General features: G+C 42.4%; 4 protein-coding genes and 1 long non-coding RNA gene across 10 annotated transcripts; 2 read left to right on the top strand and 3 right to left on the bottom strand.

The window, feature by feature from the left end:
• Window positions 1-18,572: 18,572 nt before the first annotated feature.
• On the bottom strand, window positions 18,573-42,471 carry LOC114686744. Its single transcript, XR_005090214.1, has 4 exons — window positions 42,124-42,471; window positions 22,732-22,971; window positions 19,981-20,191; window positions 18,573-18,611 (listed from the first exon to the last, which is right to left on the bottom strand). It is a non-coding gene; the product is annotated as an uncharacterized LOC114686744 (long non-coding RNA).
• A 36,927-nt stretch (window positions 42,472-79,398) lies between these two features.
• On the bottom strand, window positions 79,399-100,266 carry Adat2 (adenosine deaminase tRNA specific 2). Its single transcript, XM_028861404.2, has 6 exons — window positions 100,089-100,266; window positions 94,655-94,759; window positions 86,735-86,885; window positions 84,913-85,019; window positions 80,842-80,914; window positions 79,399-80,730 (listed from the first exon to the last, which is right to left on the bottom strand). Exons 1-6 carry the CDS (start codon window positions 100,182-100,184, stop codon window positions 80,687-80,689), a joined length of 576 nt encoding a protein of 191 aa, XP_028717237.1. The 5' UTR covers window positions 100,185-100,266; the 3' UTR covers window positions 79,399-80,686.
• A 44-nt stretch (window positions 100,267-100,310) lies between these two features.
• On the top strand, window positions 100,311-130,695 carry Pex3 (peroxisomal biogenesis factor 3). The gene is made up of 12 exons (XM_028861395.2): window positions 100,311-100,645; window positions 107,872-108,003; window positions 111,134-111,215; window positions 116,345-116,388; window positions 117,928-118,052; window positions 118,293-118,359; window positions 118,442-118,496; window positions 119,242-119,410; window positions 122,335-122,405; window positions 123,475-123,597; window positions 126,863-126,959; window positions 129,675-130,695. Exons 1-12 carry the CDS (start codon window positions 100,573-100,575, stop codon window positions 129,756-129,758), a joined length of 1,122 nt encoding a protein of 373 aa, XP_028717228.1. The 5' UTR covers window positions 100,311-100,572; the 3' UTR covers window positions 129,759-130,695.
• A 1,961-nt stretch (window positions 130,696-132,656) lies between these two features.
• Fuca2 (alpha-L-fucosidase 2) lies at window positions 132,657-148,940 on the bottom strand. Its single transcript, XM_028861386.2, has 7 exons — window positions 148,535-148,940; window positions 146,795-146,982; window positions 143,882-144,221; window positions 142,859-143,069; window positions 142,315-142,505; window positions 134,743-134,851; window positions 132,657-133,556 (listed from the first exon to the last, which is right to left on the bottom strand). Exons 1-7 carry the CDS (start codon window positions 148,765-148,767, stop codon window positions 133,416-133,418), a joined length of 1,413 nt encoding a protein of 470 aa, XP_028717219.1. The 5' UTR covers window positions 148,768-148,940; the 3' UTR covers window positions 132,657-133,415.
• Window positions 148,941-180,424: 31,484 nt separating this feature from the next.
• On the top strand, window positions 180,425-445,757 carry Phactr2 (phosphatase and actin regulator 2). 6 transcript variants are annotated; one of them, XM_037200469.1, is made up of 13 exons: window positions 180,425-180,775; window positions 359,549-359,716; window positions 385,280-385,360; window positions 390,863-391,021; window positions 396,648-396,893; window positions 400,580-401,099; window positions 407,150-407,340; window positions 408,797-408,953; window positions 413,980-414,035; window positions 419,811-419,872; window positions 421,362-421,499; window positions 431,824-431,900; window positions 443,720-445,757. In XM_037200469.1, exons 1-13 carry the CDS (start codon window positions 180,553-180,555, stop codon window positions 443,733-443,735), a joined length of 2,094 nt encoding a protein of 697 aa, XP_037056364.1. In that variant the 5' UTR covers window positions 180,425-180,552; the 3' UTR covers window positions 443,736-445,757. The 6 variants fall into 6 exon arrangements, with proteins under 6 accessions (XP_037056364.1, XP_037056360.1, XP_037056362.1 ...); XM_037200465.1 differs by lacking the exon at window positions 396,648-396,893 and having other exon boundaries at window positions 180,427-180,775; window positions 413,959-414,035; XM_037200466.1 differs by lacking the exon at window positions 396,648-396,893 and having other exon boundaries at window positions 180,444-180,775.
• Window positions 445,758-446,779: the final 1,022 nt, after the last annotated feature.

Genomic DNA, 446,779 nt, shown 5'->3' with positions numbered 1-446,779 from the left:
TCTATCTACAACCACCACTTCATAAAGGACCCTGATGATCCTCATTGACTACTGACTACAAAGGGCTCAGGACTCCCTAAAGAGAGGATTTTTACGAGGCTTCCAGTAATTAATTTATAGATAATTCAAAGATGTATGCTTTAGTAATAAATGTATTCATACATCACAGAATATATACCCAATTTTAAACACCATTTTATTAAAAATTCCAACCAGAAGAAAAACTCAGTTAATAACTATGCTTACCAAAAAAAAATTAACAAGTACCATAAAATATTTTAGAAAAACTCCATACGTATCAATATCAATGACCATAAAATAGTTTGGTTTATGTACTGAAAGAACTAGATTCCAGAACAGTTTTCAAAGGAAAACACAATTCTATCCTGGACATTGCAAAATGGACACAAAATGGCTGCATCCTGAAAGACTGCAAAAAGAACATCTGGAAGAAGAGGAAACAAAATGAAACAAGGCTTTCTGAGACCCAGACCCACTTCCTTGATGGTGAATGCACTCATTTATAAGCCCCTTCTCTAGAAGTATGCTTCAGAGAAATATGGATAGCCCAAGAAGCATCACCATATTGGTTCCCTACCTCAGAGGAAATATCATGCAAAGATCTGCTGAAACAGAAAAGCAAAGCAATACCACATCCTTGGAGTAGCTTCTATAAATTAATAGTGCCATGGTCAAAGATAGAAGGATCCTGAGTTGGTAGTTACCATCGAACTGCCTTTAACTCACCCATTTGAACAAAGAACAAACTTAAAGTATAAATTGAGTTGTATTCCCTAAAATCCAAATGTTGAAGCCTTAATGTCCAGTAAGTCAGAGTGTGACTGTCTTTGGAGATAACACCCTTTAAAGAGTGGTTAAGTCAAAACGGGGTTATTGAGAGGCCCCTAATTCAACCTTACTGATACCTTTATAAGAAAAAATTTGAACATGTTGGAGACTTGCACAGGAAAAACCATAGGAGGGCTAACTGCAAGCCATGGAGAGAATCCAATCCTGCTAAGTCTAGGCCTTGGACTTCAGCCTCCAGAACTAAGGGAGCTGAATTTCTTTTGTTGAAGCCATGACTGCATTTTCTTATGCAAATCCTAGTAAACTAACTCTGCCTATGTACAAAGTACCAATGGGTTTAGAAGAGGAGGAGGAGAAGAAAAAGGAGGAGAGGAGAGGAGGAAGAAGGAAAAAGAAGGAGGAGGAGGAGGAGGAGAAGAAGAAGAAGAAGAAGAAGAAGAAATTATAAACTTATATAGATGATGACTCCACTTATTGGGAATTATTCCAGAAGATTGGTTTTGCCAGAGTAATCCAATACAAATCCTGGTATGTGGTATGAAGCTATTAAAATTTTCTTTTGTTTTGCAATGCCAACAGTATTTTAAAGGTGATTACAATTGTGTCTCAATATCAGTGACCTTGATAGTTTAACCCTCCATGGGGCATCAAGCTTCCATTACACTGATGATGTCATACTCATTGTAGGATACAGCAAGTACCATGTGCATGCAAATGGATATTAGATAAATTGTCCCTTCAAAATTAAAGAAAATGATGAGAGCATTCATATTTATGAAATATCTAGGCCTCTAGTCATTGAACGATATGTCTTAGTATATACCTTTTAAAGTGAAATGAAATGGTTTCATTGTACAGGCATTATCACTAGGAAAAAAGCATGTGGATTGATGTGTATTCCTAGATTTCGAAGGAAACACTGGGTGTGGGTTTCTTACCTGTTAATACAGTTGAAGGAAATGTAAGAGCCTGTAAACTAAAATGTAGAGAGTCATGATGATGATTTTTCTGATTTATGACTTTAAACACACATACACAAATGCTGGAGCAGTCATTTCTTACTGCTAACAGCAGCAACAACAGCAATAAAAGCCACCCCTACAACTAAGTTCAAGTTGTATTTACTTGGCTAGCAAACATACAGGATTCGGTAAATGCACTTGTCTATGGGCCACTGATATCTGATAGTGTGACTTAACAGCTGGTGGCTACAGTCACTCAAAGACTGACTCACTTGCATGTCCACTGACTGCTGCTGGCTATGAACTGTGACCTCCTGAGGCTATGATTTTCCAAGTGACTGCTCAGTTTCATCCTATTACCTGTCATTTTCTTAAATAATGTGTGTGACTGTTTTGCCTGCATGTATATCCACACATCCTGTTTGTGACTTGTGTCTGCAGGGACCAGAAGGTGTCAGATCCCCTAGAATGGGAGTTACAGACACTATAAGCTTCTGTGTGTGAGCTAGGAATAAGACTGGGGGACTTTTTGTTGTTGTTGTTGGTTTGTTTTGTTTTTCGAGACAGGGTTTCTCTGTGTAGCTTTGTGCCTTTCCTGGAACTCACTCTGTAGCCCAGGCTGGCCTTGACCTCACAGAGATCTGCCTGGCTCTGCCTCCCTAGTGCTGGGATCAAAAGCATGTGCTACCACCGCCTGGCTGCACCATATCCTTTTTAAAAATTGGAATATTCATTTTAGAAATCTTTTACTCACCCATATGATATAATTAGAAGAATTTTTCTAATGTTTGTTTCTACTTTGCTTTATATTAACTTACAGTTAACATACAAAATAATAGGTTTCATTGTGACATTTTTCTAAATACATAGCATGCACTCTGTTCATATCTGCCCACCCTGTTTACACTCCTTTGTCCCTGCTCCCTTCATGCCTGACATTTTTATATTGGCTTTGTAACAACATGACAGCTGGATCCCTGCAGACCCAAGCTAAAAATACATCTCTTAGTATGACATAGCAGAAATCACATATCCTTGCATAGATACAAGTGGTGGGAACATAGAATCCACATCTTGATGGACAAGCATCAATGTGACATGATAAAAACAATATATGGGATCAGGACATAATAGTAGCTAGATTTAGAAATGACCACACAAATCCAAAACAATAAGCTGGAAGATAAATTGAAATTTAATAGAATAGATAGTTGTGGGTGGAGGGGGGCTGGAACAGGAGGATCAAGTGGAGATGGTAAAGGAAAAGGGACATGGGGACAGGGACTACCAGGAGAGACAGCTAAAATTAAGGTCCATTTAAGGGTAGTATGAAAACCTAATACAGTGGAAGCTTCCTAAAATATATACATATATGAAGATGAACTAAATGAAATCACCAAATAACAGAAGCAGAGCCCCAACTGTCCATCTCTTTCCATCAGATGAAGCTTCCAGTATCAGGACTGGGTTATATCTAACTGAGTTGTTGGCCAAAGGGGCCCTGTGGGAATCCCCAAACAACCCAGGCTGTCACCAAGACTACAGGTTGTTCTCTGCAAATTGAAGGCAAGGCCGCGTTGCAAAAGACAACGCCCTCACAACTTAATGAACATGGATAAGTTGAGTTCATGTCTACATAGAACCTTTACCCCCACATTCTAGCATCTTTGGTATAGGACATTACTCTGCTCACTACTAAAGGCAAAACATAAACACCAACACCCAGCCTCAGATCAAGAATGGTATCTTGCCTACAAGATATGCTAGGACAATGATGACACAAGCTTGTGAGAGTAACCAGCTAATACCTGCTTTGGCTTAAAGTCCACTCCATGAGATGGCATCCTTGCTTGACACTCCTTGGGTGACCATGAACCTAAGACTAGATAGCCAGGGTCCTAGGGTAAAACCAAATACTACTGGTCTAAAAACAAAAAAACATAGCAATAAAATGACTCCTAATGACATTCTGCTATAGTCGTAGATCAGTGCCTTGGTCAGCCATCATCAGAGAAGCTTCTTCCTGCAGCAGACAGAAACAAATATAGAGACCCACAGCCAGACATTATGTACAGAGTGAGAAACATTGGAACACTCTGTCTTAAACAGGATATGTCTATCAAATCCCTCCTCTTAGGGCTCAGGAAACCTGATGAAGAGGAGTATCCTTTGCATATCTATTACAGCTTCCAGTTTAGTGATTTTATGGAATTCCTGAGTGTGCAAATAAGTGGGTGTCTGTTTCTTGTGCCTTCTCTTGGGCTCTTTTCCTTCTGTTTGTTTTGTCCAATTCTGATGTGTTAGTTTTTGTTTTATAATATTATATTTATTATATTATTATATTATATTATATTATACTTTGTTATTATCCCATAGAAGCCTATTGATTTTATAATGAAAGACAGAAAGGGAGTGGATCCAGATGGGAGGAGAGATGGAGCTGGGAGGAGTAGAGGGAGGAAAAATCCATAATTAGGATATATTATGTGAGAGAAAAATATTTTCAATAAAAAGAAATAACAAAAATAAAAAATGAAAAAATAAGGCATTCAAGATAACTTTAAAAAGCATTAAACATTAAATTAACATAAGATAATTAGCATTTTCTTACATACAAGATGTAATAGGAAATAGTGGAAGAAAAGGCCCTGTTTTCAATAGTAGTAACTTTATAATGAAAATTATGAAACAAATCATGCAAAATAGGATTTTAACAAGGGGAAACATCTGAGAAATCACAAATATGCCAAGCCTTGAGTTACTTTATAAATTCAGCATGAACTCAATAAAGTATGAACCATGTTATTTGTTTATTAGTGAAATATATACATTCGTATTAAGAAATGGCTCAGTGATTAGGTGCACTGGTTGCTTTTCCAGAGGACCTGGGTTTGATTCCTGGCATCTGCATGGGGACTCGAAACAGTCTGAAACAGTCCAGGCTCCATCACACTCTCTCGCCTCTATGAGCACTGTGTGTACATCATGCACAGGCATACATGCAAGCAACACATCCATGAATATGAAATACAAATAAAGGTTAAAACATTTACAAACAAGACTTGTAAGCCAACTTCTGGGGAGAAAAATCAGCCATGAAACAAGAGAAGACTAACCCAACCAAATAGTAAGATCATGGTAACAAAGCATAATGGTACTGTCTATAAATACACCAGCTAACAGGGAAGCAAAATAGAAATATTAATAATAAAAACAAATACGTGAAGAAACTTGAAATATAATAAAAACTGTACCTCAAACCAGTGAGAAAAACATGGATTATTTGACAAGTATCATCAGGCCAACTGGAAAGCCATCTGGGTAAAGATAAGTTGGATCCGCAAATATTCCTTTTATTCTGACAAGTTTTGAATGGATCAAAAACTTAAAGTTTAAGATAATATGGCAAAACAAATTTCAAAATTTTTTTTCTGAAGTGGGAAAGCCCTTCTTAATTAGGACAATACTTGTAAAATAAAATGAACAAATTCTGTTATATAAAAATAAATGAAGACACCCCGGTGCTGTGCCTAACCTATATCAGAGAGGTTTCCTACTGTACAGGGTGGCGATTAATATGGAAACATGTGAGTTGCCAAGAGCTGAGTAATACTTCATTGTGTAAATGTACCACATTTTCTTTATGTGGTACATTTACACAGCCTCAAAAAGGAGAACTGGCTACGATCTTATTCAGTAAATAGCATTTTCTAGTTCAGTGCCTAAAATGACACCTACAAACCCAGAGCCCTGTGGACTTTTATGTGTGGGCTGGTCGAACTTACAGCAGGACTCTCACATTTATGCATCATGGTTGCACTGGAAATACAGCATGTCCTAAGACGTAGATGTGATTTGGTGTGTCCTGTTTTCTCTCAGTGGCTTATTTTAGCTTTGAGAACCAGAGCCCCTGAACCTTAAGGACACTTTCTGTGGGATACACAACCTGTCTCTGCAGGTGCTCAAGATGCACCGAAACACGCCCACCCAGCAGGTGCTGCCCGGTAGCAGAGCCCTAAGAAAGAATCCACCTGCTGTGCTGTGATGGCTGAGGAGAAAACACAGCCAGCCATCTCTCCCTTTGCCTGGGAAACGTGCTTCCTTCAGGCTATTTGGAAGAATGTTCATACCTTTTGTGTGTGAAGACTAGGCAAGAAGCTGCAGTTCAGGGGAGAAAGGGCTTCTAGCTCTTCTCCTGGAAAATAAAAATTAATTATGGATTAACAAGAATTAATTTTGGAAGAAATCATACCAAAGATGCAGAGCAACTTTGTTCTATAAATGGTACCATTGACTTAACATACCCCTAAAACAAAACACAGTATACAATACGAGGAACACAAAACTGATTCTATAATAAAATTCATTTTTCACAACCAAATAGCCTTTTCTTGAGAAACTTTTTAAAGATTTGAATAAAATGAAATGACACACAGAATTCTAGAAGAGTCCATTTCTTGACGATGTCATTTTTGCTTGTTTGTTTTCAGATACAAGCATGTGTCATGAAGGATATAGGTTTTAAGAAATGCCTCCTTTAACAATTTATTCACTGTGTATACATCAAAGTGTGCTTTTGCACAAAGCTACATGATGGTGGTCAATCACTAGGCATGGTATCCTGATCAATAAAGCTATACTAGAAACAGATATCTGAGGCTCCTGCTGACCTGACATGGTAGACTGTTTTCTAGGTTTATGGGTAAGTAGAAAGTGTTTACTCTCTAATAATAGTAATAAAATATGTACAAAATACATAAACTAGTGGTGGCCACTTATCAGTGTCAAGTGACATGGATGGACTACATTACGCTCAGTTATGTTTATAGAAGCTTTATTTTTAATAGCCAGAACCTGGAAACAACCCAGATGTCCCTCTACAAAATAATGGATAAAGAAAATGTGGTACATTTACACAATGAAGTATTACTCAGCGATTAAAAACAAGGACATCAGGAAATTTTAAGGCAAATGGGTGGAACTAGGAAAAAAAATCATCCTGAGCGAGGTAACCCAGACCAATAAAGACAGACATGGTATGTACTCAATCATAAGTGGATATAAGCTGTAAAGTGAGGATAACTATGCTACAATTCACAGATCCAGAGAGATTAGGATCTGTGAATTGTACAAGGAGAGTTCATGGGGGAGCACCCAGATCTCCCTGGGAAGGGGAAATAGAAGAGATTTCATGAATAGACTGAGGACAGGTAAGGGTGAGAACATGAGCAATCAGGTTGGGAGGAGACATGGAGGGGAAGAGTGCTGAGGACTGCTGAGGGGTGGGCATTTTGGGGTCAGGCAGAAGCCTGGCGCAGGGGAATCTCCCAGGAGTCTATGGGGAGGACCCCAGCTTAGACTCCTAGCAAAGAGTGGGTAAGTAACCTGAACTAGCCATCTCCTGTGACCAGATTGGTGCCTGGCCCAACTGTCATCCAAGAGGCATCATCCAGCAACAGATGGAGGCAGATTCAGAGACCCACAGCCAAACATTAGGCAGGGTTCTGGAATCCTGCAGAGGAGGAAAAGGGAGTTTAAAAGCAGAGTAGTCAAAGACACCGCAGGAAGGCTCACATAATCAACTAACCTAGGCTCATAGGGACTCACGGAGACTGAACCCACAACCAGGGAGCCTACATGAGACTGTCCTAGGCACTCTGCATACGGGTTACAGGTGTGTTGCTTGGTCCTCTTATGGAACTCCTAACAGTGGGAACAGAGGATGTCTCTGACTCTTTTACTGGCTTTTGGGACCCTACTTCTCATACTGGTCACCTTGCCCGGCCTTAATACATGGGGAGGTGCTCAGTCTTACTGCAAGTTGATATACCATGTTTTACTGATACTCATAGGAGACCTGCCTTTTCCTGAGTGGAGTTGGAGTAGGGAGAGGAGGGGTTTGGAGTGGGAGTGGGGATGGGAGACAGGGAGTGGGAGGAGAAGATGGGGGAGCAGAGCTGCGGCCGGGATATAAAATAAATAGTTGAATGAGAAAAATGATTATAAAAAAGAAGGAACATAATAATAAAGAATACTAGAAATATTAGGAAAGATGAGTAATGGTCTGCTGCTATAATAGATTTCATATGCTAATATGTATCTGAGGAATTGTATTGTGCAGATCTAGTGACACACGATAAGGTCATTGGAAGAAACGAGTCTGGAATGTACCTATGTTCAAGAGCACGACAGTGCCATTTCCTTACAGAAACCTGGAGGACCGGTCTGGGTGGAGTTTGCTGGTAAACTCCCCTTTGGGACTTTCTGTATGGAGCCCAGAGCTGTTTTCATAAAGTTATAGGAATAGAATTTAGATTCTAGGCAATTAAGGACTCAGTGGCTTTGCCAGGTGGTAAAGAAGCTGAGGTGGCCATCACAGAATCTTATTTCAGAGACAGAACTTATATAGACCCCACAAAGGCTGAGAGAATAGAAGCCCAGCATGAACATCCTCACTCAGCCAATCTTCTTGGCTCACCATAGGAGAAAACACCTCTCTTGCTGGCTGGGCGTTGATGGCTCACGCCTTTAATCCCAGTACTCAGTAGGCAGAGCCAGGTGCATCTCTGTGAGTCCGAGGACAGCCTGGTCTACACAGCAAGATCCAGGACAGGCACCAAAACTACACAGAGAAAACCTGTCTTGAAAAACCAAAGAGAGAGAGAGAAAGAGAGAGAGAGAGAGAGGGAGGGAGGGAGGGAGGGAGGGAGGGAGGGAGGGAGGGAGAGAGAGAGAGAGAGAGAGAGAGAGAGAGAGAGAGAGAGAGAGAGAGAGAGAAGAAAACAACTCTCCCATGGGCACAGTAAAAAGATGGTCAGGACAGTTAAAATGAGTTTATAGGTCAAAGGGTAAAAGTTTCTAGTCTATGTCTCAGATAGCTGAAATTTCCTCCTCTAAGAATTGGCTGAAGAGGGAGAAGAGAGGTGATGGGTTTCATGTTTGTTATGGACACTACAAACAGCAGCATGGGTTGCAGAAACAATAGGAACTAAACTTGGGACCCAGGACAAGACCATTTGGGGTTCAACTCCAAGCGATCTCAATAGGATAAGCAAGAAAAAACTTTAAAAGGGAAATAGGAGAGGGGTTTAAGTAGGATAGGAATGGAAGCTTAGGGCATAGGAGTAGATGGAAAAGGATAACCAACACACAACATGCTTGAAAAGGCCAACTGGAAACCTACTACTTCATAAGCTTCCTAAACATAACATATATATATATATATATACATATATACATATATATATACATACATACATACATACATACATACATACATACATACACACATACACATACCACATTCTGCACAGTTTGGTCCTAGAAACTTGACTGGGCAACATGAGAATGAAAAAAAAAAAACAAAAACCACAGGCACACTCAGAAGAGGGATTGAGTGGGCTGTGCTAGCTCTGATGGAGGACATCTACTATGCAGCTTGGAAACTTAGCATGTTGATTATGTCCAGCACAAGGAGGAGGGTTTCTGGTAGTCTCAGGAGGAGGTCTTTGTAGGAGAGAAGTCTCAAGCTATAGACATCCAGGAGAATGAAACTGCTTCTTGCACAGGGAAGGCTTTGTCATTTTCCAGAGTCTGATCTAGCGAAGGCTTTGATGTTCCCATGTGTCTAAGGCACTGGAGTCCTTGGCCTGGCTGTGCTCATGTCAAAACACACATTCACTCAGGACTTCATCGCTACACACACACACACACACACACACACACACAAAAGAGTTTTATTGGAGTTACCCTATACAGATTATCTGTCTGCCTCCTTTCATGAGCCTTGGGGGTGGATGGGTAAAACAGGTGTCCCAACTGTAACTGAGTACTCCACTGATAACTTGTCTCTGCATTTTGAGCAGTTGTGAGTTTCTGCATTAACCACCATCCAATATATATATACTTCTCTGATGAGGTCTGAGAGCTGCACTAATTTGGAGATATAGAGATAAGAATTTAGAAGTCAGTTTGATACAATGCCCACAACAGAGTAATAGTAATAGTAATAGGTTCATCCCTGGGATCTGTGAGCTACAACCATAGGTTCTTAGCTAGTATTACAGTACAAAGCATGCATTTATTCCTGTGAAACAGGCCTTAAACCTAATCAGAAAGTGTGTGGTTGTCTTTGTAACATCCACACCATTATTGCATCTATGGGCATATCTTGCCACATCAGTCATTTTTGTAGATCACAGGGTTCACTACTGGGAAAGACTGTTGATGACCACCCCACACCCTAGCATACAGCCTGCATAGCACCTTCCGGCACTATGAAAGCTATCCACCAGGAAATAATCTTCCTAGTCGATACCAGCTTGATTTCTGTGTCCTGTGACCAAAGTGTATGGTGTCTTCAGCAATGGGATCTTACCTTCCAGTTCTGGTGGGTGACCTAAAGCAGTGGCCATGGCTTGTGTTGCTTTAGACACTCCTGACCAACGATTAAACTGTACACATTTCACACCTGGCATTATGGCTTCTCAGAAAATTATCATCTGTGTAGGGCAACCCCAGTTATATTCTTTTATATGAATATATGCAGAAGGGAGCAAAAGTAATTCTGTGTGACTGAGCTAGACAGAGTCTTCTGAATATGACAGGCTTCTGCATTGTGAACTCACAGCCATTGTGGTTGGCTGCAACAGAGCTGAATAAGATAAAGCCAGTCAATGCTCAGACCCCTAACTGAGGAGCTCTAACAGTTAATTAAACCCCTAACTGAGGAGCTATTAACAGTTGATGGCCTATGAGGGTGGGCAAGTGAGTTTTCTTTCAGTGTATAGACCCTAATAGGTCAACCATGCTCCAGGGGATGACCCTATACCCAAAAATGTGTGTGCAGTACAAATTGGACTTGGTGGTTTTTATTTTTAAGGACAAAAAGTTTAGAGAGGTGGGGGAATGGAGAGGGTAGATGTGGGAGGAATTACAGGCAAGGGTGCAGGGTGAAAATAACCAAAATACTTCATATGATTTCAAAGAATTGATAGAAATGTATTTTTAAAGAATTTTAATTTAGAAGAATGCCACGAGACAAGAATGCTGAGTAAGGACTATTTGAATTTCAGTGCTTGGAAGAAGGAAATCAGGAAATGCAGAAGGGACTTAGCAAGCAGTAAATACTGAGACACAACAGAAGTGGTCTAGAAGTTGGGGGGGGGCTCAAAAAAGTTGAAAGCCAAAGCCAGACGTGGTGGTGCGCACCAACAATCCCAGCAGCTGTAAGAATGAGGCAGGAGGAGTACAAATTCAAGGAAAACCCGACTACGTAAGATGATGTCTCAAAAAAAAAAAAATAAGCAAAAAAAAAGGGGCACAGACATAAAGGTCAGTCAACAGAATGGGAAAAGATCTTCACCAACTCCACATCTGACAGAGGATTGATCTCCACAATATATAAAGAACTCAAGAAACTAGACATCAAAATACTGAACAGTCCAATTAAAAAATGGGCTAAAGAGCTAAACAGAGAATTCACAAAACAAGAACTACAAATGGCTGAAAGACAAATGCTCAACATCCTTAATCATCAGAGAAATGCAAATCAAAACGACTCGGAGATACCACCTTACACCTGTCAGAATGGCTACGATCAGAAACACCAATGACAGTCAATGTTGGAGAGGATGTGGAGCAAAGGGAACACTCCTCCACTGTTGGTGGGAATGTAAACTTGTACAACCACTGTGGAAATCAGTATGGTGGTTTCTCAGAAAATTAGGAATTGAACTACCTCAAGACCCAGCCATCCCACTCTTGGGTATATACCCAAGGAATGCTGATTCATACCATAAAGATACATGCTCAGCTATGTTCATAGCAGCACTATTTGTAATAGCCAGAACCTGGAAACAACCTAGATGCCCATCAATGGAAGAATGGATGAAAAAAAATGTGGTACATATACACAATGGAGTACTACTCAGCAGAGAAAAACAATGAAAGCATGAAATTTGCAGGCAAATGGATGGAACTAGAAAAAATCATTCTGAGTGAGGTAACCCAAACCCAGAAAGACAGTCATGGTATGTACTCACTCATAAGTGGATTCTAGATATAAAATAAAGAACAATCAGACTACAACCCATAGAACCATGGAGGCTATATATATAGCATGGAGGTCCCTAGGACGACTGTGGCTTATAATAAATTTCGGTTTTACTCAATTATTGAAAAAAAATAGCCAAATGAATGGAAACACATGAACTATGAACAAAAGGCTGAGGGGCCCCCAGCTGGATCAGGCCCTCTGAATATGTGAGACAGTTGATTGGCTTGATCAGTTTGGGAGGCAACTAGGCAGTGGGACCAAGTCCTATGCTCATTGCATGAGTTGGCTGTTTGAAACCTGGAGCTTATGCAGGGACACTTGGCTCAGTCTGGGAGGAGGGGACTGGACCTGCCTGGACTGAGTCTACCAGGTTGATCGCAGTCCTTGGGGGAGGCATTGCCCTGGAGGAGGTGGGAATGGGGGTTGGGCTGGGGATAAGGGGAGGGGGTGGGATGGGGGAGAACAGGGGAACTCGTGGCTGATATGTAGAACTGAATGGTATTATAAAATAAAATAAAAGGAAAAAAAGAGAGAGAGAGAAGAAAAACATAAACAAAATAAAATAAAAAGGAAAAGCCCTGAAGTAGCATTGTGAGACAAGGAACCCCCAAAAGTGCCACTGAGTTCATTTTCCGTTCATCATCATCTATGGATGGACATGAAGCTTGCCCCCAAAAATAGTTTGTTTCCCCAGCAAGACTCCCTCAAAGGAAACTAAATTTTCATTTGCCAATGTCTCTTGATTGGCGATTGCTTCTGGGTTAAGTTTGTCTTTTTGGCCCAAAATGGCCTACTGGGCAAAGAACTGCCCTTGCCTTGATGGCTAACAGTACAAATATAATGCTGTCCTTTCTGGACAAGCAGGACACAAGGAAAGCGACCACTGTACTCTGCCAAGACAGGGTAAGATGGTCTTTAAGAATTCCTGCTTCTGAAAATGGTTTGTCAGATACTCTAGGCCTGTAGCTAATTTGAATGCACCAACAATGCTGAGAAACATTAGGTGACTGTCCAGGCTGCCAGCTGTCTTGGTCGACTCTTGCAAGATTCCTGAAAGTTGCTTGCATCTATCTACCATTTCTCAGGTACCATTATGTTCCTTCTCAGGTCTTTGATGGGATTGAAGACTAGCAGTTATAGTTACAACTTAGTATGTATAATATCTTAGATAGAACATATTAAGTATTAGATTCAGGTTCTTTAGGATAGGACACTTTTTGGAATGATCTTTATAACATGCCATTTACCTATGCTCTATACTTCTCTGGATTTTAGTATGTGTTTCTTGCTTGATATTGTTTGCATTGGTTGTAGCTCCATCTTATCTAGGTCATTATCCCTCATTATTCCTGGACAATATTTGATAACCATTCCTTTGTATATAGTCTTGTATTAGTTTAGAACCTTCTTATTTAGACAAAAAGGGGGAGATGTAGTGGGTAGCCATTCCAGCTTGGATCTGGAAGTTCCAACCCCCATTGAGACTCTGGCAACTGTCACGCCTATGAGGTGGGGCCAAGAGAGGCGCCTGGAGACCCAAGAGCTGGATGGGCAAGTGCTCTCTCTGTGCCAGGGCCCTGAACGGTGGAGGTGGACCGAGCAGAGCTCCAGAGAACACCGCTGGACTGCGATACATCTTCCCAAGACCCTGCGACCTACCTTTCCCTTTTTGTAAGTTGCCCACTAAATAAATCTTCCTTTTAACTAAGTGGAGTGGCCTTAATAATTTCACCAATAGGATGGGGCATGTGTCTACTCCTTTTAGCTCTAGGATCCCATCTGGTGCAAACCTGTGCAGGCTCTGTGCATGCTGCCTTCAGTGTCTGAGTTCATATGTATGTTGATCATGTCGTTGTAGACTCTAACATGGTTCTCCACCTGTGGGTTGCAATTCCTCTGGTGGTCGAATAACCCTCTCACAGAGGTTGCCTAAGACCATTGGAAAACATAGGTATTTATATTACAATTCATAACTAGCAAAATTATAGTTATGAAGCAGCAATGAAAATAAATTTATGGTTGGGGGTCACCACAACACGAGGAACTGTGTTTAAGGGCCATGGTGTTAAGAAGGTTGAGAACCACTGATTTACAGGGCCTTGTTTCCTTGGCATCCCCCCATCCCCTCTGGTTCTTATACTCTTTCTGCCTCCTCTTCTGCAGGATTCCCTGAACTCCGAGGGGAAGGAATTGATGGAGTTCTCCTGTTTGGAATTCAAGGGTCGCTCACACATAATTTGGGTCTCTGTATTTGGTCCCATCTGCTTCAGGAGGAAGCTTTTCAGATGATAACTGAGCAAGGCACTGATGTATGAGTTTAGGAGAATGTCACTAGAAGGCATTTTATTGATATGTATTTTTCTTTAGAACAGTAGCGTTTTGTTTTACCCTGGGTCCCTGGGCTATCTAGTCTCAGGTTCTTGGTCACCCAAGTAGTGCTGGGTATGGGTTCCATCTCATGGAGTGAGCCTTCAGTCAAGTCAGATATAAGTTGGTTACTCTCACAAACTTTGTGCCACCATTGCCCTCGCATATCTTAAAGGCAAGACACCATTGATCAAAGGTTTTGTGGCTGGGTTGGTGTTTACATTTCTCCTCTGGTAGAATACAGAGTATCCTCCTGTACCAACACTCTAGAACATAGAGGTAGATGGGAATCCATCTACAGCAAGATCTAGCTATGCCACTCTTGGGCATATACCCAAAGTATGCTTCATCCTATCATAGGGACACTTGCCCAACCATGTTCATTGCTGCTCTATTCATAATAGCCAAAAATTGTAAACAACCTAGATGTCCCACAACAAAAGAATAGATGAAGAAAATGTGTTGCATTTACACAACGGAGTATTACTCCACCATTAAAAGATGAAATTTGCAGGCTAAAGGATGGAGCTAGAAAAAAAAAAATCATCCCGAGTTAGGTAACCCAGAGCCAGAAAGACAAATATGTAGGCATCAGCTCGACTTTTCCGTGTTCAGTTAGTTGTGGACGTGTTGTCTTCAGCAGTGGGGCCTTGCCATCGGTTTGTGGAGGGCAACCTATAGTCTTGACAACAGCCTGGGTGATTTGGAGGTTCCCGCACCCCTTTGGCCAACAACTCAGTTAGATATAATCCAATCCTAGGGCAGGATGCTTCATTTGGCAACAAGAGATGGCCAACTGGGGCTCTGTCTTGCCCATTATTTGGTGATTTCATTTAGATGGCCTTCAGATATGTATGTCTTTTAAGTCATTTTTACTGTATTAGGTAGTACTACCCCTCAAATGGCCCTCAATTTCAGCTATCTCTCCCCATATTCCCTCCCTCATACACCTCTCCTCTCCTCTCCTTCTCCCTACTTGATTCTCCCATTCCCCAATCTATCCTTATCTGTCTATTCTAATTCCACTTCCTATGAAGACCTATGTTTTCCCCCTAGTCCATTACTCTACACCCAACCTTTGTGGTTCTATAGACTGTAGCTAGGTTATCACTGATTTAACAACTAATATTCATATGTAAGTGAATAGATACCATATTTGTCTTTCTGGCTCTGGGTTACCTAAGTTGGGATGACTTTTTTTTTCTAGTTCCATCCTTTTGCCTGCAAATTTCACAATTTCATTTTTTAATGGCTGATAATACTCCATTGTGTAAATGTAACACATTTTCTTCTATTCTTTTGTTGTGGGACCTCTAGGTTGTTTCAAATTTCTTGCTATTATGAATAGAGCAGCAATGAACATGGTTGAGCAAGTGTCCCTATGATAGGATGAAGCATACTTTGGTATATGCCCAAGAGTGGCATAGTTAGATCTTGCCATAGATGGATTCCTATCCTGCCACACTGATTTCCCACAGAGGCTGTATAAGTTCGCATTATCACCATCAACAGATGGGTGTTTCCCCTTACTCCACATCCTTGTCAACATGAGCTTTCATTTGTTTTCTTGATCTTAGCCATTCAGACAGGTGCAAGATGAAATCTCAAAGTAGCTTTGATTTGCATTTTCCTGATGGCTAAGGATCTTGAATATTTCTTTAAGTGTTTCTCAACTATTTGAGTTTCTTCTTTTGAGCATTCTCTGTTTAGATCTGTATTCCAGTTTAAAATTGGGTTATTTGTTTTATTGATATCAAGTTTTTTGAGTTCTTTATATACTTTGGATATTAGCTTTCTATTAAATGTGTAGTTGGTAAAAATATTTTTCCATTCTTTAGGCGGCTGCTGTGTCTAAATGATAATGTCCTTTGCTGTGCAGAAGCTTTTCTGTTTCAGGAGGTCCAACTGTAATTTTTAACAGCAGCAATGGGGAAGGAATGTGTTCTTATGATTAAAAATGTTTAGTTTTGTGCTATATTTAAAATTGTAAGAGCTGCCACATGATTAAGATCTAAAAACCTGTGTTTGTGGACTTCCTACTCATTCAGTGACTGGTGCTGTTAGCCTTCCTTAGCCCAAACTGATTATGTCATCATTGAGAATCATCCCGGAAAGGAAGTTCTGAGATGACTGAAGAATTCCTCACCGGGCAGCCTTTGCCATTCAAGGACACAAGAGTGCTTTCCTATCCAACCCCCTCCCTCCAGCAGAGCAATGCAAATTTTTGAGACCGATGACCCTAATTTTGAGAACAATTCAAAGCATTTTAGAGTGACGGCAAATGTCTAGGAGTGTTAGAAGGAGGTTTGCAAGAGGAGACAGAGGGAGGCATCCTATGGCCAGGTCAAGCTTTAGTCAAGAAATGTACCTTTAAAGTCCTAGCCAAAACAATAATTCAATGGACTTCTCTCGAGGGAGTTTTGAAAGTATGTAACACTAACCACAGTAGAAGTAGCTTTCAGTGCTGTGTTTGGTTTTACATATTTGCACAAGCACATTGTTTGATTAAACAGGCTCAACATAAATATATGTAAGAACTTTATCCACTTTCAAACATCATAAAAATTTGGAGTTTCAACTATGCATTTTGACTAGGCCAGAAATATTTCTTCATACCACTCAGGTTCAGGATTAAATCCAATGCCTTTTGAAAGTCAAACTATCAAAACTTCCTACCCTCCCACTATTCCCTCTGCCCAAGAAAGAGGAAGAACGATCTAAGCTTTCACAGAACAGAAGACCAATGGTGATGAGTCCCTTCTCTAACTCTCCATCCATTACTAAGACTGTGATGGCTTCTGAGAAGAGATGAGATTGTGACTCCACAAGGGCTCACATGTACACAGCCCTGTTCCCTCATTACCATGGCAACCAGCAACCCTCTCAGAAATCTCCACTTAGGCAAATCCCAGCTACCTTCCCAGATAAGCCTTCATCATGCCTTGTCAAACCAAGGAACACAGCCAGCCTGGGGTCCTTTCTCTCCCACATCAGTATCACCGAATGCTCTGTCAGCAACATCCGCACCCCCCCCCCTTTGCAGGCTTTCCCACAGCTCTTTCTGGAAGTCAAGGAGACAGAGTCCAAGAAGAGAGAGTAGAACAAAGGGAAACTCCTTTGAGCCCTGACTCCCAGACCCTCCACTGAAAGAATAGAAGGGAGGGCAAGACAAAAGGCCTTGAGAATGCTTCATAAATTCTTTATTTAAAAAAATTACATCATTGTCCCTTATTACAATTTACTCTGTAAAGGAATAATGCAAAGAATTAGGGTTTAGGAAACTAGCTCTGCCATGTGTTTCCTGTTCGTAATTTCACAGTGTACAACCAGCTTCAAGTAGACTTTCTCTGAATTGAAAAGGTGAGGCAAATGGCAAGTTTTATCCTCATATACATATTTTGGGTGGCAGCCGTGGTGGTTTAAATGAGAAATGTCTTCTATAGGTTCTGATATTTGAGCACTCAGTGCCTAGATGATGGCACCGTTTGGGCAAATCTGGGTGGTGCAGCCTTGCTGGAGGAAATGCTTCACTGAACATGGGCTCTGACATTATATAGCCTGGCTCTACTTCCAGATCTCTCTTCGCTTCCTCGTGGTGAGATGTGATTTCTCACCTTTCTACTAATGCCACCATGCCGCCTGCCACTTGCTGCCATTTCCCCACCCCCTGCCCCCCATCATGACTGACTCTTACCCCTCTGGAACTCCTAAAATTTGTCATGGTCATGGAATTTAATCAATGCAACAGACATTAACTAATGCAGCAACTATAGAGAATAATGTCTTTATAATTTTCTTAAATAAATATTATCATTGACAATCATTCATATTGCCCACTGTCACTCTTGACAGCATTGGGAACTCTCATTCATATGGCCCACTGTCACTATGGGCAGCATTGGGTACTCTCATTCATATGGCCCACCATCACTATTGACAGCATATTTCTTTTTACCAATCTATGCTATCACTTTACCTTGTATAAAGTTACCTTGCTGCTTTGGAAACAAAGAAACAAACAGGAAAACAACACAAAGAATAGAAGAGAGGAAATGAAAGTGCACTTTTGTTTTAACCCCATACAAGACAAACTTCACAACAAAGGATTTGTGTCTTCATTCAAGATGAAAAATTCATCCCTTAAAGAAGATAATGATCATAAATGTGCCAACACATTTCAAAATGTGAAAATGAAGAACGGAAGTCTCCATGGTCCAAGAAACATTACAGACATTAAACACACAATAAGAATATTATGAACAGGGGGCTGGAGAGATGGCTCAGAGGTTAAGAGCACTGGTTGCTCTTCCAGAGGTCCTGAATTCAATTCCCAGTAACTGCATGGTGGCTCACGACCATCTGTAATGAGATCTGGTGCCCTCTTCTAGCGTGCAGGCATAAATGCAGGCAGAACACTGTATATATAATAAATAAATGAATATTTTAAAGAAAATAATATTATGAACAACTTTATGTCAGTAATTTCAATTTTGACTCTAGCCTCATATGAACACAGGGAACAAAGCAGGAGTGATAATGTCTTCCCTCGTTCTGTAATGTTGCAAAATAGGCCCTATCCCTGAGCCTGTAAGTCTAGGAACCCCATTTGATACAATCTTAACATTTTAAAACCTCTTTGGTACCTAGAAGTCAGTAAGGCCAGCAGAGCTCTCAGAGTGAAGTGCATTGAGTTTGTGCTAGCACCTTCACGGTCCCTTGCTCCAGACTCTCGTGTCTTTGAATGTAGACCTTGTATACTGGGTTAACCAAATGCCCTAACAAGCCCATGAGCTCACCCTTCTGGTGTGGTGAGAGAACCTCATGGTTAGGTTCTTATTCCAGGAGGGAGGCCTGGGAAGGCAAATTTCTTACTAAGAACCTTAAGATGATGTGCAGTACTCACATTTGGAAGCACAACATCGGCTCGCCAAGATGGTGCTGAAATACAGGTAATAAGTGGCCCTTTTAAGTCAACACAAGGCAAGTTAAAGACTCTTAACTAGCCAAACTTCATTGCCAGCCTTGGTTTTGAGCCACACATTTGTTCCCACGTCCTGACTCTCTACATTCTATATTCTGACTGCAGTGCTACACTGAAGCATGTTTGACCCTGTAAATTCTTGCATCTGAAAGCTAGTTTGGTCCCAGTCCCTTCCACTAGCTCCACACTTCACTTGAAGTGGTTGTCCCCACTCCTGCAGTCTTTGAGGTCCTTGCTCTCTTTTGCCTCTGATTTATGTGTTTGTGCTCTCGGAGCATAGCTTTAAATCTTGTAGGGGAGATACAGACATCCCTGTAAAAATGCAACTGCCTTCTTGCTCTATTTATGGCTCATCCCTCTCTCCTGTGTTAGGGGAGGATTTGGGCAAGGCAAGGGCGACAATATAGGTCTACAAATACACTGTTACAGTCTGAAGAGTTCCACACAGGGCTGGAGATATGACTTAGCAGCTAAGGCCAATGGCTGCTCTTCCAGAGGACCTTCCTAAGCACACAGGTCAGGAGTCCTACACCCACCTATAACTGTAGCTCCGAAGAATTCTATGCCCTCTTCTGGCCTCCACTGGCACCAGCATACACTTGATATGCACTCACTCAGATATACACACATACATATAAATAAGTAAATATTTTTAAAGACAAAGCAAGTTCCATATGGAGGCTAGAGAATTCTAATTGGCAAGTTCAACATGAACAAAAGCCAAATTATCATTCATGTTTCCTGCAGATTCTGGAAATGCCTACCTATGTAGCCATCATCACAGAGCCCAGTCGTAGCCTTACCTGTGCCTCCTTGGAACCCAGTGCTCCTGGACAGCAGACAAGGGGTGCCTCATGAGGACCAATGTGACTGGCGGTAGGGAACTGCAGAGGTAGGAAGATCTCCACGGCTTCAGTGCAAATAAATCCTGATGCTGTGAATCAATCAGCATTGCTGAGGTTTCTCAAGATGTGAGACTTGACGATCAAGACCTGGAAGCGATGGTTCCTGGACCTAACCAGGAAGAGATGATAAAGAGGCTTTATGTCCACACATTAGATAATAAACAAACAAGAAGTTCCTTCCCCCTACCTGCTTTCCAAATCTTCATTATGTCCTGCATAAGACTTTGAATTTCATAGTATGTGTTTGTGAGATGGAATCTCCATGTAGCCCAAGCTAGTCTCAAACTTGCAGTTCTCCTGCCTGATGCTTTCAGTGCTGATATTACAGATGAGGTGTCACCATACTCTGATCATAATGTTTTTCATCAAATATATAAATATATTTTCTATAGTTCATATACTCTAAAGACAACTCTGATAATACTCAAAATAAATGCATCATATGAAAAAGAAGCCTACATGCTAGCAACCCTCAAGAGCATCCTCCCAGAATTCTTCACAAAGCGTGAGCAAGTTGGAGCCAGCAGCTCCTAAGAAGGATCATATCCTACAAAGAGTCATTCATCTCCATAGTACAAGGTTGAATAAAGTGAGTCAGTTTATCATATTAGTTTAATGAAAGAATGAAGCATATGAATCTCAACTATAGAGAAAAATAATTTGACAGATGGTAGTATCCATTTGTGTCTAGCAGATGGGTCCTCTGAACAGAGAGGCCTGATTAATATCATCCACCATCCAGAAGAGAGGACCAGTAACATCTTTCAGGACCCACCGCTGGTCCCTGGTGTCTCTAGGATTCAACCGTTTTCCTATTTGTCTCTGTAGCATGCATTTTTTTCTCCATGGAACAGTGTTTCTACATGCAAAAGTGTTGGTTTCATTCTGTGGAACTGTGCTCATGTCTGTTTAAAAGTTGTTTTTGAAATGCTACTTGCACTATCAACAAAGGAATATTTATTTTGTATATTGGGATGTTCATGAATATATTTTTGAGACATGAATTCAATATGCAGAGATTATTGTTTTCTTCTTCCTGTTAGTGATTTGGGAGTAGGTACAGTGTAATAGCACAGAACATTAATCTCTTTGGGGGCCCTCTGTTGAAATGAAAAGGATGTAATAAAAATTACAAACTCAAACAAATAGGCACTGACTCTAACATTTGGTCAGCACAAATCAGTAGTTTTGAAAGCCAAGAACTACCAAAGCCATAAAAATCTAGGAGAAAAACAAATATTCTTATTCATAAGACGAAAATCAATCTCGCCACCTCTTGTACCACTTTTTCATGTTTTTGTTTTTATATGTGACTTTCAATAGAGAAAATACAAAAGACAAGTAATTTTTCTCTAGCATAATCCAATTTTTTCCTCTGTGTTTAGCCTTAATTTTGATATGTATTCACATAGATTTTTTTGGTTTCATACATCAATTGTATTATCTACCCAACTGATAATTGTTTTATCTATATATTTGTTTACATAATTTTAGGTATTGCTGTAGTCCACCTTATCCATAGGAGAGTAGGTTCTGAGAACCTCGGTAGATGTCCAAACTGGATGGTACATACATATACATATATATGTATCACTATATATAACATTTTGTATACATATCCAACAATGATAAAATTTCGTTTATATATTAGGCCCAGTAAAAGGTTAACAGCAGTAATTAGTAAAGAAGTAATTCAATTATTACAACACACTATCAAAAGTTATGTGAGTGAGGGCTCTCAGTCTTGATTGAATCTAGGGGAATACTGATATGGCCGGGCAATGGTTGGCTGCATTATAATTCAGACTAGAGTACATGAAAGTCTATTTGGGACTAGTCTCAGGATAGATTCTGAATTGTTGGGGGTTGTACACAATTCACTTCCTTAGATGGGGCTTTCTTCTTTCTTTTGTCTTCTCCCATTCTCCACAGGGATCCCCTTCCATCCTCTCAAAAATATTCCAGCATGCCAGTCTCTGAACTCACTATGTTTGCGCTTTTATCACCCTTCGTCCTCTGCTTTTTGGTTCTGTCTACAACACCACTTCCAGAACAATTTTTAGTTATCCTCCTTTGAGAGAGTGAGGTTCCCAGGAGGCACTGGGAGGAGTGGGTGTTCCCTGCTGCTGAGAACCTTGACCTCTTTCCTGTAGATAAATGACAGGCAAGAGTGCCAATGACAAGGATGTGGGTGTGCAGACAGGGTGGTCTTGGGATTCTGCCAGGCCTCTAACCAGCCTTGCCGACATCCTATCATGCTGCCTGCCATGTGAGAATTGAAGTGGAAATGATTTTTACTGCTGCACACATCACCGCTAAATTTCCCGAGGATTGTTAGGGAATAAGCACATTAACTGTTACTGGAGACCTCAGCGCTCCGCAGCATCCTCCAGAGTTCCCTCCCTTCTCTCCCTGTCACAGCCAGGATCTTCTGAGATTGTGAGAAGGGACAGTCACAGTTAAGTGCAGGAACAAGAAAAGGCTGAAATGCCAGAAAATGAACAAACAAACAAAAAAACATTCATTGATGAATGCTCAAGCTCGCCTTGATAAGCCTGACAGGAAACTACTATGTCTGAAAGCAAATGAAAACCACCAAAGTTCAGAGAGAGCGGGGTGTATGGTCCGGCAGGTGCAGTTTTGACACACCTGTCATTCACTGACGAGAGGATTCCAGTGTCAACCCCACTACGCCTCGGTTTTCCCATCTGGAAATGAGATCTCTTCTCTCCAGGGATCATTTCATGAGTGAGGTCTTGAGTGCTCGGGCCGTCCAACAGTAAGCATCCAAAGGGTGTAGATGACACTCCATTCTCAGTGGAGTGTGGCACAGAGCACAAATTAGAAGTGTCTAAGTTATCTGCTGCCCTCTAGGATCACACAATTTAACTGAAAAATAAACATAAATGTTAAATTGTATATAATTCAGGGAAAGATTAGTGTTATAGGTATACACATACACTTATGTGCATTGTGTATAATTTTAGATAAATATGAAATGATATGATTCCTTGAAGCTTTACTGAGCAACCTAGGTGTGATTTGTCTCTGTTCCTTCTCCCTCTTACTGTATTGACCTCCAACCCTCCTCTTCATTTGGAACCCACTCCTCTTTATTCCATTTTCTACTTCATATCACCTCTACTCTACTCTGTTTCCTTCCCAAACCCCACCCCCCACTCCCACTTATGGTCCCTTTATAGCTTTTCCAGTTTCTGTGGTTTCTCCACATTGGATATTCACATCTGAGGATTAGGAGCTAGGCACTGCAGATGATGAAGAACATGTGGAGTTTGTCTTTCTGGATCTGGGTTACCTCAAGGAAGTTAAGTCACCTGGGCTGACAATGCTCCCCACAAAAACCAGACTAGCAAAAACCCCAGTACCAGGCACAAGAAACCTCTTTGGAATGATAGGTTATCCAAGTGTCTCCCAAAACAATACAGATTATCAATGTGGGCCCTCGCTGCCTCTCCATGGTACAGGGTAGGCTCCTATTGCTGAAGACACCATATGCTTAGGACACTGGGCTTTGATGATTCAAGCAGGATCTGATCTGAACGCCTCTTCCCTGAGGTCTAGCTTCCATGGTTCCAGAAAATACTATGCAAGATGCCAAGGGAGGGAAGCAATTAAATGGCCCTATCCAGCCTCAACACCTATTAACAACCTATGAACTCAGCTGAACAACTATGAATTGTGGCAAGATATGCATAAAGGGGCAAAAATGGTACTTATGAGCCTGAGGCAACCAATCCCTGTCTAATTGTACTTTAGGCCCATTCAACAAGAGGGAAATCATGCTTGGGACCGGAAACCTAGCCAGCTTCCTAGAGCTGGTGAGGTTATGGACCTTGGAAAAGAATCTACTACTGCTGCTGTGCTAGACCAGCCTAAGTCAAGACGACATTCTAAATCTTATCCTTGTACCCACGGGTAAGTGTAACTACTGTCCCTCATCAAGGAAGCTTCCCTTTACAGCAAATGGAGAGCAGCACAGAAAGATCACAACTAGAGACAATACTGAGATCAATGGTTTGGGCGGTAATGCATCTACATCACAACTCCTACATCCATGGCTCAGAGGACATCAGGGAAGAGGGGTTGGAATGCTTGTAAGACACAGAATATCAGGATGTTTGCTGTGAAACAATCTCTCCTAGAAATGGTCACATAAACAGGACAAGAACATGGCAATATCAATGGACATGTTAAAATAAAGGGAGAGGATTTCAAGGGAGCCCACCCCTCACCAAGAAACTACAGACAACTGATGACAGGCAGAAGGAGGAGGATTAACCTTTCCCAGAGATATACCTGCCTGTTGGTTGTCCAATGCAGGGTACTCAGCCCTGAAACCATAAACAAACTTACAACAAAAAACAGACTCAGTAAGCTGTTGTTTCCATATTGTGTTACAGCAAAAGGAGGATTTACAATACTGTTGTGAATAGAGCTGTGATGTCATCTAATCTGTACTTTTTCATGGCTCTTTCTGAGGTCGCTATGGTAAAAGTAAACTCAACAGAGTAGGCTAGAATAATATCCTGGTCCTAACCCTTTGTTTTGCTTGATTTTCTCATCTCTATAACCAGGTATCTGACAGACACAGTGTAAGGGGGGAAATCACTGAATTTGGCTCATGGTTTCAGAGTTTAACCTGTCCTGGTGGATTTCAATGTTTCTGGGCATATGATGTGATGGGACATCTGGTGACATGAGAAACAACTTGGAGGCACTCCTTTGTCGTAGACAAGAAGCAACCAGGGTAAAGATGAGGGCTGGGCAGAGTCTGCCCTTCAGACTAGACACACCTCTAGTGAGCCGTTACCTCCAACCAGATCCTACCTTCCACAGGTTTCCAAGCGTATAAAATAGTGCCACCAGCTGTGGGCCAATCATTCTAAACATGAGCCTTTTATACATATTTCAGATGCAAACCATAACATCCCCCAAACTTCTGAATTTGTTGTCACGTGAAGGAGAATTACAATTGCAGATAGGTTAGCTAGATATGGAGAGATGGGACGCTTTTGCTGGACCAGCCTGTTGGCACCCATATTACTACCAGGAGTTTTATGGCAAGAGGGGACAGCAAGAAAACAAAGCAAAATTTGGGCAATATAATTAATTGACCAAGCTATCTCAACCACAAGCAGTAAGTGTTGAATGGACAAATTAGCAAAAGTAAACTTCTTTTTATCATTCACATGTCTCCAAAGAAATCTGTTTAATCATTAAATCGTTCAGATGTTATCATATAGCAAAGCTTCAATTTTCTATCTTCATATGCTTGTGTTTTTTTAAAAAAATATATGGCTTTATCTGAAAAAGAAAAATATCAGTATTTTCCAGGTCACATCTTTTACACCCCTGGAGTAGAAATTTTTTACTAGATTGAGACAAAAAAGCATGCTCATTATTTTGTATTTTATATGCCTATGCACATTTTGAATTCTTTCATATTTCTTTTCCCAGGCATCCAGATGGGGTCTAAGAAAAGCTGAACAAGGATTACATTCCATCTGCTGCTTTTAAAGAATGAATATTGTCATCCTCCAAATTTAGTTGGTGCTTTTCAACCCAAATTCCAGATTAGAGGGTTTAAGAGTTCTGAAGTCACAGACCTGGAAAACACATCAGTGAATCTTCATAGATTTACCTTCAGTAAACATCGTGTGACTGCAAAGATGACAGGAACTGACATCTCTAACAAGTCCTTGTGCAGCCCCATCCCCTGACAGCCATGCAGATCTTCACCTGAATTCTAACACATCTAATCCATTCAAGGCAGCATGGAGAAAGCCAAATGATCAGATCCCAAGGTAATTTGAACTGATACCCTGCTCATTAATTACTATTTCCATGGGCCTATAGAGCTTGTTCTGGTTAATGGCCGATCCCCTCTTGTGCTCTGTAGAACACGCGGCAAACTCAAACACATCAGAATTCTACAAGGGCTCATGTGAGGCAGAGCACTTCAATTTTCCTCCAGGAAGAAGCACTGGGGAAACGTGAGGTACTATCATATTTCTGAAGACATTCAAAAAAGGTAGATTCTAAGACATAAAGGAAAAAAGCTTTTACCAAGAAAAAAAAATCTGTGTATCAACCCTCATTGTCATTATTCAAATATTTTAAATCCTCCAGCCTTGAACATAGGGGCATGATATAGGTGATCTCCTGATGTCAACACATCTGCCAATTGCACAGGATGCCTGCCCTTGGATGTCTGTGAACTTAGACAAGCACTAGGAGAGGTCAGTCCTCATCACCACTGGATGGTAACTTCACCCATTACCTGCCCCGTTTCCTTTTCTTTTTCGTAGATTTATTTTATTTTATGTTTATGAGTATTCTGCCTACATGTATGTCTATGCACCATGTATGCACAGGATACCTAGATGTCAGAAGGAGGCATTGGATGCTCGGGAACTGGAATTATGAACGGTTGTGAACTGTCAATGTGGATGCTGAGACAAATCAGGGTCATCTGCAAGAGTCGCAAATGCTCTTAGTGGCTGAGTCATCTCTTCAGTCCCTGTCCCACTTCTATTTAGCAGATAGTTAAGACTGGAAGTTTTCAATTTTCATTATTTTGTTTCTTCTCCTCGTGGAAATTGAAACATAAATGTGAATATGTGCGTTAAGGACTTAAAAGGAAACATACTCTTGAAATGCTAAGCATGCCTATAATTATTTAGCATCTGCTGAAATAACGGCAAGAGTTGTGCCAAACAGAAAGTGTTATATATTTTTTTTACTATCTTAGAAACTGGAGAAAGCAGAATTTTGTCAAGGAGAAAAAAATAAGTGTCCCAAGGGGAACTAGCTAAACACTGTGACTTTTATATTGCTGTGAGAAGGCCCTGTGACCAAGGTAACTTACAGAAGAGTTTATTTGGAGCTTGCAGTTATAGACTTAAATTCTAAGATCATCATGGCAGGGAGTGTAGCACCAGGAAGGCAGGCAAGATGAGAGCTTACATGTTGATCCACAGACACATAGGAAAGAGCACTAGCTGGTATGAAGCAGGCTTTTGAAACCTTGAACCCCACCCCCATGATGGATCTCCTTCAACAAGGCCACACCTTCTAATCCTTCCCAAACAGTTCCTTGAACTGGGAACCAATTATTCAACTTTATAAGCCTATGGGGGGCAGTTTCATTCAAGGCACCACACAAGTTTCTCTTCCTGTAGCTTTCTTTTAATCTCCTCTCTCACAAGTGTGTGTGTGTGTGTGTGTGTGTGTGTGTGTGTGTGTGTAGGCATGGATCCATCTGTGTGTTTCAATGCACATGCAAGTGTGTTCACATGCAGTGGTGGCCCAAGCTTGATTACTGAGGAGTTTTCTTGGCTGCTCTCCTTCTTATTCATCGAAGCAGGGTCTCTCGGTTGAACCCACTGTTCACCAATATGACTAATCCAGCAACACAGTTTGTTCTAGGAAACCTATGTCCCTGTGTCTGAGTCCTGGAACTTCAGGTGGGCCAGCATGGAAATTTACATAGGTTCTAGAGAGCCTAAGGTCTGTCCTCTCCTTGCATGGCAAGCACTTTACCCATCCAGCAATCTCCCTAGCCTTAATCTCTGTTTTATGGCAGTCCTATTGGATTAAGGCTCATCCTAACGATTCCATTAATACCTCACTACCCAGCACTTGGAGAGGCCGAGGCAGGCAGATCTCTGTGAGTTCGAGGCCAGATAGGTCTATAGAGTGAGTTCCAGGACAGCTAGAGTTACACAGAGAAAACCTGTCTCAGAAAAAAACAAATAAATAATAACAATAAATAATAATAATACCTTATTAAATAGCATATCTGCAAACTCAGTCATATTTCGAGATACTGGGTTAAATTTTCAACATGTGAGTTTGGGGGAAACAATGCAGTGTTTCCCTAGAACTTAGAACAGTATTTCGTCTTAAAACATGCTGTGATCTTTTCAAGGTTCCTTTTTGGCAAACAAAACTTATAAAGAGAAGTAACTCAAAGTTTTATTGAAATGTTTAAGTGGGCAAACGTGTTTCAAAAAAATGAGATTCCCATCAGCAAGAAATTGCCAAATTGCATTTATATGACTGAATATTTGGCAAAAACCCAGAAAGGTTTTAATCACATAAGAAAATGCCTATGATGTAGTAAAAGAACTATATTTTTTCAATATGTAGATAAGCATATACAAATATATTCACTTTGTGACAAAAACCTACATTGGGACAAAACACACCAAATGTTAATTATAGCTAAATGTGAGTGATGGCTCAAAGATAATCTTTATTTTTCTTATAGTAACTGTCATTTAAATAAATAGTTTCGATCTATATGCACTTGTTTATTTTGTTTTTGCATCAAAATTGTGTTCATGTTCCATCATTGTGACAAAACACCTAAGACAATCAAATAAAGGGAAGAATTCAATTTCAAAAGTTCTGGTCCATGGTCACTTGAGTCTTTGGCAGAATAGTACATCATAGTCTATGGTTAGTCACCTCATGGTGAAGGAAGCAGAGAGAACAGAGGGACATCAGTGCCAATACCTCCTCCTTCGAGGTCACATTGGACTCACTTGTTTTTCCTGGGTGTTACTTCAGGAAGGTTCTGCCACCTCCCACGAGCATCCCAGGCTAGGAATGCGGCTTCCAACACCTGGTTTTTTGGGGAACACTTCAGACCCAAAGTCAAGCAAGGATGTCTTAATTAGGATTTTATTGTTGTGAAGAGCCCCGCAACTCTTACCAAGGAAAACATTTAATTGGGACTGGCCTACAGCTCTTAAGTTTAGTCCATTATGGTCACAGCAGGAAGCATAGTGGCACAGTGACAGACAGGGTGCTGGAGAGGAAGCTGAGAGTTCTATATCTTGATTCACAGGCAGCAGGAAGGGAGACACACTTCCTCCAACAGAGCCACACCTACTCCAACATGGCCACACTTCCTAATAGTGCCACTCCCTATGGACCTGTGGGGGCCATTTTTATTCAAACCATCACAAAGGATAATGTTACATTTTAATTTTAAAAATCAAGTACGCTGTAAGGCTCCAGCCCTCCTATTCTCGAAGCTTTGCTGTGTGAGCAATGGTCTTCACTTCTTCACCCTTTCTTCTGACACTGAACACGGTGCTTCTAACACAGGCTCAAACTCTAGTTTTTTTATATTCCCACTTTCTGCTTTTCTCTATGGTCAATGAGAACCTATGCCTAGTTTCTCCCTCATTTCTAGTTTCTACCATCTTACTATAGTATTATCAATTGTTATTAAATATTCAGTGATTGCATTTTAATGACCACTCTCACGCTTTTCATTGTTGAACATGGTGGTATCTGTGATGACTTTCTTAGATAATTCTTTGAAGTCAATAGCAGCTGGGTTGACTCTCTCTCTCTCTCTCTTTCTCTCTCTCTCTCTCTCTCTCTCTCTCTCTCTCTCTCTCCTCTCTCTCTGTCTTTGCATCATTATTACTAACTCACCATCAGAAGACACACTCAGTCTTCAACAAGGACATACAAATAGATGTACTCATCTGCTGTGGGATGTTCTGTATGTTAAATGTGTTGCTCTGATTGGTTAATAAATAAAACACTGATTGGCCAGTAGCCAGGTAAGAAGTGTAGGCGGGACAAGGAGAGAGGAGAATTCTGGAAAGTAGAAGGCTAAGTCAGAGAGACACTGCCAACCACTGCCATGACAAGTGAGATATAAGGTACTGGCAAGCCATGAGCCACATGGCAAAGTATAGACTAATAGAAATGAGTTAACTTAAGATAGAAGAACTAGATAACAAGAAGCCTGCCATGGCCATACAGTTTGTAAGCGATACAAGTTTTTTCATTTCAATGTCTTTCTTGACAGTCCACTCTGAAAGCCCCAACTTTCTTCTCTTTTACCTGGATACTTGCGTGTACCTCAGGTGACACCCTGGGTGTCTCATCTCCATTGATCTGGGAATTGTATTTTCTAGGAATTGTATTTTCTCCTCTCCCAAAACAGAGCTCACGTTTTGTGGACTCTGTCTTCCTTATCAATTTAATTTCTTTTTAATATGAGAAAAGTTTCTCTAAGTTTCCTTAGAAAGAATGAATGAGGAACTGGCTTTATTTCATTTTACTCCTCACATGTCGAATCATAGCAATGAGGGTTCATATTGACAGTATTTCTATTATCATCATCTCAATGAGGAGAAAATTTGTTCTCATATCTATACAAGGATACATGGATCCTTTTTTTATCCTACATATTGATGGGTAGTTGGAAGTACAGCAACAACCAGGTCAACTGAATGGGATTTAAAACAAAACATGGAGTCTGAATAGCCAGTAAAGTGACTTAGAGGTTAAAAGCACTTGCTAGCAAGCCTGATGACCTGAGAAGGTCCTCGGGTCCCACATGGCAGAAGGAAAGAACTTCTAACTCTCACAGGTTTTCATATGACTTCCTCACATGCACCATGATACCCATTTATATAACACACACACACACACACACACAGAGAGAGAGAGAGAGAGAGAGAGAGAGAGAGAGAGAGAGAGAGAGAGAGAGAGAGAGAGAGTAAATAAATAAAGTTAGTGGTGTTTTGGTCCATTTGACATACTGTAACAGAATAACACAGTCTAGGTGGCTTATAAACCACTAGAATTTCTTAGGTTCTAGCTACTAGAAGTCTGGGACAGAGTCACCCACACAGCTGAATTCTGGTGAGGGCTCTCTTTGTGTTGCAGATTGATGTCTTGTGATATCTTCATAGCCTCTCTGGCCTTGGCTTGTAAATGTACTCAGTTCATTCACAGAGGTGTGGAGTACTGAAATACATGGAGCAGACAGACTCAAGGGCAGAGATGAAAATGTGGTCCTGAGCTGGGTCTCAGAAGAGCAGCAAAGGAAGGCATCAACAATTGAGAGCAACTCAGAAAACTTAACTGTTCTGTACATGTTGGTTATGCCTGTATTAGAGAAAATCTGTGTGTGATAAAGCAATGTCAGAGCCTATAAAATTCACTAAGTGAAATTTTATTTAGAAATTAGAAATAAATGAGGATGTCCTGATGAAACACATTGCATTGTATGCTAACCCAAAAACTTAGTGTATATATATATATATATATATATATATATATATATATATATATATATATATATTGTGTGTGTGTGTAGTCAATTTTCAACTGGATGTCTGCTCATTACAATAGAGTAAATGACACAATTCTGTCTTTTGCTCTAAAGCACAATGGAGCAAGTGGTTTCTCAAGATTTGTTATGTGAGGTTTGATCTACATGTATTTTACACAACATATAACAGTAAGAACGATATACTATGATATTTATGGACCTGTCCCTTTTATAGTCAGTTGCTATATTTGGAGTTAGTATGACAAGTAGAGAGTATGAGCTTTGAAGACAGGCAACCCTGGCTTCTGGTCTTGGTGTTGTCACTTCTTGAATGACCTTGGGTGAATTCTACAATCCGTCTACAATCTGTTTCCTCTCCTATCAAAGGACATTACAGTTTAGAAGATAGTTGTGAAATACTGGAGGTAATGTACTGAAATATACAGTGAGCAATACTTAACAGAATGAAAGGTTTAGCTACTTACAACGGATTGAATGTTAGTGTCCCCCAAAACTCAGTCACTCCCAGAATCCCCCACCCTGCCCTGCTCTCTCTCTCTTCCCTTTATACAAACAACTTCAACTTCAGAGAAATTAACTTACTTGGAGATTGAGAAGGGGAGCAGAATGCACTTTGCCCATGCTGACAAACTGGAGGTGGACCAGCTGAATGGCTCTGGGTTTGGTATCCCAGCAACGTTCCTGTACAGCTCAGTGTTAGAGTAACATTCTCCAGGTAAATATTCTTGCTTTGGTGTCTATAGACTATGAAGCTGCTCACATGCTAGCAAGTACCAGGTAACAGAACCGGAACATAAAATCCAGAAGGAACCTTAAGATTCCCCATGATAAATAGATTAAAACAAACAAACAAAAAATCTCTTGTTAAAGGGTGATGAAATCACCAGGAAGTGAAATAAAACTAACATGGAGCCCAGGTCTCTACAACTCCAGGGAAAATTCTCTCTCAATCCACTATGAGTTCAAAAGCATAAAAACTCTGCCTCCTGTTGAGATTTGAATAAGATAAAAACATCTGTATGAAAATCCTGTCCTTTGATAGCTACAGTCTGTGATTTCCCTGGATGAAGATCATTTCTCTCTCCCCATCTTCCCAGTCCAGTGATTCTAACTTCTTCTTTCCCTGAAATACCTCATTGCTCATGAATACTTAGCTGTAGGGACTTCAGAATGCAGAACAAATACTTCCTAAGCAGGAAGAGAGGTGGTGGGAACATTGCCCCTTCCTGTAAAGAACGTAATGTCATTCTCTCGTGTGTGCAATGAGTGTGTGCTTGTAATATCTCCTGGAACCTTTATGGCAGCACTTTGTTCTCCTCTGTCTTTATGGAGGGGCAGCTCCCCATATTTTTCTGTGATTTTATTTTTAAATATTAAATGGTGGTTATGAAGAGACTCTTGGTCCCAAGATTGCATTCATATATCCATTTTCTTCTGGCTTATATAGAAGCAACGCACACATCCGAGGTTCAGCCCTTTGCCCATAATTTGCAAGTATCAAATCAAAGCCTCATATTGACTGAAAATCATAATACTTTGGGAACAGCATTACTTTTGCACAGTTACATAAAGAGAATAAATTTAAATAATAGGCCAAATAAGAGAATGTTCTCAGGTCTCTGGAGAAGAATTCATCACCATTCTAAGGGTGTGCCTGTTTTACTTGGAGAAGAGAAGGGAAAGGGTGGTTGATTCCACCTTGGAGGGAGTTCACCTTCAGATGCTATCCTGGGAGTGATGGGTTGGACTGATTTATTTCCTTTCATCCTCTCACCTAAGTGTGAAATGATTAACCAGCCATTGAACCTCGGTGGATGTGTGGACTCAAATGTGAAACAGGCTGAATGAGGGAGAAGAGTATTCCAGGGGAAGCAGCAGAGTGAACTGAGATGCCAGGACAGGAAGGCCTGTGGAAGGGAGGCAAAGTCCAACTGTGCCACCGCTGTGGCGGGACAGGGCTCTGAGCCATTCCCATCTTGTTTTATCTGTGAGTGTAGCCATAAGTTTTCTCAGGTCCTGCCCTGCAGCTGTCTGGTCACAATCTGATATGAAGACAGAAAAGCCACTCCGATGTGGAAGAGGATCTGCCAGATGTTCCTTGGCCCATGCAGGTACATATTGCCCAGGTAGATGAAGGCCAGCATCATATGAGCGTAACTAGAGCTTTTCATTAAGTTCCCTGAGAGCCTCTAAGTGGTTTCCTCATATCCAGCATGTTCTTCTCAACCCACCTTCTTTTTTATTTATGTATTTATTTTTAATGTGCATATTTTATTTATTATGTGCATTGGTGTTTTGCCATGGGTGTCGCCCCCCCCCAAACTGGAGTTACAGACAGTTGTGAGCTGCCATGTGGATGCTGGGAATTGAACCTGGGTCCTCTGGAAAAGCAGTCAGTGCTCTTAACTGCTGAGCCATCTCTCCTGCCCCCTCAACCCACTTTCTGCTCTGTTTCTCCAACTTACCACCCTTTAGATGGGTGCTTCCCTTGGACCCCAGTCAATGTTGAAATTAAATTCTGGTATTCTGCTGAAACAGCCCAGCCGAGAGGAGGCTTCCCCAGTCACACAAAGGCAAAGTTCCTGAAAACTCATACTGAAGGGAAGAAAGTAAAATCTAGAATTCTTCAGTTTGACTCATATCTCCCCAGTGTATTACAAAATATAAGAGTGAACATAGGAATTTCTTCCCCAAATCATTTGGAAATGGAGAAGAAATAAGTCGCCTTGGAGAAGCATTGGTTAAATTAAGTTCATTTTTTAAAGTAATTAAATAACTACTAAGCACAGCTAAACGTGGAGTAAGAAGAGCACATAGCACAGTGTCCCTCCACCCAAGTGTCTTTGATAAACCAAAGATGGCAGGATAGACAATATCCATAAAATACAGCAAAAGGTAGAGAAAAGTGAATGAAATCACAGAATATAGGGGAAAGACACTGTAGGGAGGTTAGCTTTTAATTAAAGACTTGTAGGGTTTTTTTTATTTTTTAATTGTGTGTGGAGGCACATGTATGTGCACATGTGCCCACACAAGCCAAAGGTATCAGATGGGTCATCCTGGAGTTACAAGCCATCGCAAACCACCTGAGATGGGCACTCACTACCAAACTCAGGGCCTCTGAAAGAGCAGTATCTTAGATAGGGTTTCCAGTGCTGTGAAGAGAGACCGTGACCACAGTGACTCTTATAAAGGAAAACATTTAACTGGGGCTGGCTTACAGTTCAGAGGTTTCGTCCATTATCATCATGGCCAGACGCATGGTGGCACACAGGCAGACATGGCTGGTGCTGGAGAAGGAGCTGCAAGTCCTACGTCTGGATCAGCAGGCATTTGGAAAAGAGGGAGACACTGGCTAGGCTTGAGCACCTGAAACCTCAAAGCCCACCCCCAGTGACACCCTTCCTCCAACAAGGCCACACCTCCTCCAACAAGGCCACACCTCCTCCAACAAGGCCACACCTGCTCCAACAAGGCCACACCTCCTCCAACAAGGCCACGCCTCCTCCAACAAGGCCACGCCTACTCCAACAAAGCCACACCTACTCCAACAAAGCCACACCTACTCCAACAAGGCCACACCTCCTATAGTGCCACTCCCTCTGAGCCTATGGGGGCCATCTTCATTCAAACCACCACAAGCAGCACGTGCTTTTAGCTGCTGAGCCATCTCTGTAGCTCAGGGGCTATTTTTAAAATAAGGTAACAGTCATAGGTTCCAACAAATTAAGATGTAGAGGTATTTAAAAGGCTATAATATAAAGAATGGCTGGAAGTGAGTTTTATGAAAAAACAAACAGATCCAGAAAAAGTGGGCCCTGTAAGTTATAGTAAGGAGCTTGGACACAACCACTAGAGTGTCCTAGGTGAGGAGATATAGCAGAGTAGAAGGTGAACTGAAAGGAACAGAAACAGAGAAACCACTTAGGATGCTACCACAGAACTTAATGAAAAGCACTATTCATCTGTGACTCCACCATTCCCACATCATCCAACAAAAAAAGATGGTGTCACCTTGTGTTTGACTTCTTACAGATTCCTTTTAGGGCAGTCCTCTTAGGTAAGCAACAGGCTTAATTAATGGGTGGTACGATCAATTATCTAAACTAGGCACAAACTATGACAGCAGTGTTCCCAGCGAACTAGATGAGTGCTTGGGAAAGGCACATTTGCCTGAATGACTTGAATCAGTGCTAGTGGACGTATTTACAAAGGTCGCCAGGAGCTGGGCATGGTGGCATACATCTATAAATCCCAGGACTAGGGAGGCTGAAGCCTCCTTGGGGAATATTGAAAGTTCTAGGCTAGTCTAAGCTATATAGCAAGATCCTGCTTCAAGAATAAATATGCAAAACAAAACTGAAGGTCTTGGGTGGGGGTGGGGGTAGGGGCAAGACAGGCAAAGCCAATGCAATCTTTCTCATTTGCTCTGGGATGACATTTCCCCAAGTGTTGGACAGTGTTATATACAAGCATTTGGAAGGCTGTGTTAAGATGTGATTACACAGTGAGGATTGTAATTTATAGTTAAAAAGCCAGCTGTTCCATGTGACTTTAGGAAATATTTCTGGACACAGAATCACATCTGGACTCTAAAACTGCTGTGTCTTAAACACCACAGAACTGACTGTGATTTGCTCTAGAAAAAAAAAAAAAAGATGAATACAGCAGGAGGTCCTGAGGCAGACAAAACTCCCGATGTCAAAATTACAAGTCATGATTTTCAATACAATTGTCTTGTGAAATGTGAGTGACCCATCTTTAAATATTTTTAAATTTTAGATATTATAAAAAATATTTAGATATTTTTATCTCCCATATACTATATGGAACTTAAATGTGCATGCGTTGCTAAATTAATAATTTAAAAATAGGTAGATATTTGAGTTTTGACAAAATTACCCACCCCACCCCCCAAATAGTTGGATCCTGGGCAAAGGATCTACTCTCAGTGCTGGGTTCTTTTCTTTTCTATGCAGCAAACCAGCGTGAGCACTGCAGGGCTTTGTGGGGAGGCGGGATGTTGGGTAAAAGTCAAGCCATTGGCATTGGGATTACTAATAGAACTAGTCAATGGAAAAGATGGAGGTTATGAGGTAGGATGGGCCAAGGGATAGTACACATTTATTGTTAATCATGCTGACTTTGAGGTGCCTATGGGGTTGCCCAGTGTAATTTTGGATATAGACTTGGTGAAAGAGTACATAGCGAATTCAGGGATAGCCTGGGCCATGTAAGACTCTGACTAAAACAAACAAATCGAACAAAAAAAGATCTGGTGGAGGAAAATAGGCAGAAGAAAGGCAGCAGGAGCAGATCAGCGTAGCAAAAAGAAGCACAGAGCCAAGTGATGCAGGAAGTTAGCTGACTGCTGCAGACAAAGCTGGATGTTTAACAAACAAGTAACAAAGTGGCTTTGAGGTTCTTAATGCCAGTGGACAGGCACTCACTGGTGACATCATCGGAGACCCCAGCAGTCAAAGTCCAGCCCTGCAAGCATTGGGCTCAGAGGAAGCATGGTGGCCTGGGCAATCTGGGGCATGAGGTCTCAAGGGCTCAGGGTTTCCATCTGTAGGGAACGAAGTCAGCTTAGCTATTACTTTCTTGACTCAAGCCTGCAGAAGAAGGTAAGAGTGAATGGCAGAGACACACGCGTTTACAGAGCAAATCTAATCAGTGTTCTATTCGGAACTCAATGTTTCCCTAAATTCGTATCTTGAAGACCTAATCCCTGGTATGAGGGATTAGGAAGTGGGGTCTTTGGGCAGGCTTTAGGTTTGAATTAGGTCATGAGGCTAGCATTTCCGTGATGGGAGAGGCACCACTGTGTGAGAGCCTAGCATGAAAATAAAGGCGGTAGCCTGTAAGTCAGGAAGTGGGCCCTCACCAAGAGCCCAATCTGTCAACACTTGATCTTATTTTTCCCAGTCTCGAGGACAGGAAGGTGTAGATTTCTACTGCAGAGCACCCAGCCCATAGCTCTTTGTGCACACTAGGCATGCTACGTTTCAGAGGAATTGTTGCATATAAATGTTTCCATTCTGCCTTCTCAGTGGGTGTTGGTGTCTTCATTTCTGGAGAACAGGGCCAAGTGCTTGGTGCTACTAAGAGTCAATGATGGTCCATGCCCAGGGTCGTCTTCCTTCATTTCACCACCTATAAGATAAACACTAGGACTCATCCTGCTCTTCCCCTTTCCAGGCACCAGCATGGAGGAAAAACCCATGTCTTCACCTTCCTCGTTGGTAGAGATCATAATGGTCCTTGACAGGGTCGTGGAAGTTGCTTTCCCTGGCTCTGTCCCCAGGATCACTGGCCCTCCAGACAGACATAACATCTTCTCTTCCGTCCAACATCTGTTCTGTTGGGCCTCCAAGTGAGAGGGTGGGCACTTGGTGGCTGCCTGGCTCGGAAACTGTCCATTATGAGCAGCGGATCATCTTGCCTTCCATTAAGTGTGTGATTACAGCCAGATGCTCTGGTGATGGGCACACCATTCCCTATAATAACCATAATTATGAGCCTGGTGTGTCTTCAGCTCAACACACTCTGAACTTCTGAAGTCGGAAGAAATGTGGAAGAATGGTTTATTAGAGGCCCGCAATCGAATGGAGGAGGAGGAGAACTTTTTTAAGAAGGGGGAAATTCCTGCCTGACAGATTGGCTTCTGTGCAGCCTGCTCTGACATCCTGTGCGGTGGCCCTGGAATCCAGAACAAGCATGGCTCTGGCTCCACATTCTTGCACTCCTTCCTCTTCCTCCCCTGCTCTTCACTCGGCCCCACCTCCGCTGCTCCTGCGTCCTTCTCAGCTGGGAGAAGAAAATCAGCACCTGCTTGCCCACCAACTCGCTCCTCCCTGCTGGGAGGGCTTGCCAAGAGGGGCGCCTCTCCTGCCCGTTTGGGTGAAGTTCTTGGAATATCCAGGGAGGAGGGGGGTTGTAGGAAGCTACACTTGGCTGCTTGCCACAGTGACTAACAGCCACCTGGCCTGCTGTTCTGGTGGGTCCGTCTATTTGTGGAATACGGAGCTGTTTGGGGTGTATTTGCGTACAAGCTAAGTCTTTACACAGAGGAATGCATTGAAAAGTGCTGGAAACCCAGCATTTGAAGACATGCTCTCTGAGATTGCTCGGCCGGCTGTTACAAAGTCCCACGCCTTAGGGGGCTTCACGAGAGAAGTTTGCTGTTAATCTTTCACAGTTCCGGATGAAGGTTGGACGTTCAAGATCCAAGCACCAAGGGGCTAGTTTCTTCTGTAAGGTGTGAGGGGAGGCCCTGGGCCTGGATGTGTCCTTCATATCATTGTCCCTCTCCCCGTGTGTTTCTCTCCATGGTGTCTTTCTGTAAGCGCCTCAGTCGTATTGAATTAGGAACTATTCCACTCCAATATGACCTCAAACTCACCAATTACCTCTGCCACAGTCACTCGGTGTTTGAAGAAGTGTAGATGAATTTCTCAACAGTCTTATTAAATAAGAAACACAGAGCCAAATACAGGGGTGAGAGCCAGAGAGATCAGAGAAATAGTGAGAGCCACCAGCCAACCTTAGCTCACCACGCCGCCATAGCTTCCCAATTGAGAGCTTCTTCCTGTCTAACCTGCACCTTTATTGCCTTGCTGTTCTGCCCTCTCATTGGCTCTTAACCCAGACACCTCACTTCCTTGTCACTGCCTGTCTATACAGACCTCCAGGTCTCTGTGGTTGGCCCTGAGAGGAAAAGGCATGTGTCACCACACTTTGTTGTTCCCTAGCGTGTCCTTGAACCCAGAGACTCTGCCTGCCATGTGATCGGATTAAAGGTGTGCTACCACTGCCTGACTCTTGTTTATGGCTGGCCATGTCCTCTGATCTTCAGGCAAACTGTATTTATTAAGAAAGAAGATCGTATTCTGAGGTGCTGGGATCAAGTCTACATACAAATGTGAGGGGTTGGGGAACACAGTTTGATGTTCTTAATGTATTGTTTGTAAGCCTGCCATGGGTCAGGCACCGTCTGAATTCCAAAGATGAACTCATGACCAAAGAAGAGCACTGAGAGGTATGTAGAATACAAAGAAAAATTATAGGATCAATAAGCTGATGGTTGTGACAATAGATTCCTGGGAGGGCTGTAGGTAAACACAGGCAGGGAAAGGTCTCCTTGTCCACCCAGAGGAGGCTGCCCTGGGGGAGTAAGGTCTAGAGGATAATAGGGATCCACAAGGGAAAGGGTAGGTGGAAGAGACAGGAAGTGACAGAAAACACAGCAAGCAGAGGGGTAAGAAATTGTGGCGCACACAGAGAAATGCAGAAAGTTCTGAAGAAGCCAGTGAAAGGTTAGGAGTTGGAGTTGGGGGGTGGGTGTTAGACATAACTTCTGGGCCAGACTACAGTTGGTGTCTGTGTGTTCCAGGTGTATAGGTGAGGATGAAGAGGAATGAGATACTGCTGGAGGGAAAATAATGCAGGCCTGAGAAGCCACTGAGGGGTTAGGACAGAAGCCCGGGCTGGCCTCAGGGGGCACCAAAGAATGGCGCTTAGGAAATAAAGTCAAACTAACTCATTAGGGAAACCTCGCTGGCTATGGTCTTGGCGGAGAGCAGGGAAGGAAGACAATTCGAGGTTGTTTCTGAGGTCTTAGCAAGAGAGGGCTGAGCAAGGGGAGCTCTGGAGAGCTTTGGCCTTCAGACCCCATCTCGGGCTTCCCAGGGCTCACACGGTTTTTCTCCTCAGACAGCCATGTCCCCAGTCTGTGTAAAGTCTGTCCGCTTTCTCCCCCTTGTTATTTTATTGTTTACATACTTATGGCCTTTATCAGATGCCAAGCACTACTGTATTTAAAATGTTAAGTCATTTATGTGTCAAAAGGAACCTGCAACATTGCACAGAGGAAGACAAGCAGATCTCGCCCCGACTCACACATCTCCTGGGTGGTAGCAGTGAGATGCGATGCAGCCCATTTAGCTTTGGATATTGCATTCTTTTTTTTTTTTTTTTTCCAGTGCTATAGATTAGACTGAGAACCCCACACATCCTAGGAAACTGTGCTACCATGGCACCACACCCAAGACCCCAGAGTTCACAGCCTTAACTGTGACTCTCTCCACACCGTCTCTTACGAGCAAGCTAGTGTTTTTATCATTATGCATAACAGAATAATTATTGAATGAGTGTGTAAATGATATATAGTGAAAATGATAGGGAATTGGAGTCGGGGAGGGTGTTAAACATAATTTCTAAAACTTTTAACATGGATAGGAGGTGAGGCTATTCTCAGAGTTGGGAACCACAGAAGAGGTAGCTTCCTCTTGAGGTTGAAGACAGAGAGACATGTCGATAGAACAGTGACCTGAAGCAGCCTGGCGGGCCACAGCAGGTGTGCTGGTGTCTGTCACTTCAGCCTCCCCTCACCAGGTTCATGTCACCCGACTCCATGGAGAGGAAAAAGAGTGTCAACACCAAGTGCTTAGTCTTTATCCCATAACAGATGAATAACTGCTATTAGCTTTGGACTCTAGGCATTTTTATGAGATCTTAGTTCCAAGGCTTTGAGGTTTGGCAGAAGAAACATATTATTCACACACAAAACAACTGCATTAAAATAGCATTAAGCATCTGGCTTACAGCGACAAGACCTAGGAAACCGAGAGCGATGGTGAGAAGCCTGTCCTGAGTTCACCCCAACACCGGGCTTGGTACTCTTCCTCCTCCGAGACACAAGGGTCTCTGCTGTGCAGAAGTCACGTGGGGGACCAGGGCAAGGTCAGAAGAAGGAAGGGGGATTCAGGGACAAGCCACTGCAGTGGCTCTGTTTCCTTGACCAAGGCCTGAGTGGTGTTTGTAGTGACATAAGCCCACAGCACTGGACCAGACGCCATGCCCCGAGTCAGGATTATCTTGGTTTAAGAAATACTTCCCTCTCTTCACTAGCGAAGCAACAGGAAAAGCAACTGCGTTCATTTCTAAATAGACCCAAATCACTCCAAAATACCATCTATTCTTGGAAATAAATTGGAGATCCGTTTCATTTACCCCCTCTTCTTAACTTGGAAAATGAAAGAAGGCTCTAAGCTACAGGTCAAGAGCGGAGCTGACGAAGAAGAGCAAGAAGACCCAGGCTTTAGAAAATGACCTGGCCGTCACTTTCCCAATGTGCTATAAAATAATAACGCAGCGGAGTCTGGCTGGAAATGCATTAAAGGACAGACTGCTCGCTGGAAGCTGAAAGTAATTGGGGCTCTCCCTCTGACCCATCACTTGGCGGAGCTGAGACAACCTTGGCTCTACCATGCTGCTATTTGTGTGTCCCAGCTGCAAGTGGATCGGTGACATTCCACCAGAGGCCACTGGTGACGATGGTGACATCTCGCCAACACTCCCCCCCACCCCTTTTCTTTAGGAAGACATGAGATACCCGTTAAATAAAACAGTTAGGGGCAGGGAGGGGACAGGCAAGAGCAAGCTCAGAGTTGCCAGGGACCATTACGCTGCCATCAGAACAAGGCAAGGCACCACAAAGCCAGGGACAGACCACACCAGCAGATTTTTTTTTTTTTTTTTAGAGCTCCACATAGTTCTGTTCTGACTAGAATCTTATTTAGCAGTCTTAATGAGCGCATTAGCTGCGACTTAACGCTAAGTTTGAATGAAAAGCACAAGGCTTTGACATGTTTCTCGGCAACAGCTTTTGACAAAAACGACATGTTTGTCTCTAGTTTTGTGCTGGGGTTCTTCAGTGGGAAGTCTCTTGAATTAAAACATCCTCTTTGGAGGTTGAATTTTTCAGCTTTTTTTTTTTTTTTTTTTTTTTTTTTTTTTTTTTAAATTTCACATGCTCCTTACTGCATGCCGCCCCCTCCTCGGCCACACACACAAATAAATCCACCAACCCAGGTGTGGGCTTGCTCGGCCCAGATGCAGTCACTGACCTGTGTACAGGGGTGTCCACAGGAGAGCAGCAGTGAGGCCTCGTCATTCTGTGGGGCAGGCACAGGCGATCTGAGCCAGTCTAGCATCCCACATCCCAGACAGCATGGCCCCCGTGGTTGGCCTTCATGTTTTCTCCATGAGCTATGGAAACGCCATGAGGAAAAGGCAGAGAGAAGTACTGAGACAGATAGATATGAGGGCAGCAGGGGGAAAGGACAATCTAGAGCAGCAGTTCTCAACCTGTGGGTCAAGACCCTTTGGGTGATCTAACGACCTTTCCACAGGGTTCACCTAAGACCAACAGAAAACACAGATATTTATGATTCATAACGGCAGTAAAATGATAGTTATGAAGTAGCAACAAAAACGATTTTATGGCTGGGGGGGTCACACACGAGGAATTTTATTAAAGGGTCTCAGCATTAGAAAGGTTGAGAACCACTGACTTGGAGAGTTTCACTGGCCTCTATTCCATCTCCTTTCCTGTGTTGTGCAGCTCAGCGCCCCACAAGTGCGGACACAGCAGACTCTAAATCCCTGTTTGATTATGTAATCAAGTAGCATGGGTCACAGAGTCAGGTTGATTGTGAAACCTCCAGGTTCAGAGCATCAGGAGATGGGGAGCAGCATGCTCTGAGAGTTCACTGGGTGCGTTCTCCTGGCACCAGGTGAGGGAGACCTGCACCTCAGTGTGAGCTGCAGCTGGGGATTACTGAACCCACACAAAGGTTTGGTCTCCATGGAAACAGCAGGAATGCAGGCAGCTCTCGTCACCTGGTCTGGGGCACTGAGCACCCTGGCTGGGCTGGCCCAACCACTGAGATACCTCAACACCACGATAAAGGCCAGACACCTTCCGTCTGTCTGTAGATATCTTGTCAAAGCTTTTGGGGCTGTTAAGTTTTGCTCCTGCTGAGACAGGAGAAAGGATGGGATGACAAACTCTTGTAGTCAATTGGCTACTGTGTTGAAAGGTTCTGCAGATTCATCCTAGGGTAGCAGACTGGTAGACAACACCAGGATGTTCATCCAACCCTGGAGTTCACAGTAGCATGGGACTTCATGCAGAGCCATGGAACTGAGTGTCATCTGCTGTAGCAGCAGATCATTCCAAGTGGGCATATTCATTGGGTATTTTAGACTTAAGGCCACAGGCAAATATGACTTCATTGCTTTCCTCAGCCATTGTTAGCTCCCTAAATCTGATGGCAAGCATATTTCATGGAAGACCTGGGTGACTTCCCATATCAGTTAATAAAGTGAGAAAAAAATTAAAGGAAAATAAACTCATAAAGTTTTATTCTTAAATACCCAGAAACACATACTCACCTGCCACACTTTCCCTATCAACACACTAAAAAAAGGAAGAACTATCTTTTCTTGGGAAAGCTATTGCAGATGTGAGTTCAGAAACTGGGCTGAATCTGAATGCTTACTGGTGTGGAAGGCAGCTAGAAGAAGAGCCCAGGGAAGCAGGGAGGAGAGGACTGCGGAGGGGCTTTGTAGGGCACGTGAGATCTGAATCAGGCTGAGGGTGGGACCCAAAGGACTGAGCAGAGGGACTGAGAAGATGAGTTGATATAGAAAATTCTGTGAGATTAAAATGATTTTGCTGCTGTGGGATGTTCTGTATGGCAAATGTGTTGCTCTGATTGGTTAGTAAATAAAACACTGATTGGCCAGTAGCCAGACAGGAAGCATAGGCAAGACTAACAGAGAGAAAAATGGAGGGAAGAGGAAGGCAGGGATAGAGACTGGAGCCTCCGCCAGGACAAGGAAGATGTAAGGTACCAGTAAGCCACAAGCCACGTGGCAAAGTACAGATTGATAGAAATGGGCTGAATATAAGAGTAAGAGCTAGACAATGATAGGCCTGAGCTAATGGCCAAGCAGTTTAAATAATATAAGCATCTGTATGTTTATTTTGTAAGTGGGCTGTCGGATTGCCAGGGCTTGGCGGAACCTGGAGAGAAAACGCTCAAGCTACATTTTGCTTTCTCATCTTTTCAGAAAACAAGTGATCCAGAGGAAGCAGATTCATGACTTGGTGGGAGACCCTTGTTCAGCAGAACATTTTTGTAGTTTAGTTGTTCTGTTGATCTGACTCTCAAGACATACACTGGGACTTGCAGCCCACACCTAAGTAGCCCTTGGGTCTACAAATGTGAACCTGGCTGGTATGGGGTCTTGAGTAGTACCAACCATATCTCTGTAGCCATGAGGTTTTCATGTTTGCTGAGATGAGGAAAAAACAATTTGCTGGGCTATCAAATGACCCAAAAGTGATTGGAAAAAAAAGAAATGGAAAACCCAAATGGTGAGGCAATGGGAGAGAGTAAGACACAATGGAGAATTGGAAAAGACCTCTCGGGAGTTGTGAACACAAACAGAGGCGTCCTAAAGAATAAGAAACAGCCAGTCTTGGAATGGGAGGTGCACACTCCATGCAGAAGGAACAGGAAATGCAAAGGCCCTGGGGGATTGATATTGACACATACTAGGGACAGAGAGAAAAGCTAAGAAAGAGAGTAACACAGCCAACTATAGACAACTGAAGAAAGCTGGGGGTGGGAGGGGTGTGGTCTTCCCCAGGAAAGAGCGCACCAACTGGTTGTCCGGTGCCAAATGGTCAGTCCTAAAAACATACATACAGATAACATCATACAGACCGAGCCGGTTATATTTATGAGTACATGTGTGTATATACATCTATGCATGCAATAACAATTCATGTTAAAAAAAAAAAAAAAAGAGCCATGAATTGAAAGGAGTGTAGAGAGAGGTATATGGAAGGCTTGTCGGGAGAAAATGGAAGGGAGAAATGTGGGACTTATAATCTCAAAAGTATAAAATAAAAAAAAAAGACAACAAAAATTTTTCTGTTGTAACCTTTCTGACGAAGTTGTTTAAATGAGACACATGTGAAGCGCACCTGACAATAAATATGTCCTTTGTGTACAAAAAGAGAATGAATGAAAGAAAGCACAAAGGAAGGAAGGAAAGAAAGAAAATAGTGATGATTCAGGGGAGAAATATTAGAAAGAGGGGATCTAGAGTTGTAGAATAACCTGGTAATAAGGAGCCTTATAATTCACAGTGAGGTATTTGAACTTTATTGATGTATTTAATAGGAAAGCAAGACAGGAATTTGGATGGAATAAACTTTAAACGTGGTATAAATTAAATCCTGCTGGGAATCACAGGTCTCAGAACACCTGTGATACTAGTTAATGGATAAGGTCTGGTCAAAATGCGGTCTGTAGCTGGTATTTCTGAAACAGACACACCCAGCTGAGAATTTGGGGGTCTTCCCTTAATTCTACTGCCTTTTATTTTATTTCCCCAAGCATAATGCTGTACCATGACTATCCAAATCGTGTATGTATATTCCATTTCCTAAGCATGTGTGTGGTCACGAATGATGGCCAAGTTTAAGATGCAATGCATTCTCCATATGGCATACAACATTCTCGGTGGTTCTCCTGAAATACCACGTCTGGTGTGTGTGCTGCAGACGATCTGAAAAGGAGACAGGGGGATCTCAATTTTTATTCCAATCCAGCCGTACTGAGAGGCCCTGGAACTCTGGTAAGAAACAGCCCTCCTTTTCCGTCCCTGTGACAGAACAGAAACTTGGGTACTAAGTCATTATTTCACAGCCAAGATTTTTATCTCCAGTCTGTGTCTCACTCATTTCTGATGAAATGTTGAAAGTGGAAATGTGCGCTTGCCCACCCCACCCTTCTTCCCCTTAAAATGCATGGATTTGTCAGTTTTGTTAACAACAAAATCTGTTGGAGATTTTGACGATGCACTAACTACCCCTTCACACCTCGACGTGCAGATGGCAGAGTCTAAAGGGGCAGAGAGCGTGCTGAATGGGATTGGACTTATTTAATGTGTTCGGACCAGGACGAGGACTGTGAGACCCAGACCGCACAAGGCCAACCAGAGCCTGACTGGCCAAGACTGCCCTGTAATTATTCTCTTCAAGGGTCAGTCTGGAGGGGTTCTGAGCTGCAGCGGAGGACCCCACCCCCAACTTCTGTTGTCTCATAGCTAGACACCCCCTCATAGGGGCCGGAAAGGTGGTGCTTATCAAGAATTTGACTTGTCTTGCTCTGTCACGTGGGGGACTGATGAGAAAGGTCCAGGTAATTTGCATTGCTGCTCTGGTCCTGACGTCCGATCTTAGAGCACACGAGGTCTGGCCTCTACCAGTTGGCCGTCTATCACAGATTCTGCATTTTAAAGTGTTTTAAATAGAAACTCACAGCTCAAAGTGTTAAACCAGAAGAATATGGGTTTTTGTTTATTGTTATTTTGAGACAGGGTCTCACCCGTGTAGCCCTGGCTGGCCTACAACTCACTATGTAGACCAAACAGGCTTCCAGATCACAGAGACCTGCCTGCCTCTGCCTAAGTGCTGAAATTAAGGCATGTGTCACGCTACCTTGCTAAACTAGAGAAATATTAGTCTCTGTTCCAAACCTTACAAATTATTCAAAATAGCATGAAGAAAACTCAAGTAAGTAGACAATTCTTTTTGAGGTCACAATAGAACCAGGAGAGGAAGTTATCTTTCTTTTGCTAAATCCACCCAATCCAGAGTCACTCAAGTAAGTCAGTTTCATGGTCACACCTCCCCTCAAGACCGAACCACAAATTTCCCCCTGCTCAGTTACCTAAAACAAAAGCAGAGGCCATTCCCCCTCACTATGCTCATAGTGTATTGGGATCCCCAGTGCAAATGACAATAAGGTCATCCTATTTGTATTCATCCTCTGGTTTAAAGTATACTATCTCAAACCCCCCTAAAGCTGCACACAATGCAGCTAGACATCAGGAAGCTAGCACAAAAGGCACCAGTTACACACACACACACACACACACACACACACACACACACACACACACACACACACACGGCTCCCACTCCACATGACAGATTACAGCAATCCCTGCCAGTGTTCACACTAAGTCTCTGATTCCTGTTTAATAACCTTTGAAAGCTTGTTTGAAGAGTTTTCCAGCTCCGAAGGGACTGAGAGTTACAAAGAAATAAAGGGAATCAACGTTCTTATGGGCTGGGAACCACTGGCCAGAGCTAGCCTTAGTTACTCTTTTTTTTATTTTTTTATATATATATTTTATTTTACAATACCGTTCAGTTCTACATATCAGCCATGGGTTCCCCTATTCTCCCCCCTCCCACTCCCTCCCCTTACCCCAGCCTACCCTCCATTCCCACCTCCTCCAGGACAAGTCCTCCCCCGAGCACTGCGATCAACCTGGTAGACTCAGTCCAGGGAGTCTACCTCCTCCCTTCCTCCCAGACTGAGCCAAGTGTCCCTGCATAAGCTCCAGGTTTTAAACAGCCACTTAGTTACTCTTTGATTGCTATGAAGAGACCCCACGACCGAGTCAAAGGCAACTCTTATGAAAGAAAGCATTTCATTGAGGGCTTGCTTACAGTTTCAGAGGTTAGTCGTGATCATCATGGCAGAAAGCAGACAGGCATGGTGCTGGAGCAATTGCTGAGAACGTTACATCCTGATATCTAGGCTGCAGGCAGAGACTGAGACCACACCTGGGCTTCTGAAACCCCAGAACCCACTCGGCAGTGACACACTTCCTCAATGAGGTCACCCTACTCCAACAAGGCCACGCCTCCTAAATCCTTATAATCCTGTCAAAGAGTTGCACTCTCTGGTGACCATGCATTCAAAGACATGAGCCCATGGGGGCCATTCTCATGGATACCACCACAGACCTAAAGAAACCACTGAAACAACCAGAAAACATACAGCTCGAACAGAGGTATGTAATAGAAGGGCTTCCAGGTTGATGTACAAGGCTCCATGACTTGGCAAACTGTCAAAAACTTAATACCACAACTGAGGTTAAAGGCATCCCTGATTTGACAAGAAGTGCCTTTATCTTGCCCATCTGATTTGAACAAACTGTGTGTCACATGTTATCAAGAAGGGCAAGGGTTATTCATTAACAAGGCCATAGCTGCTAAGACTGCACTGCTCAAGATTGTCACAAGCAAATAAAAATGCACCTGTCCTCAGTAAAATCCAAGGAGCGGTTGGGTTACATGTGCACAGTGTTCCCTGAGCATCCATCCCCAGACAGTCCCCCCAGTGCTGGCTCCTCACTTTCATTCGAGGGCTGTTAAGCCCTTGGGGACCATCTCAGTTTCAGTTTTACTTCAATACAGTTCTGAGGCTATCGACACATCTTAACTAATGCTCACTTCAACTACGGCTTTATTGAGACACGCAGCAAATCTTTCCTGTCAAGACTGATTCTTTCCCATGTCCTTCCAAAACTCGGCACCCTGAGCCACCCTCTCAACTGCCTCTCCTTGCAGAATTGTTTGTTTGCTACCAGGAATTTCTTATCATCCAATGTCACTGACCATACTGGGCCTTTCATCGGTGTTCTTGTTAATGTGTGTGTTGTGTTTCTATGGCTTCTCCTCATAAAAAGTAGTTTTCACTAAAAGAAAAAGAAAAAGAAAAGTGTCTGAAGTTCTGTGTGGATGAAAAAGTAACTTAGAAACAGTCCATTTTGTTTCTATAGTGAAACACCTGAAATACAGTAATGGATGAAGAATAGTACTGAGGTCATGGTTCTGGAGACTGCGGATTCGAGACCACTGTGTTGACATTTGCATGGTGTTTGTGCAGGGCTTTGGTGCTGCACCTTACGCTACCAACCAGGTTGGGTGAGAGTGAAATCCCGTTAGCTCAGGTTATCTTCTTCTAGTAAAGCCACTAGTGCTATGATGGGGTCCTACCCTATCGTCTCTAATCTTAATTCCTCCCAGTATCCCCATCTCCAAATGCTGTCTACATATGACTACATGGGTCAGGGACAACACATGGCCTTTTGGAGGATATTCAAACCCTAGTAGAAGCCGAGGGTATTACTTTTTCCTTCTTGTTACTTTTTCCTAGTTTTTTTAGTTAGCATGCAGTGTGGCTGGCTTCACCACAGCACTGTCATACCCATGTGTCGTTATACTCTGTTCTTCCTCATCTCCCTTCCCACCCTCCCAAGTCTCCACCAGCCAGCCCTTCCCTTCATTTTGGGTGTGTGAGTGTATACATATTTGTATCTGGGAGGACTTGTTTGGAGACCAGAGGTCAATGCTGAATGTCTTCCTTGACCATTCCTCACCTTACTTTTGAGGCAGGGTCTCTCACTGAAGACTATCCAGTCAGAAAGTCTCAAAGATCGTCCTGACTCAGCCTCTCCTTTGCAGGTATTGCAGGTATGTGTCTCCATGCTAGCCTTTTAAATGGTTGCTGGGGATCCAAATGCAGGCCTCATGCTTCCAAGGTAAGCATCTCCTTCTTACCAACTGAGTGATCTCCCCAGCTGCTATTCTCTCTTTAAATTCTCTTTCTCTCTTCTCATGGTCCCCTTTTTACTTTTGTGACCCATGAATACACTCATGTAACAGATACATATAAAAGTATATGACTCAGAAGTACAGATATCATGTTTTCTTTTATATGCAGAATGTAAACTTAAATAAGTACACATGTATGCCAACATACAAAAATTGGTAGCCTTTCTACAAACCAATAATAATCTTGGTGAGAAAGAAACCAGGAAAAATAAGTCTCACATATGACAGCTTTAGAAATACCTAGGAGTCAATATAACCAAAGAGGTGACCTCTATGATAAAAACTTGGAGACTGAAGAAACATTTGATGAAGATTCTAGAAGATAGAGAGAACAATTATGCTTATGAATTTGCAGAATTATAAAAGCAGATATTACTAAAGGTATCTGTAAAATCAACATATTTAACATCAAAATTACTATTACATTTTTCACAGATCTGGGAGAAATCTTAAAATTCATATGGAAACACAGAAAATCTTGAACAGTCAGAACGATTCTAAGCAGTAAGAGCAATGTTGTATGCATTACTACACCTGATCTCAAATTCTACTAAAGGCCATAGTTACAAAAACCACATGACTTTCGGATCAGTGAAAGAGAACAGAGGACTCTGAAATACACCCCTGCTAAAAGCACCTAATTTTGACAAAGATATCAAAAACATACATTGGACACACACACACACACACACACACACACACACAAAGCCTTTTCAGCAAACGGTGTTAGAAAAACAGATATCCACATGAAGAAGAATGAAGTTAGATCCTTCTCTGTAGCCCTGCACGAAAATCAATTCAAAATGGATCAAAAACCTTAATGGAAGACCTGACAGCCTGAAACATTACAGTACAACATAGGGGAAATACTTGAAGACATAGGCATAGTCGTAGGCTTCCTGAAAAAGACTCTCATCACACAGGAAGCAATTTCTAATAATTGACAAATGAAATTAAAAAGCGTTCACACAGAAAAGGAACAATTCATCTAAGTTAAGAGATGAAGACGATCTACAGAATGAGAAAAAAAATTGTTGCCAACTAGAACAAGACTGTGTGGGGGGGTTAATATCTGGACTATAAAATGAGTTGCAGAATGAAATAGCATAAAACAAGTCTTCCAAATGGACTAATGAACAGACTTGGCAGTTCTCCAAAGAAGAAATACAAATGGGCAATAAGCTTGCATAAGTGTTCAACATCTTCAGCCAGCAGAGAAACGCAAACTAAAGCTACTGAGAAATTACATCACCCTGGTCAGTATAGTCATGCAAAACAAGAACAGACAAAACAAAAACAAAACTAAACAAAAACCAGTGGCAACAAATGCTGATCAAGATGTGGGAAAGAAGGAATCTCTATTCACTACAGGTAGACACATAAACTGGTGCAAGCCCGTGACCTCACTACCCACTCCTGTCACACTCAAAGGATGCAGCCAGCGCACCACAGAAATAAATGTGCACCCATGTTCACTGTCACACTGTTGTGGAGTAGCCTTTTTGTACCCTGTGAAGATGTGTCACTCTGATTGGTTTAATAAAAAGCTGAATGGCCAATAACCAGGCAGGATTTCGGGGGCAGAGAGAACGCTGGGAAAAAGGAGGAGGAGATGCCAGGGGACACAGAGCAAGCAGCATGGGCATTACCAAGTAAAGGTAACCGAGCCACATAAAAGAACGCAGATTAAGAGATATGGGTTAATTTATATTATAAGAGCTAGCTATTGGCTGAGCTTTCATAATTAATAGTAAGTCTCTGTGTCATTACTGGGGAGCTAAATGTCCCAACGAGAAAGATGCACAATACTGCATTATTCACAGTAACTAAGAAATAAAAGGTGACTACATGCCCATCAACAGATGAATAGATAAAGAAATGTGGCACACATATGCAATGGAATTTTGTTCAGCCATAAAGGAAAATGAAATTATGATATTTATAGGGAAATATACAGGATTAGAGATCATTGTGTTTTTCTCCTTTATTGGCAATAGACTTTGCATGGATAGCCTTAATAAAGGATAGCCTTAACAGTATTGAGATGTGTGCCTTCTATTCCTAGTTTCCTTAGACTTTTATTGTGAAAGGATGCTGATCTTTGTTCAAAGGTCTTTTCTGTTTTTAATGAGATAATCATGTGATTTCAGTCCTTATATCTATTTTTGTGTCACATTAATTAGTTTACAGATGCTGGACTAACTCTGAATCCTGAGATGAAACTAACTTGGTCATGGGTTATGATTCTAATATGTTCTTAAATTCAATCTTCAAGTATTTTATTGAGAATATTTTAAACACTTATTATTATAATTATTTATATTTATGTTTATTGGTTATTTGACAGTTTCATACAATGTGTTTTGATAACATTCACCACCCCCATCTCTTTCCAGATTGACCCCTTCTTTTCAATCCATATAACTTTGTATCCTTTTATAAAGTCTTAACCCATCAGGACTGCCCAAACCATTGGAGCATAGCTACCTCCCAAGGACCACACACTTAGATAAAACTATCACTCCTTCTTCCAGAAGCCAGCAATTGCCAATAGCTCCATGAGTATAGATGGGATTCACTCTCCCACTCCCATGTTTTTGCTGGGATTTGGTCTGTCTTGAATTTTCACAGGTTCTGTGCATACTGTGGCAGCCACATTCCTATGTGGAGCTGCGCTATTGTGCCCAAAGGACACTATTTCCTTATAATTATCCATTGCCTCTAGCTCTTGAAATGCCTCTTCCACAATGATCCCAGAGCCTTGGGAGGAGGAGGTGCAGAGTATTAGTTCCCTTTAGAGCTGAGCATTCTGCAGATTGTCTGCATTTTGGCCAGTTGTGAGTCTTTGTATTAATCACAATCTATTGGAAATACAAGCTTCTCAGATGAGGGCTGAGAGATGCATTCATCTTTGAGTATAATGATAAATCATTGTGAGTCATTTTAATACTATATCCATTTGGCAGCCTAGAGCCTGTGACATGTTTACCCATGTATTCTTGGCCTGATAATGGTACCAGGTATGGGTTTCATCTTGTGGAGTAGGACTTCAATCCAATCCAAAAGTGATTGTTTACTTCCCTGGTATATGTGCCTCAATTGCATTAGTTGGAATGTCTTGGTAGGCAGTTATTGTTGTAGCTTGGAGTGTTCATAGCTGGGCAAGATTTCTGATATTATATTGTTCCTTCAATAGCATGCATTGCACCTTGGACAACTATGAAAGCCAGCCAGTAGGGATGAAGCTTCTGGGTCAATACCAGCTTGATTTCTCTATGTTCTAGGATTTGAATATGTGTTATCTTCAGCAATATATACTTTTATTTATTTATTTATTTGGTCTTATACATCTTGAATTTTATCTGTTCCTTCTAGATTTTCGAGATTTGCAAACAAAAATTTTCAGATTATTTTTCAGAGATCCTTTACGTTTTACCAGAATATGTTACAACACCTTTTTCTCATCTCCAGGTTTACCGGTTTTCATTTTCTCACTCTTTCAATAGGTTAGTTTGGATAAGAGGTCGTCAATATTGTATATCTTTTCAAATACCCCTCTTCTGTTTGATTGATTTTATATACTGCTCTTTTAGCTCCCATTTCATTAATTTCTGTCCTATCTTGCTGGCAATTGCTTTTGCACTTGGAACAATGATCTCAGAGAAGACACAGACAACCAGAGGAATTCAAACCTAGACTTTCAGAGGAAAAATCAGCAACACAGGGAAAAAGGCAAAATGGCTGAGAAAATCAACAATATGAATGGAAAAGTCGGCTGCATAAAAGAAAAATCCAGAAAGAAAATTGAGATTGTGAAAAAAAATAACACACACACCAGAAATGTTATAAATAAAAATTCAATAAATCAAATGGAAAATATCATCAATAGACTCAGCTAAGCAAAAGAAGGAATATCCAGATGAAATATGAATGTAAAGAAATGATATATTCAAACATCAATCCAGGAAATAAAAGGAGTATGACCACAACACCCAATATCTCTGGATGTGTGTGTGTGTGTGTGTGTGTGTGTGTGTGTGTGTGTGTGTGTGTATTCATAGTCTAAGGCTTGCTGATGCCCATGGGCGTCCACCCCTTTCTGAACAAATAGGGAGGAAGGGTGGATTGAGGAAGAGAGATGGGTGAAGGGACTGGGAGGAGAGGGGGAAGAGGAGGCTTTGGTATGGATATAAAACAAATAATGAAAAAAAATCCAAGTCTAGAGAGATGGCTCAGTGGTTAAAAGCACTTGCTGCTCTTTCAAAGGACCCAGGTTCAGTTCCCAGCACCATGTCAGGCAGCTCACAACCGAGCGTGACACAGGTGTTGAGTCTGAAACTCTAGCTCCAGGGTGTCTGACCTCTGGCCTCCTTGGGCACCTGCACTCATGTGCACATACCCACATACACACAAAGGTGCACATAATTAAAAGTAATTAAAAAATTTTTTAAAGACTCCATAGGCTAGAAGAAACAGCTGAGGTTAAAACTAAAGGGACAGAGAATCTATTCAATGAAACCATAGCATATTTTTTTTTAATTTAGAGAAAGAAATGGACATCCAAACATAAGAGACATTTAGAATCTCAAATAGAGATGAGCAGAGCATATCCTCTCTATGGTATTATAGTTTAAAAAAAGATCTCAATTATGTAAATTAGAAAACAATACTAAAAGTTGTAAGGGAAAAACACTACCTCACTGCAAAAGGCAAACATATCAAAAATAATGTAAGATCTTTCATCAGAAGCCTTAAAGCTAGAAAAGCAGAGAATAATATATTTTGATCCCTGAAATTATTACTACCAGCCAAGATTATTATATTCATCATAGATATCTCCTAAATTTTATAGAGAAATAGGAACATTTCAAGGCAAGTATAAACCAAGGGAGTTCATGGACACCATTCCTGAATTGTGTAAGATACTTAAAGAATTGCTACACAGAGGAGAAAGCACAACAGACTCCATCATAAGAACCTAGGAAAAGTACATTTCATGAGAGATGTGCACAGAGAGGATAGGGAGGAGTACATCATGTCCAGGACAGCAAACCAGAAAGCTCCCAATACTACTAGGGAGTGGAAGACAAGTACCAGCAATCCAACCAATCAGAACAACACCCAGCAAAACCACATGACACAGCAAGCCTTTCTTGATAATAGCTTTAGGTGCAAATAGTCTCAATTCATCAATCAAAAGGCACAGATTTACTGACTGGATTGAAAAAAATCCAACTATTGTCTCCAAGAAACATACTTCACAGGTTAAAAAATCATAAACTGAAAGTCAAAGGATGGAAGTCCCACAACTAAGTAAATAAATAGATGCCCCAAAAAACCTTAGATAGCTCTTTTCATATCTGATAGACTCCAAACAAAACCTTGTCAAAAGAGTTGAAGAAGACTGCTACATATTAATAAGGAAGCAAATGAATCAGGAAGCTATAACAACGAGTCAGGAAGCAGTAACAATTGTAAATTTACACATACACATTCTGAATGTTGGGCTCCCAAATTCATAAAATAAACACTAATGAGCATAAAAGATCACAAAGGTACTAGTACAATAATTCAGCAGGTGACTTATATCCCATTCTCATGTCTAGATAGGTCATCCAAACTATCTTCAATAAAGAAACTTCAGAGTTAAACTACACTAGAGAGCCAACAGACTCAATAGCTATCTAAAGAATATTCTACTCAACAAACACAAGATATAAACTCTTCTCAGAAGCTCATGGAACATTCTTTAAAATATATCACATTCAAGTCCATGAAGCAAGTCTTAACAAATACAAAAGAACAGGAATGTCTTAATGCCTTATTAGATCATATTAGAATAAAACTAGAAATCAGAAACAAGAGAAACTTTACACATGACACAAATGCTAAAGATAGAACAATGTATCACATTTTTTCTTTTCTTCTTTTTTACTTTTTATTTTTTAGGAAAGAGTTAGGTATCCAGGCTGGCCTCACACTTACTATGTAGCCCAAGATGGCCCTAAACTACCCATCCCCTGTTCCTAAGCACTGAGAATACAGATGTATGCTATCACACCCAACTTGAACAATACATTGTTGAATGACTAATGGATCATTATGAAATTGTGGGTGAAATTTTAAAATTCCTAGAATCAAATGAAATGAAAGTACAATTTACAAAAGCCATTGAGGAATAGCTAACATGGTTCTAAGAACAAAGTTTATAGCTAAGTGCTTGCACTGAAAACTCAAAATATCTCAAATAAATGACTTAATGATGTACCCAGAGGTCTTCAAGAACAAGAACAGGGATATAATTTTTTTTTAAAAAAAGATGATGTCTATTAAGGAGTAAGTTGTTTGTCTCACCAAAGTTACAAAATGCTATCTAATCCTGGGCACACTCCAGTCTCATTTTGGAAGCTGTTTATGAAGAAAAAACAGAAAGCTCAAAACCAAAATGGAGTCTGTAAGAGCAGCTGCTTCAAAGAAGACAAGGAGCTGTGTCCTGTTGTGCTACAAAACCCTACAGGAGATCAAGAGCAAGGCAGTACCTGAGCCTGCCATGGGGTCGAGAGTATGCCTTTGGGAAAGAAATAGACTCCGTAACTCTTCATTTATGCCTGTCTGCGAACAAAAGCATCTATCCAGAACAGCACTCTTGACATTCTGAAGAAAGCAGAAAAATATTAAATGATTAAATGGCACCAAATGATTTGTAGCCCACACTCAACTTTTATTTCTGTAGCCAAGGCTGTTGGAATGAACCACCAAGTGAAGTGACAATTCAAAACAATTAAAAATCCTCCAACAGAACTTGCCTTTCTCTATCAAGTACTGTGGTTGTTTTTCACCAACCTTTGTGTAACGTGGATACACAGGTCGCCCGCACACCTGACTCTCACCATGTCATCAATCCTGCCATCAGGTGGACGTGTAGCTAGGAAGGTTGTCTTCATCACTGACAGGCTGAAAATAAGTAATAAAGAGTTGATTGCTGCTTGATGGAATGTGTGACTTACTCCCTGGTGTCAACATGGAACCTTGTCATTTGTGGAGCCAGACAGTTGTGTTCCTATTGAAGAACACTAAAGAGAGTACAGAATCAAGAATGAATGGGAACATTGCTGAAATAAAAAAAAGAAAGAAAGAAAGAAAAAGAAAAAAAACCTAATTTTCAATGATATTTAGCAATCTAAGTATATGTTTGCTCTGGGGTGTCTATGACTAACCAAGCCAGTGATGAGCAAGCAAACATTGAAGGAAGTATAAACACAAGACAATTTCAAATAAGTTACAATGTTGTGTTTACAATTTCAAATGAGTTACAATGTTTTGTTTCCAAATTAAACTTCCAATTAAACATAGTAAAAGAAGCAGGGGTTTTGTTTTACTTACATTCCTCTCTCAAGACTCATGGAACAAGTGTCTATCTTCAGTGAAATAAAGAAATAGCCACACACCCCAAGAAAGCTGAATTTTCTAGAAGTTCTAAGGCCTTGGCTTAGTTAGTTGAGTAAGGAGGCTTTCGATCACATCATAGCTAGGTAAGGTGAGATTCCTGGATCTTCAGTTCAAGAGAAGAGGTCCAGGTACCAGAGAGTGGGGGAATGAAGACCTGCCTCTCCAGAGGCCCAGCTCCACAACCCAAGAACTGCAGAGCCAGACTGCTTGAGGCTCTCATTGGTGCTGCTAATTCCTTTCCCTTCAAATATATCTCCCCTTTATTTGGTGGTAAGAATAAATGAACTTTCAGGAAAATTCCTTTAAGTTGAAAAGGACAACTTGTTTCCAGGTACTTTCTGTTGCTGAAAAAGCAAGAATAAAAGAAACAGATGGTAGCAGGTGGGGGGCATTGTATCACTAGGCTCACCAAGAGAAGCAGGCTGCTGCTATGAAGACTTCCCAAGGGTGACAACCAAGAAATGATGATGCTGAAGATGAACAGAGGGAGTAGAAAAGAGGAAGAAGAGAAGGAAGGAAAAATGGGGAAAGGAAGGAAGGAAAGAAGGGAGAAAGGAAGAAAGGGAGAGAAAGATTTAAATAGTATGCAAGAGAAAGCAAAAGTTACAGTTAGTAAATTAAACTAAAAAGTTACAACTAGTAAATGCCTATAGTTGAAATACTGACTGGCTCTATTGACTGAACATCTAACAATGTTTATTATTATTCCAATGAAAGTATGGCTTTTCACACATCTGTGTTGATTTTAGATGACATTAATCTTTTATATGTGAGATATTCTGGCAATGGCTCACCTTAATTTCTATCAGCACGTCTCAATGGTTTTGTAGTATAAGTGTGAGTCACATGTATGTGGCTCCATTGAGAAGTCTCCTCTTGAGGTTGGGGAAGGATCCTTAAAAGAAATGTGAGTGATGTTTTCAGTTGACATTAGGCTTTGCTAGAATTTTTAAGAGAGTATGCTTACTCTTCAGGGACAGGGTGACTTTTGAAAAGATCTACAGGACCAAGTTCTGCTAATGAGGATTCCTAAACATGGGATCAGCCAAAGACATAGACAAGGGAAGAAACAAAATCTGAGAAATCACAAAAATATAACTCAGGGTCAGACATTGCATGCATGATGGGAAATTTTTTTAAAGAAAATATCCTTGTTCTAAGAAACTTTGAAGATAATTATTTAGGGGTCAGACTTTGAGTCTTACATGGTTGAGCATCATATAAGCAAAATGATTCTTGGGCATCTACTAGTTCACTGTTCTGGTTGCTGAGTACATTTTTAAAAAGCACCTGAATTTATCATGAGCTCAGAGACAGACAGAAGTGAATTGCTCCTAAGTGCTAGCCTAGAGTCATTACCTGAAGCAAGGGCTAATCATCATGCCTGCCAGCTAAGAGCCAGAGCTCTGCAGACAGGAATCCCTTCCCTTTCTTTCCCCTTCTCTCTACAATTAACTGGCCAGTATCAATATCAATCCTTGTTAACCAACCAAGCACATGACCTGGAATGCATCACTTACAACCTAGCTGCTTTGGGCTCCGAGCAAGACGGGAGTCTGCCTAGGGTTCAGAAGTGATGGCTTTCCTTCACAGTAGACCTATTTACGACCACATGCTATGCCGGATTCTGGACTAAGTCAGCACATGTCATTCCTATGATTTTTGTTATAGTAGGCTGGAGAGGAACATCTGAGGCTGCTTTTCCTGTGTGGGGGGAAGAGGCGTGGACAAGTGCAATGCGTCTGAGTGAAGGGTGGGAATGATGGAGCCTCACAAGCCAGGAGTTGGGTGGGAGTGAGGCAGAAGCCACAGCTGATGCTAAACTACAAGTCCTCACTTTCCACTCAGGACTAGGGTGTTATTGTAAAAAAAAAAAAAAAAAAAAAAAGAATCAAAGCTGAAACTGTCTCCCCAATTTTTAAAGTCAGGATTGTAATTCCTCTGATATCTTCACTTAACAGCCACGGAGCTTTAGGGAGATCTCTGTCAGGGACATCATGCCAAAGGGTATTTGAGGAAAGGAACCCTGCATCATCTCCCCAAGGGCTGAAATAACCCGAGAATGTGAGGATTTGCATCACTCTAGCTGCTATGCAAATCGGAGAGAAGCCTGCTGGGTACCCTTGTTTATTTTGGTAAATGTGTGGGCAGTGATAGGAAAGGGGCTGTTTAAAATGTATGTGAAACTTTCAGTTTCAAGTTGTTAAACTCTCCAAGAAGGAACTTAGATTCCCCAGGAATAAAATCAAACCTTACTTAAGAAATATGTAAGGCATGAACATATTTAAACTCTTTATTGAAAGTTTTATTTTATGTATATAGGGTGTTTTGCCAGCACATGTGTGCCACATGTATGCCTGGTGCCCAGAGAAGCGAAAAGAGTGTATCTAATCCTCTGGAACCAGAGTTACAGGCAGTTGTGAGCCACCCTGTGTGTGCTGGGAATCGAGCCTGGATTCTCTGGGAAAGCAGTCAGTTCTCTTCACTGCTGAACCATCTCTCTGGCCCCCTATTTAAATTCTTTAAGGTCAGGTTGCTGGCAGTTTGAACAAAGGATTGGGAACTTCTTCTCCAAATGTATAAGATAATGTATCTCACCGGAAGGGAGACTATGTGTGCTCCTACATAAAGCATGCTTGCATTCGAGTATCATAATCCTTGTCCTTCTAGGTCTGGCTATGGCTTCTGTTAATCTAATCTTGATGCTCCAACTAAACAGGAATTCAGGATATCGAACTTATCTGGGGTTTGCCTCCTATCTCTGAGACTGCCCTCATTGTATCTGGGCTTCTGATGTTTGGTCCTCAAGTTTTCCCTTGTCTCTAACACTGAACTCCCATTGGTTGAAATACTCAGGATTAATACAAATGTGTTTTTGACTCCCAACAGCTGCTTCCCTTAAATTTAGCATCACATAATTGAATTATGTGAACTTTCAATATCAAGTTCTTATCAACACTAGTGGGTATATTAGTTACTCTTCTGTGCTGTGATAAAATACCATGACATGCCAGGCAGTGGTGATGCAGGCCTTTAATCTCAGCACTTGGGAGGCAGAGCCAGGTGGATCTCTGTGAGTTGGAGGCCAGCCTGGTCTACAGAGTGAGTTCCAGGATAGCCAGGGCTACAAAGAGAAACCCTGTCTCGAAAAACAAAACAAAAAAAAAAAAAAAAGAAAGAAAAAAAGAAAGAAAAAAAATTAAAACCTACCATAAACAGAAGGAAATTTACAGAAGGAAGAATCTATTTGGGCGTACAGTTCCAGAGGGATAAGTGTCTACCATGCCTGGAGCATGGTGGCTAGAGCAGAAGGCTTACATCTTCAGATGAGAGAGAGCAACTGGAAATGATGGAAGTCTTTACACTCCCAAAGCTTGCCTCAGACCAGACATCCTCCAACAAAGCCACACCTCCTAAATCTTCCCAAACAGCGTCAGAGGACTCAGTGTTCAAAGACTTGGGGCACATGCCTATCCAAAGCACCACGGTAGGGGAAAACAAACAGAAAAGAACAGATAATGCGCCTGTTTAAAGAAACAAAGGGGGCAGGAGAGATGGCTAGGCACTTGAGAGCACTGGCTTCTCTTCCAGAGGACTCATACTAAATTCCTGACAGCCACATGGTGGCTCAAACTGTCTGTAACTCCAATTCTAGGGCATTGGATGCACTCTTTGGGCCCCCACAGATACCAAGCATACATATGGTGCATAGACATACATGTCTATGAGGCCACCCACTCATACACATAAACTGCAATAACATATACTTTAATTAAAAAAAAAAAAACACATATGAAAAGAGACTGATTCAACCAGACCTACAGCTATTGGCAGGCTTCTGCGCTTCAAGCATCTGGCATTGACCATATGACGAGATGAACAAAGCTATGGGATAAAATAAAAATTCTCCTAGGAAATCCGAGTACATATGGAAATTTAGTGTGTGTGCAATAGACGAGTCATATTAAATTGCCAAGACAAAATGAGGGAGACTGTGTAGCCACTGGGAAAAAGATAAAATAGGCATCTCACACCAAATACAACAATCAACTCCGAGAAGATAAAAATCTGTACACAACCATTTAGTGTATATAACTACCAGAAGAAAATAAGGGTGAATCCCTCTTTAAGTTTCATACGGAAAGCCAAAAAAAAAAAAAAATAAATAAATAAATAAATAAATAAATAAATAAATAAATAAATGTAGAAAAAATTAAAAGACTGAAAACTGAAAACTAGGGTTCCATAAACCCAAAAAGACCATGTACAAAAATCAAAAGACAATTGACACATAAGGAAAAATACTTGTAACACATACCACAGGCAAAGGACTATACTATAAGCTTTAATACTCAAAGAATTCATGAACTACCAGAGACCAAAGCAGCAAGCACAGGGCCTACACAGGCCTGCACCAGGTCCTCTGTACATATAGTGGAGTCTTTAGCTTAGCATTTTTATGGGACTCCATAGTGTGAGAGCAAGTAGGTCTCTGACTCTTGTGCCTGCTCTTGGGACTCTTTTCCTTATGTTGGGTTGCCTTGTCCAACTTCAATATGATGGTTTTTGCTTTATCTTATTATATTTTATTCTGTCGTATTTGCTTGTTATCTCTTAGAAGTCTGTTCTTTTCTAATGAGAGATGAAAGGGAGTAAATCTGGTGAGGAGGAACCGGGAGGAGTAGAGGGAGGGAAAACTATAATCAGGATATATTGTATGAGAAAGGAATCTATTTTCAATAAAAGGAAAAATGAAAAAAGAATTCATGAGCTATCGAAATAAGTGGAAAAATAAGAAAACATTATGCAAAGACAATTTCGATATATGTTAGAGTATGCATGACATTTAGTGCAATAAATACAAGCTAAAACTGCAACTTTTCTCACCTCTTTGAAGTATGAGAGCACATTCTATTGGCAAAGCCAAAGATAGGCAGGTGTGCTCACGCATGGCTGGTAGAGACAGATGCAGGCTGGCACAGTCCCTTCTGAGGGGAATTTGGTAGTGACTAACAAAGTGATTCACAGACTCACCTTCAAAATGAGCAGTCCCACCTCTAGGAATCTCCTTTGAAGATACATTTCCAAAAATACATACTCAATTTATTCTTTGCAGTATTGGTGGGAAACAGCTCAGATATTCGTGACAGTCGGTAAATAAACTCTACCTCATACAGACATACAGTCAACAAAAAAACAATGATGAGTATTCTATGACTTATGCTGTGCTTAGTAGGATATAATGCTTGTGGAAAAGGGAAAAGGCTGAAGAAATTAACAAAATGTACATAATCTCTTTGCAACCGATGGAGACCACTACAGAAAACCACAACCAATCAAAACGCAGAGTTGTGACGCCTATTCCTAATGGATATATCTTCAAAACACTCATGTGCTCAAGGCTCAGGAAACGCTGCTGAAGAGGGAGTAGTGGAAAAATTGTAAGACTCAGAGGATCAAGGAGTTTTTTTTCTTTTCTTTTCTTTTTTTTTTTTTTTTTTTTTTTTCCGAGACAGGGTTTCTCTGTGTCATTTTGGTGCCTGTCCTGGATCTCACTCTGTAGACCAGCGTGGCCTCGAACTCACAGAGATCCGCCTGGCTCTACCTCCCGAGTACTGGGATCAAAGGTGTGCGCCACCGCTGTCTAGCCTCAAGGAGTTTTCTGTGAGACTTTGTCCACTAGTGATATCAGAAGCTACACCCATGAAGTCTCACCAACATGACCGCTCAAACACGAACTGAACAAGGATGACACCAATGGACATACCAAACTGGACAGAGAAAAGCCCATGAGGCTTCAACCCTACATAAATAACTACAGGCAGCTGAGGAAAGCTAGGGGTGGAAGAAGTGGTCTTCCCCAGTGCCAAAGAGTCATCCCTGAAAACATACACACAAGTGACATTATGTGGACTCAGCAGGTTGTATTTAGGAATATTTATGTATATACATATATGCATGCAATAATAATTAGTGAAAAAAGAGTCCATAAATTTGAAAGAGAGCAGGGAGGGGGGTGTAGGAGGGTTTAGAGGGAGGAAAAGGAAAAATGCTTTAATTAGATTATAATCTCAAAAACTACTTAAGTAATGGAGGAATTATCAAAAAGATACAGGGATCACTTGAAGGAGTTATTTTATCCTGAATATGAGGGAGTTTAAACAAAATAATGTCAGAAATAGGCTGTTAAAAACATCCATGATTTTTGCCAGGCATGGTAGTACATGCCTTAAGCCCAGCAGCACTCTGGAGGCAGAGGCAAGCAGATCGCTGTGAGTTGGAGGCCAGTCTGGTTCACATAAAAAGTTCCAGGTCAGCCAAGAGCACCATAGTGAGACCCTGTCTCAAATATATGAATCTAGATTTTTTTTCTGAGTTAAATAACTACAAAAGGCAATAAATAAGAGGAGAAAGCTTTCCATCACAACAGAGTTCCAATAAGTGATAATGAGGGTGAAGGCCAGTATCTTCAAATACTCCACAGCAATCATGACGCTAGGAAAGAATCATCGATGGAGGGTAAAATTAGAAGGGAGGATAGTCACATGGTCTCAATAGGTATTCCCAACAAAAACTTGCCAGTTACAGGAAAAACGCTTTACTGTCGAGAAATTTGGCTGACGTCACTTTAACCAAAAGATCCAAGTCAATGTCAGTCGAGGCCAGACAAGTTAACACTGGGCGCGTCTTGCTATGAAACAGTAAGAAACTCACAACGTAACTTCGAGAGCAGTTCACAAAGGCACGACCCAAATTTCACGAAGAAACCTTAGAGGAACCCAAATTTTAAAGACTTTTTTTAAAAAAAAATCTGGCTGGGTGGTGGTGGCGGCGGCGCATGCCTTAAATCGCAGCACTGGGGAGGCAGAGGCAGGCGGACCTCTGTGAGTTCGAGGCCAGCCTGGTCTACAAAGCGAGTTCCAGGAAAGGCGCAAAGCTACACAGAGAAACCCTGTCTTGAAAAACCGAAACCAAAACAAAACAAAACAAACAAAAACCTGGCCAGTATTTTTTTTTAAGGGCCATGGATGACAGAGGAAGATAGAGGAAGCGTTCTGGACTTCAGCGACAGACACCGGGCAAGCAAAGCAGCCGTGATGAAGACGGGAGGAGGCCTTCGTGCTCCAGGTCATGCACTACAGGACTGGTCTTGGGAGAGACATGACAAGAGCGTGTCACCCTGGCTGAGACCCGGGAATTCAGCGGAAGAAGTGGTAAAATCTGCATCAAGCTTGTTGGCCACGAATAGAATCGTGTCGATATTAATTTCCTGGTTTTGATCACTGGAGTTATGTAAGACGTTAACATTTGAGAATCTGCTGCACTGTTTGGATGACTTCTTTATACCGGTAAAACCCATTTAAAAATGAAAGTTTACATTTCTATTTTAAAAGACAGCAGCAAGGAAAAATGAATTAGTGTTGAAAATCTAGCATAATATATGGGGCTGTTTAGTAAGCAAGAGAGTAATAGCTTGCATGGTGACGGGATGGGCTTTGAAACCATACAGATGTGGGCTCAACTCTGACCTTGTGTAATCCAGACTACTTAATCTCTATAAGCCTCAGTTTCCTTGCCTGTGAAATGGGTGGTCATAATAACACCTACTTTATATGATTTATTATTACTGCCAATATTTATATCTATATGATGATTACTTCTATATTCATAAGGAACTTATTATAAGCTTAGCCAACAGAATTTTTAGCAGTTGTTATTGTTATTGTGATGATTGGCCACATCAATGACTAACTGACTCCTTGTAAAAAAAACTACCTACTGTGCACTGACAGGTCTCTTAAAAGCCAGAGAGGTACCCCATAAATTATGCTTCTAATATTTTTGAGGTACATCCCTGTAACTAAATACCACACATGGGCATTTGAACTTACCAAACTCACAAACATCAATTATGTTTTTTAAAACCTGCTTTATAGGTCTCTCTTGAGGTTTGCTTTCAATTTTTGGCATGGCGGGTCTATGCCACAGGACAATGGTTTCTGTATTGACCTAGGCAGACTTAGAAGGACCAGCACTGGGCGACTTGAGTCTGTGGAGAAGCTGGCTTAATACTAAGTCTTAACAACATCGACTCTTCCAGAGGGGCAAAGAGAAGCCAGACTCCCTGGCTTGTCTTTTTAAAGCACACTCTGAACTACTCAGATGTGATGACATAGACCAAATATTTGAGGTTAAGGATTGCTTGTAGGTTCATGCCTTCTCCTTTAATCCATTTCTTGAGATAAGTCCAGGATAAATAATGAGCAAGCACAGAAGGGTGAGTGTGGCTAAACATGATCCCATTCCAGTGCTAAGTCAAACACTGAGATGTCTGGTGTTTCTAACAATGCATGCGTTTTCAGGGAAGGATGTAAGATCAAGGGTCTTCCATGGCAAATATTCCATTTATAAATAAAGAGTACAAACCATCACAAACAAAACATGCCACTCTGCTGTCTTGTAAATATTTCCAATAACAATTTAAGGCTAAGAACAAAGGCTAAATTCCTGAATAAATCCTCTTATCTTCCAAATCTGGTCTCAGGTTTTAGAAACCCTCACTTCTGGATATTAACCAAAGAGAGTTTCCATCCAGCCATTGAGGAGGGCAGGTCAAATTCATGCTAATTTTAACCTAAGCAGAGACATTTTCTAATCCTTGAGTCCTTGTTGATCTCTGTGCACTCTGAGGGTGGATTCCAAAGCACCTTCATGTGCTTGGAATGGACTGTAGCTACGATCCAGAGTATCAAGCCAGTATTATCTAAGTCATTGTCGCCATCCCCATGGTCATCCAGCCTCCCAATTCTACACTCCAGCCTCCGAAGCAGCAAACTACATTCTTTAAGATTCCTCTTCATCTTGTCTTTTAAATTTCATGACTAGAAGCTTCTTACAATGGGTCCTTTGTTTTTCTGATTATTCCTTTCGTTCCATTTTATTCTATTGCTTTGTTTGCTTGTTTCAGAGCAGGTCTTGTTATGTATCCCAGGTAGGCCAGGAACTCATTTTTCAGCCAGGTTAGGCTCCAATTTGTGGCAATCCTCCTGGATTTTATAATCTATAAATTATTTAGACTCCCAATTGGACTCTCTAATTGTCTGTTAGTACTGTTTTTGCTCGTTGCTCAGTTTCATTTGAGGGAGAAAAGGTTGATTGTGCCTTGTGAACCGCTAAGGTAAGTTTTATAAGTAGAAGAACTCTGCCTCATCTAAAGTATATGTGTCATAATTAGGGTATAAATTTTCACTGAATCAGCAAATAGTACTAGATTCATTATTACTTCAGTTAAAGTACATCTTGAGCAACTCAACACTTTATGTAGTTCCTATAAATTGCATAATATGAAAAATCTTCATTTATAAAACAAGAGGACTAATTACCTCAGATTGTTTTCATAATTCTCTTGCTGTTGAGGATCACTCCTTAATTTCATCAAAGTATTAGCCACGCCTTTGGATGGGCTGGAGTTGTTTACATGATGGAAAAATCCACCCCCTGCTCTGGCTTGAGTCTAATTTCCTTGAGTTTTCTGGTGTTACTTCCTACAGTTTGTTTCTTACATAATCATAACACCTGGACTTAATTTGGAACTTTTATTTCTGAGGCATTTTCAGATATATCATATCATTTGTTATGCTGATTATACACTCAGAGAAACTACGGGTGAGTCACGTGACCAAGATCAAAACCAGAACTACAATAAGAAAAGTCCTTGGATTTAATAGTCATGTTCTTTCTTCATCGCCATAATTAGTAAGCTTTCCTTTGGGATGCAATTAACTGTTGGAATTGTATTTTACTTACTTCCCACACTGTTCAACTTGGGGGCACTCCTGTTGCATAAGGTAGAGGGTGTCTCTGAATTTCCGCAAGCGGAAAACAGCAGAAGCCGTAGCTGGTTACTGTACGTGTGGCCAACAGACATTCAGTGAGTGCCAAGTACAACACATTGAGCCACCTTCAGACAGTAGGGCAGTCAAGCTTACACAGCTCATGCCCTCATTGTGCAGGGAGTCCTGTGCAAGCGCGGGTCAGTGTTACACAATCTGGGAAGTTCCGATGAGCAGGCACAGCAACATACTCGGGTTCTTCCAATGATTATGTCCATGAGGACACAGAATTTAATTTCTCAGATTGCCTCGATCGTTGTACACTGGCTGAAATTTATCAGTCTTGTTTTTCCTCCTCATTCTGCAGGCAGCATCCCTTCATTTTTGGAAGTGATAAGTTATCACTTCCAAATAACTGCATTTCAGAGGAGATCCCAACACTGCCTTAGGCACAGACCACTCTCAAAGATCTGATGGATCCTCATCGGTCCACTAAGCTCGATAAATTTGTCCTCCCCTAAGAAGTAGACAGTTGTCCCTATTATATTGTCAATGGTGCAGGACAGGACCAGACAAACAAGTACCACATGGTGGATTTCTTCTTTAGAAATACACGCCTTTAATCCCAGCACTCAGGAGGCAGAGCCAGGAGATCTCTGTGAGTTCGAGGCCAGCCTGGTCTATAGAGCAAGATCCGGGACAGGCACAAAAACACTGAGAAACTGTGTCTTGAAAAAAACAAAGAAGAAGGAGGAGGAGGAGAGGGAGGAGGAGGAAGGAAGAAAGGAGGGAGGGAGGGAGGGAGGGAAGGAGGGAGGGAGGGAGGGAGAAAGGAAGAAAGGAAGGAAGGAAGGGAAGGAAGGAACAAACTTTGGGCAAGCGGTATATCTTAATATGCCCAAGCTTACGCTATTTTGCCTCTAGGGTCAACAGAAGTATAAAAAGATTTCCAATGTTCTTCAGAATATGTACCAGAAGATTGGCTTAATAAAAAAGAATAACAATGTAGCAAGTAAGTTATATAGAAAAACTAGATTAAGACACTCACAGACAGGGTGTTTGAAAGACAAATATAATAACATATGCCCACAGTAACAGCTCTTGGGAGGTAGAAGTAAGATCAAATGATCAAGGACAACCTGAAGAAAAGAAAGAGTATTTGATAAAGAGATTGGACTTCCAATCAGCTCAGAATCCCACCTTTATCAAGTGATAAAATGCACATCCTTGTAGACTGCCTTAAGGATGCTGCTATCTTTTTTTTTTTTTCTCCAAAGAGCAAATTCTTCAGGGTATCTTTTTCATGGATAGATACTGCTAATATGGATGGACTGGGGAACTGCTGGGATGATAGGAGAAAGGAAAAAGAAAAGTCATCAGATTTCATACAAACTACATTTCTGAACTACCACAGGTGAGAGGGAGCTGAAAGAATCCAAAATGAAGAAGGGCAGTGATTAAAAGTCTGTGCACATCTATCATCATCATGTCTTTTCAGAGACATTGCTAAGAGCTCCTTGTAGCGTTCATATCACGGACTATCAAGAGGCAGATGTTGTATTCATTTGTAAAGGTACAAAAGGGAATGAAAGGACTGTTGATACCTGCCAAGGAGTTGGAGGCAAAGTCAGTTTCTAAAACCTTCACCTACTGAGCATAACTAAGAGCATCTGACCTGAGGAAGGCAAACCTATCCTTTCAAATCCAGCCCTGCAACTTAATACCTCTGTCTTGAGGACACCTAACTATGGAAGTCTCAGTTTTTCTATCTGCAAAGCGAGAATATGCTACAGATTGAAAGAAAAAAAATGGCTGAATTGTTCATCATTCTTGGTAGTCCTTCTTTTTAATTAATGATTTACTTTTATACTTTTTAATGATATATGGGCTTATGAATGCAGGTAACCAGCGGAGTTCAAGAGGATGTCAGACCCCTTGGAAATGGAGTTACAGATCCAATGTGGGTACTGAGACTTGAACTCACATCCTTTGCAAGAGCAGTACCTACTCTTAACTGCTGATCCATCTCTCCAGCCTTGCTAGTACCCATTCTTTTGCCATGCTATCTCTCAGCTCTTCTCCAAAGAAATTAATGGCAGGGGTGTATTAAACAACTAAGCTACATGCACGCTAAGCCTTAGCCATGTGGCTTGGTTTAGCTAATGAGATATTAACAGGCCTGTGACAGGCAAAAGGTTGGAAGGGACTTAACTGGATTATCCAAAGCTTGTGGGCAGAGTTTATACCTTTGCAGCAGCCTACTGAACATAACCAACCAGCCCAGCACATTGGAGGGTAACGGATGTGGAGGAACCGACCTGCCCCAGTCACCCTGCCTGAGACCAGGCTAGACCATACTCAAGTGAGTCGAGCTCTACATAGTGTAGCCAAGATCAGTAGATCTGTTTAGCCCTATATGCCAATGTGTTATGTGGCCACAAGGTTCTATGAGCTTTTTGTTACGCAGTATTGGTGTTATGGTAAATCACCGACACCCAACACTAGTGCCTATTAACTCTGCATCTACCCCATAATAACAGTCATATTGATGTGCTATTCCTTTCAATGGACAATTACAGAATATGCAAATGTGTGGGAAATTCGTCTGCGAATCTAAAACACTATCTTTCACTGACAAGTATTCCAAAACCATGTCATTTACCAGTTTTTGTGAAGGACTAAGATGATTCAGGTATATTTTAAAGCTAATAAATATCCTGAGCTCTGTTCTACAAGGTAAGCAGTTCATTTCTTTCTACAAGATTTATACTGTTCAATATTTTCAAAATACCCCCAACCAACCCTCCTCCCCAACACACACACACACACACACACACACACACACACACACACACACACACCACAAAGACATTCAAATCCACAGTCTACTGAGAGAAGCGGAGCCTGGTGGCTTCATGACTAAACCTGAGTTATATTGCCGCAGGGGAGGGATGGGTAGGAACCAGTGTTTACCACCCTCCCTCTCCTCTCTTCCTATTTGGGCAGTCCTCTCGAGGTGGTTTAATAGGATGGGAAATGGGAGCTTCGGAACCTAAAGTCTGGCCCTGCCCCTCTGTGATCTCGAGCAGATTAAACTTTGGAGACCTGGGTTGCCTCACTCCGTGAAGGAGAGGAACCGGAGCCGCCTCAGGTTGCTGCGAGGGTCGGTCCTATAAAGTTGCAGCTGTAAAAGCCTCTCCCAGCTGTGGCTGGGACACAGTAAACACTCAGTAAATCCTTGCCGCCGCCACCACCCGCTACCCCTCAGCTGAGTCTGAGGGCTTGAAGCCCCATTTCTACCTGTGCTAGATTCTGTGGGCTCCACGGCTGTCTACGGCGGCCGAGCCAAAAAATGACTTGATTCAAAACAGGTACTGGCACTGTACCTGCCAAGGGGCTCCCTTCAGACTCCACAGTCCAGTGGAGGAAGAGCCACACTCAATGACATAAAAGGAGAAGGGGGGCCAAGGAGAATGTGGATAAATGCCGAGAATTATGTTTTTCATGAATTCTAAGCCATCTCACCCAGCCTCTTAGAAGAAAGGGGAATTCAAAGAGACTTTCAACTTCAGGCAATAACTCTGCCCATTACCACTCAGATAAACCAAATGACCTTCCCCTAGCCAGCCAGGCAAGCAGGTAGACTGTGCTTCCTGGACACACCAGTGTCCTTGCTGTTTGAACTATTTCTCTCATTGGTTTAGGGAAACTGATAACTGGAACTATATAGTATGCTCTCACTGTTGTCGTACTTCTCAAGTAGGGATCAACGGGAGAAGCCACCACATTATTCTCTCTTCTTCATGGAACCACGTCCTGGTCTTTGCATCTCTTCCCCACTCCCCGTGATATCGAGGAGATGGCTGTTCGACCTCTCGGGGCTTTTGCAAGTTCTCTTGCTGTGGTCCCCGGATGCTCAAACAAGTCAAGACATCCATGCCAACGCCACAGACCTTCCCAATTCTCATCTTGAGTCCCGCTCAGCTAATGCTACCTAATCCAGCAGGATGAACAATGAGTACCAGATGAAAGTGAGGCCCACATCACATGCCAACGCTATAAAATTCCTGAAATCACTGCCACCTTATAAAAGTTAGCAATACAAAATTTCTCCCATTATCAATTCAGTCTGCTGCTTCCACAGGCAAACCTCGGTCCAGAGTTCGGCTCTACTTTTTCCCCTTCCCTGGCTCTGTCACAGGCAAAGGGGACGGCGTTTGGGGATCTGGTGGAATCTAGGGGCCTCTGACAGCTGTGCCCTGGGCTGCCTGCCAGTATAATTAGACTAGAGACTTAACACCGTCAATCACTGATTATTTATTTCATCCCCACATCTTTTCTCTTTTCTCTACAATACCTAAGGGTCAAAAGTACACACGAGACTATCACAGCATCAGCCTTCACCCCCCAGAATTCAGACGCGCAAACCAATTTCTAGTTCATAATATAACATTGATTTCCTTCTGATGACAGTTCCTAAGCAGAACAGGCTTTCCCAGAGCCCAGCACAGGTCATATACCAGCCCTCTACTTGAGTGCCAGGAGCAGACCATTGTAAAGACTTGGGGCTGTCCAGGTCTTCAGGGAAACAAATGAAGAGGACATCTATTTCCTTCCACTGAATCAAGCCATGGAGATGGTGCCAACTGTTTGAATTCAAGACTTTGGAAGTCAAGTTGGTGAAAGAGAGAGTATCCTCATCAAGACATGAATTGTGCCATGTGTTCCTTGCTGAGCTTTGCCCACATAACTGGACCCCTATGCGCTATGAAAATGGCAGCTTAAAAGCAAAGACTGGAGCTGCCGGGCGGTGGTGGCACACGCCTTTAATCCCAGCACTCGGGAGGCAGAGGCAGGCGGATCTCTGTGAGTTCGAGGCCAGCCTGGGCTACCAAGTGAGTTCCAGGAAAGGCGCAAAGCTACACAGAGAAACCCTGTCTCAAAAAAAAAAAAAACCAAAAAAAAAAAAAAAAAAAAAAGCAAAGACTCGAGATGATCAGTCACATCAACTGCCTGCTCCGCTGTTGCCAGAAGTAATCACCACAAAGAGATAACGCCATTGGTATTCGAATTTAAATGTTACAATAATAATAAAGCCTACGGTTGCCTTCAGGTTAGTTTATAATAAAAATAATTTCTCAATCCTGGAAAACTTATCCAGTTTCTTTCTCCTTCTCCTTCTCCACTTAATGACTGAAGTTATTATTTCCATGGTGGTCTCCAAAACCACATTTGGTTTCTATGTAGATTGGCATGTCACCTCCAGCAATTTTCCCGGCTGAATTTCCCTCTCAAGAGACTATGATTAAAATATCAATCCAGTTTCTGAACTAATTTAGCGAAAGAGTTATATAAATACCTAACACAGGAATTCTTCACTAGTATCCCCTCTTCTCTTTTAATGTCTCACAGGAAAGTTACCAAAGTGGAAACAACACATCTGTCCCCATCCTGATGGTCCTCCCGGTGTCTCAAACGTGAAAATGAGAGCATGTAAGCCCAAGTCCCACATGTACGCTTCCAAGGAGCAGAAATGAACTGGAGAACATCTGGAATCTAAGCCACCGTGCTACCTTGGCTGCCCAGCTGTCTGGCAGTGGTGGCCTCTGCAAAAAGGGGGGCATTAGACAGCGGGCTTGCTCAGTAATCCAAAAGGACAGCACCCTCTGGTAGTGTTAATTCACTTGTTTGTCCTGCTGCCTGGAAACCATCCAGAAATGCAAATCCATCACTCAGCAAGCATTTACTGAAGCTGCCTCTGGGCCTAGTATTGGGCTAAATCCTCGCTTTTGAGCAGCTTACACTCTAATTACTGTAATTAGAGACCAATTGAGTATTAAACTCTGTGACAGTAAGTAGGAGTTGGAAGCAAGCGATCACTGTGGGCTGGGGTATTTGGGAGAGATCTCATAGAGATTGCAGGCCTTTGAGAAAAATAACACAGTAATGTGGAGGTTTCCACCGCTGATACGGGAGCTTAGACTAAAACGATCACTGATGGGGTGTTGGGTAATGTGGAAGGGACACATTGGGGAAGGTAGACGTTGGCTCTCCTGGTGTCCTGCCAGAGTCCCTCATCACAAAGAAAATGGAATTTCTGTCAGGTCAAAAGGAAATTCAGAGAGAGGAGTCAGAGAGATGGCTCAGCAGTTAAGATCATGTACTGCTCTTGCACTGGGTGACTCCCGACTGCCTGCAACTCAGTTTCCAAGAGAACCCAATCCCTGAGCACCCGCATGCAGATGCACATGCCTATATACAGATAAACACGGACAGACATGCAACTAAACGTTTTTAAGAAGGAAATAGCAATCCCTCCTGAAACCATTTATCATTTGAATCATGATGGTAATATTGCTGATATTAAAAAAAAAAATCAGAAATCCTTAATTTACTTTGGTCTCCAATATAGAAGTATCACTGAAGAAAATAACTTCCTACAGGTGCCAGCAGAGGCCACACGCCGAGATGAAGGCATGATGCTGCAAAGTCAGGATGCATCGTTCCCCAAAGGCCAAAGCAGGAAGAGGGAGATGACTGGTGAGACCCCCGATAAGGATCAACATGACAGAGCAGTCATAGTCCATCTGTTCATCTGCTCCAAGAATGGTCCAGAGCTAACTTGTGAGTTTCAATCTAAGTTATTATGGAAACAGCAATGGTTTATTTTCCTTTCATTATTAACTTTGCATTCATCTGAATGTTTCTGATAAACAATGAGCATTATGCGACAGAAACTCCATATGATGAGTGCTTCGTGGAATGGTTTCTATGTGCTTTTAACTTGTCTAGAGAGAGAGAGAGAGAGAGAGAGAGAGAGAGAGAGAGAGAGAGAGAGAGAGAGAGAAAGAAAAAAGGCCGAAAAGATTTGACACTATAGTAACTGTCGTTAAAGAGGACAAATACTTGAAAACCTTTCTGACATAATCCTAAGTAAACTGCATCTATTCTAAATCCAAATAAAATAGTACATTATCTTTTCTCCTTGCTACTCTTAAAATTAGTATATAAAGAAATAACACAGTTGAAGCCAAAATAAATATCTCAGTGTCTCCAATCTCACTTCCATATTTATAAACAAAGTTTTAGATCGTCATGGCAACGAGGTAAAGCTGCGCTGGGAGCCACATTACCCAGCTGCAAAGTCCTGGAACTTGAATGAGCATTGTGGAGATCCAGTCTCGTCACCTTTCCCACCCTCCATCAGGAGACAGGAAATGCTTTCCAAAGGGCCAGACAGGATTAGACACCATGTGAGCCAGAGTAGTCCTACTGCTCATATGTGTCCCTGCAGCACCCAAGCTGGTACAGACAGAAACAAACGTGATTGCCCAGGAAGATTTAGTGAAATGTTATATTCATCTTAGGTTCACAAGTCCCTAAATATTATTCAATTGTTTTTTTTCTTTTCAATCACTTAGAAATGTAAAAATCTGTTCAACTGAAGAGTATACGAAAAAAGGCAGTCGGGGATGGGGGGGATTTGGTCCAGGGGCCATCTTTGTGGGTCCCTTCTGTAGATCTTAGATCACGCTCTCAACTTGTTAAAATATATAGATAGATAGATAGATAGATAGATAGATAGATAGATAGATAGATAGATATAGATCCTGACACTTGTGAAAATAGGAGAGACAACCTGATTCAGGATTAGAGCGGTATCGACACTATCGAATTTGTGGTATGAGGGTGCCCTCAAGCCCGGACATAAAAACAATCAGGGCTTTATAACCAGTGAGCAGGATAGAGGGGTGGGAAGGTGGAAAGAGGAACCAGTCTTGGCCCACTGAGTCCTACTGAAGTTAAGACAAGGTCATTTATATCAGTTGGGGGTGGGGATGGGGGGGAATTTAGCTTCCTATTGAAATTTAGCTCTTCCTAAAGAGAGCTAATTGGTACTCTTGTAAAAAGCTGTGCAGACCCGAAGGTAACAGGGCTGGTGTTGTGGCCTGGTTAAGTGGCCTTGGAACCAGACCAAAGCTTGGCCAAGGACAGCCTTTGTCAAATCCAAGTTTCCTTACTAGTTGTCATTGATATGTGGGGTCCAGTGTGTAAAAGTCCCCTTGAAAAATCAGGTGAGAAATGATCCCATAAGCCTGTTTTTATGAGCTCAACATACAAAAATGTAGGATCCTAAAAATGTCAAACTTTCACCACAACTCATGCCCGTCTGACCCATAAAAATAACATCACCCAGTGGGCCTTTCCTCACTCCACACAATTAGCGCCCTGTGAAGTAAGGAAATGGCTGGCTGGCAGTTGTCTGCACCAATGAAGTCAATGCAGTCTCATTCCTTTGCCAAAAGGCAGGGAAATCAATTGCTCATGTCTCTGCTCGTCAGGCCTACTCGAGGTCAGCTGATGTGGAACAACCAGGCAAGACAGGCTTTGGCTTCCCTGGGGAGAGAGAGAGAGAGAGGAGAGAGAGAGAGAGAGAGAGAGAGAGAGAGGAGAGAGAGAGAGAGAGAGAGAGAGAGAGAGAGAGAGAGAGAGAGAGAGAGAGAAGAAGAAGAAGAAGAAGAAGAAGAAGAAGAAAAGAAGAAGAAGAAGAGAAGAGAGAAGAGAGAATATACACTGCTTTTAAAAGAAATGAAAAAAAATTTAGAGTCTTAGCTTTTGTTTTTACCTACCCTCAAGATGTCTCTATGGAAACATACACACACACACACACACACACACACACACACACACACACACACAAAACAAAACCTTATATTTTATGGCCAGGTGATTACCAGCCTAGAATTCAATGTCCTATTGCATTACCACGGGCCCTCTGTGATGTCAGAAATACCTTGGACCATTTTCCCACAACCCTATTAGTTATAGCGGAATTTACGTAATTATTTCTTTTACTGAGGAGGGAGTCTAGAGTGGAAGTATTTAGTCCTGAGGCTTCCTTTTAATTTTTTATTGACAGTGTGCTGTTTAAAATATTCTTACTAAAAAAAAAAATTTTTTTTTACGAATTTTGGGACACACACTAAAGAGGAAAAAAATGAAATCAAATAATTCAACAGCTGCTTTTGAATTTACATAATTAATTTTCCTTCCCTCCCTTCTATCTGTGTCAAACATACTTTCTTATTATAAAACACGCTACAATTCCTTTCCCCCACAGACTGCTCATTCACTGCAGCCAAGAGGGGAAAAAACTGAGTATATAGTGAATAAATCAAACATCTTAACCAAGTGGCCAAAAGGAATGTCGGTTCCAGTCAGTCTCTGCTGGCCTTTGTGTGCCTCCAGATGAGAAAGCTCCCAATAAAAAGACCAGTCTGTTGTCCGGAAGAGGGCAGTAAGGACAAAGCAGCAGATGCGGAGACGGTGACGAGGAAGATGGACAGGTATGAAAAAATGTCACTTGAGGGAGGTGGGGTTCATCGGGAGAGCAGCACACCTGCAGCCTGGGCTAGACCCTGGGAGTGGGGTTCATCGGGAGAGCAGTGCACCCGCAGCCTGGGCTAGACCCTGGGGGTGGGGTTCATCGGGAGAGCAGCGCACCCACAGCCTGGGCTAGACCCTGGAGGTATGGTTCATCGGGAGAGCAGCGCACCCACAGCCTGGGCTAGACCTTGGAGGTGTGGTTCAGTGGGAGGGCAGTGCAGCCTCAGCCTGGCCTAGACCCTGGGGATTTGGTTCATCGGGAGAGCAGTGCACCTGAAGCCTGGGCTAGACCCTGGAGGTGTCGTTCAGCCGAAGAGCAGCCCACCTGCAGGCTGGGCTAGACCCTGGAGGTATGGTTCATCGGGAGAGCAGTGCACCGCAGCCTGGGCTAGACCCTGGAGCCCACGCTGAGCACTCGGAAAGGAAACAGTCGCAATGTGAGCGGCAAAGGAAATATTCTAGGCTGGAAGGAGATGAAAATACGAGAGCTAAGCGTAAGAGAGCCCTAGGGCGGACCCGGGTTTAGGAGGCTGAAGGAAATTCTCTCCAGGGCTTAGCGGAGCCAACTGAGAGGACCGGAACACCCAAGCTAGAGTAAAGCACGTGAGCATTTAACTCGATGGATCATTAATTACAGAGTGATGACGGCACCCGAGAGCACTTTATGCTTAAGTACTGAAGTGCTTCAGGGTAAAGGGCAGGCATGTGGATGTATGATGTAAAACCTTCAAAAAACAAACAAACAAAACAAAACTGAAGGAAGGGCTATGGATGTAGCCCAGTTGCTGGCCTGCTTGTCTAGCATTCATTCATGAAGCCCTGAGATTGATTCCCCTGCACTCATAACCCGGCACAGGGTCAATCACCTGCAATCCCAGCACTCTAGTAGAGGCAGGGAGATTCAGGGTCACCCTCAGCTGTACAGTGAGTTTGAGGCCAGCCTGGGCTACATGAGAAACAAAGCACAAAGAGGGGTGTCTGTGTAAGGGGAGGGGGAGGTCGTAGAAAAACAATCTTGCCTACATTTGGATCACTGGCTCTGTTCTCCGTATTTGAATGCCTAACACAGGAAGAAAAGTGCAGATATTTTGACATGACCTTTCATCAGTGACAGACGGAAGCAGCCTGTGAAGGCTTGACATACCACCCACTCTCAAAATTTGCTACCAAACCCCAGCAAACACTGGGTCCTGGAACCATTTCTCCCTAATTTCTCTTAACAGGGCGGCGCCTTCCTATCTCAAGCACAAAGAACGACTCTTGGTCTCTTCCGCCAGCACAACCAGTATGGTTCCGTTGGATGTGAGCTTTTGAGCTGGACTCTTTTAACATTTTAAGCTATGGAGAAAACAGCACTCTAGACTGTTTCACTGAATATGTATCTGCAGTTCCTCAGCACCACGTGGACATCGTGTTTGAATTCTGCAGATTCGGTGGCTATGACATCACATCCACAGTAACCTGCCCCAGCAGGGGCAGTGCTGGTCCCTAATCTACAACAATCGATCTACAGCGACTTTCCCAGAGGAAACTATGCCTGTGTCCAAAAGCTCTGTCAGTGACTGGGAAGAGAATATAAAAGGTGGTAAAGGGAAATTAAACCGTTCAGCCCTGCTTAGGAATCAGTAAATGTCACTTAGCCATCTGCTAAAACCGAAAAGGGAAAACACGCTCCCTGCTTTATTTTCTGGTGTTATCTCTTTGCTTCCTAAGTAGTGCTCGTGTCTCTGGGATAGAATGCCCACACACTATTTCTGGCTCTATGCTTTTACCTCAGTCTTTTTATTCATTTCTCCCTAAATTCAAGCTAATCACTTTATCAAAAGTTCACCATGAACCCACAGCCAGAATGACCCGGTGGTACTCTACAGAGGAGAGATCCTAGGTTGCTCTGCCTACAGATTATACCAGAAGATGATATGAAGTCAATAAACGTAATGATGATGTCTGCTTGCAAGAAAGCACGGGAGCCAGAAGTGAATTATGACCAACCGCAATGAGGAACACACTAGTCAAGGCACTAAAATTTAATGAGAAGACAATTTTTAAAGTAGATAAAAAACCGAAGAGAAGGTGCACAGACCATTATTGTAAATTTAAAATCGTGCGTATTCTTCGCCCATAAAACTTCTGAAATGCCGTTAAAAACACACACGCACAAAACCACGCAATTATAAATCCTCTGAAGCATGTAACTGTGATTAGCGGCTCCCCCCCGGCAATATAAAAATACTACCGCCACAATCACATTCCAGCCGGTAATGTAATTCAAAACAAACAAGTCGGAGACAGCGCTCAAATGGCAGAGTCAACAAACACAGCCGCTTTGCATCAAGGACTTGAATGCGCCTAAGAAACTCCACTGCGGCGGCGCTGGCGCTGGCCCTGCGGTGGAACGGCGACGCCCCCTGTTGGGCAGAGACGCGCACTGCGCCCAGGGAGGCCCAGAAAAGCCCTACCTGGCATCCGTGCCCCTTCGGGGAGATGTTGTTGTGAGGTCAAATTTTTAGCTACTGAATTTAAATTTTATCAGCTGTGTTTGAAAGAGTGATGGCCTTGTCATTTCGGATTGAGTGGATCGTTCTATTCAATCCTGTAGCCGCCATTCCTGCATTCTTAGTCCAAGGATCGACTGGCTGTAATTTTGGGGGGGGTGTTTTCTTACGCAGCTCAGGCTGGCCTTGAATTCATGGTCCTCTTGCTCTGACCTCCCCAGTGCTGGAGTTACAGTGTGCACCATTACGCCCCGCAGCACCTATCATTCTCCAGCAAGCTATATAAGTTTTCAATGATCTCTCGTGAGAATACAAGGTCTTTGTTTTGAGAGCATAACGTCTTCATTTTGTTCCAGGGAAGATATGGACGTTAACAGAATAGTTGCTCTATTATAAGGAACTACTTCACTTTCATCTTTTAAAAATGTTTTAATTGTGTGTGTGTGTGTGTGTGTGTGTGTGTGTGTGTGTGTGTGTGTGTATTGTGGAAATGTGTGCACAGGGAGGTGTAGGTGCCCATGGAGTCCAGAAGAGGGTACTGGTACCCCTGGTACTAGAATTACAGGAGGTTGTGAGTTGTCCAATGTAGGTACTGGGAACTGAACATGTACCCTCTGGTTGAGCAGTATATATTCTTAGCCCCTGAGCCATCTCTCTAGCACCCATTATTTAAGACAACTCCTCTTCAAAGAAGGCATAAATAAAATTTTATTGTACCAATATGCTATGATTTAAAAATGACCCTTAAGCACTTACTTTAAAAAGCATCCATTTTCTCTGAGTACTTTAAAAAGGAATGTTTTCAGGTTGGAGAGATATCTGACAGTATACAGTGGCAAAAGGACCTGAGTTCAATCTCCAAAACTCACGTTTAAAAGAAAGAAGGGAGGGAGGGAGGGAGAGCGTGGTGGGTGGTGCCCACCTGTAATTCCTGCACTAGAGGACACTGGTGGAACCCCGGGCATTCCTGGCCAGCCTGCCTAGCTGAACGGTAAATTTCAGGCCAATAAGAAACTTAGCCTTAAAAATAAACAAACATGAACATCAGGAAGAGGAGGGGACTACATCTAAGGAGAGGGACCTGAGATTGTCCATTGCCTCCACACCCACACATGAATCCCCAACATGCTCGGTCATAGACATATTACAAATTAGCACGAGCCCAGGCGGAGTCCTGTGCGGGACTGAGTCTGAACGCACTCAGTAAAAGCCCAAGGCTTTCTTTCCTTCTTCTACTTCCTGTTGGGTTCTTAATTAATCTTCCAAAGACTTGTCTTTCTTTCTTTCTTTTTTTTGCTTGCATGTGTACGTGTGTGGTGTTAATGTGTGATGTATGTATTTGCATCTTGTGTGTGCACTCGTGTCTGGGGGGGGGGATGCATGTGTGAGGTCTAAGGTTGAACCCTGGGGGTCCCCCTAGGTCACTCTTCACTTTACTCATGGAGGCAGCATCTTTCCCTTGAACACAGACCCCACCAATGAGGGCTAACCTAACTAGTTAGCCTGCTTTGGGATCTCGGAAGCCCAACTCTGCCTTCTAAGCGCTGGAATTACAGGCAGGCCCCCCAGCCCAGGTGGCATTTATGGGTGCTGGGGATGGAGGCGTCTTGCTTGTAATAGCAAGCACTTTATCACTTAGCCATCTCCCCAGGCCACAAAGATGCTCCCTAAGACATTGGGGCTAAAGCTGTGGCTGAAGGTCGGGCACTAGCTTGCTGATCTCTGTGACCTCAAACCTTAATTCTTCCCATTGCCGAAACACTCTTGAAGCTTGGGAAGAGCTAATCGCTGTTTACATCTGTCAGGCTTTAGAAACGGCTCACTTGGTCCCTTAACAGAGCAAATGACATGACAAAAGACACCATTTTCCCCCACAGTAACAACGACATATAAACATGACCAGCAATGCCAACGGCTCTCAGTCGGGAGTTCTGTCCAGGTCTCCAAAGGGCACCGGTCTTTCATCAGAACATCAGGATTTTTGACAGTCCTTTTTCCGTACTTTGGATTTGGGTGCTGGAAAGAAAAAAAAAAAAAAGGGCAGAGAAGCAGAAAATGAATAATGCCAAACTTTGCTCACGCCGAGTTGTTTTAAGGTGCGACACTGTGCTCCAGAAGAAAACTGACCATTTGGGTTTTCTTGTTTGTAGAAGGTCTTTAGGAGCTCCACGGCTTCTTCAGCACGATATCCGGGGATGCACTGAGGGAGGGAGGGACATGAGGTGAGCATCGGCAGGGACCGTGTGGGGGTTATACCTCAACAGCAATGTATACACAATTACAACGATATGAACCGGCTGCACACAATGTTCATTACTCGGGACAAATATTAGCGTGGTTAAAAAATGTACATGTCCAAAAGAATGGGCTCCCAGCCTTAGCCCACTGTCTCTCCCAATCAGTCACTCTTGTTGGTACTTAAACTCTCCATGGTACATAACAGGACCACAAAAGGACGCTGTACTGATTAAAGATGCTAAGATGCTAAAGATTCATGAGATGCTAAGCAGGCATTCATGAAGCATGAGCTTTTTTTCTTTTCTTTTCTTTTTTTCTTTTTTTTTGAGATAGGGTTTCTCTGTGTAGTTTTGGTACCTGTCCTGGATCTCGCTCTGTAGACCAGGTTGGCCTCGAACTCACAGAGATCCGCCTGGCTCTGCCTCCTAAGTGCTGGGATTAAAGGCGTGTGCTACCACTGCCCGGCCAGCATGAGCTATTTTGACCTGCTATTATTTCCTAGTGTTTCATCAAGCATGGGATGCTGCTATTCACCTAAAGCAGGTAAACTATCCTTGGCAGAACAAATCCAGTCCACAGCTAAGAATGACAAGCTGACAATCGTTTTTATACTTTTAGGAGATTATTATTATTATTATTATTATTATTATTATTATTATTATTATTAAAGAAAACACTATGTGACTGTCACTATGTGACTATGTTTCTCACAAGAGCTAAAAATATTACTATCCGGTCCTCTACAGGAAACATTTTTTCAAAATTTTTTACGGAGGATTTAAGAAAACAGTTGAGTTTGTTTTTACTTTGGGATCTGGGCAGGAGAGATGAAAATATGTGAAAGAACAAATAAGAAGTGAGAACTGTCAGGAAGAATGAGTGAAATACGGGATAAAGACGAAACTGAACATGGACAGAAGCAAGGAAGCGCACTTTTCGGAGAGTGGGGGGGAAGTGTGGGGTGTGTGTGTGTGGAAGCAGGCTGAAGGGCTGGGTAGGGAGGGAGAAGAAATTAAAAACATACGAGACGGGGCCAAACGCTTGGCTGGAGGGCAGCCTCTCTGGGGCTCTGCTGAGAACGATCGTCCCTTCCCCGAGTACTGCCTCAGAACATTCCAGACTTCACTTTCCGCCTCATTTCCCCCTCTCATCCTCACGGTCTTGGGCTCTCAAGACTCTACCGCAGCTGCCTCAGGCATCGCACAGCACTCACGATGGAAACGTGGTCTCCTCTCCTGCACAGCTCTGTGGTCACGTGATGACCGGACACACACACACACACACACACACACACACACGCACGCACGCACGCACGCACGCACGCGTGCCTCTTCATTTCGAATCCTCTCCTCCCTTGGTTTCTCAGCCCACCATCCTAACCGCTGTCGGTCAGGGTGTGCAGGGACTGGAGCCTTCCAGTACCTCTACCTGCACTCTGTAAATGTCCATCTGAAGCCACCAGACCCTCTTCTCCAGGGGCTGGCAAAGCAGCGCTTCTCCATCACTGCTATTCAGGCTAATCACATGGGCAACCTCCACAAGCACAGAGGCTCGCCCCTGCCTTTTTATTGGTCCGACCCAGGGTCTGAGAACAGAGAAACGCAAAAGCCCTCCAGGAGATTCTAGCTTGTGGTCCAAGGAGAGACATGGAGAAACACGGAGGTGGGGAAAAAAATAATAAAAACTATGTATGGGTCTATTCATCACGATGGCATTCTAAAGTACCAACTAGAGCTACACATGTATAGCTTTTAACAAAAATATTCTTACAAGAATAAATATTTTAGCCGGGCGGTGGTGGCGCACGCCTTTAATCCCAGCACTCGGGAGGCAGAGCCGGGCGGATCTCTGTGAGTTCGAGGCCAGCCTGGGCTACCAAGTGAGCTCCAGGAAAGGTGCAAAGCTACGCAGAGAAACCCTGTCTCGAAAAACAAAAAAATAAATAAATATTTTAAACAGAAGCGATATTAAAAATGAATAACCATTTTTTTTTAAAAAAAACAGTAGATCCACAGGTTTCTCTGAATTTTATATTGCTTATAACACAGTATTATATAAGAAGAACCTATAATTCTGATGTGAGACCCCACCTCCCTTTGTCCATTGTCCCATTGAGCCCAGCCAAAGAAAAGGAAGAAAACACAGCATCCAGAAGCCTGGAATACCAAGGCGTTAGCACTTCAAAAGACCTCCTTAGAGCATCATTTGGCATTAAACCTCGATCTATGCTTTCAAACTATAGGCGTCCATTTTCCATTGAGCCAACATGGCCGTATAGATGAACTGTAAATTAACCTTTCAGGTTGAGAAAGAACTGTTCAAGACTTCATGACATCAACATTCTTTTTATTTGTGTGTGTGTGTGTGTGTGTGTGTGTGTGTGTGTGTGTGTGTGAGATGTGTATATGTACGTGTACAGGCTAGCAGGCAAGTGGAGCCCAGAACGGAAGTTCAAGTGTCTGCCCTCACATTCCACCTTGCTGAGACAGAGTCTCTTGTTTGACCCGAAGTGCAGCAGGCTAGCAGGCCAGGACTCTCCTTGTGTCTGTATCCCATCTCACCACAGGACCCCTGGATTCCATTCCAGATACCCGCTTCTGCATCTGGCCCTTCAGGGGGATCTGGGGACCCAAACTCGGGTCCTCACGCTGCTTGGCAAACACGTTCCCCACTGACCGAGCTGCCTCCTCACCTACATCTTAGAGATGTAAAGTTCCACCCATCTCCGACCCCCAGGGACACATCGTAGTTTTGTCCAGAAACTCTGAGAAATTACTTAGGTTGTTCTCATAAAGGAAGTACCGTACGCACAGAGCCAGCAATTCCTGTGCAGAGAGTTATATAAGCAATGTTTGGGCGGCTCCTGGAAATGACTGGAAAAATGAAGTCACTTTGCAGACATCTTTAATAATCAACCTCATTTGCCCCCATCACTCTGCTGCAGTTTCTTTCTGATGTGATGTGAAAGGCATCTGTTCTTAAATACAACAGTGGCTCGGAGAGTTTGGACTCAGCTGGGAAATTCAAGGCAGAATGCTTTCCAAAACTTGCTCTGTACAGGATTAGGGCTCTGTAAGTCCTCACCACAGCCTACAAACATGTGAGGTTTACAAGGGAAACTCCAGCATTTATCGATTCTTTTTCCGAGTATAATGCCTTCAGATTAATCCTCCATCTTGGAGAATGAATCGGTATAGAAAAATGGGTATGCATCCCGACATATAGATTCCTAATGTTTACAGTTTCAACAGAACTTCCAAGAGTGTGACAGAAGTTCAGAGGCAAGTGGAATCTCTAGCAGCTGAAGGACATGCAGGTTCTCTGGTCTAGGGGAAGTATCAACATTAAGAGGCATCTAAAATAATGAATTTGCAATGGCAACCAGATACTATTAATGGGATGTAACAAAGTGATGGAATTTGTGCCTAAATACTGTTGGCTGTGAATAGCATCCCAGTCACCGAGGCAGGCAAGTTCCATCATCACATGACAGAGCTGGCATTTGCTCCAACAGAAAGACAGTCTCTAAGCCCACACAAGGTGCCAGTGAACCCTGTTAGAAGCTAACAGTTCAGAGAAGTTGCAGGCTCCCCTGCAGGACAGATTCTGGTAGTGAAGAGAAGGAATACACATTTTCCTTCAGTAAGGGGTAAAGAACTCAACCCAGGGGGCCCCGAGATACTGTCGGATTCTGCCATGGGTTTTTAGAACACTGACCACAGACAATGGGCAAGTCCACCAAGAGATGGATAAACAGAAGGGGAGTGGAGATAGGAACAGAGAGAGGGATGGAGGGGGGAAAGGGAGAGAGGGAAGGAAGGAGGGAGGAAGGGAGGAAGAGAGGGAGGGAAGAAGGGAAGGAGGGAGGGAGGGAGGGAGGGAGGGAGGGAGGGAGGGAGGGAGGGAGGGAGGGAGGGAGGAAAGGAGGAAGGGAGGGAGGGTATAAGCAGATTATATTACCTGAAATGGTCTCCCGGTATTGGGTAGGTCAGCAGAGGCAATGTTTAGGACGGAACCACAACCACCAAACCGTTCATTCTGGCAGCCATAGACGACCAGCGGGATTTATAGTATAGAATTAAAGTCTGTCACTGGGTGTGTAGAATCATGGCAAGAGGAGGCTGATGCCAACTACCTTAGAGAGCTCAGTCTAGACTTCAAAACATAGTTCATGGAAGATAATACAATTCAATTATACAAATGAAGAGAAAGAGGCTTTAAGTATTTAGAGATCAAAATCTAGCAATCATGTGGGTCATCAGCAAGATGGCCCGGCTGGTAAAAGCCATCGTCGCGCAAGCATGACAAGCTAAGCCTGATGATCCCTGGAACCCATGTAATGGTGGAAGGAGAGAACCAGCCCCTCAAATTGTTCTCTGACCTTCACATGTATGCCAGGGCATGTGCTTGCCCACATAATAATAACCTATAAATTTTTTTAAAAGATGGAAACCTGACTATTGTAAACAGAACAGAGATTGGGTATTTTTACTCAATATTCACTTTAGTCAATTCTCTGCTCTTTCCAAAATCACTTTTCCGGAATCACTGCAGAGTTAGAAATTTAGTTCAACAATTTCACCTCTTAAAAAAATATGTTCCATCCCTGGAACCCACTGTAGAAGAAGAGAATGGACTTCTGAAAGTTGTCCTCCGACTGCCACACAGACATGTCCATGCCCCTCACAATAAATAAATAAACTTAAAATGTAAAAATGTGGGTGGTGGCCTGGCGTGGTGGCATGTGCCCATAGTCCAAGCCTTTCGAGGGAGGAGATCAAGATCTTAAGGCCAACCATACTGTGAGCACCATGCCAGTCTGGGCTACATGAGAGCCAGTAAAAAAAAAAAAAGTAAGAAACCAAACCAAAATAATCACCCAAACAAAAGCCAAAAACCCAGCCACGCTGTTCCCTGTTCTCTCTGCAAGGCAGGGTGAGGAAAACGGCTTAATAACTCCTCTAATAACGGTGTCAAGAACTCCGCTTACAAGGAGATGGCATGCTTTATTGTACCCAAAGGCCCTCTGCTTTAAGTGCTAAAGCTGCACATTATTTTGAAAGCAAGTGAAAATGTAAGAATGAAGAAGTGCTTGCCTGGCATCCACAAGGCTCTCACTGCTGTAAAATAAATAAACATTAGAGACTGACTGCACCCAGCAAATATGTTGCTCACTCTACACAAGACACAATCAACTACAGAACACTATCTTACTAATTTCCATGCATGTACAATGATAATATCTGGTGACATTTTCACTTCTTCGTTACCTTGAACTTCATTTTTTTTGTACTTTGTGATGGGTATTCATGACAAAAACAGATTAAGAGAAAATATTTAAATTACCCATAATCTGTCATCCAAGGGCAAAGCATATTCCTCAGAATGTGTCTATGCTCTAACTTAATTTGGACTCATTCTTACACAGGAGTTTAAGTTAGTTCCAAGCTTTTTCTTCTGTAGCTTATGGGTTCAATAGTTTCGTGGCTATTGATACCGAGAAAGAATAGGTAACTTTACTGTGTAAAAGAATCATCTTTCCTGCTTCTTTCTAAATTTTACAATGTGTTTCATAACTGTCTCCACACATGAAGAAACCGAAAGCTGGGGAAGGGTATAGCTCCATGATAAGAGCATACTGGCATGTGCAAAAGCCTGGCTTCAATCCTCAACATCGAAAAGAAAAACAAACGGTAAAAAGAGAAGAAAATGAGTTAAGTATCTGGCCATTGTCTTGCTCGCAGGCAAGGTGCAGACAGGAAACCCAGAAGCCAAAGGATACTCATGAGGCGGAGGGCAGCGGCACACATGACACACGGCTCCACGGTGACGTACAGCACGGTGTGTTCAAACACTTCGGCAGGACTGTGGCTGTGTTGATGGCACCAGTCTAGGACCTGATCAATGGCCACCATTTCGGCATGCCGAGTAGCCTTGAAAGAGAGAGATGTGCATCGATACCGTTCATTTCATACAACTGACGTCTTTAAAATATGCAAAACATTCAAATTCAAAAAGCATTCCTCTCATGGCTGCCTGCATTGGAGCATTAGGTTTCAGGATGCCCTTGGTAGTTTCCCAGTTCAAATACCATAACCTCATCAATGGGGAAGCCTAATCTAAGATATTATATAAACTTTCCTATGGTTTTAGTGAAATTCACATGTACCTTGGGGGAAAGTTCTCATTAAAATATTTTAGAGAAAATAAGTCTAAAAAAAGAGATGTCTATGGGTTCTGAATATTTTAAGGGAGGGCTGGAATTTTCACAAGCTTGTGCTCTAGTTTCAGATAGATTTTCAACTGACTTCACTCGAAGGCAGATCTTCATTGAACCCACTAGAATATCATTCTGTGCACTGCAGGAGATGAGATTTTATAACCAACCAACTCTAAAACAGCATAGACTTAAGATTTCAGATAGTTCATGGGAGAGAGCAGGAGAAATCACCCAGCATGTGGAATCGATCACACTGGAATCTGAATCCTGACAGTGAGGCACTGTTGGTCTCAAGCAAGCTTTGGATCCTGCATCCAAACTGGAGTTTACTGTTACCTCCTCTCCAGCTCCCAGAGCAACCTGAGTCTCACCAAGCACAGCGTGGCATGATGCTATTTAGGTACCTGTCATCTCCTTTCCCCTTATTGAAACAGCATTGGTGCAGGGGTAAAAAGAAAGCTCAAAGATTAAGAGCACTTGCTGCTCTTGCAGAAGTTCAGTTTCTAGCACCCATACCGGGTGGCTCACAACTGCCTGTAACTCCAGTGAACTTCAACACCCTTTTCCTGCCTCTGAAGGCACCTGCACACATATACATATACTCAGGTGCACTCATACACACACACACACACACACACACACACACACACACACACACTGTTTTGTACCAGTTTCCTCTGAGATAAAGCTTCTACTTTAAACATAGTTCTTTAAGACACAGGATGTTCTAGGACAGTGGTTCTCAACCTTCCTAATGCTGTGAGTGACCCTTTAATACGGTTTCTCATGTTGTGGTGACCCCCACCCATAAAATTATTTTCTTCCTACTTCATAACTGTAATTTCGCTACTGTTATAAATCATAATGTAAATACCTGTGTTTTCTGATGATCTTAGGTAACCCCTGTGAATGGGTCATTTGACCCCTCAAAGGGGTTGTGACTCGTAAGTTCAAAACTACTGTTCTATGGGGAGGTAAAACATTCCATCCTTCAGGGAGTCTCCTTAAGCACAGGAAGTAAACAACTCAAAGGCTTCAGGAAGTCACTGAAACTGACTAGATATACTAGATACCCCCTCCCTCCCCAATTACATATAAGCAGTAAGGGCTTACAAGAGACACTCTTAAAGCCCGGCAGTGGTGGCAAATGTCCTTAATCCCAGCACTCGGGAGGCAGAGGTAGGCGGATCTCTGTGAATTCGAGGCCAGCCTGGTCTACAGAGTGAGTTCCAGGACAGCCAGAGCTACACAGGGAAACCCTGTCTCAAGGAGAGAGACAGACAGAGACAGAGATTCAAGAGAACACTGTGCTTGAAAGAAATGCTCTCCAACCTGACAAGCTGCCTGCAACTTGTGCAGTGAGCTTCCGGTTTCCAGCTTTCATGAGCCATCACACAGGCTGGGGCGAGCTTTTGTGGTGTAGCTGTGGTGAAGTCATTTCGGCTCTTAGAAGTAACCCAAGTGAAATGAATTGGTTCAGCAAGCTTTGGTGATACCCTTACTTCTGGTCTATGGTTGGTTCCTTATCTGAGGTGAGTCGACATTTGTTCACATCTCCACAGAGTAGTGTCACACCAACACACACACACGCACAAAAGAAAATAAACCTTCAAAATGACTTCAGGCAAACTCCTAAACACATGCAATGTATCAATAATTAAGTCAAGGAGATGTAGATAAATTAGACAGATGGTAAGTAATGAAATTGAAACAGTAATCAAAAGTCTCCCACAAAGAAAAGCCAGGACTGTATGGATCCATGGCCAAATTCTACTAAATTTTTAAGGAAGACCTAACACCAATATTCCTCAGGCTGTTCCACAAAATAAAAAGGGAAAGAAGATTACTGAAGTCCTACAATGCAAGACTTACCCTGATAACAAAACCAGATGAAGGTACAGAAAAGAAAGAAAACTGTAGAGTATCTTTCTTGATGAATATAGATGCAAATTTTCTCAATATTCTGATGAACCTAATGCAAGAATGTAGTAGTTCAGACATCACAATCAAGCTGGTTTCATTCCAGAGGTACAAGGTTGGTTCAACATATACAAATTAGTAAGTACAATATACTATACAAATCATCTTAAAGACATACATAGCATGATCATCTCAACAGATGCAGAAAAGGAATTAGACAGAGTTCATATACATTCATGATAAAAAAGTCCGGAAGCAACTAAGAATAGAAGTACTAAATCTTAATACAATAACTGCCATTTATGGCAAGCCTACAGCCAACAAACTAAATGAGGAAAAAACTTAAAACCTTTCCTCAAAATCACACCACCATGAGACAAGAGTGACCACTTTCTCTCCTCTTATTCAAAATAGTATTCAAAGTCTTAACTAGAGCAGTAGAACCAGAGAAGGAAATAAAAGGCATGTACATCAGAAGGGAAGAAGTGAACCTATCTCATTTTTGGATGACATGATCATGTATTTATGGAGCCTTGTGGATTCCACTAAGAAACCTTTACATCTGACACTTTCAGCAAAGTGGCAGGATAAAAAAATCAGCATAGATGAAAACAGTAGATTGTTTATATATCAATAACAAATTATCCAAGAAAGAAATTAGGAAAAAAACTCACCTTCATAATAGTTTTTAAAAATATCTAGAAGTAAGTCGTATTGATGAGGTCAAAGACCTTTATTCTACAATAAAAACTTCAAGACATTCAATAAAGAAATTGAAGAAAATAGAAAACAGAAAGCCTGCCCATGAGCATGGATTAATAGAATTAATATTGTGAAAATGGCTATATTACCAAAAACAATCTACAAAGTCAATGCAATCCCCATCAAAGTTTTAATGGCATTCTTTGCAAAACTATAAGAAAACAATTCTAACCTTAATATGAAATCACAAAAGACTCTGAATAGCTAAAGCAATTCTAAGCAAAAAGAACAATTCTGGAGGAATATATTATAATACCTGACCTCAAATTACTCTACAGAGCCATAGTGACAAAACAGTAGGTATTAGATCAGTGAAATAGAAGACCCAAAATTAATCCACATAGCTATAACCACCTGATCTTTGACACATATAAAAACATACATTGGAAAAAAAGATAGCCTCTTCAACAAATGGTGCTGAGAAAAATGGATTTCCACATCCATGAATAAAATTAACCTCCTTTTTTTCACCCCACACAAAAATCAATGTCAAATGGCTCAAAGATATTAATATAAAGCTTGAAATGTTTTCGCCCCTGGAAGAAAACTGGGAACCACTTCAAGAGATAGGTATGAGCAAAAACTTGCTGAAAAAAAATTCCAACAGCACAGGTAATTGACAGGTTGAGGAGCTGCTACACAGCTAGGAAAACTAAACGCAGAATGAAGAAAGGGACTACAGAATGGGAGAGGATCTTTGCCAACTACACCTTGCTGTGAAGAGACACCATGATCAAGGCAACTTACAGAAGAGAGCATTTAACTGGGGGCTCCTCATAGTTTCAGAAGTTCAGTCCATGATCATCATGGCAGGGAGCATGGCAGCAGGCAGGCAGACATGGTGCTGGAGCAGCAGCTGAAAGCTACATCCTGATCCACAAGCACAAGGCAGAGAGACAGACAGACAGATAGACAGACAGACAGACAGACAAGATCTGGCCTGGGCTTTTGAAGCCTCAAAGTCCAACCCCACTGACACACTTCCTCCAACCAGGCAACAAACACCTCCTAATCCTTCCTAAACAGTCCCCAACTGGGAACCAAGTCTTCAAATGTTTGACCCTACTAGGGTCACTCTTATCCAAAGCACCACAAAGTGCTTGCGTACATGTGTGTGCCGGTATGTGCACCCATTTGCATGCATATAGAAGTTAGAGGAGGATGTCAGGTGCCCCATCCCATGACTCTCTGTCTTGTTCCTTTAAGAGAGAGTCTCTCACTGAACATGGGGTGCTGTGGGATGGTCTGTATATCAAATCTGTTGCTCTGATTGGTCAATAAATAAAACACTGATTGGCCAGTGGCCAGGCAGGAAGTAGGTGGGACAAGGAGAGAGGAGAATTCTGGGAAGCGGAAGGCTGAGGCGGAGAGACACTGCAGCCGCCGCCATGACCAGCAGCATGTGAAGACGTTGGTAAGCCACCAGCCACGTGGCAAGGTATAGATTTATGGAAATGGATTAATTTAAGCTATAAGAACAGTTAGAAAGAAGCCTGCCACGGCCATACAGTTTGTAAGCAATATAAGTCTCTGTGTTTATTTGGTTGGGTCTGAGCGACTGTGGGACTGGCAGGTGACAAAGATTTGTCCTGACTGTGGGCAAGGCAGGAAAACTCTAGCTACAATGGGGCATGGCTGCAGCAATCCTAGATACCTTCCGATCTAGCCCTCCCACAGCTCTGGGGCTGCAGGCACTGGCATGGCTACACCTAGCTTTTTATGTGGAGGCTGGGGATTGAATTCAGAGATCTTGTGCTTGCAGAGCAAGCAATCTGACCACATTTTCCCAACCCCCAAAGTATTATCTTACACAAAGCATCTCAGACTCAGAAGAAATATTGCATATTTTCTCTCAAAGATGGAACAAAGATTTAAAATTTCATATATGTATTCATGTAAGGGTACAGACCATAAAACTATGAAAAGGGAATAAGAGTTGTTAAAGGAGAGTGAACTGGGGAAGAGGAAAAAGAGTTAAAAAAGAAAAAAGAAAAAGAGGGCTGCCGGGCAGTAGTGGTGGCACATGCCTTTAATCTCAGCACTTGGGAGGCAGAGGCAGGCAGATCTCTGAGCTTGAGGCCAGCCTGGTCTACAGAGTGAGCTCAGGACAGTCAGGGCTACACAGAGAAACCCTGTCTTGAAAAACCAAAACAAGAACAAAAAAAAAAAAAAAAAAGAAAAAGAGAAAAAAAAAAACCCAGCTGGGCAGTGGTAGCACATGCCTTTAATCCCAGCACTTGAGAGGCAGAGGCAGATGGATCTCTGAGACTTTGAGGCCAACCTGGTCTACAGAGCGAGATCCAGGACAGGCACCAAAACAACAGAGAAACCCTGTCTCGAAAAACCAAAAACCAAAAAACCAAACAAAAAAACCCAGAGAGCAACGGACTAGACTCCACGTGACAAGAAAACAGAAGGGGCTAGCTAGCTGTGGCAGAGAGGGACTGGAACAAAGGACCAGGAGAAGGCCACCAAAGAGCAAGGGTAAAAATCTCACAGAGAAACATACTACTTTGCACACTAATTTTAAAAGAAAACTAACAAAACACTCCAAAATGAAAATAGCTTATTGTAAAGCACAGATTTTCTAAGCAACAATTTATAATATCTGTGACAATAACATTTATTGACAATTGATACTGAGCACTTAACTCTACACAAGTTTACTAAATTCTATACGTAATTTAAAAAAAAAATCTGTCCTCAACAAGCACACCACTGGGCGAGGCTGACAGGACGGCATTCATTTTCCCACGCCCTGGAGCACAGTGAGAAAAGAGCTGGCATTGGCCCACAATGCTGTGATAGCCAATGGCAGAGAGGAGCAAGTCTGGGTGATCACAGAATCAGAAACTGGGGACAGAAAGCCTTTATAGAAGAAGGTATGGTTCTGGCTGCATACCAAGACAACAAGAGATCTTAACATCAAAGACTCCTCCAACTGGAGACTTTAAAGCTCAAATTCAGGATTCCTGAGAGATGGCGTCCTCACAACTCTTATAAACACCAGTTGAACTAAAACACCTTGGCCAAATCACTCTTTTACCGCTAAAGAAACACAAGCCACGCTGTCTTATCATGCATTGAAAACACATAGGGAAAGGGGGCAGTGAGTGACAGCAGTGTTGATATCACAGCCCAAAGCAGAACTCTGGGCTCCTCCCATTGCAGCCTTTCTATGCTGGATTCAAAGGGTGAGTCTATGTGAGACATGGCAGTGGAATAACCCTGATTAACTCCAAAGTGTCTAAGAAATCAAAGTGAGTGGGGATTCGGTCATGGTTCTCATGTAAAACACATTATAAAAAACCATGCAATACAAATTTGGCCCTGTGGCAATTCTGTAAAACAGAACTTCGGTAAGCATCAACATAGCCTCTAACGGCGGGGTGTGTATTATCTGCCTTGAATGCTTTTATGCCGTCACAACTGTTGTGGATCTGGGTTCCTAATTGAGTTTTGCTACACACCTTGGGGTTGTGATGGATGAATTTTCAAGGCCTCCGAGCCCTGGTGCTGACAGTAGACTGTTCTATGCTTTCAAAGCATGTAAGATCAAAGCCCACGTCAATGGCACTATAGTTACATTATCCTTCAGTCCATCTGGTACTTTATAATCATGAAATGTAGCATGGCACTTTCACCTACTTCCACTTCCCAAACAAGGCCACAGTGACACACTGTTGTGCCACCATGTTTAAGAAGCACTGCTCTAAACCATGAACTTTCCAACCGGGCCACCATACATCAAGTTATTAAAGCTGAAACACATGTAGTTGAAGACAGCTTGAAGACCTCACTCCACTGACTATCCAAACATGTTTTCTCCAATACAATCCTTTATGTTTTCCTCCAGTTTGTACATTGAAGGCCTTTCCTCCCTGCCCCACCCCCAGGAGAAAAAAAATTTAAAGAAGCTAAAAGGATTGCATTACAAGTTAAATGGATCTTCTTTGCAAAGGTCAATTTTCAGGTTGAATTTGTTACAAGCAGACATGGACTCCGTTCTTCTGAACTGACATTCTGATGTAACAAAATTCCTTCTTGGGTTTCACTCCAGTGTTAAAAGGGAAACACAATAAAATAAAAAAAACAAACAAGCTGGGTGGTGGTGGCCCACGCCTTTAACCTGGATCTCTGTGAGTTCCAGGCCAGCCTGGTCTACAGAGTGAGATCCAGGACAGGCTCCAAAAACAACACAGAGAAACCCTATCTCAAAACCAAAACAAAACAAAAACAAAAACAAACAAAAAAACCCCAAAAAACATTTCTTACTTTTTGGCTAAGATCACAAATGTAGAAATAGAAAATCATCTACAAGAATTTTATAGCTTCATTGAATTTTTCTGAATTCTTGACATCTAAAAAAATAAGCATTGTATCACTGTTATAATCAGGTAAAAAAAAAAAAAGACATTTACAAAGAAGAAAAAAAAAAAGATCTAGGGCTGAGGAGATGGGTCCAAAGGTAAAGTGCTTTCTGGGAAATAAGAAGGACCTGAATTCAGACCCCCGGCATCCATGCACACACCCAGATATACATTCATAGACAACCCCAATGTAGAAGAAAGGAAATGTGGGTGAAGGGGAGTCCTAGGGTTCTCTGGCTGGTCACCCTAACTGAACGGATGAGCTCCAGGTGCAGGGAGAGATCCTGTCTCAAAAAGGAAGTTGTGGCAGAGGAAGGCATCTTGACCTCCAGCTGCAGCCTGCACAAGCGAGCACACACACACACACACACACATACACACACTGACCCACAGGACACACTCGGTCTTGTATTTATACCGCCCAACTCACGTTTTTTGTTTGATTCACCTCATTTCTTCCCTTCCCCACAACTTCATTGTTGTAGACCATAAGGCAGCCAACAGGAACTTCTGTGTTTTCAAGGGCTTCTTTGGCCTGCAACACAAAGCGGAAAGTCTCAGAGGCGAGGCTCAGTGCTTGAAAGGCTCTGCAAAAGGACAGATGAGAGCCGGGCAGCAGTGACGCACACCTTTAATCCCAGCACTCGAGAGGCAGAGGCAGGCGGATCTCTGTGAGTTCGAGGCCAGCCTGGTCTACAGAGTGAGATCCAGGAAAGGCACAAAACTACACAGAGAAACCCTGTCTCAAAAAATGGAAAAAAAAAAAAAAAAAAAAAAAAAAACCAGATGAAATGAGAACAGATGTGTGGATAATGGCCAAGACAAACACGGCTGCACTTTCCCCTTCTGAAATCTGGTCTCTTTGTGCTATGCAGTGCTGTATTCTCTGCTGGGTGTCTATGTTGAGAAGGACTCAGAATGTCTCCCTTCACAGGTCCTGAGCCTCTCTTTCCCTCACTGGAAGCACATGTAATAAATGGCATTTGACCAGTGTTCTTAAAATGCCAAAGCCACCCCTTTTCAGAGATGCTATGCATATTTACAAAGAGCTGGGAGGATACATAAATAGGTAAATATTTTGTTACAATACTTTCCCTTGATAAACTTCTACTTGAATTTTTTTTTCTTCTCTAAGAAGATAGAAATGATTCCATGAGCCAGGTGGCGGTGGTGCATGCCTTTAATCCCAGCACTCGGTAGGTAGAGCCAGGCGGATCTCTGTGAGTTCAAGGCCAGCCTGGGCTACAGAGTGAGTTCCAGGAAAGGCTCCAAAGCTACACAGAGAAACCCTGTCTCTCAAAAAAAAAAAAAAAAAAAAAAAAAAAAAAGAAAAGAAAAGAAAAGAAAGAAATGATCGCATGGAGTATCAATACCATAAAAATGATCAGACTGGATGTCACTACATCTCACAACTTCTAAGAGATACATGTAAGTTTAGGGATATTTTATGTAAAAACGGCACAAACTTGGAAAATATTTTGTAAGTTTCTTTTAAAAACAAATATGCATAAAAATCTATGATCTACATTGCACAGAAACGCACACACACAAAGACATACACGGTGAGCTGACGAAACTTTAAGAAGCTCTTCATGGGGCTGGAGAGATGGCTCAGTGGTTAAGAGCATTGGTTGCTCTTCCAGAGGACCTGGGTTCAATTCCCGGTGCGCACATGGCAGCTCACCCCTGTCTATAACTTCAGTTCCAGAGCTTGACACCCTCACACAGACACACATGCAGGCAAAACCCCAGTGAATAGAAAATAAAATAAAAAAGAAGCTCTTCAGAGTATACCAATGAGATTTCCCTGGCTCTGACAGTGTACTACAGTTGGGTAGCTGAAGAAAACTGCATGAATGGATCCTCTCTCTCTCCATACACTTTTACTGTGTGCAGGTTCCTGAGGTTGATAATTCTTTCAAAGGGAAAAGTTAGTAACTAAAGTAAATAAGGATCTAGCAAGCCCGCTGAGGGAGAGAGTAAGGCAGGACTGTTGACTGGTATAAAAGAGCATAGAAAAATACAGACCAAGAAGGAAAGGGGATATCCACTGGGCCAGATCAGTGACAGAAGTCATTTAGGTGGAATGATGGGAAAGAAAAGTATTGTCTTGAAAAATGACTTCCTGTGGGTCAAATTTTCAGCTTTCAACTGAACATCTCCCAGTAGACCTCTGAAGGGGGGGGGGACACACTACATCTACATCTCAAGCATTCTTATCCTGAGAGGTTGAAAATATGCGTAGGTAAGATATTCTTTTGTTTTTTAAGTGTGGTTTGGTCTGGGACTATTTAAGCACTTTGTAACTACAAATTCATTTTGTTTATAATCCTAAAGTGAAAGGGACACTAATCTCCATTGTACAGATGAGGAGACTGAGGCACGGGGAAGCCGTCTTGACCACGTGAGAGATTTGTAGCGAAAGTCTAGGAAGTTTGCCTTTCCTCATTACTCACTTCACCAATTAATGGAGCAACTATTAATGAGTATCAGGTGCTGTGTCCTCTGCATCCTTCTCCCTCTGGTCTCTCTTTAGTCACCAGTGACTTCGCTCCTCAGACACTTCATCCGGTGTTGGGTTTAGAGTGGGTCAAGGGACAAAAGGAGAAGGGGGAGTTAAGAGGGAGAGACATGGAGAGTTTGAGACGAAAACCAGAAGGCACGTGACAAGGCTTTCTGTAAGCCTATTTCCTGAAGAACTTGGTGTGACATGAGCAGCTTCAAACACACAGAACAGAATCAAAGACTGGACCAGTAATGTGGTTCAGCAGGGGAAAGTCTTGCTATGAAAGCCTGATGACCTGAGTTCGATCCCCAGATCCCACAATGGAAGGAGAAAAATCCCTGTCCTCTCAAAAGCTGTCCTCTCATCTTTATATATATGTGTACCCTACGTGCATGTGCAAGCACACACACACACACACACACACACACACACACACACACACACACACACATTATATTTTACACTCCCCAACCAAGAAGGAAGCACCTAGGTAGAAGGGAAAGAGAGAGGGAGTACCAAGAGCCCTGTCCACTGGGCACCTGACATGGTACAAAGCACGGCTGTCCTGCCAGCCTTTCTCTGCTCCCAGGTCAACAGACGACTGTGTGTCTTCGTACCTGGTTCCCTTGGCTCCTCTCTTTTCCTTCAAGTAAATTTATCTCACTAGAAATGATAAGACTACCTTAAACAAACAAACAACATTACTGATAAGGAATGGCCTTGTAGGCCATGCCGAGAGTGAGTGTAATAGCAGTCCAGAGAAAGGGAGGTGAGAAGAATACAAAGTCTGTGGGAGTCGATTTAGAGGCACCATTTTCCAATACATAGACATCAAAATGTGCAGACATTTCCTCTCCTGACAAGTTCAAAACATGTATGAAAGCGGGAAATCCACGTCGCCCCATCCTATCTCAGACTTTCCGATGCCCCTCCCACCTCTGCTAGCCAGTCCCTTCCTTCTGTCACCAGGGCAAAAGAGTTCAAGCGGAACATGCCTAATGGTGTGGATGGCTTTGAACTTGAGAAGCGGGCCTTCTCTGGAAGAGGCCAAAGCTCTGCCACCAAAATGGCGACTTGGTCTTCCACAAACTAGCAAATTCTCAACTTCAAAACGGAAGAACGAAGGCTCTTTTCTTCCCACCCCAGGCTCTGAGAAAGACGACAAGCCAAAATAAAAAAGTGTTCATAACAATAAAAAGGAGGACACATTATTCCATTTATGACCAAATGTGTTTCTGTTTTCACAAGGACAGAAATATATGAAGGATGCTCACAAAATGTCAGCAATGCTACCTCTGAGGTCAGGGTTTTAGGTCATTTTTTACATAATTTGTTAAATGTTCTAGACTTTAGTTTCTTATGAATGTGAACTTTTGTAAGCATTAGAATAAAAAGTTGAAACTTTTGTAAAAGAATAAGCAAAAAGAACATTCCTACATCAATGGCTGAACTCAATGTGAAGGCCTTTATAAGGATGTAAATAAATTGTTATGTAGATGGTTATACCACCTAGATTCCTGTTAAGTACATTCCATAATGTTCACAGGATGAAAACCTAGCATCAGAAAGAGTAGAGATGTGTGTATATGTACACACACACATACACACACACACATAAACTTCTATCCCTGGTACACATCAGTATGGATAAAGCACACATCAGTATGGATAAAGCTTGGAACAACATGTAAATACCACCAGAGCCCTCCATAATCAGCAATCCCTACAGGGAATGAAGAAAGAGCAAGTGAATGATAGGTGTTTCTCTACCAGAAACATCTTCAGCCCACAAGGACACATGGTCAACTATGTTCATAGCAGCATTATTTGTAATAGCCACAACCTAGATGCAACTGAAGAATGGATTAAGAAAATGTGGTACATATACACAATGGAGTACTACTCAGCAGAGAAAAATAATGGCATCATGAAATTTGCAGGCAAATGGATGGAACTAGAAAATATCATCCTGAGTGAGGTAACCGAGACTCAGAAGGACAAACAAGGTATGTACTCACTCATAAGTGGATACTAGTTATAAAGCAAAGAACAATCAGACTGCAACCCACAGATCCAGGGAGGCTACCTAGCAGGGGGGACCCTAGAATGACTGAGGCTTATAATAAGTTTTGGTTTTACCCAATCACTGGGCAAGCTTTAATTAAACATTTCACTATTAGGATAAGAATTTGTACTGTATCAAGCTGATGAAAAAAAATGCTGGCCGTACTTTCAGGAGGGGAGGCTAAAATCTTTTTAGACTATGGATTAGCCTATAGAAAAATGTCTGCCGTAAATCAAACAGCGAAGGGGAAGATGATTAGGAATCTCACTTACACAACTTAAGTAAAACATAACTCTCTAAGCAGATGAAGATAGGTCTCTTCTGTATCCCAGAACCTAGTCAATATTTATATGTATAATTCAGCTATCATTTGGCTTTAAAAAGCTTATTGGGAAATGTTATCATTTATACTATTTTCTACAGAGAACATATTTTTACTGTTTAAAATAACCCTGGACTTTTAAATTATAACCTGTTTTTATGTTCAGGCTATCTGAGTATTATTTCTCCTGCAGTTGTACATAAAATGTTTTTACATTCAAAAAAAGGGAAAAATACTATAGAATTGTATTACATGAAATATATAGAATATACAAATTCATACAGACAGAAAGATTAGACATTATCTCAAGACAGAGAAGAAGGGAATATAGGGCAATGATTTCCCAAGTACAGAATCTCTGTTTTGTGTGATGGAAAACCCCCACAAATGAACAGTAAGTAGTATCATGACATAATATCATGAATGTAATAAATCAATGCAATTAATGTAATTAATAAATATCATAAATATAATTATTGAATGAGTACTGTGAATGTAATCAATGAATATCACAAATGTAATTAATATCATGAGTGTAATTAATGAATATGAGTGTAATTAAAAAATAAAAATATATCTAAAGAAAAAAAGAAACATCTTCAGCTTCCTTCCATAATATGTTCATATTGAACATATAATGTTCAAGGGTGTCAGAGAAAACCACAAAATCATGTGGCTATGTGGCTTTGAAAGCATGTGTCTATGGAAAGGAAGGTAGTAGGCAGGTAGGGCAACATGTGATAGATACATGCTGCACACCAGTTTCTGTATTTTCCCTCCACTCAAATTACTGTGGACAAAGTTCAAGAAAACGTCCCGAGAATAATACAAGCTATTGATTTAGATATTATGAGAGCTGATAGATAATGGTGATGAGAAAGCGCGCCAGACACATGGGCTCAACTACAGGGTGTCACGATGTGGCCGGGAGAAAGTTTGCACTTTCACCGTCCACCTGCCGGGTTTCTCACCATTCGCATGGCCTCCTCCATCCACTTTTCGATCTCCTGTGCCGACACCACGCACGAGCCGTCCGGAGCGGCGGTGGAGTCCACCTTCTCCTCCATCCCCGCCCTCACTCAGAGACCCAGGCCGGGGAGCCGGAGGAGAGAGGGCAGCGGAACGCGGCGGGCGCGGGCCCTTGCTTCCGGGAAGACCGAAAAAGGTGAGGCACCCGGGAGCTATTTGCGGACGTACCCAGGCGTCCCGGACCAGTAAGCGGCGACCGGAGGATCAAAAGCGCTGCTGCTGCTGCGTGGAGTCCACGCCCCCTTCCTCCTCTCCGCCGACAGCCTCTGCGCCGAGGAGCGGAGTCTGTGGTTGCTGGAGAGCACCTAGCACCGCCAACCAGGCTTCTGCTTCTGCCGGAGATCCGGCCCAGGGGGACGAAGACACGGTTTCCTGGTGAGCTAGCCCCCTCTCCCCTAGGCAACCCCACACCCCAAGGGTCTGAAGATGCTGAGATCAATGTGGAATTTTCTGAAACGTCACAAAAAGAAATGCATCTTCCTGGGCACAGTTCTTGGAGGTGAGTGACAACGTGCTTTGGAAGGGGACGTTGGCAGAAGGGAGTGACAGGGGTGACTTCTAAAGCCGGCAGGGCCCACTGATCCTAGTACGGGGTATGTAGACGGGATTGGCTCAACCGTCAGAGAACCTCTGAGGTTCTTTTTATCTCCCCTCTCTGTGCCCTTTGCCCCTTATTCTGCTCCCCCCCCCCCCCCCCCGCTCCTTTCCCCCACGGCCTTCTGGAATCTACTCTAATGAAGTTTCTTTTCAAAGCACTGTTCTTTTTTGGTTTTCCGAGACAGGGTTTCTCTGTGTAGCTTTGGAGCCTGTCCTGGAACTCACTCTGTAGCCCAGGCTGGCCTCGAACTCACAGAGATCCACCTGCCTCTGCCTCCTGAGTGCTGGGATTAAAGGTGTGCGCCACCAACGCCTGGCTCAAAGCACTGTTCTTATATAGATACATTTGCCTTCCAATTCTCTTCTGTTGCTTTCCTGTTAAATTTCTTCATTCTTTTTGGCAGCTCCAGTACTCTGGCTTTCAACCTTTCACAGGAGTTTCGAAATATTCTAGGGCAGTTAGCTTAAGTCTGCACTTTGGGTTAGTGCTTAAAGTTAACTAGAATACAGCTCTAACATGTTGATGTTGCTGTAAGATACACTAGATAAATGGGGGGGGGTGTATTTTCATGTCTCCAATTTTAAAATACAAATTATGCATCAATAAAATGCTCAGGATTGGATATTCTTTAGTGTTGTTAAGGCTGTCAAGATCGTGATTGTTTCACATTTTGCTGACATAGTTGAGTTCACTGGCTGCAAGTTAGAAACACATGGGGGGAAAATCTCGATGGGGACTTGTAGCTTTGTGGTGCGGTGCTTGCTTAAGCTGACAGCATTGTATCACAAGCAACACACACACACACACACACACACACACACACACACCACTTTAAACCCTTTGTCTTTGTAAAACACTCAGTTCATAATTCTGGGATTTTAAGAAGGGAATAGAAAATCTTTTGGATTATACTAAAAGGAAACCTGGGAACTTTAAAAGAGTTTTAAAAACTTAAATCTTAAGAAATATCATCACTATCCTCTTATCCTAAAATAGTAGGTCACTGATAAGTCAATACCCATGTTCTGTGTATCTCTGAGGTGTAGCACAGTTGGATACTGACTGATAATCACCTTTGAGAAATACTTTATAGATACAATGTGTTTTCTGTTACCTTCAGCCTCTAAAATCTAAGGTGTATTTAAATTTTTTATTTTATTGTGCCAATACTATAGAGTACATGTGTGAAAAATAAATATGTATGTGTCATGGAAGACATAATTTTTTTTTGCTCTGCCAAAAGAAAGAAAATTGTCTCTCATAATTTCAGAGGGGAGCACCTACCCCCTTAAGGTTTATGGAACACCTAATGGCAGATCAGAAATAATCACAGGACAAATTAAAGAGTATGTGGATATAGTAACAGATTTTCTTTTGGAACTCTATTGAGAGCTTTATAATTGCAGATTAAGAGGAAGTAAAAAGCTGGGTATGGTGGCGCATGCTTTTAATCCCAGCACTTGGAGGCAGAGGCAGGCAGATTTCCTGAGTTGGAGGCCTGGTCTACATAGTGAGTTCCAGAACAGCCAGAGCTTCATAGTGAAACCCTGTCTCAAAAATAAAATAAAATAAAAAGAGGAAGGAAAAAAGATTCAGAGACATAAGAGAAACACTGCAGTTTTCTAGCAAAATAGAAAGTCTTAAAATAGTTCAACATGGGCCGGGCAGTGGTGGCGCATGCCTTTAATCCCAGCACTCTTTGGGAGGCAGAGTCAGGTGGATCTCTGTGAGTTCAAGGCCAGCCTGATCTACAGAGTGAGTTCCAGGACAGGCTCCAAGACTACACACAGAAACCCTATCTCAAAAGAAGAAGAAGGAGGAGGAGGAGGAGGAGGAGGAGGAGGAGGAGGAGGAGGAGGAGGAAGAAGAAGAAGAAGAAGAAGAAGAAAGAAAAGGAGAAAGAAATATTTGCTAATGGATTGTACTGCTGGAGGTAGTATAATTGAATAGGTACAATTTACAAATTTTTAATCGTTAATATTTATTAGAAACCCAGTGTGTGTTGAACACTCTGCTAAGCTCTTCCCAGCCAATGGAAACAACAGCGGGAGAGTTACGGTTTTTGCCATTTTTTAAAAATGTAGAAACTAGAGCCCATAGAGTTAAGAAGCTTGCCAAGAGTTTGAGTAACCAACAAGGAAATAAGAATTCAACCCCCAGTGTGTTAGATCCCAATGAATATTATCATTCTATACTCTACCACTCTGCCTTGGTGGATTCTTCGATCTTTTAAGAAATAAGTGAAAATACTATTAAAAGACCAGGATAGAGATGAATACAGAACATGTTAATGAGCCTATTGATACATAGCAGTATGGAGTTAGTATAAAATGAGGAAGGATTTCACAACAGGAGTGGCATATTTTGACAGACTTGAAAGCTGGGTAAGGTGTTATTATGCATGAATAAAGGTGTTCACATATTGAGTGCTGGAAAAATACAGGCAAGCAGAACTTTGAGCAGTGTGGCTTCAAAAGTCAAAATTTCAACAACAACAAAAAAAGTCAAAATTTTGCTGGTTGGCGGTGGCACACACCTTTAATCCCAGCAAGTCTAGAGGCAGAGGCAGGCTGATCTCTGTGAGTTTGAGGCCAGCCAGGTCTACAGAGCAAGATCCAGGACAGACATCAGAACTACACAGAGAAACCCTGTCTCGAAAAAGAAAGCAAAAGTCAGAATTTCTATTTCCCAAATTTTGGATAGTAATTGCCTCATGCCCATTTATGCAGTTTGACCATTTGAGGCAGGACAAGAGCAGTGGGTCTCAAACTGTCTGATGGGAAATCTCCTTGACACTCTTAGAAATTAAGACCCCCCCCCAAGCCACCTAAGTTCTGTATCTATTAATAGTTATAATATTTGAAGTTAAAACCCAGAGGTTTTTAAAGTATTTATTAGTCATTTCTGATAACAATAATAAACCTATTAAATATTAGCATAAAACATTTTCAGGGATTAGTGAGAAGAATGGCATTATTTTACAATTGCAAAGCTCTTTAGTTTGGTTTAACTGAAGACAACTAAATTCTCATCCCTTCTGTAGTCAGTCATGTGTGAAACCACTCGTTAACTAGCCTCTAAAATTCTCCCCTGTACACTCAGGAAAGAGTGTAGCATGCCAATGACAACATTTTAGTATGACAAAAATATTGTGGCCCTCACAGATCCCCAAACAGACTCCAGGGATACCCAACCCACATTTTGGAAACCATTGCACACAAGAAAAAGTGTTACAGAGCAAAGGAGCCAGATACGTACTGATTGTCTTGCTGATTTTTTTTTAAAAAAGCACAAAACACTGAGTTGTATCTTAAGCCTTGTAATTTTTAACCTCTTTGGATTTTTCTTTTTGTCATTTATTTACTCAACATTTGAATATGAAAAATGCCTACTCTAACTATACTGGGCTCTGAATATACAAGGAATAAGACACCATTTCTGACTTTGGGGAACTAATGCTATAGTCTGGAAGGTAGAGATAGAAATAAACAAAAGTAATATGAAGTAATATGAAAGCCTTCCTAACTGTGCCACTGCATGTAATGTGGGCAGGATCGTGTGTGTGTGTGTGTGCGCGCGCGCGCGCGCGCGCGCGCGCGCGCGTGCGCACTTCTCAGACTTCACTATGAATGAAAACCATCTAAAGTGCTTCAGAAAAACAGACTCCTGCCCTACAGACTCTAGTTCTTCAGATGTAGTACAACTCAAGGATGCTTCATATTGGTTGGAGACATCCCCAAGTGGTACAGCACTGACCTACCATGAACAAGGTCATTACTGAGCACTGGGGGAAAAACTGAAACTGAATCAAAGCATCAGAACTCGGGGAGATGCCAGATTAGAAGTCTTGGTGATTGATTATTGTCTGATTGTTATAGAAAATAATTGCACTGTAGGAATTTTTGTCCTGGAAGACAAGACTAAGAAGTGGTTTTAAAATGAGTGATGTGTACAAAGACTAGAAGATGTCCTGCTTTACTCGCCATGAAAGGAAATGTCAAAACATTTGCACTTATTTTTTGGTATTTAGTGGATATTTTTATTGCTAATAAAGAAGGTTATGGTTACAGAGGAAATTTGAAACTACTTGGTTTTACATGAAGAAGATGTATGCCTAGAGGGAGTAAGTCACCTGCTCCAGTTCACCTCACCTGTTGTCTGTTTTCTAGCTGAGTCAGGGTGCCTGTGAAGTAGATACAGCCCTGAGTATTATATCTTAACTAATGGTATTTTCTTTCTTTCATTAATATTTCCTAGAGAAACATCTGAAAAAGTCGATTTATGAATTTTATATGTGGGATCCTAAGTGAGGTAGACCTTGAATAGGAATATCAGTGCTAGCTAAAGAAAAACGGTGGGTCTAGAGCTTAAGCCTAATTTCATGTGTGACTTTTCTAGGGCTTCCAAAATGAAGACCTACAAAGTGAGTACCTTGAGAAACTGAAATGTATGTTACAGTTTTGAAAGTTTATAGTCCGTGATCAGGATGTCGGCCGAGTGTGTTCCTTTCGTCACGTGAAGGGGTCTATCTGCACTAGGCTCTGCCCCTTGAAGGCCCTCTTGTTTCCACTGCCTTCTACAGTAGAAGTCTGGCTGCGGGAAAGCCACAGAGCATCTCTGGGAACCTTCCAGTTGTCTTCTCTCTGCGCATATCTATATCTAAATTTCACTTCCTTAACAGGACACCGGTCACGTTGTTTTGGGGTCCATTGTTCTCACTTTGTGTTGAGCTCACATTCTAAGGTGCTCGGCCTTCAGTATATTAATCTGTGGTGTAAAGGGGGAGTGGACACAATTCAACTTGTAACAAAGCATTTCCCTTTTTAGCTTTCGGTAGAATATACTGCACTTCCCAAGTAAATACAGAATTCTTAAGGTTTTATTATTTTTTTTAAACAGATTTATTAAGAATATGATGAGACAGGCCATCTCCCCAAGAAAATACATATAACAATCAAATTTGCCACTTTTCTAAAAAAAAAAAAATTATGATCTATGCAAAGAGTGTCACATCAGTGATTCATTTTACAATATAACTTGAGAGATAATAATCATTGTGTATGTAACTTTCAGCAATATGTTATGGAGATAAGCTACAAGCAATGCGTTCAGAACTAGTTGTACTAGAATTGCTAAATGTAAGTCAGTTTCTTCATTCTCTTGGGATTTTAATGGGGAGGGAAGGGAATAGGTTCTCACAGTATATTCCAGACTGCCCTCAAAATTGGTGATCCTCCTGCCTCAGCTGGGATTATGGGCATGAGCTGCCACCATGTCTCTCTTATTCTAATGGTATTGTGGCTCTACTGCTATGATGTTATAGAAAAGGCAGCCACTGAGCATATTTCATGAATTTCTATTTGCTCTTCAAGCTTAATTATAATTTATGTATTTATACACATAGTAGAAACAATCATATACTGTTCCCATTTAGTATTTAAATTTATGGAACTAACTAAGGATATGCAACATCTTAGATCATCTACAACATCTGTCTTAGTGAAAATAATTTAGGATGTGTTTGTTTTACAGTTTCTGGTTGTGAAAAACACACCAAATCCAGCTACTTAGGTCATACATAATTGTCGAGGCCCTTTTGGTGAATACTGTGAGCTCCATACAGTGGAGATAGATGAGAAATGGTTGGTCCCCTTTACCCTTGCTGCCAGGTTAAAATGACATCAAGTTCGGGCACACAGAGGTGCCTCTTAGCAAACAAAGATGAGACAGTGACCCAGCCTGTTCTATAAGCTTGTTGAATTCTGTTCTTCTTTGGCACTGTCACACAGTCACGTACCTGAAACAAAGGTAACACTGTTGTTACAGTAACCCATTTGACTCAGAAGACCTTTCTGGGTTTGAGGTTAAGCCATCCTTGAGGAGAAAGGCCTTGCTAGAGCTACAGATTCATGTCCATAGACATGGTTATAAAATGCTTCAGCTAATCCAGTGTTTTGAACATTTACTGATTTCTTCCATGAAAATCCAGTTCTGCTATTCATGGTACTACTTAGCAAAACACTTGATGCTCATCAGAGGTGGTTGGTTAAAACAAACCCTCTGGTATGGGGGACTGCTTGGGGACAAGACATGGATCAGCAGGAGGGGAAGGGAAATAAGAGTGGGTAATGGGGTAGTAGTGACTGTGATCTCAATGTGTTTATACCTATGTGGAATTGCTAGTATATCTTGATCAAATGTTATCACTGGGTGTTCGTCATATTCCCAGTTAAGAAAACTGATGACTGCTCATCCTGAATATAGGCAAAAATGTACCCATTTATATTGTATCATCTATGCTTAAGTGTGCTTAGGACTGCAGGGCACTGGCATATGTCTATACTGTTGTGTTCTGACACTGTCCTCCTGCTCTTTTTCAGTTGATTAGTTTTTAGATGACGTCAATTATATCCACTTTTTCCCCTCAGATTTGTTCTGATACATGGGTGGTGGATAAATACATGTCTTCCTGACTATATGCCTTTCTTTGATTCCTTTAAATCATTTATTATAGAGATTTATAAAGTTATGTGTTCATTGAAGAAAGTATGGAAAATATAGAAAAGCAAAGAAAAGTGGGAAATCATAATTATCACAGTTTATTTCACTTTAGAAGTTAAATCCACATACTTTTCTGTTTCTTTTCCATTATAACACAAACTTCCTGGATGTTCTTTTGTTACCTAATAGTATAAGGTAGATATTTCCTTGAGTCATTAACTATTTAGAAATGTGGTTTTTAATAGCTGCATAAGATACCATTATGTGGACAGATCATAATTTATTTAAATAATTCTCTGTTGCTGGACATTAGAATATCTCCAGTTAACTATTAAAGATGCTGCCAGACTTTACAAATTCAATGCCTTTCTGCTTCTTGTCTGCCAATCTCTTCTCTTGTTGCTGGCCATATTAAAATATATTGTATACATGTAAAATAAGTAAGAAAGTAAAATATGCTCTCTCTTTTCTTTTTAAAATTCTTTAAAAAAGATTTTTTTAGAAGCTGTAATTCTCAACTTATCTCTAATATAAACCTCATAATTTAATAAAAAATGCTTTAAATATATTGGTTGAGATTTTTAGTACTCTAATTAATATGCTAGTATGTTTTTTAATAATTTTAGGAGTATATATCCTGGGAAAATATGGGCAGAAAAAAATTAGAGAAATACAAGAAAGAGAAGCTGCAGAATACATTGCCCAAGCTCGGCGACAGTACCATTTTGAAAGTAACCAGAGGACTTGCAACATGACGGGTAAGCAGAGAGATGTATGTATTTGTGTGTAAAAGTGCTTGTTGGTTTGTATTAATTCACATATTTTCAGGCCTCAAGTTATGGAAAAGACAAAGGATGCTAACTCTACCCAATATGCCTATTAACAGAAACATATAATTTCAATGTGGCTTTTTAAAAACAGTATAAATCCTCATTTTATTTATTCTGCAGATATTTTCAGTGCCTACTCCTGAGGAAGTAGGCAATAAACAAAGTGAACTCCCTGACCTCTAAGGTGTATGTTCTGGTGAAAAGGTGATAAGCAGCATATAAATAACCTTAGGTAGTAGTGGGTCTTGTAAGGGAAGGAGAGCTGTGAGGAGTGGACACCCCTCTGGAGAGTGTGGTCAGGGGCTCATGTGCAGAGAAGCCTTGCAGTACAATAGAGAGCAAATGCCCGAGATGAGAACATGCTTGTGACATTGGAGAAACAGAACCCAAGCACTGGAGCTAGAGAGACATGGATGAGCGCTAGGAAACCAAGCTGAAGATGTTGGCCCATATGGTCTTGTAGGCTCCAGCAAAGAGTCAGAAGTCTGTTACATTTGCAGCAGGACACTGCAGGATGTAAGTATTACACAATAGCGTCTGCTCAGTCACTTAATTAATGATAATAATGTAACTACCAGACCCAGAAACCTACTGGGGGAAATGCTACAATAAAGCCAGCCTGCTCATATTTGGAGAAAGTAAGAAGTTAGGTTCTAACTGGTGTAATGCCTTGAAACAGTAGTTTCTCAGTTATATGTCAAGCCTATTCTTTTCGGTGTTTAAAGCTAATTTTTTTTTTTTCTCTAACATTTCCTTCAAGGATAATTAATTTAGAAAGAATTTACAAAGCTAAATGCTTCTTGTTGAGCTTACATGTAGAATTTTTCTGTAGATTTGAACGGCCTTTATTGCTAGCTACTTGCCTCATTTCACAGATAGAGAAGCTAAGACCAAAAAGAAGAGATAAGTTCACAGCCGAGTGTGAGTTTATAGCTGAAGTAATCACATCTAGCCGTGTGCTTCCATTCTGTGAAACCCTAGTCAGAAATACTGTCGGTGATGACAGCTCTCACATGCACAGCGAACACAATCAGAGGCACCAGGGAGAGACTGAGCTGGTCTAGTTTCCAGTTTGCTTTATATTATCTGTGTTCCTTGAGCTAAACATCAGCTCTTTCCTATAAATTAGTAATGATTGTGTGGTTTGGATAAAGGATCACAGAAAACTATGTGGTAGCCAAAATACTGGTCCATTTCTACCCTATCTCTTACATGTTAAGAAAATGGCTAGATTTTGTCACTAGGGCCACAGAAAGAATGGTACCAGTAGCTAAGGCCATTTCCATAACCTGATGAGTACGTTTCTAACTGTTTTGAATGTCTTAGTCCCCACAGCAGTTCCATAGGTAGGTCCTGTGTTACCATCAATTTACAGATGAGAAAACTGAGGTACAGAAAGGTTAAATCATTTGCTCGGATCCACACAGATTCAAGCCTACAGATCTTTCTGTGATTTGTGTGTAGATTAGAAATGTTTAGCATGGTGGAAAGATGGCTCAGTAGTTCAAAGTCCTTACTACTCTTACAGAGTACCTGGATTTGTTTCGCAGCATTCACATGGTGACTCACAACTGCTGGTAACTCAAGTTCCAGGGCATCCAACACCCTCTTCTGATCTCCACTGGCTCCTGCATACACATGATGCACAGATATACAATCAGGCACATGCGTATACATATGAGATAATTTTTTTAATTTTGTGGAGAGCAGATGACTGAAGATACAGAAACATATTTTTTTAATGTTCATGCAGGTGGCTAGAGGAGAATAGGATTATCAAAGAGATTCTTCAAACTAGGTTGTTATATCCCAACCAAACTAGGTTGTTTTTTCTTTGTAAAATAACTTATATTTCCCTTAGTAGTCAGGACAAATTGATTGCAAAATCTGAGGATGTTTAACTATTATATTTAGTAACATAGTATTTCCAGTAACCTGGAATCACCCTTCTATATACTTGGAATCATTTTAGAGTACTTTCATTATGTTATAAAATATAAGCAGTAGTTATTATTTATGGAATAATAACTAGAAAAAAGTAGGTACATGTTCAGTATAGATACAAGTTTTGAATATTTTGACCTGCAGTTGTTTAAATCTATAGAGGCAAAGTCTACAGATAAAGGAGGCAAACTGTTTAGACATATATGCCACATACACAGAGCCAAGATACTCAGATTCTGAGCCAGATGATCTCAACAATTTAAGAAGATATGAACATGCAAGTTGAGGACATTTACTGAAATTACTATAGAGTGTGCAAGATAAAAGTACAATGTTGAGCAGTATAGAGCCTGAAATTTCCTATATAAGTATGGATTTTCTTCTCTCATCACAAAAGAAAAATTGTATGCTCAAGTTTTACCTTCTAAAAGGTGGTATTTACAATCTCTTGATTTTTATTTTATTTTATTTTAGATCATTGCTTCTCTTGTGCTAAAAACTCCTCTTAATTTCTATGTGTACATTTCTTACGCCACATATAGAGGCACAGAGTGGCTCCTGTGACTTTTATGCAAACTTTCCCCCATAGAGTTCTGCATCTCCTTTGGTCTTCTTATTATTCCTGGGAGTGATAGATAAAGCCACAGCCATTAGCAAAACCCAAATTGAAACTCAGTTGTACTTGATGCTTAGATGAATGCACCTTTGTGTATATTATAGTAAATATAGTCTTATGGTATTTAATAAGTAATATTTTTCTAGAATTAGAAATCTAAAACAAAAGATATGGATATAAAAGTATTGACTTTGGTCATTTTCATTAAACAGAAATAAATTTACATTGAAAAATTAGGAGGGTATAGAAAAGAAGGAAAAGGAGCTATCTGTAGACCATCATCCAGACATCCCCACTGCTGACAGTTGCAAAAGTTCTCTCCTTCCTGTTTTCTGCCTGCGTGTTCTTGTTCACATTGCTCTGATTTTGACAAAATGTTGTGGTGGTAACAGAAGTAAATGCATGGTTTATTAGCTTGTAACGGTTTTATATTTAGTGTATGAGTATCTCAGTGTGTTCGTGGGGTTTGTGAGTGTCTGTTTTCTGTGTGTGTTACAGTGCTGTCCATGCTGCCCACGCTGAGAGAGGCCTTAATGCAGCAACTCAATTCCGAGAGTCTGACAGCTTTGTTGAAAAACAGGTAAAAGCAAGTCATGTGCTTTGGCTTAGGGAATGCAATCAAAGTTTATACAATGAACTAAATACTTTTAATAAGTCCTTGTTTCCTTGTTTTTTAATTAAAACTTACACAGGCTCAGTTTAAAAAATAAATGCATATATCACTTAATCAATATTTAGCTTTATTTAAACTCTGCCTCATACAAAATCATATGGACACTAACATGTATTGTCTTCATATGAATATTTTATATCATTTTTACATTATTCAGCAGCTTACTTATTGAGTGTTTATAGAATATATTCCTGCATGAGAAATATAAAGCTAATAAAATTATGCTTAATATTGTGCTTCTAATAGTGTTAGCAATGTACTAGACTGTTTTGGATAAGGTACATAAATTTCTAAGTAACTGACAAAATGATATACAAATATAACATGAATGTGTAATGCTGACGAATTATTATGGCAGTTCAGAAAGCACTACCCACATATATGACCTGGTGTGTGGCATGTGGTATGCACACAGGCATTAGAAGTTAGTGTGATTCTGTATTAGTTTGAGGAGACTTCTGGTAAACAAATGGCTGCTGCTTTTGATGAGCAAACTATGGGCAGTGGTGGTTTCCCTAAGTCAAGTTGATGGCTGGAAGGAGGGGAGGGGAAGAGAGAGACAGAGAAGGGGACACAGGTGAGGAACCAAGCCCAGCAGCCCATGCATGTTAAGTACATGCTCACCACAGAGTTACACCCCAAACCAGGGAAATCTTAGTGATTATACTAAAACACCTGCCTGGCTATAGTGAGGTTCGGAAGACCCAGGGTTGAGGCGGGGCTCTGGGGGGGGGGTACTGTTTCCAGAGTCTGTGGCAACCCTGGTGCTGTGTGCCTCCCACACATACATGCTCTTGTGCAGTTTTCACAATGTGTCTGTAAGGCAGATGTTATCATCTGCACTTTGCAAACAGAAACTTAATACTCGGGTTGAGCAACAAACTTGACAATTTTGTTTCGTTGTTTCTTTTATAATACTGGGGATTGGACCCACAACCTCACCCATATCAGGCAAATACTGAGCTACATTCCCAGTCCTATTTGAAACATTTTCTATTATCCAGAGAACACTTCCCAAAATAACAGTGAACTTGTGCTAAAACTTAATATCTGATTAAAATATAATACCCCGCGTGGCAGGTGATTGTCATTCTCAGAGGTAGACTGAATTTAATCTGCTTTACAGATGTAAAGTGTGGCTTATAAATTACTTTGTGTAATTATTAAGAAGGTATTGGCCGGGTGGTGGTGGCGCACGCCTTTAATCACAGCACTCGGGAGGCAGAGGCAGGCGGATCTCTGTGAGTTCAAGGCCAGCCTGGTCTAGAGAGTGAGTTCCAGGAAAGGTGCAAAGCTACACAGAGAAACCCTGTCTCCAAAAACAAAACAAAACAAAACAAAAAAAAAAAAAGAAGGTTTGTATGAGCAAATTAATCTCAGTCAAATAAGTACCTAATTACTACTTGCATGCGCATAAGTAAATGGCAAAAAATAAATAGACTTTAATTGCCATAAGCTTTAGTCTTATTTAGGAAGCGAAGACAAATTAAGTGAATAGGAGTTTTGTTTTAAAAAAAGGATAAGGGTTATAATAATGTGGTGGCATTGCTCCTTCTTGTTCCCTCTGAAGCCCTCCATTCTAAACGCTTAGAAGGATTCTGGCGTGTGTGGCTCAGTGGTAGAGCCTACGCTTAGCCTGCTCAAGGCCCTCAGCTCAATCTCCAGCACCAATAAATTGTCTGTTTCAGACAATGAAAACCTAGTAAAATACCTTTACATTAAAGGATTGAATTGACAGCCAAAGGGGGGAAATGGGTTAAATATAGCACAATTAAAAATGTTAATTCCATGGTAAAACAAACACTGAAAGAGAATGTGGGGGGTTAGAAAAAGATTGACTTTGCAGTACTGTGAAAAACCTGACTCAACACATAAGACAAAGAATTTCGTCAATTCCAGAGTCCAAGGTGAGCTGTGGTTCTTCTCATTCACTCTTACACTTATGCACCTAAATGTTAGTTTTCTTCCTTGTCGTTTGTATTGTAATTACTGTTTTGCAATTGGTAGATGTGCACTTTGAAAAGCATTTGTCTAAAAAGGACTAACAAGACCTACGACTTGATAATTGTTTTATGTTAGAATCCAGTCAACTCTGGTCTCATATAGACCTGCCAAGCAAGTTGGTTTTCTTTTGAAATTAGTTTGTTCGTGACTGATAAGGGATAAACAAATGATCTGATAGCCTGCTTTCTGCAGGTGCATGATAGCAATAAAGAACCACCACTGGCAGAGACTCTTAAACACCCTTATCACAAGCAACAGATACTTTAGCTGAAAGGCGAGTTGTTTTTAACTTGGACTAGATGTCTACTTGAAGATCCTTTGAACAGAATCTACATAGGAAGTACTTTCTCTGTCCTGTATGATGTGAAATCAGAATTTCTTAAAAAGATAATTACATGTGTGTGCATTTTTGTTTCGTTTGTTTTATGATCCTGGTATCTGAACCAGGACCACATACGTGATAGGCAAGAGTTTTACCACTGAGCTACAGTTCAGAGTGACAGGTGCAGTCTTCTTATGAAGAGGGCCAGTAGAGAGGTGCTCCCTGGTTGCTCTCTCTGTCCTCACCCTCCAAATTCCCCCAAAGGAAATACGCGTTAGCAAGTGTGGTTTCAGTTCCTGTGCTCTAATTTGTCCTTTTACAGATTGCTACTGCTAAGTACGTCCTGTCTTGTAATACTGGCTCAGCTTTATTATAATAATAACTCTACATTTTTGAGGGTTATTATTATTTGTGTGTATGTGCATGCACGCACACACACATACACATGAATACTGGTTCCTGCAGCGCCTGAAGACGTCAGATGTCGCTGGAGTTACAGACAATTGTGAGCCACCCAGTCAGGGTGCCAAGAACCAAACTCAGGTCCTCTAGAACAGGAGTATTTTCTCTGAACCTCTGAGCCATCTCTCCAGCCCCATAACTCAGTTTCTTATTGAAACACAAATTTATGTCCAGTTATAAAAAGGATTATTGGCCTGTGTTTTGTATCTTTGTGTTCTAGTAAATAATATTCGTTATATTTTATAAAAATATTTATGCAAATTGAAAATAGTAAAAACTCTTGTCCTTTGACCCAGGTACTCTGGAAAGCACTGCATTATATATCCATAGTACATTCACACACTCTAGTACTGCACCACACTGAAAATACTTCCTATGATTTTTATTACACTGTATTTATTTATTGTGTATGTGGAAGTAACAGGGTAATTTGCAGGAGTTGGCTCTCTCCTTTTACTGTGTTGGTCCTGGGAACTAATTCAAGATCATCAAACTTGGCAGTGGGCACCTAATACCCACGGAACCATTTTTCTGGCCCATAACTATGTTTTTAAATAAATATACCCTTGTGCTACTGTGGACTAAACTCCTGGATGCATGGCTATCTTATTTTTAAGAAAATAAAAGTTATGTAGTATGTCTGCATTTGTTTAAGGAGCAGTTTTAAATATATTGAATAATATACACGTTTATACAGTACAAGAGGGAGGCATATTTAAATCACCTATGAATAGGGAGAGAAATATGATATTAAACATACAAGGTGTATAAATTTGACTTTATAACCCTGTAAGTATTTTATGTGATTATAAAACTATATTTAATTTTTAAGTAATACCAAATATTTATAATAAACTAATTTGAATGTTTTCTATTAGGTGGTATCACCACAAAGACAGAAACTATGCCATGTGTCTTTAAATCTGAAATTTAATTAAATATCCTTAGTGGAATAAATACTCCTGTTACCTAGAACTTAATAACTCTAACACCTTTTGAATATTGCAGCACTATTTTAAGACTACTATTCTTGAACTGAGGGGTAAAGCAGACTAATAATTACGTTGTTTTCACTGATTTCTAGTGTGGGCCAAATAAAATGTGTATATAAGATCAACAAAATTAAGCTAAAATCCTGTAAAGTCGACTTTGAATTAAACTATCACTATAAGCTTATAGTATAATTTATCTTTAAATGTGTACATGTAAATAATATATACATTTCTAACAGCTTATTCATCAGTTTTTTCTTATAATAAAGTCCCTGCAAAAGGGTTGTTTAGGTTTGTGATTTTGAAAGTTCCAGTCAATGTGGGATGGCAATTGTGAGCCTGGCAAAATGAAGAAAGCTGCCACCTAATGGCCAAGAAGCAAGAAGAAGAATACTAGATGGACCAGGGTCTCCAAATCCCCTGGGGGGCATGTCTTTAATGACCTAGTACCTCCCTGTAGCCTCCAACTCTTAAAGGTTCTCCCACCTCCCAGTTAAGTCAGCCTGATTAGCAGGCCTTTAACATATAGTAATATACAGCTAATATAGAGTAGGCCAAACCATAGCACCAGATTAACACACTGAAAATGATGAGAAATAATACCTGACCCAGAAGCAGTGGACATCCTTAATCGTCAGAAACAGCTGTGGTCTCTAACATTTCCAGCCACCAGGAACCAGGACTCTTAAAGAAATGGATAGTTTCCGATCTGCAGCAAGCTTAGATAGACCAGGATCAACTCAAAACAACTTTCCTTTTCAAAAAGTAAAGAGTAATGGGCTCATGCAAAAAGATTTAAAAGCCAATCTAAATATCCTCCAGTGGTGATTTGAACAGCAAGAGGGAGAATGAGTTGAGTTTGCTGTGCATCAAATATGCGTGTCTATTCATGTGCTTATAATGATACTGCAAAGTAACAAAACAGTATTACTTACCTTTGCAGGATCACAGAATCTGCTTGATTATATGTAAGCTAATAAGCAGAGGGAAGAAAGTTTCCCTGGTTTGCTTTACTGTTTTAGTATGTCCATGCAGATGCAAAGGAAGAGGGAAAAAAAGGATTGGAAGAATGTATACTGGTAAAAGTGATTGTTAGCACTGCTTAAAAGAAATACACTTCTTTACTATCTTGTGGGCTTTGTTTCTTCAGTGTTTGTGTGTTGTTTTAATTTTTAAAAGAATACATCTCTGTGTAGTTCAAAGTTATATTTGCTTATGTAATTATTATTTTCATGTTTTTTGATTTTTTTCTTTAGACCTTCAAACAAACTGGAAATATGGGAGGACCTAAAGATAATAAGTAAGCCTGCATATTCTGTGCACATCCTTAAGATATTTATAACAGGAACATTTTATACCATAGTATATACATGACTCTTCTTTTCCTGCCTCATTGAATAGTCAGGCTTAAATAGAAATATCAATAAAGCAAGGAGATTAATATCTGTTTTTAGACAATATTTATTGGGAGATGGTGATGATGGTGAAATTATTGTGCTTATGTTAGATATTGTATTTTTAATTTTTTTTTTTTTTTTTTTTTTTTTTGGTTTTTTGAGATAGGGTTTCTCTGTGTAGCTTTGCACCTTTCCTGGAACTCACTCTGTAGCCCAGGCTGGCCTCGAACTCACAGAGATCCACCTGCCTCTGCCTCCCGAGTGCTGGGATTAAAGGCATGAGCCACCATCGCCCAGCTTTAACGTTGTGTTTTAAATGAACTTTTTTACCCAATCCAAGTAGCAACTTCACTATTATTTGAAAAATTTCATTAGTGATAAAAATTTGAATCAAAGAACATTCCTAGGACTTGTATATATGTATCAAAACTTCATGCCAGCAAGCTTTCCTGTTTCTTCCTTTCAGCTACCATATCTACTGGATGATGCCTAAGTCTTCACCTGTTGGAAGACAATTAACTTCTTGAGTGTCCTGCATTTCCTTTCAGCTGTTGCCCTTTCTCACATGCCCTATGAGAAGCTATTTCACATTCTCCTTCTTCATTCTTCACTCCTACTCACCTTTTGATACTGCATCCTAATTTCTGCTCTTCTCTCTACCGAAGCAGTCCTCATAGGCATCAGAAGTCACCTCTGTGTGTCCGAATCCACTGGGGCTTTTCCGACCTGCCACACTTCTTGGCACAGTGGACACCTGTGCTCCCTTCTCTGTCCTGAACATGTGAACGCTGTGTCGTGTTTCTAGGGGACGAAGTCTTCCTGTTTCCCTGTCCTCTCTACCTCCTCCAGTTCTCACTGGCCTTCTTTTCCTTTACCTGTCACCGAAAGCAGTTCTTCCATGCTCAGCCCTCCTCCCACTCTAAGCTAGCTCTCTGGACATCTGAGTTCTGAAGACACAGCTCAGTCGGGTCTGACTTTGCCTTGCCCCATCCCCACGCCCATGCCCGCTGGGTCTAGGGCCTCATGAACACTAGGAAGCAGACACCACCAGAGTCACATACCCCGACGCCTTTGCTTTCCTTTCCCAGCTTCTAACATACGATTCCTTTGCCTATTATGCATTTGTTGATTAGTACTTCAACTGAGAAGTCATACCTAGCCAACCTTAATGACACCAGCCTGAAATCCCAGCACTTAGGAGGCTGAGACAAGAGGATCCTGAATTTGAGGTTAACCTGGGGAGAAGGGGGAGGAAATGAGACATAGATTATTCTAAACAGCTTATAAAGAGAAAATATTTTAAATTGATATATTTTTGTGCTTGATCCATTTACAAATGTATTTGCTAAAGTCAGCTTATTAAAAGTAGTCACAGGGATAGGTCATGATTTTAGGTTTGTTGGTAACAGTGCCAAAGGGTTTCTTTTCTCTTCTCTCTGAAGGTTTCACAAGAAGCATTGTAGCTGTGTATAGCACGTGTATGCTGGTGGTTCTTTTGCGAGTCCAGCTAAACATAATTGGTGGATATATTTACCTGGATAATGCAACCGTTGGCAAAAACGGCACTGTAAGTTTAACAGACTTCATGGTACACTGCTTTTTATTCTAAGAGGTTCAAAGTTTAACTGAATTTTAGTATTCTGAGTACAGTTTCAACCGTTAATCAGCTCTGAGAAGCAGACTTTTCTTTCATGACTGAATTTGTAGCGTTAGGATTGTTGTCTTGGGAGAGTAGACTTTTTGGTACATTGAAGATGCTTTTGCTCTAAAAGCTTAACTTCTTTAACTCTGTTTCTGTCCCATACAGACAGTCCTTGCTCCCCCAGATGTACAGCAGCAGTATTTGTCAAGTATTCAACACCTCCTTGGAGATGGTAAGATTCCCGTCGGCGGCATGTATGTTTATACTATTGAGGGAGGCGTTAAGTGAACAAGGCTCTGTGTTTCTTTTAATAGGCCTGACAGAATTGGTCACTGTCATTAAACAAGCTGTACAGAAGATTTTAGGAAGGTAAGTCATTTTTCTTCTGGCTTTTCTGACTTCCTGATTCTGGTGAAGAAAAGAGTTGGTTGTGGTGGCACAATTCTGTCATCCCTTTTACTCAGGGGGCTGAAGCAGAGGATCCCAGGTTCAAGGCTTAGCTGGCAGATGGAGTTAAAGTCCTGCCTAGATGACTTAGTGGTTTCTGTCTCCAAATTTAAAAACAAGGAAAAAAGGGCCGGGCAGGCATATTTAGAGCATTTGCTTTGCATGCAGGCTGGAGGTCTTTCATTTACTCAGTACTGCAGAGTAAAGGGGATAGACGATAGAACTGTCTTAGGGAACTGGGTGACCTGGCCAGTTTGTGAAATCCTTTGTAATCTGATAACCCTATGTATTTGTTACAGATCTGCTTTATCAGTGTCAGCCTTTTCATACTGAGGGATATTATTGTTTATTGATTGATTTCTAAAAGAATTAGAAATGTGTGAGTCATGAGATTAAGAAAAAATACTTTAAAATTGGCCTACCTCCCCCTTACACTAAGAAGATCTATAATTATGGCAGGACTTTTCTTGTGAAATCTGTGCGAAGGCTTGCTGAGGCCCTGTACTAATGGCCTTTATCTGGTGGCTGGCATCCCAACCCATTCCAGTCCAGCAGCTTCAGGTCTGAGCAAATGGACCAGGGTTTCAGATACCAGCTTATTAAGAAAGGGTGCTATGAAGGGCGTTGTGTCCTTTCAATTGATCTGACTCTGTTTTCTCTGCTCTAGTGTTTCTCTTAAACAATCATTGTCCCTTTTGGACTTGGAGCAAAAGCTAAAAGAAATCAGAATTCTTGTGGAGCAGCATAGGTCTCCTTCCTGGATTGATAAAGATGGATCCAAGTCTTCACTGTGCCAATACATGATGCCAGATGAAGAAACACCGTTAGCAGCTCAGGTACTCGATCCATAACCATTTCTGTATTTTCTAACTCATGCTCCATATTTTATAAATCTGGTACTTTTTCCTGAAATACAGATTTCTGAGTCTTGTGTTTCAGCAATTTAAATAAAGCCTTATTCATTAGAAAAACTATAAATATGATTTATCATAGCACTTAGAATATTGAGTATTTAGCAGATTTTTATTGAGTCGTAGTTAGGGTTCAAGCACTGTGATAAGTGCTGTGAATAAAAAGGAGAATACAAGTTCATTACATTTTGGGAACTTAAGAGACTAATTCAGTTAGTATGACTATAGCAATGATTATATGAGATCAAACAGAAACTGGAGGAAGAGCACACTGGAGACAAGATCATGAAGAGCTTTGTCTGTCTAGATAAAAAGACTGCACTTCAGTTTACAGAATTAAGTTTTAATGAAACTAGGACTACATTCAGATTTGCTTAAATTCATGGCCTCTTTTTGTTACCTATTACACACACACAACACACACACACACACACACACACACAGTGTGTTATATAATGACAGAGTTATAGAACAACAAAGGAAAAAAGAGACCCTGAATTTCAATGAGAACAAGGCAGGAGGGATGCATGGGAGGAGTTGGAAGGAAGCAAAGGAAAGAGGAGATGATGTAATTATAATCTAAAACACAATAAGCAAACGAAAAAGAGAAAGAAGAGTTGAGCTAGAGAACTGGCTCCACAAAGAAGACTTGGCAATCTTGTAAAAGATCTGAATCCAGTGTGGATGGTGCACAGCCACTTGGAGCTCCAGCTCCAGGTCTGCCTCCCTCTTCTGGCCTTCTCAGGCACTTGTACTTATGTCGCATGTGCGCGCGCGCACACACACACGCACGCACGCACATACGTGATTAAAAATAAAATATTTTTTAAGAACAATGAACAATGGCTGTGGGACAGCAGCCTGAAGGCAGCTCTGACCACTCACCTGAGACACAAACAAGCCTGGTAGAACACCAGCTCTGGGGTTGTCACAGCCCGGTGTGTCCACGCAGCTATTATAGAAACTCGTTAAGAAAACACAAATGCCAAAGGTTTAGGGTTAGATATTCAGGTTACATAATTCATTTTTAAATTAGTGGGGTTTTTACATTATTTATAGGCTCAACTGAATCCCTTCTTTGCCATTGAAAAAGAATAGCTCTCATACAGCTGAAGAAGCCTGGAGCAGATAGTTCTGTAGCAGGCAGGTCCTGTAGACTAAACTATTCATTTTCATTGCCTGAGTTTTTTCTTCCCCTAGGGACTCAAATGATGATCTATTTGGGTGCTGAGAGACACTAGATTCAAGATTAGGCAAGAAAGAAAAAGAAATGAAGTGGAGGAAGGAGGGAGGGAGGGAGGGAGGGAGGGAGGGAGGGAGGGAGGAAGGAAGGAAGGAAGGAAGGAAGTTATAATTTATAAAGGGAGTCTTAGGAGTTGAAAGATTAAAACTAAACTGAACAAGGACAGATGAGACAGAATTAATGAAAGTGCCAGGCGTGGTGGTACACTCAGGAGGCTGAGGCAGGAGGATCACTTGTTTCAGGGTACCCTAAGTTCCAGGCGAGATTGGGCAACACAGGGAGACCACATCTCAAACTGAAGAGAGAGATTAATGAAAAAAAACTGTAGCCGGGCGGTGGTGGCACACACCTTTAATCCCAGCACTCGGGAGGCAGAGGCAGGCGGATCTCTGTGAGTTCGAGGCCAGCCTGGACTACCAAGTGAGTTCCAGGAAAGGCGCAGAGCTACACAGAGAAACCCTGTCTCGAAAAACCAAAAAAAAAAAAAAAAAAAAAAACAAAACAAAAAAAACCCTGCAAATTGTTATAAAACAGGATCTCATGGAAATGCACAAGAGAATTTTAACAGTCTAAACCCATCGAACAGTTTATAAATTTTAGAGTTCAACAGTGGGACAAAGTAAAAATGAGGTGAAGGACTGAATGGAATGAATGAAGAGAGGAAAGATGACCCAAGTCGGACTGAGTTGGATTAAAGCTTGAAACTTTAGATGAAAGGGACACACAGAGCCTCACAATTGTTTGAATGGAAAGCAGGGGGCTCACACATCCTAATAAAGTTCCTCAATAGTGCGAGAAAAGAAAGAGACTTGTTTGGTGTGTGTCGGTCTGCGCTCTGTCTGTAGTGTAGGTGTGTGATGCACCCATGTAGGTGTGTAGATGAATGTACCAGTGCACGAGCACGTGTAGCACAGGCGTGTCTTCCTCGGTGGCTCTGCACTGTGTTGCCCTGAGATAGACTCTCACTGAACATGGAGTTCGGCATTTTGACTAAGCTAGCTGGCCAGCAGGTTCTGAGATCCACCTGTGTCTGCTCATTAATCCTGGGTTATAGGCATATGTGTCTGTACCTGGATTTTTACATGAGCACCCAGGGGGTCTACACCTGGGTCTTCAGTTTGCAGAGCAAAGACTCTTACCCACTAAGCCAGCACCCCAGCCCTAATAGTCTTAATATCTGTTATTTTTCTTTGTCTGGATGCTAGAAACATCCAAAACAAACCAAATAAATAAGTAAACAAAGCCTTACAAAGTATACTTCAATCTTTGTTTTAAATACAACTTACAAGTTTACATAAACCTTTATAATTTTTTTTCCCTCGAGACAGGGTTTCCCTGAGTAGCTTTGCGCCTTTCCTGGAACTCGCTCTGTAGACCAGGCTGGCCTGGAACTCACAGAGATCTGCCGGGCTCTACATCCTGAGTGCTAGGATTAAAGGTGTGCGCCACCACCACCTGGTGTTATAATCTGTTTTAATTTGAAAGTTTTGGTTGTTGACAAAGCGGAGACATTCAGATTTCCCCAACCCTTGAGTTTTTGCTGTGATTGCTTCATTCATGACTTGGTAGTATTTGAAACCCTGAAGTTAGAATTCTAATTTTACAGGCCTATGGGCTTTCTCCGAGAGATATTACCACTATTAAGCTTCTCAATGAGACAAGAGACATGTTGGAAAGGTATGTAGAGTGGATCTAAATGTATTTGTATTTTCAGTGTAAGTAAAGCCATTTTCTAATGTTTCCTGATCAAATATTCAACATAATATTATGTGAAAATTTAAATTTTAATCTATTCCCCTCCTTCAGGTAGGATTTCCTGTATAAAGTAGAAGGAAACAGAATTGTTTTATTTTTAAGTAGGTTACATGTGGACATTTCCATGCAAGCTTATTGTGTACTTCGATTATATCCCCCCATGCCTCTCTGCCTTCTCTTTTTTCACCCCTTCCTCTGTTCCTCTGTACCGTCTTCTTTATCACCCATCTCCCCAACCAAAATTTTATCTGTTCCCCTGGACAGCTTTGCTGTCTATTATATACATACATGATTTTATGTGTCTACATAAAATGTAAGACCCACAAATGAGAGAAAACAATGTACATGTCTTTCTAAGACTGGCTTAATTTATTTAGCATGATTATCTATGGGTGCATACATTTTCATCCAAACATTACAACTTCCTTCTATGACTGAAATGTATTCCATTGTGTATATATACTACATTTTTTTGTATTCATTCTTCTGTTGATGAACACCTAGGTTTGATTGCATAACTGAGCCATTTTAAATAATGCTGCAGTAAACGCCAGTGTGCAAGTACCTCTGATATGTTGACTTAGAGCCTATCAGATAAAAACTCACGAGTAGCGTAGCTGGATCCCATGATGTGTCTACTTTAGTAGTTTGAGGAACCTCAATACCAATGTCTACAGTGACTGATTTGTTTGTATTCTTGCTACCTGATTTTTTTTAAGGTACAAATTGTATCTTAAGTTGTACAAAATGGATATTAATATGAATAAAAATCTGACAGTTGGTGAATAATCTCATCATGTCATGCTAAACAATACAACTGGCTTTTATGCTGAATTTTGAAAAACTGATCAATTTAGACAGTTTTCGTGCTATGAAAACTAGACTGTAACTAGAAATGTTAATGATTCTGAAAGGTAACCACATAGTTATTAAATTTGTTTTCTTTGTCCACTGGGAATCTAAAAAGTAATATACATCTTATTTTATCTAGTCCAGATTTTAGTACAGTTTTGAATACCTGTTTAAACAGAGGCTTCAGTCGGCTTCTAGACAACATGGCAGAATTCTTTCGGCCCACTGAACAGGACCTGCAACATGGTAACTCCATAAATAGGTAAGATAGTGTATAAGACAGTATAATATGAACAAATGCTCTTAAAATGTGATGATTTAGATATAGTTAAATTTTTGTACCAGATAAAAAGAATCTTAAATGATAAATTGTACCCTGAGTTTTCAGCAAATTAAACTCTTCTAAACCAATGACTTCTTCATTGACAAGAGTTCCTTCTGAATTTAATAATGAAACTTACTTGTTTCTCCCATGCCTTTGCCACTACAATGAAGTGTTTACATGGTGAAACTACCTCTTTATTAAGTCAAAATCCATTTTTGAAAATTCTTTCAAATAAAAAGCTGATAATGTAGTCACTATTGGACTGTATTAATTAAATGGTCTGATGATGGTGATAACCAGGCATTCTTGTAGGTTGTTTGAATTATTTCCAAAAATGCTTAAATATTTTCATTTTACATTATTATGGAATTTGAAATACCTAGTTGATTCAATTATTAGTAATGTTTGTCCATTCTGACTATTGCTACATAATAGATTCATGTTGTTGGAAGTTACCTTGTAGTTTCATTGTGTCTATCACTTTGATACAAGGATTCTTGGTTTCATATCAGGCTCCTCACTTTTTAAGAACCTCTGGTTTTATATCACACTTGAAAACAGTGGATTACTAAATCAGTGCTGATTGATTATAAATGTGCCTGCTAAAATTTAAGGAAACAGTAATTGACGTGTAATGTAGATGTGGGGTTTCTAATGGAATTCTTAGCCTAGGCCTAACAAGGCATTTTTGCCTGGTTCTCAAGGACCCTTCTTTATTGTGCAGAAAAGCATAATTTGTTATTAATGGTGAGCGTTTGGAGTGCTTAGAGCAGTAAGGTTTACTCTTAAAACAATGTAAAAATAAATTTCAGTTGACAACTAATTGTCTATCATATCTGTAGCCAAGGTAATTCAAACTAATGAATTGCCAATGTAACCTGTACTTAGCAAAGAACTAGTTATTTCCCAAGTGGTGATAAAGAATTTCAATAGTTGGGTCTAGAATTGCAGTAGTTCTAGTCCAGCCAGGACTACATAGTAAGACTCTGTCTGAAAAAAAAAAAAAAAAAAGAATCTTCATAATTGTATTCATTTGTTTGTGTGACGGGGGCAGTTTTCAGGAGCTGATTGTCCCCTATAATGTGGGTCCTGGAAATCAGACATGGTTGTTAGGGCTGGCAGCAGGCACCTTTTCTCACTGAGCTCTCGCCCTGGCCTTTAGCTCTTTCTTCTTCAGTGGCTGTGATGGCTTCAACTTCTATACCCTGTTGTAGAACAGCAATGACTGGCGACATGGTGGAAATGTTTCTAAACTGGTGAAGCACACAGAAAGTTGGTTATTGATACGAAGTAGAAAGGCGTAGGTGGGAAACATGAAGTATGTGCTGAGAGAAGTGAGAGGCCACAAGGCCACAAGGGGAGCCTCAGACTGTAAGGAGAGGGGAAGCTGCAGGTCAGTGTAGCCAAGGCTGGTTGTGTAGGAAAGGGCGGATGGTCCCACGGGGTTCAGAAGTTGATGAGGTTGGAGAAGTGTTACAGTTGTTCGAGCATGAGATCAAGTGTTTGTCCAAGTTACAAGTGCTATCGTTCTTTTTTCTTAAGTGATGAGAGTAGGAAAAATTTAAATATTTCAGATCTAAAGGCTTGAAAAGTTCAAGGCTTAATAACTTCTGACTGATGTCAGAACATAGAATTTTATAGTTCAACATCATAGCTAATTAGAAATAATATCAAGAATGAAAGAATGTTAGGAAAGCTATTACAGTAAACTATAACAATAATAAGTTAATAAAACAAGGCCTGCAGGATGGCTCTGTGGGTAGCGGCCCCTGCTGCCAAGTCTGCTGCCCTACTTCAATCCCTGTAACCTCCATGGTGTGAGCAAAGAACTGACCCTCTAGTTGTACCCTGACCTTCCCGTGTGTGCTCACACGAACACACACACGGACACATATACACTAATAAAATATTAATAAAAATATGTTAGCAGGTCACAAATCATCTTTACTGCTGTTGAAAAGGCATAGAATAAGAAACTTATTGCATCTTATTATAATTAAAATTTGATACAATAAAAAAAATTGAAATCAAAAGCAAATATACTCATTGACTAAACAGGTTGACTTTTATTAAATTCAGAAACAGCCTGAAGAACGTCTGTGTTGGGATGCTCAGCATTGCACTTTTGTTTTTTCGTTGACTGTGACAAGGCTGAGGAAAGACCAATTCTGGAGACAAAAATTTAGGAGCACCATTGAAAATTCCTATATTTATCTTTAAGCCAGACAACTAATAAATTGTTAATTGACTCTTAATTTTCTAAGTTACATATATACTTTCATAAGCATATACATACATTATATGCTTACATGAAAATGTAAGATCATTTTTAATGGGAAAAATAATGTGTGACAGTAACAAACCCCGGAAAATTAACTAAAGGGGTTAAATTCTTCTAAAATTAATCTATAAATATAGTCAAAATACTATAGAATCCCCATTGGAGACTGGAAGACAGTTGTTTTGGTGGTATTAAGCCTATCAAGTGATAGTAAAGGTAACCTGGTTAGATATGGACTGAGAAGTCCCGGAAATAACAGGCAGACAGAGATGCACAGCGTGTGATGTGGAGGAGGGGTTAATGGTGTAAAGGCGCAGGAATTCCACACCAGGAAAGGGACTGGAGGTATCTGGCAGTAGATATTGCAGACCTTACATTCCATGTTTAGACAGACACTTAAGTATTAAGAAAACATGGGCAAGAATTTTAGTGCCAGCTCTAAGAAGCTAGGGACATTGTAGGGACAGAGATGTAAAAGTTATGAAAGGCACTTATAACAAAAATATGCTTGATAGAGTTTTAAGTTGTAAAATAATAAAAAATTGCTTAGAAGGAAATATCCATGAAGTCAACAATAGTTGTTATTTTTAGATGAGGAAGTTATGTTTTGTTTTTCTATTAACACTTATGTAAGTATTCTTCAATGATATGTGTATACTTTTTTTTTTTTAAGATTTATTTATTATGTATACAGCATGTATGACTGCAGGCCAGAAGAGGGCACCAGATCTCAATTCAGATGGTTGTGAGCCACCATGTGGTTGCTGGGAATTGAACTCAGGACCTCTGGAAGAGCAGTCAGTGCTCTTAACCTCTGAGCCATCTCTCCAGCCCAGATATGTTTATACTTTTATAATTAAAATGTTAATGCCTATGATACAATTTTAGAAAATAACTGTGGTAATGTTTTGTTTTTTTCAGTCTGTCCAGTGTCAGCCTGCCTTTAGCTAAGATAATTCCCATAGTAAACGGACAGATCCATTCAGTTTGCAGTGAAACGCCTAGTCATTTCGTGCAGGTAAGCAGGAAGCCTGGGAATACTGAAAACAAGCTCTGTTCATGCTGTGCTGTTTCCAACACAAAAGTACATTCCTGCTGTGATAATTTGCTGCAAACAGAAGCTTGCAACCATGTTCAGAGTGGTAGCATGCTCGAAAGAGCAGCAGTGCTTGACAGCAAATCCATAGCAATACCTTTCCCACGCCATCTGACTCTAGTTAGACTGAGCTGTGGTGCAAATGTCCTGAGGGTTGGCCAGATCTGTGTAGCATTGTGCTCTGCACTAACAATGCAGTTCTTCACAGTTTGAAAGAAAGTGAAAAAATGTGGCAGAATAAGGTGTTTTCATCTAACAAACAGCTGCTAATTCAGTAGTCTGTTCACTAAAGCATAATCGCAAGGTATGCAAAGTTTTCGTCCGACTACTTACAGCTCGGTTCCTTTCTTCAAAATTTATTTGGGATAGCATTTTATTAAAAGGATGACTTTGGACCCACGTACTGTTTTCAGTCATTGACAACTTGGAAACTCTGTTGTGAGTTTAAAGTGTTTTACAACATGCCTCAGTGACAAAGTGCCGCAGTGAAGCTCCATGCAGAGTCTAAGGCCTGCCTGCATGCACATGTGACGTCTGTTAGTGTCAGGGTCGGAAAGCGTTGTTTCTATGTAGACTTTGCCCTCGTGGCAGAGTGCAGAGTGCCCCTGCTTCAGCACTGAGCTTTTTCCTGGCCTGCCCAGTCATTAGCCCGCTCCTTACATCCAGGGGGCCCTGGCCTGTTCTCTCTAGTCATGCCTCCACCGCTGAGAGCTGGCCATTCACACTGCGGAGCAAACAGTAAAGGAGGCCCATGGCAGGTCACTGAACCATAAGGCTCACAGTTTTCCCGCTTCTGCCAACGTCTCTAGAATGACCTGTAGACATCCACCCTGACAAATTAATACACCAGAGTATATATAATACAGCAACCACGGCTTCAAGGCTTGAGTGATTCATACTTTACATTTTAATCAGTTATACATATAAGCCTGAGAATCAAAATTAAAAAGTATAAGTTTTTTTGTCTGCATTTGTAGTCATGATTCTGAATAAGGGTCCACAAGCGTCACCAAACTACATATAGATCCATGATGGTGAAGGTTGAAGCTCCTTTGAGCCTGAGGGATGCGGGCTATGAGCCTGACCCATGTTCTCCCGTGACATGCTCAGCTTCAGCTGTTCAGTCCGGCTGCTCAAAGAGACAGGCTTTGAGCTTCAATCAGTGTTGCTTCAGGATTTAGAGATGTGACGCCAGGAGGCCAAGAAGTTGAGGGGGAAGTTTATTTGATTCCTAGGGAACTAGAAAACTCAACCCACACAGCATCAATTGCAAGATAAAAAGGCCCTGAATTTAGGGCACATATCTGTCTTTATGTGCATGTTCTTGTTGAGCCCATGTAGTGTTTAACCGTGCTTTTGAATTAAGGAGAACACTGCAGGGGAAAGGGAAAAAACAACAGGACAATCATTCATAGGAAGGCCAAGTCAGGTAATCACTCCCACATACATGCAAATGGTTCCACAGCAGTTAGAACAGATGTTTTTTTATAGAATACCAAGCCAATCAGGTATAGAAGCCGATTGAATGCATAAAAACATGAATGGTAGCAGGCAGGTAGAAGCATGACACTTTTATCGACACTAAAAGCATGAATTAATAACCATCGACTTTGTTTAGTGAAGGTGTGTTGGGTTTTGTAGGGTAGATTCCATTTAATGGTAAATGTAGTTTTTTTGTTTATTTTTGTGAGTAGTTCAGGATGCATTCAAATGTGTAAGTCTCCTCTGTTAGTCTCCAGAGTCCCTGGAATTTCAGGATGTGTCACTGTGCCCTGCTTATGTGTTGGTTTTTAGTTATGGAAAAGCTCTAAGCTTGAGACATTTATGTACTTTTCATTTACACATTAAAATAATATAAGCATCAGTAAGGTGTAGTGATGCACATCTATAATCCTAGTGCTCAGAGGCTGAGGCAGGAGTGCAAATTCAAGGCCAGTCTGGTCTGTACAGAAAGACCCCGTTTCAAAAACCAAGCAAAAATATCCTAGTACTTGAGTACTGACTTTATTTTACACTTGTAAGAGATCTGTGGATGTTCAGAACAAGCACAGACAGGAAAAGATGCTATCATTTTACTTCCTATCATTTTAAAGGAAAACACTAGAGTTTTCAAAATACACTTAAAATTAAGTTTAGGAGAGAACAATGTTTCTTCTTTCTAAATTAAATGACAAAATGTAATGGAAATCCTAATAACATCCACAACTGTAATAGGAAATTTTGAAAGAGTCTGGTTTATATTGAATACAAATTCCTTTTTTTCATTTCATACTGATATAGTTTGAGGCCTGTGGTCCTTTTTAAAGGAAACACATTTCAGTTGATTAAAATAAAAGGTAACTTCCTCCCACAGCTTTACAGTCACCATCAGGAGAGTGAGAATCTTTGCTATAAAGTGGATGTGCATGGTTCTTGTATATGTGTTTATATAAAATATACATATAGTACATATTTAAGAATCAGTTGCTATATTTTCTAGAAATAAGAAACTAAACAGTATTTCCTACAAATTAGTTAAGAAAAACATCCCTTTCCTTAGTTTCTTCTCATTCTTAAGTACACAAAGCTTCAAGATAGATGCATTGCTTGTAGAAATGTTCATGTCTTACTAACTGTACTGTTAATCATTTTTGCTAGGATCTTTTGATGATGGAGCAAGTAAAAGACTTTGCTGCTAATGTGTACGAAGCTTTTAGTACCCCCCAACAACTGGAGAAATGATTTTTCCTTTTAAGAAGAGCTAAAGCGGGATTCATCTACACTGAAAAAAGTACTCTGAATAAATCACCTATACCAAGAGTGACAATTTGCAACCAAAAATGCCTAATAAAATATATTCTTAAGCAAAGTCTTCATTTCATAATGAAGTAGATTCATTTGGCACCTTATTGTATTTTTAATTTATCAGTAGTGTACTTCATCAGGTGTATCTAATTGGTGCACAAATTATAAATGCCAGGATCATTCATGATCTGTTACAACCTGGATAGCTGATCCAAACCAAGTAGATAGTTTTATGTGTACATGTAATGGAATGTGGTATCCTTTCACACATATAATGAGGGAAAATCTGTTTTGAAAAGTAGATCTAGGATGTATGGACTCTGAAAATATAATGTTTAACTAATCATGAAGTTTCCTGGACTTTGAAGTAAGCGAAAGCCAGATTCTCTCCAGTCACATGATTTGTCCCACACACCTTGACCAGAGGGCTTATCTTCTAGAAATCAGTGGATATTAAAACCTCTGATCAGCTATTTTTTTTCTTTGCTATTTTTTGTTCAATATTTATTTGCAGCGTTTTCTAAAGCTTTCTTAGCAACCCTCAGAAAGTTGCATATAGATTTACAGGCTAATGTTATGTTCATGTTTACTCACAATTATTACAGAGTTTTATCATTTGTGTATAAATAATTTCAATAACTTTGTATTGATTTTTAGTACAATAACTTGTTGCAATAAACTATTTTAATAAAATATAGTTTTGTTCAGTTAATACTTTTCAGCCATTAATTTATTTGTTATTTAGTAATATTTTTGCTGTTTTTTTTAAGAGCATGCTAGTTTTAAGTCTCAACTGGTATATAGTTGGTGCTTTCTTCTAACTTGTTTTTTTTTTCTTTCAGAAAAAAATGTAAATAAAAGTAAATTATTCCTTGTCGCTAGTATATGTGTGGTTCTTCATTTAGAGGGGCATTAAGGTGTCAGCAATGGATTAGCTATATTCAGTAATAGATGGTTTTCAGAGCATAGTTTTATGTCCCTCCCACATAATATAACATAGCTAAGTAGGAGATGGTAGAAAATGAATTGTGCAGAGCATCCTAAAGCTTAGCTGAGCTCTGTAATGAGACACCCATGTGTAAAGATGACAAAGGGGACACATTTTTTAAATTTGATGAAATATACTGATATTGTCATTTCTAATTGAGAAAGAAATTGCACTTTGGAACAACAGGAAATGTGTATGTGGAATAAGACATGCATCGCTTCCAAAAATACCCAGTTTTACATCAGAGAAACTTTGAGATTGTGTAGATACAGCTTTGTCAGAAGAAAATTATCACCTGTAATCATCAGCATCTGAGGAGTCAAGACCATTGAAGAGGTGGCAAGGTTTAAAAGAAATGAAATAAATAACCTATGTATTTAAAGTTAGCTGACATTGCATATTACTAATTTGCTCCTAATAGAGTTAGAACCTCTTCTCTGAAACAGTTTGGTTAACCTAGGAAGTGATTTAAAACGGGCTATCATAAATCCTTAGACATTTTAACTTAAAATCCAAACACTCTTAATTAGCAAATATTTCCCCTAGTATCTCATCTCACTTTTCAGGGTGTGTCCACTGTGTCCCCAGTAGTAATGACACATTTTTCTCTGTAAGTCTACTGATAGGTATTCTCTATTGTCTTTCTGGCACAAATCACATGCAGTACTTATGTAGCTTTTACTACTTTTGCTACTATTTCACATTGAACCAATAGGTTGGGGTTTTTTTTATTATTTTTATCTTTTTGTTTAAAGGCAACACCCTTTCATCTAGTCATTCCACAGTATTCAACTTAGCTGGAAGAAAACTGCAGCTCTCCACTCATTAGCTTACACAATCGAGATTATCAAATATTCCACTGGCATAATTAATTTGTATTAGTCTCCGGGAGCTGCTGTAACAAATTACTGTTAATTGGATTACTTGAAACATCAAAACTCTTTTCTCTCACGTCTGGTGTGAAATCTAACACCAGGTATTAACAGGACTGTGCTACTCTGAAGGCTCTCAGAAAATCCTTCTGTTTGCTTGGCCCCTTCAGCAAGCATTTCTTCCTTCGTTTGTAGAACTATGACCTAATGATGTGTCTGTGTCTTTTTCTAAGGTCTAAGGATAGTCCATCCCCCATCCAATATGAGCTGCTTTCAAAACTTAATTACATTTATAAAGACTTCATTTCCAGGATCACCTTTTGGAGGTTCAAGATGGACATATTCAGCCCATTGTAGCCATGAAACTAAGCTTTGGCGCACACACACCACCCGTGGGAATGGAAGTGGAGGGTGTGCCGCTCTCTGAAAACCTGCTTATCCTCGACATCAGTCAGCAGGAAATGAGCATCAGCTAATTAGTGCATTGGCTAAATGGACATTAAGTGCCTTCTACTTGTTTCTCCTTCAAAACATAATAAATGTAATTACATGTGTAAAATTTTGAAAGGCTGGCAAATTTTTATCTAGTAGTGTTTTTAACTTAACAAAAGTAAAGCGGAGTTTTTCCTAGTGTGGATCCTCACAGTAGCCAGGTCACTTTCTGCCTTGGGCTTGTAGTTGACGACATGACCTCCAGTTACCCTGCCTGCCTGCTGCTATACCTCTCTGCCACTCTTCCCTCTGGCACTGTAAGCCAAAATGAAACTTCAATAAACTTCCTTCTATAAATTGTTTTGGGTCATGGTGTTTCATCACTGCAAAAGAAAGTAACACCTTCCCAATTTTCAACTAGGTTTGCCCCTTAAGTTTTAGCCCTTATTAAAACATTACCCCAGTCCTCCAATCTCATTCTATCTCCAAATTGGGAGAGTATATCTTAATATCTTAATGTATCTTTAATATTAATTTTAAATGTCTACAGCAATTAGTTTTATAAATAAGAGGGAAGTCTTTACAATGGAAAGATAATTACTGAGTTCATGGGAAAAACACATCCAACCAAATTTATTACATACTGCCTGCATTGTATATGAGGATTCATAACTGAGTGGGTGGGGAGAGATCAAACACATCCTGGATGGCTTCAACAACGGGGAGTTACTCTTCTCACAGTCCTGGAGGCCAGAAGTCCAAGATCAGGGTGTTGGGAGATTTGGTTTCTTCTGCATTCTTCTTGGCTTGCAGATGACGGCCTTCTTGCCGTCACTTTACACGGCTTTCCCCTGGACTCCTACATCTTTGTTGTCTCTTTCTCGTATAGGACACCAGATTCTTTCACATCGGGGCTAGCCTTATGATTCAGTTTAATCTTAATCATCTCATCAAGTGTTCTGTTTCCAAATGCAGCCACAGTGGGGTGTTAGGGCTTCTATCTAAGAATAGGACTTAGGAGAGAATTCAGTCCATAACATCATCAGTTTCTACATTCTCTAGAACAGATTGCCACCTGTGATTGACAGGTGAAATGAATTCAGTGAGAAGAGACTTAGTAGGAAAGCATTGAAATATGCTACAGTAACATAAGCAATCTAGGAAAGAAGAAAGGAGGCTACATTGCCTTATCAGTAGCTTTTTCTTACCATTTTTGCCACGATTTCATTAGTGCTCCTTTTAAGAAAACCTGCTATTCCCTGGGGTTAGAGTTACCTGAGGCACACATCTCCCAGCTGCAAGTTAAGTCACATTAGTTAGCGTGAGAGTCCATCCCCATTGACAGGGCATCTGATGAAAGCTTAGGTGTGGCAACTCCACTGTGATGCCATTTGGCTTTGCAGAAGTCCAAGTCAGTGGCTGTCCATGGCCCAGTAGTTGTACCTGTAATTGGAAACACCGACAATGTACAAATGTTCCCCAAGTACATCACTGCAACATCCGCTTTCTAAGGAGTGACTGAGTTTCTAAAAAAAAAGTACAGACAGAGGTCCATTTTTACCTCTGGCACTCACGTGTCATTTTACATCTTCCTCCTGTTGTTCCCACGTTACCCTCAGGAGGTAAACAAACATGGACAGAGATTGGGAAAGGAGAATGGAGTGCCAGAGTTGGGGAAATGCTTGAAGAGGGGATGAGAGACAGGAAATAATTGGGAGCAATTTGCCCAATTCATGCCAGCCCAGTTCTTACACACCGTTTTAAATAAATACTTCTTTCTCCTGGTCAGCCTCGACTGTCAGGTTTTTCCAGTGACCTCCACTGGTCAGTAGCATATGAATTCAACCAATGATCCCTAGGATTGTTTTGCAGTCTTGGTCTTGTTCAGACAAAGTGAATTCACATAAGTAGTTCTGTACATACTCAAGAGTTATTTGAACCATAACACTTTATCACATGGATCAATACTAAATAAAACCCCTCAGTTTTAACTGTACTAATTAATGCCATGCAAGACAAAGACAAAAAAGACAGCTGCTGTCATATCCAGGTGTGGAGGTTGTGCTTTAATAGCGGATTTGAAATCTCTCTTTCAGCCTGGTCAACCCCCAGTGTTGGAAATAAAATGTGGAAAAGTAACACAAGCAAATTCGCATGACACTTCACTCCAAAAAGATTATCAGCGTCTCAAGGACCCCAGGATACATCACAGCACACTCCACTGGGTCTGAGGACAGCCTTAAATTATGATAGACAAATCCTAACATCTTACTTTGATTCAGATATGTTCTTGGTGTGGCGTTTGGGGGAAGCAATTCAAGTTCTACGAAAAACTCATTTTCAATGCATGGAGTGGACACCAGAGAGTAACTATGAAGAATAATGCCTATTTTACGTCACTATGCATGGAGGTATTGTAGTTCATAAATTCAGTTTTCTTAGAATTTCACAAAACGGTGGTTGAACATTAGTTGCCATTGCGACTGTCTGAGCTCATTTTAAAGTCACTTTGTCTTAGGTCCAAGAGGATCACAGGAAAGTTTCCCCTTGAAGTTAAAACAAGTTATGTTCTCCCAGCATGTTTTTGTCAGCAATTTAAAGGAATAGTCAAGATAAAGTTCTTTCTTACCTCTGTCTCCCCCAGACTAGCCACAGGTTCTCCAAGAAACAGCTTTCCTGAGATGGGCCACTTAAGAAAAATAGCATAGACTCTTTGTTTCTCAGGTTTAGATGTGTACCTGGTTAGGAAAAACAAACAGCTTGGTTGTTGTGGGTAGCCCATGTTTCTCCTTATTTATGGATCATGTCTGGAATTGTTTTACAGATATTTGACCATGTCACCTCTAGTAATATAAAAAGACCTAATCCCACCCACCACCTACTCCCCCCCCCACTGACTCCCTGTGGTATAAAAACTGCCATACTTTTCCAGCCCGCCAATATTTAAAAAAAGTTGACTTTTGCTGTTTTGTGACAAGGTCTTTTATTTATTTATTTTTGGTTTTTCAAGACAGGGTTGTTCTGTATAGTCCTGACTGTCCTGGAATTCACTCTGTGGACCAGGCTGGCCTTGAACTCACAGAGATCCGCCTGCCTCTGCCTCCCAAGTGCTAGGATTAAAGGCGTGTGCCACCACTGTCCATAGTGACAGGGTCTTAGTCTGAACTTACAACAGTCCCCTTGCCTTAACCTCTACAGTGTTGGCATTATAGGCATGCTGCCACACCTAGCTAAAATGAAGTTCTGGGAAGGCGGCTTCATGAGCTAAAATCCCACTCCATACTGCTCCCATGGAGGTGAAAACAGAGTGTAGAAAGACGCTAAGTGGAGCTGCATGGCTTTCCACCTGCTGACTCAAAGTCACAGGGATATGTAGTGTGCTCACTATTAGGGATGCAACAGAGAGCCAAACACAATTCTTGTTTATATGCGATATAGGCTTGAATTGAAAATGCAGACAATCACATAAATAACAAATTGTAAGTTTTGAATCTCAATAGAAAAGAAAAGAAAGCATAAAAATTGTAATAAAGGGTACCTTAGGGTTTCTATTGCTGTGAAGAGACACCATGACCATGGCAATTCTTATAAAGGAAAACATTTAATTGGGGCTGGCTTACAGGTTCAGTGGTTTAGTCCATTATTGTCATGGCTGCACATGGTAGAGTCATGCATGTAGACATGGTGCTGGAGAAGGAGCTGAGAGTTCTACATAGACCACACCTAGTCTAACAAGACCACACCTCCTAATAGTACCAGGGAGCCATTTTCTTTCAAACCACCACAAAGGGATTTTTTTTAAAAAGACTGGGACACCAGACAGCTTCATTGCTAAGAAAACCACATTCAACCCGAGAGTCACAGCATAAATGAGAACAGTAGAAACGATAAGAGGAATTCACTCTAGACTCTAAAGACACATTCATGTGCTCACCCAATTTCTCAACAAAATATTTAAAGAAATCTGTAAACAGTCCTCAGTGTTGTATGACTAGAGATACAGCATTGAATACAGTCCCTGACTTCTTGTGCCCACATTCTAGTGGAATAAGCAGGAATGACCACATGAATGAATGAATGAATGAATGAATAAAGTACTGAGTAAACATGAGGACATGGGAGTACAAGGCTTCACTCCCTGTCTTAGCTAGGGTTTCTATTGCTGTGTCAAAACACCATGACAAAAAGCAAGTTGGGGAGGAAAGGGTTTATTTGGCTTACACTTCCACATTGCTGTTTATCACCAAAGGAAGTCAGGACAGGAACTCAAACAGGGCAGGATCCTGGAGACAGGAGCTGCTGCAGAGGCCATGGAGGGGAGCTGCTTACTGGCTTGCTTCCCCTGTCTTGCTCAACCTGCTTTCTTATAGAACCCAGGACCACTAACCCAGTGATAGCACCTTCCACCATGGGCAGCTGGGCCCTCCAGCATTGATCACTAAGTGAGAAAATGCCTTACAGCTGGATCTCAAGGAGGCATTTCCTCAAGTGAGGCTCCTTCCTCTCTGACGATTCTAGCTTGTGTCAAGTTGACACGCAAAACGAGCCAGTTCAATCCCAGCACTCAGGCAGATCTCTGCAAGTTCCAGGCTGGCCAGGACTACCCAGAGAAACAAAAACATGCAGAAAGACAAGGCTTACTAGTGTTAGAAAAGTAGGCCTTGGGTGCAACATTGAGCAGAATAGGCAGGGACAATCTCTCTGAGAAGGCAGCCATGCAACCCAAAGAACAGGAAACTCCATGCAAGCATGTGGGAAAGTCTTCCAGTCTGAGAAACAAGCACAAAAGCCACAGAGCACGAGTGTGCTTGGCTTGCGGATACAGCAGCATAGGGGCAGGAGGAGAGGGAGAGCAGACAGAACAAGGACCAGATTTCATAAGGCCAAGGAGACCTCTGTAAGCCCTTACTTCTCCCTGGAGACTAGAAGCCTTGGAAGAATTTGTGTATGGAAATACTCTAAGCCAGGCATGACATCAGCCTGGGTTACATCATGAAATGCTGACTAAATAAATAAATCATAAATCAATAGTTTTCTCTGATTGCTCTCCAGAGACTATATTAAAAGGAGCAGGGTCAAGGGCTGGGAGGCGGTTCAGCTGGGAGAGTGCTTGCCTCACGAGTATGAGGACTTGAGGCTTTGTTTGGTTTGGTTTTTTGAGACAGGGTTTCTCTGTGTAGCTTTGCGCCTTTCCTGGAACTCACTTGGTAGCCCCAGGCTGGCCTCGAACTCACAGAGATCCACCTGGCTCTGCCTCCCGAGTGCTGGGATTAAAGGCGTGCGCCACCACCGCCCCGGCTGAGGGCTTGAGTTTTAATCGCCAGAACCCACATCAAAATCTGAACTCTAATCTCAACAATGGCAAGATGAATGAATATCTGGAAACTCGTGAGTAGGTCAGCTACCCAGGTCTAGGTGGTGAAGCTCCACGCCAGTAAGAGAAGCTGGCTCAAGCGGAAGGTGGAAAGTGTCTGAGGACTGACACCCAAGTCCTCTGATGGACTCATGCACGTTGTGCATATGCTTGCATTGTACCCACAAGTACATGCACGTACCCCAAATCCCACCCCTCACCAATGGAGTAATAATAGCAAACAAAGGATAGGGCAGAAAGAGGATCAATCGAGAAGGTACTAAAATAATTCATGGGTGCGAAAACGGAGAGCCACATGACAGGAACCTCCACAGAGAGAATGAGAGGCGGCCAGAGTCTATATACATTTCAGAAATAAAAACAATAGATCCCATAATGAATTGGCTGTTGTGGTGGTTCAGATGAAAATGGCCCCCATAGACTCATAGAGCACTGTTAGGAGGCATGACCTCATTGGAGTAGGTGTGTCCTTGTTGGAAGAACTAAGGCATAAGTTGGTACCAGAGACTGGGGTATTGCTGTGATAGACTGGACCATGTTTTGGTTTGGAGGAATGTGGACTTTGGGATTTTGGATTAGAAAAGCAGTTGAACACTTGCCATGGGGCTTAATTCCGTCATACTAGTAGAAGCATGAAAGACAGTGGTGCTAAGGTGATTTGAACTGTAGGGCCAAGCTCAAGGTGTTTCTGAGGAGAAGAATTTTACTATGTGGCCTAAAGACTGTTCTGTGATATTTTGTGAAGAATGTGGCTGCTTTCTGCCCTTGTCAAAAAAAAAAAATCTGTCTGAGGATGAACTCAAGAGTTATGGATTCACAGTTTTGACAGAAGAGATTTCAAAATAGCCTAGCAATGATTGTATCATGGAGTTATCAGTGACCATGCTTATGCAGATCTATAATGAAAAGGAACAAGCTGAGCAAGGAAAAATACAAAATGTACTGTTTGAGGAGAAAAGGGGCCCCAGTAAGTTTAATGGTGCTGATTCCTGTGTTCAAGGAGATAAAAAGATTCAAGAAAAGCCTGATGCTAGATGGAATAAAGGGAGTGGTGACCTCAGGGCAAGACCCCACCCAGCTAAGCCTCCAACTTGTAAAAGAAGAATTGAAGAAGATTTAGAGCCCTGGACAGTGGCACAAGCATTTAATCCCAGCTCTAGGGACGTGAATGCAGGCAGATTTCAGAGTTCAAGACCAGCATGGTCTACAGAGCAAGTTCTAGGGCAGCCAAGCTCAGGCAATGAAGGAAACCCTCTCCAACATCTTGGGGTCTCCAAGACAATCCAGGCTTTACCTTCACAGCTTCACACAATGGCCTCTTTCTAGGTCTGCATACAGGGACACCCCTGACACATGCCTGGCCTCAGCAGCTTTCATTAGTCCCAAAGAGAGATCCCATAACCCCTTTCTTCTGTCCTTAGCTCTAAAGCCAGGACCATGTGCCAAAGCTGCCAAGTCCTACTGCTTGCCGGGGCTGGAGTATGGCCTCCTTGTTCAAATACATTTTCACCAGCTTTCTGTCTCCGCGACTAAGGGAAGCTGCTGAGGACAAGCACATGGCAGGGGTGTCCCTCCATGGAGGCCCAAAGAGGTCATTGTGTGAAGTTGTGAAGGTAAAACCTGGATTGCCTTGAAGAGCACTTTGACATCAGACATAGAGACGCATTGTTTGGAGTCTGCCCTGGTGTTTTTCAGTCTTGTTTCGGTCCAGTAATTCCCCAGGATGCTCCCTTTCCTCCTTTTTGTTTTTCCTTTCCTCCCTTTTAGAACATTAATGTATATCCTCTGCCAGTATGTGTTGGAAGTATGTGATCTGCTTTTTGGACTTTGACTTTACAGGGGCTTACGGTTATGAGATTGCCATGAGTCTTGGGAGAGACTTCGGACTTTCAAACAGGGTTGTGCTGTGATACAATATAGACGGGGACTTTTGAAGTTGGACTGAATGCAGTTTTGCACTTTGATATGGCTACAAGCCAATGGGGGCTGAAAGTAGACTGTGGTGATTTAAATGAAAATGGCCTCCATAGGATCATAGGGAGTGGCACTATTAGGAGGTGTGGCCTTCTTGGAGTGGGTGTGACCTTCATGGAGTAGGTGTGGCCATTTGGAGGAAGTCTGTCACCGGTGGGGGACTTTGAGGTTTCAAATGCTCAAGCCCAAGTCCAGTGTCTCTCTCTTCCTGCTGCCTGCCAATCTGTGTGCAGAACTCTCAGCTACATCTCCAACATCATGTCTGCCTACATGCTGCCATGCTTCCCACCATGATGATAATGGACTAAACCTCTGAACCTGTAGGCCAGCCCCCAATTAAATGTTTTCCTTTATAAGAGTTGCCGTGGTCATGGTGTCTCTTCACAGTAATAGGAACCCTAACTAAGACAGCTGTGGCTATACAAGAAAGGTGGGTTAACAGCAACAAATGTCCGTTGGGGAATTAAGACAGATGAACTTGGAAGTCCAAGTTCAATTGTAGTAATTGGGAAGATCAAGCATAGGAGACTAACAAGGAACAACCAATGAGTCTGATCCTCTGAGGCCAACAGTGCCTGTGGTTCCAGAGAACAGGCACTAGCTACTGGGCTTGTAAGGGAGAGACCATGGTGAGTCTTGATAAAGGCTATTTGGGGAGGTGCAGGATGGAAGCCTAAACCAAGTGAATTAGACGGAAAAGGAATTGGAGCTCCAGCTAGAAACAACAATTAAAAATTGTTCTGCAAGATATCTTTTGCTTTGTTTTGGTTTTTCGAGGCAAGGTATTTTATTATGCATGAAAGGAGAGAATGAATGGGAAGGCAGCCGGAGACGGGGTCAGACTTTTAACGATCAAATAAATAACGTGTCTGTATGTGGGTGAGAAAGGAACTAAGAAAGAGCGGGACTGGCAATGAGGCGTGGAAACAGAAGACTGTGCTACATCCTTGCCTGGAGGATTTGGGCTGTGAGGGAGAAAACAAGGGCTGGGCTTCAAGCCAAGTGTGAGCTAATCTGACATTGTACATATGTGACCGCAGGTCTAGTCACACTTAGCAGTCCAGGGGCAGCCTCAGGAGGTACAGCTGGATTGAACCGAAGGCAATTGTCTGACAAATGAGTACAAGAGAGGGAAGGAAAGCTCAGGAGTTAGGGTACATCTGATGAATGAATTGTAGTGGCAGGCCCCTCTGCACCCTGTAAACAATTCCCCATTCTCTCTCTCCGCCCCCTAGCTCCTGTCTCTATGATTCTGACTACTCTAGGTATCTCATAAATAACATTTGTCTCTTTGAGACTGGGTCCTTGCACTTCACACAAATTCCTGAAAATCCAGCTGCACTGTAGCATTTCCTTCCTTTCCTAAGCTGAACAATAATATACATGTACCACAGTGTGTATGCACACGCCTTTAACTTAATCATCCTTAAGTGGACTCCAATGTTCTCACGTGTGAGTTTCTGGGAATATAGTTCTTCTGGTGTCATTCTTTTGCTCAGAGGTGGAACCGTGGGGTAGGGAAGTAATTCTATTTTTAATATTTTGGGGGACTGACATATTACCTATTAACAGCAGCTGTGATTTTTGGATCCTCTCAAACTGTAGTATACAGGAGGTCCAATCTCTCTAAGATCATCAGCTGTACTTTTAAAAACAGGAGCTATTCTAAGCGGGTGGTAGTGGTACATGCCTTTAATCCCAGGACTTGAGAGGCAGAGGCAGACAGAGATTTGAGTTCGAGACCAGCCTGGTCTACAGAACAAGTTCCAGGATAGCCAGGGCTACACAGAGAAACCTTGTCTCAGAAAACAAAACAAAACAAAAAATAGCTATTCTAAAGGATATGAGATGATTTCTGGTTGTAGTTTCATTTATATTTTACCCAAAGTTCCTTAATATGACATTTAGTATCATTTCTGATGCTCGTCCACCATCATATGAATCTTAAACCATCACAGCTGGTATCTCTACAGGGGCAGTTGGTCCTTCTTATTCTACCATTTTCTCAGACTCCTGCTTTGGCTAGCTTTAATTTTTTTTGTTTGCTTTGCCCTTGGGTGCTGTGGGATGTCTTTCTATACACTGTGAATGTGTTGCTCTGATTGGTTGATAAATAAAGTCATTTGGCCAATGGTGAGGCAGAATAAGGTCAGGTAGGACATTCCTACTGGAATGAAAGAAGAAAGGAGAGCGGAGAGACACTGTGAGCTGCTGCCAAGAGAAGCAAGATGTGAAAGTACTGGTAAGCCAGGAAGCCGCGTGGCAATGCGTAGATGAATAGAAATCGCTGAGTTAAGTTGTAAGAGCTAGCTAGGGAGAAGCCTGAGCCAGTAAGCCATACAGTTTGTAAATAATATAAGCCTCTGTGTGTTTACTTGGGACCAAGCGACTGTGGGACATGGGTGGGAGAGATTCATCCCGACCGCAGGCCAGGCAGGACTGGAGAAACTTCCAGCTACACTTGGATATCTCCTGTTTGCTACTTTGATGGGATTTAATATCTGAAAAACTAGGGATTGACTAGTGACTAAACACTAGTCTGTTTTACATTAGCCACTCAGCATTCTTTACTGATCTAAATGTCTTCCAATTTTTTAAGAGTCAATTTAGCTAAACATTGCCCACCACTAGGGGATAACTAGGTATTATTTAAGCAGAATTTGATAAACATTATGTTCAGTGACACTCTAATTTTTCTTCTGTCTCTTTGCATTTGCATTACATTGGAACATGTGTGGAACAGGTAGCAGCCAATCTGTCTCTCTCCTTTTTTCCTGCTATCTCTCTGTATATAGCTCAGATATTAAGTTCTTTCCTCTATCAGAACTGTACTTGTTAATCAGGAAAACTTACCACACATCTGGAGTGCAAGTGTCATTCTGAGATCTCCAAGGGTGTGTTTCATAAATAGCTTCCCCGTTGACTTTGAGCCACGTTCCCATCTGCCTTAACCGCTCTTCAAAAATCACAGGAATGATGCCATCTAGTGTGGGACCAATATTCATCAAAAGATTTCCTCCACATGCGACGGTTTCCACAAGTTGCTAAAAGAAAAAGGAAAAAAAAAAGAACAAATATAGTTTGAAGTAGAAAAAAAGAATTCATCTCCCATGTGTCGATCTGTGTGTGTGTGTGTGTGTGTGTAACACATAATCACTTCATGGGGAAAAAAAACCACAGAGGATAATGCCCTGAGTTTGTGGCACCACACTATCCTGATGATAAGAAAACAAGGGGTTGGGGATTTAGCTCAGTCGTAGAGCGCTTGCCTAGCAAGTGCAAGGCCCTGGATTCGGTCCTCAGCTCCAGGGAAAAAAAAAAGAAAACAAATCCTTGAAACCACCTCATCATGAAGAACATTCCAGAGTAACAGCCCCCACAACATACTTTACTATACCTTCACCAATTCTTCAATTGTAAGATAATCATTGATTCCAGCTTCCCGCCTGTAACCCCAGGAGAACTGATCGATCGTCATGCAGTTTTCCCATTTATGTGGCAAAAGGTGTCCAGGATTGTAACGGTCGCTGCAGGTATAGAAGCCGCCATGATGGCAGATGGAACCAGCTCCCCAACGATCATTGGTGACCACTGTCTTCCGAACTGGGCTGAAATGAAAGGTGGAGTTTCTCTTCAAGCAAAAGCATTCTTGAAACAAAAGGAAACGTCACGAACAGATGCTCTCCAAATCCACCCCTGACAAATGACCGTAAGAAGCCAGAGAGCCTCTGCGTCTGAGGCCAAGTAGATGTGTGGTGACTGGAGCCTAGACTCTCACATTGCTGTTTCCAGGATTGAAGGGAACTCCTCAGCTTCTCTGAAGAATGAGTTCCTTCACCGTTGTTATAGTGCAGATAACTGGCATATAACCCAGAGTCCAGTTATGAGAACATGTGTGAGAGCACTATATACTATCTGAAGCTCCCATTCTCATGTTATGAATAGTAGACTAAGCTGAATTTATACTCAAGTTTTCCCCCCAGACTAAATAGCCTCATACATCCTAGCCTTTCTCTTATAATTTGTGCCTACTACTGGAAAAATCTCTGAAAAATTGAGCATTGACACACGTGAAATATACTGCCCAAATTTCTTATGTCTGTTGGCTCAAGAAGAGAGAACAAACAGGACACCACTTACAGGGGCAGTTTTGATGCACAAATTGAAGCAGATGGTCCCAATCATTCCTGGACTGTGATTTTTTTTTTAAATTGACTATAAAACCAGTTTGGATTGTATTTGACCCCTGATTTGTTTACTCCTGATTATTTTTACTAAATACTGACTGAGCTAACAAGCATTGTTTATAACGATTTCTTCGTCCCACACCACAAATGAGCACAAAACGACAGAAATGTAAATGCTTAGATACACTTTAGGAGTGTTTCAGGCAAGCAAAGGTGCATAAAAGTGTACAGACCTTTCATTATACAGCCAGGACAAGAAACCAGTACTGTTCCAGTAGTGATCTGGTGCTCCCCCATCTCCATCTGCCCACAGGACGTCGGGCTGGTACTTCTTCACTAACTCATAGAGCTCAGGCAACGTCTTAGAAATGGGAAATCGCTGCTTTTGGAATGAACTGGATTTGTCCTCCAGGAAGAGTGGATGGAACCATTCAAAAAGGGAATAGTACAGTCCAAAGTGCAAGTCAGTGTTGTTCTTGATGGCCACCTCAAGCTCCTTGACAATGTCCCTCTTTGGCCCCTCGTCAACTGCATTCCAATTCCAGGAATAGGGTGAACCCCACAAGGTAAAGCCTAGAAAAATGACAGTAGGAAAACCCTCAAAGCATTATCACCTGGACTTCAGTAAGTTTCCACCCATGAAACAAGTCAAATGGAACCCATAATTCACTGCTTCTCCAAAGAACCGTTTCTAGGCAAACTTTTCAATCTGTCTTGTACTCATCTAAACAAACAGATGAGAACATAAATAATGTGGGATTGGTGTCTTCCAAAGCAATTTTCAGGGTCCACTGTAAGAGCTGTACACTCCGTCTCCGGTTACAGAATCTGAGGTTCTTGGGGTAAAGCATTGTGTCTCGGTGTCTGCAGTGGTTTTGGCTACACCCTTTAGCCAACTGTTAGCACAGCATTTAGTGCAAAATATATAATCAATAATAGTGGATGGTCTCTAAGAGGGGGACACCTTCCACATCATCACACTGAGCAATTCTCTCCACTATTTGGAATAAAGATCCAAGATGTATCGTCTGCGGGATTTGTATGAATCTTCTGAACGATGTTCTAAGCCCTATTGCTCAGATGGGTTTTATTACCGTGTGATTCTCAGAATACTAGTGAGGACCGGAAGCAAACCTCTGGTACTTGCTAATGAATTTAAATGGAAAGGGAGAAGATATGCTATTCCTAGCAGTTCTGTACTTTTTGCCTCCATTTATCTTACTCTAAAGCCATACATTTGGTTATAGTTTTTCGAAAGTAACCCCAAATGAAAACTAACACACGGTGTTACACTCTAAAATAATTCACATTTCAACAGGAATTGGCACATAGACTGGTCATCGTTCTACATAAAATATTAGAAGAGATATATAACCTGAGATGCTAAAGAAACAGTATAAAATCCTCAGAAATTTCAGCCCGTGCCTTAGGCCCATAAGAACTTCGTTTCTGCCTCACTGAAGTCTTAGAGCATCGTGAAGGATAGACATTCGCAAGACACCTTTGCCATTCACTTCACAGTTACATCTGGACAAGCCCGAGAAATGGCTCACTCTTTAAGTTCATTGTAAGAAGTTCCTCCAATAGTTTGCACTCTCTCTAAGGATGTCTGTGCGAAGTTTGAAGGCAGTGTCAATATTTAAGGTCTGCCTCAAAACTTCCAGTCCAATAGGCAGTACAACATCCACATGGGTCTTCATTTCAGCACATCACTCCAAGTACACAATGACCCTCTTCCTAGCTGAAGTCAGCAGCACATTTTCTGGAAGCAGTGTAAGCAATTGGCACACGGATCCTTGAACCCTAACACATACTGTCTGTATCCTGGCCTCAGTCTACAGCAGTGGTTCTTAACCTGTGGGCTGTGACCCCTTTGGGGAATAAAACAACCCTTCTATGGGGTCACCTAAGGCCATCAGAAAACACAGATACTTACATTACGATTCATTACAGTAGCAAAAGTACAGTTCTGAAGTAGCAGTGAAAATAATTTTATGCCTGGGGGTCACCACAACATGAGGAAGTGTATTAAAGGGTCCCAGGATTGGGAAGGTGGAGAAACACTAGTCTAAAGGTATTTGGCCTTTCTTTTCAATGAACTCACTTTGTGGGAGAGAGTTTGAGAAAGTTCCTAGACAGCAGGAGACCGACACACTCCCACCAGGAGAAACATCTAGAGGAGAAAGTTGTGCAGCTACCAGACTGTGGCCAAAGGGGGAAAATATTAAAGGTAACTGCAGACTTTTGGTTTGCGTTCATCTCACCTGCCTCCTTCCCACCCCCGCAGAACATAATAAGGTGAGTTTTCAAGATAAAGAAGATCACGCAAAACAACCTTGTGCATTAACAAGAGTGTGGAACAGCATTAGCCAATGTTCTCTGGTCTTAAGGACACTAGGTGGCTATACCAGAATTGATTCACGACTCCTGTGTTACCTTATATTCTTTTGATATTTCTGGGCACTATTATAAATCTCTAACTCTTTTCCCTTGAAGTCTCTGTCTTTCTTTCCCTTACCAACATTTGCTTATCTAAATGGTGGCCCAAAGTACAGCCAACTCTGTGTGGAGTCAAGACTAAGGCAGTCTAAGGCCTATGATGCTTTTGCAGAATGCATTAAGGAGGAAAAAAGGGAATCCAGCCGTGGTGGCACACGCCTTTAATCCCAGCACTCTGGAGGCAGAGGGAGGTGAATCTCTGAGTCAGAGGTCAGCCTGGTCTACAGAGTGAGTTCCAGGACAGCCAGGGCTACACAGAGGAACCCTGTCTCAGAAAACAAAAAGCAAAGCAAAACAAATGAACAGAAAGGGAAGTGTCACTCTAGTTCTAAACTTTGACTGGCTGCACTCATCCTCTTCAAGCAGCTTTAAATAAATTTGGTTATGTATTTCAATGGTTAAATGTGCACATAAAAATTGTGCTCATCTTTCCTCTCATTCTGTGGCACTAGGTGCCGGGATCCATAATGCTTTCCAACTGAAGCGGACTATGTGATCCTTACTGCAAGCATCTGTGAATATCCACCTGTGATTGTTCTGACAGAAGCCTGCTTTCATGGGATGACTTTGCTTCAATGTCCCCATCCAAAAGAATGACCTTACTTTCCCAAACCATCGTTAGCATATGTTGTGTGTGTTCTGCTTACCTTCGTGATGTTTGGAGGTCAAGACAACATATTTGGCGCCAGAGGCCTGGAGAATATCTGCCCACTGGTAGGCATTAAAAGAGTTGGCTGTAAATAGCACTCCAAAATCTTCATACTTAAAACCAGGGGGGTAATTATCATTCATAAACTCCACAAACTTGGGTCTCTTTTCCTTTTGCCAATACCACCTGTGGGAGGAAAAAGAACGAGCACATGAACGACACAAACATCAATGTAATTGCCTGGGCTCACCCCGTGTCCACCCCCTCCTTACGAAGATTACCATTCGATTCTCTGTCATCTCTCCATCCGAGTGACTTTGCATTAAGGGTATCTTATGCAAACCAATACTCTTCATCTTCTTGTCGTGTCTCCCCCCCCCCCCCCCCCCCGTGAAGCCCTCTGGTAATCCAGCCCCTGGTTCTCCTAATTCTTCTCTAAGTCATGATACAATCTTTGCCTTCACACATGAGCTCACTACGGAACTTAAAGTAGCTAAGATTTCAAGACCACGGGCCTAAAACGTAGCATGCACCTGTCACACTCATTAACAGAAAATTTTTGAGTAGATAGCGGGTAATAGTTTCATAGGTTGAGCAAATCCACACTCAGCATTGCCTCCCTAAAGTGGGATGACAGCTTTGTGTGGCTGAGACTACACTGGAAGACCTCACAGATAGCAAACAAGCAGCATATCCTGTGCCTGATCCAAAGTCACACCTGTACTTCATGAGTATCCATCACAACGACCCATGCTGGCTAGTGGATCAGACAGATTCTGGGATTTCCTTTTTGTTGTTGTTTTGTTTTGTTTTTTAGAGACAGGGTTTCTCTGTGCAACCCTGGCTGTCCTGGAATTTGTTCTATAGACCAGGCTGGCCTCAAACTCAGATATCTGCCTGCCTCTGCCTCCCAAGTGCTGGGACTAAAGTCAAGCGCCACCTGGTGGTTCTGGGGATTTCTAACGAAAGGAGAAACCGGCTTTCTGGTTAGGAGGAAGTGAAAAGTGAAAGAGTTGATGATGCCTGTCTACCATCATGTGACGTTGAAGGTAAGGTGAGGCAATGCACCTTTATTATTACCCCCTTTATTTGCTTTGGGTTTTTTGTTGATTTAGCATGCAAGGATCTTAATTTCATACCTGATCCATGAAGCACTTATTTAAAAGACTTTATCTTATTTTTAATTACCTGTGTGCTGGTGTGGAGGTATGTACAAGTGCCGGAGGAGTTCAGAAGCATGGAATTCCCCTGGGACCAGAGTTACAGATGGCTGTGAGCCTCCCAGCGTGGGTGCTAGGATCCAAACTCAGGTCCTTTACAAGAGCAGTATGTGCCCTTGACCGCTCAGCAATCTCTCTAGCCCCTTTGAAGTACTTTTTTTTTAAAAAAAAATTCTGGGACTGTCACTCCTTTATTTACACAGGTGTTGCCATCGAGCTACACCCTATAGCCAGGTCCACCTACAGTCTGCCTGGGAACTCAGGGAAACACATATATTCAATGTTGATGCAGATGAGACATTCACTCAAGAAACTACTCAACATCTGGAAGTACAAAACCGATCCACGGCCCAAACGTGTGACAAGCAAGTAGCTCTCACGGCAAGTGGGCCAGGTGGGCTGGCTCCTGACTGCCATTGCGGAGGGTGGACACAAAGCCCGGTGTGTGTGTGTGTGTGTGTGTGTGTGTGTGTGTGTGTGTGTGTGTGTGTGTGTGTTGGGCAGGAGTATGCACTTACCAGAACCATTCGCTCCCGAAGCTGGGCACGGAGAACACCCCCCAGTGAATGAAGATGCCGAACTTGGCCTGGTCGAACCAGGAGGGCAGCGGCCGGCTGTCCAGAGACTCCCACGTAGGGTCGTAGGGCTGGGGGTCCGCGGCCCCGCAGCGTGGCAGGAGCGACAGCAGGTGCCATAGCAGCAGGAGCGCCAAGCGCATGCGCACCAGCCTCGGGACCTCTGGGAGCAGCATGTCACCAGGACAGCCCCAGACCTTTTTTGCCAGCTCCAGCCGCTGGCCTGGCGCCCGCCGGCCTTCCGCCTTCTGCGAAGTGCGCCCCGCCGCTGTCACCTGACCAACAACAGATTGGTCAGATGACTGGCCGCTGAGGGAGTTGGGCGTGGCTGGGCTTGGTGAGCCCAGATCGCCTAAGGACCCCAAGAGGGTCGGTCACTCAGGTGCACAAGCGAGGAAGTCGGTTACTCCCCAGCCACGGCACTTTACCAACCCCGGGTTCTGTTTCCCAGCCGGACCTGATCGGCTTAGCCACGACTCCGGGTTTGTCTGCTGGGAGACAAAAACCCGAGGCTGATCTCTGACCTCCCTCCCGAGGGACTCTTTCAGAAACCTCTCAAGAGGCCATCGCGACCACCGGGTCCTGGTGGCTGCGTGTGTCAGAGCTGTGTGCCCCGCCGTGCAATTAGAGCCTGAGACAGCAACCCCGTGGGCTGGCCCTCCCGGTCCAGAACTTTTGAAGCAACCTCCAGGGCTCTCGGCCCCGTGGATCTGCCTCTGCCAGTCTCGAATTTGCAGATGAAATCCCAAGTTTTGGGATTTCAGTCCGTCTGGATTGGGGTCCAAGAACTGGCATTTCTACTCAGGCTCTAGGTGTTTCTGACGTTGCTGGTTGGAGGAACAAACTTTTCTGAGGAACTGCATTAGGAACACAAGGCCATCTGAGTAGAATGGAGGTTTAAGGCATTTGCATATAAGGAGGGGCTGGGGACCTGCTGGGTTGGCTGAGTGCTTGCCTAGCACGCCGGAAGCCCTGGGTTCCGCCCCTGCAGCTAATGAAACTGGAGTGGTAGTGACCATGGCTGAATGGGAAGGGGAGACAGGAGGATCAGGGTTCAAGGTCATCTTTGACTACATAGAGAACTACCTGAGACCCTGTTTCAAAAATGAGGAAGGAAAGAAGAGAGGGAGGAAGGAAGGAAGAAAGGAAGCAAGCAAGCAAGCAAGCAAGCATGTATGTCCTAGGTGGTGGTGGTAGTGTGTGTGTGTGTGTGTGTGTGTGTGTGTGTGTGTGTGTGTGTGTGTGTGTGTAGAAAGACAGAGGGTGGGCGGGGAGAGAGAACCTGCATGTAGACTGAAAGAAAGGCCAGACACTTAGAATAATCATCAAAGCACATCTTAGGGAACTCATATCCTCAAGCTTTTTAATTGCGTCTATATTTTTGGTTGTGAGCCCAGCCTTTAACCGCTGAGCCATCTCTCCAGCCCCTAAAGCCAGACTCTCCACTGCTTCTACTTTGGCAAAACCCATATCCTTCCTTTTGTGACCCATTTTTCCCCCGAGACAGGGTTTCTCTGTGTAGCTTTTGGAGCCTATCCTTGAACTCACTCTGTAGACCAGGCTGCCTCTGCTTCCTGAGTGCTGGGATTAAAGGTGTGCACCACCGGCCAGCTCGTGACCCATTTCTAATGTCCCCTCTTCCAGGATGCTGTTTGCTATCCCTACTACAACATCCTACTTCCTCCTATGTGCCCCACCCCTCCCCATGACACCTTCTCCTAACCACTAACAGGAATGATTCTAACATGGGTGATTCTAGAGCTGGGTGGCTAGAGATCCCATTCCTGTCAGGAAGTGCTCTTCCCAAGGACATCTGCAGTGACTTCTTTGGTGCCGTGCTTTTATGAGCCGCTGAGTCTGGCATTGAGCAACACCTGAAATGTGTTTCCTGGAGTTCTCCTTACTGAATGAACCAAGAAGGAAGTGGCACTAAGTAGCTGTTGCTTGTGGTTCCCTCTTCTGCCCAGCTGGGAGCCACAGATGCCCGAGTGTCCACAAGCATGGAGACTCGGCTCCTTTCCATGCAGTGCAGATGGTTCACCAGGACCCCAGCTCCACCGCAGGCTACCTGACAAAGACAACGTGCAGAAAACAAGCTTCACTTTGACTTCACGTGAAGCGTCTGTTAGGGCAGTTGAAGGCGGGGTGGCGGGGGTGAGGCAGCTGGTGGCATTGCATCCACCACAGTCAGCAAAAGGGACAGCAATGAATGCTGGACGCTCAGCTCGCTTTCCTCCTTTTTATTTTTCTCCCAGACCTCAACCTATGGTATGGTCCCACCTACAGTTACCATAGGTCTCCCACTGTGGTAGTTTGAGTGAGCATAGCCCCCATAGGCTCCTGTATTTGAATGCTTGGTCCACAGTTGGTGAAACTGTTTGTGAAGGATGAGGGGGTAGAGCCTTGTTGGGGGGGGGGCGGCATTGGCCATGCCATTCCTAGTTAGCTTTCTCTTTCTCTGCCTCATGCTTGTGAGTCAGATGTAAGCGCCCAGCTACTGCTCCAGTGCTGTGCCTGCCCGCCTGCCGCCTGCCGCCTGCCGCCATGCTTCCTACCATGGTAGTCATTGTCTTAGTTAGGGTTATTATTAAAGTGATGAAACACCATGACCATGCTGAGGGAGGTCCCATAGATGTTCTTGTGGTGACAATGCAGTACTGGGGCACTAGGTGGACCCCATGTAGCAAAATAGTTCATCTTCTAATAATTATTTTAGCAGGTACAAATTACTTACATTTCCATGTAATACTTCAGTTGAAGGCGGACTATGGGCTCTGAGTTCCTGAAATGCCATTTTAATCGCTTATATCATTTCATAGGAATGCAAAGAAATATTGAGCCAGCACAGACCATCTGATCCTAAAATTATAGTCTACAGGAAATACTGACATCATCACAGCCCCTACTTAGTGCCCTTGATGCAGGGAAGCCCTAGAAGAGCTGGTTGGGATCATAGCCCAAGATCATAAGGAACACCAATTAGTATTGGAAATGAAAACAGAAGAAAAAAACATTCTGGGGGTGGGGTGGGGGGTGGAAGGTGCTAAATGACAGAAAACATGAAATCTATGAGATGTTTGGAACATGGTCCCTGATGGAGTGGCCCACCTGTGCTTTGCCAAGCTAGTCTTTGTGCTTAGAGGCTCTGCTCACTCAACAGTAGAGCCACCTTGCACAAGGGTTTCCCCTCTGCACTTGCAGATGCCAAAGAGGGTCAAGAAATCTAAAAACACCAGATTCTCCAGGTATGCGATATGGATTACCCAGGGTCCGGGGAATACGCTACGTCTGGCGTGGCATATCTGGGGGGAAAAAATCTATATACACTCTGCTCCTATGTCTGTTAACTTTATTCCTCTATGACAAAATTCTATCAATACAGCTCCAGCTCCGTCAGGCATTCAGGGCAGGAATAAATCTAGATACATCAAGCTCCTTGTCTGTCTACTTTATTTCTCTGGGATGAAATCCTGTCTCCATAGCTTCAGCTCCATCCTCACACTCAGTTCCTCTTTGTCCCCTCATTTACTGCCCTCTCATAGTCCTGCTAACCATTAAGCTCTTCTGCTTCCAGCCTCATCTTCGTCCTCTGTGTCTTCGCCTTCTATCTCTACTTGCTCTCTGCTCCTGGCTCCGATGAACTCTACAAGAGTTCTGCCTTACCGTCTACAAAACCTCTGTGTTCTTCCCTTCTCCCTCACCTCTACAGAAAAAGCCCATTCCTTCTTCCCCTGCCACTCAGTTCTCTGCCTCCTCAGGAATGTTGCTCCACCTTCCATCTTGATATGTAAAAACCTCTTTTGTTCTCAGTCAGTTGCTCTGGAGAGCCACAAGGCCTCAGGGCAAGAGGATGGTCTGAGCACAAGAAGCAAAGCTATGCGTCTCCAGCCAGCTTGTCTTTGCCTATGTTACCTTATCCAAGTTCTGGCTGAGAAGTTCACACACACATTCTATGGGAATTGTGAGCACAAGCAATTCATAACAAGGCACAGCTGAATATTAAGCGGTGTAACACCAAATAGTCCATGCTAGATGACTTGCCACTTGACTGACCCTTGGCCTGGTCAAGGTGTAGCTTTAATATACAGCTGGATCTCTATAATATATTCTTGTGGCTCGCCACGATGCATGGCTCATTTAAAAAGTCTTTGGGGAGCCTCGGACCTTAGTGGGGAACACAGCTAAGGCGTCCTGATACGGCCTTGTTTGACCGATGTCACCTTGATGTGCTGGATGAATTAAGAATGAGGTCTTTGTCCCTGTATCCACAGATAGGTCACTCCAGGCAGCAGTTAAGTGTTGACAAGTGTGGGTGAGTAGGAGAGGTTGGAGTCGGGTGAGGGAGGGTAGTTCTTGATAAATCTTGGTTGCTGCCAAGAGGAAGCAGTCCTGAGGTTGCCATCCTTGGGGATGTCACCAGCTGCAGAGGGCAAAACTGATATTAGAGCGCAGCTCTGGACGACCCACTCTGGATTTGCGTGTGCGAGCTGGATGGCAGCCACTGACCAGTATCAGCACTTCCCAGAACCGCTCTGAAGTGGACGGTGGAAGACGTGAGTGGATTGCCTCACAGCTGACATCAGCACACAGCCTCGGTCTCTCTCGAAGTGTGGGAGAGAAGCTCCACGAACCAGCCGAGCCCTGTCACACAGTCTTGATTTGGTCAATAACCCAGGTTGATGATAGGAAGAGCAAGCGATGTGACCGAAAGAGGAGAAAAGGTTTCCTTCCTTTTCCTGGTCCATGAGAAGGGAAACAAAATAAAGGGGAATACAGGGAATGAGCAGAAGGGATACAAAGAAGAAGAGGCACCCAGAACACAGATTGTGAGGGGCCAAACCACTGGGTTAGCAGACCCCCTGATGGAGAGGCCCACCTGATGTAGACTCCATGCCATCTCTTGAGGGCTAATGCTTTGCCAAGCTAGTCTTTGCATTTAGAGGCTCGGCTCACTGAACAGTAGAACCACAGTGCACTAGAACTTCCACTGTGCAGATGCCAAAGAGGCCTAAGACATTGCAGAGCCTAGTGTAAGCATGAGCTAGTGTTATCACAGCTCACAGTGAGCCATGAGGGAGAGACATTCCCATCCTGGTTTAGGATTCCATGGCAGCTTGTGGGCTGATGGGCAAGTTTCATAAGGTTGGAGTCCCAAGCTGGGCGGTGGTGGTGCACACCTCTAATCCCAGCACTGGGGAGGCAGAGACAGGTGGATCTTTGTGAGTTTGAGGCCAGCCTGAGCTACAGAGTGAGTTCCAAGAAAAGGCACAAAGTTACACAGAGAAACCCTGTCTCGAGAGGAAGAAAAAAGGAGTCCCATTAGACACAGTGTGGGTATTGCTTTGTTTTTGTTTTGTTGTTGTTGTTGTTGTTGTTGTTGTTTTGTGTGTGTGTGTGTGTGTGTATGTGTGTGTGTGTGTGTGTGTGTGTGTGTGTGTGTGTGTGTGTGTGTTAGTTTTCCTGGAATCACTTTGATATTTGAGTGACATATACAGGACCTAGAAGTATCTGGAAACATGGCAAGAAATCTGGCCTGAGTGGCTGTCCGGGGCAGGCTCTCTTTGCCCATGACCGGAGGAGTTCACACCCACAAGTCAGAGGATCTTGTTACACTCCAGGCCCTACTCAGGCAAGATTGCACATCCCCCGCAACTTCAGGCAGCCGCAGGTAGAGGGAAGGGCGGTCTCCATCGCATGTCATGTGCCTCTAATGGCCCTGTGGCTTAAAAGGACAACAGCTTCCTCTGTCTGTACCAGTCCGAACAGACAAGGGAGTTTCCGTAGCCCTGGTTGGGAGTGGGAGGGTTGAGGTCCCTTGGTTGAAGGGGTTGAGGGTTGAGGAAAACTATGGGAGAAATGAGACAAGAGGAACAGAGGGAACATATTAATTTCAAAGGAGGGGGGAAGAACTGAACATAGGAAACTAGAGCCATAAAACCATGAAAAGGTAGCAGGAGAGACAATGTGTGCCAGAACTGCTGTCAAAAAGCAACCGTGTAACACGGATTGCTAAACGTTCTTATTAATAAAATCCCCGGAGAAACAGAACAAGCCACCGCCAACCTCACCAACTCCTCAGCCTCCAGAGCGAGACTTCCTGTTTACTCATGCCTTATATACCTTTCTGTGCCCTGCCATCTCCCTTCCTTCCCAGTGCTGGGATTCAAGGCATGCATGCTTCCCAAATACTTAGCAGCAAAGGCATGAGATCTCAAGTGCTGGAATTAAAGGTGTGTGCTACCACACCTGGCTCTGTTCCCAGTGTGGCCTTGAACTCACAGAGAGCCAGACAAACCTCTGCCTCCCAGAGTGAGAGGATTAAAGGTGTGTGCCACCACGCCTGACCTCTATGTCTAATTTGGTGCCTGGTTCTGTTCTCTGATCCCCAGATAAGTTTTACTGGGGTGCACAAATAAAATATCACCACACAACCGGAAATTAAAGAGGAGCAGATCATAGGCAAGAGCCCTACAACTCATGAATACAGTAGAAAGAATAGAAGAAAGGCAGTGTGAGAAACTCAAGGTACAGCCTTATCAACTCAGAGAAGGTTGAAACCGGAGGCTAGACTAGGTGTTCGTCATGGCGGGACAGCCTTGCATGGGTGACATGGGGCACTCTGAGGATGAATGAGGTAGATGTAGGGACCAGGCATGCTGGAGAGCCAGCTGGAAAGAGTAGGTGGATGAGAATGAGACTGAGTGAGAAGGGATCCCCAGAAGGCCCCAGTGACAGCTGAGTGCTTGGGAGGGTGGACTGGACATAGATTCTCTAGTGTTAGGACCAGTGATCAGTTCACCCTGAGCATAAAGCATTGCCCAGGTGACAGTCCTGTGAAGTCATATGGAGAATTTCTCTCCTTCTCCTCTAGAAAAAAAAAAAAAAAAAAACAGAGGGAGATGTCTGAAGCAGAGGGCAGGTTAAGAATCAATCACTGGACCAGGTGGTGGTACATGGCTGTCATCCCAGCACTCAGGAGGCAGAGGCAGGAGGATCTCTGTGAGTTCGAGGCCAGCCTGGGCTACAAAGGCGCAAAGCTATATAGAGAAACCCTGTCTTGAAAAAACAAAAACAAACAAATAAAAAAACCAACCAGCAAACAAAAAAGCAAAAACAAAGAATCAATCGCTGGGCACTATTGTCCTCAACAGGCTACCTCTTCCATAACAACAAAAGAAAAAATAATATTGGAAGGGGCTTATTATAGCTCAATTGGTCAAGCCTTGAGCGTACACAAAGTCCTGGGTTCGATCTTCGGCACCACCTTAACTGAATGTGGTGGCTCTACTCATAATTCAGCACTCAGGAGGTAAAGACAGAAGGAGCAGAAGTTCAAGGTCATTTTCAGCTAACTAGTGAGATTGAGGCTAGCCTGGCCTATACAGGAGCCTGTCTCCAAAAATGTAAACACACACACACACACACACACACACACACACACACACACACACGACTACATTGACAGGTTAAACATATTAATGTTATGTGTTATAACATTCTGTTTGGCATGAAGGTTCTTATTTTTTTTCCATTCTAATTTTAGAACGAATTAAACCATTTCTATGGGTCTCTACAAGTCTTACAGGCACAGAGCCTTTTGTACCTAATCGATAAGACAGTCCTGAGCAACTAAGAGTCACAAAATAATAAGTTCTAAAAATATGCTGATATTAAATTAAATATTTATATTAATGTGAGGCAGGTTAAGTGCATTCAGACGGCAGCAATGGACACAATGATCATAGGAAGTACATAATCCAGAGAGAGAGGTGGTTTATAAGGTGCAGGCTGGCATGTGCTATTTTTGCTTGCAATATGGTAGACACTATTCCATGTGGGTTTTTATTTTTTATTTTTTCATGAAATCTCCATAGGATACCTTCAAGGTTTATAAAGCATCCCAAAAGGTACTTTAACAAAAACATTTACTGGGCCATAGAGATGTCTCAGTGGCCAAGAACACTTACTGCTCTCCTGGACGACTCAGGCTTGGTTCTGAGTCTTCATGGCAGCTCAGAGCCATCTGTCACTCCAATGCCAGGGTGACCCAAGGCTCCCTTCTTGTCTTCAAAGGCACAGGATCACACACATACAAACATTCATACACACATAATTAAATCTTTTCTCAGATCACTTATTGTATGTGTGGGGGTGGGTGTTTCACGCATCGGGGCACACATGTAGAGGTCAGAGGACAGCTTTGAGAACTCAGTCCTCTCCTTCTGCCATGTGCGTTCCAGGGACCCAAAAAGGTTGTCAGCCTCGGTGGCAAGCACATTTACTCGCTAAAGCCTCACGGCCCTCAAAGGATAGAAGCACAGAGACTTAAGTCCTCACCAAATAGCCCAGGGAAAAAGCTATATAAACTCTTGTGTTGTATGAATGAAACCTTGCAGTCATCTGCTCATTCATTTGGCCATTACTTTTTTTATTTTGCTAGGTCAAGATATATGTTTTATTTTGATAGATCAAGATAGCCTTTGCTCTGTACAAGACACTGATCCAGAAAAAGGGAAGAAAGCATTTATAGCTCTATTTTTCATGAGTCAACTCTCTAGTGGACTTGAAATAAATAACCTTCTAAAGATTATGTGGCAAGCTGGAGTTCATATGGTGAAAGGTAGAATGTTCTCGGACCTTATGTCATGGGACCCTGATTGAATCTGTGCATCAGAAAGAATTTCCTGAAAAATTAAAGTTTTGGTTGAGGCCTTAAGGATGGGTAATTAAGTAATGAGTGGGAGTGAGAGAGTTCCAGGTAGGGCCAACAGTCTGGATTAGGTGCCCAGAATGAAAAAAACCACTCCTCACCAACCTTCCAAAATCAAGACAGAAGAAACTCCTGAGGAGGTGCTGGTGTGTAAAAGAGCTGGTGGAGTTTTGAACTGGGGAAGGGGCTAGGAAGAGGAGGAGGGGGGATAGATTCAAGTAATGACATTTCTGTAAACAAGAGTGACATGGAAGACTAAATAAGTCTTTAATAGCTTCCTGGAGAGGCAGACAGAGGAGCTTAATCATTTAGAGCCCCAAGGGGCTCTAAGAGTAAAACAGTCCTATCTTGTGGACATTCTGGGAAGGGAGAAATTATTATGACATTCTCCTCTTATGACCAAAGGCCTTGTAAGACTGAGGCCTCTAGAGCTATCCTGTGGTGACGTGGGGCTAAAAATAAACCATGGATTATAAGTAAGAGATGTCTTGTTCTCCAGAATGGCACCAGGCTGGAGACCCCTCCCCATAATTTTATGAAGAATCTCTTGTGGCAGGAGGACTGTGGCTGCATGTGTGACACACAGGTCTGTAGTCTCTCAAGGTCTGCACCTAGAGACCACCAGTCTTTGTCTTTATCACACATCCCTTTCATCCATGGACACAGATGCATTCAGAACTTACAGAAGGAACCCCATGCAATCTCTCTTGGTGGTGCATGTATGCAATCTCAGCACTTGATCTGGGATCCTGAAGCAGAATGATTGCATGGCAGCCTGGACTACACAGCAAAAAAGCAACACAACCAAACCCACTTCATTCCAGATCAGTAAAGCTCATATTATCATCTTATCCCAGAGCTACTCACGGGTTCACATACTAGAAAGTCGGGCTCCCATGAACATCAGTGGGAAATTTATCCTTGTATATTTCGCTTCCCCAATTTCCTCAAGTAAGTATTACTTTCATTCATGAAAAGTGAAAAACTAAGAACAAAACACATGTGGGTATACATCAACATACGAAGCAAAATGGGATTATTGAAATGTAGTATCTATTACAACTTTTGGAACCTAACATGAAATCATCTTGCTTATTTCAAAAGGCAAGATCCATGCCTTTTTTGATGATAGCCACCAATATAAAGTGTCAGTAGGGGATGATTGCTAGATTTTTGTTACTTTTGTTGAAAATATATAAAAAAAAATTGGACTTATGGTTACCACAAAAGAACACTTAAGATTCCTACAGCTGGTTTATTGATTTCCTAATTGCTCTAGATATGTGGAAAGCAAGAGCCTAGAAAAAGGCTTAGTGGGAAACGCTTGCCATGTAAGCCTGTTGACCTGAGTTTGGGTCCCTGGAATCTTTTTGAAAATCTGGGTGTGGTGGCACAGGTCTGTGACATCAACCTCCCTATGTGAAATGGGAAACAGAGACAGGGGAATCTCCTAGAAACTCTCTGGCTGGCTAGCTCGTGGTATGCAGTGTAACAGTGTAAACAAGGACACTCTGCCTCAACATAGTGGAAGGCGAAAACTGACATCCGAGGTTGTGCCCGAATCTCCACACGTGATGTGCTATTTGTTGCACACGTGTACCCACAGCCACCCCCCTACACACATCATACACTCAGACACAAAAATAGTTTGTAAAGATGTGCTAAGATAGAATAAGGTTTTTCCAACATTTTTGTTTTATTTACTTAAAACCAAAGCTTATTAAATGTACTCATTCAACAAAGACATTTTGAGCATAGGAAAAATAAACAAGTCCAGAAGATTTAAGGCCGAACTAGAGGACGTTCTTGACTTTAAAGAGCTGTCTGTCAGCCTAATAGAGATGAGCTAGCATGGAAAGAAATCAATAAAATATGGAGCAAAGTCACAATTGCAGACGGACATGCAGGGCAGTGAGACGCCGAGCCCCCAGCAGCACAGAGAAAATTAACACCCATTTACTGCATCTATGGGACAGGCACTGGTTTTTGCTTATTTTATTTACATATATTCCGTACCAAGTACCCTGTGCAGTTTCCTTATGATACAGTCACAGGCACTGAATAAATGATAGGCTAAGACATAGAGGTCAAGCAGCTCCCCTAAAGGGGGTCCCAGCTATTTTCTAGGGGATGGATCTCCATGGTTATCAGTGTTGGTCAAATGTGAGGCAGTGTTCCTGAATGCCAACATGCTCCTGTCCCTGAGGTCAGGTCTTTTACTTCATACACATGGCCATCTTCCAGAATTCCAGGGCACTGAATCATTGCTAGGTCTGGAATTGGGTTCATCACTGACTTGGGCATCTGTTTTTTTTCCTTCCCAGGAAGCTAAGGACTCAATTCCAAAAGAAGAATGTTCACCTTTTTTTTTTTTTTTTTTTTTTTTGAAAACCCACAAACACAGATGGTCTTACCAAATCCCCTCTAAACACAGCATTGTAGCTCCTTATTAATTCCCTAAAGGAGGTGATTATCTGTGGAGTATCCATGAGGCCCCGTGGCCCCTCCAGAGGGACACACACCTGCAGCAACCCAGACTCTGACGAACCTCTCAAGGTGCCATACCAACAATTCTAGAAGTGAGTAGAACTAAGAGAAAGAAGCCGAACAACCAAGAGCCCACACAGTGTGGGTCGACGCATGGATCATTTTAGAGGATGCAAGACGGACTGACAAAGAGCAGATCCGGGGTTGCCTGGGGCTGTGGGTCATGGGGCAAGGAAGGGAAGGACTGCAAGACACAGGAAGAATCTTTTGGGGGTGATGGATATTTTCACAGCTGTCACCATGGTAGTTTCAAAGCTGGGTCCATCCACCAAAATTCACCAAATGTATTTTGAGGTAGATAGACTCTATTGAATGGAAATTAGATGAATTTGAGTTTTAAAATGAGAAAAGGAGCTATTACCCAAATGAAAATCAAAGGACTGTTATATATATATATATATATATATATACACACACACACACACACATATATATGTATGTATGTATGTATATATAGCTCACGATACAAAGAAAAATGCTGAAGAGGGTTTTCTTGCTGTCAAGTTGAGTATGTGGGAATGCTATTGTGCTTTCTACATGAGATTGGTCATTTTGCCATCCTTTTTATTTTTTTTTATAAGATCAATTTTTTTAAGATTTATTTATTTATTTATTTATTTATTTATTTATTTATTTATTTATTATGTATACAGCATGTATGACTGCAGGCCAGAAGAGGGCACTAGATGTCATTACAGATGGTTGTGAGCCACCATGTGGTTGCTGGGAATTGAATTCAGGACCTCTGGAAGAGCAGTCAGTGCTCTTAACCTCTGAGCCATCTCTCCAGCCCTTTATTTTTTTATTTTCGTTTTTTTGCCATCCTTTTTATTACCATCGTTGATAGTTAAGAGAATCCAGACATAATGCCTTCTTTAAAAGAAAACACCTTAGAACAGGCTATTCCCAAGGTAGTCAGCAATATTTATATCAAAACAAACCCTAGCTGCATACTTAAGAGTGAAATTCTAGAGGCATACCTACTAGAATAAGGAAAAGCTGTGGTGTTTACTATCAGCGTTTTTTATTTCTGGAGGTGCTGTCTCAAAAATAATAAGAGTTTCATTATTAGGAGGGAGGGGGAAAAAAGAGAGAGAGAGATGATGATGATCCATGTCTGTAATCCCAGCACCAGGAGGTATAAGCAAGAGTATCAAGAGTTCAAGGCCAGCCTTGGCTGCATAGTGAGTTCAAGCCTGGGCTGTTTTTGATTCAATCTCAAGAAGAAATGGAACAGGAGGAGGAGGAAGGAGATGTTGGCATTGAGGCCCACCCCTTGGGGACCCGCCCAGCATCCTGACATCATCTTATGAAAAGCCCCTGGCCAGGCAGTGGTGGCGCACACCTTTAATCCCAGCACTCGGGAGGCAGAGCCAGGCGGATCTCTATGAGTTCGAGGCCAGCCTGGTCTACAAAGCAAGTTCTAGGCAAGGCGCAAAGCTACACAGAGAAACCCTGTCTCGAAAAACCAAAAGAAGAAGAAGAAGAAAAAAAAAAAAAAGGAAAAGCCCCCTGGAAGAGGAAAAAACCCCTCCCCCTCCTCCTTCCTTTTTCCCTCTCTCTTCATGAGGCTGCATGCACCTCCATTCTCCTTTCTCTCTTTCTTTCCCTCTCTTTCTCTCTCTCCCTCCCTCTTTCTCTCTATCACTTGTCCCCTCCCCTTTAATAAAACTTCCCACGTGGATGCCATGCCTGCATGGTGTGAGTGGCTTTTTACCAAGCCGTGCCCCATCGACCCCTGCCCGAATGGCTTGTCTCCTCGGCTCAAACCCGCCAAGGACCCTCAAGGGCTGTTCCACAACATTGGTGCTGCAGGACTCGGCAGGTCCCCCTGGTGTTTCCTCCTACCCTCCCTCCGGCCGTCTGAGAAAGGCTTGGACCCCGTACCTTCCAGTTCCACCTGGAGGATGGCTGGGATCCTTCATCCTATCCGTAAGCCCCTCCCTCCGGGCCATCTTCTGAGTGAGGAATCGTCCATCCCCACCATGGTTTCTTGCCTTTTGGTCTAGTCCTAGCCCCAAAGCGCCGGGACCGGGTGACCACGTGTCTCGGCTCAGCCCTCAGGCATCTGTACCCATGTGACGACATACAGAGGAGCTTGCCCCCAACTCACCCCACGGCCCCTAGATCTTTGGATGACGATCCCCTGGCGACCCTGTGCCATCATCCAGTCCTCCCTGACGCTTTTGGGACGCTGGAGTTCAGTCTGCTGGACCTTCTACCTTCCTCATGGAAAATTAGCCTACCACCAAACCTCTAATACCCCTTATCTTGCTACCTTCTGCCAGAGATCCATGTTCTGTTCACTCTCCTATCCCGGCTCTAGCCTGCTGGATTTCTTCCTTATCACCCAGTCAGTCCCTCATGCTCCTCCAGCCTCTGCCAAAACAGTTACATCATCACCCGTCACCAGGGCATGCGTGTGCACCCTTTCGGATGGCCTGCCAGGCAGAGCTCATTCTCTTGGCCTGTCCCTTGCCTCTGATTCCTCTCCTTGCCTGTAATTTCATCCCTTGCCTCTTCTTTTCTCTCTCTCTCTCTTCACCCTGTTGCCCCGAACCTCATCCATGTGTCCCACCTGTGGCAGATCTGCTCTGAGAAGGAGCCTGGTGCTGCCATGTTCCTTTAGCTGTCGGTCCCTCTTGCCCAACCGGGCTCCAGCTGACCAGGGAAGGGGTGAACTGAGGCTGCGAGCCCCGGGAAGGTTGTGTGTGTGTGTGTGTGTGTGTGTGTGTGTGTGTGTGTGTGTGTGTGCATGTGTGTGTGTGTGTGTGTGTGGTGGGAGCATGCGAGTCAAAATTCTCTGGGCAGGTGGTGGTACGCGCCAGCAGGCAGAAGGTGGCATGTGGCATGCATGCAGGCTCGAGCCCCGCCCCAGGTTAATAGGCACGCTGCAAGCCAGTGACTTGGGGGATGGGAACCCTCGGGTGCTTGGGGGTTCCAGTCCCCACCGGCTGCCAAGCAGAAGAAGTGGCAGATGAGCCGCGAAAGAGTCACTTCCTGTCCATGGTTCAAGCACAGGCAGGGTGCCTGATGCTCAGGCTCTGTGTGGAGACTTGGAGGGAGCATGGGGGGGGGGGGCAGTGGCGCTCTGCATGTCCCTGCTGTCCTGGGCCAGGAAAGCTCCACCATGTGCTTCGAATTGTTTCACAGCCTGAGGACTCAAGCTTTGAAGGCCCTGAGGGCTCCCGGTTGCAGCCTGGGCCTGGTGCTCCTCTACAGCCCTGCACATACTTGCAAGGGTCGGGGGAGGTGGGGGGCGAGGGCAGAGATCCTGGCAGGCCTTGAGAGCTTGCCTCCCAGACACTGCTGTGGGGAGGGTTGCGTGGCCTTGCCAATACCATCCTCTCCTTCCCCCTCAGGCGTCACCAGCTTGCATTTCCCTGTGGGTGGGACAGCGCACCGCTGCTGTGGCTCCCACTGGCCCTAGAGTACCTGCCTTCCTGACTCCACCACCTGAGCCACGCCCTCCCGGGGCTTCTTTTTAAGAACAGTTTTAAAAATATTTAAATTTATAAGGCTATGGCCAACTTGCCAGCTCATTTTATAGATTAAAAAAAAAAATCAAACCTTACTTTTCTAAATCTACTAGGCCTCTTAGTAAAAAAAAAAAAATCTTCTAAGATATTAAAGTCCATGCACACTTTGAGGGTCTCAAGAAGTGATTTAAGGTATAAATACCAGTTACAAAGATATAAATAAATGATTTAAGTACTTCAGAGTACTTTCCCCTTCTATGATATTGTTCCATTTATTAGAATTCCTAGCCACTCCCCCTGCTACATGACTGCCCATGCACTGTCCAGTAGCCAGGGGAGATGCTTAGTCATCCTAGGGCCTTACATCTTACATAATCCATGTGCTGCGTGATCATGTAAGCTGTGCGCAGCGTGGTCACACAATCTATGTGCATGCGTGGCATAGCTACATGAGCCCATATGCACATGTGTGGGCAGGGATGGGGGTAGGATCTATAAAAGCAGGTCCCACCTATTCCTCCCCTCTCTTCCTCCATGGTCATTCCATAGGCCTATGCATACCCTTTCCCTTAATAAACTCTTATAGTGGGTTTTGTTGGGTGGTAAACAGTACCACTTAATAAGTAACAATATTAACATTTCAAAAGTTCAGATTTTAACATTAAGAGAATTCTGATACTGCTTGGTTTACAAGCTCAAGATTTTAAATTGTCTTTGGTTGTCTTCTAAATATAAACTTAAACTTCTCATCAGGCCAAAGACATCTCTGTCTAATCTGTACCTGGCTCTCTCTAAATAAGATTTGTTTAAAATGTTTAAAAATACCTTTTAACCCAAATTTATAATTTTGCTAAGACTCAAAGGTATGAGCCTAGATACTCATTATCTACTTTTCTATAATTTGGATCTCAATATTGATTGGCAATACCAATATATTTAAAACTTTTATATCCTTTTATAAAATAAAAGTATGCCTTGAGTTTTCCCTACCTGTCCAATTACTAGGATGATGGGCCTAAAAGTTCCAAATAAGTTCCTAAGTTTCAACTTCTGTTTAAACTTGTCTCAACAGGTTTCCATTTGGCTGGAGACACAGGATGACTACAACCTGTTCCAAAAGACCACAAGCTCTGTAGGTTAATGTGGACCAGCCTAGCCAACATGATTGTTCCCTGTCTCTAAAACTGGCTCAGATAACCACATGCTTCTGATAAATGCCCCATTGCATAAATTCCCTCCTTACTTTTGACTAGCCTTGTTGGGTTCTGACCACCTATGCCCTTCTTCAGTTTGAAGCAGCTACAGAAGAGAGTACCTTGTCCCTGCCTCTGAAACAGGCTAAGTTAAGGGAAAACTCCCTGGCTTAGAGGACAAAATGGCTACCTATATTGCCCATTGACATACTAGGAAACTGGGCCCAGAGTTGTCAATTAGTAGATTTATTAACTAAAATGGTTCTGCAATAAGATAAGACACTTGACCTTTTTTATACAAAACATAAGAGGTATTATAGGGCTTAAGAAATTATTATTTCTATATAAATCATTCAGGATTATAATCTGGCTGTACTCAAAGATCAGAACTATGGGGTCTTGAAAATGACAATACAAGGATGCATGCCTAGCCTCCCTGTCCTTGCTAACTTTGTTAAGCTGTAACTACTTGGAAAAACTGTATGTCCAGATTTAACTTATATATGCTCTCAAAGTTAAGCCTAAACAACATTTGTCTAATTTAGATATACCAGACGGATTTTGTTCCCTGAGTCCTCAAACACTTTGAGAGATCTGAGAATATGGCATTTAATATAAAATCTTTTTATGATAGAGAGACCTGTCAGCTCCTGGCAGTATCCTGTATCTTCAAGAAGATGGATAGTCACAGAAGAACTTACACCTGGAGGATTGCTCCAGGTGTGACAGGGCCAGCCCCACAGTGAAAAGCTGCCTTACACTGCTGCTGAGATCCTGTCCAGACTGTGACTATCTGAAGCAATAGGGATCGACTGTCCTCTCTGCCAAGACAGGTAGGATGACCTCCCAAATTTCTACTCCACAGAAAAATCTGTCAGATCTTCTGGCCTTGGGCAGCTAGCTAAAGGCAAATACTGCTTCAGGGGCTTTTGTCCCCTGACAACCACAGAGAGACTTGGGATTGCTGCCTAGGTAGCTGGAAATCTGTCTCACTTCTGTTTATTTACTTAACCTTCTCAGATCTGATGGTGTTTGATTACCAGATATTAGTCCACTTGCCAGTTTTACATCTCTCCCCACCCCAAAGGCTACAAGCGCCTTGATAGCTCATTACTAAGTTTTCTGTTAAAAGTACAGATGGATATGTATTGTTCACAGGCTTCATAGTCCAGGATGAACAGGTTTCAGATGTAACTTCAGAGGTTCGAAGTCTTAGCATCGATAAATGCAATTTTGATAAGCTGATAGAGCACTGACTACAGACAGTCTTTACATTTCTGTGGACTTTACTGCTTTTAGCTTTTAGAGGCAGGCTAGCATTGGAGAGGATAGGGAAGCCTCCCTCCTCCTCCTTCACTCACTCAACCACTTCCATTCACTAAATTTCCTCTGGTCATAGATTTAAAGATATGGTTCATTCGACTGAAACCAGGCCCTAAAAATGTTCATGCCATTTAACCAAAAGCTATAGCTTTTGCTATGATATCAAGATATAAATTTATTCCAGTTGTTTTACAGACACTTACAATTCCCTGTACAGAATCACCCCTCCTGTCAGACACCTGCCAAGGCTAGACCCTCAAAGATTCTCCAGATATACCACCAGCTGCTGCACCAGCCAAGGACACCAGCTGGGCGAATACGGTCAGGTTAACTTCACCCATGTGCCCACTCATAAAAACTCTGTTATCTCCTAACTTGTTGACACTTTTCAGAATGAATAAAGGCATTTCCCACCTCCAGAGAAACAGCAGATGTGATGACTGACCCCTGTACTCCTGATTTGGCATGCCACTTTCCCAAGCTCCTAGAACATCACTCCAGACTCAAAGGCACATCTGCTCTTTCCTCTGGCCCATCCACCCTTGCCCCTTCTGTACAACCAGAACATTTCTCCATCCCATTCTTTCTGGCAGTTATCACTCTTCTCCCATGGCTAACCCTACTCACGAGGCCAATGATAACAATCTGGTTGTTTTTTTTTTCCTAGCACCCTGCCTTCTCAGCTCCTTCAAGAGGTCTCCAGGATGACAGCTAACTGAGTGCTTCTTCACTCAGACCTCCCGTGGTGCATGACTCCCAACTTCCCCCTCCCCACTTTGTCCCCAAATCATCAGCAAGCAGTCTCGAGAATTCAGTGCCCTGACCCCCTCCCCCACTTGCTATCCATAACTCACCTTTTTATAATAATCAGAAATGGCGGGATATTGGCATTCAAAGCCCGCCCCTTGGGGACCCACCCAGCATCCTGACGTCATCTTATAAAAAGCCTCCTCCTTCTTCTTCCTTTTTCTCTCTCTCTTCATGAGGCTGTGCACACCTCCACTTTTCTTTCTCTCCTTTTATCTCTCTTTCCCTTTCTTTCTCTCTCTCCCTCCCTCTTTTGCTATATTCCCTCTTTCTCCTCCTTTAATAAAACTTTCCCCATGGGTGCTGTGCCTACATGGTGTGAGTAACTTTCCACTGTGCTGTGCCCCCTTGGCCACTGCCTGAATGGCGCATTTCCTCAGCTCAAACCCCCCAAGGCCTCTTGAGCACTGTTTCACAAACAGGGGAAGACAAGGAGGAAGAAAAAAGATATTTCTTTTATGTTACCACTCTATTTGGTGGCATGAAACTGGGAGAGCAGAGCCTAAAATGAGACAGACTAAAGTCTCATGCAATGGTCAACTTTATTCAGGGCATCATACAATTTATATTCTAAGGGTATTTTGAGGGTTAAGCAGGGCCATGTGACCAAAGTTCACCTGAGTTCAAGTCACAAGGACAAGGTCACATGAGTTTAGGTTTATACAGTCAGGAGGATAACTCATGCTTGGAAACATCATTCTGAATAATAACAGGTGAGATGATGGGTCATCTGAAGTAAAACTCACTCCTATTTATTACACCTGGGGGGAGGGGCGTGAAAACGCATTCCAAGAACAACCCATGTTTTGGAGGAACAGAGATCACAAGAGTCTTGTCTTCTTTAATTAGATTTTTCTTACAAGCACTCAGAAATCTCATTCATGGACTATGTTTTGACACCTCTACCTTTGTGTACTTGTGAGGGCTAAAGTTATATTTTAATTATTGTGCTTAAGAGATCTATAAAACAAAAGTTGCTCCATCCTGTCAGCCCCACTTGCCCCAGGAACAGATAATTTTCTGGAATGCTGGGGGCTGTTGTTCATGTAAGATTAGAAGCCATGTGTTTTCACTTTTCTGAACAAGGTTGATTGCCCCAACTGCACAGGATGTACTCGATTATGCACAGGCAGGAGGTACATAGGCAGGAAGTACATCAGGGTGTGTGCTTGCCCCCTGTTGGATAAAGGCAGAAAATACTTAGCCTTGTGGGTTTTACCTTCATAAGCAGTGGATTAACACAATTCACAACCATTCTCTGGGAGTGGACCTGGCCAGTGTCCATTGCCCTGGCCAGCGTTTAACAAAGCTTGCTTCAAATTTGGCTCACAAGTTGTGGTAGTGCTCTTGTTCCCACCTGGTGGAATGCTATTCCATGAGCAACAGCAGCAAAAAATGCAAAATAGAAACTGAGAGGCAGACAACGGAAAAGCAAAATGCATTTTCTACAAATATGAAACAATTATGGTCTTCTTGATCTCTGAAGTGCTCATACAATCAATAAGGCTAAGATCCCTGCAGACTAATAGGGACAGATTGTGGCTATGCAGGTCACCAAGGGAGACAATGTGCTGCTAGGCCCAGAAGGAAATATTCAGTCATCAGATCTTCTCTTAAACGATAATCTAACAACAAAATTACCATTTTCTTCTCAACTTAATTAAAAAAAAAAAAAAACATGGCAAGCCAGCAAAGCATGGGATGCGTAGCCAATACTGAGCAGGGTGGAAACTGGTAGCCTTGTGACCTACAGTGCACGCTGCATACAGTCCGGGGAATGCAATTTACTTTTCCTGCTGTTCTGAATAAATTTCATAAAAATGAAAGATTATAGAAGGAAGCAATTCAAAGACTTCTTTTTTCTTTGTGTGCTTTCTCATTTCCCAGAAAGTGTTTTTCTATCTATATTTGATTACTTTATGATTTATGGGCTCTTTGCACTGAACTCTTTAATCCATCTTTTTATCAGGGTGTCTTGTTGGTGAGTGTGCCAAAGGAATGTTTAAAGAAACGTTTTCTGAGTACTTTGGAAATAAGACATGTTACAGACTAATTCACATGGAGTTTTGCGGGTGCCATTCATGATGGACTGAGATTTAGACATATCTGGGACGTCTGATCCATATGCTACTCTGCAGGCCTGGCCTCCTGACCTGCAGCCTCTGAATGGGAAAAGATGAGATAGAGCATATCTTACACAGCTCTGGGACCTGGATCTCTGAGACAGCTGCTTGTAAACTTTGTGTCTTGGGACAGCTTCCTCTTCCTGTCCCTTAATTCCTAATCAGCAAACAAGTGCTGTGAGATGTCTGTCTTGTTCAGTCTTACAGCTGTCCATGTAAACGGCCAGAGTGGTACCCCGAGCACTGGTCACATCACATAACGGTTGGTCGTTATTCATGTGCCAGAGCCACATGGCTTTAATAATTAGAGCTATGTCTTGTTCCAAATGGTATTGGAAAAAAAAAAGTTGCTATCGATTCTATTTCCTTAAAAAAATCAAATTTAATGTCAAGTCAAAAAAGTCTTCACATAACACTTGATTCCTTCACGGTCTACCTGCAAAGCCATCAGTATTTGCTGTTGTTGTTGTTTTACATTTATTTACTTATGTGGGGGAGGGGGAGGTGAACACACACATGTATAGAGGCCAGAAGACAACTTGTGGGAATCAAATTCTCTCCTTCTACTGTGTGGCGCCTGGAGATTGAACTCAGGACATCAGTCTTGGTGGGAAGTGCCTTTACCTGCTGAGCCATCCCACTGAACTGGTATTTGTATTTTTTAAAAATCTAGAGCAATAATATTAATTTTTACTTTAAAAAACTTTTTATATGTATGGCTGTTTTGTTTGCATGTATGTCTGTGTACTATTTGTATGCCTGGTGCCATGGGAAACCAGAAGAGGATGTCAGATCCACTGGAACTGGAGTTATACACAGTTGTGGGCCACCATGCGGGTGCTAGGAATCGAACCTAGGTCCTCTGGAGGAGCTGCGAGTACTCTTAAGCACTGAGCCATCTCTCTGGCCCTAGAATGATGATTTAAAATGTGATCTGGCTCATGTCACTCTCCCGTTTCAAATCCCAGATCCACTTCTTACACTTGGACTAGTAAATAAATGCACTGATGCCTCTGTGTCACCTGTACCCCCAATACTCTCTCAGGATACCCCAGCCCTACTGGGCTCCCCTCCTTGGCTCCTTACAGCAAGCTTTTGCTCCTTCAGCCTGTCATGGACTCCTTCCTCTATTGTCCTGATGAGTATGAGGCTTTGCGGTTCCAGTCTTTTCAAAGCTTCTGCCTTTAGACAGGCCTTCCCTTGCTAGTCTGGCCAAGTCCTCCCCTTCTGTATGTTTCCTAGCAGATCATCCTTCTTATTGCCATCTAAGTAGTAACACATGAGAAGCTGCCTTGCTTGTCTGTTGCTATGGTTTGTGTATGATTTGTGTACTTCTCCCTGGGGCTCCACGTTTTGAATCTAATCCCTATTGTCAGGAACTGAGGAGGTGGAAATTCCATCTGACTGTAGTGTTTGCAGATGGAGCCACTGGGAGAGGATTAGGGTTGGGTAAAATTACTAGGGTGGAGCGCCTATGATTGGATTTTGATGGCTTTATACAAACAGGGAGGGAGACCAGAAGAGGCCCACATACACAGGCCGGCTTTCGTGTCTCTCACCATCTCATATCTGCATCATCTCAGGATTCAGATAGCAAGAAGGCCATCTCAGACCCTTTGACCTTGCGCTTCCGAACCATGAGCCAAGAAAGCTTCTCTTCATTACAACTCACTCAATCTATAAATTAATACCTCAGCTGCCTTTCTTCAGCACCCTTCTCTGCCACCCCATATAATCTACTTCCTGCACCCTCAGTTCCCAAAACAGACCTCAACCTGGCAATCAAATCCTGGGGTGGGATGCAGCTCAGAGAGACATTAGGACAGGAAGTTTATCAAGAAGTCATTTTGGCTTGTTTCCCTGGAGGCACAGACTCACTGGGGGCTTGAAGGTCAATTCAGACACTCCTCCTTCTTTGGGAAGTTTGAGCTTAAAAGCAGACAGATCAGATATTGTCAGTACCTAGTGATAAACCCTAGCCCACCGGCTTTGCCATCTTCTGTCTGCTCGCCCTCCAATTCTCAGGCATCTAGAGATGGAGCGAGAATGATCAAGAGAAGGTCTGCCTCCATCCTAGACAGGGAGCCAGACCTTCGCTTCCCGCAAGCCAATCAAGAACACTTTCCCATGCTTAAAGCTTTCTCCTGGGAGTTCAGATTCTCAAGGCAGAGGTGTTTGCAACAACAACAACAACAACAACAACACACACACACACACACACACACACACACACACACACACACACACACACTAGCTGCTTGTCACAATTAACGAAATTGGGCTGAATTTTCCCCAGAGGGAAGAAAAGCCACCTAAGGGGGCTCCCCTCTTCCTTTCCTTTCTTTCCAGGTATAGCTTACATGCAGCAAGCTTCTCTTTTCAGCACACAGTTCCGCGGCTTTTGGCAAACACAGGTAAGTGGTCCCCACAGCAATCATACTTTAGAATCTGTTCTCCTAAAAGGTCATCCTATTCCCTACTTCCAAGCAACTGGCAACTACTAATCTAGTTTTTTAATCTTTTCGTTTTTTCTACATTGTCAATTAAACTGCATGGGTAATATGAAGCCTTTAAATCCTTCGAGTCTGTCCTCCTCTACCAAGTGGAGTGCAAGACTCTCTCCACTATGCAATAAGAGTTCTTATCTTCCTGTTGGTGAGTGGCATATTTCCCTGTATGGTTGTACCTACTGAGGTGACTTCTGCTTTGGTGGGCACTAATAATAGTTCCATAAACACTTCCTTTCACGGGTTTGCATGGATGCAAGCATTTGTTTCATTTGGATCCATCACTCAAAGTAGTATAGTTGGGTCATAGGGTGTGTCCTGATTAGGTTTCCTTCCTTCCTTCCTTTTTTATTTTTATTTTATCATTTATTTTTTATTTTTGTCCATTGGACACAAGCCAGGATAATCTGATAACTTCACTTAGGACAATGCTCCCATTAGATTTGCCCACAGGCAAGTGTGAGGGGGCATTTTCTTCATTAATTTTATGTGTGAGGGCCCAGCCTACTGTGTGTACATGGTGCCACCCAGGGGCAGATGGTTCTGCGTTGGGAGGATGGCAGGCTGAGCAAGCCAGGAGGAACAAGCCAGTATGCAGTACTTCTTCATGGTCTTCCAGCCTCCAGGCTCCTACATTACATTCCTCCCTCCATGATGGACTGTAAGCAGTAAGGTGGAATAAACCCTTGCCTCCCTAAGAGCGTTCGTGGCATGCCAGTCTTTAGACTTGGCACCTGATACACATTTTCTTCAATCTCTAAAGCAATGACACCAACCAGATATACGTACCTCATGTCAAAATCGGGGGGGGGGGGAAAAAAAAGATATTGACGGTCAGTGTAGCTAGAGTTTTCCTGCCTGGCCCATAGTCAGGACAAATCTCTCTCACCTGCCAGTCCCACAGCCGCTCAGACCCAATCAAGTAAACACAGAGACTTATATTGCTTACAAACTGTATGACCGTGGCAGGCTTCTTGCTAACTGTTCTTACAGCTTAAATTAATCCATTCCCATAAATCTATACCTTGCCATGTGGCTCGTGGCTTACTGGTGTCTTCACATGGTGCTTGTCATGGTGGTGGCTGGCAGTGACTCCTTCTGCCTTCCTGTTCTTTCTTTTCTCCTCTCTGTTAGTCCCACCTATACTTCCTGCCTAGCCACTGGCCAATCAGTGTTTTATTTATTGACCAATCAGAGCAACAGATTTGACATACAGACCATCCCACAGCAGATCAGGGTGTCATTGTGCCTAAATCCTTTACAGACATGGTTCTTAACCTTCCTCATGCTTCGACCCTTTACTACAGTTCCTCATGCTGAGGTGACTTCCAACCATAAAATTATTTTTTGCTGCTACTTCATAACTGTAATTTTGCTACTGTTATGGATTGTAATGTAAATATCTGATATTTCAGATGGTCTTAGGCGGCCCCTGTGAAGGTGAAGGGTCGCTTGACCCCACAAAGGGATTCTGACCCAGGATGGTAATTGATGCTTTACAGCCTTTCTCCCAGCATACCCCACACCCCAAACTTTGATAACTGCCATCCTGCTCTACTTCTGTGAATATTTTTTAATTTAGCTTGCTTGTTTTTTTTGAGGCAGAGTGTATCCACTCAGGCTAGACTGGACCTTTCAAAGCCCTCCCGTCCCAGCCTCTGAAGTGCTATGACTAAGGTGTGTGCTACCACCGCGGGCTCTCACGAGTTTGTTTTTATACTGAGAAGAAGGGAAGGGAGGAAGGAAAAGAAAGAAGGATCAGGCTTTTTAGGGTTTCAGGCAAGGGCCATATGAGGGAATGCCACAAAACCCAGATTATCTTTAACCTTAAAATGAACATGAGTGATTTTTATAGTGCTATGATGTCTCAGACCAGAAGAGCATGAGAGGCTGATGTCACCATGTGATGGTGCTTTTTCTTCACTTCCTTTGTGGTATTATGGAACACGGATCTTAAAAGGTCTTATTAAGGACGGGGCAGTGGTGGCACACGCCTTTAATTCCAGCACTCAGGAGGCAGAGACAGGCAGATCCCTGTGAGTTCCTGGTCTACAGAGCAAGATCCTGGACAGGCACCAAAACTACACAGAGAAACCCTGTCTCGGAAAAACAAACAAACAAACACAACAAATAAAAAAGTCTTATTAATAAAAAAAAAAAATCCGGGAGCCAGTTATTGGGGTGAATTCTGAAAGACCAGAGAAGCAGAACAAGCCACAACCAACCTCACCTTGACAACTCCTCATCCAATTCTCTTTCCTCAAACTGGAAGCCTCTGAGTCCTCATCTGAATGGATCTCAGCTGAACAGCTACTAAAAGCCTAATAGCTTAAAAGCCTCTAGTTCCTGGTCCTCATGCCTTATATACCTTTCTGCCTTTTACCATCACTTCCTGGGATTAAAGGCGTGTGTCTTTCCCAAGCAAGACATGAGATCTCAAGTGCTGGTGTGTCCTGGGATTAAAGGTGTGTGTCACCATGCCTGGCTGTTTCCAGTGTGGCCTTGAACTCCTTGAACTCACAGAGATCCGGATGGATCTCTGCCCCCGGAATGCTAAGATTAAAGGCATGTGCTACTACTGCCTAACCTCCATGTTTAACATAGTGGCCGTTCTGTTCTCTGACCCCCAGATAAGTTTATTGGGGTGCACAATATATCAACCACAGCATTATACCATCCCAAGGAGCTCAGTTCCTCAACCATCTGTGTCACTACAGCCTTGTCCTAGGGTGCCTTGGCATCTTAGACATCATTCCTCTAAGAAGCTTCCCCTGACAGTCTAGGTACCTGCTCCTCCTGGGCTTAATGTTATCTTTCATCTACAGGTCAGTGTTGACAGTTACCATGGATTTACCTGTAATTACTTGTTAATGTCTATACCCCCAAAGACCTCACCGCTAGATTCACTGGGGGAACTAAGGCAAGAATCATCCTTTTCGGAGCCGAAGGCTCAGAGGCAGTAGGGGAGACAGATTTGTGGCCCTGCTAAAGGGCACGCTCATGATAAAGTGGCATTCGGAGAACACAGAGGCTTGCGGTACTGTTCAGGAGGGGTACTGCTGATGATCTGAATGCCGGGGACAGGAAAGCTGCTCATATGGGCACACATGTCCTGAGGGTTGAAAGACAGTGGTGACCTGTAGTGGGTAGCCATTCCAGCTTGGATCTGGAAGTTCCAACCCCCATTGAGACTTAGATTATCCAGATTTACAGATACATAGGTCAGATGGACAGGTAATCTTCAAACACTGCATAGACCTAGAGAATATGGCATTTAAATAACTTAGAATTCTGTTGACGTGAGACACAATTGCTCCTGGCTACACCAATTTGATCCTGAGAGAATGTTGGGCTTCTAAGACATTTCCATTTGGAAGTTTGTCTTTTTGGCACAAAATGGCCTACTGGGCAAAGAACTGCCCTTGCCTTGATGGCTGACAGTACAAATGCAATGCTGTCCTTTCTGGACAAGCAGGACGCAAGGAAAGCAACCACTGTACTCTGCCAAGACAGGGTAAGATGGTCTCTCAGAATTCCTGCTTCTGAAAATGGTCTGTCAGATACTCTAGACCTGTAGCCAATTTGAATGCACCAACAATGCTGAGAAACATTAGGTGACTGTCCAGGCTGCCAGCAGTCTTGGTCTACTCTTACAAGATTCCCGAAAGTTGCTTACATCCATCTACCATTTCTCAGGTACCATTATGTTCCTTCTCAGGTCTTTGATGTGGTTGAAAACTAGATAATTGTAATTTTCTCAGTTATAATAAAAGATAAGTTATATATAAAACCTTAAACTCACAAATGTAAGATAGATAGTGTAGCTAGAGTTTTCCTGCTTTGCCCACAGTCAGGACAAATCTTTGTCACCCGCCAGTCCCACAGCCACTCAGACCCAACCAAGTAAACACAGAGACTTATATTGCTTACAGACTGTATGGCCGTGGCAGGCTTCTTGCTAACTGTTCTTATAGCTTAAATTAACCATTTCCATAAATCTATACCTTGCCACATGGCTGGTGGCTTACCGGCATCTTCACATGCTGCTGGTCATGGTGGCAGCTGCAGTGTCTCTCCGCGTCAGCCTTCCACTTCCCAGAATTAACCTCTCTCCTTGTCCCACCTACTTCCTGCCTGGCCACTGGCCAACCAGTGTTTTATTTATTGACCAATCAGAGCAATTTGACATACAGACCATCCCACAGCAAGATAGGACATCTTCTTTAATATTGTAACTATAATTCTTGCTTGATAATTGTTTTATTATATGTAATTTTACCATGTTAAAGTTAAAACCTTCCTTTAAAAAAAAAAAAAAAGAAAAGGGGAAGTGCTGTGGATATCACTCTATATAAATAAAACACTGATGGCCAGTGACCAGACAGGAAGTATAGGCGGGACAAGGAGAGAGGAGAATTGGGGAAACAGGAAGAAGGAGGGAGAGACACTGCAGCCACCGTCAGAACAAGCAACATGTAAAGATGCTGGTAAGCCACCAGCCACGTGGCAAGGTATAGATTTATAGAAATGGGTTAATTTAAGATATAAGAACAGGGGCTGGAGAGATGGCTCAGAGGTTAAGAGCACCGACTGTTCTTCCAGGGGTCCTCAGTTCAATTCCCAGCAACTACACGGTGGCTCACAGCCATCTGTGATGAGATCTGGTGCCCTCTTCTGGCCAGCAATCATACATGCTGTATACATAATAAATAAATAAATCTTTAAAAAAAAAAGATATAAGAACAGTTAGCAAGAAGCCTGTCATGGCCATACAGTTCATAAGTAATATAGGCATCTGAGTGATTATTTTATACGTGGATTGTGGGACTGCGGGGCCTGGTGGAACCTGGAGAGAAGCCCTCTAGCAACAGTGACCAGTTAGGCAAAATTAGGAAGATGGGGATATGGCACTTGGAGGCCAAGAAAACGGGAGTACAAAGGTATTACAACAACAACAAAAAACAAAACAAAACAACAACAACAGCAAAAAAAATGAAACGAAATACCAAGTCACACTCAGCAACTATAGCGGGGGTCTTCATGGCTAGAGAGCAGAGTAGGCAGAAGAGCTTGGAGGAAGGAGTTTAGGGCAGGGATTCAGAACACTTGTTAGCATGTCCAAAAAGAGAAAGAAGTCGCCTGTGTGTCATGGACACTTGTTTTCGAAGAATCCATTTGTTTTGCTTGGTACTGGGTCTTAACGCCTTACATATGCTAAACACATGCTGCATCCCTCGGCTACGCTCAAAGCCTTCTTGAAAGTGTTTACACGGAGGAGCAGAAGGCCTTGTAAGCTACATTAGATCATTCTATGGCTGCGATAAGGGTGGAGGAGAAGAAAGTGACTGCAGAGGCTGAGTGTTTCCGTGAGAGAAAACGGAAGATGGAGGGTCCAGCTACACAGGGGGCAGTATGAGAAATAACGGGAGGAAAATGAGTCTGAAGATTCCTAATGCCCAGAATGGGCTGAGCGATTAACGGCTTGGGAGAGAGAGTTCAGCTTTTGGTGTTTTGATATCGAAGGAAGAAACATCAAGAATGGAGGCTTGGGGCTGAGGATGTAGCTCAGTTGGTAGAGCGCTTGCCAAGCACACAGAAAGTCCTATGTGGTTTAATTCCCAGCACCACATAGAGCAGGTATGGTGGTATATAACTAAGCCCAGCTCCCGGGTTGTGGAGGTCAGTGTATCATCCTTGCCTATGTAGTAAGTTAGAGGTTAACCTAGGCTATGTGAGATTCTGTCTCAAAAGGAGAAGGGGTTGGGAGATGGTTAAGAGGTTAAAACTCTTGCTACACAAGCTTTGATCGCTGGAACCCATGTGAATGCTGGGTGAGCATAGCAGCCCATCCATAGTTCCAGTCTTTGAAGGTGGAGATAGGGATCCCCAGAGCAGGCTGGCTAGAGACCGGCCATATCAGAGTACTCTGGGTGACTGAGAGATCCTACTTCATTAAATGAGGTAGATAGAAGAGTGATCTAGTATGATTTACGGCACTAACCTCTGGCCTGTATAGGCACTTACACCCATGTACATGTGCATTCATACATGTGTGCCCCCAACTTGTAAATATGCACACACACATATTCACACACACACACACACACACACACACACACACACACACACACACCAACACTACCTATGGCCCTAATCCATGAAAAAGAAAAACAAGGAAGAAGAGGAGGAGGAGGAAGAAGAAAAAGAAAAAGAAGAAGAAGAAGAAGAAGAAGAAGAGGAAGAGGAAGAAGAAGAAAGGGAAGAGCAAGAAGGGAAGGAAGGGAGAAAGAGACATATGAATGAAAAGAGAGGTAGAGAGAGAGGAGAAGGAGGGGGGAAGAGGAGGAAAGAACAAAGAGAGAAGGCCAACAGATCACCAAATGTTGAGATCCTGAGGCAAGGGAGGAAGTCTGGGATGGAGGCGGCCACTGCAGACTCATCTCTGCATGGCTCAAAGCCATGGGTGAGATTTCCCAGCAAAGCTTGTCACAGGCGAGGAGAGGGGGACTGACTGATGGCTGCTGGAACTCTGGGCAACTCACCCCCGTGTGCAGGCAGAACAAAGGGAGGCAGGCAAGAGGATGAGAGGGAAGCCGGACTGGAATCACACCAGGGAAGACAAATGTTCTAGAAACCAGGGAAGCAGAGTCCAGAAAGAAGCCTGTGTTCAAGTGTGTTCAAGCCAGATCAGGTAATAGTGGGAAGTCGGCCCCCCCCCCCCGCATGGGCATCAAAGTGCTCTGAATTGATGGCTGCCAATGCCACTCTGTGCAGCAGTGGAGTCAGAAGTCACAATGCAGCTAGCAAAGAATGCACAGAAGCAGAGAGCGTGAAGACACCGGAACAGGGTTGTGGAAATGGTATGGGAGTGAAGGGGAAATTAAGGGAGGAATACAGGGCGAGCGGCGTTAGCACAGTCCTCGGCCCATAAAAGACATTCAATGACATTTGTCAAATAACGGTTAGATGGATTGCTAAACAGATGAATAATGAGTCAGGGAAGACTTCTTGGGTCCTAAAGCATTTAATTAGCTATTTATCTTCACGAGAGACGAGGAAGAGGATTAACCAAAGGATTGAGAGGCAGAGCCTGAAGGACACTCATGGAGCAGGCTATGGGAGAGAGATGTGGTAAGTCCCTGGGGTGGGAAACTGGGGTGCATGTTTCAGAATGAAGATTGGCTTGCAAGTTGGGGACAGAACACCAGAGGAAGACCCCATCAAATAATGGACAATCAGCATCAGGAGCAGCAGGTGTAGGGTACAATGGATGGCATACTGGCAAACTCGGTGACACGCTCCATTGTAGCGTAAGTTTTCAGGGTTAAACTCTCATGGGCTAATCTGTTTAAACTCTCATGAGCTAATCTCAGTACCCCAATGGTGATTACTTGGGGTAAGTACAAAATCTAAGTGCCCAGGCAGCCTGATCATTGCCCTCTCTGAAACCACATACCTTTCCTCTCCTAACCCACACAAGACACCAAGAAAGTGGAGTAAGTTTAGAATACTCTAGATTTAATGTTGTGCATCATTGTGTGTGTGAGAGAGGGGGGGGAGGGAGGGAGAGAGAGAGGTTGAGAGGAGAGGGAGGGAGGGGGAGAGAGAGAGAGAGAGAGAGAGAGAGAGAGAGAGAGAGAGAAAGAGGGAGGGAGGGAGGGAGAGAGAGCTTGAGAGAATATGCGTATGGAGGACACCATGGGGCAGTCAGTTTTTTCTTCCAGTATGTAGTAGATCATAGGAACCTATCTCAGGTCCTCAAGCTTGCCATAGCAACTTTACCTGCCTGGCCATCTCACTGGTTCTGGAGTAGCATAGACTCACAGATGTGGTGAGCAGGAAATACAAGTCCAGATGATGTTGGCTGACTGTGAAAATGGATCTGAATCTGGACAGTTTTCACAGCGAAGCTGGAATAGTCAGATCTCCCCCACCCCCTCCACACACACGTACACAGGAACACACAGAGCTGCAGTGAGAAGAAGCCTTTTTCAATTGTCGAGGATGCACCGTGAACACCATGACCTAGTTGCTGGGCCTTTCGGATGTCTGTATTTGTTTAGCTTTGCTCTCTCAGTTTTTGTTTCTCTTTTTACCTTAATGTCTGGGTTTCTTTTCCTGTTGAATGAAATATTCCGTACGAAGTGCCTGATGAAGCACCCGGTGTGTGTGTGTGTGTGTGTGTGTGTGTGTGTGTGTGTGTGTGGTTGTAATGGCTGACTCTGATCTCTTTTGCTCTCAGTCTCCTACCCTTCCTGCCACTGCCTATGGTCCCTAAGTGAGGCGCAGAAACACTCTTCCACCACCAGTCACTTGCAGAGATGGTCAGCTACCTAGCTCTGGTTTACAGCTTTTCAATTTTGGGCCGGCCACGACTTGGGGACCTAACTGTGAAACTGATAAAGCTGGCATTCCAATGAGCAAAATCACTGCTCCTTTTGCTGTCTACTGAGACACCCATTGCCAGTCATCTGCTCTTCCGTTGGAAAGCCTCGACTCAAACATCACATCTGTGACATTAATTCAGCCCTTAGAAGACCGATCTTTTAAAAAAAAAAAAAAACCACGACCTTTGAGTCTGACCCAGCACAGACGGAAGCCCAGGAATGTGGGGCGCTGAGAGACAGAGATGAGCTTTGACAAGGGCAAGAGGTGCTAGAGGGAGGATCAAAGGACCAGACTTCACAAGCGACTCCAGATCTGCCAGGAATCCTCGGGCAAACCCAGTGCCCTTTGGCGCTGGTATCTCGCACCTGTAAACTACACACGATAGTCTTTGGGTCCTTGTCCTATCTCAAACCCTCAGGTGTGTGCACGCATATCCGAGTATCCCCACCCCGCCCCGACTGAGTGCTGTTAACCCTGATCTTGCATCTCAGCTCCACTGCAGCTTAAACTCCACTTCTCTGAGACCCGGCTGGGTGAGCCTGGCTGGGCCAACAGCTACAGACCCCTGCCTTCCGGTGGAGGGGCCGCGTCTTGGGGGGGGGGGCCGCGGGGGTGGAGCAGCCGGGCAGGTTCCCGGGCATTGAGGGCAGCAGGCTCGGGGCCCGTGGCTGTCACCGGCGGGAGCGAGAGCCGGCTGTAGGCGGCTCCTTCCTGTGCAAACTTTTCTGTGCTCTTCCTCCTCCCGCGCTGCGCACCGCTGCTTGCGGCCGCCTCCCCGCCCTGCCAGCCGGCCGGGGGCTCCACGCGGGGCTGCAGAGGACAGCGCAGCCCTCTGCGCCGGCCCCACCCTGCCTGAGCTCGCTCCCTCCCGGCGCCTAGGGCCGATGGCGGAAGCCGGCAGGAGCCCGGCGATGTCCCCGGACCAGCCAGCCAGCCAGGAGGCGGTGGCAGCGGCGGAGCTGGACCCCGAGCCCGAGGCTCCCAGCCCGCCAGCGCCTGCCCTGCGCTGGCTGCCCGGGGACCCAAGTCCCCGCGGCCGCTCCCAGAGCGACCTGTCGTCCGCCTCGAGCAGGGGCCGCCCGCTCCGGGTCCACATCTCTGGCTCAGGTAAGGGTGGCGCGGGATGGCCTGGGGGTGGCCCAGGGAGGGCTAGCCACGGGCAGGTGGCAGTCGCCCGTGTGGCTATCGTCTCTGGGCGCCCGCGGGCAGCCGTGGGGGGCGGGGGGGGGCGGCTGAGAGCAAGGGCGAAAGCTGCTGTCCCCACATCGCCGCTTCAGCTGGGCTGCAGAAGCTTGGTGTCCCTCGGCTGAGGGGGCAGGCGACCGGCGGGTGCGTCCAAGTGGGTGCGCCTCTCTGCTGCGCGGGTGCAGAGCGGCTGGGTTTCCGCGGGTTCCCCTGGACTCCCTCTCCGCTGTGCGGCGCCAGGCGGCACCCACCGGTGTTGGCTTAGGTTCTTGGGCTAATTTGGTTCTTGGATTAACCGGTCTACGGTGTGACTGTGGTCCCTCCGAAGGGTGTGGTCCCCTCACTTCAGGGGCTAGGGTTAGTACAGGGCTTGGAAGCTCTGGCAACTACTCACTCCTGCTTCTGAAACAGAGATTTCTTAGCGGGCTTGCTGGTGAGAGGACCTGGAATTCGAGTTTCCCTGACTGTGAAAACCCATAGAGGTGTTAATGAGACCTTGGCCTGGCTGGCTGTGTGTGTATTGCTTCACTGTTCTCTGGAAAGCCTGGAGCCTGTCGTGCAAACCTCTACCTTGTGTTCTCCCCGAGGCCAGAACAAAAAACAAAAAAACAAACAAACAAAAAAATCAGGGACTTCACTGAGGCCTGATGCTGCCCAGGTTGTGCTGTGTGATGGAGGACTAATGGGTTAACTTTGTCTCTCGCACCTCAGTGGCTAATATGGAACGATAGTGTGGTATATCATGTGGAGACATTAGGTGGATTGAGTCATTATTTAAATCTCCTAAGAACTGGAGAACTTTTGTCTTTTAGTCCTGCCGGTGTGCCCAGTTTACAAGGGTTGTTTTATAATTTTCAACCTGTGAAGGCTGCACGGAGCTGGGAGACTAGACATGGAAGACATGAGCATGACCAGCTTCAAGAAAGCGCTTGCTGAAGCAAGCTGCACCCCCTACTCCCTACCCCCACCCCCACCCCCCACCGCGGCTCCCTGTGCCTTTTCTGCGCTCCAGGGTCATGCTTTTCTTGACCTCCCACCCTCCGTTTATTTATGTGTGTATGTGCACATGCAGGCACACCTCGGAGTGCATGTAGAAGTCAGAGGACAATTTGCAGGGCCTTGGCGATTAAATCCAAATCCTCAGGCTTGATGTCCAGTACCCTTACCCACTGAGCCTTCTTTCCATGACAACCTCACTTCTAGCTTGAAAAGAGGACATTTCTGTCTCTTCTTCAGCTACCTAACTCTGTTTTGCCACCCAAACTGTTTTCTATTCCTGATACCTGCTACCCAGTGTGTTCAGGAAGCATCCGTGGTGTTTCTGATCTGATATGGAAGCTCACGTTGGATAAAGGCTGTCAGAATCATTAAGCTCAGGTCGCGAGATGTCCACCACAAAGAATCCATCGACAAATTCTTCCTGTGAATGTATTTTGTGAAAAGTGTTGAGTGGAAAACCATCTTGCTGTCTGCTTTGGGGCCAAGCAGAATTGGAGCTGTAGATATTCCTGATTGACTTTTTAAAAGATTAAAGGATTAACCATTCCAGTGACCCAAAGAGACAAGTGAATATTAGTTTAGTTGGTAACTGTGTTCCAAGTTTTTCTTTTTAAAGATAGGAATTAAAGCTGCATGCAGGAGAACAGTAAGAACTTTCAGTGTGCGTGTATGTATGTACACACACCACGTGACAGTTTCAGGATCATCTATTAATCTTCAAGGAATCTGGTTTCCCGTGTCCATATAATTGGATATTAGGAAGTCCCCTGCCTCACAGCTGTATTCCTCTTTCAGAACTGAGCTTTGGGTCTTGTGGTGGTTTGAACAGGTATGGCCTGTTGGCTCATGTGTTTGAATGCTTGGCCAGTAGGAAGTGGCACTATTAGGAGGTGTGGCTTTGTTGGAGTAGGTATGGCCTTGTTGGAGGAAGCATGTGACTCTGAGGGCAGGCTTTGAGGTCTTACATGCTCAAGTTAGACCTGGTGTGACAGTCTCCTGCTGCCTGCAGACCAAGATGTGGAACTCTCAGTTCCTTCTCCCACACCATGCTTGACTGCATGCCACCTTATTCTCCACTACGACAGTAATGGACTAAACCTCTGAAACTGTAACCCAGCCTCCACTAAATGTTTTCCTCTGTAAGAGTTGCTGTGGTCATGGTGTCTCTCTTCACAGCAATAGAAACCCAAACTAAGACAGGTCTCTAAGAGCAGGCTAGATGTAGTTATGACCTCACCTTTCTTTGAACCAGAAGGACAAAGAATGAACCAGTCCCTCATGGATATGACATGCAGAGCATTTCCCATGACAGCCACCACCTCTGAGCAGGCTGGGATGCCCAAGTTAACTCAGGAACACAATGAGAAGATGAATCTCTTTATGACAATGGTCCTTGGCCTGATGCTGAAGTAGCCCAACTTCAAGGCCATGGCCGGAAATTCTGGGCATGCTCAGAGGCAATATCTAGAGATTAGGTCCTATGTAGCTTTCCCAGACCCAACCTCTGCTCCTAATCTCAGTTCCTCCCCAGGCAGACCTACTTAATCTGAGTCTACATGCTGAAAGATGCCCAGGCGCTCGCCCTCTCTCTCTCTCTCTCTCTCTCTCTCTCTCTCTCTCTCTCTCTCTCTCTCTCTCTAAATTCTAAGAAGTCTTTCTTTCAGACACCAAGTTTCAATCTTGGCTATCCATAGGATCATTTGGGGAAATGGAAAACAACAATTAAACAGTTTCTGGATGGGTCCTTCTCAGAGATTCTGCTACGATTGGCATCGGGTGCAGCCTGGGCATCAGGGGACTCTAAGGTGTAGCCAACCATGAAACATGCCTTCTTTTGGCTGTGCAGTATTGGAATACTGTGATCAGAGTTGGCCTGAGCAAGTGGAAGCTTGAAGCACCCATGCCTGCTCCCTTCTCTCTTATCCACCCCTCTACCGCACCCTCCCAAAGCATTTTTCCCCTGGCGTCCAGTCCTGATTCAACTAGTTGTCAAAGAGTTCTTTCTATAGGACCACTTTTTTTTCTTTTTTCTTTTTCTTTTTTTTTTTCTTTTCAAGACAGGGTTTCTTTGTGTAGTTTTGGTGCCTGTCCTGGATCTCACTCTGTAGACCAACCTGGCCTCGAACTCACAGAGATCCACATGGCTCTGCCTCCCGAGTGACTAAAGGCGTGTGCCGCCGCCGCCGCCGCCGCCGCCGCCGCCACCACCACCACCACCACCACCACCTGGCAGAACCATTTCTAATTGCTGTGGAATGATCAATCCTTTTGTACACTGTAAAGAGTTAATTCCCTGGTGTTAGTCCTTGACGTTGGATGAACATCAAGCAAGGAGAGAGATCATCTTTGGCCATACCATAGAGAGGAGAAGAAGAGGGAAAGAGGGACTTTCTTCTTGGGTTACCAGACAATGCCTACTCCAAGACGAACGACCACCCTCTCCGGCTTTCACTCATCTCCTGCCCTAGCTTCCTGTCCATCCTTGAGACTCAGCCCCTAAAATTGCCAACTGCTACAATCAGGGTCATTCAAGGCCAATCATTTTTAAAGGTCTGCTTGGTGCCAGCAGTGTATGGAGACATCCTAAGAGCCCCTGCCCCTCTCATTGCCCTGGGTTATTACCAGCTTTTCTAAAGAAAAATACCTCGTAGTTTAGGGGCTTTTATTTGACTTTTGGATTCAGGAGCTAAGTTTTCCACATAAAACACATGCATTTTTGTCAGCAAGATAATTATGTAGTTATTTATCTATAGTTAATTGAAAATCCATACAAAATGGGTAAAAAACCCCAGTATTTTCAAATAAGTAGTCTTTAAAAATCAAACTGGGGTTGCTTTTGAATCCTAAGAGCTTAGACTGATTTTTGTCTTTTTGTTTATCTGTTTTTTAACTCACAGGGCTTTGGGGATTGATCAAAGCTCTGGACTTCTAAAATCTAATGTTTTGGTAAATAAAACAATCTTCAGAAGTGGGATCTTGAAATGAAGTTCTCATAGTTGGCACTCACGGTTTCTATTAACTTTTATACCAGCCTTGTTCCTCACTCAGAGCTTTTCTGAAGTGGTCTGTTTCTGATATGCTTTTCTTACAGGACTGTTCACTAAACAGAGGATGCCAGGATGCTGTCCAGGTTATATTCCTGTCCTTAGCATCCAGCATGTCTTGGCTAAGCTGTGTGAGGGACAGATATTATTTTGGATGCGTGACTCAGTCTTGTCCAAAACGTGGTGATGGTCTCTGGGCTGGATGGAGGTGCTCTAGGCCAGCAACCAAGGACACCTGCTAGCTTGACATTTGTATAATTCAGAGTGCAGAGGGTTTGTGTTTTTGCCAAGCAGTGGTCATCAAGCCTTACGTTTACTTTCTGTCTTTGCCTGGTCACAGAACAAACAGCAAGGCTAGCTGACTGGCAAAGCTAGGCCAGTTTGGACAATGTAAAAACAGGGTGGGTGCAACAGGTTCTAAAAGACTCAAATCCGGCCCACCTTCTGCCCTTGTCAGTCTAGGTATCTGGTGTAGACATACGTGCCCATCCTATCCTCACAGTAAGAAAGGAAAATGCTCTCATCTTTACAGCTAGGCCAGAAAATGATTGCCCAGATGGAAAATGTGCCTTCCATCTTCTTACACAAGCACTGGGTGAGCTCAGGGAGTCCCAGAAGTAGCATGTTTTAAAAACCTGCTTCATCTGTGAGTAAGGTGGTCCCTCTTCAGTTAGGATGCACTTGACCTGGGTCCAAAACAAGAAAGCTGTCAAGAATTTAAGCAACCGGTTCCTCTTTCTCTGCCACTTTCTTAAGGCTGGCATGACCTCAGCAGGCCCACAGCTTCTGCTTGCCTCTCTGCTGGCAGGCTTTCTTCCTCTCTAGTTTGAGCCCTTTCCCGCCCTCACTTGGGGCTTTCGCTGTAACACACAGCCACAGGCACTCTACCCACTCCTGCGACACCCAGACTCTTCCTTCTGCGAGCTCTTGAGTCTGTGCTTGCTTGAGGAAGAATTCTTTGTTCAAATTCTTTTTTCGAGACACCCGGGGTTCTCTGTGTAGCTTTGCACCTTTCCTGGAACTCGCTTTGTAGACCAGGCTGGCCTTGAACTCACAGAGATCCGCCTGGCTCTGCCTCCCGAGTGCTGGGATTAAAGGCGTGCGCCACCACCGCCCGGCTCAAATTCTTAAGAAAGGTCCTACTTTGTGAAGCTTCGTTTTAAAGCGGGCTATAGATCACAGGTCACTGTGAAGCCTGTGGACTAGCTCCCCTTGTGAGACGCCGCCCATCCAATTCCAAGCTGGTTGCAGAGGGACCAGGACTCATGCTGGCAATGTGTCCACTTAACCGGAACCAAGCACATGTGTTGCCCATCCATTCATTCAGTCTTTCATTCAGCCAGTATTTCCTGGTGCCACTGGGTGCCAGGTACTATTCTAGGCACAGGGCACATGGTAGCAAGCAGATATGATTCTGCAGTCTTGGACGCAGGACTCTTAAACACAAAGGCTCTTCAGAAAGGGTATGGATGGCAGCCAGAGACAGTGTTTCTCTAGGGATCAAATCCATGTATCATGCATTATGGGCGATAGAAATGTTACCTGGTAGTGACTGTCATTTACATGCCAGGTGCCTTCCACCAGGGGGTCTAGCTGCACCAGTTCAGAGACTGGTGTGGAGCTGGACATTCATTCTGGGCCCTACCTGCTGCAAGAGGTGCTTTAGGCATGGGAGCATGCCTTGGTGTCTCATTTATTTATCTAATCAGGTAAAAACTAATGTGCCAAACACAGAGGCAGCAGAGACACCTCTCTAAGGGACCCGTGGTGTAGTGGGGGAAAGAGGACAATAAGCTAAACATGGCACAATTTTAGAAAAGTATGAGCTATGATCAGGGCCCTGTGGCCAGCTGTGAAAATAGCTCCGGGAAGGTCCTCAAGAAGAGCCTCCCTGAGACTGAGATACCACCTGCGCTCGCTCGCTCGCTCGCTCGCACGCACGCACGCACGCACGCACGCACGCACGCTTTCTCTCTCTTCCATTCTGCAGAAAGCAGAACCTAAAGATAGAGCCGGGCACATACAGGAAGGGAGTGTTTAGGAAAAGGAACAGCGCATTAAGGCCTGAAGCAACTGGCATGATGAGACTCTGCTTGGTTTTGCTCGACGCAAACAACACAAATGAACAAACATAAACAAACACCGAAAAAGAAGGATGTAGCAGGGAGGCCAGTGCCAGAGTCTGAGGGGGCTGTGTCTGGCTGCTCATGGGCGCACACTACAAGTGGCCTGCGTATGGTGTGTGTGAGTCGGATGGAAATACATTCTGAACATGTTTCTTCATGTCCCAGGAGGGGCCCTGTCAACAGTGGAAGAGTACAGGTAAAGGAGACATGGGATCGTGGTTATCTTCTCTGTGATCTTGGTCGAGTTACTTCCCTTCCCTGTACTTGACTTCCTTATAGCTGACCTGGAAATGATTAGTAAGACCAACACCTTGCTTACTGGATGATTGTGGGGGTGAAAGGTGAGAACAGAGACCTTGAACTTTAAGGTTCTGGGTAAAGTGTGTCATTTGGCATACTTTTATTGAAAGGTTGCTTAGTGTGCTGAACAGAATACACCGTGAGACCATGACAAACAGAAGTCAGGATTTTCTTATTTTTGTGTTCTTGGTAGGATAGGACCTGGTGCATACAATACATACAAGTGCCTGCTAGATATCTAAGGCATTGATAAATGCATTAACTAGGTCAGTTCTTTTAACATCAAACGTTTGTCAAAAAGCTTAAAGTGCACACACACACACACACACACACACACACACACACACACACACACACACACACGAGGAAGTTGAAGTTTTGAATTCCCAAATGTTCTAAAATGAAAAGACTCAAGCAGAGGATTTCATTTGCTTTTTCAAGAGCTGCTCAGGAACTCACTAGAGCTTCCAGGGGAGGGGCCCATTTCATAAAACTCACTGGGCCACAACCACAGGAGAAAGTTTGTGGAGAGGAAGTAATGACTCTGTCTCACCTGAGGACAGTGGAGATGGAATCCCAGACATAGGGACTCGACCAGCTCCTAGGAATGCTGAGCTGGCACAGATCCAAGAGTGTGCCTCCTCCAGTGCCAGGAGGGTTCAGAAGGCAGCACACTGTGGCTACTGCAGTCCTGATCTGTCTGCACACACCACAGGCTTCATCATCACAGCAACCGCTTTAGATAAGGAACCTTGGTTTTAAAAGGTGGAGGAGGACATTCATGCCCCCATGGGTGGTAGGGGAGTATGGGAGGGACACAGACCCACATCTTCCTGACTCCAAAGTGCATACCCTTTGGCTCGTGTTTGCCTGACTATCTGCTATTCCCTCATAGAAACAGCTCACAGACACCCCCATGAGAAAGGAGAAAACTACATCATACTTTAAAACTCAAAAATATCATGCGAGCAAGCGAGCAAGAGCATGGGGGATGAGCAGCTCTTTTGGACTGAGGCAGTGGTTCAGTGAGTAAAAGTGTTTGGCCTGCAAGGGTGGGGACCCGGGGAAAATTCTAGAATCTGTGCAAGAGCTGGACACATCATGACAACTGCTGGAATGTCATCTCCTACTCGGAGATGGGAGACAGAAACAGGAGATGACCAGAAGTGTGCAGGCCATAGCCTGGCACATGCAGTGCACTACAACAGAACTCTGTCACAAACTCACAAGGATAGCACCGACACCAACAGAGCTTGTTCTCTGATCTCCACTTGTGTCCTTAGCACATGTGCACTCACATTCACACACATGAATACACACACACACACACACACACATTCAAATCAGAAGCTCTTCTGCCAAAAACATCTTTCAAGTCCTCAGTCAACTGGCTGTCCGTTTTAAGGTACATCCAACACGTGAAATTCTAGCAATATTTTCAGGCCCGTACTCCTCCGGGATCACTAATTAGATCCATTCTTTTAACTGAGGACTGCTCAGGCTTGGAGTTATGAGCACAATTCATGTGTAAGAACCATAGCGCGTCTCAAAGTTCAAGTGTACTTTCAGTTACAGCGAGGCTCAGGGGGGAAAAAAAACAACAAAAAACAGAAAACACTGAGGCAGCTTCAGGGGATGAGTCATAATCTTTGATCACACTAGCTGAGATCTGCACGAGGAAGCAGGCTGCGTTGACTTGCCTTAGAACAGTTGCGAGCCTAACTCACTTTGTGACCAGCTAGCTAAATCTTGACATTTATACACCTTACTTTGCAAGTTTCTCAGTGCCTCTGTAAAGCCTTGAAAAAGAACAAAAGAAAAAGAACCCTTGCGTATCTGCCTTAACAGGAAGAATCTTAAGACTTCTGAAAATGACAATGTGCCCTTTAGACCTCTTGACTGTGGGTCAAGAATGTCGAAGGCACTGGCAGGGTTTTGCTTTGGACCAGCGGCTCATATACCTGAAGAGCATGCGTGATACATCATGTATTGTTGTGAACCAAGTGAATGTTGTCCCGATCTTCTTCAGTGTTTGTGTGTATTTTCTCTACCTGAATGTTAGGCTTGTCTTCCTCAAGGGTGTAACATCTCTTGAATAATCATCTAAGTAGCCTAAACATCAATAATCAAGGTGTTCTATGCTCTTCTTCCTCAACCTACTGGACACCATGGATTCTGGATTTCTGCTCCAGAAGACTGGGCTGGCAGAAAGGCATGGGGATGAGGATGCAGAATTCAGCTTGATTTAATATGTAATATGTGAATACTGTCTTTCATAGTTGGTATATCAGAGGGTTCCATGCTTATTGTAATTATAATATTACTGGTCACAATAGTATTTGACATCCAGTACTGTCCAACACACTGCTTTGCCTAAGAAAATTTATGACCGATTAAGTGTGATCTCTCACTTTCTGTGTGTGTGTGTGTCTTTTTTTGGAGAATGTGTGTGTATGTATGTGTGTCTTTTTGGAGAGAGTATGTGTGTTTGTGTGTGTGTGTCTTTTTTGGAGTGTGTGTGTTTGTGTGTGTGTGTGTGTGTGTGTGTGTGTGTGAAGATTGTGGCACATGTATAGAGGCCATAGGACAACTTGTAGGAATTGGCTCTCTCCTTCAACCATGTGGGTCTTGGGGACTGAGCTCAGGTCATCAGGTTCGGCAGCAAGTGCCTTTACCTTCTGAGTTACCTCAATGGCCCTGTCCATCTTATCTTTGAGACAGTCTCTCCTTGGCCTGGATCTCTTCAATTAGGTTAGATTGGCTGGCCAACGAGCCCTAGAGATCCACTCATATTTGCCTACCACAGTGCTGAAATTCTAGGTATACCACCATGCCTAGATGACTTTTTTTTTTTTTAATATAAGTTCTGCCTATAGACCTCAGGTCCCTGTGCTTGCAAGACAGACACTTGACCAACTGAACTATCAGCCCAACCTGACAGCTGTTTTCATTCCCTTACATAGGCTATAATTCACTGTAACTACCTTTGAGAGACATCCATTACTGCCCCCAAGGAAGAGTTAAGGAGGCATTGCAGAAGGGGGCAGGGGTTATGGCCATGCGGTGGGAATATCTTCCTGTGTCTTGGCAGGACTGTTTCATAGTAACAACAGTTATTTGGATAGCCAGGTCTGTCGCATCATTCAGTCTCCTCCCCCTCCTCAGCTGCATATATAAGGATTCAAGAGCAGTTCCTGTGTTGAAGGCCTAGAGGCAGGAATTGCTAAGGAGGACACTCTCCCCATCATCTTGTATTTCTGCATCTCTCTCTCTCTCTCTCTCTCTCTCTCTCTCTCTCTCTCTCTCTCTCTCTCTCTCTCCTCTCCATCCATCTATCCACTCACCAAGTTATTTCAGTGCATATATTTGCTCTAATAAAAATGCCATAGACTATTAAAACAACACAGATTTACTTCTCATAGTTTTGGAGGCCAGCAAGTCCAATATCATTGTCTCAGCAGATTGGGTGTGACTTGGAAGTCATTTCATTTGATATCAAACTATCAGCCAATAACACCTAAAGTGCTTATCGTATGTATATAGGAACAGGTTAAAAACTTGATCCCCAAATGTTCTAAAATGAAAATATAACCAAGTAGAGGTTTATATTTGCTTTTTCTGAGCTGCTCATGAACTCACTAGAGCTTCCAGGGGAGGGGCCCATTACAGAAGGCTCCCTGGGCCACAGTCACAGGGGAAAGTTTGTGGAGAGGAAGAAAGGACTCTCTGTCTCACCTGAGGGCAGTGGAGATGGAATCCCAGGCATAGGGACTCTTCAAGCTCCTGGGAATGCTGAGCTGGTACCAGATCCAAGAGTGTGTGTAGCTGGAGTTTTTCTGGTCCCACCTGACTCGCAGCCGCTCAGACCCAAATAAACACACAGACGCTTATATTAATTAAAACTGTTTGGCCTCATGGCTCAGGCTTCTTGCTAGCTAGATCTTACACTTAAATTAACCCACAATTCTTACTTATGTTTAGCTACGTGGCTTGGTACCTTTTCCCAGTTCTGCCTTCACATCTTGTTTCTCATGGTGGCAGCAGTGGCTGGCAGCATCTCCTGACTCAGCCTTCCACTTCCCAGAATTCTCCTCTCTGCTCATCCTGCCTACACTATACTTCCTGCCTGGCTACTGGCCAATCAGCATTTTATTTATCCATCAATCAGAGCAACACATTCACAGCATACAGAAAGACATCCCCAGCAAGTGTGGGTTAGAAGGCAGCACACGGTGACTACTGTAGTCCTGATCTGTCTGCACACACCACAGGCTGCATCGTCACAGCAACCGCTTTAGATAAGGAGCCTTGGTTTTAAAAGGTGGATCAGGACACCCATATCCCTTGGGTAGCAGGGACGTAGTGGATCCAGACTCACCTCCTCCTGACCTCAAAGTGCACACCTTTGGCTCATGTGTACCTGAGTACATATCTGCCACCCCTCACAGAAACAGCTCCTGGACACCACATCAAAACGACAATGATGCCATAATCGTAAGGTTTTACAAATACCATTGTGTAAGGGCCTGCTTCCTGATTTGTGGATGGCTGCCTTCTTAATATATCCTTACGTGGCAGAGAGATGAAATAAGACTTTCTTTATGGTTGCTTATCCCATTCATTGGCACGACACACTCCTGAGTTCCTCTAATCCCAGTTACCTCTCAAATACCTCACTTCCTGATACCATTGCATGAGAGAGCAGAGTTTCAGCATTTGGATTGTAAGGGATATAGACATTTATCCCATGATACTATCTGTATTATCCATCCATCCATCCATCCATCCATCCATCCATCCATCCATCCCAGAGTTTTCTGCCTCGCTATATACGTGCTACTGTCAAAGCTAAATTTACCTGTCTTCAATTCAAAGTAGCATTGAGACTTACTGGGGATCTTGGATTCCAGTTCTAAAAGCAGCCAGAGCCAGACAGCCCAGCTCTCTTGCCACAACCTGTGTTTCCATGTGGGACATGTGTTGGTGATGTATCCAAGTGGTTACAGAGAGGTCAGCTCTTGGATGGCAGCTGGAAGAACCAAAAGCACATGAGCAACCTTCATTGTCTCATGTCCAGAAGGCTGGGGAAGGGAGGAATCCCTGGCCTCCTGGAGGCGTAGATGTCACTGAGAAAAGCCAGATGTCTGTCAAGGTGAGAAAAAAGAAAAAGAGTAGACTAAGAAAATGGTTAGGATACAAACATGTCTTTATGGCACCGTGGATATTCCTTCACACATTGGGTCCAGTTGGAGGTTTGAGGATGCAAACAAGAATGGAAGTATCCAACGGGACAACGAGATAAGAATAGGAAGGGTGATAGATGTCACTGGCAAAGGTGCAGACCAGAGCCACCCTTTGGGTCATAAGAGTCAAATTTTATGGTTTGAGAAATATCCCAGAGCATCTGTCATGAAGCCCAATATTTTCCCTCCCTGAAGGATATAATGTTCTTCCCAGTAGCCCCATCCTAGCCTGTTTGGTACCTGTTGCCATGGCACCATTTACATTCTATTTCCATTTAGAGTAGCTCTCAAAGGCATTTTTCAAGGCTTCCATATTACTTTAGGGGTATCAGACAGGGGTTCAAGCCTGTGCCTTTCTCCAGATGGAGCCACATGTAAGTAAGGCTGATTAAGACCTTCGCCCTCTGGGGACCACATCCTCCCGATGGTGACGTGACTTCAAGGACCTGTCTAGGCAGTGAAATGACATTCCTCCGGCTTCGTTTGATCAGATACATCTCAACAAGGATTGGAGTTGGCACGAGGTCACACATGGTGACCCAGATCAAGATTTGAGGGCATTCACTGGAAGGGCTGTTCCTTGGGCAGCTGAGGAACCCCCGGAGGGCTGGCAGCTCAGAACACTCTGGGGCCTTGGTCAGTGAGAAACTAGGAACATTTGTCCAAGAACGGGAACATTCCAGAGGGAGCCTGCAACTGCCAAGCAGTTTCAAGAGAAAGAAGTGTTCTGAACCCTCTGGTGCTGAAAAAATCTGCCTTGTCTATCAGGCTGTGCCTGGGAGTGTCTCCACCCCGCCACTCCCTCTCAGGCTACCTGGCTCCTTGTCTTGCTTCTCCTGCTGCAAGAGCCTCCTTGAATAGTAGCTCTTCGAGACTTCTTCCTCCCAAATATCTCTTGATGCTCATGTTTTGGGGCCTGGCTTATGTTAGAGTATTGATGGGGAGGGGGAGGGGGCTTTCTCAGTATGATTCAACTGCCTCTTGTTCCTCCCCAAGACAGCACTTGATACTAAATGAAGGCTTCAGCCGTTGGCGCCTGGCAACTCTGGGCTTTCGTTGTTTACCTCAGTTTGCTGGGTTTGGATTTGGGGTTTAAAAAAAGCCTCGTGTAGTCCCAGTTGGCCTCAAACTCACTGTGTAGTCCTGGGAGCACTTGAATTCCTGATCCTTGTGCCTCTACCTCTGAAATAAGTGGGATTATAGATACAAGTCACCATACCTGGACTTCAGTTTTGTTTCTGAGGTAGGATCTTCTTTTGTATCCCTGGACTTCAACTGGTGATCCTTGTGAGTTGGCCTTCCAAGTTCTCGGATTATAGCTAGGCATCATGATGCCTAGTCAGCTGCTCTGTTAATAGGCAACTGGCTCTAGGCTCACCACAGAGGATGAGAAGTGAGGGTCCTAATTAGCCATGTCAGAAAAACGCCACCACTACCGTAGCGTCTTCTGCTAGATGAGCCCTGGAATGATGCTTCATTGTGTCAGTGGACTATTCCAGTCAACTGTGTTTGTCTACCAGAGGTCCCACCTCAAGTTCACCTGGGAACCAGTGACAGTCATATAAAACAGTCTTTCTGACACATGACCGTGCTTATGAGGCACCTGGAGTCTTGAACTTGGGAAGTTTCTAATGGGCTTCCAAGCTGTCTCCTGCTGTTGGCCCGTGGGTTACACTTTGATGGAAGCAGTACTGTCCAGATGGATTTTCATGAACATGTGAGCCTGTCAGCTACTTTAAAGGAGTCTTAAAAAAAAAAAAAAGCATTAATTCTACTGGGAGAAAAAATAATTCATATTCTTGTGTTGTCATACCACAGCCAACACAGTAGATATCTATGACTCTAAAATATGAGGGATCTGTCCCCTCCAAGAAGTAATCCACCAAGTATGTATCTTCTAGTTCAACTCACTTCTAACACTGCTCACCTGGAGATAAGCCACGAATTAGTCCCCAAGACCAAACCCCCTCAGACCCAGTCATGAAACTAGGTACTTAGCACTTCTGGCTGGCCAGATAGGAGTTGTGGGGGCGGGTCCATGCCATCGTCCTTGGATTCAATTTATGAGCATGACTTGTTGGATTTGGGGAAACACTATAATTACCTCTAGAGTTCTTTACAAAGGATATTTTGAGGGCCACAAATGGATAGCTACGTGAAAGATATGTAGGACAAGGTCTGGAAGAGCCCGGGGCACAGGTCCTTCTGTCTCTGGAGTCAGAGTGTACCACTCTCCTCTGTGGGGATGAGTTTTCACTTGTGTTCCTGCAAGCTGCCATGAGTTACTCCATCAGAAGCCTCTGTACCATGTGATGTTGGGGTCTATGGAGATTGCATTGTGTGTCCAAGGCTGATAGAAGGGGAATCCAAAGAGGTCTGTCTGCTCCAGCATCCTGGCAGTATTGCTCCCTCAAGATATGGAGTAGCACCCCTTTGCAAAGATGAGTGTTTTGTGACCTATTATCAGACAATGGCAGGTTGGAATATTTCTTTATGGTTAGGTCACATGCTCCCTGAACTCCAAGGCCTTTCTTCAAAGTGAACTTTCTAGTACCAGGCTCCCCAGTCCTGAACAGCAGTGTCTGCCTGGAAATACCTGGTGAGGGGCTGACTCTGACTTCAGATGTTTATGACCTGCTCTAGAGAGGGAGGCATAAGCCAGGAACCATGAACAAAAACCCTAATACTAAAATTAGGCAATCCAGAAGGAGGTTGAGGTTAAGGTTATTGATGTTTACAGCTGGGGCTGAGATAATAGAAATGGAGCGGTGGGGCGGGGAGGAGAGGCTTGGGAACCTGTGCCTTGGTGAGTTGGACGTGGGAACTGCTTCTATGGAAGGCAAAACTGGAACACACCTTAGCATCAGAATGTTGGTGGCAGGGAGAATAATGAGGATTTTGACAGATGTACTTTGAGGCTGAAATAATAAGATAGGTTCCTTTGGTTGACTGTGGTTGTGATGGTTTGAAAGAAAATTCTCCCCCCCCCCACACACTATTAGGAGGTATGGCCTTGTTGGAGGAAGTGTGTCCCTGTGGGGGTGGGGTTTGAGGTCTCAGTTGCTCAAGCTTCGCCCAGTGTGGACAGACTCCTTCTGCTGCCCACAGATCAAGATGTAGAGCTCTCAGCTGCTTCTCCATTACCATGCCTGACTGCATGCTATCACGGCCTGCCATGATGACAATGGACTAAGCCTCTGAATCCGTAAGCCAGCCCCAACTAAATGTCTCCTTTATAAGAGTTGCTGTGGTCATGGCGTCTCTGTACAGCAATAAAAACCCCAACTGAGACAGTGGTTGATATTATAACATCACTGGGAATGTCCTGACCCGATGAATATAATAAGGGAACAGGTTAGAACTCCAAGTTGAGCACTTTGGCTTTCTGAGGATATCAATTATGTGGCAGTTTATTAACACATTGAAAAGCTATGTCATCCTAAAGCAGAAGTCTAACTTTTCATGTGAGCATAGGTTCTCTCCCCTCTCTTTCAATGTGCTGTTTGAGAGGAGGGTCTTTGTTATCTCCATGGGCCCCCATTCATAGCATTGTAAAGCATTTCTTAGAAGTGCATGATTATATCTGGAGGTGTTTGTAGTCACCTGAAATGGTGATGCCATAACTAAATGTGTTTGTGCGTGCGTGCATGCGTGTGTGTGTGTGTGTGTGTGTGTGTGTGTGTGTGTGTGTGTGTAAAGGGGAAGAATTTGCAATCGATAGTTAGCAGCCCCATGATCACATAAGAAAACCTATAGAGCTAACAGCAGACACCTTTGGTTTGCATCTGGTGGAATTCCTAGCCAAGTTCTCTACCATGTTTTTAAAGATCCGGTCCCGAGCCTTGAACATGCTAAGTCCATGCATCATGCTTTCCCCCAAGCTAGTCCACCGGGCTGCAAAATAACACCACCAGCTGGGACTCAAGCTCCCAACACATGAGCCAGGGGGTCTTCATTTCACACCCAAACCCTAACCTGCAGTAACACAAGGTTCTGTGTCGCACCCTATAAGCTTACAGGTGGTACTAGACACGTAGCAGGTGTTGGTTTGGAGTAAAAGCAACTGAGCTTTAGGAAGACTTGCATGAGAGCAGTACTGAGCCACAGCACTTGCCAAGTGTTTACGGACTTGGTCACACTATCAATTTTCTCTAGCTAGGGTTCCTTTATTCTTTCTCACAGACTGTTTTAAAAAACTATATGAATACGTCTGTGCAGGTTTGTGTTGAGTGAATGCCGGTTCCCACAAAGGCCAGACAAAGTCACCAGTTTCCCTGAAGCAGGAGTTCCAGGAGGTTGTGAGCTGCCTGACTTGGGTGCTGGAACTGAACTCGGGTCCTTGTAAAACCAATGCATATTCTTAATGGCTGGACCGCCTCTCCAGCCCCTCAGTGGAGCTCTTCATGCAGTGAGGTCTTTTGTTTCTTTTGAAGCTCCTTTTTCTTCAGGGCTTGAGTTCTCTGTCCATCAGAGAGTCTTCTCTACAGCAGGAATCTCCATGGTGTGGGGCATCTACCCCTAATGCTAAGAGTACAATAGTGACCCACTGTACACGGTTTTAATTGCTTTTTGTTTTGTTTGTTTGTTCTCCTGGTACCTATTATAGTCAAGTCATTACCCTTCTGTAGAGCCTGGGATGTGCGACTCTTACTAAAGATTGGGACTCTTCCAGTGTTGGACAAAGTAAATTATTTGAAACCCCAAGCTTCTCAGGGCAGCCATTTTTAAGAGGGTTATGGGTTACCTGAGGGATGTAGCCTTGAGCTGTCAGGTTTTACTCAGTTCTTTACCAGCAGGGGCTGAAGCCTAGCCAAAAAGAGATGTCAAAGTAGGAATAGTAATACACAATTGTAATCCCTGCTCTGGAGGCTAAAGTAGGAGGATCATGAGTTCAAGGCCAGCCTGGGCTACATATAAAGTTCTGAATCTGCACAGGTTGCAAGAGACAATGTCTCAAAAACTAAGAAAACCAAAGGAAGAGAGAGAGAGAGAGAGAGAGAGAGAGAGAGAGAGAGAGAGAGAGAGAGAGAGAGAAGTTGGGCTAGAGTAGAATTTGGTCAGGCAAAGAGTCATTGTCAGGGAAGAGAGATCATAAAGACTATGATATTGTGAAAACAAAAAACCCGTGGAGGAGGACAGTCCATTAGGGTGAAGGTGAAAAGATCACCATTAAGATGAGGAAAGCAGACCCTGCTGAGAGAGTGACATCAGATGAAGTCCCCAGAGAAGTGAGTAACTTCCTGGGGTCCTGGGGTCCTGGGGGTAACTAAGGGGAGAACTTCCCTGCAAAAAGAACAACAGAGCAGGCCCAGAGTCAAGGGCAGATGCATGTTTCCTCAGCAATGAACAAGGAACGAGGTTAACATTGACAACAGGGTCCTGAGGCCATTGCTTTCTTGGAACGAGACAGGAAACCAGTGGCTCTGAGCAAAGAGGTGCCATGTCCTTTGGTGAAAAGCCAAGTCTGAGGGTTGGCTCTTTCGCTCAGGCCCATACCAGCATAATAGTGAATCTCTAAGTATGTAGGGTGTCCCTCCTTAAGCTAACTGATAGGTAGCAATTAGGAAACTAATTGAAAACACCTGTTAACATCATGTAACAGTAGCTAACTCATTTATTACCTAACAACCAACAGTTCACCTTGTATGTGAATAAGACAGCTACTCTCCACTTATCTAGACCAGGTGAGCTCTATACATGTACCTTTGGCCCACCATTAGATACATTGCTAAAATTATAAGTTCAACCAGGACAGATATGTATTAGATAAAAAAGAAAAAAGCGTAATTCTTGCATTTGCTAACCTCATTCCTAGATAACCCAACTCAGGCTTGTCTTGACACATAAATATGAAGAAATACCCCCTTTTTCCTCAAAACTTGGGCATGTGCATGCATTTTCCTTGGAAGCTATATTTTTTTATTTAAAAGTTTCTTCAATGTCCCTTGACATCAGTAGAGATGATGATACTCCATTGATTCTCGGAGGTCGGAGACAATCTGATGGCCTGTGTGTTTTATGTAAGCACCTCCCTATTGCTAAGCACTCACCATTTCCATCAACTTGTAGTATGTTACAGTTGCATTGCTCGTCCTTTTCACGTGACTGTGACAAACACCAGAGAGAATCAAACATAAGGACTTGAGAGGTTTCTGTTCGTAGTTGTCTTGCTCTGTGCTGCCGGGTGGTGGTGAGGGCCAGGTGCTTGTTGAAGGATGCTGCAGGGCAAAGCCACTCACCTCCCAGCAGTCAGGAAGCAGAGAGGATGAAGCATATGTATGCTAGCTTCCTCCTTCTCCTCTTTTGTTCCATCCAACCTCCCTTCCCTAGTAGGATGCTACCATCCACATCAAGAGAACATCTTTCCCCAAAGGTACTGTCCCATAAGCAATGTGTCTCCGGAAACACCCTCACAGATGCTTCCAAAGAGTGCTATATTAGTTTCTCAGGAATATCCTCACTCAGTTGAAATTAACCATCATGACTACAGTGTTCAGTGAGAGTTTGGCATACACATCTTTCTGCCTACATGAGCCTAATTCCTTGAGAAGACTCCCAGTTCACAGGCCACCTCTAGGTCTCTGCATTTGCACTCCCAGCAGAGTGCAAGAAGGTCTGTTTTCTTGTCAGGACTGAATATAATTAACATCTAAAGATTCTGTTGAGTCAGACATCATTCCATAAGATGTGGGTAACCATAAGCATTTACTCAGGACCATTGCTATGGGATTTTGAATCAAAGACGGGTGTGCTGGCCACCCCCACACGAAAACAAAACAACCAGGCTCAACTCGGACTACAATAAATGTCTTCATTACTCTTCTATTTTGTGATAAGACACCATAACCAAGACAGCTTATAGAAGAAAGCTTATTTGGGGCTCATAGTTGTGGAGAATAAGAGTTCATGATGGTGGATGGAGCGGAGGCAGCAGACAGCAGGTAGCGAGAACAGTAGCTGAAAGCTCACATCTTGAACCACAAACAGGAGGAGAAGAATGCATTGGGAATGGTGGGAGGCTTTTGGAACCTCAAAGCACCCCTCCCCTCACCCTGCCTCATGACACACCTCCTCCACCAAGGACACACCTCCTAATCCTTCCCAAACAGTTCCACCAACTGGGGACCAAGTAATCAAACATTCCAGCCTCTGAGAGCCTTTCTGCCACAGCAAGAAAAGAGAATTTGTAGCTAAGAAGAAGGATAGAGTTAGTGGCTGGAAAATCCCTGGGAGGAAATAGGAAGGGTAGGGAACAGGAAGGGGAGGAAACAGGAAGGATACGGAAGAGAGGCTGGTTAAGCCAACCGAGCAGTTCTACTGAACACGGATGAGGTTGACCAGATCCCACGGGGGAAGAGTGGGAAGTTCCTACTGACTGACTTAGCAGGCTTCTTCACTCCAACAGTTTGATGAGACTATGTTAGGTTGCTGCCCAGAGAAAACACAGTAATGGGCAATTTTGAACTGGGCTCAGGCTTGCTAAGACATTATCATCTTTTATTGGAGGTTACAGCCCAGCAAACTGCCACCACCACCACCATCACTTTACCCCTTGGGGGAGTCTTGGCTACTAGCCCTAGGTGGCCCAGTGGGGCACAGCTTTGGGGGAGGACAGCCTCTCTTCACCTCTTGCCTTTCCTGTGCCACTTGAGGAATTTCCTCTGCACTCGGCTTCTCCTTGTCTCTCAAAGCCCGATGCGATCTGAGTATCTACGAGGTGCTCATTCTGAACTGTCTGAATTCGTGGATCCCAAATTGCAATTCTCAGATCCCAACTAAGGAACTTCTACTGCAGTGTCTGTGTTCAAGTTGATTGACAGCTGATGGGTCAAGAGAAGGGTGGGGAGCCTAAATGAAGTTTGATCAAATAAAGGATCTTGGAACCGGCCAGCGAAGGAGGTAAAAAGTTTATTTCTGTTTTGTATTTCTCTGATCACCACGGAAGTTAGGAGTAATTTGATGGTTAGCAATCTATATCCTCAGCCTCGCAGGTCCTTCAGTGGGTATATCTTTTTCATTTCTCTTTTGCATTCTTTCTTAGCCCTTGGTGTCTAGATGGTAATTAATAATCCTTTGGCTGTGATGTGAGTTGGAAGTATTTTCTAAGTTTTCTATTTTGGTTGCTTTCACTTTGTTCTTGGTACTCTTTGTTACTCAGGCAAGAAATGAGTTTTGATGTATGAACATGCATGTTTATACACACACACACACACAGAGGATCTACACACCTGCCATATATGTCTACACTTTGCTTTGAAATGCCCTTCAATTAGAAGAAAAAAAAGTCTGGCTTTGATAATTCTTATCTTCCCTTCCTAGTGTGGGAGGCTTCCTGTCTTGCTTGTCTGCACGCTGAACATGAGCCCGCAGAGCTTAATTGTAACTCAGAAAACAGAGCTTTTCAGTCGGGTCCTATTACTGGGAACACCTGTGAAAACGAGGCGCTTTTCTTGAGGGTGAGTTAAAATGTAGGACATCACCTTGCTGGAAGCAAAATTCTGTCGTTGGAATCCTTGCTGTTGTGCAGATCGGGAGGTATCGCTTACGCGGAAGCCCAAGCCGTATCGTTTTAACACCAGCTGCTTCAAGGTTTCCTTACCTCCCTCGATGCTTAGCGTTAGCTCTGAGACAACTAACGTAACTGACTGTTGAAAAGTTATGGGAAGAAAAACCCCAGAGCTTTCTGGCCCGTTTATTCTTTCCATGATAACAATGACAGGATGACCAGGCAGAGAGAGAGTTTACATCTTATACATCTGTCTGTTTTTTTTTTTTTTCCTTTTTAATTCCAGTCTGCAGCCTTAATTTTGGAGCCCCAACAGAGGGACAAGTGAAATCTACATTCATTCATGTAATGCCAAAGTTGATCAGATAGAGTTGTCCTTATACCCCAACCACTTGAGTGACTTCTGTTTCCTACCTGATCAAGTGAAGTGTCTTGTTGTTTTGGTGAAAGGTTTACGCCCACCACCCACTTCCATCCTCCACCTCCATGCAGAGATAAAATCTAATTATCACCTCAGGATGGTTTCATGACATATACTCTAGTCACAGACACAAAAGATTTTAGGGCACATTGACCTCTCTGGCTTTAAAAAAACTGTTTTCTCAAATTGATGTTCCACAATTAAGTTTTTTTTAAAAATTAACTTAAAAAAGTAAAAAAGAGAAATAAAAAAAAAAAAACCCTGAACTTTTTACTCTTAGTAATTATCTGCTTGCGGCATTTCATTGAAATATTGGGGCAATAGTAGAAAGGAGAGTGAAAACTCATGATATTTAGGAAATTGCTACAGGAAGGGATATACTTTTAGCGCTGTCATCGATAGACAATTACCACACTCCCCTGCTTGCTCCCCAGCCAGCCCTGGCTCCTTCAGGGCTGCAGTCTGAGCATGCTAAGCAAACGCTTCGTCACCCAAGCTGTGCCCCAGCTCTCATTCTCTTGTTTGGATCAAAATTTTGTGGCACCAGTCACAACACAGTCTGATCCCGGCTCACTCTGGGTTTTCTTCCTTTAAACTCACGTACTGATTTCAGGACAGGAGGGTGTGTAGACTTTTGGCCCAGGCATCTCTAGTGCCCCCTGGTGCCAGGCGTGAGAAGTGGTACCGGACAGGGGACGGGGATGAGGGGAGGGGAGGCACACAGGCTACACTAGGCAACAGAACATTCACTAAATGGAAGAAGTCAAGGCAGCCAGATGGAGAGCACAATGAAAGAATGACCATTGAGGAACAAACCCAAACAAACACTCTGAATTCTAGATAGCACATTGGAGAGGGGAAAAGGAAAAAGAGCAAACTATTTTGAGGTAGTGTTGACTGCCCGTTTGTAGGGACCGGGTATAGAAAAATCAATACGGTCCCCTCTCTGGTGTATTAGTTTAGATTTCCCATCTTGGACTCTTCTAGGGGAAAAGCTGAGAACTTTCTAAGTGCTCTAAAATTTGTGCCCCTCAGCTTAAAGGCTAATTAGAGTGGAAACCATGGTTTACCCACACCAGTGATTCACTGTATAACCCTTAGACTGGCTGCCGGGCCATGCTGTGGGGTTCAATCTCTACTATCCAGACAGTGTGTTCTTGAGGGTCAATGTGTGTCATGTAAGGGCAAACAAGGTCCTTTAAATAAGAAATGGCATGTGCCAGTGGATAGCCTTGTACCCATGAGTGTGTGTGTATTATATATATATTACATATTATATATAATATATTATATATATATATTAAAATTTAAAAAAGAAGACACAAAGTTGGACGGGATGAAGATTATAGATCTGGATGGAGTGAGCAGGAGGATTGGGGAGTGAATATGTTCAAAACACATTGTATATGTACATGAAATTCTAAAAAAAAAAATAGAAATAGTACATTAAAAAAGAGAGAAGTAGGTCAGGGACTCATCACAACAAGGCACAAAGACACTGGAAGACCTGACACTGTCCTGTCTTCCTCCCGCCCAGAGACCACATTTCTCTTTGAAATCAAAAGGAGGCCAGAATGAAAGGGCCCTGCCACATCCCAGCCTCAGTTAAAAAGAGCAAGGGGAACTGGCTGAGTTCTCTGAAAGATATTCGTTGAGTTTGACAAGCTTTTACTTTTGCAGGATAAATTTTTTTTTTAAGCTAAAGCAATGAATAGCTGTCTGTGTGTCCATGCATTCAAAATCTGAATTGCTGGTGACTGATGGGGTGGGGACAGGAGTTTGGGCGGTGAGGAGTGAGATGGGTTAATTCCCGTGGCCGTGTTAGCTGTATGGCTGAGAGGAGTGTGGACACCAGGCTGAGAGTCCCAGGAGTGAGTCCGAGCTCAGGGGCTGCCTAACCATCCAGGCACTGCCTCCTCCTTCTAGACATAGTCAACGCTCCACCTGGAGACTCTTGTCACAGGCCCTTATGTTCCCTATCTCACCTGGCTGTCACACTGCCACCTCTGAAGCGAAGAACTCTTTTATGTTTTAACCTGGAGACAGATATCGAAGGTGACATTTTTGAGGGGAAAGAGAAGACTTGAACAGGTGAAGCTTAGGCCCGAGCCCGGTGGATAAGCTGGAGCCATGTTGCTTTTCTTTGTCTTTTTACTTCAGTTTCATCCTCTAGAGACACCCTGGAGGGTGGATGGGATCATTCTGGTTCAGGACCAACTGCTCCTCCTGGGCACCGTATTCAGAGTACTCCTCTTCCCTCTCCACAGCTGGCTGTTCTTTCCTTTTCACCCAGTGTGGGCCCCCTCACCCCCTCTCCACTCCCGTTCCCCTCACCCCACCATCCCTGTGTCTTTGTGTTGACTCTCGAAGTTGAAAGTGAACTAAAGGAAATGGATAGCTTACATGTACTATGGACTATTAGGATTCTTGCTGTAACCAACCTGCAAAATAATTTTTTACTGGACTTTTGGTCATATTAAAAAATAATATACATTACTTTTAGGTGTGAAATGATACTGGGCTCGTTTTTTTTTTTTTTAAATTTTTTAAATTTTATTTTAAAGCTATATCCCCATCTATTTGCATAGAAAATATTATGTAAGGAAAAGCATATCTTCCCCTTTTTTCTCCAAAGTGTTCCAGTCTCCCCTTCACCTACCCCTTTCCTCTAATCCTGGAAATATATCCTACCTGCATTAGAAACATTACACCTGGGGGTACAGAGACGGCTCAATGGTTAAAAGCACTGGCTGCTCTTCCAGGGGACCCAGGTTCGGTTCCTGGCATCCACATGGCAGCTCACAACTGCCTGTAGCTCCAATTCTAGGGGGTCTGGCACCCCCACACAGACATGCACACAAGCAAAACACCAATGCACATCAAATCAGAATGAATCATACATTTTTAAAAAAGAAAAAGAAACACTCCATCCTAAACTCCTGTGAAGCTGTGGTAGGCTTTGAAGGTCAATTCTGATAAAATAATAATAATAATAATAATAATAATAATAATAATAATGTCTAATAAGAACCACATTAAATGTTTTTATATAATTAGGTTGAATTCCACCCTTACAGCATTTGTGATCCATAATGGAGAGACAAGAAACCTACTACCTTGCTAATTCACATCCCTTTTTATCACTTTCCAAGCATTTTTGGAGAGGCAAAGAGGAGAAGGCCAGTTCTGTTGTGGTAAGAGCTCAAGCTGTTTTTCCACTGTGAGGAGTTAGACATCATCCTTAAAAAAAAAAAAAAAAAAAAAATCATTCCACTATCCTTTGTTTCCCTACTGGCCTTTGAGTGCAGGAACATTTATACTCTCAGACCTTGAGTGTAGAAACATTTATACTCTCAGACCCTTGAAGAGAATTAGAGTACCTTGCTGCAAACCATGGCCCAGTGCTGGTGACCAGGTAGCGTGATGATGTATAAACACCTCCCTAATGTTAGAATAGCTGGAAGCCCATTGAGATGACTTAGGCCTTGTCCAGCCCATTCATTCCCTGGGAGGAGGGGAGATCTATGACCAAGGCCAGCAAAGGATCTGGTAGGCAGAAGCAGACAGTAATTTTCAGCTCACTGTGCCCATCCCTGGACTCAACTCCCCATTGTGGTGATGGGGGAGGATACTGTGTGAGGTAAGGAATGACCTCCTCATTGTGTTGTCTGAGGAAGCCTGGAATGGGGTGCGGACATCAACTATAATGTAGGTATGTTTTATAGCCCACAAGAACTAGGCTCATTCCAATTTATATGTGTGAAATTCAGAGTTCAGATCTCCTGGGTCAATTGAGAGGCTGGCCTATATCCGAGCTCTCACAGATCTTCCTGAGAAAATACCAGAAGAAAGGAAGGGGAGAGAGCAGCTGACAGTTTACGGTTATTTATGACTTTGCAATGCTGTGGTCAATGGTAACTCTATCTGACGTCTATCCCTCCCCCACTCCACTTCTAACTCTTGCGGGGTCTGAAATGGGAAGAGACAGTGGAGGGAGGAAATGCACGCGATTCCTTAGAAGGAGGGAACATAATTCATTCATGGGCACGTTAGGTAACTCCCTCTCTTTCCGCTCCTTCCTTTGCTGTGTAACGATCATTGCTAAATATGCCAGTTGTTTTCCATGACTTAAAAACAGCAGAGAAAGTTACAGTGAGGGTTGCTATGAAAATACCAAGATACGGGTTCTTCTCCATATGGGAATTGTCTGTAATAACCAATACTTGATGTGTTTTTACATTCTAACAATGAGTATGCAGTAGTGTTTATTAACATATGATTGATTATATCCTAATAAGTACAGTCTGATGGCCGAGTGTTCGGAGAGAAATGAAACACAACCTTGTTGCAAATCTGCCTTTACACAAATCACCCTAGAGCTCTGGTGAGTCAATTTAATCGGTTGGTTAATTCAGTAGAAAGTGCAGTCATTATTTGATTCTGTATCTGTTATCTCTGAGACAGGGTCTTGCTTTGTAGCTCAGCCTTGAAGTTGCCTAACCTCCTGCTTACTCAGCTTTCCTAGTGTTTAGAATACAGGCTTGTGCCAACAGTATAGGCTTGTCTTTAGCTTTATCCATATCGTTAAATTAGGTTATCTATAAACCATGCGACTGAGAGCCAGTTAGGAATGGCAAGAGGGCTGAGGAGATGGCTGGGGGGGAGGGGAGGTAAAGTACTTGTGACTTCAGCACTCACGTACAGCTAGCTGGGGTACTGCACTTTCATAATACCAGAATTCCTCCGGTACAATGGGAGGCCAAGACAGAAGATGCCTTAGAAGTTCCGGAGCCAGGTAGCTGACTATGAACATCAGCCAACAACAGTTCCTGTCTCAAAAAACAAGGTGGAAGATGAGAACCAACATGTGAAGTTATCCTTGGAGTTCTGCATGTGAGCTATGGTGTGCTGCCCCCTCCCCACACACACACGCGCACATCCACATACACCACGGTTTTTTTTTTTTAAAAATGGAAAGAAGTCAACATAACTTTGTGGCAACTACCATGAACCCTCTCACTTTGTGTCTATCATTTACACATTTATTCATTTAATCAGCTCGAAATAAGACTTCTCCGTCAAAGATGGGGCAGAGGGTGTTGATTTATTCTCTATCTAGGCATTTATTTCTGTCGTATAGAAAGACCGTTCCAATGACTTTGAAACCTCACGCCATGTGGGTCTGATAGGAGAGAGACCTGGACTAAAGTGCAGTTGGCAAAGAGTCACTCAAAGGAGGTGTGAGCTGAGTCAGGGCTGAAGCAGGTAACAGACAGGGGAGGGAGGAGCTGGTCCTGGGGAGGGGAGCAGTACGAGTACACAGATGAGAAGTCAGACAGGCTAGGAGAGGGTAAGAGCCCTGGGTCACTGGAGTACAGAATTCAAGGTGGTGTGTACGAGTGCCTGCATTCATGCAGATTGCTACGCATGGGCAGAAGGGCATGGTGCCAAGAGTTGAACGGCTTCCAGACTCGGAACCAGGAAGGACTCTGGGGATATCTAAGTGACAAACTGGCCAGACTCCTGCGCCTGGCCGTCAGCCCAGTTAATCAGGCTCGGGCCCAGTTAGCCTTAGCTGCTGCTAGCCCAGGCCAGCCCCAGCCCACCTCAAACAGGCAATGACAGAAGACGACCCTGGTCACCTCTCACCGTGGCATAGTGTGTGTGTGTGTGTGTGTGTGTGTGTGTGTGTGTGTGTGTGTGTGTGTGTGTTGGTGACCTCTCCTGTTTCTGTCAGAAGAGTCTAGCCACTGAGCAGTTCCTCACCTCGAGACCACATCACAGGGTCCAGGATGTGGTACCTGCCTCTGTCTTCCAGTGATGTCCCACCACGTCATCCATATGACATTCTCTAACTCTCTGAGGTGGTGGGTGTGAAGACCCTCAGTTTATCAAACATCAACAAAGGGTTCTTGGATATGACAGAGCTGACAATGTACCCTTCTTCGGAGTAACTGCTCTACATCTGTACCTCATCCACAACGACAGTGACCTCATCCCACCCCAGGCACAGTCTCCATAGGAGAATGGAAGTACCTTTTAGAACAGTGACCAACTAGCAGGATTTTTCCCCTCTTCCAAGATTTTTGTGTTGGTGACTTTATTCCATATAGAAAAACCAGAATGTGAAAAATGGTACTATTTAATTTGATCATGGAATACTAGTATTATAGCATGTCTTTTATTAAAATTCTAGTTAAATTCTAAAGCACATTTTGTATTTCCACTCGGAGATGAAGTCTCACAGGCTGTTCATACAGTATCAGGCTGCCCCTCTGTCTGGTCATGGTTTCTTTGGAGGTTCTGGTCAGAAGGCAAAATAAGATACAGGGAGCTAAGCCGTGCGTTGTGGCTCTGAGGGAGGACTGGGAGGAACCTGGGGTTTCTCTCCTCTGATTGTTCTTGCAAAAGGGCCTAGCTGTACCTGCAGATACCCTGAGCCACCCACCCTCCATCTCCTGCATGGCTGCTCAACACACCCATGCTCCTCCATGCTCACATGTCCGGTTTCTCCTTTGCTATTAAATATGAAATGTACTAAAATTACCTAATTACACTGCACTTGTAATTTTTTTTTTTCGAGATAGGATTTCTCTGTGTAGCTTTGCGTCTTTTCTGGAACTCACTTGGTAGCCCAGGTTGGCCTTGAACTCACAGAGATCCACCTGGCTCTGCCTCCCAAGTGCTGGGATTAAAGGTGTACGCCACCACCGCCCGGCTGTTCATTGTTTATATCTCTATATACATACATACACTGATGGTCACACACACACCTCATACACTCTCTTACACACACACACACACACACACACACACACACACACAGGATAGAAAGCTGTTTCATGAGAACGTGGATTTTTCTTTTTCTTTTCTTGTCTGTATGCATGTTTGTGCACTTCATATGAGGGAGTCATATTTCCAGAACTGGAGTTTCAGTGGTTGTGAGCTGCCATGTAGGTGCCGGGTACTGAACCCAGTTCCTCTTCATGAACAGTCAGTGCTCTTAATCACTGAACCATCTGACCAGCTCCCCAAGGATTTCCTTAGTTTTCACTGTTTCCAGTCCCTAAAACATCAAGCAGTTCCTCGATAAATGTTTGTTGACTGAATAACTGAATGTAGAAGGAGGTTGGAGACGCCTTGGGAAGTTCTAGAGCAAGCAACAAGCAGGTTCTGAGGTTGCTAGCTCCGGCTTCGGTGAAGGGAGCTACAAGGCTAACATCGGTTGGGTTTTCCGGGCTTCTTCAGGCTGAGTGCATGTGAACCAGATGGTCCCGTGCTCTGCTCGGGAGTCCCAGGAGTGTATAGGGGGTCCAGGTCCTGTGGGAATTGGACATGACCTCCCCACTCCCACAGTCCTGGCATTGACACATATGGGGCATCAGACAGTCTTCAGGGCAGTGACCTCGGAGAGGAAGCGGAGGCAGGAAAAAGGGTTTGGAGGAGGGCCAGGAGGAGGGCCAGGAGGTCTGCGGCAGTAAGTGGGGCAGGGAGCCAGGGGGAGGTAGGTGGGGCTGAACCTTTAACCACAGGCTCAAGGGTCTGGGGAAATGCAAGCGGCTTTTCGTGTTACCCTCCAAGAGGGTTGCAGCCAGCTAGTGGTCTGGAGCGGTTTCCCTCTGTCTAACTTCGGTCACACCCTGTGTGTGCTCCAAGCAGCCCTCCTGTTCCACCCCGTATTGATTACTTTTCTCATCGCTGCAGAAATGGCCAGACAAGAAGCAGCTTCAGGGAGGAACTGGTTTATTCTGGTTCATGGTTGGAAGGGGGTGGTCCATCAGGATGGAGAAGGCGTGGTATGTGAGGCGTTCCTATCTGGGCAGATGAGACACGGGAAAGGTGCCTTTTCATTCCTGTTTGGAGCCACAGCCCGAACATGGGATCGCCTCACTCACATTCAGAGTGATTCCTCCATCCTCAGGTAAACCTCGTTTCTGGAAATCCCCCCACAGAGCGTGAGGTCGACAGGGAACTGTGACTGTCGCGCATGGTGACAGGTGAGAGTCCCCATGCTGAGCAGCCTTCTGCGGCTGCCCAGGGCGTCTTACTCTGCACCCAATGTCTTGCTCATCCTTCTGCATCCTGGTCAGCTGTTGGTACTTCATGGACCAGTCTCTCTGCCCCGCCCTAGTCTTGCAGCCTCAGTGACATACCTCTCCAGGGAGTGGCGATGAGGTCTCTGTGCTTGAGTGCACATCTGAATTGCCTCAGTTGAAAGTTGTGTCTTCACGTCTGCCCCAGTGGGCTCCATGTCATGCCATCTGATCATAAAAGAAGAGAATAAAGAACATATCTAAGGTATCATTCACAGCTTTTTTTCCCCTTCAAAATAAAACGCCACAGTGTAACAGAATATTGCTAGGACATACAGAGGAATGGAAATCTGAAATAAGCTACAACATGGATGAACCTTGGAAACATGCTAAGTGAGAAGCTGAACATAAGAACAAACATTATATTCTTAAAGATATGTAGAAAAAAAAGATTCTTAGAGGTCTCTGGAGACAGGAGGAGGGGGGAGAGACAAGAAACTATGGTTTAACAGGTCTTTGTATTGGAAATGATACACACACACACACACACACACACACACACACACACACACACACTTGCTTTATGCTTCTGAAAATGGTCCAGATGGAGTCTTGGAGTATAGCTCCAAGGCACAGTGCTGACCTTGCATGTGGGAGGGGCTTTGGATTTGACCCCCAGCCCCCTCCACCACACACACACACACACACACACACACACACACACACACACACACACGAAAAGTGATGAAATGGTGAATTTTATGTCGTATCTTTTACTACAGGTTTTTAAAAAGCAACAACAGAGAATAAATAAAAGAAAAAAGAAAAGACTGTCCCAGGGACCCAGATGGCAGGTGTCATTCAGAAGTCAGCACCTCAGGCTGGAGGGACGGCTCCGTGAGCGAAGCTGCTGGAGGCCAGACTTGACAACCTGAGTGCCAACCCCTGATAGTTGTCCTCTCTGGGACACACATATGCACACACAGACACCACACACACCCACACCCACACACATATACACACACACAATTTTTTAAGGCAAGCACTTCAGTTAAATGGAATGAGACTGACTGCAGACTCCTTACTTTTCCTTTTCTTTTATAAGTTATCTCATTTTATTTATTATCATTACCGTTTGTATGTGGGTGTGGGTGTGGTGTGAGTGTGTGTGTGGTGCGAGTGTGTGTGTGTGTGTGTGGTGTGTGAGTGTATGTGTGGCGTGAGTGGTATGTGTATGGTGTGTGTGGTTTGTGTAGTGCATATGTGAGTGTGTGTATGTGGTATGCGTGGTATGTGAGAATGTATGTGTGTGGTGTATGTGTGTGACTGTGTGTGTGGTATGTGAGTGTGTGTGTGTGTGTGTGTGTGTGTGTGTGTGGTGTGACTGTGTGAGTGTATGTGTATGAGTGTGGTGTATTTATGTGGTACATGTGCGATTGTGTGTGATGTGTATGACTGTGTGAGTGTGTGTGCATGAGTGTGTGTGTTGTACAAAGGCAACACTATACATGTGAAGGTCAGAGACTGACTTAGAAGAGTCTTGACGGAGGCTCCCAGGGACCCGATTCAGGTCAACAGTCTTGGTGTCAAGAGCCTGTACTATTCATTGAGTAATTTAATTTAATGTTTATAGCATTTTAGAAATTGGTAAAATTTCATCAAAATCAGAATCATGTTCTCTGGTGCAAACCCATTATCAGTAATTTTTTTCCAAACATTAAATTATACTTGTTTAGTTTATGAAATTACATTTCTAGTAAGCCAGCTTATTGAACTGGCTTATTGAACTCAAACTCAGCTTATTGAAATTAGTTCATTTTCGTTTTTAATCTGTATATTAACTTTATGTCTACATACACTCACACAAATAATACTTGAGATAAATAGTTCTAATATGATTGCTAGTGATATATTTTTATTCCCCTATATTAGAACACTCAGATAGAGTCATTTTGTATTTTTAAATCTTAGGTATATTTATGGGACCTCATGAGAGGGGGATTTCTGTAAGAAAAAATTATTTATAAATACGTATTTTGTTTATTTTGTTTGTTTGAGACAAAGCCTCACTTTGTAGTTCAGGCTGACTTGGTACTCACTAGATTGCCTAGGTTGGCCCCGAACTTGCAGCAATCCCCCTGTTTCAGGCTCCCAAGTGCTTGCCTTATAGGTTTGAACCACAGAAGTGTATATTCAAAATTTCCCTACACAAAACAGACCAAAAGTAAGAGGTAATTGCAGGGCGTACCCAGCAGTACATTTGGGGTACACTGCTGATGAAACCACTCACTGTGTTTGGACCATTTTGGGGTTCAGCCCACGGGCAGGTGCCACTACCTACCTGCCGATATTCTCGGAAGGGCTGCTGATCCGAAGTGGGGGCTTTGACAGAATCGAAGTGGAAAGTCACAAACAATAACAGGCCCTAAAAATAACAGCCGCAAACCTAGCACAACAAAGCCCTTCTGTGTGGGAGGCGTAATGGGAATTGTATTGATGGGTTTGGGTTCTCTTTTTTTTTAACCCAGGCACATGAGTCATGCTCACAGGTAGGGATACTCCCTATTTCTACAAAGCACTGTGGTGTAAGGCATCAATCCCCGTCGGCAGGGTCCTCTCGCAAAAAATGACAGCATGGGTCGATAGATGTGGATGAGGCATTGCCATTGGTGAGAACAGGATGGAGATCAGCTTTCTTGTATTCATTAACTCACTCTGCTCGTGTTTAATGAGCACCTACTACAGGGTCGGCACTCTTCTGCATTGTCAGAAGGGATCCAGATGCCAAACTGAGACCAGGCTCTCTGTCTGCAGGGTCCAGGAGGAAGATGGCCAGTTCAGACTTAAACATCGTGCTTAAGTGCATGATGGAATCTACTAGAAAGTGGAGGGGGAGTGTTCTAGAAAAAGCAGGAGGCAGGGGAACGCAAGGAAGCCTGAGAGCACCAGGGAGAGGCAGATGTGGGGGAAATGGCTGCCCTGCCTGGTTGTGTGTCAACTTGACACAAGCTAGAGTCATCAGAGAGGAAGGAGCCTCAGTTGAGGAAATGCCTCCATGAGATCCAGCTATAAGGCATTTTCTCTTAGTGATTGATGGACAAGGAATCAGCCCATTGTGGGTAGTGCCACCTCTTGGCTGGTGGTCCTGGGTGTTATAAGAAAGCAGGTTGAGCAAGCCATGGGGAGCAAGTCAGTAAGCAGCACCCCTCCATGGCCTCTGCATCAGCTCCTGCCTCCAGGTTCCTGCTCTGAGTTCCTGTCCTGACTTCCTTCACTGATGAACAGCCATGTGGAAGTGTAAGCCAAAGTAAACCCACCTTGCTTTTTGGTCATGGTGTTTAATTGCACCAATAGTAATCCTAACTAACAGTGCCTAAGGTGGGGTTGTGTGGTGATGTTGAGGGTCTCTGCTATGAGACCAGAAACATGAGCAAAGACTGAGAACAGGCAGCCATCAGAAACAGAAGAATATCCTAGGAAAATCAGCAACAGAAGGACCGGGAACTAGGGACTGCTAAGCCTGGCCAGTGTGGTTGCTGCAGGGTGATCTGAGAGAGGCATGGGACAGAAGGGCTTGTGGGATGTCGCTTCAGCTCACATGGCGTTCTGGGGAGCTCCATGGCCCTATTCAAGATTGTGAATGGATTTGCTTGGCCACTGTGCTGGATGTAGAAAGGTGTGGACAAGGTGGAAATGAGGATTCTGAGGCCATTCTTAGGCTCCAGGCCAGACGCAGTGGAGACTCGGACAAATGATGACGATGAGTATGTTGGGAAATGAGACCCAGACGTGGGATAATAGAAGGTGAAATTGGCACCATCTTTAGGGGAGCTATGAGTTATCCTGGCTCTGAAGGGTTGGCCTGGTTATGAAAGGATAGAGTTATCAGCAAAGGAAGGTTTTAGGTGCGGTAGGTTTGGTGTGAAGATTGGCAGTTCATGCTGGACACACGGAGTGTGAGACCTCTATTGGACATCTGAGGGGAGATGCTGCATGGGAACAAGGGGTATGTCTTCTCCAAGGCCACCTTTGCACATCACACACAATCACGGTGACTCCTCCTCTTACCGCGACAGAGATTAAACATTCTGAACTCAGGATGCCAGCAGGCCTACCTTCCTTTCGGACATTCCAGGCAGCTTTTCTTTGCTTTCTTTATCTTTCAAAGCCGTCACATTCCTCCGCCTTGCTCCAGTATTAGTGACTTTCTTAGGTGCAGTGATGACATGCAGCACCAGAAGCAATGTAAGGAGGAGCTCATGTTGGCTCATGGCTCCAGGGTAAAGGCCATCATTACAGGGAAGGCGTGGTGGGAGGAGTGTGGGACAGCTGCTCCCATCGCCCCCGAAGTCAGGAAGCAGAGAGGGGTGAATGCTGGTGCTCAGCTCGCGTGATCTGTTTTGATGCAGCTCCGGATCCCAGCCCATGGCATGGTGCCGCCCACGGTTAAGGTGTATCTTCCCACTTCGGTTAACCCGATTAAGATAATCCCTCACTGGCATGCCTAAAGGCTGATCTAACATAGATCATCTTTCAGAGGTGTGTCTGGAGGTTCTTCTCCCAGGTGGTTCTAGATTAAGCCAATTTCACAGTCAGCGTTTAAATGCCACGGGCCACTTCTTCCATTTTCAAAGGGTGTCAGTCTGCCTCTGCCTCTTGACTCTTTTCCCTCCTCTGGCCCTGGCCCTTACCTCATTCTCAAAAGGAGCCCCCTAATGTCTGGAGGCAACGTGGATAATCCAGGATGCTCCTTTAAGCTCAAGATCACTCAATTACATCTTTAGAGTTGCTGGAGCCTGCAGTTCTGAGGGATAGTGTGCACCTGTCACCCCAGCACATAGGAAGTGGAGGCAGAAGGATCAGAAGTTCAAGGCCAGCCCCCTTGACATGAACTTCTGTCTTTGTAAAAAGTACTTGAGAGGCAACTTAAAGTCTCTTAGGACAGGGAAAACTGAACAGGAATCCGGCGGCTCACCTTGGCATCATTATCTTGTCATTGTTTGCTGTCTCCTGCCTCTACCCCAAGTCACACACTTCTGGGTGTCTTGTGTGATGCATCCTCTCTTTTTCAGATGTAGGTTCAAGTTTGATTGCCAACATCTCCAGATTCTAGCCATCTGACTGGGGAATCCCAGAGAAAAGACAGAAGTTCTCTCCTGTGAGACTCCCACATAGAATCTCACAGAAGGGCTCTGGTGGGCGTGGACAGATCACAGTTAATTTAGAACCTCACAGAAGAGCTCTGATGGGCGTGGACAGATCACGGTTAATTGAATGGAGACTTTGGTGACACCCAAGGAAACCAGAAGAAATGGGGGAGGTTCCTAGAGTAAGGGGAGGACAATGTTATTTCTAGATGCTGGGAGGAAGGATGTGGATGTGGTGGAAACTATAGTCACATCACAAACACTTCAGACTTTTTTTTATTAAGCTTATTTTTTTTTTTAGTACTGAAAGTAATTCGAAATAAATAGAATTCTAGAAGGATCCTTCAAGTATCCACTCTCCATGCTTCAATTCTTTCCAATTCATGGCCAAAGATTTCTTTTTGGAGCTCATCTGTTCTCCTCTCCCATTTTAGAATATCAAAAGGCAAATCCCAGACATCATATTGATTTTCCTGTAAATATTTTAATACATAACATTAAATGATAAGGATTCTTTAAAAAAACAACAACAACAACAACAACCACAGTGCCATTATAGTACTAAAACCTGTAACATGAACCCATTACGAATTCAGTGTTCAGATTTACCAGTTGCCTCAGAAAGGATCGGACAGGATCCAAATAAAGTTGGCTCATTGGGTCTGGTTCCAAATTTCCTCGTGTAACGTGTCCCTGAATTATCACTCTAAAGATGCTGGCCACTGACTTCGTTTCTTTTCTGTTACTATGACAAAATATCCTGAAAAAGAGCAACTTGAGGGTGGAAAAGGTTTGTTGTCGGTCACAATTCCAGGCTGCGGTTCATCATGGTGGGGGAGTTGCTGGCAGCAGGAACGCAAAGCGGCGAGTCACATCCACAGGCAGCAACAGAAACAGGATGAATTCATGCACGCTGATGCTCAGTACTGCTCTTACACTGCAGGATTTCCTGCATAGGGGATAGTGCCACCCACAGTGGCCAGGCCCTCCTAACCCTAATTAGCCCAGTTAAGAAGATTCCTCACAGGCATCCCAGAAGGCTAATGTGATCTAGATAACCCCTCGTTGAAAATGTTTTCAGGTGACTCTAGATTGTGTCTTGTTGACTGTGGTAGTATTGCATTCCCCAAAATATTGTGCACCCTAATAAACTTATCTGGGGTCAGAGAACAGAACAGCCACTAGATACAAAGGCTAGAAAATGGTGGCACTCACACCTTTAATCCTAGCATTCCAGAGGCTGAAATCCGTCTGGGTCTCTGTGAGTTCAAGGCCACACTGGAAACAGCCAGGCCTGTGACACACGCCTCTAATCCCAGAAAGTGAGCCTTTAATCCCAGGGAGTGATGGCAGAAGGCAGAAAGGTATATAAGGCGTGAGGACCAGAAACTAGAAGCATTTGGCTGGTTAAGCTTTCAGGCTTTCGAGCAGCACAGTTCAGCTGAGAGCCATTGGGATGAGGACTCAGAGGCCTCCAGTCTGAGGAAACAGGATCAGCTGAGAAGTTGGCCAGGTGAGGTTAGCTGTGGCTTGTTCTGTCTCTCTGATCTTCCAGCGTTCACCCTGACACCTGGCTCCAGGTTTGATTTTACTAATAAGGACCTTTAAGATTCCTGCTACAGTTGACAAAATAAACTGTCAGAGCAGTCGGGCACCCTGTCCCGTCCCTCCTAATCTCTCCGTCGCGGTCCTTGTTGCTTCTTTACTGGACAGTGGCTTCGTTCCTGTCACCCCAGCACTTTCGCTTCTTGAGTTGTCCAGCCATGGGGACCGATGTGGAGTCATTCTCGTCCCCAAGTCACTGGAGTCATTCTGAAAGCAGCAGCTGTGGTTTAGGAGTGTTTGCTCACAAACGCCCCAGAGTTCTCACTAACCAGTACAGCGCTGGCTTCCCCCTCTCCCCAGCTTTCCTATCTGGAGGAGAAAAACCGTTTCTTCTCGTAATTCTTCCCATTCTGGCTTTGGTGCTAGACTTTCAAATGACAGTTTGCTTCAGGTAGGGGCTTCCCTCCACAGCTCTCCTTGAACCTTGCCAGGGCACATCGATTGTTGAGTTGGGGTGTGAACTTCCCTCTTCGTGGTTTCCTGTGTTCAACTTTTGACCTATCAACATGTGGCTTGGTTATACTAGAGTTCTGATTATCCTTGGAGCTGGGAGCAGAGAGAGGAATGGGGTCTTAAAAATCCTGATGAGGCATCAGCCCTCATATTTAGAAAGGTCCTAGCCATCCCTACTGTCCCTTCAGTACCACAGGGAAAACTTTGAAATAGGTACTGTGCTTCTCTTTGGATAATTGCAGTCATGCAGGCTTTTTGTTGTTGTTGTTGTTGGATTGTTTTTGTGTGTGTGGTTTGTGTGTGTGTTGTATTCGTACATGTGCAAGTGCGCACACCCATACATGAACATGAGTGTGTAAAGGCAGGAGATCAGTGTCTCATGCACTCCTTGGTGACTTCTCACGTTGATTTTTGAGATGCCATCTCTCAATGAACCCAGCTGGAGCTCAATGTTTCAGTGATGTTGAGGGCCGCTGAGGCCCTGGGATCTACCCATCTCTCTACCTTCAGCACCGTGCTTGTGTCCCATTGAACCTGCGCTTTACATAGGTACTAGGGATCTGGATTCGAGTCCTCACGCCAGCATCTAAGTATTCCACCCACCGAGCCTGAAAGGTGGCTTTTTTTTCAGTGCTAAGAATGGAAATGAGGGCTTTGCGGCTGCTAGGGAAACGCGCTACCCCTGAGTTATACTCCTAGCCTTCCTTGTTCACACCTTAAACACTTCTTTTCTCTTGTTGCCTACTTCTCTTTATCATGACTTTTAGGATCCAGGGTACCCAAGGACTTCCTTCTTGGTCAGTGTCACAGAAGATCCTGGGCAGTGGATGGGATGTTCAGAGTTGGCATCTGGTTTGAGGTCCTGTGCTGAGCACAGGAAGGATGGTTCACATCGTTTCCTCTGCTAAATGGGGTCTAACACGTTTTACATCATAGAGTCAGAGACTCTAGAGCCCTCTCGAGGCCTAAATAGGTATCTGGTCATACAATTCTGGTGCCTATACTTGGAGGCTGTGGGAACTATGCCAGTCATTCTCCTGGTTGCTCTAAAGCTCTCAGGCTGGCCTGGAGCCTAGAGAGACTAGACTGAGAACCTGCTGGCTCAGTTGGCTGCAGCATCCACTGAGTAGAGGGGCTTAGTACAGAGCCATGAGGCTACCTTTGTGAAGGAAATCTCTTTCCCTCATCCTTCTCTCCTGTGGTGTGGTATAAGGTGTGAGAGCTGATAGGAGGCAGTACATGTGTTAAACGCAGACAGCTATGAATACCAACAAAATTGTACCTTGGATTTCTAGGATGTTTCTGATGTTTTCAGGCAATGTTTTTCCATATTTGATATGCTTTTGTATGGTCATTTGTTTAGAATGGATTACACCTCAAGCCTGGCATGTTCCTTGTACACTGTAAGAGTCTAGTAGATGTCTGTTACCCAGAACTCTGGTATAAACAGACAAGAACTGCCAATGCAAACATGGTGGCTATTTACACTGATCCGAAGGTCACTACAGCATCTTCATGGTGCACATCTTAGAGTCCAGGAATCAGAGCTGCAGAGGTGATCTGACGTTGCCTCTGATCCACTCAGTTCTGTTTACGCTTCTGCCTTCTCTGTTCTCTTCAGGTGCATTTCTCCCTAGAGAATGTTTTCTTTTGGACTAGTGCCCTAATCGTCTTCCCAACCCTTCTAATAGGAATGTCTAGAGCACATCTGTGTCCAAGAAAAGGATCACATTTTCCCGCCTCCCTTGCAGCTTGGTGAGGCTGTGTGATTCATTCTGCCACCGGACTGAAAGGAAAGTTGTGTCTCCCAGGGGCTGTGATACCAAAAAGCTCAAGTGTAATTCTGGCTTTCCTCTCTTCCTTTATGAACTGAGGAGCTCACAGGTTTAGGACAGAACATCTACACACCAACAGAGCATCCATTGGCCTGACTCTGAGGTGTTACGTAAAGACAGTTTCCTTGGAGAGCAACCTGGCCCACAATATCCTTGATGCAACTGAGAAATAAACTTTGCTGATATGTAGCCCACATGCCTGAAAATATTTTGCCACCACGGCACAGTTTAGGCTATTCTGACTACCACACATTCCACCTCAAAATTCTCTCTTTGATTTTCAAACCTCTCTGGTATGTGGTTAGTAAATCCCGAAAACTTTCAGTGTGTCTACATTTTTTAGATGCTATACATTATGCTTTAGAATGTGATATGTGTAGCATGGTATGTGAAGTAATTCTGTCTGGGCTGTTCTTTCGTTTGAGCTTTAGACTTATAATTATATAAGTTACAATTATAAATACATTTATAATTTGATTCTGTTTATGACAAATGACACTTCTCTGTCATTCTTAGATGTTGCATAAATATCCCTTAAGATTTTATTTTTTAAATCTTTTTAAGATTTATTAATTTCTCTCTCTCTCTCTCTCTCTCTCTCTCTCTCTCTCTGTGTGTGTGTGTGTGTGTGTGTGTGTGTGTGTGTGTGTGCTCTGTCTTCATGCACACCAGAAGAGGGAATCAGATCCCATCACAGATGATTCTGAGCCACCATGTGGTTGCTGGGAACTGAATTCAAGACCTCTGGAAGAGCAGCCAGTGCTCTTAATTGCCGAGCTATCTCTCCAGCCCAAGATTTTATTTTTAAGAGCATGAAGTAACTCAAAGAGAAATCTGCAGGAGATGGAAGTGTAATTGGTTTCAAGAATGGAAAAAATAAGAGAGGTGGCACTCAAATGATAGTAGGTTGGAGAAATTGGTATGGGAGATTATTTGGCAGAATATCTGTTAAACAAGATCTTCACGACACAGGGAGGGGCGATCTTTATTTTTTGACATTAGAGTAATTTAGTATTAGTTCATGGATACTTCAGATGAGCTGATAGTGCTCTGTGTGTGTGTGTGTGTGTGTGTGTGTGTGTGTGTGTGTGTGTGTGCATGTATGTGCTTGTGAGAGCAGAGGCCAGAAGAGGACATTATATTCCCTGGAGCTAAAGTTACAGGTAGCTGTGAGCCACCCAACATGGGTGCTGAAAATCTAGCTAGCGTCTTCTGCAAGAGCAGTATAAGTGTTCTTAACCACTGAGCATTTCCCCCAGCTCCATAGCTGACCTTTTAAAGTGATAATTTGTCCCTGTATCCAGAAAGGAGGTGGCTGTTGGTCTGACTGAAGCCACAGGGTGGCTGTGGAAGCCTCAGTCATAAGCGTCTTCATATCATATTCATCCCATGTAATGTTGTACTGTGACTTTACTTATCAACATGAGGAATAACGTTTGTGCCAGCAACTTGGATGACAAGCTTTGTTCTTATGTATTGTATCATGTATTTTACATCAAAACCACCCAAGAAAATAACCTACCACATTAGCTTTGTGTTGATGGCTGTATTTTTTTTTTTGAGATAGTCTTACTGTGTTGTCTCAAACTTGGGATGCTCTAGCTCCTGAGTGTTGGGCTTGCAGGCCTGCGCCACACACACCCCTGAATGCCCAGCTTGATGGGCATCCTAATACTGCTGTAGCACAGCCCTCAGAGTGGGTCCAGGAGAGACAATCAGCATCTTGTGTACAGTCCCTTCCTGTTCTCCAGGCTCTTGGCCTCCTTCTGTTCTTCCTGTATCCCCTCACATTTTGTAATGATACATTTTAGCGGCAGCCATGGCAGTTTCACCAGTGGGAAGGGATCAGCAGTGGTGGCTGCTGTGAGGTGACCCTGGTAGAGAAGATGCAATGGCTTTCCCCTTTGTTCTAGAAGGGCTTCTGCTCTGTTTATAGTTTTAACTACTTTCTCCAGCTGAGTCTCCATTCAGCTGTCAACACCCCGGCCCTCTAAACCTGAAATTCAGGTGCAGGCGATGGCTTTGAAATTGGTACTTCATGCTTATAAAATGACCCGGAGACCTAGAGAGAAAGATTTTGTTGACTTTTTTTTTTTTTTTTTAATATTTTTTAACTTTCAAAATTACAATGAGTTAAATATTAACTGTTGAGTTTGTGGAGTCTCATATACACTTTCCTGGCTTCCCACATGATAGCATCTTATTAAACCACAGCGCAGTTATTGAAACCAGGAAAGGAACATTGATAAAATACCAAGAACTAATCTACAGATCTGAGGGAAATGTATCCAATTAGCTACTAATGGCTTCCACTGATTCTTTCCGGCAGCAGTTACCATGGTGTTTGCTAGACGGTCTTTCAATTTCTATGGTTCCTTTACATGTATGAACCGGAGTTCTATTCTAAGGACGAGCAACCTTTTCTGAGCCATTTATTCGTTCATCCACTAATTTACGTGTATCCATATGAGCTCACAAATATCTAATTTATCCTACATTTCATGACCCACTTTGCTGTTATATGTATTTTGCTGCCCAAATTGCTATGTACTCGGCTATTGAGAGTCCTGTGCAAGCTGGCTTCTGTGCCTTGTTGCTATGCTCCGTCCCGTTACAAAGCATTTCTTTAGTTCTTCGGGTCAGGAGATGCTCCACGCTCATTTGTGCTTTCTCTGCCCCTGCCTCGGAATTGGCCATTTTCTCACTGCAGCCCCAATTTCCATACCATTTTAATGCTAGGCTTATAACACTATTTATAATCTTGCAAAATTAATGCTTCCAATATGGGAATCTCTGCATAGAAGATATTAGGTATTTTTCTACCACTTTTCATATTGACTAATTATTACGTATCAGTCCACTAATTTATCTAACTGCGGTGAGCCTATGCTATTTTATTACACAGGGTAAAAAATGGGAGGCCGTGTAGTAATTGGGTTTTTACAGAACAAGCCAGCGTTGTGCATTCTTAGTTTTGTATTTCTGTTTAGTACCTAACTCAAAAAGTGCATCTTTTAGACTTGTTAGTGTGTTTAGGTGTGTGTGTGTGTGTGCATGCGTATGTGTGGATATGTGTATGTGTGCATGTGTGTGCATGTGTATGTGTGTGTGTGCGCGCGCGCGCGCGGGCACACACGCACGCACAAGCATGCATGCATGCATGCATGCATGCCTGTGTGTGTGTTCCAATTCAGATGCACAGGACTTATGGAAACGAAGTTTCTTCTCTGGTCATAGACCTCCATCCCTAACATGTGATGGGCAGAGCCATCTGAAAGGAGAAGGGGAAGAGCCGAGAAGAGTTTTCAGTCAACCGAGCCAAAGGCCGCCCTGACCTCGGCTTTGACTTTGTGAACCCGCCCCTCTCCCTTTGTCTTTTTGTCCTTTTAGTTAAGTGGACTTGATCCAGGTTTTCTGTAGCTTGCGAATATTCCTGTGGAAACATTTCCTGTTGGGTTCATCCCGTTGTTTGTGGTTTGTGGGGTTTTGTTTGCTTGTTTGTTTGTTTTCCTGCCCGTAATCCCACTTGTCTGAGTACTTTTCCAAGTTAATTGCATGTCTGCTTTCCCTCCAGGCCCCTGAGACTGTGTTGAACTCTTCCCGCCTTTCTGATCTCTGCATGGGGCCTAGCACATCCCTTTAGCTGAGCTCAGGGGCCCAGAGCCAGTCTAAGTTGTGAATTTTGTTTAATGGACAAGTGGGTTTTGTTTTTTTGTTTTTGTTTTCCAATTAGTGCAGAATCAATTTCCACTCTTGTGGTGGCTAACTCAAGCCACATTTTCTGGGTCAGGATCCTGGACGCTATCATCCATCTGGGTTCTCTGCTGATGATTTCCCTAAGTCCAGGAGAAGGGAGCAGAGGTCTGAGTTCTCACCTGGAGATTTTGCTGGGGAAACTTGCTTGGGACCTTCCTGATCCAGGAGACAAAGGTGTGGGTAGAAGATGGCAGGGACTGTGAGACGCAGGACTCATATCTTGCTGGCCACCAAATCCAACTGCTTAAGGGTCTCATAGCATCCTAAGATGGCTGTTCACTCCTGATATCCAACCAGGCCTGCTTGCACAACCATGGAGGGCATGAATCAAAACAGTTTAGGTAGCAGGAGGCCAAGTGTGTGGAACGGGAGAGTGAATCAAAACCCAGCTGCCTAGGATGAGGCTTGGAGATATTGTGGGATAAAGAAGCAGGGTGACTTCAGGAGAGGAGAAAGAACATATTATTATCGTTATTGTTATTATTATTGTATGTGTAACATGTGTCAGGATCACATGTGCACGTGGAGGTCAAAGGACAACTTTGTGGAGTTTGTTGTCTCCTTCTATGATTACAAGGATTCTAGGAACCAGACAAAGGTAGTCAGTCTTGTGTGGGAAGCCTTTTATCCACTGAGCCATTTCCCAGGCAAGAATGTGACTAAAGACAAGGTAACCCATGTCCTGCATTTGTAAAAAGCAAGGTTTCCAGGTGTTGAGGTCAAAAGGTCACCCACAGGGACGGACATCTCTGCTGGCCCAAGGGCAGGGTTGTAGCCCAAGCAAGTGCTTAGTGATGTGGCCCCCCAAATTAGTGGCTTGTAAAGTGAGCCAAAAACAAGTAGCCAGAGCTGGACCGTTCTTCTCTGCTTTCAATACCTCCTTCTCAACTCAGGGTGGAGAATCTCTCACTCTTTTAAGACAGGCAGGGCCTTGACTGTGCGACATGGTCACAGGAGGATAGCCTGTTCCCCTTGCCACTTTCTGTTGATTAGAAACAAGCACAGGTTCCAGCCTCATTCAAGGTCATTCAGTGACCCTGGCTCTTGGGGTTACAAAGCACTTTGGGGTCTGTTTTCTGTATAACTTAAAAGTTTAGGTTTAAAGCAGTTTCCTTTAGCAAGGAAATTCTAGAACTCAGGGTTCACTTAGATTTAAAAATTGTAGCTACGTTTATTTTTCTATCTGATTGTATGAATTTTCTGTAAGGTGAGTTTGTTTATCAGACAAAATGAGTCTCCAGGATATCTTGAAAATTTCAGTGTTTTACGTGAAATCTCTTTCTTTCCTCTCTCTGGTGGTAGAAAAAAAAGCAGTGCTTCTTTTCTGGGGTGAATGTTTTTTTTTTCTCTTTTTTTTTTTTTTTTTTGGTTTTTCGAGACAGGATTTCTCTATGTAGCTTTGCGCCTTTCCTGGAACTCACTCAGTAGCCCAGGCTGGCCTCAAACTCACAGAGATCCGCCTGGCTCTGCCTCCCGAGTGCTGGGATTAAAGACGTGCGCCACCACTGCCCGGCGGTGAATGTTTTTTTAAGCGATATAAGACCCACGCTGGAATAGGACACAAGAAAGCCCCCGAAGACCATGCAACTGTCCCAATATATCCAATATATATATATATTCAAAAAGAATAGCACAAACACTATTTAAAACAAGAGCGAAAAATAATGGTTCTAATAGAGACCTGTGAGATTTGCCTAGATTTTTATCTGTCTAGAATGGCTGGATGTAGTTTCCAGATTCAATTTAACCCTTCACTGACAGGCAATTATGGCACAGTATCCAGTCGGAGTATCTCTAAGAACTCTAACTAGACAAATAGCTAACTGTTCTGAAAACCTCTTCAGCAAATAGGTGATTTCACTAAGGATATTTTCATATTTTATGAGTTTAACGTTTTAACTGCTAATGACTTCCCCAAACTTGTCTGTCTAAATAGCTAAGAGTGTCCCAATTTCTACGTATTACTTGTGGTTCAATGAGACGTCTTCAAAGTCACATTTACAGAATTCCTCTCAAAATAACTTGGTTAAGGTCTGGGGAAGAAGCTCCGTTGGGGAGGTGATTGCCGCACAAGCATGAAGGCCTGGGTTTGATCCCCTAGAATTCATATTTAAAAACAAAATGTGGCAGGGCACTCCTGTAACGCTGGGGATGCAGAGGAGGAGGCAGGGGGATTCCTGGAGCTTGCTGATCAGCCACTCTACCCAACTGTTGAACTCTGTGATCAGCACGCACACGCGCACATGCACACACACACACACACACACACACACACACACACCAATAGTAACAATTCAGCTTATTTCTCCCTACCTGTGGTTTTTCTAAATGTTTTATCTATAGTATATGATCTTTTTAGTACAGGGTCTGAGCTTTCTAGAGTCCTTAGAAATGCCACACGCCGGAAGTTTGTGCACAGATGATTCCCTTCTTTATATACACCGTGATAAACTGTTTTCAAAAAAACGTTTTCAAGGTGTTAAAAATGATTAAAAGTGGAGAGAGGAAAAAAACAAAACAAGACAAAACAAACAAACAAACCCCTACCCTGCTGCTGTTTGAACTTTAGGCACCAGATGGCGCAGTGGTCACACAGATAAAAGAGAAAGCCAGGAACTTGTTGGTGCTGAATAGTCTCTACCGAAAACAAACCAAATTGTGGCGGGGCATTTCTCTCTTGTCAAGTACTATAGCCTTTAAGAAGAACTCTTACATTAATTCTTGTTTTTTAACAACTTAGTGTTTATTTATCCTCCAATCTATTAAAACCATGATTGGACTGTTTTGTTAAATAAAAATTCTTTCCCTCTTGGGATAAACTGTTTTCAGAAGACAATTGATTCTTAAGTACATTAAGTCTCACTAAGTGGACATTTGTTTTCAATTTAGAGCGTGCGGGGGGGGGGGGATAGTCTATGTTCCAGTCTGTGAACAAATGTTTAAAAGAAAGTTTTTAGAAACGTTTAGAGTTGCTGTGTTCAGCCAGCACAGCATAATCGCTTTTCTGGAAGGAGATATGTCAGAGAAAGCCAATGTCCTTGGCTAAACCGAATCCCTCTAAATTGATGTCCGGCAGGATTAGTGCAGATGTATATATCCCAAGGCTGCGGTCTTTATTTTGGCTGGGAACGTAGAGCATCTGCGCACTTCATGTCTTCACGCTGGATTAGTCTTTGTGGGATGGGATTTACAGTCCAAGGCTGAGTTTCTTAATTACCTTTGAGTTATATAACGCCCAGGGGGCGGCCAGGACAGGGGGCTGCTGTGTAAAATTCTGCTCTTGAGGACATTGCCTTGGAAGGTCTTTCTTCTCACGTTTTTTCTAGATGACATATTTTGCAAATCACAAGATTTTCTGTTCCTGAAAAAGCGAGTTTGCTAAACCTATCCATTGAAAAAAAAAAGAAAGAAAGAAAGAAACTAAACTTAAATGTGTAATAAAACCAAAAGTTTCTCAAGCTTCTCATTGATTAATGTTTATTGAGTATTATGTTGATCACCACGTACCTGGTCCCAATTAGAAACTTGTCTGTATATTCAGCTTTTTCAGTTCAAAGCCTCTTTCCGTTGAGAGACAAGATTTGCTGCTTGTAACGTAAGCTGAAACTTACTTGAAAACAAAAAATCCTGTGTTAAATAAAGCTTATATGGCAGATACAAGCTCTTTAAAACTGTGTGGCGCACAAGCATAAAGCCAAACTGTGGGTATCAGAGGCATGTCTGTGTTCCCCCAAGGGTAGCTTTCTGAATTTGCCATTTCCCTTTGTGAGACTGGTAACTTTTTTTTTTTTTTGAGCAGTTGGTCTGTAAAGCTGGGTTTTGATACTAGAATTCTGATTTTAAGAACCTGCGTGCACCGTATCTATACATGCCACATCACACACAGCACTCATATGTAGAAGGTAAAAACTGTACCTAAACAAATAAGTAGATTACATTCTCATGACCTCATGCTGTTCACTTAGACGCTGGTCTTTGTAATGGTGAATCTTCTCGGTGAGGAATGATTTAGCTGGCTCTCCTCTGTTGTGTGTTCTGTGTAGGCACCCCTGTGCCAGGAAGAGGGCAAGGCACAAACAGGCTGACAACATGGCCCTTCCTCGGAACTCACAGTTGGGAAATCGGTGTCTTCGGATGAACAGTCTGCTAGCATGAGGCCAGGAGAATGTCATTGATTTGTTTATTATATTTTTTTACTTTAGATGTGTGAGTGGTGGGCGTGGTGTGCTGTATATGTGGCCCAGTCCTGTGAGTGTTTGGATGTATGTACCTGTGCACACACATGTGAAGGCCAGAGGAAGACATTGGGCGTCTTCTTCTACCGCTCTCAACTGTATTGTCTCGAGACAGGGTCTCTCATGGAACCAGAAGCTCCCGGTGTTGCTATGCTAGGTTGACTGACCAATGAACTCCCTGGATATCCCCATCTCTGCCTCCCAACACTGGGATTGCTTCTTTTTACATGAGTTCAGGGAAAGCTGAGCTGAGTAGAGGTGTTAAGATGATAGGACCAAGGGCAGTTTTAAGTTTGATTGGAATCACAGAGAAATGAAGATGCCAAACAGATGCATTGGAATGGCCTCGAACCATCAGAACAGCCACCGCTTAGAGGAGAACAGCAGAAGATATTTGGTGATCGCCATAAAACTGTGTTTCAGTCAGATGAATCTGATAAGCATGGCCTGGGAAGGAGAGAGGGGAGAGGAGATACAGGGAGAGCACACGTGTGGCTCCTATATGAAGCCCCCAGAGTCCCAGCTGAAGTTCAAAGACAATTAACAAAGGACTGAGTGGGATGGTGAGGGAAGCGTGGGTATAGACATTGTTGCGTAATGTGACATTCCATGCTTTTCTCAATTAACCTAAGTCTGGTCAAAGTCCACTGCCTGGGCTCCATGGCAGCTGGGGATGGCTTCCCAGGTATGCCATCCTCCAGGTCTTGGGCAGAGAAGTCAGAGCCAAACTTAGCAGTCTGTGCTTTCCATGGCCAACCCTCCTGTTTTGCCTCTTCTCTTTGGAGAAGCTGGTACAAGTTGACTCTTGATGATGTTACTCATTCCTTCGCTTTTCCCAGAGAGGAAAGGAAGCCTGGAGCTTAAGAGTGGAAATAGTTACACTAAGATTTTCTTTGCGGGAGGCGTCGGAGCAGAGTGGCATGCAATGATGCCTAGGTCATGCGTGCCACAAGAACATAGGCTATGGAAGAGCATAGGATCAGAAATCCAGGCTGGACCATGAATTTGGTAAGTAAGGCTGGTTTCCTCCAAGAGGGAAAGGTGTCTGTATTCGTCAGGGTTTGTAAGAGGAACAAAGTGATAGAATGAATACATGTTGACTCCAGACCCAACCATGTTGACAAGAGTGACTGCTCCAGTGGTCACATTATGCTTTTAAAAACTGCCGGAAAAGGGCTCAGTGAGGTTCTAGTTAAGGAGAGAAATATTTTCATTTGTAGAGAATAGTCTCCCCCCCCCCCCCCCCCGCCACTCACTCCACCCGCTCGCTCCAGTACCTCACTATATAGCCCAAGGCTGGCCTCAAATTTTAGATTCTCCTGTCTTAGGTTCCCAAGTGCTAGGATTACATGTGTGTCCCACAACTTGCAGTAGAAAGAAAAACCGTGAAAGGAAAAACCAGATCTAGCAAAAAAAAAAAAAATATAAATTATTCTGTTATGTGTATAGTTGTAAAGCAAACTTGCATATTTAAATATACATGTTCAAAACAGGTTAGTGAGGTAATCTTCATACTGCCAGGGACATTTTGTGAGACTCCATGGGGGGGGGGAATGTACACATTCATTTATGACCCATCTATTCACTGTGGTCGTCAAGGGCTACCTTTGTTCAAAGATGCTGGTAAGAACAGAGTGACCATCGCGGAGGCAGGCCAGCATGGATCTATCCTCACACAGCAGATTCTGTAGGCTGAGGAGTAAGAGGAAAGACGCATTGGGTGTGCATGATGAAAAGTCATACGGAGTCCAGAAGTTCAGCAAGGTCTCCGGTACGTGTCATTTACCAGCAGAGGAAATCATGGGAACAGGAGAAGGGAAGGGGCTTTTTCCACAGGTGGTGGGCTGGAGGGAAAGCCCTCCTCATGGAAACCAGACATAGGTGTGTCTGTTCCTTTGCCGTTGCCATGTGACAAATGGCCCCCAAATGTAACTGCTTAAAAAACCACTTATGGTTTCTGTGGGTCAAGAGTCCAGGAACATTGTAGGTGGGTTCTCAGGCTCCGCATTGCTCCCAGATTGCAATCAAGGTCTCTGCCAGGACCTCAGTCATTGCTGGCTGGACAGGGAGGCCCTGTTTCCAAGCGCACTCACGTAGTTGTTGGCCGGCTCCTGTCCTCTGTGGGTTGCTGGCCTGAGAACCGCAGCTCCTCACCAGCAGCTGTTTGACCACCCTGCTTCTTGGTCTGTGGGCCTCTCTCTCTCCCCGGGGCGATGCACAGCATGGCAGCCAGCTTCTCTCTCGGACAGAAGGAAAAGCAAGCAAGGACAGGCAAGATGGAAGTCATGATCCGCTGGCTACCTTATCTCCAAGGTGGTCCTTGATCACGCTGTATGTGGTTCTGTGTGCACATGTGTACATGCACAGGTATATATGTATAGGGAGGGCTTAGGTTGATGACATGTCTTTCTTAATCGCTTTTACTTTCTTAATCTACCTTACTTTTTGAGACTGAATCTCAGTAAACCTGGAGCTCACTGATTTGCCTGGACTGGCTGACCAGCAAGGCCCAAAGATCTTCCTGCTTCTGCCTCCCCCCCCACCAACCCCACTAGGATTGTTGGCATGCACCACCACTCCTGGTTCCCACATGGGTGCTGGGGAGTCAAGTTCATACCCTCATTCTCATGTGGTGGGTGCTTTACCTACTAGGTCACCTCCCCAGGCCCACATAATCACATTGGTTGTATTCCATTCATTACCAGGAGTCTTGGTCTGCATCCTGGCCAAAGAAATAGGGATTCTTACACAACATCATGAAAGGCTGGGACTGGATTGGCACGTGGTAAGAGAAGGCCAAAAGATGGCCTCCTCTGGTGCTGATGTCTTCCGTGAGGTGGAAAGATGTTTTCTCCTGTGATGGACTATGAAAAGAGGCCCAGGTGTTGTGCAATAAAAGAGGGCATGACTGGCAGATGTTTAAAAGTGGCTTATAGCCACTAGTTACAGGATTTGGGGTGACAGGGGCTCCCTTGGCCATGTGTGCACTTTCCAGCAGCCCCTGGGCAGGTGTGGAAATGGTAGCCTCTCAGATCCTTAGAGTTTGGGTTTCCTCTTGGACAAATGAAGTCGAGGGGCAGCAGGACAGGGGAGTGGCCGTGGAGAGGGAGGCAGGGACCCTGCATGGCGACTGTGTGGGAGAAAAGGAGCCCAGAGGTCTTGGTGCGTGGGTGGAGAAGCTGTGAGTCTGGACACGTCAGAGGGGACTGAATCAGAAAATTAGGAACACAAAAGCGTGTGGTGCAGGAGCGGGTATGATGCATTCAAGGCGTTCAGGTGCCTCTGTCTGTGAAGAGAGGGCCCACAGTGTGGGGGCTCAAAGAACATGGAGATGTAGATCATCAAGGATGAGTCACCCACATAAACACTGAGGTGACTCAGAATGATCGATGCTGAAAATTGTGAGGAGGGAGGATCGTGACAAGACAAGGGCTCTAGAGGCCAGCGGGGAGCTTCCGGCAGTATTGTAGAATAGATTTTCTGCAAGAACCTTCATACAAATTGCAGGGTCAGAAATGGTTACTTCTTTTTTAAAATGGTTTGTGGAAATTTCCAGAGCTGTGAAAGATTCTTTGGGGAAGTGGATACCAGGGTGAACAGCAGACAATGAAGCCATGGCCCAAACCTGAGTGTCTGTAAATATCTCCAGGTTTGGGGTGATGCTCTCTGTTTCCATTTCCATGACATGAAGCATCTGATATCCCCTCAGTTAACTATGATAGTGACTATGTAAATCCCCCGAATTGGTCCAGATATATGAAAATGCTTACAACAAGTCACCCTTACAAAGACCATTGAGGCCCCAGTAGATGAATTCAATCTGTCTTGGTTTATTTGTTGGGATGGCAAATATAAATAAGCATCCTGGGCATTGGTCTTGGTACCTCTACCTCACTGTGTCATATAATTCCCAGACAAAAGTCTAGATTCTCAATAAAAGGCAAAGCTAGAAACAAAACAAAACCTGACATTAAAAGAAATAGGACACGTAGTAGTTTTCTCCTGGTTTGTGAATAGAAAATCAAATTCTAATAAGAATTTATAGTCTTGGATCAACTTCAAGCAGACGTGAGACTGGAGTGTGTGTGTGTGTGTGTGTGTGTGTGTGTGTGTGTGTGTGTGTGTGTGTGTGTAAGTGCATGTGTACTGTGTCTGCAGATGCATGTGCCCATGTGTGTATTTGTGGAGGTCCGAGGTCAATAGTGGGTATCTTCTATTGCTCTCCACTTTGTTTTTTGAGGCAGGGTCTCTCACTGAACCTGGCTAGATTGGCTTGTTCGTGAGCTCCTGGGATCTGCTTGTCTCTATTGCCCCAAAGCTGATAAGAAACCTGACTTTATGCTGGTGCTGAGGATGCTGCCTCTGGTCTTCCTGCCTGTTAGTTCAGCAATTACTTTACACATTGAGCCACCTCCCCAATTTCGGAGATAGAGTTCATCTGGCCTGTCTATCTCTACAAAAGCAAGTCCAACTAACAACTTAAAAGTTGTTCTAATGGTAAATGTTTGAGGAGAGACATACGGTTCGCTGAGTTAAACTTCATGCAATGGGCACACACATTACATGATACCTTATTAATAGGTATAACTTTATGTTTTAAATATCAACTTAATATAAGCTTTTTAAAAGCAGTCCTCAGTTAGAACATCGTAGTGTACCTAGAAAGATCTAGAGCAAACCCTTTTTGGAAATGCAATCTCAGCTTTAGCTTCATGCCATCCCCATATAGTGCTCATCTGAGCATGAGCTCATAAATAAAAATTAGAAGCAAATAAAAAAAAAACCAGAAATATAAATCCAATGGCCAGGCTTGGATAACCCTAGGATAACCAATATCAAGAGGAAAAATGGATAGCTTGATTCAATGACTGATACCTAAAAGAGAATTTGGATACTTAGTGTGTATATATATGTACAGATAGGTAGATGGCACCTTTACTTTTATTTACTAATTTTGTTTCTATTCTTAAGGAAGTGATCAGATATGGAGACATAGTGATATTCATTATAATGTTATTTACAGCAGGAAAACAACACTTAGACACAACCTTCATCCCTCAGAAGAGGGAACAGAACAGGCAAATGATAAAACATGTGCAGTATTGTTCTTATGTATGAAGTTTTATTGCTGTGAGAATGTGCTCATGATATAATCTCAGGGCTTAGGAGCCAGATAAGAAATTGCCTGTCAAATATGGCAGTATTTAGCATTTTACTTATTTTCTTTTATAATTTTTGCATTCATGCAAGTGTCTGGTATTCACTCTCCTGTTCCTGCATGTGTGGAGGCCTGGGGTCAACTCTTGCTCTCCACCCAAGTTTTGAGGCAAGGTCTCACTCTGCCTAAAGCCACTCATTGATTGGGTTATGGGCCCGAGTTCCAGGAAGCCTCCTGTTTCTGTATGTAAGGTACACACATCACATCTGACTATATATGTGTGCTCGGGAGGTGAGCTCAAGTAGTTCTTACACAGCAGGCACTACCTACTGAGATGTCTGTCTCCTTAGCTCGCACACTATTTAGATACATGGAAGTATTTTATTTCTCTCAAATTCTTTGTAAATAAGAATTTGACAATGGTAGAAAGGACTTAGGAAATCTTGGCAGGATTTTATTGAAGGGTTCAGTTCTTTTAACAGAGGAAGGTCCTCCAAGAATTTAAGCATAAAGATATATAAATAATAGCTTTCGTGAATAGAATTTAGTTTCAAATTCTGATGCACTTAAGACATGCAGTCAACATTCACATACTTTAATTAGAAAAAAAACCCACCATACTGAGTCCTTCTATTTTGGATATGAAGACTTCACAGAGAATTTAGAAGTGAGTTAGGTTTCTGTTCCTGTCATTGAATGCAATTACGTGACAACTCTTCTTGCTGTCATAGCCAGGAAATGGACCACTTAGATACTCATGACTTCACTGCTGCTAACGCACGGGAGCAATAAAGAACATTCTTCCATGATGCTTCCATCACTGTGAATTGAGAAGATCAAATCTTTTTTTTTTCCTTTTTGCTATGCAGTGATTTAGTTAATGAAAGCACTTGTCATATCACACAGGGCTGTATTACAGAAATGCCCGCTGCCAGCAATCTTCAGGCAGTCATCTGTACAGAACCATCTACAGCAAAAAGAAAAAAAAAATCCTTTTCTCACTTTTGTGGTTGGTGGAAAATTGGCTTACAATCTCTGGCTGGATCCTAAAGTTTCAAGTGACTCAGTGGCATGCTTATAGTTTGCTTAATCACAAAAAGCAAGGACCTCGGCAAGAACCTACAAACAGAGATCTTTAAAGGACAAGTACTGGAATTGTGGACAACAGAGCAGTAAACTCTATAGTCAGTGGAAGGCAGATTATTCTAAATACCAAGAGAGCTAAAGTGTTTAGTGCAGATATTACCCAGCTAATAGTCTCAGCTCAGTTTGGTTGATTTACCACCCAAAGACATTTGCCTGGGAGTATATTTGCTTAACACATGTAAGATATAAACCATCATTTATTGATGGACTGAAAAATTCTTGAAGTATAACAGTAGGTGACGGGCATCATATCCAGAGAAGGCAAGTATGCAGAGTTTATGCAAAGGACTCCAGTGATTCTGAGGTGTCTGAGTAGAGAATGTGTCTACTTGATCGTCTTCTCTATATTATCTGAGATCTGGCACATGGGATATCTTGATAAGATAATGGACTTAGAAATGGCGGCTGAGGCTCTTTCATCCATTGCCTGGCTATTGTCCTGAGGGGGCCTATCTCCCTGGTCCTTTTGAGTTCTGAGTCCTTCCTACAGCAGAAGCCCCCACTGTCATACTGTGGTGACAAAGAACATTCTTCCACAATTATTCTAGCCCTGTGAATTGAGACAATTGACTCTTTTTTTTTTTCACTAAGTAATGAGTTAGCTCATGACAGCGGCTGTCACACTGCACAGGGCTGTCTTGCAGAAATGCCTGCTGCCACCGATGCTCAGATAATCATCTGAGCTACCAAGCAACTCTGGCCAATCACTGCCTTCTGGGAGAAGTGTCCTTTGCTCTTGCTTTCAATAGAGACATTGACCGTTAATCAGAACCACTTATCGAGAGCCCCTGTGAATGAGGAATGGAAAACTAGAGAGCCTTATATGAACAGAGATGGAAGGAAAGGTGTCTTTGTGTAGGATCTCACAGTGCTGAACAAGACATCCTGGGCTCCCGTCTTATGTAGAAAGGGCAAGTCCCAGATGCTCAGGGGACCAAATTTTCAAGGAAAGATCTGGTAGCCTCAGCCTTAGAGGAAGAAAAAGATGAAGAGTATACGAAACAGCACCTAACCTGAGTGAGGCATTGTATCGCTAGAAGATGTGGCCTTCACGTTCAGGCAACCATGAGACAATTTTAGGCAGAGCTTTTTCAGCCTTGAAGACCTTAGGAGATCAGGGTGATGTGTTGTATTTGACAAAATTGTTCAACAAACATTAGTTTACTATTATTATTTTTTATCATGCTTGTGTAGGAAATGAGCAAGTTGGTCCAGTGACTGAGAGACTCAGGAATTTACCCTCTTCATCATTGCTGACATGGGGAGGGGTCAGTCTGGGGTCAGAGGAATAGCTGAGGTGGGAACAGAAAATGCTTCTTTGGGACTTGGTCATGTAATAAAAGGAACCTAGTGACATAGAGCTCAAACGCACAAAGAAAGGTAAAGTTAGGAGACCGGGAGGAGAGAATGTGACTGATCCCAGCCTTCTGGAAATGTTGGAAGCCTGCTTTGTCTTTCCTAGATAAAGGAGCCCTGCTTCTATGGACTTGTCTGTTTTAACCAAACTGGGGAAAATCCTGAAATATTTCATTGTTACAGTCATTCATGGCAGGACTCAGAGCTGACATTGGAACTGTGCACCCTGGAGGCCCCAGAGACTGGGAGATGGGTGCAGCTGAGTCTCGACCACATCTGTAGCGTGAGAAAGGGGAAATGTTGGCAACACAGCAGAGAGGTCCCTGTGGAAAGCAGGTCTGTTTGGAGAGCAGGATCCCAGCTCCTTGGGTGGGATTGGGAGCTGACCTCCAGTGCTTGGGGGAATGTCATCTTGGTCAAGGCTTAAATCTCATTTCAAAGTAGACATTGAGGTACGAGACAGGACAAGGACCACTCACCAAAATTAGGAAACCAGAGTGGCTGTTAGTGGAGTAGAGGATTAATAGAGTAGAGGAGGTAGATTCAGGAAGAGTGATGGAGGTCTCACACCAAAGGGTAGTTCATGAGGCCTGGATGCTCAGGGAATAAGCACAAGTATGAAGGAGTCATCCTGAGAACACCATGACCTAACAAGACTAAAGAAGACCCTAAAAGAAGTTGCAGGAAGATGGGGGTATTCCATAGTTACCACTGATGAGCCATTTAATAGGTGTTCAAAAACAGTGGGGAGTGAATTAACTTAGTGAATGATTTTATCCCCCGTAGCTCCCAAAAGGACAAGGAAGAATAAGACTTCTTAGGTAATTTCTGTTTCAGATTAAACTTGGCTTGGAATCCATGTTGTGTTGAATGTGGAAACTGGAAGTGGATGGGTCCAGCAGCAGCAGATTTTGAGCTAAGGCCCCCACTAGCACTTGATGTCAAAAATGTATTTGTGTTTCTTCTTTAAAACAGGACATAAATCTTGGGAACGCATTATCCTGTGTTTGGATGAGACCCCGGCCTTCTGCATCATATTAAATGGAAGAGAAGTTTTTATCTGAGCAATTAAGTTTTTTTTGTTATTGTTGAGTCACTCCTCTTCCTGATGGTAATGAGCTAGCGAGTTCAGCTAATTGCTGCTCCTGGTTCACATCATCTGTGTGAAGACAATCATCTATTTGCCGTGAAGGAAAGGCAGGATGATTATGCTCAAGTTTAAATCAACCTACTTGGCAAAGCGAGAGAGAGCGAGAGAGAGCAAGAGAGAGCAAGAGAAAGAGAGCGAGAGCGAGAGAGAGAGCGAGAGAGAGAGAGAGAGCGAGAGAGAGAGAGAGAGAGAGAGAGAGAGAGAGAGAGAGAGAGAGAGAGAGGGTGCAAATGAGTTATAACAAGCTCAGTCCTGTTCTATATCATTTGAGACTTCATTTTGTTTCTCTAAGAAACCATCATGCTTTCATTTGGAGCAGTGAAATATGATACTGACATCTTCGACGCATGTATAGACTATGTCAGATCACACAGATCAGTCCACAATTTGTTTCTGTCCGTAGAATCAAAAGGAGACGTTTGACAAAATTGTCCCAAGTTTATATTAATAATGCAAACTGATGTTACCTTTAAATTAATCTCTCCACACTATCCAAGTGTTTATGGTCGTAATTTATAAAGCAACAATTGTACCTAACGGCGCATGTAGTTCTCAAGGAAGACTAGATTTAAAGATTGTATAGGAAGTTAGTTGGAACAAAACCCACTCTGATACTTTTTAATGGACTTTTTCAATGAATTAATGAGGCACTGGAAGAGAAGGAGAGTTTTGTTAGTACAGTGCATTTGTTTCTAGTGCTGTGGTGGAAACCCAGAGCCTCATGCATGTGAGGCAAGCCCTCTACCCCTGAACTGCATTCCCACATAGCCTTTCCTCTAACCCCAAGGAGACCCTGAAGTGTCACTGAAAGGAAAATTTAGTCCTGCACCCAGCACAGATTCTAAATGTTACTGGCAGAGAACCATCTTGTGAAGATTTTTTTTGTACTTAAGATAATTGATCCTGTACGTGGATAGAGTTACAGGATCCCAGTCTAGAAGGGTTTGGGCACTGACAAATTTGGAAAGATATTCCTAGCTGTATATTGATACTTAGTAATATTGTTCATAGAAATAAATGTATCTACACGTGCTAAAAGTTACAACCTGGAAGCAGTAGACCTCATTAATCTAGTGACTCAGTTGTTTTCACGTATTTTAGGATACTTTCCTTTTAGAAAATGGAACCATTTATTCCAAGGTTTTTGTTGTTGTCGTCGTTGTTTTGTTTTTTGTATCCAGATAGGGAAATCTCATCAAAGTTGAGGGATCAACAGAAGGGGAAGAAAGAGAGATAAATAACACTAAGGATATTTTAAAAGGCCATAGGAAACATTTTATAAGCTTACTAGATATATACATATACATATATATACACACATATGCACATGTGTGTATATATATGTATGTATATACATATATATATAACATACAATATATAATTTAAATAGAGTTATGCGACACAAGGTAATAATGCTCCCCCAAGAGCCATAGACTAAGTAACAAAGCCTGATTCCAGGTATGGAAACACCCCCTCCCCCTTCAGGCTGTTGGCCAGGGGATTCCAAGAGACTTCCAAATGTAGACTACTACCATTGCCCTTGGATGGCACCAAAAACTTGAAGATAAAACTGTATTGCTGAAGATACTGCACATTTCTGACACAGAACTTGGAGGAACTGAGCTGGAATTGTCCTGGAACCCTATTCCCTGAGGACCAGCTCTCATAGTATTGGAAGGTGCTATGCAAGCTCCCAAGAGAGAAAAACAATTGATAGTCCTGCCCACTTTTAGACCATATAAACCACAATGACTGGCTCAGTAAGTGTGATGCCCAACCCCAAACAATACATCTACAGTGACAACAGATCCCCAACACCTTAGACTCAGAGAAAATCTTGGAAGGGGGGTAGACAGGTAGGGGACACCTGCTTGAGACATGACCAGGAAGCGGCACTCATGCTATCCCATCCACATGACTGCCTAAAGAAGACCTACCTGCATAACGACGGCACCAGTTGACATGGGGGAAAAGTTCACAAGCTCATCCGTAGATAATGAGCTACAGGCAGCAGCCACTGGCTACAAAAGAGAATCCGTTTTCTTCAGGGATGAGCCCCTGATAGGTTATCCAACCTCAGGTGATCGGCCCTAAATATGTACAAACAAACAACACGAAATAGACTCAGTACCTCTGTGTGTGCTTGTGTGTGTGTGTGTGTGTGTGTGTGTGTGTGTGTGTGTGTGTGTGAAAGAGGGAGAGAGAGAGAGAGACAGACAGACAGAGAATCTTGTGTAACAATCAGAGATTATGAATTTGGGAGGAGTAGGAGGGTAAGGACGGAGGTGAAGGTGGGGAGAAGGAGGCTAGAAATGTAGATACAGTACTCGAGTCTGAAGTTCTCAAAAACTGACTTAAAAACATCAGAGGATGTTATAAACAAGTTGATATATCCTTCAAAGCAGGAAAAAAAAAATATGTGTTTGAAAGTGAAAAAAAATTATAACTTGGTTAAACTGGTGTGAGAAGAAATTTTTTAAAACTTGTGAAACCTTAACTATAACTAATCTGAATCCAGGATCAAAATGTCTCAGCAGTTTAGAAATTATTACTAATAAATTTACCTCCGCATTTAAGGAACACAGTTTTAACTGTGGTAGTTTGCTGGCACTACCATAGTATAAACCCCAAACTGTGTGGCTCACATAGCAGAGATTTATTTTCTCACAGACCTGAAGTTAGGTGGTCTGTGATAACCGTGTTGACGGGAGAATTTTCTTCTAAGATCGCTTTCCCTGGTTGGTAGATGGCAGTACCCACCTGTGGTATTTCCTTCACGTGTTCATCCCTAGCGTCTCTTTTGACTACAAATATGATCGTAAGTACATCCGTCAGACTGAATTGGAGCTCACCCTAATGGTATCATTTAATTTGATCATCTCTTTAAGGGACTTATCTCCAAATACAGTCACATCCAAGGAATTTAAAGATATGAATTGGAGGCTGGGGACGTAGTTCTGGCCCAAATGCTCATCTTTGACAAATATCTCACGTTACTGAAAATAACAAAACACATTTCAGTTCATTCTAAAATCGGGCAAGGACAGTCTGAGATAGCCGCACAGCAAACCATTTTTGATCGCAAAAGTAGATGGAAAAAAATCCCTAAACAAAATGCAAGCTAACCCAACAGTGTATTTTAAAATGTGGTGTTCAAGCCGAGGTTGAGTTTATTACAGAATATTGCAGTCATTAAACCTCTATGCTCACCAATTAAAATTCGTGGTGGCAGGGTTTTCAGACCCAGTACCGGTGTGAGGTGATTAAACAAAAGACATTTATGTGAAAGTAGATTTGATTTACTCGAGGACTGAAAGTTTGAGTGGCCTTGCATTCATTAAAACCCGCAGGTCCTTTTATGGAGGCATAGTTCTTACTTCGCTCCTGTTCCTGCATTGGTCTTTCACTCATTAAAACTTTTCATGTGCTGCAGATGTCTTTGAGGAGCTCGCCACTGAAGCTGAAGGTCCTACATTCATAAAAGCATCCCCAGTGCTTCCCACAAGCCCTAATGAGCCCCTGGCTGCATTGTTCCATAGAGAATGCCCGTCTCCGACTTCAGTGTGCTTTTGGAGCAAATGTCTGTCAGCCTGAGACTGCTTAAGACTGTTATTTTAAGACACTAATGGAAAGGAGCCTAGCATTTCACCTCCCCCATGTTATTTACGTGCCTTAATATAAAATCAGCGTTAGAAAGCTAATTACAGCATCCTGGTACATAGGCATTTTTGAGTGTAAGTGGGTGCCGGTGCAAAATAAGAAAGCAAGTAATGAAGGCAAGCACCATTCAGTGAACTTTTTAAGCTTAAATATCATTCTGAGTTCAATATCTAGCTACTATCCATCTATCATCAATTAGTCCATTGTCCATCAATCTATCATATGTCTGCCTACCTATTTATCCGTCTATCACATATCATCTCTCTATCATCTACCCATTTATCTAGTCATTCCTGCATCCATTCATCTGTCATCTGGCTACCTCACGAACAAACTGTCTTAAACACATGGACACTTAAGAAAGAACAGGCCTTATGTCCTATTAGCTGAAGTTACTGTGGTTTTGAAAAATGTCAGATTGCTAGCAGAGTCTCTGATGATGTGCCGGCTCCTGTCTGTCCCCACACTCCATGGCAGTCCTGACAAGTGCTGACTGCCTGTCGTTAGGTGCACTGCTTGAGACCGTATGCAAAGTGGAGTAAGTGCAGACCCACTACTAAAAAACACTTTTGACATGCATAGCCTATCGACAGCGGGCCGCATCCATGTGTATGCAGAGGATGATATTTCTTACTCTTATCCACCTGCCTGAGACCGTGTTTTGAGCTACTAGCAGATTTTTCACCTCTTAGGCTTGTGCCTGTGACACTTCCTTCGGCCCAGTTACCTGGAGTTTCCACGTTCACTTCCGCAGGCAAGAACAAAAATGCTGATTTTGCTGGCAAGTACTGCCATGTTCCAAGCCGAAATGGAGGCAGAAATGGAGGCGTATTTTAAGACTGCAAGGTAGACTCTGTGGAGATGAGCAGTTTGCTAGCTTGATTATAACTTGGACTTATTTCCACATAAAGGATGTGAAGTTTGTTTTACCCACTTGCCTCAAAACCGTTGCCAGGCTGAGATGACACTTGGGGTGTGATTCCCCTGTATTTCTTATTACTTAGATAATCTCTAGACCCTGACAGAGCCCTAGAGAAAGAGAAACTTAAGTAAAGACAGGAAGCTCACATTCACTGAGACGTTTACACCCAACATCGCTATGCAGATCTGACTATTGGTTATATCAGTCATCTTGCTCCAGAGACACTGATTATACAGATCAGCCCTCAACAGGTTGAGTCCCGGAAGTGGCAACTCACCTTCCTTCTTAGCACTGGTTTGTGATATCTTTGAAACAGCCCTTTTTCTTTCTGTCCAAGTTGTCTCTGAATCCTGTCTGCCATTTTCAAGAGTTTTCAATTCACCTTTTCTAGTTTATTGTCTATATCATACAAGAAAGCTGTTGGTAAGAACCTCAAGTCATGAGGTTTATCTATTTGGGAAGAGAAATTTGTCTCTCATATATGTATATATGTACATGTTCAGTGGACGGATATGTTCATTGATCATCTGCTACATGACAGAGGTAGGAGATGCTGGAAAAGTCCTTGATGGTCCTTTTCTCTCAGGAAATCCAGTAGGTGAAATAACCACACAGTTGTACTTTGTGGTATTTAAATTGCCAGCAAAACAGGATCTTTGGGAGGGAAAAGATGTCTAACTTTCAGAAAGAAAAAGGCAGCCAGGTTGAACTTGCAAGAATGGGTTGATTGACAAACAGTATCTACGTGTCTTAGAGATTATTGACTCTTCTTCATTTCTGCTTCAAGTAAGTAAAAGGACTGACTCTTGACTCAGTACTGGCCATAAATTAGTGGTAGAGCACTTTCATAGGTTCCATTCCCAACATATATCCTCATAGACTTGTAAAAAAGCAAATGTAGGTCTAGAGCTGTAGTCCAGCTGGTAGAGTACTTATCACACACACAGTTCTAGATTCAGTCCCTAGCACCACATAAAACCTAGTGTGGTAGTATAGGTCTATAGTCCTAGCATGTATGACATGGAGGCAAGACACTTAGGAGTTCAAGGTTATTCTCAGCTATGTAGAGTTTGAAGCCAGCCATTGCCAAAGAACACTGTACTTGTCTGTTTTGCCTGCTACATTATTATTGATCGGAATCATTGACATTGCATCCGTGTTGTCTTCCCGACAGTGATGACGTTCATGGCTGACTCCTGCCGGCCTCTCCTCTGTTCTATTCCTAGCCTCTATTGACACTCAATGAACACTGATGGGATTAATTTGTGAAACACAGTTGTGTTTCTGCCAGCTGCCCACCCAAAAACAGCATGCGATTTGAACTCCCTGTGTTTCAACCGCCGAGACCATGCTAGTGAAAATGGCATGGTGCACAGAGCCTGGCACAGACTGAGTGGCACTCTCCTGAGTGAAGACTGGTGCCACTGCTGCCCACAGAGAGGTAGAGTTGGAGAAGCCCTAGATTTGGTGACAGGCCAAGGAGTAAGCCTGGCCTCTGCTTCACTGCGGGCCTTGCCTAGACTGCCCTGGCTGGCACTTGGGCATCCTGCGGAGCTTGCCATCCACTGGTCTGGAGCCAGCAGCCAGTCAGCTGTGCTCATGTGCAGAGAGCCTGGGCCTAAGCGTCTACAGAGCACTTGGCCTCGTTTCGTTCTCATTAACCAGGTCAGAATTGCTGGCTGCTGTAGTGGCGCAGTGGAGTGAGTCAGGCCTGTGGGGATGCTTGACATCACTGGATTCCCCTCCATCTAATCAGTTTGTTTTAGCGAAGCTTCTTCGTGTAAACACATCAGTTGAAGGCAGACGTTCTGAAGTGAAGGTGGTTAAATAATGATTTTTATGAATAACACCACTTCCCTAAAGTCAATCTTTTTTTTTTCCGTTACATTTTTTTTTTTTTTTCCAAATCAGGTTTTCGAAGCAAGACAATTTTAGACTCTTTATAGTAAGAACAGATTTAGAAACCTTCCCAAGGTGTGACGCACTTCAGGCGAAATTTAGGTGGACAAGGAACAAGGGTTTTTATTAAGAAGTTCAATTAGATGATGGTCACTAAAATATGTATGAACTAAGGTAAGTATGTCAAATGACCCAGTAGGCCGACTAGGTAGAGGGAAAATGTGAGCGGCAGGCTACAGAGGCCTGGCTGGAATGCTAAGGTAACTTCTATCCCACGCATGGAGCTAAAATGCAGGCCCATGGGCCACATTTACTTGGCTCGGAGATACTCTTTCAAGCCCACAGAGGGGAACAAACCTGGGACATCTCCACAGTCATGAGCACTCACTAGAGTGGCCTGGGTTTGCAGCTTAATTATTTAAATGTTTCCAGACTCAAATGACTGATGATCCAACATATTTTTAATTGAGACTTTCAGAGTACATGCTGTAAGATGAGCCTTGATAAATTCATGATAAAAAAAAAGCTTCCTGCCATGCCATGTTCTTTATTTTGATACCCACATTTTATGTTACAGATGTAAATATCCCTCGGCCTCCCCCCCCCCCCTGATTTCAAGAGAACAGAGCGCTGGAATAAATTCTGGTCCCTATTGGAACCTTTTCAATGACAAAGACTAGTGGTGTTTTGTTGTTATTGATTTCAAAAAGAAAAAGAATGCTGTTGGAATAAAGAAACGGAACAATACCCGAATGTTCTACCTAATTTAGCCACCCTAAGATAAACACACTGGGTGAATCATCCCATGCTGGTGGTACTGTTTTAACATTCATTCTGTAACCTCTTCCTGCTCCCTTCCAGTCCACCGAGTGGGTGGGATAGAGGTAGATTCACTCAGGGAAGAGTTTGTTCCTGTTAAGATTCCTGAGTTTTCCTTTGGCATAAACTATTTCTAATTATAAGCAGTATCAACTGGGGGCTTTTAAAAAAGGACTTTCAAGATAAAAGAGTATTTGAGAATTATTCAGTTCCTAGAGCTGCATCAGTGTTAAACAATCTCTAGCTTTGAAGCTATAAAAGTCATTCATCAATCTCAGATGAATTACAAATTCCTTCTCAACATCTATGTACATCTCTGGCCATTGAATCTTGGTATTTGGCTCTTTAAAACTGACTATGAAGCCGGGTGGTGGTGGTGCATGTCTTTAATCGCAGCACTCGGGAGGCAGAGCCAGGCAGATCTCTGAGTTTGAGGCCAGTCTAGTCTACAAAGTAAGTTCAAGGACAGTTAGGGCTGTTACACAGAGGAACCCTGTCTCAAAAAACCAAAACCAAAACCAAACTAGTTATGGAAAATACTTTCCTGGACTCAGAAAGCCAGATCTGTGAGTTTCTATCTCTTTTCAGTTCTCATGGTACAGTGTCTTTCAAGACCATGACCCCTTTGTGAGTTGAGATGAGCATCCTTTCTTGGGCTTATTTCTTGATAGTTATTTGTGTTGCTGAGACTCCCCTTTGCCTGAGCTGTACCAGGAAAGGACTGTCTTACCTGTTTGTGTCTTTAGATTCTAAGCAGGGCATCATTGACAAACACTTACCATGGCGTGTTTCTAAGTGGATCATGTAGCAGGCAGTGAGGGGATATTTTCAAAACACCAAACCCCTCAGTCAAAAATCCCAGCCTCCAACTGTGTGGCTGTTGCTAAGTCTTCACAGATCTGACTGCAGATCCCATGAACTCAACTGGCAGACCCACAATCCTGCCCTCTGCCCTGTGGCTGGGGGCAACAATTCTCTTGCTGTCAACCCTGCTCTCCTTCCTCCATTCCTGGACTTGTGCTCCCAGGGTGCATGTCGAGCCTACACCATTCTTTATGATGCTCTGGATTTTCCTTTCTCCTCCTCCTGGAATATATCATATATATTCCCTCCTCAAGTCACCGGTCCCCAGACCATGGAAGAGCCTTCTGCCCCATTGTAAAAGAGGAGCGGGAATTCTTTCCAGGGAGACAGTTGTTCACCCGAGCTGTCCAGAAGTCAGAGAAATAACTCTTCTGTTTTACTGGCTGGCTCTCTTCAAGGAAACATCAGCCCCTTTGCTGTGTTAACTCCCACAGTTGCTCTGAATCCTGACACTGGCTTCCCAGTGGCTGGTGAAGACCATGCCTTTTCACGAAATGGCTGAATGTGACTGCTCCCATGAGCCACCATCCAGAACATAAAATCCCCACTCGTCATCATCCTCATGCCCAAGGCAGGATCACCAGTTTGGGACAGGGGGTATAACACATGGTATCTTTGCAGTTTAGTTTTGACTTTCTCTAGATTCTTGCATTTCTCTTCAGTTGTGTTTTTCCTGGCAAACAGCCAGCTGCAAGAGGGTTAGAAGGACACGCCCCCCAGCCCCCAGCAACAGCCCTCTCTTTACATACAGTTGCACTTCAGTTCTTGTTAAAATGTTTTTTGAATGTTTGTCATTGGCCTAAATACTGTTGGTGTTAGCTGTAGGGGCATCCTAGAGCCAGGTTTTTGAATGCTGTATGAAGCTTGATTCTGTGAAGTCTCCCATGTCTACTACACTGCCATTCTGTGTTACTGGAATTCTCCTAGATTCTCACCACACACTCTTTCATGGCCAGCTCAAACCTCACTACTCACTACTCAGTGCCCTTCCATAACCCTGCCTACCACCAACCATATCTTCTATCTGGTTCCCAGTACACAAAAACTCAGGCGCACCTATAAAAGCAACTGTGAGGATTTCGGCTGCCCTGTGTTTGTTCCTGGAGAGAAGGATCTTCTTAAAAGTTGGCGTGAGGGGCCAGTGAGATGGATCAGTGGATAGAGGCGATTTCTTTGTAACCCTGGTCACCTCAGCTCCATCCCCATGTAAAGGTAGAAGGAGAAAAGTGACTCCACAAAGTTGTCCTTTGACCTCATATGCATGCCATGGCATGTTCATATGCATGTTCTTGAACACATAATAATAATAATAATAATAATAATAATAATAATAATAATAATTTAAGTTGACTTGATGAGATGTGGTAGATTGAATAACAGTCTCCAACATCTTAGACTCTAGATTTGTAAATACGTTATTTTATATGTTAAAAAGGAACTGAAAGTATGGTCAACTCTTGAGCATGGAATTCAGGAAATTATCCTGGATTATTCAGTTGATATCAATAAAAATACAGGAGTATTTATAAGATGGAGACAAGGAAACCAAAAGAGGAGAAATCCACATGACTACGGAGGCAAGCTTTGGTGTAAAGAGGTTGCAAGCAATTGAATGCAACGGTTTCTACACAGGAAGAGACAACATTGGTGCCTCCGAGAAGACCCCAGCCCATCAACACCTGGATTTTAGCCCGTTAAGACTCATTTTATATTTCTGCATGAATGAGCTGAGGGGCCGGAGCAATGCCTCAGCGGTTAAAAATCCTAGCTGCTCTCCCAGAGGACCAGGATTCAGTTTCCAGTACCCACAATGGATGATGGCTCACAATCATTCATAACTCCAGTTCCAGGAAATCTGATGCCCTCATGTAACCTCCAAGGTTAGCATCAGGCTTGCATGAGGTACACATGCATATACATAGATAAAACCTATCCATACCCATAAAAGTAAACAAAAAATTTTTTTTTAAAAGAGTGAGTTGAAGGTGCTTTAAGCTGGTAACTATGTAATACTTTGTTACAGCAGCAACCATAAACTGATACTGATGAGAAGACATTGGCAGAAACAATCTGAGAGCAGAACCATGAACTAGATAGAGAAAGCCAGCAGAGGAAGGCTAAGCTTCTCTAAGAACAACTGTCCATCCTGATCCAAGTTCCTGCTGGTATGTTAGAGCCTGGTGAAACCTTGAATGTTAGCCAAAACATGTCTCATTCTGCGTATCGGATGCAGACACTAACTCCCTTTTCTTCTATAGCTCCTGAGTGTTATCCAAAGACCACCTTGGTAGCTTCACTAGATCTTACCAGCCTCAGAGACATTTGCATGTTATTTCTCCAGACACGTTTATGGAGATGCTGGTACTGATGCTCACTGTTAACTGTGTCAAGTTAAGTGGTGTGAGTAGTGTGCACAGTAGATGAGTTCATCAGTTGATCTTAGATCGGTACTCACCCTGGCTTCCATAGAACAATTTGCCCTTTGCCTACTCAGCACTTGGCTCCTAAGGGTCCTCTGCTAATAAGGAAAGACTTGAATCACCTCTTATTTTCTTCTCCAATGGGTGCCCAGATAAGGAGATAAAATCACAAGGGTGACAAATGATTATTTCCCCCCAATGAATGTGAAGGCTTAATTTTAATACACACTTTGACCTCCGAGATGTGGGTGGAAACTAGACCGTCACTGGACTCTTTGAGAAGGTCAGGGAGAAACTGATGAAAGAAAAGAGAAAAAGGTATACTTTTGGCATTTTAAGGATTTTCTTGCTGCTGACATAACTGAAAGAATAATCCTGCTTATATCACCGTGTATATTGGCCTGCCCAGCACTGACCCGCTCACTCATTCATTCCAAAGGCCATCATGCCACACTCGATAATATGCTAGGGGTTATGAGGAAGAATGAGAAGATTCCTGCTTTAATGGTCTGTATTAGAGTAGAGGAAGCCAACCTGAGTGTAATAAGAAACCACCCCCACTAACAAACTCCTCATCAATAAAGGAATGTTCTTCTGTTTGAAGTTCAGTCACTCAGAGCCCAAGAGTACCTTGTTTGATGAATCCCGGACAGATCCCACGCCAAGAACACTTTTCGTTGCAAGATGGTGTTAAGTGTAGGAAAGGCTCTTGAAGAACTGATTTAGTTCCTCCTATCTTTCCCTGCATACAGGAATTCATACCCACCTGTCTTTATAGAGCCAAAGGGCTGGATGGGACCTAAGGGGCTGGTAGTGTGTTCCACTGCCTTGAGCTAAATGCTCTTGGGAGCCAGGCAGGCCGTGTGGATGTCTACAGCCTGAATAAGACAAGGAGCAGTGGGGACTCTGTGAAACTCTGGAAGAGCATATGCCTTACAGAAAGCTTTCCCTATAGGCCTGTTCAAATGACCTCATCAGGGGCTCACATTTGAGTAGACTGAAAGTTGGCAACCTTTAATTATCAGATTGAGAAAACAACAGTCTGACCCTTTCTCCCACTTCCTTTCTTTTTTCCTTTTTCTTAAGATGTGGTGACACTGTATTGCCAAAGACGGTTTCTACCTATCAGACTCAAATGACCTTCTCATCTCACTTTCCCGAGTGGTAACATGACAAGCACAAGCCAAGGTGCCCCGTTCTTGCTCCCCCCCTTTTTTTTTTTAATAACATACTGGAGATCATTCCTTTAGTGACCATGGGTAGAACACTGTCCCAGCCAGTCCACCCATCCATCAGTTGGGAGAAACTTGTCAGTCCCTTGGTTGATGCGTTGATTAGTTTGATTAGATTAGCGGACACTTAAAGCTTTAATGAGGCACACCTTTGTGTGGGTGTGACTGAGAAAGAGTTTCCTGGCATTTTCCTGAGGAGGGAAGTTCTACCCCGAGTGTGGGAGGTACCATCTCATGGGGCTGGAGTCCCACGCCACTGAATGCAAAGGAAAAAGTGGGCCGCACACCAGCCTTCTTGTCTCTCTGCTTTCTGACTTGGGATGCGATGTGACCAGCCACCTCACATTCCTGTCATTATGTTTACCACTTCCCCTGATGTGATAGACTGGACTTCACTCAACTCTGAGCCAGAAGAAACCCTTCCTCCCCTAAGTTTCCTGTCATGAATTTGGCCACAGTGAAGTGAACACATGAGGTGAACTCACTAACTAAAGCAAAAACATTGTGGTGGATTCACTAATTGTAGCTTGCAGAGATAACTTGCTTAAGCTGTTTATTTCTGGGGCAGATTTTTAAGACCAGTTTTCTGCCCTTGTTCACTGGTTTGTAAGAGTAGACTCCCCCATGCAGCTGTCATTGTCCTCTAGGCATTAGTCCACCCTTTTGACTGATCAATACGACCAAGAGCTCTCTTTTTTGGGCACTTACCCAGCTCACATCAGACAGTGGCTGTCTTTTACATTGCTGTGACGTGGTTGAATTGCTGCCGATTCAATAAGTTTTTGAAAACTGGCCATCGAAAAAAAGGTGTATGTCAAGTTTCTGAAAACTATTTTTAAAAATCCTTAGAGTGATACATACATTGATCTGGATAATAGCAAGCATGCACCGTTGTGCTTTGGCTTATAGATTTATGATTTAGACTTCCTTCAGAAACAATCTTAAAATGCTGATGTCTTCTGGAATTTAGAAGGAGGCTTGAATTGGTGCAATGAAGAAGTCCCACCATGGTTGTAGGAGGACTTTCCTTTCCCGCCCGCCAGTTCCCAAATAACTGACATGGAGACTTAATATTAATTATAAATGCTCAGCTACAGCTTAGATTTGTAACCAACCAACTCTTGTGACTTAAATTAAGCCATATTTTTTATCTACCCTCTGCCACGTGGTGGTACCTTCTTTCAACACAGGACATTCATCTTGCTTCCTTTTGCATCTCTCATGGCTCCTCTGACTCTGCCCTTCTTATTCCCAGCATTCTTACTGCCCCCCAAACCCTGCCTAGCTATCAGCCAATCAGCCTTTTATTAACAATGAGAGCAACAAATTTTCACAGTGTACAGAAAAATTATTCCACAGCACATGGTTGTTTTCACACCAAGACCACTGAATGCTGTTGAAGACCAAGAGATTTTTGTTGTGGTTATTTTTGCTAAGACATGAAAAAATTAGCCTTAAACATTTACTTGTCAAATTGAGAGAGAAATGTACGGGTTTTTTTTAGATTGATTTATTTATTATGTATACAACGTTCTGTTTGCATGTATCACATGCCAGAAGAGGGAGCCAGATCTCATTACAGATGGTTGTGAGCCACCATGTGGGTGCTGGGAATTGAACTCAGGACCTCTGTAAGAACAGTCGGTGTTCTTAACCTCTGAGCCATCTCTCCAGCCCAAAACGTATGGTTTTAAAACAAGTTCTTTCACACTGAAACTAAGAATTCAGTTAATTCAGAAGTTTTATAAGAAGTTGGGCTCATACATTGAGTCTAGCTGCTTCTGGCTCTGCTAATGTAGATGAACATTACAAATGAAGATGCTTTGGTGGGATGGATCTGAGTTTGAATCTAGATCTTATTTTTTTTTCATTTGTGTGTTTGTGTTGATGCATGTGTGTGCACCCCACAGCTCTGTGTGAATGTCAGGGGACAATTTAGGGTATTGACCCTTGCCTTACACTTTGTTTGAGATGGGGTCCCTTGTTCACCACTGCATGCATCAGGCAACTGGCCCTTGAGGTTCTAGGGATTATTCTCCTGTCTCCATTTCTGATTTCACCATAGGTACTCTGGGATCATTGGGATTACAGACATGTAGTACTGTACTGAGCCTTATATGGGTCTTGAAGATTTGAACTTGTAATAAGGCAATTCCATGGAGTTTATCTGATAATCAAAGGGGTTTATTTTGGGTTAACTCACAACAAGCATAAGGGAGTTGGTCAAGGGATCCAGGAGGGGTGAGGCACAGTCCAACGTGGTTCTCTGAAGAACTCTGCCTTGATCTGCAGCATCAGCATCTAGCATCAAAGACCACGAGGTAGCCAAGAGAGCGAGCACTTATACATTCCAGGTCTTAAGCCCCCCCCTCCTCGGCCACACCCCGAGGGGTAGGTATCTAACAGTTGCCTGCTGCCTACTAGGGGCGGGACTTCAGGGATAAAGCACAGACAACCACCTTTACAAACTTGGGTCCTCACACTTGGGCAGCAAGAGCCATATCCATTAAGCCATCTCCTCAGCCACAGATCCACTCTTTGTAGAACTTGAGGAAAGCCTCTTAACCTCTCCAAGCCTTGGTTTCCTAATCTAGAAAGTGGGAATGATAATAGCACCAAACTTAATTTTGTTGTCGGATTTAAGTGTAGTCATAATGAAGATAAGAAGTAGACAGAGCAGAGTACCTGGGGTGTTACTTTGGGTTTCTATTACTGTGAAGAGACACCATTACCACAGCAACTCTTAAAAAGGAAAACATTTAAATTGGACTGGCTCACAGGTTCAGAGGTTTAGTCCGTTATTGTATGATGGGAAGCATGGTGGCCTGCAGGCAGACCTGCTGCTGGAGAGGGCAGTGAGAGTTCCACATCTGGATCAGCAGACAGCAGGAGGAGAGAGAGACTCTGGGCCTGGCTTGAGCTTCCGAAACCTCAAAGTCCACCCACAGTGACACACTTCCTCCAGCAAGGCCACAGCTACTCCAACAAGGCAATACCTCCTAATAATGCCATTCCCTATGAGCCTGTGGCCATTTCCATTCAAATCACCACACCTGGTGAATAGCCCATCTTTAAAAAAAAAAAAAAAGTGAGCTGATCTTACAGTTTCTGGTCTGAGACCCAGGTCCAGGGTCAGCTCTGGGCTACAGTCTGGGAGAGAAGTAAGAAAACTGGTGCCTTTTAGTCAGAATTGTATGGAAAAAAAGCCTTCTTGGGGTGGATCTAGATCTGGCCAGGCTGCTAGTCAAAGTGTCTGCTAAAGAGATTTGCATTGGAATTCCCAGGACTTCTGCTGACGTGTTCTGGAGGGCCAGATGGATGTTGATCTTCCTTCTGAGAAGAATGTGTCTGGCTTTGTGGAAGGGCACCACTCCAGGATTCAGACACACGGGTTAACACCTACATGTCTACTTACATATCAGAATGTGCTCTCCCTCCCTCCTTCCCTCCCCCTCCCTCTCTCTCTCTCATGTGCAAGTGTGCACATGCATGTGTGCATGAGTGTGTGTGCAATCCATCATATGGCCTATGAGTTCCTGTATAGAGGCCAGAGGTCTATGCCAGGCACCTTCTTTGGACACTTTGCACCTTTCTTATGATAGAGTCTCTCCCTGTTGTACTTTGAGATCATCATTTAGGTGGCACTGGTTGGCGTCTTCCTGCCTCCATCCTCCGGCACCGGGGTTGCAGGTGAATGCCACTGTACCTGGCTTTTATGTGGGGATCTGAACTCACTCAGGTCCCCACACTTGCACAGCAAACACTTTTTACCCACTGAGCCACCTCCTTCACCTCAGAATTTGATTCTTCGGGCACACACAGATATATTAGCTTTCTCTAAAAAGCAAATTAAACTTTCTGTATGGGGGACCCAAACCACCTCTCCAAGAATCTCCATGACTTTGCCATCTTCTTGGTTTTTTTTTTTTTCAGGTAGAAAAGAGTTGTTTTGTTTTATTTTCCATTTCCCAGACAGCAGTGCATCTACTCAGAGACTCGCTGTCCTGATGGCCGTTTCTCATCTCTCATTCTTTGGCTTTGAAAGAGGCCTGCATTCCATGGCTTTTAGTTTATGACTGAGAAGGGGTTTTTCTGCTCAAGATCTCCTACTGGGTATACTCTTGGACATCCATCTTCTTCATACAGCAGTAATAATATCCACACTGATGTTAAGTGCCCAAAGTGTGCAAGACCAAAAAGTGTACTAAGTACTCACTTTAAAAATAAACTCACCTTGTCTGAGAGTGTGCAGCTCAGTGGTAGAGTGCTTACCTAGCATGCATGAGCCCCTGGGTTGAGACACACACCTTATTAAAAAAAGGCGATTTCCCCACCAACTCATAGATGGACATTAATTCTATGGAAATTACAAAAGTTACTAAAAAGGAGCAAAGATTGAAAAGCTTGGAAGACACCATTAAGAGAAGGAAGAGTCTACACCTATGCTCTCCTGTGGTGGTTTGAAAGAAAATGGCCCCCAAAGGGAGTGGCACTATTAGGAGGTGTGGCCTTGTTGGAATAGGTGTGGTCTTGTTAGAGGAAGTGTGTCACTGTGGAGGTGGGCTTGACGTCTCATATATGCTCAAGATCCCTCCCAGTATCGCTTCCTCTTACCTGCAAGATGTAGGACACTCAGCTACTTCTCCAATACCATGTCTGCCTGCATGCCACCATGTTGCATCATGATGATGGTCATGGACCAGACCTCTGAGAATGTAAGCCTCTTCACAGCCATAGAAACACTAATGCATCTCCCTTCTGAGAAGTATGATTTGGACCACAGAGGAGTGACGAAACGTGGAGTGTTGAGGTAATGCAGTAAGTAAACCGAGGCTTAGGCAGCGCAGCTGAGACTGATCACCCCAAGTTAATCTTGGTGCCAGTGTCCTTCAGCACAAGAGTACTCAGCTTTTCATAGAATGAGCATTCTAACCCAGAGCCAATGATATTCTCTTCCTCTGCTGTAGAATAATGAAGACAATGCTGTCCTTTGGGGTCCTATCATCCGGGAAAAGTATACCAAGGAACAGAAAGAATAAAACTTGAAATAGAGCCTGCGGTTGTAGGCTCAGTTGGAGTACTTGTCTAACATGCAGGAGACTTTGGGTTCAATCCTTAAACTGCAAAAAAAAAAAAAAAAAAAAAAAAAAAAGTAGGTATGGTGGTTTGTGCTTATAACCTCAGCACTGGGGAGGTAGAGACAGGAGGATAAGAGATTTGAAGACATCCTTAGCTACATAGAAAGATCAAGGCCAGTCTGGATACATAATACCCTGTTTCAGAAAATAAAACAATAGAGACTTAATAAAATGTCAGTTAAATGCACAAAGTAGTAATTATACTTTGTGTGGTAATGGGTAGAAATGGAGTAATGGAAGATTCTTGTGTTTCCTGCTATCTAGGAAAGGTTTCAGAGAAAAGATGAGAATAATATCAAGGGAGGGAGAGAGGAAGGGAGGGAGGAAGGGAGAAATGCTATCTAGTAACTGAGTAGGGGAATAAATGTGCCAGAGAGTTTGTTGACCAGCAGAAAGATACATGGACTTTATTGATGGTCATGTCAGTGGATCTAGAATGAATGAATGAATGAATGGATGAATGAACAAAGTGAGGACAAAAAAAATTTTGATAGAATGAATTGATACTACAGATAGCCAGTAAGTGGGGCACTGCTGTAATTATTACAGAAACCATCATGCTCTCTCAATATACATGTGTATATATAAATTAAAAAGTTACATTGTCTGGTATGCATTATGTATATTATACAGCACAAAAATAGAACACCTTGAAAGCCAAGCTCAGGATGAGATGGACATTTCAAAAATGAAAGTATAGTGCATGACTAAGGCATATTTTTTTATTGGTAGAAATTCTTACTTTTTGAATGAGGGCAATAAATAGCATAATGTTTTAAAATCTTGGTCTAATGATCACAATATAGCAAGTTCATGAATAGGCTCATAATAAGTTGATTTTGGTATCTGTTTTTTTTCTTCTTCTTTTAAATGACAGAGTAGAAAGACATGTCATTGAAGAAGTGCACCATTGTCTGGGTCCAGTGAATCCCATGGATCTTTGTGGATAACACTTGGTGAAAACTCAGCCAGTGAATGCCTTGTCCTCTTTTGTCCGTGGTTGTTCTTAAAGCCAATCAATGTGTGTGTTGATTCTTCTGGCATCTTAGTTAATCCATCAAAATTCATTTTAAAGCCTTTCCAACTAGATCACAAAATCTGTATCCTAATTTGTGTCAACCCCATGAATAGAACTCTGTTCAGCAAGTTGTAAGTCTGGTAGATGGACAAGGTGGAGATGTCAAGGAAATCTGTAGGTTAAATATTACTGTTGCTTAATAGCTTATTATTTTCTTGCATTTATCTATCCATCCATCCATCCATCCATCCATCCATCCATCCATCCATCCATCCATCCATCCATCCTTCTATCTATCTATCTATCTATCTATCTATCTATCTATCTATCTATCTATCTATCTATCTATCGAACTGGGGAAGGACTCAGGGCCTCACACATGGGAGATAAGCATTCTAACAGCAAGCTACACCCTCTGCCTGTTTCTTATCTTTACATAAAAATAAATGTTAACAGATGTTCTTTTATAGTATTTCTTCACAGCGGTGAATCATTTTGCTCTGCTCTTTGATACACATTCCACCCATGCTAGAGGGGATTTTAGTTTTCATATTTTATTTATTTGTGTGTGTTGGGGGCTATAGTTATCATATTTTATTTATTTGTGTGTGTTGGCGTGCATGTGGAGGTCAGAGGATAGCACTATGAAGTCAATTTTCTCTTGACCACTTTTTCGTGGTTCTCAAGGATCAACCTCAGGTTATCAGTCTTGCTGGACTTTGTCCACCAAGTCTTTTCTCTGATACCTAGAGACAACTGTTCAATGCCACCAAATTATTACCTTTCTTTTAGTAGATACTCCAAATTTTCAAGATGATGCAGAACTATAAATTGTTCTAACTTAAAATCTAAAACTACCTATCATGTCCAAATCTAAAGTTATTAAAACTTTACATATACACATATACATGTGTACATATACACATACACATGTGTATATGCTTTTGAAACTTTAAACTTTCTTATTTTGCTGTATTTATACAATTTTACTTTTATGTGGATATATATATATATAGATATGTATAACTTTATCTATCTATCTATCTATCTATCTATCTATACACATATATGTGGCTATACATGTACTAACAGGACTCATTCACCTTGTTTTCTTTTACTCATTTTTTGTTAATTGTGAAATTATCACTGCACAGTCAATATATAACAATACATTCTCTTAGCTCGTTTAACTGTGGTTTTTTTTTCATACAGTACCTTTTGGCTTTCTTTCCATTTTAGTAAGGTACTGCATATCCTATAGTCATTTTTAGTCTTTATATCAGTAGTTATGTGATAATTTGATAATGCATAACAATATGGGTAAGTGGATGGCATAAAGGATTCTTGGAACATCTTTTCTTCAGGCATCTAAAATGATTCAGGAGAAGTCTATATTGGCCTAAATTTCATTCCTCTTCCTTGTTTCCTATTTATTTTTCATACCTGATTATTTTTATAGATACCATTTATCTCTTGATAGACACCCTTATCACCTCCTTCTGTAACATGGAATTCGTCATCAACAATAAAATCATGTGACTTGTTCATTTTGGTATTAGCAGTAGTAAGATATAGTCAGGTACAACACAAGGACACTGTTTCAATTGATAACATGCCTAGCGCTGAGTGGTCCCCTAAGATGGTGAGGATGCTGAAGATTTTCCATTATCCTGTTTCTATTGTCTGGTCCCATTATCGCCATTGTAATGTCCTAGCACAATGCAGTGCTCCTGTGTGTGTGCAGTGATGCTGCTATAAATGGAACCACTATGCTGTCCATCATGGAGAAGCATAATCTCTATGGTTACGTTCAGTATGTAATACCTGATGATGATGAGTGACTATGTCACTGGTTTATACATTCACCCCACCATAATTTATTGATACTTTTGTGCATGTGCTTTCCACTTGTGAAACATACTCAGTGTCAAGAGAATGCCACGTTCCTCTAGAAGCATCCTCATCTGTCTAGGGCTTCACATGTCTTTTGACTGAACCAGGGCTTCATTCTATGCTTGACCTCCATCTCTAGGAGTGTTTAAGCGCACTGTGTAACATTTGTACATGGACAAGATTGTCCAATGGCCATGTCCCATTAGGATGTGACATTTGGCTGTGTTTCATAATTCAGCTACTTTATTCATTTTTGGTTCATCTAATTGGATTTTACCTCTCTCCCTTGTCTTTGAATTGTTTTATGGCATTGAAGTCACTTCCATCCTGTCCTTCTGTCCCTTAGTCTAGTCAGGTTTTCTCATGACACTTTGGGATGCCTACTGTATTTTGAGGGGATAATGTTGATGCCGCATTTATCAGCATGAAACTTCCTAATTCTCAATTTGAGAACTTAGCTTTTCATTGTGGCCTTACAAAGCTGTGGACTTTTTCAACTTTGTCTCTTGAGTCAGTCAAGTGGTCTGCTGAGGCGGGCCCTGGCGCCGCCACCTTTCTCACATGGCGATCTTTAAAACCCATCACTATGGTGGAGCTGAGCATTGGCCTCCAGCTCGCCTGCTACAGCACATTAAGCCCAGCTGGACTCTGGAAACACACTGCCCACTACTTGGAGCTTTGGACTCTTTCCTAACCCAGGAAAATGGTTGTTGAGCTCTTGAGCCCACTTGAAAATGACTTGTGTAATATTTTTCACACCATTTCTCTGTATCTAGAGCACTGGAATGATATGCAGCATGGATTTACCAAAATGTCTTGAACAAAAAGTCTCTACTTTGCCACATGGCAGTGACTGACAGGTAAAACGTCACCAAGACCTAGAAAACAATACAGTCTCAGGTTAAGATTTTAGTGTTAAGATTAAGATTTTAAAACTTTTGATGTGCATGTGCTCTTGATGTGGGTGCATGTGTATATGTATACATGCATTCGCATGTGTACAGAGGTCAATCTCTTTTGCACAAGGTAGGTTTGATCCCCAGCGTCTCATAAAGCAGGGCATGGTGCTGAAGGCCTTTAATCCGGATACTAAGGAAGTAGAGGTAGGAAAATCTTCAGTTCAGAGTCATCCTCAGTTACATCAAGAGTGGAGAGTTTAATGCCATCCTGAGCTACAGGAGATACTGCCTTAAAAAAAAAAAAACAAAAAAACAATGATAACTGCGCAGTGGTGGCACATTCCTTTAACCCCAGCACTTGGGAGGCAGACACAGGAGGATCTCTTGAGTTCGAGGCCAGCCTGGATTATAGAGCGAGCTCCAGGACAGCCAGGGCTACGCAGAGAAACACTGTCTCGAAAACAAAACAAAACAAAGCAAAAGATACAAAATAGGAAGAAAACTAGTTGGAAGAGGAGGGGGTCAGCAGGAGTGGGGTGGTAGGGTGGTGGTAGGAAAGCGCATCAGTGCCAAACATAATCTAAATATGCTGTGTACATGTAGGAAACTGTCAAAGAGAGTTTTTTAAAAAGATGTTATGTGGAACTGGAAGACACATGAAATGCCATTGATAAAACGAGAAAAATGAATGTTAGCAATCTATTCGGCAATCCCCAAAGACATCCTTCATCTGCAGGGAAATCTCCAAAGGAGACTACTCAAAATAACCCAAAACACAGGCATGCCACATCTGTACTGTCTAAAATCCAGACACTGAAGTATCAGGAAAATGCTTAAGCTCAGACCCTCCTGGAAAGATTATGACAGAACTTTCTTGTGTGTATTTTTTTTCAGGGATTTGTTTGTCTGTTAATAGGTCAGGGATTTGTGTTAGTCTTAGGAGAGTTATAAACCCAAGTACTTGGCTTATCAAAATGATGTCTTATAGTTGTTTTTGTAAAATAGTGGCCAAGATGCCTTCAGAACAGATTCCCAGCAAAATCTGTTTCTAGAGGAGCTGGGAGCAATCTTTCTCATGGGAAGTTGATATTCCAGCACATTTTAAAAATATATATCTTTGGAAAAATCAGAACGTGAAAAGGTCAAGTAGCCAAATAGGCTGAGCTTCGTTCGTTCGTGTCCAGGAGCTGTGGGGCAGGAGCTGTTGGGAGAGAGAGGCCAAGCAACAGAATGGACTTGAGCAATTTATCCTCTTAAATTTTCCATGGTAAGGGAGAGTCTGGCTTTGTGGAGGATTCCTGTGCATCTGCTGAAGTGTGGTATTTCTAACCTGAGAGTCAAGAACTGAGCTGCCCCTTGGAAATGTGTCTCTGGCTTTAGCTGTCCACAGCATCCATTTGAACTGCCCTGACTATACCCCAAGACTCCAAATTGCAGAGCATTACTGTCCCCAATTCCTCCTGGCAAGCAGGGAAGACATTTATTAGAAAACTTAAGAAATGATACATAGGACTGAGATACAGTTTAACCGTAAAGCATATGTGAGTGACCCTAAGTTCAAGCCCCAGAACCACAAATTTCATTGTGATTAGTGAAGCCTGCGTAACTTTATAGGCAACCAAATCAAGTCTGTGCATGCATGTGGAACCTAGAAGAGGGGCTTGGATCTTCTCCCCTATGACTTTCCACCTGTTCTTTTGAAGCAGGCTCCCTCCCTGAATCTGAGGCTAACGTTTTCTCAGCTAGGCTGGAGCGTAGCAAGACCCAGCAATCAATTGAGCTGGGGTTAAGGAGGGCTCTGAAATCCAAATTCCGGTCCCCGTGATTGCTTGTCCGGCTCTCCTAACCCCGAGCCTTTCCTCCAGCCCCACCAAAAAGGAGTTTCGTAAAGAAAGATATAATAAAAATGTTCACGTTGATGCTGTTGAAGGCCCAGGGTATCCCTGGCCTTGGCTGTTGTTATCTGCGTTGAACAAGCTCGGAGTCATAAACATTTCCTGTTTGTTTGTTACTGTAAAGTGAATTTGTATTCGATTTTTAAAAGTTAATTGTCTACATCCATTTGTGAGTTTGACACAAGCTAGAGTCGTGTGGGAAGAAGGGGGCCTCAGCTGAAGAATTGCCCCTGTCCGGTGGGTTTGTGGGTATATATGTGGTGTGTTTTCATGATTAATGATTGGTGTGAAAGGTCCCATCCCACTGTGGGCAGTGCCAGGTGTGGGCAGGTGGTCTTAGAGTATATAAGAATGCAAACTGGACAAGTCATGAAAGGAAAGCCAGTAAGCAGTGTTCCTCCTTGGTCTGTGATTCAGTTCTCGCCTTCAGGTTCCTGCCTTGAGTTCCTGCCTTGGCTTACCTGGATGATGGAGTGGGACATGGAGGTGTAAGATGGAATAAACCCTTTCTTCCCCAACTTGTCTTGGGGGCAGTGTTTGATCACAGGTACAGAAGGCAAACTAGGACACGTGGTTACAATGTCCTATCGGGTTGCCTCGGTACATTTTGTAATGATCAGTCAGGGTAACTGGCTTGTCTGTCACCTCAGATCATTGTCATTGTGGGTGGGTGGGGGTGAGAACATTCAAACTCTTTTCTGCTAGCTATCTGCAGGACACTATTGGAAAGTGCTGTCACCTTCTATGTGCCGACACACTGGGACTTGTCTTTCTGCTGCCCAAGCTCTTCTCTTCTCCCTTTCCCCCTCTTCCTGGTATCTGCTAGCCACTGTTGTCTTTGTCTATGGTTCCATAAGTGGGTGCGCTCACGCAACATTCGTCTCTTCTTCCTGGCCTGCTCCACTTAACAGCTCCTGGATGGATTGTCATAAATGACAGGATTTCACGTTTTATTTTTAATGGACCACTAACACCCAGCCATGCATTTACTACCTCACACTGATCCCCCCACGCCCTCCGCACCCTGGTGTTGGTTCCACAGCTCAGGTACCACAAATATTCTGGAGTAAACATGGGCATGCAGATGCCTCTTCAATAGATTGATTTCATTGTCTTCTTTATATACACAAGCAATAGTGTGGTTGTTGGATCATCTGAAGTTCTATTTTTAGTCAGCTTTAAAAGAAAAAAAAAAACTCTACATTGTTTTCCATAGCTGTAGTAATTTACATTTCCATCAAAAGCGTGTAAGAGGCCCAATTTTTCTCTTTATTCCCTTGCCAGCATGTTTGTCTTTTTTGGTAACAGCAATTCTAACTAGAGTGAAGTGATGTCTCGTGGTTTTGACATGGATCTCTCTGATGGTTGGCAATGTTGATCATTTCGCTCGCATATGTGTTGGCCATTTGTATGTCTTGCTTTGCAAATATGCCTGTCTATTCACATCTTTTGCCTCCTTTTAACATCGGATTATTTGGGGGATATTTTGCTCTTCAGCTTTTTGGGGTTCCTTGTGTATTTTGGATGTTAACCCTTGGTCAGATGTATAGATTGCAAGTGTTTCCTCCCTTTCTGCATGTTGTCAAACATCTTTTAAACAACCTTCTCCAAACATTCTTTATAAGAGAGAAGGAAACCAGATGGTGAGGGTCGTAACCCTCTTTCTGAAGGTGGCGTAGCTTTGAGGGTGCTGTGGGTGCAGGTGGTCCAAATTACCTCCAGCTTCAAACGAGCTATTCTAAGCAAGCTGGAGACGGTACATATGGGAGGGTTAATAAAGACAGGAACTAAACTCCTAGTTAGAAACATAATAGAGATTTTTGTAGGCAGATCAGTGCAGTTTCTGTGCCACACAGCATCTCTGGGACAATGTAAAGCTCCCAGTGAGCATTTTATACCCACACACTCCTCAGCTAAAGCACGGTAGATACACTCCTGAATTAAATCAATGGAAGGAGGGATTCTCCCTGTGGCTTGAGGATAGTGGACCATTGATCTGTACTTTTTTCTTGTTACATGGTCTTTCTGGTGCTGTGCAAGGACAGAGAAAAGGTCATTGGGGTAACAGTGGCTGGCACAGAGAGATGAGATTCTGGGTCCTGCATACAACTTATATGCAGAGCCTGGTTCACAGTGGACACTCACTAATAGAAGTCTCCCTGTATGGCTCATCTGGCATTGCCTGGGATGGTTTGGGAGATCAGCAGAGGAGGACAGGAGAAAGTGAGTTTCTTAATATATTGAAGGGGTCTTGTAGCAAAACAAGTTAAAGGATTGAGTTTTACCTCTTATTTCATTTTTAAAGATCTTTTTTCAGTGCTCTTAAATTGATAAACTAAGTATATCACACTATATATACTTATGAAGCAGGATGTGATGTTGTGATGTATCTACATGATGTTGTATGCTTAAATCAAGCCAATCAACCTATCTATCACCAATATATATATTTTTGAGCTGCAAAAATGTACAGGAGGATTATAGTCCTTTCCTAATCTGAAACCTTAGGTGCCAACTGTATTTCTGAATTCATGCTTTTTTTTTTTTTTAAAGAAAGATAGTGTAAAAAGAGTATACTATACAGAAGTGGATTATCCTCAGTATAGTGTGAATGGATTCATATAAACAGTAGCAATCAAATTGCTGTGGAAAAAACATGCTCGTTCACTCTGAATGAAATAAAGATTTTAAATAGTGTTCAATCGGGTTGGGAAACTTAACAGGAATCAGATTTTCCAGAACTTTACACATTTTTAAACTGCACATAAGGGCTTGTGGGTCTGAGATAAATCACACCAATGAGTATTTATTGGGTTGTCCAAGGAATGTGATTAGTATTTTAAAGTGCATTTCAAACAGCCAACAAAACAAGCATTCAGAATACAACCCATTTGTCATTTAGAGGTGAGGTACAGCAAGAAGGGGAACCAAGACTTAAATTTTTGAACCATGAACCAAGACAGTATAATGGTATGTGTGTTGGGCGATAAGGACTTTCCATTGATGATGTCCAGCTACCTCTTGCCAAGACTTCAGACTTAAGGATGTGTTTTTCTCTTCTTATGTCTCTGATAATTCCTCTCTCTTTTTTCCCCTCAAAAATAGTTAGTTTGCCCTAGATTTTGTGCTGATGACAGTCTGGGCGGCTGTCACATCTTAATCAGGGCAAGTTGATGAGGTGTGGAGACCACAGTGATTTCAGTTTTCTGGGAGCCATGCTTTTCTTTTAAAAGAAAAACATACAATATAAAACCCTTTTTATTTTAATTCATGGCCTTGGGATAAATCTTGGGAATCATGTGACAGAATTAAAATTAATAGGGATAATTTTATTATAGGGGGACCAGTGGCTGCTACAGGGAGATGGGATCCAGTATCCGGAGTGTGGCTTGTAAGTAGTGTGGTGTTTAGGAGAGCCACTGAGTGATAGTTCTGTTCTTTCTAGAAGTCTCTCTAGATTGCCCATACTTTTGCTTGTATTGTCTGGGATGCCTTGGGAGGTCAGCATGTAAGAGCAGTGTAAGGCGAGGGCAGAATCGCTGAGAAACGTAGCTTTTCAGAGTTGACAGTGATAGGCATGAGTTCAGTATTTGGCTTATCCTGTGAAAGAACCTAGCATCTATAGGAATGTCTGAATTTATAGGGGAAACACAAGTCATTAATCTCAGTTGCAATGGAGGACTGAAGAATTTGTAAGTGGTTTGTCATCTGGGAGTTCCAGGGATATAAATAACTCCCTCTTGTGATTGAACAGCCATAGGCAACGGTAATACCAGAGATTTTTGTGGTTGTTTTTCTTACTGTGTACCTGAGAGTGACGTTGAGGTTTGGCACCCCATCTCTGCTTCTCAAGTATTGGGGTTACAGGTGTGCATCACCACACTTGCTTTTCTGATGACCTGAGCTTAGAACTCAGGCTTCCATGCAGGCTTAGCAAGTTCTCTCCCACCACCACCTGAGCCACATCACCGGCTCTTGGACTTTTTTTTTTTTTTTTTTTTACCCTTTCAGAACAACAATCCCCCAGAGCCTTGCTGTAGTGTGTATTTATTGCACTGTAGATCAAATGAGGTCATTGTAAATCGTCTTCCTATACCTGACAAAATGCAGAAGACGGAGTTGTTTGGGCTCCGGGATCTCGTATGATTGCAGCCACATGGCCTGGTATGTGATTTCTTCAGGACCCTGCAGGTCCCTGCACTCTCATATCATAAGCAGTTTCGAGGGTCTTGTTTACACAGCCAAATTGCAGAAACGAAGTGCGGTGGCTTGCCAGGTTTTCATCAATGCCTCTCCTCTGACCCTCGGGTGTCCACTGCTCAGACGGCTGCGGAGGGCGAGATACAGTCCAATCTCCCGCCTGACCTCTTTTGGCAGATGTCTCCTATCATTAGTTTCATTAGTGAATTCCCTGTATATTTTGCTGTGAGGACAGGTGGATAAAAATTCTGAGCAGGAATATGGAAATTAGTTGTAATAAAAAAAAAAACACCACCAAAATCGAACAGCAATGCATTTAAATATTTTATCTGCTTCTCCCTGCCCCCCAACAACAACCAAAACACTTTATACTCTTAAATGGAAAAGTTATCCAGTCTTTCTGTGATATTAGTGATAAAGATTGAAGCCCACTTGGTCTAACCCCCCAAGAAAGGATCCTTTATTGTAGTATTTGGGGAGATTCCTTGTTACCTTTCAGTTATCCGTGCCTCTTCCTGTTCCTGTTGGCTCTGGCATCTTTTGGAAAGCAGTGTGTTTTTGCATAGCATGTGCACTTTTTTTTTCCCCTAAACGTGCAGCACATTCAACATTGCAAGCATTTTCTTTTTCTTTCTTTCTTTCTTTTCCTCCTTTGCTTAGAACAGAGGTGGAAACCCCGGGGGACTCAAGTACCCACTTGATAGGCTCAGTCTCTCTTAATCAGCCTGTAATGGAGCTAATGGCTGTTTGTCATCCTTGGAGATATAAATTTCCTGGCGGTGGCTCCTGCAGACAGTGCGTGAAGTGTGCTCAGTGTGCCAGCAAGGGCTGATAATCAGTATAAGGGCAGGGTGCTCCGTTAGTCACAAGAGCCAGGGCTTCCAGGCTGCCAGCTGCAGGACCCGACTCGCCACTCCTGAGACATGGACAAAGCCGGTAGGTCAAACCAACCCTAATTCTTCCTAGCTGCTGGCTTCCTCTGCAGCCCACATCCTCTGCAGCATGCATCCTTCCCTATTTGTAGCTTGAATTCTGGACTTTACTGTTCCAGATTGGGAGGCATGCAGTACATTAACCCTGATGGTGCATGGACCACAAGGAAATCAGTGTTTGCTTTGCAGTTTAGAAATTGGGGACATAGATTCCCATGCCACGGTCACTTTTTTTGAAGATTACCCTGCTATTTTAATTTAAGCTGCAGGAAATGTGGTGTTTGATCTTTTGTACTGAGCACAGTAGGTGCAAAAATGCATACAGTTAATGACAAAAGTATTACTAAGGGATGGCAGAAGGGACATGGAGCTAATATTAGAGTTGATAGATTTTTGGAAACATTATAATATTCACTGTGTAATAACTTAAGAATTATTTGGTCTGATGCTTTTATCCTATTAGAACACATTGTCAAATATATTGCTGTGTGCTTTGATATTTTAATACATGAATGCAGACATTAGGTATCAGCCTGTCATTTATCTTTTAAAAGAGTGTTTGTTTATACTGTCTTTGCATGACAGCTACACAAATATAACTGGGGAAGTATTTTAGCTAATTAATCTTAATTAATTAATTAACTAATGAAAAGCTTCACTTCTCAGGGAGAAGTTTTTGGTCTTTCTTTGCTATAGAGAACTTTGAGAAGCTGCATGCTGTGGGATTGTCCCCATTTTCTGACCCCCCACCCCAGTTATGCTCTGGATTAGCTCCCCTCTGAAACTCAGTAGGTCAGTCACTTGGTGTTCTGACTGGATGGTGGTGTCTGCAGCGCCTGAAACTCTGGGTGCTCTCCTGAGAGGATTCACTGTTTATGATATACCCTGTACCCCAAGACCACCCCCCTGGTGGTAAACGAGTTTGTTAGGAAATTGATCAGTTTCGGTCATCTGTGTAGGTAGTTTAGACGTGCCGAGATTTTTGAAGGCAGCATATTCTGCTGCGTTTGATAGAGTAGCTTGCCAGGCTGAAACCACTCATTACAATCATTCTGACGTGGACACTGAACAAATTTAAATAAATTAGAATAGTATACTATCAGGAATGAAAATCCTGGGGTGGGGGGTGGAAGAAATAAAAGAAGAGGAGGGGTGTGTGTGTGTATGCGTGTGTGTGCATATGTGCATGCGTGTGTGTGTGTGTGTGTGTGTGTGTGTGTGTATGCGTGTGTGTGTGTGTGTGTGTGTGTGTGTGTGTGTGTGTAGTAACAGGCAGGCTGGATTCCTGCGTATACCTGTAGCTCCACTTTGGTTATGACACTGTGCTGTAGAGCTTGGCATGAACTCTCCAAGGTCTGCCAGTCTATGACATGGCACATTCTGAAGACCAACCAGAAACTTCTCTGATTACAGTAGAGAAGTGAGTAAAAATAAATAAACAAACAAATAAATAAACAAACAAGCTAGCATCCTTAATTTAGCATCTTCTAAAACTTTAACCACCCACAATTAATTACGCTGACGTCCTGGCAGAATCATCACTTTTATTCAGTAAATGCCCTTCTGAGCTGACTCATATATTTATTTTAAAGGCCATTTAAGAAAAATTCAAGAAACAGTATACTGGAGCAGCCTTTTTGGAGGCTTCAAAATGGTGAAGGCTGATTATTTCTTTCTTAGCTAACTAACTTTAGGGAAATGAGTGTTTTTAGATCATTTCTAGCTGTATTTGTTTGTGTAACTAAATGCCACTAACAAAATACCTGTGCTCTTGACAAGTTTCACGCGTACTAATATACTCTGGAAAGTGACTCTTAAAACAGAGATGTCTTTGTTATTTCCAGTTTTAGGTGCAATCCCCAGGATAGGAATGCATGCTTTTTTGACAGAAAGACAGACTTTCAGTGATACTATTTGGAAAGTTCAAAAATAATCCATCAGTGATCATTCTGCATAGTCATTGTTTCTTGGGTGATGTAAGCACCAGTCATGCAGAGGAACTAGGTAAACATCAGTTACCTACACACACTCTGATAAACTGTATTCGCTATAAGAATGGCATTTAAGATGAATTGGTAAGTGACCAAAAACAAACCCCCCAAAACTCAAAGCCTAGCTGTCTTTAACATGATGCCAAGTGGCCCAGTTCACTTGGAGCCTTGAAGCATCTCTAGTCTCATTTAAATAAAGGAGTGCTGTTGAATATTTGCATCTATCTCTAATCAGAAGTGGAGTTCAGTGGTGACTCTCTGAGCCCCACCATTTGAAGCTGAACTCCATCCTGACAGTTGGACCGTCAGTTTCTTCCTGAAGGAGCCACAGCCCCTTCCAGCAAGTCCCCTTCCCCCTGCTAGGGACTTGCGTCATCCTTAGGCAGGAACACAAGAACGGGGCTGCACGAGCTAAATGCCTTCGATTTCTTCCGATCAATCAGCATACCACATCAGAGGTATTTTCATGTGGCTTCTGTTGTCCAACAAGGAAAAGAGCCACCACAGGGGAGTCTGTCCCTTTGGGTGAGGCATGAGCTTCTCAGAGACGTTGCCTTTGGGATCCAGTCTTCTCTTCAGAGCAGAGCCAACGACGTTCCCACCAGCTCAGGGGAAGGAGACATCCCTTCTCCATTATTGCTGGCTTAGGTCTTCCTTTAAAAGCTTTTCCTGGAATAACAATGAAATATTTATCAAACTATGTATATGGACTATGTCAGGACACTCTCAGCAACCCACAATCTTTTTTTTTTTTTTTTTTTTTTTTTTTTTTTTTTTTTTTTTTTTTTTTTTTTTTTTTTTTTACAATTCCCACAGCATTTTCTTCTTTGAAGTTTCACAACCTCAGAAGGGTGGCCTTTTATAGTTACTAACCAATGGCCACACGTACAGTCCAAGTCAGTGCACTGGTGTGTTTGTGTCCCTCTGCCATTTCTTGCCTCGGTTCCTCAAGAGGTTCTCATAAGTGACTCTTGAAAAGAGGTTGAGGCATTGATGATGAGTAGAGAATGGTGAATATCCAAAACAATGTCATTCCACAGTACTGTAAACTGTTCTTTCCCGTTTATTGGGCTCATTTTCCTTGCTTGAAATCAATATATTTTATTCACATTATATGGATTTTAAAAGGTGCTGTGACTGAGAGAGGAAGCAACAGCTGCTGAGAGCCCTTGGCCTTTTGCCTTATATTTTTTTGGCTCAAAGGCTTTTGACCCTTGGTGTACAATCTCTGAATCACATCTACTGTCTTTGATTTCCTTGCCAAAAAACTAGGAGGGCTAGTCTGAGGTAGACTGAGGAAGGTTTACAACAGAGCCATCAAGAACACCCAGTCATAGGCCGGGCAGTGGTGGCGCACGCCTTTAATCCCAGCACTCGGGAGGCAGAGCCAGGCGGATCTCTGTGAGTTCGAGGCAAGCCTGGGCTACCAAGTGAGCTCCAGGAAAGGCGCAAAGCTACACAGAGAAACCCTGTCTCGAAAAACCAAAAAAAAAAAAAAAAAAAAAAAGAACACCCAGTCATAATACACATGTATTGAATGATGCTGTCACCCTGGGGACAATGAACGAGTGATAGAAACTTCATTTGCTTCCATCTCCCATCTCTAAGAGATGACAGTCCATCTCCCCATCTCGTAGGATTGGGATGAAGAGAAAAGCAGATAATCCTCGAAAAGCTTTTGCCACGGTGGCCGGCCTATGCTGTTTAGAGAGTCATCAGAGAACGGAAGCAGGCTGCCTTGTGAACAAATATCTGTTCTAGCAAATATCTGGCTTTAGAAGAAATGCAAGTGGCAATGTGGAAAAGCGAGCAACGAGAGCAGTCAGGTGACTGGCCCAAGTGTATAATTGGAAATTGATGTGGGTGGCTCCATGGGGATGGGGTAGAGGGGTGCATTGGATGTGCATCATAGAGCATGCTGAGTGTGTACGTAGGCAGAGCTTGCCTAGTCAAAGGAGAACTTTGGGGTTTCTAGTTTGAGAATCTAATAGTCTGACACTATGAACACAGAATACATTTTAAGGAAAAGGTGGCAAATCCTATTTTGGAACTGTTGAATTAAAAACACCTCCTGTGTTAGCCATAGAAGTTCAAGGTAGATGGAAGATTTTACACACACACACACACACACACACACACACACACACACACCCCAAGGGAAGGGGATTCTTTACTAACTATGGATTTGAGATAAAGCAGGGTAGTTGGTTTGTTTGGGTTTTCTACCTATTTAAATATATATTTAAATGTGTATATCTTCAGCCCAGTGACCCCATGAACACTTAATACTGCCCCCCCCCCCCCCGCGCCTGTGGCAGATCCCATAGGGGGCTATAGAGTAAAGAGACTTTCAAAGGCTTTGTCTTTTCAACCTAGATGGAAAGAAGACCAGACCCACGGTGGGAAAATGCCCCTAAGGACTAAAATAATTTGGATAAGGGCCAGACTGTTCTATGAGAAGATGTAAACACAAAGACATTTTATTTTAAGCAGGTTTAAAACTCAAATTTTTAAACAGGAGAATTTACTTTAGAAGGCTCTCATACCAACGTGTCCGAACAATCAAAGGTACTGTTTCATCAGGAGAAGGGTGACGAGAGGGGTAAACTCCCCGTGAGAGTTCAAGTATTTTGAAAGAGAATGCCTCCTAAGACATTTTGCTTTGTTTGCAAACCATATTTGACATGTTTATCTTCTTCCTCTAATCTCCTAGTGCAGTAGTATTGATCTATTATCATCTGTAATTTTGCTAGTCATGATACTTTGTAGAAATATAGCATACAAGCATAGAACATATGTATACAACATATGAATGTATCTCTCTCTCTCTCTCTCTCTCTCACACACACACACACACACACACACATGCACACACATTTGTAAATACTTTTCATATGTGCCTATGAGTGCACACTTGGTTGGGAGGTTATCAGTCTTGATGTAAGGGACTATAATAGTTACAGTTATCCTAATAAACCATACCAATTTAACACAGATTTTTCAAAAAAGAAATACATTTTTTTTTCCTCTCTGAAAGACTCCTTTTACTTATTACTGATCACTTTTTTGTCCTTAGTGTTTCATTTCTGAATGGTGAGGACCACATTCAGGACCCTGTGCCTACAAGTCTTACCCTCCCCTGCTGACCGAAATCCTCAATGCTTTATTGTACATGCTATTTACGGTGAAACAGATGGGCTACCACTGTAATTTATCAAAAAGACCACTGTGTTATTTCAGCATTTTATATTTCTGTAAATGAGTATTTTTAAGAACACCCAGGGTCCGCGTAAAAATACTTTTCTAAGCAAAAATAATGAGTGCTGGATAAATCTACTTTTGGGGACATTTGTTTGCTAGATGCTTATATTATTGTAGAAATCACTGCTCTTTAAAAGAAAACTTCAAAAAGTGGAAATAGGCTTATGTTAAATGCTAAGTGCTCTAAGGATGACACTAAGTGTTCTTCCTAGTTTTCGTTTTAACTGTAGAGTGGCTTTGACCTCCCGAGAATAAATTGGTAAGCTTGGCCAAGTGTGTACAGCAGCAGAGAAAGTATCTCAAAAAGAAGCCTTCTTCTTTTTGTTTTCAGACCATTGGAATTGGTTCTCAATGCTTGTTTCCCCCTCTCCTTTTGCAAACTCTCATCTTTACAACAGCATAATAAACTCTACATTTTCTATATCCACAAGATGAAGTAGGAAGGCTGGTCAAGTGGTTTCAGTCAAAAGGAACCGTTGGAAATGATAGGGAAAGAAAGCAACAAGCACGCACTTGGGCGACAAAGCAGGGGAACAAACATGAATAATATTCCATTTTATACTCGTTCCACGAGTTGCTAAGTACTTCCACAAGATATGCACACTGAGAATTTAATGTTCAGGCAAGTTGGGAAACTGTTGAATTTAACAGTATTCAACGAGGCAGTTAGCATGCTCCTAGGATTAGCATATAATTCCTTGCCTGCATTACCTGACATTAGTTGGAAATTCCTCAGATGGACGACACAGAGCTGTCCTTCCCAATTATATCAACCATAGAGTTTCCCACAGAATGCCTAGGTATGTGAGGTAGGTATGCAGAATTGGAAATCACTGTTCAAGTCTCTGTGTTCTCATGTTTGCTTTCTGTTTTCACCCTATGCTTCCTCTCCTGAATGCTTTTTGACTCTCAACTTCCTAAAATAAGTAGTCATTTTTGGTGCCTAGAAAACCATTTGTGTCCTTAAATACCAAAGCTTGGTTAGTTAGAAATGGAATGACTGTGGCATCTGTGTTCAAGGTTTGCTTATTCTTCCTTGTTGTTGGCCTTCGGGGCATGCCAGTGATGCTCACGGTCACTTTCTGATGACGTAAGGAGAGAGAGGCAGCCAGGACTTCAACCTGCTTTGTACCGGAGTGGAATTTAATTGCAAAACATGGGCCCCAGAGTGAAGCCACATCTTTTATTTATCCAAACTTAACATTTAGAATGAAGCATTAAAAATTGATGATAGGAGATTTTGTATGTCAAAGGCAATTTCAGAGTTCTATTTTTATACTTCAGGTACCAGGAGCGCAGCAAAAACAAAGGACAAACATATTCAACTAAATGTTGCACGTCTGGAGAGGAAGAAAACAGATTTTTGTGAATGAATCTTCTTCTCTCCGTGCCAAGTTAAATATTGTACAAAATTACACCGTTAATATTTGCAGTCAACCTATTAGTAAATATTATTTGCCCCTGAGTCACATCTCATTAAGCTGGGGTAAGAGATTTACCCACTAAGTGGATGGTTTCTAAGCAAATCCAAGTCTTCCGACAACAGCCAAATCCAGCATTTTTCTGTTGTCAAGAAGCTTTGAGAATGATGATTCTGGCCCTTTGTATCTTCCACAGCACTACATACAGAGATTGAACCTAATGTTTGGGTGTAATAAATGGTGCTTTTAAAATTTAAATCAAATAGGTCATTTAATGACTTTGGAACAATTTTTCCAAAAGGGAATTAATTTTGAAATACCTGATGCAGACATCAGTGCATGGGTAAGAACAAAGCATAATATAAGCTGAGACGAAAGGATTATGAGTTTGAAGATAGCCTGGTCTACACGACTGGATACTGTTTCCACACACCCCAAAAATATAGCTATCCAATTCTTTCATAAGTATTCAGCATTTGTGACAATTTATGAAACAGAATGCATGTAGTAAACTTCACAAATGAGGTCTTACACCATGGCAGAAAGTTATTCACAATTTTCTCTGAAGGGTGTAATAGGATAAAGGTCATTAACAAAATTATTTTTATAAAGGGATGTGAATAATTTTAATGATATTTAAATAAAATGTAGACACACCCTTTTGTAAAGTCTCTCTCTTGTCTTCCAGAGAATCCAGGCCACATATAAGATGACAGGGTTTCAATCCCCTTATCTGGTTAGATGAGACCCAGACCGAAGCAGGTTTTCCTACTACTTCACATAAAGTATCTGCAAGCTTGTGTTTTCAGGTAGTTCCATTACCACCTTTAAAACACTCAGTTCCATTGTACCCAGCTATCCAACAGCCCCCCCCCCCAAATTACATTTTTAAGTTTCCTCACATAAACCACTTGGTTCAAAATATTTAACTTTCTAATTATGTCTGGTGACTGAAATGAAGTCTCATGACTGGACTTTCGAGTCGTGGTTTCCATTCTTAGACCTGAATCATTCAGTCCCAGCAGTTTTTACACCTTAATAGGTGTGAAGTTCAAATCCTGCCATTCGTTGCTATTAGTAACTGCCCGCACTTGGGTTTCTCCCTGTATCTTGTCAGTACTCCTGCATCTCCTGTTTCCACAGTCTGTTCTAGTCTCTGTTTTGTACATGTAAAAAAAAAAAGTGTGTGACGCTTGCTTTGGTTCTTGTGTTCCTCCCATGCCATCCATCATTCCTGTACCCATACATCCAGGAAGTATTTTCTGGCACCAACTGTGTTCCAGACAGCATACTAATCAGCGTGGACACAGGAAATGACACAGAACTCCTTCCTGAACCTTCTTTCTGACCGAGAAAATTAAGGAGTCATTGTAGAGAAAATACTTGAGAGTTCTGTGTTGTGAAGTTCATTGATGGATACACATTTGGGCATCCTTTCTTTGAAATGCTTGGAGTCAGAAATGGTTACAATTTTGGATTTATTTTCTGACTTTGAAATATTTGAAAGTATGTAATGTGACACTCGAGGAAAGAATCCCAAGTCTCAACATAGCATTCACTTACAAGTTCTCTGCATCTTGTGCACTACAGGATCTGAAAGTATCCTACAAGCCATGTTTTGGAGGCTTGGTGCTCAGGGAGGCATCGTTGGGAAGTAGTGAAAGCCTTACAAGGTAGAGGCCAGTAGGAGCTATTTATGTGATTAGGGCCATGCCTTTAAAGGGGAAATATGGGACTCTTGTCTCTTCCTTCTCCTCCTGTCCTCTTGGGCCATAAGGTGAACATTTTAACTGCACCTTGTGTTCCTGCATGACATACTGTGGAGACACAGGTCCAAAGCCACAGGGCCTAGTGACCATGGACTCAAACCTCCCAAACTGTGAGCCAAATCAACCTTGTCACTTTATGAGTTGATTACCTTGGGTATTTATTCTAGCGACTGGAAGTTGATCAACACGCACAGTTGGAGGATGAGTTTATATTTTGACTGCAGTTCATCACATGAGTTCAAGCATAGCATTTCCACATATAACATCATATTGGTACTCAAAAAGTTTTGAGAGTCATTTTTGATTTCAGATTTTCTAGTTAGGGGTGATCGATATATATTTAGATAGAGAATGGGTTCAGTTGAGTATTATTCTATATAGGGCCACCAGAGAACGCCCCTGAGAGGTTCTCATGCAAGCTGAGAATCACAAATTTCCCAGAAAGCTAACTGATTAGGGTATTTGTACGACAAAAATCTAGGCCAGTGTTGTTGGGGACTGATGAAAGTTATGAGAAAGGGACCCAGCTGAAGCTGAGCTTCTTCAGGATAATCATCAAGAACCCACCAGTTGGGCCTCTGTCCTACCAGCTCTCAGGAGCCTTGGAAAGGTTTTAGGTAGAGATATGACATGACTGTACCTGCTGAATTCAAGGCAGGTCAATACGTAGAAGAGCAGGAACTGGAGCTTCCAAGATGAAATCCACACAGTCAGTTCTTGAGGGAGGGGTTTACAGAGGGAGAACAGCAGCGGGAGGAGATTTACTGTAGCTAGAGTTAGTTTTCCTGTCTGGCCCACAGTCAGGACAAATCTCTGTCACCCGCCAGTCCCACAGCCACTCAGACCCAACCAAGTAAACACAGAGACTTATATTGCTTACAAACTGTATGGCCATGGCAGGCTTCTTGCTAACTGTTCTTATAGCTTAAATTAATCCATTTCCATAAATCTATACCTTGCCACGTGGCTTGTGGCTTACCGGCGTCTTCACATGCTGCTTGTCATGGCGGTGGCTGGCAGTGTCTCCTTCTGCCTTCCTGTTCTCTCAATTTTCCTCTCTGTTAGTCCCGCCTATATTTCCTGCCTAGCCACTGGCCAATCAGTGTTTTATTTATTGACCAATCAGAGCATTTGATATACAGACCATACTGTTGCCTCAGCCCCCAAGTCCGGCTTCTAATATCTTCCCCCCCAACCTCCAAGCCCTGGTTATTCTCGGAGCATGTGTGGAGTTCAACAGCATCTACTCCACTTACTGGCAATACTCGGTTTGAGCCTTCTTCCAAATTAGCTTGCAAAGTCTTAAGGGCAGATGGCCCCTCTTAGACATCTTTTGTGCCTTTCAAGGAGTCAGGAGGGTTGTTCTGAAAGCTAGCCATCTGTGAAAAACACTTGTAAATGTTTTCTGAAATGCCAACCTCTGTGTTCCGTGCTGGACAAATGCCATCCTGGGGGGAGGGGGGGGGTCAAAATGTCAGGTTTTGTAGATGAGTTGCCTGTATTATTCTGATAGAGCAACCAGTGTGAGAACCATTACTGTAGTGTGTTCTCTCTCCCTCCCTCACCCCCTCTCTTCCCTCCTAACTCTAAACTTCCTCTCCCTCCCTCCCCCTTCCCTCCCTCTCTCCTTCCTCCTTCTCTCCCCTCTCTCCTCTCCTATCTCTAAGCCCCCTGTCCCTCCCCTTTTCTCCTGGCTTCCCTCTCTCCCTGATTGCTTCTGTGTGTCCCTCCCCTCGCCAACGAACAGTCTAACAGAGAATTTGTGCTTAGGACTTACCCACTTCCTGAAGAAACATGAGGCTGGGAACGAAAGAGACCTTTAAGGAAATGGCTAGGGTAGAAGAATTGTTTCTGGGTGACATAACAGACCTAATGAAAAGACAGGAGGTATAGAGAGCCTGGGTCACCAGCTCCCTATACCTCTCCCCCGTGTCTTTCAGACAAGTTAAATGTCCAGGGTTAAGGGTAAACACCATAGTAGAAACTATTGCTGGGGAGTCTTTCCACAGGCATTTTAAATGATAGGAGAGGCTAAACACCATGTACCAAGGGGAATGTTATAGCAGAGGTACATGATTAGACCCCCCCCCCCCAAGTACTTCTGTGATTGGTCATCATTAACTGAGTCTGTACTGAGTGGGTGGGTTGGAGCCAGTTAGATACTCATGCTGCATTTCCTGTTTCCTGTATCAGTGCAACTTACCACAGATGCTCTGCTTCATCCTGACAAAGACATAGGTCTTGTCCTACCTTATATATCTGCTTCTGACACACACAGTACACACGTTCATATGTATACATATTCCAGAATAAATTTCAGAACAATTTGAACCAATATTATAATAGGGTGGTTTGACAATGTACTTTTATGGTATGTTGATTAATAAGTGGTGCTTTTTATAACAAACAATATATATCCTCTAATGAGAACAATACAATCAAACAAAACCATCTTTTAATGTTTGACTTAACAATCCCACACAGTTGAGAATGTGCAAATGGAAAGGGCTTTTAACTTTAAATGTTTGGAGGAATAAAGAATCTAGTCTTGGGAAGAACCCTAGGGATGGGCAGAGGAGGCCTCAGCCCAGACCATGATTTAGTCTTCTGAGTTATACAGGCATAGATGCACTTTACACACCAACTCTGCTTTCCTCCTCCTCCTCCTCCTCACTCACATCTCCTGTGTCACACCCAGATCTACGGTCTCTACTTCCTCTATACAGTGGAGTTCATCTGGACAGGCCATTCATGGTGGCACACGCCAGTCATAGCAGTCATTGGGGAGGTTGAGGTACGAAGATTCCAAGTCTGATGCCTGCTGGGACTATATAGTGAGACCCTGTTTCATAGGAAACAAATGAGTCATTTTGTAGATAAGTTTGTACGTACCCGTGGTGAGACTCATAAAATGAAAACACTCTGTTTCGTGTGTTAGGATACTTGATGGTTGCTGATGCGAAAGCACACTCTTATCAGTATCACAAAGTTCTTGTGCTGTGTGCAGAAATGCTCCGCTAGGTCCTATTAGAGGCCTGCCTGAAACTGTAAACCATGAAGCGACTTTCACAAAACTGTGGCAGTGGAAGTGGGACAAGAACTCACCACAGGAATTCTGTGTTCACTTGTCCCACTTCCTATGGAAAAACACTCACCAAGTTCTCTCATTTACCAAGGCGTGTGTGAAACTCTATCCACTCAACTTGCCTTGAATTTATCACCTGCTACGTACTGATTCGCGTTTCATAGACTTGGGTGTTATTTTCGTAGTAATGGAAATTTGGCAGCTATCCAAGTCTAAAAGCAGCTTAGCATGGAGGCATTTTTAATAAAGGGATAAAAGGGACCACTGCTAACCTTGACCTTTGAGGATGGTCAGGGTGGCACACAAAATGAAAATACCTTGAGCTTCCTGGATGGAGCTTCATCCTTCAGAGGACCCGTCGTGTTTACCCATGGTCCCGTGAACAGACACCAAGGTGGGTGAGTCAATCTGTTTGCTTTAACAATAAGCGTCTTACAGCATTCATTAACCTATGGGTCACTTTTTTAAAATTAAGGAAGTTCAAAGACATGTGTGTAAATAGCCCCAACTGTCACAGTGTTTGAAAGGAGCCAGACAGTTGACAATTTGAGCCAACTTTGTCTTTAAAATCCAGACTCTGTGGAAAACCAGGAGTCCTGGAGCATACATTTCGAACAAGCATCACCTCTAGCCTCTAAATTTCCTGGTTTATGTCAGTTTTTGTCATTAGCCCTAACTCTCTGTAAACAAAAATGTCCCTCACACTAACAGATGTGGGCTTTGTCTCTCCTAGTCTTAGGAAAGGTTTCCAGGGAACATCAAAACTATAAAATCTCCTAATGTACTTTAGTGTGCCTGGGTTATTTTAAAACAAAACCGAGCCCCAAAATCCATGTTTTAATGGAAAACTGGAAATAAATGAAGATTTTTTTTTCTTAAATGTGCTACAGGCTTCAGCAAATATCCCTTTCATCTTTGAAAATGATTACAAATATAGCTCCCTTCTCACAGTTCTACAGAAAATTATGTAAACACCTCAAAGCCTTGGTTCTGCTCAAACAGATATGAAATTAAGGCAGAGAACTCCCCCCCACCCCCACCCCCACTCCCCGAGAGTGGCCCCCATGCTCAGCTTAACTGCACATGGAAATTGTTGCAATGACATGTAAAATCCATGTCCAGTCCGATATAGGCTTGGCCATCTGCCAACCCACAAGGCATAGCTATGCCAAACCAGATTCCCACTAACTGTTATACAAAAGGAAACCAAACACGATTTACCCTTTAGGTTGCAGGCAGTATGGTTTTTTTTTTTTTTAAAGGGAGATTTGCTTACATTTGTCCTAGTCAGAAAGGCTGTCCCAGAAGAGGACAGGCAAATGGCTTTGGTCATAGTAGCGGTGAACTACAACAATTTTAATCTATGATCTTGAGGTCTAAGGAAAAATATGCAAACCAGAGATTGGAGATTCCGTCTGTGGTTTGTTAATTAGGGGACCACACGTGCGAAGGGTGTGCATTTATATGGCAGGTAGCTTGGCTGATAAGGAAATAGTGTATCCACAGGGGAAGGTCAAGAGTTGAAAGAGCAGAGAAGGCCTTGTAGTTTCACATGGGAATTGAGCACAGAGATCCAGTTACAGAGCAGCAATGGAGAGGCAGACAGAGATTTGGGCAGACCATAGGGAAAGGTCAAGTTAAATGCCTCATTTATGACAAGGTCAGCAGACAAGCTTGGAGAAATACCACTCCACGTTTTTTTGCTTTAGCGGATTCCACTTGGTGTAAGCTAAGTAACAACACCAAGGAAAAGGGCCTTCAGGACGGCTCAGCAGGTTAAGGGGTTTGAGTAACAAATCTGGTGAGCTGAGTTCAGTTCCCGAATCCACACAGAGGTGGAAGGAGACAACTGAATCCGCAGAGTTATCTACTGACCCCCACACATGTTGCTCATACCACGTATGCTCTCCCTAAGACATGTGCCTATGCGCGCACGCGCGCACACACACACACACACACACACACACACACACACACACACACACACGAACGAAAGCAAAGCCAAATTCCTAATACTCATGGCTCCTTCTAGTCATCAGCGGAGAAGGACATCTCTTTTGCGACCTTTTCTCTACCTCGGCAGCCGCCACTGGAATTTCTAGTGAATTAAAAGTATTCTTAAACTGCAGCTCTTTCTTACATTTAGTCACACTCACTCCCCTTCTCGGCTTAAACATAATTCCAACATTTGGAATAGTTGAAATAACCCCAAAACACTAGGCTTAGAGTTCAAAAACCATGCAATTCTTGACTGAACCTCGTCTGAACCGCCGGCTTCTCCCTGGACCTCACTCTCCTCATCTGCAGGATGCTGCTGGTCATGCCTGGCTCTCCTGGTGAAGGTAATATAACGGCCGACTCATTGAGCTCTTGTATGAGTTCTAGATCATTAGCAGTATCAACAGGTACCCCTGGCAGGGTCTACAGATCATATGCTTGCGCTAGCCCCTGAGTTCTCTCACATTGTCCCATTTCACAGTCTGTAGCTCCAAGCTAAAGTTCCTCCTTGTTGGCTGTTGTCTCCTCCTTTGTGGTTTGAGAAACCATAGAGTCAACCCCATGGGCTTCTGTCTAAGTTAAAAAACAGTGCACAGACCCCACTAGGGTCAGAGCAGCTTCCCTTGGGTTCATGTCACAGCTCAGTTCACTTCCCACTTCTTGACATGACATTCTGAAGTGGGCAGCAAAGCAAAAGGCAATCTTTTCACGTTAGCTCCTCATCCTGTTCGGAAATCCGCAAGGATTCTGTCCACACCTCTGTATCAAACCAAAACTCCCAGGCCATGCACCAAGTCTCTCGCCACCTTGGTCCTTCTGTGTCCCCAACAGTCTCACTGCCCCTAGTTGCACAGACCTGGAGACCGACATGCTAGTCCCTTCACGCCATCCCTGGGACTGTGTGTTCTTGGTGCTTCGGTTTGTTCCACAGCCTTCTCATTCTCCTCGCCTACAGCTGCTCTCCTCCCTAAGCAGGGAACAGCTCAGGGGCTAAGTGGTCCCTCCTGGGCCTTCTGAAGGCTGGAACAGTAGGTGACACATCCTAAGTACATAGCATATGCTGGCGGACTCTCCACTTGGTACCATTGTTGCCAGGCTGCGGGATGTTCTGTAGAGCACAATAGTGTACTTACACCCTCTCATTTCACAGACTTGGAACATTTCAGGGGGAAAGGGTAGCCGGGAGAAATACAGTGGAAAGCAAAGATGCAAGAAGCCGGGGGGGATCGTGCTGGCAAGAGCCTTACCGCTCCAGAAACAGCTCTGCTGAATCTCTCTCTCTCTCTCTCTCTCTCTCTCTCTCTCTCTCTCTCTCTCTCTCTCTCTCTCATATATATATATATATATATATATTTCTGTTTGACTGGCATCAAACCAAATTCAAAAGTTTAAAAAATATAGTTTTGTAGAGGTTCCTTGGAAGAGAAGATAGGATATATAATAATTACAGTAGCAAGGACGTTGGATTTGATAGCTCGCAAAGACGGACGAGACGTGAATCTTCAAAGTGTTCCAAAGATGGATTTGCTCTATCAGTGAAATGAAGCTTGTGGAACGCCACAAAAAAAAATTGAGGAGTTGAATGAACCCAGTCTTCAATCTGAAGGAGGTGCAGTCTAGCGAAACTGTTTATCTGTTTTCTATGAACATTTCAAATACCTTTCCTGGGAAGGGAGGTTAGCTGTTTTCAAAGTGCCTAATGTGTATCAGTATGCTTAAATTGTCCCTTACTCTTGATATGGAGGAGGAAAAAAATCCTTTAACCATAATACTCAAATGAGAGAAAAAAGAATTCTGAACTATTTCTCTCTCTCTCTCTCTCTCCCTCTCTCTCTCTCTCTCTCTCTCTCTCTCTCTCTCTCACACACACACACACACACACACACACACACACACACACACACACCAGTTAATGTGAATATAATGTAAAAACTGATTTTATAGAAGCAATTGCTGTTTGCATATTGTAATGTCTGGAGAGATCATATCCCAGTTTTTAGCATCCCCAGAGAGGTTTACAGGAACTTTGGCTTTATTATTATTATCATTATTATTTTAACATTACTTGCGTCCTGTGCTGCTTTGTGAGACAGTATTTCACTGTGTAGCCCAGGCGGGCCTGGAACTCCTGACCTTCCTGCCTGGGCCTCCTAAGTGCTGAGATTATAGATGAGTGTAATGGCATCAATGAGAAACTTTTGTATTTTACTTTCTTTTTGTTTTGTTTTTACACTCAGCCTGTCCTGCTTTAGAGGGGTCTAAAGAGAAAAATGTGCCATCCACGCTCAGTTATCTAGAAAGCAGCGTATATTGTGCTGACTTACCAGGTCTAAGGTAGAATATCCGACCTAGGAGCAGGGTCAGGGTCTCACCATGTGTGGTATATAGTATCCACAGTCAAACACACACACACACACACACACACACACACACACACACACACACACACCCCGCCCTCCCATAACAAGATGCTGATGACATGGGTCACATCCTGACACATGGGGTGAATGGCGTGAAAGCCTGGCCTTCTCTCACTCTCCACCCTGCCAAAGCCTTAGCTGTCACTCATCTTCCTCCTGTATCATCTGAAATAGGTGTGAAAAACATATTAATTCTCATGAGCAAGGTCATGCCATAATGGTTAACTAGTGTTCGTACACAGGGTCAGCACAGCATGAACACGTTAGCTACATTTCCAAGTTCAGATATTCTTGAGAGCAGAGGGAGAAAACTAAACAGCACCGTTGATCAGAGTGTTTTGGGAAGCAGTTGATTTTTGTATCCTCACAAAGGACCTTTGTTCATGTGGGTAAATGCCACCCTATGTTTGTCTGAGGGGAAGCAAATGTTCAGAATGTCTGTAAGGAACTCCAGGCCCCAGGGGAGGACCCAGGTGTCCCCTGGATCAGGGGAAGCCATAGAGAGGGTGTATGAATACTTGAGCAGGGCGCTAAAAATGAGTTGGTCATTGTGCCCATGTGCTGAGGACACTGGCGGAAATGAGAGATGGAAACCACAGTGATAATACACACAGTGATAAACCAGGAGTCAAGGGACACGGTGGTCACAAGTTTGGGGCTACTTTTCAGATCTCCTTTAGGAATATTTGCTGGACATATCGTGTGCATGATAATAAAAATATGGTTATATGGGGCTGAGAAAGTAACCAATGGTAAAGTGCTTGTCTAGCAGTCAGGAAACAGTCCACCATACACATTCCCTCTCTCTGTCTCTGTTTCTCTCTCTCTTCACACACACACACACACACACACACACACACACACACACACACACACACACACACAATGCTATTAAATAAATTTGGAAAGTTTCTGTATGAGGAATTTGTTTATTGCATGATGCCTACCAGCTTCATTTGATGATTCAGAGCCTAACCTCTACCTCTGCCTGCAAAGTTCATTCCCATAAAACTTCATAACTTATCACATAGGTCTGTGTGTTGCTTAGGTTTTTGTCTGCCTGACACAAACTGGGGTCATCTGCACAGAGGGAGGCTCGACTGAGAAGATGGTACCATCGTCATGGACTGTGGACAAGTCTGTGGGATGGTTTCTCAATTAATGATTGATGTGGAAGGGCCCAGTCCACTGTGGGCAGTGCCACTTTTGGGCAGATGGTTCTGGGTTGTACAGGAAAGCAGAATGAGCAAGCCATTAAATAGTGTTCCATCATGGCCTCGGCTTCGGTTCTTGCCTTGAGTTTCTGTCCTGATTTGCCTTAATGATGGACTGTTACCAGGATGTGTAAGCCAAATAAGTCCCTTCCTCCCCAAGATGCTTTACGTGATGGTCTTTATCACAGCAAGAAAGACCAAGCTAGGATGGCCTGTGCTATGGTAGCTTTAGTTTCATCTTGCGTGGAGTGTTTTCAGTGAACTTCATTCTGCAGTGACAATTTGAAGTTTTTATTTGTTTGTTTGTTTTTTCTCTCCGAGACAGGTTTCTCTGCGTAACAATCCTAGCTATCCTGGAACTTGATTTTGGAGACCAGGCTGGCCTTGAACTCACAAAAAATCTGCCTGCCTCTGCCTCCCAATTACTAGGATTAAAGGCATGCGCCACCACCGCCCGGTGATGATTCATAATTTTAACATTGCACGTTGCGCTGAGTAGTAGTGTGATGAGATCTCAAGTTGTCCCATGTTATCCAGCCCTGGACATGAATCGTCCCTTTGCTCAGTGTGTCCACATTGTATATGCCACTCTCCCATTAGCCATGATGTGTATGAGTTATATCAAACATGTCATGCCAGGTGCAATGCACGCCTCTAATCTCAGCACTTGGGAGGCTGAGGCAGCCGGTCTCTGGTGTATGAGGCTAGCCTGTTTGTTCTACATAGCAAGTTCCAAGCCAGCCAGAGCTACAAAGTAAGATAATGTCTCAACAAACAACAAAAACAAAAGCGTTATGCTTCTTTTCAAGTAACCATCATGTTACTTAACAATGCCCCAAGGTTCAAACTTTTATTACAGTATGTTGTAATAATTGTTCTTCTTTTTTTTTTTTAAACTGGGATTCTTTACTCATTGTGCCAGATTAAGAAACATTATCATAGGTATGTAAGTATAGGGAAAGCCGAGGTTGTATAGAATTCTGTGCTATCTGAAGCTTCAGGCTTCCAAATAGGCATCTTGGAATGGATCCCCTGCAGATAAGTAGGGATTACAGTAATGTGAGTTTTTCCTGAATAATTAGTCATCCCAATGGGATGGATTCCAAGCCACAGAGATTTGTAAGCACGGCATTGTGGAATCTTCTATCAGTTAGACGTGGTTTCAGGTGAACAGTGTCATTTTTAACTTGCTGGAACTCTTTAAGTTTCATGCTGTTTCAAGTTTCAAGAAATAACCAAAGGTCAAAGAAAAATGCCAAGAATTTCACCTTGTTTTGTGTGACAACAGACCGAAGCCACATAATTACACACCATTGCCATCCCTTGCCAAACCTGCGCTGGCCCAGATTTGTTTGAAATTCGGCACAAAACGGCATTGTTATCTTGGAGGATGTTCCCATGAGATAAGAAAGGCCTGGCAGCTTGGTTGCACAAATATTCAAACGTTTCTTCCACAGTGACTAAAGACTCTCATAGTGAGCAAGTTAACACATGTTTACTACTGGAATGCTTCAAATTTAAGGGCACTTTGAAGCCTAGTCCTGTGCTATGTGCACCAATAACCCACAAAGATTCTACGTGGCTCAGTAATGAAGAAAGAACCAAGGAGGGCTTGGGGAGGTTTTTTGTCCCGTCCATCCATGTCGTGTGTCCCGCCCCGCCTCCCTGCCGCTAGGAACTACTTTGAGCAGGTGCACATTAATTTTGGACTGTTGCTATTACCCAAGACTTGTCCGGAACTCCACTTTCAGAATGGGAAGACCAAAAATGTTCTCATTCAGCTGTTCATTAGTTCATTTACATTGTCATTAGACAAACATTTGCAAAGCATTCCGTCTGTCCTTTCCTAAGGGTATGCCAATAAGTTGTAGCCACCTCTTGCCTTTTAGGAGCAAATAGATCTGTCGCAAGAAAGCAGATAAAGAAGAGACGTGCTCGGATGTCAGGAGTGGAAGGAAGTGTGGTATAGTGAGATGTAGGGCTGTCTCCCTAGAGAAGGGACATTGGACTAGAATATTTTCAGAATACAATCAAGTTCGCTAGAGGGAATGTGAGCCTGGTGGCAGGCTTTTAATTTCAAACTTGAGATGACATTACTCGGTTTGATAAGCTTCCTTCTTTAGGTATCTTGACTCACAATGACTCTGCCCAATTCCAGAAAATAAATCTACTTGCAGGACATGAATATTTCTACGTTCAATTTCATAAATAGTCATTGAATGCTTAGCCATGGGTAATATGTTATGCCACTGTATTAAGTAGCTTTGGTTAATTCAAAATCATTGCCATTGGGTTTTTTAATTATTAGTTTAAAAAGTTGAGATGAAATTCACATAATGTAAGATTAACCATGTTAAAATTCAGTAGTGTTTGGAATATTCAGCGTTGAACAACTCCTGGCTCTATATGATTTCAAAATATCTTCAGTATTTGTTTAAAAACTCTCACTATAAAGTCAAACATATCTCCCTCCCTGCTACCCTTGTTAACATCAATCGGCTCTCTGTCTCTATGGGTTTACCTCTTCTGCCTGTTTCCTACAAATAGAATCAGAGAGTATGTGGCCTTTTGTGCCTAACTTCTTTAGCCTTGAGTAGCCATATTTCAGGATGTTCTCACACCTTTTTATGGCCAACTACCTATTGTAGGAGCAGTCCACAGATTGATTCTCCATTCACCTGTAAACAAGCATTTGATTTGTTTTCACGAGGAGCTATAGTGTGTTAGTGCTTCTGGGAACATTTGTGTACATAGGTCTCCGGTGTATATAACTAGATGTGGTATTCCTGAGTCATATTTTTGATAATTATGCTGAATTTTTAAAGGGTTCACTAAACTCCTTTTCCGTACAAATCTCATTACTTAATAATTCAACCAGCAATGAATAGGGATTATTACTGTTTATCCACATCCATGTACTTGTTATTGTCCTTTTTTTCATGGTAGCCATCCTAGTGGGTGTGACTCAGTATCTTGTTATGATCTTGATTTGCTTTTTCCTAAAGGACAACCTGGATGGATGGGCTTCTCTTCATGTGTCTTTGGCTATTTTTATATTTTTTCTCCTCCATCTTTGATGGGAGTTTTCAAGACGTGACTAATGGCGAACTTCTTAGAGACAGTGAGGTACAAGGGGACTGTCCCGGGTTTGTTTTCCTGTACTTGGCTTTGAAGGTCACGACAACCATTATTACCCTGGTTGAAGGAGGAAGGTGTGGATGTCTTTTCAGTTTTTAGCACTTACTATCCTCCGGATAACTTGAGTCTTACAGAAAATTAATCAGTTTGAGCCATTATCTATGATCTGCCTGTTCTTCATAGCAGTGTGAGCTGTTGAAGAATTTGCCTATAAGATAGTTTCATAAATTCTTTACTAGTTAAATTTCTTTCTATTAACTACACCTTGAGAAATCTCAATTATCTCAATTATGGAGAGAGAGAGAGAGAGAGAGAGAGAGAGAGAGAGAGAGAGAGAGAGAGAGAGAGAGAGAGAGAGAATGGTGTGTAGTCTAAGACTCAGAGAGCAATGAAACCTAGATTTTAAAACTCATCTCAACAGTTAGGTCTATACAGGACCTTTATTCTGTCATCTCACCAAAAGTAAAATTCTATAAAATGTGAAAGATACCCTTCTCAATTTCCAGTGGAAGCTGCTACTTATTTTTCTCATAACTCCATAGGATTACAAAGATTATACATTTTAGGGCAGAAAAGATCTAAAGCTTGTTATTTTCCAAAGAAATACAGATGATCCCAGCATACCTTACAGGACCAATTGTTTGTAGCAGATCTTTTCCAACAGTTTCCATTTGCACCCCCTTTTGGATTAAGAAATTCTGATGTACCCTCAGGCACATAGATGTACAAAATATGTATACAAATCAAGCATTCAGAGCCAGATGTGCTGGCACATGCCTTTAATCCCTGAACTTGGGGGACAGGAACCTGTGGATTTCTGTGTGTGTCAGGCTAGCCAAGACTACAAAATGAGACCCTCTCTCAAAATAAAATAGATAAATATCAAATATTTAATGGTATTTAAATCAGTCAAGTTTATTTTAAAGCAATTCCTTGCTGTACATGAACATTTACCGTTTATTAAAGACAAAAGCAAATTTACATGCTGTTTTTCCACAAAGCGTTAAATCTTGGCTGAACATTTCATACTGTAGGATGTAGCACATCTTCAACATTTTTTAGAGTTGATCAATATTTTGATTTTATAATCATCAGTGAGTGCTGGGAATGCCACTTCTCATAAATACATAGGACAAAATTGCGGAAGTATATTTAGAACTATTTCAGAAATTGTTGGAAATTCTGTGCTAATCCCAAGCCAAAATTCATTGACCGGTTTTTATATGAAACTCAAGCTAGCAACTCAAATTATATATTTTTTTTAAGTAAAGCTTTCTAACAATGCAATACAAAGGTATTTGATACCTACATGCTGAGGAATGAGGGTAAAGACATGATCAAAGTCTTTGTTTTCTGTCATCAAACCATTTTGTTTCTACAAAAGCAGACTACTTTGTGTGTACAGTAAAAACAGTCCATCTCAAAAACAGTAATCTGGAATCTGAGCCAACATGTTCCAGGCCATGTTCATTGGCATTGTGTGGCATGATGACATTGTTCTTAAAGTATCCATGTTGTGTATTCAAAACCAAGGATGCAGCCGGGTGGTGGTGGCACATACGTTTAATCCCAGCACGCGGGAGGCAGAGGCAGGCAGATCTCTGTGAGTTCGAGACCAGCCTGGGCTACAGAGTGAGTTCCAGGGAAGGCGCACAGCTACACAGAGAAACCCTGTTTTAAAAATAAATAAATAAATAAATAAATAAATAAATAAATAAATAAATATAAAAAATAAAAAAGTCAAGGATGCAGTGAAGTCTTACAACTCCATATTCATGAGTGTTGCTAGTAATACCTCAGATTTATAATGAGTTTGACTTTGGATTAATTTTCTCATTGCATGTTTTCTTGTTTACTACTTTTTCACAATCCTCATATTCATTTGCACGACCCTATCTGTCAAGGTATAAGGAACTGGGCACCAATGTGCTTCTATATATATACACATACACACACATACATATTTGATTTTTTTTGTTGTTGGTTTTTGAGACAGGGTTTCTCTGTGTAGTTTTGGTGCCTGTCCTGGAACTCGATCTGTAGCCCAGGCTGGCCTCGAACTCACAGAGATCCGCCTGCCTCTGCCTCCCGAGTGCCGGGATTAAAAGCGTGTGCCACCACCGCCTGGCATTCAAACTGTATTTTAAAAAGTTGACTGAGCAACTAGCCTTGCAAAGATGGCCACGGTTCTGGTAATGTTGTGAATTCTATCAGGGAAGACTGATAATGCGCAAACATACAGGGTAGTTGTACACAACCTGATGTGATGTAAAGTCAAATCAGGGAAGATTGATAATACACAAACGTACACAGTAGTCAGAAACAAGCTAATGTGATGAAGAATCAAATAGTGTAAGGTCGGGGCAGGGCTGCTCTCACTGGGAGGATGGGCATGTTGAGAAAATGCAGACAACTGAAGTGTAGGAGAAAAGCTGTGCAGATATCACAGGCTGGGGAACAAGACGTCCAAGTTTGACTGTTACCTTTGAATGCGGTTTGGGTCCTCCAAAAATGATGGTGAAATTTCATAGCCCTCGTGGATGTTTGACTATGAGGAGTCCTGAAGGGATGAGCAGGTTTTAGAAGGGATCAAGGCCTTCCTCAAATACCATCTCCTGAGGGTGGGTGGTTATAAAGCCAGCCAAGCAATCCAGCTTTTCTTTGACACAAGCTCACCTGTCTAGTGCTGGTATGGGGTGAACTCCCCACTGATCTTAGGCTTCCCAGCTTCTAGCATGGCCAGCCAGATGGCCTCTTTCCATTTTAAGTCACTGGTGTCCAGTATTCTGTGGTAGCCACATAATGTAGACTGGTGGAGCATGCTTTGTCCACTTGCGGAACAGCTTGCAAACCAGGGTGGCCAAAGTAGCAAGATTTCAAAGGTGACTGGTAGGATATAAATTCAAAGAAACAGCCAATGTAAAACCAAATTGATTTGTCTTTGTGCTAACGATCAGGTATGGCATCTAGTAAGTATCTTAGTTTCTTATTATTATTCTAAATTTCTATGAATTTAGTGGCTTAAGACAACACAAATGTGTTATCATAGTTCTGGAGGCCTGAAATCCCAAATCAGCCAGCAGAGCTGCCCTTGTTACAGAGTCAAGAAGAAGGTCTTTGCTTCACATCCCTTGAGCATGGCCCTTTACTGTATGCCAAGAGTGCAGAATCTTCTGGTCAGAGACCTCCAATCCAGCTCCTAATTGTGCTGATTTAAGTGTGAAAAGCCCCCGTTGGCTCATACGTTTGAATATTTGGTCCTTAGTTGGTGGAACTGTTTGGGAAGGACTAGGAGGTGTGGGTTTTTTGTTTGTTTGTTTGTTTTCTGGAGGAGATGTGTCACTGGGGGTGGGCTTCAAGACTTCCAGAGCCTCCTGCCATCCCCACAGTGTCCACTGCCTCCCATTTACAGTTTGCACTATAATCTCTCAGCTGTTTCTGACACTACACCTTTGCTCCACTATCATGGACTCTAATCCTCTAGAGCCAGAGGCCCAATCAAGTGCTTTCTTTTATAAGTTACTTTGGCCATGGTGACTTATCCCCGCAATAGGAAGTAAGTGATACATTGAATCTCTCTCTCACTCTAGCTCAGACTTCCTGTCTCTCTTTCATGGACTCTTGGATTATCTGAGACTGTTGAAATAATCCATGAAAAAAACTACCTTGCCTCAAATCCTTTGTTTTGGCCACACCTGCATGTCCTTTTTGCTATTTACAGTTTCAAAGGGTCAGGGTGTAGATGTATCAAAGACAGGAAAGGACGATGGTGGAGAAGAAGGGGACTGATTTTCAGTGCACCTTGTTTGAGCAATATGTGGTTTCTGAGTCTGAGACACACACTCAATAATCATAGAAGGTGAAGGCAATTGGGCATGATATTATTTTTCTAGACAATTCTCATAGCAATGTAAAATTCCCTGATTCTAATATTGTTCATATCTCCCTCTTTATACATCTGCCTGGAAAAGAATAGAAACAAACCATGTCAGTCTACTGACAAGGGAAGAATCTCTTCACCTAAGAACAAAACATATTTCTAGTATCCATTCCACATTTTCCTTTTAGGGGTATTTTTAAAAATCAAATGAATTTTCAGCATTTAACTTACTATCACCCCCTCTGTTGGGAATGAATCTTCCAAGTATTAAATTAGGAGGTTTGGGGTCGTATTCCTAAGTAACTGGCCTGTCTTCATAATGGAGCCTTCAGAAAAAGCCTGTGAAAGTTGGGGTGAGTGCTGATGCAAATCAGTGACAATTGTGTAGGTGTGACCTAGAGTGAGTATGTCCCACTGTACGGGGGGCCTTTAACTTGAAATGCGGTACTGCTGCACATCAGTGCCATGGTGATGCTTGCATGTCTGGTGTGCTGCCAAAGGCAGGAAAATATTCCAGAAAGAAGCATGTTGTAAAGGAGCCCCAAACAGCCCTGTGCTCTTCCACCACAAGAAAGAGAAGCCCCAAGATAATGAGATTCAAATTGAGGGAACGTTTGGGCTGCAGCTCACATTCATCTGGAGTGTTCTCTGTGATGTTGTTCCTTGCTGGGAACAACCCGTGAAATGTGCCACGTACAACATGTGGCATTACACACTTTCCAAGTGAGCAGTGTAGTGCCGGTTGACCTCCGAGGGGCAGTCAGCAGGGCTGCTGCCCTAATGTATTTTTGTCTTCTAGAAGTTCAAGTTTTTTTTTTTTTTGTCCAGGAAAATCTCTGTGACAAGAGGAAGATGAAAACCTTGGATACATGTCCAAAATAACTTCAGCGAGGGGGTTTAAATTTTGCTCTCTGAAAACAAGACCATCTTACTAATGGTGGTTGGGCTTCTCTTAAAGAGCAGACCCTCCCAAAGACATCATTAAGAGACAGCTTGGGTAGAAGAGGAACAAAAATGATGGAGGCCCTCCGAGGCTGTCTTTATTCTGCAATCCTTTCTTAGATCATATTTGCTCTGTTGCCAGGGTTATGAATCTGTCTCTATTGTGGAATGGTGCCACGTATACTGGAACATGGAAATTAATATACGAAAAGAATGTTTTGTGAAAGAAATAAGCCAGAACTATGCTGGTATGGATCAGCCTCTAAAACAAGGAAAGGAGTTGAGGTGATTCGTCTCTGAGTCTGGACCCCTTCCCCAAGCCCACCTCAGTCAGACCCTCCCAGGGACTGACCGTGAGCGGATGCTCATTTACACCCTTCCGAAAGGAAGAAGATGCATCAGTATTAGTGACTTCGCTTGCTCTCTGACAAAGGGATCTTCAGGCCAGGAGGGTCTATTTAGGCTCACAGTTTGAGGTACAGGGCCTCCTGATGGGAAACGTGTGATGGCAGGAACCATGTGTGGTCACATGGTGCATCTGCAGTTGGGAGTGTGAGATGAATGCTGACTCTTGGCCACCTTCCTCTTTTTTGGGTGCAGTGTCGAACCCCGGCTGGAACTGTGCTACCCACATTTAGGATGAGTCTTCGCACCTCAATGAATATGATCTAGATCATTCTTACAGACACACCCAGGAGCCTGTCTTTCGAATGACTTCAGAACCTGCCAAGCTGATAGTATTTACTTCCATAGTACCTTAACTTTTTTTTTTTTTTTAGTTCTTTCTTGTCTCAAACACTGGCTTAGAGACAAGGCTTCCTTGAAGTCTGCAAAGCATGATTATTTAGAGTACTTCTATTTGGTGGTGAATGGTGTTTTATACCTTGAACTGGATATCTGTATTTTACTTAAACATTAATATTTTATTTTTTATATTACCTAGGCTAGTATGTATAAATAGAGACAAGTAACATTTTGGGATAGTTGACTTTTTTTAAAAAAAAAAATTAACCAGCTTTAGTTTTATAGCAGTTTCAAGCTTATAGCAAGACTGAGCTAAATGCACCGAGTTCAGACTGCAGCCCGACACACTTGGCCCTCCCCCAAATCAATGTTGCTTCCTTTGTTGAACCTTCCTTATCTCCCAAAGACCACAGCTTACATTAAAGCACACTCTTCCTTTATACTTCCAGGGGTGTGGACAAATATGGATGACATATGTGGACCACAATAGCGTCATCTGATGTAGTCACAGACTGCCCTAAACATCCTCTGTGATCTTCCTATTCATTTCATATTCTTTCCTGACCCTTGAATTTATCTCTATGCTTTTGCCTTCTCTGGAGTGTCATAAACGTGGAATTATATAGTGTACTACCTTCTCAGATGGTCTCTTTTTACTTTGTTATATGTGTTTATGTTTCCTTCATGTCTTTGCATTATTTTGTAGCTCACGTCTTCTTACCCTCCAACAATATTCCATTGTGCAGGTAAACCACAGTCAAAGGTTCTCTTGGTTGCTTTCACACCTTGGCAGTTATGATTCAAGCTGCCATAATCATGCATATACAAGTTTTTTTTGGTTGATATAATTTCAGTTCATTTGGTTGGATACCAAGTGTCCTAGTTTTCTATTTGTTTCTGTGATAAAACACTGATCAAAACCAACTTGAGGGAGAAAGGTTTTATAACATCTTACAGGTTAGAGTCCATTATCAAGGGAAGCCAGGTCAAGAGCTTAAGGCAGCAATCTGGAGGCAGGAACTGAAGCAGAGACCATGGAGGGGTGCTGCTTACCAGCTTGTTTCCTTTGGTTTGCTCAGCCTGCCTTCTTATGCAACCCAGGCCACCTGCCTAAGGTTAGGACTGCCCATAGTGGGCATCAAAATCAACTAGAAACTAAGAAAATGCCTCAAAGATGTGTCCAAAGTACAATCTGATGAAAACAATTTCTTAATTGAGATTCCCTCTTCCCAGGCATGTCCATGTTTTTTGTCAAATTGACAAAAACTGACTCTGATGCCAAGGAATGTGATTATTGGATCATATATCAAGAGTATGTTTGGTTTTATAATAAATTGCCAAATTGTCTTCCAAAATGGACATGCATTGTGTATTCCCAGCAGTCAGGAATGGGAGTTCCCATTGCTCCACATCTCTATCAGCTATTGGCAGTGTCTGTGTTCTGGCTTTGGGCCATTCTTGCAGATGTGTAGTGAGACCTCATACTTGCTTCAATTTGTAATTCTCTAGTGACCTATAGAGACGTTGAACATCTTTTCAGATGCACACTTGGAATACCTATATGTTCTTTGGTAAAATGCCTTTTACTTGTTTTTACAATTGGCTTGTTCATTTTCTCTTAAGAGCTCGGTGTATAGTTTGGATAACCAGTGCTTTTTAATCAAATATGTCTTCTTCAAATACTCCCTTCCAGTCATTGGCTTGTCAAGTTCTTTTGACATTGTTTTTCACAGAGTGCAAGTTTTTAATATTAAGAAAGTCCACCATGAAAATGATTTATTTCATAGGCTATGCTTTGGTGTTGTGTCTAAAAAGTCACCAACACAAGGTAGGTCATCTAAATTTTCTCCTGAGTTGTCATCTAGGGTTTTTTGTGATTTTTGTACCTACCGTTTAGGTCTGTGATCTCCTGTGAGCTATATTGTATGAAAATTAATATGTGAGCCCAGGCTCCTTTTTTGACATTGGTATCTAATTACTCTTTAAAAGATGAACTTTTTACATTTACTATGTGCTTGTGCATGTGCGTGCGTGTGTGTATGTGTGTGTGTGTGTGTGTGTGTGTGTGTGCGCGCGTGCGCACGCGTGCATGCATACATGTGTGCTACAGTGGATGTGTGGCAGTCAGATGAAAACCTGTGGGAGTCTGCTCTCCCTCTCCACCCTGTGGGTTCCAGTGGTTTCAATCTAGGTTATCAGTCCTGGTGGTGAGAGCCTTTGCCTGCTGAGCCATCTTACAAGCCCAGATGAACTTTTAAAGAAAATAGATTGAAATATTTAAAGTGATGGTTTAAATCAGAATACAAAGGGCTAAAGACAGCTCAGCCATGAAAAACAGTTGCTGCTGTCCCAGAGGACTTGAGTAGGGTTCCAAGTGTCCCACATTAGGTCACTCACAACCACCTGCAAGTTCATCTCCAAAGGATCTGACCCTCCCTCCCTATTTCTGGCATCCAGAGACACAAATACACACATATGCATTGATTTAAGGACAATTAATCTTTAAATTGGAAGACGTTTTGCTAAGGGAAATGAGCCACACACAGAGGAGCAATCACTGTATTTTCTCAGTCGCAGGTGGAAGCTGGAATGTTGGCCATGGCAGTGGGAAAAAGAAACAATGTTTATTAGAGCCTAGAAAGGCTGTGGGTGGAAGGGATGGAGGGAGCTTGGTTGATGGGTACAGTAGAGAAATTGGATGGAGAAACAACCTCCGATGCTGTAGCACAGTAGGATAACTATGGATGAATATTTCAATATAGTTAGTAGAGACTTGGAAGGTTCCCAACAAAGAAATGGTAAGTGTCCTATGTGATTGACGTGCCAGTTATCATGATTTGGTCATTACACATTCTATACATGTATTAAAATGTCACATCATGCCACATCAATAATATAATTACTATGTCAAAAATTAAAAAATCTGCATTCTTGCAAAGAAACAGTTCTGAATTAGAAGCACCTATTGTACCAGTCAAGACAGTGTCATGAAGTGACTAAGACACTTAATTCAGTCCTGCCTTGAGAAAATGCTAGCCGTGCAAACGTGTATAAGCCTCATTTGTACTGCACCTGCTCCCGTAGGTCTTTGATAGGAAAGTGAATTGACCCTGTTTAGAAAATGACCTAAAAAACTTGGTGTTCTGATTCCTGCCCCTGGCCCTTTTGTATGTGTGATAACTCTAGAAACAAACTTGTTTTCCCTGCAGATAATCTTGCAATAACAATGTGGTCTCCAGAATGCTCCCTCATTCAGGGAAGGGCCTGAGATGCAGCCTAAGGTCTCCTGTAGAAAGTTACAGTGTAAGAATAAGAATGTACTGTTCTCGTGAAAGGCTATAATTAAACAAATGTATTTTTCTGCCGTCTGATCTTGCTAGAGTAGGAACACTCAGTTCTGTTCATTCAGAAAGAGTGGTTTTGCTGAAAATCAAACCTTGGTTTTTTTTTTTTTCAGTCTTGATATATGGTCTAATATGTATTTGAATGTGGTAGTTACATAGAGAACCTATTGAAAAAAGAACTGGTCCATGTTTTCACTTGGGGGCTTTGCTGTCAGCTGTGACTTATGGCCCCCAATCACCTCCTACTCCTTGTCGCTGTACTACAAGTGGTCACAGCGAAGGAGTCAAAAGATAGTGAGGCCGGGCCAGTGGGATAATTTATCTCTTGTCTACTCCTTTGGAGGAAAGGCCTTGGCTTCATGCCAGAGATGATAAACAGCCACAGTATCCGCGAAGCAAGGTGTCAGCTTGATGATTGAGCATCTGGGTGTGTGCAGGTTGCTGCAGGCACATCGTGGGGTATTTGCATGTTGCAAATATTTGCTCTTTGGATGGTGTGAGCACGTGGAAGAAGGACTGCAGCCGATGTAAAAACTAGTCTTGTCCCTATGGGATCAGCTAGCTATCAGTGAACTGGCCGTTTTGAAGTCAGACATCAGCACCACTCTCTTAAGTTCTTTTCTCAATTCATTTAGACAGGATAGAGCAATTTAGGAAGCCCAAGAAACGGAAGAAATGGCTGCATATAGACTCGCATCTACTATGAAGGGATTGATCTGTCCTAAGGTCACTATTGTCTTGTAAATGATGGAAAATACATTAAAATTGTGATATTTTATCCTCTCCTTGTTGCTATACACAAACAAAACGTATTATCTCGTTTTTTATGTAGAACATTTGTTATGGACTAAGCATAAAATTGCACTCTCCGGGCACATGGATTTGAACAGTTGGTTTCCAGCTGCTGGTAGTGATCCAGAGACAGGGGCACATTTAGGAGGAGGGGCCTAGCTGGAGGAAGTATATCTCTAGAGGGCGGGCCCTGAGGTTTTGTAGCCAAGCCTTGCTCCCTTCCCCATCTGTTTCCTGATTCTCCACGATGTAGTAACTAGTTAACCTCATGGTCCTACCTACATGCCTTGCTCGCTGTGACAAATGGTATCCCTTCAAACTGTGAGCCAGAAAAAAAAAAATCACCCCTCTTAAATTGTTTCTTTCAAGTATTTTATCATAACAATGGGAATAGTAAGCAATAGATTATGTTTTCTTTTCAAAATCCAAATAGGATTATATGTACTATGTAATTTTCCCCCTTAACGGTACCCATTAAATATTTATTCATAGTGATAGGTATGAGTATTTTCAATATTATTTCATTATTTATACTCACCAACTATATTTAGCTAGTCTATTTTTAATGGAGCAAAAGAATGTTGGAGAGGTATGTCTCTCTCTCTCAACACTATTAACAAAGTTCCCTACAAAATGTGCCTTTTACAAATCTCCAGTTACTTAAATATGCAGTTACTTAAATATGCCTGCAGGACAAATTCATACTCTCACAGACAGCATGTGAAAATATCTCTTCTTCCTGACATTTAGAAACAGTTAATATTTAAATCTTTGTCAATCAGTAGATGAAAAATAGTTAAGCACTAATAATAAATAATTAATCCTTGTTTTAACTTGCTCTGTTTAACCCACTTCATGCGCCTTTCTTTTGTGTTTCTTTTTCTTGTCTGCTGCCCATTTTATTCAATGTTCTTCTTACTGGTTTGTAATGGCACTTTACATCAAAGAGCCATGCAACACTCACATGCAGAACTTTAAAAAACTCCATGTAACCACTTTTACAAAACATAAAAATCCTTTTTATAAGGATTCTGAACTTTATCTTTTGTTTAGAAAAGCTCTTTTCATTCCTAATTTATTGTTAAAGGATTAAATCATATGGTTTCTCTTTATATATGTATATATATATTTCCATATATATGCATACATATTCTTTATTTTACTTGTAAAAGTATGTATTTTATATAAAGAATGAAATAAGATTTTATTACCTTTGCCAATATACTCCTATGTACTTACCACTACCATTTCTTGACTCACTAAAAATAATCAACTTTACTATAGATTATTTGCTATATATGTCAAGGTCTGTGGTCTGTGCAGTAACCTGGAGACAGTTGACTTCCAAGAAAAATGTAATTAAATCATTTGATTCACAAATTAAAGTGTTGAAATGTGAGATATGTTATGATTTTCCCAAAAATTCCATTTTTATTTACTCTTATGTTTTTAAACACTATGTTGGCTCATTTTGACCAATATGTACTTATTGGGACATACATTGTCATAAATAATGAATTTTCAGGTCATTGTATATTATTACTGTTTTGAAATTTGATTTTCTGCTTATCTCTTTTAGGCTATGTCTATTCAATGCACACACATACAGAGGTTATTGGCTTCAAAGTAATTAAAACACAAATGTTGAGTATTTCTGGCTATCTCTTATCTTAGTGTCTGGATTTGCTGGGAGAAGTATGAACTTCTATTCTAAGAACCTCCCAGAATCTTTTTAATTAATTCTATTTTTATCTGTTAGCCAGTTTGGGTGGGATTTGTTATTGTTGTTGTTGTAGTTCGTTTTGTTTTGTTGTTTTTGTTTTTTTTTTTTTTTTTGGCCAAACTGGAAAAAAGAGAAAACAACAAAGAAACATACCAATGACACTGAACTTTTCGAGGACCAGTAACTCATCCACTCCTTGTCCATAATTTTTCAGATCTGAAACTTTGCCAAACAGAAATATATTCATTTTCTGTGCTGCAAAGCAAAGTACCACAAACTTGGCAACTTAAAACAATATTAATTATTTCACAGTTTTCATGGGCCAAGAATCTAAGCACAGCTTAGCTAGACCCACCCGAAGGTTGAAATCCAGGGGTTAGCAGTACAGAGTTCACATCTGCAGGTTTAGCTGAGGGAAGGAAGAAGGCACTGGCTCCCAGCCCACTGGGGTCCCTCTTTGCAACGCTGGACTCAGGGCTGCCGCATCTTCCAAGTCACCAAAGAGAGCAAGGCGCTGTGGCAAACCTTCTATGGAAACAAATCTACCAATCAGCAGATAGAGCATAACAATCTCTTCACACTAGCACATGAAGGAATGCCATTGGGTGGCATCCAGTCGCCTTTGATATATCCTTTTGATTAGAAGCAAGTCACAGGTGTGTGTGTGTGTGTGTGTGTGTGTGTGTGTGAGAGAGAGAGAGAGAGAGAGAGAGAGAGAGAGAGAGAGAGAGAGAGAGAGAGAGAGAGAGAGAGAGAGAGAGAATCATGTGACTGTCCCAGAGCTTCTGAGACAATTTCAAACAATGGCATTTCTGGTAAAGCAATCCAAGTATTCCAGAAGAAAGTTTAAATAATATTTTTGGTTGTTGCACAAATCCTAATTGGTCTTATCATAAAAACCTGGAGCCAGACATCAGGGTGAAAGTTCAAAGATCAGAGAAGCAGAGCAAGCCACAGCTACCCACCCCCCTTACGTCACCAACTCCTCAGCCTGACAGAGCCTCTGCAAGAGAGAGAGGATTTCTGTTTCCTCCCGCCTTATATTCCTTTCTCTGCCCAGTCATATCACTTCCTGTTTCAACCTTCCTAGTGCTGGGATTAAAAATGTGTGATCCCTAGTGCTGGAATTGAAGGTGTGTGCCACCACTGCCTGACCTCTGTGGCTAACTCTGTGGCTGGCTCTGCCCTCTGATCTTTGGGCAAGCTTTATTTCTTAGATTACAAATACATCACCACAGTTGGTAGACGATGACACTCTTAGTACACAGGATTTCTTGTAGCAGAAGAAGGTTTAAGTCCCAGTCATTCTGAGTGCTACAAACTCAAGGATCGCCATTAAAAAGAAATATACTAAAAAGAGAAAAAAAATTACTAAGAATAGTGGTTTGCACAGAGGTGACACTATATAAACGCTTGTTAAACAGTGAATCACTACATGTCTAAAATGGGGAGCACGGAGCAGAAATAGCTGTTTTTAAAATTCCTTTATCAGATTTTCAGTCTCGATGGAATGACTGAAACCTCCAAGTCCCCTGTTTAGAATATTTTGTACCATTGGCAATGCTTCAAAAGACTTGGGTCCATTCCCATGGTCCCGTTCTTGTAAACTAGGATTTGCAAACCAATTAGAAAAACCAGTGTGGGATACCACTGCATTTGGAACCCACCTAGTGCCTCTCAGGTGTATCAATATGGCTATACTGATTTGGGTGGAAAACTTTGAAAAATCCTTCTGCTTTGATGATGGCAGCAGAGATTTATTGCTTTAAAGAGTATCCCTCCAGAGTAGGAGAGCAAGGAAAGAGATACCATGATAAATGAAGACATCATGGGAATAGGAAGAGGCAGGCTGGCAGGGAAGTTCTCAGGAATCCATAAGAATGACCCCACCTTGGACCACTGGCAATGGTCGAGAGGGTTCCTGGACTGGTATACTCTGGTGACCGGACTAGTGAATACCCTAACTGTCATCATTGAGTCTTCATCCAGTGACTGATGGAAGCAGATGCAGAGAACCATGGCCAGGCATCAGGCTGAGCTCCAGTAATCCAATTGATGATAGAGAGGAGGGATTCTATGGGCAGGGGACTTTGAGATCATGATGGAAAAACATACAGAGATGACCAGCCACACTAGCCACATATTAGTCAACCTATGACCTGTGGACTAATAGGTGTGGAGCCCCCATAGGACTAGACTAGGCCTTCTGGATACAGGAGACAGTTGTTTAGCTTGAACTGTTTGGGGGGCCCTCAGGCAGGGGGATCGAGATCTGTCCTTGGTACATGGGTGGGCTTTTTGGAGCCCAGAGCCTAAGGTGTGACACCTTGCACAGCCTTGGTGCAGGGAGGAGAGGTTTGGACCGGCCTCAGCTGAGTGTGCCAGACTCTGCTGACTCCCCATGGGAGACCTTGACTTGGGAAATGTGGGGATGGGAAGAAGGCTGGGGGGGGGGGAGGAAGAAGGAAGGGGAGATCTGTGGTTGGTATGTAAAGTGAATAGAAAGTTTCTTCATAATAAAAAAAAAGAAAAGAAGACAGATAATAGATATCAGAAAAAAAAAAAAGTTAAAAAAAAAAAAAAAGAGTGTCCCGGATAGAGGAAGTAGGAAGTGGAAAGGATCTGAGTGAGGAGAGCAGAACATGGGCTTGGAGGTTAGACCACAGACATGAACAGGACAGTTAAGGATGGATGCCTGGGACTCATGTAAAGCCTTGAAGGTCATCAAAAAAATCTTCAACTGTTGCTTTGAGTACAACTGGAAGTCACCCCAGTGCCGTCCTAACATGTCTCCATAAGAGTTATGACAATTATGATGGAGGGAAGCCTCCTACATTTTAGTGTAAATTTATAATAGATTTGTGTATAAAAATTAATAGACCATGTCCCCAAGCATCCGAGATTAACTCAAATGCAAGAAAGAAAATATGATGATTACCATTCCAGTTATAAATTACCTTTTCATTTATATTAAGCGCCATATGTATTTGCTTAAGAAAAGATATATATGTTCTTAAAATACGTATTTGCCTAAGAAAAATATTAAGTATATATTTTGTAACAGAACAGAACCTTAAAAGGTAAATGTTCGCATAGCAGGTGGATGTGTTTTACTTTTCCATTAAAGACGTTGATACTCAGTCCCAGGCCAGCATTTCTCACAGATAGAGCGGTCTTGATAGAGACATGTCCATTGTACATTGCTCTTCCTATTGGCTTTGCAGAGTGCTTTTATTCTATTCCGTTGGTTTCCATGTTCATTTGCATGCTCTCCTCCTCACCCTCAGCAACAAGTAGTTTGTATAATTGATTCATTTCCCCCGAATCGTGAATTAGGTTGTAGCTTCCCTAACAACTCTGGATGGCACTACCTCTTTACTAATCGTTTTCTCTTTGCCCACTCGTCAAGAAATGTATTCTGTGTAACATCAGAATGCCTCAGCCAAGGGCTGGTAAAGCCCCCTGCATCAATATAATCACACCTGGCTTTTAAGCAGTGTCCACTCTTCCACTGAGTAATTTCTGAACCATTATACCCTTCTGATTTTTACCAGCCATCAATGATGTATCTCATGAAATGCAGAAGGATACTGTGAAGTACATCTCTCTTTCCAAGATGGTTTCCAAGATGAGATAAACATGTAATAATGGAACACTGTCAAACTGACACACGGATACTATGTAGTCTAAAGAGGCAATCTTTAGGTTCATGTTATTGAGGGTTATTATTTGTGCCAGCATGGCTACCATGGCTCTAAGTATATTAAAACACATGAAATTACTGGAAAATTACCTTTCCTCGAAAAGTGACGAAGGCTAAAACTCAAAGGATGGACAGATAAGTAAAGTAAACCAGGGCCCTCAGAATTTGACAGAATGGGTGTGATTGTCAGACAAAAGCCCCGAGGAGAGACAAGGAGAACACCTGCCATCTAGCTGAAGGGAAGAGGTGGGGGCCGTGACCCAGCAGACAGCCAGGAGGTAAAGCAGACTCAACGGACCTGGTGGAAACCTGCAGAATGTCAGCAGACTGTGTTTCCGTGCATTGAGCCCTGGAAGGATTACCCCCAGTCTTCATTTTCTCTCAATTACATACCTTAACTAAAATACTAAGACATCACCACATTTAAGATACTTTCAATGCAAAAGACATTCTCGGGCAGGTGTGGAATGAATGGCATAGTAGTGCTTACCAATGTCCTAACCCCAGAACTTATGCATGTGATTGGTGTGTGTGTGTGTGTGTGTGTGTGTGTGTGTGTGTGTGTGTGTGTGTGTGTATGTGTGTGTGTTGGGGGCAAGGAGAGTCTTAAAGATCTTGAAATGAAAGTCTTCTGGTTTACCCAGGTGGGCTTTATATCTTGTTCAAAGGTGAGTATTCTCATGACAGGCATAAAAATAGAGAAGGCTTGTGTCTTAGTAGTCCATTTTGCACTCGTATAATGGGATGAACTGAGCTGGGTAGCTCGAGATTGAAACAAATGCATTTCTCACAGCTCTGGAGGCTGGAATGTCCAAGACCTAGGTCTGGAAGATGGAAAGGCCTTCTTGCTGCCTCATACCATGACAGAAACAATGCCCGTAGTGGTGCTTCTCAACTGTCCTAATACTGCGACCCTTTAATATAGTTCCTCATGTTGTGGTGAACCCCAACCCTAAAATTATTTCATTGCTACTTCACAACTGTAATGTTGCCGCCGTTATGAACCATAATGTAAATATCTGTGTTTTCCGATAGTCTTAGGCAACCCCTGTGAAAGGGTCATCCATTCCTCCCCACCCCTAGGGTGTCGTGACCCACAGATCGAGAACCACTGGCCTAGAGAGAGCAAGTGGTGCTTTGCACTTTGGTAATGGCATCAATCCTGGCCCTCCCCACGGAACATTCAAAGTTCCACTCCTCAGCTGCAGTTGTAGAGTGCTTGTCTCGCATACATCAGGCCCTGGGTTGAATTCACAAGTATAACATAAACCAGATGTGGTGGCCAGTGCCTGCAAGCCCAGCATCCAGGAAACAGAGACAAGGAGATCAGCAGTTCAAGGTCATCCTTGGCTACGTGACAGTTTGAGGTCAACTTCAGCTACATGAGCTCTCAAAAAAGAAAGAGAGAGAGAGAGAGAGAGAGAGAGAGAGAGGGGGGGGGGGGGGGGAAAGAAGAAGGGAGGGAGGGAGGGAGGGAGGGAAGGAAGGAAGGAAGGAAGGAAGGAAGGAAGGAAAAGTCCTATCTGTTAATATTGTTTGAGGACAATTACATATCATCTTAAATTTTGGAAGGAACAACTATTCCAACTATGGCAGCATGTGAAACAGAGCCAACTATTCAAGCAATGCCTGCATATTAAAAAATGCCAAGAGTCATCAGAAGGTAGTTGAGGGCAGGAAGGGTCCTCCCCCTAGAGCCTTCAGAAGGAGCGTAGCTGCAGACCTCTGACATCCAGAGCTAGGAAACAGTGAACTGCTCTCATTATCCAAGTTTGTGATTTACTACTGTTCCGATACCTGCAGGAAACTATTAAAAACACAGCTTAGGTGAGATTTCTTGCGTGCTTTCTGATAGAAAGCCCTGAAGGACGCCTGAATATTTGTTCACTAGACCAGGGAGTAGCATTTGTCCCACTCTCTGTGGTCATGAGTTCAGTAAAGGTGAGATGTATTTAGCTGTTGTAGGGTTAAGTACTCTCTAATGATCCCATGTTCATACTCTTTCCCCAAACCATGGATGAAGTCAGTGCACTGGCCTTGTGCTGATTTGATTTGAAAACAGACAGCATTTCAGTGCAGCTGCTGTGCCTCGTGGTAATTAGAGGGTAGTCCTTTACTGTCCACAGTGGAAGTGGACTTCTTCTAGAAGCCTGAAAGTCTGAAAATGGGGTCAGTGGGCCAGAGCGATGAATAACCGAACAGAAGTGAGTGAGCTTCACAACCGAAACCAACCTTTAATCTGAGGATTTGAACCTCCCTGCCTTTAATGCTGTTATAAAAAGTGCAGTAATCCACAGCTCTGATTTGGGATGGCTTGTTTCATTGTGCTGTGGATTAATTTGTGTACCTCCAAAGGTCACACATTGAAGTCCTAACCTCCAGAGGCTAGGGGTTGCCCGTTGTATCATTATTTTACCAATATACAATTCATGACCAAATTTATACAAATAATGACATCTTACACAGATTGCCGGGGGTGGGGGTGTGTGGGTATTTCAGAAATAATACACTTGCCGGCTCTCTGATTGGCTTCAGAAGTACATTGTAATGCATACCATTTCAAGTTTACTGTTACTTCTAATGCGAGATCATTTTGGTAGCTCAAGTCAGAGGTCATTTTAAAAATCAATGGATGAGCATGGAGAGATGGTTCAGTGGGTGAGCAGAAGGATCTGAGAATCCGCAGAGCCCTTATGTGGATGCATATGACTATAGCCTCAGTGTTGAGGGTCAGACACAAGCGGATTGTGAGAGTCAGTCTATCTGCAAGGGTAAGCTTTTGGATCAGTGAGAGACACCCAGTGTCCTGCTGTGGTGTCCTCAGGTCCACCCATCAGCACATGCACTTGTACATTCCTATGCATGCAACACACACACACACACACACACACACACACACACACACACACACACACGCACACACGCACACACATGCACATACACAAAGAGTGACATAACAGAATAAAAAAGGTTAGTTTATGGTAATACTTATTAAAAACAGGTTAAATATAATTATCGTTTGCACTTAGCTCAGTCTGTCATTTGAATTTTAGCACTTCAGTACACTATAGTAACATCGCATTGTGGAATCAAATCATTGGATATAACAGTAATTTATCACCTGATTACATCAACTTGTTTTCTCTCCATCGTTCCAAGGGTAAATAACAAACCTTCCGTGAATGCTCAAGTTCAGAATGTAAAAATACAAAGTCACTACATAGTTCATGAATGTCCAGATCTAGATCATGACATTTAATTTTCACTCCTGCGTATCACTGAGTATCAAACCTCAGGGTGTCTTTTACTTAGCATTTTGGAACGTTAAATGTTTAACTTGAAATGCACATGTAATTTATAAGCAGCAATTTTGTGTTCTGTTTTGATCATGTCCTGATATGAAGTAAAGCACTAGACAGGTGCTCCCTCACAGCTTCCTTCACCTTTGACCCCTGTATGTACCTCATGTCAGGATGCTTGCTGGATAGCAAAAGAGATTAGGGAATGCATGTAGAATAGCTAATAATTTAATCAATTATGTGTTCATACTCCTTGCAGTATATTGGTGGTAAAAAAAAATCAACTTATTATTATAAAGAATGCTTTAAATGCCGTGAAATTTTCTACAATTGTATAGCTTAAAGTCTATTTAAGTATACCATGCTTATCTGGACTTACAGCACGTTAGGCTTATTTTGTTTTCTTAATATACAGGAAAATATGGTTTGTTTATTTAACTTAGACTCTTTATATCTAACTTTATGTTATTGATATAGCATTACCAAAATAAAAGAAAGGTTTGAAACCAATGAAGGGGCTTGGCAAAGTTGCTGCGCTGATGGGCAGATTTCTCATAGGAAGAAAAGTTTTTCCTGTCACTCCGTGAAAATAGTCATATTAGCATATAAAATTCTTTTTTTTCTTTTTTGAATCTCTATGTATAAGATATATATCTTATGGTAATGTCTTTTAAATCGATGGAGAATAGATAACTTAAAGTGGAATATTAACCTTGCTTCTTACCTGTTTGAAGGAGGCTTTACCTGTCCTTTTCAGTACGCATGTTACAGTAAAATGAAAGACGCACATCTCAAAACTTAAAAGCACTGGAAGAAAATGCCTTTGAATATTGCTGAAGTGCATTTTCATGCTTTTAGTGTGCGAATGTCATTTCTTACTAAGATACTAATTTCAAAATCCGTAAAAGAAGTGGTTGAAAGATTGACTCTCTAGAAATGTTTAACAGTACTTTATCATAACAGATAAAAGGTAGTTTGTTTTTAAATAGGGGTAAATACCTATGCAGGGATAGAAATCATGTCAGAAACAATGGAACCATACTTTTTAGAACCTATTCTATCAAAACACTTTACTCTCATCCTTTATCATGTGTTCAGTGAGTGTCTGACATGTCTGAGGACATAGAAGAGGTACAAAGACACAGAGACCTCAATAGAGTCCCCAAATAAACACAAATCCAGAGCTCACCTCCATTGTTGGAATGTCTATGACAGTAACTGATTATTTGAAAGTTATGAAACTGCATCGCTCTAAACAAAGTAAACACTGTCTAACAGTAATTCATGACTCCTAAAGCATATCGCCTTTAAAGGAACTGAACTTACAGTAGTCAGAGCAGTAGCTGCGTATAATCTCCTCAGGAGGCTGAAGCAAGAGGATTGCTGAAAGTTCAAAGCCACCCTGGGCCACAAAATGAGTATGAGGCCAGCCTGAGCTACCTGGTGAGATCCTGTCTCACAAACAGACAAGCAAACAAACAAACAAACAAAGGAGAACCAAAAATAAACAAATAAGAAGTAAGTAGGTGAATTTAGTAGTTCCCAAATCTCCACAGTTCATATTGTGTGGGATGGGCCGAGAAGAAATGCTTTCCTTGGCAGGCACAGGCAAACAAAACCATGTATATCATTGCAGTACCACGACTCTTGGGAAAGAGCCTCATCCTTCAAGTCCTAGTGCAAAGAAGGTGTCTCATTCTGCATGATTTATCAATGAACTATTGTCCACTGGCCTGGGTTCATGGACCAGGAGTGAGGATAATTAGAATTCCACTTTTCTTAAAACAGCAAGAAGGCCAAGTGCACTCTGACCCCAGCTTTAAATTTAACTAAAGTGATGGGAGGATTTGAGACTGCTCCACATGTTTTTCAAGCAACCCCCCCCCCTCTTCCAGAGCTAAATATTGGAATAGCCTGAGAAAATATGAGAGAAAAGCCCTGGCATTCTCCCTCTGGGTTTGAGATTATGCTCAGAATGCTAGCCGCTAAGACTTGCTTACCTTTGGAATCAGAAAGAGTGAGATTTTCCCATACTTTGTTATGTTCGTATTAGCATAACAGCTTTGTGAAGGTGACTATTATCTGCAGTGTCGTGTCTTAGGTGCCCAGGGTAGGTAAGACTTGCTTGCAAGGAATTTCAAGATGTGTTTTTGACCAGTTCTGAAGAGTAAATCTTCACCTTATAATCAACAGTTATATTTTTTCCCTAAGGCGTTAAATACACAAAACATAGAATTTCGCTGTTCAGAGCCAAGCCACCCAGCACTCGGTGGTAACTGGTCAATTATATCAAGAATTTTTTCTTGATATAATTGAAGATGTTATAACTGATCATATGGATTTTAGGGGGTGTTGGATTTGTGTGTGTGTGTGTGTGTGTGTGTGTGTGTGTGTGTGTGCGCATGTGTGTGTTGATGGTGGGTATGTATGTGCTGTTGGTGGGTAGGTATGTGTACGTGCATCTGTGTGCATCTGTGCATGCTCATGGGAAAGCCAGAGACCATTCACAACGTTTTTACATCAGTGCTGAGTGAGAATCAGCGCTCAGGTCCTCACACTTGAGTAGCAAGCTCCTACACACTGAGTCACTTAAGCAGCCCCTCAGTTTTACCGTGCACCATTTTCTGTAAGGTAGGCAATATCACTACTGGACAGACGATGAGCCTGAAAATAGACAGATTGAACTAAAAAGAACGGACTCAAAGTCCTCCTGCTAACTAGTAACCTTTGACTTCTGATTTTTCCAGGCATGATGGCTTATATCTGAAATTTTAGGACTTGTGAAGTGGAGACAAGAGAATTAGAAATTTAAGGTTATCCTGGGCTACCTAGTAAGTTTGAGGCCAGCCTGGGCTATGTGAAACCCTGTCTTAGAACACACACACACACACACACACACACACTCCAAACAGCAAAGAACAGCAAAACAAAATTTCCAATAATGGGAACAGTTTCACATTTATTCATTTACTCATGTAACTCTACAGTGTCCCAGGCTCCCATCTAGTCTAGGGATACAGTGTGAAAGGTGAAAGACTAGGTCTCTCTCCTCATGGGTTTGCATTTAGGTTTAGACTGGTCCATGATTAGTTTTAGTTATATGCTATGGAGGAAAAAATAAAATAAAGAAAAGCAGACAGGAGTTACAGGAATTTCACCTTGATGCATAAAAGAAAAGAGAAGATCTCTCTGCTCAGGATGTCTTAGCCAAAAGGAGATCTTGGTCCAAGTTAGGGAGGAGAAAGTCAAGTACATAGCTGGGCTGAGAGAACAGCCAGTGCAAAAGCCCTGAGTGGGTGTGTGCTTCTGTTGGAGGAACACGAGATCAGTGTGGACAGAAAGACTGAGTACCAGAGCACAAAGTGGGAACCCAGCAGGGATGCCAGCCAAGACCAACTGAGCCAGGCCTTGTAGCCTAGGATAAGGACTTAAAACGTCTGCTTTTGTGTACAGAGATGACAGAAAAGCCGTGGAAGGTTGGGTCAGCAGGGGAGGCTGGGTCTGACTGCCTCTCACTGTGTGGAACCCAGGCTATCAATGGGCCACAGTGAAGCCAGGGAAGTGGTGGAGATGAGGAGGCTGAGAGAGAGTTGGCGACCCTCATCGGAACACTTGGGGCTGCTTTAATAAGTTGTGGCATCATCTACTCTATGACAGGAATAAAACTCACCAGAGCAGGACTCTGGGGACAGTGTATTCACTGCATCCTGCAGCTTCCTCTTATGTCTACTGCTTCCTGTCTGGGAGAAAACAGGGCCCGTGACAGTGGTGGGGATTTTGAGGTGGAGAAGGGTGTTATAGTCTTGTTTTCATCTGGGGGTGGCTCATTTAGTCGTTTTTGCCTTATTTGTTAATTAATAATATCATAACCATAATTCCATGCAGATTTCATAGAGTTAAATCCAAAGGATGGGGGTAGCTAGTAAATGGATCTGATAGTCTCTAAATTGGAAATCATGGGAGGGAGAAGAGTGGGGACGGGCAGGGAATGGAAAAGACGAAGGAAGCTGAGTCGGGAGCATGCTGTAGTGATGGTAGTTGCTAAGTATCAAGGGAAGGACAGGAGGAGAAGTGGCATCTTTCCCTGGGTCTGTGATCTGACTAGAAAGGATGGAGAGCTGGTGAACTGTGGGAATGTCTATGGGGCACTGAAGCTGGAGATGGGGATCCATGAGTGTAGTGGAAGATGTGGTTCAAGCAGGCAGATGGCTCTTCCTATGACTGCTTCTCCTCCTTTGGGATGGGTGTCTGTAAGTCCTGAATGCCTGCTAACGGGTCACTGAGAGCTTGCTTCCCCTGCTGGCTTCCAAATGGCCTGTGCATGATCAACCATTAGCACAAGTCCATGGCCCTTCCTTCCTAGGTGATAATACTCATTTTGTGTGTCTGCATATGAACAGTGACATTTGTCTCCAAGGATGGAGTAGATGAGGGTGTGTGTGTGTGTGTGTGTGTGTGTGTAGATACAGATCCGAGAAAATTTAAGAAATACTATCATCAAAGATTTGTTTGCCTTTAAAATGTGAGCAAATGTTTTCAATTCTTATTCATAATAAAAGTAGGGTATAATGAGGTCTACTTGAGAGCAGGGAAAAATTTTAAGATAGAGCCCCAGGATATTTGACCAAAAATCTTTGAAGATACTACTCAACGTACTCTATATTTTGGTAAGTGTAGGTTAAGCACAGATGAATTTTGTGTGTGTGTGTGTGTGTGTGTGTGTGTGTGTGTGTGTGTGTGTGTTTGTGAATCAGTATAAAATCCCTAATAAAAATGTTTACAAATTTACTAGAAAACAAAAGGTCTTGCTGACTCAATAGCCATCCAAAAACATCTGAGCACTTCTTCTTGCCCTCTGTGTGCTCGGTTATTTTCGCTGACAATCTTTCAGGGCAGCATTTTTAGATCAAAGATCACCTGTAACGTTTATCAGGCTATTTTTCTTCATGGGATGTGTGGATGACCTGTAGGGGTTTGTGAGCATACACATGGTACTGCTTTTGTTTAGCCAGTGGATAATTGCCTCCAAACTGGGACAGTTTTCAGTTTTTGGTTGCAAAGCTTAGGGTTTTGGGGAACCCAGCTGACTCGTTAGTTCCCAAGATGGTGGTAGGAGCAGCCCTCACACTTCCCGACCAACCTATTCAGAGCTGAGGAGATTTTACCAGAAATACATCATCAAATGCCTACCTGGAGATAAGCATGTCTGGACACACACCTGAACAGTGTGTGTGTGTGTGTGTGTGTGTGTGTGTGTGTGTGTGTGTGTGTGGTATGTCACAGTTTTATGAAATCTGTTCACCTTTCAGCAGCTACCCTAAGTACCCTTCATGGATAATGAATACCTCTTGAGCAAGACAGTACCCAGTTCCCCTCAGGAACACCCAAGGTTTTCCCAAATCCAATAGGCCTGAAGCTCTTTACTGCTCTAAAATAGCACCAATGCTCGAAGGAGCATCTCACTCCTCTACAGGTAACTGTCAAACTTGCTGAGTGGGAGGGCTGGACTTCGTCTTACAGGCTGTTGCCTCACTGCAAGGACTTCCTTCCCAGAGGCCTCTGACCTGGTGGTCCCAGAAGAGGCCCTTGTAGTTGAACTTTGGTGCTTCAAAAACAAGTCAGGTTACAGCACACATCAGGAAGCTGACTCCTGTTGCTTTGAGGCTCATCTTTGGATCTGGGGAAAGCTGCCACAAAATAGGTGACGTGGCATTTCCGCTCCTGCCTAATGAAGCTGTTCTGGCTCCTTCTGTTCTTGAACTACAACTTCTTGCCTTGAATGCTTCTCCAAGGGTATGACCCTTACTTTAATTTGCTGTGGACATGGGCAACAAAAAAAAACCCAAACAAACAAAAGTTGAAAGATCTGGGTCACTTGTAATGGTTTCGAAGACATGGTATATTAATTGACTCTCCAGATCCATGGGGCTTTTGTTTGGAAAGTGTATTTGGATGGAGCATTTTTATTTGGAATAAATGTAACAGAATGGAGACTCTAGAAACACATTTATAGGATCTTGACTTCTAATAAGGCTGTCAAGACAACTCAATGGGGAAAGAATCATCTTATCATTAAACAGAATAAGGTGGGACCTGAGGTTGTAACTCAGAGATAGAAGGTTGACTAGATGGGCAAAGCCTTGGTTTTCTATCCCCAGAACTGCAATCAATATCAATCAATAGTTTTAAGCAAAATGCGTACCTGACCTTAGGCCATGTATCAAGTTAACTCACAGTTGAAGAAAACCCAAGTGTAAGAGCTAAAACTCTTCAAAGAAACTGTAAGTATGAATCTTCATGACCTTTGACTAGGCAGTTGATTCATTAACATGACACCAAAAACATAACACACAAATGAACAAAAAAGCTAAACGGGAAACTTGGTGCTTTTTGGAAGAAGATATACAAATTGCTAATATACATATGAAGAGGTGCTCATTAACGTTGACCCCAGAGAATACAAATCAAGACCATGATAATCAGGCTCTGGAGAAATGTTTGACCAGTTAAGATAATAGATTATGCACTGCTTTTGCAAGAGACCATAGTTTGTTTTCCAGGATCTGTATCTGGCAGCCCTCAACCACCCTATGACTCCAGCTCCAAGGGATCTGACCTTACATTGTTAGGTACCTACCTTCATAGCAAACACCACACACACACACACACACACACACACACACACACACACACACACAATGCTCCAGCTACTTTGGAAAAACAGTTTGCAAGTTTCTTTTTAAAATTTTTGTTGTTGTTGTCTATTGTTTAGCAGGAGTGAGCCTGGAGTGTGCCATGGCAAGAATATGGAAGTCAGAGGTCAACCCTTGTTAAGCCAATTCTCTCCTTCCGTCTTCATATTGTTGCCCAGGTCACCAGGTTCGCCCTTGCTCAGTGAGCCATCTCTCTGGCTCCAGTTTCCTAAGTAATGCATCATTAGAGAGTCACCATCACCACCCATCTAGCCAAAAGAAATGAAAACATGTATTCACCAAAAAGTTCCTCTATGGAATCCATATTAACATCATTCATAACAGCTATAAATTGAAATAACACACATGCCCATCAAACTGATGAGTGGAAATATAAAATGTAGTGTATGCCTATAGTAAATGAGCTGAGGCATACAATAAATGAAGTACTGACCTAGGCATGCACCATGAATTACTACTGAAAAGATGATGCTAAGTGAAGTAAACCAGTGAGGGAAGGATAAATGTATGATTCCATCTTCATAAAATACCTGGGATAGGCATATTCTTAGAGAAAGGAAGTATATTAATGGTTTCCTAGGGCTGGAGAAACTGGAGACAAGTGATGCTTTGGGGTCGAGGGTCTCTTGTTGAAAGGATGAAAATGTGAAATTGATGGTAGTCATGCTTGCACAAATCTGTACGTGCATGTGAAAGTATTCAATTACCTATTTTTTTAAATGTCAGTCATAGGCTTTGTGAATTGTATTTCAGTAATACTCTTTGGAATTCTTAGTAAAATATGCTTGGTTTTCTAGACAAATCTATCTACTGAGAAACAGAGTTCTCCCAAAATTGCTCCCCCAGATTGCCATATGAGAGAAAAGGGGTGCAGAGAGGCAGCTGGTAGGCTGATTCCCTCTAGTTTGTGGTAAAAAATTAGAATTCTAACAAGATCAAAGAGTCTTTTGTAGTCTTGTGTAGTACAGGCTAGCCTCATACTTGCTATGTAGGCAAGGATGTGCTTGAGTTATAGATCTGTTCTTCTTCCCAAATCCTGGGATCACAGGGTTTTGCCACCACCTCCAGCACAAACTGAACCCTTCAGTGACAGTGGTACCCACTGTAGAGTAAGAAACATCAGTGGTGGGAAGAAGTCCTAGGATAATGTACATTTTTAGTTTTTGTTCCCAAGATAAGCTGCAGAGGAGACAACAGATCCAGAGACTGTAGGAGGCATGCCTCTTGGGATGTGCCTTAGGATATGGGCTCAAGTCTGCTCCTGTCTGTATCAGGGAAACTGCTTTGATGTTCACCACTCAGTTACCTGTGAAGCCAAGCACTCTGATCAGCATTCTGAAGGATGTCTTAGGTCTTCCTGGCTATACTAGCCCTATATTTGATGATTTTTAAATCTGATCAAGAATTCTCTAAGGCATCCATGCTAAATGAGGATACAGGTAGTTGAATTTGTAATTGGATGAACTTTGTGCCCAACCACACTGATGAATAGATTCACAACACAAGAAGCAATTGCATGCCTTTTCATAGACTTTTGGCGCTGCAACTGATTAGCATAACATTTTTAATTATGACAGACTGAAAGGGCATGTCAATTGGATTTTGCATTCTGCAGAAAGATGAGCATAACAGCTTTGTTAATTTTAAACTTAGGTTCAAAACAACCAAAGAATAAAGGCTTGATGGGCTACAGTGAAATCTAAGTATATGCATGAACATAAGTTCAAACTAAGTTTGATATCGTTACTTACTCTTTATTACTTTAGAAAAGTTGTGGTCAGTTTTACACACAGTGAAATAAGTACCCATATTTTGAGAGAATACTTCTATCTGCTTTGACATTTGCACATGTCCATGTAGTCCACACCCCATCAGGACACAGGGAAGATATTTCTACCTTCCAATAGAGTGTTCAGGTCTGTCCCAGTCAGTCCCCCCTGTTCTGATTTCCCTCCTCAGACGTTTGTTCCACAGCCTTAGACCTTCAGACATGATATTTTTGTCCTTTGCCTCTTCAAGTTGGTGAAATTTTTCAAGGCCTTCATTTGGTTGGGTTTATCTCTCGATTCCATAGCTTGGATTCTCTGCAAAGAAGAGGAGATCAGCATGCTGGGTATTCACTGATGAGGACCCTTGGAATCAACAGCCTTGGAAAGGATGGAGAGGGTGGAAGAATGGGTAGAGACACAACAGAGTTGTGAGGTACCTGCCTCCAAACGGCACCAACCCCCATTGACTCCAGTGGCAGGTTTGGTGCCGGATGATCTGTCAGAATTGCCTCAAGTTGTTGTTCATTGTGGCCACCCCATGATGATCAGGTGCTGGATGTGGGCTCTTCCCTAAGAAGAAAGCAGTACATGGGGGCAAGGCCATGGATTCAGCCTGAGGAATTTTCCCTACCTCCCACTTCAGATAGCTAAGGGACATCTCTAGTAATACCCTGGGAAACTGGCAGAATAAAACCTTTACTTCTGAGGCAGGCTTTAGGTAGCACAGACCCGTGTTCTGTGGTTGAGTAGTATTCTGCCAACGGAGATGCGACGGTGTATTCATTCTGGCTATAGTCATTTGACCTCTTCCAGATCTGAGCAATTAAGAATTAAAGCTGCAGGTTGCTGAGTGGTGGTAGAGGGCTTGCTTGCCTAGCATGCTTTCGGCGTGGGCTTGATTAGCAGCCCCGAGAAAAGAAACGAAAAAGAAAACCCAAAGCAAAACACACAACCATAATAAAGTTGTGGAGCATGGCGTTACTCCTGCTGCCCAAGCTACATGGAAGCCTGCTGTCAGTGGGTCTCTTGACTTTGAGACCAGCCTGGGCAATACAAGAAGATCTTGACTCAAAAATAAATGAAGCTGTGATGAATATTCTTGAACAAGTCTTTTTCTGGGTACATGTTTTTGTTTCTCTTGGACAAGTGACAAACAGAATTTATGAGTCATAGGCTAGGTGTATGTTTATAGAAACTGCCAGATAAATTTATAAATTCCCGATTATTCTATCCTCCTACCCTTGTCTAAGAGTCCTAGTTGCTGTATATCCTTAACTACACTTGGTTTAGCCAGACTTTTTGCTTTAGGGAAAAACTTTAAAAGTTTACTACCCAGTTGGAGAGGAATTCCAGTAGGTTTAGGGTCTGCATCGTGTAGATTTTAAGTCTGTGATATATGCAAAACATAGTTTAACATGAATTTCTATGCAAAAATCATATGTAACCTGTTGACTCCATTATCCTGCCAGTGAGCTTCTACTTCTAAATATATTTTAGAATAAAATTCTCAAAGCTCAGGTAGGAACTTAGAATGAACCCTGAAGTTGAACCACTGAAGTTCAAATGCAGGGTTCCCTGGATGAGAAGGAACTACAGTCCCGGATGCTTTTTCTTAGCATGTTATTTCTATAGAGTGTATTTAGACAATGTGCTTTTATTTAAAAAATTATTTTGTTATTTATGTATATGAGTGTGTCTGTGTTTGTGTATGAGCATGCATGTGTGCATGCATGTGTGTGTATGTCCATGGATGCTAGAAGAGGGCCCCCCATACCTGGAACTGGAGTTAGACACCCAATGTAGGTGTTGGGAACTAAGTTCCAGTCCCTCTAGAAAAAACAATGGTGCTCTTAACCATTGAACCACCTCTCCAGCACCTATAAAATCCTGCTGTAACTGATGTTAAGTTTCAGTGTTTAACTAAGTTTCAGTTAGCTAAAAGCCTATGTCTAGTTTGTTAATTTGTGCTAATTGCCAGCTAATGAGGACCTCTCTTTAACTTTAGTATGCTACATTCCAAACAAACTGATCTTTAACAAGAGATAGACCATTTTTTTTTTCCTCAGAAGAGAAATTGAATAGAGCTGTAGCTGGGCCTACTGGAAATTTAAATGTGTGAATTCAGCAGGTACATATTAAATGTGATCACAGTAATAGCCAGATCTTAGGTTTTCTCAATTATTGAATCAAGAAACTCATGCACTGCTGTCAATGATGTTCTCTTGACACTTCGCTTACTGGAAAGCCTCCAGAGAAGCCAGTCCTCTGGCATTTCTTTGGCATCCTCAATTTCTTTTAACTGTTGCTTCCGGTACTCACAGATGTAAATGGTATATTGATAAGGACCAATCACCGATTCTTCCATTCCTGTGTAAAATGCTGGGCACTTAACCATGTGCCTATCCTCCTGGCGTTACAAAAGTAAATGCTTTCTTCACCATTATAATGTCACTCCAAGTGATATTAAATCCAAGGAGCGTGATAGATGAGCAGCCACAGTATAAATGCCACTGAGGAGGTTACTATGGAGACGCAAAGATAAGGGTCCAGAGGACTTCACCTCTAAGTGGCATGCCTCTTAGAAAACAAAATATCAGAGAAGTGGAAGGTAGATATTGACAATCAACTCAAGTAGACATATAATGAAAACCTGAAGGAGGGGAGTCTTTTAGAAACTTCTAGAAGGCAGAAATAGAAGTTTAAGAGCCAAGTTTTTAGATAATTCCAGACAGAAGATGGGAAGAAAATAAGTCATGAATTGTAAACAACCATAGTGCTGGCAGGCTGAATAATTGTCTCATTCGCCAGATAGCAATATCAGTTTTCAGGTACCAGATATTCCTATATTGGCATAAATAATGGAATGCAGCTAAAATATTCATAGGGCTTTTGCATAAAATGAAACACTCTAAATGAAGTGAGATATTATTTCACATAGAAACAAAGTGAAAATAATCACCCTAAAATCGCAAACCCAACTGGGAAATCTATGCTATTGGTGACTGTCTCTTCATTAAATGTAAATCTTACATCCAGCATTGGTTCGGGGAAGCAAATGAACGGATGTATCACTGGCTCACAACACTGCGTACACGGCTGTGGGGAAGAAATCAAATAATTTGAAGAAACAGTAGAAGCTGTAGGCTTTTATGTGGCATTTGGAATATTTATAGAAAAGCAATTTTTTGTAGTGTTTTCTCCCACTAAACAGAAAAACAAATAGATACTCTAGGGCATAACCATAATTTTGCAAGGAAAACTGCCTTTCAGGTGATTTTTTTTTCTCCCACTCTCTATTGGGCCCTTTCCTAACTTATAAGAACTTCCCTGGGTGTTTTCAAAATTGGAGGCCATCTACTTGGAGAATTTGGGGTATAAAGATTGGATTTTGAAAATGGCACTATTTCGGGTGCGTTTTGTGAGTCTGTTTTTTTAATCGCGTGATTATATAAATGCTCCCCGAATAAATCTTGTTTTGATGAAAGATTAAGTCAGAGCACCTGCAAGCTCCAGGGATACCCCCCTCCCTTCCCCTTTCTTGACTGCCATCTCTGTCACTGGCTTGGAGACTGTGTCAACTTTCCCTAATTGAGAAGTGATTTGCAGTAACTGGAATCCGTTCTCTATTAAAGCGCCTCGGCAATAGTGCACATCTCCCCAGAGCGTTGTTTAACTTGGAGGGATTCTTAGGCTTACATTTGCATTCTAAAAAATCAGAGCGTTTCTTAAGGAATTAAAGTTATACTCCCTCTCCACCCACCCCATTTCAAAATTCCTGGAATATATGAGTAAAGAGCTGTTGAAGTTAAGCCCGCTGAACATAAGAAATTACTTATTCTGTTCCCTTAAGACATCAATTGGGGTTTTGAAGATACAATTATACTACAAATAAAAAATATGACAGAGATGTATTTACTCTACAGGGGATAAAAATAAGCAATGCGTAGTTCTTCATCTGTTTTTCATTATTGGATTCTGAGCTATTTAATAAAGTGGTTTAAATAACACCACAAATTCATTTGTATCCCCCTCCCTCCAAATACAAAATAATAACTTTTAAATTACCTCCCTGGTAGCGATGTTTCAGTTCTGCTAACTTCCAGGAAATGCTTTCATCTTAAATTATATTCACCTGCATTCCAATTACTTTTTCCATTTAGACTTGGGGGGCATTCACTAAGGGTATGTTGAGTCACCCTTGCTTTCCACAGGGATGAGTGAGAATACTGACTATACCAAGCAATGAATCATCAGTCTTCATTTTTAAGTCCCATTTTATTGTTGCTTTTATTTTCCTTATTTCCAGTCTTACTCTTTCTCCCCCCTTTCTCTCCCTTTTTAGCGTCCATAGCTTAATATTTACATAACTCGATGCGCGATTGAATTGTGTGCTCCTGAGTAAATCTTTCTTGATTTTTAATAAATACAAAACTAGAGCTAAAACTCTAATCACCCAATCAGCTTTATTGCGCAAGTTTTCCAGTATTTTTGTGATTGTTTAGTCCTAAAAATTGATAAATTGATAAAATTTGATTTCCTATGTTTTTTTTTGTGTGTGTGTATGTGTGTGTGTGTGTGTGTGTGTGTGTGTGTGTGTGTGTGTGTTGATTTGGGTTTCTAAAAATATATGAGAAAAAAACCCTGTTTTCCTTGTTTGTTTTTACTTTAACTGGACAATTTGGATGATGCTCAGAGGTTGAGGATTATGTAATATGAAATCTTTAAAAGTTATTGAGATTTCTCTTATCATACAGTATTTCCTCAATGGTACACTTTCCCTGTCTGTCTGTTTATCTGTCTGTCTTTTCTTCTTTTTCTTTCAGTACTGAGGATCAAACCAGGCTTTATATATGCTAGAAAAGTGCTCTACCATTGAATTATGTGTGCTATTTCTCAGTCCCCATCTCTAAGGATGTCTGTTACATCAAGTTTGGTCAACTAGATTGTCCAAACTCATAACTATAAAAATGTCCTGTTTTCTTAATCTCATGATTTTTGGTGATATGTTAAAAATCTCTCTACATTATTGCATACCTATCCACTTAGTGATTCCATTTATTTTTACATATTTCAGGGTTCTGGTCTCAGAAGCATAAAAGTTTATACTTTGTACAAAAGCACCTTTTTGGACTAATCTACCATTAGATAGTAGGTCTCTCTGCTCTTTATTAATGTAACTTAAATTTTAATTAATGTATTATTAATGTTGCTATACCAGTTTTTCTTCAGTTAGTGTTTTTGGTGTAGTGGTTATGCTGGTTTGAATAGGAACCCGCCCCCCCCCAATAGGTTTGGGTACTTGAACATTTGGTTCCTATTAGTTGGCACTGTCTAGGGGAGATTTATAAGGTGTGGCCTTACTGACGGAAAACTGGAGTTGGGTTTTGAGAATTTAAAGCCTTGTGTCACTTTCTGTTCACTCTGTCTGGCTCCCGTTTATGGTTGAGGATGTGTAGTCTCAGCTGGTTGCTGAAGCAGCCCTGCCTACTGCCCACTGTTGTGCCTCCCAGCTGTGATGGACTCTCATCCCTCTGAAGCCATACGCCACAATGAACTTCCTCATCCTTAAGTTGCTTTGGGGCATGCATGATGTGTTATCACAGCAACAGAAAAGTAACCAATACTCTCAGTTTTGCTTTCAACTTTGGTGTTTTGGGCACATCTACCATAATTGTCAAAGAGGTTTATTTCCTTTTCTTTCAATCATTTAGTTTCTGTGTTTGTGTAAGAAAGTTTATTCCATTTATGTTTACCAAATTCACTAATTTGGACTTGACCATCTTAATGTGCATGTTTTTAATCCCCCCCTTATTATTCTTATTGTTGGTGAGATTTTCGTTAATGTCTTTTTTTTTTTTTGAGTTACAAATTTGGAATCCTGTTGTGGTTTTCTTGCTATTTGTAGCAGTAATATTTTTCTCAATAAAGCTAAAATATTTAGCTTATCTGTCTTCCTATTCATCAAAACCAGGACTTAAAGATGTTAAAAAAAAACTGTCTACCTCTATTTTGTGCAGCCTGTATTTGATTAAATTCACCATCATTTTATCACTTTATGTACCGGTACTCCTCCTTACATAGTTCACTTACCTCTGGGCTCATTTCTTTCTTCCTAAGGAATTTCTTTCTTTCTGGAGAGGTTGAAATGATTAAACATTTTTAGTGGATGGTTGATTTAGTGCACAACTCCTTAAACTGTGAATTGTAACCCCATATGGGATCATGTAACTGAGTGTGGGAGTTGTGAAAAAATTGGGAGTAGTGAAAGTTTCCTGAGTGTACAATGACAAAGACTAATACAAAGTCAAATGTAAAGTTGGCAAGATGGCTTGATGGATAAAACCTGTTGCCAGGGTTGGAGAGACAGGCTCAGGGATTGAGGGCTCCTTACAGCTATTACAGAGGACTCCATGCCTTCTGATCAACTGCCTGTAGCTCCAGCTCCAAGAGGATGCAATGTTCTGGCCTCCTTGGGCACCTGCACTCGCATGCACATTACCACAGACATAGCCCTGGACACACAATTAAAAGGAAAAATTAAAAGGTGCTTGACACCAAAACTGAAGTCCCGAGTTGGACTTCTAGGACCCACATGGTGGGAGGAGAGAAGTCACAATTGAATTGTCCTCTTAATGTCACTTGTACATCATGGCATGCGTATGAATTTATGCATGTACACACACACACACACACACACACACACCACATAAATAATTAAATGGAATTAAAATCAGATGCATAATGAGTCCATGGTAAATTAGAGAAAGCAGTGACTTTTAATATTTTCTTGCCATCATTTTTCACCTTGGGAGTATCAAATTAGTATATCTTTAGATTGTACCATTTTGGAATGTTGTGTTTTAAAAATTAGTCTGAGTTGTAGACTTGAGTTTCACTTAAAAAAAAAAAAGTTCTATAAATTTTGGCTTTAGGTTAGGGGAGAATTTCCAACAAATTCTGAACGAATCCTAAATATACCTCTGCCATTTTGTACTATGTATTTATGCAAAGTGTCAATCTAAGCCTTTAGGATTATAAAATCAAAATATTGATCAACCCTGAAGCCTGTTGTAGATGCACTGAATTCTGCAACACGATATTTATCCAAGACTTAATTTGTTGTGTAAAAATAGGCAAGTATATTCATATCATTCATGTGCTGAGAGCATTTATTACAGACAAATTTTCTTTGAAATTTTGTCTATAATAAATGCTAAAACTATTTGTGTACCCAATAATTGTTCTAAAATAAAGTTGTTTGTAATTTTTATTACTAGGAATTTATAGACATTATTTCCTACATCTCTATATCTGAGGTCATATCTGGAGGGTTACAGGGTCACAAGTGGAGAAAGTTCACGGAGCCCTTACAGTAGTGAATGATTGTTTATTTGGATGTAGGAGTCTAAGTTATTTCTCCATAGTACTAATAATAGACATGCTTCTACTGGCCTCTAGATTTAGGATAATTAAAGGGCAACTGTGTTTTTTCTACCTATTATTTCAATTTGTCCCTTTTTTCTTCACACTCAATTTAAGTGAAATCTGTGTAGGTACAGAATGATTTTCTGTTTCCTGTTGGTTCTACACTCTTCCTTTCATTTGGATAAACATCTTGAAATCAATGTTCTACTTTCCCAATTCCAACCCATGCCACTCGCTTCCCATTCTAGTTTTAATTAGAATGACAGCTTGATCCTTCCAACTGGTCAGAAAAAAAAAATATTGAAGTCTTTTATGCTCCCCCTCCCCGCGACCCATTCCACTTAATCCATAGGAAGTATGACTCCACCTTTGAAATGTATCAGAGTCCAGGAGCATCTCTCAACTCCCACTGCCCCAACTGTCCTCAGCCACGACCATTTGCAGCCTAGGATCTTTTTTGTAGTCTCTCTTTATTTCCTCCATCCTCTGTTTGGAAGCCACCATGATATCCACAGCCGTGCTGCCCTGAATGCCCCTGATCTCATCAGAAGCCACCGGGAGCGTAGAGGATGTCAGAACATGCTATCATCTTTATAGTAGTCACCGTGTGCCTGTCCTCTTTGTTGTAAAAGCCACAGTCTTCCTGGTCAAATGCAAGGCCCTACATGGCAGGTAATTCCTTTTGTCTTGGGTATCACTCTGCTTGAACTCTCTGGTCTCTTTAGGCTCCTCAGACATGTACACCATGCTCCTATATTGACTTTATATTAACTGTTGGGTTAATTGTTGGGTTGTTGTTGTTATTATTGTTGTTGTTTTTAATCCTTGGAGCACTCTTCCCCCAGATTGCCACTTGGGGAACTCTATTCCTTTCTTCAAGGTTTACAAAAGCATCGTCTTGTTTTGGGGGTGCTGTTGTGACCCCCCCAACCCCAGCCCAGACTCTCTCAATGCCTTCTCTGCTTTGAACACTTTTAATATATCCATTGTTCATTTTCTGTCTCTTACTTAGAACATAAGCTCTATGAGTACATATATATGTGCATAATATATGGTATTTCTCTTATATTAGTCTCTATTCTAAGTACTTTGGATATATATATATATATATATGATGAAGAAATAAATATAATATATTGTAGTATAATATTATCTAATGTATTTTCATAGTGAAATGCAGTTTCAAGCCTAACGATCTTTAACTTAGGAATGAATAAAAAAATGATATAGGTATATAATTGAAAATACTCAGAACAAAAAGGAGAAAATATGAATATATAGGATAGTGTGGACAATTTTTTAAAATTAAATGAAAGAAGTCAATTGTAAAAAAAAAAAAAAAAACCCTGCATATACACACACACACACACACACACACACACACACAAACACACACACACACACACATAATTTCATTTATCTGAAATTTCAAAAAACAAATCTGTGAGGATGGCATGCTATCTTTATAGTCACCATGCTAGAACACCTGAGGGAACCAATGAGAGGCGGAAAGGTTTCAGTCCATTATCTCAGGGTGGGTCTGATGGGACAAAAACAGCTCATATCTTAGCAAACAAGAGAGAGAGGGAGGGAGGAGAGAGAGAGAGAGAGAGAGAGAGAGAGAGAGAGAGAGAGAGAGAGAGAGAGAGAGAGAGAGAGAAGCACTAGCAAGTATGTCTATGTTGACCCATCTTTCTCCTTTCCCCTTTTTATCCCACCCTGGCCACAGACAATGGAATAATGTCCACAATCAGAATGAGCTATCCCCTCTTAGTTAGTTTTGTTTAGAAGCGCCCTCGCAGAAACACCCAGGAGTGTGCCCTGCACACCTCTAGGCTCTCCTCTGTCTAGTCCCCTTGACAATCCTCATTGACAACCAAAGTTAACCATCACAGATGGACACCAGATGAGTAGGTACAAGTGCTGTGTGGAATAGGGACCAACTAACTGCAGGAGATGTGATGGGACTTGGCTTGTGGTCATGGTAGCATTACTTACTTACCAGAACCCACAGAACTGTTTACTGAAAAGAGGGTGCATTTTAGGATGTGTAACAATTTCCTCAAAACGCTGCAGCAGGAAGCAAACAAACATAGTTCAGTCTGATTGCATACTATCAGATTTAATTTTCCTGTAATTTAAGAAACACTTTAAATCTCGAGGGAGGCATCTTCTCTGCAGTGAGCCACCAAATCTATGGTGGAACTCTGTCGCCTGAGAAAGTAGGTTCAGAGTCTTCCCCGCTTCGTGGTCTTGACAGCTGGAGGAGCTGGTGTCTGCCAGGATACTCACTGTTAGGGTGGGATGCTCCATCCCTTTCCCCAGTACAGTATTCTTGTGGGACTGACACCAGAGGAGAGTCTCTATCCCACTTGTCCTCAGGCATTTGGATTAAAGGCCTTGTTCATGAGAGGTACCCTGTCTTTAGTAGTTCACTGAAGACATGACTATCCAACCGAGAGCTCTATAGAAGGATAGAGATACAGTCAGTGACAGACTTGTTATCTTCAGCACACTATTAACAAACCATGCAGGCTTTGCTGGCTAGTTTCATGTCAACTTGACACAAGCTAGAGTTGTCTGAAATAGAAGCCCTAAGGCATATCTGTTCACATACAGATGAGGTTTTCTCTATATTTGAAATTATTGGTATTAAGGATATAACGAAAGTGTTTATCCTATATGTATTAAACTTTCATTGTCCCAAACACCTTGTTAGCGTCTGGGAATGAATGCAATAGTTGTTATAATTCGATTTGACATCAAACTACTATTTTCTGTAGCCCAGGCAGAAGTATTAAGGGCATTTTGAAGATTGCTTTCTAAAGATTTTGGCTAGTGAGTTAAAGATTTTGAATTTCATAGCTATTGGAGTTTCAGATGCTATGGATTGATACTCTGTTTCACATATAAGGTACTTTTTCTCCTAGGGTAGAGGGAGAGTCTTTGAAAAAAAAAAAGTAATTCCAGCCCACCCCTTGAGCTCTTTATTTTTCTGGATAAATCTTCCAGTAGTTGGCTCAATCAGTAAGTAAGCACACAGAAGCCTCTCTATGCCCGCTGCTGGGACCAGCTCAGGGAGGGGCTGAGACAAGGTATTTTGTTAATCCTGTTAGCTTGAGAGAGCAGAAGGAGGGAGGAGACTCCGGAAATAAATCATATAAAAGTATGAGAACAATAGGAAAGAAAAACTCGCCTTGCAGGTTGATTTCCTGCTCTGCCTAGCATTTGTGGAATGTGATCACTTCTCCCCTCCCCCCCCCCCAATGCTTAATACAACTAGAAAGTCCAAACTTGTGAGTCTTAGCCAGGATTCTCGTTTTGTCTGGCAGTGCTGTTTGTCATGCTAACACTCATGTTCTCTCAGAATTCTAAAGTTAAAGAGAGTGGAGTTAAGAGTCAGCTGCATGCTACCTCTATAGAGTAACATTTTAATATGTAATACACTAGTTATACTTCCAGAACTTCAACCCAAAGTGTAAAATCTAGAAAGCCACCTGTTTGCCTTTAGTGGTCACAGATTCCTAAGGAGGCTACCACCTCCTGTGGAATGTAGCTGTGTTCTGAAAGAAATAGAAAGTTGTACAAACAAAAACAAAACAAAACAAAATAAGTAAATAAATAAATAAATAAATAAATCTGCAATGTAGTCTAATAAAATAAACTCACTTGAAAGCCTGAAAATTTTTGCTTACTAGGTTTTAGTTTCTGGGTTACAAATATTCTTTTATCACATTATTAAAATACACGTGTTAAAGCATTCTTACTACTTAAAAATAAACGGGTATGCTTGAATGACTTGTAGACTAGGGGAGAAAAGCCTGGTCTCTACTTTTTAGTAATCTTGATATAGTAAGTACATGGAAAATAATGATCTAAAATGACCCTTTCAGACATTCTTTCAGTTTCCCTTGTAACTTCTAAACATTGTATCTTGAAACCAGATAATTAAAAGAAAAAAAATTCTCCTTGGAAACTCATTAAGTTTAAATTCTCTCCCTTCACCTTAGGAAAGCATTTGCTACACTTCCCATTAGCCAAGGAAAAAGCACTAATTGGTTAAATTTTCACAGTCAAGTTCAAAATAAGGGTGTATGTTAAGACTCTTTGTAAACTTGCACATGGCCATCTTCATAGTTGTTCCCAGGCTACTGTGATTCTTGTTATCCATCTAATTTTTTGTGGGGGAGCGGAGCATCCATTTAATTCTTCTCTCCACCATGAGCACTTACCTCCAAGTTCTAATGACACATGGTGGCCATGAGCAGATACGATGGATCTGAGCAAGACATAGACCCAGGATTTGGACTCATGGCATCTGAGTTCTTCTCTCTCTATGCTCAAAACTCTCCGACAGTCACCAAACTGGGCCTCCTAGGAAAGGACTTTTTCATAAGTCTGGGTTGGTAAAGGTTAGGTTGAGGTCTGCTTTAATTTGCCATAGTGACTTCCATCAATGACAAGTACAGTTGTCACTTTGGATACCCCAGATGGCTGACTTTAATAACGCCCACAGCAGACAAGTCAGGGAAACCTGAGTGATGGGGTAAAGTGTTTGAAAACCTCCCAAGTTCAAGGGCTTGCTCCTAGAAGCAAATGCTCTCCCGAGGGAAATTCTAAGAGTAAATCCCCTCGATTTCATTTCTTCCTGGAAGTAAATGAATAAATCACAGTTCTTTCAAGAACTGAAACGAGACTGTGCAGTGGGAAAAAATCAGTAAATGCTATTCTTCTATTTTTAGGAAGGTTTAATATAAGCAGCTCCTCAAATCCAGTCATGGGATGATTTAATGGCAGCATGTGGTGTGGGACAGAAGTGCTGAAGGTGGCCGGTGTGCCGAAGGCAGCGCCTTCTGGTTCAGAGTCAACTTGCTCCATTGCAAGCCCAGTGACATCAATTTTCATGAATGGATCTTGTGTGCCTCCCTTTCTCCCTCCCTCCCTCCACACCAGTGCCCCAAATCCACTGTTACATGTCTACCACGATGTCATTGAGTAAAAGATCAGTTTAGAAATCCAGAGTGAAGTTTGGGGCCAAAGGGACCAATGTTGAGGAAGTGTGTGCAGGTGACTTCCTCTGATGGGCACTCAATCTTTTCTAGCATATTTACAAATTCCCTAGAAAGAGTAGTCTGTAGATAAATGCCAGTTGTTCGGGTGACATTAAATGTTCCTAACATCCACTCCAAACCCATGAGAGCAGCCCCGACTGTTTGTGCGAGCTCAATAAGGCAGGCATGGGGCATCTGAGAAGGAACTTACCTTGAAATAATTTTGTTCATGATAGTGTCTTGCATACATCTCAAACTGGCTTGGATCTTACTGTGTAGCACAGGTGAGCCTGGAATTCATGGTAGTCCCCTCTACCTTAGCCTTTCAAGTGCTGGGATTTCAAGCACTTGAACCACCATGCCCAGTTTGAAAATATTCTTGTTGTATTTCACTTTCTAATCTTTATGTTTTGACCTCAAAAAGGGACTTGGGAGTCTGTAGGCTTTTTGTGTGTGTGCCCTGGCCTAAGTTCTCAGCTATGATTAAAAAAAAAAAAAAAAAAAAAAAAAAAGGCCCTTCAAACACTGAGCCCCAGCAGACAGACATTCTGGAAGCAGGATGTCCCATCCTTGAAAAGGAACGTTGGAGCACACTTCCTGTAGTTTAGTTGATGTGCTTCCAGGGTAATGGAATGGGACTGGAAGAGTTTCAGGGAAACATGTGTAACTTGATCACTGGTTATTACAATTCCAGATGAGGCCAAGGAGTATATCGACCAATGAATCTGGGGAAAATCTTAAACAGGTAAATATGGATGTGTTAAGCAAATCCTAAAAGAGAACTAGAAACATAGAGCACCTCTTCCCCGCCCCCCCCCCCCATAATGCTTGAAATAAGACTTTGTAGAAGGAAAAAGCTCGCTATTGTTTCCCTACAAGAAGAAACAGGGATAGCAAGAGACATTGTACCAGAGTTTAGCGTTTATCATCCTTAAAAGCTTCTATTATGAACTTTCAATGGGCAGGATTTACTGTGTTTCCCCTGAACAATGACTTCCTTTATCAGCGAAGCCCTGCCGGTGGCACAATAGCGAGATATCTCCCCTCTTAACGTCCACAAACATTTTGCTTGTTTGCTTCTTAAGGCAATTTAAAGCAAAGGAACGGAAGAACCAGCAAAATCAGAGCTCACTTTCACTGCTGAATTCCCAGATGAGGTGTGTTCTCAAAACACAATGCTGTGTGTACTCCACGAGGAGAGGCAGTGTTGGTGTTATTCTCCTAATGAGAACTCGCATTTTGGTGAAGTCTTTCGGTTTCATTTTAAAAATTAGGATTTTTTTTTTTTTTTGATTTGGTGCATACCTCAGTCGCAGAGGGCCTGCCTAGCGTGCAAACAGCCCCAAGGGTTCAATTACCAACACCCGCACCCCCCCCCCTGCAAATAGTCATAGTTGCTTAACAGCTTTTTAAGTGAAAGAACTTCCCACCAAAGGAGAGGGGCCACTTACTTAACTATGATGTTAAGCAAGTGTCTTTCAAAAAACCAAAACAAGGTCCCACTGAGCTCAATCATACACACATTAAGGAAATGTGATTTTTATGCTTAGAATATTAAAACAGATATCTTACAAAGGCTGTACTGAACAGCTGTTTTTATATTTCAGAGTTGTTTAGGATAAACTATACGATGAAAGGGGACATAAGCAACATGAATATAATGCACTTTTTAATGAAATTTGTATACTCAGAAAGGTATGCACAAATCATAGTATATAGCTCATAACAACCTTCTGTTGGACGTAACATGTTTATATACGTACACATTCACGCACACACATGTGCATGTATATATACTAAATTTAGATCACTCAGCTTGCTAACTATTAGCTGTAATAGCAAAGCTTTTATCTGTAGTCATAGTTTTTAGGAACTTGAGACTTAACAGAATATTATGGGGGTATTAATTCAACTTTGGGGGCACAATAGTTTGTCAAATAAATTACTATTGTTATTGTTGTTATGGTTATATCTACCTTTCGAGTTTTTGTAAACACCTTACTTTACAGTGATTCTTTGGAGGTATAGGGGAGGTGAGCAAGCCAGAGTGGTAGGTGGTGGAGTCAAGTGTATATATATATATATGCTCAGTTGATTTCACACCTTAGTCACCGTGGACATGACTGACCTGTATTGCCTAACCCAAAGCCATTAATTCTGTTTTGTTTTGTTTTGTTTTGATGGCATTTGTTGAAGGGAAGATAATTGTTGGAGGGAGGAAAACACTACGCCATGCCCTGTCTAATGGCTCTGTCATGCTGCAAACAATATAAGGAAGGAACTAACTTTAAAGAAACAAATTTTCCTAAATGAAGTACCAGTGACTGAGTACTTTAATGTTTTTTTTTTTTTTCTCAGACTAGAGGACCATTTGACACTGAGCCTTGACAATTAAAGGGAGTGTTTGATAGCTCTCCTGCCCCAGGGGGTGAGGGCACCCAGCCCCTGGGTGCAGCTGGACCAACATCCCCCCACCCCCGCCCCCGCACCCCACCCCTGCTCTCCCCTCTCCTCCGCTCCCGGTCGTTCACCCCCCCCACCTCTTTTCTCCCGGTGACCCCTGACCCCAGCTAATCTGCATAGAGGAATGACAGGCATCCGCTGGGCTGGATCGGGCCGCTGCCAGGGTTGGGCGACCCGCGCGCACGGGGGAGAAGGTGCGGGACAGGCGGGCGCGGGCCGCGATGAGCGCGCGGGAGGCCGGCGGCGGCGGCGGCGGCGGCGAGCGGACGGGGGCGCGCAGGAGCGGAGCGGCCCGGTGAGGCGGAGGCGCAGCGGGGACGGTCACCCGCCATGGGCCAGACCTCGGTGTCCGCGCTGTCCCCGCAGCCCGGCAGCGGTGAGTCCCGGGCCAGGCCGGCGCCTTCAGACCCCCGGTTCCAGGCGCAGGCCCCAGCTCCGCGCGCGCGTGCCCCGGGCTTTTGGTGTTTCTCCAGATTTTGACTCTCAAGAGCCAGAAAGTTCCGAGAAACGCCATTTGCGCACGAGTCTGTTTTTGCAAAGGCAAAACTTCGAAGAGCAGGGGAAACTTTCCCGCGGGCTCCCCACTTTCCTTAGGCTTGGCTTTCGAACAGACTAGAACGGAATTCTTTCAAGCTTGTCAACTGATTTATGGTTTGTTATTCGGAGCATAAGTGCGGCTTGCTTTCCCCTTTCCTGGCAGGACGCTGAATATTTAATAACTACCCCCCAAAAAATGTATAATTGGTTCAGATGATACTTGTTTTGTTTATGTTACACACATAAGCCATAGCATTTAGGGAAGCCTGTGTTTTGAGTGGCAAAGTTAGTTTTATGGAAATGCGTGTAACGTTTCAGAGTTACAGTACCCTGCTTCTTTTAGCTGTTTTCTTTAAAAAAAAAAAAAAAATGATGAAGAAGGAATGAAGGAGGTAAGCAGGCTGGCATTGTCCCCGTGTATAGGAATAAACAATTGTTTGGCGACACATCGTTGGGTAATGAAATAAACCCACCAAGTATTACTTTGATACTTTCCCATCAATGGTTTCTAAACCACGACCTTGCAGAGGCCATTGAGTGGTCTGGTGGACTCTTAGGTTTTACAGACATCCACAGGATCTCATGGAAAGGAAATGGCAGGGCACGGAAGAAGGGTTGCAAGGGATTCCAGGATGTCTGAGCAGAGTTTGACCATCTCATCCCCTCTCCACGAGTTTGTGCGTTCGGGCGCAGCGTCGTTCCTTGGAACATCATAAGCATTGCTGAGGCTTAGGTTAATGCCCCCCCCCAAAGAATGACCCCTCTGCAAGGGAGAGGAAGACAAGTGTAAGAAAGCCTATGCTTGCCCTTATTAATGATGAGATGGCCACCTTGCTCTGGACATCAAATGACTGCTTGTTGATGGCATCTGAGTGATATTTGGTGGTGGTGGGGGGGGTTGATAGGGCATGTTGATTAGAGTCTTCATTATAAGATTATTTGGCACAGATGAAACTGGTTTTCTTTTGTCTTATTGAAGTAGTGTGATAGTTTCCAATGAAAGCAAGGATTGTGTTGCTTGCTTGCTTCTTCACTAGCAAAGATAGAATGGAATTGTTATTCCAGTGCAGGTAGTATTCGGGAAGTACAGTCCTGACTTTAGTTCTTTCTCCATGAAATACTGCTAGAGTGAATTACGGAAGAGGAAAATTTCCCTTTACATAAATCATGGAATAGTACTTAAGTGAAGTCTAAGAAACAAGCAAAATCCTAGCATATGGCCATTCCACCTCCTTTCTAATATAAGAAGGAAAAAAAGGGGGAGGGGAGATTCTGAGTGCTTGTAACATCTATGATGTGAGCAATCACAGGGAGAGAGCAGGCAGCCTGTTTGAATAAAAAGTGACTCTTGGTCGTGAAAGGTATTCTAGGGAACTCTCCTACAAAGCACATTGTATTTAAATTGCAGGCGCTCAGTTCAGATTCTCACAACTTGGTGTAACTGAAATGGCTAACCCATACTTCATGAAGGGAGGTGTTGTCAGGGAGCGGGCGGTGGTTGTGGTGTGGCAGTGAGGTTTGTTTTCTCGTGGTATCCGCTGAAGATCTCTGTTAGCGGAACCCCATTTCCCTATTGTTTCACCAGTACGTTCTAAACGACAGCGCACGAATCAACCATAACAACTAGACACAACCAGGTGTGGTCTGCTGTAGGCCGGTATCTGCTCTGGTAGTCGGAGGATGGAAGCCCGGTGCTCTGGGCTTCTTCTCAGCTGTGTCGCTGGCTTTTCAGGTGAGGTTTGATCTCAGCCATCGGTGGTATAAGTTTGTAGTGGCCACTGGAGATGATACGGCTTCAAGTGATTCTTATCATAAATGCTTAGGGGGGGCAAAACCTGTTGGGGGTCATCTCTGGCACCAGGTTCCAGAGTTCATATTTACCACGTGGTCTGAGGTTTTGTAAGAATCTACATTGTCACCAGAAATCAGCTCCCCCCCCACCACCACCACTTTTTGACTTCAGGCTCTCCTGAGACTTTCAGCTCTGGGCTACGTCTAGTTTTGGGGGATCTAGAGGATCATTAGTAGCTGTTTCTGAGAACAGGGAATTATAAAAATAGTTTTATCGACCTATAATTCACAAGCCATAGCGTTTCCCCATTGAAAGTGTATATAGTTCATTGTCTTTAGTGTGTTTGGCTTGTGGAACCATCTGTCTCCATCCACTCACTCTCTTCCTTGCTGATACACATGAATCCACTTTCTATCTTTATGGATTTGTTTATCAGGGACGTCTCATGTGAATTGAATCATGATGTGTGTATTTTTTATGACTGGCTCCTTTGAGTGGGTGTAATGTTTTCAAGAGTCAACGGAGTGGGGGCGTGTATTTCATTTCATTTTATTGCCAAATAGTCAGATTCGCCTTTCGTCGTGGTTGTTTCTACTCAGCCGGCTACTATGAACACCACGGCTCGAACTTCATGGAGAAGTCGGTGGAGGTGTGTTTTTATTCCCCTTGAATCGATAAGTGGAAAGCATTGCAAGTCACTTGATAGGTTTAACCTTTTAAAGGGCTGCAGTTTTCCAGGGCAGCTTGTTGCCACCTTCCCTTTAGCCATGGATGAAATTCCAGTCCCTTCCCATCCTTGCCTAGCACTTGTTATTGTCCATTTTTGCGTTAGCCATCCTTGTGGATACCAATGTGCTTTCCTCTACTTTCTAAAGGTGCAGATGATTTGCAGGTATTTTCTCCCACCCTCTGGCTTGCTTATTCCCGTGAGTGGTACAATTCGAACCTCACATTTTAAAAGTCTTGATGATGTCCTGTTAATTTTTCGTTTGTTCTTGGTTTATGGTGTCATGTCTTTAAAAAAAATTGCCTCATGAAAACCAAGAACACTTATGGCTTTGTTTTCTTCTAGGGGATCTTTAGTTTTCGATCTTATCCTTAGGTCAGTGATACATTCTGTGACTTAATTTTTATGTTTGTGCAGTGCAGTGTGGGATTTCAGCTTCACTCTCTGACTTCTGGGATGTCCAGTTGTCCCAGAACTCCTTGTTCAAAAGGTGATTTCTTCTCCATTGAACTGTCATGGCTGTGAATAAAGTTCAGTGACCAAACACTTACCTAGCATGTCTGAGGCCTTGAGTTCTATCCCAAATTCGGGAGGGGGGAGGGGGGGCTGCAGTGAGAGAGTTAGTTAATGATCTGTCGTAGGGAGTCAGTTGACTGTATGTATACTAGGGGTTTATTTCTGTGTCTGTTCTATCCAAATGTCTGTCTTTATATCAGAATCACACTCTATTGCCATAATTTTGTAGTGGGGTTTTGAAGCTGAGAAGTATGACTCTTCTTTGATTCCTTTCCCTTTATCTATTCCATCTCTCTTGTCCTACTTTGTATACGAGTTTTACCATCAGCCTGTCAGTTTTCTTATAAAAGCTGAGATTTTGATAGACTCCGTGTTGAACCTGTGACTCGGGCTCAATAATATTGCCATCTCAAGATGGATAATAATCTAGTCCATGTGAGCAATGTCTTTTATTTAGATAGTTTAAATTTCCCTTCTACTGTTTATATGCAGATATGTGCAAGCATGTGTGTATGTATGTGTGTGTGTGCACATGCATGTGCATGCCCACATGCATATATAGTGGCTAGAGTACAACCTCAGTTCTTTAAAAGGTCTTTTTTTATTTTTATTTTTTGCTTTTGAGACCTGGACACCTGACCAACCTGATGATTGCCAAGTAGGCCAGACTGGCGAGCTGTTGAGCTCCAGAAATCTACTTGTTTCTGCTTCCTTGGTGCTAGTGTCCTGCCACACCTGACATTTTTTATGTGGCTTCTGAGGACTGAACTCCAGTCTTTGAGCTTATGGAACAAGTACTTTCCTGACCGAGTTGTTTCCCTTGTGTCTCTTCCCACAGTTTTGTAGTTTCAGTCAACATTCATTTCTTCTTTTGTTAAATTTATCCTATCATTTTTTGTTTCTGATGCCATTATAATGTTGATTTTTATTTCATTTAAAGAATTGCTAGCATTTAGAAATATAAAGCTCTATCTTTGTATATATCTTGTACCTTGTTGAACAAACTTATTCCTGATGGTTTTTTTAATGGGTTCTTGGTACATTTCTATCTTTAAGCTCATATGATACATATATGAGATCTAGATACAAGGTCATATGTAAAGAGAGACATTTTACTTCTTTCTTTCTGGTTTGAATGGTACTTTACCCTCCTTTTCAATAGAGAATCTCTAGTCCAGCGTCAAACAAGAGTTAGAGAAGAGAACCTTTTTGTTCTGTTGCTGAGCCCAAGGCAGGGGACGGTAGCTTGACAGACTCTTCACAGGACACATGAGTGAGAGGTTACAGACTCAGCATGAGTGCCTTTATCAAAAGGTTCCTCACTATTCCTACTTTATGAGTGTCTGAGGGTCTCCATCCTAAAAATGTTGGGTTTTGTCAATGGCTTTTTCTTTCTCTATCAGGATGTCTGTGTGAACTTCATTTTTCATTTTATTAGTCCAACATGTTGCATTAAGTTGGTATTGGGATATTAAGCTAACCTTGCCTTCCTGGGATAGATTCATTTGGGTATAGGATGCCGTCTTTTTTGCGTAATGCTAGATTAGGGTTGGCAGTGTTTCCTTGAGGACTGGGTTCTTTGTTTCTAAGCAGAGGCCAACTAGGCATGCCTTCAATTAAAGTGGTTCCTGTATTCTGTGGCCTTGTGCCCAGAGCAGGGCATGGTACACTGAACACAGGAAGTATTTGTTGGGTATATAAATGAATCAACAAACAATATTCTCAATGAAGAGTTTGATGACTTTAAGCCAGTGATTATATGAATGAAAGATATGAATATGAATTGGTTTTTTTTTATTCTCTTCTTTTTAACCTCAAGAATTGTGTTAGTCTCCATTGTGTGAAGGGTAGTGTCTTAATCTAATAACCATCTCTTCTTCATCTTTTTCAGCCTCACCCTATCTACATTGTACCATAGACCTGCTCTCAGTAATTCTGCCCAGCATGTTAGGTAGAGAGGTCAGGGGATGCCTTGTCCCATTTTTAGGAGACAGGAGAACAAGTGAATGAAGTGTGTGGGGTCATGCTAGACAGTGGTAGAAACCTGTGTTTCTAAGTTTCCAGGTTTGATTGAAGTTCCTACTTCAGCTATTCTTCCTAACCAAATATAGGAAGAAACCACAAAAATAAAAAGTTTGTTTCTTTAATGAAAATAATGTGCACATGGTCAAAAGTCAACATGACCTGATGATTTAGTGTAATAATGAGTTGACGTTTCTTTTAGCCCCACCCCCCAGTCCTGCTTTCTAATTATAACCCATTATGAACACTGGTTTTTATTCCACAGTCTTTTTTTAGATGTATCTTTATCAAAACAAACAAGACTTATTGTACTTATTGCTATGTCCTTTGGATTTTTCATGCACTATGACTTGAAAATATGGCCATACTAATTTCATTAATCTTGCAAACAAGTGATATTTTATTATGAAATATATAAAATTCCCTTTTAAAAGAAGCCTGTATTTTTATATTATGCTCATACTGTTATGTATTTTGGGGGGCTCTTTTTTTAAGATTTATTTTTTTGATTATATGTAGAGTGTTCTGCCCGCATGTATGCCTGCACACCAGAAGAAGGCATCAGATCTCATTACAAATGGTTGTGAGCCACCATGTGGTTGCTGGGAATTGAACTCAGAACCTCTGAAAGAGCAGTCTGTGCTCTTAACTTCTGAGCCATCACGCCAGCCTGTATTTTTGGGGGGTTCTTTTACTTACATGTACTATTTTGAGCAATGTTGAGCATCCTTACCTGAGTAGTTTGAATTATAGGTACCAGGAAAATCCCCGCAGGAGAATCTCTTGCTCAATGATTTTGTGTGTGTGTGTGTGTGTATGTGTGTGTGTGTGTGTGTGTTTTATTTTGACAGCCTTTATCAAACTGTTCCTATTGAATGCACCTCACTGTAGCTGCTCACTGTGAGAATTGCTTTTCTGACCTCTCTCACTGTACTGTCTATCCAGTGGGTCTTTCCCCATATACTTAGTAAGAAATAGAAGTCACTCCTTCTGAGTGGGACAGCCTGCAGACTTAATACATGGGATGGTAGCAGGAACTCAGGACTCATTCAGTCTCTGTGTAGATATCCATGTGCTGTGATGATATACAACTGAGCATGATCACAATGTTCTGCACAAAGAGTTTCTGACAGTTTTTTGTAAGTATCTGTGTGGGGGGGTGGGGGTGGAAATGCTTTTCATTTTGATAGTAAAGTTGAGCATTTGAAATTCTTTGTTTCTGGCTTGGCTATTTGTAGCCTTAGGATGGTTCTAAGGTTTCCTACAGATTTGAGTATGAAGGTGATTGATGAGCATTGTGGGCTTGTTTCATTTGTTTGTATCTGCCAATGACTATTTTGAACTGGAAGTTTATTTATAGTATTTTTATAGGACTATTTTATACTTCATGGAGTCAGATTGATTAATTCCTTTCTTCCTTTATGAATCAGGACTCCCTAACAGAAGCCTTCATTTGTTATTTGATCTCTGTGATTTGTTCTGACTTATGATGAAAAGATGTGGTCTTGTGAAATTCTTAAGTATCTGTAAGGCTATCTCCCCCTCCACCCCTGAAAAACAACAAAAATACAGATAAGTTTTATCATGAGCAATTTGAAAGGGGAATCACAGAATTAAAATAAATATTTGTATCATATATGGAAAATCATGACAGTAAGAAAAATAAGGACACAGGTGTTTTGTTTTGTTTGTTTTGGTTAGTTTGGGTTTAGATTTTCGAGACAGGATTTCTTTGTGTAGCCCTGGCTGTCCTGGACCTCACTTTTTACACCAGGCTGTCTTCGAACTCTCAGAGATCCGCTTGCCTCTGCCTTCTGAGTGCTAGAATTAAAGGCACACACCACCATGCCCAACTGAACAGGCATTAAAAAAAATTTACCCAGTATCTGAAATTACAGTCTCAGTATGGGCCAAGACCTGTTCTCAACACTGGAATTAGCTCACAACATCCATATGGGGCAACTAATTAGTGCTGTGTCTCATTTTATCAATGAGGAAGACTGAAACACAAAAGTTAAGTAACTGGTCTGGGATACTTACAAGAAGACACATAAGAGATCAGTTTACATATGAAACTTGAAGCAATAAGTGGGGGAAAAAAGGTTGGGGGGCAGATGCCATTGATCACCTAAAGGATTGAGCCAAGGTTAAAATGAACAATTACCAGGGAAGGATTGTCTTGTGATAATTTAAACGAGTCCATGCTATCAAGAGAGAAGTGCGAGAATATGTATTTAAAACCTTACAAGGGGCCTATGCTCAGACCTAACAGTTATACTTGTAGCAGTATTTTCCAAAGAAATGCATTGCTCACTAGAACAATCTATCGAGCTTCACATTGGAAGTAGCCTAGGAATCAAATGCTAAGAGATGTCTGGAACTGACTGAGGTACAGCCATGTTACAGAAAAGCCCTTTACGGCCTGGAGAGCTGGCACAGTGGGTAAAAGTGCCACCCAAAGTATGGGGACCTGAGTTTGATCCCTAGAACCAATGTAAAAGCCAGACCCACAATGGGAATGAGAGCACGCGCGCACACACAGAGTCACTTTTCAAGAGTCTAAAAGTAGTTTTTAAATGATGACCATCAGGATAAGTGTCAACATATGAAAAGTGGTTTTCAAAGTAATCTGATACTTCCTAGAGGTGTTGTGACCACCACGGCCTTTTCTCATTTAGACATGGCCAAAGCCAAGGTTTCCATATCTGCTGACCACATGGAATGTCACAGGAAGTAGAGGTGTAAATTGACCCAGAGACTGTATTTACTTTTCTCCAAATGCATGGACTCCCAACTTGAAGCTTATAGGCACATTTTTCTCTTGTCCACCAGCTCACACATAATAACATGGAGACTTATTAATTATGAAAGCTCGGCCTATAGCTTAGGCTTATTCCTTACTAGCTCTTACAACTTAACCCATTTATTTTAATCTACACTCTATCATGTGGCATCACCTCTCTTCCATCTTGCACCTCCTATTTTTTCTTGTGCCTCTTTCCTTCTTCTTCCCAGAGTCCTCTCTGTCCTTGGAAGTCCCACCTAACCTCTTCCTAGCGCTTGGCTGTTCTGCTTTTTATTACACCAATCACAGCAATATATTTTCACACACGGTATGCATATATCCCACAACAGAAGCTCAATGCTGTTTTCCTCTCACTGTTTTTTTCCTTGCGAATTTAATGGTGAGAACTGAGGTACAACAGGCCCTAATATCTTCCCTGAGGTTTAAACTTCTTCTTTCTCACTTTGTTTTTTAGTTTTTTTCAAGACAGGGTATCACTATGTAACTCTGGCTGTCCTGGAACTCACTCTGTAGACCAGGCTGGCCTCAAACTCACAGAGCTTCGCCTGCCTCTTACCCCTCCTCCCAAGTGCTGGGATTAAAGCCATGTGGCACTAAGCATGGTATTCCTTTGTCACTTTTAAAAATCAAAAATAGTCAGAAATTTGGTCATCACTTCCTCCACATTGGTCCATGGCTCATCAGATCTGGCCTTGGGTGACATCATAAATATTTACAGTATGAATTTATTTTATCTTCAATCTGAAACCGTGATAACCAACATACAAGTCCAGCTTTAACTTCTTCTTGCCTAATGCAGTAAGAAAGGAGATAAATTTACGTCGTTGGTGCTGTGATTAAATCTCTTTAATTCTAATAGAGGGAAAGAAATGCAACTTGCTTTCTGTCTTTGGAGTCCCTCAGTGTTAACAGACTAAAGGCTTGGCCTCTATTCTTAGGGGGAAAAAAGATTAATATTTACTGAAGACTCAACTGATGTAAAAGTGATATTGAGGTAAAAAATAGTCTTAAGAAAATAAACACATCCATTCCTCTTCCCATCCCCCATCTGAAGCAGAAGAACAAAAACAAATAACAGTGTGATCCAGAAGGGAATGGGCAGCTAACATTACTTACCAAAAGGTTGCTCTGCCCATTATCATTTATACTTATAAACTACCTTTCCATTTATTTTCATTTCAAGGGGTGGAATATTTTTTTTTTCCCTCTAATGCTTCTGGCAAGGCTAACACAGCAGTCCTTAATCCTAAGGAAATTTCGGTTGCCAGAGAAAGAACTGAGGTGCTGTTTTGCTAAAGAGCATCCTGGAGAGCTGTGCTGGTATGTTCTTGGTGGTAGATCCCTGCAAACCAGCTTGTTTTATAAGGGGAAGTTAGAAGGGAGAAAAAAGCGGCCCTTCATCTAGCCAGCCAGTCCTGGACCAGTTGTTTGTAAGGTGTTATGCTGAGCTGTGGGGAAGGGCCAAAAAACCTACACCGACCTCACCTACCAGGTGCTTAATGGAGTGATTCAGAAATCGAAGTGGGAGAGAGAGGACAGCTCAGTGGCTTGGGTACAGAAATCGGGTCCAGGGCCAGAGCAGTATCGACACAGGCAATGGGAACCACTGAAGCTTTCTTTGTCCAATCAGAGAAATTGTTACAGTGTTGCTTGGCTTGGGGTGGGATGCATGTGACTGCTGCCTGTTGTATGGGTCTCACAGGGACAGACCAACAGCAGCCTAGAATGATCCAGCAAGGCAGATGAGATGCTGGGATGCCTGATCCGAGGGGTAGCTGGAGAAATGGAAAGAGGATGTCACCTGAAAGTGTGGCTTCTTCTGCTCCACATATGGTAGGCAGGGCCCACTTGACAAGTTTGTTTGAATACTTCATGGACATCTCAAAGATAGCATCCCTAAACAGAAGACTTGATTTTTGTACTCCAGCACTTCCCTGGACTTTTCTGCATTTCATTAAATCATACACCCAGCCATTCATAGTGTCCAAGTCTAGGAAAGCTCGTCCCCAGCCAGTCTCTTTCCTTCTGTCTCTACTGCCCAGCTAACTGCAGTCTATCTTTCTTCAGCAATCCGTTGGCTGCACAACAGCTAAGTAAACTTCAAAAAGCATACTTCCTGTCACTGCCTATCTCAAAACTGTCCTGTCTCGATGTTGTACTTAGAACAAAACCGGGACTTCTCCACCTGGCTCTCAAGCCTCCACACAATCCTACCTGATCGCTATCCCTTCATGTCTGACCTCCTTTCCCTTAGCCTTGCCTCTTGGCTCCCTTATGGTGCTGTTGTCTCTGACCTTTGCAAAGGCCAGAGCCTGGTTTGGTCCTCCCTGTGGACCTTTGCAGCCGTGGCCCCCATTGGAGACTTTCATCCCCTGGCTCCATCCCTTTCCAGACTAGCCCATCTGCACCCGTTCACGGCCTCCACGGCCATAGGTTCCCTCATTGCACTGAGCACTCAGCTGGTCCTGTTCTTGTTCATTTGCTCCACGCCTCCTTTTCTCAGAGCCTAAGCTCTCCAGGCTGAAGGACATTCTCTTCACGAGGCAGTGAACCTACTTGTTCTGAGCTTCATGCCTGACCAAAAAAATCTGTGTGGAGAAAATGCGGGGCTGTCTTGCCCAGGTCATGTGTTCCCAGAGCCATAGGGACTGGGAAGATAACTTGTGAAGCAGCTGAGAAACGCAGAGTGGCTTACACCCATTCTGCAGTATGGACCTCCGGCGTCTAACCAGCAGCACCCTTAGATTGAGGCTTGATCACTCGGTTCCGCAGGTCTCCTGACCTCCCGGAGTGGAAACTGAAGACATGGCTCTGCCTTCCTTCCTTGCCCTCACCTCGAGCTGCTTTCTCTTCTGTCCTTGCCTTCTATCCTCTTCCCAGCAAGCTTATTTGTACTTGTGATTAGCCCACGAGTCCATATAACTTAAGACAAAGAAACAAAACCCAATGACCGCCGAGCTTTAGTTACTTTTCCTCTCCTGGGTAACTTCTCTTTCCCTCTGGCCTTTTCATTTGCTATCTCCACGTCCAGTCCCCAGTTATGGAAACCTCTTATCACGACATCCAAACACATAGGGATTTCCTCCGGTTGGCTCTGCAGAGATTTGGTAGTAGGTCTTGGCCTCCTCCATTTGGAGTGGATTTCATGTAATCTTGATGCCCAGCTGTTGCTTCTGAGATCTCTTGGCACCGGAGCCCTCCAGGTCCTTCCCCTTCCTTCCTGGGCTGATTCTCTTCGATTGCTGGATCCCATGTCACCTCCCCCACATCTTCCTCCTGGATCTAGTCCTTTATTTGGCTGAGCTCACAAGGCAACATCTTGAGGAAGGCTCCTGGGACCTATATTTTTGGGGGTTCTTGTATTAGAAAATGCCTTTCCTTTGGCTTCCTCCGTGGTTGATAGCTTGGCTGGGACTTTAGGTATTGAGACAGAAACTTGCTGCCATCAGCAGAAACGCCAGCCATCACTTACAGTCAACTGCGATCATCGTTTTCCCCTCATGTAGAGAGACTTATTTTTCTTCTTAGCAGATACTGCTTGAATTTATTTCGAAAGGACTTTTTGGACGGTTGTCATACGAAATCTCAACTCTGACCTGGCTTATTGCAATGGCCTTAAAAAACAACTTATGAAAGTTTAAAAGTCTTATGGATAAGTAGAATAATTTAATAAATATGTTTACTGTGCTGACATTTAAGATTCTTTTTTTAACTCTGTGTAGGTTTATTGTAATTCCCATGCACTTTGGGTTGTTGTTTTTTTAATTTTATTTTTAGGGTACCATTGACTTTTCAGAGGCCAGGTCCTGATGGCAGAGTCGGTGTGTTACACCCTGAGGGGTGACATTTCATAAACTCGCCCAAGCATGAGATCCCCTACCGTGCTCCGTAGAAATGCTGGTTTCTAGACTTCAGATTTTAGACCAGCAAAATTAGAGTCTTCCGGGGAGGAATCTCAGTGTGAGATTTCAATAAGCCTTCTGGGGACTTAAAGGGAGGCACAGCCTCTGGAGAGTAAATTCTAGATAAGAACACCTGGAAGGTGGCTTCAAGTAAAACTTCTCTTCCCTGGCGGTCTCTGTGTGTCCCTTTACGGAAGGCGCAAGGGACAATGTCTAGTTTAGAGACGGCTATTCTTTATCCAGTGTCCTATTGAAACTGGTCATTAATATGTACTATTCATGACCAAATATTCCCACTTGCAGGGATAGTTTGGGGGTTCTGGCAATAACCTTGTTGCCAAAACCCTTTTCGTTCTTCTATACATTTTGTTAAAATTACAAGTAGCGGAGCAGTTTATTTCCTGTAACAACCAAGTGGAACGATGTTACATTTAAAGATAGGGTGGCCACAACTCCTCATGAAAAGCTCCAGCACAAGTTTGTCGCCAGCTCAGGAAGAGAGTCCCGGGAACTCCACCTGAGCTGCTGCTTCGAGTCAACCTCTTACCAAGGGAACCACAGCCGGAAGCAGGACACAGGATGGAAACAGGTGTTTAGTAACGGGTGGGAGGCACGGCAAAGGAAGAGATTGAGTAAAATCCATTTCTAAGAGGCTGAGCCCTTTGCCCTGTCAGAAATGTGGGCAGCGTTTTCTGAAAACTCCAGGAGGCAGCAATCATCTATTTAAAAGTTCTTTTCATATGTTCCTTTTTGGACAATGTTTGGCATTTTTATTTTCTGTACTTCAAGGGTCTTTTCTTTTCAATTCTGTACTTATTTACAGCGCGCTGACCAGCGTGAAGTAAATTCCGTTCAGTCTTAATCAGGGCTCTTAAGAGCTTTTTCTAAAGAATTTTTCAGCTTCCCAGGAGAAGGCCACTCCTGTAGCTTAAATTGTTCCCGGGCGGGGGGGATAGGGAGGGGGTGCAACCTTGCTTGGGACCACCTTTTTGGTATGACTTTGGTCCAACAACAGTGGACAGTTGACAGGGAACAGCCATATGGCCTGGGTTAGGATTGCTGTTCCTGATTCCATCTATTCAGGGACTTTGTGCTTTTCAAAATGTCTTCTGCCCCTGGGAAGCCGACTTGTGCTGACCTGCCAGAGTGTTTATGGAAGAGCTGGGTGAGGGCGGAAAGTTGGAATAAACCAGAACAAGTTAACTGAGCCCAGGCCCTGTGTTCCTGTTGGCCTGACGGAGCTGTGCTTCATTTTCCTAAGGCTTCTAAGGAAGGATTGTATACATATGTACATGGCTAGTGTTCTGTTCCTTGGAAAATATTTGACTGCCAGTTTTTAAAAGCAAACATGAAAAAAAAAAGTAAAATCAAACATGAGATTTTTTTTGAAAGAATTTAGAACTGTATACTTTTAAAAACTGAATCCCCTTCAGACGTCCAACCACAAAATGTCAGAATACATGTATACCTCATTACATAAACAAAGATGTTGTAGTTTATAAAGCTGTTTACAGTGTTCACAGAAGAGGCCTTTTAAAAGCCCCTCTTGGCCCTTCTTTTGAGAGAGCTGAGGAAGAGGTGAGGTTGGAAGCTGTGTGACATTTTTGGTCTACCATCAACATGTTAATAAATAACCCTGCAGATAATAATAAGTATCTGTATGTCTAGTATGGTTGCCTTGAAAAAAACAAAAACAAAACTACCGCAGCCTCAGTGGTTTCAACAACAGAAAATTATTTTTCTCATCATTTTAGACATCTGAAGTCCAAAGCCCCAAGGTGTCAACAGAATCGGTTTGTACTGAGGGTCTCCCACCTTGGGCTTGTAAGTGGCAGCCCTGCCTCTGTGCCCTCCCATGGCCAGGCCCATGCTCGCAGTTCTGTCTAAACATGCTCTTCTCAGGATGTCAATCATACCGGATGATCTCCTTTGATCCCGACTCCCCTTTTACAGGCCCTTATTGAAAACCAACCCAGTCTGAGGCGCCGGGAGGTAGGGCTTAAGGGTAGGGGGATTTGAAGGGAGATACAGTTCAGCCCATGACAATTCCCTGAACCTATGAGTGCAGCTATGCTCAGTGGCAATGTCCCGCCAAGACATTAGGTCTGGTGACTTAGTCCTAGTTTCCTTAATTTCGTTAAGAGAATTATTACATTTGTGTGTGTGTGTGTGTGTGTGTGTGTGTGAGAGAGAGAGAGAGAGAGAGAGAGAGAGAGAGAGAGAGAGAGAGAGAGAGAGAGAAAGAGAGAACATGCACACATATACTGCAGAACACAAGTAGAGGTCAGAGGACAGCTTGCAGGACTCAGTTTTCTTCCACCGTGCGGGTCCTGAGGATCATCTTGGAGACCTAACTGAGGTCGTCAGGCTTGGTAGCCGGTGCCTTTACCCTCTGAGCCACTCAGCAGCCTCGTTTCCTTCATTTCACTCATTGAGATCTATAACCTCTTCCCTCCTAACCCCTCAATAGGTCAGATGTTGCGGAATACTTGTACACTGTGTGAAGATGTGTTGCTGTGATTAGTATAATAAAAATCTGAACAGCCAATAGCTAGGCAGGACAGAATAGGTGGGACTTCCGGGCAGAGAGAGGAAGAGGAAGAGAGGATAGAGGCTCTGGACACAGAGGAAGCAGGGCATGCAGGAGAGGTAAAAGCCCCTGGGCCCTGAGGCACATAGATTAATATAAATGGGTTAATTTAAGTTAGAAGAGCTAGTTAGAAATGAGCCTAAGCTAAAGCCGAGCTTTCATAATTAATAAGAAGTCTTGTGTCATTTTTTGAGAGCTGGCTGGACAGAGAAAGACGTGCTATAGTTAGGCACTCTGTAGACATGAATTATGTTAAGAAGATGCATTGAAAGTGACTCTCAGCAGTGCAGATCTGCTAGTGTCACTCAGGAAAACAAGTTTAAGATGTATGGGGTCAAATTAGATGCCGACACATGTGGTCATCACATGTCAGCTGTAATTAGGTTAAGAAATAATGACCAATATATTTTACTGGAACATTAAATTGATTGAGTAGTGCCTTGAAGAAAACCAGAACTACTTAACAGTGTCCCGGTTTCCAATCCCTGTGTGGTCAGCAACCATACATGTGCCACCTGACTGGTTTTCCCATCTTCTTCAAGCACTGAACGTGAAGCATTCAGAGTAAGCATAAGCGTGTTCCCAAATGTCCTTATGTATCCATTTTTCCTCCCCTGTAATTTTCTTCTTCTATATGTCCTCATTGTTGTCGGTGTTTGTGATACCCAGCAGAGTGTCTTCACAAAGGCCTCCTAAAATGAAAAGAAAGAGAATAGGGATGCTAGAGAAAAATGTTTAAACACCTGTCAGAGTAAAGACAAGCCAAAAATACTCTTAAGATTCCATAAGATGTAGCAGCCTCTTTGAAGCAGGCTGGTAATTCTAAGAAGCTTCATGTGTGATTGACTGCACTGGAATTCTGGCCATACACATTGTGTTCTCGGGTTTGTTGAGTAGAGCTAGGATCAAACTCAGGGCCTTGAACATGCTAAGCAAACATTCTGTCACTGAGGCTCCTCTGTGGTCTCTGGCCCTCCACATTGTAGAGCACTGAGTAGGCGTTTCACAATGGTATCTCGCCTCTACTTAATTTCACAGAAATGCTCAACTGAATAGTATAGATGTTCTACTCATGCCGTCACAGAAGTGGAGATAGTGTTTGGAAAGAGCATCCAACTCTGAAAGATTGGAAATTCACTTAAAATAGGTCCTGTCCTCCAAGCTGTTTAAGAACAGTGGTAAGATTGGATGCAACGCTGCTCTTCCTTCCTCTTGCAAGAGCTTTCAAGAATCTCAAGTGACTTCATTTTATTTTTATTTTGTGATGTGGTGTGTGTGTGTGTGTGTGTGTGTGTGTGTGTGTGTGTGTGTGTGTGTGTGTGCATGTGATTGTGTCTGTAGGTCAGAGGGCTACCTCAGGTGGTGGTCCTTCTTTTCTGTTGCTTGCTGCTACGTACATACGTACGTACACTAGACTAGCTGGCCTATGAGCTACCGGGATTCTCCATCTCCACCTCTCATCTCCCATTGGAGCATTGGGATTACACACATATGCTGGGTACCATGTCCAGCTCTCGGTGGGTGCTGAGCATTCAAGCTCAGGTCCTTATGCTTGGAAGGCAACTGCTTTTGTCCCAGAGCCATCTTCCCAGCCCAAATGATTTAATTGGATAGGCATCTCTTAAACCAGGAATTTCCTAGAAGTAAATTAGACCTTAAGGTGGCTGAGATGCAAAGCGCTCCCCAGAACTCCATGCAGGATCCAATTATCTTGGGTCCTGACTTGAGTCTATGTACTGGTGAGGGTGAGCATCAGAGTGGAGATGCACAGAAACTCTTACCGGAGCATCCCTGCTTGTTAATTGGATCTCTGTTGGTTTGGCCCTTTTAAGGCTCTTTGCAGATTAGAATGTGCTGAGCACTCAATCTGAGGAAGGTTAGAAGTCACAGAACATTGGTGTTCTTCCAAGTAAGCACACTTGGCTCCAAGACTCCTTTTCAGATTCAAATCTTAGCATCCCAAAGCTTGCAGACTAAGTCCTACTATATACGGTAGAGAGAATTGAAATCTTAATAATTGCTTGTGGGTTTACAGTGCTGACACAAACTTCTTTTTATTGCTGGGTACTCCAGTCCTAGGAACAGAGGGAAGGAAGCGTTCCAGAATCGTGTTGGATCTTAGAAAGTGAAGGGTACAGAATTAACCAAAGCTGCATCAATGATGGTTTCTTAGCCAGACTGGTCGATAAGCATTCCTGTAATCAAGAGTCCTTCCAGACGTAGTTCTGTATGTTGGCCTTACAGGTGGCTGAGAAGTGGCTGAAGTTAATGGAATCATGAAACAAAATGGAACTCCCCCCTACCCCCCTTTAGATTTTGACATTAGATGTGCTTGGAAACAGAGTAAAATGCAGCCTCCTGTGTTCGGCAGCTGTTGATAAAGTACACGCTTTTCAGAAAACCCAAAGCAAAGACAGCTGCTGTCACACTAGATGTAGACAGTTCCTGATTGGCTTTTCAGCAGGGTTCATGAAGTGCTCTGCTAACGGAGTGAGCAACCAGGCTTTTGAACAGAGTCACTTTTATTTTGCTTTTTTTCTTAAATAAATTTTTCCCCCAGCCACGAGCATAACAATAAATTTAACAACTTCCCAGCTGGTGGGAAACAGAGCCAACTCTCACTTCTGTAGGTGATGTCAGCCTTCTCGTGTGGCTCCTTTCTTTAATTGAGGGCATTTGTTTCCTGTGTGTGATAGCTGGTCTCCTCAGCTCACAGCAGTTGTCTTGAGAACACTGGGGGATACAGGGATCTATTTGGATGGGTGTATGGGACTCTGTTTTATAGTGTGTTTTTGGTTTCCTGGAGACTTCTACAAGAGAACAAAAAACAAATATCTTTCAAAGAAATTCCACTGCCCTGAATATTCTGGGCCATAACCCACACTCTACTTTTATTCCCTCAAACTTTTCCTTGGCCTCATTTCTGTTCGTTCACATTTATTAGTTCTGTGAACTCCAGCCGTAGCAAGACTCCAAGAGGTTGTATTACTTGCCTAGGGTTAGCAGTTAGGAAATGAAAGATCAGATTATTCAATTTAAATCTTTCTGGGCCTGGAATCCCATGTTTTTCCTCTGAAGTACTCAGGTCTGTGTTTGTACCAAGAGCAATCATCTCTTGGTTTTTAAGCATACAAAGTCATACCGGGGTGCCAAATAGCTAAAGGATTAAGGAAGGCAGACCACTTTCTGACTTCTTTGGAAGCTCGAGTTCAGAGCTACGTGGCAGCAGGCTGACTTTCATGATAGGAGTGGTGGTGAGTTCTGCTGAGATTGTGTCAAAAAGGCAGTGTGGTTGTTAGTCTAAAAGAATAACTTTGAGCGCGTTACAGGATATCATCAGCTGTTCACCGCAGCCCTGAAACAGCTTTGCCATGGAGATCTACTAGCTTCACACCTACTCGGTGACTTCAAAATCAAGTATTGACTTGAACCATCCACAATAATCAGAAAATGAAATTTTAATTCTAGGTTAAACTACCATTTACAGTTTTGTGTTTGGTTTCTTGGTTGTCTAGGAGATTCAGAGTCTCATGTGTGATGCCTAATAAAGAAGAGAGACAAAAGCAAGTTAGATTCCATTCCCATTTAGACAGATACTTTGCCTTTGTGTTGATTTTTTTTTTTTTAAGGTCGTAAACTTAGTTTTTTTAGAATTTCATGCATGAGTACTGTATTTACATAATTTCCCCCCCCTCTCTCCCCACTCCAACTCTTTCTAGTTTCTTTATCATGGAGATACTTTCCTTCCTGACTTCCCCAGTTAGAAGGTGAGCTAGGAGAAGCTGAGCTATTTCATAGCTGTGTTTAGAAAAGCTTGGAATTGTCAATGGGGGTGGCTGTGTATTTGCTCTTGAAGAAACTGTTTGCCAATCGTCATGATGGGGAGGTAGAGATTTCTTAATATAAATTCTTCCGGATGTTTTCCAGTTACTTACCTTTGATGAAGTGTCTCCGAATTCCTTCATAAGCAACAATTAAGCATTTGTTCACCTGAAGAAATGTGTCAGCCAAGTCTGGACCATTCTTAAGAGCATGTCTCATCCTTCTGCTGTCTTTGATGGTTTTCCAATTTCAGACATTAGTGTTTGTTATATTATCTTTCAAAATATTTTCAATTCTACAGGAACGCACTGTTGGAAATAATTTCCTCTGAGTGAAAAACCTGAAGATCTGCTAAAACAAATCATGACCTAGTTAGGTCAGGCCCTGGGAATTATTTGCCATATTTTCCCCCTGGCTTAGATATTCATTTATAAACATTAACCAGAACTTTCTGTGACATAGGTATAGTATGGAGGACCAGGAAAGACATATTTGGTTCCTGACCTGATAGGATTTTTAATTTAGATGGTAAGGATACATATTTTTTTTTTCTTCAACAAGAGGTAGTCTTGGGCTGGGGAAATGGCTCAGACGGTAAAGTACTCGTTTTGCCAGCATGAGGATCTGAGTTCAAACCCCAGAACCCATGTAACAAAAAGCCAGCAGTGGTGGCACCCACTTGTAATTCAGTGTGGAGAAGTGGAGATGAGCGGATCCCTGAGTGCCATTGGCCATATGAGCCTTGCCTCATTGGTGAGCCCCAGAGTAGGAGACTCAGTCTTCAAAAATAAAGTGGATTGATTAGAAGCTATCTCCAATGGACAACTGCTCTCAAAAAAAAAAAAAAAAAAAAAAGCTGGGCAGTGGTGGCGCATGCACTCAGGAGGCTGAGCCAGGCGGATCTCTGTGAGTTTGAGGCCAGCCTGGTCTACAGAGCGAGATCCAAGGCAGGCACCAAAACTACATGGAGAAACACTGTCTTGAAAAAACAAACCAAAAAAAAATTTTTTTTTTTTTTTTTAGTTTTCTCCAGTGGAGTCTCACTGGTATGTTTTTATGGTTTTTTGTTGTTGTTGTTGTTGATTTTGTTTTTCTTTTGTGTATGAGGATGTGTATGAGGGTGTGTTTTTTATACTTTTTCTTTTTTTGTGTTTGTTTTGTTTTGTTCTAGTTTGGCTTTTTTTTTTTTTGGCCTGTTTCGTTTTCTAACGAAAGAGAAAAAGATGAGGTGGATGGGTGGAGAGGTAGGGCAGATCTGGGGGAGTTGGGGCATCAGAATATAGTGTATAGAAAATTAATTTCAATAAAATATAATAAAAAGTGAAAGCCACCCAAATAATGACATTGGAGGCTGATCCTCTGGCTTGCAAATGTACATGCATGCCCCTTTACATGCACATATGCACATATTCTTAAGAAAGGGGATGACTTCCTTTTCTCCTTACTCATTTAGTAACAACAGTTCAGATTATTTACATGTCTTTCAAATAAACCAGTGGATTGCATCTAGCCACTTATAAGGTTCAGTCACAGATGGAGTCCCCATTGTTCTCATACACATTCAAAGTGGCTTGAGTATTGGAAGTCTTAATAAACAAGCTCTGAGAAAAGAACTTTGGAATGAGCCAGTTGCCTGGATAGTGCCCAGATAGGATTCAGGGGCTTTAAATGTGGGGTTATACCCGAGTGCAGCTGGTACAACTTGTTTCCAGAATGCTCTCTGAACACACATATCATTTTAAAGAAAGAAGCCAAAAGGGAATATTCTGCAAGTAGAATGCCCTCCATGATTATACTGGAGAGAAATCAACTGTAAAGGCATCATTGTTACAAGATGATCTTTAATTGGTGGGATTGTTTCTCCCTCTCAAGAGAACTAGCTGTAAAAGCTATGGAATGTTAATCCCTTTCTGCTACTTTTCCATAGCTTCCTGTTTAATTTGAACAGGGTATTTTCCCACCTGTTAGGCAACGTGACGAAATTAGGCTGAAGCCCTTGAGTAATTCCCCTCCAAATTTCGAGTCATGGTTTGAAGGCCACTTGTGTCTTGCCTGTCGTGGGAACTCTCAGTGGCATCCACAGCAGGGCCGAGCAGCACTATCATGCACCCGCCCTGCTCACACGTTATAAGTCTATGTAGAATGACCGCTTGACGGTCAGCGTCCTCTCTTGCTGACTCTCAGCTGCTCCAGGCAGAGGCCCCGCCCCTGTTTCCTCAGCATCAATGTCCCCTCTCTGGAACAGTTGCTTGGTAAATTAATGGTGACTAAATGCTTCCATTCTGCAGCCAGTGCTGACGTCCACACCTTCATCTTTTTGTAGACTTCCTCCCTTTCGGATCAGCCTGAAACCTGGCTTACCCTGGGAACTGCTTTCTAGCAATAACACTCCCCCTCCCCCAACGTTTTATTATTATCATTTTGTTTTTCTTCCAGGCAGCCTGATGGAGTCAGGGTCAGCCTTGAACTCACTATGTAGCCAAGGATGATCTTGAACTTCTCATCTTCCTGCATTTTTCAGAATGCTGGTGCATGCCACCGTTCCTGGGTTTTGAAGTGCTGGGGATGGAGGCCAGGGCTTTGTGAAAACTGGGCTAGCATTCTACCAACCTAGCAACATTCAGACCTACCCTCACCCCTTACAGCGCTCTTTAATGGCAGTTCTACTCTAAAGGTAGAATTGACGCCTCACAAGGTCTCCGTGTTACTTCCCACCATATTGCTCCAGGGTTGTGTACATCCTCATGTGGGGTTGTATCATCCTGGCGAGTATTCCTGAACATGCCTTTGCTGCCATCATCTCCTGACTTCCTGGTCACCTCATATTCAACAGATGAGACTGAGATTCTTCCTCACCACTGCAGGTCTTATTGGTCCACATGTGACTGGGCTGGCATTCTGGCTGGCCCAATTCTGTAGCCCTCTTCTCTGGACTTTCGCTTCTCCACCCCTGTGGACTTCTCCTCAGACTGTGAATATACTTCTGTGTCCTTCATACTTTATGCACTTAAACAAACAGCAAACAAAAGGTTTCCTGGACTCAATCATTATCGGTGCCAAAAAGAGTTCAAGGTTTCTTATTGCACAAAGCTTTCTTACTCCCAAAGTAATTGTTTCTCCAAGTTTATCTCCTTCCCTCCGCAGCTGCTTTTGTTTGGAAGACTCCGCCAAATTCAACTCCAACTTCTTGCCTCGTGTGTCGGTATTGCAGTCCTGACTGTCTTTGGATGTCTTCCCCCAAATGTCCTGCCAACACCTGAAGTTCATGGGGTTTAAACATGGCCTAATGGTAGTTCCCCTAAGTCCACTCTCCTCTTGACATCTCCCCTGCTCTATAGAAGTTGGGGCCATGGAAATCTCTAGGCAGTTCTCTCCTTCCTCTGCTGTGTCCCTCAGATCCATTCATCATCCTCAGCCCTTTTCCATTTTCCTCTCCAAGTTCAAATGCCTGGCTTGTTGCAGTCATCTCTCAGGCTGAACTGCAAGGATATAAATCTGGTGCCTTGGGATTCTGCATGACTAATCGACATAAATTCTCTTCCGTGGGATCCATCTCCCAGCATCCTGTTTTCTGTCTATATGCCAGCAAAGTTCATGTCTGTCTCCAGGAAATAATCTAGAGTGCTATGTGCAACCACCTGTTTTTTAACAAATACCAACTTTGGGGACTCGGTGAGGCTACTAGAGAACAGTTGTAGATGATAGATGGTAGATAGATAATAGATAGATAGATAGATAGATGATAGATAGATGACTGATGATAGATAGATATAGATAGATAAATAATAGATAAATAGATAGATTAAATAGATAGATAAATAGATGATAAATAGATAAATTATAGTTAGATAATAGATAGATCCAGTCACAATATGAAACATTTTAAGAGATCTTACCTATCTTCCTTTTGGCTGGTCCATTGGTGTTTCCATCCTATTCATTTTCTGTGGGGAATTTTTTATGGTTTTGTGTGAAGCAAAATTTGGCCATAGACTTTAAAACCATAGTATTCCACTATATTTTATGTATACATTTGTTTACTTATTTGTTTATTAAAGTACTGGGGACTGAACCTAGGGCCTTTTACATACTATGCAGGCATTCTACCACTGAGCTATATCCCAAGCCTATACACACACACACACACACACACACACACACACACACACACACACACCCGTAGATATCATTACCAGAATCTTTATTACTGGGTGTGTCCTATATTTTCTGAGACAGAGTCTCTCACTGAATCTAGAGATTACCAAGTCTGCTAAATTTGCTATCAAGCAAGTCCCAGAGATCCACCCATCTGTCTTCACTTCCTCAGTGCTGGGATACACACATGCTGCCACACCCAGCCTTTTTACGTGGGTACTGGGCTTCCATACCCAGGCTGACTTGTATGTCAAGCACTTTACTAACTACTAACTGGGCCATTTCCTCCAGCTCCTTCCCTAACCCGTTTTGTTTACTTTTTTATTTTGAGATAGGGTCCCGTTAAATTGTCCAGACTGGTGTTGAACTCAATCCGTAGCCCAGAGAGAGTTTGAACTTGAAACCCCCCCCCTCCGGCAGCTTCCTGTGTATCTGTGATTATATGTCCGCGCCACCAGGGCTACATTTTGGGTGGGTTTTTTTTAACTTTATAATTTATATATAAGACCTTTCATTTTCTCTCCTAATTTTTCATCCATCAGTGCGTGCTTAGCCTAAACAGGGTGATCATTATCCCCAAACCAATGAGGTGAAATTCTGTCTTGCTTGGCAGATTGTCCACAAACAATATGCAGAATTTTTCTTCCTTTTCCCAAGAACAGCAACCCTCCATTCATCCCAGACTCTGGGAGTTGCTGTGGGAGATGGTGAGTACCTGAGGGTAGCAAGGTCAGAGACTGGTTGATTCCTGTCTTATTTTGCATCCTTGTTGTTAACTTCTTGTCTCTGTACAAATTCCTTGTCTCTCTGTTGGAAAAGAGAACCTTTTGCTAATAGTGGTCACAATGCTTCTCAAAACTTAAAGTGCTCCTTGTTTTCATTAAAATTGATTTTCCATTTGCAAAGTGACCCTTTACCCACTCAATCAGAATTTCTTTAATTCCCCAAACACGAATGACTTTATTTTATCTGTGAAATATCCTGTAGCAGTCTAGGGGATGTTGTGCATGTCAGTGAATCAGGATGTCACACAGCTGCACAAACAGACTATCCTACAGGCCTTTGGCCACAAGTTTAAACTCTGGAATTCCCTGTCAATGCTTACAGGCAGATGGAAGTCTTTAGTAGCGTTTCCCTTTGGGGATTTAAAAGGAATGGCTGCTTCTGTTAGAAAAACAAGTTTAAAATTTGATAGTATTGAATTTTTAGAATTAATGTTATGGTAAATAAGAATCCTATACAATGAAATGAGTATACTCAGTAGAAAAATGAGAAGAAAAATGTCTACTAATTTAAAACTACTGTGCCTGCAACAAGTGTGAATGAACGATGGTGACATGGCGCTTTGTTCCAGAGATCAAAATGGTACCCTCCCCCAACTCTCTGGACAAGTACAAGCACATGGCTGAGGGTAGAAATGAGTTACGATTCATTCACAGAGTTTCATTTACAGCATGTATTCTTTTCAAACAAAGATCTGCTCTTACCTATAACCATGCTCCCATTTTATATAAAGGGCATGCTGGAGGGAAACCACAGCTCCCTCATCAGCTATGTGACCTTGGACAAGTTACTTGCTTTCTCTGGGCTTCACCTTCCTCTTGTACTAAATGGGACAGCATGAATAGCATCCACTTTCCCGCCTTATAGTGATGAGTAATGAGCAGTAGCCATGCAGCCCTCAGAGCTGGTCTTCAATGTGATTCAGCACAAAGCAATGTGGGGAATCAAGAGAACCGTTAATAGTTGGAGAGGCGCCTAGAGATCACTTAACCCAGTCTCCTAATTTTCAGTGTTGAAAAATTGGGGTCCTTGCTCAAGGTCACTGGGCTGCTGAAGTAGCAGAGTTGGTCTGGGATCCAGATCTCTTCTTCCTGGCTGACAGTTCACCATCCTGATAGCGTGACCAACATCCAGAACAGTAACTGAGATTTATTGGCTGGAGTGGTTGTGCAATGCCTGCTTTGCTCTCTATTTTAGTCTTTCCGGCTGCTTTGGAGATAGTTGGAGATGCTTCTGGTTCACTGGGTGTGCTTTGATGCTCCAATGCAGACAGCCTGGTGGAGGGGAATGTCTCCTGACTGGGAACCAGATGACCAAGACTTTACATCCGCCATTTATGTAGAGAAAGTTCAAAACACTCCTGTTTCTCTTTGAACGTTTCCTAGTTGATCATTTCACTTGTCTAAGGACAGGATCTTATAAGTTGTTCATATTCTTCCATAAATATGTTTTATGTGTCTATTAGGAGCCCAGCCCAGCAGTAACAAGGAGATTCTAATTTGCATTATGTTAAAAGCTCAGCCATCCTTGATTCGTCCCCTGCAGGATACTGGTTCCCTTTTTAATCCCCTCATCTTAATGACCCCAGGTCATTGTCCTTACTTCCTGAAACATGTTCTAGGGACACTCAGCTGGAGTTTGTTGCTCTCTCTTGGGAGTCCACTTTTGGTTTTGGTTTGCATGGTCCACTGGCCATGTCTGCTTCCCTGAGCAGTGTGAGCTCCTTCACTGCAAGAGACTGGCCCCACTGCCTTGGGGATCTCCCTAGATTTGCAGGTACATGGCACTGAGTTGAAGCCAGCCTTAGAAGAAAGTCATTGAGAGGACTAGTTTTAGAGGCAGGAGGTTTCGACTTATAATTCAAACTCTGTCTTTTAACCCTTGTGTTACTGGAGGAGGGTACCTTTTTTGTTGCTTACTCGATAAATACTTAGTCTTTATCTTTGTGAATATAAACATGTGCACACTGAATGCCTGACCTACTAAATTAGGTTCTTAATCTCTGTCTGTGGCTCTTTGATGATTTAATTGCAGAAATGTCTCCCAAGTCGTTGTGAAAATTAGCACAAATTGGTTCAGACAAAGCACTTTGCTGAGTGCATGGCACAGAGTAAATGCTCAAAAAATATGAACTATAATGGATTCTGCTATTAATAAAGCACTCGGTAATTGTGGCTGTTGGGAGACCAAAAGAACCCAGTGTGGGCCAGTGCATAGTTCATGCTCTCAGCTTCTCATGAGGCTGTCCACAGCAGCACAAGTCATGGGGTTTCATTTCCTCACTTGTCCAATTCTTCTATCATCTCCAGAAGTTCAGGGGAAAGCATGGTGCTGAATTGTTACAGAATAAATTTTAGCCCTTTCAGTTGACTTTTGAGTCTCAAAACTTGATCATTAAAATAATAGACTTCGGTAACTTAAACATGAAGTAGGGCAGAGAACCTTTGTATACTGAATTTGTCATTCTGTGTATCAGCTGTCCAGGACAACTATTCCTGCACAGATGGATGTATACATGTGTGTGTGTGTGTGTGTGTGTGTGTGTGTGTGAGAGAGAGAGAGAGAGAGAGAGAGAGAGAGAGAGAGAGAGAGAGAGAGAGAGAGAGAGAGAGATTGAGAATTTTGGAATCTCCCTTGTGCCATGGTCTCCCCATAACTGTGATTAAGTACTTCCTGATGTGATAACAGAAAGCCCATTCTCCATTCTTTTACCATATGTTGGCTATCACTTAATTTGAATAATTCATATGCTAAAACACGCTGAAATAGCAAGGTGATGATCTTTAAATACCCTCTTAGTGCTGAAATACTGGGAAATGAAAGTGTTCGTGAAGGGAGAGAAGAATGGACAACTGAAGAATGTTCTTTCTCACAAAGCTCTTGGAGCAGGAATCTCTTATGTACCCCTTCATGACTCTTAGGACAGAAACAACCCTCAAATTCCAAATCTTTGTTTATTTACCTGGTAGTGACTATGCTACATTTCAAACATGAATTGTCTTTTTTAGAAGAGTTCTGGATTTGGGGCCCAGTGGGTAAGAGTGTTTGTGTAGGAGTTTGAGGACCTAAGTTCAAACCTCCAGCACCGGCATACAAAGGAGACAGGATGGTTTGTGCCTGTGTCCCCAGTGCTGTGGCAAGCAGAAACAGGAGGATCCCTGAGGCTTGCTGGTTGTCAGATGAGCACCCAGGTTCAGGAAGGGAGCCTGGCTCAAGAGAGCAAGACAGAGAATAATAAAGTAGGACCCCCAATGTGTGCCTCTGGTCTGCCAGCGGGCACATGGGTATGTACACCCACACACATTTCAACAGACAGACACAGAAATTTATTTTTTAAATAAAAGAATATGTTCTAGACCCGAGGAAAGCTTGAAAGGATGGCAGTATTCTCATATGTTGCTGTATTTGTTTTCTTCTGTTCTTGGTTATCTTGTGTATGTGATAAATTTGTTAAAGCCAAAGAAAGGGCAGACAGTAGCACCTTCTTATAAGCTGCTCCTGAAGTTTATTAGAATCTCACCAGTTTTTCCTTGATGTCATTTTGTTTGATCCAGGATCCCATTAAGGATCGGTGTCATGACCCCCTCACTTCCCCTTGTCACTGTCAGTGACTCAGATGCCACTCGTTTTTAATTATCTTGATGGTTTTGAGGTCCAGCAGTCAGGTATTTCAGTCATGTCCCTCAACTTGGCCTTGTCCTGTGTTCTTTCATATTGACATCGGGCTGTGGGTTTTGAAGATCCCGTTTCATCACATCAGTGAAGGATACTACTGTCAACACAATCTATTACAGATGACATTGACCTTGGTCACCTTGGGTGAGGTAGTTGTCAGCCTCCTTTATTATAAAGTCACTCATCCTCCACACTTCTACTCTTTAGAAGGAATTGCACTGCTGTAGCGTTTCAGCCATGTGATGATAAGCTCCTTCTGTAAATTATCGGGACTCATCTGTACAGATTTCTTTTGCCCCACATTTTTTTTTAAAGATTTATTTATATAAGTATGGACCCATAGACATTTATTTTATACTTTGGGTTATAAGTTAGTACCATATTAGTTAGGTTGCCCAAATTTTTCCAACGTTTGCCTTTGGGGATTCTTTGGATTACCTCCTGTGTTCCTCTGGCATCCACTGTTCAGTTTGTTTAGAGTTCTTCCTTAATTCCTAGTGCTATAAGATGCTAAAGGCTCTTCTAGTATTTCTGTATCTCAACCCTAGAAGTAACCATTTCTGTAAGGAATAGACTAGAACATTGTTAGAAACCAAGAAAGAACATATGGGAATGTCTGGCGATGTGTATGTCCATGCTAATAATCTATTTATTGTCTTCCTAGCTTGCAAAACCTGAGTTTATGCAGTTATCCCCAACTGTCATTGGTGTCATGTGGAACATTCTAGATTCCCACTTCTTTGTTTGTAACTTCCACCATCAACCATCCACTTGCTTGCTTGTATAGCATCTCACTGTACACATACAGGGGTTTCTAACCTGTACTCAAATGGGGTGTCCTATAGTTGATTTTTTTCCTTCTCCATTGGTCATTCATCTTACTTCCAAAGAAGGGAAGATATTTGGCTCAAATGAATGTAAACTGTGATCAATGAGAATAAGATTAAGAATGCCCACTGGCCACCTTATACATTGTCATCAGCAATGGCTTATAGGATTACTTGACTGTGACCTTTTTATCTGCTTGGTTCTAAATGTCTGCCCTCATGAATGATAGGACATATACAAAATCATTGCTTCAGTCGAATGGAGGGGCTATAATTAAATCTTCCCAATGAACTATGTTCGTAATTCCTTGCTGAATATTCTGTGTCCTTAAAGGTTAGTGGTAGAACTTTAAGGGAAACACACACACACACACACACACACACACACACACACACACACACACACACACACCATGGTAGGAATCTATAGTGATAATTTTAACATAATCATAATGATTAAACAATCATATATGTGTATAAAAAGGGAAAGATGTCTCAGAAAACACATTTTAAGGAAATGAAGGTTGGTTGCTTGTTTTTGTTTTTGCTTTTTAGCTTCCTCAAAGCATGGGCTTAGCGAAATGTATTTACCACACATGATCTGTCTGGTTTTGTTATTATTGGACTTCAGAAATGCATCCAATTTCACCTGCAAGTATTTAAGGATATTTAGAGAAAGTTGAGACCATCTTTTTAAACTACTTTTTCACAGAGTGGCTGCCAACTTGCACAAGTCAACATCAGGAGGTCTTTCATAGGGATTTTTTCTAATTGACCTTTCAGCTACCAGATTTATGAATGGAATACTGTGCCTCATTTTCTCAGTGACTGAAATGATTGTGTGTGCAGGAAAATAGGTGTCTGACATATCATAAAACACAAAATATTGTTTTTAAAAACCTATAAACTCTCCTATTAAATAGTCGACCTTTCCTAAGAAGCCCTGTCTGTTCTTAGATTTCAGAGGAAGGAACAGCAAAGTTCATAATTTTAATGTAATAATAATCTAGCTTCATTTATTTTTTTGACCCATACAGTCACTTTGTATTGAGATTGCTTGGGTTTCTGTTTAAATTAAAATAAAATCTGCATGTTCTCTTTGAAGTGTTACCAGTTGGCAACACAAGGAAGCTCATTGGTGTGGGCTTATTTCACTAGGAAAATACATAGAGCTACAGCATGTAAAATTTCCATATTCAATGAAGCCCATGACTGCATTTCAGAATGTGCTGCATTTAAAAATGTAGGTCTCTAGTATGAACCAGAAGGTAATGATGAACAGGAAAGTAGATCATTGCTACATGTGATAGTGTGCTCCCATAATCCCAGCACTTGGGAGTCTGGGGGAAGAGGATTATGAGTTCAAGGCCAGCCTGACCTATATCAGAACATACTTTTCATAAGAAGAGGGAAAAAAAGAAATTAACAAGAAAGTAGATGAAAATTAACATTGAAAAACAGCTAGATATGGCCGAGCTCTTTTTTTTTCTTCGTCTCTGTGTATAAATGCAAGCTCTGTTGGGCTTGGAAGGAAGAATTTACAGAAAATTTCAAAGGGGTTTTTGATGATAAGTTTATTCAAAAGAAAAATCATAGAAATATCAGTGGTGTTACTAATTCCCAGGTGTCTGGAGAAAATATTCCACCTATACTTCTTCAAAGCCAGTGACAGTTTTCTCCCCGTCATTTTTTAAGAGAAGTACAGTGGCATTTGGGTCAACTGTGCCATTGTACAGTCTGTAACAGCAAGGCTGGTTTTCAGTAAGAGTCTAGCTGTTCTAAAACACTACAAGAAGATTCATTCAGCCAGGGGATATACGACATGTGCATTGCACACTCACGCATGTGAGCATACCCCGGTATAAAACACCACAAGTAGATTCATTCAGCCAGGGGATATACGACATGTGCATTGCACACTCATGCATGTGAGCATACCCCGGTATAAAACACCACAAGTAGGTTCATTCAGCCAGGGGATATACAACATGTGCATTGCACACTCACACGTGTGAACATACCCCGGTATAAAACACCACAAGTAGATTCATTGAGCCAGGGGATATACGACATGTGCATTGCACACTCACACGTGTGAACATACATACCCCGGTGCTGCTGGTGCTGGCCTCCACCTTCGGTACCTTAGATAAAGACAGTCCTGAAGGTCCAATAAGAAAGGTATTGTCGTTCATTCTGTACGCAGTCACGAATTTAACAGAGTCATTGTTCACTCAACAACTGTCTCCTGTAGTTGGTGTTTTTACTCTTTTGTGGGGGACTCGCCACCCAGCTCCCAAATAATTCACGCATAGTCTTATTCTTTCTTATGAATGCCCAACCTTAGCTTGGCTTATTTCTAGCCAGCTTTTTCTTAAATTATCCCATCTACCTTTTGCCTCTGGGCTTTTCTTTTTATCCTATATACCTTTCTTTACTTCTTACTCAGTGGCATGCTGTGTACCTGGATAGCTGGCCCCTAGAGTCCCCCTCCTTCTCTCACTCCTAGAAGTCTTCTTCCCAGATTTCTCCTCCTATTTATTCTCTCTGCCTGCCAGCCCCACCTATCTTTTCTCTTGCCTCGCTATTGGCTGTTCAGCTCTTTATTAGAACATCAGGTGTTTTAAACAGGCAAAGTAACACAGCCTCACAGAGTTAAACAAAATCAAGGTTAAAAAAATACAACACATTTTTGCATCATTAAGCAAACGTTTCACAGCGTAAACAAATGTAACACGTCTTCAAATAATATTCCACAACAGTCTTCGTACTTCGGTGACCCTGTGTTGTCAAGGAAACTGCTACATTTTTAACTTTGTTTGTTTTTATTTAAAAAGTGCAAAATATACTAAGCTTCACTGGTTCAGGTGGAAATCGCAATTTTTATGGTGTGTCAAAGAACCAGGTATATGGTCTGGGTGATGCCATTCCCTTTCTAGTGTAAGAAAGGAAGAACTAGATGTTGGTCTGTAGTCACGGAGATGAATTTCAAATGGAAACATTACTTCTTCTGTTTGCACGAGTCAGCCTGTTTGTATTTTACAATATTCAGTTGTTGAAAATTAATCTTTCCTGTGAGATCTCAGTATAAGGTCTCACGAAGAAGAAAAATTCACACTTGCATCCTCCATGAGTTCTTCCTCTGTGCGTTTGTCCTGGAGTTCACAGAAAGCAATTGAACGGGAGTAGACGTGACGATTTCGTTTCTCCATGGGGGTTTGGTTTAACTTAGTGTGCAGACTGCCACTCCCATGTCTCTTTCTATTGTGGTATGGCTGAAGGTGGGGTGAGGGCCACTAATAGCATACAGCCTGTGGTACCTCTGCCTAGGTGGCACCAGGGATCACAAGGAAGAGGAGGTGGAATTACCTACCCTATGTATTTGGAAGGAAAATTCACCCGGATTTAGTTACCTAACTGCTGGTAACTATTGATTGATGTTTTTCATTCAGTTTGAAATTTTCTTGGCTCGTGATATGTCAGGAGATTTTTTTTTTTAACCAAAACTTGAGCTTTTTGTGTATTATGTCATGAGACTCCACATCTTCCTTAAACCTTCTGCCTCCACTGACTTCATCTAACACTTCTCCAGCAAGCGAGCAATGGCTGCCAGCTTGCCACACTTGCACAGAGGTGCAAATCCAGGTTCTCTGCTTACGTTCCTGTTGACACCCTCTATGAAGGTCTTCATTAAAATTGGGCAGGGCTAGAATTCCCAGAGGACAGGGGTTTGACAAAGCCCCAGTTGCTGGATGGGGTAAACATCTAGTCTTCACACATAGTCTCTCCACTGACACTCTGCAGGATGCTTCCCTACCCGCTCAGAGGCATGGAGGTCTTCCTGTTTTGTCTTCTGTTAGCATAACTCTGGCAGAGGTATCAGGATCCTTTCTGGAGGCTCATGAGAGTGAACGTCTCATTCCTGCCTTGAGCTTTTGCTGGCACGTATGATCACAGTTTCCTCTGTGGTATTTGGGTAGAGCAGAATAGTTGTGGTTGAAACTTTTCTGTCTTCCCAGGTTGTCTTTTTCCCCCCTGTCTGATGGCTAGAAAGAGCAGGCTTTTGTTTGAGGCTCTCTGGGCCCATGCCCACTGGTCTTTCTGGTTTGTTATAGCTACAAGAGCAAGAGATGTGGGGGAAAAAAATAGAACTTGTGGGTCCCCACATCATGTTGTTTATTGCAGTCTGAAATCTTGGGGTGGTCTGCTTTCTCCTTACTTCATAATCATCTTTTAAAAAATCTGTAGCGTGCAGGGTGGTTGCTGTTTTCCAAGTTGTACTTAGCAAAACTATCTTAAAAATACCTTCCTTGAAGTAGCAGTGCATGCTGTTTGAGTTTTGTTATTTCTTGTCCCCTTCCCCAGATGTTTTTATTATGAAAGTTGCCAAAAATAATGCAAAGGATAAAAGCATTTCACCCTATACCTCACATATTTACCATACAGCTTCAACAACTGAGTGCTTTGCTCTGTTGGGTATTTATCCATCTGCTCATTCCATCTATCTGTTCATTTGTTTTTGATGGATATCAGCACTGTTCACCATTAATCACTTTAGCACACTTATCAGTTAGACTTCACTCTATGAGATTTCTAAGATTAATTTTACATAAAGTAAAATGCACAAAAATCATAAAGATGTGTGATAATGCAACCAATATTTTGATAAATTTTGTCTCGCCCAGTTCTCCATCTCCTCAGTTAATTCCTACTGATTTTCTTTTTTTTTTTTTTCATCTTTTTTATTTTGCCTTTGGTTCATGTTGCCTGTTTTAAAATTTTATAAAAATAGAACCACACAGTGCATACTCTCTTCTGTGCAGTCTTTTCAGCTTGGTATTTTTGAATGTACTCACGTTGTTTATATGAATGGATTTATGCAATGGTTTTAGCAAGAGTCATAATGGAAAGCGTAAGTCTACCCTACCTTCTGCTAAGGGGAGGCCTTTGCTATACAAATTTTATTTTAATTTGTTTTCCCCATTAATATTTATTGTGAAAGTTTCCAAAACTTCAGAGAAGATGAAAGACTTGAACCCTCCATGTATCTGCCGCCTAGATTCAACACAACATTTTGTGTTGCTCTTAACTAATTATGTATTTGTTTGTATATCCATTTTATAAAAAGAATGAGTGCTGTTTTAGTAAATTTAGTAATACTATGGTTTGTCATTGTGGGCTGCTTCTAGGATTTGGAGTTGGGGTTATATAAGCCATTATTATCTCTTTCTGTTTAGAACACAGTGTAAGGCAACTTCAGAATGTGCCTTTCTTCTGAATGATAAAATACTGAAGGCATATGAAATAATGGATTGTCACATGCAATACCCACATTTCCTACAAATTTCTTCTTGTTAATGATAACTATCAGTTTATTTGAGGCTGAAAACTTCTCTGTAACAGAAGCACACTGTGGTGTTAGTATTATAAAACAGTTTAGCTACCTGGCGCCAAACTTTCTTTTTCTTTTTCCTTTTTTTTTTTTTTTTGCGTTTTCAAGACAGAGTTTCTCTGTGTAGCTTTTGGAGCCTGTCCTGGAACTCACTTTGTAGACCAGGCTGTCCTCGAACTCACAGAGATTCACCGGCCTCTGCCTCCCGGGTGCTGGGATTAAAGGCGTGGGCCACCACTGCCCAGCCCAAATTGTCCTTTGTGAAGGAGAAACCATGGTTTTCCCAGTGCCATGACTGTGAAGTCCGTAGTTGAGAATGCTGAGCTCACCATGGAGGAGCATCCTGTTTCAGGAATTCTGAGAGTACTGGATTTCTGCACAAAGTATTGATATATTACTGCAGATGGGCTCTGCTGTGGTTCACGGGCCTTTATTTGTCTGGCCCTAACTATTATGTAAGTTTTGCACTCTTTTTCTGTTTCCCCAAAATGATTACCTAGGGGGACTATAACTGATGATTGATTGAGTCCCTGATTGATATCAAGGGAATCCTACCAGCTGCAGGATGGGACAAAACAGATTTTATGTGAGATTCCAAAGAGCATAGGCAAGGTTGCTGTTAACAGTCCAAGAAAAGACAGATAGTATTGTCTCAAACTTTTATTGCAACTTTTCTCTGACTTCATTTTTCTTTATACAGTGGATGGACTAGACAAAGCCTCCATAGCAAACTCAGATGGCCCCCCAGCGGGTTCCCAGACACCTCCCTTCAAGAGAAAGGGGAAGCTCTCCACCATTGGTAAGATCTTCAAGCCTTGGAAATGGAGGAAGAAGAAGACCAGCGACAAATTCAGAGAAACCTCAGCAGGTACGATTGCTATCACAGTTGCAAGATGGAGATGTGGTTAGCATTTTCAGCCAGTCGAACATTTGGTTTTAGGGGAGTGTTTTTTTCTGAAAGAATGTGAGTTTGTGTTTAACATGAAATGATTTCACTTAAAGATCAAACAGTTCAACCTTTCTGGCTGCCCCTAAGTTGTTCTGACTTTGGCTTTCTCATGTAGCCTGACATTAAAATACACTTTTGTCCATTCATAGAGGTAACAACATGTGATGAAGCAGAGGGACAGTGAAAGGTTGGAGGTGGAGATGGTATCTGTCAGTGTCATGGTATCAAACACCCATTTTTTTCATACATACATAGTCATATGCTTTCTACCTACTGCTACTAATAGAAACATATTTATTGATTAAAACTTTAGTCTTCTTTAAGCAGGATCTTGTTACAGGCTGGCCTTGAATTTACTACATAGCCATGGCTAGCCTTGAACTCCTGATCCTCCTGACTTCACCCCCACATGTTAGGATTATAAGGGTGTACGACCACACCTGGCCCAGAACTTTTTTTTTTATGTCTTCTTTGTTGTGTTTTGTTTTGTTTTTTCCAGAGACTGGATGAAGGAAGTGTTGATGTATTTGCTGTTTATAATAATTTCCCATCACATCCTTAGAACGAAGCAATAGTTTCTGTCTTAGAAAAGATGATGGGAAATTACTTTATTGTCATTTACTTTATGGATTTATTAAACATCTAGAATTACATTGGGGTGGGCATGGTGACGTGAGCACCAACCCATTAAAGGGGGATATAGGAGGACTGTGAGCCTGAGTATAGTGAGACCCTAAACTGAAGTAAAAGAATGGATGACAAGCAGACCCTGTATGAGAAAAAATAAATAAATCAAAAGAATGTCATTGTTTGGTACCTTTTACATGGAAGTGTGGGGAGAATTAGTTTTGATTGTAAGCTCAATTTCAACAAATGCTAGGTGTCCATGGAATTTGTTTGAGGACAAAAATGCGTTTATCTCTTGATATAAGTTTGGCTTTCTTCATGCTTACTATCCAAAACAATCCCTTTATCAAAATTCCCCATGTGTGCAGGATCACAGAGGAGATCTTATTGGTCTATGTAAGACTACCCTTGTGTCCTTGAGCTGTGAAACAGAAAATGCTAGACACAGCACAAGTGTGTGTAACAGGAAAACCAAGGATCCCTAGAGACATGTGTCCCTGCTTCACACTCAGATAGAAAATCTGAGTATTTGCTATCTAATGAGCAATAATGATACCTAAGAATTGTTTCAGAATTGCCTTGAAGAAAGGAAGTTATAAAAATGGGGTGGGGGTGGGGTGTCAGAAGTTGACATTTGTAGACAATGTGCTCCAGAGTTTGTCGTTGTTTTGTTTCTACTGGTTGATATTTGGAAATATCTGTAATAAAAAACAAGTAGAAAGATGATAGAGACCTGGATTGGCACAAAATGGATACTGAGACCTCTTGCATGTCTAAGGGCTTCCTGGATTAGAAACCAGTGGAAGTTGGTGGACAGTGTGCTGAGTGATGACCACTAAGTGATTTTTCTTTCTACCCAACACTAGATGACCCAGATCAAACCAGCCTCTGGGCCTCATTTTCTTTGTTAAAATTGGAATTAGATGAGCTGAATTCTAAGGTGTTTTTCTTCCAGATTCTGTTGTTGGACATCAGGGAGACTCTTGGCTTTCTAGTTCCTGGCTAGACATCTGTTATCCCTGCTTCTTGGGAGTAGACTGAACCACATTGCCCTTCTGAAGTGCTCTCCTCTCATGTTTTCCCAAGCATTGCTAGCATCCGGCTCTCCAAGTTACCATGGTTACTCGAGATGGGAGTAATTCTCTGGACTATCACATTAAGATGTTGAGAGAAGACAGGCTTTCAGTTATCTGTGTTGCCCTTTATGTAGATCTGAAGCTACTGATGTTTCTCTTTAGAGAGGACATCTGCAGAGAATCTCCTCTTTCTCTTTTTTTCATTATTTATTTGAATTATAAAATAGTTTTCACCACACTTGTATGTTTATCTTAAGGCTTTAATTTCTATTGAGACCTGGAGAAGTAGCCATGAAGCTTAAACAAAGACACCAAAAGGGCTGAGACTATAGCTCGGTGGTAGAGTACTTGACTGGTATCATCCATGAGGCTAAGCTCAGTTCTTAGCACTTAAAATGGGGTAGCGGCTTTTTTTGTTTTCATGTTGAAGAAAGATATAACCAAAAAATGGAAGTAACCAAGAAAAATGGTGTCTTCCTTGAAAAAGCTATTTCAAATAATGAAATCAGGCTGTTTGAACATGACATAGACCACACACAGTCTTGGCAAGATCTTCCACAGTATCTGGGACTGGGAGAGAAGGTGGGAGAGAAAACTCACTCTTCAGTGTCGGTCCCTTGCAGCCCTAGGCTGATGATATTCGCCGTGTTCCAAGGTCAGTGATAATATATCGCCTTTCCCAGACCAGCGGGATATTTAGGTAGCAGAAGATAAGCTGTAACGTGAATTTGTGGGTGCCATTTTCATTGCATGTGGTGACAGGAGTCTCAACCTTGGTCTGTTTTAGTGGTCCTGAGCCAACAATGCTTCGGGATGCCCCCTTTAAAGCTCAAAGAAGCATCTTACCTATGAGGCCGACTGAGTCTGTACACGGACTTTCAGTTCCTTGCCTTTGTTCCTAAGCAGAAACGTACCTGTAACTCGGACTCGTTCTCCAGGCCAGGAGAACACCGCTCTTTTCCATCCATAGTCATGTGTACCTTTGTGGCACGACATATTCTGAGAAATATGCCATTAGCCTGGGACATCACAGCCTACACAAACTGGAATGGCGGCCGTGTCCCGTGAGCTCGGCTCCACCCCCAACCCCCTTCCCGGAATACCATTTCCACACCCATAGCATTTCTGCTGTGTCTCATCTTGTACATGAGGCCTTCCTCGGTCTCCCCTAAGCTCAGATTGTTTCCCTTCCTTCCCTTTAGAATCCAGAATGTCATTTCTGTTTCTTTCCGTTCCAATTCTTTCCCCCTGTTGTGTTGTAAGGCAACAGATACAAGTATAACCTCGGCATCTTTGTTTCTTTGTTGGTTTCCTTCAGTCCCAGGGATTAAAACCAGGTCCTCTCGGGAGCTAGACAATCACTCTACCACTGAGTGATTATATCCACAGCCCTTGGCTTTTTAAACATCTTGTGTCTCCCAAATGCCAAGCGCGCAGGCAAGACCCGCAATCTAAACACGGTTATTCCTCTGACTGCTCCGCTCTGTCTCCTGTTACCATCAAAACCAGATGTTTTGAAAAGAGCCCACACCTGCTGCTTCCATTTTCTCCCCACACTCAGCACCCATCTCCAGAGAAGGTGCTGCTCTACACCACGAGGAAAGACAGGGAATGAGGGAGGTCATGTGCAAAAGCTCTGTGCACATGTACACTGTATCCCGGGCGCTGTAAGAAGACCTCATCTCAAAAGACACACAGCAATCAAACAAGCAAAAAAGTAACTAGGGGAAATTTCTCTTTCCTCACTTTTGCCCTTATTTAAAAGCAGACTGTTCTCCTAGATAAAGAAAATCAAGGCTTAATCTCCATGAGCGCTGTGGTCTCCGTGCGCTGTTAGTAATGGCAAAGGCATGCCTGTGGAGATTTTCAGATAGTGTCATTGTAAGTTGCAGCATTCTAGGAATCAGAATAACTTGGAGAGAGCCATCTGGCAAAACCCTGAAGTCACTGAGAGTGCTCTTACGGTACCTAATAATAATCGCTTTTATTGACTGTTGTTACGTACCACATTCTGCTCCAAGAACTCCATTCAGATTGGCTCCCCGAGTCATGAGAGCAACTTTAAAAAGTTCAAGCGATGTGACACCCACTTCCACTACCAAGGAGTCTTGGCCTAGGATAACCAGCCCACTTCCCTCTGGAAATAGGAGTCTGGAAGCAAAAAGGCACCTCGGCCCACACTTTCAACAGTTTCCTTACACTGTAGCCCTGTAAGGTAACTTCCTGCACAGATCGGTAATGATCAGGCCTGGGTAGGTCTCACTAACACATAGGTTTGCCTCATTGGTCAGCTTTTGCTGTAAGACGGATTTGGTCTGAGTAAATTACTTTGGTTCCGCTTGGCTGGCCCGATTTTCAGCAGTGCGTGTTCAGAAACACGGTTGGCAAGGATCAAAATTATGTTTGGTCCTAGAAAAGCATAATATTCTCTGTAACCATGGAAGCATAATATTGCTGCCCGGGATTATTTTCCATATCTGCAGAAAAAGGATGAAAGTGAAGGGATTTCTCAGAGATGGCTCAGGCCTCGTTAAGGCCTGCTCTGGTTCTATAAATACCTGGAAGCCATTTGATTCTTACCTCTGATTCCACTGAGAAAGCAGATGTGCTGTCATGTAGTACTCATCTCCACACCATATTTGAACAGCAAGACAGAATCTGCCCTGTTTCTCAATGTACTATAGCAGGGCAGAGTTCCATAACTAAGCAATAGGCACACAGCAACCAGGTCCACACATAGTTCCTTAACATTTCCATCTGTGGCATGCCTGCCATGGGAGTAGACAGTGGTGGCCCTGTCACAGACTCTCGTCCACTGAGGTCAACTCCCTTCTCTTTTCAATCGCCTAGTAGGAAGCAGAAAGTCAGCTCAAATAGGCATGTAGACTATCGGTGAGTGAGTAGAGAAAAATATAGCAAAGAGTTGAAAGTGGGCTATAGGGGGAGATTATTAAAATGGAGTGGTCAGGGATACGTCATGGGAAAGAAAAGCCCCGTGAGAAATCCTGTTGAGGAATTACACGAGTTAGAGATCATATGCACACCCTTCTGTCACCAACGGTGTTAACATAGGGCTGTCCTTCTTTATGCATCATCTCCAATGGCCACAATGCTTGACGCTCATGCAGCTGCTGGCTCTTACCTCATCTGCTACCAGCACTGTGTCTAGGAGATGGATATGGGTTAGGGAGAGCCAGGCCTGAGGACGCTGGAATGACTGTCTCCTTTCCATCTGTGTCCATCACCTGTGGCACGTGTTCACAGGAACCCCATCCATGAGCTCTCTTCCTCAGTGTGGTCCATTTCTCTTGTCGCCGTGATGATTGTAGTTTGAGTTCCCTTTCATCTGTGAGCATTTCTCTTCATCATCCCTTATCTACATAATTTTTCTACTCCTACGTGTCTTTCATTTTTTTCCAGTTTAGAGCAAAGGAAGGCGTTTCCCAACTTCACTCACACTCCCTTTTAGCGAGAAGACTATTTATAATAATGGATTGAATGGGGGGGGGGGAGAACACTTCAGTGATCTCCAAACTATGGGTCTCACAGTTACCAGGGATGGTTTGGGCAGCACTACTTGGAAGCATTCTTTGTGAATTGTCCCTAGAAATGGGGCTTTTCCTTGAGTACTGACCTATGCCAAACATGTCAAACCCTTACCCTTCTAGGAAACACATGGTATTTTGCCTTGTTCAGATTTTTTTTTTTCCTGCTCTGCCTCTCTGCTGCTGCTACAGATCAATGAACTTTGAATCCCTCAGGAAAATATATTTACTCCCTGTGGCCACAACAGTGTGCACCTCTGAGATCTTAGAATCAACTGTAACATGGCTTTTGGGAGCACAGATGTGCAAAGATTCCTGAATATGTAACCAGAGCCTTCCAAAAAGGTCATTCATTGTTTTGCTTTTCTTTTGGGTGTGTGTGTGTGTTTTACAATTCTAAGAATTTTAATATGTGAATAGTCTTGCCCAACCACTTCCAAAGTTAGGATACATCACTGCCAACTCGCTGCTCCACAACCCAAATCGTCCTCATGCTGCCTTTTATAAGTGTGAATCAACCTCTCCCACTACATTTTGGCTACTGTAGGTCAGTTCTTTATTCAGTCTGTTTGTTTTTTTTTTAAAGCACTAATGCATTCCTTCTAAAACTTAAAAAAAAAAAGTAAAATTCATACAGAAGCACAAAAGGCCCCAAATGACTAAAGCAATCCTTAGCAGAAAGAACAACGCTGGAAGTATCACAATCCCTGATCTCAAATGATAATGGAGGAACCTGAAGAGGTGACTCAGGAGTCAGAGCATGCACTGCTCCTGCAGCTTGCAGAGGATTGGAGTTCCATTTCCAGCACCCACATCAAGTGGCTGACGACCACCTATTCCTGCATCAAAGAATTCAGCGCCCTCTTCTGGCTTCTGCAGGCACCTGCACTCACATGCACATACCCAAGCAAGCGTGCGCGCGCGGCGCGCGCACACACACACACACACACACACACACACACACTTTTTAAAAATCTTCTGATTATATTACAGAGCAATAATAACAAATACCATGGTGCTGGCACAAAAACAAACTCAAAGACTGAGAAGACCATAAATAAACCTATACAATTACAGCCAGCTGATATTTATTTAACAAGGCTGTCAGAAACATACATTCCAGAAAAGACAGCTGCTTTAACCAGTTGTTCTGGGAAAACTGGATTTTCATATGTGAAGCAAAAAATTAGATGAATATTTCTCACCCTGCACAAAAAATCAATTCAGAATGGATTAAAGATCTTAATATAAGATCTAAAATTTTGAAACTGCTAGAGGAAAATATAGGCAAAACGCTTCAAGATATACGGGCATAGGCAAGGATTTTCTGAACATACTCCAATAACACAGGAAATAATATCAAGAATTAACAAATGGGACTACATGAAATTAAGAGGTATCTACACAGCACAGAAAACAACCACCAGAGCGAAGAGGCAGCCTACAGAATGGGGGTGGGGTGGGGAATCCTTACCAGCTACACATCAGCTAGGGATTAATATCCAGGATATATAAAGAAACAATCAAAATCAAATATCCAAACCACAAATGTTCCGATCGAAAGCTGGTCTAATTAACTATATAAACAGTTCTCAAAAGCCAGAATACAAATGTCCAGTAAATACTGGGAAGATGTTCAACATCTTTAGCCATCAGAGAAATGCAAATGAAAACTGTTTTGAGACTCCATCTTACCCAAGCAGAATGGCTAACAAGAAAACAAATAATAATAGATGCTGGCAAGGATATGGGGAAAGAAGAACCCTTACTCACTGATGATGAGAATGTAGACTTATATGACCATTACAGAAATCAGTATGGAGGCTCCTGAACAATAAACAAACAAACCTGAAAATGGGACTACTATGGACTGAGCCATCCCAGTCTTGGGTAAGGGCTCTAAGGAAACACATGACAAAGACTTGCACATCCATGCTTATAGATAAAATATTTACAGTTGTCATTAAGTGGAACCAGCCTACACATTCATCAGTATATCAATGGATAAAGATAGGCAACCCTAGAGAGGAATTCCAGACTCTGCATGTCTTCTTCCATATGGGGGACCTAAATTTTATATTTTGTATATGTGTGAGTGTGTGTTTGTTGTTCAAAAACTAGAAAGTGGTTTGTGGGAGATCTTAATGATGACTGAAATACGGAGAGTAACAGAATACATGCAATAGAAAACTGAAAGTAGAAGACTTAACTGGGAGAAGAAATGGAACTAGCTGCTGTTAGGGAGGTGACATGAGAGGCCAGTTCCAAATAGAAACAGAGTGTATTGAATATGTGTGTAAACATGCCATGAAGAAACATACGGCTTTGTAAACTAACCTAAAAAGTCAACAACAAAGGAAAGGATACTGTCATTCAGTATTAAATTAGGAGTCTGGTGACTTTCTCTCAACACAGCCCCTTTGGCCATTGATCAGTATATCCTGCAGGCGTCCATCTTCAGTTTTTGCTATTAAGTGGTATTTTGTGGTATGATTTCGTTCTGTGATCTGCCTAGCCATTCACCTGAGAAAGGACAGGGTAGTTGGTTCCTGTTGGGAGTAAGTATGGCTGAATCTACTATAAAATTCTTAGATAAATTTCTGTGGACCAGAGTTTTTACTTGTTAGGGGGAAATATGTAGGAATGGGTCCTATGTTGAGTGTGTTTAACATTAGAACAATTACCAAACATTTTCCAGAGTTTTCCTTTTCTGCCGGCAGTATAAGACTGTTCCGGTTGCTCCACATTATTGTCAGAATTTTTTTTTTTTTTGTTGTTGTTGTTTTTTGAGGCAGGGTTTCTCTGTGTAGCTTTGTGCCTTTCCTGGAACTCACTTGGTAGCCCAGGCTGGCCTCGAACTCACAGAGATCCACCTGGCTCTGCCTCCCAAGTGCTGGGATTAAAGGCGTGCGCCGCCGCCGCCACCACCGCCCGGCTTATTGTCAGAATTTGATATCGTTGTTATTGTTTGTTATTTTAGTGACAAAAAATTCATAAATCACTAGGAATGGTGATGCTTACCTGTGACCCTTGAACACAGGATGATGAGTCAGGAGTAGCTATAAAGCTGAAGGCTAGCCTGGGCTACAGAGCAAGACAGTGTCACCCACAAATGATCAAATTTACTCTGTTAACTATTTTTAAATGTACAGTAAAGTCAATCTCAAGTAGTTTTACATGATTAGGAAACCAAGTCTCTGACCATTTCGTCTTGCAGAACTGAAGCTCTACCTATTCAACAACTATCACCTGTCTTCTGGCTACCAGCCTTTGTATTTTCTATAAGTTGACATTATTGGTATTTGAAATGAGGTCTCACTACATTGCTCAAGGGTTCAAGCCACCATCAGGGCTTCATTTTAGGTCACAGGAATTTTTCTTGCTTTTGTAAAGCTTTTATAATTTTATGTCATACATATTTAGGTCAATTTGGGGGTAATATTCATCTCAGGTATAATGTTTGATATGCATTTCTAGTCATTTCAGTCTTATTTGCTGGGAAAAAAACAATTTTTTTTCTGTTGAATCACCTTTCTACAACTTCAAAACACCTCTTTGAGAAAGGTCAGCTTTAGTCTTCTGGCTCATTTTTATGGTTCAGTTAGTTTTTTCTCAGTTGAGTTTTAAGATGACCTTATATTTGCTAGACACATTGCCCTGGTCGGGTGTTGTTTGGATATATTCTCTCCCAGTCTGCACCATGCCTCTCCATTTTTAACGGGGCCTTTTATAAAGCAACAGTTCTTCATTTTGGTGGTGCACAGATCCTCTCTCCTTCTCTTTCTGGGTTGTGTTTTCCATGTCTTGGATGGACTCTGAGCAATGCTTGCTGGAGAGACTCATCTCCTCCACAGTGACTTGCTTTTACACCTTTGCAAAGTTAATTGGCCACATATGTGGGATCTATTTCTGGACTCACTGTTCTGTTCTCCTAATCTCTGTGTCTGTTCCTTCACAAATACCAGACTTTCTTCATTACTGTAACTCTTAAGCCTGAAAATTAGTTAGTGTGGTTTCTCTTAACTTAATTCTTCATTTTACAACTATTTTAACTAGTCAACTTTCTTTGCCTTCTCATTTAAACTTTTGAATCAGCTTACTTATATTCTAGAAATGTCCCTGATGGGATTTTTGTTGTTGTTGTTGGAATTGCATTAACTCTGTACTGAAGTGTGGATGTATTTGATTGAGGGCTTCTTTTCTGTGTTGAATCATCTACTCTGTGAACTGATGTGCCTTTCCATTTAATCAACACTTTCATTTCTCTCATCAACATTTTGAAGTTTTGAGAAGACCATGTTAAGTTTATAATTATGTGTTTTCTTTTTTTCAGCTATTGCAAATCATATGTATTTTAAATGTTTCTAAATGTCGATTTCCATTGTTCATCCAAGTCTATAGATGATATATGACTGTATATATATTCACATTTTGAGAGTACTGTGTGACTAAGCCGTCTGTGGATAGAAATGGTTGTATTTCTTTTTTTCCTTGTCTGTGTGCCTTTTCTTGCCTTCTCCCCCCATAAGCTAACATTTCTGCTCCAATAGAAAGTAAGTGATGAGAAAGGGCATCCTGGCCTGGTTCCCAACTGTACAGGGAAAATATTCATTAAGTGTGTTTACTGAAGGCTTATTTTATGTGAACTTTATCAAGCTGAGGAGTTCTTCATATTTCCTGGTTTGCTGAGATATTTATTACATATGAATAGATATTAGATTTCTTTTTTTTTTTTAAATTTAAAATAAAAAAGTGTTTGCATGTAAGTCCATGCATCATGTGTGTGTTTGGTGCCTACAGAGGTCAGAAGAGAGCATCGGATCACCTGGGACTGGAGTACAGATAATTGTGGGCCGGGGCGGGGGGGGGGGCATGGGTATCAAACCCAGGCCTTCTAGAATAGCAACAGCTGCTCTTAACTACTGAACTATCTCTCTACCCCAATATTGGATTTCTTGAATGTTCTTTCTGTACTAAAAGCTCACACATGGGCTTTCTTCTTTAAAATAGTATTATATTTGGTTACATTGATATATTTTTAAATATTGAACCAGTTTGTTTTCATTCCTGGAATATGACTCCACTGAGTTATGTTTCCCGCACACACACACACACACACACCCCTTCTCTGTTTTTATTGGGTAACTCTTTAACTATTGGTGATATTGATCTATAGGTTTCTTTTCTTATAAGTACAACTCTCTGGTTTGGATACTGGAGTGACACTGATCACATAAAATGAACCGGCAGGTGTCCCTTCCTTCTACTCCTGGAAGGAAGTTCATGGCACTGGTGGTATTTCTTCTTCCAATGTTTGGTCAAATTCACCAGTGAAACAGTCAGAACCTGAAGGGATGAAAGTCTGCCTCTTCACTTTCTTTAATAGCAATAGGGCCATGCGAGTATTCTATTTCATCTTAGGTGGGTACTGGTGGCCACTGGGGTGCTTTCCAGTGGGAGGCCGAGCAAGACTCTCTCTTGATTCCTTTACTTTTAACTGACTACCTCTCCTCCTTCAGTGAACTCCGTCGTGCACGCTGCCTTCTCAGTGGGGTTGCTCATTTCTCTTTCTCTCTAGCACCCGTGTTGTTTTTTCAACAGCCTTGATGAGAGGTGATTCACATACCATGCGGTTCACTCATCTAACATTTGTAGCAATTTTTTAGTGATTTTCAAAAGCTGTGTAATCAACACCACAGTCATTCTTAGCATTCCATCACCTTAGAAAGGAATCCCATTCCCACTAACACTCCTCACTCCCTCCCATCTCCCCAGCTCTGCTCTCTGCCTGTTCTTGACATTTCATGTAAATACCCAACAATAAACGTGTGCTATCTTGTGACTGATGTTGCCTACTTAGCATGATGGTTTCAAGACCACCCTTCTAATAACAGGCACCAGTACTTGGTCTTTTCCAACTGTTAACAGTTGTACAGATATAATGTATTTCATTCGTTGGGTGATAGACTTAAGTTGTTTCTGCTTTGGGCTATAACAGGTAATTCTTAGATGAGCATTTGTAGGTAGGTCCTTGTGTAGATGCACATTTTCACTTCTCTTGGTTGTTTACCTATGAGTGGACTAGTCGAATCTTATGACAGCTTGCTGTTTAACATTTTGAAGACTGTTTTCCAACATAGCTACACCATTTACTGTCCCCCGTACATGGTGCAATCCAGTTTGTCTACGTCTGGCCTACATTTGTTATCAGTCTTCTTTTATCCTCAACATCATACAGGCTGTGAAGTTATTTCCAGAGCACTCTTAGTTCTTTTTCTTCCTTACTCTTTCAAGCAAAAGTTGCCTTCCAGCAGAGATTTTTCTTGGAAGTTTTCTCCAAGTCATGGTCTCACTGTGTATATGTAGCTTGAGCTGGTTTTGAACAAGATCCTCTTGCCTATCTGACAAGTGCTGGGATTACAGGCATGCACATCATGCCTGGCTAAGGGCAGGGATTTTCAAGTTCTCTGGCGAAGATCCTAAGGCTACTAGAACAGTCCTTGGCTTGTATTAGACATTCAGTAAATGTTTGTGGAATGAATGAACAAAAGCCCTGATCCCATTCCACACACAGAGTATTTGCAAATGAACCTTTTTTAGTTTGGGAAGTTTAGAGGACAGGAAATAGACTTATTTTCAAACCTTCTTTAGGTCATATCACAGAGTTGTCCAATAAAGACTGAAGGAACCTTGAAAGGCCATAATAAATAGAGTGAATATTTCACCAGCTTGATGGATAGAATTGGACCTGCTCTTTCATTAATGAGTAAAATACTTAAGCATATATATGGTGCTATGTATGGCAATATGAAAGTCATTGTAGAGACTGATTGGCAAAAGGGAGGCAAGCCGGGATTTTATTCTAGTTCAATCATTGTTTACCTAACTGTGTATGTTCTAACTGAGCCTCTCAGACCAAGTGTGTATAAGAAATGCTGTGGTTCAAAGAGATAATACATGTATGATAATTTTATCATACATACATAAAAAAAACTCTAATATTGTTTTCCTAGAGATAGACGGTTGTGCTAAAGTAGACTCTTTTTATATCTAATAGATAGGAAATATACTTGATCTTAGTTGTTTACTGGATGGGGTGTAGGATCATCATGAAAGCAAAGCTCTGGACATGTCTATGAGAGGTTTTCTAGACTGGATTAAATGAGGTGGGAGGACCTACCCTAACTGGAGGCAACACCATCCCATGGGCTACGGTTCTGGACTGGATACAAAGCAGAAAAAAAGCTGAGCACCAGTGCTTATTGCCCTTTGCTTCCAGGCTGGGAGCTCAACTGGACAACTACGTCATGATTCTGCTACCAGGCCCTGGCTGCTATGATGAACTGACTGCCCCTCATACCCAACAGTTCCTTTTCCCATTACCTTTGTCCGTCGGGGTATTTTGTCACACTAAGAAGAGTAATGGAATAACATACCAGGGAGAGCAAGTATTTATTACCCTTTGGTTTTGTTCCTCCTTGATTCAGCTTTTCTATATATAGGTAGATGGGAGGAATTAGTAGAGCCTTACCTTTCATTTACAGACCATGCATTATTTATGGCCATCTCTCCTCATGGGAAAACCCACTTATGAGAAAGAGTACTATATGAGATATGTTGCTAGGCATTCATCACCATTGAAATCAGTGTCCTTACAAGTACAGGCAGAGTTTACCTTCTACAGATTCATAAAAACTATGACCTCTGTTTCCAAACAGAGTGAAGGGGCCTCCTTTGCTTCCTATGCATTCTGGAAAATGGGTTGTTATTCGTTTAATCCAAACTGAAGTTTGCATTTACTCTTGTGACTTCAGAAAGCTGACGAGTATTTCAAAGACTCAGTCTGTTCTGGATTGGGGGCGGGCAGTTTTTTGCTAGAGCAAGAGAACTCAGAGAAGCAAAACTTCTGAGCCTTCTAGGAAAACAGCCACAAAGAAGCCATTGATACTCGTGCTTTTTCTAAATTCTGGTTATAAGTGACATGTTAAAAAGCAATGTCCAGTAGACTGCAATTTATTATTGTTAACTGTCTTTAGTTTCTCATTCATTGCATTTGTTCCTTAGGTGGTAGGATGAAAAGGGGGTAATGTTCCCATCAACCTCTTCATTAAAAGGAGGCTTCCACTGGAGTTTTTACTGCTTTCAGAGAGTGGCTGACTGTATCCCTTACTTCAGTAGATTATTTCCCAATTTTATTGTCCTTTGGAATGGTGCCCACCTCAAGTACTTCGAAAAAGTACAACAGAGCTCCTTCTAGCCAGGTCTGAGGCCTCATATCAGGAAAGCCCATTACTGTGTTTCCTCTGTGTATTATTTCCCATCGTGATTTTGTTTTGTTTTTTTCATCCTGTGATACAAATCTGGTCCTTATCTCTGGGACTAAGTCCTGGAAAGTGACTGTTTTTTTGGCTCGAATATTTTCCTGATTTGTTTCCCATTTGGGATTTGTTGCCATCTTAATTCTCATTTCTTTTGTGGTAAGTGAAAAACTGTTACTCGTCTGGGCTCCAAACACTTCCTATCCCAAATTTTCTTCCACTACTTCCCAAGTCTAGACTGTCTAAGTCTTGAAACTGGTTCTCATATGAGTTTTTGTTGTTGTTGTTGTTCCAAAATATAAGGGCTTAGTAACGCCTACTGTTGGAGGGGCCATTGAAAGGCTGGGTAAGAAATATAAGGGAACATAAGACATGATAGGAAAGAAGGGTGGACACAAGAAAATCATGCAAAAAATTACTATGTGTCAGTGTGTTTGAAAAAAAATCTTTTTAAAGTGTTTCATCTCAGAATTTATGTAGAGTTCTATAGTCCAAAAATTGTTTTAAAGTTTAATCTTTAAAAAGCATAATGGAAGTGTGCATGTGTGCGTGTGTGCGTGCGTGCGTGCGTGCGTGCGTGCGTGCGTGTGTGTGTGTGTGTGTGTATCAGCCACTTTTATGTACAAGTCTGTAGGGTTCAGTGCATTTACGTGACCATGCAACAGATGTCATGACATTTTTCAGGGAACTCAGACTTTTACCTGTTGGACAACTGTTCTCCATTTTCCCTCCCCTTCCTCCTATAATTTGTTTTTAAAGAAAACTTCCAATGAGTCAAGTACAGAATCCTAATGATAACAGCTGAAGTGAAGTTTTCCAGTTCAGCTCAGTCCTAAGAAGTTTAAATAAATGGAACCTCATATGGATTGAAAATGTTCCCATGGGATACTTTGCTATATAGGTAGCATTATGTTTTGGTTTTGAGGCATAAGCTTTATCCCATTACTCATTTGAGGCTCTTTTGATGAGTTGTCTTAATGTAGGAGAGATATGTTGATATCAGTAACAATGATAGCTAATCCTCACTTTTACTGTATTCGGTGCTGTTGTATTTGTTTCTTGTTTGTTTGTTGTTTGGTGTGCCGTGGCATGAATGTGGAGGTGAGAGAACAACTTTCAGGAGTCACGTCTCTTCTGCTGCTATGGGACTGAACTCAGGTTGTCAGACATAATGGCAAGGCACTGGCCTTTACCCACAGAGCCATCTCATCAGTCCGGAAAGGCTGTTTGAAATGCTTATCATCTTCCCTTTTGTTCCATGAGATGTATTACATTTGTAATCCTAATTTTGTCAATGAATGAGTGAGGAGGTGCAGAAAATTTAAAGAAGGTTGATCTCGGTTCCAGAGCTTGTTATCAAAAACATGTATTTGAACATTGTCGTTCTGGCGTGGGTCTCTATTCCTTCTTTTTATTCCTGTACTGCGATGCCTTCTGGTTAATATTCATATCAAACTGATCATCTCAGTGGGATAAAGTGAAAGGGATAGACAAATGTATTTGGGAGGGAGTTGGAGGTGAATAAAAATGTAATATTTAGGTGATCTGTGGTTTGTACCAGTTACTTTATGTTTTAGTCACCTAGAATGATCTATTCAGTAGGTTCTAATTATTCATTCCATGCCCAGGGACAAAGCCTCAGGACAGCATGGGAGCTTGCCTCACCTGCTAATAAATCATAAGGTCTAGATGTAGAAACAGACTCATTCATAAGAGATAAGACTCTGTCTTACATAGAAGTGTTTTTGCCATGCAGAAGTCTATTAAGCATAAAAAAGCCATAAGCTATTATATACAAATAATAATTTTATAATTCTATGTAAATATTCTATAGAAGTCTGAACTATACATAACATTTCTACATATAGAATGGCTTCATCATGGAACACTCAAGTCCTTTTAAGAATGTATATGTGTGCACATAATATATAGCAGTGTTGTTCTGTTGTATATATGTAGGATGATATCATCCTATGCTACATAATAAGAGAAATATGTTTTTCTGGTTTGTGTCCTGTGTTATGGCCTTTCTATCCTCAAGAGAAATAAAGAGATCCTGATATCACTGTAAAAATCAGAGACTCTGAAGCAATGGGAAGGGAAGTTGAGCAAAAGCATGACTTCAATGTTACAGGGTGGCTTTGCTGTGAAACTTTAGTTATTATGATCTTAGCCACAGCGAAGCCCTGCTTGTATTTACTTACAAAAATGAAACCTTAATTTGGAGGGCCTTTGTCCTATTCCTACAAACACAGACAGAAGTGGATGCTTTTTATTTACCCACTTAGTCTAGGTCTGGGCAGCTTTTGCCAGGGGAATCCCGTTCTCTACAAATGCTGCCTCTCTGCTGTGAAGAGAGAGCTATGCAATATGGGCCAGAACATCTTCTTCATCTTGACATCTCCTCTGGTGGGATATCTATAGAAAGGGGGTAAACATTGATTAAGAAATTCCTTCTCTGGTCTCCTGACTTAGACTGGTTATTCTTTGTACTACGTGAGTTGCATTTTAGTATGCTTTGTTGTAACTGAATAAAACAAGCTCCGGGACATATGTACCTCCCTCTGTAAAAGAATAGCCTAAGCTATTAAAATTTCACACTTCACAGTACAGATTAGATGCTTACTGAATGTGAGTGTCTTAATCTGGATAGCCTGGTATGGCTGAAATCCCTTTCATATCTAATCTTGCTTGCCTTGGACAGCTGGTTCTCAAGGAAATAAGACAGCTCATGTTGATGAAAGCTCAAACATCTCCAAAACATGCAAGGCCTGTCTGAGTCCTGATCCGGGCAGTAGCATCCAGAGTTCAGGGGTGTACTCTCCACTAGTGGATGGCACTGACAATGGGTTTGAGAAGGCTTATAGCCATGAAGAGCTGAGATCACTTTCCAGTCTTTTTCTAGACAGCCTTCCTTACTGGAGGTCCAAGCACAATTATTCCAGGAGTGTCATCATCTTTATGACAAACATGAGTCCCCTCTCTTTGGTTGTGAAGGAACAAGAAGCAGAAAACGTGCATTTTCATTAAGCTCTTCACTAAGCTGAGCGAAGCTAACAGCGCCTATGCTGGTATTTATATTTCCCTTGGGCTTAGAGTCCGAGTGGAAGAGGGAAGGACAGCAGTAAGAGGCTCACGTAACACATGACTCTTGACCTCTAATCACCTTCCTGAGATTGCTAATACTTCCGGACCCCTTTGGAACAGAAGACTTACTCATTGTTTGAGTCCTGAGCCTCTGTCCTTTGCGAATAAAAAATGTAGGTGTTGAATTGGTCTACCGTAGCGGTTCCCAGACTTGCCTCCTTTAGCAACAGCCGTGAATTTTGGCTTCTTGGGTTGTGCAGGCCTCTCCTCTCGCCTTAGTCTTTTTTGTCAGCTTTAGTGCCTGAGTTTTAAAAATGTTTACACCCACTTGTTCCATGAAAAAGTACAATAAACGAAGCCACGAGAAAGGATCAGTTAATTTCTGATTCTCTTATCTTATGCCTCAGGGATTTCAAGTGTCTTGGTGGATGCCATAAAACTAGTCAGTGGTACAGCTTGGCCTAGATGGGGTAGCGATAGAGGATGGAGAAGTGATACAGTCCAACAGTGTAGCAAAGGCTATTATCGGTCCAGTTTGTGGTCCTTGTCTAAAATCTCTTAACAGACAGACTGGGCTAGGATTTCCATTATACAGGTTTCTTCTTCATGCCCGAGGTGGATTTAAAAAAAAAAAGTCACATTTGTAATATTTATTCTAAATACTTTTTTTTTCTTTTTGCCATTAGAACTATATATAGCCAGACTTTTGACAGTTAAATTTTTGCTATTTTAGAATTTAAATATCAAATCTTAAATCTAATTCTAATGCCTTATCATTCCACAGATATGCTCTAAACCATTTTTGGTCTAGATATATTCCAGATATATTCTGAAACTGATGGTCTCAAATAATTCTGTGTTGATAGTAATTTTTATTTCAAAGGAGTCCCTTTATACTTTGCTTTTTCTCATCTGAAACTCCTTTTCAATACTGAGATTTAGTTAACCAGAACTTGAGATCAGCTGTGCCTTGAGGACTTAAGTCATGTCTCCAGGACCTGTAATGGAATGCCAAGTTCTGGGGAAGCAGAAATGAGAGGATCTCTGGGGCTCTCTAGCCAGCCTAGCCTAATTGTGAGCTCCAGGCCAACGTCTCAAAGAGATTAGATGGTGTTACTGAGAAAGACCCCTGAGGTTATCCTCTGGCCTCTACAAACATATGCACAAATGCATACACACACATTTTCAAAAACAAGTCAGTTGCTTGGAGAATTAGGATGCAGTTAGATTGGAGTAGGCAGGAGACAGGAGGAGAGTAAGCATTTTAAAATGGAAATTGAATACATTTACTTATTTAGGGAGGAGGCATTCATGCTATGACATGCATGTGGAGGTCAGAGGACAACTTGTCAATTCCCTCCTTCCACCATGTGGGTCTGTGGGATCATGCAACCAAATATGATGCACAAATGCCTTTGCCAACCGGGCCATCTCACCAGCCCCAGGGAGCATTTTTACCTTAGCACTTCGTCATTTGAATTATGATATGGTCATACTGCCTAAAAATTATCTACTTACAGCTGATGTTTAAGAGCTATTCTATCTGATACCTTGAAGGAGAATGAGGAGGCACCACGTGCTCTTAGGGGAGCTGAATTCTGTGTAACCATCACTGTAGACTGGGGAATGCAACGATGGTCTTTTTGTTAGGTGTGCCTGAGTTCAGCCAGATCCCAGCAATTTGACTTGGAAATGTTTTTAGCCTCTCCAAGTCTCAAACCCTCGTTTGCATGAGGAAAATAAAAGTAGGTGCTTTACCCATCCTTCTGGGATACTGGACGGGGCCTAAAAATGTTCTCTAGATGACAAATAAAATAGATGATTATGATCAGGTTTCTTTGGGGGAAGTTGGGACACTAATTTCCCAATCTCCAAGGTCTCTCTCCATCTTCCTCTTTCTTAAGGCCTTTCTGAGTTGCAAACTAAGGCAGGAAGAGGGGCCTGTTTAGTTCTTCTTTCGTATTTCTACTCTGCAAGCATAGAGTCTTTGATCTCTGCTGGAAGGAAATTCAATGTAAAAATCTTCTGGTTGGGCAAAGCTCTTTTCTGCTTCTGAATCATAACAGCTGAAGGAAACAATTCATTGATTGATAGGAACAAAAAAATCCCAGGGGAATACAACCTACAGACCCCATGAGATACAGATACTTAAAAGCTATGGTTGCGAATCCTTTCCTCCCTGTTTGAGTCTATGTTCCTGTTTTGTTTTCTTTTCTTTTTAAACTTGAACTCTTTTTTTTGTGAAGGCAAAGCAGTCACCAGCAACTCTAGCATCATAGTAGGCTAGTTGTTCCAGCTCCAGAAGAAAGATAAAGTTTGTATTTCTTATTGTTCCAACCAATTTCCTGGGCTTGATCTTGTAGGTGCAACTTGAGTGGGTGTCCCTCTCTGGACCAATCACCAGAGTGCTATGAAGCCCAGAGCCCGAGGATGTTAACCTCACAAACAATAGGCATTAAAGCATGGAAGCAGGGGGAGTAATTTCCCAAATGGGAGAAAATAAATGACTATTTCTAAAAAGAAAAAAAAAGATAACTATGCTAGACATGTCCTCCCGCTCTCAGAACCCCTTTTCTCCCTGGTCCAAATAAAAGACATTGAGATTCCTAATAACTACACTGTGCAGTGTGACATTTTGTATATTACAAGGATAAAGCGTCAGGGTATCCACTAGGGTTGTGCAAATATGAAACACACACACACACACACACACACACACACACACACACACGAGTTTAGCAGTGAGCAAGGTACATGTGGTTCATTCTAGAGCACGGATATCAGTGATAGTTTTGTTTGAAAACCCTCTAGATTCCAGGTACCAGTCTATGCACTTTACTTGGTGTAAGTCGTTGCCTCCTAAAGGATACCAGTTACCACGCCATTTTGTAGGTCAGCGGGTAACCTACTTCAGTATAAGAATTTTCTTGAAAGTATCTGAAGTGGTGAGAGGGCCCTGCACAGGGTGCTGTTTGGAGATGATTTCACCACAGAGTGATTAGGGAAGCCATCTAGTGTAGAATGAAGAAACAGTTAACTACAGGGACGGTGCCGAAGAGAAGAAAGAGATGCTTAGAAAATGTTAAGTAAAGCTTGACCTTGGCATTGGTAGGGGGAGACAGAGGGGAGGGAGGGAGGAAAGAGGAACAGATAAGGTTGGTGTGGCCAGTGGTAGAGGAGAGCCGCTGTTCTGAGGAGATCAGCCCCTGCTGAGCTCTGTGGAGGTTTGAGTGCGGGAGTGGCATCATTGGATGAACAAGAAAATAGCCAGACCCCTGTGAGTTTTTAGGTGGGGATTTTGGCTTTGTTACTCTACTTTACATTCTAAAGATGTCTTGGAAGGTTTTGTGACTGTGTTGTCGGATAGCACGGGTGGTTATTTCTTTAAATGAGCTAGGCTACCTTCATCTTTCTGAAGGGTCCTTTCAGAAAGGAGGCCATTTTCCACCACTCTGTTTCCCTTCGCTGTTACTGAAGAGGAGCCAAGCCAAGCCAGGTCTTATAGGACACTTCCAATATAGGACAAGCGCTTTCCTGTGCTTCTGTCACAGCTGTACAGCAAGCCTATTCATGACTCCGAACCGGGAAGATAACAAGGCACGCTTATTCGGGTCTCCTGTTTGCTCTTCTGTTTTGTTTGGTCATTAAACGGTGTTAGAATCAAGCACTAGGACCCTCTTTCCCTGCCAAGAGAAAACACAAGTGGCTTGTTGACCACACGATGATTTTCTCTCCCACATACTTCCAGAGTACCAGGAAATCCTGGCCAAGCATCCACTGAAAGGAGCTGGTGGCATATGCTCTGCCCTCACTTGAATGTGGGCTCCATGGCTGTCACGCCGTGCCCAGAAGGACATCATACATCATTTATAATTTATGAGGAGCCTAACCAGTCCGGGGCTACACCCTGCTAGCTGCCGGTGTCTGTGCACACACTGTGGACACTTCATACAGAGCCTTTTTTCACACGATCCATAGGACGAAAGTGGAAACTTTTTCCCCTTTAGCCAAAGCGTAGAGGCGAGAGGAGACAGAACACCCTTGTTCCTTGAGGCTCTGCAGTGAGGCTCTTGCTTTTTCCTCAACTGGAAAATAAAAAGGGACAGAAAACAAGACTAGTACCAGGACAAGGCTGTCTTCTCTTTAAATCCTATTTTCAACAAGCTGTACATGTATTTTGCGTGACGGTAGTCAGTGTGTCACTGTTGGGGACATAGCATCGAGCACAACAGTTTGGTGTTTGAGGAGATGGCTGAGGAAAGGGGATGAGAAGGGGCAAGCTATTCACTAGGGGCATGTGGCGAGATGGCCCTTGATGAGAACAGGAAGGCCATGATGGAGTGCACCAAGCTAGGAAATAGTGTCCTGGGGAATGGTACCCTGATGAAGACAGGCTACTGTGGAGCAGTCTCTGGGGAGAAGCATCACGTGTGGAGATCTATATCCAAGAGCCAGGAAGGAGTAGCTGGATGGGAGAAAGGACATTCCCAGGGTTGCTGTAGAGGCCCATGCTAGGGAACTGAGATATTATCCGGAGAGGTGAGCAGCCACTGGGCGTTTTGAAAGACGGATCCTTTTAAAATACTTGAAAATAGAGTAGAACTGTGAAATCAGGAAAACCATGAGTACTCTTCTTTCACTCACTAGAGGGAATTAAAAGGTGTGCTGTTGTAATTGGGATTGAAATGTCAAAATACTAATTCACCCAGTGCAGAAAGTGACACAGAAATCACGTATCTGTTTGACCTTGCCATATGAATCGCTTGTACTTTTGCAATCAGGATAAAAGAGAACATTCATGGCCCATTCTTTCACTTAACTGGTAATAGTGTTTTTCTAGGACAGACTTAGGAGATATATCCAATGACCTGTGCCCCTTGTCTCCTGACAATATTGTGGTTATGGTATAGCCGTGGGCCACAACAACCCCTACACACATATATTTAATTTCTGGTATAGATTAGTGTGATAATTGACTCTTCAATCACAGAGTCGCTGGTGTGGTACTGGGAACCAGACCCCAGGCGACTTCAGTGATCTCAGTTGCTCCTGGCAACTGGGTTTGATTCGAGTGCAGAAGTCACAGGGAGAGAGATCTGGGGGCTACCTGGGAAATTTCTCCTTAAAAATAAGGCTCTTGGAAAGTTGAGGTAGGTCTCAGAAACATATATTTTTTCCTCTGAAGGTTGAAAAACAGGTGAGCAAGCATCAAGAACATTCCCATGATGCTCCTGTCCTATGTGGCATGTTGAACTAAAATGACCTCTCCAGTTCGTTCCAATCAATGCAAAACCCCTCAGAGCCCATGAAAAGCGTCCAGTGAACCTGCTCCGCAAACACACAGACACTGTATAAACACAAGGCAAATATTTTAAGAGGTGAAGAATAAGATTCTTGTACTTCAGGGAGAGCAGGGTTGGAATTTTATGCCCAACAACATACCTTCCATACCCAGCAGCCTGCAGTTTGTCCACACTGGCCCTCACACAGTTATCTACATTATGTGTTAAAAATGCTCTCAGCCAAAGACCAAGCAAACAGCTAATGGTATTTTCCTATCAGTGCCCGTTTATGAGGTAGAGAAAAAGAACAGAACTGTTGATTTGGATTGCTGGTAGGAGCCGGCACGGAGCTTCTCGGAATTCACGGGAAGAAATGGGAAGAATGTTGGGTACACAAGGATGAAAAAGGGAGATTTGTTTAAGCCAAAGTTTAAGTTAGAATTAAACCAAGAAAAACTCAAAATTCAGACTAAAGAGTGGACTGGAATCCGCAGTAGAAGCAGAAGCGTGAGCGAGGTATGTTCTAGTCCTTCAGATGAAGAAAGAAAATTTTTAGTGAAGGATAAAAGTCTTTAAAGGTATACAAAGCAGGGATTTTGGAGTGGCCTTCATTATTGACACAGAATCCCACAGTATTTGATTTCATGACCACTGAGTCTTGTCCCTCATTTTTATAGATCACAGTTTAGAAGCACAAAAATTTGATGAAGGCCGCCCAACATCATTTGACTTGCTGGTGTTCTGAGACCAGCACCCAGGACTCCTGAAAATCATGTGACATTTAAGGCAAAGTAACCGACGTAGTAGTCACTGAAAAGTTCTGTTTCATGTTAGCGAAAGGGGTGGCTGAGGGTAAGAAAGGCAGAGCAAGCAACTGCATTCTGGATTGGCAGCAAATTAGCGTGGCTTAATGATGAAGAATCAGGGACATCGTAGTTGCTGTGGCCTTGGGATGCTAGCCTTTGGATTGCTGTTCTCTCCCTTGATGAGAGTCTAAACACATGACATTGCCCTTAGCAACGGCACTCTTTAATCTCTTTAATGAACTCTCAGAGAAGAACTCATCTGTGTCACAGCCAGCTAACTTCGTTCACTGAAATCGCTAACGTTTCTGTGAGCTGTGGATATTAGTTGCTAGAAGAGGTGGTGGTGAACAGCGCTGGAGGAGGGAAGGAAGGTGTGTCTCCACTAACACCAATAAGGGGGTCATTGTAATCCTTTTTCTTTTTCTTTTTCTTTTACCATTCACTCACTCATTCATTTTCTTCTTTGTTTATATCCCGATTCCAGAAGCACATCTTTCAATTTACAACAAAGAGCACATATACTGTTCATAAAATGAAACTGAGTTCAGGTTCACGGAAAGGAGAAAATGTGAAATGTCACTTGAGGTCTGTGTTCAGTATCAAGTTTCACTCTGACTTTTCTAGTAACCAGGATATATTTAAAAAAAAAAAAAAAAAAAAAGCGACACACAATTCCTAGTTCTCACAAAAGGGGAAAATCCAGTTTCTTCAAAAGAGGCTAAGTGCTGCTATTCCGGGAGCTCTTGCCTTTAGTAGACTCTTGTAGAAGACGTTTGTGTACTCAACCAAGCTCAATGCCTCCTGTTCGTTCATCCTCCTCCTCCTCCTCCTCCTGGGCCCTCAAGTGGAAGGAAGCTAGTGGTATACTAGGATTCAGATATGCAGGCTCAGTGCCACTGAGGTCCTGCCTTCGGCCCCGAAAGTCCATCCTGAGTTCCATCAGGAGTACCGATTCCTTCCAGAAGGAAAAAATCCATGTAGAGCTTCCCTTCCCTTGACTTGGCCCCAAAGCTGCCCATTCTTATTTCCCTTCTCCATCCTCCTTAAAGTTTGTTAAGGGACATTCCAGAACCTCTAGTGTGTATGACTGGAGAAACAAAGAGTTACATTGTGTAGAACTTTTGAGTTGATGGTGTGAAAGGCGGGGTGGGGCGTTGGGGGAGACAGAAACAAAACAAACAAACAAACAAAACACTGAACGCTCTCCCTTCTCACCGGCATTCAGATGAAATGTGTACAGGAACTTTGTGGGTTGTTTCTGATTTGGGGCTTTTTGTTTTGTGTTGTGTTTGTTTGTGCGTTAGAATTTTTGGCATTAAGAACTTATTTAGGGGTGCTGGAGAGATGTCTCAGTGGTTGAGAGCATTACTGTTCTTCCAGAGGACCCGGGTTCCAATTCCCCATACCCACATGGTAACTTACAACTGTCTATAACTGCAGTCCCAGGGGATCCAACACCTTCTTCTGGCTCCTTGGGCACCATGTATGCATACAGTGCACAGATATATGTGCAAACAAAACATCTGTGCACATAAATAATAGTAAAAATTAAATTTTAATTAATAAAAATCTAATTTAGGTGAGATGGTCTAGCAGGTAAAGACACCTGCCACCACACATGATGATCTGAAGTGAATTTCTGGGACCGATATGGTGAAACTGACTCCCAGAATTGTCCCCCGACCCCTACATGTACACCCATGGCATGGGTAGAGGTATATGCATATTTGCACTCACAGATTAATGATTGATGGATTGGTGTAATTTTAAAGGCTTTTGAAAACAACTGACATTAAATCTTCTGAGAGTCCACACAATTATCTGGATTTTCAGCATTTGTACTTTTATTCTTCTCTTTTTATTGTGGTTTTTTTTTTTATTTTTTGTTTTTTGGTTTTTTGGTTTTTTTTTTTCGGTGTTTTTTTTTTTTTTTTTTTTTTTTTTTTTTTTTGTTTTTCGAGACAGGGTTTCTCTGTGTAGTTTTGGTGTCGGTCCTGGACCTCGATCTGTAGACCAGGATGGCCTTGAACTCACAGAGATCCACCTGGCTCTGCCTCCCAAGTGCTGGGATTAAAGGTGTGCGCCACCACCGCCCAGCTGTGTGTATTCATTATACATGGTACGGTGTTGTATAAGGATATTGTCATACAAGTCTATATTGTACTTGAAGTACATTCATCTCATGCCCTCTACCATCTCATTTCTCCAGTCCCTCTTCCCATAAATCCCCCATTTCCCTTGGAGAGCCTCACCTTTATACACACACACAGACCATGTGTATATCTATGATGCTCAGTGTATGCCTATGTATAGAATCCAGGAATCATATATGCAGAAAATACAGAGGTGAAATCACTTCATATGACTATCTCCAGTCACACACTTGGATACCTCACTGCAAATGCCTCTGTCGGCATGTGATTCAGAAAGCATCATTGTCAAAGAAAAAAATGCTAAGTGGCCTCTGTGCTCCATAGCCGGAATGCAGTCAAAAAGGACAGGGATTCCTTTTCAGACATGATCATCTTGGCCAGGTACAGTGGTTGGGCCTCAGTCATGCATGGACTGTGTCCTCGCTGTGCTAACTGGACTCTAGACAAGTGTTGTTGGTGGACATAAAAAACAAATGGGGCTTTGAGCCTTCACGGGGACAGAATAAATGTGCTTAAGTACTTTGAATATTGTTCATAATGGTGCTAAGTAATCAATTAATTCTTACTTGTGCTTGTTCTTTTTAAAAGTATTAGAGAGGAAGATATCCACCAGACAAAGTAGAGAGGAGCTGATAAGAAGGGGCCTGCTTAAAGAATTGCCTGACCAAGGTGAGGAAATTTGTCTTACGTTTAAACGAATTGAATTCCATACTCTCTGCTCTTTCATTTTCTTTTGGAATTTAAAGTTACCATGGTCATTGTCAGATACAGTAGCCAGTGGTGCACACCGAGAATCTTGCTCCCACCTGGAATGTCTCTGGGTGGCCAAGAAGCTGAGGTGTTCTGGAACAGACGTCCAGCTGGTGACGTCTCCAGTCAATCCTTCTCCTCTCTGTAGGTTGCTTTAAACTCTGTGCTCTTCAGGCTGTTGTGTTGGTAGCTAGAGATACAGATCAAGATACTTGCCTGGCTCCTTCCCTCCTCTACCTCAGGCTTTACTCTTCTAGTCAAGTTAAAGTTGATTGTTTGAGTGAGTTCAGTTTGAGTTTGTTCGTGCCTTACTTGATCCTAAACACTGCCAATAAAAGAGATAGCAGAGCTTTGCGTCATGTCCCTCACATTGTCTAATGTATTCATTCATGTTCACAGACCAATAAAGCATGAGTAGACAGCTTAATTTGCCTTAGGCTTTCTCCCAAGTAATTTGTTCCTTATTTGTTTCTCTGAGTCTTGTTGCCTCTCACCTTGTTACCTATAATTCTCTCCAAGAGTTTTTTGGTTTGGTTTGGTTTGGTTTTTTCTTTCCTTTCTTCCCTGTTACCTCTATCCTCTGAAGGAGGGAAGTTGATTAGAAAAGACAAGTATTATGTAGAAATTAAGACTGTCTCTCAAAGAAGACACCAACACAGGTTATTTCACCCAATAAATAATTTCATATTATTTTCTTTGCTCCCACTGCCATTAAAACTAAAGGAATTTTGCTACCATACTAATGATTTATCTCATTCTTCTCCTTCATTCCTCCAAGTTTACTGGGGTAATGTATTATTATTGAGACTTTATGGGAAGAAATAAAATGCTATGGATTTGGAATTTAAATAATGATATTTCCATAGATAGATAGATAGATAGATAGATAGATAGATTATTAAGACTTTATGGGAAGAAATAAAATGCTATGGATTTGGAATTTAAATAATGATACTTCCATAGAGAGAGAGAAAGAGAGAGAGAGAGAGAGAGAGAGAGAGAGAGAGAGAGAGAGAGAGAGAGAGAGAGAGATGATCATATATGTTCCTTATAAAGAATGTAACATTTTGGGGCATACATTGTATATTAGTTGAAATGTCATGTTTTTTCCAATACTAGAATAATCCCAATGTGCAACTAGGAAATGCATGGCTGCTTCAGAAGGAGTGAGGGAAACCTGAATGGAATAATACCATTTTGATTGAGCAAACCATCACAATTTTAGAAATTGTCTTTTGCATTTCTGACTTGTCAAGTTTTTCCCACTCATCTTTGTTAATGACCTTTTTGTATTTTTCAATGTGCTATTTTTTTTTTTGAAGTTACTTGTTTTCCTGCCTTAGAGCTTTAAAAATGAAAAATGCTCACCTTTCCCCTTCCTAATAGGAGATAGGTATGCAGGAGGTAGGCATTCAGGCGGTAGGCATGCAGTGTCCAGGTCCATTTCCCACCAGTCTCTGGAAGCAGCAGAGAAACTGCAGCTGAACCCATACAATCAGCTTTGTGGAGTGACCCATGCATTTGTTCTGCGTCCCTTATATGAAAATGTCTTAAAGAAAGAAAGAGGAGCTGGAGGGATTACTCATCAATTAAAAGTGCTTTCTGCTCTTGCAGAGGATGTGAATTTAGTTCCCAGCACTCACATTAAAGGCTCACACCTGCCTGTAACTCCATCTGCGGGAAATTCTGGTTTCTGAGGGACCTGCATGCATGTGCACGTATCTGCATGTAGACACATACACATATGCACATAATTAAAAATAAAAATAAAATCTCATTAAAAAGAAAAGGGAGAGATTATGATTGAAGCCTGTTATTGAGATTAATGGTAGAGCTTACAGGCCAGATGTGTTCCCTAATTCAGAAGTGCCCCGGGGAGACTGCTAGTGGGTTGAATTTAACTTTGTTACTTTGGCACGGTTCTCGTCTGAAACACCAGAATTACTAATGGCCGAAAGTGTCCAACGATGCCCCTCGGAGATCTCCCAGTTTTCAAGTGCTAGAGAACATAGTTTTCTGTTTTCTCATTTTAGCCGTCATCTTCCCCAGAACAATTATCCTGAGAATCCCTGTCTGAGCGACCGGATATTGCTGTGGTTTTGTGGCAGCCTCTCTCCATCAATGAGGATGCACTTGTGGCCTCTGTCTTCTTGACATTGCTGAAGCTCTCGACAGGGCATGTCAGTCATGAGCATCATCTCATGGACCACACAGACCTTTTTTAAGTCCCTTCAGCTGCTGTGGCTGTGACTTCACCCCACCCTGCCCTGTAACCTCTGTCCCGGCTGTGATTATTATTCCTTTCAGATTGGGTTTTTCACACCGAGCCGAACTTCAATCTAAAAGTTCACCAAATGATCTTCCCTCCTGAGAAGCCCCCACAAGTGCTCCATTCCACGTTAGACCCTATTGACTTCTTTGCCTCCTTCTTTTCTCTGTCTGTAATATGAGGGCACATAAGGGTCTTACCTGCTTGCCTGACATCTGCATTCCGTATATTCTAGTGTGGTTCCCTCTCCTGGAGAATCACTTTTTTTTTTTTTTTTTTTTTTTTTTGGTCACATGTGACCTTCTCCGTGTCATGGTTCCCCTACTTTTACTTCGAGCTGAACATCCTTTTGTGAGTTCCCCTTACTTTGCAATGTGTCGCCTGTCCCTACAGCCTAGGCCTGGCTCAGCACTATCTTCTCTTTCTGGGCTTGTATTTTGCTTGCATAGCTTCCTATATCAGGGCTTGAGGTTTCTAGGAAAGCCTTCAAGGTATAGACGCCACTCACTTTAGTATCTTTAGTAGGTTTCCTGAAATATGAATATTTCCTACACATAGTCTTTTTTTCTGACATGACTCTTATATGCATTATTTTTGTTTCATGACTCAGTGTAAGCACCTTTCCACATGACTGTTTTTCTGCCATGCATACTATTATGATAATATTCAAGTTTTTCTATAGTTATTTTTTTCTAGTGCTTTAAAAATAAGTTATTTAAACTGATAAAAATATGATCACTTAAAATTGCATTAAATTATTGTTGACATGACTTTAGGATTCTACTAATGATAATCAGAAATCCCAAATAAAACCTTTATTTGAATTCATTTAAAAGTAAGGATTTATATATAAAGAAGTGGGATTCTTTTTCTATTTTGTTTAGAACTGTCCATTGTATATTACTTTTATTTTATCAGTGTATTGTATGTTCCTTTTTCCTTTTTTTTTAAACTAATTGCTTCGAGTCCATAAGTTTTACCTAATGTTATTGATATTGTGAAGGTTCATTTGCAATGGCAATTTCTTCTGTTATTGTCTGTTTTACTTTTCTATAGGAATCAGAATATAGGGCCTTAGGAACTATGTGATTAAGTGACAATTCCATTTTCATTTTCAACATGGCATAATTCCATATTTATTTTATCTTTGGAAATGTTATGGTCTTTGTTTAACAAGAAGGCCTGTGAATTTTATGAAGGAAATCAGTGAAAATTTGAGAAATAGTTTATTTTTCAAGACAGAGTTTTTTCTATGCAGCTCTGGCTGTCCTGGAACTCATTCTGTAGACCAGGCTGGCCTCAAACTTAGAGATCCAACTGTCTCTGCCACCTAAGTGCTGGGATTAAAGGCGTACACCACCACTGCCTGGCTATGATCTCTATTTTGTAATGATTGCCAAGAAATTAATTTAAAAAACTGCATAGAAACAACTCTGCTAATAAATTTCTTCAAAATAGTTTAAATCAAAACTTTGGTTCCTTAATTTTCCCTTGTGGTGGTAGCAAAGTCCCTTGCATGTTTCTATGTGTGGGGATAATTACTGGGATAATCCTTCCAAGCACCACTGACTTCTGCAAATCCCTTGAATTTTAAACACCTTCAGGACTTACAACAGTCCAGAAGATAAAATTAGTTGTTATGGTTTAGAATATGTGAGGAATTCCACTTTAAGCAGTACATTTTAAAAATTCTTTTTTAGCTAGCTTTTTAATGTATGTTCTTTAGCTATTATTTTCTTCCCATAACAAAGAAAATTTTTTAAAAAATGAAATCAACCTTAAGATCATCTTTTCCCTAAACAATGGTAACAGTTAATTGCTGTGTAGAGTGTAGACACTGTCTGCCATGCTCACAGTTACACTGCTGTGTAGAGTGTGGACATCATCTTCTAACATGTTCACAGTTACACTGCTGTGTAGAGTGTGGACATCATTGTCTAACATGTTCACAGTTACACTGCTGTGTAGAGTGTAGACACTGTCTAACATGCTCACAGTTACACTGCTGTGTAGAGTGTAGACACTGTCTACCATGCTCACAGTTACACTGCTGTGTAGAGTGTAGACACTGTCTAACATGCTCACAGTTACACTGCTGTGTAGAGTGTAGACATCATCTTCTAACATGTTCACAGTTACACTGCTGTGTAGAGTGTGGACATTATCTAACATGCTCACAGTTGCACTGCTGTGTAGAGTGTAGACACTGTCTAACATGCTCACAGTTACACTGCTGTGTAGAGTGTAGACACTGTCTACCATGCTCACAGTTGCACTGCTGTGTAGAGTGTAGACACTGTCTAACATGCTCACAGTTACACTGCTATGTAGAGTGTAGACATCATCTTCTAACATGTTCACAGTTACACTGCTGTGTAGAGTGTGGACATTATCTAACATGCTCACAGTTGCACTGCTGTGTAGAGTGTAGACACTGTCTACCATGCTCACAGTTACACTGCTGTGTAGAGTGTGGACACTGTCTACCATGCTCACAGTTACACTGCTGTGTAGAGTGTGGACACTGACTAACATGTTCACAGTTACACTGCTGTGTAGAGTGTGGACATTATCTAACATGTTCACAGTTACACTGCTGTGTAGAGTGTAGACATCATTGTCTACCATGCTCACAGTTACACTGCTGTGTAGAGTGTGGACACTGTCTACCATGCTGAGCAGATGCTGGTGCCTGGAAATCTTCCTTCACTCATTGTCTGTATGTGTAAGTGCATTTCATGTTATTTGTACATTGCATTCATATTGTGGTTTTGACATGTTACAATGTTTGTTCCATTTTCCAGATCATTCCTTCATTCAGTTTCTGGATGCAAAACAAACACTTAAGTGTTTACTTCAACAAAACCTAAACACAAGGACAGAGGAACTCTGCTGGTCCGGGGCGCTGTGTGATTAGGGTGGCCACACCTGATGTCGTGAAATGGCACAGGACTCCCCGTCCATTGTTGCTTTCCCTTGAAACCAAAGACTTTCTACCTCTTTCCTTATAAAGAAATTTGTTGGGAAAAGATGGTGATTTGGTTCCCAGGGACAGAAACAGGAACCCAGATGCTGCAGTCCTAGTAAATGGGGAAATAATTTTTAAAGAAAGCCATCAAGTTCGACATCGAGGTGTTTCTTTCCAATTTTAGATGGAGATGTAACAGTTAACTTTGAAAATTCAAACGGGCACATGATACACATCGGAGAGGAATCTACCCAGGAGGAGAATGTAGGGAAACCCGAAGAAGGGAATGGTTCTGTGTGTGAGAAAACACCACCTCGGGAGGAAAAGGCAGAAGATAAGAAAGGTAAAATCAAGAGAATCCTGTATTATCTCCTGTAGAGCAGCCCAGCATTGAGTAAAACCAGGAGCCTGCAGAGAGAAGGCTTGCAAATTGGGAGAAGAGAGGAAAGGAAGTCAGGAAAGAGAGGCAGCATGGCCTCCTCAGGTGGACACGTCTGTTTATAACTACACCGTCTGCTTTAGTGTTAATAAGGAGAGCTAATTAATGGTACTGATCACAAGGATTGGGCCCTTCAGGCTTTATATTCACCTGGAAATGATCTCCTGTTCTTTTTTTTTTTTTTTTTTTTTTTTTTTGGTTTTTCAAGACAGGGTTTCTCTGTGTAGCTTTGCGCCTTTCCTGGAGCTTACTTGGTAGCCCAGGCTGGCCTCGAACTCACAGAGATCTGCCTGGCTCTGCCTCCCGAGTGCTGGGATTAAAGGCATGCGCCACCATCTCCTGTTCTTAAAAGCTTTCCCTCAGGGTGAAAAACCCAAGCAGTCGGAAAGTTGTTTTCACCTGTTGCTGGGCCATGGGAGCCGCTCAACAAGGGGCCATGCGTCTCCTAGCCTAGACTCCCTCTCTGACAGCAGGAAGTAGCTGATGCATCCGTACACCCCAGTATTCTAAGTTCCAGACATTTCTAAGCTACGCCAAGCAGGAATTCCATAAAGAGCTGTGGTTTCCATGCCACTTTCTCTGTGATCTACCGATGAGTTTGGAGATTTCACAATATGCCAGAAGCAATTAAACTATTCCCTGTCTAATGGGGTCCTCCAGAATGTTCATGAATACCTAACAGTGGATCCACCATACAAGCCTTATACTTATGTAAACCTTGAGCTGATATCCTATAGGGAAAGGTTTAGCCAAACATATTCTAAATAGATTTTGCCATGTGCATAGGAAGAGATCTTCAGGAAATAGTATATTTCCTGTTTTCTGTAAGGTTTGTCTCTGAGTTGGTTGGCAACATTTGTCAATCTCTCTTGGATTGTGTAGATATTTTGAGAACTCTCAGAAGTTCCTTTAAGTGAATTTCTTCTCTGGATCCAAATCCTCCTGCAGACGAGAGGGAAAGGGTGGGGGGGCTTTTATTAAGTTAACCTGTTAATGTGAAGTCATCCTCCGAAAACTGAAATGCTGTAATCATTTGCACAAACAGTAATGAGCCTTCCAAAGCTTCAGTAAGCTATTGGAAACTTATTAATTTGCTGCCCCCAGATATTAAACACAGTATTTATGGGACTTTGCTTAATTGCTCCCAGTGCAAGCCTCTAGTTAAGTTTATTAACACTGATGATAAGAGATTAGCTTGTACTTTTAACGATAATGTTTTGGAAACAAAATGAGAGCGCAGACAGGTTTTAAAGAGATCCAGTCGCAAGGAGTGAGTGTGGACAGGAAGGGAACCGGTACCTGTTTTTATCTTCTTTCATTCCAACTCTGCTGTCTCAACCAACCATTACACTTCATGTCCATCTGTCCTTTGTCCCTGGTCTCTGTGGGGTGTCATTCCACTCAGCGCCTGGCCAGACTTAAAAGGAAGGGCTTTGTTATCAGCATGAAAAGGCGTTGCTGATGGGTTTATGTTAGTTAACTGGGCAGGCCTTGGTGCTCTATGGAAAAGATGGCAGGACCTTCCAGGCCAGCAAGTGGCTGAGAGAGGGTTTGTTCTCTTATCCCTCAACTTGGGATGTTTAGTTCTTTCTAGGCAAGGAAGTTACACGATAGCATCAGTACCTGGGGAGATGGACACAAGAGCACTGGGGTGTCATGATGCGGCAGCTGTGACTCCCTCTGTGTGGACAGAGCCCATGCGGAGCCATGCCACCAACCAAGAGCGATATTAAGAACGGAAGCCATTTCCTGAATCTCAAAAGATTGCCACTCCTGAGTAATATCACAGAGAATTGGGTTAAATAGAAATTGCTTATCAATAAAGGCATGGGTTTCTTGAGCCCTACCTACGCTTTTTAATCTAAAAAGCCAGCCTGCTTCGCTTTTGCCTCTGTCTAAGAAAATAGTCAAAAGCAAAGCGCATGTCAGGTGCCATCCACCACCCTGGCTCTGTGGATGGCTTTGGTTCAGGCTATGTGGGTATTTCCGGGGTTTTGAAGGATCTTGATTCTACAGTTGGTCTAGTGACCCTGGACCTTTTATGGCAACACTGAACTTCTTCCTCGAGGTCTTCTTGGCTCTTGGCCTCCTATTATTCTTTCTCAGTAGATGTCCTTAGATGTATGGGACACCAACTGTGATCTGCAGTCTGTTCCCAGTATAACAACATGCCATCTGAAATTGTTCTACATTGATTCCATGGCGTGATTGTGAAAAGCCTTTAGTGAGGGAACAGTGCTCACACTTGGTTGTTTCATGAACAGTACTGAAAGACTAGCGTGAGCAAAACTCTAGCAGAGGCCACGAAGAGAATGAATAGGGGCCTCTGTCCAAAAGCCGATCCCCCTACGAGAACTGGTGGATCACAGGCAATAGTCATGGAATGCAGAGTTCTGAGCAGGCCACGGTACCAAAGCCAGGGAACACTCTCAGTGGAGACCAGAGTTGTTTCTCTGTGCCGCATCTTTCCAAACCAAGTCCTAGGGGAGACAGGAAGGAGACAGGCAGGTAGAAGAGAGGAATTGGAACAGAAATGCATCCCAGACCAGGTGCAGGACACATGTGGTCCTGGACTGCTCTAACTGTTGACCTCAGCCCTTTACATAGAGAGCCAAGCCTGGAAGTGGAGTGGACAGCTTGTTTCCCAGACTGCTGTTGTGAAGCCTCATGTCTTTCTGAAGCCAGAATGAACAGACAGACAGCTCTCTCATAACATCCCCTTAAAAGGACAATGTTCCATTACTCCACCATCAATTTGTACAAAGCTTTTGAATCATATGTTCACAGTCAAAAATATAACCTAATTCATTACCACCCACATATAAGTAAAAAGTGTTTACTGATTGTCAATACTATCAGCCAGTCACATTCATTGAACCGACACGACTTTTAAGGCATTGTACTTGATTAGATACAAATTTTCAGATAGAAGGCAATTTTACTCTAGTTAGAAAAACATACTCTTTGTATAGTCACGTGAACATGCATACATCTTAGGGATCACTAGTGTGGCAGGCATTTACAGAGCGCTCTCATGGTAGAGTTGGGAGGCCAAAGAGGAATTGCTCCATGGTTTCCAAAGAGCTGCTAGGGTTTGTGTGTGGTGTATCCACCCCGGTAGTAATTGGCAGTTTCAACTGTCAGTGAGTGAACTCACCTTTTTCCTCCAAGCCCAACGATGGACTGTTTTGGAGTAGTTTTGCTTATTTTATTTATGCTAGGGGTTGAACTCGGGGTCTCACATAGGCTAAACTATGTGCTCTGCAACTTTAGCAGAAAGACCCAAAATGTCCCACTGGGCTTATAATATTGAAAAAAAAAATCAAGACCCCAAGTGTGCCAATCCACACTCTCCAGTGGACCGGGCTTGATCTCCATGCAAGGTCATGTGATCGAAACTAAAGTCACAGAGATGTGTTTAAAGAGTAGACTCAGGGGGTAGAGGTATGGATAAGGTTCAGTGGATAAGGTTCCTGTTATACAAAAAAAAAAAAAAAAAAAAAAAAAAAAGGACCTGAATTAGGACCCCCAGGACCCACATAAAACCTGGTGTGATATTGCACATCTGTGACTCTAGCACAAGGTGGGGGGTATGCAAAGACAGGAGGATCCCTGGACCTTGCTAACCAGCTGGTCTGGCCAATATGTGAGCTCTGGGTTAAATGAAAGACCATATCTTAAAAGGTGGAGAGCAATTGAGCAGACACCTGACATTGGCCTCTGGTGTCTACACATATGTGCACATATGTGCACTCACATACATACACTAGATATACATACAAACACACCATAGATAAAACAGAATACAATTCTCCCCTATGTCAAGACTGTGCTTAGTATCATTCAAGAAGTTTGTGTGTTTAGCTGTGTGTCTCCTTGCATCTTCCTCCATTCTAATGGAGTTCTCTGGCCACCTGGACCTCTGACTCATACCAGGTGGGTTGCAGGAAGCACAGCCTGTTGAAGGATAAGACTCTAACATGACCAGAAAGGCAGAGTTACAAAGTTGACCCTCATAGATGCGAAGTGGTTTGAGCTGTAAGGCTGGATACAGACAGAGATAGAAGAGGCCAATTTGGACAGCCCTACTTGGTGAAGGTCATGGCTAGGGCAAGGACGAGGGGGAACGTTAAAACATAAAGGTTTTATTGATTAGCTTCTGTAACTGAAATCACTATTTCAACTAGACACATGGTTTGATTGACAGAGGACGGGGCTTAAGCGGGGAAGCGTCCTCACTTACTGGTGACCAGAATAAGAAACAAAGCAGAAGCCGGGCGGTGGCGGCGCACGCCTTTAATCCCAGCACTCGGGAGGCAGAGGGAGGTGGATCTCTGTGAGTTCGAGGCCAGCTTGGTCTACAGAGTGAGATCCAGGAAAGGCGCAAAGCTACACAGAGAAACCCTGTCTTGAAAAACCAAAAAAACAAACAAACAAAGCAGAAAAATGGTAATGGCTTATTACATATGCCATGGCCTTCTTGGTCACTCAAACATGAAAGATCTATTCAGTAAGGGCTGATTAGTGTTGATACCGACTTTAGTTTTTATTGTGCTGAATATTAAAAGAGATACCACTTAGTGCTCTGGGCTGGAACCGTATTTTAATTTATTTCAGCCACTATTGCAAATAATACAGACGTGGGTACATAATCAACTGTCAGCATCCCCAGAGCAATGCTTCCTTCTCCTCCAGCTCTCTTGGGGTCTTCTCTTCTTATATACAATTTCTTTCTGTGAAATTGGTGCTTTGTCTTTTCGAAACTATTACGGAAGGGTACATTGTAAGGCTAAGTGAATTTTTTTTTTATTCTGCCCTTCATGAACCTAAAGCTGTGGCTCTGATTGGAAGGGTGGAAGAAGTCACTGTAGAATTTGAAGCTGCCCTGCCCCGCTGGGGGAACAACAACCAAAAAAGAAACAAAAAAAAGACCCACTCTGATGATAGAAAGTGACTGCCAAGTACATTGTGTGTCACAAGCCTCCCCAGAGTCTCCCAGAGTATAAAACATACATGATTATTTTGGCCACACTAAGACTCTTGGTAGATCGGGGGTGAGTTTTAAACGTAACCGGAAGTGCCGTTGTGACTGCGGCTGTGGGCTTCGCCCGTGGCAGTGTCTGTACTCCATCCATCCGTCACTCTTGAGGGGCCTTCACTTTTATTAGGTTGGTGATTGCGTTGCCTTTCTCACTCATTGCCCATGTTGTCGCCAGCAACAACAGAGCGGAGGCTGGAATAAGGATGAGGACTAGTGCACGTAGACACTGATGCTTTGTGTAATTTCATCCTGCTCACTTGTGTCACCCTTTTATGAAAGCAGTGACTGGTGGACCCCCGAGAACCCTCCCAAGTATGTCTTTTGGTTTTTGTTTTGCCTCAAAACTTTGCTTCCTCTGGAGGCAAACCCTGTCTGGTTCCCAAATGTCATAAAGCTACCTGTATGTATCACTGTCGCCATGTCCTTGCTCCTTGTTTTTCTATGGTGTGTGTCTGTATCAGTCTGCTCTGTTCACTTTCTCATTTGTAGAGAACACTGCAATCCACTCTGAAACACCGGCTGCTCCTGCTCTACCTCCTACAGCTCCTCCTAAGCCCAAGCCCAAACCCAAACCTAAACCCAAAAAATCTCCTGTGCCTCCCAAAGGGGCCACTGCTGGGGCCGGCCACAAAGGGGATGAAGTGCCTCCTAATAGAAAAAATGTCAAGGCTCACAGTAAACAGGCCCCTACCCTTCCACCCAAGCCAACAAGCCGAAACACAACCCGGGAGGCTGGTGAGTATGCCCTAGTGCATAATGGGATAGAGTTCAGGATGTCAGGCTCTGGGATGGGCTCTGTAGCTTCTTCTAGGAGTGTGGTCTTTTGTTGTCTCGGGGTGCAATACCAGTGAGTCACAAGAATGCCTTGGTAGCTATCTACCAAGAGAAGTTAACTTTATTATCTTTGGAGTAACGGTGGACTGTTAATCTTGGTTTCCACAATCAATACATAAGACTCACTCCTTTAGTGTGCCTGGGAGGGAGGCTGACCCGATGAACTATATCTCGGCCTCCTGCCCGTGAGAGATTATGGCCAGCTTGTTTTCCTCTTTTAAAATCCCCTAGACTTTCGTGTTACAAATGTGACACAGGTCTTTGACATATTTGCTGGATAGAATATCTTCAGTTTTTCAATGCCCGTAGTCGTCTGTCCTCTGGGAAATGATGAAAGGCTCGTATACACTGTCAGCAGCATCCCCCTACTTCCTACTTCACCTAGCATTATTTTGATGAATTGAGAGTTGCGTGCCCACTGCTGCCCTCTCACACCCACCCCAGGCCATCAGGTCAAAGTGTCCCAGTGTGTTGCAGTTACACGCCGTCATTACAGATCATGAATGGACGTTTGCAACTTCATATATTTGTCAGCCTTACCTGCTTAATGCAGAGTGCAGATTCCATTCTTCTCGTGGAATAAAGATGCCACCCACCTCTGTCATCTAACTTTTAAAAGGACATGAATCAAAATTCCCATGCTCCACGGCTTTTCCCCATTAATGTGTGCCATAAAAATTCTTTTGTACTGTAACAAACCTTATTTCCCTTAAAATCGGCAGTGGCTTTCCAGAAATTAACTGCAAGGATTTGCCTTGGTGTTGATCTTTTTCCTCTTGTAATTTATATTCGTCATACCAAAATTCAAAGAACGGTTTTATTTGCAATGTACAGCTCTCTGAGTGGAAGTAGACCTCTCCCTAGGTTCCTCTCTTCTGAGCTTTGATCTGTGGTGCACAGGCCTCTTCTAATCTCTCTAAAGTAAACTATCTGAGAATGATGAACCAGCAGTACCTACGGGTCATTGCCTTGGGGACTCGGTATCTTTTCATAGTGGAGTCTGTATGTCGCCCATGGCCTTACAAAGCCTACTGTGGTATGTAAAGTGAGACAGACACTGAGCTTCTAAATAAGGAGAATTCCCAGACCATCACTTTGCCCTTGGGAATGGAGACCCTGTCTTGCACACACTTCCTTCCTCGCTCCTTCTCTAGGTGGCGTGAGCTCACTGTAGACTGGGTTCAGATTCTGGGAAGAAAGCTGATGATAAAGACTAGACATAGTATTTGTGGCATATCTGAGTTATCTATGTATACTTTCTGGAAGATTAAGTATGTACTTATGGTGTTCCGAAGAGGATAGTAAACTAGAGAACTGTCATCTTATCTGTTGTATGAATGTAAAAGACACAGGGCTCTTTCTATAAATGAATGTGGCTGCCTTCTAGGACTGTCACCGAGAAGCAGGGGCAGCATTGAGGCTCTTGATTTTCCATTGCATTTCTTGCATTCTGAAAACAGCCGTCACCTAATTATTTTTCCTGAGTGTAGAGGCCCCATTGAACCACCTTGTCAGTCTAGAACATCATTGGTTTTGCCAGGATTTTGTCTTTCTCATTGTTGCTATTAAAAGTGATTTTAATTTAAAGAGGAAATTTCTTTTTTAACAAAGTTTCTTCTCAACAAATCCCTCTCATGTTAGAAGAGACTTTAGAAGCAAAGATTACACATTGCCCCTTATCTACTTATTATCAACAAAAGGCTGGGATGTTAGGTTTCAAACCTTTCGAACACAGCTTGAATTTTCACTCCAGGCATTGGGAAAAAGATATTTTTCTTTACAATGGGATGGCACTAAATATTTTCTGTCCAAAAAATGAAAATTTTCAAAAATGTTAAAATTGACACTATTAGAATGGATATAAAGAAGAGATCTGTTTAAATTAATTAGGAAAATAGTTGAACATGTTTAAGCACAAGACCCTTCATGTCTTTGTTATTTAAAAAATCAATTTAGAGTGGGGTTAGATTTTTCTTAATATGGTTAATGAGTTTAACTTGTAATCAGAGATTATCAGATTCATTAAATCTATAGATAAGCCCAGATTTGGCAAAGGGGAAATCCAACTAGTTTGTGTATCTAAAACAGTAATTACCCTAACCAGAGACTCCTTGTAAGCCCGAAGCTTGTCACTAAATAAGACGGGCTTCTTTGCATGTCAAAGTTAATGACATCATATGTCTCATTGTCTGTTCCTCTGTTTGTGCTTCATTTCAACTCTCTCATTGACGTCAATAAAGTTGCCTCCAGAGGTAAGTCACTGATACCTGTGTGCTGTATGGGATGGCCGTGGAGTATTAACAAGACATTTATTGATAGTTGTGTCAAAAGGAAACTGTAGCCCCCTCTTGGAAGGTAAGAATATGTAGCACTATGATAGAAGAGATATTTGGAGAAAATACAGATCAGAAAGACCATGAAACAATAGAGTATTCATGTGGGATTTTTAAATGGATATCCTAGGGTGACGTAAAGAAAAATTAAAACATATGCATGTAATTAAAAGAAAGAGAGAAAGGCCACCTAACTTGTTTTCCTGCAGATTACTTAGTTGATGTCAGCTCTATCCAGAAGTCGGCAAAGGTGCTCTGGCTCCCTTTGCAGACCTGCCTGGAACTTTAAAGAGTAAAAATAACTAGGTAGTCAAGGAGGTTGGGATTGGAAATTCTGGGACAAAGCTGAAGTAGTGGGCACTCATGGTCCCAGCTTCTCGGGAGGTAGAAACAAGTGAATCACTTGAGCCCAGGAGCTCAAAACCAGACTGAGTAACTGACACAGGAAGATCGTCTCAGGGGCATGTGCATGAGGAACTACACAGACATAGACACGCACGCATAGACATATTTGTGCATGTGCTAGAGTCATGTTCTTCCTCTTCAGATTATTTAGATTCTACCCATGTAAATACTTCCTTTAACCACAGCAACCATTTTGTTCCTTGCGTTTTGGTGTTTTGAGGAGGGGTGGCTTTCCGCTATGACTGTCCCCTCTCTGTCCCCCCTCACCACAGCAGGTGGAAGTATAGGCCAGCAGGACAGACTTCCTCCCCCGGAGCTTTGGGAACAGTTGCCTTGGAGTTTACCACTTTGAAGGTAGTGGGATAAATTAATTTGCTTGTGACCCAGAAAGAGGCTGGCAATATATACCCCGCTTCTTCTGAATATGGGCCACTTCTCCATCCCCAGAAAGAAACAAGGAAAGAATGTCATTGTGAAGTGCCCATTGGTGTCCTACAGCCCGCTTGCCAATAGTGGCTGTCCCCTTCATCGGACCAGGTGTCTTCTTCAGAGTCTCTAAGAGTGGCTCAGGACAAAGAGCCGCTGTCCTGTGTTAGCTGTTTCTGGTGAAGATGGAGGAGAGAGCTTCTTGCCCTTTAGTTTTATTTGAATGTCACGTGTTCCTTCTCGCATGAGAGACCTGGAGGGGACAGAAAACAAGACCATCGTCATTATTGACCCATTTTCTTAACATTCATTGATTCGATGTATTTTAAAGGGAGCATTTTAAATATCATTGGCAAATGCAACTTGGTCACTTAAAGAGGATTGCGTTCTCTGATTTTAAATACAAAAATCTCTCTGTTTTAGCTGGTTCTTCTCACCCGAAGAAAACAGCTGGCTCTAAAGCATCTGCTTCAGCATCTGCCTCCTCCACCTCCTCTCGTTCCCAAGTGTCCAAGGAGCCAGTTGCTAGCAAAACGGGTGTCGTGGGCACGGCAAAGGGCAAGAAGAAAATTGGCAAGCAGCCGGCGGCCTCCCAACTCTCCTCAGACACCACCACCGCGGACGCATCGAGTCTTAAAGGAGAACCCTCAGACACCGGGATAGAGAGTCTCACACAAGAGGAGACTGTTGCTGGAGCTGAGGAGCAGGCCACGGGCAAATCCAAGGCTACTGTCCTTCCACCTCCCGTGGCACCACTGCCTTCCCCACCCGTCCTTCCTCTGCCCCTTGAGGATCAGTGCATTGTTGCCTTGGACACTCCCATGGTCCCGGTCAGTGATGGACCTACCCTGCCTGGCTCTGCCTTAGACCCAAGTCAGCTCCCTTGGACTGAAGAGCAGGCGAACAGCGCTGGCTCAAGTGGTACCAGAGAACAGGCACAATGGTAAGTTGGAACACAGACCCTATGTTCTAAGTTTCACAGGCCACTAGAGTATTTTCTTGGAGTAAAGAATATAGTCTGCTCCTGTCTGTATTAAACCTGCTGGATGTTAGATAAACACGCCCATAGTCTAATTGTGGAGTTCCTATAGGCTGTGTGGGAAATCACAGTGATGATGCTAACAAATATACTTCAGCTCTATGCCTTCCAAGGATGTTTAGAGCCTCTGTTGGCATGGCTCATCATCCTTTGTCTTCTACCTAGACATCTTCCTTCCTTTTCCCTCTGGTACTTGTTTTCAACCTTTATCGTTTGGTCCCAGATCACTCATCTCTGCTTACTCAGCTTCATCTCACTGAACCTAGCTGTCTTCCTCAGGAAAAGTAAAACCAGCAGTAAAGAACTCTAAAATTCTGCATCTCCTCATACCAAGACTAGAATGACCCCTTTCTCTCCAATTCTCCACTGAATCTAATTTCTTCTGTGATGTCTTCTAACGCTTGTTGACAGACTGGTAGGAACTACTTTACTTAGAAAAGTTTTCCTACATATAAGGTAGAAGTAAACAGCATGTTTTATTTACCTCTATGTTCCTAGCAACCGGCATAGAGTCCAGTGCACTGTGGGCTGTCAGTGTATGCTCACTGGATTGTCATATGACAGTGAGAAAGTGAGCCAAGGTCAGCCTACGTCAATGGCGAAGGTGAGAGGCCTCTGACGATGGATTCCATAGATTCTAAAAGAGGCCCCGTCATCTTAGTTTTGTTCAAGAAAATAACAAAATAAAAGGCACCAAAGGACGTGCTCTTGCACTTTATGGGCTACTGGCCCGTCATTGTCCTGCTGCCCAATCCAGAAACCTAGAGCTTATTAGGATCTTTAACGTCCTTTACCTATGCCACTCAGACATCCTATAAATACGCTCTTAAAGTTGAGTTAGACAGATTAGACCTCCTGCCCCACAGGTATGTGGAGCAAACTAGCAGAGTCTGTAATAGATGCAGTCATCAGTTCTGCCTAGGGAAGACTCAGCTCGCAAGTCGAACCCATTTTCTGTTTCTAAAAATTATTTTCAATCTTTGAGTCATTTACTAGGATCCATTTCAAAAATTTGTCATGTTAAGCACTTAAAAGTGCTCAGTACATTAATTAGGTTGGCTTTGATCAAGACACTTTTAAAATTGTTTAGTTGTTGATAGTATCACCCTTCATTCATTGATTACTTGATCAATGTGGAGAGCCAAGCACTGTCCGGTATCATTTAATTCATGTAAGCTTTCTCTTGAATATCTCTACTTTATAGATCTATTTTTTTTTATTTAAACCCCTGCAGCTGAGAGAGTTCGAATAGTTTGCTTTAGAGGCATTGCCAGGTTAGCCATGGCCGAGTAAGAGGCCAAAGCTAGCACTCCACACCAAACCCCAGGCCGGGGACAATTTTCTGTCTTCCAAAATAATTGCATCAACTTCTGCTCTTTTTTTTTTTTCTCTAACAGTTCATTGGTTTCTTGTTTTTATCATTTGGAGAAGTATCACTTGAAGGAAAAGCAAGGGGTGAGAAATAAATATCAAATTACAAATCATTTGCCTGACATTTTAGTAAAAGCTATAACAGGCAGAAGACATTGAGATAATGATATGCTATGTTTGTTGTTTGGTTTGGTTTGGTTTTTCTGAAACGGAGTTTCTTTATGTTACCCTAGTTGTCCTGAAACTAGCTCTGTAGACCAGGCTGACCTTGAACTCACAGAGATCCGCCAGCCTCTGCCTCCTGAGTGCTGGGATGAAAGGCATGTGCCACCATTGCCTAGCAATGTGCAATCACCGACTGTGATAGGCTATCTTGATTGGTCTGTTTGGTGATGCTGTCATGGACTACCCGAGAGAGGATAATTTATAATGAATGTGCATATATTGACTCAAAACTCTAGAGGCTGAGAATTCTATATCAAACGCCAGCATTTAATGAGAAAGTTCTCGCTTCAGAAGGTGGCCGGGCCAAGAGAGCAAAACAGCCACCTCTGTCCCAAGAGCTCTTTCTGGAAAGGAGTTCATCTATTCATTATGGCTTTTGCCCTCAGGAGGCCTTGCCTTCCAGTGCCAGGGCATGGAAGATGAAGTCCTCGAGACTTGAATTCCAAGGGACACATCCAGATCCTCCCAGCAGTGTCCTTACTGTTTAAGCACGCAGAACACCTTCCTGTAGTTGCAGCTTTGCGTAGCACTGCTGTTACTTCCAACCTGCACCTCGAATGTGTTCTTTTGCAGGGTGTAACTGGTGGGGTTTGTTTGCTCTGTGCTGGGCATATGCCATAAGTAAGCACCAAGGGCATACATGTGAGCAAAACAAGCTAGTTCCAAATAGTTTAGTTTGATCAAAATATTGACCAGTGTGCTCAGGAAATATGTGCTTAAGACAAGATCTTCATTTTGGAAAGTGGATGCGGTATATAGATCTGGTTTTGATATTTTGAAGAGAAAGGCGACTTTGGGGTAGCTGTAAGTGTCCAGAGAGATCATATCCATAGACAACCTGAATCCCAGTTCATTTCCATGATCATTTAGAGACTGTATTGACTGTGCTAAGTGCCACACTTTATACTAGGAACTTAATGTCTTAGTTATCCCAGACACAGGGAGAATGTTTAAATAAAGAAATAAACATAAGCTTTCCATTTCCAGCGATGCCGTAAGTACAGGGAGTAAGCTTGGGTCTCATTCGACATTGAGGCATGGATCATATACTTCCATCGGCTAGGGTAACTCTCAAAGTTTCCTAGAAGAACCCATTTTCTTCTTAGTATATTTTAAAAATTTAAAAAGTGACATTATGATGCATTCTTCAGGGGTAGTTTGGATGTGCCCTTGACTTAATGAGCCTGGAAAATGTAGTGTCTCAGATTTTCTCCCAAACTCTCTCCCTCTTTCAAGTGGAATTTTGAATTAGAGTTTTTGGCTCTCACTCACTTGCTTTCCTTAGAACTTTCCCTTGGTTATATTTAGTCACCCAATGTGTGAAAACTCTGTCATAGTATGAAAAGCCTTCTGTTTGGGGTACAAATATCAAAACTTGAAATAGGGCTGGTGGTTGTATATAAAAATACCTCCCTTTCTTCCTATCTTACAGGCTGCTGTTTAGTAGACTTTTATGCATTTACAGCTCTATCCATAACACAGACGTCTCTGTAATGCAGGGCAGAAAAAATTCAACCCATTTGAGGTCATATTTAAAAATGACTTGTGGAGTCCCCTCCACAAAGATTTATGTAATGTTCAATGTTGTCCAGTGTTCTCAGGAACCATAAGGGTTGAGGTGTGAGCTGACCAATGCAGAGGTGGAGCAGAGTTAATATTAACTAATTATAATAATCATATAATATAACATTTAGTAAGTAGACTAGCTGTCTCAGGCTGGATCCCACACTACACTGACCAGGTTGGGTGGGCTACTTACTTACAGCCTTTCTTGGACCCATGCTGTAAATTCTCTAACCATATTATGGTTTTAAATAGTTATGAGTTGTAAATAAATGTTGCTGAACCCTGCAAACTGCAAAATACTATACCAATGGCAAAATTAAAATAATTAGTGTAATAGATTAGTGACTAATGACATGAGTAACAGGATTGAGCCCTGAAGTACCTCGTTCTGCTGTATGCAGAAGCTATTATTAATTGACAAACCTTTAAACATACTGTAGTTGCCCATAGTGACAGTCTCCTCAAAATAGAATAGCTTTCTGCAGCAATCAACTAATAATCTAGACTATGGAAAAGTTGTCTATAAAAAATAAATCTTCTCTTATTTACAGTGACACTTCATTCTGTGTTATCTCCCAAAAAGTGAACATAGAATTACCATATGATTCAGAAATTCTCCTTCTGTGCCTGTAGTTCAAAGAATTCAAAGTGGAGAAGTAATTTGTACACCAGTGTATATAGAGTGAATATACAGTAACCAAAAGACAGAAACAGCCCAACTGGGTATTGACTGGTAAATGAGTAAACAAGATGTGGCATATGCACACAATATCATATCATCCAGCCCTCAACAGGAAGGACATTCTGACACTGTTATGACGTGGATGTCCTTGACATTGCATTAAATGCAATAAGTAAACCCAGAGGTTTGTATAATTATCCTTCTATGAGGTTCATAAAATAGCATCATAGACACAGAGAGTGGAATGGTGGTTTCTGAGGGATAGGAGGTGTGGGGAATTATTAGTTGATGGGGACAGAGCTTCAGTTTAGAGAGATGAACAGGTTCTGGAGATGCATGATGATAATTATACAAGATGAATGTACCTAATACCATAGGTACAGTCATAGGTACAACAAGATGAATGTATCTAATACCTTAAAAATTATTGAGATGGGAAATTTGGGGTTATGTATTGGTGAAATTATTAAGGTCACTCCATGTAGTTAAAAGGGAGGTTTATTTTATGGGGTAACTTACAAGTGAAGGGATAGTTTACAGGGTCAGGGAAATGTGTAGCACAGTCCGGCGGTGTTCTCTGGAGAACTCTGCTCGGTCTACCTCCAGTGTCCAGGGTCCAGGAACCAAGAGAGCCGGCGCATCCGGATCTCGGGTCTTCAGCGTCCTCTCTCGGCCCCACCTCGTAGGCATGACAGTTACCAAAGCCTCAATGGGTGTTGGAACTTCCAGATCAAAGGTGGAATGGCTACCCACTACAGTTATGTATATGTCACATAATTAAAAATGCTATTTCAGGGACTAGAGAGACGGCTCAGGTAACGTGGGTAAAAAGACCCTAACTCAGCGCTAGTACCCACATAAAAACAAGGCCTGGAGGTCCACATATGGGACACCAGTGCTGGGAATAGGAAGGCAGCAGCGACAGGCAGATCCCAGGAGCTTGCTGGCCAGTCAGTCTAGCTGGAATGTTAAGTTCCAGGGTTAATGACAGTACATATCTCAAAAACTAAGAATGATAGAGGAAGACATTCAAAATTAGTGAACACACACACACACACTCGGAGATTTCATATGCCCCTTTGAAAACAACATAGGCTTTTGGGTTCTTTCTAAGAAAAGAAAAGAAAAATGGAGATTCTTGGAAGTGCCTGGGTTTATAACCACAAAATTGGCTCTAAATGCCTTTTGTTCTACTAGTGAAGTTTGCCTGTGTGCGTCAGTCAAAACATTTCCTGGTTGTATTGTTGTTGTTTGTCTTGGGGGAAGGTTGGGGGTTGGTTTTTCATTTTTCATTTTTTTTTTTTTTGTCTGTGAAAACACCAAATGTGAATTCATCTATTTATATCAGAATGTATTTGGGGTGGGGGTGGTCTTCCTAATCTGACAGTAATGAATACGCTATTTTTTTAAATTAAATGTTTTAGTCGTCCCATGCATATTCTACTTTAGTCTTGGAAAATGGGTGAGGATCGTAGAGACCTTTACCCATCTGAATGACAAAGCGATATTGCCCCTCCCCCAGGATATTACCTTTCTTCTGAAGCTTCCAACACTCTGCATCTTGGGTGTTCCTCTAGTCCTGTAAGAGGCAGTCTTATTCTAAATTAGTAAGAGGTGCGCTTTCCTGGGTGACATCCTTCTGGGTGCTGGGAGGTAGAACACTGAATCCTGTTAGTCAAAGGTGTCGTAGGAGCAGAAGGCAGACAAGTCAGGGTGCTAAGCTCCGCAGTGGGTGGCTGTGAGAGCGGAGGAGTGGGGTAAGGAAGTCCACTGAATGATCCAGAGACCTTCGTGGAGGAGCTGAGAGTTAGGTTTAGACTTGGAGAGCCAATAAGAAGTGCAGACAGAGTCAAGGACCATGGAGCTTCTCACTCATTATCGTTGTGATTGTGTGTGTGTGTGTGTGTGCGCGTGCGCGCGCGCGCACTGAGGTTATGAACAAGCATTGCCACAGCTGTGTTTTCTGTCATGTGGGTTCTGGGGATTGCATTTCTCCCATCCCTGGCGTGAAGGTAGTTCATGACACTAGCATGCTTTGTGTAGTGTTGTTATTCATGAGGATTGCTCTGCACTTCATGTTACCCTCTACTTTTTTTTTTCCCCTTAATAGTTTTACAACCAAAGATGAGCTGGGGAAAGCTGGACCTCTTGGGCAGATGGGAGACTCTTCAGAATCCTTCAGTGCCTCGGAGGATGAGGCCCCAAGAGAGTACCAATCCAACGACTCTGACTCAGATGGACCCATCTTGTACACTGATGATGAGGAGGAAGAGGATGATGATGATGACGGCAGTGGAGAAAGTAAGAAGTTTTCTAAGGAGTAGAGGAGTCGGTGGGGTACAGAGGGCCACCTCCTGTGCAGCACAAAAGCCTTGTCAGCCGCCACCACCCAACCTTCTCCTCCCTCACCTTCTCTCAAATTAGAAATACGGCTGTCCTAGCTAAAACTGGTGGCAAGCCTCTAACCCTAGCAACATGGGAGGGAGGTTGGGGCAAGACCATAGCAAGTTCAAAGCAAGCCTTGGGTACAGAGCGAGTTCAGGGCTAGCCTGGGCAACTTCATGAGACCATGTCTCAAGCTTAAGTGTAAAAACAGGCATGGAGGATAGTATAATTCCGTAGGTTCAATTCCCAGTACTGAAAAAAAAAAGTGTGCCTGTCCCCGAAGTTTAGCTCATGATGACAGCTATTTTCAGAAGAGGATACGACATAGATTGTCACACCTTTGACAAATGAGTTAGACTAAATATTTGTCTTGATACCAACAATCTAAGCTTTCTAAGAACAGAGGTTTTGTTTTGTTTTTTTCTTTCTATGCAAGTCAAAGGTGGCCATCCCTCCAGGTATGTTCTTGAAAAAAAGGGTGTCATGGGCAACGGTGGGGGTTCCTTGGCCTGCTGGAAGTGTTAGAAAATTTCACTCATTGTCTGCTGTGGCTTAAAGAGAGAGGAGAGGGGAGTGAGTCATGAATGACAAACACTTTTTTGGAATTAAAAATGCTCACTCGTCCACCATTGCAAAGATAGGATGTCTTCTAGAAAGGAAGGATCCCAAAGGGGAATGAAGGCCATGGACTGTGTCTAATTAGATGACTGGAGTGTGCTGTTACAATGTTGTTGTTGTTTTAAACTTAGGAGGAGCGTGATGTAGGAGGAATTCACTGTGGGATTGAATTTATAGATGATTAAAAGTTATTAGTATATTAGTGATTCAATAGAAATGTATTAGATTTCCTCTCTGTAGCATCCATCTGATAGCTACTGCCTGCTGGGAGTTTAAGGATGCCTGGGTAACTAAGAGTTAAAGCATTTGTATATAGGGTAGGCTCCTTGCCAGCATGACGCCTGGCTCGGGGGAAGGGGATGACAAGGATTAACTGTACAGAATAAAGAGCGAGGATAAGCTTTTGACTTGAAAAGAAAGCAAAAGAGTTGTGCAATCACTGATTTCCATGATCCACCAAATCAGCAGAATAAACCTCAACTATCTCCGTCCAGATGATGAGGTGATACTTCCAAGCTTGTACGGCTTTTTTTTTTTTTTCAGAACATTAAAAAAAAAATACTTCAGTTCTTTTTCAAAATGAATTATCTCCAACTCAAAAATCCCTCCCCCGCTTTTGACTGATTAAGTTTCCCCTCTTGCACGCAAGTAAAGAATTTGGCTCAGGTCCTGTTAAAGTCCAGCCACATGTAACCAAAGCCCTGGTAGGGTAAAAACTGATGTACCTGTATTTCTGCCCTCTTTCAATCTTCAGGTGCTTTGGCAAGTAAGATACGACGAAGGGACACTCTTGCCATAAAACTTGGCAACAGACCATCCAAAAAAGAACTGGAGGATAAAAACATCCTGCAGCGAACATCTGAAGAAGAAAGACAGGAAATAAGACAGCAGATCGGGACCAAGCTAGTCAGGTACTTGCTGGCAGTGTGAGTGCAGGAGTGACTGATTGTAGTCATCCCAAAGTCTCCTTTCTGCCTGGGGTCTTGGTGAATTCACCAGGTTCAGGGGCTCCTGTCCAATCCAGTCTTATAAATTTGGTCTCAGATGATAAACCAGCCACTCAAAGGATTTGCCCTCTGGTCAGTTAGCCAGTAGCTTTGAGATCTCCAGAACGTGTAGCTCAGAGGTAAACAGACTTTAAAAAAAAAAAAAAAAAAAAAAAAAAAAAAAAGATCAGTTATGAATTCTCAGACTTTGATGGCCGGCTGGTCTCTGTTGGAGTTATTCAACTGTGCCGTTGCATAACAGAAGATGTAAATAACATATAAACAAATGAACACGAGACTGCGTCCATAAAATGCATTTACCAAAAGGGGTAGCACAGGGGATCTGGCTTGCAGTCCGCAACTTGCCCAGTCTCTGTTCTAATCTGAGGACTTACTGAGATTTACATGAAAAGTGTGAGGTTCCATCATGTGGGCTGTGAGACTGGAGAAATACCAAGCTCACTGGCCTAGCCTTGTCCTGGTCAAGTAAGCATAGCACTCTGTCCAAACACCACCCTTTAGCTTGGGATGAGTGGGCCATCAGGCATCACTCCTCGCTCCCTGCTGCCCATGTGTGCTATAGGCCTTCTGTTTTTTGCCACGAGTGACTTCAGAAGTCCATTGAACATGGATTTTGAATAGCAGTTCGTTCCTAGGACAGAACTGTTTCTGATACCAGCTTGAGCACACGCAAGTGTCACTGGTTTCTGCTGATTTCTCTCACTCTGCACACCAACCAAGGTCTATCACTAGGAGAAGAGAACCAGATCAGGATATGAAGATGGGAGGAAGCTGCTGCCCTTGCTTAGAAGCAGGAGGAGGTTCGGACTAGGGCTGCCAGGGAGTATTGCTGTTCTCCATAGGGAGAGAATCTCCAAGGCCCTTCTCTGCTAAAAGGGAGACTTTCAGGAATAGCACCTGGGGCTCCTATCAGAAGGGAAGGCTCACCTCCCTAAGGAATCCAGGAGGAGGCCAAGGGGTGTGCTGTCACCAGCTCCAGCAACTCCCTCTAGGACTCAAAAAGAAGTCCTGAGTACTTTGCCAATGATCTCCTTCTCACTGGAGTGTGTTCACCTCAGCCCTAAGCCTGGGCCATTTCCTGCCTCAGGAAAGAGCTAGCAGAAGTCAAAGGAACTTCATGTCAAATTAGTCTTCTTAATGAGTAAAAGCAGGAGCCCCTGAGGCCTCAAGAGATAAAGGGACTTTCTGGAAACTGTACCGTTTCTTTATAACAGAAGCAAGTTAGGATCACTGTTCATCTATGATGGATTTCTTTTATTCCATCTCTTCTACACCACATACATGCAAACATGTGACAAATGTGTTTTATTATTTTATTGCCTTTGTTTATGCTTTGTTGTGAAAATTTTTAATCATTGAAAAATAATGCATATAAAATGATAGCAAAATAGGGTAAGCTCCCTTAAATGCAAAGAATATTAGTATAGTTTATCATCGTAAAGGATTTTTAAAAAGTGAGCACTGTGCCAGGATAATCGCTCACTTAGTAAAGCATTTGTTGTGCAAGCGTGAGCCTGGGCTCCATCCTCAGCTCCTAGGTAAAAATTGTATTATCTTACAAAAACCTGAGACAAGCCAGAATTAAAGGTTTTTATAAATTATGTTAAATACATTAGTACCTAGAAAAAACCTAAAATCATTTTTTAAATGAGCAGTTTCCCTCCTCTTTTCATACTAAATGTCTAGTCATAGTTACTTGTAATGGAAGAAAGCTATACATTATAGGAACAAAATATTGTTATTATTCCTATTCATATGCCTAGAAAACTCTGAGAAAGATAAATCTGCTACATCGTAACTTCTGCAAGTCCAAATATCTGAGGTTAATCAATGAACGTGAGCATCATGGTAACACTGTCATCATAGTAATACAGACATTGGCACAGAACGGGAGAATATTACAAGTGGGAGAGATAGCAGTCACAGTATTTTCAACAGCCCTTTTAATATAGCCAACTGTTTATTTAACAGTTGAGGCTCCAAACACTTCCCGTCCAGACAGCCACGATGGATGGAATGAATTTAGAAAGGAGAGAGAGAGTAAACATTTGTATCAGTGAGGAAAACTCATCAGGCAGGTTGACCAGATGTACTCCTAGTGTGAAGTTTGAAGGAAAGTAGCTGCATTTTACAGAATCAGAGCATTGAGGATGTTTCAGGTTTATGAAAGGAAACCAGACAAATGCCATTTCTTCCTATGTGAGCTAAAGAAAGATCCAAGCTAATTCACTGAGATGCAATGAAAGACCCTTGAAGGCATGTTTCAAAGATGCTTAAGGGTGTGAATGATAGACTCAATAGTGAGAGAAGACTTGGCATAGTCAGAGTGTCTGGGCTAGGGTGGAGCCCAGACGTAGAGGAATTGCTTAGCAAAAATAAGACCCTAGGTTTGATCCTTAGCACTTCAAATGAACAACGAATGAATGAATGAATGAATGAATGAATGAATGAATGGAATGTGGCCTTATTTAGAACTGAAAAAAAAACTACTGGCAAAAAATATATCTAAAACAAGACAGAAGATAGCCATTGCTTGATGCCATTGATAAAACAGTTCTTATATTTAAAGCTCTTACTACTTGTATCACATCAAGAACCTAGTAAAATGAAATGTTTGCTTTTGTCTTTAATTGTATACACTAATTGAACCAGCAAAGCACAATTAAAAACGAAACCTGAGTTTATGGGGAAAGAGCATACATTGTTCTTGATCAGTATTTTTGAAGCAGTTTAGCACTGTGATAAAAATATCTATAAAGGTATTTCTTTGCATAATAATTCCATTTGGGGAACATATGAATGGGGGGAAGGATCTACAATGATTTATTTGAAGGACTTTTTATAAAGATATATGTTATAAGCCTGTGGATAGCAAACAACAAGTTAAAACAAACCAAGAATGAACCAAGTAGACAAAACCAGGACAGTGATAGAGAAAAGGGGGAAAAAATAGCAGTGTAGCATACTGTCACTGAACATCAGTCCTCTGTCAGTTTCATCAGGGATTTATTGGAGATAATGCTCAGGCTTCCACGGGAAGAACAGAAGTGTGAGCATAGATTAGAATGGGTGGAGATGTCTCCATTTCAGTCCTAAACATCCACCTGGGGGACCACCTCTATCTTTTATGAACTAGTATTCAAATGCTACCCATAAAATATTTAATATCTTTGTGAGTACAGACATGATCTATAGCTTTAAAATTTTTTAATATAGTAGTGTTTGTTCTTAGTAAGATATAAATGTTAAAGAGTTGCTTTCAGTGAACACAGCACACCTTATGCCAGTGAACAGCTCACACGGTTCAAGCGTAGATAACACAGTTTAAGTCAAGTGAGATTGGAGCGGATCTTGACCCCAGCGTTTGCTCATGTTTTAATTTAAGCAAGTCAGTTCATCTCCCTTTCTTTGTCTGCAAGGTGGGAGCTGGCCCTTGCCTTGCTGAATTGTTTTGAGGATTCCCAACACTTTAAGCATCTAGTATGATACAAGGGCTGTTTGATACTCTCCTGTGGGGCTAAAAAACCCAGAGGCTTTCACTCTTAATGCCAGCCAACCGTCAAGGTCCCATGTTAATCAACTGTAGGATTTTAGAAGGTAGGAAAGGAAAAGAAAGCATTCCAGAAGAAGGAAGTTCCTTCAGGAAGAGAGAGCTAGCACACTTGGGACAAACTGTAGACCATGGACAGCACATACACGTAGCACACGGTGTAGTCATGACACAGAATCCAGCTGCATAGGGTACCATTGCTCCCTGGAGCCTTTTGTGGACTCAGCCCCTCACCTTAATTTCAGAGTGGTCCCAATGGAGATCTAACTTCAATGAAAATTTGGGAAAACATTTGAAGGATAACTAGTTGGTTGTGGTCCCAACATTTAGAGTTGGCTGTGTCTAGTAACTATATGTATATTCATCTTAACTTACACAAATTCGGCCTCCATCCTGAGGCAATCTTTCACAGCAACGAACAACAAATTAATCACGTAAAGAAGACCAAGAACAAAGTTATAAGGAGTTTCTAAGAGTTCCTGGTCTCTTGTAAAGCAGTTAACTACTAATCCTGGTGAGCCTGGCTTATCTCAACAGCAGGGAAGAAAGGGGCCGCATAGCTTAAGATAACGTTGTATGGAATATATTCACTTGCAGTGCCTGATGCAGGCTTTCCCTTCAAACCCTGAGCAGCATAGATTGAGCAACTCATACATTGGCGTGAACTTTGCGGCAGCAGCAGATTTGAGGCCCCAGTACCCTGTACATTAATTATAAGCAAGCTATCAGCTCAGCTGCTGTAACATGTCAGGAATACCGGAGTTCAAGCAATGTATGTTGATTTCTTTCATACCAGACAGTCAGAGGAAGCTGGACCACCCAGCATGATGGGAAATTTCTCCTCCTCTTCTCCTCATAGACCTAACACCCCGACTCCTGTTTTGTGCATTTCTTATGGCCCTGGGGAATCTTATCTTCAAGATCAAAGCAGGCTTATAATACCATGTTCAAGTGTAGCCTGTGCAAGAAAGAAATGGGGAGCAGGGACTGGCAGGGACTGCACACTTATCTGTATTGAGGTGGGGGGCAAACAACTTAACAAAGCTCACTCTGCTCATGTCCCCTTGCAAGAAGTCAGTCGCATCCCACACCTAGCTAAGGAAGCTATGATCTGTAGGCATTTGCCCAGACAAAAAGTCAGATGCCTGTCTTCCAAGGATGGGTGGAGAAGCAGAGACACGTGGAAGTCTAAGCCACATTCAGTAGTCTACAAACAGGAAGGAGACATTTATTTTACAGGCTTAAAAAATTGTTTTTATTTCTCAAGATATAACAATGGCTAGCTTTGCTGGTTCATTAGTATCTTCTGCCAAATGGACCTCACTTTAACATAAGATGTATTCATTTTGTAAACTGTAGCATATCATCTTGTCATTGTAGAAGACTCAGCCAGAGGCCAACAACAGAGGAATTAGAGCAAAGAAACATCTTAAAACGTGAGTATGTGTTGGTATAGCATGATCCCTCAGGTGATCAACAACAAGGTACCCCAGGGACAACCCATCCATCAGGAGGGAAACATGATTCACAACTGACTGGAATGGCCCATGTATGTCATATATATTCATAGACGTTTACATATTTAAAAAAAGAATTTCTTGGTTTTCATATTTCATTTTATGACTTTAAGACTGATATTCCCTAAAGTGGAGTCCTGGCCATAGCAATTATTTCTGAGAAAAATGAAATTTATCCCATGTGTTCTTTTGCCCAAATATTAAAGCAAATGCTCTAGTCTACTTTCAAATAACTGCCAAAGAAAGAATCCACAAGAAAATCAATCAAACATTCCTATATTGTTATGAATAATACAGTTTGTTGCTAGGTTGGACAAAAGTCCCAGTTTAAAATGATGGTTAGAGGATTTCTCAAGGCATTTCATTTTCCATTGTTGTGATAGCTCTTCTTCTTTCTTGAATTCTTTGTGGTTTCTTGAGCCTTAAAGACTTCTCCATTCATTTCCCACTTGATTTTTCCATTCTGACTTCTGGTGGCAAAGTGTGGGAGATCCCACTAGAAACGCAGTTTGTCCTACCATTCTCGGGGAGGCCGCTAGCCTCAGTGAGTGAAAAAGCAAGCCGAGCTGTACTCCTAGAGCTTAGCCTAGTTCCAGAGGAGCTTTTTAGTGTATGAAATACCAAAAGACAGGGACGATCAGCCCTTGGGGCAGACTGCAGTAGTAGTGAGCCATTGGCATGGGGACATCCTTTTCAACCAAGCCAGCAGAGTACAGTCAGCCTGCTGGATGACCCCATGCTTTAACATGAGTTATTATCTTCTGTAAAGGAAAAAAAAAAAAGATTTTTGTAGCATATTTATAGGGCTTTTGCCGTAACTGAAACAACCCAACAATGAGCATTTACCAGTGCAAGGAGGACCAACCACCCAGTCTGTAGCGTGTCTCCCCCGCTGTGCTTTTTCTGGCTATTTGTGAGTAGAAGTTGAATAGCACCCATCAAAGTGCCTGCTAATATGCAGAAATGCCACTTGGAAAGACAAAGAGGTGATAGCTACAACCTAAGCATTTTTACCTGAGCAACATCTAATGTTGACATGAAAACAAAACCCTAAGGTGTCAAAAGTGTTGAGGAGTTCCCAGGACATACTCGCTAAGTTCAAGTTTAAGCTCTAGGAGGAATGCAAGCTCCTACAAGTACAGAGGGTATGTCTTCTTGGATGTCTGATGAAATACTTCGAAAAGAAGGCCTTGCAAGTTCTGGTAATCCTGTCCTTTGGGACTGATGTGCCAAGCCACACTGGAGTTTAGTTATTTGAGGAACTCTTTCATGGATCCGGAAATTTATTGCATGTTGATCTTAAGTGCTGTATTGGCTTCTGCACCCTCTGTTTTCCTGGAGGTTCGGGAAAGAGTGAAGCCCCAAAGTCAACTTCAGACTTGACTCCAGCCCTCTTTTACTTCCTTCTAAGTTCATGTTGATTCTGGACACTGGAGGTCCTATTTCCAGTCTAGAGAGGCTGCTAACTGGCTCCTGATCTCCTGACATGGGCCAAGGGAAGCAGGCTGAGCTGGGGGCAGTGGCGGGTTGGGGATAGGTGGGTAGTGTTCTTTCCAGTGAGCATCGCAGGGACTTAGCCCACAAACACTTCATTCATTCCCCTTCTGCATTCCTCCATACTTTTTCCTCTTTTTGCTTGTTTATTTCATCTCAAGGTTTTGTTCAAAGGCAGCAGCAGTATCAAAATAAAGACACCAGAAAACTATCTGTGACAGTATGATTTTTAAGGTCACATCGACCATTTCTTGGGGCCTAGGAAACCGATTGAAAGCATAAAGTATTCAATAGTTCTCTAATCAAAACCCACCACCCCTTTAGTAACTGTGACTGAGATGGCAGGAAATGCCAGTAGCTGTTCTGTGAGGACATGGGACAAACTTGATGTCTTAGCTCCATGTCCCTTATACCCCACACTTGCTTTCTTCCCTATGTTAGTTAGAGTGGTTTTCTTTAACTGCATTTATATTGTGTAACATATAAACTATATAATATGTATAAGTACATATTATGTTATATAACATATAAACTATATTTGTACTTGATTATTCGTTTTCAAACCAGTCCCTTAAAATCGAGAACATACGTAGAGGTATCTTTTCCTGCCTCTGGCTGATCAGGAAAAGGGATATGGACAGGACATCTTTTCCATATGGAGCCTGAGAAAGGATGCAAAGCTCCTGTGTGCAGCTGTGTCTTTCCAGCTGTGTTTTCCATCCAGAGAGGGGTGGGGAAAGACCCAGGCCACTGGGTTCTGAATCTTTTTCTTCAACAATTAACTATGAAAAATTTTAAATCTATAAAAAAAATTGAAGGAATTTTATGGACAGCAACTAATTAACCATGTGTCTGCCATCCACATTCTACTATTGACATCTTTATCATATACTACCCATCCATTGACTTATGTTCACTAACATATATCTGCATGAATATATATATATATGTTTCAAAAGTTTACAAATGTATTTTCGTTTGTTGAAAATACATCCATGGGGCCAGTGAGATGGCTCAGCAGGTTAAGACTCTGGCACCAAGTCTGACAACTTGAGTACAATCCCCAGGCCCCACATGAATCTACATGAATCCACTTCTACAAATTTTCTTCTCTCCACATGCGTGCTGTGGCAGTGTGCTTGTGAACATAAATAAATAAATAAATAAATAAATAAATAAATAAATAAATAAATAAATAAATAAATAGATGGATGGATAAATAGATGGATAAATAAATAGATAGATAGATAAATAGATAGATGATAGATAGATAGATAGATAGATAGATAGATAGATAGATAGATGTTTAAGAGCTAAAACAAAACAAAAACCCACTCACATGGAAACGTGTCAAGCGGCAAACAGATAAAGGAAACCAGGAAGAACATGTGGGGTGAGGCCCAGGTCATTGCACACAAATCGATGGTTCAGGGGTGCACTTCGGTTCTGGTCGCTGCTCTTGCTCTCTTTTCCCTCTTCTCTCCCTCACACCATGCGGGGGCCACCCTGGCTAGGCAGTCAGGTTTCTGCAGTGCCCGCTGCCTTGAAAGCACATGTATTGATGGAGTGTTTATTCAGACGCTTCCCTGTGGCTGTCTGAAGTGACGCCCTTCCGCTCTGATGCAAGACACTGACCAAGAGTTCTGTCACGTCCTTCATGAAAACCCTTCAGCCCACCCCAGTACCCCAAACAGTTTACGTCGTATTGTACAGTCAGTCCTCTAATTAATCAAAAAGTGAAGGGGATGTACCCTAAATGAACATCTCGGTGAATATTTAAGTACCAATATCAAGATGTCGCCTTGTCCCTGTGCCATTCTGCAAAGACTCAGAAGTTACCCCATGGCAGCTCCCCTCCATCCCTCATCCTCTTTAAAAGTATCACTTCAAACATGGGAAATGTTAAAGGCCAGTTAGTGCCTAGTGTCAGGGAAGAGTTCCCAGATAGTAAAACCCTGTTTACTTAAGCTTCCTAATCTGCTCTTCCTTTCTTAAACGTCACTGTCACTTTGTTGTACAACATCCTTAAAAGGGTAAAACTAATATTCCCTTTAAAGAAAGGACATTTTACATAAGTAGTGAAAAACCTTTGTTTTTTTTTTTTGTTTTTTTTTTTTTGTCTTTGAAAATGCCTTTAAGAAATGAAGCATAGGGCTTGGGCAGCTGGAGAGGTGGCCTAGCAGTCGAGGGCACTGGCTGCTCTTGCAGAAGACCTGGGTTCAATTCCCATCATTCACGTGTCAGTTCACAACCATCTGCAGCTTCAGGTCCAGGACATCCAGTGCCCTCTCCTGACCTCCGTGGACACCAAGCACACACATTGTGCAAACACAAGTGAAGGGAAAACACTCATAAGATAAAATAAATTAATTTCATTTTTTTAAAAAAATAGCTTTAAAAAACAAAGAAAGAAAAAGTGAAGCATGGTAGGCATATAGGAAGAAGTGACTAAAATTATACTTAAGGATTATATTATTTCCTATTGTTTCATCACAGTTCTTGCCTTGTAAAGCTCTGATTTGAATTACATTACCAACAAGTTTGGAATTTGTGTAATATGTATAATAGACCGTTCACAAGCTTCGTTCAATTCACATTAAGTAATTGGCCCTTTGGATACACTTTAACAGTGTAGAAAGACATGTTTCTGTGAAGCAGTCACCCAAGCTTACGGTCCATTCATAATAAAAAAAAAAAATCCAAGTTATAACCAAATCCATGTGATGCAGGGACTTGAAGTGTCTCTTGACTGAGGGTGATTTCGGTTTGTGTCACTATATATAACTACACGGATCATCCTCTTCACATGGAAATTAGAAAATGTATTTCAGAAGAAAACAGAAAAGTCATTATGTCCAGAGAAGAAAAAACAAAACATGTATAGAGAATACAGCCTGCTCAATAAGCAAATACCTGTAGGTTCTGCATATACTCAAGACTAACTTTTTACTCTTGAAGCCAGTAACCTTAGTGGAGAAAAGTCCATTTGAATTTTTATAAGAAATACAGTTTGGAGTTAGGTGAATTGCTCAGTCAGTAAAGTGCTTGCTGCACAGGCATGAGGACCCAGGTTCTGTCCCCAGCACCCCCTTAAAAAGCTGGATGTGACGGGGCACACTTAACCGTGTCAGCGCTGGTGAGGCAGAGGCATCTGGGTTCTTGGGGCTCTCTGGTGTCTGGCCAGACACCGCAGCCTCGTCATTACCCCTCAGGTCCTAGTGAGAAACACTGTCTTAAAAACCAACGTGGGTAGCCCCAGATGATGACAGTCAAGGTCCTCTGACCTCTGACCTATATTATACTACACTATATATAGAGAGAGAGATTAAAAAATAAAACTTTTTCATAAAAGAGAATTTTTCTGAAGACTTAGTTGATTCTGAAGACTACACTAGACTCTTTAGAATATAAGTATTGTACATATCCTGCTCTAAAGTAAAACCAATGCCTTACTTAACGCAGATGAGATACAGGAAGAAACAGACAGAAGCTTTGCAAATAGGCATCCCATAAATCCCGAAGGCTGTCTGTTTCTTTAAGAATTCTGAACTTTTTTTTTTTCAATCCCATCTGTTGGACTGCATGAAATTGCACTACTTGATGAAGCACCAGAGAAAAAGACGACTTTGGAAAGTTAAACTCACAAGAAAATAAATAATTTCCACCCACAGTACATCTTGACCCCATTCAGAACATTGGTTTAAAAGCCAAGTCCCAAGGAATGCTTACATTTTGCTTCTATGGAAACATAGGAAGACAAGTCAAATATTTTGGTTGGGTTTGAATGGAAGTCAGCAGCTTGGACGTGCATGGGATGGTTCTAATTTGTTCTTTTAATGTGCCTTGGAGTTTTCACATGAAGATCAGATCCAGAAGTAGATTTTTATCTGAATTCTGGTATATTGTGTTTCTAAGACCATGAGGTGGTCAGCAATAGTATGGGCATAGAACAAGAAATCAGGAAGCAATGAGGTTTAAAATCAGTGAAGAAAATCAGCCAGTTCCATAAAGAAGAATCCTTGCATACGTGCACACGTATTACATGTGTATGATCACTCTTTCTGCAAAATCCTTTGATACATTTCTAAGGTGATGGCTTCTCAGCATATGCCAGAGCTGGGCAAATGTTCCTGATAGACTTTTCTTATCACACGATCATCACTAATAACTGTACTTATGCCTTCCTCCCCTAATAAACAGAAAAGAACGAAGAAGAGGAGCAAGAAGCAAAAATGGAACTGAAACGGAGACTCAGCCGGAAGGTGATGATGTTATTACTGCTATTGAGCATGTGTGTTCTGTGATACAGTTTATTTTGTTAGCTACAAGCCTGCTCTTTACATGTGACTGGGATGTTTAGGGATGAGCGCTCCTATTAGGTCATAGTATGATCCAAGGCATTCAAATCAATAATGCATAAAAATCAGTTATTTTTCTCTTTGCATGCTATGTTCATTTTGAAAAAAAATAACAGTGTGTACATTGCATTTACTGATTATGACAATGTGTATTTTAATTTTCAAAGGTTTAAATACAAGAAGGAAAATGACATATGCAAATCTTCCATTTAGAGAGCCAACATTAGCATTTTAGTATATTTTTATGTCTTTAATGAGATTCAAAAATACTCACAGTTTCCATTTAGTCTTGGAAATACTAAATAAGTATTTTGTGATTATTAATGGCTTGTCACTGTTCTGCAGCAGACCTGGGTAACTAATTCATGGGGTGAATTTGACCACAGTGTTACCCAAATTGACAAATGGCTTATCTCTAGAACTCAGGCCATTGTTTCCACTTACTTACAAAAACACAAACCTGATTCCAAGGCCACGACTTTCGGTTTCTGTGTTTAAAAAAAAAATAATAGCCTTTGGAAAAATTAAGGATGATCAGAATTTATATTTCATTATAAATCTAAAGATATATCTTCCATACCTGGAAGAGAGCAGGATGACTAACCTATGACCCCATAGTCGAGCATGTGGCCTGACTCACATTGTTGAGGGCTGGCTGGGGTGCTCACAGCAAAAAGCATTCCAAGGTAGGTCTGGGTTTCTTTCACATATAGGATTATTCCAGCCTTATTCTTGGTGCTTGTAAATCAAAGACACCCCCAGGGCTAGCCACATTAGATATGATGATAAATTTGAATGGGACAGAAAGATTGCAAGGACTGTTCTCCAGGAAGCCTCCTTCATCTGCCTGTCAGCTGTTCTGGCTGTGGGTGGACAATGCAGGACCTGTGTCCTTCTCCCCAGGAAGGCCACACTGTAGCTCCGCCCTTCTTTGAGGCACTGCTGCTGAGAACACCGCATTTCTACATATATGCCAGGAAAGCCAGAAGCAGACACTCCTCTCCACTTTTCTAGGAGTTTCAGAGTTTCTGTCTCAGTCTGTCAGCCACCACGATAACCATCCTCGAGCTGTATTACTGGTGGGCCTTTGCCACCGTGTGTTCCTGTGTCAGAGATGCCAGGCAAGCCTTAGTCTGGGCGCCAGGCATGTTGTGGGGAATCGCACAATACAGACGGTTGCCAAAGGCTGACCTAGCTAGCAGTGATGATTTTCTGGTCTGGAAATGAGGGCACGCTGCTTTCTAGGTCTCATTACAAATTCCCAAGATGCCGTTGCTTTTCTTTTAATACCTGAAAGTGACCTTAACTTTGAAGTGTTCCAGACAGAAAACTTGCCGCCTAGAGGCTATACACGTGTAACTGAACTCTGCCTTTCCCTCCTACCCTCCTGCAGCTCAGCCTAAGACCTTCTGTGGCAGAGCTACAAGCCCGAAGGATCTTGCGATTTAATGAGTATGTAGAGGTCACGGATTCTCCCGACTATGACCGCCGGGCCGACAAGCCCTGGGCCAGGTTGACACCTGCAGACAAGGCAAGTATCTCAGTGACCTTTTGTGTTTCCAAAACCTGCATACTCCTGCTCGCCCATCCTAGCATCTCTCTCCCTCTGAAAGTCTAAACACTTACAAGTGGTCATGTGGCGTGATAGCAATACAGTCCTTTCAACTGGACTTCAGAGAAAGCTCGCCCTTAGTTGCTTTGTAGCCTGTCCTCATTCAAGCGTAGTTGAGTTCATTCATAAGCCTAAGTGAGTAAACTCCGAATGAAAGAGGGGCGTCCAAATGAAGTCTGTTTCTTTAATTTGGGGAGGAGTTTATTATTATTATTATTATTATTATTATTATTATTATTATTATTATTTAAAAATGTGTTTTTTTATTACTTATGTGATTTGGTATTTTGCCTGTATGTATGTCTGTATGACGGTGTTTTGGTATCCTGGAACTGGAGTTATAGACAGTTGTGAGCTGCCTTGTGGGTGCTGGGAATTGAACCCAGGTCCTCTGGAAGAGCAGCCAGTGCTCTTAAACCATTGAGTCATCTCTCTAGCCCAAGGGGAGTGGGAGGAAATTTTTAACAATTTTTAACCTGAAGGAAGGAGCCAAAACGCAGGGAAGATAAAGTCTACACAAAGAAGAGTTCGAGCAGGACATAATCGTTAGAGCAACAGGCCAACGTTTAGTAGACAGCAAGAGGAGACCAGGGAGGGTGGGATGGTCAGCATAGGCTGCAGCAGGCACCAAGGGAGGAGGCTGTGGACAGATGCCTCCCTGTACAAGCAGCTTGTCAAAGGCATACAGGAAATAGTTTCCACTTCTGTGAGCTGCTGGTCTTCTGCCCATCTTCTCTTGGCTTATAGGATTTCTGTTGATTCATAGGGGTTCTTCATGGATTCATGTTTGTATAAGTTGAAAATAAGCAAGTGCACGCCTTCTTCCATTTGAGGACATTCCAGCTCTGTTTATGGGACTTTTTGGTGAAAAGGGATGCCTTAATACAGTTGAGTGTAGTCAGACTCTTTCCTTTCTGTGTTCATATTGGTTTTGGGGTTTTTTTTTAGCTCTTCATGGTCCAGAAGGAAGGCTCAGCAGGTAAAAGCACTTGCTTTGCAAGCCTCATGACCTAAGCTCCATCCCCAGGACCCCTATGGTAGGAGAGAAATATCTTCCACACATGTTCTGACACAAAGGGCCCTGCACTCACACACACACAGTAAAATAAGTGTGCTTTAAAAGTCTAACCCTCAAGAATGGGTGAGACAGTCATTTGGCTTGATCTGTTTGGGAGGCAGCTGTGCGCTAGTGCCGGGTCCTGGGCTCGTTGCATGAGTTGGCTGTTTGAATCCTGGGACTTATGCAGGGACGCTTGGCTCGGTCTGGGAGGGGGGGACTGGACCTGCCTGGACTGAGTCTACCAGGTCGACCCCGGTCCTCGGGGGAGACCTTGATCTGGAGGAGGTGGGAATGGGGGGTGGGCTGGGGGGAGGGGAGGGGGGCGAGAGGGGGAGAACAGGGGAATCTGTGGCTATTATGTTGAACTGAATGGTGTTGTAAAATAAATTTAAAAAAATATGAATGCAAAAAAGAAAAAAAGAAAGAAAGAAAACAGTGCAAAAATAGGATTTAAAAATTGTATCATATTTTTGTTTAAATGAAATATGGGAAAAGAAAAAAAAAGTCTAACCCTCGAGTATGAGATGTGTCATTAGATGTGGAGAATTAATTGCATTTTTGTTATAAAAATTTTGTTATGAAGCTCTATCTTAAAAAATGACTCATTCTCTAAGGCTTCTTTTACTGATATTATTTTAAACTGTATTAGCAAATTGAATTACTTCAGATTAGCTTAGTACTGTGGATTCAGACCTCAAGCTAGGTGGACAGTAAGCTTATGGGTCCAATGCTCAACCTACATTCCTACCTACCCCATCCCAGCTCCAACTCGAAGTCTCCTTTGGTGTCCTCTGAGGTTTGGTAGCTCAGCACAGCTTTGCATTGGGATGTTCCATTTGGTCTCCCCCATCTTCCATATCTCACCTGCTTTTGAAAATGACTGCTCATATTCGCCAGATTTAATGCCAGTGTCCTCAAGTCAAAGACATTTTCAGTGTTTGCTACCCTTTTCTGGGCTCCCTCTCTTTATTTTGCCCCCTACCTCCCCAGCCCCGCCAAGAAGTTTCTTTCTGCTCTCTTAGCAGCCATTCAATACATTTAAGGTAATTTTTAATGCTATGTTTATCATTTTAATTGTTCTTCAATGGATTAATCAAGGGTTAATCAAGGCACCTAGTGTATCATATTGCAAGAAATGGATTTCTTCCAGTCACTTTCTTTTCAGCTATGGGCTTTCATCTCTCTCCCCTCATTCAGTGACTTTCTAGTTGATACTGCTGCAGTCATGTCCCCATGCAGTAAACTACCCTCAGCATAGTGATGAAGAACAGAGTTCCATAGATCTTACAGATTTCATAGGTTGGAATATATTCAAGGATTATTTGGGCAACTCCGCTTTCCATGAAGTTGACTAAGTTTACTCAGTGTCATCCACCTGGTGACTGGACTACTCTGAGAGGTCCAGGATCGACTTTCCAGTGTGTCTTGAATCTTGGTTGCCATGTTCAGAGGTGGAGCTCAGCTGGACTGCCCTCAGAACTTCCTATACATGGCCTCTTTAGTGTGAGTCATCAGACCTCTTCCCTAAGCTAGCTTCCCTCACAGCAGATATATGTCCCCAGAGAGTGCAGCAAAAGCTCCTTGGCCTTTTCCAATCATCTTTAGATATTTGTACACTGTGTGAAGATGTATCTTCTGTGATTGGTGTGATAAAAAGCTGAACAGCCAATAGCTAGGCAGGAGGTATAGGTGGGATTTCTGGGGAGAGAAAGGAAGAGGAAGAGGAGGAATCTAGTCACGTGAGAGATGCCAGGAGACAGGAGAGGAAACAGGAGGTGCAAGATGTAAGAGAGGTAACCCCATGTGGCAGAAGGTAGATTAATATGGATGGGTTGATTTGTTATAGAAGCTAGTTAGGAGCAAGCCTAAACTATAAGCTAAGCTTTCATAATTAATAAGAAGTCTCCATGTGGTTATTTGTGAGCTGAAGCCCAAAGGAAAAGCTGACTACAGAAGTCACTCAAACTGTATGTCTGCATTGTTCTGTTGGTTCCAGGTGAGTCCTAAGGCCAGCTTAGAACCCAGGGAAGAGGGGAGGAAAGCTCTCCCTCTCGTTAGGAGAGCAGTGAGGTCAGATTGTATAGCCTGAAGGTAATATTCTAGCCATCTTAGAAAAGTATGATTTGCCACATCTATTACCAGCCACCTCATTATTTAAATGCCAACCTTTAGACGGGCCAGATAAACAGTAAAATCCTCCACTGTGCAGGAGTGACATCCTACATGACTAACCGCCCTTCTATGCAAATTCAATTTCCATCCCCCAGAAGAGTCCTTCCTTGACTTGGTTCTGTTCATAGGAGGCCAAGCTCATCCAGCTCAGCTATGATGGGCAGAGATTTTTTTGGGGGTGTGTGTGGTTTTTTTGTTTGTTTGTTTTGTTTTTGGTTCTGGAGAACATTTTGAACTGAGACAAAGATAGGCTTTTGTCTCGGGCTTGTTCAACGTAGGGGACTTAGGCCTGGTCAGGTTTTCTTCTGCAAGCATGGTTTCTGTTCTGGAGTACTCTGAAGACATAGGAGTCTCACATCTCCCTTGAACATGACCCCTGAGCCCCAGGGCAGAGCCAGAGTCCCTCCTGACTTACAGGGGTGACTTGCTTTCCCTCATGGAAATCTCGTACATTTATCCCGAGATGTGATGAAGGTCTGAAGGACAAAATGTTTAGGGCTGTGTTTTTATTGTGTCTGTGTTCCCTATGAGAAGAGTATGTTTTCCAAAAGTAAGAATTTGTTTTAGACAGGAAAAAAAAAATGCATACTTTTAAAGGTAGAATGTAGAAAAATCCCAAAAACAGAACATGCTGTTTATGTGTAGTATGTTTTGTACATGCAAGTGCTCTGTTTGTGTATAGTGTGATTTGGGCATGCAAGTGGTGGGTGTTTGTTGTCAAGTAGATGAATATCCAGACTCACAAACAGAAAGAATCAACAAATGGGACTTAGATCAGTGCAGGCATTTTTATAAATGTCTAAAAATACTATTTTAGACATTTGCCCTACAGAGCAAGTTCCAGGAAAGGTGCAAAGCTACACAGAGAAACCCTGTCTTGAAAAACCAAAAAAAGAAAAAAAAATACTATTTTCTACATAACACTGAGAAAAAAATTTCACACCGCTGTTTTAAGATGAATATACAGGGGATAGGTAGATGGCTCTGTAGAGAAAGTACGCTCAGCAAGCATAAAAACCACAGTTTGGGTCCTAGAGCCACATAGGAGGAAGCTGAGTGTGTCATTTGTACCAGTAATCCCAGCACCAAGGGGCAGAATTCGGTGGATCCTGGGATGCCAAGCAGACAGTCTAACTGAAACAGTGAGTTCTGGATTCATTGAGATATGCTGGTTCAAAAAATAATGTGGAAAGTGATCAAGGAAGACCTCCGATGTCAACATTGGGTTTCCATGGGTGTCCAATGAATGCACATGGGCGTGCACATGCCGCAGACCCCCCACACACACACATGAAGTAGGCATAAAGAAATATGGCCCACATACTCAAAGCATTTTATTTAAGGATGAAAATAGCATGCTAATTGTCATTATAGCAAAAAGTTATTGTGGGTTTTTTTATTACATTTACCTTAAAATACTTCATAACGCCTATTGGTCAGATTCTAAATAATATATTTGATTCAGTAAGTTAATTGATATAAAAAATTCATTAAGTATGATTTAACTGTTGTGTTAAGAATTAGGTAATGAGGAGGCTGGAGAGATGGCTCAGAGTTAAGAGCACTGGCTGTTCTTCCAGAGGACCAGGGTTTAATTCCCAGCATCCACATGGCAGCTCACAACTGTCTGTAACTCCTGTTCCAGATGATCCAACACCCTCACATGGGACATAAATGCAGACAAAACACCAACAATCAGAAAATTAAAACAAAATAAAAATAAATTTAAAAGAAGAATTAGGTTAGGGGGCCAGCAGGATGGCTCAGTGAGTAAAACCATTTTTCCCAAGCCTGACAACCTGAGTTTGGTCTCTGGAACACACATGATGAAAAGAGGTTTTCCTCTGACTTCCACATCCATGGAGTGGTACATGCAGCACCTTACACAAACACATACATGCACACATATGCAAAAATAATAAATGTAGCTTTAAATTAGTTTTATTTTTTTAACCAGGCAATGCTGGCATACCAGCACTCGGGAGGCAGAGGCAGGCAGAGCTCTGTGAGTTCAAGGCCAGCCCGGTCTACAGATCGAGTCAGGATAGGCCCCAAAAGCTACACAGAGACCCTGTCTCAAAAAAACAAACAAAAAAACATTAGTTTTATTTTTCAAGTTTTGATCTCTATATCCCACTTTAAAAAAAAAAAAAAAAAAAAACTAATGATAGTCAAAATTGCAGAAAGCTTACGTTACTTTTTAAAGAATATTAAATTCAAGTATTATTTAGAAGCCCAAAATAATTTCACTCCATGGTTACACAGTTGGACTAAAATTTAAACTACCGATGAGGATTTCAGCCTAAAAATGTCTAGTGAGCTGCTAAAGATGTCTAGTATTGACAAGGACGCCATTGTGCAAGTTGTGAAGGGCCTTGTCACCAAGGACTAGGGAGGGCCCTGGGGAAGGCATGGTGTGCTGCCTGGGGGAACTGCCCACTCCTGGGAGGTCCTGGCAGGGTGCTCAAAGATGTACTGAGAGGAGGTATAAATATATGTTTTGAGAAAAAAAAAAATTCTAGTGAACCAGAATACAGACTGTTTCCTGGTGATACATGGATTCTGCCTTGTTTATTACAACTCTTAACAATATCCTCTAAGGGGCATGAAGATGAAAACCGCCTTGCCAGGAACACACTGTCTAGCCAGCTCCTTGGGAAGACTATGATTTGAATTCTCTGTAGAATGTCATGAGTTGGCTCACAGGATGTACATTCCACTCCCCATGACATTGAGCTTAATGAATCAGCCAGCAATCCACTCCTTGATATCAGCATTTTAGCAAAGAAATAAACAAAAGATAACGAATGGAAGCTCTAGCTAATTCTTCACTCACAACCCATGCTGTCACGTGTGAGATGGCTGCAAGAGCCATATTTCCAACAAATTGCCTGTTGGTTCTTGCCAAGTTGTGCCCCTGCACTGACCAGGGCTGATCAGATGGGGAATGAATGTGGTTACTCACCATTAGCTAAACTTAAACTTAGTTTTAGTCATTTGTGTGTCCTGTGTTTAATTTCCATGATACCAAACACCACTCTCCATGTGGTCTCAGTGCAAACCCCTGGTATGTGGGGTTGTCGTTGCCTCCGTTTTCTTAGAAATTAAATGCAACTGAATGGTTTCCCTGAGGTGGTCCAACCCAGCACCACTGGCTCCAATCCCACTGCCTTAGCCCATCTGTCTTATCTTTCAACAAAACCAGCCCCAGTTACATGTAGATAGAGAGTTATTAGGCCTAAAATCTAGTCTCATCTGAAAGAAAAAAAAAAGTAAGAACAAAAGCTATGTTTACACCCTGTGTACCTGATCAATATAAAAGGTTTCCTTTTTCTTCCTTTGAACCCCGAAGAACTCTTCCTTTTTACCAAAATAGTAACTGTTAGACTAAAAGTAGGCCCTTATTGAGTGGATTTTGAAAGTGAGTACTGTCCCCATAATCAGACAAGTATGTCTTCCCCACAGTGTCACACTTCTCACCATATCATTACATACAACTGACTTGTCACTTCTAAATGCAAACCAGCACACACGTGGAAATGAGGTCATCTGGATTAGCGGGGCCCCAAAGCCCATTTTATTGCATGTATGTATGTAAGACTTGTAGGCTTATGGGTGGCTCCATCACAATCACTTAAGGCACGTTTGGTATCCAGTAGATCACAAGACCCCTCTGGCCTCTGTGTCAACTTCGAATACTGTTTAGGTTATCAACTGCCTTGTAGCGAACTAGCCCAAAGATATTGGCTTAAATTAGTGATAGGTATATATAGCATTTACAAGTTTGTGAGGTAGGAATTCTGGAGCGTATCAACCCAGGGGTTTATTTCCAGGACCACATGGCATTGGTGAGATACTGGGCCTCGAGAACCCACTTCCAAAGCAGTTTCTTCATGAGTGTGTGCATGCTCTCCTGTTCCTTGACCTCTATCTACAAGGCGTCGCGTCCTCCAAAGTCTTTCTTGGTGCTGGGGCCTCTCATCCTGCAGCTTGCTCAGGGCAATCGGGTGTGTTTCATGTGGCAACTGGCTTCTGAGTAGCAAATGTTCCTGGGCCAGGGACAAGCTCACTTTAGACTGGCGTAGTAACATGACACCTTACTGTGTTTCCTTGTGCAAAGTGGTGACATGGTTTCCCCAGAGTCAAAATGGAAGCAAGACACCACATCATCAGAAGGCAGTGACAACATGGCATTGCAGAGGAGAAAATTGTATGTGCCCATGAGTGTCTATCTGGCTTTCCGAGGAAAGCCTTGTATGTGAGGGAATATGGGCACTAGAGGGTTATAAGTCTTATTAATATAAATATTGTGTGGAGCGGGGCACAGTTTGTAGTTGTAGTGATTTATAAACTCCATGTCCCAAGTGTTTCTCTCTGAATGTTTTTCCTGGATTTTGCCAGACTCTTCCACTGGTAGCCAGCCCTCTATTACCAGTAAATCCTTCATCTTATTTATAGTCAACTCTCCTTCAGCACTGTCCTCTTGCATTCCAGTGCATTTTCTGTGATAAAAATGAAAGAGTTGTTAGTCACAAGCCCAAATAATGTATCCTTTTAAAACTTAGTGATATTTTATTGGTAATGATACAGTATTCAGCACATTTTTAAAAATACACTTTGAACTACTATTCTTAATTGTAGAATTTTCATTCCTATTTTCTAAGTGGGAAGATTATCTGGCTTTCTGTTACTGTAAAAAAAAAAAAAATACCCAGAACAGTTAACTTATAGACAAAGTTTGATTCACAGTTCTGGATACAAGGGTCTAAGTGATGAAGGTCTAAGGAATGGGTTTCATATGGTTGGAGTGGGGAGCACATGGTGAGTTAAGCCATTTATATCCTGAGTCAAAAGAGCAAAGAGAAGGTAGGCCAGAGTCCCACAATCTCTTCAGGGGCATGCCCCGAATGACCTCATAAGTCCCTCATAAGGTCTCACCTCTCAAGTGTTCACAGCACCTCTAATAATACCTCCCTGGACAATGGGTCTTGCTACATGGACCTCCAGAGAGCAATCTTCCAACCGCAGCAGTAGGAAAGCTGTAGGGGGAAGTTCCTCCATGAACGTCATACTGCCCTGGGAAACATAGCCAAGACCAACACCCATGGCTTCTGAGTCTAGATAACATGCTTCACACAGCCTCTGCTGAAACCTTTTGTGGGAAGAAGAAAGTTTCAGTGAACACAGAGATGGAATTCTGTGCCCCTGTTCACATTGAAACACTTCTTTCCAAGGAGGAACTTTTTCTAGATCTTTATTCGAGCAACTGTCCAGCTCCTGGATCCAGTGCCAGTTGTTACTATGACCAAAACCAAGTGTCCACGTTGTCATGTCTTGTGAAACATACTGCATTACTGTGTCATGGGGAACTCAGTCTCACAAACAGGCCTCTGCTTTGGCACTTCCAAAAGTTAGTAATAAGAATTATGACTATTGTTTATAGGTTTCCCCAAAGAGACTTCCAGACCTAAAGAATATATCTGGGGAGAGGAGACAGTCTGTGACAACAGAGTTTAATTATCGCATTAAAATATACGTAGGAAGGGAAGCCTGTGACCTGCAGAATGATGGTTAATGATGGGAGAGAGCCATGAAGAGGTCTCGGGGATTTTTCCTATCTTTTCCCTTTTCCCTAAGTTCATTGACTTCCAGCCGCACAGTAGATTCTCCTATCTTTTTGGGAAGGCACTTCCTGGGGTTTATTTTGACATTCTGTGTTTATCCGGAGCCAGTCCCTTAGATGTCATAAGGGTGTTTTATTCCTACTTTTCCTTTTATGTGAAAGACAGCATTCTTTGCGTAAAAAATAGAAAGTTCTGTGTTTGGTCTGAATATAGTGCAATCTACATAGAGCTTAAAATTTTTTTAGTGCTTTTTATATGAGTGAAATAACCTTTGTAGAAAAAAAAAGTAGGAAATAAAAATAAGGCAAAAATTGAAACTAAACCCATGCATAATCCTGCCACTGTCTGTTAACAGACAGCCAAAGTTAGCATTTGGAGGGGTGTTTCAGCTTTCCAGTCTGCATGCATAAGCATTTTGTTGTACATGGCATGGTTTCTGTGTTCCTTAAATAAGGCCTCCTATTTGATGTTTCTCTGAGTGGTTTTAAACGCTGTGCTGAATTTTCAGCCGTTTGTCTAAACTTTCAACATGAAAAAATAAATAGCAACTGCCTGCTTGGTATATTGCTATGGCAGTGAGTCAAAGCTCTGTCGCTGTGGCGGGCGGGCGGGCGGGCAGGCGGGCGGGCTTCAATGTAAAACTTTCCTAGGAACAGGATATGGATGCTCTGAAGAAACCCCTGCCATATAGTCATCAGAGGGTGGGGAAACATTCTGTATGACACACATTTATACCCTACTGCTGTCATCCCCACCAAGGAAGGACACTCTCAGGGAGACCACGCTTGCTTCAGATTGCCTTTTGCATGACTATCCGTCTTCTGAAATGCTTGTGACCCAAGGCGTTGATGGGTTAGGAGTACTTCTAGAATTTGGGATATTTGCAAGGACGTCATGAAATGAGATAGCTGAAGGATGAGGACCCTGTCCACACACAAAATGCATTTTTAGGGCCAGGAGTCTAGCTCGGTGGTAGAGTGCTTGCCTAGTATGCGTGAGGCCTGGGTTCAGTCCCCAGCCCAGCTCTAAAAGAATTCATCCACGTTCCTACACATTGCACACACATCTCCTGAAGATCATTTTACACATTTTTATCATACTTCCACGTTGCAACCATCGCAGGAGGTCAGGTATGGAATTTTCCACTTGTGGCTCACATTAATACTCAGAATATTTCAGATTTTGAAGATCTTCTCATTTTGGATTTTTCTATCAGGGGTGCTCAGACTGTAACATATCCCATTTATTAAATCTGAATCTGAGATAAATTAGTAATTCTTTCCTCTTCCCAAAATATTATGTCACAGAAGAATATATCTGCCTCATGGATGCTGTATACATTAGGAAGATATATGACCTAAATTCTGCTTCATTTTCTCCTGTTTAGGCCGCAATAAGGAAAGAACTCAATGAATTCAAAAGCACAGAAATGGAAGTTCATGAAGAGAGTCGACAGTTTACAAGGTAGGTAGACAAGATCTGGGCTTGCAGATTGAGAATACTCAACATGGTAAATTTCATGGCGGGTGTACTGCGTAGTAATTTAATTTTTTAATGTGGTTTGGCAGAAAATCACCTAATGAAGGTTTCTGCTTCCCTCGCGTTTGTCTTTCTTTGTTCTTTTGGTAAGCTAGAGTCCGGGTGTCAGATTTAAAGATATGGCTGGATGAGATTATCAGTGTCTAGACCTTCCTGGTTGGCTCAGCTGTCTTTAAAGAGCACCTAAACTCATCTCACTGAAAAAAGAAAATTCTACAGTGAGGTCTTAATTTTTTCTTTCATTGAGGTGCAGATCATTCTGAAGGGCTATGTTATGGTTGTCTTTTCAGTTTCCTTTTTGGGCCAAAAAACATCTGCTCTGAAACTGATGTCGTAAGTTCTGTGCCCCAAACAGGTACTAGTGACAGGCAGTGCGGGAACATACGCATTACTTCTGGCTCACCGGATAAGACTTGGGGTAGAAACTGTATTCTTCAGGAGCTAGATCTTATCATGGGAATCAAGTTTGGATTGGCTCCCCAAGTCACGACTGTGACAACCAACAATCCCTGGGGTAGTCAACCTGTCAAGAAGGAAGCCTTCCTTTGACTCACAGATTCAGAGATTGGGGGGGGGGGGAGCATGTTTGCTTGTTTCTACTGCTTTGGGGCTCATGATAAAGCTACACATAACAGTGACTGCATGTGGGAACTCTGTTCATTCCTGCTGTGGCCCCAGGAATGAGAATAAGAAAGAGGAAGAGATGTGGGCCCCATCCCCCTTTCAGGCAAGCTCCCAGTGACTGCAAAGTCTCACACTAGGCCCCACCCTTAAAGCTTACAGCATTCCCAGTAGAGGCAGGCTGAAAATGAGGACTTTAGCACATGGGCACCTAAGATCCAAACTTTCACAACCGATTTGATGGTTTTTCTTCCCGCTACCCTTTGGTTTTACAAAGGACAGAAACTAAAAGGGGATCCCGACTGCTCCTGTTGTCTGATTTCCAGATGTGACAGCTGTTGTATTTATTTACATCTCATACACATAGGAGCTTTACTTTATAGAACAGATGTATTCCTAAAATTTTGTACAAGAATTAAATTTTGAGAATCCAAGTCGAGGAGCTGAGGTGATAAGAGGACTTTCCACACAAGCATGAGGGTCTGAGTTTGGATCTTCAGCACCCATGCAAATAACCTGGCATGACCACATCAGCCTCTAACCGCGGTGTTGTGGGGGCAGACACAGGAGGATCTTTGGGGCTTGCTATCTGCTAGCTTATGTGGTGGGGAGGTGTAGGACCAGGAGATGCAGACTCGAGCTCCAGATTCAGTGAGAAATCCTGTCTCCTCTGACCTCAGCCAACACTTGCACATACATGTGCACAAACTCATATAGCAACACACACACACACACACACACACACACACACACAATTGGATTGATAAAAAAAAATTCCAGGACAAATGAATGCATGAAGACAAGGTTCTCTGTCTTTCAGAATACAAACACTGATGCATTGCCCTCATCTAGAGACAGCCTCAGTAGAGTAGCCAAGTACTGTGCTCCTAGCCATTCAGTGGTTCCCAATGGTCAAGGTGCAGTTTTATATATTTAAACTTGTCACAAGGCAAAGGAAATTCAGGAAAACTTCATTATTTCATAGCAAGTACTTCGTGAGAAGTGTGTGGTGGACCCCTGTTACCACAGCCGTTCCTCATGTAGAAAGGTCTGGTGTGGCAAAGAGACTCCCTTCGTCTTAGGATGGTTCTTCTTCATGTGGCCCTCCTTGTTTGCATTCGCCAATATATGTCCTGAATGTATCATTGATCTCTGTTGGAGGGCTCTCCAATGGCAGTCTACTCTTGGATCTATAACATGCTGGACCTATACCCTCCCTGCCACAGCTGGGGTCAGGAAAAGTTCATGTTAAAATGGGACACCTCAAGTTTTACTTCTTCTGGAGAGTTGATCATAAAAAGGAGACAGGGTATTCCTGATGACACAGAACTGGCTGGGGATGTCAGAAAACTGGGGAGATGGTGTATGTCTGTGTAGCTGAGTCTTGACCCCTGAACTCTCCTGTCTCCGCTCATCCCACCCGGTCATTCAAGTCAGTTTCCCCTCTACAAAACTTTCCTCTAACTTGTAAGAGCTGGTGCCTTTATCCCCATCGGACAGCATGAGGGGAGAATCAATTACAGCAGAAAACATGCATTTTTGTAATTCTAATTTTGTAGTTTGAGTTAGTGAAATTTAATTAAATTTTGTAGTTCTAATTCTCTGAGTAGTATTTATGCTAGAAGGCTTCCTTTCGGTTGGCTTCTCTAAGCAAATTCAGTAAACTTAGCCATAGGGAGATGTCAGGGCCATTTCCTTTTCAGGCTTTTATATACAAAATGCTGTATTTTAATTAGGCATTTAAATAGTGCAAAAGTTTATCATTAAAAATGCATCCCCTCCATAGTTTTCACCTTGTCTTTACTCTCACAGGGAAGAGCTAATTAAAGGTTGAGGTATATACTTCTAGGCATTACTTTCCCTGTACATTTACAAATATGTCCATATATAATATACTTGTATGTACAACCTACGTCTACACACCCTCTCATTCACATACAGCACATAGAAAGTCTCTCTTTCTCTGTGGTATATATGGACGGCCCTCATCTCCATGACTGTGGTGTCCCATGAGTAATGTGCCACACACTACTGAACAGGTACTGCAGGCTGTTGAGGATGCTTTGGCTTTTCACTGTCAACACTAAGTCCTTGATGTCCTGTTTATGTCAGTATTTCTGTGGTTGCCCCACTGACTGCATTTCCTGGACCACTGGATTCATGTATTGTATAACTTTTCCAAGATTCTTCTCTGTCGTCTTCCAGAAAGGGCCGTTAGTTTATTGACCCGCCGTTAGTGAGGATGCTGGACACTCAGTCACCCTCACAGTTGGGTAGACAAGTGACTTCAAGGTTCCTGTTCTACCGTAGAAATAGTAGTACACACTGACTGATTTCCCTATGGTTGGACAGCTTCCCTCATCTTTATTGACACTTTTTTTATTGTTTGACTTTCATATTCAAACCTTTGTAAATGTTCTGTTGGATTGCCTGTGTTTTTTTATGTGGACTAGTAAAATCCAAGTTATTAGTGCCCAGTAGTTCTCCCAACCTGCTGCTAGCCTTTTATCTTTTCTCACCGTTGTTTGTGTAATATTTGCAAGCTGAAATCTTTCTATGTTTCTTCTTTTATTTTATTGTTGTTGTTGTTGTTGTTATTTTTCTGTGCTTTATGGAAGACAACCAAGAATGTAAAACCATGGTTTTCAGCTGTTTTTACCCTTACAGCGTTAATCCACTAGGCGCTTCTTTCTGTGGATGATTCAAAAGCGCACACGAACTTGGCTTTTGTAAATCAGCGCTCAGTTGTCTTTGTGCCTTGTATTGCCCTCTAGATGTGAATCGCCCTTCTGGTATATCCACAGGTGTGGGTTCCATAGTATGTCCTAAGGAGCTTTGACTGTCCCTGCCTTGGCTAGTGACACTCTTTTTTTTTTTTTTTTTTTTTTTTTTTTTTTTTTTTGGTTTTTCAAGACAGGGTTTCTCTGTGTAGCTTTGCACCTTTCCTGGAACTCGCTTTGGAGACCAGGCTGGCCTCGAACTCACAGAGATCCGCCTGGCTCTGCCTCCCGAGTGCTGGGATTAAAGGCGTGCACCACCACCACCCCACCACCCCCACCCACCACCCACCACCACCACCCCCCCCCCCCCCGGCTGACACTCTTGAATTAAGACTGGTAGTTCATTTTTCTTTTTGATGGGATTTTTTTTTCTTTTATTGAATATTAATTATAACAGCTTGGCCATTAGCTCAGGCTTATTACTGACTAGCTCTTATATCTAAATTAACCCATAACTCTTATTAATTTTTAGCCACGTGGCTTGGTACCTTTTCTCAGTTCTACCTTCACATCTTCTTTCCTCTGTGTCTGGCTGGCAACTCCTGATTCAACCTTCTTCTTCCAGGATTTTTTTTTTTTTCACCTCCAAATGTCTATTGGCTATTTACTTTCTGAAGAAATTTGGGCTAGACTTGTGTTTTATTAAATAATTTGTTGATATGTTATTGTTTAACTAAATGCTAATAGATGCAGGTTAGGCAAGTTTTGAGGTGGTAACAGCTCATGTTGTGGAGATAAACTTAAAAACTCCTTTGCCAGTTGATGGTAGTACATGCATTTAATCCCAGCACTGGGGAGTGCAGGCAGATCTCTGTGAGTTCAAGGCTAGCCTAGTCTACAGAGCAGTTTCCAGGACAGCCAAAGCCACACAGAGAAACCCTGTCTCAAAAAAAAAAAAAGTGTTGTTTTTTTTTTTTGTATTGATTAACACTCTTTAAACTATCATTCAGATAAGGAAAAATTAAATATTTCTGCTACCAAAATAAACGCACCTTGTTCAAGTAGTCTTTAAGAGTTGGCAGTAAAACAAATGTCTACTGCTATTTTTCCATTAATTTATATAGCATCATTAGAATTGCATTCCAGCAGGGAAATAGTTTTGGCTTTGGAGATATAAAAACCATGCTATGATTTTTTCATGCTGGTGTCAGTATTTCTTTTAAGAAGAAAAAGTTGTAATAGACACTACTGTTTCTAGTCAAAATAATGCAAAACTATGGCCATGCGTTTCGCTTAGCGAAGTGCTCCTGCCAAAGACTGAATGTTCTCAGCACGTGCCCCCATCATGGGGCATAAACACTGTGAAGCATTACCCATCCTTTTAAATGCAGCCTAGACGCATGGCAGCAATCCTTTCTTCTAGTCAGTGCCAGGCTTGATCTCCCACATCAAGCAAGCCTTCCTATCAGACCCTAAACCTCTGAGACCTGCGCGGAGTCAAGGTAGCTCATACTAAAGACAGCTCTGTTCCCTACTTGGCACCTGTTACACACACACACACACACACACACACACACACACACACACACACACACACACACACACCACAGCAGTCCAGCCATCTCTCTCAGGATCTTTTCAAAGACACCCAAAAGGCTGATGCTCCTGCTTATCTCTGGGGAGGAGTCCTGGTAGCTGGGGCAGACCTAGGAGAGAGACTCTTTGCCACAGAGCCTTCCGAACCTTTTGAATTTCTGTGACAGGGGAATGTTTCACCAAGTCAACAGCAGGTATTTAAAAGAGACACTGAAGGGATCCAACTCCCGAGACCCTGTTTCAATAAGTGAGGATTTCCAACCTCGAGCTTCATTTTGAATTATGTGCTGGCATTTATATCGTGAATACTTTTAGCACAGCAGGAAGACACTTCTTTGACTGCCATTGCAGGATATCTTCTGGTGTGTGTGTGTGTGTGTGTGTGTGTGTGTGTGTGTGTGTGTTGATGGATTGTGTTGATCTGATCTCACATGTAATCATCCTGGTTACTCCCAGGATTTTCCAGAGAACTTTATGGAATTGAAACACAAGCTAGGGCCTTGCAGCAAGGGTGGGGGCCAGGTGCTCCCCACAGGAATTCATCGTGGGGCCTGAAAAGGGACCCAGCCATAACCCGCTTTCCTTAGCGTAGTCACTGCTTCTCTGGTTACGTTCGCTGTTTTCCCTCTGTGTTCCCCACTCAGCCCACTGCTTACAACCCAAAAGCTGAACATACTGGAGTAGTGGTCTGCAAGTTATGTAGAGTCATTACATCCTCAAAGGCACCACATGACAAACAGAATCCTCTTCTCTTTTCAAGACAAACAGAATTTCTATAATAGAAAAATAGTTATCTAAATTATGGTGACAGATTATGTAAAAAGCCGGATTTTACTTGGAACTAAATTTTAAGGGACTACAGTCGTAAGACTTGGGTAATTGGAATCTCCTGCATAGTATTTTTTTGAGACAGGGTTTCTCTGTGTAACAGCCCCGGCTGTTCTAGAACTCGTTTTGTAGACCAGACTGGCCTCAAACTCACAGAGACCCCCCTGCCTCTGCCTTCCAAGTGCTGGGATTAAAGGCGTGCACCATCATCACCTGGCTAGTATTTGTTTTCTAATGATTTGATTGTGTTAACATACATTACATTTATAATCAAGAGAGAATGTGACTTTTTACAAAATAAATTTAACTTAGCACAGATAACATTTTAGAGTGCAGAGTATCTTCACATGTGAATAGTTTTATTAGCTTATGAAACGTTTGCTTATTAAGTGAGGCATGTGATCATGCACTCAGTGGATCATTGAACTGAGGCTTTCACAGTCAAAACAGATCTCAAGAGATTTTTTTTTTTAATCATAACTAACAGACAAGAGAGACATTGCCTGAGTGCCTACAGTACAGTTGTGTATTTAAAATTCAGGTGCATAGAAAAAAATACTGGAAGTGAGATCAAAAGCTCCTAATAGTTTATTGTAGTTATGAAGTATGGTTTTTCTTTTCTCGACTTCTAAAATACTTTTCATCTAAGATTACCACCTAAACACGGCGTCTCAGCTTAATGGCAGTGTGTTCATCCTTTGTGCACAGGACCCTGGGTTTAACCAGCAACACAGAAAACAGAAATAAGTAACAAGAGGGAGATCTCCATTATCCAAGATCTCAATATGTATCAAATATTGACATACAGAGACAGAATAGGTTACATCTGTGAGCAACTTTAGCTTTATACTACCTGAAAGAGTTCATAAGAGGATAAGTAGTTTTTAAGGATGAAATTCTGGAAGAACTGTCTTTGGGAAATATTCTTCTTTGAATCCCATGACTTTAGGAAATAGACCCACTTCATTCCCTCTCAACAGTATGCATTAGAGCTGGTGTTTTTTTTTTTAAGAAGAACATGTCCATAATTTCAAAATCAAACACATCCTAAAAAGAGGGTGGATGAAAAACTTGTGTCCTTAGGGGAGAGGAAATCTATTTATTGCTTCACCAACTTGAAATGTAAAGCCAAAAATGCCATTCTATCAGATAGGTAAAGTTCTCTGGAGATAAAGTTAAATACACTTAGGAAAACTTGCATTTGCAATACCTCTGACCATTCAATTCTATGGCCAAATTTGAATAGAGGAAGCCTAATTTTGCAAGGTGTAAACATCTTTGACTGAATACTGTAGCAAAACACAGGTTTGTGTTTGTTTTATCAGATCTTGGGGATTGTGTATGAAGAGAGGCTGCCACCACCATGCTAGCCGGCCACCCTCTTCTCTGAGCCAGTTGGATGGGCTGGTATATCATATTGCAGTGCAGCCCAATGGAACTCACTTTCTGCCCAGATCCTTGGGCAAGTGGTGTGTACAGGATGGGGAGAAAATCATAAGAGATTTCTCTCCGGTTTGGAGAAAGTAAAATCAGGGTTCTCTCCAGAAGGTGCTGGGCTTTAGAAGGATCCTGTCTTCCCAACAGCCCTGATGACTCACTTTGTCGCCTCACCCAGTGGTTCAGGTAGCTCCTTCATCTCACTCATGGGAAGATAAGATGACCCATGTCTCTTTGACCCACACTTGTCCTTTGAATCCAGAACCAAAGGACATCTGAAGATAAGGGATTTGGTGTAAAATTTGATGCACAAAAGCCACGCAAACGTGGGAACGGGCTAAACAGTCGCTAACAAATGAGTTCCTCTGCAGTGCCCAGAGAAGCTGAACCTGGGAGAGAGAGGAGGATAGTTTTCTGTGTGAGGGCCATGAAGGGATGAGGTGTGTGTCTTGTTCCCTGAGCAGTCTTAGGGCTCTGGTCCCTGTATGCAGCTGGCACAGGTATGCTTCTCCGAGGGAAGAGAAGCAGCTGAATGAGCTGCTCTCATCCCTGGGAGACGCTTGAGAAGACCCATTCTCATCCAGCTGGACATGGAGTTAAGGGCTTCTCTTTGGTCAAAACTGATCAACACTGGCCAAGGGCTGAGTCTACCCATCATTGGCTCTGGTCTGTCCTCCAACGTGGTCTAATAAGATACTTTCTTCTCCAAATGGAGCGAGAGTTTCAGCCTTGCCCTTACCCAGCATGGGATTCCTGGGAATTATAATTCTTTGTGGTTTATTGTTCCAGTAGTCTGATAGCACCAGTGTCTCTGTTTAAAATGTCTCCTCTCCTGCCTGGAGAGTCCAAGAAGATAATAGAAACCCTCTACCCCACTTTGAATGAAAGCTCAACTGAGGACATGTTTTGGTCTATAATGTAGGTAAAATTATAGACTCTAGAGCCAACGCCTCTCCTTCCCACTTCTCTGCCTTGGGCAAATGCCTTAGCTTCTCTGTGTCTCAGGGAATCTGGTAGTCCATACTCCATAGCAGCTCTCTGACCTCTGTATGAATGTGTGCCCCCCACAAGAATAAAATAATAAAATATAATTTTTAAAAATTAACTATAAGAAAGAACTTCTGTGTTTTTCAGGTTGTCATTTGGGCTCTTCCTAGAATGGCATTCTGGAAGGTTCTACCAGCTGAATTACCGTACAGTAGTATATGTACTTAAAATTAAATTTGGGTGTCCTAAGAGTGAACTGTTCAGTTATATAATTTGCAGAGTTATCAAATCATTTCTTAAATGTTCCTTTATGCTTCCAGCAAGTACTGATTAAGTACATGGAATGATTTTGATGGTTCTGGACCCTGGGAACTTAGCGCAAATCAGGTCCTGGACCCCAGATGTCATGATCTGATGAGGAAGACAAATCTTAACCAGTAAAGGAACAGGCAGTCATCTCAAGTGCTATGGAGAAAATGTAACAGGATGCTATGAGAGAGAAGAGGGGACCATAGATTGGGAAGCCAGGGAAAGTGTGTGGGTCTTGAGGAAACGACACTTGTTTGGCGTGGTCTAAATGACAGAAGAGAGCTCCAATCCCACTGCTGGGAGGAGGAGAAAAGATCCCATCCCAGACTCAGGTGAGCAGACTTGGAAGGGAGCACAGACGTCTAGTATATGGGGACCGAAAAAGGAAGGTATTGTGCATGGCTGGGTCACCAGTGGCCCAGGTGACAGGTCCAGCAAAGCCACATTTCTCCAGGGCAGCTCCTGGGGGAGGGCGGGCACCCATCAACTCAAGGTTATGGTCAGCGGTGGAGTTAAGACTTAAGCTTCAAGTTCACACATTTCTGCTTTGGCTTTGGCTTGTCCACCAGTTTGGGAAAGTGCCTATATCTTATTTTGACTTTGCAGAGACACGAGAGTAATAGAAGGTCAGCATATGAGCAATCTTGTTTTCTCTTTGCTTGTATAGTTTTTTTTTTTTTTTTTTTTTTTCCGTTTCTTTTTGAGGTGCTAGAGATTGAACCTAGAGCCTTCCTTGTTCATCCTAGGCAAGCACTCTCCCACTGGGTTCCCTCACCACACTTCATTTCATTAAGTTTTCAGTTCAACACCAAACTTGCTAAGAGACAGCCCTTGCCAGGCAGTTCATGCTGTGAGTGTAGAAGCTGGAACTCGAACAGGTCTTTCCTCAGCTTCCGGTAGCCCGGGAGCAGGGACCTTCCGCACAAAGACCCCACCGTGTGATGGTGACGGACCAACATAAATGAAAGGTTATATAAACACAGAGGAGAACAAATGATGCTACCCAGAGAGGTAAAGAAAATAGACTTAGGGTTGGGGATTTAGCTCAGGGGTAGAGTACTTGCCTGGCAAGCACAAGGCCCTGGGATCGATCCTCAACTCCAAAAAAAAAAAAAAAGAGAGAGAGAGAGAAAGAGAAAGAAAGAAAGAAAGAAAGGAACGAAGGAAGGAAGGAAGGAAGGAAGGGAGGGAGGGAGGAAGGAAGGAAGGAAGGAAGGAAGGAAGGAAGGAAGGAAGGAAGGAAGGAAATAGACTTATTCACCTCAAAGAATAAGATTGGACAAGTGGAGATGGGAGGGGAGATAAAAGTAGAAAACACACACACACACACACACACACACACACACAGAGGCATCTAGGGATGGGAAATAGTGATGGAGATTGGACTTCATTCTTAAAGGATTCAATCACAACTTCAGGAAGTTTTGTTCTGTATCAAATGAGGAACAAACAATACAGCTCTTTTGACAATGAGCTGGCATAGTGGATTGGTACTTCTTATTGCTCCTGATGGTGTGGAACATAAGTTTGATAGACAGGGACTCCAATGAGCTCAACTCGTTTGTAGGGTAGATGAACAGTCAGTTGTAGAAAACATGGCAAATGGTAAGCAAGCTACATAAATGTGAAATCACAGAAGGAGACGGGAGATTTGGGTCAGATATGTCTTCTTCATGAAGACAGTGGCTTTCAACATTGATCTTGCTAATAAAAACATAGATGTGAAATAAAGGGAGAGTGTTGAAGTAATTAAGGACAGCATGTTCTGCAGCACAGGCCCCCTGACTGCAAGAATGTTCAGGAGCGCATATGCTAGTTAACAAATAGTCTGCTAAAGTGATACTGACACAAGCTGATGAAGAAAAATGATTGGAGGCAAGCATATTTTAGTAGTCCATGAAATAAGAAAGTACAAAGGCAGGTTAGGATGGAGGGACCTCTGTGCAGTTGTGGATATGCTTTTTATGAGGTGTGCGGTCATGGTGGAAATTCCCTTGTGTAGGTAGAATGTTTCTTTCTAGCCTGCCTGTTTCTAAATACCCAGCAACTGCTTCCCCAATAACTGACTCGGAGGCTAAATGTTACTTACAAATGTTCAGCCCATAGCTCAGGCTTATTACTAACTAGCTTGTACACTTAAATTAACCCATAATTCTTATCTGTGTTTAGCCACATGTCTTGGTACCTTTTCTCAATATGACTTTCTCATATTGCTTCCTCTGCGTCTGGCTGGCGACTCATGACTCTGCCCTTCATCTTCCCAGCATTCTTAGTTTGGTTGCCCCGCCTACACTTCCTGCCTGGCTACTGGCCAATCAGTGTTTTATTAAACCAATTTGAGGAACAAATCTTTACAGTGTACAAGAGAATTATTCCACCCTTGGGTGTTTAGAAATCCAGGTGAAGAGGCTGGAGAGATAACTCAGTATTTTAAGAGCACAGATTTCTCTTCTATAAGACCCAGGTTCAATGTCCAGCACCCACATGGCAGGTCAGAACTGTCTATAACTCTAATTTCAGGGGATCCAATGCTGTCTTCTGGCCTCTGTAGGAACCAGGCATGCATATGATGCACAGACATACATACAGACAAAACACTCATACATAAAAAAAATCAATAAAAATAGTTAAAAAAAAATCCAAGTGATGAAAGTTAGTTCGAAGTCACTGGTAGGTAGGAGCTGGTAGGATGATGATGATAATGACCTTGTTGGGGTTGGGGGTGTTTGTTTTATCTTATTTTGTTTTTTGTTTTGTAAGACAGCATCTCATGTATCCCAGGTTGGCCCGGAATGCCTCTTATAGCCAAAGATGACTTTGAACTCCCCATTCCCCAGTCTCTGCCACTTGGGCACTGGGATTATAGCCGTGTGCCACCAGGCCTATCGTGAAGATGATAAAATAGTGATGATTGTATTTGTGTTCCATACCTACAGGCTAGGTATAACCAAATCCATTGAACACACGTCTCCCTCTGCATAATGCGGGTTAGAATGTGAGCCTCAAGCACAAATGGTGATGATTTGTCTTCATTATTCTATGAGCCTGCCTAGTAAAACCAAGATCATTTTCATAAGAATCATATCTACTTTCCAACATAGCACACGTCACAGTATTCTGTTACAGCGCAATTTAACAGTAACTGGGTTGGTGATACTCAGAACTGCCTTCTGCACCTTACTCATGTCACCAAGTGCAGACTATGCTTACATGCCCGAGGCTCACAGTTTCTGTTTCTTTCTTCAGGTTTCATCGTCCATAAGGAAGTGCGGGGCTGCTCAGAAATAGGGACTGACCATCCCCGGTGGAAACCCTGCTTCCTGAGACCCCGACATGGCACTGAGCTTTCAACGTGTATGTGTTTCCATTTCATTGCGGTGAAGGAGGCCCGTGACTCAGCCTTGGTTGAGACTGCTCCTCACCCGGACAGCCCAGACGAGGCCATCACGCTGAGAGCCAGATGCAGCAAGCCTAGCTGCCCAGGATGTCCACTAATGTAAGGGACACTCTGGCTCTCTCAGCTGTTCTTCATCAGAAATTTCAATCAAAGAAGACAAGCAGAAGACAATCGCCAGTTTGACTGCCAGAAAGCCAAATGGTATAGTGCGTGTGGGTTGACCAACAGGAGACATGGGTATTACTGCTGGTCACCCCAACAGCGTGGGAGCTAAAAATGAGGAGGACAGTTCCGTTATGTTAATGAAGAAAAGAAGAATGAAGATAAGTATATTTTTGAAGTAGGCATTTGGTAGCTGAGAACTTACTAAGGGATTTGGGAACCTACTCAACCAATGTGGATTCCTTAAAGACTTGATTCCAGAACATTCTTGTTTCACCAAAAAGTTGGTTCTGTGTAATACCATATTTTTTATGTTGTGCCAGTGAACCCAGTTGCCAGAAACAAATCTGAGTGTGCATTAAATGCAAGAAGCCTCTACCCACTCTTCTTACCAAGCATGCTTGCTTGCATTGTGTTGCATGCTTTCTGTAGCCCAGCTATCCACACGACCTTTTCTTATACTGCTTTCCTAATGGGTGAGCCCTCTACAAGGCTAACAGAAGTAAGGTCAGATATAAAGTGACCCTGCAAAACTATTGGAAGCTTTAGAAATAAATCTCCTGTCTTAGTTATCTCCAAAGTCAGGAAACCCTTCATTATCTAAAGAAGATGATATGGACGATCATGACACTCTTTTTAAAAACTCAATCCAGAGTTGCAGAGTAAGCAGAATACAAGTGTGTGCTGCTTGCTCCAAGTTCTGAAGGGGAATTAAAAAGAAAAAAATACCCGGTAGTTTTGAGTGCTGCGTTAAAAATTTTAAAAAAGTTAGGTTGCTGCTATTAAAATAAAAAAAAAAAAAAAACCAAGCACATAGATTTAACAAAAATACCCTAAGGCTTAAAGGAAGACAGAAAATTGCTGGTTTATGTAAAGGAAACCTTACCGTCTGTGCTGATTCTGTGGATCACATCCATACTACAATCTGTACTCCCCGTGCCAGAAAAGCAGTGAGATACAGTTCAGGCCAGTTTCTACGAGAGCCTGTAATCAGTCTTGTTTACATTAAGAAGCTTCCTTCCTCAAATTGCTTTTCTCTGTAGTATCAGGCTCCAGCACAGAACCCCAGAAGGGCTCACTTGTGAATACTACCTTGAATTTCATTTCCCTTAACAATTGTTTTGGGCCTCTTGGATTAAAAGCATACGATATTATTTTTTTAAAAAAGAGAAGGCAGAGTCTGTATCAAGTCTATCTTATTCTCTGATCTGGAACTCTGACGGCTCTGCTTCAGGATGTGGAAGCCTGTAATTTTCTATCCCAACTGAGAAGTCAGCATTTAATCAGTGGAATAAGTGTAGGTCCCACCACTCTGTGGTATTTGGAGGAACCACTTGAAATTTGATGATTTCATTTCAAAGTAAAAGTGGTTAGCGGCAGTTGACCTACTGTAAAGAGCCAGGAGGAGCATTACATGAGGTAACCAGCATTATTGTACCCGCCACTACGCTTAGCTGTTTGCATTAATAAAACAAGACTACAATCTACCCGAGTTCATTTCACTAATGGCGGAAGACAGACTTTGCTTTTGAGATAATGTCTGTGTGTGCCCTGGTGTTTGTCTTCGGCTGAGGGCTTGTTTCTTTTGTTGTTGTTTTGCAGTGCTGGGATTGAACCGGGGCCTTGTGGGTGTCCTGCACACTTTCTAGAACCCCCGAGCTGCGCCCCCAGCCTTTGTTTGCTTCAGTGTCTCAATTCAGCCATAAAAATTAACTCCTTTTCTCATTACTTGCAAAGTTGTTTTCCTTTAGGATACCTTATTAACATCTCAGCGTCATGAGAAAAATGCCAAGGCAGATAATGTTTCTTAATCTATGCTTATCATCTTGGAGCATTGTACAACTTCTCGTTGCACGTTCTCTGTACATTGTAAATGCAAGACACGCGCACCAGTTTGTCACTCAAAGCGTGTGCCATAGAAATGTTCTATTTGGTTGTTTTAAAAGAACAATCTCCCCGCCCCCCCCCCCCGCCTTCCCCCCCCCACCGCCGCCACTGCCCCATAGTGGTCTGAATTATACAATTTCTACTTTCCACAATGATATTCGTCCACTACAACACAAGCTTCATGCTGAAAGCCCCCAGTTCAATCCCCAGTTCCGCACAAATGAAAACCTGTCTCCTGATATGGTCCGTCACATTTACGAACCACATATACCTTTCCTTCACACTGACTGATACATTTAGGGGAAAATTTGTTAAGTTAGAGAGAAGTTTAAAAAGGTAAACATTAACTACCAGTAGTCTAATATTTAAAAATCAGAACCACCTACTACTTCATTGCAATGATCTATTAATTTTTTTTAAAAGCCATGGAAAGAATTAGAATATCATGAGCCAAGTAGTTCTCAGAATAAAGCTCTATTTCGTGGTTAATTTTCAAAGGCAGGGAAATGTAAAGGGGGCGTAGCCTCACTAGCAGCCCATCCCGGCATCCCCACAGAAGGCAAGGGCATGAATGTCTCCCTGCAATTACACCTCTACCCACTGCCAGCATTTCTGCAGCCCAACCACTAAGCCACTATTCTCTAAGAAAATAAATGTGTGCAGAAATTGGAGTTACATTTTGGTGCAGTTGTAACACAATTCCAGTTTTTCACTAAAGCATACCATTAGGCCGATGGAGAAAATGAGTGAGGTTTCCCGGCTCCTGAGCTAGGATGAAAGAAGAAAATTAGCCCATCTCACGGAAGGTCCCAGGCAGGAAAGAACAAGACCAAGTAGAAAATATCAACTGGCCATTTCCA

Source organism: Peromyscus leucopus, chromosome 8a (genome assembly GCF_004664715.2).
Source record: "Peromyscus leucopus breed LL Stock chromosome 8a, UCI_PerLeu_2.1, whole genome shotgun sequence".
In the NCBI taxonomy this organism is placed as follows: domain Eukaryota; kingdom Metazoa; phylum Chordata; class Mammalia; order Rodentia; family Cricetidae; genus Peromyscus; species Peromyscus leucopus.
This window is presented reverse-complemented; position numbering and strand designations above follow the sequence as displayed.

Bases quoted from the DNA above. Each gene is read 5' to 3' on its own strand.
- Phactr2 (XM_037200469.1), top strand. From the start codon at position 180,553: ATGGCGGAAGCCGGCAGGAGCCCGGCGATGTCCCCGGACCAGCCAGCC. The intron at 401,100-407,149 runs GTAAGTTGGAAC...TCCCCTTAATAG, and splicing joins ACCAGAGAACAGGCACAATG to TTTTACAACCAAAGATGAGC. The intron at 421,500-431,823 runs GCAAGTATCTCA...TCTCCTGTTTAG, and splicing joins GGTTGACACCTGCAGACAAG to GCCGCAATAAGGAAAGAACT.
- Pex3 (XM_028861395.2), top strand. From the start codon at position 100,573: ATGCTGAGATCAATGTGGAATTTTCTGAAACGTCACAAAAAGAAATGC. The intron at 118,053-118,292 runs GTAAGTTTAACA...TGTCCCATACAG, and splicing joins CCGTTGGCAAAAACGGCACT to ACAGTCCTTGCTCCCCCAGA. The intron at 126,960-129,674 runs GTAAGCAGGAAG...CATTTTTGCTAG, and splicing joins CGCCTAGTCATTTCGTGCAG to GATCTTTTGATGATGGAGCA.
- Fuca2 (XM_028861386.2), bottom strand. From the start codon at position 148,767: ATGCTGCTCCCAGAGGTCCCGAGGCTGGTGCGCATGCGCTTGGCGCTC. The intron at 144,222-146,794 runs GTAAGCAGAACA...TCATTTTTCTAG, and splicing joins GACCTCCAAACATCACGAAG to GCTTTACCTTGTGGGGTTCA. The intron at 142,506-142,858 runs GTATAGTAAAGT...TTTTTCTTTTAG, and splicing joins CAATTGAAGAATTGGTGAAG to CAACTTGTGGAAACCGTCGC.
- Adat2 (XM_028861404.2), bottom strand. From the start codon at position 100,184: ATGGAGGAGAAGGTGGACTCCACCGCCGCTCCGGACGGCTCGTGCGTG. The intron at 94,760-100,088 runs GTGAGAAACCCG...TTTGTGTTGCAG, and splicing joins TGGAGGAGGCCATGCGAATG to GCCAAAGAAGCCCTTGAAAA. The intron at 85,020-86,734 runs GTATCCTTTGGC...ATTCTATACTAT, and splicing joins CGCTGCCCTCCGCCTCATGA to AAATCCCGCTGGTCGTCTAT.